General features: G+C 40.9%; 11 protein-coding genes, 4 long non-coding RNA genes and 1 other non-coding gene across 41 annotated transcripts in view; 9 read left to right on the top strand and 7 right to left on the bottom strand.

Moving 5' to 3' along the window:
- epha8 (eph receptor A8) overlaps positions 1-26,950 on the top strand; it is a 141,582-nt gene extending 114,632 nt beyond the window's left edge. For 2 of the 6 annotated variants that reach the window (XM_004559885.2, XM_076883671.1), the window contains 10 exons: positions 2,742-2,874; positions 5,138-5,205; positions 5,525-5,650; positions 6,236-6,421; positions 10,386-10,447; positions 12,207-12,434; positions 20,247-20,396; positions 20,506-20,696; positions 21,561-21,719; positions 23,057-26,950. In XM_004559885.2, the coding sequence (XP_004559942.2) occupies positions 2,742-2,874; positions 5,138-5,205; positions 5,525-5,650; positions 6,236-6,421; positions 10,386-10,447; positions 12,207-12,434; positions 20,247-20,396; positions 20,506-20,696; positions 21,561-21,719; positions 23,057-23,171 (1,418 nt within the window). In that variant the 3' untranslated portion in view covers positions 23,172-26,950. The remainder of the gene's footprint in view (positions 1-2,741; positions 2,875-5,137; positions 5,206-5,524; positions 5,651-6,235; positions 6,422-10,385; positions 10,448-12,206; positions 12,435-20,246; positions 20,397-20,505; positions 20,697-21,560; positions 21,720-23,056) is intronic. The other 4 variants (XM_076883674.1, XM_076883673.1, XM_076883672.1 and 1 more) reach the window with 4 other exon arrangements.
- Positions 26,951-40,098: 13,148 nt separating this feature from the next.
- Positions 40,099-40,181, top strand: trnal-uag (transfer RNA leucine (anticodon UAG)). The gene has a single exon. It is a non-coding gene; the product is annotated as a tRNA-Leu (tRNA).
- An 85,231-nt stretch (positions 40,182-125,412) lies between these two features.
- Positions 125,413-138,076, bottom strand: cldn19 (claudin 19). Of its 2 annotated transcripts, none has more exons than XM_004559883.3 (5): positions 137,297-138,076; positions 130,963-131,127; positions 130,241-130,325; positions 128,915-129,061; positions 125,413-126,822 (listed from the first exon to the last, which is right to left on the bottom strand). In XM_004559883.3, the coding sequence occupies exons 1-5, from the start codon at positions 137,517-137,519 to the stop codon at positions 126,786-126,788; spliced, it is 657 nt and encodes a 218-aa protein (XP_004559940.1). In that variant the 5' UTR covers positions 137,520-138,076; the 3' UTR covers positions 125,413-126,785. The 2 variants fall into 2 exon arrangements, with proteins under 2 accessions (XP_004559940.1, XP_004559939.1); XM_004559882.3 differs by having other exon boundaries at positions 125,413-126,331; positions 137,297-138,075.
- A 21,796-nt stretch (positions 138,077-159,872) lies between these two features.
- On the bottom strand, positions 159,873-174,579 carry p3h1 (prolyl 3-hydroxylase 1). Its single transcript, XM_004559881.5, has 15 exons — positions 173,997-174,579; positions 169,712-169,864; positions 169,092-169,281; positions 168,803-168,934; positions 166,964-167,103; positions 166,092-166,181; positions 165,933-165,985; positions 165,710-165,837; positions 165,492-165,619; positions 165,257-165,352; positions 164,186-164,336; positions 163,110-163,227; positions 162,899-162,974; positions 161,189-161,329; positions 159,873-160,441 (listed from the first exon to the last, which is right to left on the bottom strand). Exons 1-15 carry the CDS (start codon positions 174,459-174,461, stop codon positions 159,971-159,973), a joined length of 2,532 nt encoding a protein of 843 aa, XP_004559938.1. The 5' UTR covers positions 174,462-174,579; the 3' UTR covers positions 159,873-159,970.
- A 1,272-nt stretch (positions 174,580-175,851) lies between these two features.
- lg5h1orf50 (linkage group 5 C1orf50 homolog) lies at positions 175,852-179,493 on the top strand. 2 transcript variants are annotated; one of them, XM_076883670.1, is made up of 5 exons: positions 175,852-176,050; positions 176,902-177,017; positions 177,117-177,203; positions 177,282-177,413; positions 178,188-179,493. In XM_076883670.1, the coding sequence occupies exons 1-5, from the start codon at positions 175,993-175,995 to the stop codon at positions 178,371-178,373; spliced, it is 579 nt and encodes a 192-aa protein (XP_076739785.1). In that variant the 5' UTR covers positions 175,852-175,992; the 3' UTR covers positions 178,374-179,493. The 2 variants fall into 2 exon arrangements, with proteins under 2 accessions (XP_076739785.1, XP_004559937.3); XM_004559880.5 differs by having other exon boundaries at positions 175,855-176,041.
- On the bottom strand, positions 179,463-184,124 carry ap5b1 (adaptor related protein complex 5 subunit beta 1). Its single transcript, XM_004559879.5, has 3 exons — positions 183,808-184,124; positions 182,654-183,448; positions 179,463-181,522 (listed from the first exon to the last, which is right to left on the bottom strand). The coding sequence occupies exons 1-3, from the start codon at positions 183,943-183,945 to the stop codon at positions 179,642-179,644; spliced, it is 2,814 nt and encodes a 937-aa protein (XP_004559936.3). The 5' UTR covers positions 183,946-184,124; the 3' UTR covers positions 179,463-179,641.
- Positions 184,125-184,860: 736 nt separating this feature from the next.
- nuf2 (UF2 component of NDC80 kinetochore complex) lies at positions 184,861-197,950 on the top strand. Its single transcript, XM_014408694.3, has 13 exons — positions 184,861-185,090; positions 191,288-191,362; positions 191,743-191,819; positions 192,854-192,915; positions 193,103-193,200; positions 193,462-193,535; positions 195,636-195,729; positions 195,817-195,879; positions 195,966-196,103; positions 196,188-196,328; positions 197,187-197,362; positions 197,492-197,627; positions 197,699-197,950. The coding sequence occupies exons 1-13, from the start codon at positions 184,968-184,970 to the stop codon at positions 197,804-197,806; spliced, it is 1,365 nt and encodes a 454-aa protein (XP_014264180.2). The 5' UTR covers positions 184,861-184,967; the 3' UTR covers positions 197,807-197,950.
- Positions 197,951-199,050: 1,100 nt separating this feature from the next.
- On the bottom strand, positions 199,051-212,839 carry cfap57 (cilia and flagella associated protein 57). Of its 2 annotated transcripts, XM_004559877.3 has the most exons (21): positions 212,536-212,839; positions 212,077-212,390; positions 211,731-211,984; positions 211,022-211,196; positions 210,795-210,947; positions 209,146-209,285; positions 208,844-209,009; positions 208,451-208,564; positions 208,158-208,370; positions 207,840-208,013; positions 207,476-207,637; positions 204,269-204,424; positions 204,012-204,105; positions 203,738-203,928; positions 203,481-203,654; positions 203,183-203,341; positions 201,156-201,299; positions 200,763-200,879; positions 200,054-200,188; positions 199,823-199,966; positions 199,051-199,663 (listed from the first exon to the last, which is right to left on the bottom strand). In XM_004559877.3, the coding sequence occupies exons 1-21, from the start codon at positions 212,690-212,692 to the stop codon at positions 199,490-199,492; spliced, it is 3,510 nt and encodes a 1,169-aa protein (XP_004559934.2). In that variant the 5' UTR covers positions 212,693-212,839; the 3' UTR covers positions 199,051-199,489. The 2 variants fall into 2 exon arrangements, with proteins under 2 accessions (XP_004559934.2, XP_076739784.1); XM_076883669.1 differs by lacking the exon at positions 212,536-212,839 and having other exon boundaries at positions 211,731-211,964; positions 212,077-212,203.
- Positions 212,840-212,880: 41 nt separating this feature from the next.
- On the top strand, positions 212,881-214,922 carry LOC143418726 (uncharacterized). Its single transcript, XR_013098739.1, has 3 exons — positions 212,881-212,953; positions 213,125-213,220; positions 214,111-214,922. It is a non-coding gene; the product is annotated as an uncharacterized LOC143418726 (long non-coding RNA).
- Positions 214,923-215,830: 908 nt separating this feature from the next.
- On the top strand, positions 215,831-219,097 carry LOC143418569 (uncharacterized). Its single transcript, XR_013098566.1, has 5 exons — positions 215,831-215,913; positions 217,346-217,451; positions 217,657-217,779; positions 217,916-218,071; positions 218,229-219,097. It is a non-coding gene; the product is annotated as an uncharacterized LOC143418569 (long non-coding RNA).
- Positions 219,098-219,297: 200 nt separating this feature from the next.
- Positions 219,298-239,757, bottom strand: efcc1 (EF-hand and coiled-coil domain containing 1). Its single transcript, XM_004559873.5, has 8 exons — positions 239,076-239,757; positions 237,243-237,658; positions 224,124-224,272; positions 223,537-223,672; positions 223,001-223,157; positions 220,789-220,947; positions 220,240-220,309; positions 219,298-220,078 (listed from the first exon to the last, which is right to left on the bottom strand). Exons 1-8 carry the CDS (start codon positions 239,751-239,753, stop codon positions 219,945-219,947), a joined length of 1,899 nt encoding a protein of 632 aa, XP_004559930.2. The 5' UTR covers positions 239,754-239,757; the 3' UTR covers positions 219,298-219,944.
- Positions 239,758-239,898: 141 nt separating this feature from the next.
- cfap92 (cilia and flagella associated protein 92 (putative)) lies at positions 239,899-257,772 on the top strand. Of its 6 annotated transcripts, none has more exons than XM_004559875.5 (17): positions 241,494-241,592; positions 241,683-241,770; positions 243,295-243,534; positions 243,688-243,869; positions 244,046-244,262; positions 244,789-244,908; positions 245,001-245,096; positions 245,204-245,388; positions 245,527-246,362; positions 246,484-246,678; positions 247,364-247,628; positions 247,710-247,874; positions 248,452-248,634; positions 248,941-249,091; positions 255,653-255,870; positions 257,386-257,537; positions 257,632-257,772. In XM_004559875.5, exons 3-17 carry the CDS (start codon positions 243,342-243,344, stop codon positions 257,720-257,722), a joined length of 3,249 nt encoding a protein of 1,082 aa, XP_004559932.2. In that variant the 5' UTR covers positions 241,494-241,592; positions 241,683-241,770; positions 243,295-243,341; the 3' UTR covers positions 257,723-257,772. The 6 variants fall into 6 exon arrangements, 4 of the variants coding, with proteins under 4 accessions (XP_076739782.1, XP_076739783.1, XP_004559932.2 ...); XM_023152825.3 differs by having other exon boundaries at positions 241,683-241,775; XM_076883667.1 differs by lacking the exons at positions 241,494-241,592; positions 241,683-241,770 and adding an exon at positions 239,899-240,034.
- acad9 (acyl-CoA dehydrogenase family, member 9) lies at positions 256,155-270,848 on the bottom strand. Its single transcript, XM_004559876.4, has 18 exons — positions 270,572-270,848; positions 269,481-269,574; positions 269,253-269,354; positions 265,816-265,922; positions 265,639-265,739; positions 264,136-264,214; positions 263,879-264,050; positions 263,718-263,791; positions 263,562-263,637; positions 263,403-263,473; positions 263,196-263,315; positions 262,986-263,114; positions 261,743-261,822; positions 261,464-261,590; positions 261,312-261,389; positions 260,300-260,428; positions 258,422-258,494; positions 256,155-258,140 (listed from the first exon to the last, which is right to left on the bottom strand). The coding sequence occupies exons 1-18, from the start codon at positions 270,749-270,751 to the stop codon at positions 258,040-258,042; spliced, it is 1,893 nt and encodes a 630-aa protein (XP_004559933.2). The 5' UTR covers positions 270,752-270,848; the 3' UTR covers positions 256,155-258,039.
- An 8,749-nt stretch (positions 270,849-279,597) lies between these two features.
- iqsec1b (IQ motif and Sec7 domain ArfGEF 1b) lies at positions 279,598-528,411 on the bottom strand. 12 transcript variants are annotated; one of them, XM_004559864.4, is made up of 17 exons: positions 527,881-528,411; positions 466,753-466,782; positions 438,073-438,180; positions 382,946-382,999; positions 299,113-299,392; positions 295,679-296,940; positions 295,003-295,164; positions 293,994-294,116; positions 291,408-291,574; positions 290,775-290,914; positions 290,177-290,206; positions 289,889-290,014; positions 289,696-289,795; positions 288,663-288,824; positions 288,374-288,550; positions 287,249-287,298; positions 279,598-285,156 (listed from the first exon to the last, which is right to left on the bottom strand). In XM_004559864.4, exons 1-17 carry the CDS (start codon positions 528,159-528,161, stop codon positions 284,602-284,604), a joined length of 3,807 nt encoding a protein of 1,268 aa, XP_004559921.1. In that variant the 5' UTR covers positions 528,162-528,411; the 3' UTR covers positions 279,598-284,601. The 12 variants fall into 12 exon arrangements, with proteins under 12 accessions (XP_004559921.1, XP_076739779.1, XP_076739780.1 ...); XM_076883664.1 differs by lacking the exon at positions 382,946-382,999; XM_076883665.1 differs by lacking the exon at positions 438,073-438,180.
- Positions 371,607-375,575, top strand: LOC112434816 (uncharacterized). 2 transcript variants are annotated; one of them, XR_003024238.2, is made up of 5 exons: positions 371,607-371,929; positions 372,627-372,692; positions 373,043-373,198; positions 373,651-373,743; positions 374,041-375,575. It is a non-coding gene; the product is annotated as an uncharacterized LOC112434816 (long non-coding RNA). The 2 variants fall into 2 exon arrangements; XR_013098561.1 differs by lacking the exon at positions 371,607-371,929 and adding an exon at positions 371,940-372,085.
- Positions 432,483-434,392, top strand: LOC143418567 (uncharacterized). Its single transcript, XR_013098563.1, has 3 exons — positions 432,483-432,731; positions 433,416-433,598; positions 433,693-434,392. It is a non-coding gene; the product is annotated as an uncharacterized LOC143418567 (long non-coding RNA).
- Positions 528,412-576,716: the final 48,305 nt, after the last annotated feature.

Genomic DNA, 576,716 nt, shown 5'->3' with positions numbered 1-576,716 from the left:
GGAGATTATCAGTGGTCTTGTATGTCTTCCATTTTCTGATGATTGCTCCCACAGTTGATTTTTTCACACCAAGCTGCTTGCCTATTGTAGATTCACTCTTCCCAGTCTGGTGCAGGTCTACAATACTTTTCCTGGTGTCCTTCGAAAGCTCTTTGGTCTTGGCCATGGCAGAGTTTGGAGTCTGACTGTTTGAGGCTGTGGACAGGTGTCTTTTATACAGATGATGAGTTCAAACAGGTGCCATTCATACAGGTAACGAGTGGGGGACAGAAAAGCTTCTTACAGAAGACGTTACAGGTCTGTGAGAGCCAGAGATTTTCCTTGTTTGAGTTGACCAAATACTTATTTTCCACCCTGATTTACGAATAAATTCTTTACAAATCCTACCATGTGAATTCATGGATTTTTTTTTCACATTCTGTCTCTCACAGTTGAAGTGTACCTCTGGTGCAAATTACTGACCTCTGTCATCATTTTAAGTGGGGGAACTTGCACAATCGGTGGCTGACTAAATACTTTTTGCCCCACTGTACTTACTTAACTTTGAAGATATACAGAATGGACAGAGTGAGCATGTTTTGCTATTACTTTGTACACACTAAAAATTAATAATGTGAAAAAATGTACATGATGCAATAACGTCTTTCACGGTAAGTCATAGTAATGGTAAAAGAAAGTACACCATTTCTGCTTCCATAGGAAATCCAACTGAAAGTAGAATCCAAGTGCTGCTGATAAAATGCACTTGCTGAACTTGATTATCTGCAAGCGTGAGCACCTTTATAAAAGCCGAAATTTTAGCAGTTTATTGGTTTTGGAGCATTTGTTAACTTAGTGTCAAGGAGAAAAGGCATCATCAGCAATTATTGCTGCTCAGTTGTCTTGGAAGGGTTATAAGACCAAACTAGCAAACAATACACACACACGCACATACATAAAAAAAAATCCCCTCTCGCCCCTGCGGGCGGTTTATCCTTCGAGCTTGGATCCTCTACCAGAGGCCTGGGAGCTTGAGGGTCCTGTGCAGTACCTTAGCTGTTCCTAGGACTGCGCTCTTCTGGACAGAGATCTCTGATGTTGTTCCTGGGATCTGCTGGAGCCACTCGCCTAGCTTGGGAGTCACCGCACCTAGTGCTCCGATTACCACAGGGACTACTGTTAACGTCACCCTCCACATCTTCTAGGGTTCTTCTCTAAGCCCTTGGTATTTCTCGAGATTCTCGTGTTCCTTTTCCTGATTTGCTATCACTCAGTATAGGTCAGCTGTCAGCCATCTTCCTCTGCTTGTCATTTTACCTCAGGGGCATTTTGAAACATCTGCACCTGAGATCTTCCTGGTGCGGTAAATCCCAGACTCTATCAATCTTGTGCTACCTGATATTCCTGCCAGTTCTTTTTGTACTGATGAACGGGTACATGGCTCAAAACATGAGTGTTTTGAGCATGGTATGAGCCCCATCAGATAGAGGAAATGATCAACATCCAGAAATCCTACCAGTGGCTGGACAAAGCTGGACTGAAAGACAGCACAGAGGCACTAATCATGGTAGCACAGGAACAAGCTCTGAGCACAAGATCCATAGAGGCTGGGGTCTATCACACCAGGCAAGACCCCAGGTGCAGGCTATGTAAAGATGCCCCTGAAACAATCCAGCACATAACAGTAGGGTGCAAGACGCTAGCAGGCAGGGCATACATGGAACGCCATCAGCACGTGGCCGGCATAGTGTACAGAAAAATCTGTGCTGAGCATGGCCTGGAAGGCTTGGAAGGTCAAAATGGGAGCCGCCCCCTAGGGTGGTTGAGAATGACTGTTCCTGTTTGATTTCCAGATATAGACTGACAAACTGGTGATGGTTAACCAACCAGATATAGTAGTGGTGGAGAAGCAGAGTGATAGACGTAGCGATACCAAACGACAGCAGCATCACGAAGAAGGAACATGGGAAGGTGGAGAAGTACCAAGGGCTCAGAGAAGAGCTCAAGAAGATGTGGAGGGTGAAGATAACATTGGTCCCAGTTGTGATTGGAGCACTTGGTGCAGTGACTCTGAAGCTAGGCGATGGGCTCCAGCAGATCCCAGGAAAAACATCCAAGATCTCTGTCCAGAGGAGATCAGTCCTAGGGACAGCGAAGATACTATGCAAGACCCACAAGCTCAATTGTTTATATTATGAGAGATCACAAAAACCACATTGTGTCACAGGGATCTTCACACCTCGGATATTTGCATTTGTTGGCTTGGAGACTATATTGTTCACTAGCCTCAAATTTTGATCAATATTTCTTTTCACTCTATAAAAACTCTGTCTTTCTTGTTCCCACATTCACTGCTACTAAGCTCATCTGATAGTTGGTGCACACTTCTAACACTTACTGTGTACTTCAGTGTTCACTGAACCAAAACGTTTAGTTTTATTATGCAGATCAACTCAGACATCGATGTATCTATGTATGACAGTGTACTTAAAGATATAGATGTAATCTTTTATGACAACATTCGGTCTTTCTGGGTATTTGACCACATTAGCTGGATATTTCCTACCTAATGTGATGGACAAACAGGAGGTGATTGTTAAATGGCGAGGCTATTTAACAAAGCTCCAAATTTCTGTTTATCTTGTTTAACCAATGACACTCTACCTGCCACCTGTGTTTACCAGTGTCTGTGTTTGTGTAAACTGTGAGCATTTGTGGCAGCGTTCCCTCAGCTAACACACTGTGTTTGTGTGTCTCTGCAGTTCCTTTGCGTTACAACACCATGACCATCATCTGGATCTGCATGGCCCTGGTGTCTGGTCTGGTCACCTTTCTGGCCATCATCATCTGCAGGAAACGGCAAGGCTACACTTTACCACACTACCCATCTCTGCTGTGTGTGGAACAATTTCTTACACTACTCTTACGACCATGCCTCTTTGTGTAGTTTCTTTTGATCAAATCTCTCATGTGCGCTGTATTTCTCTCAGCTGTTGCCACCTAAAAATGTGGGAGAAGATATTGTTTAAGCCTGTGTTTGAGAAGTACCATTAGTACCTTTTAGTACCCCTTATGACGTTAAAATGTTTGTAATGCTGGATGCACAAGAAGTCTGCATGCTATATTTTCAAGCTTAAGTATAATGTATAAAGGAGCATTTTGAAGGCTAATATTCCTTAGCCCTTGCTGTCTTATTTAGCTAATTTCCTAACTTGTAATTTCCACCTCATAGTGGTTTTAATTATGTTGATTCATGTCCAGTAGCTTGCAAGCCAAATATTCATACTTATCCCACCCCCCTACCCCTCCCTTTTGATGTCTTTTAGTTACATCTCTGTAGAACTGTACCAAATAATTAATTTCATTGCCCTTAATTAATTTACACTTCAGTGCATATTAGGTTTTTCATTGCCAATAGAAAAAGTGGGAAAAAATATAATGAGTTAGAGAACTCCAGACAAGATCCTGCTGTCGTGACTGGAGAGTTTTTAGCATATGCCACTGAGGCAAAAGAAAAAGAAAAAAGAAGAGTTGGTATTTGAGTTTAGGGGGATGGCCACTTTACTCATGAAAATATTTAACTACAAGGCAATAATAAACCACAAGGGAAAGGTTTAGTTTTTACAAAGAAAGTAAACTGCATTAAACAGCGTTGCAAAATATTAATAGATATAATATATCTATTATACTGATTAAAATTTTAATGCAATATATATCTAAGAAAATAAAACAAAGTAGCCTAGCTAATGCTAGCAGTCATGCTAATGCTAGCATGCATCTCATTTGTTACTCATCTCACTTTTTTAGCTGATGGTCAGTATTTAGTGGACATACCAGGCTCTAGAGCTCTAGACCTACATATTTACCACCTGCTTTTTTTTTCTAATGACCTGCAGGGGGTGAGTCCTGCAGTTGCAAAAACACTTTTTAAGAGTAATTTGAGGTGAAATTCCTTCTTGTTCTGTGATACTTTCCTGATGACTTTATGGGTTCAGTCACTAGTTTGAGGGCATATTGAACACAACATCTTTTAAATTATGGTCCAAATTAGAGTCAGAAATGAGAATAAACCAAGATTTACTTATAACATGGGTGCAGTGCCCCTCAGTTTTACAGTGTGATCAATCATCCTGTTTTAAAACACCAAGGTGATGACAGGGAAACCTCTCAGCTCAAGGCTCTAAAACAGAACTTTACTAACATTAGGTACATGGTATACATATACCAAAGTATACATGTAGGTTGGTAAATGGGTACCAATGGTAAAATCCATCTTATATATACAGTCTATGCTAATAAGCACCATAATCACTTTGTTGCACTCTGGATAGGTTGTCAGTCACTGATTTATTATACATCTTTATCAAAATAGTAAACTAGGATATTTTTACATGTAAGCAGGAAATGAAATACCCTGCAGTGCATCAGTGTAGACCTAACATCAAAAAACACATGCCCTAAAGCTACAGTGGCAACATTTGAACGTGTATGAGTGAAGAAGTCATTTTCCTTTTCGCTCTTAAATGTACTCCTGGGATGTCTTTGCTTTGCCTTGTCAATATGAATATTGATTCTAATAATGTTGAGTTTTAATTATGTGGACATGCCCATAGAAAAAGGTTTTCTATTATAAAAATGATACCTCACCTCGCCAAACTAACAGAAAGGAATTTTACTCTTTAACCTTTTATCATCCTCCAATTCACCAACAACCAGTCTAGAGTTAGGGGTAGGGTAATTGGAACCCCTGTGTGGAGAAGCTTTTAACAGAAAACATGCCAAAATGATGTATATATAATGTATGAAACTATAAGAAAAGTCCCCTTTTTTCTACATTACATTTTATTCTGCAGCTATAACAAAAAACACCTAGACCACCTCAACCATTCTACCCCTTGACTGGTTGCCAGTAACACCGTAAAGTCTCACTGCTTGTTGTTAATAAATGACTAAGTGTCAGTAAGTGATGAATAGCTTTGTTAAACTTAGTAATTAATTATGAGCAAATATTGATTTAGTAATTTTCAACTATACTTAGAGTTTGAAAGTGTTTTCCACTATTGTCCTGTATTCATCCCTCTGTATATGTATGGGCATGTGTGTGTGTGTGTGTTTTTGTGGCCGTGCGTGTGTGTGTGTATGTGTGTGCTTTGTATAGACACTGTGGCTATAGCAAAGCCTTCCAGGACTCCGACGAGGAGAAGATGCATTACCAGAATGGTCACGGTATGTTTGGCCCATTTCTCAATTATTACTAATAATAGATTAGATGGCATTCTTTGACAAAGTCGCATTTTCATCCCTGTTTAATAAAGTTCATCCTCAGAGCAAACAATTTTCATCAGGCTCTGAGTGATTACAGGAGAATACACTCCTTGGCCCCTGCATGCTGTGTATTCTTCCACTCCCTCTGTCTGCTCTTTTTTCCGTGTCATTTCTCTCCTCTTTCATCAGGTTTTCCCTGCACACACCGGTGACGGGGCTCAGATGCGATGTTGCTCTCATTCTCCAATATGTGACCAAATGCTAATGTTGTTTATCTTAGTGTCATTCCCCGATGCGAGGTTCTATATCGACCCACACACGTACGAGGACCCCTGCCAGGCGGTCCACGAGTTTGCCAGAGAAATTGAAGCTTCCAGGATCAAAATAGAGAAAATCATTGGTTCAGGTAAAACCATGAACTTGTGTGTGCTCACACACACACACACACACACACACACACACACACACACACACACATACATACATAGTGAGAATCATTGGCTATGCTAACTTAAAATCATTGGCCGGTGTAAAGGCTGTGGTGTGCAGCAGAGAGGAGGATAGCAAAGTGGAATCAGAGCGTTGCGTGGGGCTGTCAATCAAAGCTCCTCAGACAGGAAGAGAATACTAACACTGTGTCAGCCTCACAATTCACTGTGCTACATATGACTGCTGCAGCCAGAGACAAATAGAAATGTATGACACAGACGCATTCAAACAGTTTAAAGTTCTGTTGAGCTAAAGATAAGAATGGATTGCTAATTAGCTCTTGGCAGCTTTTGCACATATATGTGAACAGATAGTTTGTAAGTGGGTTGTTTTCTCTTATCTACCCTGGCAAATTAAATGACATGTTCTCATTCACACAAATGGCTTAGGCGTGGGTGGAGGGTGCAGGGAAGCACGACGAATATTTACCATTGTGGAACAGATTTAAAGGCTGAATATGTTTGATGTGCTGCATTACTGTGTTCCTCTGCCATGTTTTCAGGGGAGTTTGGGGAGGTTTGCTACGGACGTATGAGGCTCCCGGGAAAACGAGACATCCCAGTGGCTCTAAAGACCCTGAAGGCAGGATACACAGAAAAGCAGAAGAGAGACTTCCTGGCCGAGGCTTCAATAATGGCCCAGTTCGACCACCCCAATGTCATCCGTTTAGAGGGGGTAGTAACTCACAGTACGCTCCATCAACTACAATATATCATTGTGAAAAATATAGATCATTTTCAAAACTATTTGCTTTCAGACACAGGTGTGGCAAGACCTGTATTAATTCTGAACTGCTTATTCCACTATACTTGCAATTGTGGCACAGAAACTCTAGAGAGGGAGGCCTGCCTGAAATGCTTTGGCAGCACACGTGTCGTCAACATTATCAACTATAGCATGCTAGCTGGGCTGGGGTACCCTTCCAGATGGGCAAACACTATTACAAAGGATGTGTTTATTCACTCTAATGCTTGATTTACAGTACTTCATTAAATCCCGATGCCCTATGCAGTTTCCTAGCTTGATGTACTCTTTAAACTCCTCATTGTAGCTATGCAGACCACAACATGCATATTACTACTAAATGATGATAGTGTATAGTTAAACAAAGTTCAGTATTTTTGTTTTTCCCATTTTCATAGCTCACATTCCAAGTCCAACATTAACAGCTCTGTTTAAATCTTAATAGCGGAGCAGTCCTGGCACATCAGCAGACAAGTGTAAAAGCAAACAACACAAGTCTCTGGGGATTCAATGATTTTATTTATTTTTTTGCTTTTTTGGCTAATTGGAAACAGAGGCAGAGCCAGACTTTTATCTGCTGAGGCTCTGGCCACGCATCGGACCAATCCAAATAACCAACGAAGAAAGCCTGGGAGCTACACATACTCACAGAAGCAGGCTTGCAGCTAGCAACTAATATTTTGTCTAGCAAAAATCTTTAATGCAGAATTACTTCACAGTTGTAGTTTTGTCAGGAACATTCAAACAGTGCAAGCACCAGTTTGAATTCTAATTGTCCCGTTAGATTTATCAAAAAATGAGAACGTGACTTTTTGTGGTCTTCCAAATTAAGTATTAATATCAGCCTTACCACACCTCTAAAAACGGTTTGACGAGGCACTGCAGCTTCTCTGATCACACATGTACATAAAGTCAATTTTGTCTATTGATTAAATAAATAAAGTTTCCAGTGAAAAGCCAGTGTTACTACAGTGCATCCAAATAGTATTCACTGTGCTATAATTATTCCACATTTTGTTAAGTTACATCTCCACGATCTCCTCCATGATGTGGAGAACCACACACCTGCTTATTTATAATGTCCCGTAGTTTACATTGTATGTCATAAACCAAGCCATGAAGTCCAAGGAATTGTCTGTAGACCTCCAAGACAGGATTGTATTGAGGTACGGATCTGGGGAAGGTACAGAAATAATTCTGCAGCATTGAAGTACTCAGTGAGCACACTGGCCTCCATCATTCATAAATGGAAGAACCCTTTATGAATGATGACTCTTCCTAGGCTGGTTGCTTGGCCAATCTGAGCTTTCAGAGTAGAAGGGCCTTAGTCAGGGAGGTTACCAAGAACCCGGTGGTCAATCTGACAACCATTTCTGCAATCAGGTCTGTATGGTTGAGTGGCTGAACAGAAGCTACTCCTCAGTTAAAAGCACATGACACTCCTCCTGGAGTTTACCAAAAAACACCAGAAGGACACTCAGACCATGAGAAACAAAATTCTCTGGTCTGATGAAACAAAGATTGAACTCTTTGGCCTGAATGCCAAGCATCATGTCTGGAGGAAACCAGACATTCACCACTCGGCCAATACCATCCCTACAGTGAAGCATGGTGGTGGCAGTATCATGATGTGAGGATGTTTTTGGGCAGCCAGAACTGTGGGACTACTAGGTTGAAGGAAAGATGAATGGAGCAATGTACAGAGACATCCTTAAAGATAACTTATTCCAGAGTGCTCTGGACCTCTGACTGGGGAGAAGGTTCATCTCCAACAGGACAATGACCCTGACCACATAGCCAACATAACAAAGGAGTGGCTTTGAAACCACTCTAAGTATGCTGTTACAAGCTTGGCACACTTATTTTTGCCAGTTTCTCCCATTATTCTTTACAGAATTTCTTAAGCTCCATCAGGTTTTTCAGATCCCTCCAGAGATGTTCAATTGTGTCCAAGTCTGGACTCTGCGTGGGACACTCAAGAATATTCACAAAAAGTTGTGGCTGTAATTGATGCTTCAACAAGGTTTTGGCCAAAAGCTGTGAATACACTGTAGGTATACTTTAAAGGCTAAAATTGTACTTCTAGTTTCTATTTCATTGTATATCCTTAAATCTCATACTACCATCATATTTAAATATTTTAATCAATTCAAACACCAAAATAAACAGATGAACACACTGTGAAGCTGTTTGGAAAGCCTGGAGAACTATTGATCAAGACTACTAAGAAAGTCTAACTCCCTAAAGAAAATAAAGCAATGCGGGCATTTAAAGACTTTTGCACACAATTTATGATGTAGGCATCCCTTTTGTAACAGCATATACACTGCCAGGCCAAATGAAAAGTCTGTTTCATTGGATCACCTTTACTTTTAATGACAGGACACATTAATTGTAGCATAAGTTTATGCAGTTATTTCCATCCAGAGTTGCATTAACTGTGTGTCAAGATTTTCTATTGATGATGGGAAAATTGGAATACTGTATAAATTCTTCTCCGGCAAATCTCAAGTTTTCTAAATGGGGCTAAGGTCTAGAGTCTGTGGTGGTCAATTCATGTGTGATCATGTTGTCTCAGTGGGCTCAGAGTCCACTGAACCTTGGCAGAAGAAAAAGATCAGTTATCTGGTAATACTGCCTGAAAGCGTAAAACTGGACTTATCAGACCACATGACCTTTTCTCAATCCAATCTTTTTGCTCCCGAGCAAAGTGAAGCCTTTTTTTTAGTAACTTTACTTGTTAAGTGTTTTTGTTTAAGCTAAATAGTTACTTAGTCCCAGTTCCTGGAGTTCTCTTCATAATGTGCAGGTGGACATGCTCTTACTGAAACATAGCTTAGGTTTATCTTTTTACAATTTGATTTCATCAAATGTTTCACTGATTTCCAATCAGGAACATGTGATATTTTTCTTGATTTCTTACTCATACATGATGTTTCACCACTACCCTTCCATCCCCTTAGTTGTTTTCCTTGCTTGGTGCAGGCCAGTAATCGTACCCTTCTGAAAAAGAGTAGTATCTGTTCCACAACCATGGGGCATGTTTTCTAGCATAAAACGATCATCACTGCATTAAAAAACAACCTGTTGCCATGTGAATCATACTAATCAAAGCAGTAATGATTCAATACAAGGCTTTTATCTATTTTGGTGACTTTTAGCGCCTCTTTAATGGAAATGGTATGAGTTGGAAATCTATGGATTAGAGAAATAAAAATCTAATTATATGGTTTTATGGTTTATATGGTTTTGTTGAGATTTAGATGTATAATTTAGCTGTCTCATTTTGGTTGAAGAAGATTCACATTGTGCTGGAATTCCATACAGCATGTAATTTAATAAATGATACTGTAGATAATAATGTAGAGGAGACAGCCAGTTTGGGGGTGGGTGGGTTGTACAATGTGCAGCTTTGAAATACTAGAAGAACATTCCTAGATGATCACAGATTCAACATCTCTCTCTTGTGTATTTTCCAAGTTGTATATATAACTGTCAGCAACTTTTCACAATTTATTTGAACAAATTGCTACAGTAAGCAGCTACCAGCGAAGTGTCGCATTCAGACCTTCCTTGAGTCTAATTAAATTGTTGTCTATTTGTGTGGAAGCACTACAGACTCACAACTTAATTAGAATTAGTATGCAGTGTCGCTAAAGACAAGAAACTCTTCCAAGAAACCACCTGTATAGTTAGACACTGACAAGTAAGAGAGAAGGACAGTATATTACAGGTTTTTGAGTGATCGAATCCCTTTAAGAAAATAGAGGTAAACACATTAAATAATAGAATTAAGACATTGCATCTGTTTTTATTCAGCACCTGCATCACTTACTGTACAGTGTGTACAAACAAATAAATAGCTGATATCCAAATAAGCTCATAAGGTTTTTGGTTGGTGTTTCCAGGCAAACCAGTGATGATCATCACAGAGTACATGGAGAATGGTTCTCTGGACTCCTTCCTCCGGGTTGGTATTTAAACTCTCAGTTAAAGAGCTCTATACTCCTTTTTCCTTTAATGCCATCTCATTTCAACTGTTTTAGTGCACTTCTGACTGTTGATGAGTTGTTCAGCTAACAGTTTGTGTAATGTCTTCCTTCCTTTGATTTTCTCCTAATGCGTTAGTGGAGGGGTTTGTGCTACTCACTTTCAAATGCTAGCTGCATGTCCAAGAACTCAACCCACTGTAGCATCAGAAATAATATGGTAATAGACCAAACACAAAACAGCAATCATGTTCAGCAACTATTGAAATGTTCATGAAACTTTAAAGAAAAGTGTTGCCTTTTGGCAACCATCTTGGTAATGCCTGGGACAGTTATTGTGAAGCTCCTATCTTGGATGGGGAAAGACCCATAGCTGTCCTTTCAGTGATCACTGGCACATAAAAAATGAGATCTGTCTTTTAAAATGCTGTTCATTCTAAGATAAATGTGTCTGGCTCAGTCTACATGAAACAAATTCCATCTTCAGTTTTTCTATGCAGTAAACCAAGAAAATAAATCTTTATCATGAACCGTAACTACGTGCATATATCAATGCAGCATTATAATTGTCTCATATTTTACCCAGTTTCTGTTACTGACTTGGTCTTTTTTGGGCAAAAACTGGACAACCACCATCTGCTCTGCTGTGAAATTTCACTATATATTTATGTTCAGGACTCACCGAGTGCCAAAACTCTGTTTTAAAATCTCTCCAATAACACATAACGTGGTTGTGCAAATGAGTTTGTGCCTGGCTGTAAACTGCCCCTGGCACACACACACACACAGAAATGGAAAATTAAAATAAGGCTTTGTTTTTCATTTATACTCAAATCTAATTTTGAAGCAACCTATTCATGAAGCTTTGATTCACAACTTTCATTAGTTTTCTGGTGTTTTGTCAATTTCACTATGTTTCCCCTATTAACATTCGTCAGATGGCTAGTGAACCACCACAGGTAGGTTAGGAATAGATTTGTGTTTAGACACGTTGGATAAGCAGTTTCAAAAACTGCTCGTGTGGCCTTTCAGATCATCTCCCTCACGCATTTTGGCCTCTCACCTCTGTGATAAGATTTCCATTTGAGTATGCCATATAGGGAAACACTACATACAGTGCGTTGGTATGAACCTAGCACTAACTTTACCAGTCATAACCAGTAACTGGTGAACTTTTAGCACTTTAAACTCACCTTAATTCTCATTAAAAACACTGAATCTTGTGCCCTCATTAACATCTTTGAAAAATAGCACTGACACCACAGCAGAGATCAAGTCAGTTGTTAAAATGGAAAAAAAAAATCCTATCTTGTGATGTTGGGCATTTTTTCTGTTGATGTTTGGTGTTTGCATGTTTCAGAGTACAGTGACATTACTGACAGTGTGATGCAGAGCTGTTGCAAGGAGTTGAGAATAGTGTAGAGGAGCAAATATGAAAGTTTTCTTTAACATCATGTATAGGTTGGTTTAACATTGTATTACATTGACAATGTCAAACAGCTCCTGTATTTGCTCATATGATAATACAGCAGATTATTACTTAAAGCAAATCCCTGTCATGTTTTATTCTCTTATCTTTACTCTTTGCTCTATCTTGATTAAAATCTCTTCTATTATCACTGCTTATCTTCTCAGCTGCTATGCCATCGCATTATTTTATTTTTTTTGATCTAGCCTTAATACTCTACCTCCCTGCCACTCCCTTCCTGATCTTTAAATTTTTTTTGTTCCTTCTTGCAGAGACACGATGGCCAGTTTACCATTATCCAGCTGGTTGGCTTGCTGCGTGGCATCGCAGCCGGCATGACCTACCTGTCTGACCTGGGCTACATCCACCGCGACCTGGCCGCGCGCAACGTCCTGGTCAACAGCAACCTGGTGTGTAAGGTGTCTGACTTTGGGCTATCCAGAGTACTCGAGGATGACCCAGACGCTGCATACACCACCAGTGTGAGTTTTCACATTGAGGCAAGCATTAATGCAGCGACACACTCACACACACACACACACACATGCATGCAGGTGTGATATTGTCTCCTATTAACTTTGCTATAACACACAAAATGACATATGATTTAAGATGAATGAATGACATAATAATTAAAATATTTGTATAATAACACACTTAATGTAACATAATATTACTAATCACTAGGAATGATCTTTTTTTAACAATAGAATATGCATTTAACTTAATAATGTTTATTTTGCTTATAAGTGACAGTGAAAACTGGAGCAGTGGAGTATAGGCTAATGGAGATCATAGATCACGGTTCACTTTTCCTTCTTTTTAACTCAGTTGTAGTTGTCTCATTCTAAATGTAAAGGTTTAACAACATAAAGCTGTTTATATCTGCAGCTTATTAATACAATTTGTCCTGCCGTTATTTAAAAATGCTTCTGTTGTGCCTTATCTCCCATAAGATCTTGCAGCTTTTAAAGAATAGCCACACTAGCACCACACCAGAAGCTGGTATATCTTGATTCCCGCTGATTCCTTTGAGGCCCCAGTTTTGTGTAAATGCCCAAATAAATTGATGGAGCGCCTTTAATTGTGTTGCTCAAGGCATCAACTTCAGTAAAATATAATCACATTCTGACCTTTAACTATCTAATGATAAATATCTATGCTACACTTTTATGAACACATCGAGCTTCTGAGATTATTATCACAGCATGTCTGTTCTGTCTCCACAACTGTAGAAAATACATTATCCAACACATCTTAAACTATAATTGGTGTTTAAAACCAACACACACACACACACACACACACATACATATATATATATATATATATATATATATATATATATATATATATATATATATATATATATATATATACACATATATATATATATATATATATATATATATTGCACATATTAGGGGTGCAACGATATTCGTATCGATATTGAACCGTTCGATACAGTGCTTTCGGTTCGGTACGCATATGTATCGAACAATACAACATTTGTAATTTATTTTATCAACTTTCCTTCTGACGATGCTGTCTGTGTTGAGCGCTCAGTGGATCTGTGCTCGACAGTGCAGTCTAGGCGGAGTAGTTGACCGCAGATTCACTGAGCGCAGGGCAAGCTAGCGAGACAGAAGTTAAGCTCTCCTTGCAACAAGGCAAATTGAACCTCCCCCACCCTCATTTAGATCTGGCGTTTGGAACTATTTTGGTCTTCATGTGACGTATGACCCTGAAGGTAAGCGCGTCATGGACTAAAGTAAAACAGTATGTTGGATGTGCCACGCAATGCTCAATTACATGGGTGGGAGCTAGTGTGTTAGCGCAGTTAGCTCGTTAACGTGTTGGCCGTCCAGCCCCATGCACGGGACGATCAGGGGTAGCTCGTTAACGGAGATTTGCCCTGTTGTGGCGTTAACGTCATTTCAACGAGATTAACGCTGACAGCACTAGTGGGAACACAACGAATATGACTGCACATTTACGCCGACATCATCCTAGTGCAAAGACAAGTGGAAGCAGACAAAAACAACAAGCATGCATGCTACAAACTTTACTCGAGTCATTTAGACAGCCGTTAGCACATGATTCTCCTTATGGGGACCTGATATGTTTAATATGCTGCTGAGAATATAACCCAGAAGAAGCGGATAGTATAGCTTTTATTTTGGAAAGAGCCATTTCTCTGTAATAAACTCTCTTTTCCAAAGATGAGTGATTCCTCAATCAGATACAGGGCTTGCAAAATCGGTAGCCCGACGTCCCGGGGCTAGCGATTTTTCCAGTTGGGCTACCAAAATCTATCTCTTCCCTGCCCGTTGGGCTATTGTAGGAAGGAAAAATATAAGTCAATGCTTTTGCATTCTTTCGGAAATGTAGCTGGGTAATTATGTCATTGGCATCGATGAGCCACTGTCAATATGTGACATATTGAAATGGCGTTTGAATTTGCGCTTGTTTTTTGCTTTCACTTTGCAATTGTGCGAACTGTGTATAGAGAGCGACAGCACTGATTGGTGAGTGATGATAATTTGCGCACCAATTCCTCTGACATCGTCTTATCAATCGTTAGCTTACTATGCAAACATGACAAGTGAAACCTCCCGCAGCTTAAACATGTGAGAGGTTGATCGCGCAGAGAATCGCTGAGCTTATGTGAGTCCGTGTGTAAAAGCAGCAGGATATATATTTTAGTTCTGCTGAGCCAAATAAGACAGGTCAGGGTGAAGAAGTGACAGCCAAAGAAAAGCTTACCACAAAACGGAAAAGTTATGACAAATCAGACTATAAGGCAAAAAGAAAGTGCAGCTTTATGGTTTCATGGACAAAATAATTTCTGTGGCTGCAATATGACGAGCTAAATAACCAGGGCTGCACATAAGTGGTCCGCAGGTGCGCATTCGCTGTCAAAATAAAAAACGCGCACAAGATATGAAGTTGCAACGCGTGTTTGCGTACATAAGATTTTCTGGAGGAGGACAGACATTTGTTTAGAACTCTTAAAGATGTCGAAGAAGCTCCTTTAAGCAATTACTTTGGTGTTCCTCCACCTCCAAAGAAATGTCAGTAGGAGTCCGAACCACAAAAGAAGCACGTATTCTCGGAAAAGTGGTTGCAGGAGGTGAGCTGGCTTCAAACAAATGATGAACGCACAGAGATGTGGTGCAGAATGTGCTGTGAAAATTCCACTCTAGCGGACAAAAACAGTGCTTTTTATATGGACGCAAACGCGCGCTGCAACTTCTTATCTGGTGCGTCTTTTATTTTGACAGCGAATGCGCACACGCGGACCACTTATGTGCGCCCGTGTAAATAACATAATGTTCTGCCGGGTGTGTTGTTGGTTTTCTCTCGATTTCTGAGTCGACAAGCGCCTTTGTTACTGGGACCAGTCATTTTAAGAAAGCCCCCATTAGAACCCATGAGAAATGCAAGAAATGCATTTTTGCTCAGTCTGCAATATCTTTCCCAGAACAAACACCAATTGCAAATAACATACAAAAAGTAAACCTGAAAAATCTGTTTAGAACAGCGTACTATGTTGCAAAGAGTGAACTACCACAGGCACAATTTAGCAGTCTTTGCAAACTTCAAAAAGCAAATGGCCTCGATCTTGGTTCCACTTGCCTCTTACCGTGACTTCAGTGGAAATGTCAGATTCAGGCTCTGACACAGACTGATTCATGTCCTACACAGTTCTTACAAGTTCATAGAAATTTCTGTTCAATTAGAACCAAGTATTTGAGTTGATGATTGTAATTTTTATACAATGTTGTAATTTGTTTTTCAACAATTTTTTGATTGATGTTTTGTTTCCTTTACAATATTATACTTTAATGTATAATATTATAAAGGAAACAAAACATCAATCAAAAAAATGCTCTCTTTTTTATTCGGGCTACTTAAATTTATTTTGGGCTACCAGAGATTTTGAAATTTTGCGAGCCCTGAGATATATATTTTTTTTATTACTTTTTTGTTTCAGCAACATTAAATTTAAAAACTGTACTTTTGAGTTAAAATATATATTTATAATTTTAATAAATGACAAATTAAAAAGGCATGAACATTTTTTTTGTATCGAAAAAATATCGAACCGTGACACCAAAGTATCGAATCGAACCGTGAATTTTGTGTATCGTTGCACCCCTAAAAAAAAAAAAAAAAAAAAAAAAATATATATATATATATATATATATATATATATATATATATATATATATATATATACTGGTTTTCTCATCACTCTTGTAAATCAACCATTGCTAAAAATATTGTATAAATATATATATATATATATATATATATATATATATATATATATATATATATATACATATATATATATATATATATATATATATATATATACATATATATATATATATATATATATATATATATATATATATATATATATATATATATACATATATATATATATCATGTTAATATTGCTTTGTTCTGAGCAATACAGTATTTCATTTATGTATGGATCCTCTGATTGCTGTGTGCTTGACAAAGTGCTCTTCAATTTGAACTTTATTGTTTAAAATGATGCTTTAAATTTGTACTCAGTCAGCACAAGCCACTGAATTTTGTTCTTTAAAAACATATCTTGATTATATTCACATATCAGATAATTACCAGAATGAAAGTAGAAGCACGACAAACAAAGGCTGGAAATTAAAACACTTTTTATTAGGCGGTACAAATGGATTTTGAGTCAACTGAAAGAGCTACTTTAAAGAATACTCTCATTTTAAACCAGTTTGAAAGAAATATATTGAGTGTTAACTAAAAAAAAAAAGTAAAAGATTCCAGTGCTTTCAGATCCAAATCGGCTTCAACCCATGTGTCTATTAGTCTGTAAAAGCACAGCAAACAGATTATAGACACCAAGGTGATTATGTACAGCATCACCCAGTGTGAAGGAGAAACTGATTATGGATCGTGATATACAGGCATTATGGCGTCACAATAACACTTGATTGTAGCTGAAGATTAAAACATTACTGCTTGGAAATTATGGAGGTATAAAGCTCTTCTATGGAGTCAAAGGTGGCAGCAAAGTAACTTTGAAGGAATTGAAAGTACGGAAACTTTGGCCTGTTTTAAATGTTTAGCAGAACACCGAGTGTCTGTAATTGGCTATATTTGGTGAGTAACCTTCAGAGGCTTAAAATTACCCACAGGGAGTGATTTGTTTGTTTAGGAAGTGATGTATCCATTTGTCAACTTAATTAAGTGCTAGTTTAATATCAAGTACAATGCAAGTAGTTCACTTGCTAACACTTGCAAGTCTATTCTTGTCCTGAGAACATACACATACACATCGTTGCCCTTTAGTGTGTGCTGTTATTTTCTGCTTTCATTAACATTTGCTGTTAAACAGTGAGCAGGCATGTAGCTCATTTATGAATCTGTTTTACTTTAGTAGTGATTTTATTTAACTAGAGGTTCCTTCCATGGTTAAAATGTTTTGCTCTTTTTATGTTGCTAAATCTCTTTTATTGGTGTCATTACTTTTCACTTTTGATATCTGACTAACATCCTACAATACAGTTGAAGATTTTAAAATATCATTTCAGATCAGGCTTTAAGTAGCTTTAGTATTTAAATGCTGTCCTCCCATTGAAGTTTTAGCTACAGATAGACACTTTTACTTAAAGGAAGTGTGTGTGTGTGTGTGTGTGTGTGTGTGTGTGTGTGTGTGTGTGTGTGTGTGTGTGTGTGTGCCTCTGTGTTTTCTTCCTATATTATACTGAAACCCTTAGCAGAATCCCTAATCACATCATCACTACTTTTTCCTTCAAAATGGTCACAAAAGCTGTTACTCATGACATGACAGCTAAATTTCATGTGTGTTTTAATATACATTATTGGTGCTCTAGGGCAGCAGTTCTCAATCCTTTTCTCAGACAAAGCCCCCAAAGCCTTGTCGGATAAAAACCACCAGCTTATATAACCCTATAAGTCTAGTCTATTTTAACCACTTCCATTTGTTTCACTTTTTCCTGTAAAGTGTTTTCAAATGATCATTATGTAGGTCTGATAATACTTTACCACTCGTTATTTAAATAGATCTGCTAAATAACTATTTTCAAAAATATACAAATTACTACTGCAAGTGATTGAAACTATGCATCTATTGTTTTAGCTAAACATGATACTGATTTATCCTTTAATGACATGTTTACCTACTTATCTATTAAATTGACTATATTTAAACAATTTATTCATTGCTGAGAACTATCAAAAACATTCAGGCTAACTACTTCTTGCCACAACTACTGCAAGCTTTTCAAATTACTTTTAGCTTATCAATTTAACCCTTTATTGATTAGTAAACTATTTATCCATTTATCTAATAACTGAAACTAAATTCTGGTGCTTTTTATCCATTCATTTAAGCTATTTAGTCAATTTATTGTAGTTGAGTAAGAGTCTCTGACTCCTAAATCTAAATTGTAAGCAGGTTCCACAGTAGAGGAGCTGGACAGCTGAAGCTCTGCCTCTCATACTACTTCTGAATACTTTAAGACCACAAGTAGGCCAACAGTCTGAGACCGTGGAGCTCTTTTAGGATAATAAGGTGCTATAATGTTTTTGTCTAATAATTAAAGGTTTTGTATGCAAGGAGAAGGATTTTAAATTAAATTCTGAATTTAACAGTTACCCAAGGAAGAGAAGCTAATATGGGAGAAATTTGCCTGTTTTCTATCCCCAGATTATTTAGCAGATTTAGTACTCTCACTCTAGCATTCTGGATTAACTTTTCTCTTTTCCAAATATTTATTTATAAGTGACTTATGTATGTATGTATGTATATATATGTATATATTGTACTATTCTTAGTTAGCGTATTGTCTGTCTTGTCTTAATGTTGGTTTAAAATGGAGCACTGTAACAAAAAATAATTTCCCCCAGGGATCAATAAAGTATTCTGATTCTGATTCTGATTCTGATAACTGAGGACTTTTCAGGGAGCTTTTAGAGTGAATGATAATAATGAATTACATAAGTCCAGCCTAGTTTTTCAGCATCACTCTGAGATAGGAATTTCTCATTTTAGCTATGCACATTTTTATTTAATGTGCATGCTGAAGGACATATCCTGATCAGAAATAACTCCAAGACTCCTGACAGAGTTACAGGAGCAATGTCATCTAAAATGATTAGACACCATCTTTCTAATAGTTTCAAGAGTACAATAAACTCAGTTTTGCCTGAATCTAGAAATAAGAACTTACAGGTAATCGAGCCCTTTATGTCATTAGGGACTGCCTGTCCTTAATGACATTAATTGATTTGTATATTCTGGCTTGATGAATGAATAAAGCTGTGTATCATCTGAATAGAACTGCTTTTCTGTTTCTATTTTTAGCATGACAACGATACAAAATGTACTGCCAATGCAGTAAAATTATACCTGAATAGAAAAATATACAGTGTAACACTATCAGTCGTGGATTGGCCTCCCCAGAGCCTCAACCTTAACATGACTGAAGCAGTAAGAGATCATCTTGACAGAGTTCAGATCTCAGGTCCAAAGAAGAGCTTTTGGAAGCACCTTCAAGAATCCCGGAAAACTATTCCTGAAGAGTATTTAAAGAAATTGCTTGAAAGGGTACCTAAACAAATTGAGGCTGTGAGGACGAGGAAAAGTGCATCATACCAAATATCGAATTTCAAGTTTGTTCGAAATGTAGAAACTCTGGCTGTGCTTTTATGTTTGCACATTTTTAAAATAGATTGCTGAAACTATTTTCCATTTTCCTAGCAAAATAAAAAGTGATGAAGGGTGGCACTACACTTTCGCCCACTACTTGATTTAGTATTTATGTTTATCCATTAATGCGACTCATTAAATACTTTAAGCGACTTTTTTACTGCCACTATAACAATTTAATATATAAACTTTTTATGCATTTTATTTTTTACTTTTAGGCAACCAATTAAAAATAGTATTTAGCAATTTAGTATTATTAGACCATTTTAACTATTTACCCAACACTTTAAGCTATTTCAGCATTTCATTTGTTAGTTTACTCTGATCTATTTAGCTCACTTAAAGATGCTTATTTAGGATATCCATCTGTGTGTGTGTGTGTGTGTGTGTGTGTGTGTGTGTGTGTGTGTGTGTGTGTACAATAGCAGGATGTGTTAGGGTTGGGACAGGACACAGGCTCTGCGGACACAATGGCAGTGAAACGTTTAGCTCTGGATGTGGTCTGTCTTACATTTTTTCTCCAAATCTCCTCTGTATCCTTGCTTGAACTTTTTTGTCTTCCTGGCAGGGTGGAAAAATCCCAATCCGGTGGACAGCTCCAGAGGCCATCGCATACAGGAAATTCTCCTCCTCCAGTGATGTGTGGAGTTATGGCGTGGTCATGTGGGAGGTGATGTCCTATGGAGAGCGACCATACTGGAATCTCACTAACAGAGATGTGAGTGGTGTTTGCTGATTTAAATACCATTTAGCGACCAGAGATAATGTGATGTTTATTTTTATGCTACACATTGTAGCCTTATGCATATTCTGCTGGACATGTACAGGTGATCAAATCTGTTGAGGAGGGCTACAGGCTGCCTGCTCCTATGGGCTGTCCTGCTGCTCTACACACACTCATGCTGGATTGCTGGCAGAAGGATCGCAACGAGAGGCCCCGTTTTTGCCAGATAGTCACCGTTCTTGACAAGCTAATCCGCAACCCAGAGAACCTGAAATCTATGGACACACTCTGCAGGTAGGTGGGCAACGGAATAAATCCATATTTACAGCGGCACAACATGAGTGCATTATGTCACATGCCGAGGAGTCTTTTTGATTTAATTTGGCAAGACAGCTCGCCAAAATGTAATCAAATATTGGTTCATGTGATTAGCGGATTAAACTGCAAATCAAAGCAAGACACCACCTGCGAGGGCCTGAGAAGATGATCTCCGGGACCATATATGGTGACTGACTGTTAAGCTACTAAGTAACCATCCTGGTGTGGGAAGCAGAGTAAATCCAATCTCATCCCGCTGCTATCAAGCATGGGCGCGGTGGGATAAAGTTGCAGCCTAAAGTTTCCCTCAAAGTTGTCTGGCAGATGAAGTGAGCGGTCATGTTCGTTTTCCAATAAGCTCATCTCTGATAGACGCGCTGTGCATTAAGTAAAAGCCTCGCTGTGATATTGACATTGATCCATAGTGAATCTGGGAGCAGGTTTGAAAGGACACCCAGGCTAAAGCTAGACCTGTGTAAATTGCTCAGTTCAGATCTCAGGTCCTATGGAGTCAATGGTGCATGACACTGTGAGGTGAGAGAAGCAGTAGGAATATTAAGAGGCAGAGAAGCAGGAGGAGTGTTAAACATTTCTCCCTGTGTTAATCTACCCAAAGCAGCCATCCTGCAACCACGGTCACCACCTCTTCTCAATCATTTTAACTGCTATCGATTTCCTGTCTCACATACTCGTGCATTTCAAAAGCCCCTTTTCCCTCAGGATTCTCCCCCTTGCTCACTTTTTGACTCCTCTCCTTTTCAAGCTGCCTTTTTGTCTTCCGATACGTCTTCCTGTCTCTTCCACTTCTGATCCACTGCCATCTGTCTTTATTCGCTGCAGTTTAAACAGTCCTACACTGATGGAGAGAGCTATCCCTGACTTCAGCAGCTGTAACTCAGTAGACGAGTGGCTGGACACCATAAAGATGAGCCGCTACAAGGAACACTTTGCAGCTGGGGGGTACCACACTTTGGGTCACGTCATAAGCATGAACCAAGGGTAAGCGCTTCCTGGGGAAATCTCAGCAGCTCAGAGGCAGTAGTGAGCTGTTAGATGTAGTAAAATCAGCTTTAGTGCTGATTTTACCTGTTGTAGAGTTCTGCTTTGCAATTTTAATTTATTTTATGTATTTTATGACTATTGCTTCTTTTATTAATGTTGTTCTTTTGTAAGATGACCTTGTGTTTTTGAAAGGCGCCCTCAAATAAAATGTATTATTATTATTATTAGTAGTAGTAGTAGTAGTAGTGTAGGTGCTCTACAATCTCTACCAGCTAATGTGAGAGAAAATCACCTCACACAGACCTTAAACTGCTGGACAGGACATAGAATGGCATAGCTTGTGCACAGAAAAGAGGTAATATGTTATATTATAACACTTATTGATTATCATCTCCATTCTTCTGTCCCATGAGCCTCTGAGCTCAGTCGAACACATATTAAAACCTCCCACAAATCTGACCCAGGGGTCAGGAACTTATGCCACCCAGCCTTCAAGCCTGTCCTTCAGCTAGCATCAAACTACATTAGCACAGCTTTCCTATAATATGAAACTAAATCGCTCAGACTCTCTCACACCAATTTCTTGAGTGTCCATTAGTGTATATCCAAAAAAAGGCCATCTCAAGTATGAGGCGTTATAATATTTGCAGCTGATGGAATTACCGTATTTTCCAGACTACAAAGCGCACCTGAGCGCATCCTGTTTTGTACATACATTAGCCACTACTTTGAAGTTTGTTTTTCGCGCTACTTCGTACGGCACTACGTTACCTGGCGGACGGACATGTGACCAACATACCACTCTTGAACCCCGATACTGTGTGTCTGATCACATGTCCTTCCGCCAGGCAACCTAGTGCCGTACAACAGCGGAACAAACAAAACAAATCCTCTTATGATATCACGAAAATCATGGACAATCCATAGAAAAGCCGCACCTGACTAAAAGCCGCAGGGTTCAAAGCTTGTGCAAAAAGTAGCGGCTTATAGCCCGACAATTACGATAGTCCCTTATATAGTAACACTAGGGTAATGTAAGGCTCACTGAGCTCTGCCATGTCATATCTTTTTTTATTTAATTTTAATATCCAAATTTTGTTGATTGGGATTCTGTTGAAAGTAAACTGCTGGTATGAATCCACAAACCAAGCTGTGCTGCCATGTTCATTTTAGAGAGAAGAGGCTTCGTCTTGGAAAACCTTCTAAACAAGCTGTAGTTGTTCAGTTGTTTTCCTGATCACATGTCATAAACTTTAACACACTAACTGGGGTCTGTAGAGTCCAACTTTCATAAATCTTCAAATCTGATTTGTTTTTGTGTGTGTGCCATATAGGGATATCCAGAGGCTCGGGGTGACATTAATGGGCCATCAGAAGAAGATCATGACCAGCGTCCAGCTGATGAGGGCGCAAGTCCTCAACAAGAGTGTGCCGTCGGTGCACGTATAATTCCAATGCCGTGGTTTCTCTGCTAAAATCTGGAAACCCAGGCTTCTAAAAGGTCACGAGGGACTCCACTGGAAATAAAAGGATCAGAAAACTGGGAGATGTTGGGAACTTTCCAAGACTTTTCTTCAAGAGATGAAAGAACAAAATGTGAAAAGTTTTACTGACAGAACAAGTAAATAATGACTTCTTTGGGAAAAGTCCAACCTTTTATTTTGTTTTTTTTCCCAACCCAATTAAATTTTCTGAGTTTAAATGTCTTGTTTGTAAATGAAAAGACTGCCTTAATTAGCACAAATGATTTTATTGTATTCTACAAAGAGAAAATAATTTATCAATCATGAATTTACCAGAGAAATATGATTTGCGGAACCAGGCAATAGCAAGAGTGGATGGAGTGATGTAGTAAGTGGGGGTGGGGGGTTTAAATGTTTCGATGGCGCTTGAGAAGCTTGAAAAGAATGAGGTCCACAATGAAGCTCGAGCCGGGACAAAAAAAAAGTTGAGCAAAGTGAAATAGGGCTCACCCGAGTTGCCAGATCGCCTCCGCAGTGTAGAGGACCTATTTCACCTCGGGCTATTAATACAGGCACATTTCTCCACCGCCCAACCTTGATGAATGACCCCAGGAGAGCCCAAGAGCCCTCTGCCCAGTCTGAAGCTGCACGGCGCACAACTATTGTACTCGGAAGATGTGTGTGATTCAGTTACAGTGCACTTTATTCTACAATCTCTCTGTGTTGTAGAGGTCTTGCAGTTGTGTCACAGATCTCTTTGCAGCCACAACTGCAACTAGATCTTCCTCCAGTCCTTTCAAAAGTTAGCTGTTTTAAAGAATAATAAGGAAATAATGAAGTAAAACATTAATAAACCCAAGAAGTAGAAGAGAAATCTAACATTTATTGGGGTTATACAGTAAATACATTGCTTATGAGATTTATTTCAGTCTTTTCTTCACTGCGTCAGAAAGCAGAAAAGAAAATATGTTGAAATATTATGCACTGTTATTCCATGTGCATAATATTAAGCAATGCTGGCCATTTTTATGGTGTGGTAAATGCTATAAATCGGATGTATTTTAAGTATATTTGGGCATATTTATTCCAAGTGCACTGTCATCTGAAATTCATTTCAAATCAGGTGTAAATGTGACGCAAGATGAATCAGTTTAGTTTGTAATGACCTTGAGAACAGCAGGTTGATGAATTGACCTTACTTCTTAAGTTCACTTGGCAAGAATGTGAGATCAAGCTAGTAAGCGTCGAACTGTTTTCATGCCAATGGTTTTAAAGTCTGTTTTCATCTTATTGTACTTTTCCTACAACATATGTTGTAGGATATCAAAGCAAATATTTCCTGAAACAAAACTATGTTTTATTGTTGCTTGAATGGGTCAGTGTGTCAAATTTACTGGAGTCTATAGGCGGAACTGAAATAGAGGTTTTAAACCTAGGATTTCATTAGTGGCCTGTAAGCACATGTTGTATATAAATGATACATGACACTCATTGGTTTCTGAACATTTTGATGCCTCAAAGTTAGCATTTTGCTGTGTTGCTTTTGGAGCCAGAAATTAGAACATTTACATAAAGGGTTGTGTGGTTAAATAGAGGTTAAGGGTATTAGGCTTGGTTAGCGAGTTGCATTCAGAGAGTCTATGCTTGCAACCCACAGTATCTGCTAATTAGTAGCAGACTAATAAAATACTAGAAGTTCCCTCAACAAAACTGGAGTACAAATTTCTTAGGCAGGATGTAAACCACAGCAGGCCATATTATTTACCAAATAAAATAAAATGCTACAAAGGGCATCGACAGCACAAACATGGCCAAGAAGTCCAGTTCAATGAAAAAAATTAGAGGAGGTGAGGATTTACGAGTGTACTGACAGTACACCTGTAAATCAAAGTGGCTATGCCTCTAACATCAGTATCCAGATTAACACATTATGACAGGAGAAGCTGTCATAAAAGCACCAGGCTGTAAATTTACTTTTAGCTCTCCTAAAGCTGGGAATTCAACGTTCTTCCTGAGATATTAGAGCGATCCAATTTTTTCCGACTTCACAGTGACTTCAAATTTAATTTCCCAGAGGTTACAACTTTATAATACAGCAGTTATTTTAAAAAACGTGTCAGTTTTAGACCACTTCTTATTTATATAGGTGGAAGGGTTATCTTTCACATGGCCTGCCAAGTTACAAGGCCATGAATGGATAAACCTAACTCTGGCTTTTTGCATTGAAGTGAGGCTTTCACCTGTAGGACAGCAAAGGAGTCAGCTGCAATGTGCTACCTCACCATTAAATCTTACACGGTAAAACTATTTTAGGCTGCTTCCTTATTCACGCGTGATTACCATAGTGGAGATTTCCATGTTTGATTTGGCAGAGGTTTTATACCAGATACACTTTCTGAAAAAAACCCAAAGAGCATCCTCCCGGGACCAGTGAACTTTTGCTTTTTAGGTAAACATTTAAACCACTACACTATAGAGACATTGTTCCTTTTCATTTTTAAAAAATAAATTTGTTTTTTATTGCCAGTTCACAGAGCTGTTAAGCTATGTTTAATGAAGGAGAGTGCTAAGCAGATATTTATCTGTTAGCAAGAAAAAAATCTACAAAATGCAAAATAAGTTACATGCATTTGTGAAATAAATGTAGCACAAATTTATATATTTGCCGATTTCCGTTTTCACATAAGAGAACACCTGTTTACTGAATATGGGTGTCAGTGTCCCAAATACTGAGCACCCAATGTTAGCTAAATCTATTCCATGTTGTTACCACCATTACACACAACAAATGTTTGTAGTCCTGATCAGGTCGATCTCAAAGTTCCCCATAAATGACAATGAAAATTACTAAGCATATTGTACATTTTTATATTTTGTACTTAAATAATCCCTTAACTAGTATTCCAGTAATAAGTTACTATAGCTTGCAATTGAAATTAAATATTAGGGTGAAAATTGCAAATTCTGTATCTTCTGAATAATATTTTACTGGGTGTGTTACAACTGGAAGCCCTCATACTATTTTGGCAGTTCATGAACAAAATGCTACAAAGCGTGTTTAGTTCAGTGAAACTTACTCCTGGGATTGAGCACTGACACTATTCAGTGCGATAAATCTGTATCCCAGCGTTCTGTCTTTCAATAATGGGATATAATACACATAAGCTACGCAAACTGTAAAATAAAGTGTTACTTCTGATCAAATGTGATCACACTGTTTACCTCAGTGTTTGAGGGAAAGGTTAAGAAGAACATGTAAGTAGAATGTTTATTTCGAGACACTATGAAAAAGTACATAATCAGTCCTAATTTATACCCCCCTCCCCCCGAGCCATCAGGAGAATGTCTTTTCTTGTGCACCTTGGTAGGTTTTTCCTCTAGATGGTTGATGTCAGTTTTTATTAGAAGAACCTCATGATATTTCATGAATATGTATTATAGTGGCATTTCACTACTGGTTTATTTTTCCTTTAGGATGCTTTTGAAGATACTGGACTGAAAACCCATATTTTATAAAGTTAGGATATGTTTTTGCTAGATGACTTGATTTATAATGTATACAGCAAGTTCAGTCACTGGAAGGAAGAAAAAAATGATAACAACCGAATTTATTCACCTTTCATTATTTATTCATGCTCATTTGTTTTCCAAATAATACAAATCAGAGAGGTTTTATTACAGTCAATGAATCATTCTTGTTGCTAATGATAAATCATTAATGTGCAAACTGTCCATAAATACACAATAAAGGAACGTTTGTCTGTGTGTGACTGCAACAATGATGTTGCGACTGTTTTTAACACAATGGTTTTTACTGTTTTTAATTGTTGCTGCACTAGCTTGAGTCATGAAGCTATGCGCAACTTAAGCTTCATCAGAGCTGTTGGTGTTTTTTCACATTTGTTGTTTTAGTCAAATGAGTCCAGAACATGAAGTGTGATGAGCAGTTATCACTTTCTAGTTATTATATGCTTGACTGCATGAGCTGAGGGACTTTCCTGCTGGCACTGATTATTTTGTTATGCAACTGTGATTGATTACATCACTGTCAGGCAGCTGATCTGGGATCTTTTAGATTAGCAAAGCTGCTAGTTGAATTTCTACCTGCTTTGCTAGTATTAAAGACCTCTGAAAAATAATTTTGTAACTGCAGCTGAAAACATGACTGGTTTTAGTAGATTTCTATTGAGAAATAAAAAATATCCTTAAACTAAAATATCTATGTGACAGCATCCCATCCAACAGATGGCTAAAGAGCAGCCAATTTGCACCATGAAAATGAAAACAATTACATGTTATTTTTAAATGTATCTGTGACTAAGTTAAACACAGCATCTCTTTTTACGTAAGATTTGTGTGAAATATACTAAATGTATGTGAGTATATATATTTGAAACATTTTTTATTGCTATAATTCACATTAACAGTCACATCAAGGCACTATATAACTGCAAAGAAAATGCCGTACATTAACAGTGAGAAAACCCAAACAATCAGATGACTGAATATGAGCAGTGACGGTGGGAAGAAAAAAAAACTCCCTTTTGACAGGAAGAAAACTCTGGCAGAATCAGGCGAAGGGAGAGCCAGTCATCTATTATGAACGCTTACCGGTAAGCAGAAAGAGAAGAGAGCGGAGGGAGACAGGACCAGAGGGACACTGTGGGTGACAGAGAGCTTGGGTTTAATAATTACCAATGATTAAATGCAATAGTGGTGTATAAATAGAGTTATACACAGAGACTGAAAAGAGGTGGGTGAAGAAGAAATGCTCAGTGTATCATGAGATGGACTGAGCATCAATAGCCCACAATGACACCAGAAATCCAATATCAGCAAATTCCATGTCAAATCATAACCTCATGGGGTGGTTATAGCTCAGGAGGTAGAGTAGGTCATCTATGAATCAGAAGGTTGGTGTTTCTATCCCTGTCCAGTCTGCACGTCAGATATCCTTGGGTAAGATGCTAACCCCAAGCTGCTCTTTGATGCAGCCATCGGATTATGACTGTGTGTAAATGTTAGATATAAAGCACTTCAATAGAAAAAGCATAGAAAAAGTGCTTGTATGAATAAATGAATGAGGTAAGCTGTATAGAGTGCTTTGAGTGCTCAGGTAGAGTAAAAAAGTGCTGTATAAGAACCAGTCCATTTACCATGGCTTTAAAGACGGAGAGAGAAGAGACAGAGAGCAGATAGAACCAAATTATAATATTCAAAAGGTTTAATATGATATGTTTTGAGTTGAGCATTTACAAGAATACCATTATTGTTAACTGTAAAGGATGTGCATTACCAACTAAAACTACACAACTGAAAATATAATATTATTATTATGTTTTGTTACTAATGTGAGAAAATTAGCACACATGTGATATATTTTAATTGTACATAACGACTGTGATCTGAGAGGCATGTTTTAAACCAGGCATGTAAAGTACCAATGGAACAATAGATTCTAGTCTCTTCAAGAAAATATCATCAGCGATTATGTCAAAGGAAGTATAGTTAGGAGTGCAGAGTCTGCTTACATCAGTAGACCACGTGTGATTTTGACCAGGGCTGTCTCTGAAAACCATACTGAAATTAAGTATTATTAAGGTGAGTGAGGTAAATCTGCATAGCAACACTTTTTCATACATTTTTGAAAGCAAAAGTAAACTAGCACTAGGACCATAATTATTTTCACTGAAAGCGTCTGCACTTGGTTTCTAAAGAACTGGAATTATCACAGCTGTTTTGAGGGGTAAAGGAACAAAGCCAGTGATTAGGTTTTCCCTAATCTGTGTTAATGCCAGTAAAAGGCAAGAAACTGAGAGGACAAGCTGGATTTAACCACATGAGTGGGAAGTGGGTTAAAATAACAAGTGGAAAGTTTACATTTCTTAATAAATTCCAATATTTCCTCAACAATCAGGAGTTTAAGCTAGAAAGAAGAGAAGGGGGATCATTCAATATATTACCTAGAAGACTCAGCTGTTGGCATATTACTATTAAAAATTTGGCAAGTTGTCAAAAAATATTGTTTATAGTAGAGAAAAAAGTCCAAGTATTCCTTTCACCAGACCTTATTAGTGTTGCATAATATTCAGGTTTATCTGTAGACACAGCATCCTTGCAGTGGTCAGTTTTGGGAAGGTTACTTTTAAAATGTATTCCACTACAGATTACAGAATACATGCCCCAAATGTATTTTGTAACATATTCCGTTACGTTACTCAATACCATACCAATAGCAACTAGATCTTAATATAAAATGAGTAACAGTAGGTGGACATTAGGTAAGGCTGCACTTTTCGCAGCGATCTTCTATAGAAAACTATTCCGCGCGTATATAAAACAGGTCCGCAGCTCCGAACCGTAGTAAAGGGACCTCTGGCTAATGCGTCGGGTTCGTGTCGGACTCGTAGCTGAAAACTAGCTTTACTTTGTTGTCTGGGTCAACTTTGCTAGCAGAGACAGAGAGAGGCGTTGAAAGGCTGCTCCAAAGGAACTTATTGTTTCGGAGAAAAACACGAACACGGTGTACAGTCGAGTCTTAACAGCTTACTTACAACTGGGCTCATCAGGCACTCTTCTTGGCTGCAGGTTATTATTATATTTGCATGCTTCCATTTCCCGTTTCTGCACGGTGACAACTCGTACTTTTCCACTCTCCTTTTTCTCCCTCCCTCGCTCACAGACACTTAACTGGTATGACAGTCCATTCTCCCTGCAGCATTCTTTAGGCTGATGCCTATTGCCTTCATATTAAATAATTTTTGTGAATAATTTTTTCAAATATTTCTTCACGTCATATTGCGGGCCGCAAGTAGAGGTGACATGGGCCGAGAGATTGAGACACAGACATTAGAGCCTCTTAATGTGTGTTTTGTTTGGGTTTGTATTCCGTTACTCCCCAACACTGGCAGTGGTGCATGTGTTGATAATACATATCCTAATGAAAAACAAGACTAGCCTTTGTACAAAGGCGTTCTAAGCAGTAGTGATGTGTCGGTCGCGAACAAAACGGCTCTTACAGCCGACTCTTTGAAGTGAGCGACGTGAGCCGTGGTTTTTTTTTTTCTTTCTCTCACCCTCTCTCGCACTTTTTTTCTGCTTCACTCTGCACGGGACATGTGCTTTGCACTGGGAAGAGGGGGGAGGGGCGATAGTTACACTCGCAGTAGCACAGGAACAGAGCGGGAGGGAGAGACAGAGAAAGAGCCAGGGACAACAACGTCACATTAGAAAGGTATAGTAATCATCCACAACTATTTTCAGTTGCAGATGATAAAGGATTCAGATAGTTTATTCATGTAGGTCCATATGACAGAGAATATGCATGTTCTTTTTGTTTTCATATTTTAATTTATATTTAATTGTGTTGTGGTTTGCAGTGTTTTGTGTTGTTTCACTTTAAATTTGTTTAAAAGGAAAAAGCTGAAAATTTAAATAGTTAAAAGTTGAAATGTAAATAGTTGGTTTTTGTATTATATGATTTATTTATTACATTTTATGTGGAGTGAATAAATAAAAATACATTTAATGTATATTTAAAGTATATTTACAGCACATACAAACCCCCAAGCATGTACAAACTCCAAAACACGTACAAAAGACAACAGAAGTGCTCCAAAATGCTAGGAGCAGTGTTGAGCTTTTGTTACCTAGTGGCTACACAAGCCAGGAAGTACCAACCGGATTTGGTGTGTGGTAGTAACAGGTAAATTAACATTTTTTGGAATTATTTGAATATATGTGAGTGCTTGTGTATAAATACACAAACAATACACATATGCTTTCATGCTTTCAATTGTGTAATTTAAGTGCTCTAGGTAGCTCTGTTTTGGAAGTTCAGTTAATGCTAGAAATGTGTTTTGGACAGCCGGTTCTCTAAAAAGAGCCGGAAATCCCATCACTACTAATGCTGGGCTTACACTGTGCGATTTTTTCAGTCACACAATTCAGCTCCTGCTCAAACTGTACGATTGACACGCAGGGGTTAGAAGTTCATAGGTCACGATGCAGAGTGCTCAAACTGTGCGTCCATAAAATGAAGGTTATAACAGAAAATCTGTCACTCTCTCTCTCTGTCTTTCACTCACACAGACACACCACCACCATCAACTTTGCTAAATTGCTAATGAAAAACATTGATCAGGCAGCTGTGATTGAGCAGCAATGTAAATGCAACTATTTTCACGGTTGTTGTGGTCGTGATAATTTTGTGAGGCCACATCGAAAAGGCTCGGATGAGCTTTCCGCAGTTCTACAAGTTGTGCCTCCATCGCTTGTGTCCAGATCACACGCTGCACTGCCGTGCTGCTCCATCTCTCCATCTGCCGTGCCAGGTAATATTCAGAGTATGTTTTTTTTGAAAGAAGGAAGTTATAATTTAAGGGGTTTTTGTAACTTCAAAACAATGAAGGTACGTACTACAAGAAAAGGCTTTTGTGTTTCTGTTCAAGGAGTGAAACTATGGAACAAACTGAATATGGAATTAAAGCAATGTCCAAACATAAAACTGTTCAAAAAGAGTTATAAAAATATGATCTTCTCGATCTATAACGAAAAGGAAAATATTTAAATATTTAAATTAAGTGAATGTCTCTATTTAAAAACAAACAAAAAATTCATGATGTGATATTATAGTATATAGTATATCAGAAATCTGTTCACTATTTTTATTACAAATTATATCAGTAAGGAAGCTAACTAAATATTCACTGATAATTTATGGGACAGGGGTGGGATTAAATAAGTGTATACTTCTTCCCACTCCCTTTCAACATGTAAATTAATCAGAATGTTTTTTTGTATGTAATTTGTATAGTATTTTTTTTTCTCTCTTATTTCTTTTCTAAATGTACTTGTATATTGTTCACATGTTGAAATAAATTACCAATCAATCAATCAATCAATCAATCAATCTTTTTCACCGACATTTATATGTTTGCGTGTGCGCAGTGTGAGAAGCTGACGCCCTCACAACTGTTGTTGTGGCCGGACCAGGCGTAGCCGAAGCAGAGGCCGGACCAGGCGTAGCAGAAGCAGAAGCCGGACCAGGCGTAGCACAGGCAGAAGCCGGACCAGGCAACGGCATATTTGTAATTTGGAAAGAACAGTTTGGTGCTTACATCAAACTTCTTCCATTCTTTCCATCTTCACAAACATTTCTGGCATTGTAAGCTTTCAGAGAGAGATTGTGTGGAGAAGTGCTGCATCATTTAAGCAAGACCCTCATACTGTCCAAAAATTATTTTTAATGGATGACTTTCCTTATTTCAGTGAGGGCAGTGTTCAGGAAAATTCATTTAGAAAACACCCGTGTTAAAGCAAACCATCATTATGTGCTCTGCTTGGTCATATACAGGGAGTATATTTATAATCACCACGAAGTTTTTGAGAACTTGCAACTTGACAGAGCCCTGAAGATCACCCTGCAATACTCAAGCTAAAAGCTACTGTCTTCTCTATTATACTGATTGGAGGAGCTTTTGACTAAATAGCTTTTTTGTCTGTGGGAATGAGCCCTGACCCAGCTTTGAAACATTATTTTGTTTACAGCCAGAAAGGGAATGGTCTGGTGAATCTGTTTCAGAGTAATTGTCCTTTCCTTCACCTTAGGAGGGCTGCTCGGAGATAATCCTCTCCTTAGTGAAACGAGACCTAACACAACATCATTAATCTCATTACTAAGGCCATGTTGCTTTGTTGCCATTGAGTCCCACGCCCAATTATCAGATGCTACCCTGTCTTCGTGATGATGCTTATTCCCACATATCACTGACAACAATCTCTGCTGTCCCCTGACTGACTTTTCTTGAGTGGCAGTTATAGCACTCTGTATCTGTAGTCACAAACCCTCAGAGCACTTGTGTCCATGCGTCCCCCCCGTCATGTTGGTTGCGATCACAGCGCAAAGCCGATCATGACAGCAAGTGGTTTTGCCATTTCTTATCGCCTCACAGCAGGTCCACGTTGCCAGCAGAAAACAATATACACGGATTTAAGCGTTTATTGTCAAGTTTGCTTCTGTCGTTAAAGAAGTACAACAATAAAAATTCATTAACACACTCTCAAATCTATGTAAATCTCTGCAGAGTTGTAATGAAGTCTTTGTGAATAACCTTGGAACAATGCATGTTCATAACTCACTGCTGTAATTCCCTCTATATATTTCATCAGGAAAACACTGAAAGAAGCTCTCATTGGAGACTGCCTCAACAGTTCACTTTATAACTGGTTTAGTTTTTATTCCCCACTGTGAGCTCTAAACAGAACATCACCTCCACTATTACACAGTAGTTTATTTGACTGGGAGAAAGGTTTCATCACCAGCTGGATTAATTTGTCACTGTTCTACTTGAGATACAGTAGGGCTGGGCAATATATCGAGTTTTTAAATATATCGATATATTTTTATACGAGATATGAGATGTGACAGTTACATTATAATTACACTTGTGGAACCGCAAGTTTGCCTCTCTTTCATCCACTTTTGTCTCTACGCAACGTTACTCTGCCTCGCCTCTCTCCTTCACTGAACATAACTCCCCTATTGCTTCACCTGCAGGCAAAGACAAGATGGACACGGCAGCTATCAAAGAGGAGCTGGTTGATAAAAAGAAACCATTTTGAGATTACTATTTTAGTGCTGCAGCGTTACTCTCGTTAAAACATCATTAACGTCGTAACTGTATTAACGCGGCAAATCTCCGTTAACGAGTTACCGTGGATCGCCCCATTTGTGGGACTGCACGGCGTCAACGCGTTAGCTTTGCGGTTAGCTCGTTAACGCCGTGCAGCTAGCACTACTAGTATTTTCACAGTTTACAACAGCGGCATGAAGTGCAAAATGAAGAGTGTGTGAAACTGCGTGCTGTATCCGAGACCGCGAAGTCTCCCAGCTTCCTGCCCCAAAACAAATCAACTTACAAAACTCAAAAAAAATATACCGTATTTTTCGGATTATAATCGTACACTAAAATCCTTTCATTTTCTCAAAAATCGACGATGTGCCTTATGTAGGAATTCTGGTTGTGCTTACTGACCGCGAACCGATTTTATGTGGTCCACGGCGCTCAGCAATTTGTCAAAAATGTTTTAGTACGACTTTGCTAAGCTACGAAGCCGCACCACTTGATGGATTGTCGGAGCATTATGACTGGCGTAGACAGGAGCCTCGCAAGACATGCATACTGTGCTTCAACATAATATTACCGTATTGTGTGCGTATAAGGACAACAAATGGCACCTGTAAGAGACACAGTTAGGAAGCGGATTTCAAACTCCAGGCTGTCAGTCACGCAGTAGAACTTGGGAACAGAGCAGCTGCAAAATCTGCCTTTGTTATTATGCTCAGCGTTTAGTTTACATTTTGACTGCACAATTGTGAGTGTTTTGTTATATACAAAAACAACATTGCTTTATTTTATTTATGGATAATTATTATTTAATAAATGCTGATAATTTATTTCTGACTAATTTTTTCATGTACATCTGTGCTGTATGTTAATAAAAGAGCCTGTGTGACATCTGGGACACAGTGAGAGTAAGAACTCTCTTTTTGTTCTTACTTTATGGCTTTAACAAAATATCGAGATATATACCGTGTATCGCCATCCAGCTAAAGAATATTGAGATATGAATTTTGGGCCATATCGCCCAGCGCTAGTTAATAGAGAAAAGAAGAATGAGATGCTCTTAGTTCAGTGTTAAAGAGCCTAAAACAGGTCTTTGCATCAACATGGAAATATTACATTTCTGTGCTGACAATTGTTTTTAAAGATCATATTCAGTGGTTCGGGGTTCTACAAAAAATGCTAGTAAGTTTGTTTACATGTATTTAGATGAGCTTTCTTTAGATATCGTTAATAAGCAGTTGAACTGGTGTCAGTTGAGTGCAGAAGTCTCAGAGAAGGAAGATTACCCTTGTTCTCTGACCTTAGCAAACACTTTGTCTGATGATGTTAATGGTGATGTTCATTTTGTAAATGTTGTTCCCATTAGAGTCAAAAAGGCAGGATACACTTCAGGGACAAACATCCTTAGCCAGATAAAAGGTAGATATAGCCCCCATAATATTACCCATTGGTTTGGAGATCATACATACATGAGCATTAGCATTTTGGCTATCATGTTGTATTTTTGAAACTATAAATTATATGGATCTGTTATGGCTGCCAGTATCTTCAATTTGGTTAACTAAAGGATATTTTAGTGTAAGTATTAGTTTTGTTTAGTAGAAAAAGTGGTGTTGCCATCTCTCAGTGATTCAGAAGATTTTCCACTTGGGCATCTCGTGACGACAGCCTACGCTCAGCCTTTGACAGAATGATAAAAATTTATGATGACTTGATGCGCCCTGAAGCAGCGCTGACCTACCCGCATTTTGAATTAATTCATGACTGGCTTTACCGAGTGAGTCGTGACACTCGCACAGAGAAGGAACACACCCAGTTGTTCCCTGATGGTGCGCATTGTGCCCGGAATGTCAGCTGGTTTACCTGGTTAAGCTGCGCCCATTACCGTTAATGGAGATCCCATTTAAGCATATTAGCATGGACTGGAGTGCACATGGACATGGCTTTGTGTTAGTTCTGGTGGATTATATAAAGCCAAATCCCAAAGCAGTCTCACTGCGCACCATTTTTGCAAAGAGTGTGGCGCAGGTGCTGTTTCGGGTCATCTCTCAAATCAGATTCCCGAAAGAGATACTGACCAACTACAGAACATCATTCATATCTCGCACAGTAAAATGCTGTACAAATCTTTGGGCATTAAATCTGTTCGGCCCAGCATCTACAACACTCAGACTGATCGGTTGGTGGAGCAGCTGAATAAGACTTTAAAGCCCATGATTCGTAAGTTCATTCAAAAGGATGAACGCAATTCGGATCACTCGGGAGGTGCTTGAAGTGAATTACTGAAAATCACGGGGGTGTTGGAACTGATTAAAGAAAACTAGGGGTAAGGTCCAACCCCAGCTAAAAGTGAGATACGTCCTGGATCTGAGAGCAAAGCTGCACACAATGGGGAGGTTGTCACAGGAAAATTTGCTCCAGGCCCGGGAACGGCAACAGCGCCTGTACAACAGAGGGGCTAGACTCAGGCAGGTTTCGCCAGGAAACAAAGTGCTTTTATTACTCCCGCCTATCAACTTAGTGTTACTCGCCAAGTGGCAAGGACCCTTCCTGGTCAAACGGCGGATGGGTGATATTGACTATGAGGTGGTACGGTCGGACAGGGCAGGAGCCTTACAGATATATCACCTCAAACTTCTTAAAGCATGGAGAGAAACTGAAAATGCTTCTCTGGTGAGCCTGGTTGGGGAGAGAGATGAGTTGGGGCTGGAGTTGCTAAATTCCACCATTCCCACCTCCCTCCATTGTGATAACCATCTCACACAGGCCCAGAGGGTAGATGTTGTTGCGTTACAGATGTGTTCACCAAAAAGGAGGTGAGACAGTTCCTGGGGCTGGCTGGGTACTACCGCCGGTTTGTTCCTGGCTTTGCGGAGCTGACTAGCCACTTGACTGATCTCACCCAAAAGGTTTCCCCCAGATCTGGTCCAGTGGATGGAGCAGTGCCAGGCGGCATTTGTGCAAATGGGAGCCACTGCTCCACACACCTAACTTCTCCCTCGCTTTTACTCTGCAGACAGATGCCTCGAACAGAGGGCTGGGGGCCATTTTGTCCCAGCAGGTAAGGGGTCCACCGCCCGGTCCTCAACATCAGCTGACAGACCAAAAAGGAAAATACTGCATGATCGAAAAGGAGTGCCTGGATATCCAGTGGGCAGTCGACTCCGTCCTGTATTACCTCCTGGGAAACTCATTCACCCTCTGCTCAGACCATGCGCAGAGGGTACCAACGCCTGGATCACCAAGTGGTATCTGGCTTTGCAGCCCGTTAACTTCAAGGTGGTTCATAGGCCAGGTGCACTAGTCTCAAAAACTCTGGATGCAACACAAGGACAAACTAATCAACATATTTGTTCTAGTTGTACCTTGAGGTGGCTGTTGTTGTAATTTGGTGTAACATAAATACAACTGAATTGAAATTAATTCTGGGATATTTGTACCACACCATGAGCCATAGTATTAGTAAGATGCTCATGGAAAATACTGCTCATGAAAAGTAGAATGATCCAGCAGTACACACAGTGAGCAGGTCCAGATTAATGACTAATAGTGGATGAGGCCTAGCAGATGCCAGCTACCTGTATTGGGACACCTGTCAAACAACAAAGCAACATCTCTTATTCAATTACTATCTAGGTGTATGAATTAAAAAAATACACCCCATTCAGAGTTTTTATGAGTTGGGGGGAAACTACCCAAAACAATTCTATGTATGACTACTGTATATATGGCTATTCGGTCTATAGGGATTAACTCAATTTTGGAATGAGCGGCAATGAGATGAGTAGCAATTTTGTCAATTTCAATGTTTGTTTCATTTTTCAGCTCTAAATACAAAGATGGCAACAAGAAAAAGTTTAGCTTAAAGCTACACAATGAGATTTCACTAACCATTAGAAGTTCACCCTCTGTTGGTCTGCTGCCCCTCTGTTGGTCTTCCTTGGTCTCTTGTGTTCTGGGGGCCTCTGGATGTCTGGAGTTTTGATCTCCTCCATACCTGCTTCATGCCCTGGAGGACGGGGCTGTGGCCCCCCCACACCCTCTAGCAGATCATTACATGAAGGAACCTTTAAAAAAAAAACAAAAAAACAAGCACATCCATGCTCACAGGTGTACACACGGGTGATCACACCCACAAACTACACCCTTTTTGGCTCCTACCTCAAAGCACACTGTGTTCTGTTGATCTTATGTGCTGCACAATAATGTTTAATATTTAGTATTTACTGTCATATTCCCATATATCATTGTGATGTTGTTTATTCTATTACTCTTGTTCTCTTCTGCTTGCTTTCTTTTTTCTTTCTCAGCAGGCGATCCAGGTGATCGATATATGCATTTTTTTTTCTGCTCATTCTGTTGGTTTTTGTCTTTTGCCCTTCTCCCCCGTCACTCTTCTCAGCTGTTTCTCTTTCCCTCTTTCTTTCTCCCCTTCTTTCCCCCAGTCAAGTCTGTCCCGTATTCAGTAAGTGAAAATAAAATAAACAATAAAAGGTGAATCAAATGGACCATTATGGCAAGGCTGGGATGGTCAATTTGGTAAAGTAAATCCGTTGGGCATCTTTCTTCGCCTTTAGACAACAATTCAGATGGCAAAAGAGCCAAACGGGACAGGCAAAAAAAAAGAAAAGAAAAGAAGAAGTTCACCATTCATTTTAATTTTTGACCATTCTTCCAAATGCTCATTCGTGAGGTCAGACAATGACATTGGAAAAGAAGACCTAGCTCGCAGTATCTGCTCTACTTCAATCCAAAGGTGTTCTATCTAGGTCTTGAAGTCAGGACTCTGTACAGGCCAGTCGAGTTCTCCCACACCAAAACTAACTCATCCGTGTTTTCATGGACCTTATTTTGTGCACTGGTATGCTCTTATATTGGAACAGAAACTGACCAAAATGTTTTGATATGCAGGGATAACTAAGGGGCTGAGCTGCTTTACCTGCCATAGCAGATAATAGCAGTTAGGTGGAAAGAATGGAAAGTTGATTCCATATTTACTTGGTTCCAAGCACATTCAGATTAATAAGTGACACCAAATAATTTCTGTAATAATAAGAAGAAGAGAAAGGTGTATGAATTATGCCTTACAATTTAAAAAGGACTGAATAAACACAGCAGATAGATACGTTAATGATAACTTAACACATCTAAGCAAAAATCACTGTGTCAAAATGGAGTTAATAATAATATTGTTTACTCAATGGTAAATATGAATTCGTCTGGTGTCACGACTGTTGAGTAACATGAAAAGCTTCCAGTGATTGTCAGTGCAGACAGTGAGTTTGACAATATATTGTCTATGCACCATTTAATATGCATATATTCACGATTTAATTGTGTAGCTCTGTAAACAGGTCATATATTATACATAAAGTACACACAGACTAACAAAATAAACATACATATAGAAATTGAAATGAAATACAGGTAAGTAAACGTAACACTCACATAGTCACCTGGATTCCGTGTCATATGTGAACAGGTCATAGTGTTAATACTGAAAAGAGAAAAGAATCTGTTGAATTTTCCTTGTACTGAAAAGTCAGGGACCCATGTGACACAACTGAAAGAGCCATGCACCACATCTCATGCAATGAAGGGGCTCTGCAAACTGAACCTTGGCATTAGGTCATGTCTTTTATTCAGAAACTCTGACCCATGTGTGTAAATATTTAGGAGACCTGGTGACATAATGTGTATGGCGAAGTGCTGTACTGAAGCCAGGCTTTTAAAATGAAATCTGAGGAATCACAAAGACGCCTGTGCTCACATATCAGTTTTCACATCATATCTTAAAGATTAGTGGTGCGTCACTAACCCTTTCCCTGGATTTTGAGGCAAAAACTGAAATGATCATCATTGGTTTATGAAGTCCACAATAACATTACAGAACAGATCATTAATATGATTCAGTTCAAATACTGTGAATATATTATATCACCAATTACAACCAGTTACATTACTGGTTATAGCGATCATTTTGGCAATCTTTGAAACAGTCATATGTATCAGAACTTTAAAGACTGCAGTAACACTTGTGTTATATTGCACAATGGATGTACTGGAACTACTGCAGGACTACATGAATGGAAGGAGCACTGATGAGCAAGCAGATTTCTGCACATCAACATTCATGATGTGCTTTGCATTTACTGTGCATGGTTAACACTGTGAAGTCAGTGTCAGTGATGAATCTTGGCAATCAGAGGACAAAGCAAATAATCTCTGTAAAACACTGGTGTAGAATTAGGACTCGGAGCTAGGTGCTACAGGTCATCATCAAGTGTCAGAATGGCTGAGTGGTCAAAGGCGCTGTGTTTAGGCTGCAGTCTCCTCTGGAGGCGTGGGTTCAAATCCCACTCCTGACAGGAAATTTCTGCTGCTATGTTAACTCAATTTCCCCCTGGGATTAATAAAGCTTGTCTCATCATCAGTTGTAACTTAGTCCTCAGGATACTCAATTTAAGCATGCAAAAGAAAACACATTTGCAAGTGTATTGTAATTTATACAGGCAATGTTCCCTGCAATGGGCTTATGCACTATTTTATACTGATTGTAAAGAAAAGATGAGACAGGAACGTCACACAGAGTTTTTGAAGTCTTTGAACTTTTAGTATATATCGAGTATGTGAACTTTTTTCTCTTTTTTTGGAGCCAGAATTAGTGATTAGGTTGGAGGGTAGAGTTTTGCTGCATCCATATAAACTATGAGGTTGCACTGCACAGTATGTACTCGGACAGTGTGTAACAGAGAGCAAGCCGTACTGTCAGAGAATTCCATTAAAAATGCTCCAAAAGGCACCAACAGCATAAAAAAGGCAGAGAGGTCCAGGTCAGTGAATTGAGAGGCCTAGCTGACTGGTTACATCTTCCCGTGTCAGCACAGAGACAGTCTGTAACTTAGCCACAACTTTAGGATGTGTAATAAAAAGGAAAAAAGGTATCTCCTCATTTTATAAATTTGTATCTTTTGTGAGGACAAACCAATTGTTTCATAACAATGAGCTTTGTGTGTCACTTTGTTGGGCCGAAAGTGTCTCCATAAGTGTTTGCCAAATAAGGAATGTATGCTGATGAATTCATTCTAATCACTGTGTAAATGTTTGCCACACAGTAACAGATTTAAAGCTGCACTCATCCAATTATTCACGTGTTTGTTCAGAATAAATTACATTAAGTCACAAAAGTTTTAATTAAACCCTGCAACCAGGTAGCCTTCCTCTCACTAACTAAACATCACCACGGTTTTCCTTTAAAGAGTTGAATGAGATGGGTGTGATTTTACTTAACACTGTTTTCTCTGAAATCACCTGCCCATCGTTGACAGTTTAATGAATCCATGAAATGTATTTAAAATTTTGTTTGTCTTTGTCTGTCTGATATAAATATGTTAATTATGAAACCTCCTTTCATCGAGGGATGATAAATGCATTTAACGCTATCACATTTGTTTATGTGCAGCACTGTGTTTTCCCATATGGAAAAGATATATATAAATCTTATAAAGTTTGTATCTGTCTTGTGTGAAACTTGTATGAAAAGCATACAAGAGTGAAAACAGATATAAGATCCCTTGAAAAATTATATAAATGAAACTTGTATGTTTTGGATACTTACTAAAACAATATATGAAAGCAATGAGAAAGTGGCCACTTTCATGAGTAAATCATATAAGTTTTTACTATTTCTTTTCCATATGGGTTGCTTGATTGGAATCAACCTTAAATTAACCTTTGATGTCGGCCGGTCAATGTAGATAATCAATGAAATAGAAGAAAGAGAATCTTTAACACAGCATATAAACTCTTGAGAGTCCCAGAGGTACTAGCCCAATTTCTAAATCACTTTTAAAAAAGAAGCTGCCTGCTGAGTTGTTTGGGTTGTACTCATGCCACGTAGCAATAACAAGGAGCCGATGTGAAGATCTGCACACATCAGAAAATTCAACTTGGGAAGGGCAGCACTAGGATACTCTCAAAACAGAAGCTTCTCCAATGCAATAACTAGGGCCGCATTAATTAAAATTTTCATACTACCACTCCACCAAATGCTTTTGTGTGACATAAAAATAGTGTCTCATAATAACGACGAAACAGAATTATCTCTCAGTTCTGTAGTTAACTGGATGGAGCTTTGTAGTGTACTCCAGCTCACTGTTTTGATTTCATGGTCAGGCGGAAACTTTAACAATTTTAAAATATGTTTGTACTGTTAGGTCATCACCCAGTCGCAGAGAAGAGTTGAAGTTGAAGTGAAACCGAGTGCCAAAAAGAAAGAAAAATATCATCCACGTCAAGGAAAATGCAGTTGGAATTTTGGAGAACTGCATTGGAGCACTTTTACTCATTAAAAGTTAAAGGTTAAAGATCCTTATCCTTACACTGACAGACAGAATCACAGAATCATAAATTAAGCATTGTGTTGTTTGTTTTTTCCTGCTGAAGTAGACAGTACTGGCTTTTGAAACCAAGGATCTGTTCATTCTTTTCTACATAAGGCTGAACAGATGCATTTGTGTTAAGTATATCATTTTTTAACTCTTGGTAAAGCTATAGTATTTGTGAGATGTATTTGGTTTTACAACAACAGCTAGGCAAGTTAGGTAAGCTAAGTAGAGCTAAGTACTAGCTTGTTTGTGTTGCCCACTTATTCATGCATTTATTCCAAATGCAGTGACAGCAGACTAATCACTCTAGTCCAGAAATCTCTTCACTCACAGCCTCCAGCTCCATCCTAAGGGATCCTCAGGTAAGATGAAATATGCAGTATGATGTCTGCAGCCTTTTCAGTGTCTCCTGCTAATCAGTCTGGAATACCTCCACAGGGACACATCTGAGTGACGTCTTGATCAGGTGCCTGAACCACATCAGCAAGAGCAGCTATTTAGACTTCCTCTGACATACTGTCAGAAGAACCTAAAAAATCGGACACTGCTTGCACCATAAAACCCCTCTTAGCTACAGCATGTAGCATTATACTTTTAAACTGTAAACTGAAAAAAATATTTAGATACCACACAAATGAAGCAAATAAAATCTGGTTATAATGTTTTCAATTATCCAACATCAGGCCGGGGTCTTTCTGTGTGGAGTTTGCATGTTCTCCCCGTGTTTGCGTGGGTTCTCTCCGGGTACTCCGGCTTCCTCCCACCGTCCAAAGACATGCATCTTGTGGGGATAGGTTAATTGGAAAATCCAAATTGCCATTAGGTGTGAATGTGTGAATGAATGTGAGTGCGAATGGTTGTTTGTCTCTGTGTGTTGGCCCTGCGACAGACTGGCGACCTGTCCAGGGTGTACCCCGCCTCTCGCCCTATGACAGCTGGGATAGGCTCCAGCGCCCCCCGCGACCCTGAAAAGGATAAGCGGAAGCGAATGGATGGATGGATGGATGAATGTTTTCAATTATCAGTGGTTTGTCAGCAAGCCCACAAGTTCCTGTCAAGAAGTCTAAGGAGCTTGAAGTCTAAGGGGGAGGGGGTCACTCACATCGTGGGCCCTTTGACCTCAGTAAAACACATGATAGCGTGGGGCTAGATTTCACAATGGGTTCACCCAAAACCTTGGCTGATTGTGACCCACACTCGCTTTCACACCTTGGCTCGTGTGATTAGGATTATGGTTTTCTTATATCCCGCATCAGTGATTTTAAAATTTTGAGTGTAAGGTAGACCAACATTTTGAGACTTTTTATTATTTTTATTTATTATTGTTATTATTAAGGGCAGCACAGTGGCACAGTGGCTAGCACTGTTTCCAGAAAATAAAATACCTTGTTGTACCTTTAGAGTTACAATATTTTGATGCTAGGAAGTAACCCCCATAACATTATGAACAATTTGTCCTCAAAGCTAATGTGCTAGAAGCAGGAAAATCTGGTGATTTGAGCAAACGGATCAGAGCATTTCCAAAAGTGCATTTCTTGTGAGGTGTTCCAAGTCTGCAGTGGTCAATATCTATCAAAAGTGGTCGAAGGAAGGAAGAGCAACAGGGTCATGGGCAACCAAGTGATGCACATGGGGAGCGAAGGCTGGCTCATGTGGTCTGATCCAACAGACCAGTTGTAGCTCAAATGTCTCAAAACGGTTAGTGGTGGTTCTCGTAGAAAGATAAAGAATCCACAGTTGGTCACAATTTGTTGCATGCATAAGCTGCTGCAAAGTTAGAGACTAATCTGATCCCAACGATGGGAATTTTCACATTAGAACTGGGCCACGAACCAATGGAAGATGGTGACCTGGGCTGATGACTCATGTTTTCTTACACCAAAATGCACTATGGGACGAACGCAAGTCAGCAAAGGTACAATGTTCTCCTGGGAAACCTTGGGTCCTGCCATGTATACCCTTTAATAGCAACATTATTCCATTTAACCTTGTTAAGCAGGATAATGCACCTTGGCACATTCTAAAGTAAAAATGGTTTTAGGAGAACAACAATGAGTCTGAGGTGTTGACTTGGCCTCCAAATTCATTAGCTATCTGTGGAAAGTGCTGGACATACAAGTCCAATCCATGGAGTGCCACGCCAGTACTCACACACTGGAGTGTGTAATGGTACTTTAATAATTTAGTAATTAGCCCCAGAACACTCTGTATTTGTACCATAAGATGTTGATTATGAAATCAACAAACAAAACTTGGTTTCACAGGCAGCACTTCGATTATCTGTACTGTATACTTCAAAATTCACATCATCCAAATTCAAGGTCAAAACTGCTATCCACAGCCTTTCTGTTGCAGTATACGCTTTTCTTTTTGGATCTGATGTCTTTATTTGTCAGCATGTTATTTGTTTGTCTATGAGTAGGAGGTGTTTGATGTTATATCAGAGCTGCTAAATCAGAGCCTCTACTGGAAGTCCATGTGTGGCACGGCATTGGTTGAAATCCTTTATGCTGATATAATGGACTCGCCACTTTTAGAAAAACATATGCTCAAAAGATGTTAACCAATCGATACATTAGTTCTGTGACCTCAAAGAGATCTGATATCTAGGCAGAAATTACAAACATAATTCATTATGAATTATTCAGATGATAATGAGCAGTGCTCTGTGACCACTCACCAAGCAAATCAAATTATACAACAAATGCGGGGGAAGAAAGCTCCTTCAGCAAATATGATTACAGTACTGTGATAGCTCTAATGTGTTTTGTTTGTCACGGATGTGTACAGATGGAAAAGCAGTGATCACACACGATAGCACATCAGTAAGTTGGTCAAAAGCAGTGCCTGCAGTAAGTACCATTCATCTAGCTTTGGAGTGTGATTGTTTGAAAGTCTGAAATTTCATGACCCAGTTCCCATGCAGGTTTTTCAGAAGTGGCATCAAATGAAACTGTTCACAGGGTGATCATGTGGTGTTAGCAGAAACATCAATGATTCGCCTCACATCAAACACATCATTCATATCAGCACTAACACGGACAATGGCGGGAAATCAATTGTGTGGTTGCGTTTTCTGTATGTGCTTCTACAGTTTGTGTGTGTTTTGGAGGAAAATCAATGCCTGAAAAAAGAAAAAAATTACAGACTGTAATGTTTTCGAACCCTGTCAGTCCTCTTCCCTGCAGCCAGGACAGCTCATCACTTCATCACACCATTGGCCGTTTCTGCACAATAACAAGAGTGCTATTAACATATATGGAAATGCTGCATGATAACAGGAAGCTTCCCCTTCCCTCATGCCCGCTGTATGCACCCGTCTGTGTGTGTGTGCCTGAGTGTGTGTTTTTGCATGCTTGCCCGCTGTGTGCACTCGGATTCTCTGTTCAGAGGGAATTGCTCGCTTTGATGTTCTCTGATGCAGGCAAGTGCTGATACCCCTATTAGCTTGCATGGAGCTGATGCAAGCTACACTAGTGGTCGTCTCCAAAAAACTGGTTCATTTCAATGCAAAGCAGAGCAAGATAGAAATGAGCTACATTCAAGAGCAGCCCGGGGATGTCAGCACAAAGAGACAAAGCCGCACACTTTATTTAGGAAGATAAGACTCTGGAATTAACATGGTGATAATGATGAAGATAAAGCCGCCTTCTTATGACACAGCTAAAGGGGCTGCGATGAATCAGAGAGGTGTGGCTTGTGGTAATGGTGGGTTGGAGGTGAGGAGATAGGAGCTAAGGCAGAGAGAGAGAGAAGGACAGGAAAAGTTCAGGAGATATAACAAGGAGTGGAAGGAAAAACAGCTATAGATGGGAGTTGGGTACAGCACAGGGCATTTTCCAAATACATATTCTTTTTATCGTAAATTTGGAACACATAGCCATGGAAGCCATGGAAATACTGGCCAGAGAGAGGTAACGGCCCCATTTTAGAGACCCGGAAGGCTACATTAGGAAGTTAGTGAGGCAGGTTTGTCATCCAGGAGACCATGATTCAAATCGTTGTGTTCCTCATTTGAAGCCTCAGGAAGTTAAACAGGCCGGTAGGTTTTGCTTTGATGGGCTGTGACTGACCTTGACTGAAAAACACCAATGATGTTTGTACAGCCTGCATGCTCACTGCATGAGATGTAATACTCTCTGTTTTTGGTGTCACAAACTACTGCTTTGAGCAGTCATTTATTCAACTTTATTCATGGTCATTGGGGATCACCTAATCAGTTGGGTTATCTCTCAGTTTTCACCTTTCAATAAAAACAACCTTTACACAGCTGTAATCTGTGTAATCTGTAATCTCCCTGGACTGGTGACGGCACCAGAAGGTACAAAACTTCAAGGCTGACTATGCTAGAGAAAAACAGGGCTATAAATTCTGGTATTAGGAAATGCGCTCTCTTTCCCCTTTCTTTAACAGTAAAGGATAGACAACAACCTAGAGATGGCTGCCATGGTGAAGTGGGAAGGGTCATCTCTGATCCGGTCTTTAAGTCTGATGTCACTAGCTGTTTCTAGGTCCAAATTCTGCTTCAGGTCCCAAAGTCAAACAAACACTGCGTCATCACTGAGAGTTAAAACTGTCTAAATTCTTTCATCTTTAATAAAATGATCAGTGTGGCTGCTCTACCAGGTGTAACAATAAAGTTTAACATCCAGGTGAGACCTGAGTCTGGGAACCACTCCTGGTGGGCGGAGCGGGTTTTTGCCCCTTTCATAAGCTCAGGTGTGGGCAATTAGCTGTTCTCTAACAAACCTGAAACTGTGAGTGCTTGGTCCAAGCTGGGCAAGTTGGTGTTTTTAATTCCTTTCTATGAAAGCTTGATGCGGGTCCCACTGAACTTCTGTTAGAATGGTGGGAAACACTGCGTTCCTGTGAGAGTAGTGGACTTCACCGCCACTGACCCACATTTATTAGGGTGTGACGCAAACTTGTGGACAGGTAACGAAACCAATACAGTTGAGGGATATGCCTGCTGTGTTTTACTGTCCAGCGTACCGAGCTGCTGCTTTGCCAAGTGGATTTCTGGCTGCGGGTAAAAGGACCGGACACATCAGTGTGTTTTAATTTGTGTTAAACTAGTGTAATTCGACAGACTGTGACTGCTGCAGCTGTCGGTTTTGTTTCTTGTTTTATTTTTCTGTATCAGTAGGCACCGCAGATATTGATGGTTTTCAGTGTGTCATCATATTTTTTTTTATATTTTTTTTAATATGTGCATTTATATCACTGCAGACGGTGAATGCGCTGTGTGGAAAACAAATCCTTTTTTTGTACTGCTGCTTTTGCAGCACTGTGGTGGGCCCGAGTGAAGACTACACTGAAGGTTTGCTCTCTTTTTCTATCGGGTCGTTAAGTCTGACGTCACTAGCCGTGTCTGGGCCTGAACTCCGCTGCAGGTCCATATATCAAACGATCACTATGGCATTACTGAGAGTTGAAAAACTGTCTAAAGTCTTTCATCTTTAATAAAATGATCAGCGTTCTGCTCTACCAGGTGTAACAATTGAGTTTAACATCCAGGCATCCATGAAAACGGAATTTATGACATTTAACGGAGTTAGAAGTTAGCAGGAAGTTAGCTCGCTAGCTTCAATCTAAATACAATATAGCATGTCCTGACTGCAGGGTTTTGGAAACAAATTCAAACGTACAGCTCTGTTATCACTTCCAGCATAAATGAAGACAGAAAACTAAACAGCAGTGATGTTTATAGGGTTACTGAAGTTTGGCTAGCTGGTATATAATGATGTGCTACGTGACTGCTAGCGACACAGCTATGTTAGCATAATATAAACAAGCTAACTTTTTTTCCACTCGATAAAAGTTAACGTGAGTGTTCTCGGTGGTCAGGAACAAATGTAATCGCATGGCAGGATGCTGTAAAAGGTCCAAACTTCAGCCAGGAGAACAACTGAGATAATCCATCCACAATACGAAGTTAGTCATTCATAGGGTTGCCAACTCCCTGAAAAATAAATAAGGGACACCTCGTGGCCAGGGCCGGGCGACCCAGTTGTCTTCACCCTTCCCAGTGTGGTGAATTTTCTAGCTCTTTTTTTGTGTGTGAAATAATTTTTTTAACCATTTGACTTGAAGTTGATTTAAGTAGATGCATATTCTATTCTTTGTGATATGAACACATGTGAAACAAATGATCATTTAGCCATTTATTTTTAGCTCAAAATGACAACATTAACACAATAAAACAGGTCTCTTTCTTAAACAGAAGCCTGTCATGCTTAACTTTTGAGAATATAAGTAAATCTTTCTTTAAAAGAACTTTGTCCTGCTTAACTTAAAATAATAGAAAACAATAGAAAGAAAAATATTCTTGTAACAGTGCACATTTAGTGCATTTAGTACAATTGGCTTCAGTTGAGGTATTATTTCAGCTTTTCTAATGCTAATCAGCTGCTCCTGTTTGTAAACCCACTTGTTCCCATGATTACGCATCTTAACTCATCATCATTATTCATCTATGTATTACTTTTATGTATTAGTCATCAATTTGTTGTAATCATCTATCCTTGCAGTTGTTTATTACACAAAATAAGTTATATTATCACACTTCTGGCCACATAGCGCTGATATTCACTGCACATGCCCATCTTAACTTTTTCCAGCCAGGTGTTTTCCTTTTCCCATTCTTCCGTTTGTCTGAGGGGAACAAACATTGCTGCTCTAATGCTGGGCTCACACTGTGCGGTTTTAGGCCCATTTTGAGGCGATTTTTGAGTGATCGGACCGATTTTGGCCTTCATCATGCGTCGTGTAGTATACGTGGGGTAACGAGAAGTGATTAACACCTCATGACCAGCTCCCGATCATCAATCGCTCGTGAGGGTGTCACCACAGGCGCTCACACTGCTCACGCGCAAACACGTAAACGTCGGTGAAAAAGACGGAGCAGCACGGCTGTGCAGCGTGTGATCTGGACACAAGCGATGGAGGCACAACTTGTAGAACTGCGGAAAGCTCATCCGAGCCTTTTCGATGTGGCATCACAAAATTATCACGACCACAACAACCGTGAAAATAGTTGGATTTACATTGCTGCTCAATCACAGCTGCCTGATTAATGTTTTTCATTAGCAATTTAGCAAAGTTGATGGTGGTGGTGTGTCTGTGTGAGTGAAAGACAGAGAGAGAGAGCGAGTGACAGAATTTCTGTTATAACCTTCATTTTATGGACGCACAGTGTGAGCACTCAGGTCGCATCAGAGCATCAGGCGGTATAGTGTGAGACCTGCATCGTGACCTATGAACTTCTAACCCCTGCGAGTCAATCGTGCAGTTTGAGCAGGAGCTGAATCGCGCGACTGAAAAAAATCGCAGTGTCTGCCCAGCTTTAGGTGTACTGTCGTCCGAGACTTGCACCGCAGTGTCGGCGTTTGTTTCCCTGTTGGCCATGCTTCTTGTTGTGGTCATCTGTTGTCTTCCGGTATTTTCTCCGTAAGCGACCTTTCCTCGACCAATGAGATAAGCGGTAATCTGAATTGTTATACTCGAATTGTCATAAGTGTGCTGTCAGCTCATTGGTCACAAAGCAGGAGAGGGGCTGGGAATTATGTTTTCAAACAAAGTGTTAATTCCATTAAAAGTTATAGACTACTTTTGATTCTCACTGTATTACGGGACAAAGTGCGTCCCTTATTAGCTCAATACGGGACGTGTACTTTTGTTTCGAAATACGGGACGATTCCGTTTTTTAAGGGACGGTTGGCAACCCTAGTCATTCATATAGGGCAGGGGTGCCCAATCCCGGTCCTCGAGAGCTACCGTCCTGCAGCTTTTAGATGCATCCCTACTCCAACACAGCTGAATCAAATGGTTTGGTTACCTCTTCAGCATGCCATCGTGTTTGGCAAAGGCCTGATAACAAGCCATTCATTTGATTCAGCTGTGTTGGAGTAGGGATGCATCTAAAAGCTGCAGGATAGTAGCTCTCGAGGACTGGGATTGGGCAGCCCTGATATAGGGCTTTGGAGTTGACGTCACGCCGCAATGCATTGTGGGAGCGCAGCTCCATTTTCGGGGTCTACGAATCAAAACAAACGCACTGTGTTGGAACGACGATGACAAGAAACACGCTTAAAAGCAGCTCAAAAGAAAACAGACGGTATAGAGACCGATTGCGTCCAGAGGCGAAGCAGCGGTACTTGAAAAAAAATTGAGTGCATCGCAAATCTGGACCCATATGAAATACGGCAGTGGAGTAAAGACCCAGACGACTTACCGCCACTGTCCTACCCCGATATCGTCACGTATCTTGTTTGTGGAGTAAGCGCTTACACAGCGAACCAGTTTCGTAATTACAAGTCACTGGAGGCGCACATCCAATTTACAAATGGCTGGGTGCAAGATTTGGCTATTTTCAAGCCGCCAAACTCTGAGTACGTCGTCATTCATACCAAGGTAAGTCAGCTGGAGTGCATCGAGTGAAATAGCCATTTTCGACCCCCCACCATAATTAATGTTATACATTTATCATTGAACTGCTAAAATATCGTTATCATATTATATGCCCATAATTGTAAAGTAGATGCAAATTAACACATTGATAATCGGGTAAATTATTAACGCCAATTTGTGTCCTCCCTGTCTCATTTCATTTGTCTTTACATCAACCAATCAAGTCACTCCATTCGATGTTTGATCGCAAATTCTATAACTTCCGAGACCACCAACGATGATATTATTCAGCTATAAAGTGTGATGTGAACATATTTAGAACTTACCGGAATGAAAATGTCTTGAGCACACCAGCTGATATCTGGAGACATAACAGAACTTGATATCAGCTCATCTCACGGCTGCTATCCAGGCTAGACGCCTTCGTTTGGTAATATCCGATACATGAGCTCCTTCATGTTGCTTCCAGGTTGGGAAAGCATAAAAAGACAATCCAAACTTATTCCCGTGCCGGTCGTAAGATCAAACATTGCAGCCGACCACACAGCAAGTACGAACCATGGCTATGCTTTCGCTCCTTACTTAGACCCCCAAAATGGCGGATCGGGCCAAAATCCTTTCCACGCCCACCCCCGTGACATCACGCTCCAAAGCCCTATACTGCTGCATGGGCTGGGCTGTAGTTACATCCTAAGGTTTTAAAATCTGAGCTTTAAAATGAATAGTGGTAATAAAAACTGAGAGGCCGACAGTGATCACTGTTTTTAGGGGTTTGCTCAGATTAAATAGAACAAGATACAAAGCATTAAAACATGTTAAAAGCACAACAGCCGGAAGCAGGGTCAAACGCTTAAAAATCGCTTAAAAACTGGACTACAGGGAGATATTCACAAGGTGCAGAAGATGAAACGTGGGGTCTAAAGGCTTTCCTCCAATTTTTGATCAGTCATGTTGGCATCTATTTCTGTGACCCACAATAAAAGTGTTTACTGCCTGGGCTCTTTGGATCGTTTGGATCTCCTGAGTGAAGAAAGAAACATGACAGCAAGTTTTAACATGAACCTTTAACTGCTATAATAAATTTAAGATAATGCACTTAGTACATGTCTTCTCTCTCATAAAATGAACCCAACAAGCCCCATAGGTTCACGTGATCTCCTTCGTTTTGTTAAATAAGTAGTCTCTCTTTTTTTTTCTTTTTTTTTTTTTTTGGCTTCAGTTTCCTATTTGTCTTCCTCCCCATAGTAAAAGCAGCCTTCATCAAGCAAAGGCAAGTGTTGACCTTCTATTCACCCTATTCTTTCCGATGCCTTGCTATTGATGATGCCACACATGTAACCACTAAGCTGCAGCAGAAAAACTTTAGAGTGAAGAGAAATAATCGGGCAGAGGGGGAAACAGCCTCCAGAAAATAAATGGATAGACTTTGAACTTGCAACTCAGCAAGTTTTGTCTGTCAGAAGTAAGCCCAGAGTTCCTTCCTATAATAATAATAATATATATATATATATATATATATATATTTTTTTTTTTTTTTAAACATACTGTCAAGTTAGACTTCATGGACTAATCCAGCTTGACAGCAAACTTAGTGTGATGAGAAGTTCAGATGCTTGAAGCCAACTGAAGAAAAATAAGACAAAACAATTATTGAAAAAAGAAAAGACAAGGGGTGACTTTCAAAGTTTTTTTTTTTATTGTTTTGTTTTTTTTGCTAAATGAACAGCAAAAATGTCCAGAAAAAAAACAGTGGCAGTGGAGTGAGATGGGAAGTGTATTAAAGCTCAGACAATTGCACTGGTGTAACCTTTCTTTTGCATGTTGGGGAAAGGTTACCGGGGATTGCTTTGGGGATTGCAGGAAGCACAGAAGCAGAAGCAAACACCTTCAAAATACGTGGCACAACCCAGCAGAAAGATTAAGCTGTAGCAAAAATCGATGTAATAAACCAAGACGTAATATTGCAATGTAAAGCTGGGACTGAGAAGACTTGCTTGCTCTTGTCTGTCATTTCACAATGTGTCATCTACGACTGCAAGTGCTCGCAGTCATTTAAACTCGGCAGAGATTTAAAAGGCCGGACGTGCAGCAACTGATAACAGCTGTTATCAGTTCAAACTGCTAGAGGGTGAAATGTTAAATCTGAAAACCAGCACCTTCTGTGTGAAGATTAAGAGCTACTTTGCTTGAATTTGCTTTTAAAAGCGACGTTGATTCAGCATTAAAACCAGAGATAAAGCACGATGAGTGTAATGTGTATGGTGTGTTGTTTCCCATTCAAGAGATCAGGTTTTATATTTCCCACGATACGCATTTTCAATCTTTATGTGCACATTTTTTCCATTAATGATCATGTAGAGATAGTAAACCAACGAGGGTTGTTATACATTTAATTTGACTAAACATGAGAACCCCGTGTTTTACAAACTGCTCTAAGGCAGCTGGCGCTAAACTGGTTCTCTCTGCCAAGATCCTTCAACATACAAAGCCCACCAAAACACACACACACGCGCACACACACACACATCCTGCCCCCAAATTCAACTTTCAAGGGCTTAATTGGAAACCTGATTTTCAAGCGGTGCCAAAGGCACGTCGCCCCGACTAAACTAACTCCTTCCGCTTGGGGAAAAACAGGAAGGGTGAGAGGAGGACGTACGAAGAGTTCAGAGAAGGATAAATGAATGCAAATGCAAAATATAAGATCCAGGCAAGAATGTGCTAATGGATACTAAGATTAGTTTATGAAGATTTCTAGGTCATATCTGAAATAAATGGCATGTATTTAGCACAGGAGCGGAGGAAAACAAGCTACTGTCATGTAATGTGTAGGAGTCACAGTGCAATCAGACACCTGGGTTTTTAACATTTTCATGCTTTTATGGGTAGAAATGAGGAAAACTGAGCTTGAAAGTGTTTGATTTCAAAAACATATGCGTTTATTTGGATGAGAAATTAATTTTGCTGTGAAAGTAACCAGTGTAGGTTCAGGCTCTGATGCAGCGGTAAGCATCGTTGCCTTGAAACAAGAAGTTTCTGGGTCTCCTTGAATCTTTTATGTGTGAAGTTTCAAATCTGTGGTCTTCTTTGATCCACCGTTCCTAGCAATCATTAACCAGCCATCTCAAGGTGCTTCACTTTGCAAGGTAAAGACCTTCCATTATTAAACAGAAAACACCTATTGCCTATGAGCAAGCACTTGAAAACAGTGTAGAGGTGTGCAGAGTGTTTGGTGGACCCAGGTGCTGACACAGACGCAGGAGGCAAAACTTTTGCTAAGCTCAAAGCGAGCCTTTAATCAGGGCTGATACAGAAGGCAAAATAACAAACCATAAACTATGGAAATGACAAAACTAAGAACCTAAACTGGGAGTAACTAAAGGCTAAGAACGAAGACCAGGACTGAACTATGACAAAGTATTGCGGACAGACTATGAACACGACATGAAAAACTGTGAACAAGATCTCAGTACTGGCACACGAAGGTGCAGGGAAACATGACTGGAGAAAGTGACCATGAACATGTCCAATACCGACTCTTGCAGGCTAGAATCCTGACATGTGGCTAGAAATAACAGGGTGCATGAACAGACAACACAACACTGACATGAAGACACACTGGGCTTAAATACACTGAGGAAGTCATCAAGGAATTAGAGACAGAAAGGGAACACAGCTGGGAGGAATAAGACCTAATGAGACGGGGGAACAAAGCTAGAAACACTGACATAAGACAGGAACATGAACCTTCAGAGTAAAACAGGAAACAAGACACCACTAAACAAAGACGCAGACACGACACTGAGAGACAGACTAAGATAAGATAAAACTTTATTAATCTCTCGGGTGGGTTCCTCTGGGAAATTCGGTAGACACTGAACTAAACCTGCAATAAACATGAGAACACAAAACCTACCTAAACAAGAATAACTGAAACATAGATTCATAATGATCATCATTATCATAATAAGAAAAGAATCCAAAATGCAAAAACACACCAAAACATAACAACTCAAAATACTGGGTCAAACTGACCCAGAACCGTGACAAGAGGAAGACCTCCCTTCCAAAAGGAAGAGACCTGCAGAAAAAGGGTGGGGAGGGGCAGCCATCTGCTGTGACTCACTTAAGATGAGTTGAAAGGGAAAAATGAAAATGGTTTGTGGGTTTTAATGACTGCGGGATACCATAACTTATAGCCAACACAGCTGACTACAAGTAATGGTATTAAGTGTAAACTAAAAGTCAGTATCACTCACCGTTGGTGTGTCTGTGTCTGGCTTTTGAGGACAGGTGTCCACATTAATCAGCATTGACTTTCTGGTGCCATTTTGAGACTGATTTTATTTTAAAAAATTATTAATTTTTAGGTTTTCCTTTCTATTGATCTATCTAGGCTCCACAAAATCAGATTCATGGGTATTATTGAGTGTGTGTGTGTGTGTGTGTGTGTGTGTGTGTGTGTGTGTGTGTGTGTGTGTGTGTGTGTGTGTCTGTCGATAAAGATTGATTGATTGATATATTGTATCTGCATTACATTTGTGGTCTTAAATGCTATTATATAACTGGCTTTGTTAGACATTAAGCAATGGTTAAATAAATTATGGAGGAACTACATTGTGTGTGGTAATTATAATAATTGTGAATTTTCTTTGTTTCCATATATCTACAAATTAGCCTTGAAAGACTGTTGTATTCACTGCATGCTGTTTTCCATTCTTAATGTTACATGCATTTTAATTTCAAACACATTTTTGTGATGCCTCTGCTTTATATATTAGACAACAAAAGCAGATTTTAAATGCAGACTGGGAGAGCAAGGCAGGAGTTTAATGAAAGCTTAAAATGTTGCCCCAAGATAAGAGCTTTTTTTTTCACTTGGTGTGCGTAGCCACCAGATATTAATTTAATATTATCAATAACAAACACACTTCCACCAAAGGAGACGGCTTGGTGCAAAGTGAAACGTGTGCACATCTCAGCATATATGTTGTAAGTGCAAGTTTGCAGGTGTATGAAGGTTTGCATGTTTATCAGTGTGTTTCTGTAGAGCGTGTGTGTGCATGTGTGTGTGAGAGAGAGAGCAAGAGGCAAAGTGTTGTGTGTGTTTGTCTAGAGCAGCAGAGTGTGGAATGTCCCAGTTAAACAGCAGATCTTGCCAGTGCTTTGTGTTCACAGCATGTGACGGCACCCCTGCTGCTATCTGAGAAGAGGGTTAGGAGACAGAACATGTCGAATGGAGCAACGCCTCACAAACACATAAACACCATGAGCGTGGAAAAGATACTGTATATCGATAAAGTAGATCTGGGTGATTTAAGGAGAATAACACAAACTGACATAATCTCTGTAGATTAAAGTGTGAACTTCACTGCTACCATGAAATGTATTTGGCTAGTTTTTGATCTGTTTGATGGAAGTTACTTTCCTCTATTATGAACTTAGTCTTACAGAGCTAAATGATTTGGGGTATGTTTGGGGTCTAGATGTTTATTTTGAGCTAGTCTATCCTAGAGTTCAGTCAAGCAATGACTAAAAAGATGGCAAACTTTGGGGGACTTTTATAGGCATTCTCAGAAAGCTTATTAACATTTTGTGCTTTTTTTTTATTCCTACAACACTTTAATATTTATTCCACTACAACGTTCCACTGAAACTGAGTGTATATAGACATGTAATAGAGGAAGCTTTCACAGGACTCTATGCAGGTAGGTACAACCTCAGTGACTCCAAAGGAAGTAACAGAGTAAGTAGCAGCCAGGTGCTGCTACTGTGTGTGCTACTGATTAACTGATCATCACCAAGTGTGAGCAGCTCTACAGAATAAGAGGTTTCGGAGGTTTGCTGGTCTGGGGGACTCATGTGTGTGTTTATTCAGTGACCTTTCCCTAAATTTGGCTGAGAAGTGTTCATACCAAAATTAGACCAAATAGTGACTGAACACAAAACTCAACAGAAAGTGAAAACAAAGTGAAACTAAGTCCCAAATGGGACACAAAAGGCAGTCTTCCATTTTTAAACAGGATCGTAAACAGGACTTTTGTAGTATTACCGAAGCCACTGTATTTAAGGCACCAGCACCAAAGGACACCCTGTGCAAATCTCTAAGACACCAGCAGCTTTGACAAAACTGTATTTGACGTTCTGGGAATGAGACGGGGTTGGTGTTTTTTAGCCTTTTCTTCCCCACTGAACCCCAGGAGATCAATAAGAAACACTTTAAAGGCTTTCTTTTTTTAAAGACCTTGTCAACTCACTCCTTTCATATCCTCTACTTCATTTGGAATTCAAATCAACTGTAAAAAATAAAAAGGCTTCATGCATATAATTCATATATTAAACACAAGCAGCACACCATTCTTGAGGTGTTGTGTTTCTTTTCTCACTGCCTGAAGCTAGAGAGAGAAAATTATTCCTCTCCAGATGTGTTGCATATGGATGAATGAACGAGTGCCAGGGAGATCAGGCGCTACCAATATGCAAATGGGGAGACTAATCGCTCCCAAAATAAAAATGACCAACATCAGCAGGATTCCTGCCTTCCTCAAAAACACAGCTGAACACTAGAGTTCAACCAACACCAGCCTTTGAAGCCTTATACTTGATTTAGCAAGGAAACTGCTGATTGTCAGTGCTGACCTAAACATCTGCTTTGCTTTGTATAGAACACGAAGTCATTGAAGTCAAACAGGTAAAGCTTTTTTATTGATGGATATTGGATAAAATAACTGTGTGAGTATGAAATGGATTGTTTTGAGTTTAAATTTTAATTTTTAATGGAAAAACTTAATACTGATTAAGTCATCATTAGTGGGTGGGATATATTAGGGAGCAAGTGAGGATTTTGTCTTGTAACTTGATGTGTTAGAAACAGAAAAAATGGGAAATGGTGATGATTTCAGTGAATTTCACAAGAGCCAAATTGGGATGGGTAGACTGGGCCAGAGGCTCTTCCAAACTACAGCTCCTGTGGGGTGTTCTGGGTCTGCAGTGGTCAGTGTCTAAAAGCAGCTATAAAAAGTGGTCCAAGGAAGGATCAGTGGTGAATCAGTGATAGGATAATGGTCACCCAAGGCTCAATGATGCGAGTGGTCCAATCTAACAGACGACCCACTGTAGCTCAAACTCCGAAGGTTACAGATGCTGGTTGTCATAGAAAGGCGTCAGAGTACACAGTATATTACAGTTTGTTGCACCATTTCTTTTACACAACACGTCTCATTCACCCAGGTGCTTTTTTCTGTCTATCTTTCTTTCTGTCTAACTTTCACACGTCAGTGAATGCATTTGGGAGAAACTCAGGATTGACTGGAGCAGGAATCAAACTACTAACCTTTCAGTTGGTACATGAACTGCTGTACCTCCTGAGCCAAAGCCACCCCAAAAAGATAATCTTTTTTTTAATTCATAGGAAATCAAAATAAAACAAGGTGCAATTACAGACATACAAACCAGGGCAAAGTCATTGATATAAGACAGGAGTGTCGAATGAAAAATACTATATGTTCAGAATAAAATCAAAAAATCAGTTCAACCAGTCCAATCTGGATCGATGGTGTAGCACACACGCACTGGCCGAGATCTGTGTGCTTTTTCATATCTGTCTGGCATGGAAACACAACATCGTGACAAGGAATTCAGCCTCAGAGGTGACACTGTGTTAATGAGTGATTTAAACACACAGAAACAAGCACACAGAGACCAAGGAGAGGCCTGGTTTGACACATGGAGGATTACATCTTACTAAACACCTTTATACAACTTTTTTCCCCTACAGCTCTGCTTCCCCTGCCTTTCATGTATTCATCAGTTTAAAATGCATTTCAGTGTGTGTGTGTGTGTGTGTGTGTGTGTGTGTGTGTGTGTGTGTGTGTGTGTGGCTACTTCGGACCAGCACAGAGATGAGGGAATGTTCATGAATGAAATATGCTCTCCTATACAGTGAGGAATGAATAGAGTAACTCTTAGACGTATACACAGCACAGGCATACAGAGCTGTGTTTCCGTCACTTCAAGTACATTACATCGACCTCCATACATTTCCTAACTATAACAACTATTTGCCGCACCTTTTATATTCATAATAATGTTTATAAATGATGTTAAACTCTTATTCCTAAATCCCACAGATCTGGACAAGCTTCTGTAGACAAGACCTCACCCAAAATTTATATCAGTCATTAATCTGCTCAACTACCAACACTCTGGGGGATCCAGTTTCAATCTTCATGCTTCATTTGGGATTCTGCTCTACAATGCCCAAACTAAAAGTTAGATTTATTTACATAGTTGTAATAAAAAGTCTGTGTGTGTGTGTGTTTTATTTCTTTTTTTTTCTTTTAAATGATCTGTACTCACTGAAGGTCAGGGTACACCAGGTCATGGTCAAAGAGTGGAACAGTCCATGTTCACAGTCTCTGTGTTGGTTACCTCCAAGAAGACTGTAGGTATCAGATCTTAGTTACACAGTCAGTGTTTGGATGATTGGAAACTGGGAGAATCACTACCTTGTTGAGGGAAAATGGTAAAAAGTGTCTATGATCAAATATGTCCCAGCTTTAATAGCTACAAGTGTTTTCAGTGCTGTAGCCACAGCACTCAAATATTTTCACCTTTTAAAGTAATGTGGTTAATGCGTTCACAGTTGTGTTTCTGAGCACCTGACAAAAGACTAGTAGTCACCGTCAAGAGCACTTCGCTCTCTCACTGCAGGCCTACTTGTTGTTCCTAGAGTATTTAAAAGTAGAATGGGAGGCAGAGCCTTCAGTTTTCAGGCCCCTCTTCTGTGGAACCAGCTTCCAGTTTGGATTCGGGAGACAGACACTATCTCTACTTTCAAGATTAGGCTTCAAACTTTCCTTTTTGGTAAAGCATATAGTTAGGGCTGGACCAGGTGACCCTGAATCCTCCACCTATTGCAGCCTACACCTATGCTGCAATAAGTGTAGGCTGCTGGGGGATTCCCATGATGCATTGAGTATTTCTTCTTCAGTCACCTTTCTCACTCACTATGTGTTAATAGACCTGATCATGACCATGAATGTCATGGCAATTTGGACTTTCAATGATTGTTTGAACAGTTTTTTGTTTGATTTTTTGTTGTTGTTGTTTATTTGTGTTTTGTTTTTGTTCCAGAATGAAATGATTGCACAGCATACAATTTTAATTATTAAAAAATAAAGAAAAAAAACTTTGTCTTGTCCAACCATAACTCTTTTCTCCAGAAGCCATGTGGTTTGTTCATGTGGGCAAATGCAAATTTCAGTCAAGTTTGAAGGTGTTGATTTGGGGTGAGGCTTCTTTCTTGGTTGGTACCCTCTGAGTTCACGGCAAAGTATTTATTTATCTAGCAGTAAATTCCTCAAGGTTGACTCAAAATGCTTTTATAATGTAAGTTAAAGACCCTCCAATAATACAAAGGAAAGAGAGAAAACCCTAACAACCATGTCACTCCCTATGAGCAAAGATAAAACTCCCTTTTAACAAGAAGAAACTTCCAGCCAAATAGTCTTAGGAGGTCAGGTATCCAAAAAATTTGTATTTGCATACAGTGGTACACTGATAATTTTGGAATCTGCAGTTGTTTAGAAGTTTCTCCATGTGTAAATTTACAATCCTCATTCTTAGATAGTCACCGAGTTCCTTACACGTTCCCACTGTTCTGAGTACTGGTCAGTCCAGTGAATGCTTTCAAACAAATCCTTTTTATGCTGGAAAAGAGAAACTACCAGTTGTACTCAGTCATGATCTGGTCAAAAAAAAGTTAACAGGCTTTGGCCTTGTCAAGTTAAAAGTCATTACAGAACCTTCTGCAGCACTTATTAAATATTTAACTGAGTGTAAGTTACTACTAAGATACATATTCGGTCAATTGTTACCAAGGATATTTGCTGTGGTTGTTATTTTTTTATTAATATTAATGCTGAGTGGCTCTTAGCTAGGAGGAGTTCAGGGATAGTGTGATTTGGAAGTAGTTGCTAATAACATGCACCACCTACCTTTATGAGGTTCATGTTACCAGCAGCACATTTTATAATGCTCAAGTCATGGCAGCTGCAATGTAAAGATTTAATGTTGTTACACACGAGAAAATGACCTAAAATATTCATAATCAGCAGTCTCAGCCCAACTTCAAATCTTTTGGGTAATCGCGCGTTTCAGATTTCCACAGAATCTTATTAGTGGAGTGTCAGACAGAGTGGGAAGGACTGAAGAGCTAATAAATGAAAAGGAAGAGACCAGTTTTAGTCCCCCACACGACTGTTGCGAAATAAACAAAAAACAAATTCGGACATTGTTTTATTTCCACAAATAAGAGTGGTAGCCATTCCATTAGCTGTAACAGCACTTTAATTAAATGCCTGGTGGCAGCCATTTACCAACGATGACCTGGGGTCTTGATGCCTTAAGTGGAGGAGCAGAGGTGTGACAGTAGCTCATAGCAGTTCGTGGCAGGTCATAACAGGTATTGGTTTGATGCTAATTGGGGCGGCATTGCAGTGGGCAAATAAGGTAGTGCTAATTGGTGGTCAGGGACACATTTCAAGGACACTTCAAATAGAGGCATCTGCGCACTCACGAGCAATTGCAAACAAACACATACACACACACACGTACGTGCATAGTCCCTGGACAAACAGTGGCATCTGTGCTTCTCTGCGGCAGTCTGAGGCTGAGCAGAATGCCTGCTTGTTTTCTGCAACAAGATACACTTTCTTTCTAAAGGGATTCCACATTCACTCTTGATCCGCTCTGTAGAGATGGTAACTTTATAAGGGCATTTGGGTGCACGTATGTTTGCATCATTCCAGTCCTGCATGCCACAGATGAACCGTTGTCAGTGAAAGGGAAAGTTCCAGACATGCGAAGGGCAAACTCATCAAGCTCAGAAACCCAGCAGGATAGAAAAACACAAAAGCCTCCATCTCTCCTCCAGACTGCTAAGAGCAGGATTAGGCCTTCTTACCACAGAACAATGGGCAGACTGTTGAGCTGATAACATAAAGTTAATCACTTATATTTTTTTCTATTGGCATGGGCTTCATGCTTGCTGTTAACTCTTTGAGAAACATTAGCCGTACCCATGCCATCATCACGTGATGCGATACGCTACTGTAACAGATGGTAAGCCCAGCAGGCTCCAGAGGGCCACAAATTCCTTTTACCATGTCACTGAAAAGCACAGGTACCAGAGGGTAGGCCTAGACTGTTGGCATTGATGAATGGGATGAAATCATTTTATATATTAATTTTAGACTAACTACTGATTAATCTTCTGACATATACATTGTCATTGGCTAGGACCAGTGATCTTTTCAAGATTAGTCATACATAGTTTGGGTTAAGTTTAGCACCAGCGACATTAGACAGTTGTGTGTACTATGCCAAACATTTTTATTATTATGTAGCACTTGGTAGCTGTGGATCAGGAGGCAGAGTGGGTTGTCTACCTGTTGGGACTCCTAGGTCCTGCGGCTTGCGTGAAAAGGTTACTAAATAATTGACAGTAGCTAAAGTGTTTGCATCTTTATTGTTTCCAATCAAATTTCATTAAACATTAGTGGCTCATTGGTGGCAAGCATGTGAGGGATCCTGCTGGCATCAACCTTAGTTTGTGAAACTTCTGACAGGTGAAAAGGAAGCAGCTGGTGACTCAATGGGGGAGGAATCTCTGCCATGCACAGTGGGGGCCATCGCATAATGTCGGGTCACTTGGAAAAGATAGAACTAGTCAATGTGCAGATCGAAGATGGACTAATTTATTATGAAAATTTGATGAGTTGCTCTTTCTGAGATTTTCTTCATCCAGATAAAGGGCAGGGAGTATATTGCATAGCATGCTCTGGAGCCTTGTGATTTGTAATACTAAGTTACATAAATAAAAAGTATTCAGCTTGAGGTCCGTTTACACTGAGTTAAAATGGTTCTGACCCACCCATGGGCTCAACAACATTTCTAATGATGCCTTGTGGCTGATCTAAGCAGCAGATCCTTTAAGGTCTGTAAGTTGCAACGAAATCAGACTTGTTCCAGCAACAACCCAAAACCCTTTGGGATCGTAGGCTCAGTATTTACCTACCCTCAGACTGCTCTCAGTACACACAACTGCTAAGTAGAAGCACCCCATAAACTCACAATTGTAAAATTGTTCTGATCCACGTGTTTGGCCAGAATCAATCTCAATCCGAGCTAGGGTCATATTCTCAATTTTTATTTCTCCCACATCCTATACAAGTGAGATAACCTGCCACAGCACAGAACTGCCTATTTTAAAAGAGCAGAAGTACATTTGTTCCATATATGGGTATTTTCCTTTTTTCTCTTTCAGATTCTATTTTTGTGCTTTTATTTGTGCAGACTCAAAAAGAAAGTCGGCACAAATGTGCAGTGTAGGCAGTTGTTGCCAATGCTGGAATAGCAACTTTTTCCACAACTGAATTAGGCTAACTACCATCTGAGGGGATGTGCAAGCACGTCTGTATTTGTAGAACACCTGCACAGGCTAGATTTTCAAAAGCCTGAAAGCCGATCCAAAGGGGGGGAACAAAGCTCAGATTTTTTTTTTTTTGGTCAGACTGCTTAATTGCAATATGCTAAAAGTTTATAGTGAAATTATTTTCTAACGATGAAATGCTTAAATTAATAGAAATAAAAACTTCAACCTAAGCTTCAAGATTTAATGAGTGAACTGGGGAGCATTTTTGGCTTTTCACAAGGACATAAATAACAGAAACCAACACTGACTGAGGGAGGTTCTGGTGATGATTATCACTCCACTTTCTCTTTTTCCCGTTTGAATCTGTAAGTTTGAGGATTTTCTAAAATCACACACAGTGTTGTTTGTCTTGAGAGAACATGTCTTTGATGCACTGCTGCTGTTTCTCCTTTTATCACCAAAGGATGTCAGAAACCGGAAGGACTGCACTGTTTGAAAATATTCAATCTAGTATGAGTAAAGAAATCATTGACAATCCCCCCCCCCAAAAAAAATTCAATATTCAAAAGTCGACTTCTAGAAAATATATCTGCCTTCAAACCTCGAGCTGAACTCTTGCTGAGTTCTTCAAAATGCACCGCAGTTTGAACTGTGGTGGAACTCATCCTATTTATACTGTCTGTGAATGCCATACATTACAGAGCCACAGACTTCAGTGGTCTGACAGTTGAACTTGTTCTCTGCGTGATAGTTGCAGGTCAGAAAGGTCTTGCAGTGCTGCGTGTCTGAATGGGACCATTGCATGACTGATTTTTCCAGTCTGAAAAACGTGTGTGTGTTTGTGTGTGAGTCTGTGTGTGCTCTCACCAACTGGTCAACTTACTCCAGTCTCTTCTCTCCTCTTTGACTGCACGCCTCACTGGGCTAACACTGTCTGGAGCTCCTCCTGAGTGTGTGTGCGAATGTGTGTGTGTGTGTGTGTGTGTGTGTGTGTGTGTGTGTGTGTGTGTGTGTGTGTGTGTGTGTGTGTGTGTGTGTGTGTAAGAGAGAGAAAGAGAGAGGGAGAAAGAGGCAAAGTGTGTGTATGTATTATAGAGAGAGACGGAAAGAAAGACAGCCAGCCCCTGGGAAGTAGGATGGTGTGATAACACTCAGAAATGATAGTTTAGCCCTGGAGAACACTTGACACGCAATATCTCCTTCCTCAGATCGACACACACACTCACACACACACTCACAGCTGTCACAGTGAAGGGTAAACAAGCAGTGCCAAGGGCTTTGAGAGCAGGCAGGGAAAGGAGACTCAGCCTCATCTGTATGTGTGCGTGCTAGCGTCGGCGTGTGGGTGGGAGTGGCGTCTGTGTGTATGCCTGTGTGAAACATAAGTAAAGTGGACCAAATTGACTATATTGCCACTCAAACAATAGACAGTGTGAGACTAGAGAGAGAGAAAAAAAAGTAAGGAGTCTACGTGAAAATGCAGCTTCTAAATCTCATCTCACCTTCTGTCTGACTTTTCCCAATTCCCACCCCTGCCTTCACCTGCAGACAGTGTGATGGAACACAAAAATGTCCAGCATAGTATAGACACTTCGGGTGATATGGAAGTGTATAAGTCTCACTATATGCAGCAGCAGGACTTTTGGTCTGAAATTGCCAGGTGATGCCCTAAAATGTTGTGAAATTATCAGGGTGTTTTTAAGAGCAAACAAGAGCTCTGCGCACAGGAATCAGTTTTCTCACTGTGACACCATTATGTGAAGGAGGGCTGAGAATGATCTAATTACCACACTGGCAGAATGTTTGTCTGCGTGAAGTGAAATAACTCCTAATCATTGAATCTGTGACAAAATGATGTGTTAAACAAGGTGCTTTCTGCTGCTCGATTTTGGATTCATTACTTCTAATACAGTCTGAACGGGGTTAGGGCTAGATATGGTTAAACATGTGTAAATCACGTGGTTTAGATATAGTGCTGGTGCCCTGGTGGCAGACCCGTTTTACAAACTATTTTAAAATGACTGTAACTCTGTTACTGTTTGTGACAAAATTCTAATGGTCTTGGGAAGAAAAGAAGATGAGCTTTATGGACATATTTGTATTGTGGCTGCACAGAGCATTCACAAGATACCGCTGTCTGAACAAAGGCAAAAAAAAAAATCAGCTCCATCTAGATTTTACCATGTGCACTTCCCATTACCGTAGCCCCTCAACCAGTGTGGGTTGAAGGGAAAATTCAAATGGTTCCTAAAAGGTGAGAATTATTTTGGAAATTTACAGCCAAAATAACCAAACAAGACCAGCCGACCTGTATGATACTTGGGCGATAACGGGTTTTAACCATTGCACTTCAAGAACCCACTGAATTGGTCATACAGGGCGATCGTGGCTCAAGAGTTGGGAGTTCCCCTTGTAATCGGAAGGTTGCCGGTTCGAGCCCCGGCTTGGACAGTCTCGGTCGTTGTGTCCTTGGGCAAGACACTTCACCCGTTGCCTACTGGTGGTGGTCAGAGGGCCCGGTGGCGCCAGTGTCCGGCAGCCTCGCCTCTGTCAGTGCGCCCCAGGGTGGCTGTGGCTACAATGTAGCTTGCCATCACCAGTGTGTGAATGTGTGTGTGAATGGGTGGATGACTGGATATGTAAAGCGCTTTGGGGTCCTTAGGGACTAGTAAAGCGCTATATAAATACAGGCCATTTACCATAATTTGACTACTAATGTTGTGCATAGAGAAGTGCTATTGGTGTTTTGGTAGATAAGTTTAGAGCAGCTACAGTAGAACAACAATGCACCACAGCCCCAACATACAACATTGCACATTTCACTACACTGCATTTAAGGCTTAGTTTTTGATATTTGTAACTTAGAATGATTATTGTTTTTATACCTTGATTGAAAAAAAAAACTGGGAGAACAATTTTTAAAAAGAACAAAAATATTGCATGTCCTAATAGCCTAGGGTTAGGGTCAGTGATGGGAACAACAGCGTTACAATTAACAGCGTTACTAATGGTGTTCCGTTTTTCAGTAACAAGTAATCTAACTAATTACTATTCCTATCGTTACAACGCCATTACCGTTACTAACAAGACCGCGGTGCGGTTGCGTTACTATTTTTCAACAAACAGACGCATCTTATATCAGTTGAACGGAATTAGCTGTAAGTAATCTGGGCACTACAGCTTTAAGCAGCTGCGCGCTCCCGCGGACGGCAATCACTTTCTGATAGACAAATCACTTTTTGGCACAACACCTGGAGGTCAGGTGAAAACAACTGCATGAGTGCTGCTGTTTGACTGAGGAAGAATAAAGTAGTCGTGGTAAGCCAATCACACGACCACTTTAAGATGACAAAACAACAAGGTGATATATACCAGTTTTTAAATTGTGTTGATAGTCCACGTAAAACCAGAGACATGATAAACAATATACACGTGTGTTTTTTTCTCAATAGTTTCGTCACGTTTACTGTCTAAGGACAGCGCAGCGAGCACTCTCTGCTTATGAGCAAAAAAACAAAACAAAACAAGAAACAGCCCGTTCGTGTTGGTGGAAAAATGCACCATGTCGACCAATCAAAAAATAATATGACAACATGACATTTGGTTGTTTAGGAAGAGGGGGAAGTTTTAGGAGAGAGAGAGAGAAAGGCAGCAGAAAAAGAGAGAGAAAGAGCAAATTTTGAGATGTGAGGGATTTGTGACGTTTAGCGTGTTTGGAGTGTGTAGTTAATGTGTTGTCTTGTGTAGTTAGTGTGTAGTGTTGTGGATAGTGTTGTGTTGTGTGTCAGAACAATGAGAACAATGTTTTTTTTTGGAGTGGCACAAATAATTTGTGTGGCATCTTGTTGAATGCAGAACAGCTGATTGTTATGTAAATAGTTTGAAATGGTTATTTGAAAAATCAAGGTAAACGGGAAATGGATGCAAATAACTTTGTTGTTTGCAAAACTTGTGCATATGATTTTAAAATTGACAATTTATATTTGCATTTAAAGTTATGAAATATGATTCAATAAACATGTTTGTGGTTGTTACAGTAAAAAATGTAACTTTCTACTCTGATTTTACGTTTTTTGTCTGATTTTAGATCAATTGTGTTAATACAGTCAAAATGACAACATAACTGTAAATTCACACACGTGAGGTTGTGCTGAAAAGAATGAGACCAAACAAGCAAATAAATAGTTTTTAAAGGTGAAATGTGGAGGGAACATCAAAAGTGGTTAAAATGGCCAATTATACCCTGGACCCCAGAGGGTTAAAAAACTTTTTTAAAGTAACGCAATAGTTACTTTTCAAGTAATTAATTACTTTTAGAGTCTTGTAACTCAGTTACTAACTTTTTTGAAGAGGTAACTAGTAACTATAGTTAATTACTTTTTCAAAGTAACTTGCCCAACACTGGTTAGGGTAATCACAGATGATTTAGACCTCAGAGGTTTAATCAGACTAAGTTGATGAAGTTATTTTAAGCTCAGTTCAAGCTCAGTTTTGGCACCAAACAGAACCAAAAGCCGAAAGACAGACCAAACACTTTAGAACAGCGTGGGCTAGATGTGTCCCAGATAGGGATGGGTATCGTTTAGGTTTTATCCGATACTGGTGCCAAATCGGTACTTTTGAAACGGTGCCGGTGCTTAAACGGTGCTCGAACCGGTGCTTAAAGAATGGAGAACACAAAATTGGTCCAAAAACCTCTCATGTTCAGCTGTTTTGTTTTTTTTTTTGTAAAAAGATAACAATGTTAGCCTTTTCTGCAGCTATGGGGCATATATGGTATCACTCTTGGCTGGAAGCAGTGCTTAAACAATGGAAAAAAACACAAACTTTGTCCAAAAACCTCTCATGTTCAGCTGTTTCCCACTTTTTCTTTGGTCATTTTAGCCTTTTTGTCCAGGGTGAAGGGAGTATCTGCCATCAAACAAGAAGACAGCCGCATGTAGCTATGATGATGTTTGCTAGTTCACCATACCTGCATTAATGTAATAACGTGGTTAGCCTACTCAACATAAATTACACTCGAACAACATTAAGCGACTCACGCAGAGAAGAACGGCTGCTGCTGCATCATCATCCTCATCATTTCTGCTACACTGGCAGGGCTAGGGGCCAGGACTCTATTCTTCGGGTTTTTGGGGGATGTTGCTCCGGGTCCGATAACTGGCAACCCACCCGACGTGCACGGTGTGAGGTCTCGCAGCAAGCTATCAAATACGGCGCATTTCTCGGCTTTAAAAAAAAACGCTATGCGTCGCCAGGTGTTTCATCGGATTCGAGGTGTTACCTCCTTTGACAGTATCACAGTATCAGCTTAAAGCACTTGTTGCTGCTGAGTTTGCATATTTTGCTGTGAAGTACAGCCAGACTTTTGACTGCTTCGCCTTGGACATTTTTAATCTGTAGCTCTGCTCTAACTGAACGTACGTACCTGGCCCCGCCTACTATCCTGGGAAACGTAAAATGATTGGCTAGAAGTGTATCACAGCTCAGGAAAAAAAAGCACCGAAATAAAGCACCGAAATGTGCGCTGCTTTTCGGTCTGGTTACTACCGTTTATGTCAGAACCGGTGCCATCATGGCACCGGACACCGGTACCCATCCCTAGTCCCAGAGATTAGCCATTCTTGAGTTAGGATACAACAAATGTTGGACGGGCCAAATTTGGCTCAAATGTTTCAAATTTACCTTACATCTTGTCATCTTGAACTGCAATCTGGACCCAAAGCGTACACTCAGACTACCGCTAGTAGTTTAAAATTGGTTTTATTGAAAGATGAAGTACTCATTGAACTGGTCAGTGGCTCGGGAGGAAGTAAGTGGGGCTGAAGTTTGTATCGAAGAGGAGAAGAAACATCAAGAGTGGCCAAGATAAACCTGGAAAGAGCTTTCAAAGTTTGCAGTATGTTTCAGGGGCCTTACTTGTTGTTTTCCTGAAGAGATGATATGAAGGGGCAACGAGGAGAGAGGTGATTAACAAATGATTTAGTGGAGACTAAGGAGATTGGAAAGAAAAGCATCTGGACTTCTTTAAGTTGCTTGAAGACGTGACCTGGATGACTGAGAACCTTCACAGACATTTAGTGGAGAGCATGGACAGGCGAGTTAAAAGAACTGATTCTTACATAACTTGGGGTTAGTATTTTGACCAGCAATTTTTGGGATGCAGACTAGAGCAGCTGGAGATCGAACCACCAATCTTCCAATCACTGGATGCCCCATTCTACCATCTGAGCTACACCCAGCCCTTGTTTTTGTAATTACAGTGGCAGGCTGTTGATCTCGGGCATGTTAAAATGGATGTTTTTGTCAAACTCCTTGGAGAAATACAGGTAAGTCAACTTGGAAGTTTCACACCAGCTTCAGGCAGCTAGAGAACAAACAAGAATCGTAAATTAAAGGACAAAATGTATAAGACCTTGGAATTAATAAAGCGGTGCTACAACCATGATGGTGACAATAATATAACAGACAGTAGCAGCGCAAGCCAATCTCCCAAAGTGAGTTGTAGACACATGCAGGATCCTATGAGACAAGTAGACTGGTTGATAGTGGCTTTTTGCACCTCTTATTCTCATGTGTTGAATACCTATTCTCTGTGTCATTCCACTTTAATAGACATAACTTCATTTATGGACTGTTTTGATTTCTTTGTATAAGCGGATTATTTCGGTTGTGTGGAGATCACAACCGAGATCATTTTACTGCTACTATTCATAACCATTATCATTAACCATTGCATTAATTCTTATTCTCATCAAAAACATTGATTGAAGCTGTTGGCATTATGTTATAATTTGTATTACTGGTGTTATCATAATCACGTACTAACCTTTTCATTACAGTTGTAGTTGTAATCATTTTATATGCACTTTGCATTTCTGTGCTTATTTAAAGAGTTGAAGCTCAGTCAGGTAGTTGAAGGTCGTGAACTTTGTTTGACGCTATGATCAGACAATACATGGTGTAAGGGATGTTGAGCTATGGAAAGAACACGCTTACACAACACATATTTTACATTCTTTTATTAAGCCTTGAGTAGGGGCATTTTGGTAAAACATTTATTCAATAAATCACACATACTTTTAGTTAAGATTATTACACATACCACTGAGAGCTTCTGTCTGGGAAAAGGTTAGAAGCGCCAACGGGCGGGGTGAGGCTGAGTGCGTTGGAGGTCGACACACACACACACACACACACAGACAACAGTTGGGCTCATGTTTAGGCTAGGGGTTCGAATAACAGTTTGCAAATGCCTGTAGCTGCAAAAGTATGCTCCAGGAGATAAGTGAGAGTCGGCACCTGTCCTCAAGACGGAGACGCATCATAAACCAAACCCTGATGGTATAAAACAACCGTTTGTGTATCATTGGGCGGAGATCGATGCTGTCTGCGGGCAGTGTTCATCTCCCCACGCGTGTGTTCATTAAAATCATTGTTTGATCGAAGCTCTTCTGGACCATTATTGTTTTTGTGCTCACCCTCAATATCTGAACCCGTAACATTTGTTACCTGCATATGATGAAAATTTCACTTTAAAGAGTCCAGGTTTCCCTCGCTTGTCCAAAGTAATTTTTCTCAAGGGATACATTAATCTAATCTAATCTAGAAATATATTTAATGAGAAAAATGTCGATGCATTTAATAATTACTTTACCTAATGTATCTTCATGGAAACATAAGATTTAAGATAAAAAGCACATTGATTGCGTGGGTCAATTCATTCAAAGGAATAGTTTTTGAAGAGAGGCAGACCTCCCACGGGTGTGTCGTGGGGCTGGGGTCCTTTGCCGGTCAGCCAAATGGCAATTCTGGTCTGCAGTTCTAAGAAGGACTGCCTTAAGCTGAGCTAAAGGAACAACCACTTCTTCTCCTTGGACTGCGAACAATGGATGCTGGAAACCTATAGAGGCTTCAAAAGATGAAAGAATAGTTGAAGATGAAGTTAAGGTATTATGTGCATATTATATCCAGGGCAGATGGGAGCTTCAAGAGGCAGGACAAGACGATACGAAATAGCATAAGGGTTCGATGTAGCTCTTTATTCACTCTGTTTGTCAAATGGATTGTGGGTGGAAACTTCAAAGTAAGCTGAATTTTGCTGTTTTGCATTTTGCGTCATAAAATGCTCTCCAAACTGGTGAAATAAACTAAGACCATCTAACAAAATACAGAGTAAAAGGTAATAATATATGTACAAGTGATTTTAGCTGTGATTCACTCACCAGTATTCCCACTGGAGGCCACTGAAGCTTTTGGCCACATTAGACAAGAAACACCAAAATGCCTGGGCTGATCACAATAAATAGCTTCAATCCTCTGCTGCTGTTCCTCTGGCGAGAGTTTCACCCACATGATTTTCATTTGTTTCTACTGATTTTAAGGTGAGGAGTTTGAAATGCTGGTGCTAGAACCGGTGTTATGTTAACCTAGTCAGTTATCTGTAGACAATTCTCTACTCCAATAGCAAAAGGCACTAATTCATCAAATGATTTTAGTTCATCTATATATATATAATAATATATATATATAGATGATATAAAAATCAAATAAAAGTAGTTTTGATAAGTGGCTAACTCAGTAGGATTAGTTAACATGTACTTCCGACTTGTTCTCTATGCTCACGGTTATGTTGGGTCAAGTGTAGCAGTCATGATCCACTCCACAGAGGAAGCCGAAAGAAGAAGAAGCAGCACCACAGGTCAGATCACATAGCAAGCAAATAAAGAAAACATGGAGTCATTTTTACGCACTTCATCACATCTAAGAGTCCATCCATGGGAACTTTAAGATTTATTTTCTATATACAGGAAAAATGAGCCAACAAATGGTGCAGCCTTTGGCCAAAGCTATATAAAATAGAAAACAGCAAGTCTTACATTAAAAGCTGCCCTTAAGATTACTTAATTAGTAGTAAAGTAGTAAATGAAAAGATGCAAATGCCATTAATTTTTTAATATGTAGCTAATTTGAAAAACAATTAAGTTAGTTTTTTGGTAAGATGTGAGGATTTGCTGCATATTCTGAAGGTTAAAACACACAGTTACATAAAATCTGCTATTATAATTACAGATGTAAAGGTAAACATAAATAATGGGGCATGAAAGAAACAGAAGGTGAGGAGTTGGTGTCAGTGTACTAACGGTAAACTTTTTAAGCGTTCAGTGAAGGATGTCTGGTAGAAATGAAAAAAAATGAAAGGACTTTTATAAGCGTTCTATTACATTTGTCAAATTATGCTCCTCCAAGGACAAGTGCCTCTCTGCAAGCAGCAAAGCAGAAAATCACCCAGAAAACAGAAACAGTTATGTCTGGCAGAAGTCATACATCTCCTTGCCTTTCATTGTCTGAGTACTGAAAATGTATGAGGTGAAAACTGAAAGTGATCAAGAAGCACTGTCAGCCTCATAACATGCTCTCTCAGTTACTCCATCACACCAGGTGCTTTCGTTTTTATAGTGTTTTATGGAAGCTCATTAAAGAGGCATGTCAGATACGAACATTTCTACACCACAATGCAGAGGTTACATGGAAGAACAAGCCTTGTAAAGTGGAGGCTAAGCTTGACATAACTAAGATCTTTATGTTTGGGATTCCCACTGAAAGTTGAGCCTTCAAAATTCAATCAAAGATCATTAATTTCACTCAGAATCAGAACTGAAGGATTCCTTTATCTGCATGATAACATACAGAACTGATGAGAGAAATAAAAATCTAACATGTAATTAAACTGTTATTATCTACCACGCGTTTGTCTTTATGAAATGAGACCCTTTGTTTTACCCATATGTGGTGTAAGATAAGGGAAGTAACTGAATGTAGTAGCATCACAGCCATAGTCATGTGCATCATTCAACTATTGTTAATTTTAATTGAAATTATTGTAAAATATCTTCTATTAATGCAAGCCTGAATTGGTTGTGGAAGCGATTTTGAGCCAAGGTGGAGGAGTGGGCTGCTGCCTATGCATAACAACAGGGAACTATAGCCAGAGCAAAGCAGGTGAGCTGGACAGGTTTTTGACCTGAGGAGAAGAGCTAAGGAGGGTTCTGACAAAGGCAGAGCAATGTGGATGGTGGATGAGAGGTTACAGGTCCAGTGAGCATAGGCTGATGTGGACGGTGTGATAAACTTTTACTGTTTTACTTTTACAACAGTTATAAATAGTAAGATGTCCTAGCTTTATGGAGAGCAACAAGTTACTTTTCCAAGCCAGTAAAAAGTTTCTAAATTAGTAAAATGCCATTTCTTCTCCAGCTTACGAATTATCTGCATTAAGGCATGGCAATTCATGCCTTAATGCAGATAATTATGGTGAATTATGGGAAGAGGTCAAACATTTGATGCTTCCTTTCATATGCACTTATCAAATGATGATTTGCAACAGTTTGATGGTCTGGAGAATTTATTGTGCGTTAAAGCACTGTCATTGTCTTCCCAGGAGTATATATCCCTGCAAAATCACCACGAGGACAGACGTGCAATGCTTAGAGAAAATGCAAAAAATGCAAGAGCTACATCTCAGACTCTTTAAACCTCAATTAGCATGTTAAAGTCATCTCCCTCCTGCTTTAATGACTACCGTCCTGTTGCACTTACTCCCATCCTGATGAAGTGCTTCGAACGACTAGTCATGCAGCACATCAAGACTGTCCTGCCCCCCTCCCTGGACCCCTTCCAGTTTGCGTATCGGCCCAATCGCTCAACCGATGATGCCATCTCCACTGCACTCCACTCAGCACTCACACACCTGGACAAAAAAGATTCATATGTTCGAATGCTGTTCATAGACTTCAGTTCAGCATTCAACACTATAATCCCCCAACAGCTCATTCAAAAACTGGTCCAGCTGGGGCTCAACACCTCACTGTGCAACTGGCTGTTGGATTTCCTCACCGGAAGACCTCAAGCAGTACAGGTCGGCAGTAATACATCCAGCACCATCATTTTAAACACGGGGGCCCCGCAGGGATGTGTGCTGAGCCCCCTCCTCTTCACTCTGCTGACCATGACTGCACTCCATCACACAGCTCCAACCTCTTCATCAAGTTTGCGGACGACACAACGGTGGTGGGTCTCATTAGCAACAGGGATGAGACCGACTACAGAAGTGAGGTGAGACGCCCGGCCACATGGTGTGCTGACAACAATCTCTCTCTGAATGTGGAGAAGACGAAGGAGATTGTTGTGGACTTCAGGAGAATGCACACCCAACATGCTCCTCTGACCATTGACGGAGCGTCTGTGGAGAGAGTGAGCAGCACCAAGTTCTTGGGTGTGCACATCACAGAGGATCTCTCCTGGACGTACAACACCACAGCACTGGCCAAGAAATCACAGCAGCGTCTCTTCTTTCTCCGCAAACTAAGAAGAGCAGGAGCTCCAGCCCCCATCATGTACACTTTCTACAGAGGCACCATCGAGAGCATCCTGTCGAGCTGCATCACTGTGTGGTTTGGAGCCTGCAATGCGTCCTGCCATAGAACCCTCCAACGCATAGTGAGAGCTGCAGAGAGGATCATTGGTGTCTCTCTCCCCTCCCTCCAGGACATTTACAGCACCCGTCTCACTAAAAAAGCCCTTTGCATAGCGGCTGATCCCACGCACCCAATGCAAAGCTTCTTCAAGCTGCTGCCGTCAGGGAGGAGACTGCGGAGTCTCCAGGCCAGGACCAGCAGACTGAAGGACAGCTTCATCCATCAGGCTGTCAGGAAGCTAAACTCCCTCCCGATTCTGCCCCCCTCTCCCCTCTTCTCCACCACGGTCTCACTGAACTCTGTCACACACACACACTCTCTGACGCACTCACTGGCCTGCTCCAGTCACTTTGTGGAGCATTGGACTGCCATTACCTCATAAGACTTTGTTGTTACACTATCTCTTACCGTACACTACTAAATCTCCATTTGCACTATTTGCCTATTTTGCACCACTATGCCTTCTTACTTGAATATTGTATATTGTATATTGCATAGCTTTTTTTTTTTTTGTTATACGTAAAATTGTATTGTATTTATTTAAATTTTTACTTTTTAATTATTTTATTTGCATTTTTCTAATCACTAGGGTTTGAGAGTAACGCAATTTCTATTCTGTGTATGTCCTGTACATGTGGCAGAATTGACAAATAAAGTTGACTTGACTTGACTTGACTTGACTTAAATGTTAAGGTTCATGACAATATAATTTAAAAGAAAAAGACTGAATAGGTATAGATTGTTTGGAAGGTGCTGCCAGGAAAAACCTTTATGTTGTGTCTGAACTCAAGACTTCTAAAAAAAAAAAAACATCCTTTGGACAGATTAAGCCAAAATGGAGATTTTTGGTCATAACGCATGCATCATATTGTGGAAAACAACAAAGCAAAAAGCAAATACTTTTATGCCAACTGTCAAGCACAGTGAAAGAGAGGTAATGATTTGGATTTGTTTTGCAGCTATGGGATCTTGGCATCTTTTACTCATTGAATTGTCCATGAACTTACAGTCAAATGTTAGGCCATCTGTCTGACAAATAAAGCTTAACCAAAACTGGGTCGTGCAGCTGAACAATGATTACCAGCACACCAAAAAAACCTACAACCAAATGCCTTAAAAACAAGAATCAAGGTGTTGCAGTGGCCCAGTCAAAGTCCAGACCTCAGCCAGACTTAAATGCCGTGGTGTGACCCTATGAGAGGTGTGGATAAATGAATGCCTCAATGAACTGCAGCATTGTGATGATGAGTGGACCAAAGTCTTTCCACAATGATGTGACAGAGGAATGAAGTTATAAAGAAAATGAACAGTACAAGTTATTACTGCTAAAAATGGATCCAGAAGCTACTCAATCATGGGGTGTACTGTACTTAGTTTTTCGCAGGACTGCATAAAGTTCTGTGAAAACTTTCTTTTTGTCATGGACATGATTGTCCATGAACAACTAGTATTGTAATAACCACTGAAATAAACAATGGGTAAGCAACACAAAGAAAGAAGATCAAATTTAAATACAGGCAATGCTGTGAATTGTATTTCATTGTGTAATTTGTTTATTCTTTGTAGTGAAGTAGACAATAGAACTTGAATAACTGGCTGTAACAAAATAATCTGTATCTAAACCAAGTGAGGAATAGTAACGGCCAACCACATAGGGAGACTGATTGAATGACTGAACTCATGTGAGGCACAAAACCAGGAAACAAACAGAAAGCAAAACAAACCAGAATGCATGAAAGCGAGAAATTTTGCAATGCAGCAGGAAATAACTCGACCGACAATCATAGCAAAATCCAAAACCACAGCAGTAGGCCCACGTATTAAAATCAGTTGGCCCAGAAAACACGTGGTCCACACAGTCCAGTGGACCACAATCAATTTTCTTAGAGAAGTTAAAGAGTATTTCCAAAACATACAGATTTGCTTCACAGCCATGTAATTCACCACAGCATGGGAGCACCTGGAAATTGGTATCATGGCAGGGTGCACATCTCCCCTCTAGCATTCGCTATTGCAATGGAGGAAATCATTAGGCCATCAAAATGGGTTGTGGGTGTAGAAAGCCAGCAAGTAGGAATTTACCCCCACCCAACGGGGCATTTCCAAATAACATGTCGACCAGCTACTAGAATAGCAACCTGCACAAAAAAGCTCCTTGCCAAAAAGCTTCTCATTTTGAAACTAAAATGAAGAGTGAAGCTATTAATATGAACCTAAGCTCCTGCTAAAAAGAACGTGCTAAAACGAGTTTCTATACAGCTGATAATGCAACTACTGGTAGTAAATCTTGTTGTATGACCTGTTTTCCTCTGTAAACTGTTTCTAGAAATAATAAAGTATTGTTTATTATTGTTGTTGTAGCCACTCCTAAAGGATGCCTCCAATCCATAGAGAGTCCAGAAAGAAATGTTAGAGAAAGAGGGAGAGACTCTGCCAGCTACCTCCATGACAGACATGACACTTGTAAAATATCAAATTGTCATTCAGAAGACAGGCCCGGCCTAGATCATACCGTTTTACCCTGCTCATGCTTGACTTTTTGAAACAAATATAAGGTTTTATTCAGTAAGACTTGAAACTAGTGACTGGGAACATACACTCATCGGGACAGCGCTTACTAAGATTAGAGCTTTAAAGGAGCCAATGATGATTTCTCACTGACTTCTATACATTTGGCATATTAATTTGGCAAACCTCCTGTTCGCAATTAAAAACAAAGCATCTTCACATTAACTTAATTTTTCGGACCAAGAAGTATTTTCTTTTTTTATACAAGCAACCAATCTAGGGTTAAGGGTATGGTTTTGGTTCAAATAACATAACTTTTTATTGAATTAATGACTATTTGAATTGCCCAGATTGAAAAGGATTTACTAGAAAAGTTAATGCAGGAGACCTTATCTGGAACAGGAAATCTGCTATCTCTTCTACTTGCCTATTTAGCATGTGACTAAAGCAAACCCAAACTTAGCGCTAACTTTAGGTGACAGCTAGCTGATATTAAGAGTTCAATCCTTGGGTAAAGGTATCACTTCTAAGATTTATCATTTATTGCAAGAATGGTCAGCTGACCCTCTCCTTAAAGTTAAGGGCTATTGGGCCCAGGACGTGGCATTGGACATATCTTCAGTTGAATGGGATTCATGTTTTCATAATGTTAACACTATGTATAAAGAAACGGGTAGTAGATTTATCCAATTTAAGATAATCCATAGGTGGCATCGAACACCGCAACAACTGTATAAATGGAACTTGGCCCCCAAGGACGATTGTTGGAGATGTGATGGTCGAAACGCTTCGATTTTACATATCTTATGGAGCTGTTCGGCCCTTTGGGATTGGTGGGAAAACATAATGGAGGTAATTATCAGTGTTTTGAAAAGGAGATTTGGTATCTCACCAAAACTGTCCATACTTGGTATAACCACAGAACTTTCTGATGGAGACTTTTCCAGTTATACAAAAAGATGGATTATTCTGGCTCTTACTACGGCCAAAAAGAACCCCCCTCCATATGAAGAGTGGCTAATGACAATGGCTAAGTTGGCGTCTTACGAAAAAGTGACTTATGGTTTATTAGATAAATTGCATCAATATGATTGTATTTGGTCCCCCTTTACAAGCTGGATTTCTGTAACTTGAAGAACAGGAGTAATGAGAGAGTGGTGATGTGGGGATTAGTGTGCGAACAAAGAATAGGACAACCTCCCATTGTCTTTATTTGTTTGTTTGTTTGTTTGTTTGTTTTTTAAATTATTTATTTATGTATTTATTTTTCAGTTCTGTTATCGAAGTTTAAAATGAAATAAAAATTGTTGATGACAAAAAAAAGAGTTCAAGGTGACTGTGGCTCATAAAGTAGATCCACCAACTGAAAGGTCAACAGTTGACCCCTGACTTCTCTAGTCTGCATATCAAAATATGCTTGGGCAAGATGTTGAACCCCTAATTGCACCCAATGGATCCATCACAGTGTGAATGTATGTGATAGTTAGAACACATAAAGGCACAGAAATAGGGCTTGTATTAATGTATGAGTATTAATGAAGGCAGCATATAACAAAATAGTGCCAAGCTAGAGTACCAGTCGATACACCATTTAATTGTCCAAAATACCATATATGTCAGTGTCAGCTTCACAGAAATTATGAAGGTCTCAGTACATGAGCATAGTCTTGAACATGTAATCAAGTCACTGACGTGCATCAGCCTTGGGGTGACAAACGGAGCTTTATTGTTGCTGCCAGCTGATTGTCTTCTACACCAACACAGCTGGAAAGTGCTGCAGAAATTCACCACGGGGAGAGAAGTTTTATATCTTCTACCCTTCGTGTGGTAGTAAGTAGCTGGTGTGTTGTGAACACTAAACGTTATGAACTTTTCACGGGCCACAAGATGACAGAACATTTTGCTGAATCTGCAGCCCACAGATCACAGCAGGGAGAGAAAAAGTCCTTCGGTGTTGACGGCCCACAGCCGCAATCACCATCGCCCACAGCTAATGTCACACAACCTCTACAAGGGAAGGAATTTTTCATCACAGCGCTTACTTTGGTTTGTGTCAGAGCTGTGTCCCAAGGCTAGAGATAAAATGGTCTTCATAAAATTGTATCGACAAGAAAACACACACACATGCATGCTTGGATGCGTTCAAATGGCAGTTCCCACCATCAAACTGTTCTCGAGGGTGATCAGAAGGAATTTGCATATATCCTTAAATGTAAACACTGAACTCTGTAATTATGTGAAGCACTGAGTGTGTGTGATAGACTGCACCCATAATTGTTTGTATATGGGAAGAGGAGGCATGTTTTCAGCAGCAGTGAAAGGGGAGGTGCCCTTATTGAATACAGACCCTCTGGCAGCTGTCTTAGACAGCTGTAGCAATTCATAAAAGATACACTTACACACACACACACACACACACACACACACACACACACACACACACACACACACACACACACACACACACACACACTGTGTTAAAACTGAGAAGGCCTCCTGGGGATGATACCTTCCTCCTCATGTTTCTGTGACACAGGCGATGATAATTAGACTAATTCAAAGTCTCCTCAGAGTGAGGGATGGAGATGAAGAGAAAGCAGCTAGGTAGGCATAGAGGCTCAGGGTTGACTGAGAGTTCATTCAGCAAACTGCCATACTGTAGCATAACATTATTGCACCAGGAGATCCATACCCCATTGCAAGCAGGAACCAGGAGTGACCAGGGGCTAAACTGGGATTGGAGCTGCAGGGGGCCTTTAGACTATGACCAAAGAAAAAAAGGCTAGAGGGTGAAAGAACAGATAACACTGTCCCCTGAAGAGATGAAGCTTGGCCTCACTGAATAGTTCCTAAAACTCAAAAGTTCAAAAGCTTGTCTTGTGACCACATGTTTTAGATTTTTAAACACACAGCTTTTTTGCAAATTATGACAGCTTTCAGTGTTAGAGCAAACTTCAAATTAACAGACCATTAAAGCAAAATCATTAAGTGGAACATTAATAGCTGCACAAGGGGACTAAAACTGAGTGAGAGAGAGCCACACCAGGAAACAGGAGGTCGCTGAATAAGCTAAAAATCTTGACTATTAGTCATGATGACAAAACACATCCTAGATTATATGTAAGCGGGGCTATATGTTCAAACATTCCGCTGGCAGATGAGGTGAATAACATTTGATCATTTCTTCATCATGGCACCTGTTTGTGGGTGGAATGGAGCAAGAGAAAGATTTGGCCTTCAACGTTAATGTGTTTGGGGCAGTAAACATGGGCCAAAATATGACAAGGGCCAAATTGTGATGTGAGAACATGTCCAAAACTGCAGATGGCCAGTATCTATCAAAAGTGGTTTTAGGAAGGAACTGTGGTGAACCAGCTACAGGGTCATGAGCCCCCAAGGCTCACTGATGCACATGGGGAGTAAATGCTGGCTAATGTAGCCGATCCAACAGATGACCCACTGTAGCTCAAATTTTGTAGATAGATAGATAGATAGATAGATGGATAGATAGATAGATAGATAGATAGATAGATAGATAGATAGATAGATAGATAGATAGATAGATAGATAGATAGATAGATAGATAGATAGATAGATAGATAGATAGATAGATAGATAGATAGATAGATAGATAGATAGATAGATAGATAGATAGTGTTTTTTAAATTAATTAACTGCTTTGATGTCGTAGAGATTCTTTATACAAAATGAAGACAAAACACTATGGAAGGTTACAGGGAGCATCACAGTGTTTGTACAATGACAACACTGATGTACAGTAAATACTGCTTGAGGCTTGTTCATCTGTTGTAGCACAAAATAACTGAAGCCTCTTCTAATGGGGCATTACACTCATCTAAACAGCCCTGCTGAGACTCATAAACCTCCACTGCCCATGTTTGTCACTACTGTAGGCTACTGGTGTGCTGCAGTCTGTTGTTGCAGCCAGCTTCATTTAATTGTAAAAGTCATGTTTTTAATTTCAACAACTCTGGGAGGCTTGTTTAACATTCCTCCTGTTCTGTTCTGTTTGTATTTTTATTTTTAAAATGTGTTTCCACTGGTTAGGAAGGTAGATTGCAATTAACAATAGTCTCACATCCCATGATAGAAAACTTCATTTAATCTGTGTCTGAGGCATAAACTCAGAACCCATTTGTTTTCCTCTACAACATACCATGCTGAAAATTCAAAACCTACTCAAAACTAACTGGACCTGTAGGTTCATATCTGATGTTAACATACATTTCACTGGGGCTTTACAGGCTGGAGAAAACCTGCTGGACTGTATGGACAGGGCAGACCGTCATCAGATCATATTAGACAACACCTCTGGTGTGACTGGTTCATATGTAAGTTTCAATAACAATTCAATGTTATGCCACCCTGAACCTGTCTTTGGGGCTGTAATGACACAAACTGGTGACACAATGAGCTCCAAGCTCATCTGAATTCAGCCATTCAAGTCTGATAAAACTCTTGGATTTTAACTATATGTCAAATCTGACTAAAGTGCAATAAATTTAGGTCAATTGTCATTAACGCAGACAATCTCAAGCTGTGGTATCAAGCCGCGTAATCAACGAAATGTTAATGTTAAGGAAAATTATTTATTTTGTAATCACATTTTTCCACATGAAAGGACTTTTTTGAGTAGAACACAAAAATTGACAGAAAAAAAGTTTAGCTTATTGTGAATATGCTTGTTTTTATTCTTACTAAGATTTTGCATTAAGTAAGGAGAAATAGTCTGAAAGAGTAGGATGGCTGTTGTGCTAATTAGCTGGAGTTGGAACTGTTGGTTGACCATAAAGTACCCCAACTAGCTGTTCCTCCCTGTTTCCAGTCTTTACACAAAGCTCTTTAAGTTACAACCAAAATGCATCCTCTGGTGCTGACAAATTTAGCCAATGCAGGTGCAAGGAGCTGCAGCCACAAGGTGTTTGGTGTCTGTCTGTCTGTCTGGTAATCCTTAATCCAGGTGCTGGACACCAGAGGCAAAGGGAGATACCAAACTTTCCTGTCTGACACTGTAGCAATCGGACTTATTGTTTGAAGCCAAAGAAACATACCCAAAAGGTTTGTTTTTCCCAAGTGGACCATTATGTCCCCAAGCCCACTGTGGACCCACCCAGGAGCAGAATGGCTAGGAAGGCAGTAGCCTACGTCCGCCGGCACAGGTGCTGTGGACTTCAACTGTAGATATAGTCAGGCGGTGGATGGAATACTTCAAGGACCTCCTTAACCCCATTGACGCGTCTTTTGTAGAGGAAGCAGAGGCTGTTTCTCAGTACTAAAAAAAACTGAAATAAACCAAACAAAAACATTATCTATATCTCTTAGAAATGATTTAAGCGTCTCATGTTTAACTTCCACGGAGTGGCGAACTCGTGGGGTGTTTGAAAACAATGTGCTGGGAGTCAGGCGTTCTCGCCGGCTCTAGTGAGCCTCGACCTCCTGGTCAACTATCAAGCTGGTGGTGTAACAGATATCTCTGAAAATGTGGGAGCACTTTTGCAAGTAGGTGATTTCTTGGTAAATCAAGCAGATATTTGAAGTTTACACATCTACATTCTCGTCTGAATGTTTTCCTGTTTATTTTTGTGAGACAGGAAGAGTAATATTTCAAACTTTACTTGCAGTTTTGGCTGCTCTCTTTTGCTATTGCCTCATTTTAATATTGGATGAAATGCATTCTCGCATATTTGGCTGCACCAAGTCCACAGAAGTCACCACCAATGCATGCTCAATAGAATGGGCAGAGCAAGAGCACATCCGGGCATTTTGTGCGTACTTGACTTGATGTGTACTTTGAATTGGAACAGTACTTGGGCTGTGACTGATGATGTCCACGAGAACACAAGTACACACAAGTACACACAAGTATGCATGCTGAAAAACAGCCAGAGTCAAGGTATGAGGGAGACGACTTGCCCATCACTGGGGGCAAGATCACTGAGCTAGTTAAACAACTGCTTGGTGGCCGAGCCCCAGAGGTGGACGAGGTTCACCCTGAGTTCCAAAAGGCTCTAGATGTTGTAAGGCTGTCCTCATTGAAGTGCCTCTGAAACATTGTGTGGTGATCCGGAGCAGTGTATCTGAATTGTCAGACTGAGGTGGTGGTTACCATGTTTAAGAAGAGGGACTGGAGGGTGTACGGGTCAATCTATGCCCCTACCAGTGTTGGTCAAGTTACTTGAAAAAAGTAATCAGTAACTAATTACTGATTACTCCCCCCAAAAAGTAATCCCGTTACTTTACTGATTACTTATTTTCAAAAGTAATTAATTACTTAGTTACTTAGTTACTTAGTTACTTTTTAAAAACACGATTTACAACCTGAAGAGGTGATAAAGCGATAGATCTTTCAGCCCAATTCTACTTTTTCTACATAATCCATCATACAAAATGTAATCAAATGGAAAAGTCTCTTTTTTTAACTTGTTTTATCAGTTTTAATCTTTTAACTTTATGCATCAAGCAAAACATTTAATTATATGCAACATTCTCTGACTTGAATAAATTAGTTTAACATTTAAACCTATTTTCTACACATTCCAGCACATAAAATAAAATATTTTTTGTGTTTACACTCACTCTTTCAAACAGATGCAAGTAAAACACAGCAGAAAATAAATAAAGTCAAAGACTCAGCGGTCCTTTTGCTCTATGTTCACCTGTAAAGCAGGAGCAGGGTAGGCGGAGGGTTACCCTGGTGTAGGTGTGCTGCGGTCAGTTGAAGAATCCGCGCGAGTGTCTCTGTGAGTTTCCCATCACGTCGTAGCTACTCGGTGCTTGCTCGGAAGTTTAGGGGTTTTTTTCGCTGTAAAAAGAAGTTTTCTTCCCACGCACGATGGACGCTAATGTTTTTGTCACTTTTTATGGAATCAAACTCAAAGTAAGGTCAGTACTTCCACACTTTAAACGCTGCACGCTCATACTCTCTCCCGCACTCGATATATTATCCATTGTTGATCTGCACACAGCTGCTGTCACCAACGTCGCACTTGCTTACGTCACTGTCATGAGACATTCTCGCAAAAAAAATCACGGTTTTAGTAACGCAGTAACGCAGCGTTCCTACGGGAAAGTAACGGTAATCTAATTACCGATTTTGCAATAGTAATCCCTTACTTTACTCGTTACTTGAAAAAAGTAATCAGATTACAGTAACGCGTTACAAGTAACGCGTTACTGCCCATCTCTGGCCCCTACCATCACCTACGGTTAAATCAGTGGGTAGTGTCCGAAAGAACAAGATTGCGGATACTAGCAGCAGAAATGTGCTTTCTCCGAAGGGTGGCTGGCCTCTCCCTTAGGGAAAGGGTGAGGGGTGTATTCATTTAAAAGGGGCTGAGAGTAGAGCCACCTTAGTGTCAAAGGAGCCAATTGAGTTGGTTCGGGCATCTGATTTGGATGCCTCCTGGGAGAGGTGTTCTGAGCATGTCCCACCACAAGGAGGCCCTGGGGCAGACCCAGCACACACTGAGGGGATTACATAGTCTTGGCATTCTGCCATAAAAGCTGAAGGATGTGGCTGGAGAGGGGGAGGTCTGGGAACTCTCTGCTTAGGCTGCTGCTCATGCGACCCGGGTCCAAGTGAGTGGAAGAAAATGGATGGATGGATAGAAAATGGATGGATGGAAAGTCATTTGTCTGACCATCTTCAGCAGCTCTTTCATATAGTTTATAGTTCTCTCCTTCCTGATGTGTCTTCTGTCTTTTTCCATCTTTCCAGTGGGATAGTTGCCTCTCTCTCTAACTTTGATGCAGTCTCTCACCTTGGTGAATTTTGAATTCTACCCTTTTCACTGAGTTAACATCACAGTTACAGATATATCTGACTGCTCAGGTGGAGGCTGGATTTCAACCAGGTGAGAGGTGTTTTATAGCAAGCTATTCCATCATGCAAACCTAAAATCTGTATTAAAGCTGACCTGTACAATGTGCAGAAAAACACACAATTATGTACAATCAGATCGCAACGTATGTGCATGTTGGATTTATACAGTAACTGTGTCACGTTTAAATGCACACAACATGACTGTTTTTCTGTTTCCATGTAACTCTATTTTTTCGCCTGAGAATTATATACTGGAATATTAAGACACTTCGGATCGTTCTAATTCCCATTAATGGTAGCAATTGACAGACATTTCATTGTTGTTTTATAAAGATATGAGAAAAGAATAAAAACAAACTACATGAAAGTGATTTGTGGGATTGCAGAGCTGTGTGACTGCTCTTGTGTTCATTATCGATGGATTTTTACAATATGACTACAATTCACTGCATATCTATCTGCTCACTTAAAAAAATATCTTGATTGCTTGAATGTGTTTTGTATTGTGGCTCCCCTGCAGGTTCTCAAAGGGAATCTAAATACATATTTAATGAGGTCATCTGCAATAATAACTGTGTCCATGGGCCAGATTTACTAATGCTCTCCACAACGGCAAAGCCATCTTTTGGCATGAAAAAGCTGTTGCTGGAATGGAATGATGAGGTGCAGCATCATTTGAGACTGAAAGGCATGAACACAGCAGGTATTTTGTTGACTGGCAATGTTATCAGAAAACTGTGTAGATGTGATGGATGGCTCAAAGCTCAGAGTACAGTGGTAAAACTTTGGCTCAGTCCTATAACTCACTCAGTCCTCATTATAACAGAGAGTCCCTTTCTGTGCTTCATTAATATGACTAGTGTTTTATTGAAAGCCAGCATAAGTGTTTTTAGTCACATTTCTGCACAAAGAACAGTACATAATTTAAACGTCTCTGTACGTCTTTTCTCAGCAGTGCACACACAGCGATTTTCATGTAGTTTCTTTTTTTTAACTTCTCTCTATCAGTTATACTGAAATGTCCATCAAAATGCAGCTGTTAATGTGACTGTGTTAGTGTGTCACACTTTATATTAAGTACTTGCAGCCCCACGCAGCTTGCAGAAAAACAAGAGTGATGAACATTTGCAAACACAATAACAGTAATTTTATGAACACATCCATCCTTATCTTTATCATTAGGGGCCTGAACCCTATACCAACTGTCACAGGGCGAGAGGCGGGGTGCACGCTGGACAGGTTGCCAGTCTGTTGCAGGGCTTTCATGAACACAAAAACACAAAATAATGTTTGATGCTCTCCTTCATGTTGCATAGGTGAGCTGTTAGACAGAGATTTCAGGTTCTTGTGGTGGAATAGTTTGTCAGATAGTGCTCATCCGTATTAATTCTGCACTCCACTTAGTACTCAGTCCTCTGGATCCCAAACACAGTTCCAGAAATTTCTAAAAGACAATTTCAATTTCAATTTATATAGCATTTATATACAATTTATATATGGTAGACTGGCTGCCCCTGGTTGGGTCCGGGGCGGGCGTGGGGTTCTGGGGATGCTCCGTCTCCAGGCTGGGGCCCTGGCTGGGCCTTCGGGGCTTGGGTCCTGGTTGGTATGTCGCCGGGATTGAGGGCGGGTGGGTTTATGGGGGCTCAGCCCTGGCGCAGGGTGCCGTCAGTGCATCGAGCCACCTGGGGGGCTCTTCAACTGGTGGGGGAGGCTGCTATATCTTGCAGGAGGTCTCCTTTCTCCAGGAACTCACTCTGCAGGTGGGGGAGATATAGGAGAGGTGGAGGAAGAACTCAGCCTGGGTGTCTATGGTCTTGTGTAGTCTGGAACAGCGGTCCCCAACCCCCGGGCCTCGGACCGGTAGCCTACCGGTCCGTGAGTCGTTTGGTACCGGGCCGCGAGAGTTGAGGCTGAGGTGTGAAATGTATGGTTTTCAGGGTTTTTATCGGTTTTCAGCGTTATTTTGTTATCGTTTTTATCGTTAACTCTGTTTTCCTTTGTCTTTTCACGTGTGTTATGAATAAATCTTCTTTTTTTCGGTACTGGTACTAGTTTTATTTTGCTGTATTTATCCACAACACCTTAAAGGCCGGTCTGTGAAAATGTTGTCGGGCATAAACCGGTCCGTGGCGCAAAAAAGGTTGGGGACCGCTGGTCTGGAAGATGAGTGGATGACGGGGTGGGTGTTTTCTCTGTGGTGGGGTCGGGTGGGCTGTCCCGGGCTCTGTGGGGCCTTAAAGCACTTGTTGCAGGCTGCTGAGTTTGCATCTTTTGCTGTGAAGTACAGCCAGACTTTTGACCGCTTCGCCTTGGGCATTTTTAATCTGTAGCTCTGCTCTAAAAGAACGTACGTACCTGGGCCCGCCTACTATCCTCGGAAACGTAAAATGATTGGCTAGAATCTAAAGTGTATCACAGCTCAGGAAAAAAAAAAGCACTGAAATAAAGCACCGAAATGTGCGCTGCTTTTCGGTCTGGTTACTACCGTTTATGAAAGAACCGGTGCCATCATGGCATCCGGTACCCATCCCTAAACGGAACACAGACAACCTGACAAAACCTCAATACACACAGGTGATCAGGGGATGTGGAAACACATGGGTAAACAGCTGACACAAATTAACATAACAATGTCACAGGGGAAGAGTAAAACTACAAATACTGAACAAAGAAACACAAGACTTTCAAAATAAAACAGGAAATATGGAGAGATGTAGACATGACAACACGACCTTGACCACATGAAACACGCAAACAGGAAACACATGACATACTGACACAGAGGAAAACAACAGACTCACACAAGGGGACATAGATGGAAACCTAAACTAGAATAAAACTCAACTAAATCCTAACTGATAATGGCAACACAAGAACTAAGCATATATTCAATATAATATAAGAAATCAAAAAATACAAAATGAACTCAGAAATCTGGGTCACAGACCCAGCCCCTGACATGGGCATTGTAAAAAGTCTTTGAATGTTACCTACATTCTTGCAGAAGTTCAATATGTAGTCCAGAACATAGCAGGAGTCATAAAGAAAGAAAAAGACAGTGCCAGGAAAATAAAACTGTACCCAACCTTAATGTTAGGTCTCTGCATACTCCTCTCTTTTTTTTGTCATGGCTGTGGCAATATCGTTTGAGCTGGGGGAGTTTTCATTCATGTGAGCAGGGCACGATCAGAGGGCTTGTCATTCACCTTGGATGGAGCCGGTGTTTAAGGATACCGATAGCCATAATCATACCAATCCACACAAACCCCCCTCTGCCTGGGCTCTCTGCTGCCAAGGGCACAGATTACCACAAAAAAAAAAAAACAATTTGGAGGGGCCGGGGCGTGCTGCGACCATTGGTGTCAGAACGGATATGAAAGGCAGGTTCTTTGTTCTCTCTGATATTTATCTGGCAGAGGCCGAGCAGGAGAAGAGATGTGGCCACAAAGACAGGTCTCCCAGGTCGACTGTGTGGTATTAAACTGATCTATGCATGCATCCAAGGGAGATAACACCACACACTGCAAATCTGCTCAAAAGAGAAAAAGTGGTGCCCAGATACACATTGAGTGGAAGGTCTGCCAAAGACAGCACTTCTTAATAAGGGATGTATTCAAGGACTCTTCTAAATAAATAGATAAATGTTTCTTATAAAAAAGGAAAGACTCCTGTTCTTATAAGATAAGATAAGATAAGATAAGATAAGATAAGATAAGATAAGATAAGATAACCTTTATTAGTCCCACACGTGGGAAATTTGTTTTGTCACAGCAGGAAGTGGACAGTGCAAAAGTTATGAGGCAAAAATTAGAATACAATAAGAATAAATACAGTACACAGCTGTACAAAATAGAATAAAATAATATACTATATACAGTAGAATAAAATAGAATAAAAATATACAATAAGATAAAAATAGAATACGAATGCTATATACAACTGAGTAAAAATACAACGATGCCAGAAAAGATTATTGCACTTAGTGTTATTGCACATGTGTGGATGTGTGTGTTTGTTCAGTTAAAGTCTTTGTTGTGGAGTCTGACAGCAGTGGGGAGGAAAGACCTGCGAAATCTCTCCGTCCCACACCGTGGGTGTCGCAGTCTCCCACTGAAGGAGCTGCTCAGTGCTGTCACAGATACCTATATACCTATATACCTATATACCTATATACCTTTAAAAAGTGACATCAGTACAATAATTAAATAAACACGTTACTGCATTTACATTTCATTAGCGTAATTCATGAACTAATAATACCTTCTAGATTTTATTGTCTCAAGGCAAATCTTTGCCTTTTAGTGTTCATCTGAAGCCTTGCACATTAATTAAACTTTAAAAAAAAAGTTTTCAAAGACTTGTATGGCTGTACAAAAGTTTGCACTACACCAGGCTGTTTTGTGAAGCAGATTACCCTTGACTGGCTGCCTGTAAGTCTGGACAGACTGCAGTCCCAGCCTCACTGGCACCAACGCAGAGAGGGAGCATGTCAGCAGCAAGGTGAAAAAGTAGCACTTACATAAAAGAGAGCAAGCCAGAGCGAGCCTCTCCATGCTTCTCCCATTCTCTGCCTCCTCTGGGTTAAACCTACGAGATCAATCCACAGCTGTGAAGTAGGTAGGGCACCTTGAAAATGCTGCTATTTATTTGTTTGAAATGTTCCTTTCCTTTCTAGTCCTCTTAAGGCCACTGGGGATTCCACCATTGATTTCCACTTCAATAACTTGACCCCTGACCTCCAGAAGGGACGTGACGTCCCTCAGCTGACTACTCACAGCCAGGTGTAGTGAGGGAAATCTCCAATCTTCTGTTGTACAGTCTCATTCATTTACAGAATTTAAAGAGCTTTTTCACTTAGGTTAATTACAATCTCTATTTGAGTCCACAGTAAGAGTGTAGCGGGCTGGCGGAGACTCACAGCTGTTTCATGTTTTTCCAAACGCTCAAAAGGCCAGTGACCTCTATTTCAGCTGTGAACCCTGGATAAGGGAAAAAGAAAATTGAAACATTTACATGCATCTTGTAGACTGAGATAATTTTTGAGTAGCCACATATCTCTTCTGACGTGCATCTGTTTCAGTCTGCAGTCTCATCTTGCTACGTGTAAATGCTGTTTGAGGAGTCTTTTGCTGTTTACAGATGGACTCCCTCTCTGTAATGAAGTCCGCACCACCTGGAGGGAGGCTGTCAGCCACAGGGATCACCCAGCTCTGCAATCTTTGAAAATTGTGTTAGCGCACACGGAAGTCAAGATCAGTGCAGAATACAGAGGTTGGGCTGTATAACGCATCAATCAATATTGTCTTAATTATGCAGAGCTCACTGCTATTGTGGGATCACACTCAGAAAGAAGAACATCAATTTGCACAAGTTATTGTTGTTTCTTCAGGGAGTTGAGACAGCAGAGTTTAATAATGGCACAGCAAAGGCATCGTACATGTATTGTTTGTATCAACGTTTCACTCTCAAAAGACAAGAAAGGTAGAGGAGCAACAAATCAACAACACTGATGCCTCTGTGGGGTGAAGAAATTGAAATTGAACCAACATGAAATTAAGTTTGTTTCATAATTTATTGAAAAAGCACATTGACAATAAAGGCAAGTAATACTTAACAATATGCTGAAATGGTTTTAATTTTTGTTTAATTTCTTTATAAATTATCTTTCGATTTCATTTGATAAAGAAAGAAATTTTTCAACATCTACAGTTTAGATGATGGCAGTTATGGTGATGTGTGCTCATGTTACAAAGTGCAAACCATTTGTTTATGCAAATGGTTGAAGCAGGAAATGCACTTTGACCTGATCTACGGCGAAAAGAGCCACTGGTGTGCAAATGTGAACACAGCAAAACAAATTAAATTCAGAATGCATGCATTAGAATCCATTGTGTTGTTTTTGATAAATTAATTGTATCTTGAAGAGGAGAGGCTCCTGTTTTTAAAATGTTTTACTCTATAGTACACAGCATTTAGCAAGCTTTTTGCTTAAACGGTGATGGCTATGTATCCTGTTTGTTATTATAGCCAAATACGTTACCCAAGTTATGCATACCTAAATGTGTATGCAGTAGCTGATACTGCATAATACGTATAATTTTACAATCCTGGAATAGAACAGGATGGTAATAATAACTGAAGGAGCTGTAGTAGTTTAAATTATTCTCTTCAGTGAAGAGTGTGAGTAGAAAGAAACGGAAAATTCAGGGATAAATTGAGCGTTATTCTAAACCTAATACTTTTATACTTAGTCTTCCATGAGGTTTTTGTATTTTTATGAGTTTAAATCCAGTACAGTGACATTTTTTACTGATCATTAAAAAAAAGTCTGCAAAAGGGAAAAAAGTGTGCTTCCATTTGTTAAGATAATGATGAATTCTCTACATTTAATTCCACTACTTGCAGACTCTGTCTTTCATGCCCTCAGTGTTTGTGGAATAATTTTTTATCTGCCAAATAAAAGTGCACATAAAGACAATAACTGACTGCCAGAAATATTAGCTTGAGATTCACATTTACAAACAATGGGATACAAGAATATCCAGATGCGCCAGTCCAGAAAAGCGTCAGGAGGCTCGAACACAAGCTGTGTGTTGAGGTGAGTCCAACTATATCCAGCTGTTATCTCTTAAGCACTAGCTCAGGCTGTGGTTGGGAAGGATCCCAACCCTTCACCATGCAACACACATTACAGTGCCCCCTGCAGGTATTCAGACTGGGCCCCATGGGATGTCTAATGATCTTCCTCAAGTTCCCTCGCCAGGCTTGTTGGGACCTATCCCAGGCAGGGTGAACTGGTCCCTTGTTCTCTTTTCTGTAGGGGTTGTCTGAGTTGTTCTGCATCTGACCACTCACCCAGGACCAATTTTGCCTTGGGAGACCTTACACGGGCAAAACGCCCCGACATTGATCACATAGGTGGCTGTCCTTGTATCCCCTCAGTTTGCTGCCTGTACATTGGAATTTTTATCAGTGGACAAGAGGATTGCTTTATGTGTTTGGGGTGCTTATTGTTGTTACTGGGTGCATTCAGTTCTTTATTACTGTATTTCTGATGTATACTTCCAATCCAGCTAAAATATTTTGGTTAATTATGATTCCGATGGGTGACGCTCAGGCACTGGATGGAACAGCTTTGGGTGTGCTTTAGTGCAAGGACAGCCTGCAGAGTGTAGCTACGCTAAACCGAAGCGCTTGTGTTTTTGTATTTGCAGATGAGCACAAGTAGTGTGAGGATGTATAGGCAGAGCGATGTAGATGTATAAGAAATGTATTAGAGTAAGGTACTGTCAATGTAAACACAATGCTCATGTCAGATTTTGTGGTTTACATAATATACCTGAATTTGTGTGAAACGGGATATTACTTCGCAGATGGTTAATACGGGGATCGAGAGAGTAGTCCCCAGTTGCTACGTTACTAGTTGGGTGAGCATGCGAGTGTGCAGAATATTGTAATATGAACATTGGCAGGGAAATAATGAGTAAATGAGTACTTTAGCACATGTTCAGTAGTTACGTGAAAAGTTATCCTGTGTGTTTTAGTGCAGGGACAGCCTGCAGGGTGCAGCTACACTAAACAGAAGCGCTTGTGTTTTTATATTTGCAGAGCAAATGAACAAGTAAAGAGAAACGATTCTAAACTCATGCACGCCTGGAAGTGTCGTCTGTCCAAGTGTGCAACAACAAGCTGTCTGAAAATGGAATATTTAGACAACTTAACTGTATGAAATACAATACCTGCACCTAGACTACCTCTAGCAATAGCCAGTGGTTGGCTTAGTTCACCAAAATGTATGTCTTACATTATCAAATTTTACGAAAAATAATTTTGTTTTTGTTTATCCAGTGAAAAATAGCACAGAAAACAGAAGTAACACTCCTAAGGTCACTTTCTCTCACTACTGCTGAAATTTCCCCATCATGCAGCCAATAGAGACTCACACAATTTGAATGAATGAAGCAAAATTATTAGTTTATTAAAAGAATGCAACACTGCGTTTTTAGTTATAAGTTCAGTCGAATAATCTGTCTTAATCTTAAAAAACAAAGGTGGATTTTACTGCTGTTTAGGAGAGTCTATATAGATTCATCGCTGTGGTCTACAACCAAATATCTCTATGATTTACCATAATGGCTTTAGTGGCTTTAGCTTCCTGTGCAATTGAATGGATTTCCCTTAAAATGTCTGCTATCAAACCTCCTGGAGCTGTCTGTGTCACAGGCTGGGTCTCTGACCCAGCACTCTGACTTTTCTTTGTATTTTTTGATATGTTATTAGTTTTTGTGTTATTTCCTATTTTGCCTTTAGTTTAGGCAGTTATTGGTTATTGTTCCTGGGTTTTCTATGTTTTGGGGTTTGGTATTTATTCATCACGTATTAGGTCTGTTAAGTTGTGTTGTCATGTTTAGTTTTAGTATTTCCTGTTTTATTCTGACAATGTCATGTGTTCTCTGTTAATTGTATTTAGCTTTTCTCTCCTGGTCCTGTCAGCTGTTTCCCCATATGTTTCCACTTCCCCTGATCACCTCATGTCTGTATTTAAGCCTTTTGTTTTCTTCATGCCATGGTCGGGTCGTCTGTTTATTCTGCCCTAGTTCTAGCCTGGTTCTGTTTATTTGACCTCAGTCTTAGTTTCGGTTTTCGTCTGTTATGTATTATTAGTCTTAGTCATGGTCTTTGCTTGTTATTTTCCACCACAGTCATAGTTTAGGTTTTGGTCTCAGTACCGTTTTAGTATTTTGTTTCTTAGTGTCTTGTCAGTTTACTTTGGTTTCCTGGTTTACTTCTGCCGTCATCTAATAAAGCCTCACCTTTCTGTTAAACCTTACTACTCCTCGTCGTCATCTGCTTTTGGGTCCTGTTTCCACACACATCGGCGCAGCCCGCCGTGACAGACTGGTCCAAGAGGCTTTATTGGAAATACAGTACAATTATTGCAACAGTAAAAGCTTGAAATTTCACACTGACTTAGGCTACGTCTGAACTAATCGAGATAAATTTGAAAACGCCGTTTTCTGTCTAAAAAAGCTCTGTGTCCACACTATCTTTTTCAAGGGTTTCTGACCAGTTGTTCATCCAAACTGAAATGATCGAAAATGCTACATTCCTGTATTGTGCGTGGGTGAACTTTCAGACCTGCATTATTTCTGTCTGAAATTTATTTACTTTCCAGCGCTTTGAAATATCGCGGCAAAATGTCGAGGAAAAGCACCACGTTTTTTAAATGGACTAAAAATGAGGTGGAGTTGTTGCTGCGAGTAACACGAAAGTACAAAGTTGTAAAAGCAAGTGAGAATTAAAGAATTTGAAGAAAAGCTATCTGGAGCAGGTACAAACTGATATTAATCTTTAATAGGGCTGTCAAAATTGAGAGCAAACAAAACAACTGCTGTATAATGCCCTCTGCTATCTTAGTTTAATTGGTCACATGACTGCATCATATGACTAAAACACGTCATCATTTTAAAAAGTCTCTGTTTACGCAGTCTACACTGGACCGCGAAAACAGTGTTTTCAAATGTATCCGCCGTGGAGAGCGTTTCCAAAAAGCTTCATTTGCCTTGACCAAAAACGCCGTCTCAGTGTGGACAGAAGGTCAAAACGGAGAGAAAAAGATGCGTTTTCAAACTAAAACGTATTAGTGTTGGACATGGCCTTACATCCTGTTTGGCTTATCATGAGAAGTATTCAGTCTTGTTTGCAAGCACAGCTGGGAAACAAAAGGCTTTTAGCTTTTTATTCAGATCACATACATGTGGAGGTGCCCAGGAGAGAAGACAGTGAGCCTGGTTATTCAATCAGATAGAACAACCTCCTTCTAAACGTCAGTAAGACAAAGGAGCTGATAGTGGACTTCAGCACTAAGCAGGAGAGGAACTACCAGACCCCCGTCATCAACGAGTGCCCAGTGGAGAGAGTGGACAGCTTCAAATACCTCGGAGTTCACATCACGCAGGACCTGTCATGGTCCTGTCACATCAACACCGTGGTGAAAAAGGCCCGACAGCGTCTCTACCACCTCAGACGCTTGAGAGACTTCCAACTGCCCTCCAAGGTGCTCAGGAACTTTTACTCGTGCACCATAGAGAGCATCCTGACGGGAAACATCTTAACCTGGTTCGGGAACAGCGCCATGCAGGACAGACGAGCTCTACAGAGGGTTGTGCGGTCAGCTGAGCGCACCATCCGCTCCGAGCTCCCTGACCTGCACTCAATCTACAGCAGGCGGTGCTGGACCAAGGCCAGGAAGATGGTGAAGGACCTCAGCCATCCCAACAACAGACTGTTCTCTCTGTTGAGGTCAGGAAAGCGATTCCGCTCCCTGAAGACCAACACAGAGAGACTGAGGAGGAGCTTCTTCCCGCAGGCGATACGGTCTCTCAATCACACCACCACACAGTACTGACCCACACATATGGTTCTTACACACACACTGGACTTTCTGGACTTTGTTTTTGCACAACTCTGGTCACTATATTCTTCATTTCCGGTTAATACTTGTACAGCTGCTGTTATTGTGTATATATTTATTTATATTTAGATTTCTTCATACATTCTTATATAGTTCTATATTGTGTATTGTGTATTTTGTTGTACAGTTATTTTATTTTCAACTTTAATTTATATATTTTATCTTATTCTTCCCAGTTAAATTTACCCTTCATTCTAATTTGTGTTGTACAGTTATTTCATTTTTAACCTTAATTTATATTTTATTCCTTCCTAGTTAAATTTACCCTTTTTAATTTTTCATATTTATTTCCTATCTTATTCATAGCCTTTTCCTTTTTTGTTTTTCTTTGGGTCACGAGCAGTTGTCCAAGCATTTCACTACATATCGTACTGTGTATGACTGTGTACGTGACAAATAAAATTTGAATTTGGATTTAAATGGATGGAATATTATTTATATAACACGTTTTCTAAAAGGCTCATTCACACCTGCATTACTGCATTGGGGACAATTTGGTATTCAGTCTCTTACCCAAAGATTCTTCGACATACAGACTGTAGTTGCCAGGGATTGAACCACCAACCACCCAAACATCTACCACCTGAGTCTAAGGAGCTTGGAAAGAAAAGCGTCTGGACTTCTTTAAGTTTCTTGAAGATGTTTCACCTGTCATCCGAGAAGGTTCTTAAGTTATAGGAGCAACTGGTGGAGTGTCCCAGATTTTAAGAACTATGGGAGTTTCCCCCCCAAGAGGGTCATGGACCACCTATTGATCCTCTAACTAATCACACAAGCCAAGGTGTGAAAACGGGGTCACAATTAGCCATGGTTTCAGGTGAACACACTGTGAAATCTGGCCCCACCCTATCATGTGACTTATTGAGGTCAAATGGCCCAGGATGTGAGTGGGCGTTAAGGCGTCTGGGAAGGATCTCAAAACTGGATTATAGGTGTCATAAGCCACCACCTCTGTTCAAAGATGGTTGTTCACAGTAGATATAGGCTCATTGGGCCCAACACTCTAAAGGCACGCCATAGAAAAGCCACCTCGACAGAACAAGACTCCATCTGCATCTAAAGGAGAAATTTCGCTCTTTCAAGGACGCTAATGTTCACATTTTGGGCAGAGAAGACAGATGGTTTGAAAGAGGATTGAAAGAAGTCATCTATGTCCACTGTAACTTTCCAAAGCAGTAATTTAATGACTGCTGACATGCTTGTGACACAATTAATTGACATCTCTAAATTGTGGTGTACACTGCTGTAGTGGAGTGGGAATACATATACTTCATCGTATGTGTTCTGTGTGTGGAGAACTGACGCCTGCATAGCTGGCTTTGCTGTCTAACACTACTGGCACCAAATACAGTGTTCAGTAGAACAATGGATGATTTGACCAGTGTCCAGAAGGTCAGCAGAGACAATGTCATGCTATCGGCAACAGTTTCACATCTGGAAAAGCTTGGCTGTTACAGCACACCCCACCTCCCTTCATTTCTTATTGTGGGCATACAAAGCAGTGGACCAAAATAGGGTGTAATTGTGAGTGAGAGGGATGGGCGTGTTATTTTAGCAGAGTCACACAGTAGACACCTGCTTTTTCTCTCCAAAATACACTGGCTCTGTCCCATCTGGCTTCAGGCTTTGAGTGGTTTACTGAACAAATACAGAGAGAAATAAAATCCTACCTTTCTGCGCCTCACCCCCGCCCCCAACCCCCACCACCCCCCACCCATATTCCCAAATCACCCCAGCTGTCCATCTCGTAGCAGAACGTTCTACCTCGTCTAGATCTAGCCTGACCTAGATCCAGTCTGAAAGGTGCGGCTATATTTCATTTCTCATCACCTTCTGTTGTCAGTTAATAACCTGCAACCTGGGAGGAAGCATTGCGCCGTGGCAGATAGATAGTGCCAACTCACTGTCATGTACATTCAATACAGAGCTGGGGATAATTTTTTTTTTCTGATTGAGCCTTTTAAGTGTTTCGCCAGGCAGGAAAACTGTCCAGGGAGACTTAATTTTCCCAACGAGATCTGTGTCCGGAACATGAAACATTTACCTGGACGCAAAATCATTTTTACATCACCGAGGAGGCAGAGAGAGGGGGGGGGCAGGGGTAAATGACACGTGTGTGTCTCGGGGCTGATACAACGGATAGAGTATGATGAAGGGGTGATGGGTAGGTGTTCACGATGATGGCACGAGATGAATCGCAGAGAGAAAAGTGACATCCGTAACCTCAATAATCATGTCAGTGGCACAGCAGGGGAGCAGAATTCAGCTGGCTCACTGAATAGACAGCCTAATCGCCCAAATAAAAATCACTTACCGCGGCCCTCCACGCCTGTGCTAAAAGGATTGGGAAAGGAGAAATGAGGTAACCCGCCACTTCATTGTACCGACCACGCCTTCAACCTCCGCTCCATCCACCCGCGGTCTAACCACTTGAATACCATCTGCTTGTTGGTGCACTAGAGAGGGGTCAGAGCTGGGGCATCTGAGCAGCCAATTTTGGCACTTTAAAATCTCTCCAAGTACCAGCACTCTTTCTCAGTCACATCTCACGCGCACACAGGCGAGGTAAGTGAAAACTGCTAATCACCGTAGCAGGGTGCTCACTTTAAAAGCCAGGCGAGGATGCCTGTCAGTCGGAGGGGCAAGCGAGTGGGGGCCGGTCTCAAAGTCGAGAGGAAATGAGTCGATGAGTCTGCCCCTGTGTTTTTCCCCATCAACCCCTGTTAAGGTTTGAAGGGTCAATCAGCTGTCCTCCAATCTTTTTTGAGCCTCTCCTCTTAAATTCTGTGATGGCTGTTGTTTGAAACATGAACACAGAAAATGTTGAGCACATCAAAGGCTTCGCTCTCTCCCTTTTTCTCTATCTCACATCATCTGCCTCTCTGATGTGTGCGAGAATGAGTGTGTGCATGCGAATGTGTGCGTGCGTCTGTCTACGCACAGACAACCCGAGAGGAGGACTGTTGCCCCTGGGGTTCAGATCTGATCAAAGCAGAGTCTGTCAGTTTGCAGGTACACAAACAGCCAGTCTGTACACACTCTGCACAGAACAGAGAGGGAGAGAGAGTAGGCGAGAGACACCAGCACAGAGCGGGAGAAAGAGGTTTGGGTAGAGCTGCAAAGATCAGAAAGCATCACGCTGTCTTAAATCGGGGTTATGTGGAGGTCAGAAAGCCTCAGTGAGCACTGCTCCTCACTCGCATCCCTATACAAGAGCAACCAAAGGGGACTGAGTTAAAGTCTGGACTCTGTCAACAGGGACAAACTGTTGCTTGGCTAAAAAAGACGAGACTTTCTCATCTCAGCCTTAAAAATTACCCTGAGGTTTGTAGTTGACGAGGTGTCCAGCCAGTCATGGTTGTGCGGTTCACTGCTGCATGATATATTTTATTTGAAGTTAATTTAGCTCTGATCCAGTACTGTCAAGAAACATATCAATGTCCTGGATGGCTATCAGAGGAAAAATGGAGCATTTCATTCACTCGGGCATTCCTAAAACTTGCTCAGGAGGAATACCAAAAATAGGAACTCATCCAATGTTAGTCAGAGTTTAGCAGCTTATAAGAGAGGGGAAATGACACCAAGTTTAAAGTGACAGAAAACATTTACTCTGACAGAGGTCGTGGCCTTCCAGTAAAGTCAGTACAAACCATATAAAACAGTTTATTCCTTGTAGTGTGGAAGATATACAAACGAAAATACCACAAGCAAAACTTTATTTTTGCCCCCTGTTGGGTAAAAACTGGCTTCCTGTTCTTTTAGCTTGCTTTTGAAATATTGGCTGTTTCAGTCTGATCACCAGCCAGCTGCTAACTTTGCTGGATAGGCATTAAACAGACCATTATCAGACCTTTCTCGTTATTGGGAGTCAGGAGACTCAATCGACAGTTGTGGGCTGTGGTACAAAATACATTAAAATAAACTACGTTTGCACTAAAACACCCCACGTAGCTAAATAAAAGTTAGTTGAGCTCTTTTCCCTCTTTTTTTCTGGTTTCTTATTACAGAAAACCACTTTCCTACTATAGTGATTCAAACTAGAGAATGCTTTAAACGATTGTTAGTGGAGTGTTAACTGCTATTGTAATTTTGTGTTAATTTTATCATCAAGACAGAGAAGGCATGGGCATGAGTTAAATGGTGAACACATAGGATATCAAGAAAGGTAAATGATGAAGAAGAAAGCATATTTAACAGTTCATGTTCATGATGGGAAAATGCAGGTGAATTGGTGAGGGGAACTGACAAGGTGTTTTGTGTGTCCTCCGGACAGAAGAAAGGAGACCAGGAGACTTGGTGGTGGAATGAAGAAGAACAGGAAAGTATTCAAAGGAAAACATTAGCAAAGAAAAATGGTAGGCAATGAGTACTGGGAGATAGTAGGAAAGATAAAGGAATTATCATAGATAATTGGCAAACCTTCTGGAGGAAACCTGGTCTTGTTAGGAGAGACGGCATCCATCCCACTTTGGATGGAGCAGCTCTCATTTCTAGAAATATGGACAAATTTATTAAACCCCCCAAAATATGACTATCCAGAGTTGGGACCAGGAAGCAGAGTTGCAGTCTTACACGCCTCTCTGCAGCTTCTCTCCTCCTCCTACCCCCCCAAAAACCCATCTCCATAGAGACTGTGTCAGCTTCCAAACAGACAAAAAACAAACTAAAAACCAGCAACAAACAACTTAAACATAAACAATTACAAAGAAAGAACAATACAGTATCCACATCTGAACCAAAGAGTAAAACAGTGAAATGTGGATTATTAAATATTAGGTCTCTCTCCTCCAAGTCTCTGTTAGTACATGACTTAATAATTGATCAACAAATTGATTTACTCTGCCTTACAGAAACCTGGTTGCAGCAGGATGATTATGTTAGTTTAAATGAATCAACACCCCCGAGTCATTCTAACTACCAGAAACCTCGAAGCACAGGCCGAGGGGGCGGTGTGGCAGCAATTTTTCACACCAGCATGTCAATCAACCAAAGACCCAGACAGACTTTTAATTCATTTGAAAGCCTGATGCTTAACATTGTCCACCCCAGCTGTGAAACTCAGAAACCAGTCTTACTTGTTATCATCTATCGTCCACCTGGGCCTTACACAGAGTTTCTGTCTGATTTCTCAGACTTTTTATCTGATTTAGTTCTGAGCTCAGATAAAACAATTATTGTGGGTGATTTTAACATCCATGTAGATGCTAAAAATGACAGCCTCAACATGGCATTTAATCTGTTATTAGACTCAATTGGTTTCTGTCAAAATGTAAAAGAACCCACCCACCACTTTAATCACACTCTAGATCTTGTTTTAACATATGGCATAGAAACTGAACATTTAACAGTGTTTCCTGAAAACCCTCTCCTGTCTGATCATTTCCTGATAACATTTACATTTACAATAATTGATTACACAGCGGTGGAGAGTAGACTTTATCACAGTAGATGTCTTTCTGAAAGCACTGTAACTAAGTTTAAGAATATAATCCACCCACTGTTATCATCTTCAATGCCCCATACCAACATAGAGCAGAGCAGCTATCTGAACGCTACTCCAACAGAGGTCGATTATCTTGTTAATAATTTCACCTCCTCACTACGTACGACTCTGGATACTGTAGCTCCTGTGAAAACTAAGGTCTCTAATCAGAAGTACCTGACTCCGTGGTATAATTCTCAAACGCGTACCCTAAAGCAGATGACTCGTAATCTGGAGAGGAAATGGCGTGTCACAAATTTAGAGGATCCTCATTTAGCCTGGAGAATTAGTTTGCTGCTTTATAAGAAAGCCCTCCGCAAAGCCAGAACATCTTACTATTCATCACTGATTGAAGACAATAAGAACAACCCCAGGTTTCTCTTCAGCTCTGTAGCCAGGCTGACAAAAAGTCAGAGCTCTGTTGAGCCAACCATCCCTTTAACGTCAACTAGTAATGACTTCATGGACTTCTTCACCAATAAAATTTTAATCATTGAAGGAAAAATGACCAATAATCATCCTACAGATGTAATATTTGTCACAATCTGAGGAGACAGACCGTGCGGTGGTGTGTGTGGTTGACCCAGGTGCGAACACAAGAGAGTAGATCGGAGTAAATTTAAACTGAAAGAGAGCCTTTATTATGGCTGATGACAGGTTTCAAACAAAGCAGAAATACCGTGACTAAACTGAACTTAAACTAAACTGGAAGCAGATACTGATAAGCTATGAAGACTCAGAAAACCATGACGATGACTGTAAAGACTGGCCGTGAGGACATGGAGGGTGGGAACACAGACGACGCGACAGACTGCATGAAACACAGAGACTAAATACACATGAGGGATGATCAGGGGAGCACAGCTGACACACATGAACCTAACGACAGGACAGGAGAAGTAAAACTAAATACACTGACATTGAATACAGACTTTCAAAGTAAAACAGGAAACATGGAGATTAGATATGACATGAACTAAACATAACCACACAGACTGACGCATGACAGGTAGACGCACGAAACAGGGAGACTGAGTACAGGGAGATGACATAAACAACTAAGAAACAAAGGGCTAAATAGCACCCTAGAAATTAACTAGATGAACTAAGCTAAAGCATAAATGAATACAAAAGATACATAAAACTCAACACTGGGTCACACGAACCCGGACCATGACAATTATCTACAGCTACTTTTAGTACCATTGATATCCATTTAGACTCTTTTTCTTCCATTTGCGCAACATCTCTAAAGTTAGAAATATCCTGTCTCAGAGTGACGCTGAAAAACTAGTTCATGCATTTATTACTTCCAGGCTGGACGACTGTAATTCATTATTATCAGGATGTCCAAAAAACTCCCTGAAAAGCCTTCAGTTAATCCAAAATGCTGCAGCAAGAGTCCTGACAGGGACTAGAAAGAGAGAGCATATTTCTCCTGTTTTGGCTTCCCTTCATTGGCTTCCTGTTAAATCCAGAATTGAATTCAAAATCCTGCTCCTCACATACAAGGTCTTAAATAATCAGGCCCCATCTGATCTTAATGACCTTGTAGTACCATATCACCCTATTAGAGCACTTCGCTCTCGCTCTGCAGGCCTACTTGTTGTTCCTAGAGTATTTAAAAGTAGAATGGGAGGGAGAGCCTTCAGTTTTCAGGCCCCTCTTCTGTGGAACCAGCTTCCAGTTTGGATTCAGGAGACAGACACTATCTCTACTTTTAAGATTAGGCTTCAAACTTTCCTTTTTGCTAAAGCATATAGTTAGGGCTGGACCAGGTGACCCTGAATCCTCCCTTAGTTATGCTGCAATAGACGTAGGCTGCCGGGGGATTCCCATGATGCATTGAGGATTTCCTTTTCAGTCACCTTTCTCACTCACTATGTATTAACAGACCTCTCTTTATTGAATCATATCTGTTATTAACCTCTGTCTCTCTTCCACAGCATGTCTTTATCCTGTCTTCCTTCTCTCACCCCAACCGGTCGCAGCAGATGGCCCCGCCCCTCCCTGAGCCTGGTTCTGCCGGAGGTTTGTTCCTGTTAAAGGGAGTTTTTCCTTCCCACTGTTGCCAAAGTGCTTGCTCATAGGTAGTCATATGATTGTTGGGTTTTCTCTGTATCTATTATTGTACGATCTACTGTACAATATGGAGCGCCTTGAGGCAACTGTTGTTGTGATTTGGCGCTATATAAATAAAATTGAATTGAATTGAATAAGGGAAAAAATTGTAGTGAGCAGTGTGTGAGTCTGGACAATAAGGAAGGTGACTTGTATCATTTAGGTAGACAGAGAGATCGAGCTGGAAAGGATGTGCAGCAGTTTAGGGTGATGGGATAGTGATGGAGATATACTAACGGGTGAATTGAGTGTGTTTAGAAGGTGAAAGGAATACTTTGAAGAGCTGAGAAAAGGAGATTGAGGAGACTGGATAGAGAACAGTAAGGCGACGTTCATACTGCATGCGAAAGCGCGTCAAATCAGACTTTTTTTACCCTATGCGACCCATATCCGATCATGGACTGACAGTCTGAACAGCACAAATCCGATATCTTCAAATCCAACCTGGGTCACTTTCATATGTGGTACTGAATCCGATACATATTTGATGTTTTAGAAAGCGACTGCTGTTTGAATGGTCAGGTCGCTTTAAATCCGTCTTTTACGTCACTGACACGAGACAGACGCCAATTATCAGCACCAGAGAAGCGCCCAAGACATCATGAACGGTTCCTGGCCATCCAGTGTTAGTGAAACTGTTGGGAAGACAGCGTTGGAGAAACTTGAACATTTTATTTGTACTGTATAATCTGCAGATTCTGACAGAAATCTGCAACTATCCTTTGAAGCACCGCTCCTCTCTAAACAGCAATAAGGATCATTATTAGGCCATATGTAAATAACAAAATAACTTTATAACTTAAAGCAAAATTGGAAAACGTAAAGTCCAAAACAAGTCTTCATATTAACAACCATCAGTCAAACAATACTGTTTGCTCTGGGTCTAAACAGAACGCGTTGTGTGTGATGTCTTCTTTTGCACATGCGGGCCGCTTTGAGTGTTCACACTAGAGCTTGTCAAATTTTATCTGTAGTGTGAACAAGCAGACAAAAAAATCGGATTTGATCAAAAAATCGGAATTGAGCATTAAGGCCTGCAGTGTGAACGTAGCCTTAGTGAATCAGAAAGTGCAGTGAATTAGTAAGGAAGCACTGATGGCAGCTTTGAAGAGGATAACAAATGGGATGACATATCTATTGAGGTATGGTGATGTCAAGGAGTGAGGACAGTGGACCACAGTCTTGGAGGATACCTGAGGAATGAAGAAGAAGAGCAGTTGTATTGATTTTCAAGACCAAGGGTGATGTGCAGAGCTGTAATGATCACAGAGGGATAATGAGCTACACCATGAAGGTATTGGAGAGAGTTGTTGAAAGACAGTTGACAATCAATGAGCAGCAATACAGATCCATGCAGACATAAAACACACTACAGCTATAATGTTTAATTTGATCGAGAAGTATAGAGGTCCAAAGGACTTATTCTGTCCCTCTTTGGATTGGTGATCTATAATAGGATGCCAAGACAGGAATTGTGGCACTGAATCATGAGTGGCAGCATGTGAGGCCAGTGCAGGACATGCCCATCACTGTGATAGTATGTGCTAGGGAAAAGCACTATTGGTAAATTTTAGCATGTTTTTAGAAGGCTGTGTTCTAAATCTCAGTACCAATTTGAAAATATACAAATGTGCACATACATAATGACAAGAAACATTTTGAATAATGGGTGCTTTGGTTTTTTTGTTATTTTCCTTTTTATACAGCATCGCAGTGAACTTGAAATCAAATAATCAATATATGATCAAAGACTTTTAGCTTTAATTCAAGGGATTTAGCAAAGGTTTTGTATTAAGAAGTCTTTACTCAGGCTCAGAACTAATTGGATAAAGCATAATTTTGTTTTTAATACTTGTTTGAAATTCCTTTGCAGTCATTGATTGCCTGAAGTCTAGAACCCATGGACATCACCAAATGGCAGAAACATCTTTTTAAGAACTCTGCAGACACTTTAGATGTTTTCTGTGAAATTCTAACCTGCCACGCTGTTCTTTACTGTAACCAGTGGTTTACACCTTGTTGTAAACCTTCTGTTTTTGCATTCATGAAGACATCTCTTTAATGTAGATACACATACTGTTGATAGTCTTCTTGATTTGGTTCGATGTATGTTTTTCTTAAGAATGAAAAACTTTTTATATTTAAAAATTTAAATTTTTATTGTTTTTTCAGCCTGAAGATGGCCTTGGTCGGCTACGTCATCATCTCATATTGAGAATCCAAATGAAAAGATACCAAATATAAATTCAACAGTATGAATAAAGTCCAGATAATATAATTTAATTCATTGTGAAATACAGAGGGAACAGACCTCACCTGGCCACAAAAACTGACATAGTTGTCATTCAGTCGTTCAATTACTTTTTGTAAAAAAAAAACAATTCATGCAATATTTTTGTTAAACTCCTTGAATTAATGTCAAATGTACTCAGTATCTTATTTATTAATGGAAATTATGTCTTTAATTTTGAAGGATACATTGGAAACCAGGATTTTTCAGATCTTGCGATATCCATGCCTAACATTTATAGTCTTGTAATACAGACATAACTGAACTAAAGGTTTTACATTAGCTGTCCCACATGCTACAGTATAGCACACTGTACACAGCAAATCCAGCATGTCCAAATTAACACTGTCAGATTTGATTTCAACACTATTAAAGTGTCTATATGGGTCCACACCAGAGAGTGTTAATTTAACTCTTTTTGGAGAGTTGGTACGTTAACTCTGATTCAGTGTTAAACACCAAATCTGTCTGGAGTTGATAATTTAACACTTGGTGTTAAGAGTTTATATATTAACTCTCAAAGAGTATTTTAGTTTAACTACGTAAGAGTTATCTTCTAATTCATTCTAAAAAGCGGGAATTTTACTGTTCTGAACTTCTAGAAATTTCTTTTGGAAATAAACATTTACTAAAAAGATGCAATGGTTTTTGAAAAACATTTATTCTGAACTGTGCACCACAATTTCAAAACATTTTCTGAAAGAAGTAACAGTGTACATGTTCTCACTTTCATTAGAATTTTGTTTATCAAAAGGTCTGACATGGTAAATGCAAATAACAGCATCTCATCACTTATTTCTTCAATACAATATGCATGTCCTTCATTCATCCCTTTGTGGAACTTCAACGCACTTCTGCTCTCCCCCATATTCCATCTTCACAAGCATATCCTGTGTGGAGATTGAATAAAAATTAGTTGACACTAATTAATGGCACAAATAATCCAGTAAACAATTGCAGCACAGTAAAAAAAAAAAAGGAATCCTCTTTGAGCCATTACTTGTGTAAAGTATTTTCCCAAAAGACAAAGACACAGGCAACAGGTAATACTGAACTAAATGTAAAACCTCAACCTTTTTCATTTTTACCTAAACCGTGTGCACAAAACTCTGGAGGGATCTATGCTAACGTAGAATCCAGTCAGGACGTCAGCTACTGCTGTTTGCTCGTTTTTTTATAGGAGATCATTTTCAGGCTTCAAGTAGCACCATTATACCAACATTTCACATTCTAGACATTGTTTTAGGTGTATTTGACCAAAAGTTTGACTGAAAATTCACATGCAAGCTTTTTTCCAAGGCTGTGGTATTTGCCGGCAAACAATACCTTTCAGCTAGCTAAAACAGAATATTATGCTATCACCGAGCAACATGGCTAATGCCTTTCACACAGCTTTGTCTCAACTCCAAAGAGCCACAGAAGTAAAAGCTCATAATAATAATTGAAACAATCTTTGAAAAAATGACTTACCAAGCATGGCAAACAACTCAAATATGTAGAGCAAAATGTTTTCTGAAACGGCTTCACTTCAGCTTCGATTGGAGCCTATGGTGCTGGGGGCGGAGTCTGTGAATTTACTCTGTTGGTGTCATAGCCCCTCTAGGAGTTCAGAGTTAAGAGGTCAAGAGTTAATGTTTCCATTGTAACACCTCCAGATTTGACATAGAAACACTCATTTTTAACACTCGATTTTAACTACTATCATTTTACACCTCAGAGTTACATTAAAAGAATGTGACTCTGCTTAGAGTAAAATTAACTCTACTTTTGCAAGAAGACTATTAACACCAAAACATTTAACACTTTTGAATTTGCTGTGTATATGCAGTTAATCGCTCCCCTGTTTTCTACTCTTTGTATCTGGCCATTGACGCATCACTGACTTCATCAGCTCCAATGTCATTGCAGACGCATCTTCGGCAGCGAGACCGGTAGGTCAATACTCCCAAAACGACGCACACACTGACTTTGCTCAGACTTACGAAGTAGCATTACATTTGGTGTGAGGCTAAAAGGTTGTTTAGATGAATTAAAGCGTCTAGCATTCCCAGCACATTGCTGACAGCTATGTGTTTCTCAAAAGAGAAAAGGGGAAGGGTAAAAAAATGTAAGTTAAGGAACCAGAGGGGAGAAAATAGAGCACGTCAATTGGCTGGGAAAATGAGAAAGTTTGTCCCTGACGCCCCTGTCAGAATGAACGATTAAGATATCTAATATGATGTTTAAAGCTGTGGGGCAGGCGAACTGATAACGGCTCGATAAGGCCCCTCTCTTCGCTCATCCTCACACGCTAATTAGCTTCTTGCATCTTTTCTGTTGGGGCAGGAGGGGGTGCAGGAGGGGGTGCAGGAGGGGTATCTATTTAAAAAGCTTTTGAAGGAAGAAACAGGCACCTGCATCAATCATAATTATTTTACTCTTACTAAAATTAGCAAGAGACGAGGAACATGGTCTCCTTCAGAAAGAAGCAACGCAGAAAGAATGAGTGTAGGGGAGAGACAGAACGAAAGAGAGGGATGAGGTGAATCGATAAATATCACTCCGGCTGATTGGACCTAATTAGAGACACAGAGAGGCATTCTGGACGAGACTGGCTGGAATTGAGTTGGCCAAGTTGTCAGAGCCAATTAGGCCACGGTATTATTGCAGCAGAGAGAAAACACACAGATTAGATTAAATTTTGTGTGCTTGTGTGTGGGGGAATGTGTGTGTGTGTCTGTGTGTATCACAATGAGGATGCTTCCAGGGAAACATAGCCAGGTGAATGTAACCATCCTCCTGCGGTGTGATAAACTATCATACAACAATAATAATAATCTCTTGCAGCTTATCACACTCACATGGGCACGCATCAACCCAACACTGCAGCTGTCAGCTGCTGGGCGTGCAGCTGTGTAGATCTCCCAAACACACACTTTTACCGGGAACTTTGACTTATTGTGGCGTCAACTGTGCTTGTATTTCTGAATATGCTTGTATGCGTGACTGTGTGTTGTGCGCACGTCTGTACACGAGTTCTGTGCCAGTGTTTGATTCTGATGATTGCGGCTAAAAGTAATCACTTATTATCATGATGGAATCCTCAGAGTTTCCACTAATGCTGCTACAGTAAATCTGAAGGAGGATGAGAAAAGCTGTCCCAAGTTCAGCCAACTAAGCAGCACACAGCTCAGGTTTTGGCAGCAGGTAACATTTGTGTGTGAAAATATTGCTTTGCAATCTTGTGTTTTAGGTGGAATAGAGGAGTGTGTTGGTTCAGCCTGACAAGTGGAGGCAAATTTAGGCAATTATTCCCAAATCCTCAAGCTGTTTTGGATTGTCTGGTGCAATGTAGCATGGTAGCACAACTCTGCCTTCAGCTTTCTACATTTAAAAAAAAAGAAGATTTAGATCTTGGGGAAATCTCAAAGCAGAAACAGCAGTATGATTAAAATGGGGGGGGGGGGCATGCTAGTGTCTCTCAATGGAAAAACTTCAGACAACAGAACAGATGCAAAGATGGCTTTATTTGTGATGCTGCCTGTGGCAACGCTGCCACAAGCACTGTTTAAATCATCAAAGTCTGAAGGACTTTCTCATTTTTACCCTTCAGCTGTAAAGTTGATGGGGTACTGTTGTCCACCCCACCGGGGTTGGACACCCAAGTTTGCGAATGTGATAACTTGGAACAAGGCAACGTGGGATTTTGAAATTCATACAAGTGCGTCTACTAAAAATCTCAGATGAGTTTTGGTCTCCGTGACCACAAACGCAAGGTCAAGAAAACAGCAGCAAACTGAAAAATGCAAAAGCACACAAAACAAAAGGGAAGTTGAATAAAACACAATGGAAATAAACAAAAGCTCAAAAAATGTTTTTGGGGAGACAATCAGGTGATTGAACAGCTGTGGAAGCTAACCGTAAACTGCTAATAGCAAACATGTTCACTAGTCAAAAGTTTGGACACACCTTTGTTATCGTGATCGTTTGTCCACCTTTGGAGATCCCCAGTCGAAACACTTCATCTTTTAGTGTATTTATCAAAGCATTGGATGATCAAAAATGAGCATTTACATGGAGACGTTTTGTTCAGGTAACCGCAGTCTGCAAAGAGTTAGCTGCAGCCAACTTTACAAAAGAGAGTAATCTATCTTAGCAGTTACACATAGTTTAATATGAGAATGTGCATCTATCTGATTGGTTAAAACAGGTGAGGAGAAGTTATAGTTCCCAAATCCCATTCCTAATCCCAGGTAAAAATCAAACCCAACACCTCATTTACTGTTTTTTTTTGTTGTTGGTTTTTTATTTTTATTTTATTTATTTCATTTTATTTTATTTTATTTTATTTTTTCCATTTTTTAGAGTCTCACTGAAGGCATCAAAACTATGAATTAACACATATTGAATTATGTAGGGGGAAAAAATAACTCAAAGGATGTTTTATATTTTATATTTTCAACATAGCCACCCTTAGCTTTTATTACTGCTTTGCACACTCTTGGGATTCTCTCAATGAGTTCATGAGGTTGTCACCTGAAATGGTTTTCCAACAGTCTTGAAGGAGTTCCCAGAGATGCTGCATCTCATCCCAAACCATCTCGGTTGAGTTTAGGTCAGGTGACTGTGGAGGGACCATGAATCTAGGGACCATCTGTTCACCTTTTTGTGTCGCACAAAGACCAAAGATGTCAAACTTGGACTCATCAGACCAAAGCACAGATTTCCACTGGTCTAATGTCCATTCCTTGTGTTTCTTGGCCCAGACAAATCTCTTCTGTTTGTTGTTTTTCCTTATTAGTGGTTTAGATTAGAAGGCAAGAAATTCCACAAATGAACCCTGACAAGGCACACCTCCGTCCATCCATCTTCTTCCGCTTATCCGGGTCTCAGGGGCAGCAGCCTAAGCAGAGAAGCCCAGCCCTCCCTCTCCCCAGCCACCTCCTCTAGCTTGTCCAGGAAAGCACCAAGGTGTTCCCAGGTCAGCTGAGAGATATAATCTCCCCAGCGTGTCCTGGGTCTGCCCCAGAGCCTCCTCCTCCCAGTGGGACATGCCCGGAACACCTCGCCCAGGAGGCGCCCAGGAGGCATCCTTGTCAGATGCCTGAACCACCTCAACTGACTCCTTTCGATGTTGAGGAGCAGCGGCTCTACTCTGAGTCCCTCCCGGATGGCTGAACTTCTCACCCTATTTCTAAGGGAGAGGCCAGCCACCCTCATTTCCGCCACTTGTATCCGCGATTTCGTTCTTTCGATCACTACCCACAGCTCGTGACCATAGGTGAGGGTAGGGACGTAGATCAACCAGTAAATCAAGAGCATCACTTTTATACTCAGCTCGCTTTTCCCCACAACGGACCGGTACAGCGTCCGCATCACTGCAGCTGCAGCACCAGTCCATCTGTCGATCTCCCGCTCCCTTCTCCCGCAACTTGTGACCCGGAGTGGGCACTCCACCCAACGTATGTATAAGGATCGAATGGCCCGTAGCTATGGGGAGTTTGGCCTATTGCTACGTCTTTTGAGTTAGTTAAAACTTAACTTGAATTGGCTAGATGCTGATATACCACAATCACAACTTTACTGACATCTGAATGCATGAACATATGACAGAGAGGGTGAGAACGTGCTGACTTAGGTGCTTCTCTGGCTGCAGCATGTTTAAAAATGAACTTGCTTGACAGTATTTTGTATTTGACTAATTTAAACTATCATAACAGTTACCCTCAAGCCTAAAACTGATGTTACTGTGACCAGTGGCAACACCAGACAGGAAAAAAGGTTCATAATTTGCAGTTTGGTATAAAAAATGAGACGTGAGCAATGTTTTAGAGATTGGAGTCACCCATTGGAATATACAGAAGCAAGGGTATTGTCAGCTCTTGCTAGGTCGTGTTTTTGGTCATGTCAAACAAAATGTTGACAACAATGAACTCTACCATAATTACACAGGCTAATTCAGAGTAATTCAAATACAAAGAACATGGACTTTAATCATAAGGCAGCTGAATTTAATTTTAATTACCTTGTGCTTGTAGCCACAGGTCCAGCATGTCACAAAAAGGCTGATTACAGATCCACTGAACAGACCCGGACAGCAGCAGGCTTTCTCTGATGATTTATTAATAATAAAAAAAACAGCAAGAGATGGGAGCTAGTGAGGGGGTACCAGGGAAACTCTGCAGGTCCACAGATTTGCACAGGCGATCAGAGGGAAATGGGCAACATGTGGTTAAATTAACTGTCTTACTTGAGAAAGAAAGAAAGGTGGTTTGAGGTGCTGGGGGAAAGTTCCTCAGAGATTTCAGAGATGTTTGGGTCCGAGAGTGGGCAGGCTGGTGAGCAGGTGTCATTACTTGGCTGGCAAGTGACTAGGAGAAGAGAAGAGAGGCGAAGATGCTCACAGCAAACATTTAAAAGTTCTGGAAATACTTCAGCCCAGAGTTTACCATATGGCAATGACAATCTGGCAGAGGACCACTGAAACTTCCAACCTTCATATGTGCAGTGTGCTTGACTGAGGAATGAGAAACAGGTGTGGAAAGGTCTTACATCCCAGTAATCTCAAGTAACCTCAGGTAACAGACACATCTCAACATTAACTGCTTGGAGAGGATGACATACATCAGGCCTTCGTGATGGACCTGATGCAAACAAACTACTACAGAGAGATAACAATTAGAAGGGGAGCATATATCTGTGATTGATGAAGTTCTGCATCAGATAACCTAGCCTTCACAATTTCCTGCTCAAAACCCAACTGACATAGTCTGGAAAGCAGAGTGGATAGCCAGCATATGCTACAGGCATAATGCAGCAAAGCATTATGCCTCGATGCTGGAAAACTATTCTAGATGGGTAGCTCATAATGCAGCTAAGAGAATAAATTATCAGTTATGAACAGTGTTGGGACTAACGCGTTATTAAGTAACGCGTTACAGTAACTACGTTATTATTGTGGTAACGAGCACGGTAACTAGTTATTATGCCAAAACCAGGAATGCGTTACTCGTTACTGGGATTTACAGCTGCCTCTTCTCCTCTCATTCTCTCCCCCTGCCTCTCCTGTTTCTACTTCAATCATGAAACTGATCAATGATCAGCTGATCAGCTTTTCTCTCTTGTTTATTTATCGCCCACTTCGCGCCAGAAAGAGGAAACCAGTGAATGTCGCGCTAAACAACAGCAGCGCGTTTAAGCTTGATCAGCTGTTGTTAGAATTTATTTAATATTAATTTCTAGTATCAGCTGATGTTTGCTGGAGCCACAGCTGTAAAGCTGCTGGTCATGATGTCGGTTTGTATATGTGGTGAGAGGGAAACATGAAGATGAAACCAGGAGATGTCCTTACTGAATCATCAGAGCTGAACAGTGATGGAGAAACAGGTTTACCTTTTAGGTGACATGAATGAGTTGAAGGGAAGTTATGAACTGTTTCTGAGAGACAAATAACACCAGGATCCTTTTTTACGTAGCTGACAGCTGGTAACTGTGCAGGGGCGGGTCTAGCAAAGTGTTGCCAGGGGGCCAGGTAGGACATTAAAAGGGAAAGGGGGGCACAAAGAAATACTTTTCTTTCTTATTCTCATTTAAAATGTCTCGCTTTTAGAAAATAATTATCTGAGTCTTATAACAAACGATTGATAGATTGAAGCATATATACCATCAGAACAGTGTACATCACTGTCACAACAGTGTTTGTTTTCATTCAAAGGCTTTATGATTTTTCCTTTAATGGTGGGCCGGTCTCTAGTCAAAATGCCCGGGACGATTTATTTGTCCCAGTCCAGCTCTGTATGCAGCTCATCTGCAGTCTGGTGTTGCCTACATCTTCCTATTCAGAAGGCAGAATTTCCGAGTTCTGAGTACAATCGAAAGCACCACGACTGCAGTTTTTGTGTTGCATGTAAAAAGCGCACATGACGCTGTGACGTAGGCTAGAATCATGGCAGCAGTAAATGACGGTCCAGGCGTGGGATTTCTCTCGTGGAAATATGCACATTATCTTTTCCTTTCTATTGGTAGGTGGCACAGTGCACTTGTGGCAAGTAAGCAAGCTAGAAGACTGGCAAAGTTATGGAAGCAACACATTAACAAGAGAATTCTGAGTAAAACCAAAGTTACTTTCCCTAGTAACTAGTTACTTTGAAAGTAACCAGTAACTTGAAGTAACTGGGTTACTTTTGATAGAAGTAACTAGTAATGTAACTAAGTTACTAAATTAAAGTAACTTACCCAACACTGGTTATGAAATACTTTTATTAACAGTGATGGCTACTTAAGAAAGAAATCTGGAAATGATCAAGCACTTGTTCACTACTGAGTTCTGTGCCATTCATTACAAAAGTGAATAATATAATAATATTTATTCAAAATAGCTTTTGATGGCAGCTACTGTGCAACGTTTCCTGTTGTGTGAGCGGGATCCCCACCACACCTGGTATGACTTGGATTGCCAAAACTACTAATTAGTATTTCATTTGTGGAGATGTGACCAGCACAGTCTGTTAGTTAGCAAGAACATATTAATATATCATTTATATAATAAGGAATATATCAGAAAGTAAGTCACCACCACAGTGTAGTAAGTGCACAGTTTGGACTTGGCTGGACCACACAGGGCTTGGTGGAAGGAGAAGTAAAGTGTGAGTCTTTGGTGGTTCAGTCGCTCATCTACCCTGTTCCTAACCCTCTCCCCCTGCCTCCTCTTTGGATCATGTATTCCCTGCTCACTGTATCTGTCAACTCTACATCAGTGTCTGCTTCTTTGTTCTTTTCTTTTCTTCTTCATCTGCTTCCACCACTATTCTCCGTCGACATTGCCTCATCCCGTTCCTCCTCACTTGAGCCTAATCTCATAAACTGAAATCTAAGCTCTAACATAGGAAAATGAGCATAAACATGAATAAATTCTTTAGTCTGAATATTCATGTTTTTATTTCTTGTTTTTCTTCAGTGAAGTTAAAGGTGCAGTTGTTGTTTGGTTACAACATGTTAGTTTCACTGTAGTGCAGCATTTGACAATTAAAAGCTACACTTTAGCTATTAGCAGGGGCTCACGCTCAAAGTAGCCATTGTTTTTACTTGAATTCTTAAATCTCTCCCTGCATCTATTCTCTTATGATGTTAGTTACACCTTCCTGCTTCTCTTCCTCACTCTGTTGTTAGGACTGTTGTTCCTTCTGCCTTTTTCTATGCCTCCTGCTAGCAACAGCAGCTCCTTTTGACTGTGAATGCTCATTATTAGTTGTTGCTATTTGTTCCTACTATTAATGGTGACGCTGCAGCGGCAGCCCCGACAGCTGGCATTGAATAATATTTCCATTACATTTTGCTGCATCTATGTCAAGTTCTTTCTTCTATTTCTATTTCTTAGTGTCTCAGCTCCAATGTTTCACTTTTTTTGCCCATCTTTATCACCCACTTCTTCCACACTGAACTCTGTTAAGTTCTGTGTTTCTGAGTTTGCTTATATTTCCAGTTTATGTTTTCTTGTCTGTTAGGTTGCTCTTGTGCCCTGTGTCACCTGTGAGAGTCTGTTGTATTATCTGTGTGTTCTTCACCCTTGCACTCTGTGTGTCCCTCACTCTTCACGTCTTAGTCGTGTCTCGTTTCTTTCCCTTACCTGTTCCCCTGTTCCTCTGCTTTGTCTCCCTGTTTGTTTATCCCCGTTGCTGCGCTGTTTCCTGTTTTAGTCTGACAGCCACTCTTTCTGTGTTCAGTGTGTTCAGTTTTGCTTCCCTGTCTCTTTATGTATAATTCATTCCGGCTGTGTTTCTGCTGTGTTCCCACTTCCCTCGTTACCCTCACATGTGTGTATGGTGTCTGTTTTCCTTGTGTCCCTTGTCGGGTCTTCTGCTTTCCTCGTTTCATGTTCCGAATTTCCTGTTCCATGTTCAGTATTTACTGTTTAGTTTTAGTTCGACCAGTTTAGTTTTATTAGTTAAGTCCCCGTTCCTGTTTTCCCTCTTGTTTTTATTTTTGTTTAGCCTTTGATCGGGTCGCCTTTTGTTAAAACCACTCTTGCCTTCAAGTGTCCACATTTGGGTCCTCATCCTCTCTCCTCACAATCTGCCATTGCAGATTGTTACAGTATGTTTGTAGTATCCAGATCATCTTTCCCCGTGGGCAGTGGCTGATCAGGTCTCATGAGGGAGAAAAAGAGGCATGCCGGAAAAGGGTATACAGTTTGGTACATTCCAGTATGCTGGGCCATTGCCAACCTGGCTAAAGAACTTTTCCACCAGTCTCCATCCACCATCCCTGCAAAAGGAAGATCACACTGCCAGCTCCCCAGATTCGACGTCGCCACTCAGCTCACCCGCCTCAACACAGCTGTTCTGCCCACCGGGGATCCCGCTGGCCGGACTGCCAGAGGTTCTGCCATCCAGCCCACCAGCTCCCTCCTCTTGAAGGAAGCATTGCTCCTACCATCAGCACGCCATCCCTCAGCTAGACTCCCGTGGACTCACCCAGGCAAAATTGTTTTATCAGTTCCTGGGAATAACGGTCACATCCAGTCAGAGGCCATTCTGCGTCCCAGCACAGCCTTGCCGTGGTGAGGGAATCAGACTCCGCTTTTCCTGTACATTCTGTTGCTGAGGGGCTAATCCCAGCGATAATAAATCCTGTGATTACTGTTGATAAAAGGCAACAGTACTGACTCAGCAGGGGTTGAGCTAAGCACTTCGGATTTGTCTGAAAATAAAGTGTCAATGTTTTTGGAATCTGTGGGTAAAGGGATAGCAGTTGATTTTTCTAAGCCAGCAACTGCTTACATTTTTGGTCCTGCCTTTGCCAGTTTGGTTGATCCCAAACACTATAGTAAGAAATGTTTTGTTTCAGACTTGAAAGAAACTCATCATTCCAAGCCATATGTTCCTCACCAGGCTAGTCATGGGCTTCAATGAATACGACTGTCACAAACTGTGACCAAAGTACTCTGAGAAAGGTCTGCCCCATTGGTGCTAATTCTGTGTGTGTTGGTTCAGTTCACTGTGTTCAGCCGGCCATTTCAAACATCATTTCAGTGCTTATGGAAGTTTTTTGTATTCCTGCACTGGCCCCGCCTGAGGCTCAATATAGTGGCCAGACATGTGCTCATTCCAGTACCAAACTACTAAGATACAACCAATTCTAAACTCGCTTTTAGGTTCTGAACCTGAAATAAAAGTGACTGGTGATTCCGCTGAGACTACTAACTTTTGTGGCCCTTTGTTGGTACCTGTAAAGAAAAGAAGTTGCTTTTCCTAAAGACTGTTTGGCTCTCCAGACTGTTTGGTCTAGGGCTGTCACTTCAAACCATCCCTGAAGTGCCTCCACTTCCTGTTTCCACTCCCAGGGCAAAGTGGACCCAGCCTTCCCTTGCACCCATTTCTGTTCCCCAGGTGAGGTTGGCCGGGCTCCAGCCGGTCCCTGTTCATTATCCCAGGGCAGCTAAGTTCCAGCCTATCCCTGCCAACTTACCAATGGCTTTTATGGGGGTGGCTAGGGCTCAGTGGGTCCCTCTCTCAGTTCCCAGGCCAGCTGTCATCCCATCCACTTGGGTGGAGGTGCTATAGTTCCAGCAGGTGCCTGCACCTGCTACTGTGTCCATTAGGGGCTCAGCTGAGACTGTCAAGCCTCCTGTGACCACTGGGGGGTCAGCTGAGCCTGCCCAGCCTCCTGAAGCAAAGCCAGTGGGTCTCTCTCGACCTGAACCCAAGGGGCATGAAGCAGCGGAGCCTGCTGCAAGCGCTGCGCAGCCTCAGCCAGAGGTCTTCGCACTGTCTGGCCCAGCCACGTCTCAGCCAGAGGTCGTTGAGTTGTCTGTTACTGCTCAGCCCAAGTCAGAGGTCAGCACACCTGTGCCACGCCACATCCTGCACCCTCCAGGCATGCCACACCACTCATACACCTGCCAGGGCTGCCACTCCACATCCTAGACTGCCAGGCCTGCCATGCCACGTCCTGCACCACCTGTACCAGCCATGCAGTAAATAGAAGTGGATACCATACAGTAGCTTAGGAAAAGATCTGACAAGCTATCCTTAATTCATGTTGATTATCAGAGCACTTCAGGTGACTGGTTGGACGACATAATATCCTACAAAATATTTAATTGACAATTTTTGTTTTTCTAAATTAATTATAAAGTGTCTTATTTACATTAATTAAAATATAGGAACTTACCAGCCACCCCGGCCTCTTTGAGAAACACAGTGACTGAAAAGAACAGAAATTGGTATTTCTGCATTATATTGTACACTTTGTATGAAAAAAAAGTCATGCACACTTTGTTCATAAACGCTTCTGGGAAAATTGGGTTCAATTGTTTTTGTGGAATGATGTTTTTACTAAGCTTATTTCACGTTTTCATTACCTAATAGTGAGATCTACTCTTACCTATGGGAGTTTATGAAGGGCAACAGTCCCAGTTGCTGATGTGGCTCCTTTGAAATATTAATTGCTAACCACTGGTCTGATTGGACTGCGTCTGATATGTTTCACAGATAATGTCTACACATTTCCACTTTCTATAGGGATTTACATGACATGCTAAATAGTTAGACTCTAGGTAAAGGATTGGGTGTCATTAGTCACAAATAGATGGCATGAAATGATATATGAACAGAAAGTCTGTTATAATAACAGCTAAATGACTTTAGGAAATTTGCGTATTATTCATACACTGTTTTATGACACCAGGCTGCAAAAGTTATCTGAGACACATTTGCAGATCCATCATTTTCTCTGCGTGTATTGGATTGCACAGACATACACTGCAGGTCCTAAAGCACACAGTATTTATTTAAACTAGTGTGTGTTTGGGAATTTAACACTCAACTTTCCACTTATAAAAGGAAGAGCAATTGTTTCTTGTTTTTAAGTAGCACAGAAGGACTTTACATCAACTAATCAGTTATATGTTGGCCACAGACACACTCTTAACAGCAAAAAGTGCAAATACACGGCTTGGTGAAAGAAAAACCTGAAAAATTTCTATTTCTATGTGGTGTTGACACAGCGTGCACACATTTGGAGTGTGAAGAAGCTCCAGCCGGTTTGCTCTGCTGGCACTGCCTGTGGAAACGGCTGTCTCTTGGAGCAAGTCTCCGATCAAAGGGGATCAATTCCTCTGACCTTGTTTGAATCAAAGCGATGGACCTGTTCAGCTCTGCCTCAGCCTCCCATTTAGATGAGGCCTCATACACAAGGCAAACAGTGGTAATGATGATGAAGAATCAATAAGTGATTATGAGGCTTTAAGCCATATTGTTAGGAGATAGAGTAGGGTTGTGCAGGGAGAAGATTGGAACGAGGGAGCTGAAAGTGCCTGAAATAATACACACAAACACACACACACACATGCACAGAAATTACCATGCAAAACCATGTTCGCGAAAACACACAATACAGCCAATATTCACACATATTCGCACAAGGACAAAAACTGTCAATATTCACAAACACACGCACACAAATGATTACTTACATTTAAACAGGGGAGTAAACACACGCACACACACACACACACACACACATACAGCTGGTTAACAATCAGTCTCTATGTTCAACTCCATTGCTAATGACCAGCCCAGCAGAAACTCTTGCAACTAAATCCTTGCATTTTTATTAAAGTGCATATTATCTTCTATATGTATAAGACCTGAACTAATCTTTGTAAATTCTCTTTTTTTCACTTTTAATTATTGTGAAACCTATTAATTCTCCATATTAATATGCAAAGAGCTTTCTAGATTCAGTATACATCACTGAAAGTAATTATGGATGAGAGTTTTTCTTTTTGTTTTTTTCTCAAATGCCTAACAACTTAAATCCTCCCACTATGGTGCAGTGTGGTAGGAAGACAAACACTGCCCTCTTCAGCTCGTCTACAACAGCTCCGGGGGGGCAGCTGGCATCCAGCCTGCTGTCATTTTCACTCGGCAATAATCCATCTGAACATTTCAATATTGCTCTGTCTGTTTCTTTTGTCTCGCACACGATCTGCTTTCTCCCTGCTGCATTTGAATGTTTTCCTTTTTATCTTGTCATCTCAAAACAAATATCTCCCCACCACATCTGAGCACTATTAAATGGTAGAAAATGTCCTAAAATGAGACAGATTTTCTCTCTGTTTGAGGGGATAAGTATCTTTTTTCCCCGCCTCTCAAGGCAGAGTTGAGACGAACAGGCAGTGGAACTTCACAAAGGATAAACAGAGAGGACAGCACAATAGAAAGTCAGTTGTGAAGGTCATGCGTGGTTAATGCATTTAGATTCTTAATTTCAGCCCTTTGCCAAACCTCACTGACACGAGCCCACACCACTTAATTTAGGAATGATCGAGGGCAAAGACACACAGTTGTGTGCACACTGTAGCGCTCTGCTTTTGCACTACGTTTCTCCCATTTTGCTCTTTTCTGGAAGCAAACACAGAAACAGTCACTCTGAGAATCAGTCAGTGCTTTTCTGTGAGGTAAGGGTTTTTTTTCTTTTTCAGTAGTTTCACACCACTGTTCATTACCCTCATGACAGCTGCAAGATTACTGTGATGTTTCTTTCCCCAAGATATATAAGGAAAGGCTGTTCCAAGACACAGGGAGATCATTTTAACAGTTGAAGAAATTTTGCTCATTAAAAGATAATGTAACTTCTTTCAAAACAGTGCCTTGCAATGTTCAGTGCTTATGGAAGTTTTCAAAGCACTCTGGAAATCTTTTTTCTTGTTCTTCCATCTTTGCTAAATTATAGTTATGTATTATCTAAAGCTTAGAATAGCTTTTAAAAGGTCGTAATCATGCGCACTCGACTTTATTCATTGTTTAAAATTCATTGCTCACTGTAGAAAGAGATGTGTACTTCTGTGCTACTTTTATTCATTTGATAATTGGTGGTTAGCTTTATATATAACTATATATAGAGGGGATATATTGGTTGGCATACTACCTTAGATATAGTTATAGTTTGAACTCCAAACAGACACCAAAGAATAAAACTGCCATTGTAGAAATAATAAGAACATCTAGCAGTTTTTCTATGAACGGCGATGGGGGGAAAAAATTGCAATTATTTAACATTTGCAAAGTCACTTTTCTTTGGATTATTTTGATGATAAAAGTTGTTGCATTTTTTCTGCCAGCTAACCACAGGCGAATGTGGGGCTGCTCATAGCATTGGCGAGCCTGCTGCTGCTAATCGCTGCTGCTGGAAAGGACTGTTGGAGGGCAGGAACACGCAGGCTGTTGGCACCAGGCTGCACTACTGACAAACTCTGAGACAATGTTATTGAACGTCACATGTCTTGTGTTACTATTTGCAGTTTCATAACTTTTCCTTTGATTAAGAAAGGATCTAAAGAGGCACTTACCTCATTGGTCTTTGGGGAAAGTGTGTTGGACTACATGGATAACCTGCCAGGCACACGTGATGTTGTTTTGCTCTTGTTTCAGGATCTTTGCTGGCATAAAAGAAAAAAGAAAAAGGAGCCTTTACTGCTCGTGAAGCTCAGGTACATTTACAACAGCTGCTCTGGCAAAGTTCCAGAATAGATGTTACAAAGGCTCCAACAACGTTAAAGTCATTAGTTGTTAGCAGGGATCTCCTGCTGTGTGACTTTTTCCTCTCTTTTTCTCACAGTTGACATGATAGTGATGAGATTAGCATTGGTGGGGATGTGCGTGTTGACTTTGGCCTCTGTCCCGATCATGATACCCCGCTTGAAGTGCACTACACTGATTCCTGGTGTGCCAGATCGGCGCAGGCTGCTGCAGGTCTCTGGCACCCTCTGTCTGTTTGGAGGCTAGTACTGCAGACACTGCTCTTGAAAAACACTCCTAATCAGATCCAGCCAGAAGCAGTTTGAGTTAGTTTTCTCTTCTGATTGTCTGAACTCAAATCTGTGGATTGGTTTGGCTTGTATGGGTGTGTTTCTCTCGGGTGCTTCTGGTACAGGGAGCCTGTTGTTGCATGGAGCGGATATTTACACCAAATACAGACAGGAAGTAGGTGTCATCACACGGTCACACTATAGGATTTTATCAGGGTTTTCAACTTTAACAATCACTTGCATTACAAGTGTAAATGTACATAATACCCACACTTTGGAGATGCACCTACAGATCCTGTAAAATCATAAAGCTGAAAGTTTCGTCTACTGAGGATTGCCTCATTCACCTATTCTGCTAATATTGCCATTCACAAAGGCCGAGCATATCATCTATTATTACAAACAGTTCTCCCATCTTAAAAACTACAGCATATATTGCACTAAATACAAAAGTGCCCAAAAACATCACTTTTTGGGCACTAAACTAACAAATGCATCTCTTTGACTTGAGCTCACGCTGTAATAGGAGCATTGTGAATTATTAAACCGGTCCTCAGCTCCTGGGTCTGTGTCATTCTCAGTGTGCTTTGCTGCCAGACACAAAGTGAAGCTCACAGACAGACCTGCCAACTCAAGCTAAAAGAACTTGAAAGCGCTTTGGTCCAGTTAGAGACTGAGCTCGCAGGCGGATGAATTCACAGAAAAAGGTTTCATAGAGGCTGAGAATACCAGCCGGTAGCATGAGTTTAATGGTGCTAACAAACGATTGTTTAAGAAATCCAGACTCAAGGTAGGGTGTTCCTTTGAAACAGCGGTTTCCATTTTTCCTTGCACATCCTGAATTTATGATAATGCCATCACTGAAAGAAATGGAGAGGATCATAGATAAAAACTTTTTTTCAATCCCGTAAGGCATATTCAAACATTTATAGTCTACTTTATCTCCTGATTGATTGGTGGCCTTGCAGAGGCCTTGAATAACATCTCAGCTTGGACCTCGTAGTGGTTGATGGTGGGAAGTGTGGTATTGCTGTCTGACTTCACCCATAGTCATATACTTATATCAGAGACTCCCTTAACCAGAAAACAACATGTCATCTTCACACTACAACGACAAGACTTAAATTTAAAGATGCAAACCTTATTGTGATTAACAACCTCTTCATCAGCGCTCTACCTGTCTGCAAACATTCACTGGAACTGTTGTTGAACACCCCGCTGCTGCTCAGTCAAGTATTGATATCCACTTTTATCTTCTTCCTCGGTATGAATGGTGAGGCTCACGATGAAAACATGTTTTATTGTTGCAATGATGTTTGCAGTTAGGCAGTTAAAGAGATAGTTTCCATTTTCACATTCCTGAATTACCACATTTTTCAAGTCCCAATCAAACACACATGTGCGAGGCACCATCCATCATTCAGAGTGGGAAAACGCATTCCTGTGTTTACTATAATTCTTTGGTTATTACTGCAAACATCAGTTCATTGGGTTCATCATGTAACCTCTGTATTGTGCTTAAATTAATAAGTAGGTCAGTTTATGAAGAAGCAGACAATAAGTCATCTCATAAACTTAGCAGAAAAATGCCAAACACGCACAGTTATACATGTGTTTATTGCGAGTTTTATGAACGTGCTATAACTCACATAAAACTGCTCCTGTACATACACAGCTGAGGCAAATGTTTCTGTGTGTTTTTGCATGTTGTTAATGGGATACAGACCGCACAGCCGCAGGTAGTGTTGGTGCATCCGTAAATGCCAGGCACGTGTTAGATTTCACGTTCTGCTCTCACCACTTCTCTCCTCAGTGTGTGTGTTTTACCTCAAACTGCACTATTCTGGTTCCGTACACAAGCTCATGATCCAGCTGTCGTTCTGCAGCTTTAACGAGCTTTAACAGGCTCGTCATCTTTTACGAGCCTGTCACTGCTTAAGGGGTTCAGTCGTTCTGCATTGTTCTTGTTGTTGTAGGTCTCTGCATGTCATTTTACACATGCACAAGTTTGTTCAAAAAAGTACATTTCCTACTTAATAACAACCTCACATCCATGCATGTGTGGAAGGTTTATGGCCATTTCAACCCTTTGAGGTCATCACTGAGCCAACGTGAAAGTTGCGGGGAAAAAGTCACTGCCCATAGAATCCTTTTTTTAAATTACCAAAATTTTTAGCAAAAAAATTTTTTAGCAAATGTTTACAACTTCTTACAAAAGTACTGGTTGTGTAGGTAATTCCCCCAATCATAATGGTTTGAATGATTTAACTTTTATCTTGGGAACTGGCAAGGCTCAAAGTTGTGGGATACAGCAGATAGTCAGGTGTCTTTCAAAATATCACCTCTGCTTTTTGGAGTTACTGAGCTGAACTTCTCTGTCACCATTGCTGACAGCAGCTTTAGGGAGATTTTTAAAAAAATATCTGACTATCAGTAGAGTCCAAGAAGTTTCTTCTTTTGGTGAGAGAAAGTTTTGTATTCTATTAGCTCTCAGTATTTAGTATTCTAAATAAGTTGTCTTTGTTTTGCACGTAAACTTGTCAAGTTAGCTGATAGTTAAACTGAATTTTGGTCCCAATATATATGGAGTATAGTTTACTAGTATTTTAATCAGAGAAGGTATTAGACTCTTTGAAATCCATGCTTACAGAACTGGACATAAAATAAATTGTTTTGATAATTGGTACTTTTATATTGAAATGTAAAGGTATCATATTATTCTGAATGACTGCAATTGTATGAAAAATCCTCTCTTTGTAACAATTTCTTCTGTTAAACAGTTACCTCATATTCTGTTTGAGGCCAATTAAGGATCTCTGCCTAAACTTAAAGTTATTTAATTTAATTAAACCTAATCAAACCTTGACTTTTTTAGATCACAAGAGTTGGATATTTAATTTTTCAGCAGTAGATTGTATTGGACATCTCCACAGTCTTCTCAATGGAGAATTAGTTTTAACTGGTGTGTTAAGTTAGAAAAATGCTTTTGTTCTTAACAAAAATCAGATCAAGGTATTGTTGATTTACCTTTTCTTTCATCGGATTTATATTTTTCAGTCTCTTCTGCCAAGGGTTTCCTCTTTTTACCCTATGCAGCTTGGCAAGAAAACACGATTGACCAAAACATGAACAAAGGCTATTACACAGTTTAGCTCTCCTCTGTTACCTCTGTGAATGACTTCACTGGTCACGAGTAATATCCAAAGCCATCCTTTGGGGCCAGTACAAGAACTGCAGATGAGGTGGAGGTTGGGATGGTGGATGGGCATGAAGCACACAGGATTTAATGTTGTCTGATCACCACCGTTACATTCACAGATTGACTTTTTATTATTAACGACCAAAAAAGCGTAACAATTTTTCAGTACTGAAAACCATAATCTTTCTATAAGTTTACCATACCATGCTGGCTCCTTGCAGATACTCCATCATCCAGATAATGACTGATTGTTAGACCTCTCTGCATTGAATCATACGTGTTATTAATCTCTGTCTCTCCACAGCAAGTCTTTTATCCTGTCTTCCTTCTCTCTCCCCAACCGGTCGCAGCAGATGGCCCCGCCCCTCCCTGAGCCTGGTTCTGCCGGAGGTTTCTTCCTGTTAAAAGGGTGTTTTTCCTTCCCAATGTCGCCAAAGTGCTGCTCATAGGGGGTCATATGATTGTTGGGTTTTTCTCTGTATGTATTATTGAGCCTTGAGGGGACTGTTGTTGGTGTTTGGCGCTGTATAAATGACATTGAATTGAATTGAATTGAATTGAATTGAATTGAATTGTTAGCGTTCCTTTTTGGTGATTTGGTTGAAAGAGACACACTTTGGAAGGCTGCCATTTGGATATTCTAGCGCAGAGACTCAAAATCTTGCGTGAGCTTTGGCTAAACTTCACCGGGTCTATTTCTCCAAAATCATAACTGTGAAGTTTGTATCTTCTGTTTACGAAAACACTTAATCTTCATAGAAAGCAAAAGCAAAGTAAGCAATAACAAAAAACAGAACAATTAGTAATGTTTACAGACATGTGCATATCATATTAAAATAGTACTTGAAAAAGCACGACCCTCGCTCTTATCCTGTTTAAGTCAGTTAAAAATGAGTAATTCTAGCCAAGATCACAATTTAAAATGTTTTCTAGCTCAAACTCTACAACACCAGACATTCTCAAAGGTGGACTCGCAAGGTTAACTTGCTCAGCACAGCGCCAACAAGGCTTCAGTCCAGTGGAGCAGAAGTGGAATTCCACATCTGCAATTATTGAACAACAGGGTGCAAAAGAAGGATTTGAGCTGGAATGGAGGAATGAGTGGGGGGAGTGGGCAAAAAGTCAGGCAAGGGTGAAAAGTAGGGAAAAAACTGATAAAGTACTGAGTCATAGCCAAATCCATTTTTCCATCTCTGTTTACTTCATTCTAAAGGAAACAGACGGGTATACAGGTAAATGAGATGATACACGACATGAAGGAGGTAAATATTAGAGAAAAAGAAAGGCATGGTAAATAAATGCAGGCATTTTAACTCTCAGCAAACTGGCATTCCTTAGTACAGGAGACAGCACACAATACAGTACGTCCTTAAGAGTCAATAATACGACGACTCTTCCATTCACACAAAATCATATTGGCACCTGACGATACACAATGGATGCACTTGGTATATCCTCAGCCCAGACTACTTGGAAACAGGCACAGAGTTTACAGTGGCATAAGGCAACACGTGGCAGATCTATCATGTATTTGTCCTTTTTGTTCATAAGTGGTACTGTAGAGTAGCTTCACATTCGTTTTTGGAACTCCAACAATAGAAACAAAGGGAAACACAAGTCCTAGCAGAGTAGCTGTGGACACACATCCCTCAGATGGGATGGAAAACAGAGAATTCACATACATGTGTGCAAACATGTGTTATAAGGCACTGTAGTAAAACATTATATGTAGTAAAAAAAAAAAGGAGTAAAGTTGGTGGTATATACACCTGGGTTTTTTAACATGTTATAGAAAACATACCCTGAATGACTGTCTCTCCCAAAGTCAACAACACAGATGAGGATGTCAAACCCCCTAAGTACATCTAATTCATAAAACATTTCCCCAAACAATTTCATTAATCTCAACAAAGATTAATATATGTTGTTGCAATATGCTTGAGTGTTTGCTGTTCATAAATTCATTCTTGTCTGTTTTGAATTTCTCAGTGAAAGGGTTTTGTCTGTTGACAGAATTTAAACCATGGTAGGGCCAGAAGACTCTCCCAAACTACAAGTACTGCTCCCTTTTCTCTGGTGGGGTACTTTTAACATTTGGTCTGCAATTCAAAAGGGAAAAAAGACACGTTTCAGTCACAGCGACAAGAAAAAAACCTCACATTTACAAAAACACCCAGAGGTCATAGGCTGTAAGTGAAACTACGAATCAGCACAACAGTATGTTTCAGTTTATTGTTAACTTTGCACCAATATTTGGACAGAAGGGGGAACAGGAGGTGTAGCAGAGGGTTGATATCTTATTTCTTAAAGAAAACGTCTGACCACATGAGTCCATATTTACAGAGACGGCTCAGAGACGGAGAGGGGGTCGGAAGAAGACAGTACACCTTGGTTCCCATTAAAAGTGATAAGGTGCAGATGTATTATTGAGAAAAAGGAAATCATCTACAAGAGGTCCAAATTGGAAGGTAAAGAGGTAACAGGAAATGAAGGGGGGATGGGGAGACAGTGGTGGGAGAGTCGGAAAGTCCTCGATAAAAAGGCGGGGGCTGATCAGTCAGGGAAACTAGTTTCACTCAACAACTCTGCCCTGAATTAGAGGAGAGAAGAAGACAGTCAGGATAAGACACATCAAGAACTCTCAGATTCCCACCATGTTAGAGAGCCAGAGGGATGACTGAGATGTTAGCCGACAGGTTTCAGAATCAGTGTTACATGGAAGCTGGCTAGCACTGTTCGGGTTAAAATAGAACATTTACCCTACAGAATGACTAATAAAGGTGGGCAGAAACATATAGAGTCAATGAACAGCTATACTGTTGTCTGGGGTGATGTGGAACTGCCTTAATCCTGCATTCTCTGCCACAAGAGACATACTCGAAGCTGCAAAAAAATAAAAGTCTTCCCTCCATAGAGGTGTCTGGGAAAAGGGCTTTCAGACTTGACCTCTGTAAACACTTGTCTGTTGGCTTTATAGGCCTAGTTGCTCATTTCCAGTCATATAGAAATGGGGAGATGTCACAGTCGCTACGACAGCAGAGCAGAGATGCTTGACATCCCATTGACATCTCATTTTATTTAGTACAAGTACAAAGAATTTCCTATAGACCTTCACCGTCCACCTGCCAAGTTTGAGAATAATAGAGCTCTCCACAAATAAGTCTCTTCTAAGAAGAGAAGCCATGTAACTGGGAAATGGGGCAACTGGGACCTATTCTAAGAAAAGTTAATGGCTTTTTTATGTGGAACAGTGATGGACCAACTCTTTTAGAAACATAAATGGGGGCAAAGTGATGTGGGAGCATGAAGGGAGAACTCAAGAGCCAATTTAGCAGCAGCTGAGTTTTAAAGGGTCTAATGTGGCAATAGTTGCAAGTATCTATTGTGCCTCACCTTCAATGAGTAGTCGGTGGGTTGAAGACCACCTGTTTTTTCTATATGCAATCAACCAAACAGTGGAGTTAAATATAACACTTCATCATGCTAAATTATATAAAGATAATAGTATGCTGACATCTTTTAGCTTCTCAGTAAGATTATTCATGTGTGTGAATAGCTTAGATCTTAGGCACTGGTTTAGTTATACAACAGCTTATGAGATGAGGGAGTGTATGAATCTGGAATGATGGTGTTAGTAAATGGAGCGTGATGATATGTGTCGATGACAGTCTCCTCTTTCTCCTCGTGTTAAGTATAATGGAAGAGCGATAATCAGCAGCAGTCATACTCATTACACATCTAAACAGACACCTTTAACTAACAATTCACCCTCCACTGCTGCAGTTCAGATTGTGTCTGCATGTGCGATCTTCATCAAGTCCTTGTGGTGTAAAAAAGGACTGTGTAGTTTTACCATATGTGAGAAATTTTCTCAGCTGTTAATAAGATGGTTGTCCAGGGGCTTCCTCACTTAGGAGGACACCAGACACGCCTGCTTCTTTACTGTCATTCATTATGTTTGTTTGAATAACACTCGACAGCTTAAATAAATAAATTAAGAACATAGAAATTCTTTGTTTTGTTTTGAATTCTATATAAAGATAGAAAAGGTTTGGTGGTTTAGAGCTCTAAACTGTGAGTTACAAAATTAAATCCTTTTTTTCTCATTTGCACACAGGGTCAGGCCTTGTCCCCTTACACACGTAACTGCAACAGTAGACTGTGAACATACGTGGCAATTTGGAGGTAAAACACCAATGCAGCTCCAACCAGGAAGCACAGGACATGCTAGTAAAAGTTCAGCAAGTTTTGCAGTACTTCCTCAGATAAGAAATGCCCTTTAATTTGCAGTGTAATTTGCTCCAAACGATGTTTTTCTGTACCGTGCTTAAATTTGTGTTCATCGTATCGCTGTACTTACCTCTTAAAGTACATTAAATCATGACAAGCAGGAGATGTCAACTCACAATACAAGCTTAACACTTTCTACGTATAAGTTTGTACTTCTTTAGGTTCATAGCCACATACATCCTACTGGTAGATAATATGCTCATATATGTACAACTTCATATGTCGTGTATTGCTGTGTAAGATAAGAAGTGTCTTTGAGCTAAATGATTGCATGTGTGTATGCATGATAGTCTTTTTGTTAGATTTACAAGGGGAAAAAAGAGGGTGGTGCCAAGCGTGTCCTCTGCTCTCTGTTTGGGTGACTGCTGGAAGGGGTTGGGGTTTACACGTACTCCCTTGCTGTGGAAGGCTGTGATTGGCGGTAATATTGCTGTCCTCGCATATCTTCTTTGGAGCAGGAGCAGCACAGCAAAGAGCCACCCAGAACAGTCAGACTGGCTGCTGCCCATCCGACAAACAAGGCTGAGCCAAACTCATACCTGCACAGGAAACAAGGCATAAACAAGGCATAAGGTGTAAATGCTGACATAAAAAGACATACACAAAATAAAGGATAAATGGATATTGAAGCGTGGGCGATAAAAAATGGATAAAAAATTTATTATTTTAATTATTAGATATTGAAGACTAACCATTAGCATACACATTAGTCATAAGAGGAGCTTTACAGCTGTAATACTTGATAAAAGTAACAACTACTAGTATTAAATGATTTGTTTTTCCTTTTTTTTCATAACTGGAAACTATTAGCATCGTACATTGATCATATTTCTAAGCCAAAATTATCAAATATTTGGAAATGATGTTGCTAAATTAATCAATGGTTTTTCCTTACCAACCAAATGTTTGCAGCTAACTAGCTATTATTGTTTATTTGTGATTTGTATCACCAACTGGTCATATTTTTCAGCCATTATTAGCAACTATTGGCGACAGATGTTGACTATTTTAGTAATAACTACAGTTTACAGCTAAACTCATCTTTTTAACAGCAACCAGTAACATTAGCTGATTTAGACGTATATGTCATACAGATATTAGCAGCTGAAAACAGTTGTGTCTGCAACTAGTCCTAATTATTTTTATTTGCCACATCTAGGTGGTTTTTGTAAACAGAACACGTTAAGTTTAACAGTAATTTGACTGCAGAATCTTTGTCACTGGCTGTAGTTCCAGTTTATCACATCATGTTAATTGTCCCTCAAACCTTTGAGATGAAGTCTGCTTACTTATGCCTGTTTCTTCTATGTACAACAAAACCTCTTGACTAGTCTAAAATATGACATTTTCAAATATACAAACAAACAAAAAAATAAGAAGACTGAGCACAAATACAACAGCGTGATAACTGAAAACAGTGTTAGACCAATGAAAACAGTATCACTGTCAGGTATCTTTTATTCAGGCTATTTAGTGTTTCCCACCTCTGCATTTTTTCTTTTCAACAACATTTTAAAGAAATATTAAACTATTGCAAACATTGCAATCTCATTATATGATATTGTGATATTTATTCGAGATCTGATACTTCCAGGTTTTGAATACACTGACAGTATTGTAGCAGTCGCAACTTGATTATGGTGTTTTTTGCTCTTTAATGAAGAGATTAAACCCTCAGCTCAAACAGAAAGGAGTGTATCACAATATGATTCACATACCTGGCATTGGGTGGTGTGTTTGGGTTAAAGAACTGATAGGACACCTGAGTGGCATACCAGGACACAGAAACCAGTGTGCATAAACCTGTGGAGGGAGAAACAGGTGAGGACCATGCTACCTGCAGAACTTTTCTGATGACACTACAGGAACTGGAGTAGAGGGAGCGGGCAAGGTGCTTTGCAGAGTGGTCTGGCAGAAATCACCTCTTTCTGAATGTCAGTGAGACAAAGGAATTTTTTTCTTCTAGGGGAAAAAAATACAACTAAGCCCAGGAAATGTCTCATGGGTGAGGAGGTTGAAACAACGGATAGCTACAGGTTCTTAGGTGTTCACCTGAAGGAAAGACTGGAATGAAGGTGTGTGTGTGGAGAGAGATGCACATACACAGCTTACATACACAGAAATTTCTGTCATTTTTTTCCTAACGTTTTATTTTATCTTATCTGTCAGTTTACTACACTAATTAATTCTGTTGCTACAACAACACCAATGGCTTGGCTTAGTAAATACTTGTTTAGTTTAATTTCTTTCCTTGGGATTGTGGTCTGAGGTCAAGAGCTAATGCCTCGAAAATGACCACTTCCTGTTTACAGCAGGGACTCTAATTACCCAGAAGACCCCTACTGCAAGAAAAATGCCAGACCACTCTTGCTAAATGCATTGAATGCCAGAAATACAGCGTCTTTTTATGCTGGTAAATGAAGCAAAACAACAGTTGCACCTGCAAGCAGAAAGAGTGCTCCTCCAGTCATAGCGATGCGGGACTTGGTGGCTGGGTTGTTATCTCCCACCTTGGTACACTTCATGCCCACCACGCTGACAATGATCCCAATAAAGCCCAGCAGTACTGACACCACCATAAGGGCCCGGCATGTCTGGATGTGGACTAGAGAAAAAAGAGGGGAGGAAAGAGATAAAACATGAAGTAGAGGATGTAGAAGTGGTGAGGAGATGAGAAAACAGAAAAGAAAAGAGTCTTTCAGCCCATCATTTGGAAAGACACAAATATTTCTAAACATGAAAGCGAAAACTGAGGGGAATGAAGCTATACATGCCATGCAGGGTTGATGGGAGACCACATGCATTTGTGACAGACAGATCATTAGGGAGAGTCCACCACTGTCCTACTTTTCCAAGCAGGGTAGTTCCAGAGGTGACTTTACTGGCCAAACTCTGGAACCGTAAATGATCCTTCAAATCTTCTCCACATCGTTCCACTGTGGTTTTGCCGTCTCTAAAATCGAATCCTCTACCCACACAGGCCTCAGCACACACATAACTTAGTGGGAGGAACATATTTACACATATTTACTCACATATGTGTAAGAGCACAATATGAGCACAGACACATTGACTGTAGGTGGAACAGACTGAGATGAAAGTCTCTCTCTGGCTCACACTGACTGTAGGAGGCCCCACTTTACATGTTTCAAACAGTGGGATTAGTGTGGCTTTGTCACAAAGAAAGATTGTTTTCGCGGGGCCGTCACCACAGCGATGTGAGTGTACTGCCTCAACAACAGCCACTCAAAGACACGTTAAAGGCAAAGCAATGCTGAGCGCCTAATAATACCGTCAAAATACTGATGGAGCGTGCCTTATTTACAGCAAGCGAGGGGATTGTTGAAATCCCAGCGGCGGTAGAAAACATGGAAATTCCAGCATCTCGATTGTGATATCTGACAAAGCTGACAAATATGGTAATTAAAGTAAACAGGGGGATTTCTCATAGAGGTTTCACAGCCAAGATCACAGGCATCACTTTCAAAAAACGGCAGCCGGTGTTGTGTTTGCATGTCCCAGGAAACACGCTGAACAGAAAACAATTCAATAGAGTCAGCAAACTCATTTTTTTAGTGTTGCCCCTTTGTTAGCTTTTACAGCTCCAGGACACATTAAAAAAAATCCCATTATGCACTCATTATATTCCAGGACCTTTGAAATATATCATTTTATTTATCTCCTGAAAACATTGTGGATGTTACTAGGTAAGAAGAAGAAGAAGAAGAAGAAGAAGAAGAAGAAGAAGAAGAAGAAGGAGCACTGTTGGTTATTACTAAATAATAACTTGGTAGTTTTTTTTATTGTGCACCAACAATATAATGGTAATTTATAATAGTAGGTCAGTGGTACATGTGAGGACATTGTCTGGTGGTAGCTGTAAAGTGTCTGCTGACGATATTGGTTTGTAAATGTTTACTAAGTATTTAGTTTCCTTTTATTCTTAGACAGTCTTGACTTGCTTTGGTTCACCATACGGCCAAAGTCAGGGGTGTTGGTCTCACTATTCCCACAGCACTGACACTGAATCTTCAAAGCGCACGTGCCTAAAGCATCAATATTTGATCCCCCAGGAATGAGAACAGGTCAGAAATTAAACCTTTATCATAAAATTGTTGATTATGGTATAGCATAAAAAAATGTAAATGCAAGGATTTAATTGTTATATAATTGTCATAATCTCTAGCACATTAAGGCAACTGTTGCTGTGATTTGTCGCTCTATAAATAAAACTGAAGTGAATCAGCTGCAGTACGATACACAATACAATACAATATACCACATGTTAAAATTAATTCCATTTTTTTATTATACAAACTATAATGTTATAGATAAACATAATGTAGAACTTTAATAATGACTTGTAAATATTATCAGTTATCATTTCAGTATTTCTTAACAGTAACATTAACATTGACATTTTAAATGTGCCCTTATTACACTGTGGTTAACATTGTAAGTTCTTACTGAATAGTTTGGTGTGTAGTAAGGATTTCAAGAACTGTATCAGAAAAAGTGTTTGTTGACTTGTTCTACTGTTAACAAATGCTCAAGTAGAGATGTTCCTTGCTCTGTGACTCAAGTAGCAAAAAACTAATTCCTCCTACGAGCAACTTTTGCCACTGAGCAGCCAACACTGTCTTTCAGGGCATTGATCTTTGGGACTAAAAAAAGTGCATGTTTAAAATTGCCAGTCAGATCTGATTAAATAAATGTCTTTTCCCAAAACAAGGTATTAATTTTTTTCTTTGCTGCAGTGCTTCTATGATTTTTACCAATATCCGATTCTCTGAGTTCTGTACCCCATTCGCTGAATGAACTGTAAGTTCAAAAAGAGCAGTCGAGTATCAGCCTGAGATGAAAGCTAAAGTCACCGTTTGTCATTGTGACAGAAATACACACACCATCATTCATGGTGCGGCAGTGAAGCAGCATTTCAAAAGCTGATCTGAAGGGACTTGAAGGGGGAACAATCTTTGAAGTCTGATTTATGGCTCCATTGCTCCTTTTGATGGAGTATCTGAATGGTCTTCCAGAGAGAGGGATTTGGAAATTTTTTGCTGTTGTTTTTCATTCACTGTAGACATTCCTGGTGTGTGGGGGTTTAGGCTAATGACTCCACTGACCGGTTTTCCTTGGTGAGACTAGAAGAAGGGATTGAAAGTGAGAAAGAGAGTTGGTTGAAGGCTGGCTCACCCACCCACTAGGTTCTCTTTTTCCACTGCTAAGATTGGCAGTACCAGCCACAACCTTTCAGTGTGTGTGTGTGTGTGTGTGTGTGTGTGTGTGTGTGTGTGTGTGTGTGTGTGTGTGTGTGCTCTGTAAGGTCCCATTGTGAGGTCACTTGAGTCTATTTTGTACAGACTGGCTCTCTGCCTGCTCGGTGCCTTACACTTACAGTTTAGTCCTCCAATGCAATTTCAACTCAAAGAATAAACTTCTGTTTCTCTTGACCCTTTAGTCATTTCTTTTCAGTGTATACCAGTTAAAGGACCCATATTAACTTGTCAAAGCCAACTCAATAGTGTGAATGCCTACAGCATTCACACAATGCTGTGTGAATGCTGTGCAATTCACACAGCATTTGAAGCATTTGTTGTAGGTAAATATCAATATTAGTGTCTGTGTGAGTCCACACACACTGCAAACCCTCATTGGCTGTTTTGGATGCATACTAAATATTTGAAATATTTGTCCTATAAAACCATTTTTACCATGTCTGACTCTCAGCTTGTTTTTTATTCTAAACAGTGTGAACCTGTGTAAACCATGATATTTTTTACTCAGTATAGATTACTGTAGCTTAAGACAACTGCTAATTACATCTGCATGACTTATCTGATACCACCCTTAAATGTGCATACAAGTTAAGCATAAGGTGTGAAGGGCAGAAGCAAGACCCCAGCTCAGATCAGAGGAGGCATCAATGACAACCCTTGTGAGTAAGTCAGATAAAGTATCAAAAGAAGAGCTAGCATGGAGGTGGGTTGCAAAGTAGCTTGCTTTGCAGAATTTTAATTCCGTTCCATTCAATTGTATTTATATAGCACCAGATCCCAATAACAGATGTCTTAAGTTGCTTATTATTGTAAGGTAAATACCCTACAATAATACAGAGAAACCCCAACTATCAGACAGCCACCTATGAGCAATCACTTTGATGACAGTGGGAAGGAAAAACAGTTTAAAAGGAGGAAACCTCCGGCAGAACCAGGCTCAGGGACGTGCGGGGCCATCTGCCACGACCAGTTGGGGGTGTGTTAGGTTGAAGCAGCTCTCATAGGATTTTCCAAATGGATGTGTAGAATGGTATCAGCTGAGCCATCAGCTGATGTGGGCTGATGTAGTAATCAGCTGATTTGCCAGAATCGCTACCGAGCTGAGCTGACTTTGTGGCTTACCAGAACTTACACAAACAGAAAGTGAAAAGGAAAGTAGCTCCCACCTGGATGTCAAACTAGTGTCCTGACTGACAGTTTTATTATGGACATTTTAGCCTTTTTACAACACATGTATTTGTGTTTTTAAAGACATAGGTCAAGAATCGTGGAGTAGGCAAAGCATGGGGACAAAGACTGACAGATGGGTATAAATGTCAAATAGTTTGGAGGGACACGTTGTTGGCTTTGATCTTAAAAGAAATACAAGAATCTAATACAAGAACATTTCTACCTAACTGGCCATAGATAAAGTAGGTTTGACTGACCAAATGTGCATACATTTCAAGATGTATTGTATAATAGAAACTATTTTACTATGAATAGTGTCTTCAGAAACTCATTGTCAAGTTCGATTTATAAAGCAGACTTAACCTTTTACATGAATGTCTGGCATCCACAGGAAACATCTATGCCTTTTATGTCAAATGTGCAAGAGGTTGCTATTTAGTGCGACACACAGATTGGCAGAGGCAGGTCAATGTCACGCTCAGATTTTACTGGATGCAAAGAGCTGTCCTTTCAGCACCACCATCCTCCTTCACCTCATCTGGCAAATAACAGCCATCTGTTATTTTGACCACTGTCTTCTTCTTGAGCAAAATGCTCAGTAAACCTGCAGCACTTTCCACCACATTTGCTTGGCCACATCAGCACAGTCTAGTGAACAATTATACCCGCCGTCACATGCTGCTCCTGCTGCGAACATACCCAGGCGAGAGGAGCTCCTTCAGACCTATTTGTGCCTGATCAAACCAATACCCGAGATTCCGACCTGATCCGGGACATGTGATTAAATCAGTTCTGTTTCGTAATGTGTCTGGGGGAAAATCTAAACAAAGCAGAGATTGTTCAAGAATGTTTTATTCTGTAACAATTGGGTATGTTATCCTAGTCCTAACCCTGCCCCCTGTTTTCTAGATGAATTTCTGGTAATTTGTTAACATCTATAGAGTTTTATAAATGTATCACCTGTTTATATGATTTAAATGGAAAAGCTTGGAACATAAAATCTGTCATGCCAAATGACTGTGTAGTCTTTATTTGAAAGGTAACATCTTCTAGTTTCGGAATAATTGTCCATCTAGCAAAATCCAACAATAACTCGAGGAGACTCGATGGATGTTAAGAGGTTAACGGACAAGTGGAACAATGTGCTCGTGTGGGGACGATAGAGCACATTCTGGGAATATCTCTGGACTTTAGCTCAACAACTACCCTTTTCTTCTCCTAACAGCCTCTATTCATGCCCAAAGACAATACACTGTTCTTATTGCTGCAAGGAACCAAAGGAGATGGGAGATCAGCTCGGACGCCCCATCACAACGATCGCCATCAGAAAGTGTGTTGATAGGAGGACTCACAGAACCGCCAAAATGTTTGCAAAGTGCCTCATTTGTTGTTCCAAGGAAAGCGTGCCACAGCAGTAACCACAGAGAAAAACAAATGAATTGTATTGTGAAAGTGCCTTCTGACCAAGCCTCCCCCCCTTAACACCCGCTAGTCTTTCATTAGAATCTCTAATAGGATAATTTAAGCAGACAGTAGATGGATGGATTCATATAATCTGTGTGCCTTTAATTATGACTCACTAGGTCCAGCTCACAGATTGGAGATGACAGGAGACTCGTATTCTGAGCTAATTTACGTCCGAACCCCACATTCCGAACCCCCTCCTACTCATCACACTCTACGCATGGTGTTTTGGAGTTCTAATAAAGAAACTAAGCTGTAATAAAGATGTGAACAGCAGCATTTGAAGTAAGATTTATAGCTTGCATGTTTATTGCATCCCAGTTAGCATTTAGCACTCAGGGAGTTGTTTTTCTTCTGTTTTTGCTGCTGATTAATGGCAAGAGTCGGCACACATGAATGGGCCATACTATAATAACTGTGTACCGTAGTATATAATAACTATAATACATGTGTAGTGTACCACAAAAGATGTTTCTTGGGAAAATTTTGTATAACAAAGCAGAACAAAAGGTTGACAAATGTTACGGTAATTAAAAATATAAAATAAAAGAAGGAAAGTAGTTTGAAAGAAAGGAAGGAGTGTGATTGAAAAGTGAAAAAAGTTTATCAGCACATTAGCAGTTTAATTGAATTTTACTCTTCGTCATCTGAGTAATTGTACATTGAATATAACTTCACAGTAACTTCACATCCAACAGAATCAAACCTGAAAATCCTTTACAATGAACCTGCACTCCAAACAGAAGTGATACCTAACATGGATTTCTTTAAAGACAAGGACATCACCGTGAGTAGGAAAAGGGCACTGCTACAAGTTAGAGATCCTTGGGTTTTAGGAGCAAATTCAAATGTGGTACTCACTGTCCAGCGAGAGCATGGAGTCAAAGATCTTGCACTGCACCTGTCCCGTACTCTGTGAGGCACAGCTCATCCACAGCCCCTCGTACAGACCCACAGCCGTGATGATGGCATCGCCGGCGTACGATGACTGCTTCCACTGGGGCAAGGCAGTTGTGGAGATGATGCCAATCCAGCCACCCAACGCCAGAAAGTAACCCAACAACTGTAGACCTGAGTTAGCCATTCTTCTCTAACACTGTCTCTCTGTTTTCTGTCTTGTCTTGTTCTTTCTCTCCCTGCTTGACTCGCAACAGCTTCTAACTCCTCCTAATGCGTCGCCCTTTCTTTGAGCGGTCTCTGTGGGCACACTTGCTACTTGTCTTGCTTTTCTTGCCACTATCTGGTCCCTCTGAGCATCTCCTTGTGCTCCTCTGCTCCAATTCGCATTTGTAGAACTCTCTTCTGTCTCCTTGTCTCTAATGCTCTCTTTTTCCTCTCCACGTCCTTGCCTGGTTTTTCTGCCCCTCAGTGAAGACAACGAGCTGATCTCTTCAGATCAGGAATCTCTCGTCTGATTTCTTGATCCCTGTGAGGTTCAGTCAAAGTGAAGAAAGAACTGGTCAGCAGTTCAGTTCATCAAGCATTGCCGCTGGGCTGCCTCACACTCTGCATGACTTCCTCCAGTCTCTCTCTCTCTGTCTTTCTCTCGGTTGCTTGCTAACTTTCGCTCCACTACAGTCTTTCTATCTACTCCAGGCTCATGTGGCACAATGAGGGGTAGAAGGAAAAAATGGGAAAAAAGAAAAAAGAAACATGTGGACACAACAAGCTGACCATGGAGGGATGAATAAATGGGTTGGTTTCTGATTGGACTGTGTTGTAGCAACGCCTACTGGGAGGGAGGAGGAAAGGGTTGATAGAGGAGAGTAAGAGCCATTTCAAACAGAGAGGGAAAGGAAAAGCAAAAAGATCTGGCTTTGGAGGGAAAGCACCATAGGTGGAGACAGAATTAGGCAATTCTTATAAGACTGTGCTAATCCAACCGGGGAATTCCAAAGAATTAGCACATGGTACATGTGCTGATTCTTTCAAAGTCTACCCCCTCCGTTGGAGGTGTGGGGAAGGTTGTGATGAAGCGCAACAAATGTACATAAATCAGCTCCAAACAATGCCGAGCCTGTAAAGAGCATGTCACATCCAGACAGGCTCTCTGCAAATTATGGGCCGCCAAGGCAAGCCTCCCCTTATCACCATGGCAACCCCAACAAATGAAGAGAGAGAAAGAGAGCGCGAGAGAGTTCAGCCAACTGTACATCCTTACCAGCTGTAAATGGAAGACACACTCCGGCCCTTTGTGTGTGTGTGTGGAGAGTGCAGGAACCCGTTTTTCCCATAGCTGCATGCCCTATCAGCTGTCCTTCAACTCGCCTCATCAAATTAGCTTCAGTTCACTCAATAATTCTATTCTGCCAATTAGAGTGTCGACACACTGAGAGACACGGCCAGTTTCTCACATCTATAAGAGACATGTCTCACCCCCACCCTGCTCTCACACTCACACACACACACACACACATGCACTGTCTACATAGTAAACATGTTCTGGTCAGTATCCTCAAAGTTGTTTTGGGGTGGACACCAAAGAACAAAGAGTAGTTTAATGAAAATTGCCTTTTCTTCACATGCTCTCCAGCTTGTCTTTTTGTCTGTCACGTCTACCTCTCCTACCAAGTCAGACTTGAACTTGAGCAACAACAACATCAAAAACATGTGAACATGCATGTGACCTAACTAAAACCACTGACCTTTTCTGAACACCTGCACAGACCCTTACATGGAGAGCTACAACCTTCCCCACTTCTTATCATCGCTGTTTGTGTAGATCTGGCTGTGCGTACATGACTGTGACTGTTGTGTGTTTTAATGAGAGGTTTCACATATGAGGGCGAGTTCTGGTTCGAGCACAGAGGTGACCCAGAGGTCGAGAGGCAAGAAGAGATGAAAGAGAGGCAAAACAAGTGCTCAGGGTCATGTGTAGTGGGGTGGTAAAGAGGGGGCTTTAGTGAGGCTTTGAAGACCCTTCTGATTTTGAGTCATAACAAAAGACTGTTGCTGGTGAGGTTACAGAAGTACAAATAAAACTGAAAGTCGGCTGAGCATTGTTTGAATTTGAAACATATTGCTTTGAGAATTCACAACAGTGTGCCAAGTACATGTTTAAGCAGAGGATAATACACCAGCATATTCACTACACAGTCAAAACAAATGAAAAAAATGTCACGGACTCAAATATATATGGACTGTCTTTAGCTTTTATTACCGCACGCATTTACCATGACATTGTGTCCATTAGTTCACAACATGTATTTCTGTCCATGTATTTTGTCACGAGCTTGTAGTGATGATGCGAAAGTCACATGTCTGCATTAATTCTTCTCTAGCACATCCCAAAGATGCTGAATGAGTCTGGAGCCGTTATGTCCCATGGTCCCTGAACTACTCATGGCAGTGTCATTCTGGAATATTGACCAACAAATCAATCAAGAAGTTTATTGTCTTATAAACTGCTAAACTAAAATAAACTAACTAGTTTAGATAAACTAAAAGTAAAGAATAATAAGCATAGCAACAGTGAACTTGATGATAGAGGCATTGCTCTGGAAGTGGATGCAGTTGTAGGTGAGGAGGATGCACAGGAGTGGACTGAGCCTGGTGTCCCTGAGCTCACTGTTCTTGTGCATAATGTCCTGGTATCGGCTGCCATTAGCTTTTATCAGCTTTTATATATATATACCATTAATGAAAAAAAAAACCTAGTAATTCAGTATATTCAAGTAGTCACCTGACCTCATTTTTTGAAAAAATACCCCAGACCATAATACTGCCTTTGTACCGTAAATGTGAAGGCATGATGGGTGCATTACAACCTTTCTTACCTTACCGCAATGCACTGATCATTCTGCAGCACGGTAAATCTAGACTCTGACCACATGACCTTTTACTTTAGAGTTCAATACTTCCAAGAAAATTAAAGCTTTTTGTGCAACTGTTACTGTCACTGTTGACTTTCTTAAGGCTATACAGTTTTTTAGCTTAATTGAGTTATTTTGTGTTTTTAAGATATCAGTGCTATTTCATGTAATGATGCACGAGTGTAGCCGAAGAACTAGATGGAACAAAGACCACTGGTAGTTGATTTTTCTGCATCAGTCATGTCCTTTCACTGCAGGTTGAAACACTCGTGAGCTGCTCTAAGAAATAAATTATTAAAACATGAGATTATGCTGATATTAGTGAATGTGTTGCGAAACAAACAAAGTCCATTACCCAGTCTTATTTCACCTCAGGATCCCTGTACCATCAGTATGACCTCTAGCCCTCATCACTGTGGACAGACCCCTTCACTGCTCTCTGCTCTTACCTCTTTGATGCGACTCTCCCTAAACACGAAACCACCAAACGTGGTTAACAACCCACGCACACACAATTAAAACATCAGGGGCCAATCAGATTAGCCAGTGTTACCATTGCTGTGTGAAGCACATGTGGACATGTAAACAGTATTGGAGGAGAATTAGGCAAATCAATGGGCAGGTCATGGATTACTGTATTTGAGAAAAGTCATTGTTCAGTGAAGCAGACTCTCTTTGATGTCACATAAAGGAAAGTTACATGTCAAGAAAATAATACAAAACTGGGAATACTTGGGAAGCGAGCTTGTGCATGAATTAGAAGTATTCCCAGAGAGCCTGTAGTCCTCTCCAGTACTCTGTAATTACAGAATGTCAAACCTTTCCTGTTAATGGTTTTTACTCAGAGCCCACATGAGAGGGTGGTGCCTGAATGAATGCTAACTAAGCACACAAATGAATAATGTATGCTTATGCCCCAAGGAGAGCTCCTCTGGGCAAACTCAAGTATCCCTGAAGAGACTGTTGGCTCTCCTCATTAAGAGTTGAACAGGCCGTCTTCTCCACAAAGCAGACAGCAGTTTCAAGTGCTGTGATACACAAAGAATCAACAGTGACAATGCAGTAGAGACAGGCCTGTTGACTGATGGCCTAATTACACTGATTATGTCATTTTGGGTGTCTACACCCTAAAAAGACACCCCCTTTACACCCTGTGAGAGGTTTATGGGAGCATTTTGAATGAATGTTCCACAGTCTTAAACATTGAATTCTTTTCGTGCTGCTGTTTCTTAAACTCACTGTGGTTAACCCTCGTCTCACTGACTGACTGGATTGGGAGGAATGGAAGACACTCTTCATTTGGCCATGCTCTTCTTCCATTTACCTTCCATTCTGCTTATCCCACATCACCTTAATGTCTCTCCATCTGTACCCTCTCCTTCCTGCCTCCATCCTCAACAGAGGATACATGGTTCAGTGGGTGCCATCAGTCTCTCTGTCCTCGCCACCTCTCTCCCTCTCCACAAACTTCTACAGCTCTAAGCTGAGCTTAAGAGTCAGCTGAGCTGATCAAAGACTGTAGCCATGTAGTGGCTAACAAGAGGCGAGAGTTCCCAACGACACAGGACCTCCCAGGGGTTTCCAATGACATAGACCTACTGTAAGTAGAATCAAAGTAGAGGGACCTGCACTGATTTTACACTATTCCTGTGTGGCGTGCATGAGTAGCCATGTACACAAACACAAATGTCTGTCTGTTTTCAGTGGAAAAAAGGAAACTATTCATCCAGAAGCTGATTTCAAGTCTATTTGATGTTGTGCTGGTCCACTCTAGTGATTTTATGTCTGCAACAAGAGCCACCTTCCATCGCCTGTCATGCCCTTAGTGTGGGCAAGGCCCTGGTCATGTTCCCACCACTTGCTTCTTCCTCAGCCCCTCCTTCTTCTCCATTTACCTCTCTTCTTGTCACGTTGACCCCTTACAGTTGCCTCTACATGCTCAGGCCCACTATTATCAATCTAATTAGCCCTAGCAGGCTCCACTTCCTACTCCCCCTTTCCCCCAGTTTCTTCTTTTGTCCTTTATGACATTTGTCCTCTATGTACAGTTGCCTCACATTAGGGTTGCTGGTTGATCCCAACAGGAATGAAACTACAGTCCTCTGGAGTAATAGGTATTCATACATGTTAGTAACTCTTCTACAGGAAAAGTCACTTTCCATGCTGGTAAATTTTGTGTCAGATGGTCCCACTGTTCAAATACTGTAGTTAACTGTCTAGAGCATTCACCACTAATAAATGAGCATCATGTATGCGTGATGCATGCGTGCATCGTGTCTTGCCTTTCCAGGTCTTTTAGTCATATCTCATAGTTGGGGAAGGAGACACAAATCCCTCTGCAGTTTCATCAAGAAGAGTATCGATCTTAAAAACACGACCAAATTAAACATGTGGAGCTTCCTGCTGTGGTAACCCTTTGTGAATAAATGAGAAGCTGAAAGCAGCTTCCACACTGAATAAAAAGACAGGAGCCATGTAGTGTAGTGTGGTAGCTGATGAGAGTGGAGTCTAACAAGCTGGAGTTACACTGATCCTCTGAGGAAAACTCCACCTTGCTGATGAAGCTGCTGTTAAAAGTTAATTAAATGGAGCTGCTCTTTACCAAAATCATCAGGAAGACTAAGATTTAAGATTTTAAGCATGAACAAACATGGTGTGAATAGAAAGGGTTCTCTTTTTAGTAACAATGCTTCTCTGCTCTCTTTACCCTGCTCTTTATCCACACAACAAATATAAATTAAGCTGCCTACACTTCCTCACGTCTTCGGCTTCTTCCGTCACTGCCTTCCTGTCCTCCACCTCCTGGCACCTTATTACCCTCCTCCTTCTGTACCATACCATTGCTGGAACCAAATCTCTTGCACCTGCATGTTCAGACTCTATCCGCTTCCTTAAATTCCTGCAACCACTGTGTTGATCTGGCCCTTGAAGAAAAACAGGGTTGTGAAGAGGAGGGCAAAAGAAAAAAGGGGGGAAGCAGAAAGGAGAGCAGTAAACCTTTTAGAAATGGTGGTGGTGCTGGGGAGGGTTCCTCTTATGAGTATGCATTTATCTGCAGCCGGAAGGAGCTTTATTGTAACCAGGATGCTGAAAAATGCCTGCTTTTAACAGGGCCCTCTGAAAAAAGGCTTTCTAGTCTGGAGTGGAGCCTCTAAGTTCTTCTTCCTGTTCTTCAGTAGCACTACAGCTCCCTCTCATCATGGAGTAGGCTTTTTACAGGTATATAAAGTCTGACATTTAGGAACCTCTAATACAGGTTTGAGTCTAAGAATCTTTAATGTTTTGTGTGTCTTGTGAAATATTACAAATCAAAGATTTTTTTAAGTGATTGTAAATGCAAAATTTGCAAAAGAAGGAATAAATAAAAAGTAATAAATTACCCTTAGAAAATTAAAGATAAATATGACGATGTTGCACAAAAATTTAAAGACAGATATTTCAATCTTAAAGTTCAGTTTACTTGACTTAAACCAAATATTAAAAATAAAACTGTTAGATTTCATGTTTCAAGCCTGTGTCTGTTTTTTTCAACTCACCCTATGTTGATATGAAATCCTGTTGTTCAGTCATAACACAGTTTCACTGAAACTCTAAGACCTGAAAGAGTTGTGCCAGCTATTCACATGCAAACTAAACTACATTAGGGTACAACCAGGATAATCTTCAATCTGTCACAGGCTAACACAGAGACAGACAACCATTCGCACGTTCACATTTATGGGTGTCCAGTGTTGTTCCAGTTACTTGAAAAAAGTAATTACTTACTTATTACTGATTACTTCTCCAAAAAAGTAGTCCTGTTACTTTACTGATAACTTATTTTCAAAAGTAATTAGTTACTTATTTCTGTTAGTTAGTTACTAACATAAATAAGTTAGTTAATTAATAATAATAATAATAATGGATACTTTATTGATCCCCATGGGGAAATTACTTGTTTTTCTCTGCATTTGACCCATTCACTCAGTGAAGCAGTGGGCAGCCCACTAAGCAGGCGCCCGGGGAGCAGTGTGTAGGGACGGTACCTTGCTCAGGGGTACCTCAGGGTAGCCGTTAAGTGGATTCGGATCCGGGGGTTTCTCTGTGAATGTCACATTCCCGTGGCAGCGTGCTCGGAGCTCGCTCAGATCTGAAGTTTAGTAATCACTCCATATTTTCCATTGTTGATCTGCACACATCTCTTGCTGCCATGGACGTCACACGTCATTGTCATGAGACACTCTCACAAACAAAATCACAACGGTTTAGTAACGCAGTAAAGAAGCGTGCTTATGGGAAAGTAAAAGTAATCTAATTACTTTTTTTTTGCAAAGGTAATTCCTTACATTACTTGTTACTTGAAAAAAGTCAGATCTCTGTGGGTGCCTGCATGTCTTTGGACTGTGGGAGGAAGCTGTGTACCTGGAGTGCCCTGGCCTGATGGCAGAGTCAAACTCATGACCTTCTTGCTGTGAGGCATCAATGCTAACCACTCTGCACCCGCGCCCTCCTAAAAAACCCTAAACTGGAAATGTGTGCCTCCCTGCAGCACTGGGCTCTGTAACTGTTATGTCAACATAGCAATAATGTACAAAGTAAACTTGATATGATAGCCTTTAAAAAAAATAAAAAGAAAGGAAACAGACCACAAAAAAGAGCATGGACCCCAGAGAAAAACATTTTCAGCATTTTATTTGATTCTGGTGTGGCTGGCACTGAAACACAGGTACACGGAGTCTAATTACTAACAATAAGAAACTAACAATGCTAGTTTGTTGTCCCATTGTGCTGTCCGTGTGCAGGCCCAGAACACAAACATGCACTTTTTAGTTCATTATTTCAATGGATGTAATGCAGTGTAGACATACAGCTGTAAATGCACCCTCTGAAATGATTCTGTATTCGGACACACACTAGTGTTAATTGTTGCTGTTGAAATGCTGAATGTCATGATTACATAATGAAAGAGTTATTGCAGAGGTACTGGGTTACATTGTGTTTCACTATGCCTATTATGGAGGCTGCCTTTTTAACTGTGTATAATTACTGTCAACAAAATTAGTGGGAATATATCTGGTCTTTAGTGCATTTGCTTCCTGTGTTCCTCAGCACGTGGCTCTGGAGTGACGGTAGTTTAAGGTTTGCATTTACTCTTTTCAAGTTTGTCACTAGGAACACAGAAGCAAATTTACTCTCCTTAAGAGTAGATGTGGAATAGCCATCTCCCCATCACGTTTTCATCTTTTCATACATAGCACTAACCAGTGGTATGAACCAGACGTGGGAACCAACAGCCCTCCAATTAGTAGATAACGTTTTTCACCTCCTCCTCCTCCAGTATACAATTTAGCATTGTCTTCCTGAAGTATGCACACGTTGGTCTAAAACTTGGATAGACTTTTGTCACAAGGGCGACCTATAGCAGCAGCCAGAGGATGCATGTGCAATTCAAATGATTTGGTCAGTAAAATTGGGAAAGTTCTCCTATTTTAATAAAGTTTAGCTCCTTTGAAACCAGGAAAAAGGCATTCAAAAACAAAGACTGTACAAGTTAACAGAAAATATGGAAAGAAGGGGGTTTTGGCCATGCAACTGTATGTGACCGTGAACCTGATGGTGAGAACTTTGCAGTTCACAGTGTTTTCAAATTTTTGCATTCCTGTTGTGTTTATGACATCAGAACAAAGCCAATGGCCTTATTTATAGTTATGATCAAACAGTTACATACACTCTTCATGGGCATGATTGTGACATAATCTTGGGCTCTTAAGGATTTCTTTAAGCTGTTCTGTGGCCAGGGTGGGATGATGATTTTAAATAACAAGAATCATGTGCACAAGTTTGAATTTATTTTGGATTTTCTCTAATTCACACAGGGTCAAAAGTATGCATAGTGTCACGGTTCTGGGTCATTCTGACCCAGCTTCTTCAGTTCTTTATATTTTGGTATGTTTCTATAGTGTCGATTATTATTCTAGATTAAGTGCAGCGTCTTCTGCCTCCTCGTAAGTTGTTTCTGGTTTCCTGTTTTACTTTGGAGGTTCGTGTCTGGCGTCAGTGTGTTCGGTTTACTATTCCCTTGTCTTGTCAGTTGTGATTTCTCCCAGGTGTGTTCCCCTCCTGTGCCTAGGGTTGCCAACTCCCTGAAAAATAAATAAGGGACACCTCGTGGCCAGGGCCGGGCGACCCAGTTGTCTTCACCCTTCCCAGTGTGGTGAATTTTCTAGCTCTTTTTTTGTGTGTGAAATAATTTTTTTAACCCTTTGACTTGAAGTTGATTTAAGTAGATGCATATTCTATTCTTTGTGATATGAACACATGTGAAACAAATGATCATTTAGCCATTTATTTTTAGCTCAAAATGACAACATTAACACAGTAAAACAGGTCTCTTTCTTAAACAGAAGCCTGTCATGCTTAACTTTTGAGAATATAAGTAAATCTTTCTTTAAAAGAACTCTGTCCTGCTTAACTTAAAATAATAGAAAACAATAGAAAGAAAAATATTCTTGTAACAGTGCACATTTAGTGCATTTAGTACAATTGGCTTCAGTTGAGGTATTATTTCAGCTTTTCTAATGCTAATCAGCTGCTCCTGTTTGTAAACCCGCTTGTTCCCATGATTACGCATCTTAACTCATCATCATTATTCATCTATGTATTACTTTTATGTATTAGTGATCTATTTGTTGTAATCACCTATCCTTGCAGTTGTTTATTACACAAAATAAGTTATATTATCACACTTCTGGCCACATAGCGCTGATATTCACTGCACATGCCCATCTTAACTTTTTCCAGCCAGGTGTTTTCCTTTTCCCATTCTTCCCTTTCTCTGAACAAACATTGCTGCTCTAACGCTGGGCTCACACTGTGCGGTTTTAGGCCCATTTTGAGGCGATTTTTGAGTGATCGGACTGATTTTGGCCTTCATCGTGCGTCGTGTAGTATACGTGGGGTAAAGAGAAGTGATTAACACCTCACGACCAGCTCCCGATCATCAATCGCTCGTGAGGGTGTCACCACAGGCGCTCACACTGCTCACGCGCAAACGTAAACGTTGGTGAAAAAGACGGAGCAGCACGGCTGTGCAGCGTGTGATCTGGACACAAGCGACGGAGGCACAACTTGTAGAACTTTGGAAAGCTCATCCGAGCCTTTTCGATGTGGCATCACAAAATGATCACGACCACAACAACCGTGAAAATAGTTGGATCTACATCGCTGCTCAATCACAGCTGCCTGATGAGTGTTTTTCATTAGCAATTTAGCAAAGTTGATGGTGGTGGTGTGTCTGTGTGAGTGAAAGACAGAGAGAGAGAGCGACAGATTTTCTGTTATAACCTTCATGTTATGGACGCACAGTGTGAGTACTCAGGTCGCATCAGAGCATCGGGCCGTATAGTGTGAGACCTGCATCGTGACCTATGAACTTCTAACCCCTGCGAGTCAATCGTGCAGTTTGAGCAGGAGCTGAATAACGTGACTGAAAAAATCGCACAGTGTTTGCCCAGCTTTAGGTGTACTGTCGTCCGAGACTTGCACCGCAGTGTCGGCGTTTGTTTCCCTGTTGGCCATGCTTCTTGTTGTGGTCATCTGTTGTCTTCCGGTATTTTCTCCGTAAGCGACCTTTCCTCGACCAATGAGATGAGCGGTAATCTGAATTGTCATACTCGAATTGTCATAAGTGTGCTGTCAGCTCATTGGTCACAAAGCAGGAGAGGGGCTGGGAATTATGTTTTCAAACAAAGTGTTAATTCCATTAACATTTATAGACTACTTTTGATTCTCACTGTATTACGGGACAAAGTGCGTCCCTTATTAGCTCAATACGGGACGTGTACTTTTGTTTCGAAATACGGGACGATTCCGTTTTTTAAGGGACGGTTGGCAACCCTACCTGTGCCTCATCCCTTGATTACTGCCGTGTGTATATTAGCCCTGTGTTACCTTTGTTCTCTGTCGCATCGTTAATGTCTACTCACCTTCATTCTGTACTCTGTTTTCCCGTCCGTGTGTATCTGCCTGTTAGTTTGCATTTTCCCAGTTTAGTTGGTCCGCTGTTTACCGGCAACCTGCTAATAAAGCGGTTATTTTGAGTTCTACTTCGCCTCACTGAAACCTGCATTTTGGGTCCTTCTCTCCTTGCCTGCCGGTACGCGAACATGACACATAGAGGCTCCAGTATATGCATATGCCACCACTAGTATTTGATTCAATGTCCCTTTGCAATTCAAAGCTTTTAAACATAGTCCACAAACCTTTGATTGGAGTTTGGGGCTTTGGGAAGGCCGTTCCAGAAGCTTGCTTTATCCGTTCCAAAACCAGCTTTGATGGAAATCATTGTCGTGTTGGCTGTTGATTTGAGGTGAAGTTGAAGAATTTGGAGGTAGTCCTTCTTCATTATTCCATCCAATTAGCGCAGAGTACCAGTACCACTGTCGGCAAATAGAGCCCCAGAGCATGATGCTACTACCAACATACATGACAGTACAATGTTCTTAGGTTTGAAAGCCTCACCTTTACTCCTCCAAACATGTCTCTTGTAATTGTAGCCACATAACTCAATCTTTGTCTCATCAGCTCACTGGAGCTAGAGGACTGCTGCCTCAGAGCAAGAAGGTCCTGGGTTTGATTCCACCATTTGGCCAGGGCAAACCATGGAAACCAACCAGTTTAACTGAACTCTGCCAATTCTGACAAGCCAGAACCTGATTTACATTATCTGGGGGAAGTACTTTCAAAAGCCAAAATACACATGTTGAGAATCAGTTATCAGTTATCAGGTTAGAATCAGTCTAACCGCTCAGAGCTGACGGGTTAGAGTTTGGATACTTGTCATCTTATTAAATTTTAGGTTTTCAGGTTAATCACATGTTTCTCATTGCCCCATCTTCCTCATCTATGTCAGGAGCTCCTGACATAGATGAGACTTAGGTTGTGATAATTCTGAATTATTCTTGAGAGAAGTTCATTTTTTTGTTTCTCACTGGACTTCAGCGTTATCTTTCCTCAACAACTATCAGCAGCTGTTACAGATCTTTCTGATCTGAGATTCAAGCTCTAGACCCAACGTGAGAAATTAAATGTGCATGTATCACACTACACGATCAAAGGGGTGAGTATACGAGTACAGTGGGGTCGTTAAGATGACCTGTGAGTGAGGGGGTTTTCTGTAGTTATGATGTGCACATTGTATGTCAATCCAACATCAACAAACCGACAGTGGGAGGCAGAGGAGCAAAGGCCTGAGGGTGAACAGCTGAGTGTGACTATAGAGAGATTAAAAAGGGAATGTGGGTCTTAATCCACTATTGTATCGCAGTCCTCTTAGCCTCCACTCGCTGAGAGGGGCAAAGAAAAGGCCAGCATTCCTCCCAGTCCTCACTACACAGCACACAGACCAGGGGCTACAGACACCATTCTCTAGCCATCTGGCCTTAACCAAACACTGAACAGCCCCTCAATTCTGGTCCGCTCCGGCCCTCCTCCCCTACCTCCACGCACAATCCATCTCCTTCACCCTCCCACCCCCAGTTACACAGCTATGTCACAAGCAGGTTGTTACTACACTAGCCATATTGAACAAAGTGGAGGTGCACAGCTTTATTTTTCTTTTTTTTTCACTTCAATTTTATGCATATGCTACCAAATTGCAACAATAGGTAACTCAAGGAGCCTACAATAATACAGAGAAAACTTTAACAATCTAACAACCCCCTGGAGCAACCAGGAGCAACAGTGGGAAGGAAAAACTCCTTTTTCACAGGAAGACACATCTGGCACAACCAGGCTCAGGGAGGGGCGGGATAAAAGACACGTTTCTTTTACCAGGTGCAAATTTATCTTGGTACAATAAAAATACACAAATTAAATGTCTTTGATTAATCGATAAATATTGTTCAAAAGGATTTTTTATACATGATCTCTTCAGTAATGGGGGGAAAGTTATGTCTGATTTTTACATCAAACATGCACAGGGTGACCATGAACACTTGACATCAAGTTAATGACTCATTCAGTGCCTTTTGCGTGTATCACAGCTTTTGCTAAGCAATGCATCAAAATGCCGTCCTCAGCATGAATACTGAAGTAAAATATCTGAAGTATCATACAAAGATAGTACAAGCAGCTCGAGATAAATGATTAGGGCATCATCACCTTGCCATATCACTAAATCGCTTCCTTCCAGATGCCGACTTTCTGTCCTTTCCCATCGTAAGAGAAGTAGGTCAAATTCCTCGCTGCTCATATTCAAACATCTACCTCCTGCCTGGAAGTGTGAAGCAAACAGTGCTGGGTTTCAATATATTTGAGCAGCGAGCCTGTGGTTTTGATCTAATGGGAATATTCTGTATTTTTGCAACTAATAAAGAGGAATTTTATTTAGACAAAAAAGAGAACATAGTTTTGTATTTGTTAAGTTGAAAAACACAGGACAGGGTTATATTTCAAGAGCTGAAATGAGACTAAATGAAAACATCATGAAGGAATGACAGTGATTGGCACTGCTGCAGGTGAAATATGTAATGGAAAGAAAAACTGTGACTGATTCCATTGCACTGTGGCAAACGTGGATTGAGCAAAGATAAGCCTTAGGATCTCCACATTTGACAGAAATCTTTCATTTTTAAGGCCCAAAATTGAAAGAGTACAAAATGTTTGAAGTGTCACTAAATCAGTGCAAAGTACCTTGTAAAATTAAAAGATTATTGCCATTAAAAAGTAAAGTGTTACACAACATTATTGCCTTTCATCCCCTTCCTGCAAAAGGTACAGTACTGTGCAAAAGTCTTGAGCCACACTGTTTCTTTGTATTTTGTTTCCAAGGAGCCAGACTTGTAATTCTTTTGAAGTGATCTGAAGCCGTCTAGTTCTTCAGGCTCTCTGAAGGATTTTCTGTGGCTGTCTTTTCAGTCTAGTCCTTCAGACTGAAAATTTCAGATGAATGCTTTTTTCTTTGTTAAGCCACTTAACACTGACTTATGAATGCTTCAAACATAAAAAGGCACCTAACTGAAGTGATGAACCGGTGTTGTTTCTGCACATAACAGACAACTTTGCAAAAACCCCATTTCAACTTTTGTCTTCAGGCACTTTGTCACACACACATAATTTGTTCCTGTGTCTTTAGTTGAATCTGCAAAAAGGCCACAGGCAGCAAAGTTTGATGGGCATAAACATAGTATTTTGCAGCAACAAGGCGATTTCCAAAGAGCACACCACAGAGTAAACTGCACACCAGAGACATGGTGGACATTGTGCCCTTAAAAATTCGGAGGAAACTGGACAAGCACGAGACAGTATACAGCAGATGAAAAGTATCTGAAAGTTATGTCCTTAAGAAATTGGGGGGAAAACATGCAGTGAATATCTGACCTGCCCTTCAGTTAATCCATCTACTGCTCACCAAAGCCTCATTGGTCTCAGAGGAAGCTGTCTAGAATCAAGGAAGAGGAATCGGGGAAAAAAGACTGAGGTATGCGAAATTTACACAAGAAGTTTTGAGTTTTGAGTTTTTCTGAGTTTACCTCTCTCCTACCCCCCCCCCCCCCGTTGTCTGCAGCTGTGTGTAAAACATGCCCAAGGCTCTGTCATGATTTGGGTCTGCATTTTAACCAGTGGGGTTGGGGATCTTGTCAAAATTGATGGAATTATGAATGCAGAAAAATAGTGTCAGTTTGATTCACCATGCAGTGCCATCTGGAATGTACCTGACTGGCAAAAGCTTCATTTTCCAGCATGTTGATGATCCCAAACAACCATCGGAGCAGGAAAATGGAAGACTATGGAACTCTGTCAATCGTGGATTGGCCATTCAGCACATTTCAGTCACACATAAACACAATTTTACCATCATTGGGGAACGTGATTATTTGTTTCATATAGCTCCTGAAATACACATTTGTGTGGTCAGTGCATAACTCCAGTAAAGTGAGCTCAGCTCGTTAGAGTGGTTCTTGTAATCAACTACTCTGTTTTTTGTTTATTCGTTTAAACTATTAGCACATTTGTTTCTAGGAACATTCCTGCTTAACAGACTAAATGACTGTTCCAAGCTTGATGCATGATATTGTAACAGATTCTTACTTTCAGGAATATGTGCAGGTATAATCTGACTTCCCAGAGAAGGCCTGATCTTAATATTCTCATGAAACACCATCCCTCAGTAACTATGTACCTTTTTTAAGGAAAAATGAAAAATTGGCCTGTTTTTGGATTGAAACAGCAGCTTTCATCATAAGGTGACAGAGCTGCTGTGGTAAAGCCATCAAAATAAATAGAGAAAATTTTAAATAACCACAAGGATGGCAGAAGCACCAGTTAAAGAAAGTTAGCACAGGGTTTCAACTAGTGTCTACAAAACCGTTTTTACTGTTTTTGGCACCTTTTTATTGGCTGCTATTCCAAAAATTTGCCATGTACCTGCTGTCTCATAAAGCAGAATCACTCGTTCCTCTGTCTCTTTCATTTCCCCTTTTTGCTCTCTTTCCCACTTATTTATGTATTTTCAGTCACATTTACATGTGAAAATATTTGCTCCTCATGTGCTGCGTCCTGTTGTCTGACCCCATAACACCTTCTTCCACCACATTTTCATGTCTCTTTTACTCGCTCCCACCAACTTTATTCTCCCATCTGTCTTCTTGTAAGTGGGTGGCAGTGAGCCAAGTACTGACCAACTTGCTTTCACCATAACAACCAGCTACAACATCTTGATTTGATGGGACTGAAGGTTATCCAAGAATCACTGCCATTCCTGAAGCCTGGGGGTGCTACACCCAGCCTTCAGGAATGAGTAGTTTAGGAAGAACGTACAGGTAGGAAATGGCAGTTATACATCACTGTGGTGTTTAACCTCCCTGAAATACTACATGGAACTCCCTAAAGAGTAGCTCATCCTATCTCACAGGGCAAAATGTAATAGATCCCTGTACTTTGCACATACAGACACACACACACAAGCAAGCTGCTGCCACTCTGCTTTTAGATGCAGTGAAATGGTGCGTTTGTGTGGTAATGTGGAGTGTGTGGAATTCATAAAAAGTCATTATTTCCACATCCTATTTTAAGAGCTCCGATAAAAATGTCATTAGCCGAATAGTGTTATAGTTTATTCAGGCCCACTGTGCACTGTGCTAAACAAACAGTCAGGCTAATCCCGGAAACACTAAGTCAGCCAGATCCTGCCAAACACGAGACTCAAACATGCAAGCATTAATAACATTACTACATCAAGATGATCACCAGACAAAGAAAAAGTAAAACTGAACATAAAAAACATAACAAGACTTTGATCTATGACCTTGTAAAAAAAAAAACATCATGAGATGTAGTAGTACTACTTAACCTCCTAAGACCCGAACTCTTCCACGGCATGCATTTTTAATTTCTCTTTGATATTTGGACATATTGGGGCCCGATGAATGTGAAAACAAAGAATTACCAGATTGTTTTTGTTTCTAAGAAAAATGAGAGCCACATATGAGGATATTCGATTAAAATTTCGATAGAACAGTAGCAGTATAATGTCCTCGTAAATAGACATCATTTGTAGAGCAAAATTGAGTATTTTGGTCTAAATAACCCAAAATGTGATGTCCACATATGTGGATGCCAGGTCCTAGGAGGTTAAAGCAGATTTTGCTAAGAAATACAAACCAAAGCTTATGGGGGCATTAAGCTAGACAAACAATGAAATCAAACTAGATCGTTTTGCACACACTGTACAGACTTACCAAAATAAACAGTGGATGTACTGTCATGTATTTGTGTTGACTGTGTGTATTATTTCTTTTGTTTCTGTGTTATAAAAAATATAGAAAATTATATGAACCATTGCATGCAAATATAAACTATGCTTCTGTAATGTAATCACAAGCCCAATTCCAAATATGCTGGGATACTGTGTAAATTATAGCTGAGACATTTAATTGTTTCATGAAAATATTAGCTGAGTTTCATCAAAGCATCTTAAAAAAATTGGGAGGGGACAACAAAAGGCTGGAAAAAGGATATTTTAAAAAAAAACAGGCGCATGAACATTATGCAGCTGGTTAGCTTAACAGGTAACAGGGCAGTAACATGACTGCGTATAAAAAGAGCATCTTAGAGAGTCAGAGTTTCTCAGAAGTACATCTAGGCACAGGTTCACCAATCAGCATAAAAGTACTACGAGAAACTGTGAGAAAATTTCAGAATAATGCTCCTTAACATAAATTTCAAAGACTTTGAATATTTGATGACATCAACAGGTTCACAGAATCCAGAGAAATCCACATGCAGATTAATCAAAATTAGAAACATGGCTGCCGTGTCCTCTTGGCTAAAGAAGCAAGGAACCATCCAGCTTGTTATCAGCACTCAGTTCAAAAAGCCTGTATCTCTGATGGTGCATTGATACCTATGCACTTCTGGGAAAGCCCCATCGATGCTGAAAGGTACATACAGATTTTAGAGCAACATTCAGGGAAGGTTTCCCATATTGCAGCAAGACGATGCTCCAAACAACATGGCTACGTAACATGGGAGTTAGAATACTGAACTGGCCCGCCTGTAGTCCACACCTTTCACCAACTGAAAATATTTGGTAGATCCTGAAATGTTAAATATGAGAAAGAAGAGCCAGGACTGTTCAGCTAGTACTGCTGGGATGTTGTGTGATTTGCAGATGTTTGCATTGTAGTTTTTTTTTGTGTTTGTTTGTTTGTTTTTTACATATTTTACACAGCATCCCAACATTGTTTGGAATTAGGGTTTTAAGCTGACAGCTGGATTCTTTTATCTTTTTTTTGTTTAGATTTCTTATATTTACATTCTAATTTATCCAAAAGACAACACGATAATAATATATTTGTAGATTAGTAAATCAGTAGTGGCCCAGATCAGAGGAAATCAAGTGAAATGGTGCAAATAAATTGTAAAATTAATAGACTACAAATTGAAAAGAGAAAAAAGCTCATTTCCCTGTCACCCTGTGGCAGTCCCAATCTATAGATCCCTCTCAGCTGTGGTACCATGCCCAGACCCGCACAGTTGTGATCGCAGTCCTATAGAGGAATAAGGAGACAGTTCATGGTGGAGCTGAAGTCATCGGCAAGGCATCCGCCAGAACAACCACCAAAACAAAGCATCCCTGTGTCCCCCTAACACAAGATTGATTTTAAACAAGAGGCCGGACTGGCAGGAGCAATGGAACTAACAGATACAGTTTGACCTTGTTTGCTCTGTACTCTCATCACTGTTTGATGATCATTGGTATCTCTGCAGGTCAATTAGCTAAACATTCCCACTGAAAACTGTAATATTCTGGGCCAAAATGAAAAAATGTCCAGAAAAAGAACAGCCACAGGAATGTACCGTGGCTGTACACGAGTTCTCAGTTAAGGGACAATACCACACACACACACATCTCCCAGAGCGCTGAGCAAGGCTTTATAGAGATAAGCAAGAGGCTGATCTTGAAAGTTGCAGCCAAAGCACTGGACTATAGAAAGTTTCCTTTGGATGTGGCGCCCGTCACCCCGAGGAGCACAGAGACGGAGGTCATGTCCGCCCTTGATAGCCTGCTGTTTTATTCTCCTCTCTCCAGAGTCACAGTCACAGTTAATCTCAGCTCAGCGCCCCACTGTGCCCGACCCCAACCTGCCACCACCGTCTCCGTGCCCGCCACATCACCATGGCAACAGGGACAGGCTGTGTGGCAAGCTTGTGCACGAAGGCACACACACACACACTTAAAGAATAAAAATGAAAGATGTTCTGAGTTGCAATACACATGAAAATATACTGAATCTCTCTGAACAGTCAGAGACGGCTGTACCAAACACGGACTAGACTTCTGTAGTCTACTGTACTGTAGACCCCTCCTTCTCTCTCCCACTCGCTTTTGGAGAGACAATGGTCAAATCAATAGGCCACAAATACACACAGAAAAACAAAGTGGCCTGTGTTACGTCCCTGCTGCTTTCAAATAAACAAGAGCAAGAAAACACAAAGAGGGCACTGACACCACACACACACACACACACATGCACACACTGCAGAGGAGCAGAGGGCTCCTGTTCATCTATTCTATGTTGTAGGAGTTTGGGAGCTGGTTTATGCATGGCAGCCGAGTGCATCTGCCCTTCACATTAATCACACTACAAACTCAGTCTAACTAAATTCAAGCATTTTCAATCAGCGTTTTCTTGCTAAATCTTTAGCAAGATCCTTACATGCCCACATATCTGTATGTCTGAAGAAAATACAGTATGTGGGTCAGAAAGAGTGTGAGTTAGTAGGTGTGTGTGTGTGTGTGTGTGTGTGTGTGTGTGTGTGTGTGTGTGTGTGTGTGTGTGTGTGTGTGTGTAACTGTTGAAAACCTATTAGCATTCTGTGAATGATGCTACAATATTTATTAACATATTATCGGGACTACCATACTTTCACCATCTGTGTGTGTGTGTGTGTGTGTGTGTGTGTGTGTGTGTGTGTGTGTGTGTGTGTGTGTGTGTGTATACAGATGGCCTTTCTGTGTTGGTATGACATCATCCACATGCTAAACCTACACAGACATCACATCACATATTCCAGAGTCATAGCTGCCTACGCTCAACACAGAAGCACATCAGATAAAAGAGACATTTCTAAAAGGACCTGTGTTCTACAGAGAAATAAAAGAACCAAATGTGGTTATTCAAGAAATAATGTGAGCTTGATTGAGTTTTAATATGCTGCTGATAATTCAGCCCTTTGTCTTATCGTGCGTGAGCATTACTTCCCAACATGGAAGCTAAAAAACACAGAAGGTCAAAAGCTTAACTATATGCTGATTAGGTCATCTAAGGAGGCCCTACTGCGCTTATTGAAAGCTCTTTCTTAGTGTTTTTGAACACTACTGTTGTAGTTTAGTATACTTTACAGTTTAAAATAATCTCTATTTATCCTTGATGTTTCCACTCAGTTCACACATTGTCTGAAACAAATTTCCACCCCTTTTACCCTCCCTTTAAGCTAGCTTACTTCTGATTGGCTGCCTTTGTATACAGAAAACAGCAGGTGGGTGGGGCTTCTGTGCTCAAAGCCAAAGCTGTGTTCCTGACCCTATTAGGGATACCCACACTCTATGACATCATACAGAGTCAAGAGCAGAAAAAACTGTGTGGTGTGTTTGGAGCAGTCTGAGCTGGCCTCAGTGTTTACAACTGTGTTTATTACATTTTGGTCCACTTTCACAACTCACTGTTTTCAGAGTAAAATCTCTAAGGAGAAGCTCAGTGATTAACACTAAAGAACAGAGAAATAAAGTTAGTTAACTGGAAAAAAAAAACATAATGCTGCATTTAGCAGGTAAATTTTCCTATTAACTGTTAGGTTGACTTGACCTGAAAGATAACATAATTTCATACAGGCGATATCAAAGTGTTTACACTGCAAATGCAGAGAAAGTGTTTGCTGGGATTATTACCAAATCCACAATCAGTTCTGCTGCCTCAAATTGGCCAAGGAAGATTGAAACAAACAAAAAAGAAGATAGGAAAACCTGATTTACCAGTGATGAACTCACCCGCCTCGAAAAAACTGGATCGGTATTTTAGAATGGACACTTATTACTGTATTCAAGACAATTTAATGAGGAGGTTTACACTAAAGAGAAGTGAATATGATGCTGCTGATGGCAGCCTAGCATAAGAAAGCAAACCAACCCTGTCCAAAGCAAGTTACACAGTTCACTTACCAGCATTTCTAAAGCTCAGGATGTGTCATGTAATATTTCTAAAATGGAGAATGGAAGAAGTTGGCTGGAGCATATTCGAACTGAGGTAATCTAAGCTAGCCATCTCTTGGCTATATGACTTTATAATTTAACAAATAAAGACTAGAGTGGTATCAGCATCCATCCATCCATCCATTCGCTTCCGCTTATCCTTTTCAGGGTCGCGGGGGGCGCTGGAGCCTATCCCAGCTGTCATAGGGCGAGAGGCGGGGTACACCCTGGACAGGTCGCCAGTCTGTCGCAGGGCCAACACACAGGGACAGACAACCATTCACACTCACATTCACTCGCACATTCACACCTAGTGGCAATTTGGATTATCCAATTAACCTATCCCCTCAAGCTGCATGTCTTTGGACGGTGGGAGGAAGCCGGAGTACCCGGAGAGAACCCACGCAAACACAGGGAGAACATGCAAACTCCACACAGAAAGACCCCAGCCTGATGGTGGAATTGAACTCAGGACCTTCTTGCTGTGAGGCAACAGTGCTAACCACCGTGCTGCAGATAAAGCAGCCTCTGGCTCCTGGCTCTGTGCACCCTTAACAGAACAGCTGCGGACCCACCAATTCAAACATGCTTCATTCTAACTCATGTGTTCTTAATGATTCCAGGGTATACTAAATTGGAGTAGGGTATAAATCCGGTAGAGCATTTCTAGCAAAAATTCCTTGAAATAATATTCTGTGAAGTAGTTGTAGAAGTGCAACACATTGCCTTAGCTAAGTAATAACATTGTGTGTTATCTGCTTCTACTAAGTATTTCATCTTTTGTTGTTGTTTATTTGTGTATTGGGATCCTCTTTAGGTTCCACCACAGCAGTTGCTAGTCTTTCAAACCATAAACCAAGAAACAGCAGTGACTTAGGCAGCACTGAGTTGCATCGTGTGTGTAGAGATGCAGCTTTGTGAGGTGGTTTACCTCAGTTTGAATTATGCTTTGAAAACTGTCTTAAATTACTAAACTGAAGTTGCATGTAGGATAATTCAGTACTTGACATGGATACTGGAGCTGATTGGCTAATGGCCGATGATAACATTGCTTTCATTTAGCACAAAAGTAAACCACAATATGGTTGAACTATATTGCCTTGATCCATTTGATAAGGATCCTACATGGAGTTTTCTTGACTGAAGATGTCCCGGTGCCTTCCCTCTGTTCCCTCTCTTGGACGTTTAAGCTTCACTATCCAGGACAATGCACCGTTCATACACTGCAATACAGTTTTAACGTGTTTTTGCTAAACACAGAATGTTTCTTTGAACTCACCCGAACTTGGAAAAGCAATAACATTCAGCATGTTTGGAGGAGTTCTTTCAGGTTGCAGTTTTCCCTGCTGGTTTATAAAGACGCAGAAATCTGCTGAACTTCAGGAGGTGCAAAACAAATCACAGCAGTGATTCTGTGGAACTCTCTTACTCAAAGTGAAACTGCTGCAGCTCAGTGTACACTCAGTGAGCGTCAAATTACTCAAGAATGCGTCTGTGCTGCCATCCAGTGTCTGTCCGGAGTACTGCAACAAGCATATATTGTAAACATCACTTATTATTTGAGCAGTCGATATGAAGGTTTTTCACACCTATGCCAGGTTTCATATCATGACATCACCAGTCAAGTAAAACAGAGAGACATGGGAGTTTAAAGTGAGACGATTCAGAGCTAGGGCCAAATACACATGTTTAGAGAGTGATTGTGGGCACATGTGAAGACTGTCCATCAATGTATTTCCTCTGCTTATCTACTTCAGGGTCACAGGGTGCTGGAGCCTATCACAGCTGTCACAGGGCAAAAGGAATCAGAGGGCAGATTGTCAGCAACCACATACCACATAAATAGCGAACAATTTAAGTGACATCCAAAATAATGAATGTATTTAAAGAAAAATAACATTTTGTAACACAGCTTTTTATTTAACCACCCACAGAGAAGATCTTGTAGACAGTAGCTGGCCCCACATGAAAACAGAGGCACGTGTTGTTTGATCACAATTCATCCTTGTTGCTCTGAGAGTCTGGTGCTGAGGTGGAGTCCTTCTTAACTGCTTTTACTGTCTTTTTTGCAGCTGGTTTTGTTTTCTGTTTATCACCCTGCTTTGCTTTTGTTTTTGCTGTCTGTTTTCCATCTTTTGCAGCAGCAGCTTTAACTTTGCCTGTCGTCTTTGCCTTCGTTTGATCTCCAGCTTTAGGCTTTGTTTTAGGTGCAGCTTTGGTTTTAGTGGTTCCTTTACTGGCTGTTTTGGCCTCCCCCGCATCCTTCAGCAGGTCAGTTTGTGCATCGCCCGACGTGTTCAGCTTGAGCTTCTGCTCTCCTACTTCTTTTTTTCTGGCTGCCTCCTGGTCAGCCTGTGCGGGAGCTTTCGGTTGAGACTCAGTTTCCATGGCCTCATTTTTACTGAACTCTGCATCCACTGGTGTAGAAAACATCTTCAGCAAATCCTGAGCCTGGATTCTTTCCTATGGGACAAAAAAAGAAAATGTTTGGGAGACTGCAAAATGAAACAAGGAACAGGTATGAATCACAAATTTTCTTTGAAGTTGTGCTGGCAGTCAGAAAACACAACATCATTATCTAGAGCTGAGTTTCATATTTCTGCACAGCAATAACTGACTGTGTGCACTGTTTTCAACTTAGGCTGTCTTTATAACTTTGTGGAAATAGTCTGATGCACTACGTAGTTCTTCTTCACTCACTTTTAACTCCCTATGTGTTCATACATCATTCTACATTTAATCATTAGTTATTATTAATCTCTGTCTCTCTTCCACAGCATGTCTTTGTCCTGTCTTCCTCCCCCTACCCCAACCAGTCAAGGCAGATGGCCCCGCCCCTCCCTGAGCCTGGTTCTGCTGGAGGTTTCTTCCTGTTAAAAGGGAGTTTTTCCTTCCCACTGTTGCCAGAGTGCTTGCCCATAGGGGTCATCTGATTGTTGGGTTTTCTCTATTTTCTCTGTATTATTGTAGAGTCTTTACCTGACAATATAAAGTCCCTAGGGGTAACTGTTGTTGAGATTTGGCACTATATAAAAAAATGGAACTGAACTGAATTCAAGGTGTTAGAAAAAAGGATCATTTGAACAATTCATGCTAAATCCTGACCCATCTTTCTCCATTTTGGAAGAAGTTATTGTTTAAAAGGATTGCACACAGACCCAAACCTAAAGCCTATGCATGCTCACATCTGGTTACAGTGGTTTTCCTTACCTTTTCCTCGTGAGCAGGATCCAAGGTGAACCACAGAGCAACAGCACACCTCTGACCCCGGGTGACAGCTTTGACACCGTGTGGGTTTTCTTTCCCTGCTCCAAAACCAACCACGCGACCACACTTTGGATGCACCTCCGCCTTGAGAAGACACACACCACGCAACACAATCAACATCGATGTGGTTAAAAATGCATTTTTGTTAAATGCACAGTGGCTTTAAAAAGTATTCAGACTCTGTCAGTCAAACCCTGTGGATAAACTTAGCAGTTTGTCCACATGTACACTTAATAATCTATAACAGGAACCTCATTAAAATGAACAGTTTAGATCTCTGTGCAGGTGTTCCACAGGGTTTAATTCCTGCCTTTTAGTTGGGCCCCTTAAAGAAAGTCAAACATCTGCCGTGAAGCAACTCCAGTGCTGTCATAACTATTTGATTAGGGTCATTAAAGTGCTGAAAAGTAAACTCTGACCCCATTCTCTGATCTCTGCCTTCTAGAGCAACTTCAGGTGTCTATAGTTAGAGCAATAGTTAATGTCAGTGTTTTTAAGTGCATATTTAAACCACTTTACATCAAATTTAATACTAAATTTGCAAAGGACGTGCACATCAAGTGCTCCTTAAAAGTAAGCACATTAACGTGAGTTCAAAATGTGCATCCTACATGATCCAGATGTGTTTGTGAAAGGCCTTGTAATTGTCTCGTATATGCCATTTTCACAGGTAATTATAGGTCTAAATTAACCACTTGCCGGTCCTATGCATCAGAGATTTTTGTATTTTTAGGTGCAACTGTTAATAAAGCTAATGAATCTAATTAGAATCCTATTACCATGTTTACACAAACTACAGAAAAGCCAAAACAACCAGGCAAATCTAAAATAATGTAGAGGGGAGAAAATAGCAAGATTATGTGCTGAAATTCCCGTGGTGACCCATCCAAACTGAATTTTAGACAATTTCATACTTTTATTAAATGTGCGAGACTTTTCATTGTGAGGTTTTCTTAAAGGACATCTTTTTGTTTTACAGCATCCCTCCTCACTTCAGCCCACTGTCATTTTCCGTAACAGCGAGAGACAATCCCATCACAAGGAATCGTGATAGCTTTAAGATTTAAATGCCGTTAGCAAAATACAGCCTGCCAACTCTATAAAGAGTCCAAGTGGTCCCAAACTTTTAAATCTCACAAAAACTGAGACCACCCAACACTTTACCCTTTCCAAAGGTCTACAGAGAGTTCCTTGGACTTCATGGCTTGGCTTTGCTCCGGGCATAAAGAGTTATTTGTGGGACTTTTACTCCTTATGGAAACACAGCACAAGCTTACAGTTAAAGCACATTTACAGCCTGGGACAAACACATGTTTGATCCCTATGGATAGTTTCCCCATCTAGGATAGGGTTAGAGACAGGATAAGGATAAGCAGTAGAGAATGATTGAAACAACTCTGACTGGGGTGATTTTTTTCCATCCATAGCCAGTTATTAAACTCCAGTCAGAGTTTGTTTTACTAGTGTTTTATTCAGCACTAAATTGCAGATATGCACACAGTTTATGGATGCTGCTTGCTAACCATTAACTTAACTTAGCATTAACAAATCAAAAAACAAATAAATAAAAACATTTGGAGGCAGCTAAAGCAGTCTGAAAGAAAACTTTACAGTTTTAAAAAAGAAAGGAAAAAACATCAGATATATATTTACCGTCACTGTTTTGGCATCAAGCTCTGTGAAAATGAACTCTCCTCCTTCAAAGTCCTCATTCAAATAAAGGATGGCACTGCAGGAGTGAGACACCAGGAGGTCAGCCGGTCCTTGTCATCAGGGTGGGTTGTGTAGACAGAATTTTAAGTGTAAGTGTGTGTGTGTGTGTGTGTGTGTGTGTGTGTGTGTGTGTGTGTGTGTGTAACCATACCTGTAGTCTCTGTAAGTGTATGCAGGAGGTTCCTTTACACACTCGTTGACCTCAGAAACCAGCACACAGTTGTCGACGTGGACAGGGTGACTCATGTCCTTACGGTCGTCCTGCTTCTCTGAACAAACAGGAGCACAGAGAGAACATTTGGAGAAATTTGGGCCCAAAAACAAAGCTAGCTGAGAATTCAACAGCTAAATATGTTTCTTTGTGTATTTATTGTCAGAGGTAGTGGAGACCAAAATGGTACTGAATTCAGTATATTTGACTGTACTAACTTCAGTTATTACATCACAGTTACAATTTTGTTGCAAGCACCGTGAGGCAACTGTTATTGTGATTTTGTGTTAGATAAATAAAACTGAATTTTACTTGTGTTCTAAGGTTCTTCTCTACAAAGTTATCTGCATGCTGGGTAGACAGCAAGAAAAAAATAAAAATCAAACAAACATGCGTTTTTCTTCCTGCCACTGGTGCTGCAGTCTGCTGATTTTATGTCTTGATGCATGCACATTCACCTAAGTAAGGAAAATCCCAAAAGGTTTCTGTTCATCTGGATGTAGCATTTTCAGTGGGAGAAACATTTCGTCACTCATCCAGTGACTTCTTCAGTCCAGGACTTTGAATTAATACACTAAATCTCTGTTTGTCTGTCTGCCAGCTCTATGATGAGGAGCTGAGCAACCAAACACATGGCACAGGTACATCTTAGACCCCTGAAGGTTGTTATCTATGTAACACATTATGATGTTACCATGTTGCCTAGCAACCACCAACCAACTGCCATTTACCTGTCTAACCATCGTATGATTTTTATTTCACAACAGTAACATCTAGTTTATATTGACAAAAATCAACTATTATTAGATATACGATATGTTACAATGGCATCACGTTACTTGGCAACCACCTAACAATGGTCTACAATGACATTTATATTGTAGCGCGGGGCAGGACGGGCATGTCCTAGCAGATCTAACAGATAAACGAGGTCATTTGGGAGTGATGTCTGAACCAACTCCTAGACACAAAATCAGGATGGGGAAAAAATGACACAGTGTCAGTGGTTAGCTTACCATCGATGGCAGAGCGACAGACCAGGTGGGAGTATGTGAAATAGAGTGGAGTGTCCAGACGGAAGTAGGACTCTAAGACCTTCCTCACTTTCTCACTGAGGTCAAAGAACAGACGAGCGCTCTTCAGAGGGACCTTCCCCTCCTGGCCAAGCTGTGAGAAGAAGAAAAACCATGTAAAAGCTGGGACAAGGAGGAAAACAATGTTGAGTCTGTTTTTATATAGAACTATAAATACAAAAGCGTTTGCACTGAAGATGAAAAATGTTCCAGGAAAGAGCATCTTCTCTCTAAAGAGAACACGTCTTAGGTTTGCAAAGCTTCAGGTTCTTTGGACAGACAAGACCAAAGTGGAGATCTTTGGCTAGAATTCCCAGCGACATGTTGGGAGAAAACCAAACACTGGCTATCAGCACAAGCACATCGTACAAAGTGTCAAGCACGGTGGTGAAGGGGTGATGATTGCTCCATGCTGTGAATAAACGAATGCCTGCAAACCTCAATCAACTGAAGCAATACTACAAAGAAGAGTCATTCAAAATTCCTCCACAATCATGTGAGATGCTGATAAAATAATACATCAAACAATTACTTCAAGTTATTGTTGCTAAATATAATTCTACAAGCTACTGAATCAACAGTTTTTCACAGGACTGCATTATGTCGTGGAAAAGTGATATACTGTCAGGTTCTAAGTGATCGTTCCTCTCTGTGTAGACAATAACTGACGTGCTGAGTCACACGTGTCGTTTTGGATCCTACGAAGCTGCAACTATTTAATTACCTCAAACAGCTGGAAGCAATAAGCATCAGGTTACATTTACAGGTGAGCCTCTAGATTAACCTGCTGCAAACATTTTTATTCTCATCCGCCAGCTCGAGCACATAAGCTATATGCTGCATGTTCTGTTGTTTTGATGCTGAAATGTGGAAAAAGTCTGCTGTTATACTAAAAAACGTATTTTTTGTTTCCACATAAAGAACCAGCTTTGATCTTTCCCCTAGCTATAATTAAAGGTGAACGTTTGTGCTTGTGTTGGCATCTCTTATTTGGAATTTTTCTGCTTTATAGACCTTGACAGCCTTCAGGACGGTGACTCCCTGGTACATCTCGCTGGGGGAATGTGGGGATGGTCGTCCTCTATAGCCATCGCCTTTTAGAGCAGCTGTCTGTGAAATAAATGCAACATTAAGCAACTCCTATAACAGCCAAGCTGAAAAACATACATACGCGACACGATCAGAATGCAGGTGATGTGAGGAAATCTTTGCTGACACGGACTGAACTTTATTCCTTGGGGCTACTCACATTGGAGAGACGGTGCAGCTCCCTGCACTCCTCATCTGTGATCACACCGTCCAGCAAAACCCGCTGGGAGCCATTCAGCTGCTTGGATGTCATGGTCACCTTGATGTCACTGTACAGCAGAGCGCCATCTACAAGATAAGGTCACAGATAAAGACGTGAGGATAAAGACTGGTTGTACAAGACTGACATTTTATACCCTGGTTCTCTGAAACATTCACCTTCCTGTGGCACTATCATCTTGGTCATTTCTGAAGAATCCTTCTTCTTTTCCTCAACCAGATTCTCAATCTCCTTCATCAGGTTTCCTATCTCCTCTGTGATCCTCGCTGCAGTCTCTCTCTCAGCCCTGAGACACAGCAACACACACGCAGATAACAACACTGACTTTAAGTGCACCTTCATGCTCGACCTGCACACGTGTGGCGGTGCTCTTAGTCTTACTTCTGTTTCTCTCTCAGTTTCTTAGGCATGACATCGTCGGGAGTCCACGAGTCCTTTAAGCAAAAATAACAGAGAATTCAAAGATCACATTTATTTATATCCCAGCACTTCATAAGTAGTGCAGAATGTGGTGAGATGTAAACTGAGTTATACACTTACCGGATCTACAAAAGTGATTCCAAAGGCTTCATAACCAAAGTAGAGGAGCTCTTTCTCCAGGAGCGACTGCTGAATGTACTGTTTCACCACCTAGGGATTACAAGTCAGCAGCAGCCTGTAACATAGCTCCTAAAATCACATTCAACAATCACAAAGCCTGCGCTATAAAGACCGTCGTTATATCTCTGGTTCCTTAGCTCCAGTTGGAGCTGTCTTCTCCTTTATTTTAGTAGGAACAAATTGGTCTGGCTTTTTTTTTTACAGTGATTCTGACGGACGCGTGTTAGTGGTGATGTATGCATTCAGAGAGCAAATCTGTGTTGTGCTTGTTCAGCTTCTGTTTTATCTCCTGTGCTTTTGTAGCATTCTTTGATTTGAGGGTGTTTTCTTAGGTTGCAGTGTGTTTGAGCTCATGCAGCTCTGCTCTTGTGGATACAGATGTCTGGACAACAGATGCAGGTGTAATAATACACCTGCATCTACCTTTGGAGCCTTTATATTCTAAAACACAGGCCACAGGCCAGCAACCTCCACCTGGGAAATAATCACTTAGTCATTAGTAGTGATGGATAACCATAATAACCCACTTTAAATAGTGTGTTATGTGGACATTTAGGGCCCAGGGCAGCTCAAATCTTTTTTAAGAATCAGCAAACAGTTATGTGCTTAGATCACCACCAGAGCCTTTTTTTAATGTGCCCCTGAGTACACGTGAGTGCTGATGAAGACCATTTTTCTGCCACCACACTTTGTTCAGGCTAATTTACTGCTGATCACTAAGGATTAAGATAACACAATGCTAGGAATAACTGCACTCACGGTGAGGTTGAAGTAGAGGTTGAAAGCCTCTGTTAAACACAGTGTAACTGTACCTGTCGGGCTGATATGGCTGCTGCTTTGTCCTCGCCCAGCATGGCAGAGTAATAGTTCAGGTTCTGGTTCATCACCTCATCCTCAGGGTGGAACAGCAGGTAGGTCTTAGCACACTCTATGGCCTTCTCGTACTTCTCACCTGGAAAGAAAAGACAAAAATACATGGAATCATGGATGTGAACAAAAAGGATGTTATTGGATTTGCAGCATATATCCTTGTTCTTAAACACCAGTGACTATTTCATAACAAACATCCTGTACCTACAGGGGACTCTAAAGTTACAGCACGGAAGAATTTTAGCTTAAACTTGTTGTTAAACATTCAAAAAATGAAATCAAATTATGAAGAAAGTGTGAAAAATAAAAATAAAAATATGAAAATATTTTAAAGACCTTCATTGTGTTACTGCTATATGAAGTTAGTATGCTAAGTTTGGAACAACCACATGGAAGAACTTATAACAAAACAAAACAATGTAAAATGATTAACATGACATCTTATAGTTTCAGAATATTTGCCTCTTTGGCTAAAACAAAACCTGGTCTTATGCTGAGACTGGTCAGTGGTCACCTGGTGATTCAATTCAATTCAGTTTTATTTATACAACAACAGTCACCTCAAGGTGCTTTATATTGTAAGGTAGACCCTACAATAAAAACAGAGAAAGGACTTTGGTGACAGAGAGAAGGAAAAACTCTCCTTTAACAGGAAGAAACCTGCGGCAGTTCAGAGGTTAAGAGCCTAAACTCTTACAGGACAGGGTTATTTTTCATATTGCTCTTTTAAAGGCTGCCACTAGGGAGAAGTAAAATATCCATCCATCCATCCATCCGCTTCCACTTATCCTTTTCAGGGTCGCGGGGGGCGCTGGAGCCTATCCCAGCTGTCATAGGGCGAAAGGCGGGGTACACCCTGAACAGGTCGCCAGTCTGTCGCAGGGCTAACACACAGGGACAGACAACCATTCACACCTAGTGACAATTTGGATTATCCAATTAACCTGTCCCCACAAGCTGCATGTCTTTGGACGGTGGGAGGAAGCCGGAGTACCCGGAGAGAACCCACGCAAACACGGGGAGAACATGCAAACTCCACACAGAAAGACCCCGGCCTGATGTTGGAATTGAACTCCAGACCGTCTTGCTGTGAGGCAACAGTGCTAACCACTGTGCCACCGTGCTGCCCTGAAGTAAAATATAATAATATGAAATTTTACATAAAACGCTGCAATTCTTTTGGTTAATTTTGAAGAAATACATTATAAATACATGCAGTACAAGAGAATTTTCTCTTTTTTATTTACTATATAAATAGTTAAAGTATTTAACATATGTACCAAAAAGCTCTTTAAGTCTACAGTCACACAGAACAGTTTTAAAAAATGTGGCATGACCAGAATTATTGCAATTAGTTGCAGTGAGTTGGGCTCTGCAAAGCAAGTTTGGTGCATAAAGACAATGATTAAACAGGAATCACTCCACTGTCAATGTTGACAATTATGTGCGATAATCTTTTAATCTGTGATCAACTGTAACAAATGGGCAAAAACTGCAAATCAATTGAAAACTAAATACAAAGAAATTCACATGAATTACTTCCATTCAGAGTCCAGCAATAAATGCTGATCTATTATCATATAATATTTGGCTTATTTATGAGGTAATCTCGTTCATGTTAGGTGCAGGTCTGTGTTTTTGCTATTAAAGTCGTCAAACAGATGATCCGTGTATATGAGGCCATAGCTGTTCATTTCTGTGTTTAGACTTCTTTTCTGCATTGTTGCTAAGGACAGTGGATACCGGCACACCTGACTTATAGAAAGCACTGTGAAACTCACTGTTGTAGTAGGAGAACTGCAGGTAGTTGAAGTGTGAAGGCAGGAAGTCCTCAAAGGGCTTGTCTCTGCCAGCAGTTAAGGCCAGCTCCACAGCACAGTGCTGCTTACAGCTCAGCACCTGCAGGTAGTGGTCTGAGGGACACAGACACATTTATACAAGTATTTATAGCACATGCAGCCTATTTTTCATATTTGCCATACAAATGTCTCCCTTGCATGCAGCTTCACATCAAATTCTCAGCTCTGTTGGAATCTTTAGTGCTCACAAGCAAAGGATATGCTGCCTCACCACTCATACTCTGGAACAGGTCTGCACTGTACTCCATGTAGTTGTATCCATCATAGTTGTAGGCTCCCTCACACAGAACTCTGCACTCCTTATCAGCTATGAAGTACTCATCTACGGCTGATTCAAAGTGTTCAGCCGCCAGGATGAAGGAGTCGTCACTGTAGGAGCTCTTTCCCAGCAGAAACTGGGCCTGAAGAGAGAGGGCACATCACAGCTACTGCAACAGTCAGCTTCATCTGTTCAAGGTCAGTCAGGCAGACAAAGGAGTTTAAATCTTTCTGCTTGAATCATCGTTAGAGACTGCATCGTGTGGCAACATGTAAAGAAAATGCCCTCCTTTCTTCTCTTCTGTTTTCCCCTCCAGCTGATTATGATAGATTGCCTTCTCTCCCTGAGCCTGGTCCTGCTGGAAGCCACTTCCTGTTAAAAGAGAGTTCTTCCTTCTCGTTGTCACCAAGTGCTAGTTCACAGGGGATCGTCTGACTGTTCCTTAATTTGACTTAACTGACCAAACTAATGAAATGTCAATAAAAATAAACTGTAGATGAATTATAGACAATCAGCAGAGGATGAGGCTACAAGAACATAACAGCATTATCAAAGACGGAGTTTGCTTTCACCATGTGTGGCCTGGCCTCCAGATCTTTGAAGTCGTCCTCCTGTACTCCTGCCATCATCCTGTAGTAGTCCAGATTCTGTCTCATCTCCATGTGATCTGGGTTGGCCAGGAAAAACGTGTTGGCAGCTGCTACTGCTTTGGCCAGCTTATTGATCTGAAAGGAAGAAAAACACACATACACAAGCTTATTTTCTATTCTATTTAATTCAACTGGAAAACTCGTGCAAGCTAACTTGGTATCAAAATATCTCATGTAGGCACAGATACATTAACAGTTAGTTAATGTAGTAGTGGAATACATTTAATCTACTCTGATTTTACTTTTGTTTTGGTGCAATAAGCCCAGTAGTTGCTCTTTACTTTCCAAATGTTAGCTAACTATATACACCAGCCAATATTGATCCTGACATACTCATATTGAGACGTCAGTAATGTACACAGGCTATTATTTTAACTAATTATGTTACATATTTATGTTTAATCATTCTTATTGTATGTTTTTGTACAGGTACTTCAGACTGTGTTTGTCAACTTTCACTCACTTTTATTTTGGGGGTAATTAATCTGCTATAAATGATTTTTGATGCAATATCATTTTAAATGTTCACATTTTTGGTCTGGTAACCCATAAGGGCCAAACTGTTATCTTTACATTTTCTGGGGTGGATTTCAGTTTACTCTTTACTATCTGAAACGCTAACGTTTAGGCAGCTCAGTAGGTAGAAAGACTTAAAAGATTTTTTGGCAAGACTGAAGCCCAGGTTTCCCCCGATGCATCCATCACAGTGTAACTTTGATCATGGTAGGTTAAAAGTATTTAGGCATAGGAAAAATATCCTTGTATAAACAGAGACTGAGACTTTTAGTAGGAAAGGGCTTTGATTGCTGAGAGTAGTAAAGCAATATAGTACCAGTCGTATTTCTCAGATTTTAAAATATTTCAAAAGTTCAGAATATATATTACAATGAGATCACAAGTAAGTGAATCGTACTAATGTAAGGCCTGACTGAACTGCCCAGGTTGCAGTTGTGTGGATTTAGTGGGTCACAAAATAGTCTAACAACCTAACAACATCCTAAAAACAACCGAACTTGAAAACAGTAAGCCATTTTTTCTGGTTTTCCTGCAGTGGTACATCATACTCATACGTAAGCATAATACAGCGCTGTGCAATAGTCCTGAGCAATCCCTCATTTCTTTATGAGGCTTTTTTGAAGTGGTTTTGAGCAATACAGGGAGTGCAGAATTATTAGGCAAATGAGTATTTTGTCCACATCATCCTCTTCATGCATGTTGTCTTACTCCAAACTGTATAGGCTGGAAAGCCTACTACCAATTAAGCATATTAGGTGATGTGCATCTCTGTAATGAGAAGGGGTGTGGTCTAATGACATCAACACCCTATATCAGGTGTGCATAATTATTAGGCAACTTCCTTTCCTTTGGCAAAATGGGTCAAAAGAAGGACTTGACAGGCTCAGAAAAGTCAAAAATAGTGAGATATCTTGCAGAGGGATGCAGCAGTCTCAAAATTGCAAAGCTTCTGAAGCGTGATCATCAAACAATCAAGCGTTTCATTCAAAATAGTCAACAGGGTCGCAAGAAGCGTGTGGAAAAACCAAGGCGCAAAATAACTGCCCATGAAGAAAAACATGATTTCCATGCAGGACAATGCTCCATCACACGCGTCCAAGTACTCCACAGCGCGGCTGGCAAGAAAGGGTATAAAAGAAGAAAAACTAATGACATGGCCTCCTTGTTCACCTGATCTGAACCCCATTGAGAACCTGTGGTCCATCATCAAATGTGAGATTTACAAGGAGGGAAAACAGTACACCTCTCTGAACAGTGTCTGGGAGGCTGTGGTTGCTGCTGCACGCAATGTTGATGGTGAACAGATCAAAACACTGACAGAAGCCATGGATGGCAGGCTTTTGAGTGTCCTTGCAAAGAAAGGTGGCTATATTGGTCGCTGATTTGTTTTTGTTTTGTTTTTGAATGTCAGAAATAGGGCTGAACGATATATCGCATTTGCGATAATATCGCGACATGATCAAGTGCAATTTTCTAACCGCAAAGGCTGCGATTATACTCTGGACATGTCCAAATTCATGGGCTGCATCCTCCTGAGGCCGCATTTGTAGACCGATTACGTCACAGCGACGCGCCGAAGGCTGTCCAAATTACTACCATATCCCAGAATTCATAGCGCGGCCCAGCCAAACTCCAGTTTCCAACAATGGCGGCCGCTACTAAGTTTTAAAATTACTCATACTAATCTTTCAGGGTCACAAAATAAACTTTTAAAATATTTTCAGGCGAGAAAGTAGTTGTGTAAACATCAAATATCTGCTCGGTTTATCAAGATATCCCATATTTGCAAAAGTGCTTCGACGTTTTCAGAGGCGTCTGCTACCCACCAGCTCGACAGCTAGCCGGGAGCTCGAGGGTTACTGATGCGGCCGAGAACGGCACAACTCCCGGCACATCATTTTCAGATCACCGCGGAGTTTCGCTCCTCGGGTTAAACGTGATATATAAGTCACTTAGACAACCTAAACATGTTATTGTTGGGCTTTTTTCAGTGTTTTGTTTGTTCGTGAGTAAATCGGTTTGGCTGAGATTAAAGTTATTAGATTAGATAAAATAAAACTTTATTAATCCCCCGGGTGGGTTCCTCCTTGGTTTTCACACAGCTGACTAAACGTCAAACAGAAAACTTATTAAACAGAAGTATGAGACAGTCGAGAATTTACACCAGTGTCTGGTTATATTTTAGATAGCAAGAAGCAGACGGCCGAGTTTATTAAACTCCACCGAGACAGCGGTGACGCTAATCAGAACTAGACCGTCCAATTTCACGCCTTTAAACTTTAAAGGCGTGTTTGTGTGTGTGTTTATACAATTGCTATTATGTTTGCACTTTATGTGTAATGTTACTGACTGCAGAGATCAGTAAGATGTGTGTATTTTTTATTTATTAGTTTTATTTATTTAATATTATTTTTTAATTGAATGACTGTCTAGTAGTTCACAGATGTCGAAAAACTGAGTGTGGTAAAGCCACTGATTTTGTTTATGTATATTTCTGCAATCTGCACATTGTACTGACTTTCATTTTAATGTTTACACCAGGGTTCCTTGTCAGCACTTTATGCTCAGATGTTTGTAAGCTAAAAATAAACTATTGTGTATGTTCAAATATACTGTTGTGATTGAAGAAGTTAAATAAAAATGTCAGTCATCAATTCATGCATCACCTCATGTCATCATAACAGAGGTCTGTCTTCCAGGAAAGAACAGTTTAAAATTAATGTAATATAGTATTGGCCATACTATATGATGTATTGCTTGTCTTTGTTTAATAATACAGAAGACAAATACCTTAAAAAATAATCGCATCGCAATATTGGGGCAAAAAATCGCAATTAGATTATTTTCCATAATCGTTCAGCCCTAGTCAGAAATGTATATTTGTGAATGTGGAGATGTTATATTGGCGTCACTGGTAAAAATAAATAATTGAAATGGGTATATATTTGTTTTTTGTTGAGTTGCCTAATAATTATGCACAGTAATAGTCACCTGCACACACAGATATCCCCCTAAAATAGCTAATGAGAAGAAATGAGTCGTGGCTTGAGACTTTTGCACAGTACTGTATGAGTTATGACAGCTCTATGACTTTTTGATAAAAACTAACTTTAACATTTTCTTCAGCCTGAGCTTTTAGGGGCCAGGCTGAGGTGTGCGGGACAAACGTCCTGTTTGACGTTTGTCCCGCACACCTCTGCCATGTCACACAGAGTTTCATAGAAAATATTTTCATCAGAGCAGAAAATAAATCCTTATTTTCACACTAACCCATTCATCTTTACGCCCCCTAACTTGCTTAGTTGGAAAAATATCTTGTTAAAAACGAATTTAAGTCTACAAAAAAATTAATAAAATAAATAATTGCTAGTCCCTACTTATTTCACAGATCAAGCGTTTGTGGTTTGCCAGCAGGAGCTTTTGAAAATAAAATTTTAGGCCTTTAAATCGCTCAATTTCACGTCCTAACGTCACACCCCGCAGAAGCTGACTCCACCTTAAGACGTGGCATGGTTGTCTTGGTTTTGGGGGGTTGGGGCAAAACAGTAATGTGCTCCACATCAGCTCTAACTTACAGGCTAAAAAAGAATCAGTGCTAAAGTTTTTACTGTTCTAGCTCGCCTAGAGCAAAGCGAGCGTGTGTGTGCAGTGAGAGACAGGCCACACTGTAGCTGCCAGCATCCTTTTCTACCTTAAAATACGCCACTTGTAGGTAATTATATGGGCTCCTCTTCTTGAACTCCAGCTCTATTTCCTCGCTGACGAGATGCAAACTTGGTGCGCCGACTTTCTCAGTTTCGCAGGAGTTAACACAGTCGGCCCGCTTCAGGAATTTCTGGAAGAAGCCCAGGTCCTCCACAGAGCCGGTCCCCGGTATGGGAACTCCCAACCCGGCCAAAGGCTCGCCGAAAGCGGTCTGGTTGGCGCAGCTCTGGCGGCACTGAGCTTTAACTTTGCGCAAAGTGGCTTTGTTTTTGAGAGCCTTCTCCATGTTCAGAATCACCGATAACCAGTCCCCCTTATAGTAAGCTTCCACCGCCGTGTCGAAGAGGAAATCATAAGGCTCCAAAACAAAGTGGCTGCTCACTTCAGTGTCCGATGTGCACGCAGGCACCACGACAACACAGAGGAATGTGAGCGCATAACGGAGCTCCATGGTGGCAAAGTGTCAGGGCTCTGCAGCGGGACCTGAGCCTGGGCCTGTGGCCGACGACGAGCCGGTACGCAGAGAGAATTGTTACTACTCCTTTCTCCACCAGGAGCTTGACTGGAGGTGGGATTTGAGCGGCGGAGCCCCCCTCGGCAACACCCCCCCCCCACCCTTCATCCTTATGCATATGCATACGCATCAGCCGTATGCAACATGATACGAGTTGATTTAGTGCTTCAGAGCTTCAGAGCAAAATATTTTCACTAGTTGAATAAACACAAAATGACACAGATTTCTGAAAAGGTCTGGTTAAAATGTATGAAAGTTTATAGTCACATGTCCGAGAAAAGGCAACTAACCAATGAAAACTGTACTTTTAACTGTTTGCTTTTTTCCACTGATGGATCTGTTTGGAATTGTCCTCATTCACACTTTCACAGGCTCCCAAATACAGCTGTTGGTGCGTAGGAACACAGCAGTGAGGTTCTGGTGAGGCAAGGAGAAGACACGGCACCCAAAGAAACCTGAAGTCTGTGGAGAAACTCGTATTATAGGCCACTGATAGAGCCCGTCAATGGCCTAAAAATGTACTTTTTAAAAGTTTTCAACGTGTCTGACTGAAGCTGTTAATGAAGTTTTACTGCTGTGATGCTGGATGTTGGAAGAGAATTCCCAAACAGCATGATGGGAAGTACATCTGAAATGTGTCACAGTATATTGTAAAGCTTAACATTCTTCTATTTAATCAAGATCGCTGTTCCACCGCTTTAAGATGGTCAAAGAATATCATCGAATCCTGCAGACGATGTGTAATTTTATTTTTGTTGTGTTTATTTATAACTTTGCGCAAATAGTAAAATAATAAAGACAAAACAGAGGATTTTAATTTTGTCACAATAGAAAAAAACTTACCAAAAAATTGTTCACTTACCAAAAAAATGAAACTAAGCACGCAATGTATTATGGGAAACGTAGTATGCGCGAGGAAGATCGAGCGAAACCAATAAAAATACATCTTTTAGTGAAAGTGTCAGCTTTAATGTGAGCTTTAGCTAGAAGCTTTTAAGTGCAGTCTGACTCAGTCAAAAGTGGAGCACAGCTTCCGTTTTATGTGTATTATACAACTTCGTATATTTCTTAACATTGACATATCTTCATGTTTAAATGCTCTGTCTCGTGTCGACCTGCTATTTGAGAGCCTGAAAGAACAAGCGTAAATGTAGTGAAGTACGAAATACAGAATATAAAAGTTTATATCATTATTAATCCCAATACATAATTATATTAAAACAAAACAAATTCATAATCACCAGTAAGCTAAAATTAACTGCATAATTAAATGTATTTTAAAAAGGCATAAATATGGACAACTATTTTGAGCAGAACGGGGCGGAGATTAGGACCCAGTGATCCCTACAGTATTTTTAGTTGAATACGAGTTGGTTGCAAAACAGGCAAGTGGACAGCCTAAAGATAGGTTGTGATTATTGATATTACTCGAGAGAGGAGTTTATAGTAAAACTTCAAGGAAGACGACATGGACAGGACGGTCAGCCTGCCTAACCAGCCCGAGAAAACCACAACAAGTAACACATGTACACACTTACTTGATCAAAAATCTCACGTGAATCCTTTTTCTCGGTTATCTGACTGTACGCACTGTCACACGAGCTGACCCTCTGTTTAAGTAAAAGCTGAACTGTACTCGCAACTAGACACTCAAGTTCATGCTGAGCGTGTGGGTTAGCATTTTCTAGAGTTACATTACATGCGTAACCAGTGCAGTCTGCGTGGTTACTGAAATGCTGCGTGAGCCCAACAGCGAGGCGGGGGACCGTGTGCATGTAAAATAATTTGGTGTTAGTGTTTTAATAACATTATTGTGTCACATGTGAGGAAGTGTTCAGAGGTAGGACTCCTGTAGCTTTTCGTATAGAAGCTGCTCCCAGCAGGTTAACCCCGTCTCTACATGGAGTTTAAAACTTTAGACGTTAGAAAGTTGTAATAAATGTGCTGAGACAAAGGTTGTTTCATCTTAAAGGTACTGCAATTCTGAAATGTTGATAATTTTTATTTTTCTATGAACTTCTGTAATACCAGTCATCATTATTAGGGAGGAGAAAATGTGATATATCAGTAAGACTGAAGCCCAAGTTTCCCCCGATACACACACACACACACACACACACACATATATATATATATATATATATATATATATATATATATATATATATATGAATGAAACGTTTACGTAGTAAATACTAATTTACAATAGATATATTGGCTACATGTGTTTACATAAAGTGTGTAAGCTATGCTGGAAAAAACAAAAAAAACAATGAATTCTTTATTTAGCAGATTTTCAAATGTGCCATGAAGGCAGCACCATATTTAAGAAACAATCTACTATTTAGTTTTTCATTTTTATTTTATTTTTTTGCAGTGACTCTGGTTGAGAGCAGCAGTGCTCCCAGTGGGCTGGAACTGGTTAGTTTCTACCAGACCAACAGAGTTGGAGACCCCATGAATCTGGTTGCTCTTGCAGAGCAAGTCCAGAAGGTGTGGATTGGACTCAGTTTTTGTTATTTTTTTACTTTCAGGTTATTCTCATAATGAATATGTGTTATATCTGAATATGTGTTTTGTTTCCCCCCCCAGGGAGATGAGTTTGTAAAAGCCAATGCCTGCAACAAACTGACAGTCATTGCAGACCAGATCAGATACCTGCAGGAGCAGGCGAGGAAGGTAAGAGTTGTGCACGCTGGATGAGCTACATGGTCACGTTGCGCTGATCTAAAGGCAACATCTTTGCTTCTCTGCTAGGCTTTGGAAGAAGCCAAAAGAGACTCTGAACTGCACCACGCTGCCTGTAACATTGTGAAAAAGCCAGGCAACATCTACTACCTCTATCAGAGGCCATCGGGACAGAAATACTTCTCCATCCTCTCGCCTATGGTAGGCACCAGCCTTGTTCATGTTATGTCAGCCCAGACTGACAGCAGTTACAAAACTCCAGTACAGCAGCTGTTACATCACACACGTGAATACTCAACGTGACGCTGCACGTCTGTGTGTTAGTGTTCAAAGGTCGTGCAGCCAGAAGGGAGCTGATAAATCAGATGATCAGGTTGCTCAGGTTGGATGTGGCTGGTTACGCTGCAGCTGTGGATGGTTTTGGAAGCACAAACTGGTTTTAAGAAGATTAACCTTTTCAATTGTAAATGTAAAACATTTGTTAAAAAAAAATGTAGCAGGATAAGCTTTTTAGAATTTTATCCAATTTGGATAAAACTCCTACGTTTTTTATTTGTTTGAATTAGAGATACCGCCAATGCTACTCTTTTTCTTTCTTATTCAATTCCTTAGCTCCTGATTTCTGTCCATACCAAATACTGATCTGATACCAGCGTTACACCAATAAACTGTAACCCGAAACTAGAAATCATTATGTGTAAAGCAGCATGTGGCTAATAAATGACAACAGGACTAAAACAAAAAAAGTGAATCTGACAGAACCGTGATCAGAGCTTTTCTGTTACATCACCTCACTGGACTGCAGTTTGTATTTACGTGAAATCGTTTTACAAACATAAAGAAAAGCTGTCGGTATTGCAGACTTTGATGTGCTGAACGTTAGCAAACTAAAGGACAATGAAGAGAGTTTCCTTCATGGTGGATTTTTGATCTCAAAACATATTCTATTTATTATGACAGTCCTCTCCTCCACAGGAATGGGGTCCAAGCTCCCCTCACCCATTTCTTGGTGCATTCAAACTTCAACACGACATGTCGTGGACCCCCTTCGACGAGGTGGAGAAGAGAGACACGGAGCTTGCCGTCATGGACAAACTCGTCAGCCAGCAGACAGCCTTACCTACGTACGCAGGACCCAACTTCAGAGGCCTCACTGAATAAAGAACAGACTGCTCCAACTTGTACACACTGGGCTTTTCAAGGACATGAGCCAGATGCTAACGCTAGTCTTAAAGGATTCCAGAACTGCTCGTGTCAGTCACAAAAGCTTCACCGACTTTCTCATGTTGCCTTAAGGACACAACTTGTTAAGTTTATGTTTGTACACACACACAAATCTTTTCTAAAAGTGAAAATCTCTGATAGACTGTGTCTGGACACTTTTACTGTATGAGAGCATTTATTAGAACTCGTGTAGCAGAATATTCCACCAACCTTCAGCACAAGGATCAGATATAAAGCTGCACCACAGAGCTCATCCAAAAACACAAGAAGCTGACATCCAGCTTTTCTCACCAAAAGGAATTGTACTTCTGCGTCTCATGTTAGTACAGCATCAGTCTGCAATTTTTCAGCAGAATTCTAGGTTAGCATAGAGTTTAAGAAAAAACTGAACCACTCCGAAAGGTTTAGCTTTTTAGCACCATTAGTGGTGAAACAAGGCACCTTATCCAGCTGTATTCTTGAAACTTGGGCTCTTGATTAAAGCCCAACTGTAAGACAATATTGATATATGGTGATTTAAAAAAGCCAATATTTTTTTTCATGCACACAAGAGATTTCCCAAATGTGCTATGTGTAGTTATTTATGAGTGAGGACTAGGATAATGTGACAACTTACTTGTTTATGGTCTGACTGGACGAGTCAGCTGGTTGTCGTCCCTGTGGCATTTCCATCAGTGCCCTCTAGTGGACAAACTACAATGTCAACACTTGTGGTTGAAGCATGTTTCTCCGGTGTCTTTATTTTTTCTAGCTTTTCAGCCAAAAGAGAGAAGACCACTACCAATATTTAGACCAATGGCTAATACATGACAGTGTTCGGGATGTTCCTAATGATTACTTTACTGTTTAACATCACTGTACAGTAATCAAATATGGCCACTGTTAATATAAACAATTGCATTACTGGTACAGAAGTGAGGGCAACAATGGTTAATTATCTGGTTGATGAGTTTGCACACTCGTAAGTTATAAATTGGCTTTTCTTAAAAATAAAAGTGTAAAGATGAGATTTTTGTCTCCAGAAAATAAACTGTCATTTCATGTTTGTTTAATTGCATATCAACAAAATCAAAGTGCAATTTCTTCATTTTAAATCAACTGTCCCCAGTCAGTCCCATTTACATCTTACTTTGAAAAATATGGATGTTAAAAGTGCATTTCTATTTTTAAAATATTGTCCATCACAGTCAGCTGAGTGTGTCTTCCTATAATGATGTAATTTTTAGAAGGTAAGAGTTAATATGAGACAGAAGCTCCCAGTTATCCGTGGCAATGTTGAAGTGCACGGCGTCCTCCTCTGAGCTTACCTTCAGCAGGATGTGAGAGCGTGGTGGGAGGAAGAAGAGCACTTTGAATTCTTCTTTATGTGACGCGTCTGATATGAGGAAGGGGAGGAAGTGCTTTTCCACCAGTGTATTTAGAGCTGCTTCCTTCAGCTGGCAGCAGAATAGGCTCATAGCACTGTCTCCGCTCTCTGAGCAGATTTCGTCCCACAAACCCTCGAACACGCTCAGTGTGCCGCCTCGTCCCCAGTTTGAGGGGACAGGCAGAGGCAGGAAAGTTTGCTGGAAAGCCACATGGATGTCAGGTAGGGTGGTGTGCCATGTATGGCCATCTGGAGAGGTGAAGATGGCGCTGGCGTGGAGGCTGGTAGGGTAAGGCTTCCTGGGCTTCAGTGTTAGCTGAACTATGGCCGACGGCCTCTCTCTGAGAAGACATGGGACGCTGATGTCGCCCAGCTCCTCGTAGTGATGGTCTGTGAGGCTGAAGTGAAGGCGGATGCTAAAGAGTTGATCGAAGTGAGAGTCATGAGAGTTGATGTGGACCAGCTGGTACTGTAAGGTGATCTCTGAAGCAAAGCTGGAGTCACTGAATTGATCTCTGTAGGCCTCCATCGATGCGCTCGCCTCCTCCGGGCCTTTCTGTACTTCATTTGAATTTATGTCTCCTGCTCGTGGCTCAGGAGGGGCCTCGATCAGCCTGAATACAGCTCTCTCTGTCTGCTGGATGGTCAGTGTGCTCGTCAGCCCCTCACCTATGAGGCAGGACAGTGACTGCTTTTTGTCCTGACGCCCTCCCTCTTCCATGCCCTGTGCCAACACCCCAGCCAGCTTCTCCCTTGACAGCGTGGTCAGGAGGGTGTAGTAGAGACGGGCGTGGTCCTGGATCTCCATGTCTGCGTAGTGGCAGACGAGGAGCTGCAGGACGTCAGCCAGAGGAGTCAGCAGCGAGTCCAGACTTGGGTGGACGAGCAGATGGCGGCAGACCCTGAGGATTTCGTTTCCCAGACGCCAATCACCACCTGTGCACAACGAGGATGACGAGGGAGTGATGATGCTGGAGAGGAAGGTGAGGGTGCTTTGCTGGATGATCTCTCCTTCCTCCGCCACTCGGGCCAGCATCTTGAGGTGCCGGCTGAGGTCGTGTGAGGTGAGCTGGGTTAGCGGTGCCTCAGTAATGACCCTCTGCAGAGCTTTGAGGAGCCCCACAGACCAGCTGGACTCAGACAGTCTGTCCTGGGTCTGGTCAGCCAGGTTGATGAAATGTGGAGCCAGCTTGGTGTGGTTGAGGTAGAGCTGACACAGCTGCTTGGTCAGGTCGTTGGAGTAACGCTCCACGTGGCAGAAATAATACAGGAAAAGGAAGGCCGCTCTGAAGAAGGTGACGACGAGCTCTCTGCCGCACCCGTTCTCCACCATGCTCAGCAGCGAGCTCAGGTGCTCGTAGAGGTAGGCCAGCCCCTGGCCTCCCTGGCCTTCCTCCCCCTCCTCCAGGTACACCAGGGATAGCATGTTGAACCGGGCGAGCAGGGTGGCGCTGTCATTAAACACGGTGGGGACCAGAGCTGAAGCGAGCTGCGGCGTGAGGAGCACGGGGAGGGTCTCGTCACCGTCGCCGCAGCTGATGGGCCGGTTCTCCGGGAAGTGCAGGATGCAGTCCATGTAGAAGAGTTTCTCAGGCGTGCTCAGGAGCAGGTGCTGGGAGAGCACCACTAGCCGTTTGAGGATGAAGGCTTCGTCTTCAGAGCTGAACAGGCTGTCTGTGAAGGCACACTTCAGCAGCAGAGTGGCATGAAGGAGGCTCACCTGACGGCATGAAAAACACCAAAACAATCAGACTGATCACATCCCAAAACTTACCAAAGGGAAAGACAATTTGTTTTATTAAAAAGAAAAACAGAAAACACATATTTGGCAGTAATCAATAACAAGTTTTTAGAATAAATCGTGTTTTGAATTGAAACGATCAGACTGAAACAGAAAAATGTCTTCTTTTAACAATAGCCCATTACTCCACACAACGGGGCCTGTGGATATTCCACGCACCTCAGTTCTGTTTTCTTAACCTTTAATTCAAGTATGTAATCTCATTACGGTGGCTGCTGTAGCACACGTTTTAGTCAAGAGAGATCAAAACCATGAAATATAAGCTGTGTCCCATAACGGCCACGACAGGCTGGCGTTATGTGGTGTTTGTGTAAAAAGCACATTTTTGTATACACTATAAACATATATGAATAGTAACACTTGGAAATAAATTAGGTCATAAAATGTAAATGACTTCAATTCAGAACATGAGGCTCGAGGCGAGGAGAAAGAGGGTGTCGTTTCATTATGATAGTGGTGGTTTTGTCGCTTTGTGTTGCGTTTTCTGTGTCTTTGCTGGAGGGGACCGCTTCTCTGACGATAAAACATGTAAGGCGCTTCATATAATGAGTCTGAAGGTGCAGGAATAAATTGAAATGTTCCTCCACAACATGCAAACAACTACTACTTCTCTTCTCCTCTGCCTTTGACGTCTTACGTATGTGACTGGTCTCTAGGCAAACAGGCAAAACTTGATTTATTCAAAATATGGCGTGGGATCAGGGTGGTTTCCTCATCAAATTGTTGGAAGATGTAATTACACACTAATCAATATATATATTGATGAGTATAATATTCTTTTTTCCCCCCTATTAAATAACTTTAAAATTGACTGACGGTACCTTCAAAGTTGAGGACAGACACCAACATATTTTATCTTGTAGAACAAGACATGCAAATGCTGAAAGACTTAACCACACACTTTCAGCCATCTAACCAAAAACCCAGTCAGATTATAAACAAGGAACTAGAAGTGCAAAAACGCCAACTAATTTCCTGCTTTAAGGAATCACAGCACTTCATCCTTTACTGATTCCCCTCCCCCTTCAATTCATTCCATGTAACACAAACCTCACTGGTGCCCAGGAGCCGCAGCAGGTGAGTCCTGAATATAGCTGGAGGGACTCCAGGCACCATGGCAACCACCTCTGTCAGTCTATGTAATAGTGTAGCCTGACACAGAGGAGTGAGCAGGTAGGACTCATCCAGGAGGGTGGAGAGGACTGATCGCAGCTCCTTACAGTCAGGGCCGGTGTGCAGAGTTGGTACTGTACCCATGGGTCCCAGGATGAGAGAAGACAGTATGGCTGAGTCCTTGCTGCTTGCCAGGCCTGACTCCTGGTCTGCTTCCCATGCAGCTGATGTGTTCCCTCCCAGAAGGGCTTTAAGGTGCTCAGCACCAGCTCCTGTTTCCTGGGTGAGCTGATAGATGGCATTTCTTAACACCAGAGTGTAAAGCTCCGCGTAAGCCTGGTGGAGCCTCGATGTTTCCTGCTGCCAGAGTCCACCCAAGAGCTCAAGGCGCTGGGAGAGGAGGCCGGGGCAGCAGGCCTCCAGTTCCCGCAGGCACTCGCAGGCTATTGCCCGAAGAGGACGCTGGCTGCCATCCGTATGGATGTCGCTGGTGTCCTGGGCTATTTGAAGGAGCACATCCAGAAAGTCTAGAGATGCACGGGAGTGGCTCTTCACACAGGAAGTGCAGATGAGGACGGAGGTGAGAGCCAGGAGGAGGTGACAACGAAACTGGACAGACTTAGGAGGACACTGGGCGAATACTGACATGAGCTCCAGGGCTGTCTCCTCACCCACAGAGTCCGAACAACACAGCAGGGTGGGGTGCTCACACAGCGGCGATAGCAGGAGGATCTGCGAGTGGGAAACACATAGAAGATAAGAACACTGCACACAAAAACATTAGCTTGCCTGGCCTTCCGCCAGGTTACTGCCACAAATCCTTAAAAAAACAGCAAGTCTGTAAGTACAGTCACATATATGTTACTGCTTTACATTTTCAAACTTCTCCGTATCCCATAGCTACCAAACAACACAGCTTGCTCGTTGCTGTCTTGCGAAAGTAGAGAGTCAAACAAGGCTAATTTAGTGTCAGGGGCTAAGGTACACACGTTCCAGAGCGAAATAAGGGAACAGACAATGAATATGACACACTGCACTGTACATGTTTGCCAGCTGACACAATACCGACGCTTTCTGTTCACTATATTTACCTTAACGCTGTAAGTGGCTCTGTCATCGCGGAGCTCGCGGAGCAACTCCGCCAGGAAAGCCTCCGCGGTGGTCCCGGAGAGGAAGCCGGACGGTCTGCGGGAGAAAGCAGAAATCCTCTCGGCCCAGTTCGCCGCCATTGTCTCTCAAATCCAAAACTTTATCGGCTTGCAAGTTATCATTTCAGGAACTGTTACTGAAATCCGCTGCTAGCAAAGTTGTCTTTGAGAATTAAAGAAACCAGGCTTCGCAAACATACAGCATCCACTGTTGATAGTTGCCGTTTCCGTATTGTGTCACGCGCACATTTAATACTTGCAGTGCTATATTTACCGCCCCCTGTTGCTTTGGAGGATATATCCAAAGAAAATTTTTTTAAAACCAAGGCATATCTCTAAAGAGCGAGTGGCGGTGTCCAAATTCAAGGGTAGCATGCTTCGAAGGATCCACCCTACCCCTGAATTTCCTACCCTTGAATTAGGACACAGCCACTGAATGTAGAATCCCAGTCAACTAAGCTCAGTGCCTCAGTTCCTTGAAAGTCAGAAGTGCATCAGAAGCTCAGGAAACAGCATGGTCCTCATTAAAAAATTTAACATGTCATGATTCTGTGTAATAAAGTGAGCTTTCATTTTTCATATGAAAAACCCGAGCATAAAACAGCGAGGGAAACTTTTAAATTTTAGTCTCGCCACCACATTGACAACATCTTAACTACAGGGTTCTTGTTTGTATCTTTGTTTGTTTTTTGTTGTTGTATTTTTCTGAAGGAACTCATCATATAAATACTCATAAAATAATAATAATAATAATAATAATAATAATAATAATAATTATTATTATTATTATTATTGTTGTTGTTGTTGTTGTTATATCATTGTTATTATTATTATTATTATCATTATTATCATTATTATTATAGTTGTAAATTTGCTACTGTTTAATTTTCTTAATTGTCACCCGAATCAAAACAGTCACTTGGTTTAAGCGCTAGATGGCGCCAGTACATAAAGTAATATTTTACTCACAACAGAAGAAGTGACGATAACCAATCAGATCTCCCGACTGAAAATAAATAAGGAAGGCGCCAGTTTTATCCTTGGCTACAGTTGACGTTTTCAGTTCTTTGCATTCGCTTTATTTTTCCAATTTATTTGCGACAATGGCTGAAAACACTTTTCCTGTATACACAGCGGATGCGATAGTGAACTTTTATCGAACTGAAGTTCTCACTGGTCAAGAAGCAAAACACTTTACAAAGAGCGACTTGACTCCTCATCCAAAGGTAAGGTCCGCTCGGTGTTACAGAGTCTACCTACAAAATGTTCCGCGGTTTAGAAAGAAGGTAAAGCCCGGAAAGGCAAATTACATCATGAGCTGGAAAGGCTCATTGTCATTTGATTTTAGATTTGGTATTACGGGCCAAATTAATATGTATGTTCCATTTAGGGTTGCCAACCGTCCCTTAACAAACGGAATCGTCCCGTATTTAGAAACAAAAGTACACGTCCAGTATTGAGCTAATAAGGGACACACTTTGTCCCGTAATTAGTGGTGTGCGGATCGATACTGAAATATCGATTCTTCGATACCAGCAATTTATGTTCTAGAATCAATTCTCATATTATATCGATATTTTAGTACTCTGGGGTAAATTTGTAGTTTTTCCATTAAAATGAACGCAGTGGAAAGAAACTATACAATTCGAATCGTCTAATTTGGAAGGAACTACTTCCTCTTACGCCTTTCATAGTCATATGCGGAATACGACTGTATAAATGTGTTGCAGCCCCTGGCATTCACACTCACAACAATGGCTGAGCGCAAACAGAGTCCTGTGTGGACACGTTGTTGTGGCAACACCACTGACCTCGTCAAACACCTCGGAGTAAATCATATCACAGAATATGATAAGCTTATGTTGAGGCGAACAGAAGAGGAGGACAGGGACAGGTGCTGCTAGGGCGAGACAGATGTCTCTCGCAGAGTCCTTTAGTGCTGCAGGCAGGCAATGTGCTCAAATAGCGCACAACATCAGTTTTTTTATTTTATTTCTATATGATTATTCTGCATTATTAAGCAATAAAAACAAGTTGTCTGATGTCCTCTAATCATTATGAAGCAATATGGTTAAGTTATTATTACAATTACATAATACAATTATATATTGTATTATGAAATGCAATGAAACATTAAGTTTTTGTACAGAGTATCGGTATCGGATCAGTATCGCCGATACCACCCTGAATTTTACTTGGTATCGGATCGGAAAGGAAATCAGTTGTATCGCACATCACTACCCGTAATACAGTGAGAATCAAAAGTAGTCTATAAATGTTTATGGAATTAACGCTTTGTTTGAAAACATAATTCCCAGCCCCTCTCCTGCTTTGTGACCAATGAGCTGACAGCACACTTATGACAATTCGAGTATGACAATTCAGATTACCGCTCATCTCATTGGTCGAGGAAAGGTCGCTTACGGAGAAAATACCGGAAGACAACAGATGACCACAACAAGAAGCATGGCCAACAGGGAAACAAACGCCGACACTGCGTTGCAAGTCTCGGACGACAGTACACCTAAAGCTGGGCAAACACTGTGCGATTTTATTTTATTTATTTATTTATTTATTTTTTTCAGTCACGTTATTCAGCTCCTGCTCAAACTACACGATTGACTCGCAGGGGTTAGAAGTTGGTAGGTCACGATGCAGGGTCTCACACTTTTTTGTACAGAGTATCGGTATCGGATCAGTATCGCCGCACACAGACACGCACACCGCCACCATCAACTTTGCTAAATTGTTAATGAAAAACATTAATCAGGCAGCTGTGATTGAGCAGCAATGTAAATCCAACTATTTTCACGGTTGTTGTGGTCGTGATAATTTTGTGAGGCCACATCGAAAAGGCTCGGATGAGCTTTCCAAAGTTCTACAAGTTGTGCCTCCATCGCTTGTGTCCAGATCACACGCTGCACAGCCGTGCTGCTCCATCTTTTTCACCGACGTTTACGTGTTTGCGCGTGAGCAGTTACCCCACGTATACTAAACGATGCACGATGAAGGCCAAAATCGGGCCGATCACCAAATCGGTCGCACGACTCAAAAATCGTCTCAAAATGGGCCAAAAATCGCACAGTGTGAGCCCAGCATTAGAGCAGCAATGTTTGTTCCCTTCAGAGAAAGAAAAAAAGGCTGCAAAAGTACAAGGAGGAATGGGAAAAGGAAAACACCTGGCTGGGAAAATGCACGATAACACCTATAAAGCGCACTGCACTGTGTGCCGGTGCACTTTTTCCATAGGCATGCTTCTAGTGGTGGGCACATGAAGAACATGAGGGGCGTGAAAGCTCGGGGAACCCTTAACCAATTTTTTGTCCACCAGGCCACGGCAGAAGCAGATATGGTATGTAAACACTGGTTTGCCTTTTTAAACCCTCTGGTTAAGGTTAATATGGGCATGTGCAGTGAATATCAGCGCTATGTGGTCAGAAGTGTGATAATATAATTTATTTTGTGTAATAACCAACTGCAAGGATAGATGATTACAACAAATGGATCACTAATACATAAAAGTAATACATATTTTAATAATGATGATGAGTTAAGATGCGTAATCATGGGAACAAGCGGGTTTACAAACAGGAGCAGCTGATTAGCTTTAGAAAAGCTGAAATAATACCTCAGCTGAAGCCAATTGTACTAAATGTGCACTGTTACAAGAATATTTTTCTATTGTTTTCTATTAATTTATATTATTTTAAGTTAAGCAGGACAGAGTGCTTTTAAAGAAAGATTTACTTATATTCTCAAAAGTTAAGCATGACAGGCTTCTGTTTAAGAAAGAGACCTGTTTTACTGTGTTAATGTTGTCATTTTGAGCTAAAAATAAATGGCTAAATGATCATTTGTTTCCCATATGGTCATATCACAAAGAATATGCATCTGCTTAAATCAAATTCAAGTCAAATGGTTAAAAAATAATTTCACACACAAAAAAAGAGCTACAAAATTCACCACACTGGGAAGGGTGAACTGGGTTGCCCGGCCCTGGCCACGAGGTGTCCCTTATTTATTTTTCGTGTGTGTGTGTGTGTGTGTGTGTGTGTGTGTGTGTGTGTGTGTGTGTGTGTGTGTGTGTGTGTGTGTGTGTGTGTGTGTGTGTGTGTGTGTGTGTGTGTGTGTGTGTGTGTGTGTGTGTGTGTGTCTTTACAGTTTCACGCAGTTAATTAATTTGTCGTGGATAAATGCAAATAAAAAGGGATAAACACAGAGGATAATTTTGAAGAATCTCCTTGGAAAAGTCTTAAAAGGTCTTTAGTTTGATTTCACAATTGACATGCTGACGTGATGCAGAGACATGACAGTTTGTTTTCTTACACATCTCTTGAGAATATTATATTGTGCTTATGGTAGCATAATATACTATTTTTGAATGTAAAAGTGGAGCTGAGTTAACTGCATTATGCTGTTTTGTGTTACATAGATAAATCATTATTAGAAAATGTTAATATTGTAATGTTAAAGACGAGTTGTTCAAGTATTAAAGTTTCCTCACTAAGTTCTTGGGGGGAGTGCGATCCTGATAACTCACTGTGCATTAAAAGTCTTGTTCAGAAAAAAATACTCTTTTTCTTTGTCCATAGAAACGAAGGTGGATAGAGCTGAGGTCATTATGATGAGTGAACTGCCCATAATTTCAATGTTCAGCAAACAGGTGATCTAAATACAGTAAAATATATAACAGCCAAAAGAATACAACTGGGTTTTGAATTGTTTATTTTCTACATGAATCATCTGGAAACAGTTGCTGATTTAACAGATTTTGCAATTGATCATTTAAACTGATTCTAGTAAAGAATCGGGTGTTCATTATTGTTTTATTAGGTGTGGTCTCATATTCAAGATCATCTCCTGCTGAACATCTGAACTGATTTACAGTGGGGCAAATAAGTATTTAGTCAGCCACCGATTGTGCAAGTTCCCCCACTTAAAATGATGACAGAGGTCAGTAATTTGCACCAGAGGTACACTTCAACTGTGAGAGACAGAATGTGAAAAAAAAATCCATGAATCCACATGGTAGGATTTGTAAAGAATTTATTCGTAAATTAGGGTGGAAAATAAGTATTTGGTCACCTCAAACAAGGAAAATCTCTGGCTCTCACAGACCTGTAACGTCTTCTGTAAGACGCTTTTCTGTCCCCCACTCGTTACCTGTATGAATGGGACCTGTTTGAACTCATCATCTGTATAAAAGACACCTGTCCACAGCCTCAAACAGTCAGACTCCGCCATGGCCAAGACCAAAGAGCTTTCGAAGGACACCAGGAAAAGTATTGTAGACCTGCACCAGACTGGGAAGAGTGAATCTACAATAGGCAAGCAGCTTGGTGTGAAAAATCAACTGTGGGAGCAATCATCAGAAAATGGAAGACATACAAGACCACTGATAATCTCCCTCGATCTGGGGCTCCACGCAAGATCTCATCCCGTGGGGTCAAAATGATCATGAGAACGGTGAGCAAAGATCCCAGAACCACACGGGGGGACCTGGTGAATGACCTGCAGAGAGCTGGGACCAAAGTAACAAAGGTCACCATCAGTAACACACTACAACGGCAGGGAATCAAATCCCGCAGTGCCAGACGTGTTCCGCTGCTGAAGCCAGTGCATGTCCAGGCCCGTCTGAAGTTTGCCAGAGAGCACATGGATGATACAGCAGAGGATTGGGAGAATGTCATGTGGTCAGATGAAACCAAAGTAGAACTTTTTGGTATAAACTCAACTCGTCGTGTTTGGAGGAAGAAGAATACTGAGTTGCATCCCAAGAACACCATACCTACTGTGAAGCATGGGGGTGGAAACATCATGCTATGGGGCTGTTTTTCTGCCAAGGGGACAGGACGACTGATCCGTGTTAAGGACAGAATGAATGGGGCCATGTATCGTGAGATTTTGAGCCAAAACCTCCTTCCATCAGTGAGAACTTTGAAGATGAAACGAGGCTGGGTCTTCCAACATGACAATGATCCAAAACACACCGCCCGGGCAACAAAGGAGTGGCTCCGTAAGAAGCATTTGAAAGTCCTGGAGTGGCCTAGCCAGTCTCCAGACCTCAACCCCATAGAAAATCTGTGGCGGGAGTTGAAAGTTCGTGTTGCTCGGCGACAGCCCCAAAACATCACTGCTCTCGAGAAGATCTGCATGGAGGAATGGGCCAAAATACCAGCTACTGTGTGTGCAAACCTGGTAAAGACCTATAGTAAACTTTGACCTCTGTTATTGCCAACAAAGGTTATGTTACAAAGTACTGAGTTGTATTTTTGTTGTTGACCAAATACTTATTTTCCACCCTGATTTACGAATAAATTCTTTACAAATCCTACCATGTGGATTCATGGATTTTTCTTTCACATTCTGTCTCTCACAGTTGAAGTGTACCTCTGGTGCAAATTACTGACCTCTGTCATCATTTTAGGTGGGGGAACTTGCACAATCGGTGGCTGACTAAATACTTTTTTGCCCCACTGTAAGTGGTGCCAGCTCATTTGAGGTCTTACAGTGAAAGTCTTTTCATGTCCTCTTGTACTTGGTCCAGTGTGGTGGGTATTGGCACAAAAAATTACTATGCTTTTACTGAATTGGAAACGCCACATTTCTCGTTATTTCCACGTAACCTCTCACTTTGTAGAATACAGATTGTTGATATAACCCCATACATACGAGCTGGAGAGAAGGGAAGAAAGACAGTCTTTCTTCTGGTCTTACTCCTTACCTGATGTGCGGTTTTGGAAATGGGCTGCTTCAGCTGAAAACAGCTCACACCTTTTTGGTCACACCTTGGATACTGTTTCATTCTTATCTGCTCACATTAAACATGGCCAGGATTTGATATTGAGGTATGTGAACAACTAATTTCTGTGAGTCAAAAGCTCACTGAGAGTAGACAGCACTAATATGGTCATCTCAGTTACTCAGGCCTGTTTATGAGGGACAGCCAAACTAGCTTGTTTCAGATAGAATATAAATTGAGGGACTTCAGCAAGGTCCAGTATAAGATAAATAAGGATTATTTTGCATTTTGAATCATTCAAAGAATTTAGAAAAAAAAAAATGAGCGCAATCGACCCCTCTAACCAAATTTGTAAAACAGTAAACTATTCTGGTCACAGTCACATTTACAAAGAAGTCAAATAATGAAAATACTCTTTATTCAGAGCCCTGACCCCAGGTTATTACTTCTGCACAGAACAAACTTTGCCCTTTGTTTCTTAAACTGAAATCATGTCTCAAAGAGAGACAAGATTTCAGGGGTAGCAGGAGGACCTCTTCTTGCACTCTTGGACACTGAAGAGTGAATGTAAGCCTCAGTCTGTTTGTCTTTTAGTACCCTGAGATTCAGGTGGAAACATAGTGTCGAATATGATAAAGGATGAGAAAAAGATCATTAACAGAGCACTTTCCTCTCTTACAGCCAGAAGCAGTTCAGACCTTATACATGAGAGTGCTGCATCTCCTGTATCGTTTCAGGCCTGAGTGTCACTCCATGGTGAGTGTTAAATATCAAATTCTGCTTCTGCTCTAAAATGCTCAGACAGTGAATGTTCCTTCTCTTAGGTGGCTTGATCATGATGATGTCTTTTCTGCAGATCTGTGACCTTTTTGCAAGCTTGTATTTTAGTTCACAGTGAACGAACGTGTTCAAATATGACACACAGCATCCAAGCCTTTATGTCTGCAGTGCCTGTAGTTGAATTGATATGTGTGATCTGTCTTCATAGCAGTGAAAATGCTATGAAGACAGAAACATTATAGAACCTTTTGAGTGTATGAATGTCAATTTCTGATGTGAGAGCAAATGCAACATGTTCAGTTTGCAGCTGATGTTTCTTTTGTCTGTGGTCTGGATTTGTAATTTGTTTTCCACAGGTTCCGCTTCTGGAGAACATTCAGTATCCAGCCTATCACGAAGGGGCAACTGCTATCATGAGTGTCTACACACGCATGTGAGTTTACCCATTTTCTGTCTGGGATATCAGGCTGCTTGGTTATAGCAGAAATTCCAATCACGATGACTGTGATGAGTGACAGTAACCTTGATTATTCAACACAGTTATTGAGACTGATGACACAGTGTGATCCTGTAGGCCACAGGTGTCGAACTCCAGGCCTCGAGGGCCGGTATCCTGCAGGTTTTAGATGTGTCCTTGATCCAACACAGCTGATTTAAATGACCTCCTCAACATGTCTTGAAGTTCTCCAGAAGCCTGGTAATGAACTAATCATTTCATTCAGGTGTGTTGACCCACGGTGATATCTAAAACCTGCAGGACACCGGCCCTCGAGGCCTGGAGTTCGACACCCCTGCTGTAGGCAGTTAGGCCCTGGCTAGGCTATGCTATATCACAGGGCTGCCCAATCCCAGTCCTCGAGAGCTACTATCCTGCAGCTTTTAGATGCATCCCTACTCCAACACAGCTGAATCAAATGGTTTGATTACCTCTTCAGCATGCCATCATGTTTGGCAAAGGCCTGATAACAAGCCATTCATTTGATTCAGGTGTGTGGGAACAAGGATGCATCTAAAAGCTGCAGGCTCTCGAGGACCGGGATTGGGCACCCCTGCTATATCATATGACTTCCTCCTATTACATTATTATCAGTTCACTGGGGCCAAATATCAATATTTCTATTACAAGTCCAACTCAGTAGAAGGTGGGAAGCTGTATAAAATGTAGATAAAAACAGAAGGAATGAATCTGCAACTCTCATAAACCCATATTTTGTTCACATGGAACTTTTTTGGGAACTTAAATGATGCAAAACTATAATTGAATAATAATAAATGCACACCAACACTATAGTGAAGTAAAATGGAGAAATAAATGATTGTGCTGCACCCTGAAATAAAGCAGAGAGGTTCAAACTGTAGATATTTTTGCATGTATGAGGGAACAAAGTGTAGCGTACACTGCTGGTTTTGTCTAATCTTAGTTTACAACTGTGAAATGTTTTTTGTGTGTTTATCGTTTCTTTCTAGGCGGCAGTTTCTGCCTATGTGTTTGGTGTATGATTTTTCACTCAATGATCTGCTGGCTCCAAGTAAGTCTCACTGATTTCATTCAATAGTTTGTGGTTTGTATCTTGCATAAAATACCCCTCATACATTCAAATGTCTTTTTGTTTTTTATTTTTTTATCAGCAGTCTAGATCTCCCAAATATTCAAATTTAGAGATTGTGTTTAATGTACAATTTTCTTTGATGATAATCTTGGCCTGATTTCTCCAGAAAAACAGAGGACTCTAACCATTCTGAGCGCCATCATGAACTTTCTCCACTTCAGAAAGCAGAGGATGGAGGTCGTCTTGGAGAAGCAGACTAAATTTGTATGTTTTCTTGGGGAACATAGAGAATTGTGTGGAATGGGGAGTAAAATAAAGGATGAACATTTTGTTCTCATAAATGACTCCGATGTGCATAACTGTACCCGTTTACTAAGACTTTAGACGACATGTTGCAAATCACTTTTAATCATGAGAGTAGAATATGGAGTAGAATAAGGTTCAGTACGTTGGATTATTATTTTATATACCATTCCAATGTGTTTGTTAGCCTCGCAGTAATACTGTTGCTCTGTGTGTTTTCAGCGGGCAGACATGGACAGACTGCAGGCTTATACTAAAGGCATCAGGGAGGCAGAGAAGAAGATTGAGATGCTGACGTAAGTGGAGGAACAATTCTGTGACTTTTGTCGGTGTTGTTTGGTGTATGGCTGGAAAAACATGCCATCCCTGAAACAATCCAGGCCACAACCATTTAATAACATTTTTATGCTCATTAGTGGAGACAGCTGCTAATTTTTCCAGAAAGAAGAGCTAATCCAAGGCTGTCTGCTCAATCAGAACTCTTTCCTTTTGCTTAGGCTCAAAATGAGAAACTACAGACTGAATTTTTGTTTGTCTCACTCACAAGAAAAGATAACTCTGATCCCCGTGTGCCACTATAGGCAGATATTTAAGGTAAGGGGATCCCTTACATTTCAACACAAGGTGATCCCTGTGTTAAAATGGGTCCCTGTCCAACAGGAATCTCCCACACAGTTTATGTGGCTGAGCTTCTACATGGAAAAGTAGTGACATATGTAGTGATGGTAAATTTGATTCTTTTTACTGAATCGAGTTTTAATGAGTCATTTGATTCACTGAGTCAGTCGACCAGAGAGTGCAAAAAAATGTACATTTTCGCTCAAACTTAATTTGTTTCTCTTTTCATGTAAATCCTACTGCTAAGATGAATGATTCTAAAAGAAAACTAAACAGCAAAAAAGAGCAGAAACATTTTAAAATTAAGCAATTTCCTATCAAAATTGCTTAATAAACATTTATTTTATTTTATATTTTATTACTATTTTCCTTAAATGTGTTAAATATATATTTTCTCATCTAAATGTCCACTGAGCTGTGAGCCAGGGGGCAGTAATGTGCCTTAACATTGGTTGCCAACCAAGAAGAAGAAGAAGCTGTGAGCCAGGAGGGAGGGAGGGGGTGAGTGAGTGAGTGAGTGATTCATTGGCTGTATCCCAATTCAGGGTCTGCAGCCTTAAAGGCCGCATTTTAAGGCCGATTACGTCACAGCGACGCAACGAAGGCTGTCCCAATTCGAAGGTTGCTCAAAATGCGGCCCTCAAATGCGTCCTTCATTTCCCTGAATTTTAAGGATGTGGCGGTGTAGACCTCATGGCCCAACATATCCCAGAATGCATTATGCACAATGCGTTGGGTGTGGATAATTTTGCCGAAAAAAAACGGCGGATGAGGGGTGCCCGAAGAGTAAACTTTAAGTACTGACTATTATGTCACTCATTTATGTGCAAATGTTTAATAACGAAGAACATTAAAACATTACTGTTGGCCACATGTTGGCAAAGTTATGTGACATTAGTGACGTTTGTACTAATTTGGTTTTAAAGCCTTTACTTTAAAATATACGCCGTTCAATAGCTGAGCTTTATCTTAGAAACAAACAAACAAATGAACAAAACATTTTCTCCTTCATTTCTGTCAAACAAAGCTGTATGAAACGTTTCCAGCTGTTAGTATCATGGTTGCTAGGCAACCTTGGCAGCGCAACGGAGGCTAGACCTTCCCATTTCACAAGCCTCGCACTTCCGGCCTTAGCGGTCTTTGAGTACGCGGCCCTTGTGGACCGTTAAGGCTGTGTACTTTAAGGCTGCAGACCCTGAATTGGGATACAACCATTCAGTCTATGATTCAGCACAGGAAGGGAGGGGGTGAGCGAGTCCTGAGTGATACGCTTACGATTCAGCACAGGAAGGGAGGGGGTGAGGAGCTCAAATGTGCTGTTAGCATGTTAGCAGAGCGATGCTACTGTGAACCCAGGAGCTATTTTCTTGATGTGAGCTTCTACTCAGGGTTTTTTCTTCCAGTTCAGAGCAGAAATTTTTTTTGTTACGATACTGGATGTTGTGTTTTTCTCCACAATTTTAATTATAGGCTAGACACATTGCTGCTAACAGCAACAGGGATGAGTCAGTGAGTCAGTTGGGCTTGTGAATCATGATTCATGAGTCAGTAAAGTGATTCTCGAGTATTATTGAACGATTCGTTCATGATTCGCGCATCACTAGACATATGTTATTTCCCGATCTCACTGTCTGGGAATGCACAATGTATGACCCTTTTTTTTTTTTTTAATTATTTAAAGCAACAGAATGATTGACTAATAATCTATCAATTGTCTCTTATGAGTAAATGAACAGTTATGCAGGCTAAGCACTGCACTTTGTCTTGTCCTTACTCAGGACCATCCCACCAGAGCAACAAGCTGAGGCTGATGAGCTGGCAGCTGCTCTCTCTGAGCTACAGGCCACCACCATGCATGAATACCAGGAAGTGGTAGGGGGTGATGAAGCATGCTCAGTGTAGTAAAAGGTATTGTGTGTGCCATCAGTAAATAAAAAAACAAAACACTTTTATTTTCAGAATGCCAAAAACGACAGCATCACAGAGTGGAAAGCTACGATAGCAGAGAAGACCCAGAAACTGGTAAGCTGCCCGAGCACTTTACACTGTTGTCTGTGTGCACTCGGAGTTTTGACTGGCAAATATAAGTGCGAGTTTTTGTGCATCAGGCCCAGGTGAAGCTAGATGTCAGCAACCTGAAGGAAGACATCAGCAAACTGAAGTCTCAGATCGTGGAGTCTCCAGAGGAGCTAAAGAGCCAGATGGAGAAGATGAGGGAGAATGTGAAGAACATGAAGAACTCCATTGTGAGTGGAAAACGTCTTTGACTCCAAAAGCTGCTGCGTTGAGTTGATGTGTTTGTGATCCACGTGTATGATGGCTGTTTTCAGGAAGAAACAGACGAGCGTGTGGTGGAGCTCCAGAACATGGTGCAGGGTGTGACTCACACCGAGGCTGAGATCCAGCAGATGTGCAGCCTTCTGCAGGACCTGGAGAGCAGCATGAGCAACACCAAGCAGCGGCTGGAAGAGGTACAATGTCAGAGCAGCTGCTCTCTTCTTTATCTATACACACATAGACCGGATGTACAGAGTGGGACACCTGGAAGAAAATTATGTAATGTCTGTTTGATATTTTCTTTTCTATTCCTGAAGCTTTTGCTCACTGCCTATGAGCTTGCTTTTTTTTTTTATACACTGCACTGTTGCAGTATATTCTATTTAATTTAATATCAGACATATTTATTATCAGCATGGAGACGGTAAGTAGTTGTATACACACTTGAACGTTTGGGGATTGAGATTTGAAGAACTTGTCGGCCCAGCTGTGACTGACGGGAAGTTCTCTTCTTGTCAGAAGTTCATTAAAAGAAAGCAGCACAAAAACAATCAGCCTGTTAATCCAGTAACAAGCTGCCGAGCTGCAATGCTTGAGTAAATTGTTTTTGCTTTAAACAAATTGAAAGTCAAAGTAATATGAAGACACTTTGCTTACTTTGGTACTTACCCAAGTGCCCTGTAGTTGTGCATTTTCTGACAATGAGCACAGAAGCGCCATCCATCTGCTGTTTGTGAGGGATAAAACAGAGGAACTAATACAGCTTTTTTCAAAAGAGAGGATGAACGATTGAGCTGCACCGAGGCCCAAAATCATATTTGTACTTGCTTTTGACTCTTTTCAATCTTCTCTGACCTGAGCTGATGTGACACAGCCAAAGGGCTATATATACCACTATATAGTCCTTATATACCACTATATTATTATATTATAGGAGATAAAGTCATTTAGCTTTTAAAAAAATAAAATAAAATTCTTGTGTTTATAGTTCAAACTCAACAGTGCAGTTGATCATTGATTTGTGTATCCATGTGGTTTGTGTGAATGAGTAGCACCAGGAGTTGATGGCTCAGTATGAGAAGAAGCAGAAGGAGCTGAAGAACCTGTGCATGGAGGAAGGCCAGCTGAAGCGAGCTTTGGGCATGAAGCAGGATAAGGAGTGCAAACAGAACATCCGCAGGCAGAAGAAGAGAGAGATGAAGGAGCAGCACGTTCAGGAAGTGTTGGGGTATTAACTTTAGTGGAGTTAATAAACTGCAAGATTCCTGATGCGGTAGATTCACAAGAGCGTTGTATTTCCGAAAGACTTAAATGTGATAAACTGACATATTAAAAACCAAACTTAACTTTTCTGCAGGCAGTGTGACCAAATCCACCAGAAGCGTGAGGACATGGCTGACAAAATCCAAGAGATCTCCGCTGAGACGCAGAAGCTGAAGACCAGCATTAAGAGCCTGAGAGACGTGTGCAGCAAAGAGACAGAGAAGGCTCAGGTACAGGTAGCTCCCGTCTGCTCGCTGTTCATTCATAGTTTGAGAGTAACACGATCCCCTTCTGTGTCCAGGCCCTCTATGACACACTGTCCACATCCATGGATGAGCTCCACAAGAGGATTGAGATGCACACCATGGACCTGAAACTCAGTCTAACCAAGATGTCTGCAAACTTCTAATCTCTCTCTTTTTTTCCCTTTTTTTTTTTTTTTTTTTTTTGAAAACCTGTATTTACTAATCTGTCGGGTGTTTTTGTTTTTTTACTCTTGACTTTGTCTTTCTGAGTGTTTAAATTCTATAAATAAAGTTTGTACATTAATGAACTTGAATTTTGACACATAAATAAAACCAGTCCAGGAAGACGACTGATGTCAAACATCGACCGACTAGTACAATACAACCTCACACAGCTGGACTGGCCATCAGCCCACCGGTGATTTTTCGTTTTTATGGGGCAATGTTGTTTGTAACGGTATGAACAATGAAAGGTGGTGGACTGGACAACTGGTTAATCAACTCTGGGCTGGACCAATTACAGCCGAGGTCAGATGCACCCTCCCCCTTGCTTGGGCAATGGTCCTGAAAGCAATTTCATCACGGTACTGAGATGAAAAGGAATGAGATTTCTCCCATACTTAGCCTAGAATGCGTCTTTACGCTGGACAGCTGCCTCTTCTCCTCTCCCTCTCCTGTTGCTACTTCAATCATGAAACTGATCAATGATCAGCTGATCAGCTTTTCTGTTGCACGTCCCGTCTCTCGTTTGTTTATCGCCCACTTTGCGCCAGAAAGAGGAAACCAGTGGATGTCAGGTAGGGCATAAACAGGGAAAGACGGGCACAAAGGAATACTTTTCTTTCTTATTCTCATTTAAAATGTCTAGCTTTTAATAAATAATTATCTGAATCTTACAAATAAAGTTTTTATCTGATGTAAAATGTATAGAAGTCACATCACCTTACCATTGATTTCATATGTGCAAAATACGCAGAGCTGATGTAGATGCTGCATAAGCAAGACCAACAGCACGTGTATGTTTTAACTAAACTAACACGTGTGGTGCTGGGACACCATGGAGGGACTAGCTTTAACAGCGGAAATGTAGCCTTATCCATTGAAGTGTTAATTCCAGAATGTAAATATTGTGTGGCTGTTGGGAATTTCTGTGGTTGAGGAACATCAATGAATACACAAATAATTTCTTAAGCGCTCACCAATAGGAGGGGAGAAGTTGCAAAGTGCAGAGAAATGAAGATTTGTAAACCATCTGAACATGTGGATGGTTACTGTGAGGCTGCAGCAGATCTATAGATGGTTAAGAAATTATTTTAGAAACAATATCTGCATGGCTGCTATAAAGCTGATGTTTATGATACCTGTTTTAAAGAGCACACAAGTAGGTAGGATGGTAGGAATGACAAGAACCTGGAGATATTGGTTTGTGTCCTTTCACTCAACATTCAATTTTGTTTTTATTTTCTCTGGTTTAGACACTAGAACTACATGTTTAGGCTAAAAATGAAAATGATATATATATATTGCAGTTGTGACATGAGGAATAAGACTCGCCTCACTACACAGGGCCACTGCTAAAGGACATCTTTTGTATACATTGGAGACACCAGCGTCTTTGGCTAAACATCAGTATTTGACTTCCTGGAAATGAGAACAGGTTCACTGGTCAGTGATCAAACCTTTATCAATGTGATTGTTTTCTGCAGTAAATTGCTATGGTAACATACAAATCCACACGTTCATTATCAAAGTGAATACAACAATCTTACAACTTTCTTCTTATATGATTTTCATGTGTATCTGCTGCTGTGTGTTAGTTGCAGAGCTATTGCTGAGGTAAAAGACGATCAGCTGACTCCTAGCTGTTTGGGCTCCTGGTAGGCTGCTTCTTCTAAGATGGGCTGTGACTTCTTGGGCTTCTTTAAGAGAGCCAGCTGAGCTCTGACGTCTTTAGCCTGAGTCCTGGCCAAATGCAGCTCCTTCCGCAGCTCGTTGATTTCAGCAATCAGAGTCATGTTTTCCTGCAAAGTCCAAAGTCGTGGCTAGATAACTATCAATTCAGCAGGTCTTTACTCCACATTACACTTTCACACTCTGTCATACAGGATATGTTAAGACTTCAGAGTTGCATTGTTAATGACTAATGCCAATGTACTGTTGTGATCTGGGTAATGACTAACCTTCATGATTTTGGTGTAGACCTTTTCGTGCTCCTCTGCAGATTTGACCAGCCTCATTTTGAGGCCATTTACTGTCCTCTCCTGTCGATCACACTGGTGACGCAGCGCCTTCTGAACAGTATCATCTGCATTGGTTCTCTCCACCTTTCAAACGGGACATACACTTGACAGTTTGATTTCAAGCCCTCCCAGCATCCAGGCAGCTCTTGGGGTATTTCTTAGCACACTTACCCTTTCAGTCTGCTGGACATATCGAGCGTATATCATCTGTATGTTGTCCTTCAGAGTTTTAGGCTCCTGGATGAAGCCGACACAGTTGTGCAGGTCTGATTTCAATCGCTGGAGATGCGTCTCCAAATCTTTGACCTGACAACAAAAAACAAGAGAAGCCCATTCTTATATTAAAAAAGGAATGATTTTTATTACACTTTTATCCTCAAAGCTTAAAGAGGATCTATTCTGCTCACTTCCAGCTTCATATTTTTATTCCTCGATTTTACTACAGTACATGTAGCCCAGTAGATTCACAGTTAAAAACAATCATCATTTACCTTATACTTGGCCTTCATGCAGCTGTTCACCTTGTGTCTGAAACAGGTTTTAGTTTCCGCCACCCTACATTTCCTCTGATTGGCTGCCACTTGTAAGCAAGAGCTTTTGGGTGGAGCCAAAGTCCTTCTAGGACCTAATCTTGCCACTTGGCATTAATGTTAGCAGTACCTCAAATCTGATTTAAAAAAAAAAGAGTTGCTGATTTTGATTCTGGCCCAGTGGGTTTAAAAAGTTTTCTTTGCAGATTTCTCCATTAGACTTCAATTCAAGATTCTCTGAATGCCACTTCTTTCTCAAAAGAGTTAGGTCCACAATTATTTGCACAATGACACAGATTATGTAGTTTTGCCTCTTTACTTTAAAAAGGAAGCGTTGTTTGTTTACTGACCTTCTGACTCTCTTTGCACATCTCTTTGTCTCTGGTCTTCAGTTTGAGCTTCAGCTCAGAGACGGTGAGCTTCAGCTGAGCATTGCTCTTGTCGGTTTGTATAAGCTCTTCCTCCAGCTGCCGAACACGAGAAATAGCACGACACTGTAACTGGTAGTGTTGACACTGTTTTAACTTGACTGCTAATGCAGTCCTATCAGATCAATTAAAACAAGGTCAACCGAGCACAGCAAACTTTATTTCTGTCTAACTTTTTAACTCAACACTATTCAAATGGCAAGAAAATGTACAGGAACCCTTATGAATCATCTACATTTATGTATTCAACAGTCTCCACATATGTTTTCTAACCATGTGTTAACACAGTGCTAAGCTTTTCCATCTTTCACATACCTGACTGATCCGCTCCTTCTTCACATTGATGTCATGTTGCAGAGGCTCAGTTTTCTGCTTTAACTCATTCAGCTGGAATTCAAGAACAAACTTTAACTTCTCCAGTTCCTGATTCTTTCTCTTCAAGCACGAGATAATGTGATCCTGTGAGAACATGAACAGGTTGAACGGTTTTAGAGTTCAAAGGTTTTCATACATGAATTCTGAACAATGTCAAGAGAATCTGGTCCAGATCAGTCTCCATATGTCATGTAGTCAAACTGAATTAGACAGTACAATTTTACAGCTAATGTAGAGAAGAGCTCAGAGTTGAAGTGCATTGTAGGAAAACTTGTCTGTCTTTCAGTAACCCAGCGCTTTAAAATATGCTTATATTATACTTATATGCTTATAATATGCTCATATTCCCATAAATGTATGCACAGTAACACAGCACTTAAGCTTCGCTGAGAAATCTACACTGCACCTGCATCACAACTGCAACCCCTCTGACACCCTTCAATAAACCTACAACATAACCTGACGCACTCCTTTGTAGAACCAGAAGACATATCAACGCAGCCCACAGCTGTTGTGACTGGCCTGTTCGTCCTGTGTATTTCTGGCTATTTTTCAACGCAATCATCATCTCATCTATAATGACTCATAAATGTCAGCAAATTCCTGGAGGGAGATCTGTGAAGCTGTCAGGATGGTCATGAAGGAAAGTACAAAGAAGCAGAAAAACTTGAGGAACAAATAAGTGAGCACTGAGCACCAGAGATGGGCAGTAACACGCGTTACTGTAATCTGATTACTTTTTTCAAGTAACGAGTAAAGTAAGGGATTACTATTGCAAAAACGGTAATTAGATTACCGTTACTTTCCCGTAGGAACGCTGCGTTACTGCGTTACTAAAACCGTGATTTTTTGCGAGAATGTCTCACGACAGTGGTAAGCGAGTGCGCCGTTAGTGGCAACAGCTGTGTGCAGATCAACAGTGGATCACATATCAATTGTGGGAGAGAGTATGAGCGTGCAGCGTTTAAAGCGTGGAAGTACTGACCTTACTTTGAGTTTGATTCCATAAAAAGTGACAAAAACATTAGCGTCCATCGTGCGTGGGAAGAAAACTTCTTTTTACAGCGAAAAAAAACCCTAAACTTCCGAGCAAGCACCGAGTGCGCAACGCCGTAATGGGAAATTCACAGAGAAACTCGCTGATTCTTCCACTGACCGCGGCACACCTGCACCAGGGTAAACCTCCGCCTACCCCCAGTCCTGCTTTACAGGTGAAAATAGAGCAACAGGACCGCTGAGTCTTTGACTTTATTTATGTTCTGCTGTGTTTTACTTGCATCTATTTGAAAGACTGAGTGTAAACACAAAAAATATTTTATTTTATGAGCTGGAATGTGCAGAAAATAGGTTTACATGTTAAACTAATTTATTCAAGTCAGAGAATGTTGCATATAATTAAATTTTTGCTTGATGCATAAAGTTAAAAGATTAAAACTGATAAAACAAGTTTAAAAAAAGAGATAATTTTCCATTTGATTACATTTTGTATGATGGATTATGCAGAAAAAGTAGAATTGGGCTGAAAGATCTATCGCTTTATCACCTCTTCAGGTTGTAAATCGTGTTTTTAAAAAGTAACTAAGTAACTAAGTAATTAATTACTTTTGAAAATAAATAATCAGTAAAGTAACAGGATTACTTTTTTGGGGAAGTAATCAGTAATTAGTTACTGATTACTTTTTTCAAGTAACTTGACCAACACTGCTGAGCACAACAAAGAGCAGGAACTCGAGGGGGCGAGAAGTCCCCAAATCTTATTTGTTTCTATCAGCTGGGTGTCAAAACTCATCATTAAAATGTCACTTTATGCTTTATGGAGTTAAAGCTAGTGTTAAATGATAAGTTAATGAATGTCGTCACTTCTGACTCCATATGTGTAACGTCGAGGCTTCAAAATGTAAAACTGTTTAAAATTCTGCTAAGTGGACGTTTGGTTGACAGGAAATGACAGCTCTGATCTTGGTCACCTTGTCCTGACTGGTCTTTTCATGTCCAGAGATCTGCCTCTTCAGGTCTTCAATGTCACTCTCCAGGGAGCGGATCAGCCCAAGCAGCCTCTGCCGCTCTTGCTTCAGTTTGTTTATATCAGTGCTCCTGTCATCAATCTGCTTCTGTAGACTGATGAACTGTGAACACACCAGCGTCCAACCAACCAAAGAGAAGACACACAGAGAACAGCAGCTGATGTGAGCAGACAGACAGGAGACAGAGCTGATGCTCTGCAACAGAACCAAACATTCAGTGAATAACAGAAGCTTTGTTCACCTTTTGTGCCATGATGCTATTTTTTCCCTTCAGATTTGTATTGGTCTGTTTCTCAGTTTTCATTTTCTTCTCATAATTGGTCTGGATCTCGAGAATCTTCCTCTCCTCGTCCTCTTCAGCCTGCTTTATGATTGCTTTAAAAACACTAATCTTCTGTTCGGTGTCCTCCTGACACTAAACGAAAGATTACCGGTTTCATTCAACTGCTGCACCATTTAACTTACCACCACCTCCTCTTCCTGCTCCTTATTACTGACCTGAGCGAGGAGCTCGGCCTTCTCCTGTAGCTTGGCCTCGTACATCTTTGTGAGCTCCTCCACCGCTTGGATTTTTCTGTCCTCTGCAGACTTGAGCTGCTTCTCATAGTCTTCCTGCATTCTTTGATGTTTTTGCTGAAGATCCTGGTACTTCTCGTGCTCCACAATCAGCTTCTGGCTGTATGATAGCTCTGTGTGTGATTAAAAGAGTATGAACACCAAACACTTACAAAAATAAAGATAACAGATTGTGCTGATCCTGTTCTCCTGTTACCTAAATCCTTCAGTTCTTTCGAATGCTTCATAATAAGCTCTGCAGAATTCTGCTGATTCTCACATTCCTGCTTTTCCATCTCTGTCTTCATGGCCTGCAGTAAAAGCAGGATACTTGATTCATCAAGGGCAGCAGCTACTGACTCAATTAATCAACGTCAAAAGTCACCCACTGATGATTGCTAGTCTTGGGAAGACATTTTGACCTTTAAGTTGTAAATCTATGTGAAGCTGAGCTCTCGTGTAACAGAGGCACACCTGTTGGGATGTTTTCAGAGATTCTATCTGCTGGACAAAGTTGTCAGACAGCTCTCTGAGCTTCTCGTTGTAGTTCATGTCCTTCAGGCGGAGCTGGTACTCATTCTCCATCTGCAGCTCCTCCAGCCGCATCTTCATCTCCAGCATGTGCTGGGTCTGAAAGTAGACACAGGAACATACATTCAATACCTCTTCTTTTAACCATAACATGACAGTTGTCACCTTGTTGCAATTCTTTTAGCTTTCTTCTAAAGTGTCGTACATAAATAACTTAAACCAGACACATAAACACATGAAGTGTACCTCATACTACTTGGAAAGAGCAGATTGCTGTAGCGTCTGCAGTAATGTGAACCCCAGACTCTGCTTCGCGTGAAAGCGAGGCTGTCGATTTACTGGCTCACCTACATTCCCACCCTGACCTACAGCCACAAGTTGTGTGTAGTGGTTGAAGACCATGGATACAAGCAGTGCAAATGAGCTTCCTCCAAAGGCTCGGTGAGGAGCCTGTTCATGTAGGAGGAAGTCCAAGTAGAGCCACTACTTCATCACATCAAAAGAAGTGAGCTCAGGTGGTTCAGGCATCTGACCAGGAGGCCTCCTAAACGAGGTGTTTCAGGCATGTACTAAAGAGAGAAAGGCTGAAGAGAGATGCTGGAGAAGTTACATCTGGTTTGGGAACACCTCAAGGTCCCCGAAAGACCAGGATTAGTGGTGAGAGTGAGGTCTCTGCTGAGATGCTGCCCCAGCAACCAGGACCTTAGCTTGGTCCTGGTTGCTGGGGCATCATAAGAAGCCGAAAATGGTCGTATGTACAGAGCTGGGAACATCCAAACCAACAGAGGCTGTTCATGAGCAGAACCAACATTGCTGTCTCCCGCCTGATCCGTAAGATGAAGCTTCCCGGCCGTGAGAACAAAATCACTGTCATCGTGGGAACAGTCACTGATGATGTCAGGATTCAGGATATCCCCAAGCTCAAGATTTGTGCTCTGAGGGTGACTGATGGTGCCCGCATCCTCCACCAAAGCTGTCACGAAATCGATCAATGTAGAGCAGTGTCACAAACCACGGAAGCCCCAGAAAAGTGCAATCAAACGATGACTTTATTAACAGCCCGGAGAAAACATCAACATATGTCTTCTGACCAAAATACATGTTGTGGACACTTCTAAAGCAGTGGGGTACACGCCCCCCCCATGGCGTCAAATACAGATTAAAATAGGTTCCAGACATTAGTCACAGTTAATCGTACATTTTTAATAGCTATAAGCAGACATAGAACTTCTGATTCTTTCCTAAAATAATTTTCACATATGGCACTTTGTGTATGTGTGTTTTCTATTCATTAATGTAATTGTCAGTTATTTTCTCTCTTTATTTTACTTTTTTTATCTGTTTGTTTGTGACGTTCTACTTTAGTTCTACTAAATCTTGATGTAAAAACAATACACCCTTATTCCACGCACACACTCTGCAGTTTGCCTACGCACACACTTCTCTCTCAGACTTCCTCTGTTCACACACTATGAGTTTTTATTAGTTATTTATTATTTTGTATAAATCACACAGAATCATTCAAATCGAGTACTCACAACATTCACACACTTAGAATCACTCAAAATACGCTTTCCTAAGAGTATTTTATCAAACATGCTTCCAAGAATCAGAAAGAGGAAGTAGACAACACTCAGTAACTGCGTCTGTCCTCTTAAAAGAGAAGAGAAATAAACACATATGGGACAATTCTCCCCATCTTAGACAAAATGTGACCTTAAATGTCCTTTTCTAAGTCATGTTCTTCTTTAAACACAACTCTTGGCCTCCAGGGCATAACCTTTGGACTTATAACTCTGATATAAGTCCACACAGTACGGAGAACCTGCAAGTTCAGTTTTTTCTTTTTAAATTCTCCACACACTTGAAGAACTGTTTGTCATTTATCTGCCCAAGAACTTCATCAAATGGACCTCGCCGGGTCCAGTAATCTTCAACACAATTGTGTATCCTCATGTACACAACTTATTCTTCACTGGTATCACAGCACATCTAGTAATATCATCAGAATTACTTCATCATAGTAAACATTGATTTTCCTTTAAAATCAATTTACCATCAGAACTCAAGATCACAGCTGACTCGATTCTCTGAAATCCTGAGTCAGTTAAACACCTTGCTCAACTCAAGGTGTCCTTTTCTCGGACTTCCTCGTCCGAACTCACTCTTTTTACCCCGGCATCTCCACCAGAATGTTACGAGATCTTCCACTCTTAATTGGTGAAAGAAGGTAACTTCGTAAGTTCTCTCCACTGTCTCACAGTAGCAAACAACCTGCGCATTCAGAAGATCCCCTTCTCACTGTAATTCAATTCTCATAAACCCAAAAGTAAGCATATTATTTCCCTAGTCAAAAGTGAAACCGTTCCTCACACAGTAATTCTTAATCCAACCTTAAAGTGAAACAAACACCCTTCGTGTTTTGAAACTAAAAAGGAAGGAAGAGCGCCCAATTTTAACGGCGCATGTTATTACTGAACAACATGACAAAGTACAAATACTTTGTTACTGTACTTGAAAAGAATTTTCAGGTATCTATACTTTACTTGAGTAGGTATTTTTCTGACAGCTGTTTACTTTTACTCCCTACATTTTAATCAAATATCTTTACATTCTACTCCTCACATTTTTAAAACAGGCTTTTTTGATACTAGTATCTGTACTTAAGTACGAAATATCTGTACTTTTGCCACCTCTGTATCTACGTGTGTGTATGTAAGTATGCATGGATGGATGCGCTAGCCATGTATGGGGAGGCTTCATCTGGCAAACCTCACATGCAGTACAGCACTAAGGATTGTTCCTTCTAGGAAGTAGAAGTAGACTGGGGGGCAGAGGCTTCAGCTTTCAGAGACCCTGTCTACTTTTGCGATCAGGCTTAAAACTTTTCTTTTAGATGAAATATACACATACATAGGATACATATAGTTAGGGCTGGATCAGGTGACCCTGAATCCTTAGTTATGCTGAAATAGGCCTAGGCTGCTGGAGACTTCCCATGATGCACTGAGTGTTGCACTGAGTGATGTTCCAAAGCTATAACATTACAAACACATAACTGACCACTTGCACTGATGGTCCAGGATCAAGAACTTACAATGCTTTAGGAACAAGACCAACAGGGGGGTGTCACACTATGCACTTACTCACCTTCTCCTCCAGGTCTGACTTGGTGATAAGGATCTCTTCCGTGTGGACTATGTGTTTGTTGCTCTTTAGACCTCTGCCTTCCTTATCGATGATTTTCCAAATCAGCAGACAGCCGTCTTCAGACACTGTCAGCAGGAACTGATCATCATACGTGATCACCATCTGAGGACACACATGTTTTAGTGGGTGGACTCTTTGCGTCTGAATGATCAGCATCATAGTCAATCGATTTTTTCATACACGATGTGAGATTGTGTGTATATCAATCTCACATCACATTAATACACATAATTTCCCCTAGGGATCAATAAAGTATTCTGATCAGTGCAAATCTCAATCAGAGCAAATCAGTGCTTCTGCTCACCTTGGTGACAGGCCCAGAGTGAGCCTGGTATGTCATCCATTCCTTCTGGATAGGTAATGGGTATTTAATGGCCCTTACAGTCCCACTGGAGGTCCCGGTGAAGACCACTCTACCAGAATGGGACACTGCAAGAGCAGTGTGAGCTGTCTCATCAGCTGGAACCTCCCTCAGTACCTGTGGATAGGATATAACAATAAACCCAGTTTTTTTTAAACAAAAAAAAAAGAAAGAAAAAACAACATTGCTGCTGCTTGAGATGTTTTGTTGATTTGCAGCAACTTAAAAGAACAAATCCAGGAGTCAGCTGTGCTTGCTAACCTGACAGTCTTGGATCTCCTTCAGAGTGAGGTCTGTTCCCACAGCCAGGATGGTCTTACAGTCTGAGGAGAAGGCCACACCTGTATAACTACAGGACTTTAGGACGCTTTCTGACTCCCGCTTGCCACTCTGCGTGTTCCACTCGTACACTGCCCCATCCACCCCACAAGACACGACCCGGCTGTCGTCCAGGCTCCATTCAATCCGACACACCTGTTAATTGAAATACCAGTAAATAAGAATGACAAATAAGCACTGGGACTCCTCTGTAACACATACTCCAGCTGACTCACCTTTCCATTGTGGCCCTTCAGATTAAGGATATTGTCAAAAGAGGTGACAGAATAGATTTGAATGATGTTTCCATTGACAGCTGCAAACATGTGGCCACCATTGCTAAAAGCACACTGAAAAGTGAAGGAGACAAAGACAGAGTCCAAGCGCAAAAGTTTTGAGTGGAAAATGTGATAATGCTCCACTTTAAGATGAATTATCAGATATCGCAGTAAATGCTGAAAACGCTAACCCAGGATTCAGTATTTACGGATTTACAGAACACAGCTGGATGAGACACAACAGAAGGGGGTAAAGATCAATCATTTCACCCTTGAATTTAGTAATACTCTGATTATTTCAGTATTGGCTGTTCAGATTTACTGCAAACACAAATGCAAAGCAACCTCTACCTCTCTACAGCTGCGCACAGTGAACTCCTTGAAGGTGCGGATGTCATCAATAAGCAGGTTCATCAGCCTGAGTCTGTCTGAAAACCCCACAAGGATGAAGAGGCCTGTGGGATGTAGTGCCACGCTGTACGCCTCCTCCTGGAACTCCTTGCACAGCTCCAACACTCTAGAGACAAAACAGAGAGAACAGCAAGAGCTCAGAAAGACGACATGTCATTCTGTTATGCAGTTTTATATTGTATCAACCTGACGAAAACTGATTGATATATATCTATAAAAGGAATTGTGTGTATGTGTTTTACTTTGTCTCGTAGTTCCAGATGCGGACAGAGCGGTCCAGAGAGCAGGTGGCTACGAGGGGCTTGCGTATGCAGATGGACAAACCAGTGATGGAGCTGGAGTGGAAGGACTGGGACAGGAACTCAAAGTGTAGTTTATCCTCCTAATGGAGTTGCAAAGATAACTTTAAACATCTAAAGAGAACTCTGATGCCTTAAACAAGTGGAGAAAAAAAGAGAGTGGAGGTAGACAACAGAAAGAAGACAATGAAGGAAGAGAAGGAGAAAACAACAAAATTTTTTTTACCCTTTTTCTCTAGAGAATGGATGGGCAATTAACTTTTCAAGGGGCCACATGAGAAACTGGCACTGTTGTGGAGGGCCATGCTACATCAGAATTGAGTTCAGCCTATATTCTCAAATCAATTCTGATGGGGAGTTTATCAAAGGGTGCAATGTCTTTACATTTAAATCCTAATCTACCACTGACCTCATGTGGGCCACATCTACTCTAGATGATGTCAAAGAGAGGAAATATCTGTAAAAAGGTTACCTTAGAGAACTAACTTAAAGGCAGAGAAGCTTGTTTCAGATAAAAAATGAACTGAGGGGATGTATCGAGGCCTAGTATAAGACAACTACTCTAACAAAGTCCATGAATAAAAATATGGAGCTGCAAATAAAGACAAAATTATTTTTTGCTGGATTATTTGAACTGTTTTCCATGTTTCTTGGATTGACCTTTTTCTTTTCATTCACAAGACTTTGCTACTGTTTTCTTTGCTACAGCATACAAAGACTGTTAAAAATATCCAACTGGAAATTAGCACAATTGATCCACCAAAAAAAAGAAGAGGAAGTGTTAAGTCTAATTGTTGAATGTTGCCATTGTGTTTCTTAAATTTGTACAGTCTTAGTTCAAGCAGTAGGATCAAAGCCATTCCTTTGATCCTGACCACCTCTCCAACCACTCTGTGCTCGGGGAGGTTTTATTGTAGATACATCCTATCTGAAAGATCTGTTTCTTTTTTTGTAAGCTTCCTGGGTTTACGACCCTTTGGTCAGCAGGAGGTCTGACACACACACACACACACACACACACACACACACACACACACACACACACACACACACACACACACACACACACACTTTCTTACAGAAGTTCACACATATACATACAAATGCTTTGTCTCAGAACCAAGGGGGCGTGGCTTTGTTCTGACATGTTTTGTGTGAACTGTGTCTCAATAAAAAGGGCAGCAAGGGAGGTCGTGGTAGAGGTCATTTTCGTGGTGGACACAGGCCTCCCTTGCGCAAGTGTTTGATCGATCGACTGTCTTGTTTTCTTCATGATGAATAAGTCTCTAGAATTAGCGGGGCTTGTGGAAACACAGACCCAACAGGAAGTGAGATCATACATAGAAGAAAAAGTAAAACAGCAAAATAATATGTATGTATTTCTGACTGCCGACCAGCTACTATAGTAATGTTTCAAGTACAGAGGAGGTCAGTGTGAGAATGGATGTAGCAAACAGCTCTACATAATCTGAATTGATGGGGGCATGTGGAAGAAAATAAAATACCAGCTAGGACAGTTGATGCAGTAATTTCACTTATACAAATGATGAACCCCGTCATTGGTGGTGCTGGTAGGTGTAACTGCAGAGCACCTTGTTCATGTCCACAGAGGACAGGCTGACACTGTACAGCTGTCCTCGGTTTGTGCTGATGGCCAAAGTCTCCTCTGCTGGACTGATGCATATGGTGTCAATCTGCTGGTATTCTGCCAAGGTCACACCGCTGCAGTATGCATCTAGAGGGATCTGACACAAGCATACCCATGTGCACACAAAGACTTCACTTTCCACCTTTTCTGAAATAAAGCTTGAACATTTACCTTTATCTCCCTGGTCTTTCTGTAACCATTCTCATCTGTCTGCTCAAACAGAAAAACGGTGCCAGGACCTCTAGAGCATGCAAAGCCTTTGGAGTAGGACAGGATTGCTGTGATGGAAGGGACAGAGGGACCTTCATTCACATTAGCATCTTTGATCTTCTTTACCTCCACCTGCCTGTGCAGAGTGAAGCGGGTATAAGCAAGAACATCACTCATCAAAGATGGATCGCTGCAGTGACCACAGTGAACCCATTCATCTGGTCTGAGATCAGCTGGTTATCATTTGTTATACGCATTTCCATTCCATGTTTTAACATGTCTGCCAATTTTTCCACTACTTTTTTAAATCATTGCCACACGTTATGAGTGATACTAGCTGCTCAGACATTTAAAGTCTTTATTTAATCCATCGGCGTGTATTTGTTGGACAACAATGAAGTTAGACACCAGGAATCATTTATATTTGCCCATCTGCCCAGTTTAGCAGGTGCTTTTGGTAGCCATGAAAAGCTCTATGCTAGATATTTTTGGGGTACAACCGACAGAATTCAATAAAATTAGTTGGTTTTGAGGTCAGATTATTCACCATTATGATTATGGACTTGACCCTGATTGGGTCAAAAATGGCAGGAACAGCATGGGGTGGAGATGAGTTACAGAGGCTGCTTCATGTAAAATAGCACCAGTTCATGTGGTCCAGCTTTCTCACCTGGCAGGCTGGCCCTGCACACAAGTCATGCTGATCTCTCTTCGCAGGTCTCCAGACTCAAACACCAGCAGTCTGCCAGTGTCTGTGCCAGCGATCACCCTGTGCTCTGACACCCAGGTGTGGCACAGGAAATTGATGGACTCAACCTTTGCAACACTGCTTGGTTTCAGGGCCCCCTCTGAGTAGCGGAACAGCTTGAAAACACCGGTTCCGCTCACACAGAGCTGTGTGTTGCTGTAAGGGTTGAAGCTGACCTGATGAGAAACAGTTACTATAATAATAACGTGTTCAGCATGTGTATGCCTGCATTTATACAAGCTTCACTGATGCAGCACAGATGACTCACCTGGGTGACAGGATTATTTGTGTTTGTTGTCTTCAGTGTTGCCAGGAGTTTGTGTTTCTCCCAAAGCCAGAGGATCAGCATCCACTCGGGGCTCCCTGTCAGGCCTATCAGGTACTTGGAATCAGGAGAGAAAGCAATGCAGATAAACTCTTGAACAGACATGTCTCCTGCACTCAAAACCTTTCTCTTTCTGCCCTGCTCATGCTGCAGGTCAAACACAGTGACGGTGGCTCTCTCTCCATAATCTGACACTGCCAGGTAGCGTCTGTTGGAGCTGATGGTCATAGCACGCATTCCCTGACTTCTCTCTGAGCCTGGAGAGACGACACCAACAGAAATAAATGCTGTTAAATACTAAAAAAAACAACTTTCGTACTTATATCAAGAGCACCACCAGGGTAGAAATTTAGGTTACTTATGTTAGTTAGTTATGACTTAGACATCTAAAAATGAGCGCACCTGAAATGAACCGCTGCCATCGTTGGACAGTGTTGAAACACACGCAGCTGTTTCCGCTGGGGAAGACGACGGTTTGCTCGTCAAAGAAACACAAATTGTTCCTCACACCAGTCCGTACACCGAAAATGAAATGGGACTGAGCAACTACAAAAGACATTTTTAGATGTCACTTAAAAAAATAATAATATGCCAGCAGCAGCAGACTTGAAAACTGAAGAGTGTCTCTGCGCATAACAAACACTTCCAGAAAACATTAATGCTTCTGAAAGCCAGAAAAGCCCTCGCGGAACCGATTGAGAGTCACGTCGCTAGGCAACGCTGGGAAATCCCGCGAGACCACGAGAACTCGTAAGGTGTTTCCAGACCGTTGTTTCTAGTGATGTGCATACCACTGATTTCCTTTCCGATCCGATACCAGGTAAAATTCAGAGTGGTATCGACGATACAGATTCGATATGGGCTCAAATTGTGGTCATAAATATTTGAGCCCATAGAATCTTTCAATCCCTAGAACAAAAACAAATGTCCATAAAAGAGGACATAAATAAATCGGCCAGTTCTAACAAGGATATTGCCTCTATTGTTTTAGGATTTTTTTCTTTCTGGATTCGTTGTTGTAACAATCCCTTTTCGTTCAGAAGGAGGTGCTGTATACGAAATATGCAGCAAAATATAAAGCAGGGAGGTAAGGATTTAACACCATAGCTTCCTGAGAACCAACCTAATTAATTAATACCAACTCTAGCTGGTAACAAATGAGGAACATGAAATCTGTGACAGTCTGATTGCATAAGAATAGCAGCAGAAATGTGAAAAAGGAGGCTGAAATTCACAATGAAAAAGTAATGTTACAGTGTAATTACAGCAAATCAATACATTTTTTTGTTAGAAACTCAAGAAGAAAAGAGACTGAGAGATAAGATCTTTACATTCAGACAGATTCAAATGTCTGTGTGTCTTTACGCTTGTGCTTCAGTTTATAGGTAAAAATAAAATGAGAACATATATAGGGGTGGCTGTAGCTCAGGCGGTAGAGCAGGTCATCTACTGATAGGAAGGTTGCCAGGTTTCCTGGCTTCCCCTAGTCTGCATGCCAAATATCCTTGGGCAAGATATTAACCCCAAATTGCTTTTCAATGCATCCATCGGAGTATGAATGTGTGTGAATGCTTCTTAGAAAGCACTTAGAACACTTAGAACAATGTGCTTGTGCGAATGGGTGTGAATGGGTGAATGCACAAGTTGTGTAAAGCGCTTTGAGTGCTCAGAAGAGTAGAAAAGCGCTATATAAGAACCAGTCCATTTACCATATAAGAGAAGGATTAAAAATGTCTATTGGTTTCTCCAGTTTTGCTTTATTGTGCATTTTTATGTAGCCAAGACTGGTTTAGTGAACTGGTGAATGAAAAATGAACAAATGTAATCTTTTTTGTGAATAAGTGTATAAATAATCTGCACACACACATGTACATTTTTGTTTCTCTGAGTCATTATTAGCAGAGCTAAGTCGAGATCGTTTATTTGTCTTCACTGTCAGAGATCTGATTATATTTCCTGTGTCGTGTGTGCTTCCAGGTTTGGAGTAAAAAGGAAGGTGAGAAAAAAGTTTTATGCTGTCACAGTCACTCATCTAAAGACAGGTTGTTGAATGAAGCAACTGAACATGTTTAAATGTGGAGTTACTGCAGATTTCTGTGCACTTGTCATAGCTGTGGATTGTTCGAAGTGTTCATGTGTCCTTCAGGTTCTCCAGTTTCTTTAAAGTGCAGGTATGCAGGTTACCTGATCCATGTTTTCTGGTGGTGCATCAAAGTGACATTTCACCCTGCCATATTGAAGTAACTCATTCAAGGAGCTTCAGTCTTAGGTACTGATTTAGTTATCTTACTGACTCATCAGTTTCTGCACCAAAGCTTCTCTCACCAAAGCCACGGCATAGCTGGACAAGGTCATTGTTCCAACCTAAGCCACACTGCCTAGAGTATTTAGTTCACTTTGTGGCAGTTTCTTTATTTCTTAATGTTTTTTTTCTGTTAGTGCCTGGAACTGAGTTGCTTCGTCAGCAGCTCCTTCAGTTGTTGGAGGATGGAGAAGAGGATGCAGCTGTGACTTGTGAGACGTCGTCTGAGTTGGCTGCTACTCACTGGGAAATCAGAAACATGGTGTCCTTGCAAAAGTAGAAAGAGGCCAGGCCTTGTCTTATTGACAATATGTTAGCTCCTCTGGCTCCACAGCCACACAGTGTGTGTCAGTGTGGCAAACAAGTTGTTGTGAGGTGCCTGGACTGACTGCCTCTTCCATTCCTTTGTGCCCACTGTGATATTGCAGTTCACACACGCTTTGTCCTGCACAACAGAGAGGCAGTAACAGGAGGGTTTTTGCAGCCTTCATCAGAGTTTCACCAGCAAATAGGTACAGTTTTTAAGTCCTATACATTCCTTACTATGCACTATGAGTGGGTGCTGTTATTGTATATTTATTGTGTATCAGTGGACTTCCAATTCTTTTTATATATATTGTGTGTTTTAATGTTAGTGCGGCTGTTGCCTGTGCAAAGGCCAGATGATGTGTGTGGCTGCACAGCAGGTAACGTTGAGGGTTCACCTGGCGCAATAGTGGCTCTTGTAACCATAAATGGTAAGTGGCCCTTTTGTCACACAATACATACACAATAGACGTGTTTACAGGTTTTAGTGCATACTGTGCATTGCTATCTTGTTTGGAATTACCCTTGGCCCACGGTATATGCACCTATCAAAGGTCATTTGGATTTACCAGACTGATTTGAAAGCAACATGAAAAAAAAGATAAAACTAGGTCAAAATATTTTGCTTAGTACTGACATACATACATGCCAGGCATACATACTTGTGGGCTCCTTGGTGGCGTAGGTGCTGTTGACCTTAACCTGTTACTTAATTTATTAACTTAAACTTATCCGTCCTACAGGCCGTTATAACCTCTCAATGCCAGCTGCCTCTCAATGGTGAGCTGCACCTGCTGTGGCCTAATGTGGTCCTAATGTGTCTGTGTGTGAGATTCCACTTAGTTTCCTGCTGATTAATTATTATTTGTAGACTAACTAAAATGCAGGGTGAACAGACATGCTGACCCACCTGACTTTGGGGTGGAACAAAAGGAAAGTGAAGCAGCTGGGCTGCACTTTGAGCCAGAGATATCTAAAGGTAAGTTTTTCAACACTAATTTTGATGTGTGTGGTAATGGGGAAAAGCACCAGTACTCTAAAAATGTCAAAGTGAATGACATTTATTAATGTATTATTAGATCAGAGGATCCTTAGAGAACAAGTGGAGAGCCTAAATGTGGATGACAACACACTACAGCAATAGGTGGTTGATGTGCAGAACTGGGCTGAAGGTGACTCTCAATATAATGCACACCTATACAATGATAGGACCCACCATGGCCTCATTAATGAACTAAAGGTAGAGTTAATATCTTTCTGACAGTGTCAACAATGAAACATAAGGCTTGTAAAAGCAGAATTTGTGGCAGAGTTGTTGCATTTGATCAAATGGGATTGTACCTGGATTGAAATGCTGTTGTACAAGATGGTTTTATAAACCTGAACACCAACGTACTTGTTGTCTCATGATAATGCAGCGCATGAAGGCTACAGATGTCTTATAATCAATATCTGTCAAGTCAATGATAACAGACTGCACTGTAGTTCAGTCCATACACCTCACTGATGTACAACAGAACTGTAGAGTAACATTAGGCTGAACAAAGAGAGTTATTATGTTCTTTTATGGTATTATTTTCATTCTCTCTGCATCACACTTGGTAGTCTGTCTGTGAAGGTTCTCAGTCATCCAGGTCATCGAAGTCTAAGGAGCTTGGAAAGAAAAGCCTCTGGACTTTAAGTTTCCCTGAAGATGTTCATCTCATCTTTTCTCATCTGAAAAGCTTCTTCAGTTCTAAGGTCAAATGGTGGAGAGTCCCAGATTTTAAGCCCTATGGGAGTGTCCCCTCAAGAGGGACATGGACCCCCTATTTATCCTCTATCATCATTTATCCACTATCATTAGCCAAGATGTGAAAACAGTTGTAGGTCCCAATCAGCCAAGGTTTTGGGTGAACCCATTGTGAAACCTAGCCCCACCGTATTATGTTATTTATTGAAGTCAGATGGCCCAGGATGTGAGTGGGCTTTAAGGCGTCTGGGAAGGATCTCAAAACTGGATTATAGATGGCAGACAGTTGGTGTCGTAAACCACCGCCTCTGTTCAAAGATGGTCATTCACAGTGGACATAAATGGCTTCTTTCACTCCTCTTTAAGACCATCTGTCCTCTCTGTCCAAAATGTGAATGTTGGCATCCTCAAAAGAGTGACCTTTGTCCTTTAGATGGAGATGGACAGCCGAGTCTTGGCCCCTGGAGGTGGCTCTTCTATGTTGTGCCATGTGCTTATGAAGTGGCTGTTTGGTCTCTCCAATGTAGAGGTCTGAGCATTGCTCGCTGCACTGTACAGCATACGCTGCGTTGTTAACTTTGTGTGCGTTATAGTAGTTTAGATTTCCTGCATTTGGTTGGTGATAATTTCAAACCCTATATAGCACACGTAGTACAGCTTTTCTACAGTATTCTTGGAAAGGCACATGGAGTTATGTCTCAGCCACTTAAATGAAACAATACACTTATGACATTTGTGTGAAAAGTACCGCCCCCCTTAAAGGGAAAGTCTAGCTCTGGAAATTCTGCTTCAAAGACTGATTGCTGAATGTGAGTGATCAGTTTTATGTATTATACTCATCCTGTATTCTTATTAATATTCCTCTCACTTAGAAACTGATCAAACCGATGGCAGCCTTGGAGCGTTGCAGGCACGAATAGAGGAGTTTGTCGCCATCATCAGAGTGCAAACAAAATCTTTACAAACAAAGACAAAGTGGTATGTCCCTGTTTCTTTGAAATGGGCCGTTTGATACTTTTGCAGTTTGGTGCATGTACGGCTACTTTGTAAACAGAATAAAATCTTATCCAGGTTTGTTTTAGCTGGATGTGATGCATGTTCTAGCAAACAAATTGAAGAGTGTGGATTCTAATCTAAATATATACATTATGTGAAGGTGTGCCTTTTTTATGATTATTTACAGATAGCAACAAGAGGCGACAAAGAATTCACAAGGTCATCTTAGATGAGAAGAACCAAGCTTGCTGAACCAACAAAGCAAATTGTGTCCAGACCGACATTTGGCCCTGGCAGAGCACAAGTGAATGTAAGCTCTTCATTTATAAATATTTCAAATGTATCCTGTTTAAACAAATTCCCAGTATCTGAGCAGCAGTTGGATGTTCTGTTCTTGAATGATAATATGCTATTATGTTTTCCCTTCTGATGTTGATAAACTGTAGCTGCTGCTGACCTCCAGACAAAGAGAAAGGTCTTTGAGAAGGTGATGGCTGTGAGGTGCCTGAGAGAGGAGGAGATGATCGTTTGCAGGGAAATGCAGCATCACTGGACAGTGTTGTGAGTGCGATCTGTGGTGTTGGGGACAATCTCCTCAGACTGTAAGCACATCTATTATTTATTTATGTATTTATTTTATTTTTTTGGATGAATTGATTGAAAATAACAGCAGATGCTAAAGGATCCTAAATCCTTGTGTTTATAAGGTGAGTTATTTTGTTACTTTACTCATATTTATTGGTTTTGTTCTTTTTACAGCCTCCCTTTTTGGCATGTCGGAGGATGCACAGAGGGGACTGTGATTACAATGTAATGATTACAGGACATCAGACTACTTGTTCTTATTGTTTAATCACGAAAAATTGTCATATAGAAATAAAAAACCTGAAGTTTTTAATTGATGCTATTTGAACACTATATCTTGTCATTTAACATGTATATACTTGCCTGGAAATTTCAACAGCTTTTCGTGTGTTTTGAAACTGGGTTTTCGGAGACCTCAAATGTAAAATGTTCTGTCTCTAAAGCACACAAAAATGTTCGGACATTTTTCATAGTGCATGTTTGAGGATTATTTTTTCCAGAGAAATAATTAACACAGTTCAGCGGGCTACATGCTGAACTTAAAAAGCAAAGTATTGATCCAATCGTGCTAGTATCGATCCGATACCAATGCTAGAGTTGTTATCCATACTATCCATATTTGGATCGATCCGCCCACCTCTAGTTGTTTCATTTCTGTTGACCTTCCAGTTATTTTTTTAAACTGCGTTAAAAATTATGTCACTGACCAGGTTGTTGGTTAGTTTTAGAGTAGGCTACAAAATCCTTTAAATAGTGAAATGTAAAAAAATTTAGCAGAGTGCATTTTATTCACCAAATTTTGTTCTCATACTCAACAGTTAACTTGTGCATCACTCACCACTGTTACTTGAGAGCACAATAAATATGAGCCTGAATGAAAAATCTTATTCCCTTTTAATCAAAAGTGGTATGGTGAGTATTATTTACTTCTTAGAAAATAAAGTTTGCCAAAATAAGTTGTTGATAGCTTGTTTTTGTTATACAGTCTATGATTGTATGTAGGCTACTAATAGTTGATGTTACAAGAAATATTTAAAATGATTTCAGTAGAAGAGGTAAAGATGGTGAATTCCAGATTAAATAGTGCGCTCATGAGATACAGCTTTAAGATGTGGCAGGATAAGGATGTGTTGTCAGCAGCTAGAAGACAACCAGTGGCATTAGCTCTGTACAATTTGTCAGGTGATTAGTAATGCTGATGAAGACTGTGTTGTGTTCAAAAAGTGAGTAAGAGGAACTTGAGTAAGTTGAGCAGAAATACATTTTCTATCCAAATTTTTATTTATTGCTTAATAGTCGCAGATGACCATGTCAACACAGTTAGATACAAAGTGGCTAATGATCCCACATTATCTCCCAACACGGAGGCATCCTAAGGGCTGCAAAATAAAAGCATGTGTGGTCTCCTGAGATGGTAAAATACACTGTAGATTGCATATTTCTCTACAGTTTGTGTAGCCTATCATCTTTTCAGCTTATTTCATCTTAAAAAGCAGATGTGGAATGGTTATGTCAGAGGTTGAGGTTGACCAGCAGAGGTTGAGTACTATGTCCTGTTAAAGTTAAACTCACTTCTGAATTTTCACATTTACGTATCTTTTGTGAAAAAGTTCAAATGAAACAATTTTTTTTTTGCATCCTGAAAGTTTATGTGCAATAGAAGCTTTTAAAAAAATCTGTGAGCATGTATTTCAGTTATATGTAATAAAGCTCTTTGCTACAATAATTCTAGATTAACATCCCTTTATAGATACAGGGCAAGAGGCTTATAATCGCCATAATATAATACACTATACACATCAATCAGCTTCATATATCAAAACTATTGAGCTTTCAGTGTCCTCCAAAAAGACGCTTGCATTTTCCGAGGCCAGCAGGAGGCAGTCTTGTTTAGCAGGAGATGATGAGGGCATCAAGAGACTGCTGACTGTGTGACTTTTCCAAAGGTCTACCAGAAGACAGAATCTCACAAGCAGTAAGTTCATGATAGAGGGCATTGAGCACCTCCAGAATATGGGCCTTGCCTGTGTTAAAAACAGAACAGATGTGATATTTCTGAGGAAGTCACATGACAGGCCATTCAGTTTATTTCCATTTAACTCCCTCCCACAAGTAACTGTAAATTTTCATGGTTTCATGTCACAAGAGTTGTATTGATTTCATTGGGTGTGTGAGGTCTACTAACCGTGCTGCGGGTCGCTGCAAGACTCCAGAGTGCTGAGCAAGATTTTCCCGAGAGACCTCCGTGAGACGTTCTGAAATCAGCAGAGAGCCAGATGACAGAATCAGGTGCTTAACAGCCACTTTCATGAGAAAACTGCATCTTGTAACTGCAAAGCTTTCACATATGTTTGACAAGGGATAGTGCAAACACAAAAGAATGTATAAAAACCTCAACAGCACAAAACTGCCTTTTATTTTGAAAACATTCCCAAGTTAATGTCCATGTGGAGAATTTGCCTGTAGCAAGGAAAATGCTTTCTGTTTGTTTTCCTATTTGATATCTGACCAGAACAAATTAATTCCAGTGCGCCATCAGTGGATATCTCTCAACTATCAACCCTGCAAATGATTTTCATTACTTTGAAATTCAGTTCACATGATGGATTGAATGCTTGTTTGCAAGATTTTCCTGCCTTAAAATGAATTAAAAATATTTGAATATCCTTACAAAGTCAAAACGTCCTTTCTAAATTTATCTCAACAATTAAAAAACCAAAACCTTGTGACTAACCAGGTCTCTGAGCTGCTGGAGAAGCTGCAGGATGTCCACGAGCTTCTCCTCCACCAGAGACAGACGGACCCTCTCTGTCTCCAGCATCTGCAGCTCCATCTGAAGCAGCTCAGTCTCCTCAGCCTTCTGCTGCAGCTCCTGCATCAGGGAGTCCTTCATCTGGAAGACATGGCACAAGAACCAGTTACTCCTGGCATCAGAATCAAGGATCACATTGTGAGTTCATCTTAGAAGAACATCTGGTCTTTGAAGACATCCTTAAATATAAGGACTTTCATTAACACTGATTTGGTATTAAAGCATTTTCAATGGCAAGACAACGAATGGAAAAATTGCAGTTAAAATTATTATATATTACAAGTAATGAATGAACATGTCACCCAGTACAACAATGAGGCTAACTAACAACTTTTTATTTTAGGTCTGTAGACCTCCAGTGCTTTTGATCCACAAGATGTGAGACCACTTCTTTGTTGGTTTTGTACTTAATTAATTATGTCCAAAACTAACAAAGAACTAAGGTTAATTATGGAGTTCCACAGGGTTCAGTGCTAGGACCAATTCTGTTTACATTATACGTGCTTCCCTTAGGCAGCATCATTAGAAGACATAGCATACATTTACACTGCTTTGCTGATGACACCCAGCTCTATCTGTGCATGAAGCCAGATAACACACACCAATTAGTTAAACTGCAGGAATGTCTTAAAGACATAAAGACCTGGATGGCCGCTAAATTTCTGCTTCTTAATTCAGATCAAACTGAGGTTATTGTACTTGGCCCTGAAAATCTTAGAAATATGGTATCTAACCAGATTCTTACTCTGGATGGCATTACCTTGGCCTCCAGTAACGCTGTGAGGAACCTTGGAGTCGTTTTTGACCAGGACATGTCCTTCAACGCACATATTAAACAAATATGTAAGACTGCTTTCTTCCATTTGCGCAACATCTCTAAAATTAGAAATATCCTGTCTCAGAGTGACGCTGAAAAACTAGTTCATGCATTTATTACTTCCAGGCTGGACGACTGTAATTCATTATTATCAGGATGTCCAAAAAACTCACTGAAAAGCCTTCAGCTAATCCAAAATGCTGCAGCAAGAGTCCTGACAGGGACTAGAAAGAGAGAGCAGATTTCTCATGTATTGGCTTCCCTTCACTGGCTTCCTGTTAAATTGAATTAAAAATCTTGCTCCTCACATACAAGGTCTTGAATAATCAGGTCCAATAATGACCTTATAGTACCATTTCACCCCATTACAGCACTTTACAGTATTTAAAAGTAGAATGGGAGGCAGCGCATTCAGTTTTCTATGGAACCAGCTTTCAGTTTGGATTCAGGAGACAGACACTATCTCTACTTTCAAGATTAGGCTTTAGCATTTCTTCTTCAGCCACCTTTCTCACTCACTATGTGCTAATACACTTCTCTGCATTGGATCATACTTGCTATTAATCTCTGGCTCTCTTCCACAGCATGTCTTTATCCTACAACTGTAACTGTAAATACATTAAAATTCAACCCATTTTTGTAGGTTTCTGTAAGAAATGTTAGTCCCTGCAGTGCACCTTTACGTCATGGTGTATTGAAGGACAAAGGTCTCACCCCACACATCCTGCTCATAAACAAAGCCTCGCTGTCAGGACTTTGTTTGGTTTGAACTTTTCCTCTCTGAGTGCTGAGATGTTCTGGGAACACATTACATCACGGTTCCCCTTCTGCCTGTCTTCCTGTGTTGTGAAAATACCACTCGACTGTGACGAGAGGGCTTTAAATTCATTATATTTTTTTAAGTGTCATGGAGCAACAAAGAGGGGAGTGTTTCTGTGGTCGGCTCCAGTGGCAAACAGCTGCAAACACACCCACACCCAGAAAGAGGGAGGCGTGTCTGTGTGTGGGACGGCCTGGTGGTTTGGTTAGGTGGAACAAATTTCCCACGTGTGGGACTAATAAAGGTTATCTTATCTTAAGTTGAAGGATTGTAGCATTAGCTGTGGTTTAGCCTATGAAGACCTCCACTTTCAGAAGAACCTTTAGCAGTCATCTCTAATCTAGTTTCACACCGTGCAGAGCCACAAAAAGGCTTGGGATTGAAGGCAAGCAGAACAATATCAATAACAGAACCTTTCATAGAAATAGCTCCAACAGAGGGCAGGTGGCACCACAGAAACCCACCCTAGGGTGAGGAATGACAGAGTTGGGTTGTACCTGGTCCATGTTTATCTCAGCCTGGCTTTCCTTCAGCTCCAGCTGCTTATGCAACCTGGTCACTCTCTCAAGGAGCTCCAACACAGCACTGCAGCTCTCTTCACTTCTCGAGCTCCCGAAATTAGACATTAACTTTTTGAATGCCTTGTCCTCGCACCTTATTAAGGAACATATAATAGAAGATGGAAAGTCAGTCAGACCGACCCACAAACTGTATACAAGAGACGGACATGGACACTGTGACATCACCTTTTGGATTGTGGACCTTTTTTTTTTAGCATTGCCATGATTGAATAAGGTTGGATTTTCCTGAAAACTCCAGAGGAGCATTTACTGTCAATTACAATATAACTATGATGTTGTTTTAACTGTCTGTTTAATTTAAATAGAACCAAACAGAAAATCATTCATTCATGATGAATAGAAAGTAGTGACTAGCAATGTTTACTGAGGTAACAGATTAAGACTTCCATAATCTAACTTATTCCTGCAATCAGATATATGATATATTTTATGATAACATGAACATGCAATACCTTTCCCCACAGCAGGATAGCCTGGCTAAGATCCTCTTCACCTCATCCACTTGTCTCTGTTGATCTCCAGTCCACTTGTCATCTTCTTCGTCAGAGGCTGCCTGGCCCTCCACTGACCGAAACAGCTGCTCCTCCACTGGACAATACATACAGTACATAATTGTTATCATCATCATCATCATCACCAACTGTTATTGCGATCATTGCAAAGGGTATTAGCCAGAGGTCTTCATTAACAAAAATTAATTGTACAGTGCCCCCCCCCCCACTCTTAGCAAGTACCTGCCAGCAGTAGACTGTGAGGGTTCTCTCTCTAATATTGCAGAGTTAAGCTTCCAGTATAAATATATATGTTAGTTGGTGCTACAGGTACAAGTGAATTAAAATGTGGTGTAGTTTGTTGCCTCAAAACAACATAGGCGTGTATAAGCATATTTAATGAATATGATGACCACTTCAAAATGGGGTAAGTATTACCTTACCTGCAAGCTCAGTATTTATTTTGCTTAGACTTGCATTGAAGCTCATACATGAGTGGCTAGTATCAGAAAAAACATTCTGTACTTTAATATTCAATATTGTCTTACTCTTGTCTGGAGTCGTTACAGCACATCCTGTCGGGGAACAGCGGTCGTGCTGGGTATCCAGGCAGCATCTCTGTCCTGGCCTGCTGCTGACACTCAGCTGCTGCTCTGCACTGGTGCTGCCTGGGAGTTGTAGTTTCGACACTTCTGACCTGAAAGAAAGCGCTGCGAGTTCAGCATTTTTTTTTGCAAATATAGTCACATGTGCTGCTGCATGTAAGCTGACAGTGGCCAAAGGGGCTAAAACCGCTCGTCACATTTGCACAGATGAGAAAAGTTCCGTCCAAACCAATTGCCAACATCAAAGAGAACATATCATGTAACACAAGGGAGTGTGTATTACGCCACATCTACAACCGCCATGATAATTTTATGGAGGCCTGTGATGCTGTACGCCAAATCTGGGTGGGGTAATTGAAGCCAGACATTGTATCTTTAAGGCATTTTTACAGTAAAGTGGGTCAGTGGTAGAGAGCCACTCTAAGTGTGCAGGAGTTAGCAGGAGTTTGCAAGATGTGAGGTAAAGCATGCAAGACTTTTAAGTGCAACGTTTCTTTTGATCTGCAGAGGAGAAGATGTGTAAGACCTTTAGTGTATATTTCACATATTTCCTCATGTCATGATCACATTCAAACATTCCCTCCTGAAAAAAAAAAAGACTGAGGCTGAGTTTGGGCGGATCAATCGTTCTGTAATGGTTTGAATTTTCTAGGCTTCTTCTGCTGTCTGCTCTTTTGTGTTGGGGGAAATCCGATAGGGGGCCTTCATAAATCACAGAATAAGTGTTTCCAGATGATGATGTCTTGCCCAAGAAAAAAAAAGCAGAGAGAAAATCTCGGAAAGAGTTTCAGCAGCCTAACTCTCTGAAAAAACAATTAATTTTTTTAAGAGTCACAGAGAACTCATGCTTATATCCTGTTGGCACAAGGCAAACCCTGCTGTAAGATGACATTATGCTCTGCATCTGTGGATTACTCTAGCTTTGTGCAACACTGGAGAGAAACCACTGAAGTCACTTGTTAACTTTAGCAAGATTTCAGGCAATCAATCAGATAGTCGTGTTTAAGTTATAGAGGGCGCCACGTTGGAAGAAAGAAGGAGCAGCTGTAGTCACACCAGCACAGACAAGAACACACACAAAATTCAACTGGTTGCTGTGGAGACACTCGGACTCTTAAGCAAAACGGTGGAAGGCTTTTTCAAATACAGGCTTCATGTGACTGATTGCACTTTAATTGGCAACGGTTAAAGGGAGGCTAACAGTAGGCCACAGCCGCAGGATCAGGACTTTGATGTTAATATAGTCAGCTAGCAGGCTGCATCCACAAACTACCCATATAACATGCACCGACATCAATATCTCCTATTTAAGTAACTAAGTAACATAGTGATACTGATACTAGTGGAAGTAAGGCTAAACAGGCAGCTAGCTGCAACTGCTTGTGAGGACATTTGTCAATAAAAAGGAGACACCCTACACTCTATCTGAATTGAGTTACTAAAAAAAAAAAAAATTATATATATATATATATATATATATATATATATATATATATATATATATATATATATATATATATATATATATATATATATATATATATATAAATAAATTAGGGGTGCAACGATACACAAAATTCACGGTTCGGTTCGATACTTTGGTGTCACGGTTTGATATTTTTTCGATACAAAAAAAATGTTCATGCCTTTTTAATTTGTCATTTATTAAAATTAGAAATATATATTTTAACTCAAAAGTACAGTTTTTAAATTTATTGTTGCTGAAACAAAAGTAATTAAAAAAATAAATATATCTCAGGGCTCTCAAAATTTCAAAATCCCTGGTAGCCCTTTGGGCAGGGGCTCTTCAGTTTTTGGTAGCCCAAAATAAATTTAAGTAGCCCGAATAAAAAAGAGAGCAATTTTTTGATTGATGTTTTGTTTCCTTTATAATATTATACATTAAAGTATAATATTGTAAAGGAAACAAAACATTAATCAAAAAATTGTTGAAAAACAAATTACAACATTGTATAAAAATTACAATCATCAACTCAAATACTTGGTTCTAATTGAACAGAAATTTCTATGAACTGAAAGATATTGCAGACTGAGCAAAAATGCATTTCTTGCATTTCTCATGGGTTCTAATGGGGGCTTTCTTAAAATGACTGGTCCCAGTAACAAAGGCGCTTGTCGACTCAGAAATCGAGAGAAAGCCAACAACACACCCGGCAGAACATTATGTTATTTACACGGGTGCACATAAGTGGTCCGCATGTGCGCATTCGCTGTCAAAATAAAAGACGCACCAGATAAGAAGTTGCAGCGCGCGTTTGCGTCCATATAAAAAGAACTGTTTTTGTCCGCTAGAGTGGGATTTTCACAGCACATTCTGCACCACATCTCTGTGCGTTCATCATTTGTTTGAAGCCAGCTCACCTCCTGCAACCACTTTTCCGAGAATACGCGCTTCTTTTGTGGTTCGGACTCCTACTGACATTTCTTTGGAGGTGGAGGAACACCAAAGTAATTGCTTAAAGGAGCTTCTTCGACATCTTTAAGAGTTCTAAACAAATGTCTGTCCTCCTCCAGAAAATCTTATGTACGCAAACACGTGTTGCAACTTATCTTGTGCGCGTTTTTTATTTTGACAGCGAATGCGCACCTGCGGACCACTTATGTGCAGCCCTGGTTATTTAGCTCGTCATATCGCAGCCACAGAAATTATTTTGTCCATGAAACCATAAAGCTGCACTTTCTTTTTGCCTTATAGTCTGATTTGTCATAACTTTTCCGTTTTGTGGTAAGCTTTTCTTTGGCTGTCACTTCTTCACCCTGACCTGTCTTATTTGGCTCAGCAGAACTAAAATATATATCCTGCTGCTTTCACACACGCACTCACATAACGGTCAGCGATTCTCTGCGCGATCAACCTCTCATATGTTTAAGCTGCGGGAGATTTCACTTGTCATGTTTGCAGTGTAAGCTAACGATTGATAAGACGATGTCAGAGGAATTGGTGCACAAATTATCGTCACTCACCAATCAGTGCTGTCGCTCTCTATACACAGTTCGCACGATTGCAAAGTGAAAGCAAAAAACAAGCGCAAATTCAAACGCGATTTCAATATGTCACATATTGACAGTGGCTCACCGATGCCAATGACATAATTACCCAGCTACATTTCCGAAAGAATGCAAAAGCATTGACATATATTTTTCCTTCCTACAATAGCCCGACGGGCAGGGCAGAGAGATTTTTGTAGCCCGACTGGAAAGATCGCTAGCTCCGGGACGTCGGGCTAGCGATTTTGCAAGCCCTGTATCTGATTGAGGAATCACTCATCTTTGGAAAAGAGAGTTTATTACAGAGAAATGTCTCTTTCCAAAATAAAAGCTATACTATCCGCTTCTTCTGGGCTATATTCTCAGCAGCATATTGTAGCGGGTCAGGGCAGTTATGTTTTGTTTATGTTGCCATAGTGACGGGTGACGCCCTCTCGCTGCGACGGTGTGTCCTTCCGGGGTCAGAGGGCGCCCTGTGTGTTGTTGTTGTTGTTGCTGTGCGGTTGCCGCGCTGAGCAGTTAGCTAGCGGCAGTGTTCTTCTGCAGATGTCAATAAACGGCTGTGCTCCCTGGCTAGCTCACGGGAAGCAAGACCAAACGACACCTCCGTCTCCTCCTTGTCTGAGCTCGCCACATTGGTGTCAGAAGTGGGATGATGGTGGCACCCCATGTTCTGACCCGAGTGACTTTTCCCCCGCCGGTCGTGACCGGCCGGTGCGCCGTAAGAAGGCACCTGGACATTTGCAGGACTTTGTGTGGGGTAATGGGGTCGTCGGGGACGACTGACCCCTTAGGTGGGGGCTATGTAGCGGGTCAGGGCTGTTCGGGGTTCTGTTTGTACAGTTATGTTTTGTTTATGTTGCCATAGTGACGGGTGACGCCCTCTCGCTGCGACGGTGTGTCCTTCCGGGGTCAGAGGGCGCCCTGTGTGGTGTTGTTGTTGTTGCTGTGCTGTTGCCGCGCTGAGCAGTTAGCTAGCGGCAGTATTCTTCTGCAGATGTCAATAAACGGCTGTGCTCCCTGGCTAGCTCAGGGGAAGCAAGACCAAACGACACCTCCGTCTCCACCTTGTCTGAGCTCGCCACAATATTAAACATATCAGGTCCCCATAAGGAGAATCATGTGCTAACGGCTGTCTAAATGACTCGGCTAAAGTTAGTAGCATGCTTGTTGTTTTTGTCTTTGCACTAGGATGATGTTGGCGTAAATGTGCAGTCATATTCGTTGTGTTCCCACTAGTGCTGTCAGCGTTAATCTCGTTGAAATGACGTTAACGCCACAACACGGCAAATATCCGGTGACGAGCTACCCCTGATCACCCCGTGCTTGGAGCTAGACGGCCAACACATTAACGAGCTAACTGCGCTAACACTAGTTCCCACCCATGTAATTGAGCATTGCGTGGCACATCCAACATACATGCTTATACTTTAGTCCATGACGCGCTTACCTTCAGGGTCATACGTCACATGAAAACCAAAATAATTCCAAACGCCAGATCTGAATGAGGGTGGGGGAGGTTCAGTTTGCCATGTTGCAAGGAGAGCTTAACTTCTGTCTCGCTGGCTTGCCCTGCGCTCTTCCTTCTGACGATGCTGTCTGTGTTGAGCGCTCAGTGGATCTGCGCTCAACAGTGCAGCCTAGGCGGAGTAGTCGAAAGCAGATTCACTGAGCGCTCAACACAGACAGCATCGTCAGAAGGAAAGTTGATAAAATAAATTACAAATTTTGTATTGTTCGATACATATGCGTACCGAAAGCACTGTATCGAACGGTTCAATATCGATATGAGTATCGTTGCACCCCTAATAAATATAAATATATATATATATATATATATATATATATATATATATATATATATATATATATATATATATATACACACACACACACACACACACACACATACATACACACACACACACACACACACACACACATACATATACATACATACATAAATAAATAATAGTACTGCCATAGTAGCTTCATTTTCAACTCTGGAGGTTACTGCCTTGTTTCCCAACATTGAGGTTGTCTGCTGTGTCCTGACTGTTCGCCTGTCCCTCTTCTCTGTTTCCCCAACTTTTGTTTACTTCACTTAGTTTGCATCTGCATCTACGTGTGCCTTTTCAGGCGATTTATTCTGTTTAAAGAAAGCTTCCATCACATGTTTTGACAGTGTTTGGTGGTGGCAGTGCTGAATGTGGGAATTCCAACTGGATGAGTAGAGACACCTGAAAGGAGTCCAGGCAGACGTCCCAGATAGTGGTTAGTCTGTGGGATGCAGCAGACATAGTCAAAATTTGATCAGCAATTATTCTTGTCAATCGGCCAGCATGGATGTGTCTGACCTGCCAAAATGAAAAATAACTATTAATGTGTTTTGTTGAGAGGCAGAGAAGGAAAAAAAAGATGCTGCAGATTTTATTATACAGCACTGTGCGAAGGTTTTGAGGCATTTTTTTTTTTTTATTTCTTCAGACTTTATTGGGATTTTTTTCTTAAGCAGTACTTCTCCAGACTTTCTGAAGCTGTTTCATTGTTTTTCTTTTGACACCGTTTTTCACTCATTTCAGTCAATTGCTCTGAAAATGGTGAGGTACAATGTTGTTGTTTTTTTACTTCTGTTTTGTTAAGCCACTTAACACTGATCTGTCCATCATTAAAACATAAAAAGGTAACAAAGTCAAAGGATGAATCAGTGTTGTATCTAAGAAAACTGTTAATAGCCTGTCACAAAACACATCATTTGTTTCCATTTCTTTAGGTGAATCAATAAAACATGCCAAAGACAACACAGTTAGACAGAAATAACATGGTTTGGACCAACAAGGAGATTCTCAAAGAGCTATTAGTTGAAAATTTGGAATCTCTCAATATGGTGTGCACCGTCCTTATAAGAATCCAGTGTGGATAACAGTAGAAGGCCAAGAAGAAGAATCAGCACTAAAAAACAAACAAACAAAAACTATCTACAGTAGATGAACAATATCCAAAAGTCTTGTCTGTAAGAAGTAGCTACAAACACCTGATATAGGAACCGAGAGACACATTTGGCCCTTTGGTTGATCCATCTACTGTTCACTGAAGCCTCACTGTGGTCTCAGTGACAGTTAAGAAACAAAGAGAAGAGCTGAGGTATACAAAACTGCACAAGGACTGGACTGAAAATAAGCTGTAACCAATTTTATAGCGTAATGAACTCATATTTGAAATTTTTGGTTCAAATCATCGTCATCAGTATGTCTAGAGGAGGTCAGGAGAGAGTGTCTACAGGCATCTATAAAGCTAGCAATAGAGTTCAGGCTGTATTGATGAATAAAGGTGGTCATACCAAATACTGATGTATTTTGCTAGTAAAAATTTTCCTAGTAAAATAAAAAACAATAAGTGGTAACGTGCTCAAGATGTGTGAACAGTATTGCATGTGGGGAAATTCCAGTGTTTGAAAAAATAATTTCACCTCATATATTTATTTCATCTTAAGAAATATTATTGGGCTGGCAGTCATTTGCAGAGATGGTCAGTAACAATTTCAAAAAGCATTACTGTTGTTTACTATAACTAAACGAATCTACAGTATGTTCTTGGCAGTGAAAAGGCTGACCATTTACTACTGCACCGGTACCCAACAGCAGGAAGCAAATGTCCAAACTGACAGTGCATGGCACCTACATTCATGTCAAACCAAGACACCTCTCCCACTTGCTGTTCAAAATGTAGGTTTATAAGAGGCAGCGAGTCAAATGAAAGTTGGCTTAAATGGAGTGGAAAGTGGTGTGTTGCAGACAGAGGATGAATTGAGGGCCTGTACCAAGGCCCAGTAAAACACAATAAGGATTAATTTGAACTATCAATCACACAAAGCTGCTCTAGAAGGACAAAAATCTGGGGCACATGTCCCCTTTAAGAATAGCTTTTTTGTCACTTCATAAGAAAAAAGGAGAAAACAGAAACAAACTGAGGTCGTGGGTATGGTATAAATCAGCTGGAGAATCAAGGCAGAATTTAGTCATCTACATCTGCTAGAAACTTAAAACAGACTTTATCATTTTGGAGGAAGTACTCTACAAGCGGGACCGATAGGGAGGCTGATCAATTTCTCCTTCTCACTCTCTTTTACCAGATTCATGTATCAAAAAGCACTTTCTGGTTGATCTCTAGCCAAAATGAAATTTAGACCTGGAACGAGCTCATAATGTTAATGTGGGAAATTCAATAAAGTACATGTATGTGCCAGGAGCAACAAATGCATTTATAGAGCTACATGTATTATTGATTTGATATTGACAGTGAAAAATGCTCTTTTGTTGGAATATAATATACCCTAATTATCATTGATCCCTAAAGACACACACACACACACACACACACACACACACACACACACACACACACACACACACACACAAAGAGTTTTACTGTGCTATGTCATGACTTTTGTAATTAATAGCATCCTGCACTGTATTAGCAAAAGCTGAAAGCCATTCTTTCGGCTGGTGGGAGGTAGTCCAGCTGCTTGTTGTTAGAGCCAGGACACCCAGAGTCCTCCCTGTGTTTATTACAGCATGGCGCTGAAGTGAACTTTTCATCAACATAACCTCCCCTCCCCCATCATCGTCGACCTGCCTCCACTCCCACGAGAGCAGTTTCCCTTTTTCAGGTGTCATCAGTCAATGACAGTCCGCTTTCCCTGCAGGTTAAAACTGAGGGCACACTGTAAACCTGAGCTTGCACTTGAAGTTTGTCAGTTGTCGATGCCCTGCAGCTTGACAGGGAAAGGCGAGGGGGCTTTGTTTACATAGCTGACGGTTATTAATCAAGTCCTCTTGGGCTGCCCAACAATGTGCTGGTTTCTGGGATACAAATAAAGCACTTCTAGGGATCAGATTATTGTTTTGCTCTAGCTGAGAACTTAATCCAAAAACTAATGGCTGTAACATTTACAGAGGGTGGTTAAACTTTCCTTAGCAAGCAAAGTGCAAAGAAACCTCTAAAGTCAAACAAACGACGGTATTAAAAGCAGAGGGAAGTTTTAAAGGGAGAGAAGTCCAGTGAGGGTGGGTGGCGCACGCCTATAAGATATTTTGTGTGCCATGTTTTTCTGCTGATGTCAGCATACCTCCAAACCAGAGAGAACAGGGCAGCACTTCAGCGTGAAAATGAGTCCACTTGGCAGTGTGGGGCTTTGAAGGCTGCTCAAGAACTACAGCGAGATAGCAACAGCAGAATGCCACAGGTCCCAGACATCCCCAAGTGTGTTTTCCACATTATTTAAAGGGTAGGAAAGCCATGGCAGCACCTGCTCCCCACAATGTTGCAGCTCTAGAGCTGAGGCAGATAAATGGTATGCTAGACCCTCCTCTTCTTTCTGCTCTCAGGCACCATACAGAGAGCATGAAAGGGCCAGGAGATTATGCCTCCCTTGGGGCCTGGCTTCAGATGGCCTGAGGTTAGAAGAAGCCAGCAAATGAAAGTGAGTGAGTTTTAAACTTGCACATGTAGTACGCATGTGCTTGGTATGCTTGCTAGAAATCCCTGGACTTTATAAAGTGAGACACCTGGATCTACATGACTATTAAAGGTCAAGAAGTTTTGAATAAAAAGCAGCCAAAGTTCACTTTTAATGACTTATTTGCACTCTCTGCTTCATGTCTTTTCTCTGGGACTCGAAACTAATGAACACATCTGTCCCTCTCACTTTCGTCCCTTGCAAAAGTGTCCGTCATTTCATGAACAAACAGCTGAGTGTTTGCTTCTTCCTCCAGATGGTAAGCTTTCCTCCCCCCCCTCATCTCATTATATTCCTCTCGCTGTGCTTCCCATTGTCTAGTATGTCTGGCCCACAGAGCTCTACACACTGCAGTGACTGATTTAAGCTCAGTTTGACTCCTGGAACTAAAGAGCACAAACTGAACCAAAAGTAACAAATTTATATCATTGCAGCTGCACCAAGACTTCTCCAGAGATGTGCTTGATCAAGTCCTCCTGAGGGTGTGGTTCCCACTTGAATCTCAGCCTCTGCTCTGTTCTCGCATTCAATCCAAAGTAATGGCAGACATGTTATGCAACAACACCCACGTAACGATGAGCACATTGGACCTCTGCTGGGATACTGATGGAAAGTTGAGAAGGGATTTTTCTAGAAAAGAAACTTGTATATCACTGAATGCTAAAAAAAGAACACATGAAGGAAAAGTTATAAGAAAGCCTAATAAAGGAAAAGGCTACTTTTTCTGAAATGCGTATTGGCTTCGTTACCATGGATAATATTAGAAAGACTGGTATTCGCTCTCATGACCATTCACTGCATAAATGGTAAGTGGCCTGCATTTGTATAGCACTTTTCTAGTCCATAGGACCCCAAAGCGCTTTACACTACATTCAGTCATTCACCCATTCACACACACATTCACACACTGGCAATGGCAAGCTACATTGTAGCCACAGCTGCCCTGGGGTGCACTGACAGAGGCGAGGCTGCCGGACACAGGCGCCACCGGGCCCTCTGACTACCACCAGTAGGCAAACCGGTTAGTATCTTGCCCAAGGATATTTGGCATGCAGCCAGGATGCAGCCTGGGATCGAACCACCGACCTTCTGATTAGTGGCTGACCTGCTCTGCCACCTGAGCTACAGCCACCCCAAGTACCCAAGAGATAACTAAGCTCAGCATACCATGCAAAACAAAATGTAACGTATTGGCTAATATGTTGCTGTGTTTCCCACAGATTGTTAGCATTAAACAGCTAGTGGTAAGCTTACGACATTGTTGATGTTTATTGTACTAATATATGTTTATTGTATTAAAATAGTATCTATATTATAATATTAAAACAAAATAATGTTTTTTTAGATATTTCCCTCTGTGTACACTGGTTACCCTTTGCTAAGCTAACTTGCACTTGGTTTCATGCCATTGTTCTAAAGCTAGACAGTAACTTTAATATAATCACAAGTATTTTTGAGAGCAGCAATTTTTTTAATGGCTTTTGGTAGAAAACTGAAAGAAAACAGATTTCTTTGGTAATTGTCATCACTGATAATAACAAGCAGCTATTTCTGGTTTGATTTTACCACACTTATAATAAGGTCCATTATAAACGTAGTGGTTTTGAAAGAGATGCCATCAAGCATGCCCTATTGGTTTTAAATCTATAACTGGCCAGTGACTATTCATTAGTATATTTCTACCATTTTCTAGGAAAAAAAACAATCACAGTCATTGTAAAACCCAACAACAACCCCCCCCAAAAAAAACAAAACTGACATGACAAAAAAAAAAAAAAAAAAAAATTGTTAAACTACTGAAAAAGTGTATTTATTTTAGCTCATTTCTCTATTAAGGACTTCCTCCAGAACGCTGCCTAAAGGAATGGCAGCAAATTCTGATAAAAGTAAATAAACACAGGTGTAATTAGTATGTAAAAAGAATGTGCAGAGTCAATCAAGGATGAAGAATTGATGAATTAGTGGAACAATTTATTATTACTTATTATCTTTGACTGTGGAAAGCTGGTAGTCTTAGTTGGTTAAACGTTTTTTTTTTTTTTTAAAATTGGTGGATTAATGCTTAGAAGGATGTGCGTTTTACATTTTCTCAGGTAAATTTCCTGCTTATTATACAAAATATGGTTGATCAACCCTTTCAGCTGATCAGACTGTAAACCCATCTTACTATGAGAAGTTTCTCATAGTAAAATCTCCTCAAATATCCTCATCTTTATAAGCTTTCTTCAAACTCAAAGCAGTCTAAAAAAAATCAGTTGTTGCCCTGTCAAGTTAAGGTGAACACTATAAGGATTCATCATCATAAGGATGTGTGATTATCTGGTTCTAAATTGCTTCTGCTGTACCTTTCCTACGGCTCTGTAGCAGAATCTCTGAAAATCCAGCAGCGTCAGAGATAATCTTATTACTTGTCACAGCATTTTAGAAATAAGCCGTGGGGATAAAGTTATAGTCAATCATTTCAAAGACCTATTTTGCCTGTCAAAACATATCATCTGTGATATTTCAGACAGCAAATTGAAAGAATCATGATTTTATTTTAAAGAAACATCATTTTGATGAAAGACATAAAAGAGCACCAGAAAGTTCTCACATGTTTCTTCTTACTGTGTCCTTGGATATATTGTGAGCGAGCAAGCTTTGAGGCTTTCGTTGAGAATAGGGGCTTGGTTGCTAAGTTCCATAGGTTGGGGGTGCCTATGTGCTATTGCTCATGTGGGAGCAGAGTGAAAGAAGTGAACAAAGATTGATGAGAACGGTCAGTCTGTTCAGGCTCCTACTCAATGGAACTCTCTCTCGCCTTTGTGTTATTGAATTATTCGCCATTAGGGCATCAATGGAGGGGCAGTGAAAAGCCTTTGAAACACAGTGTGCATATATTAGCAGTGTTTAGGGTTAAAAAAGGAAGGGCACCTTGGCTGCTAAAAGTGATTTTACCTATATATGCAGGTAGGAGTGAAGACTTTAATCATACAGCTCTGGTTGTCCATGACGCTATAATAGCAGCATTATGTAGACATTACAAGCATTTAGAGACATCTGCCAGACCTGCAGACTTGATTACATGGTTGCAGTGGGGACAACAGACCCAGAGATAAACATTAAACCAAAGGCTTTGTACTTTAAAAGTGCAATTACACCCTTACTTCCACCAAAATGAATAGTTCCCAACAGTAGTGGAGCTCAGGCAAGACTGACCTGCCACACACGAAGCCTCATTCAATAAACTCAAACACAACAAGACTGAAAATTGGAATAGTAAGGCCACATCAAGCCTTTATAAATAGCATGGGAGAGCTTTCCAGGCATGAAGCCAGAGGTAAATAGAGTCATTTCAACCTACTGTAGGAGGAATTATAATTCGTTATGGTTGATTCTCGCCACAAAGGCCTTTCTAATGCAATAACGTGCCAAAACAAGCCCTTGCTTCTCATGACACTTGCTATGCTGGGGGTTTAACAGCTGGTTGAACCTAGCAGAAAGGCTTATGTCTAGTCTACGCGCTCTCTCTATAAACATGTAGTGTCATCACCCCACATCTTTATGTAAAGGTACAAAGATACACTGAGTCATTTCTAGTTAAAAAAAAACCAAGAGAATTTGACCAGCTGTTAAATCTTGACCATCCAGCTCAGAACAACAATGCATTAAATGACATGCATTTTTGTTTTGGCAGATTTTCTGGAAATATATTTATGTTTGTATGATAATCATCAGTTTACCCTCCACAATAAATCTAATAAACTTGTACCAATTGGTGACGCCAACCATGGTGAAACTGCTTCTCCAATCTCCTGGTGGATGTGCTTGCCAGCTTGTGAGCTATGCTACTAATTTTCTTCATCACTAATGTCATTTCAAAAAGATGGGGAAAAAAAAAAACTTCTGTAACTCGAATACATTGTGTGTTTTCTTTTGTTTTGTTTTTTAAACAGTGGACTGCCATTAAAGAAAACTTTTCCAAATAAATGACACAGACTACAAATACAACTGAGTTTTTTTTCTTTCCATCTATTAAGAATCTGTGAAGGTTTTGTATGTGATGGAACCACAATGAGCAAAACTGCATTGTGCAGGTAAATCTAATGAGGGGTATGCATGAATGCAGTTAGCCATTGTAGAAGCAAACTCAGACCTTATGTTTTTGCTTCCCCTGTTCTAATGACTGCCAAGAACTGAAGCAATGACAAAGAAACAGGCCACCAAGAAAATGTAAATGCAGGATATGAGAAATTAAAGATGCGGCAAATGTTTTATAAAGGAATAAATGTCATTAAGATGTTTTTTTACAGACTGAAGACTGCGTTCTGGTAAAAAATAGAACTAGTGTTTGGGAATAACAGTACGCCAGAAAGTAAGTTAACTGTTCCAAGCAACTGCTATCACTACAATAAGTAGTTAATATAAAACCAATAGTAGTTCAGTCAACATGGTGCAGGATCGAGTCTTGACAAAATTCTATACTCCAACCCAAACATTAAAATACTGCTGTTTGCTCAGACTTAAATGCTACATGTGAAGCTGAGAGTTTTCACCTGTAGTAGAGGAGCTCTGATTCCAGCTGAAGGATGTGTCTCTGCAGTGCTGATACATGATTTGCCTTTGCCTCCAGTTCCTTCACTTTACCCAGCCCGCTGAGCAGCGCCTGTCGGGCCTCCTCCACCTTCCTTCTCATGGCCACCTGCTCCCTCTTCAGTGCCCTGTTGCAGTCCTCCAACGCAGCCACAGTCTCTTTAGAGCTCCACAGTTCCTGCTCCAGTCTCTGATTACAACGCATGGCTTCCTCCACCTGCCGATCTTGCGAGCTACGCAGCAGCTCTATTTCGTGGATTATGTTCTGTAAGCTTTTCAGGTTGGTGTTGGCCATTTTTTTCTGCATGGCTTGCTTCTGGTGAGCGACAAAACAGCCTTCGTCTGCTTTGTGTTTGGAGTGGCTTTTCCACAGTCCGACCTGAATCGAAACAAATGAAATAACTGAGATATTCCCATAACTTACTAAAACATGACTAAGCAGGTCTTGCATTTGTAGGAAACCATAAAGAAGTGTTGTTTTAATAGATTGCGAAAATGAATAACTCCTTTGGGCTGCGAGGCTGTGAAAAACATCTCTTGGTGTTAAGGTGTCAGCAATCATATATCTAAAACCAACTTGCTCTTGTGCTGTATGTGCTATCAGAATATGAAATATGTGGGTTTTGGAAATTGTTGTTCCAAGTCTCCCCAATCCCTGTACCAATAAACAAACATTTTAACTGGCACATATCAAAATAAAAACCAGGAATGTAATGTTTCTCTTGAAAACTAGTATCAGGATTACATCTCATCGTGATTTGTTGACAGCTGTTTATGAGTTTCTCACCCTTTATAAAGGGTTGCTAAGCTTGAATTCATTTCTTAATGAATAAATGAGATGTGAAATTGTATAAGCTATAGGTTGCCAAGTTGGTCTCTTTTCCCCTGTGGCAGAGTGTTCCCCATCCCTGACTGATTTTTTTGAAGGAGGTCTCTTCCTGTTAAACAGTTGTTTAAACCTCTGGTTATGGATCGTCTGATCATTGCAGTTCTCTCTCTAATGTTGTAGGGTCTTTACAATTTAAACAGTGACAACTGTTGCTGTGAAGTGGTACTCTATAAATATAAATGAATTTATTTTAAACTTGACTAGCTTTTTAACTTCGTCTAGCAGACATTTTAGTTTAATGCTAATGTATTTTGCTTTTCATTAAAACCTTATGAATGCTTACAACTGCAGAGGAGCTGCTTGAACCTGTTAGGAGGTCCAGATTGAACCCCTCCTATGACCATCTGAATATGAACCCTTTCTCCAGCCCTGCCAAGTCCTCATAAGCCCTGTGCAAACAAGCCTGTAAAGCTGAAACAACATGTGTCTTAGCTGGTGCTAATTCATAAAGTCTGACAATGGACCCATCCACAACACCGGCCAGGAAACAAACTCACAATTTAGGACTCAGTCGACATTTACTGGTCACTGTTCCTAATGAATGAAATTGTCCAAAGTAACGAAGGGGGCTGAGTCTGTGGCTTTTGGGGGGTTTTCTGGGGAGTGAGACCACAGGAGACATGTTCATATTTCCTGCAGGAGAAACCAGAAAAATGGGATCTGCTTTCTTGTCAGTAATTAGTTGTTAGAAATTATGTATTAACAATTTCAAAGTCACGAATAACTACTTCCTAGCGTTGGTCCCCTCAGTAAAGCTTGGGCCCCAGCAGCACTCCTGTTCTTTTACAAAAGGCCTATGGACGCATATTGCATATTTTTATGGGCTTGGAAGATCCAAGTGAAAGATATTACATCCTAAAAATTACACTATATGGACAGACAGAGTATTTAAAATCCCGCTTCTCACCTGCAGAGCCAAACAGCGGGCATCACTGCTCTGAAGTGCGGCTCGCATGTCCTCGATCAACTCCCTCAAACTCGCATTCTCATCCTCCAGTTTGGCTATTCGATCCTCCGCTTCCTCCAGGGCCACGATCTCCTCGTAGCACTCCCGGGTGCAGGAGCCAAGCCTGCAGCCGGAGGCGTGCCGCCCCTCCGGGAGAGGAGAGGGGCCGCTGCTCGCTCCCACAGACAACAGCTTCTCTCGGCGCTTCAGCGGGCTCCTCAAGCGGATCTGAGTCTCTATGTGCTCGCTGTCCATCCCGACCAGCAGCCGGCCGTTCTCATACTGGCAGCCAGCCTTAGTGCTGAAGTACCCGCACAGTTTGGCGTGGAACTGTCTGAAAGTGAGTTCGCTGGGCAAATTGTCTAAAACGTCGACGCATTCTGTGTCCTCCGAGTCTTTGTCCAGTCCCAAAACTTCACACAGGATGTTAAACTCCTCCACGGGGATTTTGCCTGCACCTTGATAGTCCATGTGGTGGAAAATCTCTTGCAGATACTGATCCAACCCGGTGGCCAAAACAATAATCTCGTTCTCCACTCCCCGGTCCAGTCCGTAATGGTAAGCCAGGGTGCTGACTATCCATTGTGTCCTGCGCGCTGGTCGGCTGTATGGATCAACGGAGTCTATCGCATCCATCATTTCTACTGAGCAAAGTCATATTTCCTCGAACTGAACTGGAGTTGCTGTGTTTCTCCTCGCAGCATCCCGTGTGCGTTTCGTTTCTCGCTCTGCGCGAAAACCTGGAGCACAGTGGCGCAGCTCGAAACGAGGCGTGTGTTGAGCCCGAGCAGATTTGAATTTAGCACTGCCCCCAAAATCCACAACAAGGGGTCCCAAACAGCGCTCAGCAATGCAGCTCCAACACTCCGCGTATTATAACGGCCTCCAACTGCCGTGCGTCTGACTGTAATTGGCACCAGGTGTGTAAACTTTTCTCATTCACTTGGGTTAGACTTTGTTAAGATGTAAGGCGCCCCAGAGACTTACAGCCCGTGCTGCATAATGTCTTTTATTTTAAGCTGAAGAAAATTCCACTCCATGGTCTGTGTGCAGGGAAAACACACTCTTCTATGGGGGGGGTTTGTACTTTTTGCACCTTGCTTTGTGCATGATGTAATGCGTGAGCTCGGTCTGTGGAGTTACATTTTTGTTCTGTAGTTATCTTCTGTACTTTTCCCTGTTGATTTTCATTTTATTTTAAGTGCTGGTACCCTGAAAAATCTCATCTACTTACATGTAAGCCTGTTGATCCTCCCAATAAGTGAGCTATTAATATATTTAATGTCCACCAAGTCACCCAGCATCAAAGGTTAGAGCTAGGGACGGGACTTCAGGTTCGGTAAACACCTGCCTCTTCTTCTAATCCCAAATTTAAAAGCTTGTAACAAATAAAATAAAATAAAATAAATACTGCAATGGCAAAGTGTGTGAGACTCAATTTGAAAGGCCGAGCGTATTAGCAAAATTTAGCAATATCCACAATTTTATCATTTAATGGGAAAGAGAGCTTGATAAACTATTAGAAAAAAACATACTGATCAAGCTCAGAATGTTATGCTATAACATTTTTCATATTTTTCATGGGTTTTTTGCATGTTTTCCAGTAACACACTTAAAATGCTGAATATTCTGTACAGAAAATGAATATTAATGGCAGCAATTTACAGGATTCCCACTGAAACATGGCTGAACAGGATGGCTGCCACTACTTTCATGTGATGGACTACAAAGTTGTTCTCCACTCCTGAAACTGAGATACATAATGCCGAGTCTGCATAATAAAGGGAGGTTTTGTAGTGTATGAATTCAAAAACTGATATAAAAACCCCCTCTGTTGCTAGTTTGCTCAGTAAATAGGTCTGTGGAGTGGTATGGTGATTTTCCAGTTTCTGCGATTAAGAGAGTGAAATAATGCTGTGCATGTTTCTCATCTTATCTGCTTTGCCACAAATAGTTCTTTAACCTCTTTAATGACTGAGCCATTTCGCCTTGGGGTCGATAACTAAAGGCTCCCTAAAACGGGTGGATTAAATTGAAATCTCTGATTATTCACTCAGACCAAGACATATTCTTAGACACCACAACCGGTTATCCAACTAACTCAGTTGCTTTTGAAGGTATCATTGTAATGTTTATCCAGTTAAACTGAGGTTTGTAAATGTGAAAAGGGTTGATTACGATTGCAAACAGCATATTCCCTAAATATCAATTAAGGCACTGCCTGCGTGATATTATTATTGGGCGCTGAGCCCGCCTAAAACTTTGAACCTAGGATATTTTGGACTTGTCATTAAACTTGGAAAAGAAACAAAAAAAAAAAAAAAAAGGAAAGAAAGAAAGAAAGAAAGCGAAGGAAAAGACGCTGCCTCCTTATCTGAACGGCGCGTGAGGGCAGGGGTGCGCCTGACGTCCTTCACTACAGCCGTTGCCATGGACAACCACTGCGTTGTCACCATGCGTTGCACTCCTGAAAATCACGTAGGTTGAACTTTTTTTATGTCGTTTCGTTGTGTAATTTATATAAACTGAGATATAATGTAAACTCTTGTCATGGTCACGGGTTTACAGTGAGTGACGCTGAAGTTAATGGACTCTAAAGGCTGCAGGAAGCTGTAAGCTAACCTTCATCTGAGACGAAAGAGACCGAGCGAAGGCGGTAAAGTATGCTAATAATTAATTTGTAATATTTATAGGCCTGTTACACATTTTGCGGAAATTGCCGTGCAAAACTGAAATCAAATTTTTGTACTCAAATTTGAGCCGGCTGCCTTTCATGAATAATTGGGACTAAATGCTGGCTGTTTCTGGGTACGAACCTGAGCCAGAAAGACCTACGGTACTCTGGCAAAGGCGGGGTGGGGGCGGCGGGCATTGTCCTGCTGAAACAGCCACATGGCAGGGCGATGGCACACGTACAGGTTGGACCACCTCTCTCCAGTTAGATTTCCTTCAAGAACAATTACATAAGTAATTAATCCCTTGTGTATCTTGACATTTGACAATGCAACTCAGTTGCTTACTTACTGTGCTTTTGTTTAATAAGGATATCTCTCAGTAATCTCTGATTTGTTTGCGGGGCTGTGATAATTCTGAAACCAACACCACAAACTGCAAGAAAAACATCAGTTATATCATCTCCCAATTCCAGCTGCACATACCACACTGATATCTGTGTCAGGGTGTACTGGTCAGGTGAATAGTTTTCTCAAAAATGATTTAGGTATTTAGTGAACTGAAAATATGTACATAACAGTAACAATTAAGGAGTCTATTTTTTGTTCATGTTCCATGTCATAATCAAAGGATCAAGCTTGTAAGAAAAAGTTTCATTCATTCATTCATTCATCTACTTCAGTGCGAACCAAAACATATTTTCTTTGGAAATTGTTACACTCGTATTAGTGTTTCAAATCTGCTTATTAAAGGTTATTGAGATCAAGGTATTGGTCAGCTTTTGTTTCTGTTACTTAAAATTAGTGTCATTAAGATGTAGTCAAGCATCTTGCTCTAGATTGTTTGCTTGGCATTTTTTTCAGGGAATAAATAAGTAAGAATATTTTTAGTTTTATACCTGTTTCATAAACATGTGTCAAAGGACAAATTCATGCTACACAATGATACACAAAGGACAGTGTTGGGCCATCTTTCCATGAACACATCAGGCCTGTATATTGATTCTCTGCTTTACCTCTGTGCTACTTGAAGGCTGAAAACCATTCTAACAAAGGATATTCTCTCATTTGGTTGTCTGATGAGGGTAGTGGAGAGCTCTATCTAAAACCTTCCATCTTGCTTTAGATCTGTGAATCATATTGTCCTCATCAAACCATTCAGCGAGCCTCTGTGCACTGTGGATGAGGCATTTTCATCAGGATAGAAATGTTACATCACAGGATAAACTTGATTACACAGAACAGTTTGGATTTGCAGCAACTCTTTCTTTCAAAGAGAAAAGTGGAGCCAGACCTTTGTGTCAAACCCCCTTGCATAAGAAAACTGCCTGATCCACTCAGCATAGCGGTCAAGCAAGGGATTGGGCTAGGATTGAGATAAGCTGCTTCCTCACAATTACACATTTCCATGTAAAATGTATCATCATTTGTCTTGATGCATGCTCAATCATCCAGGTAAGAAAATCCCAAAAGGTTTTGGCGTAGCTTCATTTGCTGTTTTCTTTCAGTGTTTTCCAGGGAAACTATTCCAGCAAAGTCTGACCCAAAAGGCAACATGTCAGAGAAGAGTGTTTGTAACCCAACCTGTGATGACGAAAACATTTCAGAGAAAGAACAGAAAGAAGTCCTCGTCTTTGAGACTGAACTGTTGTCCAGCACCGATTCATATGAGGATATTAAAGTGCAAACAGATGACAGTGCCTACTACGTCACATGGACAGTTTACATAGCTCTAGCCGTTCCACAGGGTAAGATGGTCCACAGAACATATAAACAATTATTATTAGCTCTGTTTAGATGGTCAGAGTGAGACGGTTGAATTTGACAGGCTCTACATATCTGCTGTAATGTAATAGTGTTTTGATTCTAAATCTCATTCCTGCACATTTGGCCTCTTGCAGGGGAAGTCAGTGCTCCTGAAGATTCTGAGAAAGCAATGAAATCAAAGAATGTGTCGGTCCACAAAGCTCAGAGCTGCTATCATATTGAATACAAATTGTTGCCAGGTGATACTGAGACGGTTAAAGTGGACATACTAGTATTTGGGCCGGCAGCAAAAATATACAGAGAAGACGAGTGCAAGGTAAATAGGATCCTCTTTGTTTGTGTATGTGTGTGTGTGACATTAATGAACAATTCATGAACATCATAAGTGGATGGGAGTATCTCGTGGTGTAGAGTTACGGTAAATAGTTGACTGCTCAGGCTGCTGTTGAATACAACTTTGAGTTTGTCTAATGCAAAAATAAATGTGAACAGATTCTAAGAACGTGGCTTGAGGGAGATCAGATTTGGGTTGGCTGGGCCCAGAAGTTTAACATCGGACTCAACAGGGATGTGCTCATCAGTCTTCTACCTCATAAGATCAGGCTTCAGATTTGGAACACTAAGGATAAACTTTGCAGTCAAGCCCGCTACGAAAGAGTCAGAGCCTTCAAACTGTCACAGGAGCTGTCTGAGGATGAAACAGAGTGCGGTGAGCATCCATTTCCAATTTTCTTAAAAATGATCAAAATATTACACCTATTCAGCATAAAAAGAGTTTTCAGCTTTCTGTCTGAACCATGAAGTAATCGCCAGAAAATTATATCCATTCATTTTCTTCCGCTTATCCTTATTGGGGTCGCAGGGGGCTGGAGCCTACCTCAGCTATCATAGATCGAGAGGCAGGGTACAGCCTGGACAGATTTGCTGTCTCTAGCACAAAGAGGCTGGCAACCATTCACACCCATTGGCAATTTATAATCACAAAAACCCGTGTATCAAATATGACACACTTGTCTTTAGAGGGATAGAAATGCTTTAACCAGTTTGATTTACAAGGGCTTCAATTGACTCAAGAATCAAATGGCCAGAAATTACAGGGGACTACAGAGACGTCTGTTAAGTAAGGAAACACAGTCTCTGTGATTAGTCACCATCCAAAGCCCGGAAACCCGGCGTGAGCCAGGAAAAACCCTCCTATTGTGTTATGGAATTATGAACTTTATATTTTTACTCAGGTTGTATTGAGACGATGGTGAACAAGCTGAGGAGCCTGTGTGAAAATAAGACACACACATCTAAAAGACAAAGAAGCAATTTTTGTGTTGATCTCAGTCCAGATGTGGGACCAGAAACGGGTATGTGCATTACAACAATGAATATTTTATGTATATCAGTGTGTCATACTTTTATACTTCTTAATGAATACATTTTTTCAAACTTAAAACAGGTTTTGAAAAAACCACGAGTGATTATCATGACCTCGATGCCATCAGAGATAGTGGCACTGCATCATTTGAAATCAGCCCTGTTTGTTTGTTGGCAGGTGAGTCAATCTCATAATCACGGGCACAGCCTGGACCAGTGCTGGTCAGCTGAAAACAAAGCACTGTTCCTATTTTCTTATGTAAGCTTGTATTTTCTGACTGTCAGGTGAGAACTCACTGACTGAGAACATCCCAGTCTGTTCTTCTGGGGTTTTTGAGATCATCTTCAACATTTCTCTGGATGAACCACTGATGTCAGACCAACTGAAGGCTGAACTCAATCCACTTGTTATCACAATTTTGTCAGCCACTTCACTGCCTTCATCGTCAGTGCCTTTTCACATCCTACAGGTGGGATGTACACATCGTTTTAGTTTTGACACCTTTCTATGTGTTCAATTTATTTCTTACCCAGTCTGCCCTTTCTGGTAGTGGGCTGTGGTTTCAACTTTCAGCTCTGAGTCATTTTCTGGATGATTTCTTTTTCAGGAGAAATGTATGCCCGTTTATTGCCAGTATAAGTTCCATAATTTAAATGAACACAGGACAAACTATCACAAGCAGGACACCAACATCTACTTCAGAGATGTGAATGTAATCTTGACTGGTTTGATGAGTCGTAAAGAGCTATACGAGTTCCTATCCGGTCCACCTCTGGAGATAGAGGTTCATGATCGTGACCAGAAATCGGAAGCGCTGAAAACCCAGACACTTGGGACTGTGTCAGAGCATGACATCCAGTTCGGTGGATCGGTATTACAGCAGAAGTCTTCAGCCATTAATCCTCATGGTATTGCAAAACTAAACCTCTCTGAGCTACTGCTGGGGAAGAAAAGTCTAAAGGTGTGCTTGCCAGTTAAATGCAGCCCTTTGCTACTGGACAGGGAGCGAAGCCCACACAAGAGGAAGATGTCAGAGAAGCCAATGCCACAAGGCCATTATTACGCTGCCAATTCTCAACTCAAAGTCAAAGTCGAGATAACTTGCCCATTCAGTGTTCAGAATGACAGCTGTGATGAGGACTCCTGTAAGGGTCCGTTTGGCCGCATTGTCTACCTCTTTGGATACAGCAACTCCTCTGCGATGACCAAGCTGAGGTCGGAGATACTGCAAATCAATGCGGCAGCTTTCCATCTGGGCTCACGCTCAGTGGAAAACATAGAGACAGCCCTGTCAAATTACCAAATGAATTTTGAGCACAGTGAGACCAAGGATCTGGATTTTGTTTCAGGGTTTCATGTGATAGATAAGAAGACCCACATCTTTGTCCTTGAAGGGCTCAAACAAAAAACAGTGAAGAGACTCTGGGAAGCCATTCCTATGAAGTAAGCCAACCCGTGCTGTCTTGTCCCAACAGCCGGTGTTAACAATTTTCACCTGTGCTGCCTGCTGGATAAAGTGTTGAGATTCCATTGAGGGTGCTGTAGTTTGTGTGATGTTTTGCAGGCTACGTGGGAGTGAGGAGGAGCAGGTGACAGTGCTATATAATTCAAACCTGGTTTTCTTCAGACGCATCTATGACTCACTAGACATGAGCCTGAGTCCTATCCATCTGAGTCAGTCACTAGAGACCATCATGAAAAAGTCTCAGATCTACGTTAGAGGCACGATCCCCCAACCCTGCTTTCAGGCTTTGTCAAGGTAGCTGAATTAGACATATTTATTTTAAGTGAATAATGGTGGTGGGAGGATGAGCCAGAACAACCGTAGCTTTCGATTTGACGTGTTTTTTGGAAACCACATTGCTACTTGGTGTGTGTAACTCCAAAGCTCAGTCCCTTTTTAAATATGATTTGGTCTTCACCAGCTTCTATTTATATCCAGCCCTTAAGTTAAAGTTAACTGCTGTTCTCTATTCATCAGGTAGTCCCCAACTGTTTTGTTCTACAATCTGGAGCCTACATTTAATAAAGTAAAGGGTTGCCAGTAAAGACAACTGCACCTGAAAATCAGAGTTAATGGGAGTAAACAGAAAAAGAGCAAAGAAAGGTGCAAGCTGTTAAACCAGAACAATGAGCTGACAGCTAGCAAAAATTTGCATGTCTTATTGAGAGGTTCACATTGACTGACTGCTTCCACCTTATACTGGATATTTGGCATTTTTTTGTTCTTTTGTTTTGTTTTACATTTTATGTATACAGTGACTGTGTGGTGTACTCAGTTTCAGAGTCAGATTCACTTCTTGCTAACCAAGTTGATCTGAAAAGACTCTCGTCTTTGGTTAGTTGGCTAGTAAAGGACCCTTGGATCAAAATGAATATGTCAAATATAAAACAAACAATTCGGTATAAAATGTATAAATTGTGTAATTTATCCTTTTTCTTAGGTTAAGCCAGCTTTGTCAAGTGAAGCAGCTTAAAGAGGTGGTGGAGTACAACCTGTTCCCCTCAGCTGACATGATTCTCAGCTTGAGCAGTGTATTTGGTTTATATGCTGAGAAGAGGGAGCAAAAGGTTCGGGCAAACACTGAAGGGAGCATTCCCACTCTGCCTATCAGGATGAAAAGACATGGGCCCATCAGCACACATAACACAGAGTACATCACATGGCAACAGAACAGGCCTCTCCTGCAGCTGAAAGACTTTGTTCAGGTTTGTGATATCCTATAGTACTATACACTTACTTGAAGCGTTTTATTAACAGATCCAGTCATGTGTATCATTATATTCCAGGAAAATATTAAAAAGGTGCAAGAGCAGAGAGAGCAGTTGCAGAAGCCAGAGGCTGCAGTGTTAAGGATAGACATGGCTGCAGGAAGAACAGCACACAACTACAGCATCCAGACCTTCAACTCAAATGAGCGAGCTAGGGAACTGCTCTGCAAAGAGATGGCCAAGGTGTGTGTAGCATGCTGTCTCTAACATATCAGAGTATAGTATAGTACCAAGAAAGTACCATTGTAAGGTGTTCTTACAATGCCATTGTAAGAAAGCCCTCTGTCTGTACAATCTCATGGATTTGACCAGCTTTTCCAGTCACATCACAAAGACATAAAATATTGTCATTAACATTGGGTTTTTCTCTTCTTCCACCACTGCTCTCTCGTTAAAAGAGTCATTTAAAAATAACTTATGAGGTGTGCTACACATGTGGCTGATTATTAGCCTTATACATAAAATGTGATTAGGCGGAATGGTGCTATCCACCTCGGCCGCTGTATTCCAGATGGCGGGGATCCAACCGGCACCTGCGCCTGTGTATTTTTAATGGAATAAATGTAATTACACACAAACCTAATCAATGTATATTTATGAGTACAACATTTTTTTTTCTATTAAATAACCTCAAGAATGACTTAGTGTATCTTTAAATGTATTTTTCAACCTTTTCTGACACACGGTGTCATTCTAGCTTGCAGAATAGTCTATACATAATGAACATAATGAAGCTAAGTAATTTTTCTGACTGCCTCAGGTGCCTGGGCGCAGGTTTACCTACAGTCAACGGTATAACAGTGCAACAGTGGACCCAGGAGACATTCCATGGAAAACCAATGCTAGATCTTCTTCTACATCTACATTTTGGAATATTAGCACGAGCAAGTCCAAAGTGCACCCTAACCACCCAGATGAAGCTCGTGTGGAAGAGCTGAGAAAGGTAAAGTTCATTTGCAAGTACTGTGCAACAGAAGAGAAATAGGTTTATTGGTATTACTATGAATACACATGGGACAAGGATGACCATGACCATGAGCCAGTATGTTTAGGTTAGGTATAGAATAGCATGTAATATGACATGACTAATAATATTAGCCCTTCTGCTGCTTCAGTTGTCGTGAGCACACAATTATTTATTATCCAATGGCAGTAAGAAAACATTTGTAAGTTCTTTGAAACATCTGCCTAATCTTCAAAGGTTATGTGATGATAGTGTTTTGTAGTTGATAATTCAGTGTGCTTCCAGCCGTGGAGGGAGAACATCCTACATGCCAACACACTGAAACCCACACTTTCACGCGACACATGGCCCTGGACTCAACACTCGGAGGACTTTGAGCTCTACAGGAAACCTCCCCGGTTCTTCAGCACCTCTCCCGTGACCATCTACCTGGCTGGTATGGACACAATTAAGGAACTTAATAGCTGAAGTGCAGGATCTTTAAGTGCCTTTTTATGCTTATTTACCCTCTGAAGAGTCCAAAGCACAACAAGGTTCCTCTGAATGTCTGAACTTTGCCTGCAGTCCCAGTATCATTAAATCTTTCTCCATCATTAAGACCATACACGAACAAACTTAATGTGTTGGCAGATGTAGTATTTAAAAATGACAGGAGAAAAAAATCTAGCATATTTGACCAATCACTGTAGATTCAGTGCATCATCAGAGTTCCTGAACTCTTGGAAAGCACAACCTCACTGTACACACTTTCGTGTGTGGCAAGTCTATGTGAATCTTTTTGTTTAGACTCTGGTTCCTCAAATGGAAATCCAGATTTACTAAAGTGTAAAACCAACGTTTAGGGTTGAACATTTATTGTCAGGATTTACTAAAGAGGCGCCGTGTCAAGTTTGTAAATGAAAAGCATGGACAGAGGTGTGTTTGTGGCTGGCCTCACTGTCTTTATTGCAGATGTGTCTTCAGAGAAGTGGCACTTAATGTACATTTCTTACTCTTTTCTGTAGTACTATATCTGTTACACAGTACTGTGCAAAAGTCTTGAGCTGCTTGAGAAGCAAAACATGTTCAAATATACATGGAAATACTTTATATGAGCCAAAAACAGACATTTCTCATCCACTTGGAAGTCAGTATTTTGTATGACCACCTTTATTCTTCAGCACAGCCTGAACTCTGTGAGGCAAAGTATTGTAGACAATATTAAGATGTATGTAAATTTTAGCAATTAAAAGGACAGATCTGAAGTGTGTAGATTAATGACTGAATCTTACTAAAAATGTAATATGCAGCCTCACGTGGCATATCAGACAAACAACATTCAAAAAAGTAAAAAGCTGCCCCAACCCTCTAAGACCATATACAGTTGCTGATATTTCAAATGAAAGAGTTTATCTTTATATGAAAACACAAATTGTCCTTTAGCTCGCACTGTTATGAAATGCTTTGCTGCAGGATGGTAGAAATGAATGAATGGTCATAATTGAAACGATGTGGTTACATCTGTGTTTTATTCGATGACTGCAGCATCATCTGGAACTTAGTGTTCGTACCTGAGGATTTTTATTGCATTCATCTTACTAGTATTGTGGAGTTCATCGAGAAACAGACAAAATCCATGATCTGCACTAAAGTAGTTACAGTTGCAAGAAAAAGCTCACAAACCCCTCAGCAATTGTGTAAATATACAATTTCCAAGTAGAGATAATTATACTTGTTCCTTTTTTCAAGTATAACTGGGATAGCTGTAGCAGCAGGTCATCTATTAATTGAGCGGTTGATGGTTCAATCCCTGGAAGTACTTCAGACCCCCAAGTTGCTCTTTGATGTGTCAGCTTTAGAGAGACAGGGCTTAAGCATTGAAAGAATGGGCGAATGAGACAGGTAGAGCACTATATAAGAACTAGTCCACTCATCATTCCTGTTATTTCTCAACACTTCTCTTTGATTAAGGTCACACCTTTAATTTGGACATTCCAAAACATTATCTTCATTTTTCTTTGACCGTTCTTGTGTATTAGTCTGGGATAGGGCTGTGCGATATGACCAAAATCTCATATCCCAATATAAGACATCTATCTTCCCGATAACAATATAAATCACAAAATGTAACATTTTCTGTAAATTCTGTGAATCTCGGGCAGCTCGACTTGCGTGAAGTGTTTCCAGCTGGGCGTCGTGTACTTGGAGCAGTGTTTTAACTGATGCATGAAACGATACATTTTTAGACATAAGTAACGGCCGCAGTTTTCTTTGTGAGTATTTATTACACGGCGTGCTGCGGGGAAAAGCCTGTTCTAACGTTTGAGTCTAAGGTTTATTTTTTAGCACCTGGCGGCTCTTTTTTGCTTCTCATCCATAAACACGGCATACTCTTTCACGTAATTCAGTTTATTTTGAAAAGTCTCAACACGATCTTGAGCTTTATTGTGAAAGGCTTATGTGGAAAATAAACAAGCGGACACGGGATGGTTTTACCGTCGTTGTTGCTAACGACAATGCATAAAAACAGTCGCTTATCCGTCCGTAGTGTGGTTATATTAAATATAAGAGAAAGAGAGAACTTTAAGAAATTAATTTAGCCACTACAGTGACCATCAAAACCATGAACAAATATTGCCGTAAACAGTTTATTTTGCGACACCACGAAACAAACGATAGTGTAAAATAAAACGATAGACGTTTTTATATCGTCATCCGATATATATCGTTATATCGAACATCCCTAGTCTGGGACATTCTATTCAGACTCCCTTGGTCCAGAGAAATATCACCCTGACTTTAACTAGTTAGAATAGAATAGAATAGAATAGAATAGAATAGAAAGTGAAATTTCGGTGTTACACAGCTCTTATAGCAAGGGGAATATAAAATATAAAAGGAAGACACAAAGTGGTCCTATATACATAAGCAACTGAAGTTCGTATACACAGGTAACAATGTACAGAAATATGTATAGAAAAATTGTACAGGGATATGTACAGTATAAAATGTACAGTGAACAAACAGCTGGTGAGTAAGATGACCAAAGGATGTTAAACTGTGTTATAGAGTTTGACAGCTTCTGGTAAGAATGACCTGCGGTAGCGCTCCTTCCTACACTGTGGGTGTAAAAGTCTACTGCTGAACGAGCTGCTCGGTGCTTGTACAGTCTCACATGATGGATGTTAGCTTAGACAACATCCTCTCCTCCCCAACCTGCTCGATGGACTTCTGCGGACAGTCCAGGACAGAGCTGGCCCTCTTGACCAGTTTGTTGAGTTTCCCCCTGTCCCTCTCTGCCAATCCACTCCTCCAGCAGACCACAGCATAAAAGATAGCAGATGCCACCCCAGTGTCGTAAAATGCCCTTAGAGCAGGGCTCTAGACTAACTTTTTGCCATGGGCGTACCGGTACGCCTAACTTAAAAAAGTTAGGCGTACCGGCACAAAAGTTAGGCGCACACAAATTTTATAATAATTTATATAATATAATGTGTTTTTCTGGATACACTGTGCTTTTTCAGCATTCAAAGATTGATGCCACCGTGTCAGAGCACTGGCTATGAATTTCAGAAGGATCTGGCCTTAACAGAAAAGTTAGCAATAGTTCTTTTCCTATTACAGCTACATCCACTTCTGTCGTGCCTAGGCTGCTCACTAGGGCTGGGTATCATCACTGATTTCTATAATCCATTCGATTCTGGTTTTCAAAGTCCCGATTCGATTCAATTTAGCCTCAGACAGTCAGAAATATTATAATTCTGATCATTTATCAGTACTGACTTCATCAGAATTGTGAACATCACAGCAGATGCCTTTGTGTGAAAGTAACTGAGAATAAAACACAGGAAAACATGAAGGAGATTTTCCTGGTCTGGCTTTTTATAGCAGATAACCTTAAAAATATTCTACAATGTTCTGCATATAAAGTTTAAATTTCTTCAGTATTGAACAACAGAAAAAACAGGCTTTCTTGTCCGAGGTCATTTAAGTGAAAAAAAGAAAAGAAAAAGACAGCAGCCGACAGCGCTGTAAACAGCGGTAGACTGGTGGGTAATAAGCGAATGAATAATACAGAAAACAGATTGGAGACGAGAAACTGTTCTTGAAGTACAGAGAGAGAGAGAGAGAGAGAGCTAGCTGTGCATGGAGTGTGATTTTAATAGTCGTGGAAGCAAAACAGCAAAATTCATGATGACATTGATCAAATGTGAAGCGCAGTTTGCTGCTTCTTTTGCTGCTGGCTCGGTGAATTTTGGTTGGAGAGAGACAAAACCTGCAGCTCAGAATCAGCGCAAAAAGACGTAAACACAGCGCGGACCGCACGCATCAGAATCGCTGAGCTCCAACAGCGTGACCGTCTACGGGCCATCGGGTGAGAAAGCCGAGAAAGACAAAGTTGATTCTGATGCGTCGGGTCTGTGTTTACGTCTTTGTGTGGAGTCCGTGTACCTGCTCTCATCTGCTGTTCGGTTGTTGTTGAAATGGTTTTGTGAGCTTTAATCTGAGAATCTGGTGTTTCTGGCAAAACACAGTTATATTTAAAAGTCGATTCAGGATTTAATGAATTGATATCGCTTTATTCAAGCTACTCACCTCCCACTTCCACCTGCACTTTCAACTGGACCACGGCCAATCAGAGAGGTCCCGCCCCTGACTATCTCTGATTGGTTTAGTCCACGATAGGGGCAAAATGTGTGTCTGTTGTTGACCATAGGGAAGGTTGCAGATTTTTTTTTTTTTTTGCTACCCGAACAGTTGGTCGCACAGGTGCAACCAAATATTTGCACCCATGGCAAAAAGTTAGTCTAGAGCCCTGCTATCACATTCTTACTCAACTGAACAGAACAGAACTTTAGATTCAACATCTTGCCCAAGAATATTTGGCAGACTGGAGTAGCAAAGAGTTGAACCACCATCTCTCTGATTAGCAGATGACTTGTTCTAACTCCTGAGCTACAGCCTCCCCACAACACATCAGTTTGTTGTGCATGGGGCCGCAGAGCAGTCAGGGTGCTCACGCTGAATCTTGTAACAATGGGCATGTGAGGATCAGAACTGGACCACGGAGCAATGGAAGAAGGTGTCCTGGTGTGATTAATTGTGTTTTCTTTCATATCACGCGGATGGCTGGGTGCATGTGCATTGGTTACTTGGGTAACACCTGGCACAAGGATGCATGATAGGAAGAAAGCAAGTCAATGGAGGCAGTGTGATGCTTTGGACAATGTTCTGCTGGGAAACCTTGGGTCCTCCTTCACCCATGTGGATGCTACTTTAACATGTGTCGCCTACTTAAGCATTGCTGCAGACCATAATCCACCCTGCCACAAAGAAAAATTATTCAGGAATAGTTTTTGAGTCACAACAATGAGTTTGAGCTCTTGACTTAACCTTCCCCAGATCCTTTGTGAACATCTTGGCTCAGATACCACAGCACACCTTCAGGTGTGTAATGGATTTGATGATGGGTCAGCAAAAGGGGGGGACCAACACAATACTAGGCAGGTGCTCATAATGTTGTGCCTTACTGGTATCTGACCGAGAGTAGTTTATCTATTTTATTTGTGTAAGAGGGTCCTTTTTGACCTTTCAGAAAGGTGAAAAATCCCACAATTCTTTAGTTCACAAGTGATGCAGACACTAACTCAGTATACAAGCATGTCATGAAACCACAAGGTTTCATTTAAAGCTGTACTGCTGACGTAGAGCTACATTGATTTTCCTGATTCTGATCAAAACAAAGCACCCAAGAATTAGTTTAAGGAAAAAAGTATGTAGTAAGTGACCTATTTACATGAACATAATAATGATTAAATATTAAAATTTTTTATATTAGTTGGAAATTAGACACAGTGGTTCCAGTGGATGATGTATCCCGGCATGCCAGCAGGTTGTCAGACAGAAATAAACAAACGCCAAATGAAAGCAGTTAACAAAAACCACAACACAGCACTCCAATAAGGTTTTAAACATTCACAACAGAGGGCAACATCTTTAATGCATTTTCAAGAGACAGTTTTCCTTTCAGATGTAACTCCACCATGGAACTATTTTCCTGTGGCACAAAGGCAGATCTGTGATCTGTCCAACTAACAAAAAACATATTTCTTAGATTTCAGCACTATGACATGAGTTATGATCTCGAGTGAGTTACATGTTTGGTAACATTTAATGAGACATACGGTGTGCTTACATTTCATGTATGTGTTTTGTTCAGGGACACTGTGAATTAGATATGTAAGTGCAGATCAGGGATAGCTCCCCTACTTCAAATACATATGTCCAAAAATGCCTTAATATTAAGTGAGACAGAGAAACACATTGTCAGAAGACCATATGAAGTTTAGTTGAATTCACAAAAGTGCATGTAATAATGTCACAGTTTGGGCTCTTGTTGTAATTCTGATGGGGTTGAAATGTTGTCTTTTTCAGTCTGTCAAGTCTTCAGTGGAGCTGTGATGCACTTTTACTTTTCTCCACTCACGAACTGTTTGTCTGCAACTTTATTGCAGTTTGTCTGCAACTTCATGAGAAGACTAGGCTCAGCTTCATTTTTAAAAGCAGACAAAACTGGACAAAAACATGGGAGCATACATCATGTGACAGTTACAGCCTATAGTCTCAAAGCCAACATCTAGCAAAGCACAGAATATCTAAGAGTGGATTTTCCTATGTCTGTGTACGCTGCAAGCTTTTTCACTGTACTAAAGGCCAGTATTGATCCATTTTGATTGAAGCTCCAGATGGCAGATATTTAAGCCAGTAGAAGTCTTTGCTGCTGAGTAACACACTCCCAGACTGAGCTGGAGAATAAATTTGGTCGGGCAGAAGCTTAATTGATCTCAGCAGTGTACAGAGTTACTCGTTAATGTGTGCCATGTTATATTTTTCCAACTCTGTTGTAAGCTAAAACCACACCACGCCTGTTAAGTTTATCAGCTGTATGAAGTTTACAGGATGAACTCTTTGGAGTTGTTGATCCACAGAGTTAAGCGTGTGCGCTGTTGATCCTCAGGAGATCGTCTACAGCAGGAGCAGCTCCAAGCAGCCAGAGCTCAGTACAGCCGCTGGAAGAAGCAGCTGCTTCCTGACGGCAGCAACGTTAACTCAGCAGACAACAGCCCCGTCCAACAATTCAAGTGTCACATGAAAGGAAACCTGGAGAGAACTCAGGATATACTGAAAGATCTGCCAAAGAAATATTCACTGAGGAAACCAGGCATGATACTTAAGGTACAGCATTTCCACTCATTCCAAGTGGCACTCAGAATTCAGTACAAAAGAGTACAGCTCAACAACATGAAAAGCCTTCAGAATAACCATGCAGACAACTAAAACTGATCATTAAGGGAAAGTTAAGGTCAGAACTCTTGTATGTGACTGGATTAGCTTACGGTAAGCTAGAGGCACTTAACAAACGAGCAGCTAGGTGTGTTTATTCATGACTATAAAGTGTTTTCACAGACCTGCATTTGTGTTTATTCAAGGGTTACAATAATATTCTCATGACAAATGGCTTGATAATCAAGATTTTTTTTATTATTATTGGATAAATCTTTCATATATTACATGGTTCAGTTTCAAATAGCATAGACTGTATATAAAACTGTGAAGTCACCTGTGTCAAAGATGCATTTTTGGGGTTTTTTTGTGGGACCCTGAAGTCACCATACCAGACAAGAGGCTGAGATTATCAGTTAATGCTTGGTCAGCAACACAAAACTGTACAGGTGTAATACATGAACACTCAATGAATCCAATATTAATAAAATACTTTTAATATTTAATATAATTCCTAGAGTATTTAAAAGTAGAATGGGAGGCAGAGCCTTCAGTTTTCAGGCCCCTCTTCTATGGAACCAGCTTGGAATTAAGGTATTTTTTAACTTTTAAGTTTAGGGTTAAAACTTTCCTTTTTGCTAAAGCATATAATTTGGGCTGAATCAGGTGACCCTATAGGTGTATCTTGCTGGGGGATTCCCACAATTGAGTATTTCTTCTTCAGTCACCTTTCTCACTCACTGTGTGTCTATTGACACAGTCTCTTCCTGTTAAAAGGGAGTTTTTCCTTCCCACTGTCGCCAAAGTGCTTGCTCATAGGGGCTCATAGGATTGTTGGGTTTTTCTCTGTATGTATTATTGTAGGGTCTACCTTGCAATACCTTGAAGCAACTTTTGTGATTTCACGCTGTATAAATAAAATTGAATAATTTCACTCTCCAAATTTGGAGCACAAACTTGCTAGATTAGACAATTATGGACTAGAGGTCTGGTTCACTCCCTTAAATTAGCAAAGGTGGTACCTCAGTGAAGTCCAGAAGCTAGCGCTTCTTGTTTAGGAGGTTGCTATGGAAGGAGAAACTAGCCATAGTGACAAAATAGTGATGGCGCTGGCACGGCTGGCAGCCTTAACTCAATTTCCCTCGGGATGAATAAAGTATGATCAATCAACCAATCAATCAATCAAAAACACATTAAGCCTAGATTATAATCCACTGTGGACGCAGACAGCTGGGGATCCGATGGCCAGGTCCTGTCACGCTACTTTGATGTCCACTTGAAGTCCCATGCATTTTTTTCCAGCTACAGCAGTTCACAAAAGTGTTAACAAAAATGCAACTTTAAAGGCCATTTATGCTACACATGTTTAGTTTAGATCTTGTATACTTGTTTTTCTTTTATCGTCGTGGCTCTTCTTGCACCTAACTGAGGAAATCTTTGAGCCAAGAGCTGCATTTTGTGTTACAGCCTTTTCCTCAACTGTCCGTGATGAACGCTGCTGACAACAAAGCAGAGGAACGGGAGAGAGTGCCTCTGGCTCCAGGCCCATGCGTGGCCTGCAGCCTGGGAAGAAACGCCTTTCCCAGACACAACTCTCAGTACAGCAAGTACCACTACAAGTGAGCTCAAGTGCTGTTTGAAAAGGCAAATGCTGGAGAAATGAAAGAAAGATTTCTGAAGTAATATATGCTTTTTTTCTGTTGCCTCTTACAGTGGATTCTGTGAGCAGCATTCATTTTTGTACAAGCGGACTGCCCTGCCTCTGACAGACAGGGAGAGGAGCATCTTCAGGTTTCAAAAGTAGCATTAAACAACAGTAAAGGTCAGCCATTCAGGAAAACCTGGTGTCCAAACAGGCTCATTAAAACTGCTATCCTGCAAAATTATTCATTATAGCATTAAAGTGAAAGAGCACTTAGGATTGAGTTTCATGTAATGCCATCAGAGTAGAAGTCTGACCCACTGAAGTTATTATTAATATAAAACAGCTAATATTAATCTCTTCATGTTTTACTGAATGTAAAAACAACCACTAATACAAGATTGGAGACGCATCATTAGGACTGGTCAAAATAGTCCAATCAGAATACAGGAAACAGTATTATGGTCTCAGTGGAGAGCTCAGTAAGTTCTTTCGAGAGGGTGAGAGCAGATGTAGGCTCTGTTCTCCAGGACCTGTTTGGCAATCTTCTTGATGTTGGCATCGTTGTTCTCAGGAGAGTCTGAAACGAATTGAGACAAGAATCACAAACCACGCCACACACTCCGATCAGACGTAAACACAGCACTTGATCATAGCGCTGGTTAGCTTAGAGGTCATTAAAAAAGTGCACGGTGTGAAAATGAAAAGCAGCGGGTGGTTCCAGTGTTGGTATGTGCTGTTTGGTGGGGAAATTCCACAACACATGCAAGTCTTTTGTACTAAGATGTTGCTGAAAGAAGAAAAAAAAAAGTCCCACACGGATCACGGTGCTGTTCTCAATTACCGTTGTGTTGTACTTACGTTTTTGCAGCTGAACCATCCAGTAATTGTTCTTAAAGAAGGCATCGTTGCAGAATGTGTTCGCAAGCAGCACCTAAAAAAGCAACACCAGTAAACATTTGGCACCTCTATCTGCAAATACTGTACACATAATTACTGAAAACCAAAGGTGTATTGCGTGCACCCTCACATTTATGGCTTTTAACTACAGTGCAGAGACAGCACAGCGCTGCCCATCTGAAACACAGAGGATAATATGAAGCATTCGCTGCCCTCTTTAAAGGCTTTCTTTCTTAAAGTCTTTGTGTTGAGGTTTTGTTTTGCATCGCTGTTTCTCATTACGAACAGGACTCTTTTTCAGTCGTCTTTACACTCCATCGTCCTGCCCTTCACCTAAATCTGCTCCAGGAACAACCGCTGTTCAAATGAAGGTAGTGTGCTACAGCTTTTACCTCGATCAAATAGTAAAGTGAAAGTAATAAAAGTGACGGCGAGTTTTATTTAACAAGTCTAAACACAAGCTGATCAAAAGCCTAATTAAACACGTCAGCAAGTGAAAGGAAAAAAAAAAAGAAAAGAAAAACACACAAATATAGAATAACAGACGTGGAGCTGTTTTAATTGTTTGCAGAAGGAACCGCTGTCCTGCAGTAAGTGAAAACAGCCAAAACAAACCACACCAGATAAGATTATACGATTTAATAGAGCCTAATAGTGAGGAATAAAAATCACGTTCAAATTCTCCGTGGGGACTTTGATTATGAGCCGTAATGCTGGAACCATCCAAAGTAAACTTCACACGAGCTGCTAGACTCTGAAATGTGTGAATGATGACATGTGCTCCTGTAGAAACCTCATCTGTGTGATGTCAAAGAACTAGTCTAGCCACAAACATCAGTTTGGGTGGTAACCATCAAACTCACAAATAAAGCACTATACCATATCAATAACTAGGGTAGACGTTTGTGTACACACACACAGTTCAAAACAATTACACAATACGATAATGAAAAAGGATTAAATTTGATAAGATTGGCTGTGTGACTAAATTTGTAATTCACCTCAAAGAGCTGAGACATATCCTGCTTTATGCTGCTGTTAGTGTGAAAGTCTTGAGTGTTTGGCCAACAGCAGAGTGTGACTGCACTGCATGTTTGGGAGATTTTCTTCTTGCATCTTACTAATAAATCAGGAAGCTCTACATCCGGTCCACTTCATGTGTACGTGGCATGTGTGTTACTGGGGACCTGAGTAAGTGCTTTGCTGAATGTGATTCGTCATACGTTGAGAAAGTTTGTCCGGTTAGGCCCCTCCAATGAGCCGTTCAAGGGAAACACTGCCAAAAGAAACTACTTGTAACCAAAGTGTCCTCATGCTGATGGTCGAAAACTCCAAGTGGGTCCTACAGAGACAGCTGGACAAGTGAACACGATTTAATCTGAATCTTTTTGTCTTTAGTTTCTTACGATAAATGTGGATGAGCAGTTCTCTAGCATTCGTGTTGAAATGTTGTCCAGAAGTGGTTGGCATGGCTCAAAATTTCACCTGCTGCATTTTCCTCCAACACTAAGACGCAAGCTGAAATTACAGTTGTGTAAACTCCAATTCTTTACAGACTCCTCACGCACGTGAAAACATTAACTCAGCCGCTGTAGGTGTGAGCTGGGCTGCTGCAGGCTCTGCAGTGAACATACCGATGCTTATAGTGTGGGCTAAGTGAGGCAGCTGTTTACTGTCAGCCTTAAACAGCGTAAACACAGAGGAAGTGATGTGTACAGAAATCCTATGAGATCGATGGAAAACTGCTCTCGTTGTGGCAAACAAACAAGTTCAATATGAATATTTATTCTGCGTGTGCGAGACTTCTAAACTGTGTGAGTGTGCACAGAGCGTACAAACCTCGTGGTCGTGATTCCTGAGGCCGATGCTAATGGAGCGGCTCGCTCTGGACAGGACGGCTGTCATAGCGTACATGTGGATCAGCACGTCTGCCACCCTCTTCAGGACGAGCTGTTCGTCCACTATGGTCTGACATCATCGGGGGAGAGGAGGAGAGACATGTGAGGGACAGTTACCTCAACTTTAGCTTTTGTATTTTAGTGACGAAAACCTAGTCGAGTCACTGTGCAAGTACTGAAGAAGCACACGGTTAACTAGCATCGAGCTTTATTGTTGTCCTGTTGCCATGGGTAAAACATGTGAGTAAAACTAATCAAATGAATAAACTGACATAGTTTCCATTTCCATCTAGATTTCAGAGTGAAATAGCAGCTTGGGGCTGATGGGCAGTTAACACGTAGAGCTAAGGAATGAGTTTTCCCTGCATTGTAACACTACAGATAATCAGTCCTGTAATGACACTGTACAATTACAGCATGAGCTGTTAGAGCACGGCTTTGATCCATAGCAACAATTTTCTACTTAAATGCATCAGTTCCTCCACCCTGCCTGCAATGAGACCATCTTCTTTAATAGCTTTGTCCCAATTTCCTGAAAATATCATTAAAGAGAAGAAGAAATGATTTGCATGTGCTGTTATCCTTTAAACTTTTCACTGCTTATTTTCTTACATGTAAGCAGCCTGAACCTCGATATTCAAACTCTTGGCAAACATTTAAGTCCTCTGAGGAAAGTTTGTGTGTGCTGGATCTAAACCAGTCAAATGATACAGGAACTGAGAATCTGGAAAACTTTCCGGCTACCAAAAGGTTTATAGCTTCTTTGGGTAAAGCTGTGATTACAAAAGCACAGTCGCGAAACACAATTTGAAGCAGCTGTGTAACAGACAAACACCACCGCTCATTATGAAACAACTTTCATATTTACATGATGAATGGGAAATTTGCTCATAGAAACTGGAAAGCTTTGAGCGGGAAAATCCCACAGCTGCTTTTCCAGAATCAAACGCTACCTTTCCATATCTGTAGAGCAGGCTCTCCACAGTCGACCCAAACAGGCTGACGTTCTGCTCCAGCTTCTTTGCACTGTCCTGCAAAAGGAAACAGAAGATTGAAGAGCTTCGACAAAAAACACTTCACTCATCTAACACCACAATTCTCTTACTTCCAAGCTGGGATGCACCACTCCATCTTTCCCCGTCAGGCCGAGGTCTACTGAAGCTCCAAGCGAGGTCCTCAGTTTCTTGCCGACCATGCCTATCGCAAGACCTATATTTCCTTTCTTCATCTCCCTGAGGGCACAAACAACCACGTGCCTCTAAGCACAGGCAAACAGCTCCATATTTTTCTTAGGAAGTGTGAACACAACACAACTAACAGAAGGGGCGATGTAGGACTTAAAAGCAAAAACCTTCAAACCTCAACAACACCTTCAGATTCTTACTTTATTTTCCCTGTGAGGATTTTGCCAGCGTACTGCATTCCAGTGAGAGCGATGTACATCCTCAGGATTTCATTGGTACCCTGTGAGCAAACAGTGGAATTGGACTTAAGTTAAGAGTTTTCTGTGTCACGGGAAGTGGCTCTCTGATGGTTGAACAGAGAACTCGGTTGTGAGCAGGCAATGTTTTGCTTTCAAAATCAGCTGGAAACGTGACGTTTTAACGATTTCTTTTATTTACTGCATGTCTTAAGTGAAATGCTGATTCTCTGCTGGGGAGCACGTTTTATTCGTGCAGGCTGTTAGGCTGTACCATACTCACATCACAAATGAAGCCCAGCTGTAAAGTTACATGTACTGATTTGGTGATGCAGAAAATGTTTATACACTTGATTCTAATCACAGAACACACAAACCAAGCCGACCTCAGCTGCACAGTCAATAACCACCAAAGTGAAACCTGTTATCTCTGACTAACGAAGAACGGATGGCCGCGTTGAACTTCCCTCGCACTGTACCCCGCAGGTGTGCGTGTAGGAGTGTGTGGGATTCTCTGCTGTAGGAAAGCAGGGAATTTTGCTACATTGTATTTTCAAATTTTAAACTTTCTATCAGTAACAGTGAGTGTGACTGACTGACACAGTGAGGGGCTTTGATAATGATGGGTCTGGAGCTTTCTATGTAAAGTGCCCGAAGATGATGTGTTTCACCTCAAAATTAACTGTTTACTTCAATTTCATCTATTAAGAGCTTTGTTTCAACAGTAAAATATGCCCCCAGCTTCCTCCCACAGTCCAAAGACATGCAGTTAGTGGGGTTAGGATAATAGGTGTGAATGTGAGTGCAAATGTTTGTTTGTCTCTATGTGTTGTTAGCCCTGTAACAGACTGGTGACCTGTCCAGGGTGTACCCTGCCTCTCGCCCTAAGACAGCTGGGATCGGCTCCAGCGACCCTGACAAGGTTAAGCAGAAGATTCAAATTCCCAATGACCATAAAAATACTGGGATTTGATACAGCATTACAGTTTGGAAGACAAGGTTTAACAAATGAACTGTTAACAGTTTTTTGATGTGTGTCATGGAGAGGAGAGGGGGGCACAGAGTTCATCTTAACTATGGCTGGGCAAAAAGCTGAAGGGCAGGCAAGATTCGTTTTTTGAAAAGGAAACAAATACATACGGTTTCACTCTAGCACAAACCAAGACTATATCTAGCCCTCAGAGTTTAAACACTTATGTATGAGTACCTCAAAGATGGGCAGGATGCGGCAGTCCCTGACGAAGCGCTCAAAGGGATAGTTCTTGGTATAACCCAGACCTCCGAGCACCTGAAGAGCCTCGCTCACACAAATCCAGCCTCCCTCCGAGCTGAACACCTGTACCGAAGATGAGGAACACACACCGTGAGTAGTTTCATAAAAGTTTCACCTGAACACAGACGACAGAGCAAGTGGTACCTTGACCATGGCTGCCTCCAGAGAACAGTCTGGAACGCCCGGTCTGTCCATCATCCCTGCTGTCAGGTATGCCATGCTCTCCATCACGAAGGCATTGAGGGCCATCATTGCAAACTTCTCCTACAGAAAGCATAGAAATCACAGTATTTAGTCACTTCTGATCAGACTGGAAGGTGTCACAAGCTTCCAAGTGAGGGGAGAGCATACCTGGATCATACCAAACTCACTCAGGCTTTTGTTAAACTGCTTCCTGGTAGCAGCATACTCAGATGTCAGCTCTACAGAAGGCCAGACAGAGAAGCCAGACTTAATAAACTTAAAACACTCACAACCGCTACCCAGTTAAAACAACAGCTGAGTGCTTACCGATCAGCTTTTTAATCATTCCAGCACAGGAGCTGCCCATACTGAACCTCCCCGAGTTCAGGATGTTCATGGCGATCTGTCCGACACGCAGCACATGTTTACAAATATTACAGAATCTCCGTTGTGTAGACAGATGAAGCTGGCTTTAGAGCTTACCTTAAATCCACCTCCAATTTCTCCGATCACGTTCTCTACTGGTACTGGGACATTATCGAAGGACAGCTCACAGGCTGAAAGGTTACAGCGTTGAAACATAAATGACATGAAAATGGCCCAGCGTCTATCAAACTGCCTTTAAGTGTTGATGAAAGGCTTACTGTTGGATCCCCTGATGCCCAGTTTGTCCTCAGGCTTGCCGCTGGCGATCCCTCCAAAAGCCCTCTCCACGATGAATGCAGATATCTTGTCTTTCTTTACACCATCTACTTCCACCTCAGTCCTGGCGAACACGGTCATGATGTCCGCCATGCCTCCGTTTGAAATCCAGATCTGACAACATGATTCAAGTCAGGAGCTTCAGTCAGAGGCTGAGTTGAAGTCTGAATTAAAACTTGGTGGAAACTGTTCCTCTCACCTTGGAGCCGTTGATCAGGTAATGTTTTCCATCTTCAGACAGGGTTGCACGGGTCTGAATGGAGGCTGCGTCACTGCCACTGTAACGGACAGGCTGAGTGTCAGTGGAGCAAAGACAGCTACGTGCTCAGGCACATGGCGTAGATGCCATCATCACTGTGTTAACGCTGGCTGATGCATCACATTGGGTTTTCAATGATGACTTTGGCTTGCAGTGATTTGAAAACAACCTCACTGTTTAGTTCACTTCAAGCAAATTACACAATGATCCTTTATCACCAAGTACTAATCAGAGGAAGGAAAAGTGGGAACACTGGTTCTGTGGGTGTTTCTGTGGAGTCCAATCCAAACAGCTAATGGTCTCTATCAATACATAGTGTTTCTAAAGTCATTGGGAAGTGATTCAACATCTGTGACATCAGTCTTTATCTTGATTAAACAATGTCCTGATTTAGGCTGTAATCATGGTGCTCTGTACAGTGTCCTGAATCCTGTAACCGCCATCTTTAACCACCGTTTGGTGCCCTGTGGGCGTCAACGCTGAGCAGTGACTGAGAATGAACCTGCAGATACAATCAGCTGAGACGCTTATTTTCAGGTTGCTGGGTTTTAAAACGTAAACTGCAGCCAGTTACCTGGATGGAGCCTGACGCACACTGACAGTTTTCATACTGGGAGTCTACTGACAGTTGCCAGGCTACCCCACAGCCCCCTAGTAGATGCAAACGTAGAATAAATGTGATTTTTAGGAAAGCTGACATCTGATTTTGAGGTCAAGATCTCCAGGATCACTGCTCGTCTGAGATTTTCAGTAGCTGTACCTACGTCACCTCGTTCTCAGGTTATCTTATTCAAAAATTAGAGGGGCCACGCCGCCTACCTCAGATGTTTTACTAGTCTTCTCCTGTCCAGCTTTGTTAAACCTGTGTGAAATGTAGCTTCAGCTTTCTGTTTGTTAGCTTTTCTGCTGTTGTACCACATCTGCTTCAAGGTTCAAAATGTTGTGTGTTCATAGAGGGTTCGTAGAGCTATGTTCTTCTGCATAGTGAGTGTTTGTTTGAGTTACTGTTGCCTTCCTTTTAGCTCACAGCAGTTTGGCGACTCTCCTCTGACATTTTCTCGCAGGCAGCTGTCACTCACTGGATAGTTTCTCTTTTTCTGACTAAACCCTACAGATGGTTGTATGAGACAATCCTAGTAGTTTCTGAGATACAAGATCCAGGCCACATTCAACGCCACTAAAACCACCCTTCTTCCCCACTCTGATGCTGGGTTTGAACGAGTTTATATGCCTAAATGACTCTGATATTGAGTTGCTGCCTTGTGACTGGACGATCAGATATTTGTTCTAATAATAGTTCAACAGGTGTACCTAATGAAGTGGCCAGTGGGTGTAGAGATAACCTGTTATTTGTGTTCATCAGACTGTGCTTCACTGCTGTATGAGCAGAGTTGGAGCCACAGAGGAGAACGCTGCGGATGACATGTGCATGGTGTTCTTTACCTTCCGGGCTCTGTCAGACAGAAAGCTGCGATGTGCTCCCCTGAGGCCAGCTTGGGCAGATACTTTTTCTTCTGGGCTTCATTGCCTGCTATCAGGATCCCCTGAGAGCCCACAAATGTGTTAGCAAATCCTCCAGATTGTCCACATTGCAGACACAACTCCGTATTGTATTTTTACCTTCAGTCCAATGGCTTGATGAGCAGCCAGTGTGACGGCGATGGAGCCGTCTAAGGCGATGATCTCATTCAGTCGTGCATAAATGGTGTGGGATAATCCAAGACCCCCTGGGATTGAAAAACAAATGATAAACAATAAAAACAGAAACTGCCCCACTGTGTCTCGCAGTGGGGCAGTTTCTGCATTTCCATCTAGCATGGATGTGTCAGAGAGACAGCTGTGGAGCCATGATGAAGTCAGGATCGTAGTGATGTTTCAGGGAAACCCCACTACGGTCGATATGTAGCTTTGACTTGAATCTGTACGTGTAGAAGCTGCACTGAGGCAGGAACCATATCTAAATCTAACAGCATGCCACCTGTTCCTTAAAGCATTTCTGCGCTGAGCTCAGACAGAGTACCATTTAGATGTCAAGTGTGAGAGCTTAATTGAACCTCTTGTGCCATAAAATACACCCAAATATACTGACCTGATACTTGAAACGCTGCTGATTAACAGCAGATAACATACTAATATACTCATAAAGTAATGACGTTAAATGTTTAAAGTCCATTCAAACAGTATTTCAGTATTTTAAACTGCGCTCTGGGATTCATGTCTCCATGTGTAAAACAAAGCTGTTTGTAGAGTCTGTGATCTTCTTCTTCTTCTGTCTATCCTCAACACCAGACCTGCCATAGCAGATGGCTGCCATCACTGAGCCTGGATATGCCAATTAAAAAGGAGTTCTTCCTCCCCACAGTTGCAAAGTGCTTGATTACAGGGGATTGCTGGGCTTCTCTCTAATACCATACAATTGTCATCAGCCGTGCCACGAGATGAATGCTTTGTTTTAAACTGACATACATTAAAAAAAAATGTTCTGGGAAGTTAAATCCCCGCAGTGGGTGCAGCTACATATTTGATTTGGCACAGATATGATGCCAGATGTAGTTCCTGATGCAACCCTTCCATTATCCAGTGTTGGCTGGCACTAAGTGAACACTAGCTTGCAACCTCCTGACCAGATGTAATACCATCTGGAAAGCATCTGATTGACAACTGCCTCATTTTTTAGCATGATAATGAATCCAAACACAGTAGCAGCGCAGTAAAGCCATACCTGGAGAGACAAAGACGCAGTGCACACTATAGGTCATGCACTGGCCTCCCTAGAGCCCAGACCCCAACATTATCGAGATCATCAACACAGAACGAAAGGCAGCCGACATCCAAACAAGAGCTTTGAATATCATCCAAACAGCCTGGAGAGATATTCCTGAAGAACACTTAAACAAAGCTGCCTGAGATAGTTCAGACAGTCATACGAATATGGAGTTCCAACATTATTGGAATTGTACAAACTGTGTTTGTTATGTTTACACATTTCAATAAATCTCTCCATGTATTTCCCATTTTCTGAGCAGAATGTAAAGAAATGAAGGACAGCTCCAGCACATTAGTGTAAATCACTAGCTTGAAACCATAGATTATATATAAAATATGGATCCAGCCACTGTGACGTCATGCTTTGAATGTTGCCATCTTGGTTTTCTGAAACCAGCTGTTATGAGCTAAATGTGGGTCTGACTGAGAAACCAAAGGTTGGTGGTTGTGGTTTGTATCATATCCAATTACACACCAAGTTTAATTATGGAGTTCCACAGGGTTCAGTGCTAGGACCAATTCTGTTTACATTATACATGCTTCCATTAGGAAGTATCATTAGAAGGCATCACATACATTTTCACTGCTATGCATGAAGCCAGATAACACACACCAATTAGTTAAACTGCAGGAATGTCTTAAAGACATAAAGACCTGGATGGCCGCTAACTTTCTGCTTCTTAATTCAGATCAAACTGAGGTTATTGTACTCGGCCCTGAAAAGCTTAGAAATATGGTATCTAACCAGATTCTTACTCTGGATGGCATTACCTTGGCCTCCAGTAACGCTGTGAGGAACCTTGGAGTCATTTTTGACCAGGACATGTCCTTCAACGCACATATTAAACAAATATGTAAGACTGCGTTCTTCCATTTGTGCATCATCTCTAAAGTTAGAAATATCCTGTCTCAGAGTGACGCTGAAAAACTAGTTCATGCATTTATTACTTCCTCACTGAAAAGCCTTCAGCTAATCCAAAATGCTGCAGCAAGAGTCCTGACAGGGACTAGAAAGAGAGCAGATTTCTCCTGTTTTGGCTTCCCTTCATTGGCTTCCTGTTAAATCCAGAATTGAATTCAAAATCCTGCTCCTCACATACAAGGTCTTAAATAATCAGGCCCCATCTTATCTTAATGACCTTGTAGTACCATATCACCCTATTAGAGCACTTCGCTCTCGCTCTGCAGGCTTACTTGTTGTTCCTAGAGTATTTAAAAGTAGAATGGGAGGGAGAGCCTTCAGTTTTCAGGCCCCTCTTCTGTGGAACCAGCTTCCAGTTTGGATTCGGGAGACAGACACTATCTCTACTTTCAAGATTAGGCTTAAAACTTTCCTTTTTGCTAAAGCATATAGTTAGGGCTGGACCAGGTGACCCTGAATCCTCCCTTAGTTATGCTGCAATAGACGTAGGCTGCCGGGGCATTCCCATGATGCATTGAGTTTTTCTTCTTCAGTCACCTTTCTCACTCACTATGTATTAACAGACCTCTCGGCATTGAATCATATCTGTTATTAACCTCTGTCTCTCTTCCACAGCATGTCTTTTATCCTGTCTTCCTTCTCTCACCCCAACCGGTCGCAGCAGATGGCCCCGCCCCTCCCTGAGCCTGGTTCTGCCGGAGGTTTCTTCCTGTTAAAAGGGAGTTTTTCCTTCCCACTGTCGCCAAAGTGCTTGCTCATAGGGGGTCATATGATTGTTGGGTTTTTCTCTGTATGTATTTTTGTAGGGTCTGCCAATATAAAATACCTTGAGGTGACTGTTCTTGTGATTTGGTGCTGTATAAATATATAAATAAATAAAAGTGAGTTGAAATAAATGCCACTACGGGTGTCCACACAATCAGACTTCTTTTCTGCAACCACAGGAGGAAGTTGCCCTCTGCTGGCCAATGAAAAGAGTGCAAGTTTCAGGCACTGCTTCACCGGCTTTGCTTTTCAGAAAGAAGGAGCTGCATCCATCTGTTATGTATAGTGCAATGTTGAAACTAACTAGTAGCCTTAGAAGAGTTGTGTATAAAAGCTACATAGTCACACAAATTATATGAGGGAGGTGTCGTCCTTAAAAAAATACCCTAAATAAAAGAATGTAAAAATAAGTAACAACACAGATCAAAGTATTAGTATAATGTCCAGAACATTGCTCTTAACTTCTAACTTCACTTTGGGGCAAAGTCGGGTGGAGTTAAAGTTCATCTCAAAAATGCTTTGAAATCAATTTTCACTCATATTTTCAGATGGATCCCGAGACACGAGACTATCTTTTAGAAGGGCTTTGTTAAAATCATCTCACCGTATTCTTCAGGAATCATGATTCCAAACAGCCCGAGATCCTTCAACCCCTGCAGAGTCTCCAGGGGAATTGTGGCCTCTCTGTCAATTTTTGCTGAGTCAACTGGCAAAGAAACCCCAAAACAAAAACAAACAAAATCCAGCAATTCCAATGTCAGTCATTTAATTCCTCTGATAAATCATATCTGAAAGTCATTAATCACGTGCATGTACTCAATTCCCACCTCACCATCATCACTGAAGAACTTCTCTACCGGTGCAACAAGCTGCTTTATCTCCTCCACCTCATCCTTTCCAATTTCTGGATAAGGGAAGACCTCAGCCTGGAGAACGAAACAGGCCTTTTTAGAGATCGTAACAGGGTTATGCATCTATGTTACCGTCCAAGTCATATTTTTGTGTTATATAGTTATATGCTTCTAATCCATCATGTGGTGACAGTGTGAAGCATGAAATCCTGCAGATAAAGCTGATGTTCATATTAACTATGAGAAAGGAGAAAAAGGTCATGTCTGTAATTCTGACTGTGGCCTGGGCTGGTTTTAAATGATTCTGAACCAGCTCACCTGCCCATCAGCATCCAGGGTTTACTCAGAATGGTGCAGAAACCACGCAGTGAGTGGCAGGTACAGAACTGTAAGACTGCAGGCAGCAGAAACGTGACTGAAAAGTAAAAGCTGGTGTGGTGAATCAAGAGCATGATTCCCCTGTGCTGACCTGCCTTGTGCCAAAAGTAAAGACTGATGTTGCTGTGTAGGGAATCTTTTCTCTCCACACTCTGAGATCCTTGAAGCAATCACAGCACTGTAAGGGTTGTTGGTAACCATGTGCATCCCTTTATCGCCATGATTTACCCTCTTTTAATGGCCTTTTCCAGACTCCAGAAACAAATCCTGCAGAGAGGCCTTGGGATGTGTTATAGAGGGAGACTGAAAGCGTGAACGGTGTGATGATTCATGTCAACATGGAGGACTCTAAAGAAAGACGTTTCCACTGTGTGAGATAAACCGACCTTCCTACACGGTAGCTGGTTTTACTTTGGGTAGATATTTAAAGTCTCTTTCACCATTTACCCCAAACAGGTGAGACAGTGCCTCAGCCTCAGTTTTTTCAAGCTTCCCTGCATTTTATGCGTCTTATTTTTCTGGTGTTGCGTCTAAGGCCCTTTGTTTCGTAAACGATACTTCTTTCAAAGCTAGAACGCTGGTGATTGTTAGCTTTGAATATAGTTATCATCTAAAGTACAAAGTCTTTTCTGAGACGACTTCCTCCGCCCGTCACTAACTTTGGAGAGGCTTTCTGGCAGCTCTTTTCCTTTACCTTGTTCACTTGACCGAGGAACAGATCCTTCGCATACGCCAGGTGTCTGCAGTGAGTTTTAATGCTCCTCCGCTGCTGCAGTCTCAGCTCTTCTTGCCCAGCATGCCTCGCGTGACAGCCAAGCAACCGCTCTCCGATTCGAAAGGTTCGAGAGACGATTAATCTGTTCATGTTCATCATTCTATTAGCAAAGATCTCTACTTCATACAGCCATCGGTCTGCTCCCGAACCCAAGCAGCAAAGTACCTTTCACCCGTTTCTGTCCCATGCTGATGACGTAAGAGATATGTTCGAGAGGCGTTCTCTGACCCATGTAAACTACAGACTTACAAATGTGAACGGTCTTCTATGGGTCTTCTAACACATACATACCGAGCTTACTGGTAGTGTAACTTTGAATAAAAATTATGTTTTGTTTTGTTTGTGTTTGTGTTTACAAAAAAAAATCTATATCTTTGTAAAAAATAACTCTCTTACCAACTTTGATTTTTATTTTTCACGTGTTCTTTACAGAAGACCGCGGTCATAAAGACTGTGACTTTTAAAAAGTGTTTGTTGAATTTTATTTTATTTTATTTACCATGTTATCTGTATATAATGTATATGTTCACTCATGTTTTATTACTAAAAATATGCAATTCGTATTTGTAGCTTTCAAGTAGAGCAATCCCAGGAAAAAAACAAAAACAAACCCATACGTGACTCCATGATCCTCCGTCTCGCTGACTATAAGCCCTCGAATTTAAAGTTGGAAAGCACAAGACCTTCAAAGAATTAAATTTCGTGTACGTCATGAATACTAGTGCCATTGGTTTTTCGAATTTTCCGACGGTACTTGAACATATCATAGCAATACATGCAGGACTCCACTAGATGACGTATTCTGCAAAGAAACCACTCAGCCCTAGAGTAGAGAGGGCTCTGCTTCTGACTTGTGCTGGAAACTGGACCTAAATTATGGACAATAACTTTTTTCTTTTTGTGGTATCGCAAGAAATAAGTGGTTATATAAATATGAGTATACATAATAGTTATTATTCATAGATACCTACATCCTAAGTTCCTGTTAATCTTCTGAAAGAAACAGAATGAATGTGTTGTTACAATGGTAATGCCAGGAGAGGCAGTATTAGTTCTGTGTTACATTAATGTGTAAGGAAGTGGAAGAAGAGTGTGTCCTGTAGGAGGCAGTAGAAAATGGATGCTCATGTTCTGTACATGCCCTGAAAGTAAGGTTCAGTAAACCAGTGCAACGATACCCCGGTGTAAGGCTCAGTTATTGTATTTTTATTTTTTGAAGATGCAACATCTTTTTGGCGACGAGGACGTTTAGGGGGAAGGAGTTTGGGCGATCGGACTGAAAGAAAAGAGAAGAAAATAAAGTGATGGAGTCGGCTACAGGTTTGGCTAGCTTTTCAAAGAATGCAAAAGTTTTCGGCTGGAAATAGAAGGCAGTGACCTCGAAGCGGAAATGGCTACAATTGGTACGCTAGTAGCGTTCGATCCAAAGAATCAGACTTGGGATGAGTACACGGAAATACTCGAGCAGTTTTTCGCAGCTAACGGGATCGACGATGCAGAGAAACAAAGAGCGATATTAATAAGTGTCGTCGGAGCAGCGACGTACAGCTTGATGCGAAACCTTCTCAGCCCGGCCAAGCCCAAAGACAAAACCTTCCAAGAGCTGGTGCTTCTGATGAAAAATCACTTCGATCCGAAGCCCAGTGAAATTGTGCAAAGGTATAAGTTCGACTCTCGCTCCCGCAAGCCGAGTGAAACCGTCATGGAATATGTAGCGGAGCTGCGTCGCCTGGCACAGGATTGTAACTATGGCAACACGTTACAACAGATGTTGAGAGATAGGATCGTCTGCGGAATTAAGGATGACCGAATTCAGAGACGTCTCTTGTCAGAAATAGATCTCACTTTTGACAAGGCTCTGTCAATTGCAGTAGCCATGGAGACTGCAAATAAAAATGCACAGGATCTGCAGACCTCAGGGGCGTCAGCAAAATGTTTCAGTCTCGCTAGAGGACAACAGGAGAGTCGTACCTTTAAAGCAGAAAATAAAGAGTGTTATCGTTGCAAAGGAACCAAGCACACAGCAGCAGACTGTAAGTACAAACAAGAAAAATGTCATGCTTGTGGTAAAATGGGACACATAGCTAGAGCTTGTAAAAGCAAGACTAAACTGAACCAGAAAAAAGTATGGATCGACATATGTAAAGAAAGAAAAAAAGCAGAGTTCACACTACAGTACTCACAATGTGGGCGAGAAAGCAGATAACAACAAAACTGATAGCTCTGAAGATGACTCTTTTATGTTGAACTGTGTCAAGTGCAGTCAAGGGCACAAAAGAAAACTGTTCAAGTTAGGGTGTGGCAGTGCGGTACACTTAAGAAGAGTAGACCCCTACACTGTGGATATGCAAATTGATGGAAAAAAGGTGAACTTTGAAATAGACACTGGATGTTGCCTAACAGTCATGAACGAAGCAACATTCAGAGAAACAGGGAAAGACAGCAAGCCCCCCAGCCTGCAGCCCATCAAAATCAAGCTCGAAACTTATACAGGGGATCCTGTTAAGGTGATTGGTGCAACACGAGTCAGCGTCAAATACAAGCAGCAGAAAAAACATCTGCCCCTGGTGGTGGTCGAAGGCGACGGCCCCAGCTTGCTAGGTCGAGCTTGGCTCGAGGAAATTAAATTGGACTGGGGTGAAGTGAAAAACAGTCCTAACAACAGAAAGCTGCACCAAGTCAAAACAACAGAGAAAACACTTCAGCAAGTGTTAAGTAAACATGAAAATGTGTTCAAAGAGGAGTTGGGCACCCTGAAAGGAATGAAAGCTGCTATTCATGTGAAAAGTGATGCCACCCCACGCTTCTTCCGTCCGCGTTCTGTCCCCTTTGCTATGCGAGCAAAAGTCGACGAGGAAATAGACCGACTGTTGAAAGAAGGCATCATCTCGCCAGTGAAATATGCTGAATGGGCGGCACCAGTAGTGCCACTCCTGAAGCCCACAGGGACAATAAGACTGTGTGGGGATTACAAGCTTACTGTAAATACCGTGGCTTCACTGGAGCAGTACCCCATACCCAGAATGGAGGACTTGTTTGCCACACTGTCCGGGGGTAAGCAGTTCTCAAAATTAGACATGAGCCACGCTTACCAGCAAATCCTCTTGGATGACGAATCGAAAAAGTACGTGACAGTAAACACATCGCGGGGGCTGTTCACGTATAACAGATTGCCTTTTGGAGTGGCCTCTGCTCCAGCAATATTCCAGAGGACCATGGAAAGTCTTTTGAAGGGGATACCTCATGTAGCAGTGTATTTAGATGACATCTTAGTGACTGGAGTGGATGAAGTAAGCCATCTACAGAACCTGGATGAGGTGTTGACCCGGTTGGAGGAAGCTGGGTTGAGGTTAAAGAGGTGCAAGTGTGCCTTCATGCAAGAGAAAGTGGAGTACTTGGGGCACATAGTGGACGCCCAGGGGCTCCACCCAGTGGAAAAGAAAGTTAAAGCAATCATGGACGCACCTACCCCCACAAATGTCACTGAACTGAAAGCATACTTAGGTTTGCTAAATTACTACAACAAATTCCTTCCAAACCTGGCAACCCGGTTGGCACCCTTACATGAACTTTTGAGACACGAGGTACGGTGGACATGGCAAAAGAGACAAGAGGAAGCATTCCAGAAATCTAAGAACCTGTTGAACTCAGCAGAGGTGTTAGTTCATTATTCTGCTGACCGTGAGTTGGTTCTCTCATGTGATGCATCCCCATATGGCGTAGGCGCCGTATTGTCACATAAGATGGAGGATGGAAGCGAGAGACCTTTGGGGTTCATGTCACGCACACTCTCTCCTGCTGAGAAAAAGTATTCTCAGCTTGACAAAGAAGGTCTAGCTGTGATATTTGGCATCAAGAAATTTCACAAATACTTGTATGGCCGAGTTTTCACGATTTACACAGATCATAAACCCCTAATCTCACTGTTCAATGAAAAGAAGCCTATACCTCAGATGGGCTCACCAAGAGTACAAAGATGGGCCGTGACATTGAGTGCTTACGAGTACAACATCAGGTACAAGCCAGGAAAACATCATGAAAACGCGGATGCGCTCAGCCGGTTGCCGGTACCAGACTCAGCACCTGAGCGAGAGATGGCTGAGCAGGTTTTGATGATGGATGTACTGGATGACACATTAGTGGACACTGCACAGATCAAACGATGGACAGCTAAGGATGTCTTGTTGTCGCAAGTCCACGAGTACACCTTAAAAGCCTGGCCAACTGAGACCGACACCTGTTTAAAGCCGTATCGACAGAGAAAGCTGGAACTGAGTGTGAGGGATGGTTGCGTGCTCTGGGGAGCCCGAGTAATTATTCCCACCAAAGGCCGAGACAAAATATTGAAACTCCTGCACCAGACTCATACAGGCATGTCGAAGATGAAAGGCTTGGCAAGGTCGTATGTATGGTGGCCAGGGATGGATGAGAACATTGAAAGAGAAGTGCAGGCATGTGAGGAGTGTCAGAAACACTCCAAGTCACCACCTACTGCACCATTACACCCTTGGGAGTGGCCGGAGTCACCATGGTCCAGAATCCATGTGGACTATGCAGGGCCTTTCCTCGGGGAGATGTTTCTAATCATTGTGGATGCTCATTCCAAGTGGATGGACATTTACCCTGTGAAATCCTCTACATCACAGGTAACTATAGAGAAACTGCGCCAGAGTTTCAGTGTGTTTGGACTACCTAAAATGTTAGTTTCAGACAACGGAACATGCTTCACAAGTGCTGAATTTGAGTCATTCATGAAGCAGAATGGAATTGACCATGTAAGATCAGCACCTTTCCACCCTTCTTCAAATGGGCTGGCTGAGAGGGCGGTCCAGACCTTTAAGGAGGGGATGAAGAAAGTCAAAGGTGATACCTTGCAAACCAGCCTGTCCCGATTTCTGTTCAGTTATCGCATCACACCGCATGCCACTACTGGTTTATCACCTGCAGAGTTGATGATGTCACGGAGACTCAGATCAGTTTTGGACTTGCTCATGCCTGATGTGAAAACAAAAGTGCAGCACAAACAATCGAAACAGAAAGAAAATCATGACACCAAGAAAAGACTGAGAAGTTTCACACCAGGAGACAAGGTCTTCATCAGAAACTACTCCTATGGCCCGAAGTGGATTCCCGCAGTCATTGTGAGAGCATCGGGTCCAGTGTCTTACATTGTTACCATTGGATCAGGTCAAACTGTGAAGCGGCATGTGGATCAGGTGAGAGCAAGAGTGGCTGACACTGTTCCCAGTACACCAGACAGGGAGGTGGAGCCATTGCTTGACAAAGAATCAGTGCCTGAGTGCTGCTTGCCATCAGAGTTGGACACATCGCCACAACCTCCGGCAATGGAGTTGCCTTATGCTCCGGAGACTCCAGCTCCCGGAGACTCCTCAGGGACACCCGTGTTGCGACGTTCCCAGAGAGAGAGACGTCCACCAGAGACTTTAAAGGACTTTGTTAGGTAGTGTGAGATCTTCCAGAAATAGAGCAACAATGCGCTCTGATCTCACAGGAAGGACGTACCTTCCTAGTTAGAAAAAAAAAAAAAGAGAAACATGGAAACCTATGTACAGTTGTATGGTTGTATGGTTACCTTAATTACATGTTGATTGGTTGTTAAGCATTCTTTAGATAAACAGTTATTTTGTAAGTCAAGGGAGTTGTTGACTTAAGGGGGGAGGAGATGTGGTATCGCAAGAAATAAGTGGTTATATAAATATGAGTATACATAATAGTTATTATTCATAGATACCTACATCCTAAGTTCCTGTTAATCTTCTGAAAGAAACAGAATGAATGTGTTGTTACAATGGTAATGCCAGGAGAGGCAGTATTAGTTCTGTGTTACATTAATGTGTAAGGAAGTGGAAGAAGAGTGTGTCCTGTAGGAGGCAGTAGAAAATGGATGCTCATGTTCTGTACATGCCCTGAAAGTAAGGTTCAGTAAACCAGTGCAACGATACCCCGGTGTAAGGCTCAGTTATTGTATTTTTATTTTTTGAAGATGCAACACTTTTCTTTATCTACATGTGTGTAGAATAATTTTCACCACCAACTAAGATATTTAAAAGCTGTATAAATAAAAGAAATAAAAAAAAATTTGCACACACCCTACTGACAGAAATAAAAACCTGGAGCTGGTTTGCTTCTGTATCATTGAATGTGTACTTGTCTAATACATGCTGTTCTTTGCTGGCAGAGGAAATGAAGCCCTGTACTTGGTCCCTCCCAGGCCGCATGATGACGTTGTCCTGCTGACACTATGGATGTGGCCCTCATTGCTGGAATCTATTTTTAGATCCAGCCTCAAGGGCCAGACAGACAAACAGGGCAAACTGTCATTCAGACCACCTGCCACAGTTAGGCAAGTAGCCAAGGCATGCTGGCTGTGCGAGACTGAAAAAAGAATAAGAGTACTGCAGTTGTGACCTTCATCAGAGGCTTCAACTTCCTGAGAATTTTGTTTAGGTTGATAGAAATATCTCAGCGTCCCTGGTGGCCTCTGTATTGTTGGAGCTACGTGAAGGGGAGGAAAATAGAAACACATATGTATCACTCATGGGCAGGACAATATAGCTGCAGCCGAGGACAGTGGATATCATATCCTCACTATTGTTTCATGGAATGTAGGGATTTTAAAGGGGAGTTCCACTAAATTCACACATAAAGGTCATTTTATTCGTCACAAGGTAGTACTCGCCCTGTTGGAGTACTTGTACAATGTTTTCTGTGCTGCTGAATTTAAAGCTGAAAATAAAATCTAGATGATGTTGTCAGGTCAAAGTGAGGATGTGGAGTTTCAGGTTTGCATGAAAGTTCATGACCAATACAAGATAATACGTAAATGCATGAATACATGCATAGTGTGCACTAAATCTAATAATGGAAACACTCTAAGAAGACCAATTCTGAGCTAATCTAGTCTCAGTTACTGTAGATAGTCCTGTCCTTGCACACTCTGTTTCAGGAGCCAGTGGTTAACTAACAGGGTTAATAGTTTTAACCCCTGCTCTTGAGCAAGACGTTGATCCCCAAAGTGTAAACACTGGCAGTGCTAGATATTTCAAAGCACTTTATCCTGCTAGAGTAGACTGTGTACTGTCACACTGGCTATACAAAAGCCAAAAAAAGTCTGGTTCCACAACTATGCAGTCTATTTTAATTCAGTAAAATCTACATAAGGGACACTTTTAAGAAGAATAGGCTATAAAGACTGAATATATCACATATACATATTAAAAAACAGTTCTTTAAAGGCCCTAGTTTCTACAGCTATGGGACCATCATTGCGTAGAGAAGCCTTTAAAGCACTCTTGAGAATATTCTATGACTTCTCTCAGAAATGTAATACTGACACCTTTAAGAAGAATGAAGAAGCAGCCAGAGGTTCTGGAGCTCTAGTACATCTTTTCCACTGATGCAGTGCCAGTGGCTAAAATAGAACTCTTTAAACTCTTTAAAGACCACACTGCTACAGAAAAGCCCCACATGCTGGTCTTAAATTTGTACCCCAAAGATCAGTGGCAATCAGAAGAAATTCACGGGTGATTGCTGATCCAGTGTGCTAAGATTTCCTTTCCCATTGGAGTCACTGCAGCTTCCATGACAGTGTTTGGTTCTAAAACTCTAAAACAAGGCTGGTTCTCCAAAGGTGCCAAGGAAGAAGTCTTGAGGAAGTCTGGTCACATGACTAGGATGACTGCATCACAGAGATGCTGTCCTAAGATGTTTTGGACTCATATAGAGTTCCCAGATTCTCAGCCACCACACCATGTTTGAGGTTAGGAAAAACCTTCTCAATTCCCGACACAGAACCCTTTGAAGTAGAAAAGCCTGGTGTATTTATTTTCAACTGTTGGCACCTGATAGAGTCCAAAGTGGCCACTTTGACATGTTTTGTCTGGATGCGCTTTAGTTTCTTATATTTTCCTCATTTTTTGGTAACCTTTTGCTCTCAGTCTCAGGTGGAGTTGTTGGACTGGCATTAAGTCTCAGGTTTTCCTGTCTGGACAGTTCTTCCCACGCCTGTTCCTAATGGTGTGATTAATGAATAATTTTGTTGGGTGGTGATTGTCCTTGCTGTGGTTGTCTGTAATCTCCTGTGCCTGTGTAATGCTCTTTCTCTGTGAACATGCTGCCTCCAAGTCACACATTCCTGAAGACTGTGAGCACCATCAGCTGCTTTTCTCAGCTCTGGCATGCCAGCACAGTCACCCTCAAAGGACTAACCTCTTCTCCACCTGCTTGCCAGCTCTCCACCCATCTCCTCTCAGCAACTAGCTAACCAAGTATACCTCCTGAGTTCTGAGTAAGACACTTGAAAACTCTCACTCTTACCAGTATCCGTCTTGCTGCACTTCAATAAACATCTAAACCTGCCAGCGTCTGCTCTTGGTTGGTTGTTCAAACCAGCTTAAGACACAGTAACAGGTGAGAAATCATATTTCATTACAGAATGAGTGTGGACATTAAAGGGAGTGGTAAAGCAAATATACAGAGAGCTCATAAGGCACATCTATCTGCACAGCTGAGGCTATTAGAACATATCTGCTTAACTCTGGTTCTAATGTATACACCACAGATCTGCAGTGAAAGACCTGCAGTCAAAACAGTAACCTGCAATACTGCAAGACTGACCTGGGAAATGTTTGCAGGTGAGACTGATCTGGAAGACTATGCCAGTTCAGTTCTGGGATGCAGACACTTTTGCATTACAAAAAAAGGACAATAAAGCTGTACAGCAAAGCAGGAATGCAGCCTTCAGGTCAGGGTACAGAGGAGCCTACAGCTCAGCCATATTTACTTCCTCCTCTCCATCTGCTTTCACGCATTCACTCATTTAGGGATCTGAATTCAGCCTACAAGAAGTGTAGCTCCTTGATCTTCCCAGTCATTCATCTGACACCAAGAAATACCAAGCAGGATGCAAACAGGCAGACAACTGCTCCGATTTGACTGTATATCATTTTATTTTGCGTTCTCAACATTGTCACAGTACTAGTTTTACATCAATGGGTATTTTTCTACTTAGAAACAGAATGCATAATAAAATAAGAGCACTCCTCTCTTCCCTTTGACTTCAGAAGTCTGGCTGTGAGTGTGAGAAAACAGAAGCATCTCAGGAAAGACGACAGAAACGGTGTTAGCCGTGTAACAATTGGCTGTTCATCTCTAGATCCTATGATAATTCAGTCCTGTCGGAGGCAGAGAGAAGCAGTTTGATTATGTAAAGATCACAAGGGAGCAGGAATGCACCTTCAATGTAACTGTAGACACTGAATAGTAATAATAAGAATAATTAATAACAATAATTTACAGACTATTTACATATGTTACTCATTCTTTATTACCAGCTTGCCATTAAAATATTTCCTCCATGTCCAGCCCTCTTTACTTTTACTTCAAGTCACATTAGATTCCATATTTACACTCAGCAGTACCCTGCCAGGTCTTTATACTCTACAGTGGAAATATGGGTGAAATGCATGCCGGAGGAGAATGATGCACAAACAAAAAGACACACTAGCAGGCCAAAACTCGTCTAGATGTAAACAAGCACAAGTCAGGGAAGTCGTAGCTATGCTGGAAGGTTAAGTTCTAGTCAAGCACGCCGCTTGACAGAGCAACGGTTGAAAAAACAACAACAAATGAAACCAAAAAAAGAGAGTAGAAGAAAGAAACAGTAGGCATCAATGGCATGCAGCAAAGCACCTCACATGGAATCTGGACAGGTTTCACAATAGATCAGTGCTCTGAAGGAACTGGAAGGTTGTAGGGTAATAAAAGTAACTCGGGCTCCTTTTTTGGGATCTGCCTGTACCTTTACTCTCTAATAGCCTGTTGGTGTTCGAATCCTGGTCTGAAGACAAACTTTGTGATTGGTCGGGTACAGCGTTGGGTTTTAAATACAGCCCGCAGTAGATTTCATGTTAAACTGATTGTAACAATGCAATATTGGCACTTTCCTGACACTGTAGCACAGAAACTGCAGCCAACTATAAGGTGTGAAAGTTACAGGAGCCTACAGTGCACGGACACAACAAAATCTATTTTAAAGGTACTTTTTGTAAGGACATATTGCAAATTGTACACATGCGTTAATAAAACTTTCACCACCAGGAGGCAGTGGTTTTCTCAGCAGGTGTGTTGAAATGTTTACGGAGGCGTCGTTCTTTTCATTTTTTATGTTTTTTATTGTGTTGCCTTTTGCAGGCTACCATTGCAAATAGGAATGTTTTCGTAATGATTTACCTGATTTACAAGTTGTAAAGTTACATTTATTTCAGCACCATCTTGTGGAACAAATGTGCATTGCATGAAAGTACGGCTGGGCCTTATTTTAACTTAACCCTGTAACGCCAAGTATATCATAATTGATACATGAGATTTTTAGACCCTTACATTATCAGTGTGATTTATTTTTTCCTGAAAAACCTGAATAAACTGCACAATAAAATTTTAAGCAATCAATTGCATAAAAATGCCAGTTGTAGCAATAAATTAAAACTCATATATGCAAATTGATATTTCACTTCTTTTTTTGTAAAAAATGAAAAGTGAGGTTGAATAAACACTCTCAAATGAATTTTCTGGCAGTTATTTCTTGGTTCAGGCTTTTCAGGGTTAATCCCATACAGAGATGACGTCGATGAAGTCATAGTATTTGGTTTCCCCCCCACATTATTTGACAGCTTCAGTTCATTTCAGAAGTTTTTTATTCTAATGGAATAGATTTTAAATACGTACCTTTAAATAAAATTTTACTTTTTCTACAAAAAAAAAGAAAAAAAAAGAAAGAATCTAATTGTTTTTTTTTAAAAACATTACTAAATGCTTTACAAAATCAGTAATAAAACTTTAAGAAGCACAAGCTCTGGGTTGCCAGGTTGTAAGGTCTTGGCAAATCTACATCCTCACTGAACATTTCCAGGAAATACTGAAGCAGTTCTCATAGTTTTTGTATCTTATTTGCTTAGAGTATCACCTCAATAAGAGGCAGGTTATACTGTTTTATGTGAGAGTGGAGGGGAAACTGTGCCAAGTGTGGAACCTGCTTTGTATATCAACGAAAATCACTTGAAACTGCCCTATGGACTTTGCACAAACTCTAAATTCTGCTTGCACACGTGGGAGGTTTTACTTGTGCTTTCCAAACCAGAGTGGAATCATATAAAATTGCTTATTAAACCTACTAATGTTTGGAAACTCAACAGAGCACCTTTAGCCTGTGGAAAAAATTTGAAAATTACATTTGAAAATCTATATACTGATAACATTGTGCAGCCAATCAGAAACTAAATGGCTTAAAAAGAAGGAGAACAGAGCTGTAACTGCTTGTTTCAGACAGCGCTAAACTGAGTATGTAATGGATTATTCTGAACAGTGAAAAGCATGCAAAGCTACTGCAATAAAAGCAGAGAGCTAAAAAACAGTGTAGCAAATACCATTTATAATAATCAGCCAGCTGTGGACTACGGATTCCTGGAAAAAAAAGCTACTTTTGGCTGCTCTTTGCCAAAGCAGTTAGCGCCTCATGTTTGATGCCCGTCCTTACACAAACACCAAGGGATCTGTGTCTCTTCTCTGGGTTGAAGAGGGGACGTTTGGCTTGTTGGGTGAATGTGTAAACTACTAGACTGTTAGAGAGAAACCTTAAAAACGTGTAATTTATAGTATATCATAAAAATGTGTAATTTCCTGTATAACTGGGTAAACATTAGGCCACAAGACACTTTCCAGAACCTGGCAACCCAAAAGTTGTCTTATAATGAATACAAAGAGCATTTCTAAGCATATTATTCAATCAAACATTATGAAGCAAGTACAAAGTGTGGCTTTAACTGAGGGCATATATATTTAAGAATACTGATCTACTGGACACCACTTGAAAATGGTAACGTGTGCGCCGCTGACAGACAGAGAGAAAATGTGAAGATAAAAGTTTCCTTTTTAAATAATCGATTATCACTCTGATTTTCAAATGACAGAACACACAGAGCTTCCCCGTTACAGCTTTGATCAGGTCCTGCTTTAACTACAGTTGAACACTAACGATCCAGTTTAACTACTGTACTGCATGTGGATCGGGTTAAAATACAGATTTGGTTACTTATCGTCTGGAGTGACATGAACACATCGCTGACTTCGGTTAGCTGTATTTGAAGAAGTCAAAACTATTCTACCATTCTTTTTTTTTAAACAACTGTCAACTGTAACACTGATATAGTTTGGGAGTACACAGTTTGAAAATAGCCTCAAGATATAACGTTACATGCAGTTCTTTTCTGTGACACTCTGCATCAGTGTGAAAGGTCCAGTTCCTCCAAATCCATGTGGATACTTGCACTTCACTGAAACACTGAGAAAGAAATGCCAGAGGACGCCGGAGGGAGAAAGTAAAGGGCGAAACTAACAGAACGACCAACAGATTGAACTTGTTCTTCAACAAAAACAAACAACAACAACAACAAAAAACAGTAAATACATATTGCACTAGTTTAAAAAATGCATCTCACAGTCTTTAAGCAGATACAGACTAACTCCTGCCATTGATATCAGCTATGTAGAATGAGCGCTGCATCTGTTGCTTTCAGAAACAGAAAATATGCTCCAGGACAGCAGCCCCCCTGCCTCCGCTCCACACACACACCACAGATACTGTGCACGGGATGACCGGGAGGTACAAGCAGCCATCCCATAATATGTCAGAAAGATGATTGATATAAAACCGCTCTCCGTAATGAGTCAAGCATAAGGGCGCTGTCACCATCACAGAATGATAATTATTGATTTTTGCTCTGTGGCGTCCATCCCAGGGAAAAAACCTCAAGACAAAACAAAACAGTCAGTTACGGCACGCTCGCCGTTCCAGCAGACGCACGGGGAAACCGAAGAGGGAGAGGCCACGCTCAGCCAGCTGAGAGCTTCCACAGTGGGACATGTTTCCCTGCTGCACAGTTTCTCCCTCAGTTTCCACATGAAAAACATCCAGCGTCGTCCTCCTCCCCCTGCAGGACAGACTTGCAGAGTCCCACCAGGCTGCAGGACAGCCTTTATATATTCGTATTGTTCATTGGATTCTAAAAAAATAGTTAAAAAAATAAAAGGAGGGCAGGCAAGCAGCGAGTGCCGCTGGCTTCCTTTGCTTTCAGAGCAGGGGAGAGAGAGAGCTCCGGCCCGGAGACACGTGCAGTGGATGAGACTGTAGGTGGGCTGGAGTGCAGCAGCCCTCAACAATCTAACTTCTAGCTCAAAGGCAACCATTCACAGCAGTACTCTTGCGTCCGACTGCCTAACTAAGAAAAGCTTTGATTGGTTTCTTAACAGTGAAACTACGCCATCTATGTGCAAGTATAATACTGAGAGTTTTCATCGATGCTGTTTGTTCTGTAGTAATAACTATAATAATAACATTTGATATTATTATTTTACAAAATACTATGCACAATATACATAAAGCAATCTGTGTGACTAAATTAGTAAATGCTTTAATAATTGGCACATTTATCACTGCTAACAGAGATATCACAGTGCACTGTGAGCTACTGCTACATTAAATACTTGCACAGCCACGGCTGAGGCTGAGCTGTCGTCTTCGTGTCTGTTCAGCCAAACCGTCTTGACAACGTTTAAAGTTACTGTGTGAAGATTAATATGTACTTCTTGTGTAAAATACTAGTAAGCGAGTTCCGGTAGTTTACTGAGAAACAAACAGTAGTTGTGGTCTTTGTGCATGCTCTTGTCTGTTGCTCCTGAAGCGGGTAGACATGTCTTATGTCCTGAAACAAAATGATAGAAGCGGCTCTAAAAGAAAGGAAAAAAATCTGAAGGAGGCACAACGGGATCTCGTCTGGCTTCGTAGCCCCAGACCGGCGATGCACAGTGCCACCATCATGTCAGCCCAGGAGGAAAAAGTTCAGCTGCAGGGTCCAGAGAGGACGACCTGCCCCTCACACCACTGTGCTGATGCCGCTGTGCTTGGGCTTGGTGCTGCTGGGTCCCTGGGAGGATGGTGGCGGTGCGCCGTGGTGGTGGGGAGGGCCGTGAGTGGGGTGGGTGGAGGAGTGCGGTGGGTGGCTCCCGTGCCCATGGGGCCCGTGAGGATGAGCCGGGTACGGCTGCTGCTGGCTGTGAGACGGGGGAGGGTGGTACTGGTGCGGTGGGTGCTGCAAGTGGGCCGGCGGGTGGTAGTGGTGATGGTGGTGATAAGGGGGTGGGTTCTGGGTCATGTGGCAGAACTGGGCGTGGTGCGGGTGCATGGGCACCGGTCCTTCCGTCTCCACGCGGGCTGTGTGGTGCAGGTTGGCTGGGTGCGGGGTGTGGGAGATGAGAGTAGGGTGCAGCTGGGGCTGAGGGGTGGGGCTTGGCGACTTCACACGCCTGGTGCCGAACAACGATCCGAGCAACGAGGAAGAGTTGGGCAGGGACTGGGCGCTGTGACGGGATGGGCAGTCTCGGCTGGACGGGGCTCTCCGCCGCATGTGAGGACTGCTAATGATGGACCCCTGCAAGAGAGAAGGCTGTCAGATCACACAGACAATCACGAGATCCACAGCAGACAAACGCACACCTGCACTTTCGTATGCTCTGCAGCGTGCACAGCCTCGCTCAATTCTTTTCACAGCGACACCGACCACATGACCAGCTACAGCTGATCTCAAATCTCCCATGATTGCTTGTGCTGCCTTGTGGAAAAGCATCGCCATTTCCTTTTCCAGTTCACTGCCTTTGTTTGTCTATCCATGCTAACATCTCACGCTCCACTCTCCCTAAATGGTCTGGAGGCTCAGCTTGCCGAGCCTGTCAGAGCCTGCAGTGTCTGCGCTGTCATGAGTAGACACACAGCTTGTACGTCTTCAGCTCTGACAGCAGATGCTTTTGTGAGTTTTCATCACTCCTACCTCTGGTTTCTGAGCTCTCTAAATACATGTAAAATCACTTATGGATCTGTGGACAACAATCTGACACTGCAGACCTGAATAAGGTTTTTTGCCATTTGCATGCAGCTCATACAGAAATTTCCCCCAAGCCTGGTGAAGAAGTAATTTGTACATTTTCTTTACATTTTCATAGCACAAAACACACAATAAACGATAAATATAACATAAGATAAATACAACACAGTCTAACCAAAATTAATAAAGCTATGCATAAAGTGCACAATGAACTTATAATAGATGATCTTCAAAATCCAAAAGTTCAGCCTATTTAATTATGATCTATACGTGTGTTTTTACACATGAATACTGCTAAATTAACAGAGTTGCATAATATTCTGAATGATTTGCGATGGTGTCAGCGTGCTTTGAAGGTAGTGCATTTTATTTAAATGACAAGGAAGGGTAGTTGTGAACTGTTTTTAAAAGTTAAACACTTTGAGCTGGAACTAATTGACTTGTGATGTTGGTTTATAGTGCCGAAGGAATTTAAATCAATCTATTTATACGGCGTCAAATCACAACAACAGTCACCTCAAAGTACGATATAATGTAGGGTAAAGACTGCAAAAATACAGAGAAAACTCCAATAATCAGATGACCCCTATGTGGAAGCCCTTGGTGACAGTGGGAAGGAAAAAACTCCCTTTTAACAGGAAGAAACCTCCAGTACAGCTTGGGGAAGAAGGGATGGAGTAGATTCAAAGTAAATGTGTTTTAAATGTGTTTTAAAGCCTTTAATATTTCTGTGTTCTGTTCTAAAACATAAAATACATTTTAAAAAATGGTAACGTAGCGATCATGCTTCAGTCCCAGTGATTCTGAATCTAGTCTGAAGTTTTTCAGAGATGGAGAAATAGTAAGTTGTGGTATCTCTTCATGGGACTTGTGTAGTAATAGTTAGATTCAAGCTAGCATTGAAGTAAACTAAAAATGTATGCTAGTCTCAAATCATTAAATCAAGTTAACTCTGTCAGCCATATATAAAACAGACCAGGTCATGTTCTCATTACTTTATAATTTACAGTATTATTTTTTTATTTTTGAATTACTCATCTGAATCTGCTAACATAAGTTATCAATGCAAACAATAGGGTAAAGACTTCCATATTATGCTGTAATACAAAGGTAATGCAGAACACTGGACTGGAGCACAAACTGGAGGAAGTTCAGAACAGTCCCACTCTGAGTAGGTACAACATATCATCCTCTATGTTGGATAAGTGCAACAGTGAAAAAGGACAGGACTTTCTTGTTGATGTCAGAGGTCTGTAAAAGAAACTTCAAACTGTGTCAGCATGCAGTAGAACTGTCAGGATCATCCTGAGTGATCAAAAAAGGACAACATTCGGGTAATGGCTAAAATCTGTTCCCACTACAAAAGCCAAGATAACTCAAACGTAAGAGCCGATCATCAACGGAGCTGTCAGGACTTTATTAGTCGTGCCATGCTGTGTACGTGAAGGGTTAACATGCTAGATGCAACATCATTCCCGTTCTACTCAAAACATGCACAGCAGCCAATATGCTCACGACTAAAACACAGACACTCAAAAAAAGAGAGAAAAACACTACAAAGAAACAATGAAACAGAAACTTGTGATCACAGTGAGCAACGTAAAGTCGGAGGACAGCTCAGCATCAGTTGATCCAAACTTACTTCCATATTGCTGTCTAGTGATCCTGCACTGCTGCGTCTCCCACGCTTGCCTGCCCAGAACATGTAACATGACAGATAAGACATGCCTGGTTAAAATATGGAGGTGCACATATTTCTTGTCTGCGACGGCAGGATGCTAACACACTAAAGTGGTACACGGCTAGCTGGTGGCAGACTAGCGTGGCAGAGGGAGGCGAATAAGAACTAAAGGAAATGGGAAAGGAACAAGACACTGCTCCGAAACAAGGTCAGAGATAAATCTGTGCAGTCAACTTGAGTCACTGCTGGCAGGAAACCTTCCCATCAGCAAAACAACTGATCTGACTGCAAGAAAATGATGCTCATGTCCATTAAGATGAAAGACTCCCAAGGGACAGTTCTAAAAAAGACTGGGTGAAATCAGGGGCTAAAATATGCAATTATAAGCAATATTCAGTGTTTTAAACTCAATGTCACTAACTAAGGAATGTCAATGAATGTTACCGACTCAGGCTGATGGTCTAAAATTCTCAAAGGAACTATTACACCCACAAAACTGTGGCTCTCCTCATAACTGGTACTTGTAGATGTGTAGAGCTCCCCTTTAAAGATAGAGAACGTTCCCCGAGAACATCTAGGCTTCCGAAATCCAGATATTGATCAGGCTTTTAAAGGCTGTCCCTCATTTACCAAAAAGACACGCTGATAAAAAAACGACAGCTCACTTCAGTCTTCGAGGTTGCTTCCTCACTTTGAGGTCATTGAGTGTGCTTGTGCAGAGCCGACTGTCTACACCCCGCCTGAATGGTAACATTAATTCCTCTTACTGCTAAGACTCTCAAATTGATCGCACTGACCTACATAGCTCTGCCTCCTCCCCCTTGCGATGCAGGATTATTAGTTGATAGCCTCTGGTAAATTATACGTAGGCCCATTAGCAAACACACCCATCTCTATCTCCTTGCTTCACTGGCTCAGACACTCTGTACCGGCAGGATGGCCGCCATGCCGTATTCCAAGTTTCTAAATCGATTAACATCCAGAAGGAGTAAACAGTGTCATGCCAGCATCTAGCACAGGTACACAATCTACTCAGCCTAGATGAGGGATGAGACAGCATGTTACTATGGCAACCCCTGACTTTACCTGCATCTGAGAGATCGCGTAGGGAGCTGCTGAGGGCGCTTCTCTTCAGACCTTCACCGATGGCATAGCTGTCGTCGAGGCTTGCTCGGCTCAGGTTTCCGTTTCCTGCATCCTTCTTTAACCCGGAGCTCTGGGACATGCTAGGCCTCACCACGCCCTTCTGTTTTTCCAGCTCAGCTGTGCAAGGAGAAAATACATATGTGCCATATACTCCTGGCTTCCACATATTTTCTACTGATGCGAGACAGCTGCTGATATCGTCTATAAAAAATGGGAACAATTTACTCACATTCTATCCGGTACTTCTCCATCTCTTGGACTTCTGCAATAGATTCTCGCAAATCATCAGTGAACTTTTTGCGGTCCTGAGGATTGGGTGCATTGAAGTTGATGAGGACTTTGATATCAGCTCCAGGAATGGCTGAAGTCAGGCGAACGCCATTGGGATAGTCTAAAGAATGATGAAAATAACATTTCAGACATTATACTATTGAAGTCTATTAGAGTTAGGACTGATGTTACCAGTAGGACATAATAGGATCTGAAACCAGCTGCGGGATATCAGAACTACCATCAGAGACAACAGATTTAGGATATTAAAGTATGTGTATGTGGAGTATGTGACTTGGATTATAGATATAATTCAAAGTTTCCATGATGGCAAGCTCTGAGGTTGGCTGTTATCCATCAAAAAGGAACTTTCCAATAGACTTTCCCATTGGGATTTCTGTTAAAGGAACCATGTGACTTAAGTTTAAGTGCGAGAGTTTAACCTTCAAACAGTCCTTGTTTAGGAGGTTCTGTTGATGGAACATTTGGGATCTTTGACTTTGTTCATTTGTATTCTTGTATTTTCCCACTAGTGTCCATTGGCCATTTATAAGAACCTGCAACTGCAAACAGTTATTTTTTGTGCCCGCTTAGCTTTGAAAAGTCATGGAGCTACAGAGGAAGTCCTGAACTGTCTAGCAAGTTTTTGCATAGAAAGGCATCAAACCGGATTTTCAAGCATGACTTTTGTCGGTGCTATATAAATAAAAACGAATCAAATGAAATGAAATTTGACACAACAGCCTACAATGAGAAAGTCAGCTTTAACATTCGTAATAATAATTTAAAAAGATGCAGTTTAAAAGTAATAGTTTCTGAAAATGTCCGCTAATCAATTTGCGTTATGAGATCAGACCAAAAACAGGGCTGAAGAAACTTGTGGTTCCCTAACATTAGTTCCCTAACATTAGTTCCTAGAACTAAGGGGTCTGGGGACTCTCGGTGGACACACATCTATATCACAGTGAGTGCTTCATGCAAATACTACTTACACTGATTCTCAAAGAGGAGGACTTGCATGCCATAAAGAGAGAAGGACTGTCGAAAGCTGTATGTCACAGAATTCTTTTTCTTCTGGAAGATTTTTGTAACCTGTGAAAAAAGCAAAGCACACACTCTTTTTAAGAGTCTTTCACTCTAAAACAGAGTTTGTTCTCTTTTTACTGAAAGTAACATCTGCCGTACCACTAGCAAGTCATTGAAAAGGAAGATCTCCCTTTGGTGCAGGCCCAACTTTTGAGGTTTGTTGGGGTCGGGCACTTCAAAAAGTCTGCAGTAACAGACCAGTCTCCGGTGGGGTAGAGATAGTACCTGCACAACACAATACAGTATAATTTCTTATTCTGTCTCTTGGTGCTTCACAAAGAGCTTTCAAACATGCTGCTTCAAACTTTATGCCTCATACAGCCTTGAGGAATAACAGAAAAATCCCACTCAGTGCTAATATGAAAATAATTGAAAGGAAATACTTACACAGCCAAGACCATGATGTAAAGAGCCAATCTAAGGAGTAAGAAATCAAACAAAACACATTTCAGAGCTTGAGGGACACATGTGAAAATGTATGTAACAAGAATGATAAGAAGTTTCAAGCAATGTTTAAGACCAAATTAAAAACCAAAACAGTTTTACGGATGACAGAACCACGCTGCCAGAGTCCTTCACTTTCCTCTTTTCCGACTCCGTCCCCCATAATGGTCATGACATCATAAGGATCATCTCTCAGGTATCGACTCACAGAAGGAGTAGTTTTCAAATAAACGGCTTCAAGATCATTATGAGCGAGGCTGTTTATCTCATTTTTACACAGCTTGTTAGCTCAGACTTTTCTTGTGGTTGGTACTCAGGGCAAACAACATACTGCAGTAATTCACAATGGTATAGTAGCCCTGAAGGGTCGCACGGTGAAGAAAGCTGGCCATGAATTAACCATCACACTATAGCAGTTCAGAGGCACACTGGGTAATTTAGTGTTAATGCTCCTGCTTGGATTCAGCTCTTGAGTGGAGGTTTTTAAAAGAAAAGGAGTTACACTTCACATGTAGCTGTCCAAGGTCAAACTCCAACTTACTGGCTTTTTTCCAACGATTAGCTTTTCCACTTTCTGAACCTGGGAAACGTGGTCTTCATTTGTCTTGAGCTCCCGCTTGCGAATCCGTTCGTATATCCCTACGAGCATCTCTCGGGGGATGTCCTCCCCATCATCGACTCCTGCCGGGGGATAAGAGGAAAAGAGAAATAGAGAAAAAAAGAGGGATTAATGATTAAATTGCAGATTTATGCAAGCCAAACCTCTAAATATACTTACTTGCTGCATTGCTTATGTATCTCAAAATACATACAGAAATGTCCTTCAAAGCTCTTTGTGGACAAGTATTTTCTCCTCCATTCAATACTGTACTTTAATTACAGACACTTCAATAGGCAGAAAAATTATTCAGTCATGCCATAAAGCCATTTCCTAATACCCTCAAAATCTGTTGAGGGCAACTAAAAAGTACTTTGCTTCGACAGGAAAGCTTTCTTGGCCATGACTTCCAAAAAAATAAATACCTTATTGACATGGCCATTAATCAAGGCAATGTGCATGCACAAAACTCAATTTTAAGATGAATATTTATCCTCAGAGAAACAGTAATGTGTCAGGGGAATACTGTTTTGTGACAGAACGTTGGATGTGGTGCAGTGAGGGAGAACAAAGTACCTCTAAGGTTCTTAACAAAGTCCTCCAGCTTCATCTTCCTCTCAGGCTTGACGTTGGGGCTGTACATGTCAGTGTTGAGGAGGATGATTGCAAAGGCAAGGATGAAGATGGTGTCGGGGTTCCTGAATTGTCGCACCACACCGGGGTTGCAGATGCAGTAACGCTGGCTGGGAAGAATATGTAAGGAGCAGAAACTGAATGCAAAAATCATTGTTCTGATAAAAACAATAAGTGTGTAAATTAATATTTGGGCCATTAATCCACCTATATTTACCCCTAACAGACAAAAGCAAAACTATTTACTTTAATAGCACAACTGTGCTATCAAAGTGCAGCCATTGCTAACTTTAGCTAGATAAACTAATATATTAACAGAGCTATTGTATGTATTATAAGAATTTACTATGATGTCTTTACATAGTCTACATCTAAATATAAGCATTACATTAACAGACAGAGGTGCAACAACTAGAGTCATGGTGCCACGACAATAACTTGGTCTTAAACACCAAAAAGACCAAGGAGATCATTGTAGATTTCCGGAAGAGGGGTCATAACAACCATCTGCCTCTCTTCATTGGCAGTGAGGCGGTGGAGAGGGTGAGCAGTTTTAAATTCTTGGGGGTAACTGTGACCGAGGACCTGTCCTGGGGCAACCATATCACCTCAGTTGTACGGAAGGCCCAACAGCGCCTCTACTACCTGAGGAGACTGCGGAGCGCACACATTCCCAGATCTCTGATGTTGAACTTCTACAACTGTGCCATCAGCAGCGTTCTGATGTATGGATTTCTAGTGTGGTTCCCCAGCTGCACCAAGGCCGATCAGCAAGCACTCCAGCGGGTGGTGAAAGAAGCTGGCAGAATTATTGGAACAAGTCTGCCAGAGATCAGTAATATCTTCCCCACTCGCTGTCTGAGGAGGGTGCACAGTATCCTGCGGGACCAACATCACCCTGCGCGCCACCTTTTCCATCTGCTGCCCTCAGGGAGAAGGTACAGGTCTATACAGGCCAGAACATCCAGACTGGCCAACAGCCTGTATCCACAGGCTGTGAGGCTCCTGAACTCTCTGCCCCCCTCTCACGGACAATAACCATATCCAACTTCTTAATAGCAATGAACTGGTCTGCATTGGTGCATCATATCTTTATTCTCTTCCCCCTCCTGCCCCCCCCCCCCCTCTTTCTTAAATAGATAACTATCATATCTGATATCATATCTCACAGTACAATAATATTGAATGGGTTGCATTGTTGTATTTTGTCATGTTTCTCAGGTCTTTGTCTGAATTTCTACGAACATTATTGCTAAGGATTGTCTTATTGCATTGGAGTCACACTGGGTTAAATATGTACACTTGGGTTTTAAGGGGTATTTATTATTTTCTTCTTTTTTTTTTGGGTTGTATGGAAGCCCCAAACGCAATTTCATTGTTCTTGACAATGACAATAAATAAATAAATACCAAATACCAAATACCAAATGCATCAGTACTGACTAACGTACAGTAGGTGACAATATGCTAAAATTAGCACGCTAGACTAATTAGCTCATTTAGACTACCCAAAGACTTGAGACCTGAGCCAGTTTCTAAAAATGACCTTAATGCTACTGAAATAACACAAATAATATTACATCAATTTCACTTTGACTTATGTTAGATGCATTCTGGAAAGTTACAATGCAATGTTTTGCTTGAACATAGGAGCTAGTTGATAAGAAGGCATCAGTAAGACAACTTACTGGCAAAGTAAAGGTGTAAGCTTCCCTGTAAGCGATTAGTTCGGGGCATAGGTATCAATGCTTCACCTGATATTAATATTGAGCTCTCTGCTATCTGTTCTGCAGTCAAAGAAATAATGTGCAAGTACAGTAACATTTGTCAATACAGCCTCCATGTATTACACGGGCAATTTCTGAACCACCACAAAGGGAGCTTGTACTCATATCTGGATATGGCTGCAGGTGAGCACCAGATGAGCAGTCATCACTATCTCCCCTGTAACTGTGCTGTTTACTGAGGCCGAAATGTCCTTGCTCACTGCTGATCGAAGCGAATTCTCTATGCACACGAGGGCACCTTTTCTGCTGGAAGTTTTGGAAAAGTAAATGAGGCACAAACAACATCTATCAGCAGCCCTGAGGGAGGTATTCCTTCACTCTTTGAACTAATTTTCTCTAAATCATTTTCTACAATGCCTTGGTCGAACAAAAGTCTGGATTTGAAATGGCTTTGCACCGCTCTATTGCTTTCTGCTCGCGACCGTTACATTTAGACTTTTTGGTGTCACCTTTGTTTTAGAGGATAATGGTGTTGTTGAAATGGAGCAAAGCTGGTTTGTGCTATCCATTAATCATAAACGCTATATTGGTGGTAAATACTAGACACGGCAATGAACCCCATAATGACCATCCTGTCACATAATCAGTTAGTCTAAATTGATGTATGACCCTATTTGCAAAAACATCATTTTACACCTCCTTTCTACAGAAAGGCACATGAAGTGGTTTAGATTTAAGCTACCTACATTGGTTTGGGAACTAAAGCCATGGTTTTGCACCCAACTTTTAAAAGCATGCCTTACCTGAAGGCCTCTATCAGTCGCTCTACCTTCTGTGCTTCCCCTTGGACTCTGATGTGTGCCTGGAATTTCCTGAGCGCTTCATCCAGCTCCATAGCTGAGAAGTCCATTTCATCCACTACGCAGCTGGTGAAAAACACACGAGTTCACAGTGAGCAGGAAGTTTGGGAGTGTAACAAGCACCTGCCAGTTCAACTGAGAATATTTTAGAAGTTGTTGGGTTTTTTTTGGCCACGTAGGTGAAGAACAGTTGCAGAAGTTTAAGATTAAGGATGACTACAAACTTGGCTGTTGTCAGTGAGTAAGCTGATCTGCTGTTGATTTTTCAGATTATATGCAGGACATGAAAGGGAGCAAGAGTTTTTCTGCTCACTTGACACTTACTTAAGTAGAAGAAATGTTCATTTCTTCCTCTGCTGAGAAGAGGATTGTGACTCAGCACTCCAGAGCAGTGATACCTTGCATGTCTGGATTTATAGACATTTTCTCAAGGAGCCCTTTAGTTATGCCTGTCAAACTGACACCAGCGGACCTTTTCTGGCCTTATCCTCCAATGAATCTCAATAGGCTCTGACAGAGCTGGTGTATTTCAAGTGGGTCTAAGATAAGTCTGTGCAATCTAAAGCATGAGGCACTATTGGAATGATACAAAGGAGTGGAGAGTAGACAATCTATACGACTGCTCTCTCATATCAAAAAACCTGGAAACTATAAAGAGGATCTGTATGTTTATCATCATGGCAATTTCCTGAGTGGATTCCATTTCTGCTTATTTCCTGCATGTAACTTGAGTCATTATATAGTCCTTAGACAGTGTGAATGAGGGTAAATTACAAACTGCCAACCTTATGTGCAACTAAATGATGATTTATATTTATGTTCCCAGGAGGCAAATAAACTAACATTCTGTGCACTGGCATAGTTGGCAACTTGAATCAAAAGCCTGAAATGATTCATCCTCAAATACAAATATTCCAAAAGAGTACACCGGCATGATCTGCTGCAGACTCACTCGAGGACATCCCGGTTGAACTGTTTCTGCCGATTACCCAGGAACTCGCCAATCATCTGCCTACTCAAGCCTTTCCTCTGGAGCAGGAAGTGGGCCACACCCACCGGAGTGTCTGGAACAAAGTTTCGCTCTATCAGATACTGAATGCCTTTTTCTGGCTTCCTAGAGACACAGGAAAGAGTAGAGAAAGAGAGACCAAAAAAGAAAGAGGCAAAATGAGAGTGGGTGAGGACACATTCCAAATCTGTGATTATCCCGTTGCGCTCCTAACCCGGCCAAATGTGTGTCGCATGAGGGACAGGACGTAGGGAAGCCAGGAGAGAGTTACAACTCTCTACGGTGTTGATCACAAATGATTAAAAGGCATTTTATAGCGGGCTCAGAAAGCAACCAAATCCACAATCAGCAATGATTAAACAGATTCAGCCGGGCTCAAACGAACTGGAGCAGAATGAGTTTGAAGCTTGCTTGCACTTTACGCAGAACAGGCAGAGATAGTTCTTGTTCCAAACAACTTCATTGCATTTTAATGTGAGGTTCATTTCGAGTTTCTAAGACAAAACAAACACAAAAATCCCATTTTGTAAGTCATGTGAAATGAACTGCATCGAATTTGAACAAGCCAAAGAGTGTGAATGTATCATGTGTTAAGTGACGTTCTATCGTGTGGACGTACTTGTTGAAGAGATTTAGGCCAATGCGGTAATGCCTCTTGCGAATGATGTCATTGCTGAATGCAGGTGAGTCCCAGCTGTTGCGAGTTTCTTTGTGGTACGTCTGCTTGCTGAGCGTCTGTTCACGCAGGCTGTCCCTGGACGAGGATTCAGAACTACAATTGATGGTATCGTTGGAGTTCGATGTGCTGTTGATGCTGTCATTGTCGCCATCTGAGAAATCCGACTCTGACTTGCTCTGCCGGTTTGCTGTACCATTGATTGCCAGATGGGCCTCCAGCTGTCGCGATCGATGTCGGGAAGTGTCTTCTTCTCTGGAAGGCCCTCGAGGTGGCAGGCTGTGGCTGACTTGTTTAGGGCTACTCTGCTGGTTGCTGATGCTTCGTTCGTAGGCGTTCTGTCTCTTTAAAGAGCTGCGGTCAGAACGATCACTCAGCTCCACTGAGCTATCACTGGGAGGCTCTATGGTCAATAAGGGTAGGTGATCTACCCGTAGACGTTGCTCTTGGCATTCCAAGGAAGGTGTACTGCGGCAGCTGGTATCGGTGTCCCCTTTTTCATCCTTATGAGCAAGAGACCAATAATCTTGTGAGGAGTTGAGCGAACGCTGGCGCAAGTCTGATTCTGTGCTTGAGGGCCGGTCTACAGACTGAGAAAGAGGAAGGGGTGGTGATAACTCCTCTTCGTCGATGTACAGGGTGACATCGCTGTAAGACGCTGTCATCTCATCGAGTTTACGGTGTTCTGAGGCGCTGTGGGAGGGTTTCACCTGACAGGTGACCTCTCTGTCCATATCCTGGAGGCCTCTCCCTGGCTCTGACTGACTGTCTTCACCATGTAGGCTGCGGCAGTTCAGAGCATCATCTATGGACTCGGCTAGAGATTTCACCTGCCTTGAAAAGGCATCTTCTAGTTCTGTGATGGCATCTGTGAAGTCGCTCTGTGTGGTGGGGGTCTTGGCCTGCACACCCATCTCCCCGCCATGGTCTGACTGCCTTAGTGCACCAATTTTAGTGCCATCATCTGTGAGAGAGACCTGCTTTCCCTCGAAGTAGGAGCTATGGACTTTTTCAGGTCCTTCAAAGGAAAACTGCATTCTCATATTGGATAGGACGATCCGTCTGGACATACGGTTCTCAGACATAGAGCTTCTAAGACGCTCAAAGTTTTTGTTCATCTGGTATTGGCGGAAAGCTGTCTGTATGGTGCGGGCAGCATGCCGGGTTATGAAACGCCCACCATATTTGCGCTCTAGCATCTCCACCTGTAGGGAAAGGAGGGGAATTTGAGAGAAATGAAAACGTATTGGAAACATGGGAACACTTTCCTCAATAGTCCCTTTAGACGTGTTCTTACGAGACTTGAGACTTGCAAAAGCATCCTACAATGGTACAACCGAAGCAAAAAACAAAAAACTAAACAAAAATAAGAAAACCCAGAAAGCTAATTTCCTGAGCTCTCTGGCAAAATATATTTGTCTGACACACAAAAAACATCGTTATGATAAAGATGGTTCATCTATGATCACACAGTCTAATTAAAGAGACTTGACCACATTATTTTTAAGAGATGCTAACACCAATAACTAAACAAGCTTTGTTCACTGAATGAAGCCTTGGGAGTAACAGCTGAAAGCTCTGAAAAAACTAGCAAGGATTCTAATCCTTCTGTCCAAAACAACAAAATGTGTGTCTGTACGCCACAGCCTGTAAGCACAATAGGTACAGGTGGCTTGTTTTATGAGAAACAGTACATTTTCTAACTGTATGACCACTTTAGTTCATTAACATAAATGTAAGATAACCAGAAACTGCTTTTTTCTCTGAAACTGAAAAGAACAAATCCTACTGAATCATTGCAGTGCTTGAGAGAAACAGTATCCTGTCTTGTATTCTGTATATGACTATACTGAAAAGTCTCAAACTATATGCCTCTAATTAGAATAATGTCAGGGCTGAATTGCATTGTCCCCCTCTCATTCCCGTACCGCTTACACTGACCTGGTTTCCACCTATGGACTCATGGGGGTAAAAAATGACACTAAATCTATACCACTTCTGTATGGGACGGCCAAGGAGGCGAGTGGGTTTATACTTGCCACAAATGGAACATGACAGGAAGTTTCAATGCAAGAAGTTAAGCAGTGACAAAAGGATTAAGCGGTGATATCATTTCCTATCGATAATGTATTACTAATATAGATGTCATACAGATGCTATTTATTATTGAAACACTATTATTTTGAAACAATGACAGTTTGACGTGTCATGTGATAAATAACTCAGAAGAGCATTTAGCTACATTTGACAGTGTGCTTAGTAACTCTGGTCTTTCTGGTTCATTCTAAGTTCTTAGTGCTTTCCTGTGGGCTTCAGCTATATGAAACTATAGAAGTAATAAATAAATGCAAACAGACTCTAGATACTCTATATAAACAAACTATGCTGTGAGTCTGTTTGGTTGGCACACAACCAGAGCTAAGGAGGGAATGATGCTCTCTACTGGGGTCACCAAAGTCACTAGATGATCTTTTATGTAGTTCTTCTAAAGGCCATGCACATATTTTCCTGTCATGTCCTTATACAAGAGTCTCAAATTCTACTCAGCAACACACTTTAATGCCTAGTTGCCTGCTTTTTCTTTGGGCTTGCTTACAGATAATACGCTGTATGGTTTCCACTACCCATAGTCCTCTCCATGTTGTGGTCAAGCCACAACCTCTGAGGCTGAACAATGAGGTCGACTTTAAAATGCCAAAAACTTCAGTTCCTCTAATGAGTACGGTACTTGAGGATGGTAGCAAATCTCAATATACGCTCAACTTACTCCTATTTAAGTCACTGAACAGGACCCTTTGACTGTGTTGATGCCTAATTTTGCTGCTAATTAAGTTATTGGTGTCCTCTGGAAAAAATGGAGGGATTCACTGTCATGTGGAGCCTTAGTACATGGCTGAAGACCAAGCAAACCATCCATGCCTACTACTGCTGGAAAAAGAAATGACTCTGACTATGAATTTTTTATGTGTTGAAAGCCTGTAACAGTCTGCACGGCCCTAAATACACATTACAAACTAACTGGACTTCCAAACTAGAAGGACTTGATGCACCACATCAGATATCATGGGGTGTAAAGCTAATAGATAATGGTGGGCAGCAAACTAATGAAAACATTATGAGAATACAATACAACAGGTTGCAATTTTTTTTTAATGTTGACAGAAGTTTTGTTTTTATACTTTCAGAATGAATCAGTCAGAAAGTGAAAAATGGAAAAACCTTGGCAGGGAACTGCAGTTTTGGCTAATAATTCTCCTTTGATGTGCCACGAAAAACTAGGATCTACTACACATCTGCTCATAATGCCTCTGTGTTCAAGCTACTCATTACTCTAAGTTTTAACAAATTTAAGTTAGTGTGGGCCTTTCCCGTCTCACCTGCTTGTCCTGTAGGTCAGATGAGAGCTCATAGCTCTCTGACAGCGAGCGGGAGCGCTTGATTGCCTCCTCTTCTGCTTGCTTGCGGAGGATGGACTGAGAGTGCTGAAGCTTGGGCCGTCTGGGCCGTGGGTGGCCTGGCAGCAAGATGTGCCCGTAGAGCTGGCTGTCCAGGTGGTCGGGGCCGAGCCCGCCGCTGTGGGTCACTGGGACACAACTGTAGCCACCACTAGGGTCCACAGAAGCTCCCACTTCAGTTCCTGGAGCATCACCTTCCACACTGCGGCACACAAACACAGAGAGCACGCCAAGTTAGTCTGCTTAGTCATTTTCCTGAGTGCACACACTCCCTTGTGTGTGTCAGCACAGAGCACGTGACAGATGGAAAAAGTGAACTTTGATACTGCTGGCAGGGTATAAATGCGAGCGAGTGAATTTATAGCAGCAGTCAGTGTGCAGCCTGTCGTCTTTACACATTCTCTTTCCAGAGCAGGAAAAACCTCAGGCTATCCCAAGCAGCCGTACGAGCGAGGCACTATGTCTTAATTAAAACAAATGAAATGACTGTGAATAAAAGCTGACTGTTAAAGACACACTTTAACTCCACCGATGCTGAAATTACCACAACATTATCAGAAACCCAATCTTACTATAAACAAAGGGGCACCATGTCAGAACTGATTAAAGCATGTGAAGTAGTGCCTTGAATATTGAGATCAATACAGACCTTTGTTCTCTCACAGAAGTTCAAACATCAGTTTGGATAAACTGGCAATGACCGACCGGCTCGTTCCAGACTATAGATCGGTTCTCCCAGCATACAGCTGGTCTCCACACATCTTACACTGTTGTGATTTTCTACCATATATTTGGTTCTCAAAGACAGCTCCATAAGTATTCCTGTAAAGAATCAAAGATTCTGCCTTACAGGACTGATCTGACTGCTTTTTGAATGTTTGACGTAGTGAGATCTTCCTCTCCACTGACAAATGTTTGATTTAAGAAACTTTTTCTTTGTACAAGACTGGATGTCAATGTAAGGACATTAAATGCTTATGAGACTGCAGATAAACATTTTAGTCAAAAGTGTGAAATTCCATGAAAAAGGAAGGAAGCTGAAATGAGGATTGCTGACGATAGAAAAAAAAAAGATGGCAAATGAATCTATCATGAATCAAAGTGAAACTGCACTTCCTCCCTCCCAATAGTTGCAAATCATTTTTTGCTCATTTACGGCTTATACTATCCACTGCTATCTACACACTTAAAACACAAAGTATAGAGTTGCAGGTGACAGCAGCGTGTCGGTCATACAGCTGGACAGCTGTGTGGCTCACTTTAAAGTTGCTATCGGCAGGCTTCCTTTTACTTCTCTTTTTACTTCTTCATTTTGGAATAAATGTTCATTTCACAATGTAGTGGCTATAATAATGAGAACATGCGTGTTCCCTATCAGTCACACATTTACTATGCAATTCTGTTTATCACCTTGTATGATGATGATGGCTACCAAAACAGGAAGGGCATATCTACTGGGAACTTACCATAAGGAGCTGAAATACTAATGGCAGAGACAAAATTAAAGGAAACCTGTTAGCCTAATACAGGTGTTTAAAAAAGACGTTTGGCTAGCTTTGATGGGTATTCTAATGACTTACAGCTGGGAGACATGACTTTAGGTCCACGACATGAATCATCCTTTAAACTCTACATCCTTTAAACAAGCATTACTACTTAAGCATTACTGCAACTACTAAAGGTTCATTAGCTTTGCAATCCCCCTCCACCCCAGCTCCTCCTTTCATGCCATCATGTCACTGATTCCTGCTCTGTTCTGCACTGGGTCTTGCTGATGCTCTTACTCCATGGTGTTCCATGTATGCACATGTGTGGAGGTCCCAGAACAGAGCTACACAGCCAAATATAAATGACAGCAGATGAAATAGCTGCCTCTCTTTAAATGCCGTGGTTTTGATTGAACTGCAAATACAATCCAACAAAAGGTGACTGCTGATATGTTCACAGTGGAATGTTTCTCATGCATGCAGTTGGTTTGCTTTCTGCACATGCCATTTTCCCGTGAATGTAGTCATGGAATTATTTGTTGCAAAAACAACAAGAAGGAGATCACACTGAAGCAATTGGTGAACACCTCAGGTTGGTGGCCTCTTAATATGCAGTGAGGTGGGGATAATAATCATGGTGCACAACTACACTTGTATCTTTTGTTGTAGTTCTCACATATGAGTCTGAGTTGCTCTTCAGTACTAATCATTTAGACAGCAACCACTGGAGACAGCTTAACTGAATTTTTGTGTCTACATTGTTTTGTGAAAGATATCAATCAACACTACAAGAACAGGTATAATATAGTACAACTCCAATTGCTACTTCCTATTAGTGTAAGCCGTCAACTGCAGTCGAGCTCACTTCTAAATTAGGCAGAACACTACATTAAATTGCTAATCAACAAAAAAAAAGACAAGCCTATCATTAAGGCTGGCTGCGAACCCCTCTGTTCACCACCACCATCTAAGAACCACATGTGGTATATATCATGACTTTTTTTTGGTTTATTTGGTGAGGTCTCACTTTGGGGAGGCCTGAAAAATAGATTAGCCTAGAGCTTGGCCTCTGACCATTGATGTGTTTTGGCTCAAGTGGGGTACTTAAAGGACAGCCCAGCTGCTTATACATAGTGTGTAGGCATATTTCTGTATGTGGAGAACTGCTGTTTAAGAAACTCTGTGGTATCAGTGCAGAAGAATGGGATGTAACATTTGTTCCCCAATTCTTGATATTTTGTAACATGCATCCATGGTTGTTACTCTTCATCTGCATCTCCTAAACAATTATTTCTGCATGACAGACTCTCTTTTTCGGCCCTCAGGAAGCAAATTTACAAGTCCACCAGCAACCAGCAACCAGGCTGAGACATCACACAAATCAGAAAGTTGCCAATAGCTTCATGTGCAATCGTGATTTGTAAAAGATCACACCAACTACTGCACTGGCATGAGGAGTGAGACATCCAGAAACACTTAGCAGATATGCTTTTCATTATCAATTCATTTCACACAGCAGTACACAACGGCAATGTCAGAAAAAACAAGACATCCATGTTGCAGGATGTTGGCCTATTGTTGGCTGTGTACCATCTGACCTGAACAGTCAGTCAGAGACAGAAATGTGTCAGTGCTTCATCAAGCCAGGACGTGGTGGGGTCTGACTTTAAAAACAATGCATAATCAGTTTGACCAGATTTCAGCAGTTTTCTCTTAAAACAAAAATGTTCCTTTTGTCATCAGTGTGATGGGTGAGGTGGAAAGGCTCATCTCTGTAGGAGAATGTGTCAAAATTAGATAATAAAGGGTGAAGTAAAAGTTTGAACAGGAAAGAGATTTGACATCCAGGATAGGGTCAAAGCGGTAGACTAATGATTCCTGTCATCATTCTGAAGAGGATGATATTTAAATGGGGCTACATTCACATAAGTTAGACTTCTGCTGAGAAATATGACATATCAAAGCAAAACAGCTACATTTTATATTGGTGGTGTTCTGAGATAAATCTGAAAAATGATTCATTTGTTCAGATGCTCTAAAGAACCAAATGTGTGTTCATCTCCACACTGGGAGGTGTCCGCTCTACTCTGACCCACACAATCTGAGAAGTCCATTTCTAACATTTGTTTGTGCAATTTTATTCTTTCAGTCTAGTCTTTGGACAAGTTCCAATTTGGTTCCAATAATGCTTCGCTGACATGGAAACCTTTCTACTCCTGTCCTTGCATGGTTAGTATGGAGTTTAAACAACTCTGAAAAACAGCTGTGGTGTAACTTCTCCTGAAACCACAAACTACTGTGTTCCTGTTTTGCTCTGTGTAAAACATTTAAACAAAAAAAAGAAGGGTTGTGTTAGTTTGTGAACTTTGAGATGAGTGAGTCGACAGATATTTAAACACTGAGAGGAGCTACGTTAACTATTTCTCCCTTCTTCAAAACTTTAAGCTCAAGTTTGTACTGGGGAAAAAAAAATGTGCCTAAAATTAACAATAGCTTAGTAGTGGCATTTAGAACAAATTTGGAAGGCCGCACATTCCTGTGGGATACTTTGCAATAATGTTTATTTGGCCAAGTCACTGTAATGAACGACAGTTTCTCTGTCACGTGATAACATCTCTCATTAGGGAAAACGTCCCCGCTCTCCAAGCTGGACACTCACGCTCATTTTAAAACCACTTTCAGCATTTTCATTCCCTTCCCTGTGCACCCTCAACACATTTTTAATTTTTAAAGGAACTAATCTAATCAGACAGAGAGAGCCCTTTAATTAGACTGAAGGGCGGGCCATAATACATCTGCTCCAGCAGAGGAAGTTTAATTGGAAATATCAATTCCGTTAGACGGAAGAAGAGCTTGGCATGCTCGAAACGTGGCACCAAACTCAAACCACTTACAGCATGCTGATGTCTTCAGTTAGCTGGTTATGTTGCATGAGAATGACTGAAGAGTATGTTGCTTATATTTCAACATATATGAAGTATATGTTGAAATATCCCCAGCAGTCAGAGAGGGAGAGAGAGAGATTTGTTCAGAGCAGGAAGAATGAGTGTGACAGGTTTTAGAAAATGCAAAAGGATCTCCTTCCTAGATAGCTCCAGTCTTCATACTGTAGTACTGTATAGGTGCATATTAATTAGAGGTTATACATGTAGCCAATTAACTAGCAAACTTCTAAAAAGAATGTAACTACATATTATTGCTAAAGAGATATCATAAAGATGCTGGAAGAACTGGGATTGGCACCTCCAATGTTTGAGATGCTGATGGAGGTAATTCCACTACCGCAGTTTGGTACGTGTTTGGATCAGTGCTGGACCATAAACTGAGGTGCAGCAGCGACTGTGGGGAGCATGACTGAAGCAGGAAGTACCCGGATCACTGATATTTGTTTAAGCTAAGTGTATCAGTGTTACCGTGTTGGGACTCCACTTGTGTTAACTATAATCTGGCTTCAACCTAACACACTGCTACAGCTTCCAAAATGTCAGCCAGTTGAATAATTGAACTGCTTTCATAAGAGTAGCTCTTTCTATTTCACTTATCCTGTTAGCAGTGGAACATTTCAGCCTTACATCTGAACACCCCGCTCATATTTCAGTGATTGACAGCCATCTTGTTACTACATTAGACCGAGTAACATTTCTGAATGAGTTTCAGTGCAGAACAAACACGAATGCAGTTGACAACTGACAAACGCCTAACAGCCACGTGACATAATCCTAGAGCCTAATCCTTAGCAGAATTCCCCCAGGAGGACTCTTTGTACGGCAGGCATTTGTTTATTTGCATTGATTATTTTAGAAATTAGTTTAAGAATACTTAGTTTGAATTATATATCCATCCAACCTCTTTTCTACTATGTGTTAATAATAAATCTGATTCAACAAACAGCTGCATCTGAGTGCAGATATTTCACTGTTACTATGACAGACGTGCATAATTCAGTTCCATTCAATTTTCTTTATATAATGGCAAATCACAGCAGCAGTCACCTCAAGGCACTTTCTATTGTAAGGTAAAGAGCCTACTATAATACAGAGAAAACCCCAACAATCAAACTTGGCGACTGTGGGAAGCAAAAACTCCCTTTTAACAGGAAGAAACATGAGACAGGGCAAAAGACACACTAATTATTGATAACTAACGATTAAAGGGAGAGTGTGAAAAGAGGTAAGCAAAGAAGAAAGACGCAGTGCATCATGAGGTCTGTAAGATTAGTTGGGGCTGATTACTCAAGACCTTGTATGTGACGAGAAGGATTTAAAACTTAATTCTGAATTTAACAGGGAGCCAATAAAGAGAATCCCCTATGGGAGAAATGTGCTGTCTCTTTCCCTGCCAGTACTCTCAACTGAAGCCTTTTAAGGGAGGTTTTAGGACAGCCTGATAATAATTATTTACAATAATCCAGCCTAGAAATAATACATACATGAAGCAGTTTTTCAGCATCACTCTGAGACAAGACATTGCACGTCACGGTATTTACATTTCTGTGGAAAGAAATGTAAAGAAAGTGTAACTTCCTCTTATGTCAGGGAGTCAGATACATAATACTGGGCCTTACTGCCAGATTTCACTTGGAAACAGTCAGTTTGACTGCAAATACATGCAGAAATTGGTCTGATGCCGAGATCAGAGAACTGCTCTCCCTTCATGTCAAGGATAAGATAACGAGTGTTTAACAGGACTGCAAAGGTCTTACACGTAATACCCAACTTCCTGCACCGCCTGGTCTAAATTAGATGCCAAAGTTCTCTGAAATCCTCAGCATGGCTGTAACGAGCTGTAAGGAAGCATTAACATAACAGCCACCCACGTGTGTATAACACAAACCCAAACCAATAATATCGCGACAACCCCAGAAAATCACGTAAGGAGTTGTTTTCTTCCCTGTCTGGAAAGTCCATTTGAGAAATGGTCCAAAGCGAACGATTTATTTACAGAGTGGCTGAATCGGTGAGACGCTCTGCACATTAGACCCGCCCTGTTTTATAAACAGCCGCTTCTTCCGCTTTCCATGATAAAACTTCAGTCTCCTGGTTCAAGCTAACATTACTCCAGTGACGTCGCAAATCTCAGGTTTCAGAAAACTCCACTGGAGCCACTGAAGACATTACGCAACTCTTTTCACCATTTCAAAATATTAACCTCTTCCTGACGTTTAGAGGTCCTGCCGTCCAGCAGAGGTGCCAGATGTGGTGTTAAAATGTGAAGTCTTAACACAAACAATCACACCCACATTTCCTCCAGGGTGCACCTTCCCTCTTGTTTCATTACAGCTGCCGTTTCGAATCAGAAACTCACAAAGTGCCTCAGAGTCCCATGACAGTGCATAAATTGCGGCCTGATAGAATTTTAATGATGTGTTGGTAGCGGGCGCTGGTGTGTCAGAGCAAGTGGAGGGGGAGGGAGGGGGAGGGAGGGCAGGTGATGCGAGGACAGTGCTGGTGTCACCACCTCCCCTGGAGACATCCTCCCTGTGCTGCTGTGTGACTTCTTCAAAAACCAGAGTCTCTTCTCACTGTGTCACTCTGCAGTGATGAATTAATTACTGCGACCTGCCACTCACACGTTTGCCGTGCAGCCACGCTGACTTGTACGTTTCATCGTGAGCTGATTAAGCCTAACTTGATGAAACCTGAGTTAGAGGGCACTGAGTTGGGAACAGTAAAATATGAGTCAGCTGCATTCACTTGCTTGGCACTCAGTGGGAAAATCAAAGGCTTTCATGCAAAGCGGGCTTCTTCATCAGCAGCTACACCCTGGCACAAAAATCTACTTCATTAAATGCAATTCATCTAATAAGCAGTACCAGCAGTTTTGTTGGACATTTATTAATGCTTTTTCAATTGAGCTGGCAGTGGCCCCTAAATACAGCAGCTGCCATTAGTGAAATGTTCAAGCTGCATCACGAGACCCGTTCAGAGCCAAATCAGAAGCTAAGTACGTGTCCAGCAGCTATTAAAAGACTCAGAGCAAGCACGCACACACTTACCAGCTGTATGACTCCAGCTCCAGTAAGGACTGAGTCCTGTCAGAGGCACACTGCAGACACCACATGTTACCCTGCGAGCCCCTACTCTAGACCCATCACCGCCCTGACCTCGCTTACTCCATCCCTGGGCTAAATGTTCATTTGCTGGCTGACTGTGCTGTGTTCTGACAGAGGACGGCTCCCCTCTCCTTCAACTCTTCTCCACTAAAGCTCTGGCCTCCCTTCTCGGCTTGTGAGGAGGGGCGTTCGCAGGAAGAGGGAGGGAATTCCTCCAGAGGAAAACTGGGTCGTGTGGCAGCGGGGGCACTGGTGTCCCATGGATTTGGAGGGTCTTTAGCAGGAAGGGGCAAGAAGTTAAAACTGGACAGAGAGGGAGAAAACTCTGGTGGTGAGAGAGAACTGCAGTAAGGATGAGGCCTGGGAAAAACCCCCTGGATATAGCGTTTTAGCTGGAGTTGGGATTGCATTAATATCAGTTCACCTCAGTAGATCTGCCCAACGTTCAGCTTTAATCAGCACCTGATAATCAGCTCTCTAGGACTGCTGATCAAAGGCCTTGAAAGTGTGCATTAGAAGATAGTATCACAGCCACAGCTTTCCAGCCAACATTACCCAAGGAACAGCTGCTCAGCCAGCTGACTGGCTCAACCATCCTTTAAACAAACAATCCGAGTTTAGAGGGAATGTTTGACTCACAACTCTTTGCATCTTTGTGCTGATGATGTTCCCACCTCAACCACATAAACTAAAGCCCTGAGGAGGGCCCCTCCACTTCCGGTTCATGACATCATTACCTCTCCCCCCCAAAAAAGATGGGTGTGGACCAAAGATTATATCAACCACATATAGTAAAGCAGTGTGATAAGACAGCTAACAGTGGTAGCTGGGACTGTAAGGCCTCTCTGGTTACACATCTTATATCCTATTTCCCCTCAAGGAAACAAAGAATAATGGAAAATAATCCTGAATACAATAAGTCAAAGGTAAAAATAAAGATAGAGTATGAAGTGAATAAGCCATTACGGAACTTAGAAAAGAGGACAAAATGTCTCCCTTATGGAGGTTTTATATATGGTGCAGCAGAGTGTAGTGATAAGAGTTTAGCATTCATTACTGCTACCTGTGGTACACAAGGGAAGCTCAGCTAGCAGCAGAAATGTTTTCACAGCAGAAGAATATTGAACTAAAACGGGTCTGAACTGAGCTCAAGTGATGCAAAAACCTGGATAAGATCTGAAAATCCCGCAAAGTCCCCGTCACTGGCTGAGTCATTATTTATTAATTAAAGTATTCACCCCCACTGAACATCGCCGGGGGAACCTGGTTCTCCTTTAGCTTTAATCATGACTGCGCAGCTTAAGGTAGAGCAGCAGCATTTAACACTCACTCTGCTTGAATGCAGAGAGGGACAGTTGGAGCCAGCTGCCTTTGATCAGACCTTGGGTTATTTTGGTCTCTCGCATCTCTATCGTGACAGCGATTACGGTACAGTAGTTAACAGAGATGGGATGTATTCTTACCTCCCAGATGAGTTTGAGACAGTGCGATAAGCTGACATGGAAGGACTCGTAAACACACTGCAGCTTGGTAAAAACATTAAAATAATCTTAAGTGTTGCCTGCTCCATATAAAAGCAAAGTTGCTGATTGCCTCTCATTCATCTTAGATTAGGGTTCCAGCTGGATCCCTAATCTAAGATGTTAACTAATGTGAATTTCTGTGTATGGAGACGCAACAAATTTGCAATCAATGGCAAGAGATATTCACAGCTATATCACACCTAATCACTGTATTATTGCAGGCGGATTGGTACAGCTTTTGTTTTATTGCCGTCTCGATGCATCAAAGACGGTTTGAACATGTTTGACTGACACTATTTTAGCTAGTGTGACTGTAGCATTGCTGGACCTTCAAGCTATTTCCAAGGTTGAACCATTGCTCACTTTAAGCTAACCAATATACATCTTGATATAGTTTTCACATACTCTCTAAATTAAGCAACAAGGACATACATATAATTTTTATATTAAAATTTCAGCACAACTAAGAGACAATCAATAGTTTGTGAAATAAAATAAAATTCAAAATTTAGTACTCACTGTGTGAGCCATTAAAATACATATGACACAACAGATCTTATTATTCATCCAGTGCTGTCTACTTCTCCCCCACACCACCTTACATCAGGTTCCCCTGTGACCTTTGAGCTACGTGAGCAGAATCACATCATCTGAATGTCTGTATGTGACAGGAATAACTCAGAACATTAATATTACAAATGTGTTGATTTACAGACATGTTGTCAGTTTTTTAAGGTAAGCTAGCTTTTCTGTGCTTACAGTTAACTCCCATTTTTCACTGCACTGGTATGTGCGTCCTCGTGTGTTTACCCTTTATTGATCCGACACAAAAGCACACGGAGGAATTCATAAAGCAGCTGGTCTTTTTCAAACAGCCAAACAGTTTCAATTGAGTGCATTCAAAGCGAGTTTAAAGAGTGACAACTCATCACAGGATGGCTCTTTTAAGGGCTTGAGTTACAGACACACCTGTCACACTCTGTCTAGACTCCAAAGTGGGAACAGCAGTGCTCCTTGTCCTTGTATTAATCCCTATATCACTTCCAGTTCCTCAGCGCTGAGGACGGAGGGTGTGACAGCTCCGGTCCAACTATAACGACCAGATCTTACTCTCGTCTTACACACACTTCAGTCTCCGTCTACGGCAGGCAAACCTTAGCTCTTCTCACTACCAACACCTCCTTATACAGCCAGGATGACAACATGCCACACCCACAGCTGTGTGGGTGTGGCACATTTCACATACTGCACGAGACACCAGCGGGGGCAAAAATAGAGTCATTGACAGACACTACATTTTCTGCTTCACTTGGTAAGTAAATTGAGCAGTCTGTGTGAGTCGGGTACCTGGAGACAAATGTGTCTGCATGTCCACCTTCCCCAGATGCTCTGATCTGTGGTTTAAAACAACAGCAGCACTGATTAGAAGCTCAGGGAGCTTACCCGGATTCACTAGGCAGAGTCTCAGAGGAGAGACATTTTTCACTGGGAGAGGTGATGAATAAGTCGCATCAAATAATGAGATCATCAGCTTTAAAGATCTGGGGGCCTGATGCTTTTCCCTGTGTTAGATCATTGCTAGTTAAATAACCTGACAGTTAGATAACCCGCATAGCAGGGAAACATTTTTACAGACACATCTGAAAAACTTAAGGAAGCTTGGTCACAGCCATGGAGCTGCTATTTTTAGTTTCTGTTTACTTCCTGTAAGTTCTATTCTGATGAGTTGCACTCTCGCACAGAGAACAAATATCAGCTTCTGTTTCAAACAGACTCAAATGTTGCATCACTGGTTACGAGAGCTGTTCCTCCAGCTACGATTGGGTTGAAGGACCCGAGGTTTCCAGGCCGGATAGTGGCTGAATGTTCAGAGAGTGCATCTTCTTTTTGTCTGACATTCACCAAGAATTCATCTTCTAGGGTGAGACTGTCAATGTTGAGCTCTACTGTAATTTCTGAGAACCCAGAGCAGTGCCACAGTGCACTTGTGTGCTGGCTTAGAGCTTTTCAGGAGATTTTTAGCCAAACCAACACAATCCCGGCTAATCACCAGATCACTTGCCACACTTGAGTGCCTGAAAGTTGAGGCATTGTTTTGACACACTCGAGGTGATTCAGCAGGAACCATAGAGGTATGGTAGAAATGACAGCTCTTCCATTGAATGTGATTCATGAGAATATGATCTTGAATAAGATCATACTGAATAAGAGATCTTCTAAAAATATTTTCTTTTCATTTTATCAGCAGCTGACCTCATTCAGTTACAGCAACGAATCACCTTTTCCCCCATTTTTTTCTACCAAGCTGTTTTCATACATGTAAAAATGTAAAAAAGTGAGAAGGAAAACTCACTTTTCAAGGTGCTTGGAAGATTTCACAAAGAGTAAAACACAACCTTGTTTGCAGTTGCTATACAATAAGCATGGTCTGCGGTGCACTCCCTCCCCCCCGTTACCACCACAACAAAGTCTAATTCTATGGGAAACACTGATGTGACTCAGGAAGTAAAAATATTTTCAGAGTTGAGAATGTCTTTGTTATAGTTAGAAATATGAGATTATATTTGAACTGATTCTTTTTACAAGCCACTTCACTTTAATTATGGGTCAGAACTAAACGTACACAAACAGGCACCATTTCAAAAATTCAGTGGAGCCATAAAAGCCGTTTTTCCATTAACCTACACCGACTTGGAGCAGAAGCTGTAGCATATTTTCACAAGTACCAGCTCATTCCTAATTATCTCCTGTTTACAGACGCTAGGGAATACGTTCATGTAGAAGTGAAAACAAAGATCCAGGCCCTTGTGCTCTGTTGGAGCTGGTCACACCACCCACAACCCAAACTGAGCGCTCCTCAGGCCCAACCCAGAAAGCAGACAGGGCGTCTGGCTGCCCGTTCTAAAGCTGTTTGGCTCCACTTCAGCCCTGTAATCCCTGAGCACAGAACCCACCCACGTGTGGCCTTCACGGGGAGGCGGTGGCCCTGCCCTCTCAGCCTCAAGCCTCTTCATGAGAGAGAGAGACAGAGAGCGAGAGAGGGAGGATTAACTTAACTAACCGCTGGTTCTCATGCTCTGTGCTGGTCATGTTGCTCCTAGCCAGCAACAGAGCACATGCAGCGCACAGCTCACATTACTTAAAAACAAATAACATTCACATGCAAGCATCACCCATTAAAAGCTATGAAACAAACACACACATACTGCAGATACAAGAGCTGGCAGATGAAAACATACTTGATGGTTTGTTGGTGTCCTTATGGAATAATATCTGTTCACGTTTATGCTCTGCTGTTGTAGCTCCTCCGACCACCACGCAGTTATTTAGCTTATCTCCTCTAATCCTCAAGCCATAACTCTTCCTCCATCCTGTATCTGAGCTGCCCATGAGCTCTAATACCAAACCGTTAACTCACAGCAGCACAGGGAGAAGTAAATATTGAGCAGCATCACAGGACGTTATTACAACCCGAGTCTTATCATGTATCGTTTCACTTTTAAGAGCTGTGAACACAGTGATGGATGCTGGATCAGTGGTTCTGCAGCACTCACCAGGATACAATGTAGGCCTCTCTTAGAGAATAAAAGAAATATTCTCCTACTTTGCTCTTATGTAGAAAACAAATTAATATATTTCTCAAAAACAGTTGACGTCAGTTTTACTCAGTTTGGGATCTTCCTTGCAGAGGTCACATAATTCAATTCAATTCAATTTTATTTATACAGCGCCAAATCACAACAACAGTCACCTCAAGGTGCTTTATATTGTAAGGTAGACCTCACAATAACACATACATAGAGAAACCCAACAATCATATGACCCCTTATGAGCAAGCACTTTGGTGACAGTGGGAAGGAAAAACTCCCTTTTAACAGGAAGAAACCTTCGGCAGAACCAGGCTCAGGGAGGCTGCCCAGTCGTGGCAGATAGCCGATCACATAAATTCACAGTGATATGCTTGCACTTGCAACAACTTGCTGATGTTACTTTCTACATTAACAAATACAAATAATACTTTTTAATATAATATGACATTTAAGGGCACTGTAAAGGTTTAATCTGTTCAGATAAAGTGTTTATAGTAAATGTCAAGATTATTTGACCCTGGTTGATTTATTTTTATTTTCCTCATCAGTAGAAGTTTGACTAAACCAATCCAACTATATTTTAAAATCTTTTCAAATCTGCTAAAGGTTTCCAGTATTACTTAAAATAAAACCAAAGTTTTAATAAACCACACATATCTGTTAATCAAGCCAGACAGGTTTATTCCCAGCTCTAGTAAACAAGATTTATCGCTGCCTCGGATTCTAAAATCAATCAGTGTCACTCTCGGGTATAAGTCCGTGCATGGTGTTAAGTTCTACTTTATGTATGTGTTCCAAAACAGGGCTGAGCTTTTAGAACCGCATCCTATCTTCAGTATTTGTTGTTGTGATGTCTGTGCATTCAATCCACCCAAACCATGATGCTATCAGGTGATTCAAGACAGGAAGTATTTTTCAGATGTCCCCCACAGATGGTGATGCTGTCTCGTCATTCTTTTTTACAGATTTTTTTCCATTAAGAAAAACAAAAGAAAAAACAATCAGATTTCATCCAACCAAATGACAGTAGATAACATTTACTGAAGCTCATCGTGTCGGTGTCTCAGACAGAACACATGGCAGATCCCGACATGTTTAGTTTGCAGTAAAAACAGATGAGCATCTTGCAGTGGCGTAAACCTGAGGTGCTCTCTGTAAAGCTGCTGCTGCTTCATTAGTATTCATAAACATTTTTCTATTCCAGGCAGAGTGGCTGGCTGAGTGTGCTCAGTTTGAGTCTGAGAATGGCTGGACACTGGCTATGCGTGATGGGAAAATGCAAAAGTACTAAGGGGAATAAAAAAAACAAGGCGCGCTGACTTCAGATAAACTGAAACAGGATAGGAACACGGTTCACAACAAGGATGCTGAAACACTCAGTCCGCACTTTACTGGGACAATTTTGACTTTCCAAATCTTTCCTCATTTGCCTTGTGCATAAAAGCAATTTTTATTTCTTCCAAAATTTTTACCCAATCCAGTTATTGTCCACTGGTCAGTTCACAGCATATCAAAGTGTAACTACTAACAACCAGTGGTGTGCCGATCATCATTATTAACTGTGCTTGTTTTTGAAATTCTTATCTAAAGTTCTGATGTCAGGTGGCATACTCACACAAGTTTCAACCTATAAGAAGTTGCTGCATATGAAACTAACATCTGCTACCTTGTTCCACTAAAGCCTTGCATTTTTTGCATGTTATGACAATGTTGTTTTAAAATGAACAAGTCTTGGAAGAAGAGAGAAGAGGGAAAGTCAAAGTTTCAACCCACTGTGGTTTGGTATTACCCACCCACACTAACTATCAAATGGCTTGAGACTGTATAAAATCGAAAGCAACAACGGCTAAGCAAACTCCCTAGAAGTGACTCAGTAGACTGAGCTTTGGTATTCAGTAACCTCTGAATGTGAAAGTTGCTTCCTGGTACCAGGTGCGTCAAACTAGTGAAATGGGATTTAATTCTAGGTGGAGCAGAGACGCGCTGCCAAGTTTCCTTTTCCCTGAAGCTTCCACACGCTTATGAAGAAGCTGTGTCCTTCTGTTGCAACTTTTAACTTAGCTTTTATAGACTGCACATTTACACCCTTTACAGGCAAATTAAATATCAGTTTGCATAAGGGTAATAAACACTGATAAGTGAAATTCTGAAAAACTGCATTGTAGTGTCTGCAGAATTTGACTGGTTGGTGTGAATGCTGTTGGGATAAAGGGCATAAAGGGAAACAGACATGGATGGATGGCTAAAACACAGGACGTCGCATACAAGACTGACTTTCAAGTCTTTTCCCATTTTCAGTTGTTCTTTGGTTAGTTTTAGGCAAGAGAACTACAAAGTCAAGTTTAGTAAAAGGTTATGGTTTAGATTTTACAAACTGAAGACAAACTTCTTTGCTTTCTGCCAGGCCACAGGAAATGAGAGAAACTGATGACGGCTGAATACCCTTCACGGGTCCCTCGGATCACCTCCCCTTTCTCTTTATGTCCCTTCTCTACTATCCATTGCCCATCGCTGGCACCGAGTGGGCAGCACTGCTGCCAAAGTGACTGATGGGCAGCACCCTCCGCTGTCCGCTCTGAGCAGGACCATCAGGCCAAAATTATGCAGTCTGAGATCCTGGCTGAGCGATCATGACAGGTTATGGATTTGCCTGCTGCCCCTGCTGGTTTCAAGGGCATTTTATCCAGACAAGGGAAACAATTCAGAGGCTCAGGAGAAGCACCTGTACATCATCTGCTGCAAGACACAAATGATGGAGGTGGTGGTGGTGGAGTGGGGGTGTGTGGGTGCTCTATTATCAACCAGGAGAAGAGACGAAACCCATCTGGTTCAGGCCTAACAGGATAGTTCCCAAAATGTCACAGATGATACAGGACAAGAAATGGAAATAATCAGGACCTTAAACTAACAAAGAAATGAAATGTCATTCTGTGTTAAAGACAGAAAATGAAAACAGAAGAGAAAATTCGTTCTCTGTGAAGCACGCATGCTGTACGACTGTTGACACGAAGAAAACCAAAGACACCAGAGGTTTAAAGACAAACTAAAGCCACGGCAAGATTACGCTAAGAACATGAACCTACCTTCATTGTAGAGAAGCTCAAGTAAGGACAGAGGCCTGTCTCGACCTAGGGAGACCCAGCTAGACTGTTCATTGACAAGTCCAGACAGCCTGTGGCAGCAGGGCACCGGCTGACGCTACTACCACTCTACACCGACAGACTTTCAGAGAAGCACGGCTCTAGTTCTGGTTAGTGTGAGTAGTAGACGGCTCCTTTCCCGCCCCTTTTTCTGTGATGTAGAACATACACACACATATACACACTGAGGCTGTGAAGGACAGGCAGCACCTCTGTCTATACACGCTGGCTTTGGGCGCTGCTGATGTTGGCATCTGTAATAAAGACCGCCTTTCTCTTTGCTGTGCACTCCTGCCTTCCCGCTGGAGTTTTCACCTCTGCCAAGGAGAGCTGCAAGGCTGAAATGGAAGAAAGGTTGTATGACGGCATTGTGCCGCCTGTGTGTGCCTGCCTGTCAGGGGAAGGGAGTGGCAGCCTGGTGTGACACACTCAATTACACTGGCTGATTGGGGATTATTTTTGGCTTCTACTGGCACCCTAATAAAAGCGAAACACTATACTGCGTTTTCTCCTATAATTACCTCTTCCACTCGTTGCATTAGTTGACCATCGTTCATCTGACATCAAATTACCCTGTTTTATTTAGAGGAAAACACGCTATCACATAACCAATCTTTTTAAAGTGCAACATATGACACCCTGTCAACTGACACCCTGTGCGAACTTCAAGAAACAGTGAGTTCAGTAGGAGTGGCAGTAAGTTAGAGTTATCAGCATTTCTGGAACAGCACATGGTAACTTGCGTGGTTTGCGAGTAATAATGGAGTTTCCATTCTTAATCTAATTGCAGATAATTAACTATTGATAATCAGTGGGGCGAGCCACAAAATAGCTTCACGGCTTAGCCATCTGGAATGCCCTAAAAGTACTTGGACAGAAAAAAAAACACGGCTGATTACTACCATATTTTGCCAGAAGACAACAAAATCCTAAATCCACACTAACTACCGAAAAGTTCCTTCTAGCATTTTACTGACCTGAGTAGACTTTTCATTTTTTTTAACATCAGGCTTGAAAAAGCTGGGATGGCCTTTTCTTTTAGAATGAAGAAAGTCCCATGTAAAGATGGTTTAACACAAAGATCAAGACATTACAAGCTGCACTGCAATGGGATGAAATTGTACATACTTCCTGTATCTTCAGTAGGCACAGCTGGAAGTCTTGTAAACATTACATGGATAGAATAAAATAAAATTGAGTTGTGTACTGTATGCTGTTATCAGTAGAGGTAAATGAGTTTTATAGGCGTCCTTGTACTATACTGTATTTTTGATTTTTGGAAGCGATGCAGTGGGGCAAAAAAGTATTTAGTCAGCCACCGATTGTGCAAGTTCCCCCACTTAAAATGATGACAGAGGTCAGTAATTTGCACCAGAGGTACACTTCAACTGTGAGAGACAGAATGTGAAAAAAAAAATCCATGAATCCACATGGTAGGATTTGTAAAGAATTTATTCATAAATTAGGGTGGAAAATAAGTATTTGGTCACCTCAAACAAGGAAAATCTCTGGCTCTCACAGACCTGTAACGTCTTCTGTAAGAAGCTTTTCTGTCCCCCACTCGTTACCTGTATGAATGGCACCTGTTTGAACTCATCATCTGTATAAAAGACACCTGTCCACAGCCTCAAACAGTCAGACTCCAAACTCCGCCATGGCCAAGACCAAAGAGCTTTCGAAGGACACCAGGAAAAGTATTGTAGACCTGCACCAGACTGGGAAGAGTGAATCTACAATAGGCAAGCAGCTTGGTGTGAAAAACCAACTGTGGGAGCAATCATCAGAAAATGGAAGACATACAAGACCACTGATAATCTCCCTCGATCTGGGGCTCCACGCAAGATCTCATCCCGTGGGGTCAAAATGATCATGAGAACGGTGAGCAAAGATCCCAGAACCACACGGGGGGACCTGGTGAATGACCTGCAGAGAGCTGGGACCACAGTAACAAAGGTCACCATCAGTAACACACTACAACGGCAGGGAATCAAATCCCGCAGTGCCAGACGTGTTCCGCTGCTGAAGCCAGTGCATGTCCAGGCCTGTCTGAAGTTTGCCAGAGAGCACATGGATGATACAGCAGAGGATTGGGAGAATGTCATGTGGTCAGATGAAACCAAAGTAGAACTTTTTGGTATAAACTCAACTCGTCGTGTTTGGAGGAAGAAGAATACTGAGTTGCATCCCAAGAACACCATACCTACTGTGAAGCATGGGGGTGGAAACATCATGCTATGGGGCTGTTTTTCTGCCAAGGGGACAGGACGACTGATCCGTGTTAAGGACAGAATGAATGGGGCCATGTATCGTGAGATTTTGAGCCAAAACCTCCTTCCATCAGTGAGAACTTTGAAGATGAAACGAGGCTGGGTCTTCCAACATGACAATGATCCAAAACACACCGCCCGGGCAACAAAGGAGTGGCTCCGTAAGAAGCATTTGAAAGTCCTGGAGTGGCCTAGCCAGTCTCCAGACCTCAACCCCATAGAAAATCTGTGGCGGGAGTTGAAAGTCCGTGTTGCTCGGCGACAGCCCCAAAACATCACTGCTCTCGAGAAGATCTGCATGGAGGAATGGGCCAAAATACCAGCTACTGTGTGTGCAAACCTGGTAAAGACCTATAGTAAACGTTTGACCTCTGTTATTGCCAACAAAGGTTATGTTACAAAGTATTGAGTTGTATTTTTGTTATTGACCAAATACTTATTTTCCACCCTGATTTACGAATAAATTCTTTACAAATCCTACCATGTGGATTCATGGATTTTTTTTTCACATTCTGTCTCTCACAGTTGAAGTGTACCTCTGGTGCAAATTACTGACCTCTGTCATCATTTTAGGTGGGGGAACTTGCACAATCGGTGGCTGACTAAATACTTTTTTGCCCCACTGTATGTGCGTTCATGTCCAGTTTGAATTGAATAGACAGAATAATCTGCCACTAGTCTACTGAAGGGGCAGGGAAGTGGCAAAATCCATCAAACACAGATCAAGTGCAACCTGAAGAAAACAAAGAAAACCAATGCACACGTTCATAAAAGTTCCTTAAACTGCAGTTACTCTTTTGGCCACTGGAGGCTGGCGCTAAAAAAAGCCAACCCGATTCGAGTACCCAAATGCCCAACTTTACAAATTCATAAAAATGCAATGTTAAGGGATTTCTTACCTGTTTGATTTTGTTAAAGATTAATCAGACAGATAAGTTGATTACTAGGTCTCTTTCTCACTGGGACCTCTCGACTGCATTTGTCATGTTGGTACCTTTAGTTGTTCTTTTAATGGGATAAACTTGAGAATTTCCTGTGTGGTGCAGGCCATTCAAGAAGTCTGTTCTTTCAGTTTTGGTGAAATGCTAGTATATTATTGGTCTGTTACTTAGTACTATCTACTTCTATGTGATGTAGCTAACTAACTAAGCTTGCTAGCATTGAGTCCAGAAACTAAATGCTATTTTCATCTTTTATATACAGTTTATGACACAGATATACGCAGTGACTTTAAGATACAATGTTTTGTTTTGCAACCATTGTCTATATCCAACTGTGACCCCTTTAGAAAATGTTTCACGATATCTTGTTGTTGTCTTTTTGCTGAATGCTGGTGAGCTAGCATGTGATTTAGTTAGCTGTTAGATTAAATGAGGTCCAAAGAATGCAGAATGAGCTTTATTACTGCCTACCAATAAAAGTAATGTGCTTTACTTTTACAACTGACCCCACCTCTGTCAGGTAGACTAACCAACTCTAAATCCTCCACACACACCTTGTATCTTGCATTTAACATGTGTAGAAACAGAAAACAAGATTCTAGATTAACAGACAGGCAGCTATCCAGTTTGGATGAGTGACCACCAAGTTCAAATAGAGCTAAGTGACTTCTGAATGTTCTCAGAGCTTTGGTTAGCAAGCCAGCGAAGAACATAACAATGTTTACATAAGACAACTCCAGATTTAAAGATGCAGCTACAACATCAGCAGCAATTCCAACTAGCATCAACAGCTACGTTCACTGAAAATAGCATCAATCGTCTGTATGTCTAATATTAAAATCTGTTTGATGATCTGAAGCATCTAAGTGGGAGAAATAGCACTTTCTTATTGTACTGTCCCAAATATATGTGTATTTTTTAAATTTTCTGATTTGCATTGAAGACATGTGCGTGGTCTTTACACAAAGACCTTCAAATAAAGCTAGGTGAATTCTCAAGGTACTCAGACCTGTTAAAATGTTAGCTAGCCAGCTAAAAGCATAAAGATCAGTTCCACCAACAGTCAGCAGCCATGTTCAGTCAAAACAAGTGTAATAAATCCTCAGACAAAACAGCTACAAGAAATATACAGTGCAGTTAAAGACCCTCATTCTTTTTTCTGTTCTCCAGACAGAAACTGAGCTTATACACCATCACCCACTCTACACTAATTTAAAACTTTTGCTGCAGTTCAATCATATAACTCCCATTCACTGCCTCAGCTATAGCCTAATCCTTAATACTTCAAAAAGCAATCTACCATATGTTAAAGTCAATCAGTATAATTTATTTCCCATCAATTTGCTGATACAGGCTTTGAAATGGCCACTTTCAATCATGCTCTGCGGCATGTACTTGTTGTTAAGGCTTTAAACATTTCATTTGCATTCATGATGTATGTTGCCAGGCGCATTTTATCCTGTACATTTGTGTAGCATAAGTAATTGGCCAGCTGGCCGAGCTGTCGATATTAGTTTTAATGAGCAGGACAAAGAGGTCCAACATGCATACCAACATATACACTGCCAGTTAGGTAACAGAGGCAAGCGCAAATTTATTTTAATGCCATTCAAGACAGCACATGCTGAAAAGACTCAGCCAAGCAGAGGTCAACCAGGGGCCACTGAAAATGCTTACTCTTTTCCAAATAGATCCTTAGACTGATGAAAGGATTTTTGGTTCACTCCTTCTCCCCGAGAGATCCATTCTCCTCACCTTGAACGCTTCCTCTTCAAATGGGAATGCTGCTAACCTTTTGAACCAGCACTTCCTCTACAAATCTACACGCCAAGGGGCCCCTTTTCCACAGTTCGCTCTTACTCTAGCATGTAAAGGAAACCTGAAACACTTCAAAACATGACAAATCTGAGCAGGCAGACTGGGTGGTGTTAAAACATGCAAGTACTACTGCTGACGTACAAGTGCAAAAAAATCACTGTAGAATAACCGTAAATTTCAGGGAAATATGATTTGGACAGTTAGAAGTTATTTCCCTAAGCTAAACAAAATATGGATGTCATGAAAAGGAAGGAGATGGAATTGTTTTTAAGAATGAGAAGGTGAACAGCACGATATATCAAAAAGAAGAGGAAGGAACATTTCCACTCATCATTTCCTACACTGTTGTGGGCCTCAATCTCAAGAACTAGCAAAAGCTTTTTAGTGAAGTGAGCATCACGTGTCCCTAGAAACTATTTGTCAACTAGTGTTCTGAAGTGTTTGGTGGAAAAAGCAGACTGTGAGGTACCGATGACTAGTGGCTGTTTTCTAAAAAAAATCCTACTGAGGTGGATTCCCAGCAGCAAGATTTCCCAGAAGACAATCATCTTTTTCTGTCTCCTGAGACTATGAATACACCATTTGAATATCTTTCCAAGCAGGCAGCTGAATGGCCTGATAAGACCTGTAGGTTTGAACACGATTGCCAGGCACATCCATCCACTCCCTCCCCTTCACAAGGTTACGTGTACGCTTAACGACATGACATTTTCTTTCCAAGAAGCGAGATTATCACCACGATCTACTGAACTGATTCTGAAATTTCCCATATACACAGCTAATATATTCAAGAAATAATTTCTTGAGTACAAACTCAAAATTGTTCCATCCCCTAATGAGCCCCCCCACTCCCCCACAGAACTGTGACATTTTGACACCAAATTAGCAACAGTTCATGTTTGCTATGGTGCTGTGAGACTGTCATTGCACTTCTTTAAAACTTAAAAACGGTGATGATTCTCAGCAAAGTTTATTTTTTATGCATTTTCCATTTAAACCAAATTACTTCATGTTTATCTTTTAGTTCAGTTTTTTTCTCAACTCGGTTCTCTATTTCATACAAACTGGGAGTGTCTCATATGCACATTTTCACACAGCTTGGCTGATTGCACTAAAGCCCCGCCTACCTTTGTTTTAAACTTTTGTGTGTAAAGGACAGCCAGTGGGATGGAAGCTTGCTTTAAAACAGGGGAAATAATGCTAAAACAATGTTTCAGGCTCAGTACAACCCTCAGTTCATCCTAAATTGTACTAAGCTGGAAATAAGAGATGAATGTGGACTACATCTTTACCAACAAGCGGGAATTTGATGCCAACTCCAGCAGCTGGGTGCCAAAACTCATCACGCTCAAAAAGAAATCTAAATTTTGTCATTAATTCATTCCAACAAACATGTTTTTTTGGGTCTGAGAAAATGGCTAACATTTCTTAGACTAAATAGAGATTGTAAATGTCTCACACAATTGTTTCAGCTGCTGAACGTCCAGTTGGGTGCATCAATTAAGCATTTAACAGCATTACATTCTTCACTTTAAGCTCATTTAGCAGTTTTAATTCCAGTTAGGAATCTATTTGAAAATCCATATTCAATGAAGGTCACCTACTTGATGTAGAGCACAAAGCACATGGCCGAAATTATTTGCCTATCTGACCTCAGTCTGCCTTAAGAATCACATCAAGTCTCATTTGAGAAATAACAAAAATTAGTCTGCAAATGAGCTGCTATTTGCTTATCATGAAATTCCAACAGCTCTAATAAGTCTTTCTTTTAAGCATTACATCCAGCGGTACATCCTCTCTCTTCACATTCCAGCAATTGGAAGCTGACTAGCTGCACCTGTGGAAATGTTTTCCTTGAGTAGAAATGTGGAAAACCCAGCTGCCAAGCCACAGTCACCATGGCCAATCTGGTGCAGACCTAGAGTACAAATGGAAAAAAACTGTTCCAACTTTTCACACCACATGCTGTAGACTCAGGATACACTGTACTTTATAACTCAACAATAACATTTCAACTAACTCAGAGAAATGACAGGGTGCAAGGGGACAGAGAACATGAGATATTACAATTCATAATCAGTGCATTAATTCCCAGAGGGCCAGTAAGTTACTTCAGCTTAAGCATCTGTTTATTGAATGTTTGGTTTTTGTTTATGTGGACAAATGAGCCGGGATAGAACCACATGGTTCACACTGACACAGGGATAGATAATCTTAAGCAGCACACAAAGCGTGTGAGGAGATTTTCCACTGATCCTAAATGCAAAGCACACAATCGTATTCCCATTTTCCTTGGCGAGAGTACAGGAAAAGTATGGCCGCTATGAAAGCTCCATTCACTTTATGTTTGTAACAACACAGAGGTACAGTGTGGATTTATTTGAACCATTAGAGTCACAAAAACAAGCTTCATTTGTATGTCTTTACAGTGTGTTTGCACATTTTGAAAGCCACGAACAGAAGAAGTTTATGAATGTCTTTTGTTTTTTTTGTTTTTTTTGAGTTCTATGAGTTTAGGTTCATTTAGGTTTGGGTAAACAAACACCCAAGTTTTATTTTTAATATTATCTGCTTTGCTTTTCTGGACTTTGATGAACAGTTTTCCTAAGACAATTTACACTTTCATGTAGGGTTAGGATTAGAACTAGGGTTAGGGATTAAGGGGGACTTAGACCACGAGCACATCAAAAACAGATCAAATGGAGGAATCTCCTTTGCAAGGTTACACACCCAACAAGAAAAACACAGTCACATGAAGAAGAAAGTTTACACAGAAGTCTGCATGGTCCGCAGAAACCTAAGCATTCTGTTACTGCTTTCATTTCTCAACATGACTGAAATGCTGTATCAGGACCATAAGAGAGCTGTGCATGTACAAATCCCTGCAAATGTCAATGAACTGAAGCAACTTGGCAAAAACAAGATTGCTCCATAGTGAGGTAGAGAAAATGATACAGAATAATGGGATATACTATATTTTTCACATGACGACACAGAGTAGGGTAAAAACTTTCTTTTTCACTTGATTGTCACTCCCACCCCTTAAACCACCCTTTATTTAAAGGCCTGATTTCATCCCACAGGAAACTGTCAGCCTGTTACAGCATGCAGAATACTCATTCCTGTAGTGGGTTTGCCATTCTGCATCAAAAATGCATTGTAGTAGTGAAACTAAATCACTATGACACACGATCGTCCACAATTTAGAGCATCTCAAGAACCCCTGTTATAGCTGCTGACAGTAATTGTGGTAATAATAGGAAGAGACGAGGTGAGCACCAGCATAATAATCCCCTGCAGCCTTTCCCTGCCACATGTTATTGGGCTTTATGGCAGCCTGTTGACACCAATCCTAGAGACTCAGTGGACCAATGCTGGGCAGGCATAAACAGGCTGTAATCTCTATGGCAGACTGGCTGGAACCATACGTCTTATCACTGGGCATTTGAGAGGTGGAGAATTGTGTGTATACAAAGACTTGTACTTTCGTCTAAACAGTAATGCCCACATCCTCAGGTATAACGTAGAGCCAATCAATTAGTAACACAACAATCAGAAGTGCACGGCCACCATAAGGCCATTTGTGTGCCTGTTCTCTAGAACCATGCAGGGGTCAAAAGTCACGAGTGGTCATCAAGCACGGCAATAAAAAAGACAACAAGAATGGGAAATTGTGGTGGTTCCAAAACATGACGGCTTGGACTTGAACAAGTTTGTTCCCTTCACAGTGAGCCTGCACCAGTTTGGAGTGAAAGGCCTGTCTCACCCTGTGCCTCACGCTCCACCACTGAAGGACATCTTGTGTGCATAAACTGGCAGACCACATGCTTTGACCAAATGGTCAATGACACTCTGCGAATGAGAAAGGTTGGACTGTGCATGTGCAAAAATGTAAAGAGTAACTATAATCTAAAAAATCTCTCAACATTTCTATTCAGGATTCTTTGAGTGATATCACTCTAGCATTCTTGCTGCATATGATTCACTTGACCAAACACAAAGAGGGCAACTCAAATTTAAAGATGAGAACAAATGTGGCTCTGATGACTCTGTGCATCAGATTTTGGATTCCATTCAACCTCAGCAAACTCCAATCAGAATCATTATCCTGGAGTCGAGTCTCCTTGGAGTGATAATGACTGATGGGCCAGCAGAGTGAGCCTCTGTCCGGCCGGCTGGGCCCATACCTAATGCCTTTCAAATCATATGCAAGATGAGTCATCAGGAGCTTGTCAAAGCTTCCTGGCTCCTTTTCACCTCCTTTGATTCGTCCTCCTCCTTCTGATGAGCCTGTGATTTATCGAGCACTCGCTGATGTAGTTTGCATTAAAAAACAGCCTAAACCTTTCTGCGTGCTTCACTCTTGGAGTGATTTGGATGCGTTCTCTTCTCAGAACACTTATGGCACCATCCGCTTTATTTTCTGCACCCGAGCTGCAGATTCAAAACAGGCAGGAAATGTCTTCCTAAACGTTGGACAAGGCAACAAATTTCCTGTTTAGCAACAGCTGTGATGCACTGAATCTAAACCCTAAAAAAAGTGTAGAGTCACAAACATTCTCATGAGTGCAACACAACGGCAGAGCTCAACCTATTTTAATTCATAACCCTAGAGGATTTCATCATTGTAGAATTATCTGATACCAAGCAGCTTAATGCTGCATAATCTACCCAACCTGAAAATCCTGCCCCTGAGGACAGAAACCAAGAACCGAAAAAGCAGTTCTGGCCTCAGAGCCTGAAAGCCCTGGATGTGGGCTGTCAGGCTACATACAGGAAAAAAAAAAATCACACAAGTTAGACGTAATCCTGTGCTGCGGGCCAAAGCAGGATGAATTAATATTGAATTAATATTATTAAACCGTATTAAGACATGCAAGCCAATGAGTACTGGTACAAGGCAGAGGGGAGTGACTGCTGAGGACCCTCCATCTCATTTGCAATAATGGTTAGTATGGCACAGGAGCCTGTCCACTTTGTACGCTGAATGCTGTCTAGGTCAGCAGAGAGAAGCCTGATGTAATGAACTATTCCTGGGTCTGTTTAAATGATCAATAGGAATTCATCACACAAACGCCTGCCCTCAGCAAAAGTAGAACCGGGATGCAGCAGAGTTAAAGACAACACCAAAGAGAAAAAACATCAACAACAAGTGCACAACCCCTGGTTTGCAAGGCTGCTCGGAGGACACATCTGCCTCTGCATAGAGGGAGAGCAGATGGGGGGAGAGAGAGAGATAAAGGACAACAACAGTCCAGGCGCTGTCTGAGAAGTTGGACTGTCCCTTCAACCCCAGTTTGCTACAGCGAGCAGCAGGCAGCAAACATCAGCTGCCATGACATCAGACTATTCGAGAGAGATGGGAAGAGGGAGTGATGAGCGAGGGTGGAAGTGGTGGGGCGTAGGGTGGGGGGTGGGCACAGTGCATTTGCAGCTGCTGCAGTCATCCCTGCCAGACACCTGCTCAGGCAGCGGGTGTAAACAAGATCATACGTAGCCCGCAAGCACTCTCTTTCTCCGTCTCTGCTCTCACCTCACACACACTCCAAAGATTAGAAAAGAAGAAAAAGCAGTCCCAGCTAGGCCAATATGCAGGTATGACATGACAGAAAATGAAAATAACAGAAGCACGAGGAGAAGCAGCCCTACCGGCAGGGAGAGACAGCGAGCAGCCCGGCATATGGTCGACACTGGCAGCGTGAAGGCAGGGGACCATCCTTCCACATTCACCTCCAGCTTCAGAGAGAGAGAGAGACAGCTCAGGCCCTGCTGTACTCTGAGTCCCCTCAACACCACCACCACCACCACTTTCTGTCACTCTCTCAGCATAGCCCCTCCTCTATTCCCTTTCTCTAACTCTCTGTTTCTCTCTCTCTAACCCCCACTCATTCCCTCCCTCTCAGTGGAGTTGTGTGTCCAGCCTGACGCAGCCCGGCAAGTCCTTGCCGCTCGCTGGCAGCACAGCAAGGTCAAGGTTTTTCTCTGCACCTAGTCCTTCACACTGACAGAGAGCGAGAGAGAGGGAGGCAGCACTGAGACCTGAGTGCGTGCAGCCTTTTCATGCACCGGCTTATTCTCCTCTCTGGGCGAATGTGCAGTAATTAATGAGATGAACTGCTCCGAGTTTGATTGCAGGGAAACATGCAGACAGCAAAGTGGGAAATAAAGAGACGTAAACATCAGTGATTCTTCTGGGAAAATGGTGAATTTAATCCGTATGACTGAACAAGAAATGATCTGTTTTTGCTGAGTAAGCCTCTGAGTTTGATATTGTGAAGATTTTAGACTGACAGTGATGCCAATAACTGATAGCTTGCTTGGAGAAAAAAAAAGTGTATATTTACTCCATTGAGCCAAAACCAAAAAAATATTACCTCCATGTTGTATGTGGGATCAATCAGCAGGTATAAAGATATGATTGAAAAAGGCAGGACCCAAACTGCAAAGTTCACATGATGGTAATTTGACAGTAGAGAGACCACATTCTGATGGTGGTGTGACTTACCATCAACAGCAGCAGGATGTTGGAGGAAGTGTTGGAATAAGCCTCATCCCATTCTAAGTCACAGCTTACATGACCTATAGGATGTGCTGCTAATGTCTTGGCACCAGATATTATAGAGGAATCTTCGAGGCCTGGACTCTAGAAGACCTGTGATCGGTTAGAGGTAATTTGGCTGCATGCAAAGACTGACAGCATATTAGCTACTTAGGTGGTCAGGATGCTTTGGCACATTGGTAACCTTTTGTGATTTGACCAATTTTAAATGCTTTCATTTAAGAACTTTGACTATTTGTGGATTGGAATGAAGTGGTATTTAAAAAGCCATATTACCTTTTTCACATGCATTTATGAATCCACGCACTTGAGCAATTTATCTACCTTGTATTACACTCATGGCAAATTTTGAATTACCAGATAACGTAACAACTTAACTGTGGAAACTCACAGAGAAACACACAGAGATGTGCCTTTACCTACCAGGAGGTTTGAACCAGCTGCCTTCTAGCTGTGAGATAATGCTACTTTTTGGATAATAACCCAAAGTATCTGAATTGAAAATACCTCCAAATCATTACTAAAGTTAAGTACTACCATTAGTACTGACTTTGAGCTCTACTTGGTTTCTATGTTTAGCTGAAACCCATTACTACAACACCACCACCATCAACAACAATAACACAGCAGCGTGGCATTAAGCCAATGGTCTAAATTTAGCTAAAACTGTGAGGTGATAAGCACTGCTGAAGCTGACAAAACTGGCTGAAAGGTGGTGATGAAGCACGCAGTCCTGCATCTGACAGACGATGGAAGTCAATTAAACAGACTAACAGAGAGAAGCGTTCTTTTTTTAAATGAAGGAGCTTCTAAGAGTGTACGACTCACTGTTTCGACAATGAACTGCAGCTGGCATGGAACGGCATTAATATCCTGAGCTCGTTTCTCTGTCCACTTGCTGAAAGTTTGCCAGGGGTCATGTCCTCTTCCAAGACTGGCACTCACAGGCTTGTGGCCACTACTGTTTATACAGCGAGGCCACGAGAAACTGACATAAGGAGAGAGTGGAGACTACTTACTGTGCTCCTATCACTGGGCCTATAGGATTACTAGTAATGGGATTTCCCACTAATGGCTCCTCCTGACAGGTGGTGTCCCAGTTTAGATCACATCACCTAGGTTTAAATATTTCTCTTCCATGTGCTGCCAAAAAAACCTGCCTTAGCTGTTTACACCAGCGTGTTCCCTGCAGCGAGAATAAAAATAACTACTAGTAGCTTCAAATAATTCATTCTGCAAACAAGTGACACCGACATGACAGCACCTTGAAGAAAGCCAGATTACTGAATCAAATCGTGTTTTTAGTTTGCTGTTTCTAAAAGATGGAACTCAAGACAGCAAAAACAGAAAGACAGGGCAAACGGGTGGATTTGGAGTACATATACCTACCTATGTAGGCTAATACAATGCTAGGATTTTAGTCAGAAAACCTGAAGCATGGATGAGTTTAACCCCACAGCAGGTCAAATTATTTCCACTAAAATGCTCCAAAAGCCACAAACAGCATTACACAAGAGAGAGGTCGAGTTCAGAGAGGTATTAGCTGAGCTAACAAAAACCTAGCAGGATCCCATCTGACACTCAACGGAGACCGAATATAATAATGCACAAATTCGAGCCTGAACAAGTTTAAGAATAACCCCTATGAGCTTTCTGTGGGGAATGATGCAGTCAGCCTCACGGCAGCTATTTCAACTTCCACACTAGCTTCATTTCTCAGTCTTAGAAGTTGCTGTTCAGTTAGGGGAAAAACTGTATGTGCTCTCATATTAGCTTTAACAACACTAACTGAATTCCACCAGTCAGAAGCACAGACTGTATAAAAAGATATGGAATAAGCTCTGGGTCAGAAACATTGATTTGATTTTACATGTCCATCTAATGTATATCAGAATATCTGTTTTAAAGAGACACTCAGGAGTTGCTTTTAGCACCTTTCTCTTGAGCAAATGTACTTTTTCTGTTTCCACCATTTCTAGTGGGACAGAGTTGTAGCAGGCAGCCCTGAGATTTCCTCGACAATGTTATGCTTTCCTCACGTGTCTCTTCTCCAGACAAAGTTAACTAAGATACAGCTTGTCTGGCTGGTTGTGTCTCAGGCAGGGAAGGGAAGGAAAACAAAGGGGAGACGGAGAAAGACAACAATAGCTAGAGGCTACGTCATAATGTAATGGCGCTAATGAGGATAAAGGAGCTTGTTATCGTTTCTCCATAAGCCTCTGAAAGCAGGACAGCCTGTGACATCACAGGCATCAGCGGCAGCGCTTCAAATGTTGCAGAGCAAACCAGAGGAAGAGCACGAAGAAAGCCAGAGAGATCTTTCAGCCTTTTAAATCTAGCTGGAAAAGGCTGATAATTTTAAAAAAGTGCAATTTTTAAAAAGTATATTTTTTTAGTATATGGTAAGACTTTCCAGTTTGAATTCAGTTTAAGTTTCTATGTGCAAGAAAGAGGCTCCTATTTATGTGTTTTATGTATAAAATAAATAATGTAGCTCTGACTTCAGATAGAAGAGATTCTTGGATGTTCCTTGTCCTATTTGGCAGTTTGAGGAAAAATTCAGAGCCAGTGCCTGATCTGGGACCACAAGATGGTAGTGAGACCTGCTATGGTCTGTGGTTCAGAGATGGTGGAACTACCAAAAAATCATGAGGTTGAGCTGGAGGTGGCAGAGCTGAAGAGGTTAAGATGTTCAGGTTTCCAATCAGAATGACCAAGAGTACATCACAGGGACAGCTCAGGTTGAGCAGTTTGGAGGAGGAATGATTGAAATGGTCTGGACATGTGCAGAGCAGGGATAGTGGATATATTGGACAAAGGATGTTGAAGACGGAACTGCCAGGCAGGAGGAAAAGAGGAAGACCACAGAGGGGGTTCTTGCATGTAGTGACATGCAGAGAGTTGATGTTATGAAGGAGGATGTTGGGGTTGTTGTGAATGGAGCCAGATGATCCCCTGTGGTGACCCCTGAAGGGAGCAGGTGAAAAAAGTAGAAACAAAAGTAGAAGAAGAAAGGAGGAAGAAGAAACCTGATCTGAAACCACTCCACCAAGTCTTGACTATCTAAGTACTGCATAATTTTAGAGCAGCATATTCACTTTGCTAAAACAGCAGTTCTTAGAAACAAGAACAGATTATATCAGGATGATAGGTGGTGACGTAATTATGAAGCTCTCTGGCTAGTTGGCTAGCTGCTTCTTAGATCATTCACAGGTTGAGCCAACAACACACTGTCCCCTCTTCACTCACATTTTCAGCTTCACTTACAGTTTATAAATCTCAACTAATGTGCGGACACAGAGTGATCTCAGAAACACGAGAGAGAGTGGAGTAGAAGTAAAGTCAGTGCCATACAGAAGAAGATCAAGGAAAAGTTTTAGGCGTGACATCCTTGAGACAGCTCAGACGGGGTTTGTAATTAGAGCTGGGCAGATGTAGGAGTTACATAACAGAGGTACAGCCTCGAGAAATAGTTGATGTAACAGAGCGTTTTAAATGATCAAGACTGGTTTCTCTGAAGCTCCGGGTTCACACTATGGTAACAGTGCTTCAGAACATAGTAGCACAGTGTAGTCCACTGAAGCGTACACTGTAAGTACTTTTGTGTGGTTTTCAATTAATATTTTCACACCGGGCAAACAATCCAGAGCAAAAGAAGCTGCAATTTCATCCTGATGAAGGCTGAGGTAGAAGAACTTTTACCATTTTCTGCCATCCATCTATTGTTAAGGTGAAAGGCAGGGGCCACCCCGGACAGGTCACCAATCTTTCACGAGGCTCCGATACACTCAGAGATCAATATAATAAACACTCTCTGACTCTGAATGTGTATGATAATCAACTATAACCACAGTAAATGTAAAATGTTTGTAGATTCAAAGGTTTTTGTGGAGAAATTCATATATGACTAACCTAAGAAAGGAATTTTATTGGACGCTAACTTACTGCTTGTGCATCATTGGTGTTTTAGAAATCAGCTTCTAAAGATAACAGAGCAAAAGAACCCAGCAGCTCATTTTTGGCCCCCAAGCAGCAATTTAATTTGGCTGTGCAAGTGATGGACTAAATGACTAATAAATATGGATGATCAACAGAATCAACACACCAGGCCTTTTAATTTATTTAAGCATCCATTTTTCTTCTTGCTAATACTTTATCACACTTTGCATAAGAATTTAGTTTGTTTCCGCACATTTTGTATCCACGTAATGTGATGTGTGCACACAATTTGGTGAGCCAAATGACACGAGTACACTGTTCTTCCTGGAAACCCTGGATCTTGGCACACGTGGGTGTGCTACTGTGACACCAGAATGCTTAAATACATTTTTAAAATCCAAAATATGTCTTTGAATAATGTTACCACAAGCTTGCTTTGATAAAGAGAACCGAAACACAAAGATTTCATGTCATAATTGCCTGAGCTTCACGCCCTGAGCAGTTATCAAGCCTCTGCTTTGAGCTGCATTCACACACACACACACACACTGAACACTGTCCAGACGTGTCTCATAGCAACAATATGAGAAATGGCTTGCTCCACCTCTTAAACTACAGCCATGCCTTTACTAGAATTAATAAAAAAATAAAGACATTTCACTGTGTTTCCCTCTGGATCCTTTGGTGGTTGAGCTGAGCTAACATGTACCACGGTCCCCTGTTGATTTTGTTTCCCTCTGTTGGCTGTGTTGCTAACTGAGCAGTAGAGGGCGTCATTATTCCAGTCATTCCAAAGAGCACTTTGACATTAAGAGCCAACAGTGTGATTAAAACTAGGTGAAAAAGCAGCATTCATTTGGCACATCAGAGTCTCCCATCGTCCAAAACGAACACCTGACTCTGCTCGCGTCACCCATGTCTTTCTCCTCGGGCTCAGGACATACTGGACGACGTAAACCTCGGGCCTTTGCCAGAAATTATAATTGGGGTGAGAGGACCTGCTTTCACATGAGGCAGAAATAGATTTTTCTTTTACTTTTTGTGTCACTCACTTTAAACAAAGCTTTGTCTCCTGTTAGAGTGAAGTCCCTCTTTCTTCTCCCACCAATTAGAGGCGAGCACACTGAGCGAGGGGGAGGAGAGAGGACGGGCCATCTCCATCGGCCTGCTTACCACTCAGGGGAGCTCATTAGAGGCGCCCGCAGCCCAGCGGCTTGGTGTTGTGCTGGCACTACTTCTGACACCACATCAGCACTGTCGGCTTCAACGCCACGAAGAGAAACGAGTCGGCGTAAGAAAGCAAGACACCGTCTCCTGACAGCCTGTCACAACATTAAGGTGTCCAGATGTAACACGCTACTAAAGACAGCGCTCACAGCATGTCTGCTTTCTCACAGCGGCCTCCTGGAACCACAAATTGAATTGTGACTTTTACTTTTTGTGGTACAATGAATAAAGCAGCTCAAGCTGATAACGGCTGCACAAATCTAAGCAGACACTTCACACAGACCAGGTTGATGTTATCACTTTGATAGAAATGATAAGTCACTTCCTCAGAAAAGCACCTCTGTACAGGAAACAGAATCTGAGGAGAATCCTCGAAAATGAAACCAGGCCTTGCCCCACAGCCTGCGATATCAGGACGGACGCCGTCTGCAGAAAGGCAGCGAGGGCCTGGGTTGTGCTGCGTCAGGGCTTCTGTCGGAGCATTTAAACATCCGTCCACGCACATGTGAGCAAGCAGCAGGCTCTACGCAGGATCCGGGATTCCCTCTAACACACAGCGGACCTGCTTCAAGCCACGAGGAGGCGGCTGCTTTGTTTTGGTACCAGGACCGGCTGGCATTGTGTGCACTGAAATACGGTGCGCAGAAAGGCATGCTACGGTGCCTGCTGGATGGGGTCCATTGAGTCACCACGGCAACAGACGGCAGATGTTTGTGTGTTCTGGCAGAGCTGGAATTAATGAGTGTTTACCGTCAGGCAGCTGAGTGCCACCTCATGGCCCGACGCCATGCATCACTTTAAAGATAAATCTGATGTAGTACGAGAGTTCAATAAGAAGCGTACTGTTGCTGGATTTGTGAGAGAAACGTCTTCAATATAACAGTTTGGATGCTAACAAACCATAAATGCAGATGTACTGCTACTGACTGTAGGGAGGGGTTTTCATCAGATGATCTGATCATTTAAAAGCAGAGCCAGAGTGGGACAATGGCAGAATCATTCTTTGGAAAGAGTCTCCAAGTCTTTCTATAAGATATGAGAAGACTAGAAGCCAATCCCCCCCTACCAATCCCCCCCTTACCAATCCCCACTTCCCCAAATATTTCAGGCCTCTTTTTTTCTCTTCATCCTGAACTGAAAGGAGCATCTCAGTTTCATGCTCTCTCTCTCTCTCTCTCTCTCTCTCTCTCTCTCTCTCATACCCATTTACAATCACAATCTGTCTGTGTAGAAGAAAAGAACTCTCACACTATGCAGCTTATCTGGGATTTTTTTGGGTGCGCTGCCTATGCCCCTCTCGCATGACTTATAAATTAATCAGTGTGTTCATGCGGCAATTTTTAATGCTGCTGCATAGAAGCAGTGCTTGAGTGTTCCTTGCATATTAGCGACCACAACAGACGTGCACTGTGTCCATTCCAACTGGTCCGTGTCTGAGCAAGCGTGTTCTGACACACTAGGGTATGCTAAAGACACGCAAGCCATGTGAACCTTAGGGATCAGTGGATTGCCCAGTGGGCTAAGACGACATATTCTTATGGCAGGTTTTCATGAAATGCAGTTTAATCTGATGCTATCTGCTTCTTTTCATTATGAAGAAGGCATTCTTTAGCATTGCTGCCTTGACGTTGGTTATTGAGAGATTTTAGTCCTGAGATCAAGTCTGCTATCGAACATGTGCCGTGCATGTGTGCATTCATTCCATAAATTTAAACATTTAAAAGATTTGCCCATATACAAAAAAACCTCTGTGGGGAGATTAAAGCACTCAAATCTACTCTGACAGAGTAGATTCAGGACAAGATCTTGGTTTGGGGTAAAATATGTCTCATCACAATAGCGATCCTGCATGCAGAAAAAAGGTGAGCTGGGAGTGACAGATATGTCTCACTAATAGCATAAACTGGTGCATCATTCACTGCTGCTAAAGGATACCTTGTGCAAAACAGACATGCCAGTGACTTTCACTTAATTGATGCCCCTTGAAGACATCCATGGATTGCATCATAAACAGCATCAACCAAGCAAGTGACTAATTGATGATCGCTGTGGCTGCTGTGACTCTGTGACGAGTCAGAGCAGGCTGTTTGAAAGACGAGTCTGTGGAGGATACACGGACAAATTTATCGTTTTAAAGGAAATATGTTTCTGCTTCTTTATTATTTTGAATGATACACCTTGGAAAGTTCACGGGCAACAGGATTCTGATACATTGGCCTAATCCAGGGATGTCAAACATAAGGCCCAGGAGCCAGAGTCAGCCCCAGTCAATGTGGCTCATTGGATGGCTTTGAAAAATGTGAAGTAGGACATAAATTCTGGACTTTTCACTCTATTTTTTTTACAAGTTTTATAGCTTTTCCTAGTGACAAAGATGTCCCCCATGGCCATTCATACTACACCAAATTGTGTAATTACAGAGTTCTTAATTTTACACATTTACTTCTAACAATTTAAGCCCAAAGAGGGGTGCTGACAGAGCAGAGCATTTTTTTTATCATGTAGAAAAACTGAGACTCAATGTTGAAACTTCACTTCTTTTTCTCATATCAAGCTATCTCTAACCCTAACCAAATAAGATCAAAGTGGGCTGTACGTGGCCTGCAATGTAAAATGACTTTGACATTATCTTAAGGTATGTAAGTGTTTAAAAAAACCGCTTTGACCCATGTTTCAGGTTTAAACAGGTCAGCAAATGGGCTACTGAATCATGTGCAAATGTATTAAAGCTAAACTTGTAAGACTAAAGACTTGGACAGGAATTTCCTTTGAGCTTTAGTGTTCACCTGCCACGATCAGTTTGGCGGCCATTTATATTTAACAAGTATGCAGGATGCACCATAACAGCTGAACACATTTCACACAGCACACACACACAGCTACAGCTGAGCGGCAATCAAACAGCCCGGCAAAAACCCACTACCTTTAGGTCCTGGCTGCTTTGCGCAGCCAGATATTAAATAATGTGTGGCATGCTTCTGCACTGTCACTACAAAGCATCCTTCCAAAGTGCTGTCTCTGGTGAAAAATGATGATTCAGCGACATCTGTGACGAGGTTTTAGTCAAAGAGTGAAAACAAACCTTTGAAAAAAGAACAAATAGAAATAGAATACAACAAAAAGTCCACAAATTGTTTGCATGGACTTCCTTCAAAGACAACTCGTATTGATGCAGCATGAGAGCTCATTTCTGCAAGAGAGCTCTTGTCACCGTGACTTGATAGAGGCGATCGGATGAAAGCTGCCGGCGTGAAGCACAAGCAGAACAATATGATTGTTAGAGACTCTTTGAAGAATTGTTGTTTTCAAAAATGAGAGTGGTTAAGTCACGAAAAGGAAACAATATCACAGAAAGTGGTGGAAAATGCCAACGACAGCCATTATGTCTCTGATGTCCATTTTCATTTGAGCTGTGTGGATAATCTGCTATGAATTTCTAATGGGCCCGGGCTCTCCTGTGTCATCAAATACTTTATCTGTACAATCCATCAAAGGGACACCTCTGCGGGCCGAAATGGAGACTAGGAAGAAACCATAAAAGGCTGCACATAAACACGCAACCGCACACTTATGAAAACATTACTGACCTCCGGTGTAATTATATCTCCACCTGCATCCCTCGGCTCTTCAATCAAAAATGACAAACTGCCGGCAAGCAGGCCCATTTTCCTAGTCTCTAATAAAAGTCTCCAGACCACACCCACTCCCACAGAGTGACATTAAAAGCTAATCAGATATTAAAAGGCTTTTCATTAGGGTCCAGAAGAAGACAGACTGGTGTGTTGGGACCACTAACTGAGCAGCAGGGCTTCCCAGTAATTACCACTGGTCCACCACCTGCACCCTCCCTCCCCAGTCACACTACCATCTCATCCTGCTGCTCATAAAACATGCTTCCACACAGCTGTGCACATCTACTAGCCATAGACCCTATCTGAGACAATGGACCCCTGGAAACGTCACATTGAGGACGCGAGGGCCGTTTGCAGTCAGTTTGAATCTCTGCGTGGTGGTTTCACAGCTGTTTTCATGTTTTGTTAATTTGTGATTTTTTTTGTGCGTTTCTGTGGAAATGTTGTACTTGTTTATAGCCCTTACTCTGTGCTTTTATTATTTTGTGTAGCATTGCTGGAAAACTCATTGTGCAATAAACTTGGTCATATACTCTGGAGCGTGTATGACTACATTCAAACAGTGCACACACAAATACAGGATTTATTTTATTATCTGAAATCTCGTTAAAAACATTAGTGAACCATCACCACTCCCAAGGAAACTTTGTCTTTTGTGACTTCCTTCTTGGACCCTATTATGTCAGTTTCTATAGTCACAGAAGTCACACATTTGAATCCTGTAACACCATGAAAGTTGGGGACTGGTGGTGTTTGCGATAGCAGATTGAAAGTTTGATTTAAAATTATTCTGATTCATTAACATGCATGCTGGTTAATAGTAAGCAGCCAATGCACGGGTTTCACTAATCTAATTTTACTTGTAGACTTGTTTTGTAGATAGTGTTGTCACGACTGCCGCGGCAGCCATGTGAAGTCGAAGGGAAAAGGACCCAATCGCAGGCACTGACGATGCAATGAGTGAGCTTTATTGACATGAGGTAATAATACAGACAGAGCCAAGATGGGACAGACGGAAGCTAAGAACAAACCTAAACTGGGACAATCTAACCAACAAATCTAAAACCATAACTCACAGGAAAACATAAAGAGTGGAACACAGGATGACACGTGGAGGTAACGCAGACGGACCAGTAACAAGCAGAAGAAAACACGGGGCTTATATACACACAGGAGCAATCAGGGAATGGGAGACAGGAGGGAAACACAACTGGGAGAAATCAGAGCTGACGAGACAAGAGGAAGCAAAACCAGGCACACTACACACAGGACAGGGACTATCAAAGTAAAACAGGAGGTACAACAGGCACGCACAGACACGAGACATAAGACATGGCAACAGGAAGGAAACACAGAGACACAGAACAAAAGGAGCTCAAAATACAAAACAGAAACCAAACCTAAGAACAAGAAAATCTTAACATGAATTAACTTTAAACATAAGATAATAATCCAAACCAAAACCACAGGTCCACAGGCTCAGGACAAGTGTAGGAACATTTCAGGCATTTCTAAGTGATAATGATTTCAGCTGTAATCACCTTTCAACATTTTCTTTTTTCTTTTTCTGGCTTGATTTTAAATGAGCCAAAAACGCGAGAGCATAATTTGCAGTCATTTGGGGTTGCAGCACTGCAGAAAATGTGCTTATCTTTGTTGCAAGAGGTTTGGCACAAAAGGCCCGAACAGTTTTCTGCATCACACTCCACTGAAGAGAAATGTCATGCAAAATTAATTAATTAATTAAAAAAAAATGAAGGATGTCCTTGAGCAAATTCTGACATTGTGGACAGTTTGTCCTTGGGGGACAGTTACCAACACGGGCTGCTCGAGTTTACTCTTGTGACGACGTTCAGAACATACGCAATATATATTTACTTCTCCATAGCAGTGCATTCACTGACTGTCATATGGACAGAACTGTAAAGCGTCTGTCGCCAAGTCCAGCTTCACTTCTTTACTGTTGGGCCTGCTGTACAAAGCAAGCATGGCCCGCTACACTGATGATTAGTGATGTCTGGATGAGCAGCAGGCGATAAGGCAAAGACTCTCCCACCCCCTTCCACTCCCCCACCCCCAGAATCCCCCCACCCCCCGCCCCTCAATCTCCTCCGCATTAATTATGACATTGGTAATAAAGGAAAGTGTTTAACGGGCAGGAATTGCAAATGAGTGGGAATTGATTGGGCCTTCTCTCATACTAATTGATTGCAGACTTCAACCAGAAATAATAAAAGCGGATGAAGAGGAGGAGATGAGGGAAAGAGAATGAAAGCTGGGTGGGGTGAGTTAGGGGATGGGGGGTTTATTTAAAGGGAGGGTGGCCAGCAGGAGGTGGAAGTGGGAGGAGAAAGGGTAAACACAATTGATGCAGCAGCTTACAAATAAGGAAAGTGTGTCTCTAATTACTGTTATTATTCTATTGTAAAAGTGCATTTCTCAGATTTGCACAATTAATCAGTGCAATGCAAAACACATGGGGTGACAACATGCAGTCCAAACATATAATAAAACACTCAGTTCCTGCAGCCTTTGCAAATGCACCACACCATTAACAACATGCATTTCCTCAAGCAGTAATAGCACTAATGTCCATCCTCTGTCGACACACTGCCGCTCCTGGCATATGCTACACAACAGTGAAAACAAAAACCCCGAGCTGCCAGTGAACGATACTCTCCCATAATACAAGCCGAAGGGTGTGGGCACGAAGCAGGAGGTGTTCCAGGAACCATTAGCCCCCTATTGATTAGCTACGTAACATTATAAACTATGCTGCAGTCATATTAACTAAGCTGTTCATGAAGTGAATAGCCGAGAGCTTAACCTCTCTCTTTTATTCATTCATAGCTTTGCTCCTTTGTTTTCATGAGATGAAAACTGAAACAAAAAGCTAAATCGCACATTCCAGGTGAAGATGAATTCAGACTTTTTAAACCAGAGAGTAATATTCGAAATTCTGTTTAATAAGCTGCTTAAGTTTCCTTCTCAAAACCTTCTACTTGACTACCCAGAGGTTTGGGGCGATAACTCGACTCAAACAATTGCAAATGCATAATATGTGACTAGCCTGATGTTAGCAGGGTGTTCACACTGGTAAATGCTGGTGAGTGCCACTTCCAGCTGGAACCTAGCAATCCTTTCTGAGTTTACAAAGATGGAGGCGGAGCCCTTCCTGAGGATAATGGCCTGGCTCACACCATACTGGGAAAAGCACTTTGGAAGGGAAAGGTCCTGGTGAATATGGTTAGCATTCAATAGTTTAGATTTGAATTGGTTATGGGATACTATGAGAGCACTGCCGAGCTTCTAATCCATCAGAGGGCCGTGACCAAGTGGCACATTGCTGTTACCAGAGTCGGAGTGAATTTAGGCTTCACGGGGCAGCTAGGGCCGGGTCGGGAGTACCTCTCCTGGACCACTGACAGCTCAGGGTCATAGTCTAGCTGACGGAGGTAGAGCGATCCAAGCTTTGGCCATTAATGTTTGATGAGCTTGGCCTCACTGGCATGTATAAAAGATGGAGGAGGACCCCAGGTGGCTGTGGCGTCCCCCTCCCCCCAAGAGCAACTATCCGATCATTATTGACCGGGCCATCGGCCACCGCTAGTAGCACCTGATAGTGATTAAAAAAGGGACTCAGAGCACAGCAGTTTCCTGAGCTACAGTGACACGCCATTATTTTTGAGAGATTTATTCTTGATTATGGCAATTTAAATCCATCATACTTTCATCCAAGCATGTACTGAGATCATTAGAAAGAGATCTTGTCTAACTGAAATATTATGGTTTATCTCCTCACCTGCTGTGTATATGCAGACATGGTGAAAAGAAGGTTTCAAATGAAACATTAACATTATTCCCTCTTTTCTCCCGTTTTTCCTACAGAACTGTAAGCTAAACATTCAGATGCTCTCTGTTTCAGTAGGGGCAGGAACATGTGACATCTACCAACAGAATGTGTCCATGTTTAACCTCCATAGTCATTTAACTGGCACTCACTCATGTAAATGAAGTAGACTCATTTTATAACGCGTTTTCATGTAAATTACAGTAACTGTACAATCTGAATACACATACAATGTTCCTGAGAAAAACGTTTTCACTTGATCTTTATTATTAATCATTTAAACATATTTAAGTAAACGATGAAATGAATGCTACACGTGTATATATCATCATAAATAAAATATTGTGTAAAGTATATCAAAAAGGGTTCAAATTTTTTATTTCACTGCAAACCTCTGGAAATACTTTTCAAAAGAATAAAGGAAAGTTTGAGCTCTTGAAGTACTTATTGTATTATAATATGGTTTTTTGCTCAGATTTCTCACCAGTGAAACTGATTTCTAAACTTTATTAAACAGGAAAATGATGATATTTGGGGTTAGCCTATACCTCACCAGCTGGAGCGTTTAACCACTTCTTGTTTTATATAGACTAGGCATAGGAGTAAAGGTGAGGGGGAACTAGAGCTAATGTTGAGTTAGCACTGCCTTAGGCTGGTTCATTTAAAATAAATGAACTACACAAACTATGAAATATTTAAAAGGTAAATTAGTACTGGCTTGCCATTTTTTGCCTCTGATAATGTCTTGGGCTGAGCCCTGTAGCTCACTTTATCAATCAGGATCCAGGTGAACACATTTGGATTAAATATGATAAAAATTTTAAACACACGAGAGAGAAAAAACATTAAACAAACACAGAGTCCAAACAGGAGTCCAGGAAAGAAGACCTGGATCAAATTACAGGCGGCAATAAGACACTGTGGTGTTAAATTATTTATAACACAATATTGGCATGCAGTCCAACAACAAGCAGCTTATTAAGGGACAAATGTGCACTTGTGCATTATCCTGACGTTCGACTTCTTCAAAAGTAACGACAGAAACAGCTAAACACAACACTGTGTCTAGTTGCAGAGATTTAGATTATAGCTATAGAGTTTCTGTGTCGTAAGTGTGGCATCGGTCGTCAGTGACACCACAGTGAGTCAAACAAGCCTAATCAGGATGAAAAGAATTCCTTCCACATTAACGACAAAAAGTGTGAAATTGCTGAGGAATGGCAGAAGTACAGTGACACAGTAATGCAGACACACGTCAGTTATACCGACTGACATCCCAGCACACACAAAGCACAAGAACATAAAATGCAGTTTTATCATCATGTGACATTATTCTAGGCTGCAGACCAGCAAACATCTATTAACATCTGCATTTCCTTAAACAATCCGTTCAGCAGACACCAGTGAATTAGACCCACACTCACCATACGCCTCCTCCTAGGTGCTCTGTCTGTCTCTCGGTTGTGTTAAAAGCTCGTCTGCCTCCCGCCTGCCTGCCTCAGGTGTTCGACGGCAGAAAGCTCCTGAGATACTGCAGCTGCTCTTCACCAGTGACAGGGCAGAGGGAGTTTCTGTCAGACAGTGAATGGCCAACAGCTCACTGACTCCGCTCCGTACTCTTTACACAAGGCCCTCTACACCACCACTCCCCGCTTAAGGCAGAAATGACTTTACCATTAAAGTGCAGCCTTTATGGAGGACCAGGTGGGTATCGATTCACAACACAGGCGCACATCTGCTTGTAGACAACTCTCAACTGCCGTGTTTACACGCATGCCAGGAAGCTGCAGAGCTACAGTAATTGTCCAGACAGCTGAGGGTTTGTTGTCCAGTTCAGGAGGGAAACCGTATTTCCTCTCGTCGGGGAGACTAGGAGCACAGGAAGCAGACACACAGACACGTACTCCACTGTAGGTCACCTCAAACAGGCTGCAGCTCCAGTCTGAGTCCCCAAGTTAAATAAATAATGTCTGCACTCCTAGCTGATCAGGTTTGCTAGCTTCTACTATTTCACTGGCAAACCTTTTTAAATGGGCTGCATGAACACAGTCTTTGAACTAAACACGGTCTGCTAAGAGTTCAAACAAAGATTGGGACAGCCTCTGCTGTGCAGCCAGGCTCTTTACAGGGAATTTATTACAAAAGCAGGTTAAAATTCCCTACAGAGAGTGAATACCTGGGGGGACCACTCTCACACTCACAGATGGGGTTGGTATGCAGACAGACATTCAGGGGAAGAATCAGAGAAACAGGGTGAGGACCTGCATGTGAGCACGTGAGTTATTGAGCTATGACTTCTGTCCTCAGGAATGTTCTGCAGACATGCTGCTCTACCATCAGCTCAGAGAGAGGAGGGCTACAAAAGGTCACTCTGCCAGAGACAGCAATAACACTGCAAAAGGTTTTAATTATGCAAAACAACCCAAGAACGCCAAAAAATCCTGTGTCAACTACTTGTAATTTTCACATATTTATTGAACTGAAAGTCCACCTCATCATTCCCTGTACAGAGATTTTGTGGATGTGGGTAAAAGAAGACGAAGCACCACGACAATGCTGGAAAGCAGAAAACATTGATCTTCTTAAATGTTGTGCTAGAATTTTCTTCTGCTGCCACTGTTACTATCAAAAAAGTGGCAAAAAAAAAGACTAGCGTAAATATAGACCAGGCTAATTAAAGTCAGCTATTTAAAAACACCACACATTTGCCTCCAGATCATGTGTGCATGTGTGAGTAAATGTGTAGTCAATTTTAGCAGAGCAGACAGAAGGGACTCCAAGCCAAGAGGAAAAAGCATGTAACTGTGGCATTCATGAGAAATCGGCACGGACGGAAAATGTCTGATGGCCAAGTTACACAAGGCTGTTTGCGTGCGCAGAACCAGACAGAGATCAGAAATTCAATATAACGCCTGGACTTGCTGAGAATCCCAGGAGGAACATTTGTGTTGTGGCCGGCAGACCCAAGGAGACTGGAATTACAGGCCGTAGCAGTTTATGAATGGTGATTGTCTACTGCTGAGTCAGGCTGCTCTAGCCACAGTGGCCACTAATTTTAGCCTTGCTGTGGTGAAACCACTGCGAGGAACCATTAATGCTTCAGCCCATCCCCTGCAGCATCTTCAGTATGTTTAATACGACAACACAGATGGAGGGCACTGCATGGAACGAAGCATAGTAAGTCTTCTTCCAGTCATCTCCAAAGAAACAACAGTTTTTCTAAGCTACTGCTGAAACACTTTGCCCATTAAGTCATCAAATTATACGACTAATTTAATAATCAATACTTTCAGTAAGTGGTTCCTGATAGGGGTCATTATGGGTCCAGTTGGTTCAGAGGAATCGAGACCTGACCTGATTGTACCTGTGTCGTACTGGGACCATATTCTACATTAACTGCTCTAGTCTAATAAAGTTGGGTAGGGTTTCATTTTCCTGACACAGATCTAATTATCTTTGTATTAGAGTTGGGTCTTGCAGAGCTTGGATCACCCCTTTGGACACATCTCAGATTAAGAAGTCCAAAACTCGGCGTAACTGAAAGACCTCTAGTTTTAAATCCCAGACAGCACTGGAGGGTCACAGCGTGGATAATATAATTCTGTTTATTTGGGAAGATGAACATGATTAAAAAAATCATAGCTGTTAAGAAACTGGTAGATACTCAATCACAAAAGGTCACAGGGACCACTCACATGCTCAGCAGCCATTTTTCAAAGAAAAGTATTTACTGGATCAACACTAAGCTAATTAAACGAGTACTTTCAATCTGAAGTACCATACATTTGGATGTTTAGGCTCTTGTATAAAAATGACTTGTTTCAAGATGGATGTTTTCACTATTCTGTAACATTTGATGGACTAAATGTTGAAAACAAAGGATTTAAATGATTTAAAACAGAGAAAAAACAACAAGAAATCAACTAAACAACTTTTGATCTTAAATCATCTGATGATTTATTGCATACCACAGCTTTGTTTGTTTGTTTTAAAACTTGTGGTAAACCATACAGTCTCACAGTGCAGCCTAACTCATCTTGCAATAATCTATTTAAAAAAAGAAAAGGCTAACTTACCACCCCTGATCTACAGGTGTCCAATTTTATTAAAACGCGTTACCCCGGGGAAGGAACCAGCATGAGCCCGAATGCTTTCCCAGCCACACACCAACACCACACTTTTGAGCTCTGGAGTAAGAGGATCCCCCTACCTTATCGTGCGCACTGAAATGCAGTATTTCCACATTAGATTCCACATGCCCCTGACATCGTCAGGACAGATTTGGCTTGTTTAAGTTCTTGAGTGAGAGACCCAAATGTTTTTAGGCAACTCAGAGCTGGGAAAAGCCTGCCTCAGGAGAAGCAGCATCCACCCATGCCACTCCTTCTCTCTCTCCTCACTTGACCACAAAACATGTACTAGTCTTTGCTCGCTCCTGAGAAAAAATGACTAATTCTCCATCCTGTAGGCTGGGTTTTTTCAGTCACTGCTCCTTTCTGAGTTCCTCTTTTTTCATTTCTTTATTCTACATTTGCAAAAGTAGACACAAGCTGTTCTTGTCTGAGGAGAGCAGAGCAGAGACTTATCCAGCATTACCAAGTAAGGCCAGCTTCTAAGTGGACCAGACAGGGAGGAAAATCCCTTCTTGCTTTAGTGTGTAACACTAGTGAGTGTTCACATTCCACTAGCTGGCTGCAGCCCCTTTCCTCAGTAGCTTATCTTTTACTGCTGCCACGCCATTCCTCCTCTAAATCATCCCACTGGCTGAGTACGGGATGTGCAAAGGTTCAGGTATTGTTTTCTCCTGTGGTGTCAAGTCTCACTGTTTTTCACAAACTCTCAATAGATGGTATCTGACCTAAGGATCGTGAAACATGCTGCAGCTGAATAAGATTATTTTGGTCATGCTACAGTGGGTGTGATGCGTCAGCTATCTTTAAACAGCAGTAAGAGGAAAATAAAACATCCAAGTCAACATGCTGAGTCAGTGAATGTAAAGAAAAAGTAAAAAACTCTTTGATGTCTGGTGTTTATCATCTGTCTCATGAGAGACAACGCACCAAGTGTGTAACGCGTGAGGGTTTACGGTTCAGTTAAGCAACTGAGTTAACTGGACCAAGTATTTACTCTCCTATTTTTATATTTTTAATAGCTGATTTTCTGTAAAGACTGTTGCTTTGGGTGCAGTCTGGGATTAGGTTGCAGCTTTTTAAGCATCACTTCTTAAACTGCCATGTCTGGCGGTAATCTTGTTCATGCTTCAAGAGCATTTAAAAAGCAAGATAAGGACAGGCTAGATGGAGCGAATGAAAAATGTCATGTAATGGTGCTATTAAATAAGAAGTAGAAAAACACTGCCTTTATGGAGTTTATGCCACTAATTCATATTTGCCAGTGTTAATGCATTCACACACTCTTCTACTGTAATGATACTAATGCATAAATATCACCAGGTCTGAGGTCTAAGATCTTTCTTCTGTAGAAAAGTCAGCAGCTTTTCCACACATGACACTGACACCTTCAATTGCAATCAGAGTAAGACTTGCGTGTCTGGAAGGGGCTTTAGCTGCGAACAGCTGTGCAGTCTGAAAATCCTTCTACAAAGAATGACAGAAAGGAGGAGAGGTGCTCCGTGTTCCAGCAAAGGAAACTTGAACTTTGAATGCAGGGTAACTCGTGATGCAGACAAAGACTTGAAAGAAGCTCAACTGAACTCATGGGGAGAGTTACAAAAAACTAGCCTCCATTAGTACGTGTTTAAATGTTGACACCGGTTATTAGCGCTTTCTCCCAAAGCTCATCTTTCTACGACTGATTACTTGGAATTTATTTTTTATTTTGGCACTGAGTGAGGACTGTAGATGTTGCCCTCAGTGCATACTGCAGTCTCCATTTGAATGGATCTTTTTCACACAGTAAGCTGGCATTCATGCATGTTGTTTTTATCCTGGACTTGAAAACATAAAACCACCCTTGGACATTAATCATCATTACTACCTGTTTATCAGAATATAATGGATTAAAAATCATTTTATTTTAAATATCAGTATTTAAAAACACATCTATAATCTATCCTTTGTTACAGGTACAAACTTTTGAAATGTTTTGGAAAGTTAAATAAGATACCTTGGTTTCTTATGTTTGTATATACAGTGTATTTGAGTTCGATTCATATATTATAAGGTAAAGAACTGATTAGAATTTACTTTTTGTAGGTAGCATCTACACTAGAGTATTATGGTGTAGTGACCTAAATAACCATAACAGCTAGGCATATCAACGGCTCCAAACAAGCTTCAGCTGCATGTAAACGATATGCTGACACATAGTAAAGGAAATCCTTACAGTGACCATCTGAGACCTTTGCCTTTGTTATTTTAGATGTTTAAGAATAACCAAGTATTTCCATTGCCTGCTGGTCTCTGTGTCTTCCTATATGAGCAGCTGCCAAACATTTCTCTGTCTATCTTTGACCTCCACTCTCATGGCTGGGTCAGCTACTAAGAGTTAGAATGAATGCTGATACTAATGCTTCAGTATAAAAACGTCAGTGTGAATTATCTGCTTGATAAAGACTCACAATATTTTCACAATATTTCAATTCAATGAAGAAACAAGAGCAGAAACAGATGAAAAATGGCAGATATAATTAATATGTAATGCAAGCTAATCAACAAAAGGGAGAATCAGTGGCCACAGGCACCAGAGCTGTGAACCACAGTGACGGCAGCTCCAGGCTCGCACTGCCACACTCTGTACACATTCACACAGCAGATTGATTTGACAGGGGCTTCGTACTTTGATGTTTCCATTTCATGCCATGGAGAAAATCACAGAAAGAGTGACTGATATCAAACTGACCGCTACGAGCCCTATCTGCTACTGGGTGGTGCAGTCTGGGCGAACAAGCTGCTAGTGTATCAGCTACAAAATGTTCACTCGCAGGCCAGACAACACCAGAATGTCCACACTGTAATTTCTTTAACAAAGTTGCATGGTCAGTCAGTACAGACTGGCTGAGGAACACTTACAGACCCCCTTTGAATAAGCAGAGGATCATTGGATGTAATATTATGTAACCTGTAATTACACGGCAGTAATTTGGTGCACATGGCTCGACTAACTCATTCATCTTGAATGATATTTACATGTTGGGGTGGAATATACAGTATACTGCCATCCAATGAAAGGTCTTGCTTTTTTCAGCAAGATCATGTCAAACCACATTCTGCATTTATTCCACCAACATGGTTCACTAAAACATCTGGGTGCTAAACTGGCCTGTCTGAAACGAAACATGACAAATGAGGCGTTGAACTGCCGAGCAGCCGAAATCTTGTATCAAACAAACGTGTTTTGCTTTTAAAATGACAGCAATTGGTCACTTTTTGCTGATTGTGATTAAAAAAGGTGGTCCAACACATTAGGAAACACATTTCTGAAAAGTGTGGCTGGCATCAAATTAAAATGAGCATATATTTTAACACACTAACATTAATGCAACTTTAAGTTATATTAACTCTCTTTCTAATGTAACCTATATTATATAGTGAGTGTTAAACAGTTTGCTTATTTTTTTGTACATCTAAATAAAAAACAAATAAAAAAACACTTCAATCACTTGGGTGAGTAGGTAAGAATCTGAAAAGCATCTGGAGATTTATCAGGATTCATCGGTGTCTGCGAGGACTTTGGGCAAACTCCACAGGGATCTGTCTTAGAAGGACCACAGACCTGCCTGATGCCTTTAGGATGGCTTTTGATGTCATGCATTTAGTGAAACCCTCTCAATCCAGGCCACAGTGAATGTGCAATATTAAAAAGCCACTGCTCTGCCTGCTAACTTCAGATAGAAACACTGTAATCTGATGAATCCTTTAGGAAAAAGCCAAAGTCTCAATCTTTGTACGGGCGAATTGAGATCCATAAATGAGCCACTTATACGAACAATTATTCTGTTAGGGCTTGGCAGCTGTACATGTTGGGGCTCAGGTCACATCGACATGAGGAAAAATGGATGAGGAAGTCAAGTCAGTGTGAATGATGAAAGAGGTGGGGGGAGGCTGTGTGTGTGTGTGTGTGTGTGTGTGTGTGTGTGTGTGTGTGTGTGTGTGTGTGTGTGTGTGCGTGCGTGCGTGTGTGTGTGTGTGTGTGTTGGGGGGGGGCTTCAGCGCTGATGAACTGCCATGTTTGGACAATATTTAAATGTATTTCTCAGTACGGCACAATCACAGGTTTCTGGTCCCATCAACACAACACCCGTTATTGTGGTCCGTCCATAGCTATTAAAACACAGATAAATCCATTAGCAGACACTGGGCAAGAGTTGAAATATTATCAGTAAGGTCACCGATCTACTGGAATCACAGGCAAAACACAGAGGCTGAAACACAGAAACCTGAAATCAGAAGTTTAATTTAAAGGCTCCTTAAGGCTCTATTTCACTTTCTGATGTGCATTTTTCAGATTAAAGAGATGCATTGAATTTTCTACACATAAGTGAAAACTCTGAGGAACAGCAAACAGACAGATACAGCATATTGCTGATTGTTCCATTTTAACAGACTGAACAGTGTTCTTTGTATACAACCTCTTATTGACCCAAGCAAAGAACTGCAACTCATTACTGTCTGGCTCCCAAAGCGGAGCTCAGAAGCCTACAGCAAATGAAGATTTTCCATTTACACCACACTCCAAAACAACACTGCTGTTGAGTTTGGCTCATCCTCAAGCATAATGAAATGTGTCTCCACCAGGCAAACACTGACTTGTACTTCAATGGAAAACAGAGTATTAAGTCATGTTATCAGGAGGGGGTTATGCTATTTTTTGTGGACTCTAAAACAATTATAGATATAAAGATGGCCTTGGGGTGTGTGACAGTTCATCCTTTTAGATGATCAACTCCACATCACATATTCCCCTTTTTTCTTTTCACTTGACCCAACCCGCAGGGCAGTCTTTCTCATTACTTTTACAAAATGAAATAAAACACAAGCCAGAAAACAAACAAACAACAAAATTAGCTTTGAAGCAAACATGTCAGTGATTTTGGCTGTATTATCACACAGTGTAAAATTCATTTCATTTCTTGCATTAAAAAGCATCCTGCTGGTGTAATAGATCATTAGTAACCATACTAAAAGCCAACAGATAGGTTTTTGACAGAAAAGTCATCATCATTAATTTTGTATTAGCTTAAACATACACATCTTTGACATGCTGTAAGTATTTTGGGGTAAATAGCAACCCTCTCACAGAATGGTAAATGGTAAATGGCCTGCATTTATATAGCGCTTTTCTATTCCCTAAGGACCCCAAAGCGCTTTACATATCCAGTCATCCACCCATTCACACACACATTCACACACTGGTGATGGTAAGCTACATTGTAGCCACAGCCACCCTGGGGCGCACTGACAGAGGCGAAGCTGCCGGACACTGGCGCCACCGGGCCCTCTGACCACCACCAGTAGGCAACGGGTGAAGTGTCTTGCCCAAGGACACAACGACCGAGACTGTCCAAGCTGGGGCTCGAACCGGCAACCTTCCGATTACAAGGCGAACTCCCAACTCTTGAGCCAGAAGATAACACTGTAACCAGTATGCTTTGGACCAATGATTAAAACAAGTTGTTAATGTTAATATGTTATCGGCAAGGTCTCATATTGTGCTGATTTATACGAACATAATGGAAACACATTACGTGTTCAGGTTCCCAAACGAAAGTTGAAAAACACAAACAGCTACAGGTAGAGCTGGGCGATAGAACGATAACGATATGTATCGCGATATAACTTTTACTCGATAGAGAAATTAAGCTATCGCGATAGACCTCGCCGCTCTTGTCCTCTTTAAAAAAAAAAAAAAAAAAAAAAAAAAAAAGGTCAGCCAATCCAAATTCAGTAGCGCAGAGCCGAACCAATCACAGCCGCAGCGTCACGTCGCGTGACTTGTTACGTACAGCACAAGTGCCAAGCCGCACGTGTGTTTGTTTGGGAAGCAGCCAGCGGGTAATGGAGCCAGCGCGTAATGGAGGAAATGAGTGTGCCGACTAGAAAAATCAACTGAGCGTGACCGAAGAGAAAACAGATGATGGTTCCAATGCCGGAGAGATTGTCGAACGGAAGAGCCATAGAAGTTCCGTAGTGTGAAGGTATTTCGGCTATTTCAAGTCTGACAAAAAACAGAGTAGCATGCACTGTAAATTGTGCCGAAAGCAAGTCTGGAAATACAATAAACTGGTGCATGCGTCACACTGTGCGCCACGTTATTGTTTCGGTGAAATGAATTTCTACAATACTGTTAATTCTACTCTCTGCAGTGTTTAAATGCTTACATATACACACAGTTACTGTCCCTCCACACATACGACTCGGTTCTGCTTCTATGCCCCAGCTTTGTTTACTTTTTCCCACCGAGGCTTCTAGACTTCTGATTGGCCAACATTTCTGCACGGTTAGGAATCTAGCGCCACCTGCTGCTTTGGCATGTTCATAGCAGCGTTTTCCTTCATTTCTGCCTTTATGTGTGGACGGGATTATTTTTTAAAACGAAAATGGAAAATCTCCGTTTTCAAAAATACCCGTGGACGTAGCCTCAGTCTCTGACTGGAAGCGCTAATTCGTCATTCGGCTTTTGTCAGACTAAAGTAACTGTTAAAACTGTTTGAAAAGCTAAGCTATACAACAAGGAGAGATTGAGAATTTCCTTTTAGTTCTCAGTTTATTGGATATTGACAAAAGTTAGTCAGTTTTGTCTGTTCTTCTGTAAAACAAACTAAGATTTATTTTTAGAATTAATATTTTGTTTCTAAGTGGAATTGACAATTTAGTCTGTTTCGTTTGTTCTATTTTGAAACTTAAACGCTTTAGCGGCTGCCTTTTGTGTAGTTTGCAATATTTGCCTTTATCTATCTGAAAAAGTCTCATGTTCCTTAAGTACATCTACCCTGTTGAACTTATTATGAGAAATAAATATTTAAATAAAAACAAGCTGCTGATTATTTCACATTTTACTTGTGAGCAACGGCACATTTAAATCTTACAAATATAGTTATTTGGCTTATATCGTGATAGATATCGTTATCGCCTGAAATGAAAAAAACATATCGTGATATGAAAAAATCTCATATCGCCCAGCTCTAGCTACAGGACAGGGTTAGGGGTTTAGCTATTTAGCTAATGTGTGTAAACTGCGACATAGGGCCCTGGAACATGGATAAACAAAACACCACCAACAACAAACTTTTCCGAAGAGCTTGACTTTGTATTGTATTGGAGCTGACAAGCACACGGCAGGTTTTATGTCTATACTTGAAACTGTCAGAAGCAGTTATAAGAAGTGTGTTTCAATGATGATGTTGCTAATAAAAAAAAAACAACTCTCTCTCTCTACACGCAGATGTTTTACGGTATATATTTATTTGTAGCAAGTAGGTTATAGCAAGTATAGAGCGAGAGGTCCAACAGGACTTAAAGTTATCATGGAAACAAATAATTGGCATAAAGAAATTGTTTTTTCTTCATAATGTAGACATTAAACTAAAGCAAAAAATAGTGATCAAAATAATCTGATTGTATTCTTTTAATTCAATAGCTCTATAAAGTTGTTTTCCACACTGTAGCCTCCAGGGTGTGATATGGATTTCCAGCGGAGTACTACAGCTTCCCAGATTGACTGTACAGCTGCTGATGTGTGAATTCTCTAAAATTCTACTTTAACCAGCAGGAATTAATAAGTGTTTTTGTACAAACTCTTTAAAATGTGTTTATATAAAGTACATGAAGGTAAACATGGATATTGTTGTACAAACTCAGAAAAAATATAAACAACAACAAACAACAACAAAAGACCCCCATCTGGATGCAATACTGGGGCTGGACAAAGGACCACAGAGCACGTGCCTCCTCATGCTGCCTGAGCCGATGGGACCACACATACAATAGACTGAATACTGCGCTGGAGCTTGTCCGAGGCAAACCACAACAATAGCTCTTCCATTCAGAGCAGCTGACCTCGCTGACACGTGGGTCCTTTGTCCCCGTTTCATCCTCTCTCGACATAAAAAAAGCAGAGAGGGTGAAAAGTGTCCGCTGTCTGTCAGCCACGACTGGGTCAAACATGACACTTTGTGTTCATGTGGGAATTAAAATGGGAACTAAAAGACTACATATATGATTGCATTTCCGCAAGAGGAACTGATGTGATGTGACAAAACATTCTTTCTTTTAGTAAGCTGGCTTTTTCCCTAGTCATGCAAAATGTGAGATTCTGAAGTCTCTTAATGAACACAGCGAGCATCTTACCTTTTATAGAAACCGTGCAGAGGCTGTAGACACAGGAACTGCCAGTAGTCCAAACAAAAAGCTTTGAACTTCAACATTTTGTCAGCCAGTTAAAAAGGCTTAGACTAAAAATGTCATTCTGCATGGAAAAAAAGAACTTGCTTAAAAAGAATGGCTTACATTTAGAGGAACAAAACAAATCATGCACAGTTCAGACTGCATGTCAAAAACACTGACACCCCACATGGTACAATCCCATCTCAGCGTCTGCCTGTGTGTCTCTGGGCCACATGGAGGGGGTTGAACCTGCATCCCTCTGCTGCTGCTGCCTTTGTTAACGCTGAGCGGTCGCCTGCAGTCCTGTGCTATATGTCCAGTTATAAGCTCCTTTTGGTGTGATAGAGATGTCAAAGACCAGACACCGTGGATCTGTCTGGGGTTCCTGAGCAAAAGGTTCACCTTGGCAATCTTATGGTGGATTCAACCTACTCCGTCCCACCATGCTCAATCTTTTCAAGTTAATCAATAGCAGAGATGGTCTCAGTTTCCATCATTGCTGCTCCTCAGAGTTGAGTTACAGCTGCTCCTATTGTCTAAGCAGCCACACTGACAAGGTCTGACTCTGCTGCGCCTCGCTGGGCCAACAAAGCACACAAAGGCCTCCCTCGGCGACCGTATCAATTAGGCTTTATCAGATGCTGCACAGCCTGCACCAGCCCAGCCTGCTCAGGGAGAGGCTAATCAGCAGCAGCACATGGTGCGCAGAGGGGCGAGGCAAGTACCCATGAGGGCCAACCTCAATCACGTTTTGTACACATAAAGCCTGAGCTGGTTGCCAAGACAACTCCAAACACAGGATTTACAGAAAGTAATGGACCCTTGATGTGAATCTTTCTCACTGAATGAAGATGAGAGGTGAGGGTCAATTTCAAGAGTTCTCAGAAGCCTTCCAAGAACAAAAATCCCCAACCAAACAAAACACGCTCCAACATCAAAAACGTCTTATGTACAAATTATTAAAATGATGCCAAAAAAAGAGAACAGACGATTCATGTGCATGAATGAATTAATGACGAATACAGGAACACCGTCACTAGCTTATCATAACGTGTTCTTCCAAGTACAAATCTACAACCTGCAACGGATCATGGTGTTCACATATCACCATTTTTACTCCACAAGTTTTACTTGGAAAAAGAAAAACATACTTTCATAATAATCAAAGAGATGATAAGTGAATCAGTTTTATCGTAACCAGTGTAAACAAGTCCCATGATCACTCTGTTTAATACAGATATCCCTGTTGGATGGGCGGTGTTGCTCTCTGCCATGATGATTCAGCTGTCAGTAGCATCCTGTCAGCCAGGTTTAAGACAATCACTGCTACAGCTTTCAGCTCCATCGGCTCACAGAGCCACAGAGTGGGCTGGGTGGGGAGCCACACGGAACGATACGGCAATTATTCAGCCGGGCAAACAGCTTTGAAGTGAGAACAGACAGCATTTTGTAAAAGGCTGCGAGTCAGAGAAAAGTTTACAGTAATGAACAGTACACTGAAGTATGATGCTGCAAACTCAAAATGCAATCCTATTCTGTGTGTTATGTGGATGAGCCAGTTGTTAAAGGCCTACACTAATAACACTAATGACTTATATGAAGTCTTTGGTAATTATACAGCATTATACTAGAATAGAAGCACCAAGTGAACAAACCGGCCAGCTAAGCTTGACAGAAATGTTAAAGGGGCTCCCAGTGAATTTCTTCCTCTCTTTAATAAAACTGAGAGATTTACAAATGATTAAATAAGAACTTCATGACATCCAGGCTTTGGACAAATGTAACTTTTACACAGATGCCTATGGTGTCATCACCCTCCTGAATTTTGACTGTTTTCAGTGCACTACTGTAAACATAATTTTACATGTTAATAAAATAATATGCACTGAAAGCTTTTTAAAAAATGAAATCCCCTTCATATTGGCTCCCAGTAATTTGGCCCACTGCCTAACATTCACTGACTTGTTCACTTTGCAAAGGTAAACTAAAAGCATTTTGTTAACTTTGCTACCTTACTGTTGAATGTTTTGTGTTACTGCATATTGTTAACCAGCAAGCATGTCCGTGTGAGCCCACAGTGGGCAGGTGTGAGGCTGTGTGGAGCACAGCTCCTATGGGCAAATCCATAACTGGCTTGCCAACAGAATGTGGCACCGATTTTGGGTCCATGTGAGGCTCATGAGCCAATGCAGTTTTGCCTTTATGGGGCCTAATGGGGGAATCCTGTGGGCCCTACACTATTGTGCTTCACAGAACCTCACAGAAAACCCATGTGGGGATAATGCAGGCTACCTCATGTGGGGCCTATAGCAGTTTTGCCCATTTGGGTCGTGAAGTGGGAATTTTGTTGGTAGGATTACTCACAGAAAAAACATGTGGTGCCAATGAAGGCAACCTTATAAGGGGTCCACAGCAGTTTTGCCATTTTGAGCCTCAGTGCCAATCTGTGGGCACACCACACTTGCCCTTATTAGACCTGCCCACACAAAATCCAAACAAGAGCCCCTATGGGCTTGCATGAATCTGGTTAAATCATGATCACACATGATCGACTCCTTTAAAAGTTCATTTTTAAAGCCCCTTGCAGCTTCATCTTTGTGGCAGTACCAGCCAATTGGAATATTAAGATACTATCTTCCATCACCATAGTGACAGATATAAAATAGCTTTTCAAAACGCTGAACCTGATGTGTTAGTTTTCAAAAGTCTACAGTCACACTGCAATGTGCTATCTGAAATGCGTGTTTGAATTCAGGCACTAACAACACTGCAGTAAATGTCCCTGTTTTATTCAAGGCCACCAGAGGTCAGGTCATGGACTGAGCCACACACGTTCCTCTCAGCTTATTAAGGAGCAGTGAGGGGGGTGGTGGGTGGGGGTGTGGGAGCAGCACATTATTGAGAGGTGTGATGCAGTCAGATGGGAGCTCATCTATCATGTGGTTTCTAGAGCCTGAAGTGTGTAAGCAGACAAAGTGAGATGTCACAATGACCATTCACCTCTCACAAGGCGTAGACAATAGAAATCCCACACCAGCGTTCGTAATTATTCATACATAGTATGTAAAAATACAGACTTCTGTATAACTCATGTTTTTGGATATGTGATGCTAATCTCACAGCCTGACATCTTCTATCAGTGAATATGTTCCAGTAGTGAAGGATAGAAAGTAGATTCTGCTGCATTAGCTTAACTGGTTAACTCCTGAACCCAGCAGAAAGCTGGAGTAAAATGAGCTGGAGGAAAGCATTATGGTAATAACTGCAGATTCCATTTGGCACCTGGGGAAGGACAAGCCCTTCACTCCAGCTGAGCTTCTTTAGTTCACAGGCTTTAGCTGTCTCGGAAACAACAAACCCAACGCTACAACACCAGGTGTACCTCCGGCAGGCCATGAACAACAAGCAATATGGGTATCCTATTCACTGTGTAATGTACATAAAGACTGCCACAATACACTTGAAATTCATGGAAACCACAGAGTAAAACGCACAGTGGCTAATGTCACACTTTTAAAAGGAAATTCTGGTAGTTGTCCACCAAATTCATGATTTCAAAATCATTCTATGACTAATTTGGTCTGAGGGTTTTTGAAATGACACACTACAAAGTAGTTTCTTTTTTATTTTGTGTCCACAACCAAAAACAATATCATGACTACCTCCAAGAAAAGACAAGTGTGAGGTGTTTTCCCCTTTTACTGACAGGCTTTTCATCCCAGCTTAAAGAGTGACTCTATGCAGCACATCTACCCACTTCTGGACGCAGATGTACTGCATAAACCATAAAATAGCATCCCCCCCACTTTTAATATGCAGTATGTAAAATCTCATTTTCATACACCTCTCAATTTAAGTTCATAATCCTACAGTGGTCACTATAGGACAAACAGCTGTGGCTGCCATCCATGTGTAGGCTGTCCACTGTTCACTGTTCACTGTTTAATGTGGCTGCGGTGGCAATATGCAGAGTGTCCACATCTATTTGTGAAAATTGAAGTTTGATATGAGACAATGAGCCAGTGGAGCTCATTTCTGACCAAGTAAAGTGATGCTGAGGTGAATTGTTGAGGATAGCTTGAACTTTTCTGTTGGTACGTGCTGCTGTTTTTGCCACTGTTGCAGCTAACAGGCATTAGCGAAACATTGTTGGACTGAATACTAAGTAGGATTTCTTGAATTGCTTAAAGATTGGAAATCATGTTTTGAAGAATCATCCAAACTGAAAGTAAAAATCACTTTTTGTCTTTTACCAACGTGCATAGCAATGCAGCTCAGTTCTGCAAAGCTGATTTCTAATTGAATCTGACAATATTAGAAAGATTGGGGGTTTGTCCTCCAGGTTCTCTTTCCACATGAATAAAAGTATTTTTATTTCAAACTGCAATCCCTGCTGGATAGAACGTCATGGCAACAAAACTCTAAAGCATTAGTTCAAAGTGGCAACCACATGATGCCTACAGAAAAACGAAACATAACAGGAGTAAGACGCTTTATTCAGCACCTCCCCGGCCAGTGAAAAGCTTGTTAGGCTGCTGCTTGATGAGTGCTTTAAGCTCCTCCCCAAGAAATATCATTATTGAAATTCTGTCAACATTACACAGAAGAAAGCTGAGAAAGGCAATGAAGAAAGGCAAAGTCACAGTTTGTCGAATCTGTTGCGCTGCCACTCCAGCAAGAGCTGGGTATTGGAAAAATACAGTAGTTTTTATTTCCTTAAAAAAAGCAAAACAACAACAAAAAAACCTCTGGCAAAAACCCTCTCCTAGCTGTCATACTATTCTGCTCACTCATTTGGCAGAACAGATCCTATTATCTTGTTTATCCTCATGGAAATTTAACGGTTTACCACGTGGTGTACATTTTCTCAGCAAATGCAGGTCTGAGACAGCCAGTGAGAAGTGCTGCGGGTGACTTTAGAGGGAGTCTGAAATTTGCACGATATGATCAAAATACGAGTTTGATGCCTTGTTCCCCCTGCATGAGAGGAAACATCTTTACAGGCATGACTGAGGAAGCATGAGGGGGAAAAGCCACATTTGTGCCATTATCTCAGGGCAGCACCTCAACTCTGACCTGCTCTCCTCGGAGTTCATTAAAGAAGTCATTTGCTGGCATAATAGGATTCCTTATCCGATACGAGGTTTCCTCCCCGTTCACCCGCTGTGCTCGAATGCTGTGATAATTCCTCAAGAAGAACACGCAGCTCTCTCTACAGAGTGATAAACAGTCAACGCTGGCATTATCATTATCTCTACGGTCTGACACCAACAAAGGTGGCCCACGGCGTCCCTGCTCGGCCATAACAGCCCCCGCGAGCCTGTCGGTACCCAGGGGACCGCTGCCTGTGTAATTGCAGCTATTGTGAGGCCAGCTGAGGTCTGAGAAGGAGTGATGAGCAGAAAGATGAGAAGGTTATGTTGTGAAGGCAGATTACCTTCACGCGTGGCTCTCACTAGGCACTGATTGATGGCTATTTGCCTCAGCTTTAGCACAGGATCTGCCACAGGATAAAGCTCTTTTCCTTATGACTTCTAGGACTGACTGAACAAAACTTTGGATGACACTCTTTCTTGAGTATGGCTTGAAATCCTGATACAATCCATCATATATCACATGCAACGAAGAAAGTTCAGAACTGTCTAAACCACCACACTAAAACATCTCTGGAATAGAAAACATTCAGATTCTATCTAGCACAGAAAGTCTCGTTTGCCTTTATCAATAATGGCTAGGCCAAATATTAAGAGCTTATATCAAATAAAAGTTGTAGCTAGCAAGTAAATCCTGCAGCCGTCGCTTTCGCTTGATGTTGTTTGACATTTCAAGCTCAATAGAAAAGCCTGACTCATTTTGTCCCATTTCCATCCTGACACCAGGGTTAACCCTGTGAGCACTCCGACTGATTGCAGTGAAGATGGGGTTACATGTTTTTATTTCTGCTTTAATGCAATTTCTATAATGTAATTACATTTCCAGCTTATTATTCTAAATCATATTGATTGATATTAGTACCGTGGTTAGCACTGTTGAATCACAACATGAAGGTCTTACTAAGTTTGCATGCTCTCCTCTTGGCGAGTGGGGTTGGGTTAATTAGTGAGTCTAAATTGCTCATAGGTGTGAACGTTAATGGTTCTATAGACAGACTAGCGACCTGTCCAGGGTGTATTCTGCCTCCCACCCCATGCCAACGGAGATAGACTCCAGCACCCCCCAAGAGCCTCAACTGAAGAAGCAGAAAAAGATGGATGGACTTAGTATAATTTATTTTTTTGTATTTGAATTTTATTCACTATTGGTAATATATGAGCATCTCCAACATTGTATAATGGAGACCTGTAAACAGCTGCTGAAGGATAAGCTTAGAAAGTCTCAGCAGCTACAACATCAAATATGAAAGTGAACATATGAATTATAAGAGTTAAAAGTACCAAGACTGATTTCTACAAGCTCTAAATAATAAACTTGAGTGAAACAGAGCTTTTTAAGGTATTTATTTTAGATACTGCAGAGGATTACCCAAAGGCAGACTGCACTATCTGTATTTTTTAGCTATTGTATGGCAGTTTCTTTTTTGGGTGAAGAAAAAGGGAGAAATCCCACAGAGACAAGAGCGAGGGAATTGGCTATGAGCAATATCTAAAGCTGGAAGCCTGACAAAAAGAGTGTCTCTGTGAAGTCAGAGTAGTGTGTTCCTGGTGTGTGGGACCCCCCCCTGAGCAGCTCAGTTACCACTCCAGGTGATACATAACACTCAAAGGATGCTTGTATAGTGGTGCTTCAGGATTTCAGAGCTATTAATTAGGAAAATATTGTTTGTGAAACTAAAATGCCACAGAGCATGTGGACCTGGCATCAGTGTAGTAGTTCAACAAGTGAAACATCTCAGAAACAATGCTTTTATCTAACCTTAGATAAAAGCGTGATGGGCTTGTTGGGAAAGAAAACAAAACTTGGTTCCTTGTCGTGAATTGCTGGTTTAGACCACAAGTCACAATGTAACATGTAACTGTATGGAAATGATTCGCTGTCATCTCCCAGAGTCCAAGACACCTTCTTGAAAACTCAACCCTCACCCTGGCTCCTCCAACAGAAAGACCAACACCAAAAAACAGCTCTTCATCTGATGCAATTGAATTGAATGTTTCAAAAGAAATAGCACTTTATTTATTTATTTATTTATTTATTTTTTACCCCAAACAGGTCATAGTTCCTAAAACATGACAGCAGACATTTTATAAGAGTAGAAAAAAATATGTAAATAATGAAAATAATTACTGTTACACTCGAACAGAACAGATGACGTGTTAATTACAGCAGAAATACACCAGCTTTTACTACTGAAAGCCAAAATGTCTGCTTTGATAAAAGCCTTTTCAAATTAGCTTCTTATCAATGCTTCATTATCTTTTGTATTCAATATCAACATGGTTATCAACTAAATGCTAAATTAATGTACTGGAGAGCAGAGTCTGATGTTTGACGGTGAATGTTTACTGGCCAAATAAAGTATAATTAAAATACACAGCTCCTAGTCTATATTAGGATCAGTTTGCCATAATTAAATGATCAGACTGTTTTCACCCCCATCTTTCAGGCACAAATAATACAAATATATCAAAACATAAATTACGCTACATGTTTGAAAACTGGAAATCTGACTGAGTGTATTTTCCAAACGCTTCAGGAGGAAACTGGCTAATCTCACTTGTTGTTTGGCCAACTGTGTCCTGAAGCTCTGTGTGTTTGCTACCTTTTATGCCTTTGGGTGTCTAGCTCCGGGATTACACAACTTTGGTTTAGCACCACAAATAAATATACTGGGAAGATGCAACCTTTAAAGATCTAACTCTGCACTCCTCAAGACTCTCTTTTAATCAGTAAGTGGAGCAGATAACACTGTTAATGCCCGAGGCAGTCCTCAGTCAGCATTAGGGAGCATCTGTGGCTCTCTCCCAGACTGTCCTTATCTCCATCGACCGCTGCAGCTTCCCAGTCCTCTGGACTGGGGATTAATATGCTCTCGGGTGAACATTAGCAAAGCCTTAGAGCTGTGCTCCACCTAGTGGATTCCTGCCCTAAAGACTTACACTGGTGGGTAAACATCAACAGAGGTGTCCTCACACATGCTAGTGTGTTTCACCTCATGTGAGCTTACTTCACTGAGATGTGGCTGCTAAAAATCACAGACAGACTGTTTCCTCATGAGAATGCGCCTTGCTTGAATGATGGCATTAACTCATAATTATACTGTAATTAAGAGTAAGTGACACATGAGCAGTACAATCATTGGATACAGGGTGGTTAAATATACAGTGTTATTGCGTTTTTTGGGGTCAAACCTTGCATGACTATACATGTTATAGCCCTTGTTTCCGTTTCTATTAATTAAAAGTGTGTACCTTTTGTTTGTGTACAGCAGTGCAGTAGTTAAGTAGTCATTACAGTCGCCTAATAACAAGAAGGTTCTGGGCTCAAATGTTTTCCCTCTTATTGCATGAATTCTCGTAGACTTCGTCCTACAGTGCAAAGACATCCATGTTCGGGTAATGCACAACGCTAAATTGGCCAGGTGTGACAGTGAGCATGAATACTTGTCTGTCTGCGTTAGCCCTGTGATGGACTGGTGGGCGGCCAGTGGTCCAGTGTGTCCCCTGCATCTCGCCCTGTGGCAGCAGGGATATGCTTCATTCTCCTGAAACCCTGAACTGAACAAGCTGTTAAGAAAAGTCTTGTCCAGTAGAGCACAATGTTCATATTGTTCAATATCAAGTAAAAAGATGATCTAAACATAATGATAAAGATCTCAAGATGTTTCGATTTTGCTTAGAAAATTCAAAATGTTACTTTTTTATAATCAGCAAAGTAAAAAATAAATAAAACATTTCCATGCTTCAACATATTAAAGGATAATTCTGTTATTTCTCAGGTTGATTTATCCCTGTGCTAACTTTTCACTCTTCAACTCTCTTAGCTATTTGGGAAAATTAGGAGTTGCACAAAACAAACATAGAAAAAACAACACAGAACAGTGTATATTGGGACAACAAGGACAAAGCCCCCGTGGTTTAAAAAATGTTTTTGAGTCTAACTAAAAATAAACACAGGAATTAGACACCTTGTCGAGCCATTTGCTCACTGCATTAGGGATCTCCATCTGGGGATATTTGCCTCATGATCTAATCACCGCACATATCCATCCATGCATGACAGTTTGTTTACATGTGAGAATGACTTTCTGGAGAATTAATGACTGTAGGTAATGGTCAATTACCATGTGGAGCATTTTGAGGCCGGTCATAGGTCATTTCAGTTTAATGGATGACTGTGTTTATTTGGAGACAGAAGTAAGAAGACAACAGGATGCCTCGAAACACAGTGTAGATCAGTATAGTGCTCACGGTCTGGGAAGAGAAAGAACAACTTGTACAAAAAAGTGATGCTGTGGCTGAACTTGCTATTGCACTTCATGCACAAGGACGAAAAGAAAAACTCAGACTGTAACACTGGAATATAACCACACTTGGTATTGGCTCTCACTGCTGTATCATATCACTTCCTGTTGTGGTCTACATATGCCTTATCAAAGCACACCTTCTTCTGCAGGGGTGCACATAAGTGGTGCGGACCACTTATGTGCACTTAGGTGCGCATTCGCTGTCAAAATAAAAGACGCGCACCAGATAAAAAATTGCAATGCGCGTTCGCGTACATATAAGGGCAGTGTTTTTGTCCGCTAGAGTGGGATTTTCACAGCATATTCTGCACCACATCTCTGTGCGTTCATCATTTGTTTGAAGCCAGCTCACCTTCTGCAACCACTTTTCCAAGAATGCGCGCTTCTTTTGCTGTTCGGTCTCCTTCTGACATTTCTTTGGAGGTGGAGGAACACCAAAGTAATTTCTTAAAGGAATTTGCTTCTTTGACATCTTTAAGAGTTCTAAAAAAATGTCTGTCCTCCTCCAGAAAATCGTATGTACGCAAACGCACGTAAACAAAGAAAGTAGGAGTGACCCCAGCTTTCTTTTCAGGACTGCAGCCAGGCTGACAGAGTCAAAGCCCTGTTGAGCTTTAGATTTAAACACTAATGACTGCGTGAATTTCTTCAGAAATAACATTTCAAACATTAGAGAAAAAAATATTCACAGCATTCCCACAAAAGTGTCACTATGTACATCAACTGTTTCTCTCCTATCAATCTTTATGAATTAACGTCTAAATTTTCTCCCTTTAAACCCTCGAAATGTTTTTAGAACCCGTTCCTACCACACTGCTCAAAGAAGGATCTCTATTAACTAATCCTTCAATTTTAAATATAATAAAAGACTATGTAACACAGGCTTTAAAGGTGGCAGTAAGTAAGTAACCATAACTTAGCTCCTTATTTCAGCTGCTCTCTTTAGGGGTTGCAGTGGTGCGTTACCTACCTCCATGTCCCCTATCCCTAGCATCCTCCTCTGTCACACCAACTCTCTACGTATCCCTGTACGTACCACCCTGCCCTAAACCCATAATACAGAAATGTATGAATTTACATTAGTAATAAAAACCAAAGAAAAGTAAAAATGAAGTTAGTTAAAAACAGTCACGTAAGATGTGTGTAAGAAAGGAGTACAAACTTCATTAATAAATAGTATGTACACTGTGCATGAAGATATAATACAAAATATGTTTGGGATCTCAAAATAAAGACTTGTTATGCAGCTTTATAGAGAATGGTAGTAAAAAAAGTGCAGAAACAGCACTGGTGAAGGTTATGAATGATCTTCTTAGACTCATCTTTGTGCTTGTCTTGGTCGACTTTAGTGCGGATGATCTGATATCGTCGTGTCGGTGTTGTTCCCACATCATCATAATAAATGTTGTTCCAGGTTCAACATTGCACGTGACCAATCAGAATGTTGTGATGTCATACTTTTGCAAGCCAAGTGATTCATTCATTTATGAAATTCCAGTGTTGCAAGGACAATATGTATAATGCTTACCGTTTATCAAAGAACAGTATCCTGAAATGCAAAGAACTCAAACTGCTGGATCGGCAGACAGAGGCAAGTTTTTTTTCCCGAAGTCGCAAAAGTATGACGTCTTAACAATGTGATTGGTCACTTGCAATGTTGAACCTGGAACAACATTTATTATGATGATGTGGGAACAACACAACCACGATGATATCAGATCGCAGCATTCCACTGCTGACCACAACATTTCAGTACAGAGATTGGGACACAGTTGGTGATGAAGACAATGGGGAGTCTTTATCACACATGAAATCACACATGCCACAGAGTTTTACACTGGGACCACTAGCATTTACAATATATGCTTCTTTCACAGGAGCTTTTGTGTTGTGTTTAAGTGTTTCCTATCTAACATTCACACTCTGTTTTAGTTTTTTGTTTTTTGCGTCTGTCCTGTGTGCACACCTGTGTGGATGAATGCACTTGTATGTTTAAAAGGTTTCTTCATGTAACGATCTGCTAGAGGGTGCAGGGAGCCACAGCCCCGTCCCCCAGGGAATGAAGCAGGCATGGAGGAGATCCAGGCCCCAGAGTACGAGAGCCCAAGGAGGACCACCGGAGGGGCATCCATGCCATCCTCCTGGGAAGAGCTGAGGAGAGCCCCAGACGAGGGGTCACCCAGCAGCCACGGAGCAGAAGCCAGAGGGGGCTGCAGTGGCGTGCCCGCGGGCTCTGCCGGCAGCCAGCTGTGCCAGAGTGAACCGAGCCGCAGGCCCAGAGGCCAGAGGCCTGAGGACCCCCCACCCCCCCGGAGGAGGCCCAACCGAGCCAAGGGTACCCGGCACCGCCAAGCAGCCACTGGGAGTGAGCCGGTACATACCTGAGCGCCCAGCCCAGACACCAGTTTATTCTCCACCTCTCCTATGTCTCACCCCCACCTGCAGAGTGAACTTCTGCAAGCATGTAACACCTCCCTACCAGTTGAAGCATCCCAGAACCCCACACCCCTCACGGGTTTAAATTTCTCTTTTACTATGGATTTAATTTGTTGATATTCTAGAAATCTTTTCTTGTTGATCATATATTGTATAACTACTCTGTCGGAATAAAGTCTGTTCCTTCTAATATATGTTCCAAGTATTTCATTCCTTTACAATTTTCCAATCTGGAAAATTAATCATGTTATTGTTTTGTAATATGTCAGGGTTATTCCAGATAGGTGTACACCACATTCCAAATTATTATGCAAATTGTGTTTAAGTGTCATAAAGATTAAATAAGTTGTTTTTCATTCAAAACCATGGATGGAATTGTGTCTCATGACTCTTTGTATCACTGAAATCAATCTCGGACACCTATGATCACTAGTTTGCCAGGTGAGCCCAATTAAAGGAAAAACTACTAAAGAAGAATGTTTCACATTATTAAGCTGACCACCATTTTCAAGCAATATAGGAAAGAAAAATGATCTCTCTGCTGCTGAAAAGCGTGAAATAGTTGAATGCCTTGGACATGCAATGAAAACCTCAGGTATTTCACGAAAATTTAAGCGTGATCACCATAATGTTAAGAGATTTGTGGCTGAGCACACACGTGTTCGTGCAGATAAAGGCACAATGATGAAGGTTTCTGCCAGACAAATACATCAGATTAAGAGAGGAGCTGCTAAAAGGCTATAACAAAGCAGCAAACAGATATTTGAAGCTGCTGGTGCCTCTGGAGCCCTGCGAACATCAAGGTGTATATCCTCCAGGGACTTGCAGTTGTGCATAAACCCTCTATTCGGCCACCCCTAACAAGCAGAAACAGCTGCAGTGGGCCCAGAACTACATGAAGACTAATTTTCAAACAGTCTTGTTAACTGATGAGTGCAGTGCAACCCTGAATGGTCCAGATGGATGCAGTGGAGTCAGGTTTTGAGTCACGGGGAGAGAGCTGGTCGTCCCCTTTAGGGTTCCTGAAGGTGTGGAAAGTACCATCTGAAAGATGTAATTGTGGGAAAAATCTATTTCCTGCTGGTGAGAATAGTGGAGTATGTGGAGTTTCTGACTGACCACGTTCTTTCATTGGTAGAAAGAGAAGAACTGTGCCTTCTGCAACACAACTATCTTCATGCAAGACAATGCACCATCTCATGCTACAAGGAATACCTCTACATCATTGGAGTTCACATCCAAACAGCAGCTCTGGGAGGGTATTCTGACATCCTGCAAAGACATTTAAGTAGAAACCTTCCAAAAACTTACAAGTTCCATGGATGCAAGAATTGTAAAACTGCTATCAAATAAGGGGTCCTATGTTAATATATAACTTGGATTGAAATAGCTTTTGATTTCAGTGAAATTGATCTACTAATGCTGCAAATTCAACAAATGACCATTTTCAATTCTCTACAACCTATAAAATCTTTTGAAACTGTGTGTGCGTAATAATTTGGAACAGTGCATTTTAAGTTTTTTATTTTTGAAAAACATACTGTTTTCATTGGGAGTTTTGTTCAGTAACATTTGAATTGTACTCTATTGGTAGATGACTCGAAAATTATGCCGAATGTCATTTGAATCGTCTATTTAGGAAAAACCGAGAAAAATATCATTTGCATAATAATTTGGAATGCGGTGTACGTTTGCATGGGATTAATGAAGACTCCGTAATTTTTAGAAACTCCCACCATGCTGTCAGAGGAGAGCTGATGTTGATGCTTTTAAAGCATTCATGTCGTTTGATGTTTAAGCTGATAAATGGTAGGTCTGAAATCTCTAGATTATTGCATAGTGCCTGTTCTACATCTGACCAAGGCTCATCTGAGCGTGTATGTTTTAACCATCCTGAGATGAACTGAAGCCTGCTGGCTAAGAAGTATTGTTGAACGTTAGGCAGATCTAGTCCATTTTCACCCTGTTTAATACATCAGAGAGTAACGGGGTTCAGTATCCAGTCCAAGGCAGACTGTAACTGCCAGGGATCAAACCACCATCCTTCCAATTAGTGCCGAACCGCTCTTCCTCCTGAGCTACAGCCACCCCAGGTGGGTCAAAGGTTGCAATAACTGCTTTGACAAGTAGCTCAGGTAGAATGGAAAATGGTAGAATGAGCTCTAATTTCCTACTTTTAAATTGAACCAAAAATGATACTCTTTCATTCTGCCCTAAAAATCTTTGAACATGGTGTTTAACATTCTAACTTGCTGTGGATAACATTACTTTGACTTCCAGTAACACTGTGAAAAATCTTAGAGTCATTCAACCAAACATTACCAGTTCAGCCCTGGAAGACTGATGAGTAGGTGCCAAGCAGGACGACAGCCAAAGACAGATGGAAGGTCCCACACACTGTTCCTGGAGGGCTGCACTGAGCGATGCTAACTTTTTGGACTGTCCATGAGCCACATCTACAGAGCTGGAGAAGAGTCTCTTTGTTGTTCTTCAGCTTGTCCTCTTTATGGTGAGTGATCACATGATTAGTTCTTTTTTTGTAGATTTTTGCAGACCTTTTGTGGTATCTAAATTTAAAGTTGCACGTGCCTCCTAAGCCTTTGGCACCAAGCATCAGCCAAGTCGAGCACAGTGATGCAGTGGTTCACACTCTGCCTTACAGCAAGAGGTTTCTGGTTTTGAGCTGAATGAGACCTTTCTCTGTAGAGTTTTTACAGCTTCCCGTGCCACACAGTTGCTTAAAGTACATAGAACTAAGTACTAAATGTGGCTAAAGGGAGTTGATATTTTGAAATACTCTTTTCTGTTAATTAAGGTCGTTGTCATGTCACGTTGACAGCTTGGGGGACTTGGGCAATAATTTTTAAAAGAAAACTTAAGATTTTCTTTTTTTTTCTATTTTAAATGGAAAATGAGGGAGTAAAAATGTGATATAGAAATTAACAATGAATTCATAGCATCATCTATAGATTTATATTACAATATTAATGTATGTTTGCCATAAAATGCGATGTTAGACCTGGAATTCTCTACAGGCATTCCAGGGTGTCTCAGCATGTCATTTGAGATTCACTGCTAAGGCTGCTATATCAGGCTGCAGATCACATCATTTTTATCGATTTGGATGAAAATGAGCTGTGAAATTGTGTTCCGAGCAGAGATAAAGTAACCATCTGGCGTGACTCGCTGCGTTTTTGTTGCCTCAGGCAGGTAGAACTGGGGCCTCGGTCTTTGAAGTATTTGTGTGTGGCAAGTGTGTCAGTGCATTGCCACAAACAAGATGAAAGGTGAAGCAAAATGTCAGCAGTGCCTGTATTCACACTGTCATTAGTTTAATACTGTACTGTACTTGTTAAATCTTAAAAGCGTGACACTTAAAAAAAAAAAGCCATATAATGGATTAGATCAGGTTTATTACAGTAAGATTCATGCTAAGAGGTTTTTAGTTAAATATATATCGAAAAACTCATCAATTTGTACTATTTAATTATTGCCTTTTAAAGACTGCTCAGAATGACCTTTGAATGGTTACTTTTCTCACAAATTTCTTCTCAGCATGGTCAGCATGATGGGTGCAGCATTGATCTTGTTTTACTAATCTATATTGTACCAAGAACCACTTGGCAGTTATCAGATGTTATCAGTCTAGCCCAGAAAATGTCAAGTTCTTTATAAGTCCTCTTTCAGAAACCAACAAATGCTCCGATAACATTGCCTTCCCATATTTATTTTACATAGAGTTCAGATAGAACATACATGTCAGCTGCTAGAAATCTGTGAGAATCAAGCCTTGTGTGGTGGAACTTCTAATGGACTTTTTGGAGTTAACGCTGGTATTTATAAAGATTTCTATATTTGCAAGAGGAGCACAAATGGTCAGATCTGATGAAGCCTTAGGGAGTGACGACCGGCTTTGTCATGAGTGTTTTGTCATTAGAATGCAAAAGCTTGCAAAAGGCAGCTGGTTGTCCAGAGTGCAAAGGTATACTATCGTCCTTATTTGAAAGGTAAAGTTAAAAGGCCAACATTAAGATTTATATTTCAACATGTTATTCATTGATATTCCATCTGAGTGTACACTAATATTATCAAAAGTTTTCACTCATCTACCTTCACACTAATATGAACCTGAGTGGCCTCCTATGCTTAATCCATAGGGTTTAACATGATTCTGGCCCGCACTTTGCAGCTATAATGGCTTCAGCTCTTCTGGGGAAGCTTTCCACGAGGTTTAGAAGTGTGTTTATAGGAATATGAATGCCTGTCTTGTCATCTCTGCTCTCATTTATTCCAAATGTGTTCTATTTAGTTGTCAAGTTCTTCCACACTAAAGACATCATCCATGTCTTTATGGACCTTACTTTGTGCACTAGTGGGCAGAGATGTTGGAACAGAAAGGGCCCATCCCAAAATTGTTCCCACAAAAGTTGGGAGCATGAATTATTCCATAATGTCTTGGTGTGCTGAAGCATTAAGAGCTCATTTCACTGGAACTGAGGGTCGAAGCCCAACTCCTGAAAAACAACCCCACACCATAATAACCCCCTGTCTTTTTTACTTGGGGCAATGCAGTCAGAAGAGTGACGTTCTCCTGGAAAGTGCCAAGGAGACATCAGAGCAGAGTCATCCCTGAATGAGTGACTGTTGTTCCCAATCACTTCCACTTTGTTATAATACAGCTGACTAGGGCTGGGCCATATTATACCGTTCACGGTAATACCGGTATAATGTTAGGCAACGATAGGAAAATGAAATATCGCGATAGAATATGAGTAAAACGCGCATGCGCAGTGCCTTTGTTTTCATACGCACATGGCCGATTGTTGAGTGAAACAAATGAACCAGAATTGGTTTGTAAAAATGGTGCAACTTCAGTGATGTGGAACTGGTTTGGTGTTTGTCCGTCAGATACACGACAAAGCACATTTTTTTGCAGAACATGCAAGCGGCCGTCGTTATTGTCGTATTTGTCGGACTAAGATGCTCTTAAATCTGGGAGTAATCTGGGTCCTAAACTCCGTATTCTTCAGGTCAAACGAACACTGCAGCATCACTGAGCGTTAAAAACTGTCTAAATTCTTTCATCTTTAATAAAACGATCAGCATTGCTGCTTTACCAGGGGTAACTATGAAGTTTAACTTCCAGGCATCCATTAAAACAAAATTTATTACATTTAACGGAGTTAGAAGTTAGCAGGAAGCTAGCGGAAGTTAGCTCGCTAGTTTCGCTAGTTACCTAAGCCTGATATAGCATGTTCTGACTGAGAGATTTCTGAAAAAATTCAAACGTACAGCTCTGCTATCACTTCCAACATAAATGAAGATAGGAAACTAAACAGCAGTGATGTTTGTAGGGTTACTGAAGTTGGGCTAGCTGGTATATAATGATGTGCTACGTAATCGCTAGCGACACAGCTATGTTAGCATAACATAAACAGTGAAGCTGGAGGACGAACACTAACACTTTTCCACTTATAAAAGTTAACGTGAAGGTTCCTGATAGTTAGAGACAAATGCAATCGCACGGCAGGATGCTGTAAACCAGGGGTGCTCACACTTTTTCCGCATGTGAGCTACTTATAAAATGACCAAGTCAAAATGATCTACCCACTACAAAAATCCAAAACATATACTTATTTATAAATATATTGAGGATTCTTTATATCTACAATGTATATACATGCATAACCGCAATATCCAATATTTCACAACACAATTAAATATGTAAATTTTTTGTCATTACCTGAGTTTACTCTGATGACTTGCACTGAATTGGATCAGCCAGGGATGCATAGTCCGGACAGTAGCTGCTGACGGCCAGGTTTAAGAGAAAAAACCGAGAGCTAAAAATTGGAGTTAACTCGCTGACTAGCTTGTCAGTTTTACTACACTTCGCGCCGCTGTTTGCGCATGCGCAGCGACCTAAGCGTCAGAAAAAATCTGCTGTCATCTGACTGGCTTCCCTGTATCAATCAAGTGACGGGATGGATGATAGGCTGGCATCTATTTTTTTAATGCCATGCGATCTACCAATACTACCTTTGCGATCGACTGGTCGATCGCGATCGACGTATTGAGCACCCCTGCTGTAAACGGACCAAACTTCAGTCAGGAGAACAACTGAGATAATCCATCCACAATACGAGGTTAGTCATTAATATACTGCAACAACATGGGAATAGAGCAGCTGCCAGAGAATTCAACATTAATGAATCAATGGTACAGAAGTGGAGGAAGCAAGAAGAAGGAGTTTAATAAAGTTTGATTTATCTGACTGCTTTGTTTCGCTTAATGTGCCTTATAATCCCGTGCACCTTATGGTCCAAAAAATACGTACTGCACACTGCAGTTTAATGTTGCAAAGCACCTCTTTTTAACTTCAGTGGATATTATATATGGTTATGCTCAGGATATGTCAGCCCATTTCTACTGGAAATGCCTTTTGGTTAAACTTTCAGCAAGGAATTAGCATTTGCACTGTTACATTTTTATAAAGCTTTAATGTACATAAAAACCAGCTTCTTATTTAAGTGAAAATAAATGGAAGGTTGTCTTTTTGCGCTAGTAATGTTGTGGAGTTGTATTTTGTCTCGCATCAATTATATCGTCAGTTATATCGTTATCGCAAATTTTCAAATATATATCGTGATAAATGTTTTTGGCCATATCGCCCTGCTCTACAGCTGACTGTGGAATATTTAGTAGCGAGGAAGTTTTACGACTGGACTTGTTTGAGGATGACTTTAAACTGACACACTAACCATTTTTTCAGTGGTGGTACATTTATTTTTTTAAAAGGGAAATAATGGAAAAAAATGATGGGTGCAGCATTGATCTTGTAAAAGACTTCCTGATTAAACGATGGCAGCTGTTTGCCATAAAAGCTCAGCAACGGTTGTTATTTGGTGCAATTATGTTATGCAATCGTTTATGTCTGCAAGTCAAGTTCATGGGTACTTTTCCACATTGATTTTAAACAGTGTTATACAAAGGTGCAGGAAAAAAGGGTAAAAAGAATTATTGACCATATTTTATGCTGTTGAAAGAGACTCAATAAACTGATCTGATGGACTCTCTAAAGCTGGTGTTGGACAGGCAGATGTTATCTTAGTTAAGAACCCCCCCCATTCCACTCCATGACGTACTGGGCAGTCCCAGGAGCATTTACAGTGAAAGACTGAGATTACACAAATGTACCACTGAATGATCATTCCTGCCTGTGGCCATCTCTCTGTCCAAATCCTCCATCTAGAGCATAAGTACACACTGCAGTAGTTGCACACCGTTAATACTGGCACATCAGAGAAAAGAGCAAAGCCAGTTTGATAAGAAGGTACCTGAATTTCAACTTTATCTACATGCAGTTTTGTGTAATATGTTGGGATATTTGTATATTAGAGCTATTTGGACAGGAGTAAGCGATGAGGTAAAATGTTGTAGAACCACAAAGTTTGTCTAAAGACCTCTACACATTGGTTCAGCATGTGTGAAAGTTCATTGCAAGTCTACATAGATCACACAGGTCAATGAAAGGATATCTACCGGTTAGTAGACTGGTTCCTGCTGGTTAGTAGACATAGGCCATGCCAGCAGTCACACTGATAATTGAACGATTTCTCTTAATACTAAATGTTCCACAGTAAGAAAAACAGCAGCTAGAGGCTTTAGCTCTCAGAGCCCTCTCCTGTGGAACCAGCTCTGAGTTTGAGTTGAGGATGCAGACACTCTCTCCTCCACAAAATTGTGTTAAGACTCAATCTTAAGAAACGTATAAGACTGCAGTTTGATTAGGTGGCCTTAAACAGTCCTGTAGTTATATAACTCTATGCCAAGACTGCTGGAGGACCTCTGCACTGGACTACAAACATGCTCAGGGTGAGACTCGCAGCTATCTCATTTCCCCCGTGCCCCCATGTTCCAGCGCCCCTGCCCTAATTTGGATAAAATTAAGAAAATCGATGTATGCTGCGGGATATGTGTTACGCTCAGTTCCTCTCTTCTATCAGCTTTTGTTCTCCATTTTTTGTTGTTAAATATTATTCATTGGTTGGCTTCTTGTGGCTCCTGTCAAGAAGCCTGTGCCAAGTGCAGCTTGTGTCTTTCTGCAAATATCTCTTTACACTCAAAAAAATGAATGAGGTGGATTGTTCAGTGTATATTAATTATTTATTTTCATTTTACTTAAAATATATGTTTTTGTTAAGTTAACATATGTTTTTCTAATCAAGTCTACGTAATTGTGTCTATTATTCAACGTACATAATACTAATGTGTTACTTGATCGCATAACATTTAAGTTAAGTCAATGAGGATCGATATACCTTGTATATCCACAAGGTGGCAGTAATGCAAAAACAGTTGTAATGAAACCGCGCAGAACAAGAAGGTTTCACGGCTTGTGCCTGCTCATGCACAAGACTTCAAATTTAACTGAAAAAGGCTGTTTTGGCGCCAAGCTGCTGTTTCTTTGAGAGGTAAGACCACTTTTTTCTTTGACTATGTTGTGTAGTATCTATATGTCCAGCATGGTTATATTTTGCGTTTGTCTTACAAGACATGTTATATCGTTTGCGTGTGCTTGTTTTACATTAGTTTTACTGGGTCCTGGACATGCTTATTTTGTGGACTGTGTAAGAAACATTTTTATTGTTTTTTGTTTTATTAAGGGATTAGCTACAGGGGTTCATGGGGTTATTCTTTCAAGGGGTTATTTTTCCATTTGCTTTCTTGGGATTCCTTTTCTGTAATCCGAGAGTCGGAAATATCGAATAGGATAGCAAGGATAGCATAAAGTGACATTTAAAATCCAAAAAGTCAAGGGCGAAAGCCACTGTGACACCATTGTTCTGCTCTATCAGTAATCTGTATTATGTAAAAATGGTCTGTAAATACAGCATGTTTCCTAGCGGAGTTATACATATCAATGTAGTTATAAATTACAGTTTGTGAAAGTACACACTTAATTTTTTTAATAAAATTATTCAAGACATATGAGTGGACAGACAATGGAGGTCGACAGACCTGGTGATAATTGCTTCTATAGAAAGTTAGCACATGGCAGTGTCAATCTCTTGCTTTTCTTCTGAGTAGTATTTTATTTAGTTGTAATTCAAACAATAATTTGCTTCTTGAAATTAAGGAATTAATTTTTTTTTTCTTTATAAATCTCAGATCCTGCCTTTACCTGCTCCCTCCTATACTGATGTGGTGTATGTGGTATTGCTGAGCTTGTATGTGGTATGTGAACTGTTATACTTTTAAAAACAAAACTGTTTTATAAGTTAAGTTTTCTTTTGTGACCCATCCCATGCCCCTGTTATTTCTTCTCCACATCTGAACCATGGTAAAGGTTGCAGTTCAAGGGCCTGAGGCATGAAATTCTTTTCAGATCAGCTGTGATCAATATTTTTTGGAACTTGATAAATAACAATAAAAGCTGTAATGGCTCCATTAGCATTTTGTGTAAATGTTTGTGTTAAAATTATAGCTTTAATGAGGTCTTACTACATTAGTTTTAGTTTGTATATGTGTACATATAGTATGTATATTTACAGTACAGTATGTTGTGTTTGTTGACATATTTTCAGGTGGAAGCAGAATATGTGAGGATTACTACTGCTGCACATGTTCCAAGGCTTTTTACACAACTTGACCAATACACTGACCAGCTCATAAAAGTCTTCAAGAAAAAAGGAGGCGTTGCAGGGAAGAAAATTAGACAAACTTTGGCCCCAGCCACACAGGTGCGTTATTCTGTTGGTAGCAAAATATTATGGCTAATAAGATCATTTTCAAATTTAAACAGCTAGTGTATGGTAGCTGCACAGTGCACTTACATTTATATTAAGCAAGACAAAGTTTGGTACTCAAAACGTTGGAAAATTTAAATTACCTAAACATATGTAAAATCTGATCCCTTGATTTAGGTTAAACCAGAAGTGAATGTTTTTATGTTATGTTTTGAATGCAAAAAAGATGATGTATTAGTTTGTCTTTACCTCCATTATGGACATATATAATGTGGTGGAAACCCTGCCCAACAGGTTAACTATTCATGTCCATGTGATGATTAGTTGGTCTTGTGTACATGTCTATCTGTGCAGTGGATATGTCATTCATTTTGCGTATAATGTGAGTTTCTGTCATCCTAAAGTATATCTGTTTTCTCTTCCTGTATCTCTGCCACTCTCTACAGAAGGAAACCATTGAAAAGGGGAGGGAGTGTGTCCTCAGGGCACTACCTTTTTACCTGAATGAAGACCCAAGCATCCTCTTCAAAGAATAATTGGTTGGTAATTTTAGTTTAGTTTTTTATCTGTATTAAACCAAATTTTGAATAACTAATGTTGTTGCATGTTGTAATGTTGTTGTTGTTGTAATTTGCATGGAACCTGTTTAAATGTTTTGGGAAATCTTCTTGTATACCCAAACTATTTATATTTATCGTTGAATCTGTAGTCTAAAATAGTGGCGCACTGGGGTGCATGTTCCTAATATTGTGTTTACGTCATTAAAGGGTAGCTTTGGCCCTTTTTCTTTCTTTGTTTAAAACTGGATGCCATTTTTCTATGTTTTTGTGTCTAAGCTACAGCTGTTCAGAGGGAGCTGGAACAAATTACCCTTGCTATCTTTACCATCGAAAGAGCTGATGCCAGCACTCCTCCAGCCGATGTGGGTATAACCATCTAGTGTGTCCTGCATGACCTGGAAGACCTGGCCTCTGCATGTGCACTCTTAATGGGTGGGATATATGCACTGAATCTCAGTTAACCTCAAGACTGAAAGCTAAGAGACAATCAAAAGTATTGAGATTTAAAGGATTTAATTGAGAGATGATACTGCACCAGAAATGTTGAAGGGTGGTGTGTATATTAGCGTTCAAGGCATATTGTTATGAGGTAGAAATATGTTCATATTCAGTTTGTGTTACATTGTGTGCATTGTAAAGGTAATTGCAATACATACTAAAAATAAGGGTAAGTTAGGAGGTTGATCTGATATCCTCGTGTTGGTGTTGTTCCCAGATCATCATACTAAATGTTGTTCCAGGATCAACATTGCAAGTGACCAATCAGAATGTTGTGACGTCATACTTTTGCGACTTCGGGAAAAACCGGCGTAAAACAAAAAAACTGTACTTAAGCTGCGTGAAACCGCCTCTGTCCGCCGATCAACTGACCCTAACCCTAACCGTAACCCTTTAATAAACAGTAAGCAGAATTGATATTGTCCTTGCAACATTGGAATTTCATAAATGCACGAATGGCTTGGAATAGAATAACGTCACAACAATGTGATTGGTCACTTGCAATGTTGAACCTGGAACAACATTTTCATGATGGTCTGGGAACAACACCAACACGAGGATATCAGATCATCCAAGTTGGGAATGCAGGATGAATGTATATTTTGTGGACTTTTAAAGACGAACAATTGTTTCCATGTTAAAATGTTTCCATCTGAAGTTTTTTGCCCAAACACTGGTAAAATAAATGTTGACAGTGGCGAGTGTTAAATGGTTACTGCTGTGCTGTTGCAAAAACACTGAACGCTGACAAGCTGTTTTATTGTTAGACCATAATGTTGGCATGTTTTGTTAAAGTTTTATTTGGGATGGTGATGTAATTTTCTTTGATTGCTAATATCAGTGGACTATTTATTATTATTATTATTATTATTATTATTATTGTTGTTGTTGTTGTTGTTGTTGTTACTTTTTTTTTTTTAAATTGTGGCTGTTGAGGTGGACACTTCACTTTGCATTGTTAAAGGAAAGCACTTCATTGGCATTGTGTTACTGGACTGACCCTAAGCAATCATTGCAAATAGCAACTTTGCTATCCATTTTAGACACTAAAAGAAAAAAACACTCACAGACCTTACTAGCATCACATGTGCATAACTCAAGTGTCATCTTATCAATGTGTTATGTGATCTTCAATGCGTTTTTTTTCTCTTCTATTTCTGGTAGATACAGACATTTAATTTAAAGTCTTGATGTTGCATCTGTCTACATACTGTTAATTACTAACCCTAATGAGCTGTTGTGTTTTATTTTGGACTGGGTTTACACAAATGCTCACTGAATGTGTTGGCAATAAAATAAATTTTAAAAAATAAGTTGGATGTACTTAATTCATTTGTGTGGAACCTGTTGACAAAATAGATTTATGTAAAACTAATTAATAAAGCACAAGGTGGCTGAAAATATAATATTTGAATTAATCTAACTTAAATTTAACATTTTACTGCCACAAATAAGAAATGTGTTGAAGTAACTAATCTAAACTATCTAACCTGAAAATATATCATCTATGTTCATACAACATAACTTGATTTAGTTAGTCTTAAATATGTCTTGTTAATCTTAAGTAGTTTTTTTAAATTAGATGAACTAAAGATTTTTGCTTTAAACTAACATAATTCAATTTCGTGGAACCTGTTGACAAAATAATTTTAATTAAAGTCAACGTTTCATTTTTTTGAGTGTATGTGGATCTGTAGCTACTGATGCTCTGCTTGCTCAATGTTAAATATCTGTTATTTCTAAAATTTCTTTCTTTTTCTTTCTGCTTTAAACCTCCACAACTAATTCTGCTTCTTTTAGTGCTAATGGAGACTTTATCCTCTCCACTGTGCCAAGTGCTGCTTCTCTCTGTAACACTACAAAGTCTTAACCCCAAAATGTAAAGTGCCCCAAAATGACTCATGTTATGGTTTGCTATAAAAGCTAAATTGGGATTGAACTGAATTAAATTGACCTTAACCACCAATTTATTACTGTAATCTGTAATAACGACAAAGGTCCTCTATTTAAAACTAAATACAAATGATTCCCTCGAGCTGAAAGGGCTGCTTTTGAGCCTAAAGCTATCATAACAAAATGACCATAAAAGGCATAGATCTCCTGCCTGTGCGTTGCATTCATATCAGAGGACTGGTTTGTTTAACTCACCTGAAAGAAAAAGTTTCAGTGCTTCACTGCAGACAATGAATGCTGTCTTCGCAGTCTAACTGTCTAACACAGTGGCTCCCAATTTTTTTTCTAGGCCCCCATTTGTTTTGCAAGAAAATCTTTCTGTAAACGTGTATTTTTTTTTTTTTTACTGTAAGAATATTCAACATTGCTATCAATACATTTTTCAAAAAATCCCTCTCTGTGCAAAATGGGTTTAAAAAACATAAACAACTGTCGGATACTGTTTGTCTGTGATTTGGACAGCCCGGCGCGTGCTCCCGACGCAGGAGAAACAAATTCTGTCTGGGATACCCACCTTGGCTCCACCGTTGTGCAGGTAAAGCCAAAGGCAAGATATTCTTCATCATATTTTCTAGTCTTTGGCTTAGAAGGAAGTTGGTTTGGAAACATATTTGGCGATGCTTCCTCTTCTGCTTTGTGTTTGTGTAGGAGCCCCGTCAAAAAAGAAGAAGTTACCTGGCTGCATAGTAATAACTTTTACAAACTGTATTACAGACACACATACTATCACACACACAGTTATAATGCTTAAAGGCTGCCTGTATAACAGCCATGTTATAGGAGCCTGGTCTGTGTATGACAGTGAGCTGAGATAAACATCTCTACCCATCATTTTAAATGACATAAAAATGACAGCTCCAGCCTGACTGCAATCACATAACCATGACAACCTCCTACAGTTCAGTTCATGCAACGTATCTTTGACAGACTCAAAATAGGTTAGCAAAACTTGGCACTCTTGAGTCAAGGTTACCTAATTTTGCATTTTAAGCATAAACAACTCTTACAGTGCAGTGTATCTAGTGGGTTAAATTTACTCAATGCAGATTTATGACAGAGTAAGTCTTTGATCTCTAATAGTCCACAGCACTGCCACGAGAGAGACTTTACAATTACATCAGTTTGGCACAAACACCCGTGACCAGAGAACCAGTAAAATATCAAATCCATTTATAGCTTCTCTATGCATGATGACAATACATATATGAAGTTATGCTTAATTAGCTGAAGTGTCTGGTTTGATGCACCATCGGACAATTTCCAGTTCTTATATCACTATGGCCAACAGCAACACTGCTGCACATTACGTAGATACACACAGCTTTTCCTCTACAATACAGTGAGGGTATCAAAACCAAGTCATAAATGCTCACTGCCTAAAACAACAGGCAGAAAGGGACCTGGAAGACAGTACTGCTTAGGATTACTTTACTACCTTATCATTTAGCCATATTCCTAAACTGTTTGAAGTAATGCAAAAAGGCCATGCGACACAGCTACAGCTAACTTTCAAGATGTAAAGCTGCAACACTGAGACACACATTAAAGTTTAACCACTGGCTCCTTAAATATTTCAGTGGTCCATCATTATAGACCTGTGGATAGATTTACCTTTGCAATAAATGGAAATAGGGAACAATACCGATGCCCAAAGATCCTGCTGAAAGCTCTGTGGAGAAATGCTGAACATTCTGGTAAAGACCAATTAATTTAAAACCCTGTGTTGCAGCTCTACCTGCTTGATTTGATTATTGTAAGGAAAAATAATATGACCTAAGTATGCTACAGTACATAGATGGGCAGACGAGTGTAATTTCTATAATGCAGTAATCAATCTTTTACATTAAGAATAGATTAAAAAGTGTCCTGTAAAAAGCATCACTCATAGTACGAAACTCCAAAAGAAAGAACTCCTTTCACAGGTGATATTTTGGCTTTGCAGAGCCATAAAAACACAAGCACAATTGGTAATGGTAAAGAAAACAGCAGCCAGTTTAGGCGATCCACTTCTATAGTGATGTGGCATAACTGAAAAAAACGGACTTGCAATCAGTTTTCAGTAAGACATGCTTGCCTCGTTCACACAAGCACCTTTTTCTAGGGTTTTTCTATATAAGTGCTTTATATCTAACATTCACACACTTTCAAACTCTGATGGGTGCATCAGGGAGCAACTTGAAATATGTTATTGCAGTTCTAAGAACAGACACACGTGGTCGATGTTGAGCGTGGTCATGTTGTCATGGGTGGGGTCACCCTACAATCTCTTACAAACTAATCTAATCTATTACCCTTTTCCTGTATTCGCCACCAGGTTCTCATTTCGAGGGCTCATAAGAACTTTTGTCACTAAAAAGAGAACATTTTCTCATGACAGTCTGTCTGGTCTAGTAATAGCATGCATCTACCCTCTTCTGCCGGAAGGATGATAATGTTGTCCTCACAGAGCGATGTCAGTGTCTTCCTCGCCACAATGCTAATATTCTACGGTAAAGCAATCAGTATTTAAGATTTGATTGGCCCAGAAAACAGGTCTTTGCTCTATAAAAACAATCCTTCCCTGAAGCAAGACGATCGTAGAATTCCTCACTGAAAGACGACAGCAAGAATAATCCCAGATTTCTTCTCAGCACTCTAGCCTAGGTCTGTTGATTTGAGGATTCCCCTAACTTTAGCTAGTAATGACTTCATGAATTGCTTCACAATAAAATTGTAACAAAAAACCCCCAAAACATTTATATATGTACCTTTTAGACCCTATTTCTGTCAGACTGCTCAAATAGTATTTAATACTTAAACCATAAATATGATGAATTTTTATTAATGGTTACGTACCTTACTGTGCTTGTCTTGTTAGAACTCAGTGCCGCATTTAGTACCATTAACCACAAGATTTTACCAGAGAGATTAGAACATACCTTTGGCATCAAATGAATTTTGCCACTGTAGTTTGAATCATATCTATTTCATAGACTCCAGTAGGGATGGGAATCTGAGCAGTCCAATTCCTTGCCCTACAGCTGATTTCAGTTTTTGTGTCAGAGAAGGAAAACAGTCTACACTGTCGATATGGACATTACTTTTTAACTGCGCAAAACAATGAGAATGCAATGGTAAAGTGCTGCTCATGCAACTTTGGCTCTTTGCAAGCATCTGCATATACAGCAAGAACCCAGCCATGAACTTAGAGTGATATTAAAGCTGAGTGAATGCTGAACCGAGCCCATCAGCCAGACTCTGAACTTGAACAAACTGATGAGCAGTAAGGCTGCGGCCTCTGTTTCTAGCTGTTCGTGTTTCTTTCGTAGAATCACTGTGGCGATCCCTTTAAAGCCCCTTTGTGCTATTTTTTTTTCTTTGCCTGCTCTGTGTACTACTAATAGAAAGATCATATGTGCATCCTCCTTAGGGTAGGGATTTGTGTTGGTGTGTAGGACTGTATCCTATAGGTTTATACTGTTGAATGGTAATTATCAGACAGTGCCTTTTAGGTTGTTTGGAAGAGTAACATGAAAGTAATGTATTACAACAAGTTATTTTCCCCTGGGAATAATTAAGTAATGTAATGCATTACTTTTAAGAAAAGTGTTCTGTGTAATATGCGTAATGATCCCAATGCTGATCACAGGCAAGGGGAAATACATCCAGCATCCACAAACTTTTGACCACATGTTGTGTGGTCAAAAGTTTGTGTAATTAATTTGCACTAATTTAATGTCTTTGATACACTGCTTAGAGATGATGGTGACTCTCAAAGTGGAGCCAATGAGAAACCAACGAGAATTGATAAGGAATCGAATCAATAAGTGATATCGATAATGGAATCGGAATCGCTAAATTCTTATCAATTCCCATCCAATTTGTTCATGTAAATGGGGAGTCTTTTTCACAAAATTAGTTCCAAAAGATTCTGTGCTGGGACCACTTCTTTTTACATTACGTAAAAATGTAAAAAGATTTCCTAAGGCAATATACATTTTCATTGCTATGTAGATGATACCATGGTTTATCTATCCAAGAGGACAGATGACACACACCAATCTTAAAGACATAAAGGCCTGGATGACCTGCGGCAGAACCCTCCCTGACCCTGGTTCTGCTCGCGGATTCTTCCTGTAAAAAAGGTTTTCTGTTCAAAATGACACCAAGTGTCTCCTTAAATGGTCTTGTTAAACTGTACAATTTATAAGGTTAGGCAAACCTGCAGTCAATTGAGATTGAAAAAGTGACTTGTATGAGTGACATAAAACTGATTCTGTTCATCTGGTTGTAGCATTTTCAGAGGGAACTCAGAAAATGCTACAACCAGATGAACAGAATCAGTTTTCTAGGATCCACTACTAAATCCTCTTTCTGCTTGAAAAACTTAAGCTGATTTGAAATTCATAAATCACAGGTGCAAATTGCAAATGGGATTCTTAGCAACTCTTTAAACAAGGTCTTTTATGATAATTTTTAATACATTATTTGAATGTAAGTGCAACATCAGCAGTTGCAGTGGCACTGCCTGTACCATCCCATTGAAAAATGAAAAGAATTATGTCGAAAATATAATAAATCTAATTAAAATAGTTTTTTTTCCTTTGCTCTATGACTGATGATGACTTTATTGGCTAAATTCTTATTTTAATCCCAAGTTTAATCCTGAGAGCAATAGTAAAAGTGTGTAAACTGTCATCGTTGTATTTTTACTCAGTTGTATATAGTATTTGTATTTGTATTCTATTTTTATCTTATTGTATATTTATTTTATTTTATTCTACTGTATATAGTATTTTATTTTATTCTATTCTGTACAGCTGTGTACTGTATTTATTCTTATTGTATTCTAATTTTTGCCTCATAACTCTTGCACTGTCCACTTCCTGCTGTGACAAAACAAATTTCCCACGTGTGGGACTAATAAAGGTTATCTTATCTTATCTTATCTTAAACTATAGTCACTGATAAAGTAAGAATGTCAGCAATTATCCACTTTCTTACTCTATTATATTAATTATCCTTTACAGATCGATAGCCAGTGAGGATGAGATGGCTGCTGTTTCAAAGTCAAGTCCAATCATTGGTTTTCACATCCACCTTCAAAACACCAAGTAAAATCATACTCAGTTCAAGGCTTCACAACAGTACTGTGTATCTTTGCCTAACAAGGACTACAGCAGCCTATGTCAGGCCATCTGTCAGTCAAAAATATTCCCACCATGAATGTACTATAATGGATTAGGCATAGCCACCTAATCTATTCTTTGTTTATCATTTAAATTTGATAGTTGTTGGTCATTGGGAAAGTATAAGGAGTGGCTCACTGGAGTCAACCTCAAGTGGCCAGGAGTAGTACTGCAGTTTTTGGCACTTCTCCATGAGCTTCATTTTTCAGCACCTGGTGCTTTCTGCTTGGCACTCTAATGTCCCATCCATCATTATACTTCAAGTTGAATATGCTGAGCACTCAGCGTGGCCTTCCATTTTTAAGGTAATTCAGGCCAGCAGTGTATTACACAGATGGACTTCATTATAATAGAGCCATCAGCTTTTTCACACCTGCATCTACTTAGTGCATGTAAGGTCATGGAAGTAGGTTTACTTATTCTCTAACACTAAAGCAGACAAGAAAGCCCATGTTTCTCAGCTGGACACGTGAAGGGTATGTTTAGCTGGGGAACTTCAGGAAATCTAGTGACCTTGAGCTTGGTCAGGTCACATGATCATCCATCACAGACGAACAGCTTTGCTGCTGTGCCTTGCTCTAGTGGGAGGGGGGAGGCAGCTTTGGTGTGATAATAAGATGAAAAGTCTGCTCAGTGCAGGCAAGCCAGCCCTGGGTGGAACAGATGGAAGCTCCTTCTTTCTTATGCAATCCAGCACTAGTGAGGCAGAAATGATGACTTTTATGTGACTCCCTGGATGTCGGAGAAAACAAAACGCCTAATGAAGATCATGGGACTAACAGATGAGATTTGTAGGCAGATGGGTAGTGGGAATAACAGGAGGTCAACACCACCCCACCGCATCTCCCATCATGCCTGCTGGCTGCTAGCACTGAGACTAATATGCAGTCGCTCACTTTAAATGATAAACAACACGTATCATGTAATTATGAAACCACACTGGACATTCTTCTGTACAGTAAGTTGACTGTGTGTGTGTGTGTGTTTGTTGCCTGACAAACTTTGCTTTGTGAAAGCAATCAGTGGCTCATAGATTCTCTAAATTGACCAAAACAATGAGATTAAACGCGCTGAGGGAAGAACATGCACATGTGAAGGGCTCTGAATAGTAATAATGTTCCAGGAAATGTGCAGGAAAGAAGAAGGAGAGGAAGAAAAAACCCCACCAGTTTTCCTCAGACCATTTTCTAAAAATAGCTCTTCTGGTGTGACATCATCAGCGCTACGTAAATAAAGCCCAGCTTTACTTCTGTAGTGCAGCAGAAAAATGTTGAAGCCACTTTTTAGCCTCCAGGAGCAGCGCTGGTTGTTTTTGTTGCTGACAACATGCACACACAACATATGCACAGATCAGCATACATACAGTAAAAAGTGCACTGTGTATTTCCTCCTTATTTCTTCCTTCATATGAAGAAATAAGAAACTAGATCAATTGCTAGGACTTAGCATTCCAAGCACACATTTTCCCTTCTCTTGATTGGATGCTTTTTGCTTCACAGCTTTAACACTTCAGCACATGGGCATAAAATTCCCATATGTACAACATTCAAATAATTACTCACGAGTGATGGTGGCGTCTGTGAATCATGACGGAGCTGGGGACCTCTGTGTCTGGTCTGGGGGGAACAGGAAAGCAGAAAGCTTAGGTACACAGCGACTACCACACAGTTAAATCTCCTACCCACTCCTTACACACACACACACACACACTGAATTAGTGTGCCACTCATTCAAGCTCAGCAGCAGTTGAGATGGCTCACGTACAGCTGACTGGTGATATAACTGCTGCTACACATCGCACCACAAATTCTCCACTTAATTTATATTCATGCAAATAGACTAGAAATGTTTGAAGGACTAGATCCTGTCTATGTAGTCAACATCAGGTCACTGAGGTGCTGACAGAGGATTGGCCTGCTGGTCAATATGAGGGCTGGTCCACACTTCTGATTCAGAGCTGATGAGTCCCGTTACAGTGAAACGACTGTGCAAGTACAGACCTTAATCTCAGTTAATGTGGCTACAGTGAGAGAGCGCTGCATCAAGGAAAAACTAGAAAACCTTCTGTAGATTTCACAGAACTTAAATATAGCATTTAATTTATTAGTAGACTCAATTTGCTTCTCTCAAATGTAAATGACCCACTCACTGTTTTGATCCCACTCGATCTTGTCCGAACATATGGACATAATTTCCTAAGGGATTATGAAAGTAGTCTGATTCTAATGATATAGTAACATTTAACAGTATTCTATAAAAATCCTCTTTTGCCTGATCCTTTTTGAAAATAAAATGTTAGAATAATTATGCAAAAAAAATAAAAAATACTCCGAAATACTTTTTCATTACAGTACATGCCTCTCCCTACTATAGGTCGCCTTCTTTTCTGTCTTTGCTCTACTCTTTCCACTCACTCCTAACAGCTCCCTGAGCCTGGCTCTGCTGGAGGATTCTTCCTGTTAATAGGGAGTTTTTTATTCTCACTTTCGCCAAGTGCTTGTTCATACGGGGTCATGTGATTGCGCTATATAAATAAAATAGAAGTGATGTAGGTGATTAACACTTTGTTTGCAGTCCCTTTGTTTTTTCTTATAGGTATCTTACTGAATATAGACTGCACAGGAGTATTCATTACAAAAGACACTGAGTAATTCCCTTCTGGCTGTGTAATGCACTTGGACTGTCTTGGCAATGTTTTTGTCTTTTCCAAAGTTTTTATGAACTTGTTTTCTTCACATGGCATTTTGAAACTCTAGGTCAAGGAACAGTTGACTCTTCACAAGTGCCATAGGCAACCAGCACCGATGACTGCAAAGTTTTACTTCCCAGTTGAAATGCATCGGTTTTAAGTTGCATTTCTGACAAATGCATAACTGAGCCAGCTATACTTTGATTTGCGATTGAACCCTGACTGCAGTGGTTGGGGAAAAAAAAGAGTTACCTATGTATAATCCGTCCAACCAGCTGGTCACATCTTGTAACCTGCTAAACAAAAGATTATCAAGGTAAAGGAATCAGAATGACACAACGGAGTAAGCCTGGGTAGAAATGGTTCCACACCTTTCTTGTGTGCTGGCCCTTTTCTCGTCGAGTCGGGTTAAAAGCTTTCAAGAAAGCAGGTGAGGAAACGCTGGTTTTAGCAGGAATGAGGTGACTGCTTCTCAGTGACACCTTCCATTAAAGAGTAGAGCAAGAGTGAAGTTGTGTAGCATTGTGGAAGATATATGCCCCAATCACAGAGTGGGAAAGGGGGGAGTGAAGACAGTCACAGAAGGCTGGAAATAGGCAGGGGGAGGCAGGTAAATTGCTTAACAACAAAATAAAAAGCTGTACTATCACTCAGCTGATAACAGAAATGCTGAATATGCTTTGTATGTATCACATGCCGCTGTGCTCGGCTGCACATCTCTCACAGGAATACACAATGTGCAGGAATGACTGAACTTCTCTGACATGACAAGAGGCAAGGTAGAAAGAAGCAGTGAAACATCAATCACAGATGAGGCATTTAAAGCAGTTGTCATGACAATAGCAATGGCTGAAAGCAAAGATCCTTTTCTTTCCCTCTCTGGAGACTTGGTGACATTCAAATAGCAGACATTGCTGCAAGTCCAACAGCCACGCCTCGCTTGGTGAACTGTGTAGTTTTAGCAAATGTGTCCGATTCAGGTTGGAAATGTTTTCAGTCTGCTCGGTCAGAAAGAAAGGTGGGGGTATAGGTCGGGGTGTGTTTATCACTTTGATGGATTGCGACAGATCAGTAACAGCATGTTACATCTGATTCACTACTAAAACCCACAGACACAGACAATCCACAGCATTCTCATAGGGCTACATCACTGCTTGTGTTTATCATCAGGAAACAACAACTGCAGAACTGGAAGGGTTATTATTATTATTATTATTATTAAATTCTTTACTTAAACAGATCTCAGTCTCACTGAGATTGAGACCCGTGTGCAAAAAGGCATACACAACAATTGAGACAGACATCTACATAATAAATGACACATTACACTTATTCACAAATTAAGAAAACAAGAGTAAGAGTCGTTCCAGACAGAGAAATACAGAGAAATACAAGTCTTTAAAAAATCAAAAGAATTCAGCTTCATTGTTTGAAACTAGCAATTGCAATCACATCTCATTAGCAAAGTGTTTATGGACATCATGCATTAAGGGAGTCGAGGGCTGTTTTCCTACACTTACTTTCAGCTTACCAAGGGGTCACCACAGCGCATGAATCTGCATGTTTGATTTAGTCTAAGCTAAATGAAACATTAATTAATGACAATATAAAAGATTCAAACAATAGATAAATGCATTGGAGGTTCACTTCCTAGCTGCTCCAGCATGTCAAAATATCCTTGGTCAAGACACTGAACCCCAATGTGCTGATCACTGTGTGTGCACAAATGTTAGCCAGGCTGCTTGGGTATAGGAAAAACACAGAAAATATATAGTTGAACGGTACTTGTAGTAAAAAGGGCTTTGAATACTCAGCTAGAGTAGAAAAGTGGTTTTCCTTTAAGGCAGAATTGTGTCAGGGGATGACATAATCATTTGGTTCTGATACTGAGAGCAGCAAACATAGATATGTGGCTGTGAAGCATTCCAAAGTGATTCAGGATGACAGGAGAACAATCAAACCGTGCACATGGGAAGGCCTGTGTGGCCTTCTGTCTTGTGCCGAGATTCCTCAACTGATTCTAATCAGAAATAAGGTTACTCTGTGCAGAAATAACCTACCATTATATAGCAGGAAGAGACATTTATGATTAATATGCCTTCTGGGATAAGGCCAGGTCTTCTTCTGGTCAGTTGATTAAACAATAACAAGAGTAAACAATAACAAACATCAAAAGAAGGTTGTAATATCAATTCAAGAGCTACACAGAAAACGTGACATAGAATCTTAATGTCTTATTTTTTCCATTCTTATTTCTATAGCTTATTTTTACACTAGTCTTATCAGAAGGAGCTCTTAGTCCAGTTTATCTAAATTCCATATGGTTGGTACTAGGGACACGATGCATTAGTCATACTGCTAGGCAAGCATTAAGGCCCAGACATGAGGCCCCTTCTTGATCAGAGAAAAAAGCCTGGGGCTCACAACAGCAACAACATCACACAAACACATAATTCCAGTTACTGCAGTACCCTGCTGGGAGTCAGGAGAACACGAAGCAGGATGGGAAAGAGGCTGTGAAGAGGAAGCTCAATCATGAGGTTCTTTAGTGCAGTAGATGATATGGCAGTTTATTGAGCACAAGCTTTTCTGTGGGAAAAACATTTTGCAGATTGTGTCATTGTTTTGCTAATCACTTCAAGGCAGTAGCAGGAAGGATGGGAGTGAATGCACGGCAATAATGAACTCTGTGTTTGTGTATGAGCACGTGTGCACGAGCATATTCTGGGTGTGAAGGAAAGTTAGGAGCTAAGAGGCAGTTCCATCTCTGCGGTCACTGTCTCCCTCCTCCGGCTGTCTTGCCTCACATCTAGATCAGAGCCCAATCAAAGCTTCTCTACCCAGGATCACATGACCCTTTTACTGTGACTTTAATATCATCAGACAAAGTCATTTTTTGTGTGGTGACCCAGCATACAAAATACAACACCGTACAAAAGTAAATGTAACACAACAGGAAAAATAGCCAAGCAATACTATAAAAACGACTAAAACTAACACCTTCTGGAAAGCACCACAGTTTGGAAAACACAATAAATAAAACACAATATAGAATAGTTGGCAAAGCCTGGCGACATAATGTAGTTTCATAAAATCTGTAATTAATATATTAATGCCTTTAGGCCTGTTACTACAGCTTCACACACATTTCCCTCAATGACGTTGCCAATACAACATGTCAAGTATGTGTTGTGTAACACCAAGTGAGAAGGTGGAAGAGATGGCGTGAAATAAATCTGTTGGCTCTGTTAGTAAGCAGTCAACTACAGTTTTTTACCCCTCAGTTGTAAAAGGCTGAATATTGCTGTCACCCTGCTGGGCTGGTGTCCGAGTGTGGGGGCAGTGTGGACACCGAAGTTTCCGACTGCGATAACTTGAGAATGAGGTGACAAAGCTCAGTGACCTTGATCTAAAGGTCAGAGGTCTAAGTTCAACTTTTTGGAAAATCTTGTGAATGCGATAACTCCAGAAGGAAGTCAGCTAGAATTTTGAAATCAATAGTATAGGTGTAGCTACTACCAACCTTGGACGAGTTCTTATCTCAGTGACCGCGACCTCAGTCAGCGGTTATGTTTTCTGCAAAGTTGGATTTTGAAATCAATAACTGAGTCACTGAAGGCTGAGGGGTAGCACAGGCAGTCAGCAGCATTTATCTAAAGATGTAAAACTGTTGCCTCAGGTCTTAATTTTAATAGAATCGGTTTAGTTCAGCTGGGTCTCAAAGATTTAGAGACAGTGAAAGTTTATCTTAATCATGTGCAAAGCTCTTGACAAAGCGCCAATCATCCTTAAACACAGATTAAAATACTTTATTTAATGTTAAAAGTGTCATTCACACCAGAGAGATTGACTGCTCATCTTTTGGGTTTTGCAGCCAACTACTTAAATGGTTTGGCTCATTCTAAATTCTTTTATGAGTCTTGTTTAGGGCTGCCACGATTAGTCCACGAGTCATGATTACATGATTACGTCAGCTATCAAAATCGTCGACGACTAATTTAATAGTCGACATGCCGTTTGAAGCTTTGTAAGATCCTGAAACAGAAGATAGCAGCAATACATCCACACACACACACACACACACACACACACACACACACACACACACACACACACACACACACACACACAGATGTATAAGTCGATTTATTCAGGAACAAATAAAACACTGAGAAAAGCCAAAAAATAACTTTAAAATGTTATTGTTTGGCTTTTCTCAGTATTTTATTTGTTCCTGAATAAATCGTTTTGGCTGAGATTAAAGTTATATAGTTTTTACACAGCTTGAATAAACGTCAAACAGAAAACTGATTAAACAAAAGTGTGAAATGGTGGAGAATTTACTCCAGTGTCCTGTTATATTTTAGATCACAAGGAGCTGAGTTCATTAAACTCCACTGAGACAATCTGCAAATTTCATTAAAAGTTTAATAAACTATCATCTTGTCTTTATTTTTAGTTGGCACATACCCTAAACACTTCAAGCTGTAAGCTGATAGTTATGCAGTGCAGTAAGTTGTGCGTTTTACGTCCAATGGATGCATGATCTGATTAGTCGACTAATCGCAAAAATAATCGGTGACTAGTCGACTATCAAAATAATCGTTTGTGTCAGCCCTAGTCTTGTTTCCAGCAGCTGCAGCATTACGGCATGCTACCTGCCCAGCACCAATCAGCAGACACTGTAAGTGCTGAACAGTCCCTTCTTATAGTAAGAGTGTTGGAAGTAGGAACAGAATATGTTGTTGTAAAGACTTAAGCGACTTCCACAAAAGCAAAATCTGTTACGGATGAATGACCGGGTCACCGACTGGCATCACTGAAAAGCCAATGGCAAGCAATGCTGAGTACCTACTCAGAAACCATGTGACAGGGTTTTAGTAGATTCAGGGGAACAAGTTTTATATGTGCTGGCTGGAACTCACAACTTGAAGGATCTGCTGATAAAACCTTTTGGCCAGATATTTACCGGCCATCTTTACAGCTGAGGGCTTTGTTGGTGAGGGGTGTTTTTGGGAGCATGCAAACAAGCACCAAATTACGTTAGGCAACTTTAAAGTTTTGTCTGTTTTGTCTGTAACAAGAACATTACTGATGCTTTTAAGGCTTAATTAAAAGTTGATGAAGAGTTTGTGTTTAGAATGAAATCCTAAATTCTAACAGCCCTGACTCAAAAGACATGGTGCCAGTCAGTCCTGTTGCCAGATTTTTGGCAAATAGAGTCCCTAAAATGATGTTGCTCCCTCCTCTTTGCTGACACTTTGGGGCTGTGCAAGATCATACAGTTGCACATGTTTTATTAACTTCATGAGACAGCCAAGCCGAAAGCAGTTTTCAACATATCAGTGCAGCGAGCATGTACGCAAAAAAAAGTGACAAGGAGCATAAGTGCCCTGTTTCTTGTTACAAAGATGGTTAATTTCACCATGGTGACCCTCCGATGTCACTGATATCATCTGAGAAAATGGCTACAAAGTTTTAATAATGGTATGACTAAGTCAGAGTTGTGAGGCTTCACTGTGTGTGTGTGTGTGTGTGTGTGTGTGTGTGTGTGTGTGTGTGTGTGTCTTGCTGAGTGTGTGTGGAGTCACTAAAACTGATTGGCCCAACAGATGGCAGTGTGTTTTCACTGATTGAAGCTTGTCCCACATGTCCCACTGGACCTCTGCTTCAGAGCAAAAGGGTAGTGTCGGCACATTGTTAATCTAAAATCTACTTTCATCATGCCTCACATTAGGCCAAAGGCACACCTGAATAATTTATTTTCTATCTCTAGCCATGGAAATGGACCCGTCTTCACACTACTCTTACGTCAAGATACCATCAACTCTGATTTAGCTACAGCAGACTGGTTTAGTTGTCTGATTGGAAGCAACTCAAAGACTGTGTGTGTGCCAATATCAGTCCAGAAACATTAGTACTATATGTATTATGTATATGTGTTGATGGAGTGTAACCTTTAAAAATAAAAGCAGTTGTAGACATTGATCCATATCAGAAACTTCAGCTGCCTATACTTAAGCAGCAACTTGTGGGACTAAAAAGTGAAGGCAACGTGGAAGTGCTAAAAACAGTAGTTCCACTAATAGCCACTGGAGACAGAAGCTAGTCAATCCCATAGACCAGTGATTCCCAAAGTGGGCGGAATGGGAAAAAAAAAAAAAAAAGTATGCTTGGACACTGCTAGCATAATGGAAATGCAAAGCAAAGCAGAGGTTGAAGCATTGCTAGATATGCTTCCAAGCCAAAGACTAGAACATATGATGAAGCATATCTTGCCACTGGATTCACCTCCACGACAGTTGCCGTGCCAAGGTAGGGATCCCTGACAGAATTTCCCCTGCATCGGGAGCACACGCTGGGATCTCCAAACAAACAGTATCCCAAATTCTTGATTTTTAGTTCACAAACATTTCTTATAACGACTAAGGTTTTAGCTCTTTGTTCAGGAAAGTTATAGGAGGATAAAAATAATTATCAGGTAAAACGTCCTTCGTTTATTAAAATAACCCTGTCCAATACCACGTGAGAACAATAAATATATAATTTTTTGTTGTAACCCTCAAACTGAATGGTAATGTAATGACACTCACTTTTCACAAAACTAAAATATCACTGCTTCCACGCCCAATCTGTAATGGAGGTGGAGTAAACTGGATCCGCACTACGTGCCCAGCGAATGCTCCCTAAGTGTGGGGAGCGGGTTTTGTCGGGGATGCATACCTTGGCACAACACTGATCCTGCCACAATTTGTATTCCCGGTTCAAGTCACGGACAAACTGTATCCCACAGTTGTTTATGTTTTTAAACCCATTTTGCACATTTTTTAAAAAATGTATTGATGACAATGTTGAATATTATTACATAGTGGAAAAAAAACAAAAACAAAAGAAACCCAACAAACTATACCTAGCAAAAAAAGTTTGGGAACTACTGCCATAGACTATCATGTTGAAATTCTTAACTCTACAGCAGCAGTAAGCATACTCCGAGTCTGGTAAAAAAGCAGGTTCCCTCTTCCCAACAACTCCACAGTGGGTCATTTTTTTTAACTCTGTTATACTATTGTTTGAAAATTAGGGGCTTGGCCTTTTGGATATTCAGGTCTGCAAAAACAGGGACATAAATCCTCTTGTTATCTGCTAGGCTTTACCTCCAGTAAAGCCTAGCAGAATCATTGAACTACACCATGATTGTAGTATTGATGTCTTTTAAGGTATTTTTCTAGAAATTATCTTAAAAAATAATATGACATGCTGTCAGTTACTGTATCCGGTTGTTCAGTCTGACGTCACTAGCCGTGTCTGGGTCTAAACTCCGCTGCAGGTCCATATATCAAACGATCACTATGGCATTACTGAGAGTTGAAAAACTGTCTAAAGTCTTTCATCTTTAATAAAATGATCAGCGTTCTGCTCTACCAGGTGTAACAATTGAGTTTAAGATAAGATAAGATAAGATAAGATAGAACTTTATTAATCCCTCGGGTGGGATCCTCTGGGAAATTCGACTTCCAAAAAGCACAGCAACGACCGAAGTTACAGTTACAGAATTGTTATAAATATATATATATATATATATATATATATATATATATATATATATACACACACACACATATATAAATACAGAGACAAATATAAATAAAATATACAAAGGGGATAAATAGAATAAATAGGAATAAAAAATAAAAATACAAGTGAATTGCACATTTCAAGTATTGAGTCTATTGCACTGTTGACTATTTACAAAAAGTATTGCACAAGGTATTGTACAGTGAGGTGAAGAGGCACTACAGCTTAGTTGTTCCCCCCTCCTTTGTCCTGTTTAACATCCAGGCATCCATGAAAACGGAATTTATGACATTTAACGGAGTTAGAAGTTAGCAGGGAGTTAGCTCGCTAGCTTCTATCTAAATACAATATAGCATGTCCTGACTGCGGGGTTTTGGAAACAAATTAAAACGTACAGCTCTGCTATCACTTCCAGCATAAATGAAGACAGAAAACTAAACAGCAGTGACGTTTGTAAGGTTACTGAAGTTGGGCTAGCTGGTATATAATGATGTGCAACGTGACCGCTAGCGACACAGCTATGTTAGCATAATATAAACAAGCTAACTTTTTTTCCACTCGATAAAAGTTAACGTGAGTGTTCTCGGTGATCAGGAACAAATGTAATCGCATGGCAGGATGCTGTAAAAGGACCAAACTTCAGCCAGGAGAACAACTGAGATAATCCATCCACAATACGAGGTTAGTCATTCATATACTGCTGCATGGGCTGGGCTGTAGTTACATCCTAAGGTTTTAAAAACTGAGCTTAAATAAATGATTAGTGGTAATAAAAGCCTAGGGAGGTCAACAGGGATCACTGACTGTTTTAGGAGCTTTTTGAGATCAAATAGAAGAAAATACATAACATTAAACATGTTAACAACACAAAAGCCATATTAAACGCAGACTACTTTAGACCCGGAAGTAGGATTCGTCGCGTCATCACTGAACAACCGGATAGCCCATCCCGTGAGCAAATCCCTGTGAGCAAGCATTATCCTGTGCATTCTGTGGATGCAGTTTGCTAACTGGCCTGCTAGCTTAGCTTGCTGGCACTTCTCCTTCTAATTAAACTATGGTCACTTTTGGCACCAGAACATAAGGCTTCACAATGCATGTCCAAAAACAAACAGGTAATATCTCAGATGTCCATCTTTTATATACAGAGATGTCACAGTTTAATAAAGTAAAAGAAAACAGAAGTTTCTCATTAACACGGTAAAGATTTCATCCATCCATCCATTTTCTTCTGCTTATCCAGGGCCGGGTCGCGGGGGCAGTAGCCCAAGCAGAGAAGCCCAGACCTCGCTCTCCCCAGCCGAGGAAACACCAAGGTGTTCCCAGGCCAGCTGAGAGATATAACCTCTCCAGCGTGTCCTGGGTCTGCCCCGGGGCCGCCTCCCTGTGGGATATGTCCGGAAAATCTCACCCAGGAGGCGTCCAGGAGGCATCCTTGTCAGATGCCCGAACCACCTCAACTGACTCCTTTTGATGTGGAGGTTTTACACTCAGCTCTCTCTTCACCACAACAGACCGGTACAGCATCCGCATCACTGTGGCCGCTGCACCAATCCGTCTGTCGATCTCCCGCTCCCTTCTCCTATCACTCGTGAACAAGACCCCGAGATACTTAAACTCCTCCACTTGGGGCAGGAACTCGTCCCTGACCCGGAGTGGACACACCACCCTTTTCCGGCTGAGGGCCATGGCCTCAGATTTGGAGGTGCATTCCCACTGCTTCACACTCGGCTGTGAACCGTTCCAAGGCGAGCTGGAGGCCATCACCCAATGAAGCCAACAGAACCACATCATCTGCAAAAAGCAGAGTTGAATGCCTTCTCCAAGTCCACAAAACACATGTAGACTGGTTGGGCAAACTCCTATGCACCCTCAAGTATCCTCGAGAGGATAAGAGCTGATCCAGTGTTCCATGACCAGGAACAGGAGTGTTCCTCCTGTATCCGAGGTTTGACTAACGGACGGACTCTCCTCTCCAGCACCCTGGCATAGACTTTCCCAGGGAGGCTGAGGAGTGTGATTCCCCTGTAGTTGGAACACACCCTCCGGTCTCCTTTCTTAAAGATGGGGACCACCACCCTGGTCTGCCAGTCCAGGGGTACTGCCCCTGATCTCCATGCAACATTGTAGAGACGTGTCAACCAAGACAGCCCTACAACATCAAGAGCCTTCAGGAACTCGGGGCAGACCTTGGCCACCCCAGGGGCTCTGCCACCAAGGAGTTGTTTAACTGCCTCAATGATCTCGCCCCCAGAGATTGGCGGGTCATCCCCTTCATCCCCAGACTCTGCTTCAGCCACAGAAGATGTGCCAGTGGGATTAAGGAGGTCCTCAAAGTATTCCTTCCACCACCCGACAATTTTCTCAGTCAAAGTCAGCAGCACTCCACCCGCACTACACACAGTGCAGGTAGAATACCGCTTTCCTCTCCTGAGTCGCCTGACAGTTTGCCAGAATCTCTTCGAGGCAGTCTGAAAGTCTTTTTCCATGGCCTCTCCAAACTCCTCCCACACCCGAGCTTTTGCTTCAGCCACCGCCTGCGCCACATTCCGCTTGGCCTGTCGGTACCTGTCAGCTGCCTCCAGAGTCCCACAGGCTAACCAAGCCCGGTAGGACTCCTTCTTCAGCTTGGTGGCTCCCCTCACCACTGTGTCCACCATTTGGTTCGGGGATTACCATCACGACAGGCACCAACTACCTTGTGGCCGCAGCTCAGTGCAGTGGCTTCGGCAATGGAGGTGCTGAACATGGTCCATTCGGACTCAATGCCTCCCCAGCCTCCCCGGGTTTCTCTAAAAAATGTGCGTGGCTTCTCATGTAATGCTGGTGATATCTAAACTGTTGGCTGCTAATTACCAGGCAGATAAGGCCTAATGTATATAACTGCATCCAGTGCTTTTTAAAATACACGGAGAGAAATTCCACAGCTAATTTATTAAATCAGTGCAGCCATTGAAGACAAACACTTTCACTGAAGTGTGAAAGAAGGTGCTGAGATGTGTATGCCAGGGTTAGATACCCTTAAGCAGTGCACTCACTCAATTACAAAACACTTTTCAAAGGCAAAACAAAATCTATCATGCCTGAAACATTATATTTTAACCTGCAAAACACAATGATCCATAATGGAAATGATTTGATAGTGATGAGTAGAGCTGTTCTGAAGCATGCAAAGCTGAAAGCTGGTACTCTCCGGCCTGTTGAGCCAATGCCATCGCCCTCCCTATATACACACTATCACCACATCCTATTAACATCATGTCACAGCCAGACAACAATGTAATGATGATTAAAATGATACTAATCGAAACAGCAAAAGGCGACCATTATCATTACAGTTAATTATCTCCCATTCCAGTGCACGCAAAGTGTGACAGCGAGCTGTTTCATCCAAGCGAACAAAGAGTAGAGCAATCACCTGAGTCAGAACAATAGAGACTACGACTCCACAGGAGGTGTATGTGAATATTTCCCTGTGATTCTCACAGTTGGGGGTTTGCAGAAATCCGACTCAACATTTCTGGGATCCTTTAATGTGCGGGAATAATTTGAGGCAGAGACATTCACAGCCGCAATGAGATTTGGTTGTTTAAGTTTTTGCAATATGAAAACGGCTTTATCTGACAATCAGATTAGGAGCAGGGTAATATTCACAATGTAAGCCAGTGTTGCAGGGAAGATCCATTACTAGTGTGACAGAGGCAGACGAGGGATGCATTTGTCATTGTGTTTACAGTGATCAGTCAACTGATTGTATGGGCTTCAAATTGAATCACAATTGAACAATTTCCAAGGTCAACACCAAGAACAACTTCATCTTCAAAGGATGTAATCCAATTTGCCTTGACTTCTACCCTTTGGCACTTGTAAAATCTTAGTGAGAGAAGGCAAGCATCATTACTCCCCCAGTAACCCAGTCAAACTATCAATCTGGCCTTGGACCTGCGTCTTACCCATTTGTGTCCTTCAATAACAGATTGAGGGAAGACTCTGAGAACAAACAGTGATCTCTTTCCCTGCTGTCATCCATCCACGGATGTAGCCTAATCCCTCTGCACTGAGACAGGCCCCGGGGTAAGTAAAAAATTAGGGTATACAAAATGCGACAAAGTATCAGTATGACTGCCTGCACCAATAAACTGCTTCCCTAAAACACAGCAATCAGAAATTCTGTAATAATTGCTCATAAATAATTAGGCATCACTGGTCTGTCAAGCTTTCCATTTCTCTAGACACACTGCCCATGACACACTGTCCTGAGCAATGTATCTAGGATTATGGGTAGGATTGGGTTAGGTTAATGTTTTACAGCAGATATACAGATATATACAAAGTTATACAGATATACTCTCACAAATCATCTCATTAAGTACACCTTGATAGTACTGGTTGAACCTGCTTTTGCCTTCGGAAGTGCCATAAGTCTTTATGGCATCCGATGAAGGATGACACTTTACTGATGAAGTTTTCAGGTTTAACGGCAATAAACCCTCAATCTCACTGTAAGAGCTGGCAATGTATACACAAAAACTGCGTGCAAGTAGAAAATCCACACTCTTACAATCTTAAACCTTTACAACACAAACTAACCTTCTACATAAAATTTAACAAATGTAACCTCTGTCACAGAAAACATGTCCTTATCTTCGTCATAAACATACCTTGCGCCTCTATCAAGGGGGCTGCTAATGACAAAATAAATCTCCATGGGCTCCGTTAAACCAGTTTTACAGGGAGTCGTCCCTTCAAAATAATAGCTTCAAAACTCAAACAGAAAGCTCATAGTAGATAAAGGCAATAAGTGGCAAAATAAGGTGCAAGGAACTAAATAATAGTATTTAGGGTTATTTACAAATAGATTTAACAAGGTCCTGACAGTGCTGGAAACATTTCTCAGAGATTTTGGTTCACAGGAACAGCATCATACAGATAATACAGATTTGTCATCTGCGCATCAATGAAGCAAATCTCCAAGCCTGCACATCCAACTCTATTGGATTGAGATCAGGTAAAAGCAATTTAAGTGCAGTAAAGTCATTGTCATGTTCATGAAACCAGTCTGAGATAATGATGGTCTACACTGAGTTGCTGCCAAGTGATTGGCTGGTTAGATATCCGTGTTAACGAGCAGATTTACCTAACAAAAAGGCCGGTGAGTGTTTAATGTCTGTGGATTTTTTTTAAAGGACTTACAAACACAAAATCTACAGAAAACAAAAACTTCTTTCCACATGGGCTGAATCTTTACTCAAGCAAAACGAGGTCACACACAACACACAACATCTCAGCTACACTGCTGATCAAAACAAGTGATTTGGAAGTAGGCTAATGAATGCAGAACATTAGAAACAGTTTCCTCTGTTCCTCTCAGCATTACTATAGATGTTAGAGGAGTGCTGAGTGAAATACACACAAAATCATTTTGTTTCTTCCTTGCTGCGCAAACAGAAACACACCAATTGATTAATCTGCTCTGAATCATTATTAATTTTATGCACTGCTAAACACGGCAATGAACAGTCATATATCTTTGGGTAATTTCCGCGTTTGCCTTCTTACCCAGGTCTAAGTAATCATACAAAGTAGCTGATGTAAAATGTAATGTAGCCATCCATGACTGTCTAACACATAGCAGTTTAAATTAAGGATGGATACTTATTAAAGTAAAACAAGATTACTAAACTTAAAGTGTGCAACAAAATATCAACTATGATGGTTACAGCATGAGTCTAAACATATGTAAGAGAGTGATACGTCCCTAACATATTGCTCTAAAAAAGTCTTTTGTCAGGGGATTAGAAATAAAACATATTAATATCAGCTGTCTGGGAGAATCCAGTCAGTGCCAGTGAAAGCAGTGCTGCCCACCGCTGGATTAGGTCAATGAAGACCACCATGAATTTGGTTCTAGTCAAAGTGATACTCCTACTAACAGTTAGTCAGACTATACATCTGTCCACTGGTCAGCGCATAAGTTAAACAATGTGTTCCTGATGTCCATTCCCTTAATGATCCTCAAGCTATTTGTGTCCACCCCAGGGCCTCATGCCAGCTGTACTTACCAACAAACCATTAAGTATTCAGTGTTTTACCCACTGGACATGTAAAATCTATGAACATTTCGGTAGTTAAAAATATTTTTCTGACTCACGTAATTTTGCAGGATGAATTTGCACCATTGATTTTGTGGCTCAATTTGGAATTTTCAGATTTTCACATGTGAATAAACAAATCTGATCCACATCTACCCCTTTATCTTGCATTTTCACATAATTTCAGAGTAAAACTGTGAAGCCAAAATGCATGTAAGAGACTTCATTTAAAAGGTAACATGTTCGAATTTCTTTTACAGTGCCTGTTTAGCATGTTTCTAAAATGGAACTCTAACCCTAGCCCCACTCCAACAGGTTCCCCAGCAGCATGTTAAACTATACCACAGTGTATACTATACTACTGTGTGTGATTGAACTGTATTGTGCGTAATACACACTCCAAGTTCATAAGTAGGATGACTAGTAAGACTCTGAGTCTTCCAAGGTTACAAAGCTGCGATGATGACTTACTAAGGTACTCTTCACCCTCCAGATTTCTGATGACTTTTCCAGTTCCAGTTAGTGAACACAACACCAAACCTCTTCAAATCAGAGTTTTGTGTGATGATCCAGAGGTCTTGGAAGCAAACTAAAATATTTATTGTTTTTCAAGTTTAGCAAGGATATGATCTGAATGACAATGGTGACGTTTGCATATTTCTGTCTTGCAACAAAGCACAGCCTAGTTGTGCCCAAGAGTGCAGCTTGTGGCTCAGAAACCTATTGACTGTGTGTGATGTTCACACACCTACACACACACACACACACACACACACACACACACACACACACACACACACACACACACACACACACAGTGGACGCATCTCACTTAAAGCTGCTTAACTAAGTCTGCTGCACTCAAGCTTACATCCTGTCAGACTACTTTAAGAGAACTTAGACTGTGTTTTTCCTTTTAAAAAGGAGATGATCCAAGTCTCACATGTTCATATCCTACATTTCTATTTAATTTCACAGTGGCTGACAACATCTTTCATTTGGAAAGCTAAGGCAGGATTATACATGTTATTGAATTACAGTGCCATGGCAATTCAGTTTTTGGTCCTCACAATGAATGGATCCACTTTATGCCCTTGCTGTGCAGATGACTCAGTGCACTACACAAATCTATCATCACATCCTCTGCATTCAGTGCAGAAAAGTGGAGCAAATGAGAGCTTAGATGTTGGTAAAGAAAGAAGAGGGAGGGAGATAAAGAGAGCATGCAGCACTTTCTTCTTCTGCAGCAGTGGCAGCAGCACCCCAGCAACAGAACTGAAATGATCACTTTTCTCCTTCCTTTTAATATATAGCGAACAAGGAAAAAAGCTGTCAAACTGCCAACAAGTGGGATTTTTCTTTGTCACAAAGCGGTGACTCCTTCAACCTATAGATGAGACCTTGGTTAAACAGGATATGGGAAAGATCCCAATGTTAAATCTTGTTGCCCAGAGACAGTGAAAGACTACAGTATGTTTGGCAGAGTGTGAAAATAGAGCTGTGGCTTTAATGCTGACACTTGTTAGCAGTTATAGTATATGAACTTACAGCAGAGTCAACCATTACCCTACGACAGCAGAGACCACCCGAGATATCTGAAAGTTTGAGCTGGCTGGGCAGCTGCTGCTATTATTGTCCAATAAGAAACCAGCATAGCTTGAAGCTGAAGCCAATGTAGTATTTTAAAGTGCTCAATGCTAGCATTTAGTGGGGGCCATTCAATAAAACTGCCTGTTGGGATGTGAGGTATCATTTTCTAAAACTAGAGATTCTAATGTACTTGTCTTTTTGCTCTGTTGAGCACCTCTGTTAGAGCCATTTAGCACTGTTCTGTTACTCTGTACAAACTGCTCTGGAACAGCCTTCACCTCTTTGAACATGAACACTATGACAAGTTTCAGAAAACATCCTAAATTCTAGTTAATGGGGCATGTGTGCGAAAAGTCACCCCCTGCCTTCCTTATGCTGGACCAGGTAAGATTCTGGCTGCAAATGTAAATCTATGAATAACAACAACCTTAACATGTAAGTATCACATTTAAATTGGTTTCATCTGGGTTACATTAACTCAGCTCTTATTTAGTAACACTAGTCACTCAGACCATATGGATCATTTACCCCACAGTGTAGTCACATCATGTGTTTTAAAGTGTAGTAACAATCCAGTATAACTATAATGTTGTATTGGCACTGTTCAGACCCAAACCAGGATATAAGAGGGGGAAGAAGAGACAAGTAAGGTAATCTGGAGCTTGTGGATGATAGCAATGATTAAAGAAGACAGGAAGTGAGCCATGTGCACAGAAAGAAGAACAACTCTAAGAGAATTACAGCTGCAGGCATGACAGAAGACTTAATGTGCCTATTATCCTGGTCTCAAGAAAAAAAGTGAAATAGAGATGAACACCCATATCTTTAGTGTGGATGGCACACTGAAAACGAAAGAGCAGAGCTCCTCAAGCTTTGGCTGCCTGGTCTGAGCTGACCTTGGGCTCCAGGCGGGAAGGATCCACAGCAATGGAAGCTGTGAAAAGAATTATTTAGCTGAAAAGCTCAGTCTCACTCACATTTTTCACTTTTGCTCAATCGTCTAGTCTCTTTCTTTTCATTTTTTGATGCTTTACTGAAGGACTTCTATCATTATCTCATTGTTTTTCCTCAACTTTATTTTCCCTCTCTATCCTTGAGCTCAAACTGCCTTAAACACTCCTCTTCTGTAACCATGGCTACAATTGATCAAATATCCCAAACGGGCGGTGATGGAGTTTAAATCACTCTCAGCAGCAGTGCTCAAGGCATTCGGTGGAGGCTTTGCATGAATTTGGAAGACTGAGAAGACCCCATTTAATGTTATAGCCTAAAGTAGCGCCACATTTGCAATGGAAAAGCTTCAGATTGTGTTTGTGTTATCCAATTTGGATGTTTACACACCAATGCATCTTCTGTCTCTCACATGTACTTACTACAGGGTAACCAAGGAAAATGTTTCAAAAGATTTCTGGCAACATCCAATAAAGCCCATGTGGATATTCCATGTTGCACTTGATTATAGAAGTCAGACCACAGAAATATGGTTTATTCTATTACTGTTTATTACTCGCTTAATTCAGTATTATTTATATAGCACCAAATCATGACAGTCACCTAAATGTGGTTTATACTGTAAGGAAAAGACCCTAAAACAATACAGAGAGGCAGCCTCCAACAACTCAGGAGGCAGAATAAAAAACAGAATCAAAACTAAACCAAAATCTAGCCATATACCAAAAACTCGCTACAACAAATCATTGGTGAATAATCACTAAAAGAAACGAAAACTTAAAATAAAACAAGAATAAAGAACAAGAATTAAATAAGAATCTATAACTCTGAAACATAATCCAACCTTAAGACCATGATAGTCTATCTTTTATGTACAGTCTTTGCTAAAACATTACAATTTTCATTTAGACTGCTTAATTTAATAAGACTGCTATGAGATAATATGATGTGAAGGACAGATTGGTTAACTGCCATATGAAATATAGAGCACTGAGTTGAAGAGATGAGCTTCTACTCTAAATAAACTGAAATAAGTCAGGCTTCTACGAATTATGCTTACAATAGAAAAAGAACATCAGTCTTGCATCGGCTGATGCAAAAATACGGAGCATTGTGACATCCCCAAACGGAGGAAATTATCAAATAATAACATTCATTTAAAAAAAACAAAACAAAACAAAACATGCATCTCCAAAATGTAATTATGTGCTTTGCTCAGCCAAATTAGTAGAATATGAATTGGCACAATTTTTCTTTTTAATCAAAAGCAAATTGTTGATTGTATGCACAAACAGAATGATCAGTTAAACAGTGGCTGGAAATATATGAATATGTCTAGATGAATAAATGAAACAGTAGGAAACGCTAAGAGACGGAATGCAAACCAAGAAGCATCCATTTACCACGACTCACCGTGGCCTTGCCGCGTCCTGCAGCCTCATAACTTGCTGTGCATAAGTAAACCTCACATATTGACAAAGAAGAAAAGAAGATGTGTCTATTGTATACTGAAAAGTCAAATGTGGCAGAATAATTGCTGAAGTCTGACTTTGACTGGAAGGAAACTGAAAATGTTTACACACCAACTTCCAGAGACAGTACAGTTGAGACTAGACCTTCCTGTTGGGCCAAATGTTCACACGATAAATGAGATTTGCTTCTATGTGATTCAAGCCATGCATCTTAAAAATCACAGAATGATGCTTTTCTACTACAACTCTGGTTGTTCTGTCTCTGAACGTCTGTTGTTGCTTCACTGGCCAGTGCAAAAGAGTCGTTACAACCAGGAATAATGCAAGCTGAGTAACATCAGCGGACAATCCTAAGGATGGGCATGCTTTGATACCATAATCACTGGCAAGTATTCTTAGATGAATGCACCCTGTTCTCCTATCACCCATTAAATGATGATGCATATTTGTAGTAGACTCACAACCAGTCATGGCTACTGTATCCTGGGCCTGGTTCTGCCAGAGGCTTCTTCCTGTGAAACGAGAGTTCTTCCTTCCCGCTCTCTTATAGGTGATTGGATGATTGTTGGGGTTTTCTCTCTGATATTGTAGGGGGTTTACCTTACAATAAAAAGTGACTTGTGACAGTTGTTGTGATTTGGAGCTACATAATGTGTATCAGTTACAAGGGTTATTCATTGTTCCATGCAAGGTTTCTGAAGACAAACATTAAAGCATTAAACTATCTTCACTTCCTATTAGACCTAGCTAGCCCATGATCACGTTACACGCAAATACAACGAAGCTCATGGAACAATTTCCCAAAACGCAAACTTTAGCCATCTGTGAAGCATGTGAGTGAAATGAAATACTGATGAAATAAAAGGGTACTTGCCTTAAATATGGCGCCTAGTCATTTGAATTAAATATGCATGCCTGGCACTTGATGCAAAATCGTTTTCTAGTCCAAGTTTTTCTGCATTGTGTGGCCCACTGAACCTGGCAGTTCTTCCTTCCATCTAATTTTGATCTGTATGACAAAAGACACTCATGTATATCAGGAGTCAATAGTGCTGTCATATTATGCTTTTGCTTGTTTACAGTCAAATGTCCTTTTCCTTCATAATCACCAAAGTTTGAAATAATGAGGTCAGAGTTCAGATTCCTCTAAACTCTCAATTTTGGACAGTTTTTTCTACTCCTAGTTCTTCATGATGTCACAAAGAGAGATTAATATTAATATGCCCATTGAGCCCCGAGTCACATGCTGATTGAATGCTGATTTTTTTTGCAAGAGTAACCAATCAGAACGATGCTGTCTTTATCTGGTTCTTTAGCCAAGAAGCAGATAAACCATTAGGTTTACAAATATGCTTTAACAAAACAGCTGGAAAACTATCGTTGTATTTTTACTCAGTTGTATATAGTATTTGTATTTGTATTCTATTTTTATCTTATCGTATATTTATTTTATTTTATTCTACTGTATATAGTATTTTATTTTATTCTATTCTGTACAGTTGTGTACTGTATTTATTCTTATTGTATTCTAATTTTTGCCTCATAACTTTTGCACTGTCCACTTCCTGCTGTGACAAAACAAATTTCCCACGTGTGGGACTAATAAAGGTTATCTTATCTTATCTTATGAGCCAACTGGATTGCTAGGGTTAAATAACCAAAGCTAAAGTATGTATATACCTGTAAATACACACACACTTTTTAAGAACATTTCTAAATTCAATAAAATAAATCAGCCTCAGGAAAAATCGGACTTGTTAGTCCTGTGGATCATGGGTGCAGCAAACATGTGACCCTTCATGTTGACGGTCAGTGATTAGTTGATTACAACTGCACCAGATAATCTGACTGATGCCATGCTGGGCCACTACCCCCTTTGGCATGAATTAACCTCTAGATTGGTGGCCAGAGGACCAGATCAATATGCAGTTGCACACAATCACTCTGATTACAAGGAATAATAAAAGAAAGGCATACTATGCAGCATTGTGAATCTGTTTCAGAGCCCATCTCTAGGTTCCATCCGGCAGTCCCAGCATCTTGCTGCATGTGTGCATAGCTGTGTATGATTACTGAAAGTGCAAGAAAAGGGTGGGTATTGCTTACATTTAGTCACTAGAGGGTGAACTATCAATCTATCAATTACAGTTCAACACAACCCTTTCTCTCTTTCCAGAGGGCACAATGAGGCACACTTTAACGAGATCAATGTCCCTCTCCCGGAGATCTGACATGGAGGCTCCACGCAGGGCTGCTGGTTTAAAATGCCTCCTGCAAACATGAGACGGGTGGAGAGCCCACTGCTGCTGTAATATGCACATCAATAAAGAAGGGCAACACGGCTGCTTAACACCAATGATATTGGCCTTCAAGGCAAAACAAAAAGTGAAATGTGGAACACACTGTTTCTCCTCCCTTTGAAATACATGGAATACATATATATCTATAGCTTTCATTTGAACAAAGCATTGCCTTAAAGGACCACTGCTTACTCTATCTGCCGCCACTTAACCTTATAGTTGCATTTATTAATGAAAACTGACTTGTCAGCCATTGAATGAACTGCAGTGTTGTAACTGAATGCAATCTTGCATGTAGCTATCATCAGTTAAAACAGTACATACTGGTGTCCGTATGAGATCACTGTATATAGCAGTTGAGTGTTGTTGTGGCAAGGCAGGCCAGCAGAAAAAATGAATTAAAAAATAACCTAATTTCACAACTAGCTGACCAACCTTAATCGGCTTGCTTGCTGGAGTTGTCTCTAGCAAAATATTACCTGAAGTTTTTCAGCCCAGTGTGGAGTTTTTGTTGGAGTATGTGCCACAGACACTAGGCATTAGTGGACTTATTAATGGACATGTCAGGATTACCATTATCAAGTGCAAAAGAAAACACTGATGTCAAAGCAAAGTGAGAACAAGCATCACACAGAAAATTCGTCCGTCATCATCAGTCCCAGCTGTTAAAGACAAACAAGAACGTAAGGGTAGCTTTTCAGACACTGGCAATGAAAATCATCTAATAGCCTAAAATGAAAGCTGCATAGTGCATATGGCTCTGTAATATTCTTGTAATCCATTACTAGTTTCAGTCCAGAGGCCATCAGAAAGAAGCACATGAGCAGTAACTCTCAGCTGAGTGCTTCTATTTTTTCAATCTGTAGAAATGTTTCCTGTGGGCACCGGGTCATGGCATCCTCTGTCCTGAAGGCTAGCTAGGCATGGCTCTCCATGTGACCAATGCTTTGGCATGCACTTACTGCCTCCCAGTCAACTCTCCAGCTTATACCTCATCCCCCGTCATCCATCAAATGCACATGGCTAAAGGAAGATGCACTGCGGCTTCACCTACTGGCTTCCTTGAGGGTGAAGAGCCAGAGGGCTGCCCTTTGAGTCGTCGCCTCGTGAGGGAATGTGAGTAAAATCCAGCCATCAAGTTAAGTGGCCGCAGATAGACAGAGCACTTTATTAATCCTAAAGGGAAATTGCAGTTTTAGGGTGAGTAAGCAAGTGAGAGAGGGCAAGTGGCATTCTTCCAGGCCCAGAAAGTTACATAACATGGAGAGAAATAGATTTGCTATTGTACAACATCATGGGTAAATCCCTGCTCATGGTAATCTCTTTCCTTTTAATGAAGCAAAGCAGGACTACCAGTTTAGATTTGCAGGGAAATTGCTTCTTTCATCAGCTGATGTGAGGCTGTGCCTCGTACAAGAGAGCCACAAAGGTTCAAATCAAGGGGTAATAAAAACTGTTGAACAAATGCCAAATGGTTCTTATTCACCCCCGTTTCTCCCGTCTAAAGAAAGAAAAGAAATTCTCAGGTTTTGTAAAGAGAAAAAAACTTTGTAATTTTTGAAAACTTCTTAGAACACCCAAAAGACAAACGAGAGGTGGATTGAGTTGTTCGGCCGTGGGGAAAAGGTCATTTTTGTCAGTGGCTGAGTCTGATGTCACATTTCATACTCCGAATCTTGTTCGAAGTGAGAAAAAGAATTTCACTTTAATTCACAATGTGCCGCGATGTGTTAAATTGCTCCCATGTCAGAAAATAACAGCCCTTCACACTGCAACACACGCCCTTGTCATTAGGGGGGAGGCTCGTGCTGCACCCGGCAGCGGAGGGGATGTGTGGCTGCGTGTTTAGGTGAGTGGGAGTGTTAGTGGGTGGGGTCGCAATTCACGCTGAGCTGTTTTAGAAACCCATCACTAATTACTTTTGACACAAAGCCGGCGACAGCCATGGTGGGGATATGATCGAGCTGTGCAGGTTTGTATTACTGTGGTTTCAGTAGAGTACTCCCTGCATGCAGCCAAGTATGACCTGCAAGTGTATTAATAGGTTCAGGCTGACCTTTTGTCACAAAGGCCAGACAGCAGAGCAGCATCAGTAATGCTATTAACCTCAGATCATCTAATGAACATATCCACATTGATTTTACCTTCATCCCAGCTGCTTCCTTCAGGCTTCTCTAAGGACACCAATCAAGCTTTTTTTTGCTAAGTACTAGTCCTGCATAACACCTGCTGCTACCTCAGGCATCAAACCATAGTATGTAGCTTTGTGTCGCTTGAATGCATCACGTAGCAACGCTGGTGTCAAATTAATTCGGTTCTTTCTTGGCTTTGGGATAACGCCCGACTCACACTGTTGTGGTTTGCAGAAGAATGTGAAGTGGCCAGGATGAGAATTAGGACCTCAAAGTAAGAGACTATATTTCTCATTGGGAAAAGGGAATGCCCACTCTGGGTTGGAAACGTATCGCTGTTTCAAGTGGAGGAATTGAAGTATTTGAGGATACTGTTGAAGGTGTGAAGGTGAAGCTATTGATTTACTTGTCAATCTACATATCTATCTATGGCGATGACAGTGGGCAGTGACCAAAAAAAATAAGATCTTGGATGGAAATGAAAGACAGGACTTTAAGGGGACAATAGGCTCACCCAGATGTGCTGCAGAAGGTGATGTGGAGAGGGAAATCTGGGAATCTCTGCTCATACTGCGACTAGGCCTGGATTAGCAGCAGAAAAAGGATGGTTTGGGGGCTGGGCTGAACTGTGATGGATGGATGGTGTGCAAGTTTTAATTGGTGATGATATGCCAACCATTTGATTAAAGAAATAAACAAGCGTTATAGATTATATCATTCTTCCAGAATGCAAACAATAACCGTACTATAACCTGGTACCTCGTCTTCTGACATTCACAGCAATGATAAATACATTTTAGTCCTGGTTGGATTGAAACTAACATTTTTACTACTTTTTTCTACAGCAACTTTTTTCTGTCTTAAGTACTCTTAAAGTTCCTGACTCCCACTGTACATGCTCTGAGGTGGTCATTCACTTTAGGGCCAGAGTTCTATTTAGCTGGACTTTGGCCATAGATCCTGGCAGTAAATCAAGGCAGTATGTGCTGCCATTGGTCAGACGGCTGTCTAGGAGAGCACAGCTGCTCCCTCCACTGGAAACGATGGCCATGCTCTGAGCGCAAGCAAACACTGGTGTTCAGACCAAGGCTTCATAGTTTTCTCTTTTTTTGTTTTCCCCCTGGAGCACAGAAAGAAACTTTAGTGGTACAATAAAAATCTATCAAAACCTAACTCTTGGAGATACAAGCTGTTATCTGCAAGCAGAATAATTCAATTTATATGAATGTAAAATATTTGTTTTATTGTTTCAACATTGGACAGCATTTATTTAATGTCCAATGTCTGACTTCAGACACATGATGTCCAACCAGATACTTACTCTGGATGGTATTACTTTGGCCTGCAGTAACACTGTGAGGAATTTTGACCAGGATCTCTCTTTCAATGTGAATATTAAACAAACATGTTGGAGTGTTTTCTTGCATTTGCATATTATTTTTAAATTTAGAAACATCTTGTCACAGAGTGATGCTGAAACACCTAGATAGTGATTTTTCACTCTACTCTCAAGCGCTCTATGAAACACCAATCACCTATTTATACAGGCACTTTTTTCTACACTTATTCATACTCCAGGAACAAGAGAAACTTGTGGTTCAAAATCTTTCCCAAGGCGTGCAAACTGGAAACGGTTGCAGCCAGGAATTGAACCACTAACCTTCCGATTAGTAGATGCCTTGCACTAAGGCTACGTTCACACTGCAGGTCTTAATGCTCAATTCCAAGTTCTTGATCAAATCCGATTTTCTTTGTCTGGTGGTTCACACTACAAATAAAATGTGACAGCAAATGCGCTCTAGTGCGAACGGTTCACGGCCCTCAAAGTAGCCCGCATTCGCAAAAGAAGATGTCACACACAACGTACTCTGTTTACAGAAGTAACAATAGCAGCTACAGAGCTAGTAGGTGTTGTTGCAGCAGTCTATCAATTTCTACACAGTCGTAACCGACAGAATTTTGACAAATTAATTAAAGAAAGAAGGACACTAAGAAAAAATAGAGCCTGTGCTTTAACAACGGCCGCCATGCTTTCTTGTTTGTCTTCTCCGGCGCTGATAATTGGCATCTGTCTTGTGTCGGTGACGTAAAAGATGGATTTGATGTGACATGACCGTTCAAACAGCAGTTGCTTTCTAAAACATACGAAAGTGACCTAGATAGGATTTGAAAATATCGGATTTGTGCCGTTCAAACTGTCATACCATGATCGGATATGGGTCGCATAGGGTCAAAAAAGTCAGATTTGATGCGCTTTCACCTGCAGTGTGAACGTAGCCTTAGTCCTGAACTACAGCCACCCCATTCAAATTTGAGACTGGGCTAATTATAATTTGTTATCATCAGACTCTCCTTAAAATTCCTCAAAAGCCTTCACTTGATACAGAATGCTGACAGGGACTAGAAAGAGAGAGCATATTTCTCCTAAATTGGCTTCTCTTCATTGGCTCCCTGTTAAATCCAGAATCAAATTTAAAAACATTCTCCATCTTAACTCGGACCTCATAGTACCATTTCCCTCCAACAGAACACTTTGGTCTCAGACTGCTGGTTTACTTGTGGCTCCTAAGATATTTAAGAGTAGAATGGGAGGCAGAGCCTTCAGTTTTAAGGCCCCTATACTGTGGAACAAGCTCCCAGTTTGGATTTGGGAGACAGACACCCTCTCTACCTTTAAGAATATGTTTAAAATTTTGCTTTTTTAAAAAAGATTATAGTTAGGGCTGGATCAGGTGACTGGAAATCCTCCCATAGATATGCTGCAATAGGCCTAGGCTGCTGGGGGCTTCCCATGATGCACTGAGTGTTTCTTCTTCAGTCACCTCTGGTAGTTATCATTAATCTCTGGCTCTCTTCCACAGCATGTCTTTTGTTCTGTTTTCCACCCCTCATCACCAACCAGTCGTGACAAATGGCCCCGCCCCTCCCTGAGCCTGGGTCTGCTGGAGGTTTCTTCCTATTAAAAGGGCGTTTTTCCTTCCCACTGTTGCCAAAACACTTGCTCATAGAGGGTTGTCTGATTGTTGGAGGGTTCTTTCTATTTTTTAGGGTCCTTACCTTATAATATAAAGCGTACCAAGGTGCTTTTTTGCTTTTGTGCTATATAAATAAAACTGAATTGAACTTTGGTGTTCTCCAGTGATGCCAGTGCAGTGATGTCAGAGGACATCTTGGATGTATCTCTATGATAGCAGCAGTTTCTACAACAGCTGTGTTTGACAAACAGTGAACAAAATGCACTGATAACCATAAACTAAACAAAAAGTAGTTCATAACTGAGCTGCAAGTTTGCATTTTGTCAGATTACACATCTGGATGACTGAGGAACATTTTCATCGCTTGTAGCACTAAACATGCTTCTGCTGCTGAGGAGAAAGGGTGCAGTTCATCATAGCTGCTGATAAACACAGCTCTCCTCTGCCTCAGGTTGAAAGCAATGATTAATACATGAGAGGATAGTGTACTCAGACATATTCCAGCATAACCCTTAAGTATTTCTAAATGCTATTATAGATAGCAAGATTTCACTTTGTGAAATCTTAGTGAAAGGCAATATTAATTCCATTATGAAGGAACACACGAGCTAAATATAATATAACAGGTGATTGTGAAAATAGCAAGTGAAAACAGAAAGCTCCTTCCGAAAGCTCAATCCCTTTGTGGTGCCTGAGCGCATGATTACACACAAGACAAATACCCAGAAACTTTCTCAATCAAATAATGTGTGTGTTCAGTACAGACTGAAATACCCTGTGGTCTTTGTGATCAAATTGAGTAACTTGAAACACATATTGCCTGGTCCATGGCGCGCGCGCACACACACACACACACACACACACACACACACACACACACACACACACACACACACACACACCACACACACACCACACACACACACACACACACACACACACACACACACACTCAAAAATCACTTGAAAACACCATTAAGGCAATCAATAGCTAATTGCTGTGGTCTTGAGTTTTCTTTTGTGACAAACAATCAAGCATTTGGACTCTGTCAAAGATGAGTATATCAAAGTACTCTTTTATGCAGTACTTAAAGATACTATTAAAATTACATCCCCTTCTGTTCATCAGTGACTCTCATATATAAACTACCTGAATTAGGCCACAATTTCATTTGCTAAAGAGGATACGTGCTGTTTTTCTTCAAATTAAAACCACTTACACAAGGGAGGTTGCTGCTTAAGAGACATTACACTTCTAAATTAAGAAACCAGCTTTATTCTCATCATTGGACACTTTTTCCACTGAGCATGCTCCAAAGTCTTGTCATTTTTTCCCCAAGTGCATCCTGTTTTATTGTGACAGTCTTGCGTGCGTTATGTTTAGTTTTCGCTTCCCCTGTTTTGTTGGTTGGATCCTCAGTTTGTCTCTGTTCCTCGTCATGTCGCTGTCATTCCCTCCTTGTGTGTGTGTGCCCTGTTTACTCAGTCATGTAAGTTCTAGATTCCAGTTTAGGCTGTTTATTTCTCTTGTTGTGAATCTACCTCTGAGTCTGCAATCTGGATCCGCTAACTGCAAACCACACACTCGCACATGACACTCCAGGAGGTGGTCATGTCACCCCTTCAGTTCTTACAGAACCCAGTGTAGTGGCTCCGCAGTGTAGTTTTAACACATTCACCTAAAATACCAAAAACATTGCCATTCCAAGACCAGGAGGAGGCATAAATTCCAGGGAAGTATGCACCAAGAAGGACATCTTGCAGAAAATCCTGTGCCAATTCAAGTATGTAATCCATTGGCTGTGGTGACCCCGTTGCAAATAAGGGAGCAGCTGGTTTCATATGAATTATCTAAAGTCTAAAAAGGTTGCTGATAGATCTTGTATTGTCCATAATTACCAATGAGAAGTTTACCATAATTTTCCTTTCTAGCCAGCCCAGCACCCAAGTCTCCTCGTCTGCCTTCCACGTTAAGACGTAAGGCCGCTGGGGGCGGGATCGGGGTGTCAGCCAGTGACTTCAGTCACCTCTGGCCATCTGGCTTCAGCCCTGCTAGACTTCACTCTGGGGCTTATGGCCTCTGCTACCCAGCCTTTGAGCCCCACCGTCGCCCAGCCAGGCCCGTCAGAGGTCAGTTCAAGAAATGTGTTAATATTATGACTGCACTATGCTATGACTGAATGGAGTCACACTGCCAACTTAACATATTTATCAAAGTTAACTGAAACAAACACGAACTCTGTAAGTTAATTTCAAGAGTGTAAAGCTTTTGTCATGTGAGGTCCTTCCTGTATATGTGGAACAAAACCAAAGCAAACACATAAAGAGCCACAAGGTGAATGCCAATGCCTACCAGGGCTGATAGCATAACTGTAGAGTTAATTTTCAATGTTTAATGATTAGTCTTAGCTATTTCAGTTCAATTGACTTAAATGTTATAGCGTCAAATCACATCAACAATCCCTTTACAGCGCTAACCTGACGACCTACTGTGGAATCCCTGTGTTTGGGTACTCAAACCATTTTCCTCTTTGGCCATTGGTAAAGTTAATTAATATGATTCAGTCATTACTAATAACTAGGTGGATGAGCTAATGAAGAGATAAAAAAAAGGTAAAACCTGGCTTTACAGAGACACAAAAGCTTTCTTGTTTTCAATAATTGAACTAATGAGTCCCACTAACACGGTAATGATTTGTTGATGCTGAAACGTGACATGTCACACTGTAATGAACGTCTTAAATTGAAGCTGATGCTGGCACCTGTTGTCACTTACGATGTAGGTGCCACCATGGAAGCAATTATCCTCGCTTTGTTATTTATGTTTGTAGAAGAGCTGACAGATTTTACAGTAACACCCTCATTCACATTCATTAATTTCAAAACTTGCAAGAGTTTGGCATCACTTGAAGCGCAGCCAATAGCTCTCATAGGAAGAGCTGGCAGGGATGCAGCTAATGACCACTATAAAGGAGAACAAAGCTTCTAATCAGTGCAACTGTATTGCTTTGTGGTTCAGTGGAGTCAGAGCGAAGAAAGGAGGCATTAGACGGGACTTGTGCTAGTATATCAAGCTGACCACTGGTTCATTGGGTGCTGCTGGACATTATAAATTTTACATGTTGCGGCCGTTGTCGATGCTGACCGCACTCGCTCTCTCACTCACAGAAAATAACACACCAACACGCCTGCAGAAAAATCCAATATGCTGCTCTGTTACAAAAGCTGGGCTGAAACTGAGTAAGTGAATGCGCTCGGATTACATTTCACCCTCTTCCCTCCCAGATGGCCCCTAATCTCAAATTACAAACCATTTCAGGAAAGCCGGAGAAATGGAAAAATCCTGGACCGTGGGGTATCGTTCTCCACAAACACACCGACACACACGTAGAGGTGCTTCCTGAAAAATATTTGCCAATAAAAACACAATGATGCATAACTAACAGCAGATCAATTACAACAGGAAAACAATCAATCAGTGCAGTCATGCAGGCACCGCCTCTCCTGTTGTGAGCACAGAAAGAGGAAAAAAAGGAAAACAGTCAGAAAATGTAGAAATATGTAAAATCTCATATTCTCATCGCTTCTGCACACCATTAATCAGTAGGAGTTTTTTAAAAAGGCTCACACTTGACTAAATAAGAAAAAAAAACAACAACAACAAAATAAGAAAAAAGGAGGAAAAAGTAAAGTTTTCTGATACATTACCTTCTCACCAGGCTAACAGTTTTTGAACTAAAAATGTGCACACTGATGAATTAAACAGGAGGAAACTACCAGATCGTTTCTCTGGGAAACAACTGCTTCTGCGTGGGAGGTGAACATATTGTGTCTGTGACACCAGTTGGCTGTTTGTTAAAAGTCCAGCAAGTGCCACATTGTGGTGTCTGATTTCATGCAGCTCTTTTGATGTGGAGAAGTTTTTATGTCATCTGGTTGAGGCTAACGAAGAGAAAGCAGAGGGATCAATGTCGCTGTTACTGCTGGCCAGAAGCACGCTCACTCTGAAAACACCCTCTCAGCAGTGCCGAGCCTCGGTCCAAAGAGTCTATTTCAATGGTAAGAACTCCCGAGAGGAGAGCAGAAAACCTACCGGCAGAGCCCAATTCACAATTGATTGCTCTTAGAGATCGAGAGAGAGGGGAAAAAGAAGTAGAGGCGGGAGGTAGTTATTGGGCCTGACCGAAAAAGATGATCACAGTGATGAAGTGAAAGGGACTGAATCTATTCTGCACATATCTATACAGACAGGAGGGTCATTTCAGTGTAAAGTAAAGCATAATCTCGCCACACACTTTCATCTCCTCTGAGCGCGCTTGTGAAGTTGGAGTGATGGCTGTCATCGAACGAGCTCTTCATTTGGAGCGTGTGAATCTCTGAACTATGGAACACTTCAGTGAGCGTCTGTAGTGATATTATGCATTACTACACTGCTGTGGTGCATGCAAAAAAACAAAAGAAAGGAAACATAGGAGTATTTATTAAACAGACATTCAGCTGTGAAGGTTATTGCAAAAGACTAAAATATTGATTGTATTGTTTATTTGACAACTGGTGGTTTCCAAATCCATCAGTAGTCATCAGCCCACGATGAGGTATGTGGTAAAATCACAGATTGCACAGTAAGTGGTCAGAATGGGAGTGATTAAGAATAACAGATGTGCTGGAAAGTCTCTAGACGATAATCTTGAACACGAGATCAGCCAAGTTTAAGTTGTATACACTCAACATATGATTCTTTGAAAAATGAGGCAATAATTTTGAGTAAAATGGAACAGGAATATATAAAATCAAAGGTTGCTCTTTAAGGAAACTTAATCAAGTAAATTTGACCAGATTCCATTAAATTAGAGTTTTCACATTTCAGTTATGTGACAACATTAGATTGAAAAATAAAGTGTAAGGTGTTGATTTTATTAGATTTTTTATTTTATTGAATTTGTATGGAACTTTTGACTACATCCCATGTTAAATCATTATAGAAAGGTGTGATTGTTACTTATTAACGTTTCAACAATGCAACTCTTTATTCTGAGTTGTTTTGAGAGTTCTTGCAAGCAAGTACAGTCGCATCAATATCGAATAATGTAAGACGTTTTCAACCATCAGAACCTTCCCTGTGTTTTCTTTTTTGGTTTGGTTAGACTGAGTCACCAAAGAGGTCATCATGAACCAACAGCTGCTCCCCGGGAATAATAGTAGAAATCCAGATGTGCAAAGTCTTTAGTTTTTAAACTATGCACTTTGAACACCTGAAACAGCAGCTTTAAAACAGCTGATAAAATTACAATGAAAAACCTAAACACTTTAAATTCTTGTCTGAAACATGACAAAGTGCAAAATGCAAGGGTGCTATCTGAAGCTAATGTATTGCAAGTAAGTTCAACACATGAGAGAGGAAAAATAGATCCAACAGCAACTCCACAGCAAACACCGGCTACTGGCTTTCTTTGAAAGGTTGTGAGATCAGCTCAAAGCAAGCATTATAAACAGCTTCAGCTTGGTCTTGTACACCAGCTTCATAAACTGTAAATCTTCCATCTAAGTACCAAATAAAATTGAGCAGCACATGTCTGAGGTTTTTTTTAATAAGAATCACTTAAATGCTGTACTATAAAGAAGGATCTCAAAAGAAGACTCAATGAAACAAATATTATTTAAAGTATTTATGGGCAATCTACCTCCAAACTAAAAGAGCGGCAGCATGTCCTAAAGAAACTTTAAGGGTGGTTCCTGCAAGTGAGCGCAACCTCCGAGCAGGGCTGAGGATTGGACCTCACATATTCACACTCCACAAGCTGCATCCAGGCCTCTCACCAGCACTCACACACACTCATGCATCCTCTCACAGCTGATGGAAAGTTAATTAACTGCCTTTTTGAGGCGGCAGGTCTGTGATAGCCCAGCCACTGATGCGGCCCCATTACGCAGCCTTTAGCAGTGATGAATTATTGCTCCTTCTCTCCTGCCTACCCCCCCATATAAGTGGCGACTTGAGCCCAGGGGAAAGATTGCTGTACTTCACTCTAGTATGTTGTACACCAGGTAGAACCAACAGAGGTTGCAGATTGCAGTTCTTTTAGAAGAGGAGGAAAGGGAAAGGTACAAGCAATAAACCAAAACAATAATTATACTAAAAAATCCATTAATGGAAATTGAAGATTATTACTTTCTTTTACCTTGAGAGAGGGAATAAGCAGCCTTTTCCCTGCTTTCCCATTGTTTCTGAGCAGATAATGATGGTATAGCTGTAACACATATGGCTCCCGTTTTATTCTGCCAGAGATCAATTATAGCAATATGCTAACCTCACAATAATATATTGCAACACACTACCGGGCAAAAGTTTTAGAACGCCCCAATTTTTCCAGTTATTGATTGCAGCTGAAACCATTCAAGTCCAATGAACAGCTCTCATGGTACAAACGTAAGTGGTGAGAAAAAAAAAGTAAGGTTACCCAAAACTGAAAAATAATGTACATTTCAGAATTATACAGAAGGGCCTTTTAAAGGAAACACACAATGGGTTAAAATTTTAAAACTGTTCTGCACTATGCACTAATTCCTACAAGTGTTCCAACGTTTCTGGATTACTTACAACCTCCTCTGTCTGCATAAAAGCAGTGTTGGAACACACTGTGGTGCCATACCCTCGTGAGCATCAGTTGAACAGTACTGTACTGCAGAATGTAGTGTGTTGCTACAAAAATGGTGAGAAAAAGGCAATTAACAATGGAAGAGACACGGACCATCATAATACTTAAAAATGTAGGTCTTTCCTACAGAGAAATTGCAAAGAAAGTCAAGGTGTCAGTGAGTACAGTTTCCTTCACCATCAAAAGGCATTCAGAAACAAGCTCTGACAGGAAGATCTGGCAGACCCAAAGCCACAACTGAATCAGAGGACAGGTTTCTGAGAGTTAACAGCTTGCGTGATAGGCGACAGGACAACAGCTTCAAGCACAGCTTAATAGTGGTCATAATAAGCAAGTCTAAGTTTCAACTGTGAAGAGAAGACTTTGAGCTGCAGGTTTGACAGGATGAGTTGGAGCAAGAAAGCCAGATGTCAGAGTAAGACAAAGAGACTTGTCTGGGCCATGAAACACCGGAGTACAGTGACTAGAAGACTGGAAGAAGGTATTATGCAAAGATGAATCAAAATTTCATCACGCAGGATCTTTGTACACCGTCGAGTAGGTGGAAGAATGGTTCCAGAGTGTGTGGCATCAACTGTCAAACATGGAGGAGGAAGTGTGATAATCTGGGTCTGTTTTGCTGGATCTCGGGTCGGTGACTTGTGCAGAGTGAGGCACTCTGAACAAAAACAGCTACCACAGCATTCTGCAGCACCATGCAGTACCCTCTGGTAAGTGCCTAGTTGGTCAGAGGTTCATCCTACAGCAAGATAAGGACCAAAACATAAGTCCATGCTATGCCAGAACTACCTCAGGAAAAGAGAACAGGATGGTGAGCTTTAAAACATGGAGTGGCAGCACAGTCTCCAGACTTAAACGGCATCGAGCTGGTTTGGGACAAACTGGACAGAAGAGTGAAAGCAAACCTACAAGTGCCACATTTATGGGAACTTCTGCTACAGATATGGGAAGAACTTTCTGAAGAATATTTGATTTCTATTGTAGAAAGAATGCCGCAGGTGTGTTCAGCTGTTATAACTGCCATATATCTGCCAAAACGTTTAGAATACATTTTGGTCTATAGATTGATTCCATGATTTGTTTGTTTTTTTTTATCTCCACTTGTTTATTTGTACTATGCTTTCATTTTAGAGTGCAATGAGACAGTAAACTGTGTAATTTTCAATAGAAAACTGGAAAAATTGGGTTGTTGCAAAACTTTCTGTTGTTTTCCAGAAGATCCTTGATAATACCTAATTAAATGCAGTGTTGGGAAGGTTACTTTTAAAATGTATTTCACTACAGATTACAGAATACATGCCCCAAAATGTAGTTTGTAACATATTCCGTTACGTTACTCAATGAGAGTAGCGTATTCTGAATACTCTGGATTACTTAATATATTTTTTTTACAATTACATGAAGGTACTATTGCTGTGTGATTTATTTCTATTACTGGTTACTCGCAATACCAACACCAACTAGATTTTTAAATCTTAATATAAATGAGTAACGGTAGGTAGACATTAGGTAAGGCTGCACTTTTTGCGGCGATCTCGTATAGAAAACTATTCTGTGCGTATATAAAACAGGTCCGCAGCTCCGAACCCTAGTAAAGGGACCTCTAGCTAATACGTCGGGTTCGTGTCGGGCTCGTAGCCGAAAACTAGCTTTACTTTGTTGCCTGGGTCAACTTTGCTAGTGAGAGACAGAGAGGCGTTGAAAGGCTGCTCCAACGGAACTTATTGTTTTAGAGGAAAACACGAACACAGTGTATAGTCGAGTCTTAATAGCTTACTTACAACTGGGCTAAACTGCCCATGAGGCTACATCAGGGGTGGGCAATCTCAGTCCACGAGGGCCAGTGTCCCTGCAGGTTTTAGATCTCACCTTGGGTCAACACACCTGAATCACATGATTAGTTCGTTACCAGGCCTCTGGAGAACTTCAGGACATGTTGAGCTAATTTAGCCATTTAAATCAGCTATGTTGGTTCGAGGACACATCTAAAACCTGCTCGGACACCGGCCCTCGTGGAAAGAGATTGCCCACCCCTGGGCTACATTCTTTAGGGCTATGCCTGTAACACTCTGCCTATTCCCTTCATATTAAATAATTTTTTGAATAATAATTTTTAAAAATATTTCTTCACGTCAACTTGCGGGCCGCAAGTGGAGGTGACATGGGCAGCGAGATTGAGACACAGGCATTAGAGCCTCTTAATGCGTGTTTTGTTTGGGTTTCCACCGGCGTAGGATTACCAATTACCAATAGAGATGGCATAGCCTAACATATGAGACAGGAAAAGACCGCTGTGTAATCCATTTATTTCAACAAAGTAACTGTATTCTGAAATAACCCTTTTAAACTGTAACTGTAACAGAATACAGTTACTCATATTTTGTATTTTAAATACGTAACGCTGGTACATGTATTCCGTTACTCCCCAACACTGATTAAATGTTCAAAAACACCAATAAAAGCGGTCAGTCACATTCAGATGCAAATAACAGTTTGCATACTGGGATGACTGTAGCTCAGTAGGTAGAGAAGGTCATTAGCTAATTTGGTTGGTGGTTTGATCCCTGGCTGCTCCTATCCTAGGGCAAGATAGTAACTCCAAGTTGCTCTCTGATGTGTTCATTAGAGTGTGAATGTTTCACTAAAAGATCTTTGATGTAGAAAACATGGGAGAATGTTGTATAAAATGCTTTGGGTTTAAAAGTGCTATTTACTCAAAAAACCTTGACAAAGTCGTCATCCATTTCATACAATAGAATAAGACCGTGCCTATAAAGAGAAACATTTGGTTTCTGGAGCCAGGAGGTTTTTCCTCACTGAGCCTAGACCCAAGCAACTCAGCTGGTTCCTTTGGCAGATCCAAATCTCGTACTGTCATTTAACTCTGGTTGGGTGAATAACTCGGGGACAGATGGGCAGCTAGAAGATGGAGCTTCAAAGTCCTCATCACTAGAATGTTATGTATCTATAGACAAACAGTACTATCATCAGACTCTTCTCTCTCATTAAGTTAGCCAGTAAAAACGAGAGGTGGTATTTCATCTGAATGTGGTATAGATCTCATTGCTGAGGGCATGTTAGGGAAACCGGTAGATGATTTCGTTTTGAAACTGTAAAAAGAAAAAGAAAATTCTCAAAGTGCTTCCTACAACATGCCTCATCCACAGAAGCACTTTTTACTACACTGAAGTGGTTTCCATTAAACATTTACTCACATCTCAAGTTGTTCACTGATAAATGCATCAGAGAGCAACTTTGGCATGCAGACTGAGCAGCCAGGGATCAAACCACTAACTTTCCCATTAGCAGATGACGTACTCTAACTCCTAAGCTATATAGCCACCCCTGGATCCAGAAATATTGACTAACGAGAAGAAGCAGTCCTCAAAGTGATTCTGTGGCTCTTTGCATACTGCTGGATGTCAGGGTTCCTGGGTTGTTGACCCAGTGTTTTCTGTTCTTCACTGTTTATGTCACGGGTCTGGGTCCGTTGGACCCAGTATGTGGAGTTTCATGTTTTTGTTATTCCATGTTTGAGGTTATTATGTTTTGGTTTTAGTTTGCATCAGGGATTGTTTTCTTGTTCTCTTGTTGTGTTGATGATGATGATGATGATTATGATGTTTATTATTTGAGTTTCATGTTTAAGGATTTGTTCTCGGTTGTATCTCACGTTTAGTTTAGTTCAGGTTCCATGTGTCATTCTGTCTGTCTCTCAGTGTCAGGTCTGCGTCTTGGTGTGGTGTTCTCATTTCCTGTTTTATTGTGAAGGTCTGGGTCTCATGTGAGTGTGTTCAGTTTTACCTCTGTCTCGTCTTGTTGATCATTCCCAGCTGTGTCCACCACCTGTGTGTAATTCCCCTGTGTTTCTCTGGGTGTATTTAAGTCATGTCCTCCGTCATTGTAGTTGCTGGTCCGTCTGTGTATTCCACCTTGCCTCATCTGCGTGTTCTCCCTGCTCTCCGCCGTTAGTCTCTTCTGGTCGTTCTCGTTAAGGTTTGTGCTCTGTAGTTTAGTTGATCCCAGTATAGTTTAGTTCCAGCTCCATTTGCCGTTTGTATTTACTTTCATGTTCAATAAACCACCTTTACACCTTCATGACTGCCTGCACTTGGATCCTCCTTTTCCTTTTCTACACGGCTCTCCTCACCCGCCGTGACAGTACGGACCAGCCAGATATGGATCCAGCGGCATTCACCCCACCCACGGAGCTTCGGGACCTCATCACGAACTCCGCTTCACAAATAATCAACCTGTGGCTAGAGCATGAGGGAGAAGCATTCCTCCACGTTCTGGAAGCCAGACTGCAACAGCTGCTCACGGATTATCCCTGGCTATTGGACTCACTACACCCTCTGGTACAAAACTTCATTCTCCACGAACTTCACCTCCACCCTCCAGCCGCTACCGCTTCCCGACCCAGCCCGCCGGCGAAGGTTTTGCCCGGCCCGCCGGAGGTTTTGCCCGGCCCGCCGGAGCAGTCGGCAGGGAGGAAGCGACGTTCGCGTCACCGGCGCGGCACCCCACAGCCGGACTTCAGGATGACAAAACAGTCGGCTGTGGTGGGTGAAACAGACACTCTTTCTGTTCCTTCTGACCCAGATACTAGGTCTATTTCTTCTGGAGCTATTTTTTGTGTCTCCTCTAAAAATAATAAGGATTTCCCTGTCTCGCCCATGGCCATTGCTCCTAAGACTACCTTTGTTGAGCAGACCTTTTGTGCTAATGACTATGTTCATGCTGTTGTTCCCATGCCCGGAGTAGCTGAGCCTAGCACTACGAACATAGGGAATTTAAGCGTCAGGGAAGCTTTCTTGTCTCCGTCAGTTCCTTCAGGGAAAGTAATAAAACTTTCTGAAACTGGTTTTTCTGGCCATATTGTCCCATCCTCACTTTCACCTCAGTCAGCAGCCCAGCCGCCCTCAGTTCGGCCAGCCGCCCAGCCGCCCTCAGTTCGGCCAGCCGCCCAGCCGCCCTCAGTTCGGCCAGCCGCCCAGCCGCCCTCAGTTCGGCCAGCCGCCCAGCCGCCCTCAGTTCGGCCAGCCACTCCACCACCTGTTACAACTTCGCTACCTGTAGCTCAGTTGCCACCAGTTCAGCAGCCTACCCACTCACTCATTCAGCCACCATCCTCACTGTCTCATTCTAAGCAGGGAACACACTCACCACAACATCTGTTGGTTCTCTTAAGCTGGCCATGTGAGAGACAGTTGCTCCCTCTAGGGCCTCCCCAGAGGCTGGGTGTCAGTCACCAGCCAACTCTGGACCCCTAGAGGTCAAGACACCAGCGCCAGCAGCCTCACCGGAGAGCTCACCAGAACAGTCTCAGCTCTCAGCACCCCCTGAGAGTTCAAGTGAGTTCATCCGTCCGCCTCCGTCCTCTGAGTGTATTGGGGAACACTTTCAGCCCTCTGAGGACTGCATCCCACTGTTGCTGCCTGAGTCTAGCCACTGTGCTGCTCAGTCCCAGCCAGTGTCCACACTGGCAGAGGTCTCCGTACCTGCTGCTTCAGTGTCTGCTCTAGCTGGAGGGCCCAAGGAGCCCGTCCAGCCTCAAGTTTCGTCAGCTGGGGGTTCAGGAAAACCGCACCAGCCTCATGCCACGTCAGCTGGAGGGCCCGAGGAGCCCGGCCAGCACCATGTTTCGTCTGCTGGGGGTTCTGGAGAACCCAGCCAGCCTCATGCCGCGTCAGCTGGAGGGCCCGAGGAGCCCGTCCAGCCTCATGCCACGTCAGCTGGAGGGCCCGAGGAGCCCGTCCAGCCTCAAGCCACGTCTGCTGGAGGGCCCGAGGAGCCCACCCAGCACCACACCTCGTTAGCTGAGGGTCCTGGAGGACCCAGCCAGCACATCTCTAGATCATCACCTGCAGCATTCACGCCACCGCCTGCTGCATTCACGCCGCTGCCTACAGCATTCACATCATCGCCATTCGCATCACTGCCTGCAGCGTTGCTGCCGTCAGGTTCCGCAGCCGTCCCGCTGCCGTCAGGTTCCGCAGCCGTCCCGCTGCCGTCAGGTTCCGCAGCCGTCCCGCTGCCGTCATCCACGCCTGGTCCGGCCTCAGCTCCGCCCACGCCGCCGCCTGGTCCATCCTCCGTGTCTTCATCATCTTCGCCTGGTCCATCCTCCGTGTCTTCATCATCTTCGCCTGGTCCAGCCTCCGTGTCTTCGTCATCTTCGCCTGGTCCAGCCTCCGCTCCGCCTTCGTCATCTTCGCCTGGTCCTGCCTCCGCTCCGCCTGGTCCTGCCTCGTCTGGTCCTGCCTCGTCTGGTCCTGTGGTTGCCACGCCGCCGTCGGTGCCAGCTCGACCCGTTCCGCCTCGCCTCTGCCGGCCGTTTTCCGGGCCTCTAAGATGGCATCATGGCCTTCAGGGACGGCCTCCGGAAGGAGTTCGTCGCCACCGCTGGCATCGCGGCCGTCCTCCGGACCTGCTCAGTGGCCGCCACTACCTTCCAAGGGGTCGGCCTCCAGAACTGTTTGCCCGTCGCCGCCGTTGCTGTGTGCACGGTCGGTCCCCAGAACTGTTTGCCCGTCGCCGCCGTTGCTGTGTGCATGGTCGGCCTCCTGACTGTGTTATGGACTAGTGAACAGTCGTGATTTGGTTCTGGACTCTCGTGCTCCTGGTTTTTTGTGTTTCGGGCCCTCCTTCCTGGGCCCCCTCAGCCCGCCCTGGCTTGGTGCTTGTGCTTTTTGTTTGGGGCTGTCGGGAGCCAGCCCTTTGAGGGGGGGGTACTGTCACGGGTCTGGGTCCGTTGGACCCAGTATGTGGAGTTTCATGTTTTTGTTATTCCATGTTTGAGGTTATTATGTTTTGGTTTTAGTTTGCATCAGGGATTGTTTTCTTGTTCTCTTGTTGTGTTGATGATTATGATGTTTATTATTTGAGTTTCATGTTTAAGGATTTGTTCTCGGTTGTATCTCACGTTTAGTTTAGTTCAGGTTCCATGTGTCATTCTGTCTGTCTCTCAGTGTCAGGTCTGCGTCTTGGTGTGGTGTTCTCATTTCCTGTTTTATTGTGAAGGTCTGGGTCTCATGTGAATGTGTTCAGTTTTACCTCTGTCTCGTCTTGTTGATCATTCCCAGCTGTGTCCACCACCTGTGTGTAATTCCCCTGTGTTTCTCTGGGTGTATTTAAGTCATGTCCTCCGTCATTGTAGTTGCTGGTCCGTCTGTGTATTCCACCTTGCCTCATCTGCGTGTTCTCCCTGCTCTCCGCCGTTAGTCTCTTCTGGTCGTTCTCGTTAAGGTTTGTGCTCTGTAGTTTAGTTGATCCCAGTATAGTTTAGTTCCAGCTCCATTTGCCGTTTGTATTTACTTTCATGTTCAATAAACCACCTCTACACCTTCACGACTGCCTGCACTTGGATCCTCCTTTTCCTTTTCTACACGGCTCTCCTCACCCGCCGTGACAGTTTATTTCCTACATGTTCCATTTCCTGTTTCATTATCTTCAGCCGTGTACTCACCTGTTGCCAATTGTTGTCATCGTCCAGTCTGTGTATTTAAGTTTCTGTTTTACCAGTTCACTGTCGTGTCATTGTCACTGTTAGGTTGTCCTGTGTTCAGTTCCGTCAGTCAGTCAGTCATTCAGCCATTCAGCCATTTCCTGCTTCTGTTCTGTTCGTTCACTCCGTCTACCATAAACACCAACCTTCACCTGCCTGTGAGTCCAGCGTTTGGGTCCTCCTTCTCTCATCCACACTGCAACCCCTGACACTGGAATACCGAAACCCAAGTTCCTTTTTTTCCCTTCGTCCATGCTGGGAGGTTTTTGACATACGTCTGAACTGGATGAGGCTGGGTTGTGGCTCGTGTTAGTAACTTGGTTTAATACCCAATAAGCAAAGTATGCCTCTATGCCTCTTCTCTCAACTGTTGATTGTGAAAAACATGATGTGACATTATGGATACTAATAGACATAATAGATATTGTTTGTAAAAAAATAAATAAATAAATAAATAAAAAAAAATCAGCAACTTGAAATTTGTAAAGAATTGATTTAGGCCTGGAAAATTTCATGCTTGCTATCTCTCTGTCACGGTCTGGCGAGGGCAGACTGTATGAATTGAAAAAGGACCCAAAATGCAGACTCCAAGGAACAGGGAACAAAACTTGAATGTTAACAAAAGGTGAGCCGTTTAATAAGGCTGGTAGAAAAGGTACAAACAAAGGGCAAGGCAAACTGAAGCAAAATTAACACAAACCTAAACTGGGGAATCTAAACAAACAATAAGAAAAACCTAGACAAGAAACTTGGAAGCATGGCATGGCATGAACAACAGACAACCTGACAATCACACACTGAAAACAGAGGACTTAAATACACAGGAGGTGATTAGGGGAAGTGGCAACACCTGGGGAAACAGCTGGCACACATGAACATAATGACGTCACAGTGGGAGAGTAAAACTGAACACGATGAACACAGAAACGCCAGACCTCTTCACAATAAAACAGGAAACAGAGTGAGATATAGACATGACAACCTGAACTTGACAACATAAGCCACAGACATGAAATACATGAAAAGCAGGGGAGACTTAACATGGTGGAAGCACGAGGGGGAAATAATAACTAGAAACACTTAAGCATGATAACAAATGAACTTAGGAACCTGAAGGGCTTACATAAACTAAAACATCAAAAATGAACTAAAACTCAAAACACTGGGTCATAAGACCCAGGATCGTGACACTCTCTGTGTCTTAGTGGGAAGAATTATTTCTTTAGTGGACACTGAAACCTTCGTAGGCTGGAAAACATGAAACTCTCTCCTGCTGTTGAAGGAAGAATGCTTAAAGAATGGGGTGCTGCTTGTGCTGAAGGTGCATTCGATTTGCACTAAGCTGCAGTATTCTTTGGGGATGAACATGTTGTACAATATCACCACACTACACACAACTTTGAGGGGAACTAAAGGAATTTAATATTACGCTGGGACAAAGCTGAGACACTTGCAAGAGACAGAGTTTAAAAGAATAGTTAAAATCAAAGCAGCCGATGAAGAGTTATTCTCTCAGTCTCTAAAATAACTTCAGCCCAGAAACACTGCAATTCCCATAATGTGATATAACTCACATTGTGAGCAGTGCTGGGTTACTCCAGTAATGCGATAAGTCAATTATTACATATCACTCATTGTGTAGCACAACAGGGAAACAACTGAGGAACTTATGATGATTAACATGTCCAACAATGAAGCCGCTTTCTCAGCTGGAGAAAGACAGACGGCCGACTCTAGGTTGGGAATCAGTAATTGCTTCAAGTGAAGAAGTTCATGTATCTGTTGTTTGGAAGTGGGAGAAGAGAAGAGTAGGAATTGGCAGAGTGGATTGTAAAGCTGTTGTATACTGGTTGGTCTGTGTTCCCATCCTCACCTATGGCCACAAGCTGCAGGTAGAGATCCAAACAGTTGATTTGGCAAATACTAACTTTAAGAACTTGAATTTAGTCAAAAGTGATATCAAAGCTCACTTAACTTCAGGTAAGGCAAAAAGGAGAAACCCAGTTTATTAAGGTAAATAAAAGAAATATAATGTCTGTATGTAATGTAATGTCTCATAGTACTCTTTTTTTTTTTTTTTTTTTTTTTTTTTTTTTTTTTTTTTTTTTTTTTAATAAATAGGACAGGGGGAATGAATGAGAGAGAGAGGGGGAGAGAAAGAAAGAAAACCCAAGGGGAGAAGAGACGGTGAGAAGGGGGGGGAAGAGAGACAAAAAAAAAAAAAAAAAAAAAACTCCTGGGTCACCTGTATGGAGAAAAAACAAACAAACAAACAAACAGAGGAGACAGCAAACAACAAAGAGCAACATAATAATAGAGAAAACAAAGCACCATCACAATAAACTAGCTAGTCATAGATATCAGTATTTACTAAGTAATAAACGATATTGTGCAGCACGCAAGATAGACAGCGCACAGTGTGCTTTGAGGCAGCAGCCAAGAAAGCTTTAGTCCGCGTCTGTGAATACCCATGTGTGCATACCTGTGTGGATCAGCATGCTTGCATTCCAAAGGTTTCTCCATGTAATGATCTGCTAGGGAGTGTGGGGGGGCCACAGCCCCATCCTCCAGGGTGTGAAGCGGGTATGGAGGAGATCAAAACTCCAGACATCCAGAGGCCCCCAGAACACAAGAGACCATGGAAGACCAACAGAGGGGCAGCCGCGCCACTGTTCCAGTAAGAGCTGAGGAGAGTCCCAGATGAGGGCTCACTCAGCAGCCGCGGAGCAGAAGCCAGGGGGGGTTGCAGTGACGCGCCCGTGAGCTCCGCCGGCCCCCAGCTGCGCCTGAGTGACCGAGCCCTAGGCCGAGAGGCCGGGGGCACCCCACCTCCAAAGGGGCCCGAGCGAGCCCCAGGCCCCAGGCCCCGACAAGCGGCCGCCAAGGAGTGAGCCGGTGTGTACCCGGACGCCCACCCCCAGACACAAAGAACCACCAACACACCGACACCTGAGGGAGTCCGCCACCGGCAGGGGAAGTGGTGGTGGGTGGAGATAGGCCTCCAAACCTTGGAGGGCCTGAGGTGTCCCCAGAGAGGTGGCGTCTGATACCCAACCTGACATATAGACACAGACATACAGGCACACACAGACACAAACATCCATTCCCACCCTCATGCTCTCATATGCACTCACTCCACACTCAACCAACGTGGAGACAGACATAAAGAGACGCTGTACACACAATCACACTCCCCAAGCGTACTCTACAAACCGGGTCTAGGTACCCTTGCCCCTGGAGGGGGGAATTGCACCCAGACCCAGGTGGTGTTACCCTTTTCCCTGCGGTGGGGAGAGGCAGACCACCCCGACTCCGCAGCAGCAGGGAGGCCCCACACCCCAGACCGCAGTCGGACGGCCAACTCCTCCTACTAGCCCCCCCGCTCCAGCAGGCCGCAGAGAATGGGGGTGGGAGAAGACTCCAAACCTCCCTCCACCCGCTCATTGTAGTGTTGATGCATATGTGTTCTAAGGTGCAATTAAAACCCAGGAGGGCATGGAGCTACCTGCCAAGGAGCAGCAGGTAAGCGCATGGTCCCTCCTGCTAGCCCTCAATGACTAAGTGTATTTAAAATTGAGAGGTGGGCAACGACGTCAGGGGTGAGGTATACACCCTGATGGTGATTTGGACTCCGTGATTGTGCCCACCCCCAAGATCCTATATGTATGTGTAATGAGAGTGTGAATAATGTGAATGTCTAAGTTGTGGGATAAAATTGAGGCAGAGGCAGCCAGAAGGGGACAGGGGGGGGGGTAGCCTCCTCTGCACCCTGGTGACATACCCCCACTCCAAGGCCCTGCATGTGTGGGTGGTTGTGGAGGAGCGGGAAGAGGGAGGCAGCTGGAGATGGGGAGGGAAGGAAGGGAGGGGCAGGTAACCCCTCCCTGGGGCCAGCTCCCCCGCTGACCCCAGTAGGCACTCCCACCCTCCGCGACCCGCCAGGGAAGGGGGGCCCAGGCCCATCAGACCGGGGCCCAGTGCAGTAGCGCCCCCCGGCTCCACAGAGCCCTGGACAGTCCACCCAACCCCACCACAGAGAAAACTGCACCCACCCCACCAACCACACATCTTCCAGACTACATAAGACGGTAAACGCCCAGGCTGAGATCTTCCTCCACCTCTCCTGTATCTCCCCCTCCTGCAGAGAGTTCCTGAGAGAAGAAAGCTCCTGCCAGATGTGACCATCCCCCCCACCAGTTGAAGAGCCCCCCAGGCGGCTCGATGCACCGGCGGCACCCTGCTCCAGGGCCGGGCCCCCATGCACCCACCCGCCCACAACCCCGGCAACACACCAACCAGGACCCGAGCCCCCGAGGCCCGGCCCGGGCCCCCGCCCAGAGACGGAGCACCCCCAGAACCTCACGCCCATCCCGGACCCACCCAGGGGCAGCCAGGTTGCCAGGTCAGTAACCCACGTCCGTCAGCACAGACCCTCCCCTAGCCCCGCTGCACGCAGCCGCGAGGAAACAGTCACCTGAGAGCCAACAGAGCCCTCAACCGGACGTGACCGCTACCCCGGGTTGAGCCCCCCAAGGAAGATGCCTCCGGGGAACCCCCCGACGCCCTAAGCCTGTCCCTACCCCCTCACCAATCACAACAGTGAAGGCGGGACCAAACTATGTCTCATAGTACTCTAAAAATAATATGTTATGTAGACGAGTCCTTCAAACTCAATCTTTTTATTTTTAAAAACGCAGTTCACTAATGGAAGGGTATTACAGGCAGAATAGTACTTCTGGCCATTTAAAGTTATCTAAGTGTTATTCTCACATTGCTCAGAATAGAAAATAGTGTTATAACTCACGGGGACTAACAGCAAAACAGACACAAGGTAATTTAACAGCACTAAATGTGTGTTCAGCAAACACCAGAGAATGTATTTCTACCGACGCCCGCTTGCGTTCAGATGAATGTAACTGGGACAGAACATTCACAGAAATCTATAAATATTCCCACAGCTCCAGTGACAGGCATTGTGGTTATTTATAAATCCCATTCAGCTGAATGTGCCGAACGCTGCGTCACAAATCCCAAACAATCACACAGATGCAAAGAGTGATCTGCAACTCCCCACCACAAGCGTCAGCGCCATGCAGAAAATTGAACACATTTTTAATTACAAACAAAACAATAGATGCTTCCAAGACAGAGCGGAGACGGCGGCTCCACAATCAGGCAGTGTAGTTGCAGAGACAACTAAATCCCCAAGCGCTATTGTGAGTGACTTCAACACAGCTAGCCGGAAATAAAAAACAAAAAACAAAAAAACATTTATTCAAGTTGGGCCTTCACCAGGCAGAATACCAGTTTGTCCATATTTCAGAGCTGCAACATCACTGGAGTGCCCAAAAGCACAAGGTGTGCAATACTCAGAGACATGGCCAAGGTAAGAAAGGCTGAAAGACGACCACCACTGAACAAGACACACAAGCTGAAACGTCAAGACTGGGCCAAGAAATATCTCAAGACTGGTTTTTCTAAGGTTTTATGGACTGATGAAATGAGAGTGAGTCTTGATGGGCCAGATGGATGGGCCCGTGGCTGGATTGGTAAAGGGCAGAGAGCTCCAGTCTGACTCAGACGCCAGCAAGGTGGAGGTGGAGTACTGGTTTGGGCTGGTATCATCAAAGATGAGCTTGTGGGGCCTTTTCGGGTTGAGGATGGAGTCAAGCTCAACTCCCAGTCCTACTGCCAGTTTCTGGAAGACACCTTCTTCAAGCAGTGGTACAGGAAGAAGTCTGCATCCTTCAAGAAAAACATGATTTTCATGCAGGACAATGCTCCATCACACGCGTCCAAGTACTCCACAGCGTGGCTGGCAAGAAAGGGTATAAAAGAAGAAAAACTAATGACATGGCCTCCTTGTTCACCTGATCTGAACCCCATTGAGAACCTGTGGTCCATCATCAAATGTGAGATTTACAAGGAGGGAAAACAGTAGACCTCTCTGAACAGTGTCTGGGAGGCTGTGGTTGCTGCTGCACGCAATGTTGATGGTGAACAGATCAAAACACTGACAGAATCCATGGATGGCAGGCTTTTGAGTGTCCTTGCAAAGAAAGGTGGCTATATTGGTCGCTGATTTGTTTTTGTTTTTGTTTTGAATGTCAGAAATGTATATTTGTGAATGTGGAGATGTTATATTGGTGTCACTGGTAAAAATAATTGAAATGGGTATATATTTGTTTTTTGTTAAGTTGCCTAATAATTATGCACAGTAACAGTCACCTGCACACACAGATATCCCCCTAAAATAGCTAAAACTAAAAACTAACTAAAAACTACTTCCAAAAACATTCAGCTTTGATATTAATGAGTTTTTTGGGTTCATTGAGAACATGGTTGTTGTTCAATAATAACATTATTCCTCAAAAATACAACTTGGCTAATAATTCTGCACTCCCTGTATAAAGCGCATTGAGGCGACTGTTGTTGTGATTTGGCGCTGTAGAAATAAAACTGAACTGAAATTGAACTGTAACAAAATCAATGCCGGGTCAGGTTTGTAGCCTCCATTTCTATCTGTTCATGTTTCTGCAGTGATGATCGCTTTGAAGTTTCTTTGGGTAGGTTATAAGCTTAGCTTTGTGTTGCTGGCCGTGTGTTCATACAGTAAAAGAAAGCTTGTATGTGTGTCCTCATTAGGACAGGGATGTGTGTTGGTGTGTGGAACTGTAGTTTATATTGTTAACTGGTAATTAGGTGACGGTGCACTTCCGGTAAGACATGTTCAGAGTAACGAGAAAGTAATGCCAAGTAGTGTAAGAAATTACTTTCTCTGCACTCTTAGAAAGGATGTGTTAAAAAATGACACAAAAAATGTTTTATTACACTATTAACACATTTTGTGTAAATTTTAACATAACATGTGTAAGAAAATGTGTAAACATTGAAAAAATGTGTAAAACGCTTAACACACTTGATGTGTTGCACAGTTTAACACATTTTGTGTGTTATTTTCAGAATCTAACAACAGGACCTAAAATTAGCAGCTCAGTAATTTGATACTAGCCCTGTGTTTAGTGAAATAAATTGTAGATTAACAATGTATTATAACTATATTAACTGAATAAATAAAATGTTTAGTTATTGTTTGTTTTCCTTAATCCTTTCCTCATTACTTTCAACAAATAAAACATTTTATAATGTAATGTGGACCAAGGTGTATGGTGTACTAAAATTCTGAAAGAGGATTAATTTTTTATTTCTCAATATGTATGGCATACCAATTAATGGCCATGGCTATACTACAAGCATAAGTATCCACAAAGAACAGGCTTAATTTTGACCGTAACATGTGAATACAATTGAAGCAAAAGTAGAAAATGAAATGAGTAAGAACACACATGCTTAAAATTGAAACAAATTCTGCCCAGCAACATGACATACCGGCGGCGGGAAGGGGGCGCTATCTTTCGCGCCAATGAGACAAAGGAGACAAAGATGGAGGTTACGTCGCCTAGTATGTTGTCAGACCTTACAGTAAGTATCATTTACCAGTTTATCTTAATGTACTGAAAATATGCCGGGTTTCTGGAAGAATGTGAATTTATATAAAATATAGGAGTTTAGAGTTTAAGTTAATTACTGCTTAACTATACCTAGCTAACCTTAATGTAACAGTCTTGCTAACATATCCTACTCTTAATTTTATTATTAGTTCTTGGATTTCGTGCCATACTCCATTAGAGTTAATGTGTTTTGGTAGTATTTTTATGTATTACTTTATTCATGTATTTATCTATTTACTTTATTTATGTATTAGAGTATTCAGAAATTGCTCTTAGAACCAGTGTGGTAGTTGGCTAGCGGCTCCGACAGGCATTATGTTGTCTATGAGCAACGCCAGAGTCAGCACCTAACCGTAGCAGTGTTGAGTAAAATGACAATATTGTCGTTAGCTCTGAATATAGCAAATGTAGTTATCACCGCGACCATTCGTTTACTAGCAGAGAATAGGAATAAAGACTGAGTAACTTTAACATGAAATATACCTCATATTGACAGAGATAATTATTTTTTCAAGCAGTTAAAGCAGTTTTTGCATCTAGTATGATTAACTAAAGTATGTGCACATTCTTTTTTAAGGCTTATTGCTGGAAACATGCTCTGATATAGTTTCTTTTTTATGCAGAACTTCTGAGGAAGTAATAGTCAGTGTTATTTAAAAAACCAAACAACAGCAACTTGACCATGCAAATTATCTTACTTATTTAGCCATGTGTTTCATTTTTTCAGCACACATATGACAACTTAGAATCTGTCAAAGTCCTTGTAACCACTTTGATAGATGAGAAAGAAATTTGTAAAAAAAAAAAATTCTTATTGTCAGCAGTGCCACAGACATCAGACATCACTATTAGTCAGGATCAGATTTATTCACCAAGTAGCAACTAGAAGATAAAATCAATTTATTTATTATTCAGAATTTCTTTTAGTCATTGCGTTATAATCACGTAGTTAAGAAACCGCCTTCTTCTGCTGCAGCTTTTTGAGTAAACTCGTGCTTTTATGCTCTGTGGAAATTTGCTGTCATGACTTTGAAGATTATTGCAGAGAGGTAAAGTGTCTGGTGTTGCCTTTACACAGTCTACCATTACCACAGAAGAACAAAGTCAACCCCTGAAGTCACTCAGGAAAGCCCCACAGATTCTTAAGGAGTATGAAACCTGTCGGTGCCATCGAGGAGGCTCCTTGTGAAGACTTGCATTGGGGATTTGATGGAGAGGTGTGGTTAGTAAGTATCGCACTTTACTGTACTTTGTTAAAATTTTGCAATGAATGTTTTCCTTTAAAAATGTTGAAGTGCACAGAAGTAAAAAAGTTTACCTTTGTTTTCCAGTTACCCTCTTAGTGCAGAGAAGCTAACTGTAGCAAAAAGCATCCTCACCACTTTTCCACCCTTAAGTGGCAGGACAGGGGGAAGGATTTGTAAGTAAATTTAGCATTTTAATAATGTAAATTCCACTACATACTGTAAATTGCACTTGTTCCCACTTACTGTGTATCGTTTAACCTTTATCTAATTATTTATTAGAGCTTTTTTTCTCAGTTAAAATTGCTCAGCTGTTACCCATATACCTCTGTCCTTTCTTCCTCAGGAGCATTATTATGATCCAGTCTCTCATTGTGGATTCCTAGAGACTAAACTGCACAACCTTAGACGGAATCTCGACCAGGGGCAGAGACATTATAAGAAGCGAAAAGTGACAGATGACTGTGGTGAAGACAAGAAGCTCAGGCGAGAGGATGGGAATACCAGCAGCACAGATGAGTGGGTCACCCAAGTTATTGCGGCCCTCAGCTGAGAACCTTCCAATTATCATGTCAGGCATGGAGGAAACATACACCAGTCTCAGAGCCTGGAATATTCGGAGAGTACCCACGGTTTTTGGACATGCCAAGTCTGGTAAGTTGCTTGGTTCTCTGGTAATGGTTTATGTACTCCTTCTCCACTCAGTTGTGTTTTGCATACAAAGTATGTAACAGGAGTCGATACATTTGGAGGTATGTTTATGAGCTCCTAGTGAATATTTTGAAAGTTTTATAACTTCAGAGTTTGATCATTACTCCCTGCGCACTGATTACAATGAGCATCACTTTTCACATGGTCCAAAATCTTAGTCGTACCACCAAATGACTATCTAATAGTAGGGACATCAAATGACAATGCAGAAAGTGCTGCTCGTGGAAGTGAAAACCCTACAAAAAATCACCTAAATCTGTATGAAACTCTGCTTTCAGCAGCACTATTTTCAACAAAAAAGCTCTACAGGACAAACCGCAGATAGACAACATAAGAGATTGTCTGCTAGAAAGTTGAACATCAGCTAAAAAGTCCTAATTTTTTCTCAGGGTCTGATGGGACCCAAATCATAGCTAAAATTAAGGAATAATGGACTTGTATTCAAATACCACTCCAAGTAAATTGTTGTTTCACTGTGTAGGTAAGCTTGATGTGGAATGGGTAACAGAAATGTGATACTGTAAAGTTTGATTTTAGCCATACAGCTACCAAATGGACAGAATGTACTTTTGATTTAATGTATTTAATGCTTCATTTTAAACTTAAACACTTCTTTTATTTCCGTAGGCTGGACTTGGAGTTTGGCAATTTTACAGGAGGAAAGGTGGATCTCTTTTTGCGAAAATGGGAAGCCAGTATCATTCCGAAGCTCAAATCAGTAGCTGCCCTGGAAACAAGAACCCCCCCGCCATGTGTTAACACACCTACTCCCACCAGTTGGTGCCAGTCGTTGCAGCCTTTTTTGCACTGGTATGTATTCAGTAAAGTTCTCACGGTATTTACCTGAGGAAAGCATTTGTCTACACCTCACTGAATACTATCTTTATCTTCCCCCATCTCCAAGCCTGGAACAAGTATTGCATCGCTTTGCAGTGATCCTGAAGCATCATCCACAACACACCAACCCCAGCTGATATGCATCGGTGATCTAAAGAGGGCAACCAGGCAGTACATCATTGTTGCTAAGAATGACAGAGTAACCATTTCTCTGAATGATGGCCTGACGTGTGCTGTGGATAAGCTTTTCAAACTGTACTGGGTATGTAACTTGTCCTATCCAGCACCACTTGGCTCCGTCTTCACCTTCTTTGAGTTTGTCTATGACCTGCCGCTGTCCACCCAAAGGAAAACCAAAGTACTGGAGCTGATTGCACAGATTAAAGGATGCAAGTAAAATGTTCACCTGTCCAAAATGTAGAGAGTCTCTGTTCACAGAGGTGAGAAACCTCATTTGGCATCTTTGTCAAATACACTGCTTATCAGGACTGACCATTTTTATGCCTATGCAGTGGAAAGGTCAGACAATATGAACTGATTGGCTGAAATTTTTGATTTTTGTATTTAAACCCAAGGTACAAAATTGTATAACCTGGATGCTATATTCGCCAAAATGTATGTTTTTCTGTTTGCATGCAACTGCACATTTGTTAAATGTTGACAATTTGTTGAAGATGACAATTGTTACCTTTAAAAATTTTAATTCATGTATTGTCTGGATTATATCAGAACATTATATATATATATTGAAAAAATTGAAAAATTGAAAAAAGGGCAATCATATATATGATTGCCCTTTTTTCAATTTTTTTTGACATTTTAATGATCTAGAGAGATAGAAAGCTAGTCAGATATGAATTTTGTTTGATTTTGTAAAGTAAAAATTGTGATATAGCTTTGGCTAAAATTGCATTTAAAACATTTTAATTGAAAAGATTCTGACAGTTGTTGTTCATTCAGTTTGTAATGATTTATAATATGCCAAATAAAAAATGGAATTCAATAAGTGTATAATATATACCCATCTTTTTTCTCCTTTTTTAAAAAAAATTGAAATGTACACATTTTAACACATCTTTGTGTCAAAATAACACATCTTTGTGTTTACATTTTTTAACACAGAAGATGTGTTAAAGGAGCAGACACATTAATTGTGTTAAAACTGACACATCATGTGTTGTCCCTGATCTGATGCAGCACGTGTTAAAATTTAACACATGATGTGTCAATTTTAACACATCCCTTCTAAGAGTGTGGTGAGCAATTAACAAATAGTGCACAACCATCACTATCACCAACCACACATTTAGATGGTTTGGTATTGTTTGTTACAGTATTCTGTGATTCTCACCGCATACTTCATAATAGTAGGGTTGAGACTAAATCACCAACAAAATTTGACCTGGTGTTACAAAGGCCCTACTTGAAAATCACAGAATCTAGAGGCACTAATTTACAGTTTCGATTAGCTTGTAAATAGTCTGTTTTTTTAGAACAGGAACAACTTCCTATGATTCTCATTGTTTTTCACATTTTTTTTGATGCAAAGAACTTAGTTTCTTCACTAGCTAATGGAAATATTGGAACACTTTTAATGCAATCAGCACATTATGTTCACGGTGTATAGTGCACACACGCACACACACAAATAAATAAATAAAAAAACACATCAGGCTTCAATGAATCAAAATGGATGCTGACTCGTGCATATGTTGCGATGATAAGAGCAGAGCACAAAGTGAGAAAATGAATCTTAACCTAGACCAGGCATACTCTTTTGTTGGATCTCTGCTTGAAGGCCATACATAATAAAAACATGACGCCATCACCAGTTCATCAGCAGTTCTCAGTGTAAACGGGTTTTACATTGATAAAACCCTACAGAGGGACATCAGGTTCCAACTGTGCCTTCTGGAGAGTGCAGATAGAAGAGAAGGAAAAGATGAAGTGGATACTGAGGTTTACAGAAAACCATTTACACAGATCACTACCTGCTGTCAGATTCACATCATCTGATGGAGCTCAAACTGGAAGTAATCTGGACGCACCTCCACTGGCAGTGACCGTATCAGCAAAAATAACAGTTGCCTAAAACTCAAGTAACATCCAGCTTTGCAAGCCTGGAGTTACACTCACTGAGCTTTCATTAAAAAGCATCCAAAAGGAGCTGGAGAAAAATAAACAAGACAAAGCAGACCATAGTGAAACACGAACATATTGTCTTTCAGTGTGTGGCTCTGTGGATTTGGGCTTTTTCCCAAATGCAAAATTACTATGTTTTTTTTTTTTTTCAGAATTGGCAATATGCTGAGATAAAGCCTGGCTAAACATTACCAAGGAGGGGACACCTGCACATTAGTGAGTCTGAACAGAACACCCACAAACAAATGCAATTCTAGCCAGACATTTGCACTAATGAACACAATCCAGCACATTTACAGCTGCAAGGTCTCAAATAAAAGAGCAAACTGAAGCTGGTGGTCAGTCGTGCTGACCCATAGACCCTTCAGTTCCCCTAAGCTAAGCTTCTCCTATTGACTCAGATGCAGTTCATACAGGTTGTACATCAAGTTTCCCCAAATTTTATATCAGAAATGATTAAAAAAATGCTATTCTACATAGAAGTAAATTCAGGAACAAAGATTGGGAACATGTTGATGATGTATCCTGTACTTTGGGGCATGTACCAGTTTTGCATTCAATGAAATCATTTCCCTTTTCCTTCTTTGAATTTCTTCCTTGGCTAGATAAATGTAGTTGTTGGCTGCGTGCGCTCAGGTGTTTGGAGCTGACCAATAGGAGCAGCTTTAGCAGGTAAGTTTGCAGGACGTGTTGCTGATCTGAACTGTGGAGCAAAACCGGTTCGAGGGCTGAGGTAAGAATATCAGGCACACTGAGAAGAGCAGGTCTGTCTTAGATTCCTATTTTAAGCATAATTTCGAGAACACAGCTTTGGCCATCTTTGTTGAAATTCAGTACTGTGTGTTCTGCACTACACAGTATGAAAGCAGTTCTCTGTGTGATTTCACAATTTGAATCGTAATAATCTTTTATTAAACAATTTCAGTTTTATTATTATTTGCTTGAAAATGCAATAATGGAGAGGAAAGAGCAGAATCACAGCGATTCTGCAAGACTACCAAAGTCCAAAAGAAGGGAGTAATCTTATCTCTAGCTGTTACCTTTTCCTGCTGCTGACACCCTTAATCTTATTTCCACCAAATATAAAAGCCAATAATCTGTCTCTAAAGCTGATCCACTATATGGCTGCATTTTGCTTCACAGTGTGATTTCTACCTGCAGCAGTGTGTCACCATGTCTCTCTGTAATTTTAACATAATTGCATTCATTACCCAGTCTGCACACCTATTGTAAGCTCCAGCTTGACCCAAACTTCATTTGGAGCACAACTCCCTGGGCAATTGTAATTGATGTGCACTTGCTCTTCGTGTTCCTCGGCAAACACTTGTTAATAGAGCAGGACAGCTCAAGACCTCGCTGTAATCACAAGTGTTTAGCGCTCATTCTTTGTACTCACTTCATCACCATGCCTAATTAGAATCAATAAACATGGTGAGCAAACATTAATCATCAGGGCTTTCGCTATTTCCTTTTACAGACCAAAGCCCAGAGGGTGAGGTGTCTTAACCTCATCTTTGCCACCGTCCCACAAACCTGCCTTTAGAACCGCTCTCGAGCACAGTGCTGGATATTCCATAGATATAGCTAGGGTGCTGTCAGGAATAAAAACCCTTTGAAATTGCCATGAAGCTTTTGAAGCCCGTGTCCCACTGCTCAGCTCGCTGAGGGTTTTCATCTCTCCCCATCTCTCCTCATTTGCAGAGCTCTCAGGGCCTCACTGAGCAGCTGTAATGAACTCCAAGGGAAAAAAAATGAAAAGAATCCATAGAGGGGAGGACTGTAATGGACAGCCAGTCAGTCATGCACTGTATATGCTGGAGGTTGCTTTATGCAAACAAGCTGCTTGTAATAATCTACAAATCTGTTTTAGAACAGCAGGGTTTGTTACTCATTTTCAAACATATTGTTCAATACTGAAGGGGAGAGGCATCGGAAAGGGGAGATGCGTACCCTCTTTATCCTGCAAAGGAATGCACTACCCCACTAAGCTTCAGCTTCGCAGCTCTGGTCGTAATGGGTGTTGTTCATTTTTTATCTGAGCGGATTTGAGGAGGCCACCCATAAGCTAGCTCACAACAGGCGATGGAAGCTTTCACCAGCAGACGGAAATGAGTGACAAACACTGAAAAGCAGAATGGGGAATGGGAAGATCAGAAATGAGGTGTTTTATCAGGCTGATAAAAACTGTATGGACTACCACCAGGACAGAAACAGCTGTAATGGAGACAGACTGTCAGAAAATGGTCTTACAAATTCTTGGGCTGATGAATAGTTAAAAAAACAAAAGCAAAACCCTTCAATTTACCCAAAAGATGCAGACTTCCATTTGCGACAGGGGTAACTCCTTCTACATGGAGGGGCAAAAAGGTTTAGAGGGATCTCAGAGACTTCTACGGGCAATGAGGCGTGCCGCCTGCAACATAAAAAGAGAGAGGCATGTTGAAGTGGTTCATAATGCACATTTTGTGAAGTTCAAGAAATTATAGCAGCACATTTTCACTCAGAACCAGACAGCAAGTGATGCATGGGCGATGACATGTTGCAGCATGAACTGTGGTGTACTGTATAGCAAGAAGGGCAGCCGGCTCACTCCCGCCAAGCTGAATGTTGTGCTTGGCAGAAAGAGAGATTACTTCAGTCCACTGCCTGCAGCATTTTAATGCCTTCGAATCAGAGCTGAGAACTCGCATATATGCACAGTGGGCTGAATCAGCACACAGAGCTCTGAGCCAGGTAGAGAGCAGAGAGAGGAAGAGGAGGAGGAGGAGGGAGGCAGGAGCTGAGGCGTGATCGAAATGTACCAGGCTGAGAGTAACGTGAGACGATACCAGAGGACAGGAAGGAAGAAGAAGACAAGAGGAAGCGGTTCAATTACTCTCTATTATCTACACTGTTAGCATCAATTACCTTCATAGCTCCAATCTGAAGTGTCAGTTACTGTCTATAGTAATTACCAACTTTGTCATATTTTAAGAAAATTATTTAAAGGTGCTGCACGTAATACAGAAACCCGAGGAGTTGTGAAGTGTTGTATTTAAATTAGAATCACTTTCATATCCACTGTACAAAGTCATCATCTGTGGCTATTTTCTCCAAGAACATCTTTGTACGTCTTGCATAAACCCGCTGTATCGCTCTCTCACACACACACACACACACACACACACACACACACACACACACACACACACACACACACACACACACACACACACACACACACACACACACACCAAGCTGCTCATTTTATAAATAAATGATGATTGTTTCAGTTCTTTTCAGGAGCCTGTGCCTAAAGTACAGAGGAGGAAGTTCACCTTCAGGATTTCTAACCCGTGTAAAAGATGAACAGATCCACTGTGGCATCATGCATTGCTTAATGAAATCCTGTCGTTAAGCCACGAGCTGAGTGGCTTTTTTGGCTGTCACCATCTTCGAGTTTTCACACCACACATGACAAGCAAGGTTTGGATCAGACGGGGAAACTCTGACGGAAGATTTAAAACTAGCAACTGAGACCATAAAATCATCAAGAAAGTGTTTGCTTAGATTACTTATCTCTTTCTAAATGTAACCAGGCAGGTTTTGATTCCTAAACTAAACCAAAATGTTTCTGAAAAGTAAAATGAACAAAAAACAACAACTCACCAGCAAAATCTATATATAATAAATCATGATAACCTCACATTTTACACAAGACATGAACTCCAGTCTTCTCTCTGGCCCATTTGTCTGCTATGTTTTCCTCCCCATGTGGGTGTTAATGCTAACGTATTTCTTTAAGTCATCGTAACAAGCAAACTACTCAGTACCTGAACGTTTGACCTGGTTTACAAAAAATGCAAAAATGTGGCAATACTTTGCTTAATTTATATTACATTACAATATATTAGCTGGGATGTATTTATGAAAGGACAGGCTAACCTATATGGAAAAGCTAGATATAAATCTTATAAAGTTTGTATCTGTCTTGTGTGAAACTTGTATGAAAAGCATATAAGAGTGAAAACAGATATAAGATCCCTTGAAAAATTATATAAATGAAACTTGTATGTTTTGGATACTTACTAAAACAATATATGAAAGTAATGAGAAAGTGGCCACTTTCATGAGTAAATCATGTAAGTTTTTACTATTTCTTTTCCATATGGGAAATACTGCCAATCCCTAATAAGTCAAAAGTCTGATATTTCTCTGAGGTACATGTAACGACTCAGTTGAATTGGGCAGATTGAGATCATGTTCTCATAACTGAAATAGGATTTTGAAATTGGTGGGTTGAAATAAAAAAAATTCTGAAATCCACCAAGCAACGATGACATCATAGAGCGAGGACACTTGGGCGGCATGGTGATGTGCGGATTAGCACAATCATCTTAACAACAGTGTTCTCTCTGTGCTTGTTTCTTTTACATGCAGCTCTGGTGTGCATGTTAGATTAACTGGGGATTCTAAATTATTCGTAGGTGTGGATGCAAAACAGATAAAGTGCTGTTTGATTATATAATGTGGCCTGAAGTATAGAGCACTCTGAATGGCCAGTAACACTAGAAAAGTGTTATTTACATGTCTTTCATTTCAAAGAGCATACACTTGTTCATAGAGCATGTTGTTCACAAAATGTTTTTGTGCAAATAACCTCGCAGGATCCCAGAGAGTCAAGTCAAGGCTTTGCTAAACAACGAGGAGTGAGGAGGCAAGGTGGGATCAGGAACCAGCCATCGGGGCGAATACTATACTGCCCATAAATAAACCAGCTCTCCCCTCGGTGTCTAATTGCTGCACCTAGCTGAGAAATGGAAGCAGTAGACACTTGTCATTGAATCCCTTACAGTGAGGACTGATGCCAACTGGTCCACTAGATAATGTGCTGCTATCGGATGCTGAGGACGTGCTGGTCAGCTGACAGTACTGAGCCTGTTCACACTGTACGCTCACAAGTCCTGACCTCCAAACGTAGCAAATGTACTTTCAAGGGAGGTTTACCTCACAGAGGGATTTTAAAGACTTTCCCAAGTTCTGAGAATAAAATGTGCTATGTTCTTTTTTTTTTTTAAAGTCCTTGCAAAGTCATTCTTTGGGGACTGATATTTTCCTGTCTCTCTACCCTGTGTGATACTCCCACATGCATCAATCACACAGAAACAGAGCATTTTCTGGTGTCAGAAGAGCTCTGTAAGCAGCAGTGCAAACGCAGAACTGATGCTTAAATGGAATGCAGCAAATTAGATTGGGCTTGATGAACTTGTAAACCTTTGAGCTTAGGCAGAATTAACTTCAAGAGGTATTTCTGTAAGGCTGATACATAGACAAGCATAAAAAATTGCTTTGATCAGCTTGATATAAGCACAAGACTGTATGTGAGGAATACCAATAATGGTTTAACATGGAAAGGATGACGATTTTCAATAGGATTCCTAAATAAAGCTAAATAAATATTTGTCTTGATGCATGCTCAATCATCCAGGTAAGCAAATCTCCCAAAGTTGATTCTGTTCATCTGGACGTAGTGTTTCATCATCATCCAAGTGACTTCTTCAGTCTCAGCTGACTGCAGGTTCCCCCAACCTTATAAACAGTACATTTGCGCAATGACTGAAACTAGCACCACTGAATGAACAATGGGCTGGGAGGTCAGTTCCTTGATCATTAATATGATCATAAACAGATATTCCACTGTGGTAGATTCCTACACATCTAACTTAGAAAACAGTCAGCTTCTGCAAATCTCCCTACAGGGAAGGAGGCAACCTTGTTCATTCACTGAGATCAGCAGCACACTTTCCAGTTGGAGAGTTAAAAAATGACTCTGTAATGTTTTACAGTATCATGAACTGCAAGTTCTAACTTGTGAATGATGCAGTGAGGGTTGATCTTTTTTTTTTTTTAATGCAGCTGCACCGTCACACAAAGGCATCAAACTGTGCACATAATTTCTTCAAAGCTTTGCAGCAAGAGTTTCTGCATGATGTCTCAGGCAGAGACCCTGGTGCAAAGCTGCAATTCAATAAGATGAAATACCCAGCTGCACATGTCACTATTGTTGGGAATTCTGAGGTCAATTATGCAGTATTCCAACATTCTGAATCCGGTTTGTCTTTTATTTAGGTGTCACTCTGAAATGTTAGTGCTTTGGCTTAATGCAAAGCTGGAACATCCATACACACAGAGCACTGAAAGTGAAAGTTTGTCATTTGACTGATGTTTGTGGTGTAGATCGTTTCAAGATACCGGGCTGAAAAATAGTTGTTTAATGATTTGAAACACTTAAGTATAACAGATATCTGAAAAACTAAGAAATCAAATGCTTCCTTACTTCAGTGTACATATACACAGTGCTTAACAACTTTATCAGGAGAAAACACATAGAAATGTGTCAAAAACTTGTTTGGAAATACAATTTAATATTAATTTTTTAGACTTAAATTTGAGCTGGCACATCAGAATCATCTGAGAACTCAGAAATGAATCAAGGACAGCATTCAAAGCTAATATTTTTTATAGTCCCAATTCAAAGCATTCTCATTATTCTAATAAGCAGATAATTTCTGGTTTGACAGTGTTCAGTCTGATGTGTCCTCTTCACCTTGGTGAAAAAAGTAAAAGTAAATGTAAATCTTCTGAAGGCACCGCACTTGTGATTGGAAGGCCCTGTGTAAAATGTAAAGCAGCACAGTAGTGTGCTGTGTGGATAAACATGCCCTACAGGACAAATGGGTTGTGGTCTTCTGTGACCTGGAGCGGCCAGTAATAATCTCTCCTCCGTGGAGGTTAAGTCCTGGAGGAAGATTTCCCACTGCCTCCCACATAAGCCTTCTGTTATCACAGGAATGCAGGTTCTGCAATCGCTAAACACTTCCTCCCAAAACCTGTAAACTACAAAGTCTTACAAAGTGCTTTCAAGGACTAATTGAGTGCAGTAATTGGGGGATATGCTAGATAATCATTTACAGACCCACACAAACATAATCAATACATACATACACTGGTTCAGATTTGAGGAAAGACCCACCGCTATCAACACCTCCTCAAAATACCACATGTCTAAGTTTAGAATTGCAAAATAATACAGAGGTACTGTTAAAGTGATAGGTCATTTTTTTCACACTATTATCAGACACTAAATAAGCCAGCTCTGGTGTTACAGTACGAATGGTAGTGTCAGGAGAGTTTTTCATTACACTATATTGCTATACTGCTATCATCGAATATACAAAATGACAAGCTTATCCAAGTTAACAGCAATGAAATTTTTTGGGGAGGGAGATTCCTTCCTCCTGTTTCAATCAGTGCTAGTTTATTTTTTATCCTCAGTAGGAATAAAATTTCCCAAAACACCAGAAACTGATTGACAATATTAAACAGTCTGAAATGAAAAGAACAACCAAATCATAAAATGAATGTCAGCTTCATTCAACTTTTAAATTCACATTAAGCCAAAGCTTGATGTGAATGTTACTGTTTTAGAGTGAAAAAAATCCCCGAACTCCTAGAAATATTCCTACTGTGCCAACCACATGCCTAATCTTTGACACCAGAATTCCCTGCAAATGTAAAATCTTCAGCTTATTCTTTCATTTTATTAAATTGCAGCTATGCACTGGGCTGCTCCCTGCAGCATCCTGCAGTTATAAGAAGCACCTCTGGAGAAACTACAAACACGGGTTGTTGGCTTTACAAACAGTAGTGCTGCTGCGGCGCTGGGTCCATATAGTGGAGTAGGCACGCTCCAATGTGAAAATATCAACCATAACCATAACCAATTATTCACTTGATCATTCAGAAATGAGAACTTAGAGTCCAAGAATTTGTAGAAGAAATTTACAGAGCTTACAGAGATGTTTTCACACATTATTAACTCAAACTGGAAGTCAGTCTAAATCTGACATGTAGATGTCTACTGTGGCAGAATATTTATTTATTCGTTCATAAATTATATAAGTACAAAGTGAGGTTGAACATCACTGCCTACTATGTAAGGGTTGGTTGCTGGCTGCTGTCATCTGTCATAAAGAAGTAAAATGAGATAATCAGACGTGTTTTGTTATACTCACTGTCGTAGCATATAATGGTGAATAGACTGTAAAATAATGAAGCGCCTCAAGGCGCTTCATTGACACAGAGAAAAACCCAACAATCATATGACCCCCTATGAGCAAGCACTTTGGCGACAGTGGGAAGGAAAAACTCCCTTTTAACAGGAAGAAACCTCCGGCAGAACCAGGCTCAGGGAGGGGCAGCCATCTGCTGCGACCGGTTGGGGTGAGAGAAGGAAGACAGGATAAAAGACATGCTGTGGAAGAGAGACAGAGGTTAATAACAGATATGATTCAATGCAGAGAGGTCTGTTAATACATAGTGAGTGAGAAAGGTGACTGGAAAGGAAAAACTCAATGCATCATGGGAATCCCCGGCAGCCTACGTCTATTGCAGCATAACTAAGGGAGGATTCAGGATCACCTGGTCCAGCCCTAACTATATGCTTTAGCAAAAAGGAAAGTTTTAAGCCTAATCTTGAAAGTAGAGATAGTGTCTGTCTCCCGAATCCAAACTGGAAGCTGGTTCCACAGAAGAGGGGCCTGAAAACTGAAGGCTCTGCCTCCCATTCTACTTTTAAATACTCTAGGAACAACAAGTAGGCCTGCAGAGCGAGAGCGAAGTGCTCTAATAGGGTGATATGGTACTACAAGGTCATTAAGATAAGATGGGGCCTGATTATTTAAGACCTTGTATGTGAGGAGCAGGATTTTGAATTCAATTCTGGATTTAACAGGAAGCCAATGAAGGGAAGCCAAAACAGGAGAAATATGCTCTCTCTTTCTAGTCCCTGTCAGGACTCTTGCTGCAGCATTTTGGATTAGCTGAAGGCTTTTCAGTGAGGTTTTTGGACATCCTGATAATAATGAGTTACAGTAGTCCAGCCTGGAAGTAATAAATGCATGAACTAGTTTTTCAGCGTCACTCTGAGACAGGATATTTCTAATTTTAGAGATGTTGCGCAAATGGAAGAAAGCAGTCTTACATATTTGTTTAATATGTGCTTTGAAGGACATGTCCTGGTCAAAAATGACTCCAAGGTTCCTCACAGTGTTACTGGAGGCCAAGGTAATGCCATCCAGAGTAAGAATCTGGTTAGATACCATATTTCTAAGATTTTCAGGGCCGAGTACAATAACCTCAGTTTTATCTGAATTAAGAAGCAGAAAGTTAGCGGCCATCCAGGTCTTTATGTCTTTAAGACATTCCTGCAGTTTAACTAATTGGTGTGTGTTATCTGGCTTCATGGACAGATAGAGCTGGGTGTCATCGGCATAGCAGTGAAAATGTATGCTATGTCTTCTAATGATGCTGCCTAAGGGAAGCATGTATAATGTAAACAGAATTGGTCCTAGCACTGAACCCTGTGGAACTCCATAATTAACCTCAGTGTGTGAAGAGGACTCTCTATTTACATGCACAAACTGGAGTCTATTAGATAGATATGATACAAACCACTGCAGTACCTGTAATACCTACAGCATGTTCTAATCGCTCTAATAGGATATTATGGTCGACAGTATCGAATGCTGCACTAAGGTCTAGCAGGACAAGCACAGAGATGAGTCCACTGTCAGAGGCCATAAGAAGATCATTTGTAACCTTCACTAAAGCTGTTTCTGTGCTGTGATGAGCTCTGAAACCTGACTGAAACTGTTCAAATAAACCATTCCTCTGCAGATGATCTGTTAGCTGTTTGACAACTACTCTTTCAAGGATGTTTGATATAAAGGAAGGTTGGAGATTGGCCTATAATTAGCTAAGACTGCTGGGTCTAGAGATGCTTTTTGAGTAAAGGTTTAACTACAGCCAGCTTGAAGGCCTGTGGTACATAGCCGATTATTAGAGACAGGTTGATCATATTTAAGATCGAAGAATTAATTAATGGCAGGACTTCTTTGAGCAGTTTTGTAGGAATGGGGTCTAAAAGACACGTTGATGGCTTGGAGGAAGTAATTATTGAAGTTAACTCAGAAAGATCAATTGGAGAAAAAGAGTCTAACTTAACATCAATGGTACTAAGAGTAGCTGTAGATAATATTACATCTGTGGGATGATTACTGGTAATTTTTTCTCTAATGATAAAAATCTTATTTGTGAAGAAGTTCATGAAGTCATTACTAGTTAACGTTAAAGGGATTGTTGGCTCAAAAGAGCTCTGACTGTTTGTCAGCCTGGCTACAGTGCTGAAGAGAAACCTGGGGTTGTTCTTATTTTCTTCAATCAGTGATGAATAGTAAGATGTTCTGGCTTTGTGGAGGGCTTTCTTATAAAGCAGCAAACTATTTCTCCAGGCTAAATGATGATCCTCTAAATTTGTGACACGCCATTTCCTCTCCAGATTACGAGTCATCAGAATCAGAATCAGAATACTTTATTGATCCCTGGGGGAAATTATTTTTTGTTACTGCTTTAGGCTACGTGTTTGAGAATTATACCACGGAGTCAGGTACTTCTGATTAGAGACCTTAGTTTTCACTGGAGCTACAGTATCCAGAGTCGTATGTAGTGAGGAGGTGAAATTATTAACAAGATAATCGACCTCTGTTGGAGTAGCGTTCAGATAGCTGCTCTGCTCTGTGTTGGTACAGGGCATTGAAGATGATAACAGTGGGTGGATTATATTCTTAAACTTAGTTACAGCGCTTTCAGAAAGACATCTACTGTGATAAAGTCTACTCTCCACCGCTGTGTAATCAATTATTGTAAATGTAAATGTTATCAGGAAATGATCAGACAGGAGAGGGTTTTCAGGAAACACTGTTAAATGTTCAGTTTCTACGCCATATGTTAAAACAAGATCTAGAGTGTGATTAAAGTGGTGGGTGGGTTCTTTTACATTTTGAGAGAAGCCAATTGAGTCTAATAACAGATTAAATGCCATGTTGAGGCTGTCACTTTTAGCATCTACATGGATGTTAAAATCACCCACAATAATTATTTTATCTGAGGTCAGAACTAAATTAGATATAAAGTCTGAGAAATCAGACAGAAACTCTGTGTAAGGCCCGGGTGGACGATAGATGATAACAAGTAAGACTGGTTTCTGAGTTTCACAGCTGGGGTGGACAATGTTAAGCATCAGGCTTTCAAATGAATTAAAAGTCTGTCTTGGTCTTTCATTAATTAATAGGCTGGTGTGAAAAATTGCTGCCACACCTCCCCCTCGGCCTTTGCTTCGAGGTTTCTGGTAGTTAGAATGACTCGGGGGTGTTGATTCATTTAAACTAACATAATCATCCTGCTGCAACCAGGTTTCTGTAAGGCAGAGTAAATCAATTTGTTGATCAATTATTAAGTCATGTACTAACAGAGACTTGGAGGAGAGAGACCTAATATTTAATAATCCACATTTCACTGTTTTACTCTTTGGTTCAGATGTGGATACTTTATTGTTCTTTCTTTGTAATTGTTTATGTTTAAGTCGTTTGTTGCTGGTTTTTAGTTTGTTTTTTGTCTGTTTGGGAGTTGACACAGTCTCTATGGAGATGGGTTTTTGGGGGGGTAGCAGGAGGAGAGAAGCTGCAGAGAGGCGTGTAAGACTGCAACTCTGCTTCCTGGTCCCAACTCTGGATAGTCATATTTTGGGGGGTTTAATAAATTTGTCCATATTTCCAAAGTGGGATGGATGCCGTCTCTCCTAACAAGACCAGGTTTCCTCCAGAAGGTTTGCCAATTATCTATGAAGCCCACATCGTTTCTGGGACACCACTCAGACAGCCAGCAATTTAAGGAGAACATGCGGCTAAACATGTCACTCCTGGTCTGATTGGGGAGGGGACCAGAGAAAACTACAGAGTCTGACATTGTTTTAGCAAAGTTGCACACCGATTCAATATTGATTTTAGTGACCTCCGATTGGCGTAACCGGGTGTCATTACTGCCGACGAGAATTATGATTTTACTGAATTTACGTTTACCCTTAGCCAGCAGTTTTAAATTTCCTTCAATGTTGCCTGCTCTGGCCCCTGGAAGACAATTGACTATGGTTGCCGGTGTCTCTAGCTTCACATGTCTGAGAACAGAATCACCAATTACCAGAGTTTGACCCCCAGCGGGTGTGTCACCGAGTGGGGAAAAACGGTTAGACACATGAACGGGTTGGTGGTGTACCTGGGGCTTCTGTTTAGGACTATGCTTCCTCCTCAACATGACCCAGCCGCCCTCTTTCCCCAGCTGCTTGGGGTCTGCCGGGGAACAGCTAGCGGGGCCTATGCTATCTTCGGCTGCACCAGCTACAGGGGCCTGACTAGCTACAGGTGAATGAAGGGTGCGAAGCCGAGTCTCCAATTCAGTAATCCTGGCCTCCAGAGCTGCAAATATGCTACATTTGTTACAGATATCATTACTGCTAAAGGAGGCCGAGGAGTAACTAAACATCTGACACAATGAGCAAGAAAGTGCAGGAGGGACAGGTGAAGTAGCCATGGTGCTAACGAGTCGGCTACGAGCTAAGCTAAGCTAGCGAAACAGTACAGACAGTGAGTGAATACTTAGGCTATAAATTAGGTAGTGAGTACACAGAAAGTGTGCTTCGGATGAAGCACGTGAAAATTATACTATGAAAGAAGAATGTATTTAAAAGTTGTTAATTAAATTGCTAAGCAAATAAGCTACTCAGAAACACCACTGTGTTTGAGCAGGAACAGGAAGTGATACTCTACCGCAGAGCGAGCAAACACCAAGTGACAGCGCCAAATGATCTGGAACAGTGTTCTGCCACCTTCAGTCAATGAGCAAAAAAACTGACACACATTTGATGTATATTACTGTAATGATCTTTTTTTCATGATGGCATGGAGATACTTTGCTCAGAGATAAAGATAAATAAATAAAAGCATCTCATGACCCACTTACACTCTCAACAGATCCTTTTTTTCTTTTTATCCCTGTGATGTGTTCATGGTACAGATTTAAAGCTACAGCTGGTGTTTCATCAACCAGTTAATGCCACTAAAGAGGAGCGAGCGAGTAACAGATTAAGTTGCAGGTAATTTCAAACAGCTTTTTAAGCAGCTGAAGAAATATTACTAAACACAAAAACTGTTTCTGTGCAGTTTTTCACTAGTGTGCAGTTGCTGTGTTACCCAGGGAGAGAAAAAACAGATGAATGTGTAACACTGAGAGATGGAGGAAGTTGTAAAAGTGGGATATTGCAAAGATAAGCACTGATCAGCAGGTGAAATTTAGCAAACGCGAAATTTAAATCTTACCGTCCCAATTTATTTTAAAGGTTTTAAATCAAAAACTGAGACTTTCTGCTGAATTGTGTTTCGTAAAACATCTTGCAAAAAATAAATAAAGTAAATTAATGTTATTCAAACTGCATCAAACCTTTATAGTACAGTTTGGTCCAAAGCACTCTGGTTAGCTTGCAGTACTGTGGTGAAGTTTACAATGACACCAGACATGGTTTTCATGGTCAGGCTTCGGTTAGAGTGTAGCAAACATCTATTAAAATAAAAGTTGATGATGATGATTAGATTCACTCATTGACTTCTCCCACTGATCACATGCAGTGTGTCTGTATTATAAAACAGGCACACTGCATCATTACATTTGTCTGTAAATGCAATTTACATTGTTACTAATCACTATACAGCTACAACCACGATATTTTGTGAGCCCACCGTGTTTTCTATACAGTCTAAGGTCTCCAAACACGGGTGGAGCATGTTACAGCAGTTGCATATTTTGAAAGTGACCTGTCCCATCCCCCACTGCAGAGGCAACGAACACTGGTCAGTGAGTTATTTACTTTCAGGGTCATGCATCACTGCAGCCACACTGACTGTACAAAAAAAACAATCATCTGCATTTGGTTTCCTGAGGGAGAAGAGAGCAGGGAGAGGAGGAGGGTGTGGGAGGTTGGGGGTCAGGTTCCACTGGTAATGGTGTCGGTGAGGAGTCAATACTGTATGCTCCCTCTCTTAATCAGCACACTACAACAAGGTCAGCTCCTCTGGAAACTGCTGCACCGTGGCCGATCCAGCACCATCTGTGGTGGTGGTGTCCGAGCCCTGCTGCAGCACACGGGACACAAGAACTTTGTCATGGGCGTGTGACGGCACAGTCTTCAGGAAAAAACAACAACAACAATTACAAAAAAAACAAAAAAACACTGTGACTTCTTAACTTGTTCCTGTTGGATGAGTAACATCCGCTAGTTATGTAACACAGAGTCGGCTGTTTGCTGTGCTACTCAAACAACAGGTTTAAGCGGTTTTCCTTTACATAATACCAAAATCCAAATCTTTTTCTTTCCTCTAGATGAGCCGTAAGCATGCTTACTAATGGCATTACTCAAACAAGAGGGCCACAGCTCTCTAATGTCAGATATCCTGATATTCTTTTAGTCTATGGGTTTGTGTTTTCTAAGGCAAATGCTCTTACACAACAGGGAACTCATGTCCTGATAGATTTAAAATATTGACGTGTGCTGATTATGACAAGATCAGATTATTGTTTTTGCTAAAAGTGAAATTTGTAAAAATGGTGATTAATCTGACAGAGTGAAATATTGAAGGAATCCAATTAACCTTTCCTGATTCAGCGTGAGGCTTTTGGAAATCGGCTTTGCTGTGGTGTGCCTCCCACTATCGTTCTCGCCATCTCTTTTCTCTCATCAGCTTTGCATCACTGGAGTCCAGAGGGAGAGACATTTATAAGCCTCAGTAGTAAATACAAAGAGTTAATTATTCATGGAGCCTACTATCCAGTTATTACCATGTAAGGAGGAAGGGGGGAAAAGGAGGAAAACCTCTCAATTAATTATTGTAGTTTATGGCACTTTCGAGCATGAGTGTGTTATCTGTGTTACAGGGGAATCTTTGTTTACAACTGGGCCACTCGGCTGTGTCGTTCGTCATCACCACAGGCTCAAAGAATCGCTTCATAGTGCATTCACTGCCTATATCTCCTTATCCCCCAGGAGCAGATCAAGGAACGGAAAAATAAACAGAGGCCTCGTAACACATAAGCACAATTAGGAATGCCAGCCCGCCAGGCAGCGCAGTTCATGAAGGATAACATACAACTTTCAGGGGAACGCCGAACAAAACGGAATGTGTCAAAGAGTCAGGCCTTTACAATTTATCATCCTCTGTCAAACACATTAGCAGAGCTGTATGACGCAAAAATTTCCCCGTTGTGGGATCAATAAAGTCTTATCTTATCTTATGTTGCTGTTCCCGTGGACGTGAGAACTTGCATCCACAGTTTCTCTGAGGAAAACAGTCCTAGTTGCTTCAGAAGTCCATTCCTGCCCTGAGTCAAGCTGTTGTATGTCTCTGCATATTTAGTGCCATAATGACGATTCAAATTTTAAGCAATCTAACAAAGGCAAGAAGCCTAAAAACACTGTTTAAAAAGTAACGTGTTATGGTAGCTTTACAAAAGTTGACATTTCTCATGACAGTATGAATGTCAAGACTTTGGTGTTAACAGTGAGTGCCTTTAGTGTAAGAGGGCTGTTTTTAGAGAAGTTAGACAGAGCAGAGCTGAACACAGTCATGACCGTGGGAAATTTCCTCACACAGGTGTGTTGATGCCACGTGATAGTCCATAACCACTTCTACAGCCAAGTTATCCTTGGGGGTGCTTCTTCTTATACAATGCAATGTCAGCAAACAAAACAGTGGATTTCTGCCAGCAGAGCAACTTTTCAGCTGGAATAATATGTAATGCATCAACCCCGTGTGACCTGGTGTGTCAAAGAAGTTAAAAATGGTTCATCCTGCTCTCACCCCAGGGACGAAGGAGACAGCAGGAGGTCAAAGGAAAAAGAGAAGGTTAAAAGTAGACCTGCTGACAGACCTGACTTCTGCTAATTGACACCCTTGGAACACCAGAGGGTTCTGTTGTACTCAGGCTATTGAGAACTGTGGCAACACAGGTCAGGTTCCTGATATATAGTATCTCACAAAAGTGACTACACTCCTCACATTTTTGTAAATAGTTTGTTCTATTTTTTCATGGGACAACACTGAAGTTATGACACTCTGATACAATGTAAAGTAGTCAGTGTACAGCTTGTACAACAGTGTAAATTTGCTGTCACCTCTAAATAACTCAACATACATCCATTAATGTCTAAGCTGCTGGCAACAAAAGTGAGTACAACCTTAAGTGAAAATGTCCAAACTGTGCTCAAAGTTTCATTTTTTTGTGTGGCAACCATTATTTTCCAACACTGCCTTAACTCTGTTGATCGTGGAGTTCACTAGAGCTTCACAGGGTGCCACTGGAATCCTCTTCCACTCCTCCATGATGACATCACGGACCTGGTGGATGTTAGGGACCCTGCGGTCCTCCACCTTCCATTTGAGGATGCCCCACAGATGTTCAATAGGGTTTAAGTCTGGAGACATGCTTGGCCAGTCCTTTACCCTCAGTTGATTTAGCAGGGCACTGGTCTTTTTGGAGGTGTGTTTGGGATTGTTATCATGTTGGAATATTGTCCTGTTGCCCAGTTTCTGAAGGGAGGGGATCATGCTCTGCTTCAGTATGTCACAGTACATGTTGGCATTCATGGTTCCGTCAATTAACTGTAGCTCCCCGCACCAGCAGCACTCTTGCAGCCCCAAACAATGACATCCCACCACCATGCTTGACTGTAGCCAAGACACACTTGTCTTTGTACTCCTCACCGGGTTGTCACCACACACCCCTGACACCATCTGAACCAAATAAGTTTATCTTGGTCTCATCAGACCACAGGTAATCCGTGTCCTTAGTCTGCTTGTCTTCAGCAAAATGTTCTGGTCTTTCTTGTACATTATCTTTGTAACGTGGGACCCAAGAAACATACGCTGGAGCGAATATGACGACAGCAGAACTTTTATTTAATACTGTGGTTTGTTTACTGGGACACAGACACTCCCGCTCTCTCTCTGCTGTCACGTCCGCTTTCCCCCTCCGACTGTCACTGCCGACATATAAAGAGACACAATCACTGTCAGATCCCAGCACACCTGTTCACCCCGCCCCTGCGCCGCCCCGGGAGCTCACTGCATCACCCCTCCTCTGCAGCTGGCCAGAGACCACACCCACGCCACAATCTTTAGACGAGGCTTCCTTCTGGGACGACAGCCATGTGATGCAGTGTGTGGCGTATGGTGTGAGCACTGACAGGCTGACCCTCCACGCCTTCTGCAGCAATGCTGGTAGCACTCATACATCTGTTTTCAAAAGACAACCTCTGGATATGACGCTGAGCACGTGCGCTCAACTTCTTTGGTCGACCATGGTGCGGGTTGTTCTGAGTGGAACCTGTCCTGTTAAACCGCTGTATGGTCTTGACCACCGTGCTGCAGCTCAGTCTCAGGGTGTTGAGTATATTCTTATAGCCTAGGCCATCTTTATGTAGAGAAACATTTCTCTTTTTCACATCCTTGCATCCTTGAATTCTTTGCCATGATGTGCCATGTTAGACTTCCAGTGAGCAGTATGAGAGAGTGTGAGAGCAATAACACCAGATTCAACACACCTTCTCTGCACTGGAGACTTTGTAACACTAACGAGCCACATGACAACAGGAAGGGAAATTGAGCACAGTTTGGACCTTTTCACTTAAGGTTGTACTCACTTTTGTTGCCAGCAGTTTAGACATTAATGGATGTGTGTTGAGTTATTTAGAGGTGACAGCAAATTTACACTGTTGTACAGGCTGTACACTGTATCAAAGTGTCATATCTTCAGTGTTATAGAACAAAATATTTACAAAAATGTGAGGAGTGTACTGACGTTTGTGAGATGCTGTATATACATATACAGGGAGTGCAGAATTATTAGGCAAATGAGTATTTTGTCCACATCATCCTCTTCATGCATGTTGTCTTACTCCAAGCTGTATAGACTTGAAAGCCTACTACCAATTAAGCATATTAGGTGATGTGCATCTCTGTAATGAGAAGGGGTGTGGTCTAATGACATCAACACCCTATATCAGGTGTGCATAATTATTAGGCAACGTCCTTTCCTTTGGCAAAATGGGTCAAAAGAAGGACTTGACAGGCTGAGAAAAGTCAAAAATAGTGAGATATCTTGCAGAGGGATGCAGCAGTCTCAAAATTGCAAAGCTTCTGAAGCGTGATCATCGAACAATCAAGCGTTTCATTCAAAATAGTCAACAGGGTCGCAAGAAGCGTGTGGAAAAACCAAGGCGCAAAATAACTGCCCATGAACTGAGAAAAGTCAAGCGTGCAGCTGCCAAGATGCCACTTGCCACCAGTTTGGCCATATTTCAGAGCTGCAACATCACTGGAGTGCCCAAAAGCACAAGGTGTGCAATACTCAGAGACATGGCCAAGGTAAGAAAGGCTGAAAGACGACCACCACTGAACAAGACACACAAGCTGAAACGTCAAGACTGGGCCAAGAAATATCTCAAGACTGGTTTTTCTAAGGTTTTATGGACTGATGAAATGAGAGTGAGTCTTGATGGGCCAGATGGATGGGCCCGTGGCTGGATTGGTAAAGGCAGAGAGCTCCAGTCTGACTCAGACGCCAGCAAGGTGGAGGTGGAGTACTGGTTTGGGCTGGTATCATCAAAGATGAGCTTGTGGGGCCTTTTCGGGTTGAGGATGGAGTCAAGCTCAACTCCCAGTCCTACTGCCAGTTTCTGGAAGACACCTTCTTCAAGCAGTGGCACAGGAAGAAGTCTGCATCCTTAAAGAAAAACATGATTTTCATGCAGGACAATGCTCCATCACACGCGTCCAAGTACTCCACAGCGTGGCTGGCAAGAAAGGGTATAAAAGAAGAAAAACTAATGACATGGCCACCTTGTTCACCTGATCTGAACCCCATTGAGAACCTGTGGTCCATCATCAAATGTGAGATTTACAAGGAGGGAAAACAGTACACCTCTCTGAACAGTGTCTGGGAGGCTGTGGTTGCTGCTGCACGCAATGTTGCTGGTGAACAGATCAAAACACTGACAGAATCCATGGATGGCAGGCTTTTGAGTGTCCTTGCAAAGAAAGGTGGCTATATTGGTCGCTGATTTGTTTTTGAATGTCAGAAATGTATATTTGTGAATGTGGAGATGTTATATTGGTTTCACTGGTAAAAATAAATCATTGAAATGGGTATATATTTGTTTTTTGTTAAGTTGCCTAATAATTATGCACAGTAATAGTCACCTGCACACACAGATATCCCCCTAAAATAGCTAAAACTAAAAACAAACTAAAAACTACTTCCAAAAACATTCAGCTTTGATATTAATGAGTTTTTTGGGTTCATTGAGAACATGGTTGTTGTTCAATAATAAAATTATTCCTCAAAAATACAACTTGCATAATAATTCTGCACTCCCTGTATATGTATGCACGCCTGTGTGTGTAAAAAACATCAGTAACATTAACCATCTTAGCCAAGTTAGCTTGAAAGGTAATTAACTCTAACAAGGTTTTTCATGAACATTTCCAACAAACCACAAGATATGTATTAAGTCGTATTTGTCAGAAAGCTCACTTGAAGTCTGAGTACAATGTCAGTGATTTATGCTGTGCTGTAATTTAAGTAGACACCAGAAAGATGAATATATCGAGTGTTCAGGTCGTATATTTGCTTATTATTGAAAGAAGTCGTTTTTGATAGATTGTGCGCAGTGTTATTTCAGTCAGTTGTCATTCACAGCCATTCACAGTGAGTGAGAGGATGGGTGGCATTGACATTCATCAGTTTCCTGGACAGCTGTAGAAAAGAAAAAGAATCTGAGAGCACCGAGGAACGAGAAGCTGTCAGATGAGAGAAGTAGACTATATAGTAGTGAAAGAGATGAGTCAGTGTTTCCTGATTTAATAATCATTGTCATTCAGGTCAGAAATAGAGAATAATCCATTCCTGAACATCATGAAGAAAAACACCACTTGTTTACTGATATTCTTTTATGCTCAGCATGGTGGAGTGCTTGAGTAATGAGAGAAGGAGAGAGAAAACCATGAAGCTGCTGACAGGGCAGAGAGAGTAGGTGACACAAGTGAGAGCGAGAAAAGCAGCGAATATTGAAGGTTAAGATTATATAAAGGCAAAAAAGAGAAAAGCGAATAGAGCAATGCAATACAATGGAGAGATATATGTCTGAATAAACATGAATAAATAAATAAATTCAACCTATTTGTAATTTAAAGCTGAATGACATGAAACTATGAAAAACAAACCTCTGGAGTCCACATCTAAAAAAAATGCTGGTGACTGCTTGCCTACCAAAATATCTCCTTTGGTAGTTCATGCAGCAACAGACATCTCTAGGATCATAAAACCATTCACACACACACACACACACACACACACACACACACACACACACACACACACACACACACACACGCTGAGTCACAAGGTAAAACAATATTATGCTTTCACATCTGGTAAAAACTGGAAATACAGGGCTTTAAATGAAGGCCCCACATTCTTCCTATTAGCAGTTTGAAATCAGAGATAAAGGACAAAAAAGTTAAAAAGCACAAGAAATGAAATCCATCACACTATCGGGGTAGCTTTAATTTCATGGATATTACCATCTGTTGCAGACAAAAGGCAGTGTGGTACGGCAATTAGACGAAAGGAAGCTGAGGCTGAAAAGCTGGTGTGCCATATATTATTGTTACAAAATAATCTCCGGGATAACTCTGACGACAAATCCATTTCTTAACCTCAGCATGTTAAAACACTCAGGGTGTTAGAACACTCGTGGATTTCACTTCAGGTCATACTCACATTATTAGTGAGCGTCACAATTTTACCTTCCCAACAAAGGCAACAAACAAAATTTGAGTTTGTTACTCGGGGCGCTCATTAAATTGTCATGTAGAGGCAGCAGGGGGTTTGGAGAGTCCTTCATGAAAGCAATAAGAAAGGAAGATTGGTATCAACAGCAAAATGAAGGAATATGAAGCAGTCTCATTTCCATATACTGCATTAAAGAAATGAGGTGATGTTGAAACCATTACTATTTATATCACTTCTCTATCATGGCAAAAAAAGTCATATACCAGAAACTGAGCAAGGAAAGGGAAATTCTAGCATAGTACATTCAAAAGAGTTGCCAAGTACCATAGCAGAGCAATGAGAACAACATAGCAGCGCTACAATGGCATGGTCAGGAGCCATGCACAGGAAGGGCCACTGAGGCACAGTGACTGTTCTCATAAATGAGTAAGTAAACAGGCTAATTGGTCATTTTAAATTCCCCGAAGGTGTGAAATGTGAGTGTGAATGGTTGTCTGTGTCCATGTGTTGGCCCTGCGACACACTGGCAACCTGTCCACCCTGAGACTGCTGTGGCCCCACAGCAATCTGGTTTGTTACATATTAAATAAAATAAAAAATCATATCAGAAGTGGTTCGAGAATGCTGCTGGTGGCTGACATGGAATTCTGCTGTAAAAACTGATTGGATGGCTGCATAGTTTCAATGAATTTACAGTTTGATCATTTCAATGATACATGTCACACTTACATACATATATATTAGGGGTGCAACGATACTCGTATCGATATTGAACCGTTCGATACAGTGCTTTCGGTTCGGTACGAACAATACTAAATTTTAATTTATTTTATCAACTTTTCTTCTGAAGATGCTGTCTGTGTTATGCGCACAGTGGATCTGCCTTCGACTACTCCGCCTAGGCTGCACTGTCGAGCGCAGATCCACTAAGCACAGCGCAAGCTAGCAAGACAGAAGCTAAGCTCGTTGCAACATGGCAAATTGAACCTCCCCCACCCTCATTCAGATCTGGCGTTTGGAATTATTTTGGTTTTCATGTGACGTATGACCCTGAAGGTAAGCGAGTCATGGACTAAAGTAAAACAGTATGTTGGATGTGCCACGCAATGCTCAATTACATGGGTGGGAACTACTGCGTTAGCGCAGTTTGCTCGTTAACGTGTTGGCCGTCCAGCCCCACGCACGGGGCGATCCGCTGTAGCTCGTTAACGGAGATTCGCCGTGTTGTGGCATTAACGTCATTTCAGATTAACGCTGACAGCACTAGTGGGAACACAACAAATCTGACTGCACATTTACTCCGACAGCATCCTAGTGCAAAGACAAGTGGAAGCAGACAAAAACAACAAGCACGCATGCTACAAACTTTACCCGAGTCATTTAGACAGCCGTTAGCACATGATTCTCCTTATGGGGACCTGATATGTTTAATATGCTGCTGAGAATATAGCCCAGAAGAAGCGTATAGTATAGCTTTTATTTTGGAAAGAGCCATTTCTCTGTAATAAACTCTCTTTTCCAAAGATGAGTGATTCCTCGATCAGATAGATTTATTATTTTATCCGTTTGTTGTTTCAGCACCATTCAATTTAAAAACTGTACGTTTGAGTTAAAATATATATTTATAATTTTAATAAATGACAAATTAAAAAAGCATGAACATTTTTTTGTATTGAAAAAATGTCGAACCGTGACACCAAAGTATCGAACCGAACCGAACCGTGAATTTTGTGTATTGTTGCACCCCTAATATATACATATTTTTAGATATTCATATAGATTTTACTTTGATAAAAATCTTCAGCCTTTTTTCTAACATTACTCCTCGATACCTTAATTTCGTGTTAAGACAGTCTCTTCCTAAGATCACTTAGAAGGATGCTTAGCCAGCAACATGTATACAGAGGGCATTTTGCTTCTTTTCCAAACACTGATTTGAAGTTAATTTGAAGTGTGAATCCATCAAAACAAGGTGTTAGTAGTTATAGCAGCATTACAGTACAATAGTAGTAACACAGCTTTATATACAATGCATAAGTCAAATATAAGCACAGGAGCAGAATAGATGTTTGTGTTTTGCCAGGAGATGTAAATGTAAAGTAAAAGTACACTATAACTACTTAAAACTTAAGTTTACGCAGTAACGAAACCTATGGAAACACAAGCAATCTGTGGGAGCCAAGATTCTGACTGGGTTGTAGGTATGCAAACACTTAATGTCATTGGAAAATCGATTGATAACTTTTATGCCATGTGTTTGTTTTTCCACAGACTTCTGGTTAATATTCTGTCTCTCTCCAATAAAATGAGACTACTACAAAAATTAAGACTCTTTTCTTTGGAAGTGAATTTGTAATTCAGCAGAGGATCAAATAATTTTCTCCCCCTACTGTATCTGTGGGCAATTTAGCAAACTTCCAAAAAAAGAGATTTTTCTTCTCTGTTAGATAATGGTTAAAAATGACTACTCGAGTAAGTGCAGAGGTGTATTTCTTTGGTTTCTTTCTGAAAGAGAGTCCATGGGACTCACAAAGAATTCATTATGTGGGTTTTATGAGTATTTTCCACAAGCTGCACTCCTCTGCCAGAAGTTAGGGTTTTCCCCGCTGCCAAATCCGACCTTGAGTTCTGGATACACACCATATTTTCTCTCACTCTGTCCAATGTCTTGGTTTAGCTATTGTCATAGCTATCCTGAAGCCTGCTATTAAAATGAATATCAATGGCACAGTCATAAAGAAATAAATAAAATGACACTATTAACAGTTAACCTTCTGCAGCAATTCTGACCCTTCAATTTTCTAAGGTGACATGGGAATACATGGGGTATGCTAATGTCCTTTAACTTTCTTGGACTGCCATCAGGCAAATTAGAAGAACGTGTCTTCAATTGTTTATTGATCTATGTATTTTTGATCTCCTTGATGTGGCACAGCATGAGCTGGTATCAGTTATAATTGGCTCCGGACCTCTCGATCTGCATCTCAGATTTCTTATTCAGTTCAAACTGATCTCTCTTTGGATTGTTTGGTGGCAACTTCTTCATCTCTGACAGTTGGTGAGTGGATAGAGCTGTGTTGGGAGAAATAAAATGTCAAATCATTTGCCAACAAAACTAGCCAATTAGATTCATGAAAATGAGCATCGGCAAAATGCTTTGATGAGATTATCAGGCTACTGGCACATTGTCTAGGGTTGCGGGTAGTTTGTTTTAGGTCATTTGCAAATGCAAAAAATGTAAAAATAAAATAGTTTGTCAAAATGCATTCAGGAAATTTCCCTGCAATTGTAATATACCCTAGTTTTCCAGTCGTTTCCTCACATGGGTTGCCAGTGACATGATTGATTTTAAGAGATTAACACAGTGCTAGTTATTGGATAACTCACAAAAATAAATAAATATCAATATTTAAAATCATCCACTAACTGGAAGGTTGGAAGATTAGTGATAACTGGATGCTCCAGTCTCTGTGCCAAAGTATGCTTGGGCCAGCTACTGAACCTGAAGTTGCTCACAGTTGCAGTTCAGATAGAAAGCAGCTGAATGAGGCATGTTAAAAAGTGCTTTAAGCGCTCAACTAGAGTAGAAAAGCATTATATAAGAATCAGTACATGACTCTAACCCTAACACTTTGCTATTAAAATAGTATATAAAAAATGTATTTTTGGTGGCGCAGTGATTAGCACTGTAGCAACCCCCCCCCCCCCAAAAAAACAAACAAACCAACAACTCTATTCTCAAAAGTTTCAACAATCAGGAAACAAAGAACGACTCCATAAGATTTTGAGTTTTGAGCTAGCGTTGACACAGTGGAAATGCAACACTTGTGTGACACTTCTCCTTGAGAAAAGATCTATCCCTCCAAATCCAAGAGGACCTGGTTGCAGCCACTGTGAAGCTCCACAGTAGGCAGAAACACGTTACCTCCACAGTATGGTTAGGATTCCATGTTGGGTTTTTGGCCTTTTTATGACTTTATTTGAAAGGGTACAGTGAACACATGGGTCGGATTCGAACCGGCCGCTCTCAGCCATGCAGCAATATTGGGCATCTATATGAATGACTCTGTCCCAGCCTTTATGATCCACTTGACAGTTTCCACTGAATCTATGCAGGTCACGTGTTTCCACCTGCTGTCGAGGTCATGTGTTTCTGCTTACTGTGGAGCTCCACAGTGGCTGCAGCCAGACCCTTCTCTCCAAATCTAGTAAAACAAACAAAACATTTTCTCATGTCCGACTCCTTTGAGACTAATATAAAATACAAAGCTCAGATTAAAAGAAAAGAGTGAAAAGCTCTTGTTTGGGGAGTAAATATTTGCATTCCAGCTGCTAGATCTGAAAAATAATCATCAAATATATTCATTACTTTCACTCCACTGCAAATTTAATAACAGAGACAACAGACACTGCAGCTTTACTATCATCCATCTGCTGTTAAAATTTTGAATGTACAGCCTGAACACCTTCACTCCCACCTCTGTTCCACTCTGCTGCATAGTTAAAACCTAGCTCATATAGCTTCTAAGAGTGGAGTGGCAGGTCTATTGGTAATTTGCTAACCTCTGTGGTCAATGGACAAAAAGTAATTTTCCTGTCAGCGGAGTGAATCTGAACCACCACTTTGGAGTCATCAGTATGGTGTCCTACCGTTTCATCAAAGCGCCACTGCAGCTAACGCAGCCACAGGCAGGATCTTGCAATAAGACACTGCTGACAGTTTTTAAGTCCCACAGTGGAGACGTGAAGTGGAACAGTACAGCTGACAGTCATCTCTCAGGAGCTGGTGATGATTTCTGTAAGCCACCACACACAAAGACCCCCTGTTCCCCTCAATATCCCACGCTGTCTTCTGCTAAAGTGGGGCTACTGCTTACAGCTGAGGTAATTCCATTTTCCTGGAATGAGGTTCTGTTAGTGCACTGAAGGCTGTTACAAAGCTTCAATATCCTTCCCAAGCATAAGCTCATGAGAGTTTATGCTTGACCTGATAAAGAGAGAGGCTTTACTCTGTCAACAATTCAGTCCTGTAAGTCTTTGCCTTTTTATAGGCTGATGAAATCCTTTTTCCACTTTCACCATACCTGCAGCTTCACAGAACTGTGATATCAGAAACATGTCTGGCTGGCCAACTGCGTAATGTATCAAGCCTATTCCAAACTTTAATGTATTCAGAATGGGGCCAGTAACATATAAAAACATAACCCATGAGCTGTGACTGTATGCTTCATCAGGTGTTAGCAATCCTTTCCAACAGAAGTGAGAATGCTTCCCTGCTCCAGCACAATATCTAATACTATAAAGTTTAAAGATTTTCATCATAACTCTCATGTACAGTATTAGAGGCTCTAACAGGCTCTCCTCCACACAGTCCTCATTTAGAAAGTGCTTCACAAACCCCAACATTACAGCTAACATGAGGATTTTCCTGTCAGTGCAGCTAGCCAAACTACTAAGAACCACTTAGTGAAAGTGGGCAGCATATCCACGGTTTGAACATAAAACTCGTGGTATATCAGCCAGGGCCAGCACAAAAGTGACCCCCTGAGACTGATTCTCCTGAATTAGTGGTTCTGTTTATAGCTAGCTAACATAAACTAATGTAAGTCTATTGATGACAACCATCCAACCAACCTGGTGACAAAACATTCCTTACTGACAGAAGATGACATTGAACATGTTTTTAAAACCTTAACTTTAAGCACTTATTTCTTAAATTCAGCTTCACAGTTATATGTGTCACTAGAGGTCCAGTGGAGTCACACAACACTTGTCAAAGTAGCCATGCTCATAATTTTAAGCCCTACGAGTATCCAGTTGAGTTATTTAAGAATAATCCTACACAGCTGTTATTAAGAGGGGGAAAAAACTATACACAGTCTTCTGTAGCAGGTTATAAACATGATTCTTAATATTGTTAATTTAAACATTTTAACATTGCTATTGGAGCCAGTCTCAAGTGCAACTGCAGATTTTAACACTTATTTTAACACTTTTTCAGCAGAGGTCATCACTTGAATCAAAATAAATTGGACAGACGTAAGGAAAAAAACACCTCCCTAATTAGCTTAAGTTGGTACAGTCCATATAGCTGTGTTTCATCACAGAAACTTTACTTCAAGAGGGTAAACAAGCACACAGCAGCTGGTGAAAGACAATCACAAGTCCTCTAATTTTTAATCAATGTGATGTTGTCAGCCTATAACCACAGAAAAAAGCCACTTACATCAAGTAGTGTGTTATTTATGTTGGCCTCAAATGTCATATGAAGCATAACCTAAATTAGCAGTATATTAACGCCCATAACCCATTTCATTCTCTAAGCAGTCTAAGTGCAAAGACAAACTCTAAGCCTGTCTAAGCAAAATCTAGTGTCATTCCTTTGATGCATTTACCTATAAATTCCTTAATTTCTACGTTGATGCAGAGCGATTTACAGATGGTCCTGCAACAACCACATTAAACAAAATTCTTTCTTAGGTTTTTGAGCAAAGGGCTGAGGGCTGATGTTGAATACAGACTTTAAGAATCATTCTTATATTTTCTAAAATATTTTGCTCTTGCTGATGCAGCAAACTGACGGTGCTTCTGAAAAGGATGTGATTCTGAGATCACTATTCTCATTTTCCACCACATTACCACAAAACCCAAAATAGAACACAAACACACAAAACCAATTTCAAGGTCAGGAAATGTCCAAACAGTCAGAGTGGTTCTTTTGCAGTGGTTCTCAGAATGCAACTGATAATCGGATGCAGTGAGTCCCGTGTTGCCTGCTGCACTGTTTGTGCATTTGGACGTCCAAGGTGCTGTTTGGAGCAAACCTACTTCTATGTCAGCCTTTTTTTTTCTCCTGTCTCAGAAACTATTACATCTGCAATGCTTCAAACTTGGCACATGTATTGCAGGACAGACAAATAAGTGTAGTGTTCAATTTGATGTAATTTAAATGAGTGGTTCTCATATTTCAGTTAAAGGTTTTACCAGTGTTTCCCCTAAAGTGACTGCTGGCTGGTCAACCCTGTGTGTAGGGTAAAGGACCTAACCTTACCCTAACCATGAAAAATGAATGTCTAACCCTAAATCTAACCATAACCTAATTGTAACCCTGTCACTAAAGCCACATTTCGAGTCTCAAAAATGCCTTCAAACTTGTGGGGACCAGGATTTTGTTAAAAATAAACAGCATACTTCAGTGGCAACAGAGTAACAGAGTACTTTTCACTCATCGTGTTCATATTTATATAGTGCATGTCATGCTGTAGTTTCTGTTTTCTCCCGTTTGTTGGCCATTGTTTCTCTATGCTTCTCTTCACTTTGGCCTCACGTTTCAACAGTTTGTACTGCCAGAAAATTATCAGGAAATTTTGAGTTTTTTCACACCGTTTTCCTTCTTTCGTTCTTTTTTTCCCCGCAGTGCTCCCAAGTTATTTACTCTGCAGATGCCAACAATCATCTCGGGGTATTGAAAATTAAATTAAAAAGTACAAAGTAAATAGCAGTCTCATACTGTAACAGTGACCCAGTAAACACTGCTGCTTACGTCCATTGTAGTCACTAGGGCTGGGCGATATGGCCTAAAATCCATATCGCGATATAATTTGAAGCACGTGCGGTAACGATATATATATCACGATATATTCTTTTCTTCTGTATAACGTATTTTCCACACTATAAGGCACACTTAAAGTCCTTTAATTTTCTCAAAAATCGAGAGTGTTCTGGTTGTGCTTACTGACCTCGAACCGATTTCTGCGTGCAGAAATCTGTTAAAAAATGTTTTAGTACAACTTTGGTAAGCCGCACTGCTTGATGGATTGTCAGAGCATTACGGCTGCCGTAGTGAGGAGCTTCGCGGAGTAATCTGGGTCCAAAACTCCGTCCCTTCAGGTCCCAAAGTGAAACGAACACTAAGAGTTAAAAACGGCCTAAATTCTTTCATCTTTAATAAAATCGTCAGCGTTGCTGCTTTACCAGGTGTAACGATTAAGTTTAACATCCAGGCATCCATGAAAACAGAATTTATTAAGTTAACAGGAAGTTAGCTCGCTAGTTTCCACCTAAACATGACATACCATGTTCTGACTGAGAGATTTTTGAAACTAATTAAAACGTTTTTGGCTTTCCCCTTATTTCAAAAGTGCTTCATCTCTTTGCTATGACTGTCGCCCGGCATAATTTGCAGATGATAATGGTTGTAGCCGCTGTGATGCTTTTGACCAAAACAGGCGCAGCTTGATGACATCATCAACATGCGCTATCACGATAGAGCGGTATAGTCAAAATCTCTATCGTTGACCAAATTTATATCGTTTATATCGCCCACCCCTAGTAGTCACAGTAGCACTATTAAATCAGACAAATGGTATGTATATGTATATATGTACACACAATAATAGGGGGATAGGGTTTACGAAAAACAAACTATATGCAATTAAAGATTTCAGCGGTACTATAGTACAATAGTAACTGGCTGATGCGTTGACAAACTGGTGCATCTACAACTTTCCATTTATATCCCAGGTAACTCCAGTTCTATTCTCCATCAGAACTACAGGCACATATTACAGAGTCACAGCCCCATCCAGCCGGAGCATCTATAGCTGTGATGAAAGTGTTGTGCTGCCCTGTGATTAACATGACAATGACGTAAGCGAGTGCAACGTTCGTGGCAACAGCTGTGTGCAGATCAACAATAGGTAATATATAATATAATATATCGAGTGCTGGAGAGAGTATGACCGTGCAGCGTTTAAAGCGTGGAAGTACTGACCTTACTTTGAGTTTGATTCCGTAAAAAGTGACAAAAACAGTGTCCGCTGTTCACTGCGTGGTAAGAAAAAAACCCCTAAACCTCCGAGCAAGCACCGAGTATGCTGCAACGATAGTGTAAAATTCACAGAGAAACTGCCTTCCACTGACATAACGGCTGCAACAGACCTGTACCAGGGCAAACCTCCGCCTGCCCCACTCCTGATAAACAGGTGAAAATAGAGCAACAAGACCGCTGAGTCTTTGATTTTACTTATTTTCTGCTGTGTTTTACTTGCATCTATTTGAAAGAGTGAGTGCATATAATTTAATGTTTGCTTGATGCATAAAGCTAAAAGATTAAAACTAATGAAACAAGTTTTAAATAGAGACTTTTTCATTTGATTACATTTTATATGATGGATTATGCAGAAAAGGTAGAATTGGGATGAAAGATCTATTGCTTTATCACCTATTTAGGGTGTAAATCATGTTTTTAAAAGTAACTAAGTAACTAATTACTTTTGTATATAAGTCATCAGTAAAGTAATGGGATTACTTTTTGGGAAGTAATCAGTAATTACTTTCTGATTACTTTTTTCAAGTAACTTGACCAACACTGCTAATGACACACCCCAGTCCATTTTGGCCTGTCTAGAACACCTACATGTAAAACCTTAACAGATTATTTAAAAACATAACCATGAGCTGGGGTTACCTTGTGGATGCTAAGAAGTTACGATCATTGTACTGTTGATGTTGAAACTACGTTATCCAAATCAACATCTAACATCAGCTGAAAGCAGAGCCTTGTCATTGAAATTTTTATAGCTAGGCACATCCTATGATGAAAATCTTACCAGCATAATATTAGCTAGGATTTTAGAATGAGATGGTCAGTCATATACAGCCGTTCATGTGTGTGAACCTAATATATTCCAGCCAGGACAGCTGCAGTCAAAGGAACACTCACATAGCCACAGAAACAGCATGAAAGAAGGAGCTGGGGTGGAGGTGGTTTACAAAGCATTTTGCAGATATGCAGTAACTGCAGCCATGCTAAAGCAGCCTAAAGAGCATGAAGGGAATCAGCTGAAGTGGACTGGCATTAAAATCAGTGAATCTGTTAGGACTAGCGTAACTTGAGTTGATATCTATCTAGTTTATACAATTCTCCTCTTAAACCAGTCAGAGTTTGCAAAGTCCTTGATACGAAACGTAAATGTGTTTTTTTAAGTACAAAACAAAACAGTCCTGGAGGAATAAATCTATCGATGGAAAAGAAGAATCAGAGAGAAAACACAGCAGGGAGCACTATGATATCACTGCTTCCCCGAGGATAGCAGTATAGTTATATGGGTAGGGTAGTGCTGATAAGTGAGAGTGCACAGCAGCAGACGTCTAGAAGGGCATAAGAAAAGAATGACAGCGTATGTACAGCGAGCCGGGCACCACATACCTGACGCGTCTCGGACTTTCACTTTCAGATCTGCAAATGACAAAAATATCAATCAGGAAAAACAATGAACTAAAAGTGGAATAGCGACATACTCAAAAAAATAAAAGAAAAAATGGTTGCATTTGTTTTGCAGCTTGCAAAGACTGATAATAGCAACTTCATCTGAAGCCAAAAACCAAGATAATGCACTTCTGACCAGGTCAAAATGAACAATGAAAGTTCATAAAGGGAAAGCAGCCATATTTGGCTGGATTTCTGTATCATACATATCTGAAGGCAGTTCAGTGAAACATTATGGTGTCAATTAAAAAAGTAAAACTGCCTTCTTTGCTTTTTCCAGACCAGCAGGTCTAGGACAGTTAAATCCCACAGGCCAGAAAAACAAGAACACCAACCATATCTTCTACATCCAGTCTGATTTTGTAGCTTTGCTTAATACTTATTTACAAGCAGTGTAAATTATGCATGAGGTTTACTTTAGCTGTACCTCAGCACTGTCAAAATATTCTTCTGATACCTCAGAGCTGCTTTAGCCTAGATCAAACCACAAACATTGCAGGGAACTTGTTTTTCCTTGGTTCAACATTTTACTCTAATCATAGTCTGGCTCAGAGGATTTTTATGTGAAATTAATAAGAGCTGGCAGATGCCTTTTTCTGCATTTTTGTCTCAGTGCAGCTGATGGTCAGAAATTGGCACGTAAACTAAAGCTTAAGGCACGCAGGAAATTACAAGCAAAATGACCTAAATTATAAAGGAACATGACATATTTGGTTTTTTGACCTTGGCCAGATGTGTGGGTAGGCATGTGTGTAATGACAGATGCCAGCATGACTTTTGCTCCCCACAGATTCCAAAGGATGTCATGTCAGAGCCGGTGGTCACATAAAGGGACAGATCCTTTCAAAGACAGAGGAGGAAAATTCCATCGTTAAAAAGGCTCTGAAAGGATGAGGGTGTCGTTAACGTCCATCAGCCTCACTCTGGAAAATGATAGGGACTCTTCTATTTCACCGCTTTTGGACCAGTTGAGGGAGCATAAGACCAGCCAGACGTATGTGGCTTGAAGGACTCCTTCATTATACGCAGGTTGTCTTTCTCAGCACATCTTGCTAATAGGGCTCTTGTCTTCTTCACTCTCCCTTCAGTAGAAAAACTGTCAGCCTTTTTGGCTCCTGGTGCTCAATACTCAGCTAATGAGTGTGATCTGTATTGAATTCCACTCTATAGAGATAGGTGAAACAAATGCTGGCAGAGGTGGTAGTGCTTTGACACCTTCATCCATGCCATGTTTTTCCCCGAGACAAAGTCACTGAAGCGTAGCAAATCCTTTACTAATGGCATAATGGTACGCTGCCTGTACAAAGCTGCTTTGATGAGACACTTCTGAACTTTAGATGTTCTACTTTGTCACTACTGTTTTCAGATGACATGGAGAGCGAGTGCAGCAAGGGGAGTGTCGGAAGGAGGCTGGGAGTGGGGACGATAGGAGGGGAACAGAAAGAACAAAGTAAGCAAGAACTGATGATGTGCCCAAAGGAAATCATGATCTGTCAGTGTGAGACCAACAAAAAGATTCACCTGTCCTCTGTCAAAAGCAAAATCAACGGCAAATTGTAAACAAGGCAACTGCAGCAGGGAGACCTCCGACTGCAAGTGTGGGTCCCCTGTTTGCTGTGGGGAAACGTGACACTCCCCCTTAAACTAACTGGTAACTGGCAAGGATGAGATAGAAGAAGGCAGATAAAACCCACTTAATGATCTCATCTAAGGATGCCAGATAGCCAAGCTTTTCATAGAATTTGCATCCAATACCAGACAGAAGAGCAGGCTTTCATGTCTTCCAAACTGCTCTTCGTTCAGAGCCTTTTATCTTAGCCTAATTTAACAATTGTGAGTTGTTGGTGTGCGGAGAAACAATTTTGCATTCAGTGTTCTCATAAAAGCCTTAATTTTTATGCATTTATTAATACTAGGAATAAAATACATGGGGTTTATAAATGGGTATTATTTTGGCCAAATCTTCATTTTACAGTTTATAGCTTTACATTTTCATATTTGTAGCCTTTTCTCTCTTTGTTTGTTTCTTCACTTTTTCTCAGTGCAATTATATTTAAATCCAGTTCCCCATCTCTCTGCCTCTCTGTGGACCTGGCCTGTACCATTGCACTTACAACCCTCTCCTTTCACATAATTGCATGACCGTAGTCTGTCTTTGCTTGTGATTTGCCACATGTTGTGCCCATCAAAATAAAGTCCTGGCCCTGCCTGCATGGACTGAGAACGAGTGACTGAAGATTCTGCTCTTCCATCTCATTCACTACAAAGAATCAGCTCTCCGATTTGGCTCATTCACAAATGGCACATAGCTGTTAAATGTAACATCATTAGCCAAATTCAAAACACATATAGTTAGGTTCATGTGAAGGACTTGGAAGTAAGGACCCAGAATGCAGAGTTGATCAAAAGGCGAGTCCTTCATTTGATTTTTGTCCAATATACAAAATCAAACGGAAAAAAAACAAGTCCAAGAGAAGAGCAACTAAAAACTGTGGCTAGGACACACTAGGACACAGAGAACCTGAACTCAAACAGGGACTGAAACAGTAACTTAACAGTGTGAAGTTAACAGTATGCTCTGACAACAGCAGGAAGGAAGAAAGCACTATACATACAGGGAGTGCAGAATCATTAGGCGAGTTGTATTTTTGAGGAATAATTTTATTATTGAACAACAACCATGTTCTCAATGAACCCAAAAAACTCATTAATATCAAAGCTGAATGTTTGTGGAAGTAGTTTTTAGTTAGTTTTTAGCTTTAGCTATTTTAGGGGGATATCTGTGTGTGCAGGTGACTATTACTGTGCATAATTATTAGGCAACTTAACAAAAAACAAATATATACCCATTTCAATTATTTATTTTTACCAGTGAAACCAATATAACATCTCCACATTCACAAATATACATTTCTGACATTCAAAAACAAAACAAAAACAAATCAGCGACCAATATAGCCACCTTTCTTTGCAAGGACACTCAAAAGCCTGCCATCCATGGATTCTGTCAGTGTTTTGATCTGTTCACCATCAACATTGCGTGCAGCAGCAACCACAGCCTCCCAGACACTGTTCAGAGAGGTGTACTGTTTTCCCTCCTTGTAAATCTCACATTTGATGATGGACCACAGGTTCTCAATGGGGTTCAGATCAGGTGAACAAGGAGGCCATGTCATTAGTTTTTCTTCTTTTATACCCTTTCTTGCCAGCCACGCTGTGGAGTACTTGGACGCGTGTGATGGAGCATTGTCCTGCATGAAAATCATGTTTTTCTTGAAGGATGCAGACTTCTTCCTGTACCACTGCTTGAAGAAGGTGTCTTCCAGAAACTGGCAGTAGGACTGGGAGTTGAGCTTGACTCCATCCTCAACCCGAAAAGGCCCCACAAGCTCATCTTTGATGATACCAGCCCAAACCAGTACTCCACCTCCACCTTGCTGGCGTCTGAGTCGGACTGGAGCTCTCTGCCTTTACCAATCCAGCCACGGGCCCATCCATCTGGCCCATCAAGACTCACTCTCATTTCATCAGTCCATAAAACCTTAGAAAAACCAGTCTTGAGATATTTCTTGGCCCAGTCTTGACGTTTCAGCTTGTGTGTCTTGTTCAGTGGTGGTCGTCTTTCAGCCTTTCTTACCTTGGCCATGTCTCTGAGTATTGCACACCTTGTGCTTTTGGGCACTCCAGTGATGTTGCAGCTCTGAAATATGGCCAAACTGGTGGCAAGTGGCATCTTGGCAGCTGCACGCTTGACTTTTCTCAGTTCATGGGCAGTTATTTTGCGCCTTGGTTTTTCCACACGCTTCTTGCGACCCTGTTGACTATTTTGAATGAAACGCTTGATTGTTCGATGATCACGCTTCAGAAGCTTTGCAGTTTTGAGACTGCTGCATCCCTCTGCAAGATATCTCACTATTTTTGACTTTTCTGAGCCTGTCAAGTCCTTCTTTTGACCCATTTTGCCAAAGGAAAGGACGTTGCCTAATAATTATGCACACCTGATATAGGGTGTTGATGTCATTAGACCACACCCCTTCTCATTACAGAGATGCACATCACCTAATATGCTTAATTGGTAGTAGGCTTTCGAGCCTATACAGCTTGGAGTAAGACAACATGCATGAAGAGGATGATGTGGACAAAATACTAATTTGCCTAATAATTCTGCACTCCCTGTACACAGAGGGGAGATCGGAACAGAGAGGAAACATCTGGGAACAAAACAAGACACAGGTGACAAAAATCTAACTGCTGAGACAGAGACAAGCAACGCTGAACACACACAAGGTTAGAAAATAAAACAGGAAACCAGGACTAAGACCCATGAATCTAACACAACACTATAAACCAGGCCTGGACCAAAAGTAAATAAACACAATGACAAGGCCAACTACACTTAGAAACTAGGAGAGAGGTGACATAAAAGGGAACTAACATCGTTTCATTAAGAACTAAGAATTAGAAACATAAATAACAAAAACTCAAGAGACACTCTGAAATAAAACCAAATTTAAAAGACCAAATACTAAAGGACTGCTTCACAAATCCAAAATAAAATGTGAACCAACCAAATCTCAAAACCTAATGTCATCGACCCACGGACCCTGATAATGATTGACAGCATTTGCTACTTTGTTAACATAATAACTGCTGTTATGAACAAACAGCATACTACTCTATTGTTGAGGTAACTGTGCTTGATATTTAAAGGTTTAACAAACATCCACAGCAGACCAGCCTTAGAGAGCCAGTTTAGTTGAGACAAAGTTATCAGTTTATTCCTCAAACACAGTTAATACTCACAAGGGGGGAAATGCATACTCATAAGATATATCAGATAATGTGAATAGTATGGTGCTAATGGTCCAGTCAGGTAGGACTAACTTATTGCACAGATGATGTATATTTTGTAAGTAAATAAATAAATAAATAAATAAAATAAAACAGTTTTTGCTACACTGTAAAATTGTCACTAACCTATGAGCAAATTACTAAGCTGCAGTCTTCACAACGGTGAAGATACCACAGGTAGTGCCACACTGGCTACTTCCATATTTTATATATGACATATGGTGGTAGATTTAATCAACCATGGGGACACTTTGCTGTGATTGATTATTGTTATGTCTATATTAACAAAACCCTCGCCTGGCCTTATATTAAAGGTAACAAAATGAAGACAAGGACAAGAGCCTTGAAAACAAGCGTTGCCGAGCTGAAATATTTGTAAAACAATGCTGGTGGTTACAACTTTTTAAATGTGGAAAAGCTACTTTCCTCTTCAGTAATTACAGTAATTTAGAGTTTCGGGCTGTTGGCTCTGATATCCACTTTGACAAAGCAAGCACTATGATATCGTCACTTTCAGAGATTGTTAAGCTTTTTTTCAGTTCCCCATCAGCAGAAAGTGACTTTGAAAAAAACATTAAACATGCAATTTAGCCACATACACAAGTAAAATATGAGCAACAGAACCAATGATAGCCACTAGGTGGAATAATCAGTGACAGGAGTTCTTCTGTTTTATCCAATCTAGCACCAACTATTTAAAAATCAACCAGATGATAAGTGGAAATAGGCTCAGTTCCATGCCTTATGGTTCATTTGCTCGTTTTTGACCACAGTGAAATCCCCAACAGATCCATCTCAGCTTCTCACTTTCTATGTTTATAACCTCAAAATATACTGAGCCTGCTTCTCCTGTAATCAACACTGTGTCAAAAACACCAGCATTCCTGCTGTATCCTCCTTCTAGATTGATGGGTCCTAATTGCATGACCCTCTTTGTTCAAACAAAATAAAAGGAGCATAAAAAGGGCAGCTGGTAGACTGCATAAAAGCACAGGATGTGACAGAAAACATGCACAACGCCTGACTAATTGAAAGGAAAAAGAGGCATGGTGCCAAAGCAGATGGTTTTTAATAGAAGCACATTAAGAAGTCTGATAAGGAGTATTTACACACTGGGTTTATGGTACCTGCTAATCATCTTTTTAACTTGGGTCTAGCTGTTTGAATTGTATGATGTGGCTGAGCAGCATACAAGAAACAAAAAGTTAAGATCAGTGTAGCACTGAACCACCACGAACAAAACCTCATTCAGGGAATTTGTATTAACTGTTTACCTGCTTGCTCATTAAACAATGTGATTATGTAATGAGCCAACCACACGGTAGCAAATTAAGACATTTAGGCATGAAAACATGGTAAAGATGACCTACTGAAGTTCAGATTGAGCATGAGAATGGAGAAAAAAACCATTTAATTGACTGTGAACATGGCATGGTGTCAAACAGGCTGGTATTTCAGCAGCTGCTGATCTGCTGGGATTTTCCCACACAAGTTTATGGAGAATCACAAAACAGGAAATATCCAATGACTGTATAAATAGGTAGCCTTTCCTTTATTCATTAGGAGTCGTGCTTTTGGCCAGCTCACAATGTTTCGTATTTATAAGTTTTATAAAACTTTAATGGCTCCGCAGAAAACAGGTTTTAAATGAGCAAAGACTTTAGCTATTAGCTATCTGATGATTTTTCCACCCAAAATCTTGAAAATAATCCCTCAGTTTCAGTGATTACAATAAAAATGCTTTAAAAAAATGGAGACCTCATAAAACACGGCCTCGTTAAAGTCTCCGAAATAATGTGCCCGAAAAAAAGTGCAGGACTTCAACAACGTCAGCATGTCCAGAAATCCAGTTGTGCGACGCATTGAAGACTCGTCAGCCAACATTAAACCGCACAGCTGCTATTTTTTTTTTTTTTTTGCGGGAGTGGACGAGAGCCCGAGTACTTTAGGTGAGTAAAAAATATATTCCACAGTACCCGTGTGTTAATAAGCATGCATGTGCAGGTACACATGCTTCAAATATCAATAATGCGCTTCAATGCCACCACTACCCTGCTTTTGCGCACCACTTTCTTATATGCGTTTTTCTTGTTAACACACAGAGTACACACCTCTGTGCACAGCACACAAAGTCAGCTGATCTCAGCTGATGTTTTTTCTCTGTGCTGTAAATTTTCTGTCTAAGAAGAGGCTGCTGTTCTGAGAAGCTAAAGCTTTTTCTGAATAAATCAATAAAGATCCATTTATGGAAAGCTGTGATGAAGGCAGTTTTGTCTTTAATTATATTCAACAATATAACATATTTGACTACTTTTAAGTGACTTTTCTAACTTTAATACACTAAAGTTAAGGTCATATACCTAACTTCTGGTAAGTGCCCCAGCCGCTCCTATATTTTTATGTATGTGGCCCTCAGTGAAAAAGTTTGGACACCCCTGCTGTAGGGAAACCTCCTGCTCTAGGCTCAAGTACCTTACCTGCTCAAGTCTGCCCACCCTGTTGTCTCATCCCACTCCACAGCAAAAAGTGCTAGTAGTATTTAAACAAAGCAATAATGTGCAAATAGGAAACTAAAACTGCCTTCTGTCTATAAATATCGCTTCAAATGAAATCAAAACGGATTTATTTTAAATCCAAAATAACAAGTTTCCCAGTTTAAAGATGATTCTGTTCAAGAATTCACGATCGCCGTAGACATGCTCTGGAGTGAGGCTTGCTCTTATCTGTTAGATGATGTTCGCAGGTATCAATGCAACGCACTAACTTAACTCACTAAAACTGATCCATTCAGTGCTGACGTCACAGCTCTGCGCTGCCGGCGTTTTTAAATGCCCGTGCACTGCAACAGTGCCGTGCATTAAACTTTGTTTTCTGTTAAATGCTTTCACACTTTTTAAAATCTCAGCTTACATTTTCTTCCCTCCTCCTGTTTTAGTGCTACGCTCTTCTTCCTTAGTATTGAGAGCTGTCTTGGCAGGCGACATAGGCAATACTGCCCCCATAGTTTGATGTAGTGTATTGCAGTTCCAACAACACATTTACGTGTTATTAGTATACATCGCATCGACCAATTTTTATAGTCGACATCATCGATTATGTCAACAAATCATTTAAACAGCCCCAGAAACAGGTAGGTTTACCAACATTACATCAGTACTTTTACTAAACAAATCACTGATGTTGGAAAAACTGCATTATTCATGAACAACTGGCAAAATAAGACAAGTTACAATTTCTTTTTAATTATGATTATAACATAGTTACAACCAAGAACTGGCCACCACAAGAACTAAATGTTTCACCTCTATTTGACTAATGTCCATTAAAAAAAAGATTTACGCAGAGCAACAAAAATATTGCTGAGGTCATTGTTAGAATACTTTTCCCTCTTCCACTGGCACACACAAATCAATACATCCGGTCCTAATGAGGTGAAAAAAACATCCTGATGAGGAAGAACTGTCTAAATAAAAAAGCTGCTGCACCAGTATATTATGGGAACTGCTCCTCCCTAACAATCAACTTTGCTCCAGCAGCTGTCAGTCCAATCACAGCAGGGATTAGGATAATTAACATTTTCTACCCACAGAGTTTTCTAATCAAGTATAAAGTTTGAATAGTCACAGATGAATGGTGCTGCAGGGAATTGTGCGTCACACATGTTCAAGCTTCCCCACAGCACCTTCACCTTCCATCTGGAAATATATTGCATCTGAGTGAAAATTACCTATATTCAGTTCTCTGCTGATTTCAAGTAAAATCTAAAAAATAAAATAAAATAAAATAATTCAAGACCTGATTCTGAGCCAAGCTATCAAAGTCACACTCAAATGTGGAGATTTCCCATATTTACTAAGGGAATGGCAGGAATCCTACATTGTAATGTGGGCAAATGTAATCCAGGCATCTTGTAATGAACTGGCAGGGGGCCACAGCCAAGCCAATTAAATGATATGAGCCTGGCAATAAGTGCTTTTTATTTCATGACCCCAAGAAAACTGCTGCAACTAAATTTCATCATCTCACAATGCACTAGTTGTAGGAAACCTTCATGCCTTCACACCAAAAAAATAGATTACTCCTCTCATTACAACTTTCAACTGGCACTTTCAAAGATTTTGTACGGGCTAAGGTGTAAGAACTAAAGTGCCTTTCCAAATTTCAATTGCTATCTCAGTTTCCTGTGCCCTCAAAGCTGGACCTGGGATAATACAATTTAGCTTTGAAAAGTGTGAAAAGCTAATAAATGTGATTTCTCCCATATTTCATTTCTTTTAAAGCGCTGCAGCCTTCTTGCTGGAAGTCCCCTTGTGTTGACAAAGCCTCATGCCAAGTTTTCTTTTTTTCTGTTGTGTCAGTTGGATCCTTGTATAAGCAAACAGGCTAATGGAATTAACCTTTCCACATGCCGGGCACTACATCACGGCCAAGAAAGACAAGCAGTGCAGGGAGGGGAGCACAGGCAGACTGTCAGCATCAGCCCTGGGAAACCAGGATGGATGACCCCAAAGTTAACCTGCAGACCCACAACATACTGCATTTCTAAAAGCATGAAGTCAACTTGGAGTAGATTTAAATCTGAAATGCATTTGATAACAGTTTTAAACAAAATATGATGAAATTTGATTATTATTATTTATTAATATCAGTTTTTGTAATGACTTGATCCAAATAGTCATCATGCTAATAATTAAATAAGAAAAAAAGGTTTCCAAAATAAAATAGTTTAAGTACTTTTAAAATCTTGGATGAAATCTAGCTGTGCCTCTAAAAGTTTCATAAAATGTTTGTGCCAGCAAATAGTAATTATTCACATTCTTGGCATGTGGAGTTCTGGGCTTCCAAACATGTACTTGTGTTTTGGAACAAACACTAGCTGGTGTTTTGAAGCTAACTTAATGGTATTAACTGCAGCCAGCCTTTCAAGAGATAGGAAATAAAGGCTGAGAAGCCTCTGTGCCAGCGATAAAGCAGGGTTATTATTCAATTGTTGCAGACAGTGGGATATTACTTCCTTACAAAGATGTCAGAACTGTCCTCTAATTAGCAACTTCACAATGTCAGTTTGGAAACTGTGATGCTAGTTTGGCTAAGCTGTCCAACCTCTTCTAAAGCTAAACTGGCTTCAAGTAACTACAGAGAACACTGGTGGTTGTCTTTGACTTAGCTGTACAATAAAATGTGTCCATCATCATTGTGAAATAAAAGAAAATAATTAATCATATAGGCTATTTGGAGGGCTATATATTTTAAAATTATGATTGTAATATTAGTTAAATCTATTTTTTATATATTTTTTGGTTTGTTCCCACACTTCTTTATTCCTTTCCTTAAAAAGACCCAAATGAACTGAGATAGCTATCAGCTTGATGACTAATGGAGCAATAGGTTCAAATAGTCAAATGATGTAATTATGACATAAACTATTAAAACATAGCTGTATGCAAAGAAGCTTTTTACATTAAGAGCAGTTTACACTAATGCAAATGAGGGATAAAAACGATATAAAACTGGACAACAAAGCTAATGGTCTTTAGCTTAGTCAATGCTAGACTACCTTGTTTCATGACTTTTCTAAAAAAATAAAAACAAAAACAAACAGACATGATATTGGTGTCTGGCTTTGCTTTCATTGTTATTGGTATCAACAGTTTGTCTTTGGATGCTTGCACAAAGTTTTTGACTTAAGTCCAAACTGTTGGCAAGTAGTGATAGAGCTCTGATGATGATGATAATGATGCTTTCTCTTGATCTCTCTCCCAGCACTTGTTGGGACTATTTTTATTGCAATCATAGTAACATAATGTGTCCCTATGAACTCCATTATTTTATTGCTTTTTACTTATTTCTCATCAGCTCGCCTCCACGTGCCATGTGGTTGTGGGTGAGGCCCTGCACTCACAGTGCGAGCAGAGAAAGCACAAACTAACATGACCATAAGTGACAGCAGGAAAGAATCTCAGACTGAGATAGAATCAAACTAGTATAAATATTTCATTTATTTATTTTGTTTATCTTCTGTTGTAATTTATTAAATGAATGAATCTTGCTGAGTGTATTTATTTCTAATATTATTAAAGCAAGAAGAGCCTGATATTTGCCTTACACGTAAAGAGTAATTCCAAGTTTCTCCCTCAGAGTAGCATGACCACAAATGGCAGCATAAATGCTGACCTGTGAGCACACGTCCCACTAAAGGATGTCAGGACCTCATGTCACCCTTATTGAGTCTGATTCTGACATAGATGAGTAGCCAGCTGGAGGTGATTTGTAGGGCTATGGTAGTGCTCCTCCTTTTCCTCTTCACACAAAGGAGCAGATCCCAGTCCTGCTGCTGGGTTGATGTATTTCTACAGCCCTGCCCGGTTTGACTCATGTTTCAGCCACTTCCTGACTTAGTGTTTTACCGTAATGATAGTTTTGCTGAGTGTATTTCACGTTTTTTTCTTATTGGAGATTGACATGGTGTCACTTCAGACTGTCATGTGTCTCTTTTTATACATGCAATGTCCCAACTACCTGCTTTGAAACCCAAGTGAGAAATAAAGTACAGTTTTACATATAATCCATTAATTCATTGGTTTTAGTTCTGCTAAAAGGACATGATCCCTCACTGACTTCCTGCTCATGAACAGCTGGTAATTGCTCTTGATGGAGCACTTGGACAAGTTGGATGAGACTGCAAATGGGATTTTAGTGGTGCTATAAGCACTGACATTATGCTTAAACCCAATGGGGAATTTACTTATGCTACCTCTACAGTCTGTATAGTCTCTGTATGATACTTCTCTGTATCGGGCTCACGATTGTAATGAGGCTGATGCACTGTGAGTGGATTTAGTGAACTTGGCTTGAAACATATGAGTATTCATACAAAGTCTGTGTCCTCACAAGTGTTTTTGTCTTTTATTTTTTAAGACTCACTCTGAATGTGACCTTCATTGTACTTTATACTGTGAGGGAATGAAAAAGTTAGTTAGCTTGTTAGTGCACTGGGGAGCCCACAAACAGACTTAACAAAAAAAGCAGTCTCTACACGAGCGCATATCCTCCCACCATAGTGCTTTTACTTCCCAGGATATTAATAGAAACAACAGGCCTTCTCTAACAATAACGTGAATCCTTCACTGACATTCAGCAATATTTATTTGAGGGATAAGAGACATGGCAGATTCTTAAGTACAAGAAAATTGATTAGTTCTTTTGTATATTTCCAAATCGAGTCATGAAATTAACCTGGAATGAAATTACTTGTGAGAGACAATGAGCGGTGCAGGAATAAGATTGATATAGAAGAAGTAAATAGAGCATTTGATGGAAGGTAATGCCATCAATATTAGCCCCACACTGGCCTCAATTTGGTATCTACATGATGGAATAAAAATGAACCCTCAGTGTTATTGGAAGATAGTATCATTCCCTCTGTGAGTAGAGTACTAAACAGCAATATTGGGAGTCTGCCAGCAGGTAGAGGAGGTGTGTGTGTGTGTGTGTGTGTGTGTGTGTGTGTGTGTGTGTGTGTGTGTGTGTGTGTGTGTGTGTGTGTGTGTGCGCATCCTAGAGAGAGGCAGAAAAAGAGAGGTCAAAAGAGAAGATTGGGGGAAGCGGAGATCTGGAGACAGTTACACAGAGGTGTACTCAAGCTGAACTCTGTGGGCCAGCTTGGGCCAGGCAAATATGTTTTTAGAGTGGATGACTTATGCACCCTGGTCCTCCTGAGTAAAGTGGAGGCCACTTCAGGTGCTCTTCTGCAGACCTGGCTCGCCCTCTTGGTTAAATCTCTCAATAGCTAGCACACTAATCTTCTTACAGTAGATGTATGTTGCTGGATGAGAATCAAGTGAAGGCAAAGTCACCAAAAAAAGGATATACCAGGATGTACAGAAGCCCACAATGTCTCCTCTCACAATTGCTATTAAAAGCTGTAATCTGGAGATAACAAAGCTCGTTTTCTCGCGATAACAGGTTAAATTATCTCATTACCTGAAAAGCTAATGGCTTATTTCTCAGAGAAATTGCGTCTTTATCACACAAAGCTGTCTTTTGTTTTCTCTAGATCATTGGAGGACTTGTAAGCCATGAAAAGCATTCTCTCTTTTTTCTTTTCTAGAGGTCGGCGTATGATTTGCACCAATTTGATTGGTACTGGCTCTACCACAAAGACACAATGCAATTTCAGCTCGTCACAGCATCGACTTCATTCTAATCAGATAAGCTGATCAATAACTCCTGCATCTCAGTGTTTCAAATGTGCGTCTTGCACCAAGTAGGCAGAGAGAATGGTGAAATGAGAATGTACTTGTTTGCAGTGATAACTAAATCTTAATTTATAATGACAAAATATGATTTGTAGGATTTTACAAGGTAGCCAGAGAAATTAACTTAACTGATAACACCATTATACCTGAACAAATGACTAGCAGCTGTGCACAATGACCAGTTCATCCGACTTTCAGGTAGGGCTGGGCCATACTATACCGTTCACGGTAATACCGGTATAATGTTAGGCAACGATAGGAAAATGAAATATCGCGATAGAATGGGAGTAAAACGCGCATGCGCAGTGCCTTTGTTTTCATACGCACATGGCCGATTGTTGAGTGAAACAGATGAACCAGAATTGGTTTGTAAAAATGGTGCAACTTCCGTGATGTGGAACTGGTTTGGTGTTTGTCCGTCAGATACACAACAAAGCACATTTTTTTGCAGAACATGCAAGCGGCCGTTGTTATTGTCGTATTTGTCGGACTAAGATGCTCTTAAATCTGGGAGTAATCTGGGTCCTAAACTCCGTATGCAACACTGCAGCATCACTTAGAGTTAAAAACTGTCTAAATTCTTTCATCTTTAATAAAACGATCAGCATTGCTGCTTTACCAGGTGTAACTATAAAGTTTAACTTCCAGGCATCCATGAAAACAAAAGTTATTACATTTAACGGAGTTAGAAGTTAGCAGGAAGCTAGCGGAAGTTAGCTCGCTAGTTTCGCTAGTTACCTAAGCATGATATAGCATGTTCTGACAGAGAGATTTCTGAAAAAAATCAAACGTACAGCTCTGCTATCACTTCCAACATAAATGAAGACAGGAAACTAAACAGCAGTGACGTTTGTAGGGTTACTGAAGTTGGGCTAGTTGGTATATAATGATGTGCTACGTGATCGCTAGCGACACAGCTATGTTAGCATAACATAAACAGTGAAGCTGGAGGACCAACACTAACACTTTTCCACTTATAAAAGTTAACGTGAAGGTTCTTCATGGTTAGAGACAAATGCAATCGCATGGCAGGATGCTGTAAACGGACCAAACTTCAGTCAGAATCAGAATCAGAATCAGAATACTTTATTGATCCCTGGGGGAAATTATTTTTTTTACAGTGCTCCATTTTAAACCAACATTAAGACAAGACAGACAATACGCTAACTAAGAATAGTACAATATATACATATATATACATACATACATACATAAGTCACTTATAAATAAATATTTGGAAAAGAAACATGTGTAGTTGTAGCAGCAAACAGTGTGTTAAGTGGATGCGTTGTACAGGGAGATGGCTACAGGCAGGAATGATTTCCTGTGTCGTTCAGTGGTGCTTTTCGGTAATCTCAGTCAGGAGAACAACTGAGATAATCCATCCACAATACGAGGTTAGTCATTCATATACTGCAACAACATGGGAATAGAGCAGCTGCCAGAGAATTCAACATTAATGAATCAATGGTACAGAAGTGGAGGAAGCAAGAAGAATGAGTTTAATAAAGTTTGATTTATCTGACTGCTTTTTTTCGCTTAATGTGCCTTATAATCCCGTGCACCTTATGGTCCGAAAAATACGTACTGCACACTGCAGTTTAATGTTGCAAAGCACCTCTTTTTAACTTCAGTGGATATTATACATGGTTATGCTCAGGATATGTCAGCCCATTTCTACTGGAAATGCCTTTTGGTTAAACTTTCAGCAAGGAATTTGCATTTGCACTGTTACATTTTTATAAAGCTTTAATGTACATAAAAACCAGCTTCTTGTTTAAGTGAAAATAAATGGAAGGTTGTCTTTTTGCGCTAGTAATGTTGTGGAGTTGTATTTTGTCTCGCATCAATTATATCGTCGGTTATATCATTATCGCAAATTTTCAAATATATATCGTGATAAATATTTTTGGCCATATCGCCCTGCTCTACTTTCAGGTATCTAAACTTTGGAAGAAAGACAGAACAGCTGATGGAAATAGAACAGTCAAAACCACGTAAGGTCCACAAACAGACGGACTTTGGGCTGTGAGGTGACACTAAACTCCCACTTGTGTATTTGAGCACGTTTCACTTAAAGACCCTTCCTCACTCTGAACATAGTGATCAAATTAAATAACATCCTAGAAACCTTAGCCTTGCATTCCATTGCAATTTAAATGAAACTGTAATCTTCTAGTTATGAGGAGCTCTCTTTTAAACCAAAGTCCCATGTTTTGTCACCACAGTTATGCTAATGTCTAGAGAATAAGAGTATTACTACTACACATGACGCAATACAGTGGCTGTCCTCATTTACTCTGAGTGCTCGAAAGCACTCCTTTAAATTTTAATTAAATAAATCATCTAAAAAACATATTAGGAGAATAAATAACATAAGTTTAATAGAAACATTAGGAAAAGTAGGTGGGTGATTAAAAAATCGTCACTTATTTTGGACAAGACTTGTGTAGGAAACAACAGAGGAAAATGTGCATCTTTCATTTGAAGGTGAGAAGAGCTGATAGGAGGCCAACGTAAGAGACCTGTATATAAAATAGAGCTGTAATAAAGGATCAGTGAACTGGTTCTTCTTTTATACAACACATCTCATTTGCATACATGTTCATACAAGCATTTTTACTGTATCTAAGTCTAACACTCATATTCACACTTCAATGAATGCAACGGGAGCAACTCTGAGGTCAGTATCTTGCCCAAGCATGCTTTGGCATGCAGACTGGAGCAATCATCAACCTTCCGATTAGTAAATGACCTGCTCTTCGTCCTGAGCCACAGACACTCCTAATATACTGTGGAGGTGAATCACAGAAGGCTTTAAAAACAAACAATCTATCCATTTTCTTGACTGCTTATCCAGCTCAGGGTTGCAGGAATGCTGGGAAATATCCCAGATTCCAGAGGGCAGAAGTGGGAGACATCCTGGACAGGTCGCCCGGTCTCTAAAATGTGGACGGGTTGAACCCAGAGGAAACCCACGAGGCACAGGGAGAGCACATGAACACAGAAAGAGAATCCAGCCAAATGTGAGGTTAGAGCTCAGAATCTTCTTGCTGTGGGACCGATTTTTTAAAATCAGCTTAGATGCACTGGTAGAATACTTTGGCTTGCAGATTGGAGCAGCCAGCGATCAAACTGTGAACCTTCTGATTAGTATATGACCTGCTTTACCTCCTGGTAGCCGGGTAAACTGAGACAAAACGGGAGTTGCTGTCTTTTCTTTGCTCCAGAAGTCAACAGCTGCATTACGAAGCATTTGCAATCGGGTCAGTTGAGCCTCTGGCGTTGGAGTACAGATGAGGATCTGTGCAATGTAATAGGTTAAAGGAATTGCCCGGACTTGTATGGAAAAATAGATACATAAATTTGCAAATTCACTGAATTTCAAGTCTACTACCATCCTCCCCCACGGTCATCAAAGACTTGCTCTGTCACTGTTGGGGTTTTCGCTCTAATATTGTACAGTCATTACTTTACAATATTAAGCAGCTTGAGCTGACTATTGTTTGGCACTATATGAAAAACTGAATTGAACTGAGTTGATGAAAAGACCCACCAATTTATCTTACTGCATAAATATGAATATATTCAGAAACAGCAGGCGAGGCAGAGGAAAAGACAACAAGACAGCCATGTGTAGTCAGAAGTCTTTGAGTCAGTCTTTTGTTGTTTTTTAAATAAAAGGCAGAATGATTATTGAAATCGTCAACATTCGTTCATGTTAATAGTGGAGCAGAAGTGACTAAGCACTTAATTGGTGCATTTATTGGGGTAATCAAGTGAAACCTACTGTTACTTTCACAGCCACACTGATTTGAATGTACTTTCTGTTGCATCTTATCAGAGAGCTGTTTGGAGTTCACTCAGTTCATTCATTACATTTACTGTACCAGTGAGTTGAAAAAGGTCTATATTCCAATAACACCACAGTTCTAGCAGAAATATGTAACTTGGGGAGATCCGACAAACTGAAAGTACAGACAATGATGCAAAAATCTTTGGCTTGTGCCCACGTATGCACACACTGTCATTTAAAGTCAGATTCCTGACATGCCAGGCCACGACACAAACTGACTGGTGGCCATCTGTGCTTTTTCTGTGGCACATTAGCCAGATGACTCTCAGCATGTTGACAGAGAATCTGCATTGGAGGAAGTCTGTGAGACTGAGCTGTCTGGCTGCTCATTCGAGCAAATCAGCGATTTCAGACCCCATAGCGCAGCTTTTCTTTATTTTTAACCTCTTTTCTTCTTCCACAATCAAAGGACCACATGCTGATAATGTCTGTGCAAACCCAAACTTCACAGTGCCTGGTGCCACTTTTATCAGACATAGTCTGTTCCAGCACACAGCAAGGTCACAGTGTAGTGGAAGCAACGTCACCACCATCGCAATATGAGGAGTTACAAATACTGTGTAGGGATTATCTGGTTAACATGTGAAAGCATTTACCAGGAGTATTAGTGTTGTTTAGAAAGTAACATATGTGCCACATCTGCATAAAAGATTGTGACGCAAGCAATCCAAACATCTATGGGTATATAGCCAAACTGTCATACCAGTTAAAATTTCAGAACAGCACATAACCTTTCAGTAGCATCACTTATTTTTCTGAGCAGCGTGATAAGCACTGGTCATAGAAACAACAAGGAATACTGTATTTCACCGTTCATTGACTTGTCTAACGCATCCGATGCTTTGAACCATTATTTTTTTTAATCTACTTGGATTAATTGGCCTTAACATGAATGTGCAATGGTAGAACTTAAGGAATAGTTGCAGATGATCATCAACCCGATTTTCTTGAAGTCACACAAGGTGTCCACAGGGCTCACTACTTGACCCTGTCCGATTCACTTCATGCTACTGGATTGTACTCATGAACAGTCTCTGTTGAAAAATTATTAAATAAAAATTTGGCACTATAACTGACTCTTTTCAGTCTTACCAGGTCACCCAATGCAATATTCTGATAGCAATGTGAGATTGCATCCTACATGGAACAAACGCTGGAATATATTTTAAAAAAAAGCCTAGCTTACAGTTTGTCGTTTGTGCAGAAAATGAAGAAGGGATTTGAGGAGGAGTCTTATTTGTGAAAGATGTGTTTGGGCGATGTGAAAGTGGGAGACTGGGACAAGAAATGTGATATCTCATCAAAAGGGTGATCTGGTGAAATTGTATTTTTGATAATCTAAGTGTCTGCCTATGAAGAGGGAACTCCACATGATTATGATGATGAGATTATTTTTGGTTCTACGCAGTTAATTTAAAATGTTATAAAATGTAATATGCATGCAGCAATGCACTAACACTGAACACGCAGTGGAGGCAAATCAAAGAGGTTGTTAATGGGCAAACACATAAATGCTGATTGCACATGCCGTACAGTGTAGCTGCACTTCCACGTTGCTCAGGATGATTGAGTACCAGCTATAATACTGCGCTGTGAGCACACAGAGGTGATGAGTCACTTAATGCCTGATATTAATGGCTGTTGTGTTTTAATTCTCTGTGGTATAATAAGTGCCACAGGCAAGATTTCCACAGCACATTGTGACTATGGTTTGAGGTGTGAGCACTAATGCCTTTAAGTCCTCTGGAGATTATTAAATATGTGCCAACATGCTGCAAAGATATTATTCCTTATTACATCTATGACCACAGGGAAGTCATAACTACATGACAGAAAAAAAAGAAGTGTACGGCTAATAGCTTCTTCATTAAAGAACATGGATTATAAAAGAAGGTGGCTGATCTAAATCTATCACCTCCTTGACCAGAGATGACAGAGTCAGAGGTATCAACGTCAACTTGCCAGCAACGGCAGCAGCTTTACAGAGCAGAAGGCACACACATCATTTACCTTCTGGGTCTATTTTAAAGTGCTTTGTAAAAAGAGGCCAGAGAGCAATGATGTTTGCAGTCCTTTTTTTTTTTTGACAATTTTAGCTATGAATCACTTTGCACATGCAATCCTCTCTCCATCCATTGAGTCAGTGGCAATTATTCCCAGCAGACATGTTCATCTGAGAGGAGACACATCTGAGGGAATATTTAGTAGCCATCATACACATTCCTGCTACATTCCAAGGATCACTTAACTGAAGTCAAAAACAGCCATAACACACACTGCAGTGTACTTTAAATGAGATGCGAGTTTATTACAACATTCTTTCCAGGAGAAACAGAGTGAAATCAATACACAATTCCTATACATCTGGGAATATTCCATTAAGTAATTGGAGCACCCAACAGTAGGATAATGGATTTATGTAATGTCTTGATATGGAATATGCTTGTGCTACATGGCAAAAGTCAATTTAATACATCAGTGAAATGTTTAACGGCAGTGCGCAATCAATTCAATCTAGTTAAGAAGAACAATAGTTTAGACAAACGACTTAAAGGGGGCAATGCGGAGCATTTTCACATCAATAAGTAATTTGGATAAATTAGTATAATTAGCAGAAACAAATGAGGCCACCGCTGCGAGAGGGTCTGGCAGACTCCCTGCCCTTTCACTTTTGTGTGCCACCACATCCCATTTGGCTAGAAATCTGCTGGTTTGCTTTAGAGCACAAAAAGAGTTCAAGGAATTGCGGTTGTGCCAGTGCAGATGGAACAGAAGCTGTCAAAGTTTTCTGCCAGCGGCAGATGGAGTAAGGAGTGAGAGGCAAACTGAAAAGTGACTTCCAACATGTTTATCCCCATCTGTAAAGCCAAAGAGAAAAACCTGTGACTCTAAAAGTAACAGCCTGTGTACCAGGAAGCAACACGGACTGAATGGAATGTTGTTTCTTCAAGTTCATAAAAAGAAAGTGTAGGAAAGAAAGCTGTGGATAATGTGAGGTACATAATTAAAGAGCACTGAAGAGCAAAAAAATAGAACATCTGCTGATGGATATGGATTCTGGGTGTGAAAATCCAGTGAAGTGACTTAAACCTGGATTATTTTTAATATCTGGTAGGGGAAGATACCTGTGGCTACGAAAACATTTTTGATCTAATAAAAATCTTTGGAATAACTATAGTACTGTGCAAATGTCACGGGTAACCCCTCATTTATTTATCTTTGGCTTCAAAAAACTCAGACTTTCTTGTATTTTTTAAAGTGGACATTGTCTGCTTTTCATTCATTTTTGTCCAGGAATTGTACCTGACCGACACAAACGTATAGTGAATTACAGTAATCCAGTTGAGTTAAGACGAACGGATAAATTGCTCATTCCAAGTTTTTAAAGGATAAAAATGATCTCACCTTGGATAGGAGCCTTAATTTAAAAAAGGACCGCTGAACATCTGAATTAATTTGTTTCTCAAATGCAAGTTTGTTATCCAAGAAAACCCCCAGATTTTTTACATGTGTTTTAACAGCAGATGTTAAGTTACATAAGTCCAAATCTGGGGCACTGAAATTACAGCTTGGTCCAAAAATAATTATTTCAGTTTTATCCTGAAATAATTATTTTTGGACCAAGCTGTAATTTCAGTGCCCCCAGATTTGGACTTATGTGAGGATAAGAAAATGTGAGGCCATCTGGGTTTTAACATTTGAATAGCGATTCCATGGGAGTGGAGGTGTTTCTATTAAACCGAAGATAAATATGGGTGTCATCGGCATAGGAGTGAAAGCAGATGTTATGCTTCCTAAAGATCAGGCCTAGGGGTAACATATAGATTGAAAAGAGAATTGGGCCTAATACGGAACCCTGCGGGACACCACAAGTAAAAGGAGCTGGGGAAGAAATAAAATCATCAAGGCTCATGGAAAAAGTCCTCTCGGAGAGGTAAGACCTAAACCATTCCAAAGGGATACCTTTGATACCACATTGCTCCAAACGGGAGATCAGAATGCTGCGGTCAACAGTATCAAAGGCTGCAGTTACGTCTAGAAGCAGGAGCACAGCTGAGTCTCCTGAGTTGGTGATTAATAAAATATCATATTAATACATAGAAGTACTTTTAGGAGGGCAGTTTCTGTACTGTGGTGGGTTTTGAAGCCCGACTGGAACTTCTCGCTGTACCTACAAGCTAGCCAAGCTCTGTAGAAATAAATAAAAACATAAAACAAAGTATAGCAAAAAAAAAGAAAAAAAAAGCGACTGGGCTTCTTTAAGTTTCTTGAAGACGTTTCACCTCTCATACAAGAAGCTTCTTTAGTTATAAGACCAATTGGTGGCGAGTCCTAGATTGGCATAATATAGAAGAGCCACCCCAACAGGACAAGACTCAGCCATACATCTGTAGCTAAAGAATGGGGCTTTGGAGTTGAGTTGGTTCATGTGATAAGGCACATGATCAATAGTGAGTCAACGACCCTCTTAAAGGACAACTCCCACTAAGCTTAAAATCTGGGACTCTCCACCATTTAGTGTTAGAACTGAAGAATATAAGACCCTTTCCTTTCCAAGCTCCTTAGAATATAGACTAAAGTCTTTAAATGTTAAATAATATGTTGAAATAGGATACTAAAGTCTAGATTGCTTAGACAGCACCATGATGTCCTGAAATTGAACCTGCTACCTGAAAATATGAGACAAATTGTGAAAATAGGGTCTGAATTAATTTTGCATCTGCTGTTTGCCAACAGTTGAAGAATTATGTTCACAAGGTTCTGCCTACTGTATCATTACAGAGTACCCAACCATGAAAGCATATCTTCATATGACACCAACAGCAAATGCATTTTTCATTCATTATTTACTCTTTTAGGTACAAACCAAATAATTCATGTTGCATACTACTTAAAAAAAAAAAGCAATTTAGTATCTTCAAATGGAGCTATTGCAACAACTTCCAACAACAACTTGTTATTTCAACCTTTAGCCGGAACAATTTTCATGCATCTTTTACTTGTTTTGCCAGTTGATGCAAAACACACCATCAGGTACAACCAGCCTGCGAACCAGCTGTTAGGATGCTAACAGCTAGTGATGTGAGACCTAAATGTACACAAATGACGCTACCAAGCGCTGCTGGAGCACTCACTAGTTACACACAATATGACAGAAAGCACAAATGATGGATGCAGTGGTCAGTATGTATCAAAAGTCCAAGGAAGGAACAGTGCTGAACCAGTAACTGGGTCTATCAGAACCTGCATAGCCGCAAAACAGTCATGATGCCTAATAGTGACCCCTGTCCACCAGCGACAGCAGCAACATTCGGGACCAGGAGGCACTATGTGAAGAAGGCCAGTCAGCAGAGGCAGTGCGATGCAGAAGCAATGTTCTGCTAGGAAACCTTGGGTCCTGCTATCTACGTGGATGTTACTTTGACACATACTCTATAAAAGGTAGGTAAGTGCTATGTATAGCCTTGTACACCCTGGTATTCCATGATGGCTAATATCCTAATATTAGGATATTAAAATATATGGTAAAACATATTTATGCTTCCGTGATGCATATATGCTGCTGCCTCAAAGCATCAATAAAATGCTGTTAGGTAATTTTTTACCCTATATTGTTAGAAGGTTTGGTACAAATTTCTGGTTATATGTATGTATTTGTAGTAGTTGGATATTTGAAGGATAATATAACAACAAAAAACTTTAATATCTAACAATGCTGGATGAAACAGAAACAGTGTTCTGTTTACTGTCCTCCTGTTTTCAGACGAGAGTAATTATGGACATGAGTGGGAAAGTTACACTGCCAAATCCAAAATTGATCCAAAGAGATGTGATGCTGACACCCTTTCATCTTGTCAGCTCTGTACGCCATTCCAACTCTGCAATCCTGTGTTCAAATAAAAAATGTTGCTGGGCTCAATGTGGTTCCCGAAACGCTGTAACATACAAACAACACTGATGCTTTTTATTGACCTGCAGTTTTTACCTTGTACTCACAAAATTATGGTTATTAAACTTAGGGAATTTCTCTTCATTTTCCCTTGACTGACGTCTTTGCATGTGTGGATTGGATGGCTTATATCAACATATGGTGAGAATATAATGTCAATAGCACCTTTGAAATATATATATTTTTTATATATACATATGTATATAAAAAAATTATATCTATATAGATATGTCTCTATCTACCTATATCTATCTTTCTATAGATATACAGATATAACAAAAAAAAACAACCCCCCCTTTCACCCCTTCAAGCTCGAGTCCTCTACCAGAGTTCTGAGGGCTTGAGGGTCCAGCGCAGTATCATAGCTTTTCCTAAGACTGCGCTCCTCTGGACAGAGATCTCTGATATGTGTATTGTGTGTGTGTGTGTGTGTGTGTGTGTGTGTGTGTGTGTGTGTGTGTGTATATATATATATAATTTTTTTATATAATTTTTTTAGGCAACTGTAATTTCAATAGAAAAGACTGTGCGGGAGGCATAGCTGTTTTAACACACAGTGCCCAGGGTTGAAAAGGCAGCCACGAATGCCCAAACCATTACACAAGCACTGCCAAGTTTGACAGATGAGGTGCTTTGGGTCATGAGCCAATCCTTTTTTCTCCACACTTTCTTCTTCCCATTGTTTTGTTTTGAGTGGTTGATTCTTGTTTCATCAGTCCACAGAAAGTTGTTTCACAGTGTCCCCAGTTTCTTTTCGTAGGTCTTTTAACTGCAGCCTAGGCTGTATGTTTCTGACTCTTTCCATGGCTTTTATAGACTTTATGCTGAATCTTCTGAAGTTCTGCTCATGAACAGTAATCTCCATAGCTGACAGGGAAACTTACATACTTGTTATATATGCTCTCTGTGAGTTTGAGCCAGAGGTATGTTTACCACTGTGTTGCATCATGTCTTCTATTAACAACATTCTTTAAATGTTCAGGAACTTACAAAACCAATAGCAACAAATTGAAAGTTTGGTTTGTCACTTTTGCTTGATGTAGAGTTTTAGTTGCTCAACAGTTCAAGGCCTCCGTTCTATTTTTAATTTAATAATGCACTAAATGTGGACTAGATCTTGGATTTTGTCTGCATGGAAGGAATGTAGCTCCAGAACTTGAATGGACTATATCATTCAACATAACTGAACCCAGCTGTTGATTTAATTAAGCAAGTCAACATGTTTAATATGAGATTTTCAAGACATGAATTTTACGCTGACCTCTTTACGCTCACTTGTGCGTAAAGTATGAAGGGGGGGGGGGGGGGTGAATATAAATTATTGTACGGTTTTCACTAAGCTAACTACCTTTAATTTAGTAAACTCCCACCATAAGGGTGTGTTTTAACTGATGAAACTGTGTCTTACTCAGGCTCGGACATCTGATTGCTGCCTTTTACAAGCTTTATTGCACAAGTATAAGCTAACACCAGTACAGTAACCGTGCCTTTACAGAAGCCAGGTAATCAACTGAAAGACACAAAATAAACAACCATACAACATTAACAAAGCAACACTATTGGCAGTAATTAATGGCAGTACAGTTTGGTAATAGTCATATTTATAGCTTTAACACGTTATTTAGTCAACACAGAAACTCACCAGCTCGGCCTCATCAGTCATAACAGCAATAACAATGAAAAGAAGATGCGGCAGGTAGGATCTATGAGCGGCTATTAACACAATCCATCCCAGATTTTCACAAACCACTCCGTCTTAAATAAATTTGTCACTTAAAGCAAATATGGGTCTGGTTGATAATAAATCACAACAAAATAAACTGGCATGGTAGAAATATGGGGAAAAAAACCACACAATTATGGTCTGGACTGTGAAGTGCACTGAAAGAATAACTGTTAAAGACGGCAAATCACATATGACAGCATTGTAAAATGTTGCATAACAAATATGCACAAAACAATTTACCAAACATGACTTGTCATTTACAGCTACAGCTCCTTATTTTAATCCTATACAATTGGCACTGTATGACGCCTTCAGTAAATATAGTCTTGATACCAGAAACCAGAGGACTGTTTAATAATGTATGAAGGGTGTGACTCTTTTGGAGAATGTCATTCAAAGACCTTTGTCTCTTTCCCTTTGCTCCCAGTATGGATGATACAAGTCAGAGTTGAGGCAGGATTTTCAAAGCACTGTCTTCCGGCTGCCTTATCTCCCCCTCCTCTGTGTTCCTGCCATTCAGACCCTCTTTCAAAACCATGCTGCAGTTCTGACCTCACTTCCTCAACCATTTCCTGCCTTTTACTTGAACCCTGCTGCTTCTACACCAGCACAAATGACACACTTGTACAATATCATTGTGCAGAAGCTTAATTTAATTTAGCCCATATGTTCTACAGTACTGTATTTCATTTTCTCCTTGACGTTCAGTTAGTGAGGGGCTGAGGTAAAAAATGTCACTGATACTAATTGGCCTTCTTTCAGCTTCTAACAAATATGTTTACTGCCTCTGTCCATCTGTTAGACAGACTGTGGATCTGATGTCATATTCATGCCACACAATCACAAACAGACATGAAAAAGGGTCAGAAAGCTCAATTTAATTGGACTTTGTTTTTGTAAATTCAATAACTTTGCACATTATGTGGAAGAAAGACAGCATATAATGTGCAGCTGAATAAATGTGTCAGTCTCTGCACAACCATAAATAATTGACTGTCTATAACCACTCAGTGTTATTACAGTAGGTTTTAGGAAGATGGTAATAAACCGGTGTTAGCAAATTAATAAAACAAAAATTGGAAAAGATGGTAGCCACATAGAAAAAGCAGATACCCTTATAAATATCTGTGTCATTTACTGCTAAATTCTTCATCAACTTCCTAACACTGTCTGCAGTTTAATGCTAAGCAGATTTGGCATGAACGTTTTTAGCAAGTTACTTTAAAATGAGGAGAAAATATAAAGACACCTTGACTGTGATAGCCAATAAGCTGTGGGAGTCGAACCAAAGACACTAAAGACAGAACTCAAGCGCATAGCTAGCACACTCATAAGTCCTGAGGATTCACAGGAAAAAGATCAGGCCTGGATGAAAAGACTAGTTCATGAAAGAGTCAATGGGTCACAGCTAGCTCAGACACACCATTTATAAAAGAAGAAGCGAGACGAGCAGATGCTGTAGAAAATATTAGATTTAAGAGATAAGAGCAAATTGAAAAATGACATTGGAAGAGACCTGGGTGAGTTTAATGAAAATGGATGAAACCTAGTTGCAATATCTTTAGTGCCTGAACTGCTGCAGGTAAACCCTATAGTTTTTCTTCGGCAAGAGGGGAGGGAGACTTAGATTTCATACCGAACTTCAGCTGAAGATTAATGGGGTAGATAAAAGTGCTGTAACTCCATCCTTAGCCATTGTACAAGGAGGTTAAAGACTACGTTCAACATCCTTGGAGGATCTGAAGCTTAACTTTTGTGGACTGATTCAAGAGAGAAGAAGATTAAAAAACATCACAAATCACCATCTTGACACAAATTCAAGACTTGCTTGACAACTTGGGTGGCAACAAATGGTGCTCCATATTATATCAAGGAAGAGTGAACCAACAAGGGTTTGTCAGTGAGGAATCCAGACGTCTCACAGCCTTTAGCACACTGTGGGCTCTTTATGAATTCACTTGGATTCCCTTTGACTTGACAAATGCACCTGCGGCATTTCAGAGGTGTATTGAGGAAGTGCTGGAAGGTATTACACGTAAGTGCTGCGCCCCACAGCGGTGTTATTCCACATCCTTTGAAAACCATGTAAACCACCGTAGACAAACCCTTAGCCCTTATGAGAGAACATGAAATTAAACTGAAACCCACAAAGTGTAAGTTGTTCAAAAGAGACGCTCACTATCTTCGGCGTTTGGTGTCAGGAGATGGAGTTAAGACTGACCCACAAAGGGAAGTCTGAAAAAGTTGACAATCAATACGTGAGAAATGGAAATAAAAGCAGAGCAAAGCACAAAGCTAAAGGAAAGATATCATCAAAATACCCAATACTTGGATAGTAGAGCACAAGACTGTTGTAGCTCCACTTGTGGATATGCTGTGTAATCCACTCATCCTTGCATACCCAAACTTCAACCTTCCATTCATATTACACACTGACACATCAGGACAACAAGCTACACGTCATCAAATATGGCTCAAGAACACTGATACCTGCTGAGAGAAATTACCACCTTCTCTCTGGTAATCTTAACTTCTTGGAACTCAAGTGGGCCATCTGTGATACTTTTCAAGACTATTTGTATCATGACCCAACATTCACAGTGTACACTAATATCAAGCCTTTAATATATGTCCCTAGGACTGCTAGACTAAGTGCTGTTGAGCACAGGCGGGTTGGTGACTTCCATTTTAATATTAAAATAATATTTAATATTAAGTACAGAGCACAAAACATGAATACAGATGCAAACACAGTCAAGGCACCTATTAAAACTTCAGGAGAGAATGACAGAACATACAGACACCATGTCACCAGAAGTTATATCTTCAGTATGGCAAGGAAGCAAAGTAGTACAAGAAAATGGGTGGGAACTTTGTAGGTGAATGGTGGAAATGCAGAGGCTTTGCCACCTGAGAATATTTCCAGTAGTGCAACTTGAAATATTCATGTAGCATAGGAAGATGACAGCTCGTTCTCCCTGAAAACTTAATGTCCCTGGTGACATGGGCACTAACATGTTAGCGCTGATAAAGTAACACCTCTTACCCGACAAAGGTTTATTGGCCCAACGTGCAGCACGACATTAGACGACTATGTTAACAAAAGATCTGCCTGTATGAAATCCTCTTCTAACACGTCTCTTGATCTCCCACAGAAGGCTCCTGTGGAACACATCACCAACAGTAGTGCTTTCAAGTTTCTTTGTATTAATTGCTGACACCTTGAGCACAGTCATGACTATGGGTTATTTTTGTCCTTGCATAACGTTTAACACGCTTTGCCTAAGGATACCCTAACAAGGAATAAATTCAGGAAAACAGCAGCTGACAAAATATTCCATGACTTTATCACTCACTTTGGATAGCCTGTGAATAGTTTGTTCAGCAGGCTACAGCAGCTGTCTGGTATTGGTCATTCATGAACGATGTATTATCATCTGCAAAATAACCCAGTGAAGAGATGTAACCATGGCCTCCTCCAGATGCTGCACACCTTGGAAGAGGAGAAACAGAGCCAGTGCAAAGACTCTCTTGCTCATGTTGTGCATGACTATAATTAGACAAGCATGAGCATCATAAACTCATTTTGTTTAATATTTCTCACTCACTTTCTAAACAAACCCTGACCGCCTCTTTTATACGCCCTATAATGGCTCAAACTGCTCCCCAATTTTCAGCCGCTTTACTACATCTCCTTTAGCCACCTTTAATGAAAGTTCTCCTCATCGCAATAACCCAGATGAGCTCCTTGCATGCTTTAGTTCAGCTTGCACCAACATTATGGACTCCTCTCAAATGTAGACGCCATAAATTAAAACACAGCCTTGGTTAAATAATGTCACTCGAGCCGTCAGACAGGACTGTAAGAAAGTAGAGCGAAAATGAAGGAAAGATAAGCTCCATGTTTCTTACCAAGTGTTTAGAGATTCTTTGAATAGCTATCAGTGCACCATCAAGGCAGAAAGAGCAAAATATGTCTCCAAGATCATTACAAAGAATTCTGGTGATCCTAAATTCCTATTTAACACAGTCAATTCTGTCCTGCATCCCAGCACTACAGCCATATCTGAGACTACTTCACACAGTGGTGAGGATTTTCAAAGGTTCTTTACTGAAAAACTCGATAATCTCAGAGCACATATTCTGCTCCCATCCCAAGACCCTTCTGAACCACTAATATGTTCATCTTTTCTCACCCATTTCAAACCAGTTTCTTTATTTCCTCTTACTGATAAATTCATGCACACAAAACCAACTACTTGCTATCTGGATGTGTTACCTACGCCATCTCTGAGCTGCCATTTTTGTCTAAGGTTCTGGAGAAAGTCGTCTTCCACCAATTGTCCTCATTTTTCTGGATTCTGGATAAATGTCAGTTTGGTTTCAGAGCTTTCCACAGCTCACAGTCTGCTCTACTGAAGGTGCTCAATGATGTGCTTTTAGCTGCTGACTCTGGAAAAAGTACGGAGTGCAGCATTTGACACCGTTGATCACACAATCCTATTAAAACGTTTGAAGAGATGAGTTGGTATTTAAGGTTCTGCTGTAAAATGGTTAGCCTCTCACTTAGAGAGCAGAACATTCTCTGTGATGTTGTGTAACAAATACTCTTCCTCTGCTACGCCTACCTGTGGAATACCTCAAGGCTCTATTCTGGGCCCTCTTTTATTCTCCCTATACATGCCCCCATTAGGCTTAATTTTTCAGAAACACCAAATTTCTTATCGCTGTTATGCAAATGACACACAGTTCTGTCTCTGTCTAAAGCTAGGTGTTGATAGTACGTTGCAGAAGGTTTCAAGATTGTCTTAGCGAATAAACTGCTGGATGTCTTTGAACTTTCTCAAACTAAACCACGACAAAACTGACATTATGTTAGTGTCATAAGAAATTACTTACCACTATCGGCTGATGTACATCCCCACATTAAAAACCCTTGGTTTCATTTTTGATTCTACTCTCAAGCTGGACAAACAAACTCAGTTGTTCGTGGCAGTTTTTTTCCAGCTCAGTAACATTTCTAAACTCAGAACTAGCTTGTCATATAAGGATCTGGAAGCATGGATCCATGCTTTCATTTCATCACGTCTTGATTACTGAAACTCTTTAGACATCTGTCAGTCAAGCCTGTCCTACTTGCAGCTTGTTCAAATTTCAGGTGTGAGGCTCCTGACAGGTAACAAAAAGAGAGAGAGTATTACTCCAATACTTGCACCTTTACATTAGCTGCCAGTTAAATGCAGAATCTATTTCAAGGTTCTATTATTTGCTTTGAAAGCCCTCCAAGGCTTGGCTCCAGGTCACATTTCAGATCCCCTAAACCCTGCACTGGGAAATTTGACTCTATTGGCCATTTTATTAAGCTTTAAACATGTGGATTTGTGTTGAAGGGACAAATCCTCTCAAACCTGTAATAATTACAGTGAAACTCTTAACAAGTTTAGTGTATAATTTTAATAACTTACAAGCTTTATCCTTAGACGCATCATATCAAATAGATGTATAAGATTTTCTGAGTGTTAAATCAGGAAATGCATCTATGTGTCAGGGGAGTAATGCATGCTGTCATTTAATTTGTAGAACGAGTAGAAAAGTATTGATTAGACATTTTTCAACACTTTTCTGTGACATGAGTCCAGTCCAGGCCGTAAAAGCGGAGAGGATTGAGTTAATTTTATTTGTATAGTGAATAATTATAAGAAGTATCCAAAATCCACAATTACCTATAAGGGAAATTATCAGTTACAACGCAGCGGCCTAAGCAGAGATGTTCAGACGTCCTTCTCCCTAAATACAGCCTCCAACTCTTCTGGGAGGACACAGAGAAGTTCCTAAGCCATCAATCTCTCCAGCCTGTCCCGGGTCAGCTCCAGGGTCTCCTTCTGGCTCAATATTGCAGAAAAACCTACCCTAGGAGTCAGACGCCACTCACCCTCACCCTCCCTTCAAGGATGACTTTAGGCACCTTTTGGAGAAACCTGCCATTTGCATCCTTCATCTTCTTCCTTCTGTCACTTCCCTCAGTTTGTAGCCACAGGTGAATGTACGGACATAGATCAACCAATAAATTAACGATCACAGCGTGCCCCCCAAACCCTGAGCGATGCACTTTAGCTAGTCTATGATAGAAAGAAGCCCACTTTTTTCCAAACAGACAATTTGTGCAATAAAATACTGGCAGAGAAGTTTTTTTAAGTTTTGACTTAAAAGTAATAAATAGTTTTTAGTGTGGAATAATTCAGTCTTATGATTGGGCCATTTGGGACACAGCTTAAAGCAGCTTCAATGGATGTCCTCGCTTATGTGCTGGGAGGGATCATGTGTCCAAATGAGTGTGTGTCTTTATGTTCTGCCTCTCAAGCCAAGGTTGTGCTTGCTGGCAAGACCTGACTGCTCTCTGGGTGCCCCGCATCGGGAAGATGGGGGAGGGCTGGAGGTCACAGCACCATCATTAGCAAGTATTCCAAGCAGACAGACAGTCCCAGCTTGATGCTTTCCCTAGAAGCCTCAGATGAAATGGCACAAATAATGAGGCACATTATCAATCACAGGTAGGGGGCAACTGGTTCACTACACACACACTTCATCCTTCTCTACCACTGACTTACATTCACACACAGAGCCTGTGGCAAAGAGAGTGGAGCGGACAAAAGACACAGTAGCTGAGCCTGGAGATCATCTCCAGAGCAGCAGTTCTATTCAGTTCATGGCAGACTGGAAGATTGTAATCATATGGTGTACACCCAGCAGAGAAAAAAGCACGTAAAGGTAAATGTCACATGAATAAATACAGGTTTCTGCTCCCAATTGTAGCTGAGTCGGGTCAAAATGCAATGAAAATGGCAACAACTACAAAAATCCAGATTTGTTTTTTTTGTAACTGTGCAAAATGTGGCAATTCAAAGAAATCTCTTTCCTTCCCTTTTTCTCTTGCAACAGCTTTATACCGATCCAAACCAATCTTAAGAAAAGTCCTGATTGTCTTTGTGTCTACATAGGACAGCCTGACTGTCTGTATCGTTTCAATATTTGAACAGTTGGCTAAAGATTTTCCCCAACCGAGGCACCATTTTCCTGTCACACACCCATCAGTCAAGGCCAGAATCCCAGAGAACTATCAGTTTCAGTTACATCACCTTCTCAGCTATGCAGGACTCTTAGTATCAAATTTTAATTCTTTGATTAAGGCCCCTTTCACACTATTTTGGGCATACAGCCTATAAACAAAAATACTATCATCTAATGTAGTGAACCACGGGCAATTGTATGCTTCCAAACACTTGTCAAAGTCACTAGCTAGCTCGTATATTTAAAAGTTCCTAAAACATCAAGATGAGGCTGATAAATATCTGTGGGGTCATTCCCTATATACAGTGCCTTTCACATCAGTTATTACTATTTAAGACATTGTTGCTTCAAAAACAGTGATTAGTGCTGCTTTAATGCTTTATGCTTTACTCTGATTTGCTTTAATGGATTAGCTATGTGAATAAAAACAGAATAGCAACCTTATAGTAAGTGACAACCAAAAATTCAATATGTCATTTTTGAGCTGGTCATGACATTATGACAGCAACAACCATTCAGTATTATGCAACTGTAGCTGTAGGAGCTGCTATAATCTCCTCCGTCTGACAACAAGTGCCTAAATCTAGAGTAGCAGCCCGGATTTATAAGTTCATTGCAGTTCAGATTGGCAAAAGCAGCCGGCCTGGGGTGCGGTGTGAGAACCTGCGTGATTAAAGCCATAGCAGAAATAACGCCAGCTACAGTGACTGCACATCTGTGACCAGCCATCAGCAGAGTGGCCAGAGATTGAATAATACCCCTCTTCATCCTGACGTCAGGACATATCAAGAGATTATAGGAAATACCTCTGTGTTCTTTCATTTCCTCTGCAGGGTGAAGCACATGAACATCCTTCCGCAGCTCAGCAGTAATATCAAGGCTATGCAGTTTGTCCTCAGTGTTACAAGCAGACATGGAAAATGAATTAAAACACTGTGGTCACATAGTCCTCCCTGCAACACATTTGTAATCGCATTAGCAATTTAAAAATGAGACGAAAGAAATGTGCATTTCTTTTAAATGGTTGACCAGATGTTTTACTGAGAATTTTAAACAGCTGTCCATCCTGTTGTGTAATTTTTAAGTCTCTAGTTTGCTGATGAAATGCCCTATAAATAAAAGAACTGTGAAAACAGTTAAATGGTGGCTAAATTGTTATGTAACTATATCGACTCATATGCAAATGAGTGATAATAATGTTTGCCAGATGGCGATGTCCATGATGTCCTTTACCTAAAAGCTGGTTATACACAAGTTATGTCTTAAGCCTACTGTGTATGCACACAGATTCAGGTAAATATACATAAAATAAAAAGACTGCACTTAAAGTTCTACTCCAATATGTTTCCAGACCTGCAACACTCAAACCAGACATGGGATCTGACTGCCTCCTGTAACACAGTAACAATTCCAGAGTGAATCCCTAAGAAGAGGCTGAGGATGGTGTGGGTAGTAAATGAGGTCATGTGAACAGAATGTTAACTTGTGTGGGACAGGGAGTAACGGCTTGTTTCACTGCTCGTTTTAAAGCTTGAAATTTGTGCCATTGTTATTGTAGGACACAAAAAGGATGTGTGCATATCACCCTCTAGAGAAGGAATTTTTCACTCCTGTCACACAATCGAGATCTGAGTTGCACGTCTGTAATAACGTGAACAAGCCCTGAATTCTCTGTCTTGTACTGAATATTAGCATATTATCAAAAAGGAAACTATCCATAGAGCCCCAAAAATTTTAATTTTAACATGACAGTCTAAAGATATCGACTCACTGGCTCTAGAGCAGGGCGATATGGCCAAAAATATTTATCACGATATATATTTGAAAATTTGCGATAACGATATAACCGACGATATAATTGATGCGAGACAAAATACAACTCCACAACATTACTAGCGCAAAAAGACAACCTTCCATTTATTTTCACTTAAACAAGAAGCTGGTTTTTATGTACATTAAAGCTTTATAAAAATGTAACAGTGCAAATGCAAATTCCTTGCTGAAAGTTTAACCAAAAGGCATTTCCAGTAGAAATGGGCTGACATATCCTGAGCATAACCATGTATAATATCCACTGAAGTTAAAAAGAGGTGCTTTGCAACATTAAACTGCAGCGTGCAGTACGTATTTTTCGGACCATAAGGTGCACGGGATTATAAGGCACATTAAGCGAAACAAAGCAGTCAGATAAATCAAACTTTATTAAACTCATTCTTCTTGCTTCCTCCACTTCTGTACCATTGATTCATTAATGTTGAATTCTCTGGCAGCTGCTCTATTCCCATGTTGCAGTATATTAATGACTAACCTCGTATTGTGGATGGATTATCTCAGTTGTTCTCCTGACTGAAGTTTGGTCCGTTTACAGCATCCTGCCATGCGATTGCATTTGTCTCTAACCATGAAGAACCTTAACGTTAACTTTTATAAGTGGAAAAGTGTTAGTGTTGGTCCTCCAGCTTCACTGTTTATGTTATGCTAACATAGCTGTATCACTAGCGATCACGTAGCACATCATTATATACCAGCTAGCCCAACTTCAGTAACCCTACAAACGTCACTGCTGTTTAGTTTCCTGTCTTCATTTATGTTGGAAGTGATAGCAGAGCTGTACGTTTGATTTTTTTCAGAAATCTCTCAGTCAGAACATGCTATATCATGCTTAGGTAACTAGCGACACTAGCGAGCTAACTTCCGCTAGCTTCCTGCTAACTTCTAACTCCGTTAAATGTAATAACTTTTGTTTTCATGGATGCCTGGAAGTTAAACTTTATAGTTACACCTGGTAAAGCAGCAATGCTGATCGTTTTATTAAAGATGAAAGAATTTAGACAGTTTTTAACGCTCAGTGATGCTGCAGTGTTGTTTGACCTGAAGAATACGGAGTTTAGGACCCAGATTACTCCCAGATTTAAGAGCATCTTAGTCCGACAAATACGACAATAACGACGGCCGCTTGCATGTTCTGCAAAAAAATGTGCTTTGTCGTGTATCTGACGGACAAACACCCAATCAGTTCCACATCACTGAAGTTGCACCATTTTTACAAACCAATTCTGGTTCATCTGTTTCACTCAACAATCGGCCATGTGCGTATGAAAACAAAGGCACTGCGCATGCGCGTTTTACTCATATTCTATCGCGATATTTCATTTTCCTATCGTTGCCTAACATTATACCGGTATTACCGTGAACGGTATAATATGGCCCAGCCCTAACTGGCTCATGTAGCTGTTCCAGAAATGTTTTTTTTTTTTTAAATAGTAAATCCAGAATGCAAGAATTCCTGTCTTCCTCCTCTCACCTCAACCAGTCGCAGCAGACGGCCCCGCCCCTCCCTGAGCCTGGAGGTTTCTTCCTGTAAAAAGGGAGTTTTTCCTTCCCAATGTCCATAAAGAGCTTCCTCATAGGGGTCATATGATCTTTTGGGGTTTTCTCTGTATGTATTATTGTCAGTGTTGGGTAAGTTACTTTAAAATAGTAACTTAGTTACATTACTAGTTACTTCTCTCAAAAGTAACTCAGTTACTTCAAGTTACTCGTTACTTTCAAAGTAACTAGTTACTAGGGAAAGTAACTTTGGTTTTACTCAGAATTCTCTTGTTAATGTGTTTCTTCCATAACTTTGCCAGTCTTCTAGCTTGCTTACTTGCCACAAATGCACTGTGCCACCTACCAATAGAAAGGAAAAGATAATGTGCATATTTCCACGAGAGAAATCCCACGCCTGGACCGTCATTTACTGCTGCCATGATTCTAGCCTACGTCACAGTGTCATGTGCGCCTTTTACATCCAACACAAAAACTGCAGTCGTGGTGCTTTCGATTGTACTCAGAACTCGGAAATTCTGCCTTCTGAATAGGAAGATGTAGGCAACACCAGACTGCAGATGAGCTGCTTACAGGGCTGGACTGGGACAAATAAATCGTCCCGGGCATTTTGACTAGAGACCGGCCCACCATTATAGGAAAAATCATAAAGCCTTTGAATGAAAATAAACACTGTTGTGACAGTGATGTTCACTGTTCTGATGGTATATATGCATCAATCTATCAATCGTTTGTTGTAAGATTCAGATAATTATTTTTTAAAAGCGAGACATTTTAAATGAGAATAAGAAAGAAAAGTATTTCTTTGTGCCCCCCTTTCCCCGTTAATGCCCTACATGCCCCCCTGGCAACACTTTGCTAGACCCGCCCCTGCACAGTTACCAGCTGTCAGCTACGTAAAAAAGGATCCTGGTGTTATTTGTCTCTCAGAAACAGTTCATAACTTCCCTTCAACTCATCCATGTCACCTAAAAGGTAAACCTGTTTCTCCATCACTGTTCAGCTCTGATGATTCAGTAAGGACATCTCCTGGTTTCATCTTCATGTTTCCCTCTCACCAGATAACCAAACTGACATCATGACCAGCAGCTTTACAGCTGTGGCTCCAGCAAACATCAGCTGATACTAGAAATTAATATTAAATAAATTCTAACAACAGCTGATCAAGCTTAAACGTGCTGCTGTTGTTTAGCGCGACATCCGCTGGTTTCCTCTTTCTGGCGCAAAGTGAGCGATAAACAAACAAGAGAGAAAAGCCGATCAGCTGATCATTGATCAGTTTCATGATTGAAGTAGAAACAGGAGAGGGAGGGGGGAGAATGAGAGAAGAAGAGGCAGCTGTGCAGCAAAGACACAGAATAAATCCAGCTTTGTGCCTTTTTCATTGTAGCTGAATTACGGGACAAACTGTTCCTTTTCACCTCAATAAGAAACGCGTAATATTTTCTCTGAATACCAGACGGGACGGTTGGCAACTCTAATAACTTATGAACAAAATAAAGTGCAACATCGTTAACTTCATAGCACCCACCCAGCTAGAAACTCCGTCATGCTAGCTAGCACGCAGTACGGAAAAAGTCAGAATAACGAAAATAAACTCCGCCTAAACTTGGTTCATATCTGACCCAGATAGACTGCTGGTCATAACTTCTTACCTGAAGTTCAGTTCACACTCGGACCGGCGGCCGCCTCGGGTCTCTTTTCCTTCTGCTTCCCTTTTCCTTCATCCACCTGCTGCCTCCACCACTTGCTAATGTTACAGAATCTGTGGAAGCTCCGCGATAGCCACCACACGAAGTAACGAGTAACGACCCTATCTAAATCCCAGTAACGAGTAACGCGTTCCTGATTTTGGCATAATAACTAGTTACCGTGCTCGTTACCACAATAATAACGTAGTTACTGTAACGCGTTACTTAATAACGCGTTAGTCCCAACACTGATTATTGTAGGGTCTGCCTTACAATATAAAGCACCTGTTGTTGTGATTTGGTGCTGTATAAATAAAATAAAATTGAACTGAATAAATGAACTGACTCAGCTTCAAATGCTGGACAGAGATTATGCTGTCATATTATCATCAATCTGTACTCATGTTTGCAACAAATAAATAATGAACAAACAAAATGCAGCTTAGACGCAATCCCAGCCCATCACATCACATCTCCCCCAATCACCGGTGAATAAATTGCCCATGGAGATCTTCATCACTCTAAACTGTTCTATCCAAATTATACTCATTAATCAAAGGCTAATTACTCACTGGCAAAAACCCTCCGGCGTGGGAAATGGCCAGGATATTGGGAGGCTGACGCCTAACTGGTTTCCACTATTCTCAGCTCAGGCCGTTGTTGGATAGACTCCTGGGACAAACTTTGATGTCCTTGCTCCTTGACGTTTGGCTTTATGAGGATACCACTGGTTTAGTTCATCCCTGCAAGCTAAAGTTAATCATCTGAGGTGGGATCCTGAGACAAAATAAAACTAAAGAAAATTCCGTTCGTGGCCTTGTGGGTAAGCCCTGTATTTACTCTTTCGCTTACACTCTGTTTATATTGTAGAAAGCATTAAAAGTTGATGAATGCAATCCTTACTGCAGAGCCAAAGTCCTGCATCGTTTGCCCATCATTTTTCTGTGTTTGACTTAAGGTTAAGGTTAGTTGATGCAACTCAACTGCAAATGGTGTCATCCGCAACCGATTCAAAAATGAATCAGGGAGTAAATACTTGATGTAAAACGGTTCATTTATTTATTTAATTTGACTTATTTATTTAAAATCTCTGTTTTTCTGTGAGTGCAGCTGACTTACATTCACAGTGTGTCTGATTGCAGAAGTAAGAGACTTTAGAGGTTAAAAGACAAAGAAACAGTTTTTCATGTGGGTCTGTTACACTGATGCCCAGTCTGCTTAATTAGGTTGGATGGGTATCCAAATTAAGCATTCCACATTAAACTCGACTTAACAGTATCCCACAATGGGAACTTGGGAACCCTAAAAAAGTAGGCCAAAACTCAACACTAGAAAAGGGGCTAAAGTGACGCTTCATACATGTTTTGCTATTCAGGAGCTAAACATGACAAACTGAATGATATCTAAGTTAAGACTGGATCATGAATAAACCCTGTTATCTGATTCATGACCAGCCTTCATCAGACTAACATGCTTTAATTAGCCATTAACAGCTCTACATGGTTAGCTAGCATAAGCTATATTATAATATTTAAATTCTATTTTATTTGATTATACTTTATTTACTTAGTTACTTTACTTAGCAGGGACAATTCACAGATATACAGATACAGATAAGCTCATTTTCATCTGCAGTGGCTGTGCATATATGAATAAAAGCTAGCAAACATTTGTGGAAAACCTAAGCCTGACAAATAAAAGCATGCGATTAGTATATCTGCAGTTAATGCACATTACCAAGACAGTTCTCAGCTGCTATTACTTGATCCATATGTCCACACATACTGTTTACACCAACATGAAACAGGCTCTAAATCAAAATATAATAGTATTGTCCATTAAATAGCTACTGCAATAAAAATGTCGCTGTTTCTGTGCTGTGGCTGTCACATCATATTCCTCATCATAAATCACTGTTTTGTATGTACTCACACTCAATTAAAAGATCAACAAATTCAAATAAAAACGGCTCCATAAGCTGCATTTTTCTATATGTACACATACAGAGCAGCTTTTTCAATCTTGCTCAAAAGCTCCTTTTTCGAATATTCATAATTTCCCTGGATCATTAGAGAGTAAAGTGCGCCTATTATAGGTACAGGTATTAACCGCAGCTTTTCATCACTGAGATTTAATTGGAAGTGAGGCAGTCGCACAGCAAAGTGGAGATGAGTCATAGCGATCTGGCATCCAGTGAAAAAAAAATCCAATAGGGGTTCATCTGTCACAGAAAACTGTGAGGAGACCGCTGCCAATACATGGCATTCATTATTCTGAGATCACATTCAAGACCTCTTCACCTACAAAGAAACTGGAAAAGGAACGTGCTCTCTTGATGCTGGGGGAGGTGGGGGAGCAGCTGGCAAATACAGGACTACGGAAGTGAGCAAATAGGTGTAGATGCAGATGCTTGCTATAATAAAGTCTTCGTCATCGGCTGCTTTAGAATATGCCAATTATAACTCTTTAAAGGATGAAAACAACCATTCTGCTGACAGTTGCTATTTAGCATTCGAGTGAAGAATTTTTGGAAAAGGCTATAAGTGCCTTTGCTCACGGCACAACTTTGTTGGAAAAAAAAAGATGTTGCTTGATCTATTTTAGATCATTCTAAGGCAAAGCTGGTTGTTAAGAGGCAGATTGGACAGCCTTAAAGAGAAAAAGACAATCTTGGAATCTTTAATCAATAGCAGAGTCCTTGGACTTGATGAGTGTGTGAAACGGTCAGTCAGCTGCCTGCATGTTTAGGAGGCATGTTGGATCTTACCTTTAGGCAGGGTAATGCCAGGTCACATTTATACCAAATTAGTTTGCAGAGAAGCTTTTCTTATTAGCCCAACTGCCACATACTGCACCATGTGTCCTAATCATGAGTTTAGGGAAGTAGCAGAGCAACAGAGGAACTCCAATCACATGTTTAAGGTCTGAAAAGGATGCAAATTTGGACAAGCACCTCCGCATCCATATTGTAACCACTGTAGATGCAGATTAAAAAAAAACAAATTCCACAGTCACCTACTCATTGGAGATCTTAACACTTAGACTAAACAGCAGTGAAGTGTCTTCACGAGGTGACGTGGGGTCTCTGTGTGTGTGCTATTTATAGTCAAAATAAAAATGCAACATTGTCTACCTCGTCTAAATCACGTTTTAATGGGTTTATTCTACCTTATATAGCACCAGCTGTATAAACTGTATAACATTCCCATTGTCCAACTGAGTTTGATGAACTTGGCATACTTAACTGTATATTTTCATACATAAGGTGAAGTAAAGTGTTGTTGGGTAGGTTTGGGTGCCTCTCAAGAGAAATGGAACTGCAATGGAATCATGCTGTATCTGTTACAGGTTTGTGGCGGCAGACCCTGTATTTATTTAAGAGGAACGAAGGCAAAATAGCTTGGAGATAAACTAAAAACCTAAACTGGGGGAAAACTAAGCAAGCTCTAAACACAAGGAATGTGGGAAAACTATAGAAAAAAAACATGGAGAGATGCATAGAAGACCTGAAAATGAACAAAGGAAGACAGAGGATTTAAAAACACAGAAGGGCAATGAGGGAAGTGGAAACACATGGGGAACACAGCTGAGACAAATGAACCTGACGCCACAGGGGAAGCAAAAACAAACACACTGGCATTGACCACCCGACTATCAAAATAAAACAGGAAATACTGAAACGTAGACACATGAGCTTGACACAGGAGGAAAGGCAGATGAGAGAGGGAGCGAGAGAGCACAGGAGAGAGAGCGACATGGCGGGCTGGGGAAACATGGAATGACACACAGGAAGGGGAGAAGAGACGTCTCGACAAGAAAACAGCAAATCTGGAAATGTAACTGAACAATAAAGAGAACTCAAAACTCCAAAAATTGAAAACCCAAATATTCCAACACACAAATAACACCATAAACTTAAAAGGTGGGGTCAAATGACCCAGAACCATGACAGTATCTGACATAATCAGTGTCTTATCTTTTGCCATTGACTCGAGTTTCGTTTTATTAAAATATCAGTCGTCTTTTAGCTACGCTGACTGAAAACAGAACTGAAGAGAACTGTAGAGATCTTTGAATTAAAGCCTAAATATGCTATGAATGTGGTTGTTAAGAAATACCCATGATTCCAGTACTTGATTCCATGGTTGAACATTCAGCTATGGCTGGATCACAGCTTCAAAGTCCAGTCCCAGTTGATCTAATTCAGCAGCCGAGTAACAATATTTCTGTCCTTACAAATTAGTTCATAATCCCAAACAGAAAACCTCATCCTCAAAAAAAAACAAAAAAAACAAACAAAAAAAAAACACATTAGGGATTGATATCGCAGCCCAAAAGCATTCAGCAACTACTCAGGTAAACATGCTTTCATCAAATGTAATTTGGACCTGACCTGAACAAAATATTGCTTTAACCTTGTTATCTTGCAAAGTGTACTGCACATGGATAGAGAACTGGGGCAACACTTTAATACAACCAATTTTAAAAAGCCATGTGATTTAGCCTAAAGCCACGTAGCAGGATTTCCACAGAGTTGTGTTTCTACACAGCACAGATCTGTGTGGGGTGGCTTATAAACCATCAATGATGCCCCAGTCCACAATGACACATGAGGAGTATTTAACATTGTGGTGAAAAATTCCTATGTAGCAATTTATCAGATTATATGTTGCCATTTTTTATTTTGCTTATTGTATGCATCTTCACAGGTTGTTATTTCTAACAAAAGTCATTCACTGCTTAATACTATTAAAAATACACCTTTCAGCCATATCAAGCTGTGTCCTTGTGCCAGATGGGACAAACTGGCAGGAGGGTAGGACATACAAACACTTGTCAGACAGAACAGAGCCGAGTTTGGATCTCAGTACTCTTTTGGCCAGTGGGCATTTCTTTGACTCCTCTGCCAGAACAGCAGTTAGAAACCCCCAGGGCCTTTGTTTACTGACCTAGTACAGAACTAGCATGTGAGCAGTTTGCAGAACCATCCTGCAAAATCACAAAACTGTCACCAGCTCCAACAACATTTACAATAACGTTCCCCTTCAAACCAGCTTTGTGAACAATGCACAGAGATATTCTGATCAGTTTTACCCAGATTTAAGTGAAATAAGAGCAGCAGTTATCACAACTTTACACATGTTGGCTGGATTGTGCAAACTAAAATATATGATTCGGTGAAGAACAGGTATTTTAGGTATTTAGGTGTCCATTAGTGCTTATGTAATTGGGAGCCTATACGTCCCAGTTACAGGCCCCATCAAGGTATATACAGGTTAAAAAGCAACATGTGCTTCCATCCAGAATACGTCTTTTTCAGGGAAGGCTCTGCAAATTTCACTAAGACTAAACTCCAAACTGTATTTATCACAGCAGCATGACTTCACTGTAGACGAGTCCCAAGGTTTGCAGTTTGTTTTTGATCTGTTTTCTATGACATTTGCAGTAAAGATGTCACAATGTGACATTACAAACCCTGCAGGTTTCCATGCATTGGTACTGATTTATTTATTTATTTATTTTTTTACTGCTGCCATCAAGTTGCATTGGGCCCTTTTTATGTTCCTATGCTTTTGTTCTTTTTTTAAACCAACTGATTGTCACATCTTTATTTTGAATTCCTCAGTAGAAATCCAGAACACTTTTAGAAACATTGCTGCTCATGTACTTAAAAGGTAGATCTGAATTCCCAAGACTCATTTATTGGCATTTCATACTTTTTATTATTTATTACATATCAGGCTTTATCTCATGAATGAAATATGACAGGATTCAAAATAAAACAAAAGTTTAAGTAGATAAGATAAGATAGAACTTTATTAATCCCTCGGGTGGGTTCCTCTGGGAAATTCGGTTTCCAAAAGCACAGCAACGACCGAAGTTAGATAGATATAATATTCTGTAACTCTATCTATCTCTATCTCTATAGATAGATAGATATAGATAGATATATAATATATATATATAGATAGATACACACACACACACACACACACACACACACACACACACACACACATATAGATACAGAGACATATATAAATAAAATATACGAAGGGGATAAATAGAATAAATAGGAATAAAAATAAAAATACAAGTGAATTGCACATTTCAAGTATTGAGGTCTATTGCACCATTGACTATTAACAAAAGGTATTGCACAGTGAGGTGAAGAGGCACTACAGCTTAGTTGTTCCCTCCTTTGTCCTCCTGTTTCCCCTCCCTCTCCCCTCCAGAGAGGAGTTAAACAGTTTGATGGCGTGTGGGACAAAGGAGTTTTTAAGTCTGTTAGTTCTTGTCTTGGGGAGAAGCAACCTGTCACTGAACAGACTCTTCTGATTGTTTATGGCCGTGTGCAGAGGATGCCCAGCATTGTTCATAATGTCCAGCAGTTTTTTTTAGTGTCCTTTTCTCTGCCACTGTCACCAGAGTGTCCAGCTTCATGCCGACCACAGAGCTAGCCTTCCTGATCAGTTTCTCCAGCCTGGATGAGTCCTTCTTTGCTGTGCTGCTCCCCCAGCACACCACAGCATAGAAAAGTACTCCAGCAACCACCGACTGGTAAAACATCCTCAGGAGCTTCCTGCAGATGTTAAAAGACCTCAGCCTCCTGAGGAAGTACAGTCGGCTTTGGGCTTTTATTTACAGGTGCTCTGTGTTGCATGACCAGTCCAGTTTATTGTCCACCCACAGCCCGAGGTACTTGTACTTGTTGACCACCTCCACCTCCTCCCCCTCTATCTGAACCGGCAGTGGACCTTCTCTGGACGTCCCGAAGTCCACAACCAGTTCCTTGGTCTTTGAGGTGTTGAGTTGCAGGTGGTTTGTGTGACTCCATGCGACAAAGTTCCTCACCAGACTTCTGTACTCCTCTTCCTGATCATCCCAGATACACCCCATGATGGCTGTGTCGTCTGCAAACTTCTGAATGTGGCATAATTCAGAGTTGTAGCAGAAGTCAGAGGTGTACAGGGTGAAGAGAAGAGGGGACAGCACAGTTCCCTGTGGTGCTCCTGTGCTGCTGACCACAGTGTCAGACGTGATGTCCTTCAGCCTGACGTACTGTGGTCTGTCGGTGAGGTAGTCGGAGATCCAAGCCACCAGGCAGGGGTCCACCTCCATCCTGTTCAGTTTTTCCTGAAGCATACAGGGCCGGATGGTATTAAAGGCACTGGAAAAGTCAAGAAACAGGATCCTGACCGTGCCTTTTCCCCCATCCAGGTGTGAGTGGGCTCTGTGTAGGAGGTACAGGATCCATCCTCCACTCCGACATCTGCCTTGTATGCAAACTGTAGTGGGTCCTGGGCATGTTGTACCTGTGGTCGGAGGAGGTTGAGGAAGAGCCGCTCTAGAGTCTTCATAAGATGTGACGTCAGTGCCACCGGTCGGAAGTCATTCAGCTCATTGGGCCGGTTCCTTTTGGGGAGTAAAGTAAGCATATTTCTAAAATTATACAACTCCATACTAGGTAAACTAACAACTACATAAGTATATTATACAGACAACCCACTATACTTTTCTGCATTTTAAACTCAGTGTTTGTTTACTCTCTGGAAATTCTTCCTTGGTGCACAACTTACAGTTTCAAACCACACAAGCAACTGGACCATACAACCAGATTTTACCAGTGCACCAGAGATATGTAATTATATAACCACAGGGACTGGAATGTAGCTGTGAAATAAAGGCTGACAAACCAAGAAGAGCTCTTCCGTGACCTGCTGTGACCTTTGGACTGTTCAAGACAACGAAAAAAATTATGTCACAAGAACTGGAGATTAGGTTGGCATAGCCAGGCTCAGGGTGAAGACTGCAGCAATCTGGAACATCGTCAATGTTGTGCTACAGTTTAGTGAAATAAATAGTATGGGCAGTGTGGGCTCCCATCATAGTTCCTAAAAAAACAGCCACACATGTTTGGAATATCTAATCTTACCACTTTGAAAATACCTCTCAGGGTTTCATTTTCTTTATGATGCACAAAGTTAATGAAAACAAGTTTGTGGCAAGGCTAGAGGTGAGGCTGCCAGGTCGCCACCAGACACATGTGTCGACTGAAATTACTCAAATACCAGGAGACAAATCATCAGAGAAATCCATAGACTGTATATAAAAGATGGATGTAGTCACCTATTCACTTCTCGACATTTTGAAGTTGATGAGAGTAAAGTGATCAGGTAGCTACATCACTAAAACACATACAGACAGACACAGTGTGAAGTAACAAGCTAAAGAAATGGCAGAATTTCACTCACTAAACCTGAAAAACTGCATCACAGAGAAGCTCATAATTTATCAGATAACTCAAATAAAAATGATCAAAAAGTCCCAACAGCACAACCATAGCAGACACCTAACAATACCACTGTCTATGTTGGCACACTTGTCAATCGAAGCAGTCAAGCCTCTTACTTGAAACCTTAATGTTTCCAAATGGATGAGAAGGGTTTGCATTTAAACTCGAGATACAATCTGATTTTACTTTGGTATGCACATACCAAAATATCACAGAGTGCTGCTCATAAGAGGTAACACTGCTGTGTGGTAATTATGTGCTGCTGTTGAGATATCATCACTGCAGCTACACGTTGCTTCTATCAGGCTTTCTGAGTTAACAGGAATGGGTAACAAAAATAAGATAGCCTTTGAACTTCTGGAACTGATTTTATTTTCGCACTATATTCATGCTGCGCAGAACTGCATTAACACCCGATCCCGATCCCGGTTCTGTTTGTATGAACATGAATGTTCTATTAATAACAAGTTGTAAATGAGGTTTTTATCTTCTGCCATCGCCAGGTCAAGACTTTTTCTCATACAGAACCATTAGATGCTAGGTGAGAATGCTCTTTCAGAGAGTTACTGGCACGACTTTAGACTCTGCTCCTGTTTTTGAGGATGTCTAATCACTTAATTTTATGTTTTTCCAAAACCAGTTCCATCTGATTCCATCCAGTGCTATTGTCAGTCATCTATTCATCCCTCTATGCATTTTGTAAATGCTTATTTAACTCTGGGGCACACTGGCATTTGAGATTGTCCGAGCTGACAGTAGGCGAGAGGCAGTGTACAACCCAGACAAGCATGTTCTTTCACTGATACCAAAGAGGTTTTCATATATTTGGTATCTCATATTAGTTTCACACCACCACTACATTTTTTTAAAATTACACTTTACTTTTATAGTGTTTTTGGATTACCTCTTAACTGCCTTAAAATCATATAAAAATGTAAATAATATCAAAACACAACTGTTTTTGCATGGGTTCTCTCCGGGTACTCCAGCTTCCTCCCACAGTCCAAAGACATGTTATGCTAGGTTAACTGGTGATTCTAAATTGTCCACAGGTTTGAAAGTGAGTGTGAATGGTTGTCTCTTTCTGCGTTAGTCCAGATAGGCGACCTGTGCAGGGTGGTCCCTGCCTCTTGCCTATGGTAACGGCTTGGCTCGAACCTATGGATGTCACATTTGATACCGTTCTAATAAAACATACCAATATGCATGATGAAGCAGTGGTATTAGTTTGGTTTCTGTCCATAAAAACAGGAAGGAGAGAGCAAAACAAATTCCAAATCTAAGTATTTCTAATATTTTTGTATTCTATATTTCATTAATAAATTACTTAAAAAAACAGACATTGGGAATCTGAGCTATTTAACATTTAGGGATTGATAGTTTGGTCATTACAGTTGAGAACTGGCATGGATATGTTATCATTTAACTATGTGCATGGCTCTGAAAGTTAAAGTTGTCATTAACACTAACCGTTAGTCAACTCCACACTGAACCTCCGATAACTGCTGAGAAAACCTGCAGCATTCAATAATAAGCTGAGTGGAAAATCTGTGCTTCCAGAGCAGCTCAAGTATTCAGTCTTCTGGGGGATGTGAAATCAAATAGAACTCACCTCAATGCTGTCAACAGATCCATATCGGCTGCCTGGCCCTGAAGGACATGTCTGACCCCAAGCACAGACTGGGTAGATACCGCAGTAATATCATAAATACATTTTAGCTACAGTCAACATCTGTGAAGCTTTTACTTTGTCATGAGCAGGTAGAGGGTGGCTTAAAACCAATACAGGTCAAGACTGCAGAGTCAACATTTCAGCTGAAAAGAAAAAGGCAAATATATTTGGAGAGTTTTTTCACTTAAAATCTCACCATGTGGTTTCATGAGATAACAGCTGTCTTGGGTTGTTGTATTTCATGAAGATTACTGAAGCCACGCATTATCATGACCAACACCACTCGTTCCAGTACACATATATAAAATTATCTGAATAAACAAAGGTGGCAAGAAACAGCTGAACACATCACCATCATACCATTTATGAAACTCGACGACTTTATGTTTTCATGTCCCTTTTTTTAAGTTCTGAACCATATTCAACAAAAGACTTTCAAACCGACATCAGACTGAACCTCTAAACTGTTCTGACCGAAAATGTCAAGATGACATCTCACATAGGAATTTAACAAAGTAGCTCTGTGAGTGGATCTTTCACAGAGCTCATTTATACTCACACCTGACCTTTAGATATTCTGCCCTCAGAGGAGGATAACAAATATTTGATCATGGACTGAAAAATACACATTTTATGTTTGATGGACAGGAACAATATGTAGATTAGGAATAAATTAATGGGACAATGCCCCATTTCAAGGTGATCCTGCCTCTCATGTCATACTTTATTTTTAGTTAAAGTTTGCTTTATGTAAAAATCTCTAAATCTCTGCGTTCTTTATGTTGTGATCTAAATTTTAGACCACAACAGAAACAATGACTTTTGTAGTTTGTTGTATCACTGACACCTCTGGATATTTCCCAAAAGCATGCAGCTTGCTAGATTGTGCCAGTTGAAGTTTCCTTACTTCTGTGATGCTGTAAAACATTAATAAGCAATAGTCCATGGTAAAAGATGCATGAGAAGGCAAGAGCAATGCACAACATACACATCAACAGTCACAATAGTATCACAATAGTCTAGGGACTTATATTAGACCATGGGGTAGTACAGAAAAAACCCAATGACCAGATGGCCTTCGATGAACAAACACTTGGCGACAGTGGGAAAGAAAAACTCCCTTTTAACAGGAATAAGCCCCCAGCAGAACCAGTTTGAGGGAGAGGCAGCCATACACAGAGACCAGCAGGATGTGTCTAATTAGACTAATGTTACTAACAGACAGTGATCAGCGCCACTGAACTAATTTGCCAGTACAAATCAAACAATAACTATAGCTACAGTGTAAAGCCGATGCGCAACTACCTTACAGCACAATGACTGACTGGATCTTAAAAGCATAACATTTTCTCTAAAAACACAATTCTTTTTCAGCATGTCATTATAGTCCCACTCACTCAGTTCCTGAAATAATCTAACAGTACTTGTTTGTGACTTTCTGTCTGTCTTCTAATTAAGTGCAAGGACACGGTTCACATGGATTGAGTTGGATATAAAAATAAAAAAATTTCTAAAATGAGTTGCCGGTGTTCTCGGTTGTATTGACGGACCACTGCTAACATTGACAGATGCAATCAAACAGTGGGGCTATACTTGAATGCATTTGTCTTATTTAATATTGGCCTTTTCTATAGAGATTCCTATGTCCATCTTTCCATCATCTTGGTCCTTGTGGACAACAAAGCCAAACCACAGAAGGGTCATTCTGCCGTCTGCATTCCTGATAATAAGCCATGAAATAAAAACAGTCAGCTCATGTTCCCTCTCTAATTTTTTAATTGTTGTCTGGGAGAAACAGACACATCGATTTGTTACCAGATGGACAAGTCTTTGAACTACCTGTAATAACAGATGGAGTGTGGGTGGCTGCTGAAAGGTGTGTTCGCACGGGGAATGGGAGTTCATCCACAGCTGGTGTAACCAGCCAGAACTGTAAAAATCCTCAGAAGCTAAGAGCGAACATGTGTAGATTCAGTCCAGACGGTTCTCATATTTCCTCTTTTTTCCGAGGTCGTCATTTAGGAACGTGGTGGGTAGCCAAAAACGTAATATGTTACGCTTTGGGAGTGAGAACGTGTTGATAAGCCAGTTATCTACATGAAATATTTGTATGACAAGTTCACCAACATATCCAGCAAACACAACTCGAATGCCTTATGTTCAACCACCATTGAAATGAATGGAATCCAAAATCACTCTTTTAGTCATCAGCCAACCGATATTTCATAAAAATACTGAACAAAGATCAGCTAACCGATAAATCAAATGGTTAATAAATATATGGGACCTCTCCATTAAAACCAAAGGTCTTTTAGGGAAGTAGAAAATGTTCCTTTGTTCCCGAGACTAAATACATGAAACAGCTACTTGTAAATTTTAATTTAGATATATTGAGTTTGTCCTAAGAATCCTGTAAAACAACTATCCACCCGAGGCCAGCACACCTGGAAATAAAGTATTTTGAAAGGGTGCAAGGCTGAGGGTAGAAGAGGAGGGGCGCTGTTTCATATTAAATGTGTTCATCATATGTTCTCCAGAAAGCATCCTGTGCAGCTATTGTTAAACTAGTGACTGAATACGAAACAGTAGAGGAGAGTGGAATCAAGCTGACAAATCCTCATACCATGCTAAACTTTAACATAACCTACATGTATGCACGCAACTTCCTGCCTAATATGGTTAGTGACTTAAATGTACAATTCCAGCTCATTTTTGCACTTTGGGCGCACAACAATGCAACAGATGAGCAGTCTACATGATAGGTCCTTCAGCTGGCAGAGAAATGGATTCACCTCAATGATAGATGGCCTCCATTTGCACACCTGATAAAATCCTACTGAAAAATGTTATCATCTCCTCTGAAGTGGATGGTGCCAGGGTAGATCAATTTAATGTCATGTCTTTGACTAAATTCCAGGACTGCTGTACATAATAGATTTTCCATAAAAACAGAAAAGAAGACGGAAAAGCATGAGGACATTTCTCAGTGAGTAATGTCTCAGACTCCTGAAATATGTCTTGCAAATCAAAAATGGCCACGTGGAGACTGCCTCCTTTGTTAAAATCGCCATCTTTTTAACATTAGGAATGTTTACAGCCTGTTACTAAACAGGGTTAAACCTCTATGGACAGCTTCCCCCCTTGAATGGTTCTATGGGTCAATTCTTTCATAAGTCATCTTTTTGGATACTTGAGTTAAGGATATGACCAGTTACAGCTGTAGCGAGTTTGTGTGTAAAAGCCTCACGTTCACTCAGTAGAGAAATGATGTTGTTCGTGTCTTCTGATTTCTGTTTCTGTTTTGCTGAATGTAATTCAGTATTTCATGAATTTCTTACTTTGCACTAGCAGGTATGTGTCTTTGTGTGCTGCACACGTTTGTTAACCAACCGGAAACGACTTTTTCAAGTAACTGTAAGTTACTAAAACTGCAAACTGTAAGTAAACTGTAAGTAACTATAAGTGTGAGCTATTAAAATCCACAAAATTGGTGTAAATAAATTCACCACAATGCAGGAAAGTAGGTGCCTATTGTTTAATGGAGTGCAATCAGTGAGTAAATAGGTAGAAATTGGTGACATCAATCATAAAAGGTTCATTTTTTGGACATTTTTGGACAATTTCCCCCATCCTCCAACAAGCCGTGCATATTCCATGCCTTTGGTTCCAGACTTTTCCCTTCCCTGTTCACACAACCTGCACAATATATGATCATTACCATATTCAATGACCATTAAATGGCTGAAATTTTGAGCACTTCACTGAAATACTTTGAAAAGGAAAGTGCATATCTGTTTTGCAAGCAAGTTCTTTTGATTGTAGCACAGTGTGAGTAAAGACATTCACATCATAAAGAATACAACCCATAAAATATTAGAGCAGGTTCACAACAGTTCTCTGACAACAGTCACGTGGAAATCTGCTGACTGAGATGACAGTTATTGGGGCTAAAGTGCTGTCAAAGGCAGACAGGCGCTAACAGAAAGGACCGCTGAAAGCTAACGCGAACAACAGAGCTTTCTAAACCTTCAAAAGGAACTTTACAGGTGTTTTATGAGTGAAGGTTTGTTTGGTCTTAAACCAATTGCCATGATTAATGACGAATGCAAATAAAACTGTCTCTTAACACTCTGGGCATCTTTACACTGGTACCTCATACATCAAACACTTCTTGGCAAAAACTCAGGAAAAAAAAATCTAATTTGTACCGTTCTGTTCCAGTAAACATTATGTGCTCCTGCACTGCCATGAGATTATCGATAAGCATGACTCAACACAGAGCTCCCAGAGGGGTCCGATTTATTTCAAGGAAACAGTCACAGCTGATTTGAATCTTAATACGAATTCTTAAAAGAGTCTTTCGTGACAGTTCAACTGCATCCAAAGCACCATCTTTATGCTAATTGCTACTAAAAAAGTTGATGCAAAGGTGATGCAACGGACGATCAACCTCATAACTCTCATATCTGCTATCGTATGCATTATGCATTTCATACATTGGTGCTAGAAGAGCTGACTAGTAGTCATCCAGGATTAAATGAGAATGTAATTCATTACGGTACTATGATAATGAATCACACGCTCCAAGGAGTAACACATTACCGTTTTTAAAAGTAACAAGGAAAGAGTAATGACACTGGAGCCTGAACAAGAACACAAAGAGGCTGAACAATCTGAAAATTCAACTGTTCAACCCCAGCAGTCGTACTGGAGCTTTTTATGGTATTACAATATTTTAAAAATATTTTATTGTCTTATTATCTCTTATATATTACTAAAACTCATTTTAGAAACTGAATCTAAGGTCAGATCATTACCTTTCAGACAGCACAAAGTATGCACTTTGCATAAATAATGCCATTTTTTTTCTTTTGTGTTTGCAGTAATTTTCTTTACATTTTTCACATGAACTTGGTTCAATCAGGATCAGCCGAACTAAACCCAAACAGAACAATCATAGGCTGCTATCAATAAAATTCCTCATTATCATCACCAGGCTATGATATGATATTATATGCAAAATAATTTACATTTTTACTTCTGTCCAATCAGTTATCCTTTTAACAATGAGTCACGGGTCAGTGTTATTGAATCAGTTCTAAATATACGCAACAGCAATTCAGCTAACTTTGTTAATGATCACACCATAAGGTGGCCTCTTTATTGGCTTCATACATAATTAGAAGAGAGATGGCATCCATCATACTTTAGATGGAGCTAAAGTAGTTCTAGAAATGTGAACAAATGTATTAAACACCCCGAAACACGACTGTCCAGAGCTGGGACCAGGAAGCAGAATTACAGTCTGATATGCTGCTCTTCAGTTCCTCTCCTCCTGTCTTCTCCCCACAACTTCCCTCCGGAGAGTGTGTGTGTGTGTGTGTGTGTGTGTGTGTGTGTGTGTGTGTGTGTGTGTGTGTGTGTGTGTGTGTGTGTGTGTGCGCTCACAGACCACCAAATCAAAAACCAATAACCAGCAAAGAACAATTTAAGTACATGAGTATAGTAACTCCACCAAAGGGGCTGCTCTAACATGAGCTAGCTAGCTGTAATTGATTAATATATAGGGAAATGAAGTTAGATGAAAGATGAAGAATTACTGCAGGGCTGAAAGAGACACAAACAGGGTGCTGAGCCAGGTCAGAGCAGTGTTTAATGGAACGTGTGAAAAAATGGACAGGTTGCTGGCGGTGTAGAGCAGCAGGGAAGCGTAGCTGAACTGAACACAGAGTCACAGAGTGTGGAGAACTAATCCAAGAAAAGTAAAGTGAAAATCTGTAGCGGAGCTGCAGAATCGGATGGGTTTCGGGCTTGAGGAGAAGAGCTGATGAGGTGAAGGGCTGTGAACTGAGTCGCAGCAGTGAGAGAAAGGCTGCACGTGAAGCACAAATGAATTCTTTAAAATGTGCTTCCTATGCTGTTGGAGCCAACTGTGAGATCAGTTTTAAAATGCAGGCAATAAGTTGTTCACAATGACACTGTGCGACCGAATGTGATCCAAAATTAATTTGAACTTTGTAAAACTAATAAAAGCCCCCCAAAATTAATCTTAAATACTTGTTTGTATCAAATTCTATTTAAAATTACAAATTTTAGAAGAAACTTAAGTAATAACTTCTTCAAGAAACAGCTTATTTGTCGCTCAGTCTGGCCAGTTTTTTGGAATTCTGGTGCCTCTAATGTCAAAATCCTCACAGTTATACTAATAATAATAATCTTTAAAGACCCTCAAGGTCACCTTACACTAGAAAAGCAAAATAAAAACATATACACAAAAAGCAAACAAATAAAACCACAACTATAAAACTAATGAAGGTAACAATCCACTACGGCCAAGTAATAATGACGGCTGTGCAGTCCTGAACAGACGGGTTTTGAGAGGTGATTTAAAAGTAGAAAGAATTTATAAACCAGAGATCTGGTGGAAGTGCATTCCACAGTCTTGGGGCAGAGCAACTACGGGCTCTGAGTCTCATGGACTTATTATGCCAATAGAGCTTTCAGACTGCAGGCTTACTTGTAGTTCCTAGGAGGGAGAGCCTTTGGCTATCAGAGCCCTCTACTATGTTAACAGATACTGTCTGGTGCCAGTACAGGAGCCTCCAGGGTGAAAACCATTACAGTCTATTATCAAATTATTCATATAGCTCGACATAAGCTTTGTGCTATATTCTGTTGGTCCAAGAGTTGAAAACAAGCCTTATTGTATTGTTACTTATGGTTACATAGAAACTCTGTTGCAGTTATTGTGTGAAAGCGTGTATAGCTAATAAGCATCTCTTTCAGCTCACGTCACAGCTGCAGAATAATGCATTGTAAATGGATATACTAACCATCAACAACAAGACAAACTGGAATTGGACCACATTAAGGTTTAAAGTTTCATCATTTAATGCTGGCGATTTTATCTTATGTTAGATATTTTGAGCTGTGCACTGACATCTTCACCTTTCTGCACCACTTTCTATCTGAAAAATTGTAAAATATCATTTTATCTATAGTTACGATCAAAGAGGCTCCATTCAGTTGTTCCCTTATTCATGAGGGTCCACTCCATTTGATTTGGCACATTTGTGATGCTGGATGTCCTTGGCGACCCAACCCCAAAGGAATCTGCAACACCAAAACTTGTGAAACTTGTAACCAGCCTAACACACCTACCATAGTGCGAGAAGCAGCATACACCCTGGACAGGTTGCTAGTCTTCTGCGAGGCTAACACAGAGAGATGGTCTTGGAGAGAAAAACAGCAGATTGCCCATTCATTCTAAACAGTGATTTTTTTTATAGATGCCAATTGATCTCACAGCTTATCTAGCAAGTCGGTCCCCCTTGAGTCTCCTGTAAAAGACCTTAGGTTTATCCACAATGCAACAAACAACCAAAATAAGTTACTGGGCTTCTTGACAACCTTAATGGGCCACAGACACTTTGGCGTGTATTAATCTAGTTTTAGACTTCACTTGTCAAGCACTGCTGCCGTGCTTACAGAACACCACAGATCCTGTTGTAGCTCCACAACAAGAGGAGTCATTGTAAAAAAAAAAAAAAAAGCCCTGATGTGACACAGTTTGGTTACGGTTATTATCCACAAAAATATGTTTTAATTGGAAATTATATCTGGTTGACACCAACACAGACAATAAAGACCTTTCAAGGAGGAATAAAAAAGAAGGTTAATTAACTTTTCAATCTCATACAGTGATCAGACCCCACAGGGTAAGAGGAGCATCATGGGAAAAGATTTGGTATATTAGAGGAAATAGTCTCTCAACTTTGATTGAATGCAGTCCTGGAGTTTGTGTTCACCAAGTTAGAATTTATTTCTCCCCTTTGGGTCTGGCAATCTATCAATTTCTCATTACCATCTGCCTTCTAATGCCTGTCCTGATTGTGTGATAAATCACCACATTTTGCACTTCTCATGTGCAGGGTTGCAGGTTTTTTTTTATGTTTTTCTATTAACTCTTTTGAAAGTTTACCCACATCATAACAACAGAGGGTGTAACATACTGAGAATAAACATTAACAGAATCATATAAAGCAGAAGGTCTCTTCTACCTCCAAAACAGTCTCCATGAACATTTCACTGCAAAATGTGTTCTCTCCTTTTGAAACTTTATTTATTCTTCTCATCTTCTGCATTCAAATGGCAGCCTGTCAAGACCACCCTCGGGGTTCAAAATCCACACTGTTCTCTGTGTGAAATGTATTTCAGCTTTGGCTTTAAATCAAATAAATAAATATTTATTTTTTAAAAGAACAGCTCATATTTCACAGCTCTCCCACAGCATCTGTGGCATATGTGCTTACTCATAAAGTCAAAACGATGTTGTATTCCGGACCAATTTTCATATGTCTTCTGGCAGGGAACAATTCTGACTCGCGATTTGCTGTGAAATCTGAGCTGCTGACCAGCGAGATGTTATTCCCTGCAGCGCTGCGCACACACATGTAAACACACTGAAGTGATAAAGCCTCGAGTCCAACTTTGAAATAAACACCCTTTCAAAAGAACAGCTCTTGGGATGGGTGAAGGACGTCCAGGGGATTGTTCATTCTCCGGTCCCTTTGAGGGAACGCAATGTGACACAGAGCTGGCTGAATAAACCCTATTAAGTATAAGGCTTTAAAGCATGTTATACAGCAGCTACTGCTCTATATGCTGCAGAGGACATGCTCATAAATGGTCTAGAAATCATATTTTTAACGAAATATTAAATTAATTCCATATTAAAACTTGGGTTGCAATTTGAACTCACAGAAATACCAAAATATAGCGATTAAGGAAGGACAAAATTTCAGCTGTAGGGATTCCAAAATTCATAATTAATAATTAGTTAATAATTAATTTTCTTATTACCTACTCGTGTGGTTATTTTTTGCCAGTTTCACAGATCAAGGCTAAAGTAGTCAAATGTCTTTTTCATACTCAAACTGAGATGACATTAAAGCAAAAGCAACTAAGCAAATAATTCCCAACAGCTGATCGACTTAATACCCCTTACAGCCAGATTAGTTACAACCACTTTGTTCTGACCTGTAAAAAAAAACCAAAAAACCAAATGATAGTAACGATCCACCCCTTAAGAAGGACGTCTTCAAATTCTTCTTGTGAACAAATGCAAAAGAAAAATGAGCGTGATGTGAACCGTCTACCGTCTGTTCATCGAAGTCTGATATACTTGATTCTTCTTGGCTTTTAAGTCTGCTCACGTACTTGCATCCAAAAACTATTAGAAACACATTACTGCGCAGATCCAAATGTGTATTAATTTACAGCTGAAACTGGTACCCAGAATATTAACAGAATTCTCTCTGTTTGAAACAAGTTTGTTCACGTGGGCCTTATTTAGCCATTGTTATGAACTTCTAAGTGATGGCCTGTATTTGTATAGCGCTTTTCTAGGTCCTAAGGACTCCAAAGCGCTTTACACATCCAGTCATCCACCCATTCACACACACATTCACACACTGGTGATGGCAAGCTACAATGTAGCTACAGCTGCCCTGGGGCGCACTGACAGAGGCGAGGCTGCCGGACACTGGCGCCACCGGGCCCTCTGACCACCACCAGTAGGCAACGGGTGAAGTATCTTGCCCAAGAACAGAACGACCGAGACTGTCTGAGCCAGGGCTCAAACCGGCAACCTTCCGATTACAAGGCGAACTCCCAACTCTTGAGCCACGATCGCCCCAGTGATGAAACAGAAACTCACATTTGCACACGTGAGGTCTGTGTGCATTCATTTATCTGCTGATTTCTTGTAGTAGTTCCAGGCAGCTTCACAGACCCTAAGATGATGTCTTCAAATATCTTTTTTGTCCAGACCAGCCAAAGCCAGAAAAACTGCAGATTTTTTGTTGTTTTGCTTTGAAGTATTCTAAGTGATTAGCCAGTTTAGTCAGATTTACGAGTCAGTTTATTTGAAAGGGATACTGCCCAACGTGTCGCTTAATGTATCAGAAATCTGTGTGCGCAAAATATTTCCAATTTATAAAAGCTATTCAAATTTGACAGATCCTTGTAAACTAAGGACAGGCTGAAATCCTGACTTTCAGCAATAGAGAGGAAATGTGTTATTATTATTAACATATGCATTGCTCTGTCTGTTGATGTAAAAGATAAATGACAGTACATGCAACTGTGCAGCTAGTCTTGTGTATCATCACTGATTTCTCTGCTGTATATAATGTTTGAGCCTGAGCTGTGTGCAAATGCAAAATACGCTGGAATTCACTTAATGAATGTGGATTATTAAATACCCTTAAAACCTCAAATCCCTTTATTGACTTTCACTGCAATTCAAAAACTATGATGTACTGTATGTGTAGCCCTCCATTAAAGCATCCAAAAGTATCTTGAATGGTAAAATGACCCTGCCTAGAAACATTATATATTGTTCTTTATATCACTGATCCTTCTTAAAAACTTAGCAATGGACATGAAAACTGTAATGTCAAAAGAATCTTCTACACACTTCTGTTCCAGATCCCACAACACATCACACGTGACCTTGATAAGAGCTGGGTGACCTTGTGTCCTATGTAAACTTTAAACATTTAAGCGTAAACAGGGGAAAGCAGCCCTTCCACAGAGGATTAGCTCATAGGGAGTAAAGTTGAGAATAACAAGATCCCACTGTAGCAAAACACAAACAGACTCTGAAGCAGCTCTTACTTCACTGACTACCCAGAGTAACAGGGTGACTGTGTGGTGACAGACTAACATTATCCACTCCGTGTCTGTGTGTAGACGTCTGTCAGAGGGCCCACGAGGAACAGAGCTCTCCCATTGGTCCTCCAGTCAAGGCCAGGACTATATGCTGACTGTGGTCAGCACAAAAAGAACAGCTGACGTGGCCCAACTGTGGACAGAACACAGGGGACAGGACTCCCTGTCAGCTGTGTGTGTTTGTGCATAAAAGAAGTGATTTTGACCAAACTCTTATGTAATACAGTTTTACAAAATTTCGGGAGAATTCAGAGACATATCTTCCCCACTTGGAAACTAAAAAGCCATAATAGGACGGAAAATCCCAGGAGGTGAAACGAGCTGCCATCATCTGTGTCGCACCAAGAGCTATTTATAGTCCCATACAAGTGGTAAGCAAGTAAATATGATAATGATGTCATAGGTGAAAAAGGGCTTTATTGCATCACGCACTGCACACATAAACAGCCAGGTTATTGCAGCAGAAGCAGCTTTTCTGAGCAGAACTACTTTTTGTGAAGGCAGCATTTTGAGCAGTAGCTGCTGTTGGTGTCTGAACTTGTGCAGGGATCATTAAACGAGCCATTAGACTGTAGAGCTGATCATTCACCACTGGAGATGCTGTAGTTTCATATTTACATTAAAAGCACATAGGAGGATGTAGGACGTGAAGGAAACCATGACAGCACTGTAATCAGAGATTTTATCACATCGTATCTAATATCCCCTCAGGCAACGTTATCAATACTTTCACAGCAGCAAAAAGGCTCATCTCGAGGCTTCAAACCCAGCCTTCACTACCCAGCGAGTGAAGTCACGGTAACAACATTCATTTTTTATGTTGTCTATGTGCAATATAAAAGTCCAAAAAGTCAGGACAATGTATTTACAAAATGAGTCTAAATTTATACCCTTAAAAACATTTCAAAATGTTCCTAAGTCAGTCGGAACAGTTGCCGGATGGTAGAAGTTATTTCAAACTAACACCACAAATCCAAATTAACAGTGAGTAGATTTCCATAATTTGCAAGGAGCAGTCAAACCACCACTGAAAGAAATTATCCATAGAACCTGTGACAAAGCCCATTTTAATGCACAGGTCTGATTTTCTCTTTGTGGTCAGCAGTCCGGCAGCTTGTACATTAAAGGCAAATGTAATGTAAAAATGATAAATGTAATCGATGCAGACAGCATCTGACAAAACTGCCTTATTTTACAAAGCCAGTAGATATTTTGGCTGACAATCACAAAACATGTCAGAATATTGCAGCTTCAGCTGCTTCGCTTTCAAATTGTTCTTAAAGTTTAGTGCTTAAACTTCAAAAGATAACTTCAAGGTGTTTCATTCACTGGACAGGCTTTAAACAGAGATCATACCCTCCATACAGTATTATATTTTTAAATGCAACTGTATTTAGTCAGTTCCCAGCAGCTTTGATAATAAAATAATTGCTGTAGTCATTTATCACTTTCTGCTATTCTCTGTTTTATGTTTTCACACTTTATAGTTCAAGCAATTCACCACAAAACAAATTTTCAGATGACTCCAGAAAGAAATCCTTTAATGCAGGGCTGTATGCTGTCTATCTTATATCTCCTGGAAGTCAAACGTCTCCGTCAAAGCTTCGTTCATAACAGTGAGCGGGTTTGTGACAGAAGGGATATTGAAAAAGCTAACTCACTTGATGATAGCAAGTGTTTCAAGTAATGTGCAAGCAACTTGAAAGAATCACAAAATAAATCCAAATGGTCTTTTTCATTAAAAGTTTATGCAAAGAATGCCCATGAAGTGGTTACTGCCCAATTGAAGGCTACCAACTTTTATTTCACAAGGTCTGAATGAACATGTTTGTGTAACTGTGTTGTATTCCATGTTACTTCAGTTTGGCGATGGTAGGAAGGAAAAAGTCCCTTTCCACAGGAAGGAACCTCCTTGGCTCCATATTTTCATTGTTAATCAAACACAGCTGCTTGCCTATGAATTGTGCTTATTGGTTCCAATTGCACTTGCACTACAATCACGATTTCAGTTTGTTTGCTGGAGGAGGAAAATAGTGGCACAGTCTACAGCGTGGTTAGGGATATTGCTTTTAATTTTATTGCACAAAAGGATGAGAGTGCGATGGTGAAGTGCAAACTGCGTACAGAACAGAAACAAACGCATTATGCTGCTAACAAAACTTCAGCTCTTTGCAAGGGTCTGCACACAAAGCATGCTAAGGCTAAGCTAACCAAGAATCCAGGTTGATGATGAAGCTGAGTGAGTGCTGACCCCAGCCCAGCAGCCTGAACTTCAACAGGTAGATGAACTTCAACTGATGAGCAGTCAGTTTGCATCCTCTGTTTCCGCCTGTTAAACTGTCTATAGCACAATCTCTGTGGTGACCACTTTGAAGTCTGCGTGTGCTGCTTATTATTTTTATTTTGTACTGTTGCTTTGTGCTCATACCTAAATACTAAAAAATTGAGAACTGATAAGAGAACTGATAAGGAACCTGCGTAGGGTAACTGCTCAAACTGTGAAATCAAACAAGGATGCATATGGCCCATGAAGTACATGAACAAGTAGACTGTAACATTGCTATATTGGTGATCAATGTCTCATGTTAACTTTGCATTTCATGTATTGATTGCATAGATTCATGGAAAATTAATCGACAGTGCAACATTTCTGAAAGCGAGCAGCTTGAGCACTCTGCAGTAGTCCTGGATGGACCTGCTTTTTCAGACATTTCCTTTCCGTGTCCAATTTGAGATAAGTGTCTCAAAGTGTGTGAAATGATATATATTTTTGAGTGAGAATTAATAAATACTTTTTTTTTTAATTTATATGTCCATCATATTCAAACATAATGAAAAAGTACAAATAAGTAATCTCATCAGCAGGGAGCAGTGTCCTGAATGTGTAAAGCTGCTTGTTTTTGTCAGTAACACAGTGCACAATAAATCCATGGGGAATCCTTGTTTAGATGCAATACCACAAGAGTATCACAGCCTGATTTTGTACTTCCATCTAGTGGCACTCGGCTGCTCTCCAACACAACTACGTCTTTTCCAATTGTAAAAGCCCTCCACTTTGGTGAGGAGTCCAAGTCAAATTGAAGGTGTTTGCATACATTAATTCCTCATCTCACTGAGAGCTCCTGGCACAGGAAATGTATGACACACAGCATCTGACCACTCGCCTGGGGTTGAACTCTTAACTAAGCAAAGGATGCGTAAACTTGTTTCCTCACAACGCAACTACAGACGGGTCGCGCTTTTCTCTCCTGCGAAAATACAAAGTCACACCCACTGATTCAGACTTCGACCACCATGATCCGATACAGTTTGAGCTCCACACAATATCATTTTCATGGGGTTGCATATCTATTGAGCGATGCGCCTGACGGGATCCATTACGCAATACGCGTGCACAGCTCGCACAGCCTTGTGTAAGCCTGAAATAATCCCTGACAGTGTGCACGTTACACGGACAATTAAAGAGCTGATCCGTGACAAAGTGGCGAAGAACTGGGAATTTGGTTTGGTTGTTGAGATGAAACAGACACACAACATATCTCTCCAGCCGCGGAGCGAATAACAAGATGAGGAAAATAAACTTTGACAGCATCCTATTCAGCCAAACCAAGCACCACCCAATGCCAGATAACTTACTTTTCCTGCATGACATTCTCTTTGATGGCTCCCAGGGCGGAGTGGTTGCCCTGTTGGAGCCTGCAGGTGGCCAGGTGCCGTTGGTGCTGATCTTTTAGACAGACGTTTTCCTTGCAAAGATCCGTCACCTGGAGCTCCAGCTCCTCAATCCGGACCCTCTGCTTCTCCAGCAGCCCCTGCTGGGTCTCGATGATCTTATTCAGCTCCTTCAGATACTCCGCCGCCTTGCTGGGGTTCTCTGTTGGGTTCTCCATCTCGTAAAAGCCCCGTTGCCCGTCCATGAAGGCGATATCCACAGAAAGCAAAAGAGCAGCCCTCTCCTTGTCTCTCTCTTTCACTCCTCTCTCTCTCTCGCTCTCTCTCTCTCTCTCTCTCACGCGCGCGCACACACGCTCGCTAGTAGTAGGACCGCGCGCAGTCAGATCCACAGAGTCTCCTTCGCTCCGACATGGCGTGTTTATTGTGCAGTAGTGGCGAAGTTGACCGCGCTCGGTGCGCTGCTGTACGCCGCTACTGCCGCCGCGTCCACGAGCTCTGCACCGCAACACTCTAACCTCCAGCCTGCCGCTCCGCACACTGAAAACTCTTTAACCCCTTCACGGCCGGCGGCTAAGCGCTCCGCCTGCGCTCAGCTGTCTCGCTCACACTCACTCTCACACAGTCACACACACACACCAAGTTTGGGTTTTTGCACGTGGGTCTAATCAACAGGTAGAGCGTCGCTGCTCCTTCACACAGGTGCAAACCCACGTCACTGCATAACTGCATGTTTATTCAAGTAAAAGCGGAAGCTTCTACATCAGTCCACCTCTGTGCGATCCCAGGGGTTAGTCTGATTGCAGTCTACCCTCAGGATATGCTGTTCGCTTCAATAAAACAGTGAATTCAATTAAAATTAATGGTGTGGTATCATCATCTTGCTTTGTTTTTACCAAAAAAATTACCAAATAACTTCCTGGCTAACTTATCAGCGTTGCCAGCAGGATCCACCATAGATTGTACGGCTGATTGTCTGTCCATCCATCCATCCATCCATCCATCCATCCATTATAGTAAAATTATATCTTTTTTAAGTCACGAAGACCTCTTAGACAATATGCTAGTTTTATTACACAGTAAGGGAGATAGTTTCAAGACCCCGAGAAGAGGGGAATTGGCAAGCTTGACGCTGGTTGTGTGATCAAGATGCTACCAATATGAGCTCATTCAGTACTTAATGATGCAGAGTACACTCAGAAGTAAATGTTCTCAGACGTAATATGTGCAAGATAATTGTAAAGGGGGTGTTTACTCATGATAAAAGTACTCTTAAATGGCAGTAATCTTGTAACATTCACTAACTTTAAAAGCAATATTGCTCCAGAAGCCAAACATTAAACTGATATCTGCAATGGAGTTGCCAGCATTAACCTGTGTTAAAACACAGGTCTTTGTATTATGAGCTACACATTTTAGTGCACAGCTGCTTTGCTTTTTAATGCTACATTAGACTTTATTAAAGTTGGGCTATAATATAGACATTATGCTGTCTTCAGCATTAGAATATTCCTTTTAAGAGGAATCTTCCGGCACGAGTACAGGTGTTAGAGGGAAGAGAGCTCATTAGAAGAAAACCAGAATCTATTAAGAAAAGAGATCTTTTCAAAATGCTGAATTATCGTCTCTGGAGAAAGGGCACGAAAGGGGAACGCTGCAGTGTCTCAAATAGCAATGAAATTACCATTGTTATATATAAAGCCCTCATCCCCCCCTGAAGCTCTGCAGCCAATCACATGCAAATGCAGCTGCTGCTGGTGCATTTTTTCCTAACCTTCTTCAATACCCCACACTCCTGACCTTTGGTTGGTAAATTGCTATTCTGGATGCCATGCACCACTTGGTTGGGCCTCCTCATCCAAGCATTACCATATATGAACGTGGAAGAACAGTCATGTCAAGAGCAGCCAAGCCAACTGCTGCTCACTGTAGCAGGTCACACTGCTACAGTGGATGGATAACTTGTGTAACAGTGTGACTTCTCAGCTTGTCAGTATTTTTTTTGCCCGTCCCGTTTGGATCTTTAGCCATCAGAATTGTTGTCTGAAGGCCAAGAAAGATGCCAAGTGGATTTACTTTACCAAGTGGATCATCATGGCCTTGCCATATTGGTCCATTTGATTGACCTTTATTATAATTATGTATTTATTTTATTTTTCATTTTTTAAAGACGGGACAGACATGACTGGGGGATAGGACAGGGAGGAAGAATGAAAGAGAGGGAGAGAAAGAAAAATAGACGGGAGAGGAGATGGTGAGAAAGGGGGGAAGAAAAAAAAAGAAAAACAAACAAAACACCTGGATCACCTGTATGGAGAAAAAAAACAGAAGAGAAAACAAACAACAAAGAGCAACATAATAAAAACGACACCATCACAATAAACTAGCTAACAATAGATAACAGTAGATACTTTTTTAATTTCCCCTGGTTGAGAATGAAAAATGAAAACCAGCAGAAGAAAACGAGAGTAATAGAATAAACAACATCACGATGATATATGGGAATATAACTGTAAATACTAAATATTAAACATTATTGTGCAGCACGTAAGATCGACAGAACACAGTGTGCTTTGAGGTAGGAGCCAAAAAGGGTGTAGTTTGTGGGTGTGATCACCCGTGTGTACACCTGTGAGCATGGACGCGCTTGTTTTTAAAAGGTTCCTTCATGTAATGATCTGCTAGAGGGTGTGGGGGGGCCACAGCCCCGTCCTCCAGGGCATGAAGCAGGCATGGAGGAGATCAAAACTCCAGACATCCAGAGGCCCTCAGAAGACAAGAGACCAAGGAAGACTAACAGAGGGGCAGCCGTGCCACTGTCCCAGAAAGAGCTGAGGAGAGTCCCAGATGAGGGCTCACTCAGCAGCCGCGGAGCAGAAGCCAGGGGGAGTTGCAGTGACGCGCCCGTGAGCTCCGCCGGCAGCCAGTTTATCAGTATTGCACTTTATGGCCTAAGGGATGTATTGAAAATGCAATCAGAAGGTCAAGCAGTAATAGCAAAAAAGGTCAGCTGAGTGCAGTTGTAAAGAGTAATGAAATCTGAAAAATTAAAAAATTATTGTTTTTAATTGTAAAAGTTTTTTTTTTCAGTTTTACTTGTTGCACTGTATGTGAGAAATGACCAAAAGAGTACATTTATATTTTTACATCACCTGGAGTTAAAGTGGTTATTCTGCCTTTACTTTATTTGCTCATATTAGACATGACTATATTTTCAGATGGTGTATGTGAAGTAATCTCTGATCCAAAAACTCGAGCTTCAACCTTCTCAAAACATTTTTTTAATACACTAGAGACAGGATGTCCCTAATATGGTCGTCTAAGGCACGGTGCTTTGGTTGTGAGTGCAGATGCTCCACCCAACTGCTGTTCAAACCTCCACTCTGCATGGGCACTCAATCAAAAGACAGTTGGAGGGGAACTAGGAAATGTTTCAGACACCGAGCCCCAGTGTAAGATAATTATTATTTTTAACAGTGAATCAAATAAAGTTTCTTCCTACAATAAAAAAAAAAAGCTTGCTAATCAAACAAATAAATTAAACCAGTACTCATTTTAAAATTAATCCTGTCATATAAATGTCAAATAAATGCAATAATTAATGGTTTATGATCCAGGGTAAGCGAAACCCCCCTCTCCTCAATAGGAGAACAGTATTGCCTCCGATGTGTGCAGGCTGCTGCAGTGTGCACATCTTTTAGATTGACTACACCTTACATCACGGTGCATCACAGCCTATGAGTTAATAAAGCCATTTATCTTGTTTTTCGCTATATTGCAGCAACATAAGCAGATGCAACCTTCATCTCATATTGGTGCTGAAACCACACCGTAGCGCATAATATAGATCTTAAACTGCAACCTTAATTGTCTTGTTTCTGCACTTTTGGGATATAATATAGAAGAAAACAAAACAAACAAACATGTGAAGCTTGTCATTACCTCTGATACTCACATGCTGGAACTGCTGAGTGGTTGTTTCACACACTGATTGCCCTCTAGTGGTTTGCTGGGGTCAGGACACATACATTCACCAGTGACAGGGTAAGTGACTTTTGACAACCTTTGCTCGTTCTGTGCATGGCCAGTAATGCACAAAAATCACACTAAGTCAAAACATACAAACAAATTAAAATTCTTGGATTTGCAGGACTCACAAACACAGTACAGCAAGCCAAATCCTCTCTGCCATCACCTGCCAGCCACTTTGATGCATTGCACCACAGCTCTGATGAGAAAGCGTGGAATGATAATGTGCATAATTCACCAAAAAAGATCCTGTGATCATTCGCTTGTAGAAATCTTCAAAGCATGGAGGAGAGTGGAGACAGAGTGCATTGTAGAAAAAGAGAGATTTTTTTCCCTCCTCTTTTTCACAAGTTATATTTAGACACCCGTGGTATTCTTTGCTGTCTGATGATGAAATAAGTTCAGTCTTGTATCGGAGCTCCATGGTCACAGTGTATGCTCACGAAGAGAATATTTTCTTGATCTCTGGCTCACGGTGAATCTTTAGCTTCATTTCATAGAAGGCCATCGTGCCAAAGGTTGCTACAGTAACAGTGACAGGAGTGGCTGTAACGCCAGAACCCATGTGACCCCTGAAAGAAATACAGACTGAAGTGGCTGAAGCGTGAGCCTCATATTCTCCTCCTCAGACGTCGATAAGGAGGAACCTGTGTTGGGTGGCAAATTGGAAAACACACATGGGAGTGTGTGTTATTCTTGTCAAGCTCACAGCTTGCGATTTAATTCAGCTGTGGAGAGATGCTATCCTTCTTTCTGCTTTAAGACGGAGAGATGGCCTTTTTACAAAAACCTCAGTGGACCGTTTCCTTCCTTCACTGCAGAGAGGAGATGGTTTCGTGTCAGTGATGGATGATGAAGATATGATTTTACAGCCTCTTATTAATTCTTATGACTTCAAGCAGGTAGTTAGGGTATTGTATCTACTCCATCAGCTGCTTCATCTAGTTTTGATGAAAAACAAACTGACCCCTCGGGAAAATTTGTGAAGGATTGAGGTTTCAAGGTTAATGACTATTTTGTCAGTGAATATTCTAAATCTGATTGTTGAGAAAACAATAAATAAAGATTAGGTATTTGTTGAAAATTAACAATTGATTGTGGGAAAAAAAGTCTCTCTCCCAAATTCTGAATACAAAGCTGTGGATTTACCAGAAAAAATTTAATTGTAGGGTGAGATGTATCCCAGAAAACATTTCAACACTGACTAACTGCAGGCAGTCTTTTCTCAAAGACTAGTCATGGTTGTAGTTGTACCAACATCAAGATATGAATTGCTGAATTTGCTGTTGACCTGCGTGGTGTAGCTCATTCGCTGATGTTCTTCCACTTTCCGGCAAAAAAAAGTTGCCGGAAATAACATAGCTAATAACATGGATTAGCTAAATCACCTAGCTTAAAATTACATTTAAAAATTGCTGAGGCATTGAGCATGGTGAAATCTGTGATGAAATACACAAATATAAAATACATTTATGGCCCCTGACCTTTTAGCCTGCATTGCCCAATTCCAATCTAGCCCCTTCACCCTCTCACTTTGTGAAGAGTCTAACTCCATGTGGAGTCCTTTGAAGCCACCGAATGGATCTTTAATGTAAGGATAGGATAGAAATATGGAGATGAGCATTGGGACACCCTCACTCTTCTTTATAATAAACTAGTGCATGTAATCATCGTCTTCACAGATGTATCTGTCCTTGTATCTGACCAGGATTGTAATAGATGATTTTTTAAAAATGAATCGTTTATCATTTAAAAGGCACCTAACTCAGTGGATGAACCAAATTTAAATTCAACACAAAAATATGCAGTTTGTTCTCATTTCTTTAGCAGAATGTGAAAAAATTCCAAAGATAAAAAGTTTGAAAGACATGAAATGGTTTGTCAACAAAGTCACTGCCAAAGAACTATTAGCAGAAAACTTAGCATGTCTCAGCATGGTGTGCAGTTTATCTTTAACCTCCTTGGACCTGGCATCCACATGTGTGGACATCACATTTTGGGTTGTCTAGACCACAATACTAAATTTTACTCTACAAGGATCTGGTATCCATTTCTTAGAAACTACAGCGGGTAAAAAGATCATTCTTTGTTTTTACGTTCATCAGGTCCCAATCAGCCCAAATAGCAAAGAGAAATTAAAAATGCATGCTGTGGAAGAGTTCGGGTCTTAGGTGCCATGGCCTGGAGGTTCAGCTGGTCGCTGATCAGCTGTTTCTCTCTATCTCTCTGGTTCGCTCTCTCTCTCTCTCACCTGGGTGGAACTCATTATGGGTTCACGGCCTCGGAGGAGGAAACACCTGTGCCTCATCAGATCTACAGTTTTGTCCACACTGGCTGCTCCTTTGCTGAATGTGTAAAGAATTGAGAAAAAGTGAACTAATAAATTCTTGATGCAAATTATAAATACTGTTTACACATTAGTGCCATTTGCTTATCCTTAGTGAACAAAAAAGAAAGTAACTGACTAATCCACCATCTTAGTCAGTTCAGTTGCATTGATTAAAAAAACCAAAAACAAATAAGAAGCACAGTTGTAATAAATGCTCCTAGCATCACCACCACCATTACACATCGGCTGTATAAGCATATTTAAACAGCCATAACATCAATCCATCACATGTTTACAACGAGCAGCAATGATATTTCAGCCATCATCAGTAATGCTTTGGTTTATGGCAGTCCACAAAGTGTTTCAGTAATGAAAAGAAAATTAACAGCAATTCAGATAAATGAACAACAACAACAATTCTGGTTCTCATGGCCTTGTAGCAAACTACGAGGATGAATCATTTTTAGGGAGAGAGTGCTCTTCCTGGTCTGCTGATGTGACTGTTCAGGTTAAATTTATATACTTCTGTTTCCAACAAAACACACTGAAGCCATCATTGTGTATTTATGTATATTTAAATGTACTCAGGGATAATGGAGAGAGTGATTTCACCCTACATTCAGACAGCAACATCATCACATTACATCAGTTAATCAGCCCATTTTATCCACTGAAGACTTAAAAAAAAGTACAAATTAACAACATTTTGTATCTTCAGAAATTCAAACTGTTTAACAATGTTAATATTTTTTTTCTACCAGAGGTTGTTCAGCCAACATCTACTGTTTCAAAGGGCTTGTTTATAGAATAGAATAGAATTAGAATAGAATTCAACTTTATTGTCATTGCACATGCACAGGTACAGGGCAACGAAATGCAGTTTGCATCCATCCAGAAGTGCTTTAGTGATATAGGTATATTACAATATATATTAGCAATAGTATAGATATGTAAGTATATTACAGAAATGGGTCTATTATGGTATGTTATAATGTACACGGTATGAAGTATGTTGTGAATATTCTATAACTATAAGTATGTACAGGCTGTAGTGAGTACAAGCTATGAACAGGATATAAATATGAAAAACTATACAGAATATGAAATAAATAACTTTACAGAATCTGAGATATACAGCTATACAGAAATGGGAACTATGCAAGTTGTAAACAGTTGTAGGATTAAAGATTATTGAATGTACAGAATGATTATTTACACAGAGCTATACAGTAGTGCAGTTAAGATAAGTGAGGGTGTAGATAGTTTCTACAGAGGCTATATAAAGTGCTAGTGGTTGTGAGTGGTGGTTCACTCCATGTTATTATTGTGTGTTTGAGGGTACAGTTGTCCATTGTGGGTGTGTGTATGTTCAGTCCATGAGTTTAACGTGGGTCAGATGTCAGGAGGCAGAGTTCAGGAGTCTGACAGCTGTGGGGAAGAAGCTGTTCCGGTACCTGGTGGTCTTAGTCCGGAGGCTCCTGTGGCGCCTCCCAGAGGGCAGGAGGGTGAAGAGTCCATGTGATGGGTGTCTGGGGTCTTTGATGATTTTCCCAGCCCTTTTCAGACACCGCTTCCTGTAGATGTCTTTTATGGCAGGAAGTGGTGCTCCGGCGATGCGCTGGGCAGTTTTCACGACCCTCTGCAACGCCTTTATGTGAGTTAAGGAGGTGAACTAACCATATATGTCAAATCCTTACTGGTTTTGTAACCTTACTGGTTTTGTAACCTTACTGGTTTTGTAACCTTACTGGTTTTGTAACTCTGTTATTAAAGGAAAACCTTAAAGCCAATAAATTCAGTATGTCACAGGATTCTTATATTCATGTGGTGGCTGTGGTTACAGACCTCGTTTTCCTCCAAGGATGCTCTTAAATCTATTTCAGATATTTCACATAAATTGAATTAATCTGAATTTATCCTTATGGTTGCATTTACATTGGGACTCACTTTAAGGGACCTCAGATTGTTTTAAAGACCTGTGCAACTTCTTAAACCTTGTGCAAAGTATAAATGCTCCTACAAGGCCAAATACACAAAAATCTGCCTGCTACTGTTCATAAATTTATATGAACTGGGATATTTTGCAACAATATTACTGTTCATTGTGTAACTGCATGTGTACAGAACACAAAAATCCCTAAGGTAAAAATGCTGTTATGTTTAAAAAAAATACATTTTAGCTTCAATGAGCAGGCTTTCCTGCCTGATGTGTAATACAGTGATCTTAACAGAGTTAGTCCGATTCCACATGTTAATCTGCCCTTAGATTATCTTCATTTCTAATGAACAAACTTCTGTTAGGACATTTAAGATTAATTGTTCAATAGCCTTAATTCATAAGCTATTAAATTCATTGGTACAACCGATGTTTAGATGCAGAAAAAAATCAGTTTAGTTTTAATTCATTGACTTGTTCAATTCTTTAAATCCAAATAAATGTAAAATACATGACTGGAACTTGAAGTGCAGGGTACAGAGCTGGAGACATAAACTGCACCTACTACATGGATGCAGCTATAAAGACATTCCCTGTTATATAGTGAAGCCCTGTTATAACAATTTAGCTGAGTGTTTTCACTGCTGCAACTAATGATTTGTGATGGACAGTTAGTCAAAATCAATTTCCTATTGTATTTATTATAACACAAAACGAGCATTTTTCCTTCATGGGTCATATGGTCAGGGTTTGGCAGAGTTTGGACTCTCAGACTTGTTTGCACTCAGGTGTAGGAGGTGCAGCTTTTAACAAAACTGCTGACAGATGATGAGAGTCTGTCTTTTTGTCAGAATTTTGACATTTTGTTGATGCACCTAGGCGTTTTGTGTTACTGTTTGTTGATGACCCTGTGTTAGGTGTCTCACATGGGATTTGTTAATACGCACAAAAAATCCCAGTATGTAGAAACAGACACGGGCAGCTGTTAATATGCAGCACGCTCTCTCCCTCTCCCTTGTTATTCAGGTTGAACGATAAGTAGACTGAAGGTTGAGAAAAGCTTACTTTCAAGCTCCCCTGCTGTTTGGGGTGTTTTATTTAGAATGATTGGGCCTTGCAACATCTGAGTTTTGTCCTTGCGCAATATCTGAATGTAACCCTTTGATTACATGAGAGGCACGGCATTTCAGTCTTCTATTTTTTTTCTTGGAACAGGAATTTAAAAAGCTTCTTTCCCACAGCTGAAGCAAGAATAAATGAGAATTTCTTCATCTGCTGCCAAGAAGATGCTGCATTTCTTTTCAGCTGGACACACATGCATTGCATGTCCCAACACGTATCCATGTAAATGTTGTAATAGTTGAAAAGGATCCACAGTAGTGCAGCAAACCAGACTGGGATATTGATTTTTCTACAACTATCGGATGTCTTTAGATATATGATGGTGTGGACAATACAATGCCCACTGAAAATGCATGCATTCTGTGCCTCTTTGTCTGGCAAACAAAGCTATCCTCAGCTGAATGCAGGGAATTTCGACAGCCTGTCTGGATGCTCAATACTCAGATCCATCAGTGGCCACCAACCAGTGAGTTTTATTTTTCTGTTTCCAGAACCATATCAGCACTTTTCATCGTCTGTCTCTGATAGGATGAGCAGCGAGTTGGAGCCAGCAATGTGACCACAGATATGCTATCTGGCATCTGACATCTGTGGTGGTTTGTCAAAATGATCGACAGGAAAGCTTTAGACTATGCACCAAAACATAATATGTATCATCGCTTTTTCTATTCAATTTGGTCCCCAAAGCAAAAATACAAAAGCTGATGTGTAGAGAGAGCTCAGGTGAAACTAGAATGTCTGGGATGCAGTGCAGCAGTAAGAAAACTTCTCTGCCATCTATGTTGACAGCATACAGAACACAACGTTATGTTGATATTGTGGTTAGATGGTATATTTTAAATTTCATAAATATTGGTCTTTATTCAGGCCTTTATTATTTTGTGCTAGTTTCACTTACAAACGTCATAAACTCTTGACTGATGGTTAAAAAACGACTTTATTGCCAGTACCGTAGAGGAGAATTTGTGAATTTTTGGTCCATGTAAGGTTTCTAATCGTAACATGTTTTATTCGTATGAAATCATCTCATTTTAAAGTCTATGAAGCAGTAACATGTGACTGGAGCCATTGGAGGAAATACTGGTGTGCATGGGTCGATGGTTGCACAACGTGAAAGCAAACCTGGAATCTAAAAAGTGAGGAATTGTAACGTCAGAGTGGGAGCCGCTGTTTAAAAACTAGATTACATAAAACATTTATCCAATTTACTCTATACTATACTATATCTTACCTTCAGTCACAGTAAATGCCTTTAATCCAAAATGGATTCAATACATTTTGGATTAATTCATTCATTTTCACTTCAGAATTCTGCACACAATATCCCAAAATGACAAAAAAAAAGTTGAAAATGTTTTAAAATGAAAAATATATATATAATGTGCTACAATGTCGAGCATGTGGGAGTCAGAATCAAATATTACCAGAACATTAATACACTGATAATTTTTATGATGCATTTACTGAATGGAGTTAGTAGATGGGTTCAGTCTATTGCTCCAGGGGTGTCTGGTATTCCTGCAATGCCATGGAATACCCCATAGCATCCATCCATCCATTCGCTTCCGCTTATCCTTTTCAGGGTCGCGGGGGGCGCTGGAGCCTATCCCAGCTGTCATAGGGCGAAAGGCGGGGTACACCCTGGACAGGTCGCCAGTCTGTCGCAGGGCCATACCCCATAGCATGTTACTCTGACATTAGTCATCATAAGGGAATTTTTTTTAACTTTCTTTGCAGCTGGAAACAGCTGAAAAATTATTCATCACTCTCTTCATATTTACTTGGTCTCTGAAGAGTAGCTGTCTTTTGAAGCCACAGGTTGTAATAACTTAGAGCAGGTTATTACATATGTTAATGACATATGTGGAATTCTGTGGCACCAGAAATTTAAGTTGTTCTGTCATTATTGGCTACATCACAAAAAATTAAAAAAACTTCCTGCTTCTGGTAGATTAAATATTTTAATTAGAATAAATATTTAATGGGAGTACATGGGTATAAATATATGAATTTAATAGTCTTTGAACAAAAATTCAGGTATGGAAATATTGAAAAATCACTATTTCTGGACCATGTTTGTATCTGACTTCTTGCATGATGAAGCTTTAACCTGAATGTGGATGGCATGGTGAACTGTTTTCACACACAGTGATTACTGCAGTGAAATAATTTAATTGCATCTTAATTCATGTCATTTCAGATCTAATGTTGTGGTATACAGGATCAAAATTATATATAAAATGTGCCAATTTCCACAATCTTCTGAACCCAACTATATAATTTTACTTTGACATACAAATGAACGTATATCTAAACAAGTCTAGAACAAAATCAAAGAAATCAAGAAGGGTTTGACATAGGACTGAAAGCCAGAAATGTATTAGAATGGGTTGCTGGTTTAGCTCAGTGCATTGAAAGGGCGACCACATACCATACGGCTGAGAGCGGCCGGTGCACGTTTGAGTCCGACCTGCAGCTCTTCTCTCGCTCTGCCCCTGCTTTCCTGTCCTTTAGACACTGTATCTGTCAAATAAAAGCTGAAAAAGGTCAAAACAAAAAATATTAGAAATCTGTACCACGGAGGTAAAATACTGACAGGTAGTTTGAATTCACACTGGCCTTACTGACATTTGTTTTAAAGCAGATTTGATCAAATTGCTTCCCTTTTTCTATTTCAGGGAACTGCTATGTAACCACAAAAGTCTTGTGTGCCTGACACCAGCTATCATTTTCACAAATATTTTGTCACTAACTTTGCCCAAAAGCCGACACGAGCACTTTTTTTCTTTAAATACTGCTAGTAGGAAAATAAATGGCAACATTTGATCTTTACACTGATTAATCAACTAATCATTTCACTTTCACAGTTCCTGGGGAAATAATGAAGCTGACATATATTATAGCAGTCAGCAGGGGTCCAATAAACAGATTTTAACCCAGGGGTTAAAAAGGTCATGGTATTTATCTGGTTGTGGGTATCAACCATGTTGGTTTTTCATGTTGTGTAAGGGAGCAATTTTATATTTTATCTTCAGATGTATACAAAATCAAAAGTAAATGCATGCAGATTACTGGCATTCTTTTTTCTTTTAATAAAATACCGACAGATGCTATTACCTGAGCTAGAATATGTGTTTATACCAATACTGATGCTTTTGCTGGGAATAAAATTGACACTTTAAAAAATTTCTTTACTGTCAGCAGAGTTAAATACATGTTTTGCTGCTTGCAGACCCACATAATGAGAGAGGAGAAATAAATGTAACACATTTCAGCAAAATGGCACTTTGCAGTTTTGTAAACACTAGCAGTGATTAAAAATGAATCAAAACAAGGGTCTCTTATCAAAATAGCACTGAGCAGACAAAGCTTTAAGGAGGAAACTGCCAGATGTCATATTCCTCCCTAACAAATAGAAAAAAGGAAGACTATGTGTCAAACACTTTGTCTTGTTATTCCAAAGATAACCACAGCCCACTCAAAATAGTAATAGGTCCATCAGTATCTGAATGTTGGCTTCTTTCACTCTCATCAGGGATTGATATTGGCGTGATGCTTAGTCACCTGCTCGGGTATCTGATTTAAGTAAAGGTACTGATTGAGCATTGTTCATTTGGTTTTTATGCATTCTTATTATTAGAACTATCAAAGCTTGGAAAAGCGGCACAGACCCAAAACCACTGCTGCCTGGCTCTATCCTCATTGTCAGTACTAGTGTGCTAGCTATCTCTCACAGAGGAGGAAGCATGTACTCTTCTTGATGTGTGCAATAAATCAGTCCCTGAGCTGACAGTCAGCACAGGGCTGATCAGAATAAGAGCGGTGGTTGCAGTAGGTAACCCAGTAGAACTGAAAATGCCAACGATGTATCCATTTCTGCATTTACTTTATACATCACACCCTTAAATCATTTTTCTGCTGGCTTCTGGTGATAATATCATCCTATTATATTTCATTGTATATTTCACAAAGTGATTTAGCTTTCCATCAGGTTCTGAATAAGGTATTTTCTTTGCTGTTACAGAAAGGTTACTGTTAAGTCTGGAAGCAGAAAATGACACTTTACTCTTGTTAAAGTAGTTTTAATGCGTTCTTGGCCAAAATTAAACACATTCTTTAATGTGGTTTCCTGTCTTTAAGAGCACATTCAGGAGCACCTCTAAAGTAAGAATATTAAATCACAACTATAGGACAAGCTGTAGTAAATAGTACAAATTCAGTGCATTAATTTAACATCAGTTTGTGTCGTTTTTGAATTTTTACCCTTTTTAAAAGTTTTAACAGGATGTACAAAAACCAGGTACATCTTCTGCCAGGGGAATTAAAAGGGTAAGTAGCAGCCAGGTGCTGCTAATCAAACGCACTCAATTAGTTTATTTTCAGCAGGTGTGACCACCTCCATAACAGCGGAAGTTTTGTCGATTTGTCAGAGCATTATGATATGCTGTGTGTAAACACAATATCACAATATCCTTAAGTGTGGATCCAAGAGTAATTTCAACCAAAGGTCAGACCTACATCTCAAACTCCACAGGCCTCACCAAGCATGTTAAATGTTAAAATCCATGACAGTACGATCAGAAAAAGACTGAGTATGACTTATTCGTAGAAAAATAGAGAGAGAGCTTCACTCTGAAAAGAGCATGAACATGATATCATGGCTCGGGTTTGCAAAGTTGCAGCTGAACAAATGAGAAGAAACAATGTTCTGAAACAATGTTTTTTGGACAGAAGACAGCAAAGTATTCTCTACTTTGGTCTCTTCTGCACAACGCCATGTTTGGCACAGCACCATCTTATGTAGCCGTATGTTTGAGTCAACTAACGTTTCTTTGTTTTCTTTCAGGAGTCGGGTGGCATCATCACCGGCGGGGAATGAGGCAAGACCATCATCAATGTAAAAGTTCTTTAGAACGAATTGTTTTGCCTCTGTGCTATGTTCTTCCTCTCCTTGCAGAGCTGCCCTTCTCAAGCCGTATATGGCAACAGCGGGAGAGGGGCTATTGGGGAATAAATGTACATTCATCCTATACTCTGCAATTTTTTCGGTGGGGTCATTGTCCTTGAACCAGGGGAAACGTAGGAAGTCCTGGTGATCCTGGGAGACCATGAAAAAATAGAACAACTGTTCTACATCGGAGCCAGAGTTTCCTTACGGAAGTGAGTGAGGACACCTAAAAGTGTATTATTTAAGTTAGGGCAACATAGCAGGATGTCATTAAGGGAGACACCATCATTCTTAAGGCTGGAGTTGAGCACTGCCCATACTTGACCTGGTTAACTTGGATGATACACTCCAAAGATACAAATACCAGCACTCTTGTTCACCAGTGGGTAGTGGCACTGGTTCAGCATGACCTGCCTCAAAGAGCTTCTTCATAAAGGCAATCATATGTTCTTTCATGTCTGACCTCTTTTACAGCAAGTGCCGTAACATCAAAGGATGGTTGACTGCTTGGGCTCAATTGTTGGTGAGTTTGTGCCTTGGTTGCTTGAAGGGTAGTGGTGCCACCCAACTATGTGAGTAATTCGTGAAAGCCTCCTTGTCCATTATTTCCAGAAAGACTTTGTCTTCCACAAACATAGCAGGCTTGTTGTTATGTGGTGTTTACTGGAAGACCCCTTTACCAAGGCTGTCTTTCCAATCAAACAGGTTTTCCAATGTGTTAGCACCTGGAAACTGAAGCTGATGCACTGGAGTGTCAAACTATTCTTTGATGTGGACACTGTTAGTGCAAGGGTCAAACAAAGATGTACGTCCACAGCCTCTTAATCATCTGCATGCGGCGCTTGATCCAGTCCTGCAGTTCTTCCTGCTGTCGGTGTCGCCACCTGCTCCCTCCACGTGGCCACCATCTCATAGTTAATTCATGATTTAACAAGATGAAGAAATATTGTTTCACATAGGGCAAGGTAGGTATGGAAAGTTTTGTTTTATCACTTAATAAATCAAATCATCATTTAAAAATCGAATCTAATCCTTACTAGGGTTTTCTTTTCTGACTACATGGTTCTTTCAATCTAAAGTTCAATTTGTCTTGAACATTTCCTATTGCTCAGTTTTTTCAGTGGGAAAATAACAAAATTACTTCTTTGGAGCCCCCTAATGCTTTGCACTCTGTGCTTTGTTTACTCTCCAATAAACATTATTCGTTGGATGACTTCTCTGTAATGGGACTTATTCAGGTGGATCGACTAAAGCCTGTAATTCACTGCATTCAAGGTATAATGCCTGTGGCTGTGTTAAGAGATGCAGGTGTTTAATAAATCCACAACAAAAGCCACATACAGTGTATACACTCCTGCTGAGTTGCTGTCTTCATGCTGCCACCACAAGTTGAAAATACAATAGAGGGCAATTAGGAGATTATAAAGCTAATAGTCACATGGGAAGTCGCAGTAGGAAATGATGGTTATCACAAAATATATAATGTAAATTTTCTTGAGAGTTTTCCAAACAACATAGCTGTATTTCTGTTAAACATAAGGAGGCAGGTGAGTTGTCATGGACAGTTTTCTTTGCCTGTCCCATTTGGTTCTTTAGCCGTCAGAATTGTTGTCTGTGGACCAACAAGGATACCCAATGGATTTACTTTGCCAAATGGATCATCACGGCCTTGCCGTATTGGTCCATTTGATCGGCCTTTGTTGTTATTATTTATTTTATTTTATTTTCAGTTGTTACAGACGGGACAGACATGACTGAGGGATAGGAAAGGGAGAAAGAAAGATGAAGGAAAAGAAAAACAGAAGGGGAGAGGGACAGTGAGAAAGGGCACTTAAAAAGAGAAAGAAGAGGAAAAAAATCTCCTGAATCACCTGTTGAGAGAAAAAGAAGAGAAAACAAGCAAAAGAAACAGAGCAACATACTAAACACAACACCATCATGTTAATCTAGCTACAGTGGGGCAAAAAAGTATTTAGTCAGCCACCGATTGTGCAAGTTCCCCCACTTAAAATGATGACAGAGGTCAGTAATTTGCACCAGAGGTACACTTCAACTGTGAGAGACAGAATGTGAAAAAAAAATCCATGAATCCACATGGTAGGATTTGTAAAGAATTTATTCGTAAATCAGGGTGGAAAATAAGTATTTGGTCACCTCAAACAAGGAAAATCTCTGGCTCTCACAGACCTGTAACGTCTTCTGTAAGAAGCTTTTCTGTCCCCCACTCGTTACCTGTATGAATGGCACTTGTTTGAACTCATCATCTGTATAAAAGACACCTGTCTACAGCCTCAAACAGTCAGACTCCAAACTCCGCCATGGCCAAGACCAAAGAGCTTTCGAAGGACACCAGGAAAAGTATTGTAGACCTGCACCAGACTGGGAAGAGTGAATCTACAATAGGCAAGCAGCTTGGTGTGAAAAAATCAACTGTGGGAGCAATCATCAGAAAATGGAAGACATACAAGACCACTGATAATCTCCCTCGATCTGGGGCTCCACGCAAGATCTCATCCCGTGGGGTCAAAATGATCATGAGAACGGTGAGCAAAGATCCCAGAACCACACGGGGGGACCTGGTGAATGACCTGCAGAGAGCTGGGACCAAAGTAACAAAGGTCACCATCAGTAACACACTACAACGGCAGGGAATCAAATCCCGCAGTGCCAGACGTGTTCCGCTGCTGAAGCCAGTGCATGTCCAGGCCCGTCTGAAGTTTGCCAGAGAGCACATGGATGATACAGCAGAGGATTGGGAGAATGTCATGTGGTCAGATGAAACCAAAGTAGAACTTTTTGGTATAAACTCAACTCGTCGTGTTTGGAGGAAGAAGAATACTGAGTTGCATCCCAAGAACACCATACCTACTGTGAAGCATGGGGGTGGAAACATCATGCTATGGGGCTGTTTTTCTGCCAAGGGGACAGGACGACTGATCCGTGTTAAGGACAGAATGAATGGGGCCATGTATCGTGAGATTTTGAGCCAAAACCTCCTTCCATCAGTGAGAACTTTGAAGATGAAACGAGGCTGGGTCTTCCAACATGACAATGATCCAAAACACACCGCCCGGGCAACAAAGGAGTGGCTCCGTAAGAAGCATTTGAAAGTCCTGGAGTGGCCTAGCCAGTCTCCAGACCTCAACCCCATAGAAAATCTGTGGCGGGAGTTGAAAGTCCGTGTTGCTCGGCGACAGCCCCAAAACATCACTGCTCTCGAGAAGATCTGCATGGAGGAGGGGGCCAAAATACCAGCTACTGTGTGTGCAAACCTGGTAAAGACCTATAGTAAACGTTTGACCTCTGTTATTGCCAACAAAGGTTATGTTACAAAGTATTGAGTTGTATTTTTGTTATTGACCAAATACTTATTTTCCACCCTGATTTACCAATAAATTCTTTACAAATCCTACCATGTGGATTCATGGATTTTTTTTTTTTTTTCACATTCTGTCTCTCACAGTTGAAGTGTACCTCTGGTGCAAATTACTGACCTCTGTCATTATTTTAAGTGGGGGAACTTGCACAATCGGTGGCTGACTAAATACTTTTTTGCCCCACTGTAACAGGGAATGTCTTTATAGCTGCATCCATGTAGTAGGTGCAGTTTATGTCTCCAGCTCTGTACCCTGCACTTCAAGTTTCAGTCATGTATTTTACATTTATTTGGATTTAAAGAATTGAACAAGTCAATGAATTAAAACTAAACTGATTTTTTTCTGCATCTAAACATCGGTTGTACCAATGAATTTAATAGCTTATGAATTAAGGCTATTGAACAATTAATCTTAAATGTCCTAACAGAAGTTTGTTCATTAGAAATGAAGATAATCTAAATCTAAAGTGTAAACAGCAGTAAATACTAAATAATGAATCTTGTTGTGTAGCACGCAGGACCGACAGCGCACAATGTGCTTGGAAATAGCAGCCAAGAAAGGTGTAGTTTATGTCTATGAACAGTGAACACCCGTGTGCACACCTGTGTGGATCAGCGCGCTTGTATTCAAAAGATTCAAAAGGGGTCACCCAGTAGCCACGGAGCAGAAGCTAGAGGGGGCTGCACTGGCGTGCCCGCGGGCTCTGCCAGCAGCCAGCTGTGCCAGAGTGAACCGAGCTGCATGCCCAGAGGCCGGAGCCTCGAGGGCCCCCTACACTCCGGAAGAGGCCTGACTGAGCAACAGGCGCCAGGCCCCGTCCAGTAGCCACCGGGAGTGAGCTGGTACATACCTGAGCGCCCAGCCCCGGACACCAAGAACCACCAACGCACCGACCCCTGAGCGCATCAGTCACCGGCAGGGAGTGTGGTGAGGGGAGACAGGCCTTTGGAGGGCCTGGGAGTTCCAAGAGAGGTGGAGTCTAATACCCGATCTGACATATAGACACAGACAAACAGGCACACACAGACACAAACATGCATTCCCACCCTCATGCACACATGTACAAATACTCAGCACTCACCCAACGTAGGGATAGACATAAATGGACACTGTACACACAATCACACTCCCCAAACATACTCTATACCCCGGGTCCAGGTACCCTCACCCCCAGAGGGGGAAACAGCACCTAGACCCAGGAGATGTTACCCTTTTCCCCGGGGTGGAGGCAAGCAGACCGCCCCAGGCTCCCCAGCAGCAGAGAGGCCCCGCATCCCAGATCCCAATCGGACGACCAACACCTCCTTCCAGCCCCCCGCCCCAATGGCCAGCAGAGAGAACAGGGGTGTGTGAAGACCCCAAACCTCCCTCCTCTTGCTCATGTGTAGTGTTGCTGCGTGTTGTTCTAAGGTGCATTTAAAACACGGGAGAGCATGGTGCTGCTGCCAGAGAGCAGCAGGTGTTAGCACAGCCCCTCCCGAGAACCCTCAGTGTCTACATGGATTTAAAATTGAGAGGTGGGCACCGGCGCCAGAGGTAGGTTTGAGTACACAGACCGTCCACTGGACGCTGTTAACGTGCCCACCCTCAAGGCCCTATATGTATGTGTTATGAGAGTGTGAGTAATGTGGATGTCTAAGTTGTGGAATAAAATTGAGGCACAGGTGGCCAGAAGGGGACAGAGGGGGGGGGGGGGGGGGGGATGCCTCCCCTGCACCCTGGTGACACACCTGTAAATGGCCTGTAAATGGCCTGTATTTATATAGCGCCTTACTAGTCCCTAAGGACCCCAAAGCGCTTTACACATCCAGTCATCCACACATTCACACACTGGTGATGGCAGCTACATTGTAGCCACAGCCACCCTGGGGCGCACTGACAGAGGCGAGGCTGCCGGACACTGGCGCCACCGGGCCCTCTGACCACCACCAGTAGGCAACGGGTGAAGTGTCTTGCCCAAGGACACAACGACCGAGACTGTCCAAGCCGGGGCTCGAACCGGCAACCTTCCGATTACAAGGCGAACTCCCAACTCTTGAGCCACGATCGCCCCAAGGCCCTACTTGTGTGGGTGGGTGTGTTGGAGCGGGAAGAGGGAGGCAGCCGGGAATGGGGAGGAAAAGAAGCCTGGGGCCAGCTCCCCTGCTGACCCCAGTAGGCACCCCTGTCCTTCGGCACCCACCAAGGCAAGGGAGCCCAGGCCCATCCAGACCGGGGCCTACGGCAGCAGCACCGCCAGTCCTCCTTGAGCAATCTTATCTTAATGACCTTGTAGTACCATATCACCCTATTAGAGCACTTCGCTCTCGCTCTGCAGGCCTACTTGTTGTTCCTAGAGTATTTAAAAGTAGAATGGGAGGCAGAGCCTTCAGTTTTCCGGTCCCTCTTCTGTGGAACCAGCTTCCAGTTTGGATTCAGGAGACAGACACTATCTCTACTTTTAAGATTAGGCTTCAAACTTTCCTTTTTGCTAAAGCATATAGTTAGGGCTGGACCAGGTGACCCTGAATCCTCCCTTAGTTATGCTGCAATAGACGTAGGCTGCCGGGGGATTCCCATGATGCATTGAGTTTTTCCTTTTCAGTCACCTGAACACACTCAACATGTGTTAATAGACCTCTCTGCACTGAATCATATCTGTTATTAACCTGTCTCTCTTCCACAGCATGTCTTTCATCCTGTTTTCTTTCTCTCACCCCAACCAGTCGCAGCAGATGGCCCCGCCCCTCCCTGAGCCTGGTTCTGTTGAAGGTTTCTTCCTGTTAAAAGGGAGTTTTTCCTTCCCACTGTTGCCAAAGTGCTTGCTCATAGAGGGTCATATGATTGTTGGGTTTTTTTCTCCTGATGAGTGGATAATTGATCTTAGCTGCTTTCTTCATATATGGTGATGTACTAGCATTGATACTCATACAAAAAATGCATGTTTATGTAATTGTGTTCAAAGTCCTTAAGACAAGTCTTTTCAAACTTAGTATTGCTAATGAATCAATCAATCAAATGATGATCTAATAATAAGGAAGCAGGGATAAAGTCGACAGAGCAATTACCAGGATATTGTTACCTGACTATGTCTAACAAACAGGGGCTGAACCAGATCATGACAAGGAGATATTCTCCACCATGACTATAGAGCAAATTGTCAGGATCATGCTCTCAGAATCATATTGATGGTTTACATTGTATTGTTTGATTGTAAAGCATACATCATTCATGAAAACACAAGAAGTGGGTGCACAAGTTTGAAATTATTAATGTAGTTAATATGACTATGTCTGATAAACAGGGTCCGAAACTAATCAAAAACAGCAGGACACAAAGGGAATATGAAGGGGTCAATAACAACAGGTACAGAGCGCATAAGACCACGCTGCAAGCTTCAGGAATCAATGAAATCCAAACAGAATGTACATTTTAGTCACAGCGAAACAGTTTACATGTACTTTTCCCTGTTATCCAACTCAAACCTGTCAACTCATCTTAATACAAGGATCCATGTTTAATAAAATATTCAGATATTTTTAAGTATCACCAGCAATATTTCTAAACAACATTAAGATTGAACAAGAACCTCTAGCACAGTGAATTTATTTGTATCATTATATTTTGCTCCTGTTGGCGGAAGATGGGCATACTCTTGTCCAGGCTTTCATGCCACTGAAAAGGTATGCTTTAAAATGTAATGGTACAAGTCTCTTCTTTCATTTAAACGTTCAACAGTTATTCCATAATATTAACATATGAGCCTTGTGAGCCTTAACTAAGGGAAAATCTGACAGGAAGCAGCAACTGCAAAAAAGAGGTTATAAAGCTTGGTGGTTCACTCCTCATCGTGGTAAGTGCTGTTTGCCATTCAACTTTGTTATGACCTTTTCTGACCTGTATTGTCTTTAGGGAGGCATCCTAACTTGTTAAGACACCACATGAAGAGGAGTTTTGAAAGTTAGGCTGAACAGAAGGCATCCTGGCAACTACCCTTAACCTCAAGCACCTTCTTTCATCTGCTGACACTTTGGTTTTAACATACAAGGTGGAGATGTGTTTAAATAGTTGCCTGCTTGTTGAGAGTGAGGGCCAAAAAGCACAACTGAGTGATAAACCACATCAGTACAGCAACAACAACAAGCCGGTTTTAATTATTTTAACACAAGTACTGATGAAACATTTAGCATGCACCTAGAGTCATTGTTTATGAGCTACATGCCTAACTGACACCTCTGGTTAGAGAGAACTACAGGCAATAGATTTATAGGTTTTAATTATCACAAATATTACGGGATCTTGGTTAACGCTGTTTCATTGCTCATAGAACAAGAATGCTAGTAGTTGGTTTAAACTGGGCAAACTTATTATGAGCTACATGCACCATCATTCTAATGTCAACCATAAATATACTGGATTCACTGGATCTAATTTGATCTGTTTCACTATGTTACTGAACAACATTTGTCAGCTAGCACTCAAACAAACAGTAGCTGATAGGAATATAAAACATTGTAAATGTCATGGTGCAACCAGTTTCTTAAATATCCCTCGCATTCATCCTCTGAGGACCATGAATGTCTGTACAAAACTCCATGGCTATACAGCAAAAACTTGTAAAAATCTTTCAGTCTGAGCCAAAATTTATGCTTCTTGTGTAAACTGATTACATAAACTCTGGCTCTAGCACCTCATTAACTTTCCTTTTCATGACACGTTAGTAGGCTTGGCAGAAATCATTGAAAATGTAAGTTTTCTTCATTTTATTTATTTAAGTTCTTTTTACTCGTTTTCATCTCATATGTTGATGGTTTTGATGAATAAACTAATTTTATTTTGTTTTATGTTGTATTTCTTGCTAAGACATCATTGTTAGGTAATCAGTGCTGCAGTAGGTATAACTGCTGGCGACAGGAGGTGTGTGGGACCAAAGATAAACATGTCTCCATTTCCAGACAAGAGAATGAAGTGAATACCAAGAGAGTGAAGAATATGACATATGACCTGGTAATAAATATATTAGCGGGTTACCTAGGCAAGTGAAGCCTGAAATGTCCTCAAGCAACCGGCCATCAGCTTCAAGCTGATGTGCGATGGGCTGATTGCTCCCAGTCTGGATGTAGCTTTAGGCGCCACATGTTTTTAGTCACCACATTTAATTCAGTTCAGTTCAGTTTTATTTATACAGCGTCAAATCACAGCAGTCACCTCAAAGCTCTTTATATTGTAAGGTAGACGTTACAATAATACAACAGAAAAAACCTCAACAATCATATGATCCTGTGGCGGGGTGTGGCTTGGGCGGAGCTGCAGGGGAGGCTGAGACACACCGGAGCTCCATTAGCTCATCCTGCCTCCCCTGCATAAAAGAGCGTGCCAGGACCTGAGGTTGTTGTTGTTGTTGTTGTTGTTGTTGTGTGGCTGTAGCTGGAAAGCTGCAGCCGAGTGTTGTGAGAACAGCAACTGGAAATATAAAGTATTGAATGTATGAACTATGTGGTCCTGTCCGTCATTCCTGTTACAGACCCCCTGTGAGCAAGCACTTTGGCTACAGTGTGAAGGAAAAACATCCTTTTAACAGGAAGAAACCTCCAGCAGAACCAGGCTCAGGGAGGGGTGATCATCTACTGCCACCCGTTGGGGTGAGGGAAGGAAGACAGTGACAGTTTGTTTATTTAAAGTGATTAACAATGTGCAAAACAGTTCCAACAAAGACGTGATTTCCTCCACAGTGAAGAATCCCAGCTCCTGGTGCAATAATCTGTCTTTGGATACATGATCTCTTCAGTCCCCACAGAAATATTTACTAAGGTTTGAGAGTTTTCTCCAACGAGGAAATGACAAGTCATGCCAGCGAGAACCGGGGGAGTCTGAATCAGTGCTTGTTGTTTTAAAAGTTCAAGTGTTCCTGTTTAGTCATATGATTTTTCAAATATTCTACTGAACAAACCAATTCAGACAAAAACATGATTTTTCACTGTTGTCACTTAAATGTAAACTGAATTTCCAAATGCTTTACTCAGCTTTTGATGAGTCTGCCAACACTCAGTCACGGAAGTCATGAGAGCGTTCACATTTATGCCAAGCAGATGAGGTGAAGAACTTATGATCATAAAGTGAAAAGCTCAGGCAGAAATACTGATGTAACCCCACTGCATCATACTTCAAGAGGATAAGCTACTGTACTAGTTATTGCATCATATTTCAGGAGGATGAGAAATGCAAATATGATGAAAGCTTGTAATTACAAAAGCTGATGTGATGATTTGTCATCAGCTATCACCGCCTCACCAAGTACTATAAATTTTATGAATAAAAACAACCAAACAAAAAATGACAAAACAGGAAGAGTTTGTTTCCCATTGCACCATAAATGTTTCTATAAAAGTTACAACGCTATTAGCTGTAGCTAACGAATCAAATGCATCAGTCTTTTTGTATTTTTTATGAAACATGATAGACACAATACATCGGCTGAGATTTGCAGTGCCCTACACTGTAAAAACAACATTAAAGGTGCATGACAGATTGCAGTAGAGATAGCTCTGCTCTTGTGCTACATATTCTACACTCATTGGCACATTTTTTAACCAGTGTTGCTTCACTAAACAACCACTAAGATCCAGTATTTAGAACAACTTTGGATAGAATAACATTAGCTTCCCAACTTGCAAGCAGTCTGACATGTTAATGTTTAACAGCTTTATGCTGACACTCAAGATCATTTACACGCTAACAGTTAAACAAATGAGAACAGTCGTTATTTTTCTTGGACTTTAGAGGCTCCAGTGAAGTCTGAAGGAGGAATGGCAATGGGTAAAAATAATTGGTCTACATATGATGCTATAAGGGGATTCTGTCTTTTTAGTGATGTCTTTTGATTGAACATTGCACCTGTGCAACTGGCTGTTGGAATATGGGTTTTAGTTTAGTTTGAGTTTGGAGCTTTGCATTGCCCCAGATGAGGCTTCAAGCTGTTTGACAAAAAGCAGCAGTTGGTGACCATGTATATCCACGGAAACAAGTGGTTATCACAGTAGGTTCACTCCTTTTCCCGGGGCTAGGGAAACAAGCTGACAAGAAGTGATGATGAGTAGCGAGGAAGGGGCATAAATGGAGGGGAAAAGGACCCGTCAGAGCATTTGAAGTTTATTTTCATTAATCGCTGACAAGAGAAAGATGGCATAGAGGAAAATAAATGACAGCAGCAATAATCTGATGGCATAAAGCAGAGGAGGTGACTATATCATCAATTTAAGACTGCAGTTGCTTGGCATTAGGAATTACACTATTGCTAGTGTGTTTCTGTTTCAACCATGTAGTTGAGGCTGCTGCTGCTTTTCTCCTTTAACTAAAAAAGGCATCCGGAGGGTGCAACAAGCTATTTACAGGTTTTTGCATCCTGCATTTTGAAGCATCAGAGTTAGCATTTTGCTGTAAAAGACAAAAGTAGGATGGCTGTAGCTGAGGCAACAGAGCAGGTCATCTACCAATCTGAAATTTGGTGGTTCAATCCTTGAGTGCTCCAGTCTGCATGCCCAAGTATCCTTGGGCAACATACTGAACCCCAAGTGCTGTGATGTGTTAATCAGAGTGTGGATGTTAGGTAGAAAGCACTTAGACATAGAAACAAGTGCTTGTATCAAATGGTATAAAGAGCTTTGAGTGCTCAAGTACAGTAGAAGTGCTATATAAGAACCAGTCCATTTACCACTCAGGCTTTTAGGGATTCTAGGTATCTATTTATATATATATATATTACTAATTCTTACACTTTGCTTATCATTCTCTCTAACTGCTCTGTAGCTGATACAACTACTATTATTTTACGTCTATCTTTTCCCTCTGTCTGTTACACTGTCATGAACCGAGGTTCATACAAGAGCTGGACCCAAAAGCAGACTCAATGCACTCACTGAGAACTATGTACAAGACTTTATTTACAGAGGGAACGGGAGCAAAGCGAGGATAAGTGAAGCTAACTGCTCTGTAGCTGATACAACTACTACTGTTTTATGTCTATTTTTTAAGAGTGAAGCAGGAGCCGGAGGGACCGGCACAGCTCATAAGGAAGGCTGTCCAGAGAGGCCGCGATCAGGACCCTGGGAGCTCTGTGACAGAGGGAGAACTTACTGGCAGGTAAGGGAGCAGATGATTTCCTTAATAAGAACTGACAACGGAGGTGGAACGAGGAAGCCAATGCTGGAGGAAATGAACAACAGTCCAGGGTGGGATAGTGCAGAGACCTATGCACAAGTTAAACTCGAAGAGCGGAGCGTAGACAACGCCTAGTTACCACAGTAGGTGAGTAAACAAACTAGGGATGAGTCCGGCTGTAACTGGCAGTGGGTAGGGGTCGGGTGCGACGCAGGTGGCTCCGTCCAGGAGAGTAGCTATTGAACCATCCTGATAACAAAATGCAAAAAACCCTCATCTGCTCCCATGGACCATCACAGCAACCCCCCTCCCCTCAAGGGTTGCTTCCTGGTGGCCGTCCAGACCGGAGCCTGCGGAGAGAAGCGTGAAAATTGGTGATCAGACAGGGATCCAGAATAAATGACTGTGGAACCCAGGAACGCTCCTCTGGACCATAACCCTCCCAGTCCACCAGATACTGCCTCCCTCGTCTGGATTAAATTGGGAAATGTGGAACCTCGGAGGAGTTCTCCAGGATGCAGGAAGCTTTAGCCACACTGGCGCTGGACTGATGATGGTGTCAATCTCATATGGGCCGACGAAGCGGGGGACCAACTTGCGGGAAGGCAGCCCTAGAGGAATGTCCCTGGTGGGTAACCATACCTTTTGCCCCGGTATGCCCCAGTTTTTGGCATGTCATTTTCCAGGGCGTTGCTGCTTGACATGAACTCACCACAGCCAAAAATAATATTTGGGGTGACAAGAGCACCGGTGTGAAGGTGACTACTTGTTTCAACATTCATTTTCACCTTGCCACATTTGAGCAACATTGTGTAGGTGTGCAGGTTTAAGCAACAAAACACTTCAGTGATCAACTATGATACCAATGTCACAGTCTTCTGTTCATTACTGAAACCCATGAACCATGCATGCAGTTGCAGATTAATTGAGATGTAGACGGGATGGTTCCCATCCAGCATTGAGGGGGTGCAGTGAGTGTCATACAGCACTATTAAATCTTTCACTAAAACACTAAAAGCTTAAATCAGGGCTATTTAATCCCATTGTAAAGAATTTTTTAACACCCTGTCAGGCTCGGGAGAGGCACAGGATTAGATGACGCTTATAGGAGGAAATCACACAGTTCTTTGCAGAACACAATAGAAGTGAATTACATAGCCACACAAAGTGAACGATAACACTGAGAGGAAAAGGGGTTAAGGAGGTGGATCACATTTATATCATATACTTTTTATATGTCCCCTCATTTTTGCCAACATCTCTACATACTATCAGGGAAAGTGCCTATCAGCAGTAACCTTGTGTAAGCTCTTACAGGGTTTGTTCATTGACAGGGTCCATTTCCTGCAGTCAACTGATCCTATGAGGCATCTGATAAAAAATTCATAGGCCTTCTGATTTAAGATCTAAAATAACAGACTACCTTAATATGTTGGAATCACTGCCTCAGGGCTGAAGCAGAGTGGAAACATTACCATATGGAGCTGTCAGCAGCCACAGCTTGTGGAATACATTTTGTGGAGGCTAAAATCACTTTTTCTTTCCAAATGCTTCTTTGTTAGATACAGCGTAAGTACTGATTTAGCTTGTAAAATAACTCAAATCTGAGCTTTAAGATGATGAGAACAATGAGAGAAATGAGCTATGGGCTTCTCTGATGCTCGACACATAAATCTCAATTTAAGTGTCATATAAAAAAATTGTGTTTTGAGGTAATACGGTTGTCAAGTAGTAATAAAAGGACAAGTTCTGCATAGTTTTGGCCATTAATAAAAGTGAAATCACATCCAAGTTGCTAGACCATAAAATAGACATTTTAAAACAAATATTATGCACTCCAGTTTAAAAGGGCACTCCACTGATTTATGGGCCCAGTTTTTCCAGTGTTCATCTGATATTTCTACTCTCACTCCAAGCTGGTTGAAGGCGACAGCAGGCCAGAATCTGGATATTCCTTCCTTGTAAGTTGAACTAAAAAACACATTTATTGTTGATTTTCTTCATGTGGCCTGTTTGTTTACCTTTGAATTAAAAGCACATTATTATCAGTCTTTAAGTTAGGCATTAAGCAAGGTGACACGATTAAACCAACAAAAGCAGTTTATATGAAAAGATCTTTATATGAAAAGTTTATAGGATCAATCATTAAAAAACTAAATTGCACAACCCTTTTCAATTCACTGCCCACCTGTTAAAAAGCACTTGCAGCAACACTGATCACTAGTTCCCATTGTTGTTTCCATTCCAAAACACTTAAATTAAATGCCTTTGTTTAATTTAACTAGAGTCACTTGTTTTTGAAGTAATTAAGATAAAAGTGAATTCTCTTTGCTCACTTCTCACCTCTTCTCTTCTATCTCCTTCTCCAAGGTCTTCTGACTAAAAGTTTCCCCAAAACCTCCCAACACCAATTTAAGTTTCTGGGAGACACCAAGTAGGAATTCAATGAGGGGTATTAGTTTAAATTTACTATCATTTTAAGTAATGCATAAAGTGACTCACAGTAATAATAAAACTTCAAGTTTCAAAGTGTTGAAATTTTTTATACATATGAAGTTCTGATAAGATGCAGGGTTAGACTTCTCTGTACTTTTTTAGTGGTTGAGGTCAGAAGAGATTATACAATGTAACCAGTTTCTAGAAGGCTCACAAACTGTGTAGGCTATTAGTATTCAGAACCACTGCTAGTATTTATGTATGTGTTCACTGTTGGATATTCTGCATGTCACCTGTGGCTTAAGCCTCCTACACTGAGTATCTAACTGCTAAATAGCCAGATTTTACAAAACAATGATTAGGAGAAAATCAGAGTGAATAAATACTCAGCAAACTTCCTGTATGAAATTCAAGCCTTAAAAAATGTAAAAACAATTTGTTGTTTAGTTTTTATTCTTTCTCCAGCCCGCATTTTGCCCCCTTTTGAGGAGAGTTGATTTATAATTGTTTATTATATATTAATGTGTCATCACTCTGTAAATGTACTGCATTAAATGAATAACTGTGTATATTACAATTTATGAAAGAAATAATCTTGTAATATGATTATAGTATGATACAGTTATGATACAGTGAATGATCAAGAATAATATACGGGGTTGTAATCTCACCTAATTAAATGAAAAAAACACTGCATGTTTCATGTACTCAGAACACACAGTAATCCTTGATAACCAACATCAGATCCATTTTAAAAATAAAAACATGAAAAGTAACAAAATGATGATGACGTTGAGGAAGAATATCAGATTATAGTATTATGGTATAGCACCACACCTAGAAGAGCAACATGTACATCGAATCTGTTGTTATTGTTATTACTGCAAAACAAATCATAATAATTATGATATATCTTAATAGTAATAATTTATTGGTATAAGTATGAAGTAGATACTATTAGACAGTAGGAAACAATTCAAACATTTCATATTTTTGTGTGCCTATGTATGCATGTATGTATTTGTACATATCTGTATTTCAGTGCCATGAAAACTGTTTGCCCTCCTTCTGATTTATATTTGTCACAATTAAATGTTCTAGATCTTGTAAGTCACTATTAAATGTGTTAATGTTAACAGTGTAAATAGTTTAACATAGCGTAAAACCATTCATGTGGGTTGGCCAACGTATGCAGTGTTTCCCACGATGTACTAAACATCAGCTCTTATACCGACTGAAGATTGGGTGCACTGAATGCAAGCGTTTGTTAACGGCTGCTGAGGAAGGTGGAAGGTGTTTTTATTCTCAGTGTCCACACATATTAAATGCACGGAAGATATTCTCTGCTGGTGTGGATCAATTAGCATTCTCAGATACACAATAGGGGACACCATTAGAGTCGGTGTAATCCAATAAAGGCAGTCAACAAAGGGCCTCCAGGGGAGAGCAGAAATGAAAATGGGTCTGATTTGCCATTACGTTCCCAGCTGATAGCAACACATAAATACACATGTACCACACACAGAGGCTCATTTAATTCATTACTAGAGCCTCAACATAGACCAGAGTCTCAGGCTGCATTTGCAATAGTGTTGTGCTGTTTAATGGTGTTGAACTGAGCCTTGGTACAATGTACAAACAGCTAATGGGTAAATCAGCATGCAGTCCTCTAAATTGTGATCACATAAAAGATTGACTTTCTACTTGTGTTGCATTCTAATTTCAGGATACTTTGGTAGAATATCTGGTACATACCTGCTAGACATGTATTGGTAATGTGTTCTAGTATTGTTCAGATTTTACTAAGAAACAGATGTTCATTCATTCAGAAAAGTATCTAAACTGTGATCAGAAGTAAGGTTACAAACATTGCACTGTGAAGGTGCAATCATCTCTCAGCTTGTATCCCAGTATACTCTTTCTGAACAGCTGGTACTCCTACAGAGGCTTTGCTCCCGTCGAATGCTGCCTCTCGCTACATTGCATTAGGCCTGTGACAGAGTAATGTATGTGGTTTTATTTGTTAGACATGGTGATCTAAGTTTTTATTTAAACCTTGCTGCTCTCACAGATCATATTTTATATTCTGCTAAATAGACAAGGCTTGTGGTTAAACACTGTTCTGTGATTGGTAAGCGGGAAAGGATGTTTTTCAGGGAGAGAGGATGTCTCACATGGTAAAGTTATACTCAACACAGGTGGTCCACAGTTTTTTGTTTGTTTGGTTTTTTTTGCTTTTTCATTTAAAACCTGATGTATTATAAACAAAAAACTTAATAACCACTGTTCTCAACATAACCTGACTCCAAAAAACCCCAACCAGTTCAACAAAGTTTGGTAAAAGGGGTCTAATTATTTTTTATTTAATTAATTGATTTGTTTGTTTGGAAGTCTGGATAATCCAAATACTATTGGGCCTAACACAGAACCCTTTGGAACTCCAATGCTAACTTTTTTGTATTAAGAAGACTCATTGCTCATATTAACCAAGTGCAATCTATCACAAAGTACAACTTAAGTCAGCACTGCTCAGTTCCTTTGCTTACAGTTATGTATTCTATTAAAACGTTCCAGTATTGAACACTGAGGTCTTGCAGGACAAACACAGAAGCCAATCCCCTGCCATAGGCCAGTGTTGTCTGTGCTATGATGAACTCTTTAGCTACACATAGCTATTACCGTTCCTCCTCAACTTACCACACAGCTGATTTACAACATTGCTTCTTGACATGGTGGTTAGATTGCAAATTGGTGTACAATTGGCAAAGACAGCTGACTCGAATGAAGGCTTTTTAAATAATACTTTATTATAACAGCATTAAAAGACCCATTAATAAAGATAAATTGATCATGTTTAATATTGGGGGTTTAATTAATGGTAAGACATCTTTGAACTGTCTTGTAGGAACAAACATGCTGATGATTTGGAGGAAGTAATTATTGAGGTTAGCACTGTGGTTAGCTACTGTGATGATACATCTGTGGGAAGGATGTGATTATTGTTTTTGCATTCATGGTTAAATAGTTGTCATGAAGTGTACAAAGGCTGATTAGTAAAGTCAACTTTGAAATGATTTGTAATCACCCAGGCTCAAAATTTCACTGACCCTTAACTGTTGTCATAAAACTCTATTCTTGCAGCACAAAGCAGACGAAGCCTTCTGCTGTTGACTCTCCGAGCTAAAAACCATCAACAGTCAGTCTGTTCTTCCACATTACCTGCTTACACTTTTAGTCAGCTAAACTTTAACAACAAATATGATGTGAAGAAGGAAACACAGCTGTGTCTGATTACATCTGTAATTAGTCAGTTTTTAATTACTGTATCACAACAAATGTGTTGATACTAATTAAAGAAGTTCAGTGACAGGTGATTCTTATAATCTGTCTGTGTATTATTTACTTGTAATGACTACAGAATTTTTCACCCATTTAGGGTTTATGTTACACCGTCAGATCTTCTCTTACTGTAATGGAAAGAATATGGTTCAATTTCACACAGAAAAAGGTCCACAATGACTTGGACACAACATGTGTTACATTTGTTTAGAACCAATATTTTTTTATTGAACCTTATCCAAAATGCTTTTGTGAACTGTGGCGAATTACAGGAAACAGGCCTAGTGAAAACTGGGTTTATTAACTTTGACATTAGGGGATTTTCTGAATGAGAGGAACCTGAGAACAAACAATCTAACCAACATTTTATTTTATTTACTTTTTAAGTTTCTCCATATGTCATCTCTCATGCTGAGCCTTGAAGCAGCTGATGATATGTGATGTCCTTTTCTCATTCACCCAATTATTGTTCTTTTATTATTATTATTATTATTATTATTATTATTATTATTATTATTATTATTATTATTATGTTGTTGTTGTTGTTGTTGTTAATTTCTATAACCATCAATGATGGAAAGGGATTATAAGATCCAAATTAAAGATGCTATCATTCCCCGATGATCTAAGTTACAGAACTTGCCGTTTTCTATCACACTCTTATTTACCTGAACAATCTTCTCCAGCCTTTACATCTCTAAAGTTATGCACCACAGGTATGGCCTCAGGCCCAAATATATTCCATCATAAACTGTTAATACAATTAATATGGCAAAAAGACAAAGGTATACAACAGTCACAGTCCCATAGACTTTATATTTCATGTTCAGATGTTTTCTAGTGCACTTTATTCTCATGGGATTGCACTAACACGAAAATATATATTTTTAAATAGCATTTGTTTGTTTTTTATCAAGGATACAATTCTATCAAATGGACAATTAATTCAAAAATAGTTTCATAGAAAGATGTGTGCAATTCCTCTTGAAATTCATCGTCGATTAAGCAGGTAAGAATCCGAAGTGCTGCTGTCATCTGACAATATTTGATTGAAAGACAGCTCGCAAGTGAAACACGCTGTCCTTAATGATCGCTGTCCTGAGTGATAGCAGGAACATTCGTGTGGTCCAACAGTTTGTGCACTGTCTTATTTACCCTGATGACTTTTTCCTCCAGATGGACACTCGGCCTGAGGTCAATTATCTGTCCGTCAGGATGCAGGGGAAGTCTGTGAAGAGCAAAGGTGATTATGTCTGGGATTATCACATATGTGTGCGTGTGTGTGTGTGTGTGTGTGTGTGTGTGTGTGTGTGTGTGTGCGTGCGTGCGTGCGTGTGTGCGTGTGTAAAATAAATGCTTTCCTGATAATAGATAAAGAAAGTCAGTGTAAACTTATGAACACAAAATATATTCTTCCTCCATCATTTGTGTTCCTTTAGTCTTGTAATATTCCACTGACGCCTCCTCTACTGTATGTCACAGAAAACCAAGTTAGCCCAACACCTATTCATTGTTCAGTGGACACTTTGTAGTTTATGTTGTTGCTAAAACAATAATTTAGACAATAATGAAATATGATATTTAGGTCTCATTGGTGGTGGTGTAATGGATTGAAATGTGTTTTAAAATTCTGTTTCATTTTTGTAAGTAAAATAACAATAAAAAGACAAAAATGAAGGAAAAAAAAGCAAAACATAAGGCAGGCCAAAAAATAATTGGACTAGACCAGTGAAGTCACCAATGAGCTTGACAGCGTGGGAAAGTGGATGTGATGTAAAGCATAGTTAGAGACCAAACTCCTGGGAAGCAGGCAGGTGTGTGATTGATTCAGTTCAATTCAATTCAGTTTTATTTATACAGCGCCAAATCACAACAACAGTCGCCTCAAGGTGCTTTATATTGTAAGGTAGACTCTACAATAATACATACAGAGAAAAACCCAACAATCAGATGACCCCTATGAGCAAGAACTTTGGCGACATTGGAAAGGAAGAACTCCCTTTTAACAGGAAGAAACCTCAGGCAGAACCAGGCTCAGGGAGGGGCGGGGCCATCTGCTGCGACCGGTTGTGAAAGAGAGCCAGAGATTGATAACAAGTATGATTCAATGCAGAGAGGTCTATTAACACATAGTGAGTGAGAAAGGTGACTGAAGAAGAAACACTCAATGCATCATGGGAATCCCCCAGCAGCCTACACTGAATACAGATCTTCCTTATTGAACTTATGCATAACCTTTGAAATGAAATAAAAATAAAAACTAATGAGAAACTATAAGAACTCTAGAGTGATTCAACATATTAGAAGAAAGGAAAGAAACAGAATGAAGCCAAAGTTTGCATAAGTGTTGAAAAAACTTCCCCAAAGGGTAGTTCAATCAGACACTGCAGATATATTTGATTTGCTATTAATTAAGGTGATGTGAAAAAACAACAACGGTAATGTGCTCAAATGACACATCAGGTCAATCACATTACGCAGCAATAAATTAAGTCCAATAGCAAATCAATTATTTAACATCCATATGGCACATATTTACCACACACAGAGAGCTAATTTGTATACAGCTTGATCCAAAGTGCTTTGTAAATACGGACTATAATACCCACTAAGATAAAGCACAGGCAGATTAGTCACACACTATGCCTCTGGCAGTTAATGACATTAAGAAGGGTCATTCAGTTGTCATTAAACTGGGAGAAGAGGCTTTTCACTCCCACTAACTGCAACAAATATAGTGGGCTTTTCTTTGAAACAAATAAATTAGACAAAAGACAATAAAAATAAGCCATGCAGATGTACGCGTGAAAGGTCATTATTTTACCCCAACACGTTAGATGGAGCCTGTAGCAGCAACTGAAATGACAATGTTTAATTTATCAACACTAGGCCAATAAATCAACTCAGTTTGAGTTATTGGAGAACAAAGTTTACATGCACACATTTGGATGATAGAAGCAAATGCTAAAAAGCCAGCAGGTTTGGTTTATGTGAAAGGAAAAAAGATTAGCTCTTCTGAGTGTCCTTACCTTAAAAATAAAGAATGAAATTGAAATATGTTATCAAAACTAATTCCCAACACTTACCCCAAATTACCCCAAAGCTTGAAACACAACAAACAAAAACAGAACAAAAACATTAATTACTAAAACCATTCATGGAAATGGTTCTACTATTGAGCTCTGTAATAGGATTTTTGACACTGACTTTCTAATAATAACGTTCAGAGCCAGAACCACAACCCCAGGCAACATTTACTGACAAAGAAGACATGAATAATAATGGTTAGATGGAAGTGGTAGCCTGATGGTTCTTTGGTGTTCCCAGTTGTGTTTGGTAGCATCACAAGGCCAACCTGGACATGGTTTTAAATGAATGTTTGTTGGCTTTCCTGAAGATGATCTACTAAAGTCCAGCTGAAAAGTTCCTCACTGAATTTCAAACTCACCCAGAGCCTTCAAGTACCAGTCATCTCCATCCATGCTAATGTACCTGAAACTGGATACGCCATGATCAAATACAGCTCTGTGACTGACTGGTGACCTGTCCAGTGTATGAAACTGTATTGAAAGCCAATATTGACAGGAAAGCCTTGCACACCCAGACACATCTGTGATGTGACACATGTGATATGTCAGTTATACATGGGTGTGGCACATGAAGCTATGGCTTTTCAGATGTAATACATTATGAATCTTAGCACATCAATGATACTAATGCAATACATTAATGAGGAGTCTAAGGAGCTTGGAAAGAAAAGCATCCGGACTTCTTTAAGTTTGCTTGAAGACGTTTCACCTCTCATCCGAGAAGCTTTCTTGTTGTTAATAGCTCACTTTAATTATGTTACAGTTACATCCACTTGGATTTACAACCCATCGTAATCTGTCAAATCCCCGGTGTGCATTCTGAGGCATATTACCTAAGTTCCTGACTTAATGATACTGAGGTCTTATCCGGGGAGACTGCACACAGAAACGCTGTCATAAATGTACACCAGAGTCTTTAGTGAGTTTCGCTGTGCAGCAATTAAACGAGGAGAGAGGGAGGGGAAACAGTCAATATTCTTACTGAGAAGAGAGCACAGTGAATTAAGCTCCAGCTTCTGGCTTCTCATTAGCATTTTATTATACTGCTCCATCACCATGCATGTAGCAACAAGGCCGAAAACCTCACCAAGACCTTGAGCTGCACTATTTTTCATGGTGGGTTATGTAACACTCATGACACCGTGTGTTCTGCTCAGCTTGGTGAGAGGCAGAGTAAGCACAGAGGACAATCCATCAAAAATCCTTTTCTTAAAACCCCTGCAAGTAGAATTTAAACCCTTAAATGGACCTGCCTCTAAAGCTTGTGCATACTAAAATGTTAATGTTAGAAACTTGTCTCCAAATGTGGTCAGACATGCTTTGGCATGCTAGGTCTCAGATTAGACAGCTTTACTGCTTTTAAAGTAGTCAGCAGGACAAAGTCACCTTCAATTATCAAGCTCAAGAAAAGATTCTGGAGAAAATAACACCTCATTTCCCACTGATATCTGTTTCTCCACTTATCACTACCTTTGCCTGCTCTGCTAAAAAGACATGCAATCTACTGTTTACCCTATAAGTAAACTATAAATACATCGCAGAGTATTGCCCAAATATTCTTGACTTTAACTGTAGGGCTAAACTGTAATCTCAAAATCAATACAGCTTTTAAAGCCATGAAATCTAGCTGAGGAAATAATGGTATGGGAAGACAAGCATCAAGAGCACAAAGCACTCTTGGAAGCTCCTTGTGTGAATGTTTGACTTTGATGCTGAAGAAATCTTAAAACCACTTCAAGGTCATCTCCTCCTCCACTTCAGGGCTGTTTCTACTACTCCTACTTTATTTCGATTAACCCTAAAAGTCAATTACATCTGGTGAACAGGTTGGTTGGTGAGCAAATGATGAATGTTGATGATTAAATTCCAGTTGGTCACACAGCACCATGGAGGAAATATTCATTGTGTGAATGTCAACAAAAGTCTTACTTCTGACATCATGTGCGGTTTGTTTGGATAAAAGAGTGATGCCTGTTCTCTTCACATGTCTGTAGGCCTGCAGTTTCACCATTTCAAATGAACTCTACATGAATTGGGACAAAGTGTGACTACTTCAGAAATGTCCCAAAAATCAATGTTAAATACACGTAGACATTGAGGGCTAGCAGGAGGGACCATGCGCTTACCTGCTGCTCTCTGGCAGGTAGCTCCATGCCCTCCTGGGTTTTAAATGCACCTTAGAACACACATGCATCAACACTACAATGAGCGGGTGGAGGGAGGTTTGGAGTCTTCTCTCACCCCCATTCTCTGCGACCTGCTGGAGCGGGGGGGCTAGGAGGAGGAGTTGGCCGTCCGACTGCGGTCTGGAGTGTGGGGCCTCCCTGCTGCTGCGGAGTCGGGGCGGTCTGCCTCCCCCCACCGCAGGGAAAAGGGTAACATCACCTGGGTCTGGGTGCAGTTCCCCCCTCCAGGGGCAAGGGTACCTAGACCCAGTTTGTAGAGTACGCTTGGGGAGTGTGATCGTGTGTACAGCGTCTCTTTATGTCTGTCTCCACGTTGGTTGAGTGTGGAGTGAGTACATATGAGAGCATGAGGGTGGGAATGGATGTTTGTATCTGTGTGTGCCTGTATGTCTGTGTCTATATGTCAGGTTGGGTGTCAGGCGCCACCTCCCTGGGGACATCTTAGGCCCTCCAAGGTTTGGAGGCATATCTCCCCCTACCACCACCTCCCCTGCCAGTGGCGGACTCCCTCAGACATCGGTGCGTTGGTGGTTCTTTGTGTCCGGGGATGGGCGTCCAGGTACACACCGGCTCACTCCTTGGCGGCCGCTTATCGGGGCCTGGCCTGGCTCGCTCGGGCCACTTCGGAGGTGGGGTGCCCCCGGCCTCTCGGCCTGGGGATCGGTCACTCAGGCGCAGCTGGCTGCCGGCGGAGCTCACGGGCGCGTCACTGCAATCCCCCCTGGCTTCTGCTCCGCGGCTGCTGAGTGAGCCCTCATCTGGGACTCTCCTCAGCTCTTTCTGGGACAGTGGCGCGGCTGCCCCTCTGTTGGTCTTCCTTGGTCTGTTGTGTTCTGGGGGCCTCTGGATGTCTGGAGTTTTGATCTCCTCCATACCTGCTTCATGCCCTGGAGGACGGGGCTGTGGCCCCCCCACACCCTCTAGCAGATCATTACATGAAGGAACCTTTTAAAAACAAGCGCGTCCATGCTCACAGGTGTACACACGGGTGATCACACCCACAAACTACACCCTTTTTGGCTCCTACCTCAAAGCACACTGTGTTCTGTTGATCTTATGTGCTGCACAATAATGTTTAATATTTAGTATTTACTGTCATATTCCCATATATCATTGTGATGTTGTTTATTCTATTACTCTTGTTCTCTTCTGCTTGTTTTCTTTTTTCTTTCTCAGCAGGTGATCCAGGTGATTGATATATGCATTTTTTTTCTCTGCCCGTTCTGTTGGTTTTTGTTTTTTGCCCTTCTCCCCCGTCCCTCTTCTCAGCTGTTTCTCTTTCCCTCTTTCTTTCTCCCCTTCTTTCCCCCAGTCAAGTCTGTCCCGTATTCAGTAAGTGAAAATAAAATAAACAATAAAAGGTGAATCAAATGGACCATTAAGGCAAGGCTGGGATGGTCAATTTGGTAAAGTAAATCCGTTGGGCATCTTTCTTTGCCTTTAGACAACAATTCTGATGCAAAAGAGCCAAACGGGACAGGCAAAAATTTAAAAAATTTAAAAAATTCAAAAAAAGAAATGTCCCATAAATCCCTTTTTTTTTTTTAGATTTCTTCACCATCACTGGCGCATGAGTAATAGCACTGACAATGAATATATTGTCGAGCTTTATTGTAAATAATTAGTTTATAAAACAGCAGTGATTACACTGCAAGTGAAATCGATGGTGGCAATGGCTTCCACACTTGGCTGCTTAGTTTTAGATTTATGGAATTCATGAGCAAGGATTTATGATGAGCAAGTGGAAATGAATTTGTTACATAAAAGATCAAATGTTTGTGTGACTGTTTTATGGCACAGAATTCAAATAGCAAACATTTCTCCCTCTGAAAAACAGAATCAACTTTCTTGGGTTTGTAATATGCTCTGTGTCATGAGCTGTTCGTTCCTTCTCAATATTTTTCTCTTCCTCTCACACTGGTATGTGTATGTATATATATATATATATATATATATATATATATATATATATATATATATATATATATATATATATATTAGGGGTGCAACGATACACAAAATTCACGGTTCGGTTCGATACTTTGGTGTCACGGTTCGATATGTTTTCGATACAAAAAAATGTTCATGTCTTTTTAATTTGTCATTTATTAAAATTATAAATATATATTTTAACTCAAAAGTACAGTTTTTAAATTTAACCCTAATCCTTGTGCGTGTTTTTTATTTTGACAGCGAATGCACACCTGCGGACCACTTATGTGCAGCCCTGGTTATTTAGCTCGTCATATTACAGCCACAGAAATTATTTTGTCCATGAAACCATAAAGCTGCACTTTCTTTTTGCCTTATAGTCTGATTTGTCATAACTTCTCCGTTTTGTGGTAAGCTTTTCTTTGGCTGTCACTTCTTCACCCTGACCTGTCTTATTTGGCTCAGCAGAACTGAAATGCTTTTACACACGGACTCACATAAGCTCAGCGATTCTCTGCGCAATCAACCTCTCACATGTTTAAGCTGCGGGAGATTTCACTTGTCATGTTTGCGTAGTAAGCTAACGATTAATAATTCAAACGCGATTTCAATATGTCACATATTGACAGTGGCTCATCGATGCCAATGACATAATTACCCAGCTACATTTCCGAAAGAATGCAAAAACATTGACATATATTTTTCGTACAATAGCCCGACGGGCAGGGCAGAGATAGAATTTTGGTACCCCGACTGAAAAAAATCGCTAGCTCCAGGACGTCGGGCTAGCGATATTGCAAGCCCTGTATCTGATTGAGGAATCACTCATCTTTGGAAAAGAGAGTTTATTACAGAGAAATGTCTCTTTCCAAAATAAAAGCTATACTATCCGCTTCTTCTGGGCTATATTCTCAGCAGCATAAGGAGAATCATGTGCTAACAGCTGTCTAAATGACTCGGCTAAAGTTAGTAGCATGCTTGTTGTTTTTGTCTTTGCACTAGGATGATGTCGGCGTAAATGTGCAGTCATATTCGTTGTGTTCCCACTAGTGCTTTCAGGTTAATCTCGTTGAAATGACCTTAACGCCACAACACGGCAAATCTCCGTTAACGAGCTACCGCCGATCGCTCCGTGCATGGGGCTAGACGGCCAACACGTTAATGAGCTAACTGCGCTAACACACTAGTTCACACCAATGTAATTGAGCATTGCATGGCACATCCAATATACTGTTTTACTTTAGTCCATGACTCGCTTACCTTCAGGGTCATACGTCACATGAAAACCAAAATAATTCCAAACGCCAGATCTGAATGAGGGTGGGGGAGGTCCATGTTGTAAGGAGAGCTTAACTTCTGTCTCGCTAGCTTGCCCTGCGCTCTTCCTTCTGACTATGCCAGGGGTGGGCAATCTCAGTCCACGAGGGCCGGTGTCCCTGCAGGTTTTAGATCTCACCTTGGGTCAACACACCTGAATCACATGATTAGTTCGTTACCAGGCCTCTGGAGAACTTCAGGACATGTTGAGGAGCTAATTTAGCCATTTAAATCAGCTGTGTTGGTTCGAGGACACATCTAAAACCTGCAGGGACACCGGCCCTCGTGGACTGAGATTGCCCACCCCTGGACTATGCTGTCTGTGTTGAGCGCTCAGTGGATCTGCGCTGGACAGTGCAGCCTAGGCGGAGTAGTCAAACACAGATTCACTGAGCGCTCCACACAGACAGCATCATCGGAAGGAAAATTTAATAAAATAAATTACAAATTTTGTATTGTTCGATACATATGCGTACCGAACCGAAAGCACTGTATCGAACGATTCAATATCGATATGAATATCGTTGCACCCCTAATATATATATATATATCAGAGCGTTCTCACTCCCGAGGCGTAACATGTCGACGTTTTGTCACGTCCCGCGGCGTTCCTGAGGAACGCGAAAGGAGACCTTCGGCGTTCTTATGGTACGCGGCGGGTTATGGCTGGAATCCAGTGCAATGACGCTCCCGCGGGAGTAGACGTTCCAGCCCTGTATTCCAGCCCTAAACCTAACCTTATCCCTAGCCCTGACCATAACCTTATTCCTGACCTTAACCAGGACTTTAATGACGTTAAATAGCGTGTTTCTAAGCGATTTGAAGAAAAAGAGCGAACATGTGTAGGTTCAGTCCAGACGGTTCTCATATTTCCTCTTTTTCCGAGGTCGTCATTTAGGAACGTGGTGGGTAGCCGAAAACGTAATATGGTGACGATTTGTCACCTAGCGTAAAATGTTACGCTTTGGGAGTGAGAACGGGTTGTATATATATATGCACACACACACACACATACATAATCTAATCTGGTGGATCACGCTTCACTTGGACATGAAACTGCCTCTCAGTCAATTGTGCAACTCCCTGTAAATAATTAATGAACTATTTATAAAAATGGTAATTCCTAAACAGTTAGTACAATACTATTGTTAAACTGCTTTAATTAGAGCTGAACATGTGGACTTCAGTCACATTTTCATTGTTTGATCTAAAATCTACTCTGGTTGTGTCATGAAGGAAAGTCATACAAAATGTGCCACATCCTTCAAATGCTTATGGAAAGACAGAGATAGCAATTGAAAGGCACCCTTGGGCAGGAAGTAACAGTCTGTGCTAGAACTTGGACAGATGATGTTCAGGGGGAAAAACAAACATAATAATCAAGTAACATTTTAATTAAACACACAAAAGGAAGGCACATGTACTTGAACAAAGACTTGACTCCTCTCAGCATAGCACATTTCCTCACATGCAACGTGCAAATGTTCTTTTTTCTTCTGGATCATTTAAAAAGGAAGCACAGCGTTTGTTGTTGTTTGTCTGGTTATTTTTAAAACTATATTTTCCATGTGATTTATGTGATCCAGTCACATACTGTAGGTATACACAAAGAAGATCATAGCTATCAGGCATCATACAATAAATCATAAGCAGAGTCTGACATCCTTAAAAACATGTTTAACAAAACTTTGCTCTATCCACACTCCAAAAAGTAGTGCACAGACTTGGTAGGGGGATTATGTTTTTTTCTTTGATATGTACAGTTCAGTGACAGCTATCAGCTACAGGTGCTTGCATCGGCACATTCGTCAAAGCAGTCACACCCCTGACTCTAATCCTTAATAGATGAGCTACAGAGCAAAGCTGTTTTTGTTCCAGGTTGAATATCTTCTTATTTTTTACAGAAAAGTTGAACACTTTAGTATGAAACTCTGCAGGCTGTATTACTTTCAGCTACAGCCTCCAGTGGCCTTCTAAGGAAAACTTTTGACACATGCACATTAGCTTCATTTTTCAGCTCCAGAGGCTATGTTAACTGTTAAACAAGCCCACACTTGCTACACTTGTATTATAGCAAAAGAATAAAAGGGCACACTGAGAAATATAAATTAAAAAACCCCACACAGTTTTGATATTTATATGCATGCATACATCATTTTCAAAATGCAATGTGATTCAGATATATAGCTTCATTTCCTCATCCTCATCGCTGTGGTCATTCTGAGTCCCTGTAATGTCTTTATTTGCAATTCCATTCTGTGTCAATGATCCTTCTGCATCTCTCTATGGCCTTGTTGCATCCACTTGTAGTAATTTAAATTACATAACTGTCATTTTGTATTTAGTTTATAGTCAGGATTTCTCTTTTAAATCACTATCTTTGTACTTGTGCTGCATTTGTTTGTGGTCATTGTGCGTCTCTTAGGAATGGAAGACGAGCACAAAGAGACAAGGAATGACCACTCAGGTAGTTGATTTTCATTTCTTTGTGGTAATTCTGTATCTGTGTTTTCTTGCCCATTCTGTCTGTAAATGTATTCCTATTTTGTGGTCATGTCGCTTTGCTTTGTGGTAATTGTATATCGCATTCTGGTCATTTTATATATTTTAATGTTCTTTTTGATGTCAGTCTGTAACGCAAAAGGAACATTAAAGAATGCATCATGACTGCAAAGCGTTTACATGAACCACTAGATTTTTTTTTGCTTCAGTTAAGTACATTTCATAATTGGTGTTGCCAAGACATGTTGGAACACGGTAAGGCCCTGTCTGACACAGTTAATGTGTCAAATGACACAATAACATGGAAATGTACAACATTGCAGGCAGAATTTGAAACAAAAGGCAAGCCTTTATTGAGCTCATCAAATCTCCAAAGTTGATACAAAAACTCAAACAAGACCAAATTCCAAAAAGTTAGCAGACAGCAGGATATACGCAGGAGAGGAACAACACCATGACAAAGGACAAAAGGAGCAATGGCACCTGTGACATATGAAGGAGCAAGTACATGTATTGTTCTCAAAGTTGATTTGTCAGAAGTAGAAAAAATAGGTAAGCATAAGGTTTTTGGCCAAATTGTGATGTCTAGATGACTGTGTCAGAGAGTGCTGTGGAGTGTTCCTGATCTGCAGTGGTCAGTATGTATTAAAAGTCGTTCAAGGAACCAACAGAAGTAAAGGAAACTACGGGGTTATGGGCGGCCAAGGATCACTCATGCATGTGGGGAGTGAACACCGGCCCTTCTGGTCCAGTCCAACAGGTGAACTACTCTGGCTGAAACTGTGGAAAACTTAATGTTGATTCTGATAGAAAGGTGTCAGAATATCCAGTGCATTGCAGTTCGTTGCATATGGAGCTGTGTATCTGCAGACCAGTCAGGGTATTCATGCTGAATAGTGCCAACAATGTGCATGAGAGCATCAGAACTGGACTACGGAGCAACGGAAGAAGGCGGCCGGGATCATGTGGATTGCCGATGTGTATGCATTGCTTACCTGCAGAACACCTGGCACCTAAATGTGCATTCACCCTTACATGTAAATGGTATTCCCTGATGGTTGTGGCCACTTTTAGCATGATAATGTGTACTGCTAGTTTAACAACAAGTTTGAGGTTGACTTCACCTCCAAATTCCCCAGATCTCAATCCAAATCAGCATCTGTGTTGGACAATCAAGTCTGATTCATGGAGGGCCCGCCTCACATCTTACAGGATTTAAAGGATCAGTTGCTAACATCTTGGTTGCCAGATACCACAGCACACCTTCAGAGGTGTATTGGAATCTGTGATGGGTCAAGGGACCAACACAATAGATGGTCATACTGTATTGCTATGCATACATTTGATGTGTCACTGACTCTTTTTCTGCACAAAAGTGATCAATTGAGGACTGCCTCCAATCAGAGACATCCTCAGAAAGACAGGTGATAAAGATGTTGAATGATTGTTAAAAAAAAAGATACTAATTTGGTAGTAAAGTGCAGAACGGGTGTCGGCTGCTGTGCATAAAAAAAAAAAAAAAAAAAAAAAAAAATCATTCTGTCATCATGCACTCAATTTCAAAGTGCCCAAAAAATTTAGCCGACAATGTTTTCAATTTTTTTTAAGAGGATATCTCAAGAATAAAAGCGACAACTCATACTCGGAGGTGAAGTCAACCTCAAACTTGTTGTTAAACTAGCAGTACACATTATCATGCTAAAAGTGGCCACAACCCAGACTTGTGACAACAGCACAGGAATAGGCTTCAGAGTTATTATGAACCAAACTGTCTAAGATTGGTAAGTCTTCTCCCAGAATGACATCATATGCTAACTGATCCAACACTCCTACAGTTAACATAAATGCTTGGCCCTCAACTTCAATAGTGACATCTGCTGTTGGATAATCTTTTTGACACCCATGAACACAAGTAATATTTACAGCTTTGTTAAAGTTAGGTAATACATTGCTCAACATAGAAGATTTAACCAAGGTTTGTGAGCTACCAGTGTCAGCAAGAGCCTTTACTGTTCGGCCATTTATTGAAACATCTACCACATGTTTATGTGGCACTAAACCATCATTAGTTCACCCTCAAGACCTGTGGAGGGAACTACACACAACTCTACTGACTTTGGTTTCTTAGGGGACATAAAGAAGCTTTATGACCAGGCTGCTGACAGTAATAGCAAATGAGGTTGTACCTTTGACTGCGATGTATAGGCTTCTTACCACCCCTAGTGTCCAAGCTTTCAACACTAGTCACCCCTGGAGGTTTTACCTCCACAAACCTTGGTCTCCCCACAGTCATCTTTGACTTAAAGGTTCACGATGAGCAGCTAGGTAACGTTCAGCTTCCTCTCCTGTCTTTGGGTTGTTCTCCTTCACCCATGTGCAGACGTCTGGCTGCAGCGCGGGAAGAAACTGTTCCAAAATAATGGTTTCGCCAATCTCTTCTTTGCTCCGACTGTCAGGACGCATCCATGCTTATAGAGTCCCTTTATCCGATTGTAGGTTTCACGCACACTCTCTCCCACTGGTACACTGGTGCTCCGGAACCGGTATCTGTAGGTCTCCTCTGTTACATTAAACTTGGATAACACTGCAGCTTTAATGGCCTCATAAGAGTCAGACTGTTCTTCATCCATGCCAGCATAAGCTTCAAGGGCTTTTCCAGTCAATAACGTGACCACTCTAGCCGCCCATTCCACTTGTGGCCATCCCCACGTTTTAGCTATGCATTTGAATCGTACAAAGAAACTTTCAGAATCCTCACCTTCCCTGAAGTCAGGTATTCTTGGCTCACCTCCACGGTGTTTGTCTGCTCTCTGCACTGGAGCAGGTTGAACAACATGCATTTGAGGCTGTGCATGCAGTGGTTGAGATGGAGGAGGCAGCTCAGCTTGGTGCTCAGTGGCTCCGTGAGGTGGCTGCACAGCTGATAGTGGAGCCAGTTGCCCAGCCTCTTGCTTTGGGAAAACAGCTGCTGTAGAAATGTCACTCTGGACAGAAGGCTGAAGTTCAGAATGTACATCATGTTGGTATATTGTCACTCAGTTGTTTAATCTGTTCAAACAGTATTGCTTCTGTTCTTTTGGAATGCCGCATAAATTCTCTAATTTCATCAAAGATATCTGGTTCAGAAAGTTCTTTACTCACGACACCAACTGCAGTCTGCTTAGGTCGTACTACTGGTTCAAAATCATCCTCATCAGCCATTGCTCCTTCAGGTGGTGGACCTGGCTCAATTGTTAGTCCTCCTTCTCTTTCTTCCATGTCCCACGGTTTCTTCCACATCCTACACCCCTCACTCAGCGTGTTCTCTCCCTCATTCACAGGCGTAACCAAATCCCACTCCTACATCACTGTTACGCAGAGAGGTGTGGTGAGGGAAACATCAGTCTTCACTCTATCTTAACTGAAGTAATTACTTTATTGTCTCATGCCAATATCATGCACATACAGACAGCATCTTTCGTTGCCCTGTACCTGTGCATGTGCAATGACAATAAAGTTGAATTCTATTCTATTCTATTCTATCTTTTCAAAATTGCCCCCAATCCATTTCCTGCCCACTTTAAATACTCTAAAGACCACGCCTTCTCAATTCAGACTGGCCTATAAAAGAGCTGCAATTGAGGCAGGCCTCCTCTTTACAGGGAAAACAAGATGGCCGCCACAGAGGTAACCTGCAGAACACTTTGTTACATTAGTGCTTCCCAACAAATAGATAACCTGGTCCCTCCAGCCAATGCCTCTACTAGGCTAACATTAGTCTTCGAGAGGCAACAAACTTGTTTACAGAGAACTGGTGACCAACTAAAGGTGATTACAACTGAAATTGAAAGAGCAGGATTACTTTGGTTTGTAGGCTGAAAAGTTTCAATTTCTTTAAACTTGTGTCTCAGAGCAGCTCCAACTGTACCACTGATTCTGTGTGCAGCATGCATAGAGTGCACATGAACGGTGCACACACATTTCACTTCATCAGTCACACAGCAGGCACAAAGTATAAACACAATCAATCACAACACAGGCCCAGCCCAAATGGTTAGTGACTGATGAATGAAAGAGAAGGCTGTTAGCTGGAAGCTATGCCACATTATGGATTAGTTTGAATGAACACGAACAGCTCGCACCCATCGGAAGGTTCCTCCACGGTGATTATCGTTAGCGTGATTGATTTTCCTTGTGAAATACGAATCAGGACTATGACACACTGAAGTCCCATGGCTTCGTAGATTCTCAAAACATAGGATTGCAACACAAACTCTCACTGATCCCGTTCAGCTCACACAGAGAGAAAAATCACACACACGCACACACATGAACACACTCAATGTATATTTTCATTAGCACTTCCCACTGTGCTAAGACCAGGCCTGACTGCATGACTCACAGATCACAAAATGACCATTTGGCACATTTTTCATATAATCATGATTCTATTTAGCTTCGTGTTCAAGCCTTTCACACCAAATTTAAAAAAGTAATTAAATGCCAAGAACTGAAGCACTTCAGTGTAAGTGTGTAATGAGAAATCATTTACATTAAGAGAGAACAATTTTTATTATTGTTTTATTATCAAATTGCTTGTGTAGTCACTCAATAATTGAATCACCCAGCGCTGTTATCTATTTTGAATAAAGTAAATTTTCTTTATTGTTTTGCAGGAGAAATAACTAAATTCAGTTTCCAGCAGAGTCCATTAACCACTTTTGGCTGGAGCACTGTACTGTCTTTATTAGGCCACATTAAATTTAGTGGCATCTCTTCCTTTTTATGAGTCAGTGGAACAAGTCATTTGTCACACTTTCCTGTTTCAGATTAAAAAAAAACAAAACTGTAATATTAGACAAAGGTAACTCAACTAAACACAAAATACAGTTTTCAAATGATGATATTTTTTATTTAAGGAAAAAAGACCTATCCAAAGCTAGCTGACCCTATGTGAAAAACCAATTGCCCATTAAACGTAATAAGTGGTTGTGCCACCTTTGGCAACAAGAGCTGCAAACAAGTGTTTGTGATAACTGGCTATGAGTGTTTCACATCACTGTGGTGGAATCTTGGTCTGCTCTTCTGCACAACTGCAAGCAGGATAAAGTAGCAAAATAAAGAATAAAGCTAGTGTAGGCTACATTGTTAAAACCACAGGCCACGGTGAAAGCCTTATAATGTGAGGTATTCCGACAGATTTTTTAATATAAACTAAGTTAAAGTAAAATAGAAAATAAAACTTACTGTCCATAATGGAGAGCAGTTTATTCAGTGACCTTCGACCCCTTGTTCACTCAAATGCCTCCAAATTCTGGCCAATGAAGATCCTGCACACTTCGATGGGGAATTTTTTGGCAAACTGGATTTGCAAAGAGTAAAGCTTCCAGATAACGGGAAGATTTGGGGCACTTTTTATGGTATTCTGTTGCAGTCATTAAAAAGCATCATATCAAAAACACAGGCTTCTTACTGACAGGCTGGCCTGACCTGCCAAATAAAACCAAATGCTTTTCTTTAATCAGTGACATTTCTTTCCAATGACAATAGACTGATTGGATGTACAAAGCAAACATATTGAGGAGCTGTATTTTTCTCATCTCATCTCAGTCTGTTATACTGTATTGGTATATCTTTACACTACATAAAAGGAAAACAGTCGTTTTGTATAATTCTTACTATACGATGGTTTGACTGGTCAGGTCTGATTGGGCTGAGCTAATTTAAATGAAGTAAAATCAGTCGGACAACCATACACTGGAAAAAATACAACCAGGTCACCAACATTTAGTTTAATTCTCTTTTTTCAGTCTTTTTCCACGTCATTACTGTGTCCTCACTGCTCACCATTCATCAAAATTTCAGTTTAAGCTAAAGAAAATCCCCAAAGCTTAATGCTGCCACCACCATGCTTCACCATTGGCAGGTTGCTCTTTTGGTGATATGTAGAAATGTTTTTGCTCCGTTGCTCCTAGTATACCATTTGGAATTATAGCCCCCAAAATTAACCTGAACATATTTGCTGCTTTTAAAGCCTTGAAAGACTTGATGTGTAGCTTTGTATGGTTTAGTTGTGTATGGATGTTTTGCTTCCATCTTGAAACCCTAAAATACTGAGGCTGCTGTCACTTGTAGGCCTTTGG

Source organism: Maylandia zebra, linkage group LG5 (genome assembly GCF_041146795.1).
Source record: "Maylandia zebra isolate NMK-2024a linkage group LG5, Mzebra_GT3a, whole genome shotgun sequence".
NCBI classification, from domain to species: domain Eukaryota; kingdom Metazoa; phylum Chordata; class Actinopteri; order Cichliformes; family Cichlidae; genus Maylandia; species Maylandia zebra.
The sequence above is the reverse complement of the archived record's forward strand: the minus strand, read 5'-3'. Positions and strand labels throughout refer to the sequence as shown.

What these genes read in the sequence shown, in the direction of transcription:
- iqsec1b (XM_004559864.4), bottom strand. Translation starts at nt 528,161, where the DNA reads ATGGACGGGCAACGGGGCTTTTACGAGATGGAGAACCCAACAGAGAAC. An exon ending in CGACTGATAGAGGCCTTCAG is followed by an intron (nt 291,575 to 293,993) that starts GTAAGGCATGCT and finishes TATTCTTCCCAG; the next exon opens with CCAGCGTTACTGCATCTGCA. An exon ending in CACTAGACAGCAATATGGAA is followed by an intron (nt 285,157 to 287,248) that starts GTAAGTTTGGAT and finishes TCTCTCTTGCAG; the next exon opens with GGGTCCATCATTAGCAGTCC.
- lg5h1orf50 (XM_076883670.1), top strand. Translation starts at nt 175,993, where the DNA reads ATGGACAGGACGGTCAGCCTGCCTAACCAGCCCGAGAAAACCACAACA. An exon ending in AACCACAACAAGTAACACAT is followed by an intron (nt 176,051 to 176,901) that starts GTACACACTTAC and finishes ATTTTTTTGCAG; the next exon opens with TGACTCTGGTTGAGAGCAGC. An exon ending in TGCAGGAGCAGGCGAGGAAG is followed by an intron (nt 177,204 to 177,281) that starts GTAAGAGTTGTG and finishes CTTCTCTGCTAG; the next exon opens with GCTTTGGAAGAAGCCAAAAG.
- cfap57 (XM_004559877.3), bottom strand. Translation starts at nt 212,692, where the DNA reads ATGTCTTTTGTAGTTGCTCAGTCCCATTTCATTTTCGGTGTACGGACT. An exon ending in CTCTGAAAACATCCCAACAG is followed by an intron (nt 204,106 to 204,268) that starts GTGTGCCTCTGT and finishes CTTTTACTGCAG; the next exon opens with GCCATGAAGACAGAGATGGA. An exon ending in ATAGCATCATGGCACAAAAG is followed by an intron (nt 203,342 to 203,480) that starts GTGAACAAAGCT and finishes GTGTGTTCACAG; the next exon opens with TTCATCAGTCTACAGAAGCA.
- ap5b1 (XM_004559879.5), bottom strand. Translation starts at nt 183,945, where the DNA reads ATGGCGGCGAACTGGGCCGAGAGGATTTCTGCTTTCTCCCGCAGACCG. An exon ending in GAGCCACTTACAGCGTTAAG is followed by an intron (nt 183,449 to 183,807) that starts GTAAATATAGTG and finishes TCCCACTCGCAG; the next exon opens with ATCCTCCTGCTATCGCCGCT. An exon ending in GGCTCCTGGGCACCAGTGAG is followed by an intron (nt 181,523 to 182,653) that starts GTTTGTGTTACA and finishes TCATGCCGTCAG; the next exon opens with GTGAGCCTCCTTCATGCCAC.
- efcc1 (XM_004559873.5), bottom strand. Translation starts at nt 239,753, where the DNA reads ATGATGGATGCGATAGACTCCGTTGATCCATACAGCCGACCAGCGCGC. An exon ending in CTATCCTGCTGTGGGGAAAG is followed by an intron (nt 223,158 to 223,536) that starts GTATTGCATGTT and finishes TTCCTTAATAAG; the next exon opens with GTGCGAGGACAAGGCATTCA. An exon ending in CTGAGATAAACATGGACCAG is followed by an intron (nt 220,948 to 223,000) that starts GTACAACCCAAC and finishes CATGTCTTCCAG; the next exon opens with ATGAAGGACTCCCTGATGCA.
- p3h1 (XM_004559881.5), bottom strand. Translation starts at nt 174,461, where the DNA reads ATGGAGCTCCGTTATGCGCTCACATTCCTCTGTGTTGTCGTGGTGCCT. An exon ending in AGCTGCACCGTCTCTCCAAT is followed by an intron (nt 165,353 to 165,491) that starts GTGAGTAGCCCC and finishes TTTATTTCACAG; the next exon opens with ACAGCTGCTCTAAAAGGCGA. An exon ending in TACACTTACAGAGACTACAG is followed by an intron (nt 162,975 to 163,109) that starts GTATGGTTACAC and finishes TCACTCCTGCAG; the next exon opens with TGCCATCCTTTATTTGAATG.
- cfap92 (XM_023152825.3), top strand. An exon ending in TGAGGATGAAACAGAGTGCG is followed by an intron (nt 244,263 to 244,788) that starts GTGAGCATCCAT and finishes ATTTTTACTCAG; the next exon opens with GTTGTATTGAGACGATGGTG. An exon ending in CCCTGTTTGTTTGTTGGCAG is followed by an intron (nt 245,097 to 245,203) that starts GTGAGTCAATCT and finishes TCTGACTGTCAG; the next exon opens with GTGAGAACTCACTGACTGAG.
- nuf2 (XM_014408694.3), top strand. Translation starts at nt 184,968, where the DNA reads ATGGCTGAAAACACTTTTCCTGTATACACAGCGGATGCGATAGTGAAC. An exon ending in ACTTGACTCCTCATCCAAAG is followed by an intron (nt 185,091 to 191,287) that starts GTAAGGTCCGCT and finishes CCTCTCTTACAG; the next exon opens with CCAGAAGCAGTTCAGACCTT. An exon ending in AGAACATGAAGAACTCCATT is followed by an intron (nt 196,104 to 196,187) that starts GTGAGTGGAAAA and finishes GGCTGTTTTCAG; the next exon opens with GAAGAAACAGACGAGCGTGT.
- cldn19 (XM_004559882.3), bottom strand. Translation starts at nt 137,519, where the DNA reads ATGGCTAACTCAGGTCTACAGTTGTTGGGTTACTTTCTGGCGTTGGGT. An exon ending in AGCACTCTTTCTGCTTGCAG is followed by an intron (nt 130,326 to 130,962) that starts GTGCAACTGTTG and finishes CTCCCTCCACAG; the next exon opens with GTTTATGCACACTGGTTTCT. An exon ending in AACACACCACCCAATGCCAG is followed by an intron (nt 129,062 to 130,240) that starts GTATGTGAATCA and finishes TTTCCTGTGCAG; the next exon opens with GTATGAGTTTGGCTCAGCCT.
- acad9 (XM_004559876.4), bottom strand. Translation starts at nt 270,751, where the DNA reads ATGATGAACATGAACAGATTAATCGTCTCTCGAACCTTTCGAATCGGA. An exon ending in ACCTGATCAACGGCTCCAAG is followed by an intron (nt 264,051 to 264,135) that starts GTGAGAGGAACA and finishes TCATGTTGTCAG; the next exon opens with ATCTGGATTTCAAACGGAGG. An exon ending in GCATCCTGCCCATCTTTGAG is followed by an intron (nt 261,823 to 262,985) that starts GTACTCATACAT and finishes GTTTGCTCACAG; the next exon opens with GGTACCAATGAAATCCTGAG.